Raw genomic sequence first — 576,716 nt, 5'->3', positions numbered from 1 at the left:
TAGCAATAATATATATATATATATTTTTTACAAAAAAAACGCAGATGCTATGCAGCTACAATAGCCTTTATCAGTGTGACGAACTTCAATGCATTCGCAAAGTTCAGACCCCTTCACTTTTTCGTTACAGCCTTATTCTAAAATGGATTCAATAGTCCCCCCCCCCAAATCTACACACAATAACCCATGACAAAGCAAAAACAGATACAATTTTTGCTAATTTATCAAGTCGGGGCTCTGGCTGGGCCCCTTAAGGACATTGAGACTTGTCCTGAAACCATTTCTGTGTTGTCTTAGCTGTGTTCTTAGGGTTGTTGTCCTGTTGGAAGGTGAACCTTCACCCCAGTCTGAGGTCCTGAGCGCTCTGGAGCAGGTTTTCATCAAGGATCTCTCTGTACTTTGCTTTGTTCATCTTTGCCTCGATCCCGACTAGTCTCCCAGTCCCTGCTGCTGAAAAACATCCCCACAGCATGATACTGCCACAACCACTATGCTTCACCGTAGGGATGGTGCCAGGTTTCCTCCAGACATGACGCTTGGCATTCAGGCCAAAGAGTTCAATTTTGGTTTCATTAGACCAGAGAAACTTGTTTCTCATGGTCAGAGCCCTTTAGGTGTTTGTGGCAAATTCCAAGCTGGCTGTCATGTGCCTTTTACTGAGGAGTGGCTTCTGTCTGGCCACTCTACCATAAAGGCCTGATTGGTGAAGTGCTGCAGAGATCATTGTCCTTCTGGAAGGTTCTCCCATCTCCACAGAGGAACTCTAGAGCTCTGTCAGAGTGACCATCGAGTTCTTGGTCACCTCCTTGACCAAGACCCTTCTCCCGATTGCTCAGTTTGGCCAGCTCTAGGAAGAGTCTTGGTGGTTCCAAACTTCTTCTATTTAAGAATGATGGAGGCCACTGTGTTTTTGGGGACCTTCAATGTTGCAGAAATTTTTTGGTACCCTTCTCCAGATCTGTGCCGACACAATCCTGTCTCGGAGCTCTACGAACAATTCCTTCGACCTCATGGCTTGGTATTTGCTCTGACATGCACTGTCAACTGTGGGACCTTATATAGACATGTGTGTGCCTTTCCAAATAATGTCCAATCAATTGCATTTACCACAGGTTGACTCCAAGTTGTAGAAACGTCAAGGATGATCAATGGAAACAGGATGCACCTGAGCTCAAATTAGAGTCACATAGCAAAGGGTCTGAATTGTTATGTAAATAAGGTATCCGTTTTTTTAAATAGATTTTCAAAAATGTCTAAAAACCTGTTTTTGCTTTGTGGTATTGCGTGTAGATTCCTTTTAGGCAAGTCAGTTAAGAACAAATTCTTATTTACAATGACAGCCTAGGAACAGTGGGTTAACTGCTTTGTTCAGGGGCAGAACGACAGATTTTTACCTTGTCAGCTCGGGGATTCAATCTAGCAACAAAGATTGATGAGGAACATTTGTTTAATCCATTTTAGAACAAGGCTGTAATGTAACAAAATGTGGAAAAAGGGAAGGGGTCTGAATACTTTCCAAATGCACTGTATGTGGTATTGAGTGGGTGGATGGAGTGTGATGCCTCTCCAGTTTTTCCGCTGCAGTCATTTAGCTGTGGCGCTGCGCCACGGTAAAATCATTGCCACCAGGCCAAAAAAATATTTAACATGAACAATATTTCTGCCGAGGAGCACTCTGAAGATGCTAGAGCAGTCCAGATGTAGTTTTCCTCTGCAAACAAAACAACAAATGAATAGATAAATCAGACAACCCATAGTATAATAGTTTCTAGTTCCCTGGTCAGCCTGTTGTGTGTTCAAGTTATGAGTACCATAGGGAGGAAAACATGCATTCCGATAAGCAGTCAATGCACAACAATTCTGGCAATCGCAAGGAAAACAGCAGTTTTAATGGCCTTTATTAAAAAGAGGGGGATCCCAGCTTTCCATTCCTACTTTATTTCTCAACTCCTAAATATCTGTGAACTGCACCATTTTAAACCCTGAGTTTGCAGTGAGTGCATTGGGAGAGTGGGACTAAATGTAACATGGGTCAATTGTAGGGTAACTTGGGGTAAAACACAATACCTGTAATTATTTGTTGGGGAGCGACTTAAATTGTGGTAACAGATTACATGCTTAGTTGAACAAGAGTAGTGGCAATCAGGGAAAGTGTTTGGGGGGGGAGGGGGGGAAATGGTGACATGAAGTCATTTCTGTTACCCTAGGTGACCCCAAGTTATCCTAACAGGTTGGCCTACATTATACATTTACATTTTAGTCATTTAGCAGACGCTCTTATCCAGAGCGACTTACAGTAATGAATACATGATAAAAAAATAAATAAATTGGTACTGGCCCCCCGTGGGAATCGAAACCCACAACCCTGGCGTTGCACACACCATGCTGGCGTTGCACACACCATGCTCTACCAACTGAGCCACAGGGAAGGCGTGTTGATGTACTGTGTTGATGCAAGTTTTTTTTTTTTTATAAATCAATAGGATGCTAACTAGTTAAAAGATCACATTTGGGATCTAGCTAATTATTAGTCCAATAGGTTAGATGCAGATAGGCAACCCGTGCTTCAGCCCATTCATTTATAGCAACTAGAGATCAATAAATAAACAAATAAATAAAAGGAAACTGCCTAACCGTTGGTGAAGTTGGTGGTGGTATCGTGGCAAACCACTCACTAAGTGTAGCTCGAACACAGTCTTGAATCTGTAATGGTAAAAAAAAAAGTATTAAAAGAGTGGACTGTAAATTAATGGAAGTTTTAACATGTTTGCTATAAACAACACTTCGTAACTAGGTAGGGCTTTCAATGATGCCTACAGATCACTCAATGATGCTGTGAAAGATTGCCAGACATGGAAAGTATAGGATTATTTTGTACACTGCTGGCAGTTAGTGTCTTGGACAGTATGAAAATGTGCGCATTATTAAGTTCTGATCCAGAGCTATGGCTTACTATACAACATCAACACTATTAAATGCTAAATGGAGATTCTTCGCTACACTTACGAGTCAAGTTGGGCACAGCTTCAAGGAAATCGTTTTATGATTGTTCTCCATGCCGAATTAAAGCTGGCCTTCTATAATCTACACAAGATAAGTCAAACCAGGTCCTGCCAAATCCTGGCTTTGTTCATTTAAAATGTCCTCATGAATCTTTGAATCTGACTATCAGGTGACTCATGACCCTGACAGGGCTTGCAATACAGCCATAAACGTCAGACTACATAACGCGAACTGATGTTTTCTAATGACGTAATGGGGATAGATATAGGAAAGACAACGCATGGTTGTTGAGCTACCAAACGCACTAATTTACGTCGAGGCCATGGTTTTTCAAGCTAGTTAGCAACAACATTATCTAGCCAGTTAGCTGACCAGCCGTGATGCACTCGTTTCAAACGTCTTACATTAGCTAGCTAGTTATGACAGAGTCAATGGTCAGTCTTACCTCTTCACTAGGTGAAGACGGACATTTTTTCTTGAGTCGGCTACGGTTTACTAAATTTCCCGTGTGCAGATTCAATGTCGTAGCATGGTTGAGAAGCACCTTAGCACCGGTGGTGTGAGTTTCCATGTGGTGTCCTTGGTTGTCAGTAAATATATCGTAGTAAAACACCCTTTTAAGCAATCCAGTAACTTGTCCAGTTATTTAATTCTGCAGCTAGCGACAGGACTCACCGCGTTTCAAAAACAGTACCTCTGTGAATTACTGAATTGCATAAGTACCGGTAGTTTATTTTGCTGGTGGAAACTATAGCTATGAGCACGCCCACCTTATAACGGTGCGTTGTGTGCAAAATCCGGCATGGATTTATGTGGAATTTAGCACCCTTTTGACCAATATGTTGTTACGGTTCAGGACTGTACTGACACTTGTAATGTACATTAATCATGACTCAGCTTGTTTCAAGAGAGACATTTTCCTTTTTAATTCAACATGAATATCACCACCAGTAACCAGGTTTCCATCCAACCTTTTTATGCTTAGTAACATACATGTTGGGTAAAAAATGTGACAGGTCTGATGGAAAAATAACATTTTTAGGTAAACGTTCAAAATGTTGTAAAAAAAAAAATACGCCAAACTACGTGGGACTTTTACTTCAAATAAAAATAAAATAAAATCAAATGTATTGGTAACATACATGTGTTTAGCAGATGTTATTGCGGGTGTAGCGAAATGCTTGCACTTCTAGCTCTGACAGTGCAGTAATATTTAACATATACCCAAAAAACATGTATAGTTGACGTCGGAAGTTTACATTAACACTTAGGTTGGAGTCATTAAAACTCGTTTTTCAACCACTCCACAAATTTCTTGTTAATAAACTATAGTTTTGGCAAATCGGTTAGGACATCTACTTTGTGCATGACACAAGTAATTTTTCCAACAATTGTTTACAGACAGATTACTTCACTTATAATTCACTCTATCACAATTCCAGTGGGTCAGAAGTTTACATACACTAAGTTTGCTGTGCCTTTAAACAGCTTGGAAAATTCCAGAAAATAATGTCATGGCTTTAGAAGCTTCTGTTAGGCTAATTGAAATCATTTGAGTCAATTGGAGGTGTACCTGTGGATGTATTTCAAGGCCTACCTGCAAACTCAGTGCCTCTTTGCTTGACATCATGGGAAAATCAAAAGAAATCAGCCAAGACCTCAGAAAAGAAATTGTAGAACTCCACAGGTCTGGTTCATCCTTGGGAGCAATTTCCAAATGCCTGAAGGTACCATGTTCATCTGTACAAACAATAGTACACAAGTATAAACACCATGGGACCACGCAGCTGTCATACCACTCAGGAAGAAGACGCGTTCTGTCTCCTAAAGATGAACGTACTTTAGTGAGAAAAGTGCAAATCAATCCCAGAACAACAGCAAAGGACCTTGTGAAGATGCTGGAGGAAACAGGTACAAAAGTATCTATATCCACAGTAAAACGAGTCCTATATCAACATAACCTGAAAGGCCGCTTAGCAAGGAAGAAGCCAATGCTTCAAAACCAACATAAAAAAGCCAGATTACGGTTTGCAACTGCACATGGGGACAAAATCATACTTTTTGGAGAAATGTCCTCTGGTCTGACGAAACAAATATAGAACTGCTTGGTCAAAATGACCATCGTTATGTTTGGAGGAAAAAGGGGGAGGCTTGCAAGCCAAAGAACACCATCCCAACCGTGATGACGGGGGTGGCAGCATCATGTTGTGGGGGTGCTTTGCTGCAGGAGGGACTGGTGCACTTCACAAAATAGATGGCATCATGAGGGAGGAAAATGATGTGGATATAATGAAGAAACATCTCAAGACATCAGTCAAGAAGTTAAAGCTTGGTCGCAAATGGGTCTTCCAAAAGGACAATGACCCCAAGCGTACTTCCAAAGTTGTGGCAAAATGGCATAAGGACAACAAAGTCAAGGTATTGAAGTGGCCATCACAAAGCCCTGACCTCAATCCCATAGAACATTTGTGGGCAGAGCTGAAAAAGTGTGTGCGAGCAAGGAGGCCTACAAACCTGACTCAGTTACACCAGCTCTGTCAGGAGAAATGGGCCAAGATTCACCCAACTTATTGTGGGAAGCTTGTGGAAGGCTACCTGAAACGTTTGACAATTTAAAACAATTTAAAGGCAATGCTACCAAATATTAATTGAGTGTATGTAAACCTCTGACCCACTGGGAATGTGATGAAATAAATAAAAGCTGAAATAAATCATTCTCTCTACTTTTATTCTGACATTTCACATTCTTAAAATAAAGTGGTGATCCTAACTGAACAGTGAATTTTTACTATGATTAAATGCCAGGAATTGTGAAAAACTGCATTTAAATGTATTTGGCTAAGGTGTATGCAAACTTCCGACTTCAACTGTACATATGAGATGGGTAATGCAATATGTAAAAACAATTTAAAAGTGACTAAGATACCGTAGAATAGTGTGGAGTGCAGTTTCTACATGTGAGATGAGTAATGCTAGATACGGAAACATTATTAAAGTGGCTAGTGATCCATTTCTAAAAGTGGCCAGTGATTCCTAATCTATGTCTTATTGGTAGCCACCTCTCATATGCTAGTGATGGCTGTTTGTTTAGCAGTCTGATGGCCTTGAGATAGAAGCTGTTTTTCAATCTCTTGGTCTCAGGTTTGATGCACCTGTACAGACCTCAGTGGCTCGGGTGGTTGATGTCCTTGATGATCTTTTTGGCCTTCGTGTGGCATCAGGTGCTGTAGGTGTCCAGGAGGGCGGGAAGTTTTCCCCCAGTGATGTGTTGGGCAGACCGCACCACCCTCTGGAGAGCTTTGCGGTTGTGGGCGGTGCAGTTGCTGTACCAGGCGGTGATACAGCCTGACAGGATGCTCTCGATTGTGCATCTGTAAAATTTTGTGAGGATTTTAGGTGTTAAGCCAAATTTCTTTAGCGTCCTGAGGTTGAAGAGGCGCTGTTGTGCCTTCTTCACCACACTGTCTGTGTGGGTGGATCATTTCAGTTAGTCAGTGATGTGTACACCGAGGAACTTTAAGCTTTCCCCCTTCTCTACTGCGGTCCCATCAATGTGGATAGGGGGGTGCTCCCTCTGCTGTTTCTTGAAGTCCACGATCATCTCCTTAGTTTTGTTGACATTGAGTGAGAAGTTATTTTCCTGGCACCACTCTCCCAGAGCCCTCACCTCCTCCCTTTATCGCTGTCTCATCATTGTTGGTAATCAAGCCTACTACTGTTGTGTCGTCTGCAAACTTGACGATTGAGTTGGAGCCGTGCTTGGCCACGCAGTCATGGGTAAACAGGGAGTACAGGAGGGGGCTGAGCACACACCCTTGTGGGGCCCCAATGTTGAGGATCAGCGAAGAGGCGTTGTTTCCTACCTTCACCACCTGGGGGCGACCCGTCAGGAAGTCCAGGATCCAGTTGCACAGGGTGGGGTTCAGACCCAGGGCCTCGAGCTTAATGATGAGCTTGGAGGGTACTATGGTGTTGAATGCTGAGCTATAGTCAATGAACAGCATTCTTACATAGGTATGCATGCTTCTTGTCCAGATGGGACAGGGCAGTGGGCAGTGTGGCGATTGCATCGTCTGTGGATCTATTGGGGCGGTAAGCAAATTGAAGAAATTCTAGGGTGGCAGGTAAGGTGGAGGTGATATGATCCTCGACTAGTCTCTCAAAGCACTTCATGATGACAGAGTTGAGTGCTACTGTGCGATAGTCATTTAGTTTAATTATCTTTGCTTTCTTATGTACAGGGACAATGGTGGACATCTGGAAGCATGTGGGGACAACAGACTGGGATAGGGAGAGATTGAATATATCTGTAAACACACCAGCCAGCTGGTCTGCGCATGCTCTGAGGCCGCGGCTAGGGATACCATCTGGGCCGGCAGCCTTGCAAGGGTTAACATGCTTAAACGCCTTACATCTGCCAAGGAGGAGAGCCCACTTCACTACATCCCCAAATAAATAATGTACTTGTTACCCCATACATTTTCCCTGACACCCAAATGTAGTCTTTACATTTTCAATTCTTAGCAGGGCAGGAAATTGTCCAATTATCACACTTAGCAAGAGAACATCCCAGGTCATCTACGGCCTCTGATCTGGCGGACTCACTAAACACACATGCTTCGTTTGTAAATTATGTGTTGGAGTGTGCCCCTGGATATCCGTAAATTAAAAACAAACTGGTGCAGTCTAGTTTGCTAAATATAAGGAATTTGAAATGATCTACACTTTTACTTTTGATACTTAAATATATTATAGCAATTACATTTACTTTGATACTTAAGTATATTTAAAACCAAATACTTTTAGACTTTTACTCAAATCGTATTTTACTGGGTGACTTACTTTTACGCAAGTCATTTTCTATTGAGGTATCTTAAAGGGCCAGCTTCCCTGTGGAACGCTTGTGACAACTTGTAGACAAATTGAGGCTATTTTGAGGGCAAAAGGGGGTCTGCAACTCAAATAAAATCTTATTGGTCACATACACATGGTTAGCAGACGTTATTGCGAGTGTAGCGAAATGCTTATGCTTCTAGATCCGACAGTGCAACAGTATCTAACAGGTAATATCTAACAAATTCCACAACAAAACTAATACACACAATCTAGTAAAGGAATGGGATGAGAATATATAAGTATAAAATATATGGATGAGCAGTGACAGAGCAGCTAAGATGCAATAGATAGTAAAGAAGATAGTGAAGGATACAGTATACATTATATACATATGAGATGAGTAATGCGAGACATGTAAACATTCTTAAAGTGGCATTATAAAAGTGACTTGTGTTCCATTTATTAAAGTGGCCAATGATATCAAGAATGTAGGTAGGCAGCCGCCTCTCTGTGCTAGTGGTGGCTGTTTAACAATCTTATGGCCTTGATAAAGAAGCTGTTTTTCAATCTCTCTGTCCCAGCTTTGGTGCACCTGTACTGACCTCGCCTTCTGGATGGAAGCGGGGTGAACAGGCAGTGGCTCGGGTGGTTATTGTCTTGCCTTTCTGTGACATCGGGTGTTGTAGGTGTCTTGGAGGGCAGGTAGTTTGCCCCCGGTGATGCGTTGTGCAGACATCACCACCCTCTGGAGAGCCTTGCGGTTGTGATGTTTTGTACACAGATAGCACTGTTGGCTAGACGCACGTGCCAATACCAGTGTGCACACTCGCTATTTAATGCAATATTTGGAAAATGTGATGGAAACCCATTTAACGTGTATTTTTTATTCAGTACATGGGGGATTTAACCGCAAAAGGTATTTTATGTCCAATACGTCATCACGCACCGCCTTTTATGTGCAACAAGTCCATTTGATGGAAACGCATCTATGGTAGGAAAATGTGCATTTTGATTTTATGCGGATTTTAGAATATCCGCATGAAAATCTGTCACCAATTGAATGGAAACCTAACTACTGACCCTGATCAAGGAGTACACATACAGATGACAGTTTTGGCAATAAAAAGTCTAAATCCCAACAACTAAAAACAACATTACCATTATTGTTTGACATTCTAATTGTAAACTAATTAGCATTTTGAGTGTGATCAGTAATTCAATAAACAATATGTGATTCAAGAATATCTATAATCAAAAGGAGAGTTATATTAACTCAGGCAAAGTAGCCCCACATAAAGATATTGATAGAGAGTAGTATGAGGGCGTTAGCGTTGCACACATTCCGCCAGATTGGTTCTTCCTCAATGCTGGTCAGTTTTAACTCCAAGGCATGTTTCTCCTCCAGGGTTAACTTTTTCTTCTCAGGCCCAGACAGCCCACACAGCCACATTCCAGTACGCTTCCAGCATGGCCCGGCCTCCACAGCTGCCTCCTCCCCAACTGTGGGGTCAGGAGTTCTGGGTGGTGTCCTGGGCTTTGTGGTCCATGGGTCATTGAAGTCAATGCGTGGCTCCTTGCTGTGTCTTGTCCACCATGTCAGGCGATGGAGCTGCAGCGGGATTGAAGAGGGGAAGAATGAATAGGTTATAACATGTAACAAAATGTGTACATGTTCTTTTCTTTTAACTGAAATGAATCTCATAAGTAACAGCATATATTTTGCAAGTCAGTTTAATGTTTATGATTAGTACATGTGGCACTCTTACATGGTGCTCTGGAATGGCCGGAGTGCAGAGGCTGACAGCAGTGATGACCAGGCCAGTGAGAGCCAGGAGGATAAGAGCAAAGTACAGGTAGTGGACATCCCTGATGAAGGCTGGCCGTATGTCTATCTCTCCACAAGATGGGGTGCCATACACAAACACCAGCACCATCTGCACCAAGCCAACAGCAAGGCCCACGATCAGACCCCAGAAGGCTCCCTGTGTTAACGGTCATCCACATTGAACGCACACACAAAGGGACAGTGTTTTATATCAAATCTCAACAATGTGCTTTATGACATACAAACAAATAATGGCATGAAACCCTTGATCTGACCTGCTCATTGACACGCCTCCAGAAGATGGCCATGATGAAGACAGCAGTGATGGGAGGAGCCAGGTAGCTGGTGATGGCCTGGATGTAGTCAAACAGCTGTCCACTGTTGGCTGACTGGATAATGGGGATCCACAGGATGCTGAGCACCACCATTACTAAGATGAACACCCTGCATGTGATGACCACAGACAGGAGGTGAGGGTTCTTTCAGTTTAAAGTATTGTATAATGAATCCTGCATTGGTTACTTTTGTTAGGAATCGTTGCCTTACTAAAATAGTTTTAATTTAGAAAAATCCTGATCAAGTTTTCTAGTATGTAAATGTAACCGTATTGAGTATATTCAGCATTGGACTTTGGACCAGAGGTCATGGGTTTGGATTATGGGGCAGGGAAACTTAAATTGCCTCCATAAAACAGACATCTTAATGGGATATATACCTTTAGTCTTGCATTCAAAACAAGGCAATGTTTGCAACAGGGAATCCCACAAAACAAAAAATGCTTGCTCTATCCATTTTGTATTATTGTTAGAGAAAAAAATGATTTCACTTGTTATTTGGGTAAAAATGAAAATTCTTGACACTTTTATTAAGCTGTATAGATTTTGTATAATGTCTTCTGAGGTTTAGTTATGCGATTTTATACTAAGCTTATTATTCACAGGGGACTCAAAGGAATTGTAGCACAAAATACAACAGTGCCTGGAGTAAACAAAAGCAGAACCTGAGGAAGTTGGGCATGTTTAGACACAGCTATTGTCAAACAACTGGCTTTGACTCATGTTTAGAAGACATTGCTGTACATTTCTTTAATGGCGTTACCTACCTGCCCACTACCATGAGTTCTGGCTCGGAGGCCTGTGGCCGGACCCTCTGCCAGATGTCCATGGTGAACAGGGTGCTGCTGCTGTTGAAGATGGAGGTCAGAGAGGACATGAGGGCAGCCATCATTACTGCAATCATCAACCCCCGCATGCCTGGAGAGGATAGACACAGATATAACAGATTGAAGAGTGAAATTGGGCGAGTCAAATTTAAAATACAAACATCCTCAGAAAATTACATAGACACACATACAGTGATGACACATTTGAACCTTTTCAAAAATAGGATCAATAGTAAGTGTGTTTTCAGTGTGTTCACGCGTGTGTGCAGATGTCTTACCAACAGGCATAAGTTCTACCACTAGTTTGGGGTAGGCAATATTGGAGCAGCCCACGGTGGCTCCACAGATTCTTTGGCACTCAATGGGGTCAACACATCCTACCTCATCTGCAGACATAAAGAGACAATATAGTAATACACAGCACATTAACATACTATACAACTTCAGAACAAGGGCAATACCATTGCTGTATATTGGATTTAGTATAGACAAAGTGAGAACTCACTTGGGTAAAGTGCTCTGCTGATCATTCCAGGCATCACGATAAAGAACATGGGCAGGACCTTCAGGTAACCTCCCAGCACAGAGCCTCCTTTGGCATGGGACAGGTTCTTGGCTGAGAGAGACCTCTGCACTATCACCTGGAGCAGGTTAGGACAAGGTCACTTACGTGAGGAAATCTCCCGCCTCAGCAAAAATGTGGGATTCTTCGTAATGGTCTACTGTAACATACCTAAATAACAAGTCAAAATAACACCTTAGACTTGACTGTAATGCAAGTCAACTACAAAAGTTCCTTCTCATACCTGGTCAGCGCACCACACCCAGGTGGCCAGCACCGTGAGGCCAAACAGCAGACCAGGCCAGGGCAGATCCCCCGTCACTGGGTCTCTGAAGATGTGGAAGGCATCGGACCGGGGGAGGTGACATGTAGTGTTGGGCACAGTCAATGTGGGGATGGCCTCCTTGTACTGCTCCAGCAGACCCTCATACCAACCCACTTTGTCAAACGCTAAAGATAAAGTTCAAGGGTCAGTTTGAAAATGAATACAATAAATCATCCAATCATTAATTAATAAAATAATTATATACTATGATACTAAAGTAGTTTTAGACAAATTCAAATGTAGATGTATATACTGTATACCGTTGAACTTATACTATAGAAAACAAAAACAGTACCTATGAACATGAGTACGAATGCGCCTATCACCATGATGACCGTCTGCAAAGCATCTGTATAGATAACTGCTGTCAGCCCCCCTGGAATCAATTAACAGCCAATGGTAATCAATAACAAACAATGCCATGTAATGAATTAATAAATGACTGGTAGATTATGTTGAAAAGTTACCAGCTATAGTGTAGAGGGCAGTTACTAGAAGAAGCACCACTGTGGAGAGATAGAGGTCCCAGCCCAGGGACACTTGAATGAACAGAGCGCCAGAGAAGATGTCTGTCTGTCAGCAGAGGTAACAAGAATATTCAACTAACACCCTGAATTGCCTTATGAATTTTTTTTTTTTTTATATGAGAATCTTACTGATATCTTGGTGAAAATATAGAGGATGAGGGAGAGAACACTCATGTAGATTCTGATGCGCTGGCCCCCAAATCGCTTCTTCAGGTACTCTGGCATGGTTACCACACCAGCGGAGATGTAAACAGGCACAAAGATCCAACCAAGAGCAATGAGGACCCAAGCTGCCTGTGAAACATGAAAGCTTATTCTAAGCTGAAATACTGTGGATAGGTCTTCAAAATAAAGGGTGTCCACCTCCTGATGGAAATATTGCCAAACTGTAATAACTCGATTTCCTCTCCATTGTTTATCATCTTGATGTTTTTTCACAATGCTCTTAACATATTACTTACATTCCATTCAAACCCTCCAACAGCGATGCCTCCTGCTGCTCCAGTGCCAGCTAGTCCAATTAACAAACCACTGCCAACATTACTGGACATCAGAGAGGCCCCAATCTGAGACAGCAGAACAAAATTTACTTCATTTAATACATTTTTATCTTTGGATATAGATAGCTATTATCAGTATCAACTATTTTCACCCAATTGTTTACTGTTATAAAAATAAAATCCTAATTTAAAATAGATAATACTTAATAGTCTGGATCATGATTAACTTTTTATCTAGTTGACATACTAATTTCATCACTAATGTTCAGTTCAATGCATAGAGTTTGAGTTCAGTACCATCAAAATCTCAGGCTACTTACAGGCCACCATGTCATGGATCTTCCAGCCAAGAAGTATCCACCCACTGTCCCACGGTTTGCCCTGACAGAAGACTGCAATAAAGAGTTCATTTACATCATACATCAAACTATACTGTCTGTAGATATTAGTTACAGCAAAGCCTTCTCAATGACATTGCTTTGTACTTCTTATTTAGTCAATATTGCATTTATTTGAACAACAGATTTTGTGAGAGGAAGAATTCTGATGAATTAATCTCCACAGTACTACTTCAGTGTTAGGTCATTGTACCAGTCTGCCCTCTTCATACAATGAAAGCATCCACCAGGTAATAGGAGTGTTTATTACTTACCCATATTCCCACAACAAGAACAAAGACGAAGTATACCACAACCACAACAATATCAAGAGCTTCCAACGCAAACTTTTCATGTAATTCAGGCACAGAAGTCGTTGTCGCAAGACTAGGTGTTGAAGTCATTTTGACGAAAACATAGAAAACCATGTGAACTTTGAGGCTAGCATGAAGCAAGTCAATAATTAATCAGCTTATCAAGACAGTAAGGAACCCCATTCATTGGTCACATATAAACCGGAAAGTCTTCAGAAATACCTATCAGCTTGTAAAGGATGCTTCCTGGAAAGATTTCAGTGGTGACATTTTCCTAAAATCCATAGGATGTGTATGTGTGTGTGCTGTATGCTCTGTTGGACAGCTAACAAACATACTGACTATTATGTTCCAGAACTGGTTTGACAACATTATCTGGGTTAAACAATTATTGAATAATGATGGCCAACTATATGATTATCAAGACTTCATGAGAACACACAATGTTACATTCACTCCTGAGAAGTATCAAATTGTTGTTAGAGCTATCCCTAAAGGTGCTATTATTCTTTTAGGAGAATATAATACTCCAAGTGGAACTGTTGAAGATTTTGTAGCCTCAATACAATTAGAAGGAATTGACATTATAAACTATAAATGTAATAACATGTATATAAGGAAACTATGTCAATATGTTACTATTCCCTCTGCTAAAATGTACTGGAATGCAGCCCTAGGACAAGTGAACTGGAACAAAGTTTCGTTGTTGTCTGGTAAATATTGTATATCTAATAAGGTGAAAGAAGTATCATACAAACTCATTCATAGAATCTACCCTGTTGTCACAGATTAAGTCGTGTAGAGAAGCGGACCAAGGCGCAGCGGAAGTGTGGACACTCATTCTTTTAATTGGTAAATGAAAAAAAAGCATCCACAGGGAAAACAAAACAATGAACGGTACTCACGATTTACAACAGTTTTGCAGGCTATCTAAAACGCAGTGCAAAAACAATTCCCCACAACCCCAAAGACAAACACACACACCTATATAGGACTTCCAATCAAAGGCAACTATACACACCTGCCTTCAATTGGAAGTCCCAATCATCAACCCAACATTTAACAAACACAAACCCCCTGCCACATCCTGACCAAGACTAAGCAAAACGCCCTCTGCTGGTCAGGACGTGACACCTGTAAAGACCTTTATTATACACAGATTTAAAATAGCTATTGATAACAAATGTGTATTTTGTGGTTGTGACCCAGAAACTCTTGACCATTTATTTTGGGACTGTTCTTATGTTAGAAGATTTTGGAGTGAGTTAGAAGATTTAATTTGAAAAGAAACGACTATTAATGTTAATCTGAGAGAATCTGATAAGGTTTTATTTTGATCCAAATGATATGGAACCTGACATAACTTTCAGTGTTCATTTGTTTATCCATAAAATGAAGTGGGCAGAGAACAAACCCCTCTTCACATTATTTAAGATAGACTTTAAATATTATTTTGAAATGAAGAGTAAATGTAAAAACAAAAAAAGAATACGCACCATAAAAGTGTTTGCGAAATTGAAAATTAATCTCGATATGTAATACCCGTCTGTTAGGTTTATGTACTCTTGTTGGTATATTTCTGTAATTTGTATTTGTTGTGTTCATAATAAAAAAATAAAAAAACATATGGTCACAAAATTATATATGTAGCTAAGTGAATAAAATTTATTATTTTATTACCAATATGGGATAAAGATGTACATCTACAAATAATATTATATATACACACACAGTCAAGGCAGAACAGTAAAGTTAAATAACTACAACAGGCTCTATAACTTCTCCAAAACTTGCTGTAATCATCCACTTTGAAATCGTCTTTGAATTCCACCGTCCTCTGCTTAACAACTCCCTTCTTGGGATCCCGCTTCCGCATCCTGATTTTCCTTTCTTACTCTGAGAGTGTACTGATGTCCACAGGCATCTGAAGGGATACAACACAAAATAATCAAATTCACTCTCAGAATTTGTCTGATTAGCATTCAAATGTAGGATTCCTGAATAGTCAAAAGGGGCAAAAATGTAAACTCAGCAAAAAAAGAAACGTCCCTTTTTCAGGACCCTGTCATTCAAAGATAATTCGTAAAAATCCAAATAACTTCAGACTTCATTGTAAAGAGTTTAAACACTGTTTTCCATGCTTGTTCAATGAACCATAAACAATTAATGAACATGCACCTGTGGAACGGTCGTTAAGACACTAACAGCTTACAGACGGTAGGCAATTAAGGTCACAGTTCTGAAAACTTAGGACAGTAAAGAGGCCTTTCTACTGACTCTGAAAAACACCAAAAGAAAGATACCCAGGGTCCCTGCTCATCTGTGTGAAAGTGCCTTAGGCATGTTGCAAGGAGGCATGAGGACTGCAGATGTGGCCAGGGCAATAAATTGCAATGTCCATACTGTGAGACGCCGAAGACAGTGCTACTACAGGGAGACAGGACGGACAGCTGATCGTCCTCGCAGTGACAAACCATGTGTAACAACACCTGCACAGGATCAGTACATCCGAACATCACACCTGAGGGACAGGTACAGGATGGCAACAACAACTGCCCGAGTTACACCAGGAATGCACAATCCCTCCATCAGTGCTCAAACTGTCCGCAATAGGCTAAGAAAGGCTGGACTGAGGGCTTGTAGGCCTGTTGTAAGGCAGGTCCTCACCAGACATCACCGGCAACAGTGTTGCCTATGGGCACAAACCCACCGTCGCTGGACCAGACAAGACTGGTAAAAAGTGCTCTTCAGTGACGAGTCACGGTTTTGTCTCACCAGGGGTGATAGTCGGATTCACATTTATCGTCGAAGTAATGAGCGTTACACCGAGGCCTGTACTCTGGAGCGGGATCGATTCGGAGGTGGAGGGTCCGTCATGGTGTGGGGCTGTGTGTCACAGCATCCTCGGACTGAGCTTGATGTCATTGCAGGCAATCTCAACGCTGTGCGTTACAGGGAAGACATCCTCCTCCCTCATGTGGTACCCTTCCTGCAGGCTCATCCTGACATGACCCTCCACCATGACAATGCCACCAGCCATACTGCTCGTTCTGTGAGTGATTTCGTGCAAGACAGGGATGTCAGTGTTCTGCCAAGGCCAGTGAGGGGCCCGCATCTCAATAGCATTGAGCACGTCTGGTACCTGTTGGATCAGAGGGTGAGGGCTAGGGCATTCCCCCCAGAAATGTCCAGGAACTTGCAGGTGCCTTGGTGGAAGAGTGGGGTAACATCTCACAGCAAGAACTGGCAAATCTGGTGCAGTCCATGAGGAGGAGATGCACTGTAGTACTGCAGCTAGTGGCCACACCAGATACTGACTGTTACTTTTGATTTTGACCCCCCCTTTGTTCAGGGACACACTATTCAATTTCTGTTAGTCACATGTCTGTGGAACTTGTTCAGTTCATGTCTCAGTTGTTGAATCTTATGTTCATATAAATATTTACACGTTAAGTTTGCTGAAAATAAATGCAGTTGACAGTGAGAGGACGTTTCTTTTTTTGCTGAGTTTATCAATCCAAAAAGGCATTCTCTCAATTTGTCTCCAGTTCAAGGAAGCTTACCATGAGTATCCTCTTGGGCTTCTTGTACCTAATGTTAATTGTGGAACCGTCCGGTTGTATGAGCAACACAGGATACATTCTTTCATACTTCTGTCGACTGCATCGTACAATTGATGTCTTGTTGGAGTTGTGCTGGGTGGTCGCTGTGTGTAGAGTTGATGCAGCAAGGAAATGCCTCTGGGCAACCACCTCTTGTAGACATCTAAAAAGACAAAACATTGGCAATGTTCAAATGATTAAGATTTAGAAACTAATATAAAAGCGTAATGCAAATGTACTCAGAAACTAGCTAGCTAGTTCATCCCAAGCTGTCAGTCATACATGTTAGCTGGCTAGCTCTGATCCAGGGCGTTACGTGCAGCTTTAGCCTTCAATGCCTGCTCGTCGAACATCTCATTCCAAAATCATGGGCATTAATATGGAGTTGGTCCCCCTTTGCGGCTATAAAGGCCTCCACTCTCTGGGAAGGCTTTCCCTAGATGTTGGAACATTGCTGCAGGGACTTGCTTCCATTCAGCCATAAGAGCATTAATGAGCTCGGGCACTGATGTTGGGCGATTAGGCCTGGCTCGCAGTCGGTGTTCCAATTCATCCCAAAGGTGTTTGATGGGGTCAGGGCTCTATGCAGGCCAGCCAAGTTCTTCCACACCGATCTCGACAAACTATTTCTGTATGGACCTAGCTTTGTGCACAGGGGCATTGTCATGCTGAAACAGGAAAGAGCCTTCCCCAAACTGTTGCCACAAAGTTGGAAGCACAGAATCATCTAGAATGTCATTGTATGCTGTAGCGTTAAGATATCACTTCACTGGAACTAAGGGGCCTAGGCCAAACCATGAAAAACAGCCATAGACCATTATTCCTCTTCCACCAAACTTTACAGTTGGCACTATGCATTCGGGCAGGTAGCGTTCTCCTGGCATCCACCAAACCCAGATTCGTCCGTCGGACTGCCAGATGGTGAAGCATGTAGAAGCACTCCAGAGAGTGCATTTCCACTGCTCCAGAGTCCAATGGCGGCAAGCTTTACACCACTCCAGCCGATGCTTGGCATTGCGCATGGTGACCTTAGGCTTGTGTGCGGCTGCTCGGCTGTGGAAACTAATTTCATGAAGCTCCTGACGAACAGTTCTTGTGCTGACGTTGCTTCCAGAGGCAGTTTGGAACTGGGTAGTGAGTGTTGCAACCGAGGACAGACGCTTCAGCACTTGGCGGTCCCATTCTGCCAACTTGTGTGGCCTACCACTTCGTGGCTGAGTCGTTGTTGCTCCTAGATGTTTCCACTTCACAATAACAGCACTGACAGTTGACCAGGGCAGCTCTAGCAGGGAAGAAATTTGATGAATTGACTTGTTGGAAAGGTGGCATCCTATGACGATGCCACGTGGAAAGTCACTGAGCTCTTCATTGCGGCCATTCTACTGCCAATATTCAGCTATGGAGATTGCAGGGCTGTCTGCTCGATTTTATACACCTGTCAGTAACGGGTGTGACTGAAATAGCTGAATACACTAATTTGAAGGGGTGTCCACATACTATGTATATTTAGTTTACCTTCGTTTGTCCGTGCTGGCCAATTTCTCTCTAAGCGCAAGCCATCGTTTCTCCGAAATACGAAATAAACCACTTTTGAGGACTTTGCTTATCGCCAGACTTGTTCTGGACAACGCATACAGAGAAGGTTTGTCACTAGTACCGTCTTTACGTCAGTGAATATACTTAAGCCAATCACAAAACAAAATCTGAAGAAAATATTGTATGATGGGGAGAATAGAGTGGTGGTGAGGAGCTCTGCGGACCCTTTGTGCCCAGAAGTTATTTAGCTATTCATTGTAGTCATTGCTCTCTATTGAGTTGCTATTTTCTCCAGTTCTCCTGCCAATTCATTCCTGTCATTCCTGAATTACTCATTATATTAATAAAGGCAGATTTAAATCAATAAATGTATTTATGAAGTTTGGCAATGAGGACAAACTAGCATAGTTCATCTAGCCAGCTAGTTTAGCCAGGGAAAACCGGTGAAAACGTGCTTGGCCCATGCGCACTAGGCTAATATAGGAGACAGATTGTAGTTTTTATGCTCTGATATCAGGAGATGCCGGCGAAAAGTTTGAATAAAGCGGCAATCAGCGTTTGAAACAATAACAAAGCATCCTCCCACCCATTTCAGTAAAAATCTGAGGGATAGGGCTCTCAAATTCATAGACAGAGCTATGGATCCAAGGATGGACAATCCATGGTATAAAAATTATAGTTTTAACCATGTTGAGGCTATATATTGTTTGTTTACATCTGCTTTGTTTCCAAACATTGGAGTGAAACAAGCTTATATTTTGGGTTCTGATGGGGTACAACAGTTGAACTAAGCTCATGAGACATTTATATTATTCAACAATTAATGGGTACATTTAATTAAATCAGTAGTCCTAAAATGGAGGAAGCAACTGCAGACTAAATCAAGTAAATCAGATGACTTATATTTAAGGAGATCTATTAGCACCCCATTGGTTCCTGCATGAACGTACTGGTACTGCTTGACTTTACAGAAGGCCTTTGATACAGTTAACCACTGTTAACCTAATCTCCAAACTGGAGTCACTGGGGTTAAGCAGTATCCCTCTAGGCTGGGTAAAGTCCTATTTATCAGGAAGGGAGCAAGTAGTAGAGGTTTATGGTTCACTGTCTCAGGCAAAACCAATGAGTTGTGGCATTCCGCAGGGGGAGCATGCTTGGGCCTCTGCTGTTTTTATTGTATATTAACGATATAAAAGATGCTTGTTCTTGCCGTCTTTTTCTTTATGCGGATGACTCTACACTTCTGGTAGAGTCTGACACAGTATCCCGTGTGGCTCAGTTGGTAGAGCATGGTGTTTGCAATGCCAGGGTTGTGGGTTCAATTCCCACGTGGGACCAGTACGGAAAAAAATTTATGAAATGTATGCATTCACTACTGTAAGTCGCTCTGGATAAGAGCGTCTGCTAAATGACTAAAATGTAAATGTGGTGTCTCACAAAAGTAAAACTATGTTGGAGAGCATACTTAGCACAGAGCTTACTAACATTAGCAAATGGCTTGGAGATCATAAGCTATCTCTGCACTTAGGGAAAACTGAAGCAATTATTTTTGGATCCAGACCTAAATTGTGTGGGTCGTCTGAAATCAGAGTGGAGTTAGGGGGTGAGGTGCTGACTACTAAAACCTCTGTTAGCTACTTGGGATGTATCCTTGATGGAAGCTTGGGAGATGTGAGCATGGCCAATAAGGTGCTAGGGAAGGTTAATGCCAGGACTAAGTTTTTGGCTAGAAAGTCCAAGCTGCTTGATAAGGACTCCATGAAAGTGCTAGCTACTGCCCTCATTCAATGCCATTTTGACTATGCTAGTACTTCCTGGTTTGGGGGCTTATCTAAACTTATGATAGCCCAGAATAAGCTGATCAGGGTAGTATTGAAGGTGAGTCCACATACTCACATAGGCAGGAGCTGCTTTCAGGAACTAAACTGGCTGCCTGTTGAGGCTAGGGTGTCCCAGATTAGACTAGGTTTGGTTTACAGGAGTATTTATGGTCCTGCGCACAGATATCTAAGTGATTACTTTCCTCGTGTTAGGGATGCACACAATCACAGCACCAGATCAGGTGTTGCTGATGTGTGCTTATACAGGTTCAGGAGTAATGCTGGGAAAGGTACTTTCTTGTATACCGGAGCCTCAGAATGGAATGAGTTGCCTCTGCCTATAAAAACAACGTCCTCTCTGGACAGCTTTAAAAATAAAGTAAAAATATGTTTGATGTCTTCTGTGCCCATATGAATAACCCCTATGATGTAACTGGAATGATGAGATAGATGTTCTTCTTCTATGTTTTTGTTTTATTATTTCACTGCCATACTGTGTTGGATCTTGTCTAGCCATCTTGTCTCAAGAGGACCACAATGGAAATAAGTCTCAGACTTTGTGTGTTATCCTCGCTGATTTTATTCATGTGCATGTATGGCTTTTAAGTTTTATTTGTGCTTGTTTTTTTTTAAATGGTCGAATTAATAAACTAAACGCCTACCTTCGAGCATGACATTTGCATGCTTGTGTTATACTTTTGAATGTAGGTCATTAGGGAAATAAAAGTATTATCTGGTCACTGGTAGACAGTGTCTTTCGCTACCGCCTACCAAACACCTGCCCTCACCCTTGATAAAATACGTGAAAACAGTGCCCGACAGGCGGGAGGCTGGAGCGACACCGTGTACTAGCTAAATAGGCTTCTAAAACCAACGACTTACTGCGCGCCACAGAGTGTTGATGAACAGTGGAGAAAAAATATCTGAGAAACACATGCTGCTATTTATTGCTGAACAGCCGATGTCACCAACGTGCATTGTGAACAGATAAAGAAGTTCTGAGTAATGCAACGTTCTCCTGCAGAATTTGGTGAAAGCGCATAAGGCTACCTTCAGAAAGCCTCGATTTCCCATCACTAACTATAATTACTGTTAAGTGACCTAAACTGGGACATGCTTAACACCCCGGCTGTCCTACAATCTAAGCTAGATGCCCTCAATCTCACACAAATGATCAAGGAACCTTCCAGGTACAACCCTAAATCTGTAACCATGGGAACCCTCTTAGAGATCATCCTGACCAACTTTCCTTCTAAATACACCTCTGCTGTCTTCAACCAGGATCTCAGTGATCATTGCCTGCGTACGTAATGGGTCCGCGGTCAAACGACCACTCCTCATCACTGTCAAACGCTCCCTAAAACCTTTCAGTGAGCAGGCCTTTCTAATCGACCTGGCCCGGGTATCCTGGAAGGATATTGACCTCATCCCGTCAGTAGAGGATGCCTGGTTGCTCTGTAAAGGTTGCTTTCCTCACCATCTTAAATAAGCATGCCCCATTCAAAAAATGTAGAACTAAGAACAGATATAGCCCTTGGTTCACCCTAGACTTGACTGCCCTTGACCAGCACAAAAACATCCTGTGGCGTACTGCATTAGCATCGAATAGCCCCCGTGATATGCAACTTTTCAGGAAAGTCAGGAACCAATATACTCAGTCAGTTAGGAAAGCTAAGGCTAGCCTTTTCAAACAGAAATTTGCATCCTGTAGCACTAATTCCCAAAGGTTTTGGGACACTAAAGTCCATGGAGAATAAGAGCACCTCCTCCCAGCTGCCCACTGCACTGAGGATAGGAAACATTGTCACCCCGATAAATCTACAATAATCGTTAATTTCAATAAGCATTTTTCTACGGTTGGCCTAACTTTCCACCTGGCTACCCCTACCAACATCTCAGCACCCCCTGAAGCAACTTGCCCAAGACCCCCCCCCCCCCCCCCCCCACCCAAATCCAGACAGCTGATGTTCTATAAGAGCTGCAAAATCTGGATCCCTACAAATCAGCTGGGCTAGACAATCTGGACCCTCTCTTTCTAAAATGATCTGCCGAAATTGTTGCAACCCCTATTACTAACCTATTCAACCTCTCTTTTGTATCGTCTGAGATCCCCAAAGATTGGAAAGCTGCCGCGGTCATCCCCCTCTTCACAGGGGGAGACACTCTAGACGCAAACTGTTATATCCATCCTGCCCTGCCACTCTAAAATCTTCGAAAGCCAAGTTACCAAACAGATCACCGACCATTTCGAATCCCACCGTACCTTCTCCACTATGCAATCTGGTTTCCGAGCTGGTCATGGGTGCACCTCAGCCACGCTCAAGGTCCTAAACGATATCATAACCGCCATCGATAAAAGACAATACTGTGCAGCTGTCTTCATCGACCTGGCCAAGGCTTTTGACTCTGTCAATCACCGCATTCTTATCGGCAGACTTAACAGCAATGGTTTCTCAAATGACTACCTCGCCTGGTTCACCAACTACTTCTCAGATAGAGTTTAGTGTGTCAAATCGGAGGGCCTGTTGTCCGGACCTCTGGCAGTCTCTATGGGGGTGCCACAGGGTTCAATTCTCAGGCTGACTCTTTTCTCTGTATATATCAATGATGTCGCTCTTGCTGCTGGTGACTCTCTGATCCACCTCTATGCAGATGACACCATTCTGTATTCATTTGGCCCTTCTTTGGACACTGTGCTAACAAACCTCCAAACAAGCTTCAATGCTATACAACACTCCTTCCGAGGCCTCCAACTGCTTTTAAATGCAAGTAAAACTAAGTGCATGCTCTTCAACCGATTGCTGCCCGCACCCTCCCGCCTGACTAGCATCACTACCCTGGACTGTTCTGACTTAGAATATGTGGACAACTACAAATACCTAGGTGTCTGGTTAGACTGTAAACTCTCCTTCCAGACTCACATTAAGCATCTCCAATCCAAAATTAAATATAGAATTGGCTTCCTATTTCGCAACAAAGCCTCCTTCACTCATGCTGCCAAACATACCCTGGTAAAACTGACTATCCTACCGATCCTTGACTTCAGCGTTGTCATTTACAAAATAGCCTCCAACACTACTCAGCAAATTGGATGCAGTCTATCACAGTGCCATCTGTTTTGTCACCAAAGCCCCATATACTACCCACCACTGCGACCTGTATGCTCTCGTTGGCTGGCCCACACTACATATTTGTCGCCAAACCCATTGGCTCCAGGTCATCTATAAGTCTATGCTAGGTAAAGCCCCGCCTTATCTCAGCTCACTGGTCACCATAGCAGCACCCACCCATAGCACGCGCTCCAGCAGGTATATTTCACTGGTCACCCCCAAAGCCAACACTTCCTTCCAGTTCTCTGCTGCCAATGACTGGAATGAATTGCAAAAAAAAAAATCACTGAAGCTGGAGTCATATCTCCCTCTCTAACTTTAAGCATCAGCTGTCAGAGCAGTTTACCGATCACTGTACCTGTACACAGCCAATCTGTAAATAGCACACCCGACTATCTCCTCCCCATATTGTTACTTCCTCTTGCAACCCAGTATCTCTACTTGCACATCATCATCTGCACATCTATCACTCAAGTGTTAATGCTAAATTGTAATTATTTCACCTCCATGGCCTATTTATTGCCTTAACTCCCTACTCTTCTACATTGGCACACACTGTACATAGATTTTGATGTTGTGTTATTGATTGTACGTTTGTTTATGTGTAACTCTGTTGTTTTGTCGCACTGCTTTGCTTTATTTTGGCCAGGTCGCTGGTTTAAATATGAACTAGTTCTCAACTGGCCAACCTGGTTAAATAAAGGTGATATAAAAAAATAGCTATATTTGTCCCCCCGGCTCTTCTGTGGGGTGTATAGGCGGGTGGCATCCAACGTTGTGGTGCATTATCGCCATCTACTGTACTGGAGCGCCACTGCCTCCTGCCTATATACTGGAGTCAAAAATGGGCCAATAGAAGTATAAAGATGGGTTCCTGCAGATCCCGGAATGCCTACACCGAGGAACACCCCGAATTGCGGGATGCAGTTGCACCCGTCTCAAATCAGCTGTAACTGAAATAGGAAAACAAAGCTTAGAACGATGTTTGAGTGAACACTGAATACAGAAAATGAATGGTGAAGTCGCTTCCGGACACGGTATACTTCTCATCATCACCACTCTGTGGAAATATGCGGGCGTTGAAGAAGGCTCAAGCCGTACGTAACAACCAGGACCAGAGCTGCTAGTTAGCGAACGTGCGTCCCATTGAATGTCTTCGAAACCAACGCGTAGTTTATTTACCTGTTTAAAAGTCTCGGCGACGTCCATACTTTCAGTAGGGCCATGTCGGAGTTTAGCTTTTTTTTTTATCAACGGAACATACAATTTGTTTTGTATGTTAGTTATCTCGCTGTTAAGTTTTTAGAGACATAAAAGAGAGAACAGTCGGAAAGTCATGCGCAGTTGTCCGCTAAATTAACGACGTCTGGGAACAATTACCAACCGAATGGTTCCTACTTGTGATATCCTGTGTGTGAATACAGTCACTGGTTTGAATCGAATCAAATGTCAGCCTTTCACAACAATGTAATATATTTGAATTTATTAAAGAATATGAATGATCAACTTCGTGCATAAATGTATACATTATAGCTATAATTTATTCCTAGTAATATTCTCTGTCTGTCTGTAGTTCAGTCCTCCTGGGATGTTTGTTGGCAGGGAACTACACCCTGAGGAGCCGGCTGGTATTTAATTTAATTTAATTAACCTTTATTTAACTAGGCAAGTCAGTTAAGAACAAATTCTTATTTACAATGACGGCCTACCCCGGCCAAACCCTAACGACTCAAATAAAATACAATTGTATTTGTCACAGACAGTACACATGGTTAGCAGATGTTAATGCGAGTGTAGTGACATGCTTGTGCTTCTGGTTCCGACAGTGCAGTAATATCTAACAAGTAATCTAACAGTTCCCCAGCAACTACGTAATACACACAAATCTAAAAAGGGGTGAATGGGAATATGTACATATAAATATATGGATGAGCGATGGCCGAGCATCATAGGCATGGTGCAATAGATGGTATAAAATACAGTATATACATATGATATGAGTAATGTAAGATATGTAAACATTATTAAAGTGGCATTGTTTAAAGTGACTAGTGATCCATTTGTTAAAGTGGCCAGTGATTGGGTCTCCATGTAGGCTGCAGCCTCTCTGAGTTAGTGATTGCTGTTTAGCAGTCTGATGGCCTTTCAATCTCTCGGTCCCAGCTTTGAAGCACCTGTACTGACCTCGCCTTCTGGATGGTAGCGGTGTGACTAGGCAGTGGCTTGGGTGGTTGTTGTCTTTGATTATCTTTTTTTCCTTCCTGTGGCATCGGGTGCTATAGGTGTCATGGAGGGCAGGTAGTTTGCCCCCGGTGATGCATTGTGCAGACCGCACCACGATCTGGAGAGCCTTGCGGTTGAGGGCGGAGCAGTTGCCTTACCAGGCTGTGATACAGCCCGATAGGATGCTCTCGATTGTGGATCTGTAAAAGTTAGTCAGGGTTTTGGGTGACAAGCCAAATTTCTTCAGCCTCCTGAGGTTGAAGAGGCGCTTCTTCACCACACTATATGTGTGGATGGACCATTTCAGTTTGTTGTTGATTTGTATGCAGAGGAAATTAAAACGTTCTACTTTCTCCACTGCTGTCCCTTCAATGTGGATAGGGGGGTGCGCCCTCTGCTGTTTCCTGAAGTCCACGATCATCTCCTTTGTTTTGTTGACATTGAGTGAGAGGTTGTTTTCCTGACACCACACCGAGTGCCCTCACCTCCTCCCTGTAGGCTGTCTCGCCGTTGTTGGTAATCAAGCCCATTACTGTTGTGTCGTCTGCAAACTTGATGATTGAGTTGGAGGTGTGCATGGCCACGGAGTCTTGGGTGAACAGGGAGTACAGAGCCCAGTTTTAGCCCAGTTATTCCTCTTGCTTTGCCGCTTCCTATCTGGTGGTAATTTTTCTATTTTTTATTTAACCTTTATTTAACTAGGCAGGTCAGATAAGAATAAATTCTTATTTCACAATGATGGTAATGCTGTAGCCAGAAAACAAGGCTCCCTAAACTGTGCTCCTCAGGCTTGTGTTTGTTAATACATTATGGATGGTTAAAATGTTTTCCTTCAATCATCAAGGCTCTCAGTAATACATACTCCTTGTTCACTGACGACTGCGTAGCTTTGCACGACACCAACTCCATCATCAAGTTTTCTGACGACGTCATGGTTGTTGGCCTGAAAACCAACAATTACGAGTCAGCCTATAGGGAGGAGGTAAGTGAACTGGCATTGTGCTGTAATGACAACAACTTCTCCCTCAACGTCAGCAAAACAAAGGAATTGATTGTTGACATCAGGAAGCAGAGAAGGGAACATGCCCCGATCCACATCAATGGGACTGTTGAAGAGAGAGTCACGAGTTTTAAGTTCCTCAGTGTCCAGATCCCTGAGGACTTGTCATGGACCAACAACATCAACAGCGTCTCTACTTCCTAAGGCGGTTGAAGAAATTTGGCATGCCGCCCAGGGTCCTCTCGAAATACTACCGTTGCACCACCGAGAGCGTCCTGACTGGTTACATCAGAGCCTGGTACGAGAATTGCTCCGTCCATGACCGCAAGGCCCTCCAGCAGGTGGTTGAAGACGGCCCAGTACATCACTGGGACCGTGCTTCCACCCATCAGGACATCTACTCGAAACGGTGCCTAAGGAAGGTTCGCAGCATCATCAAGGACCCCACATTCCATCATTAAGGACCCCACACACCCCAGCCACGCAATGTGGTCTCAGAGCATTTCATATTATTCTGTACGTAAATCCAAGACACTCCATTTAGTATGATATGTTACGTTTCGTATGGTATGTGTTAATCTGTGTATGTACATCATCCATTTCGTATGATATGTTACGAATTACAATTCAAATCAAGTTTATTTGTCACGTGCGCCGAATACAAGAGGTGTAGACCTTACAGTGAAATGCTTACTTACAGGCTCTAACCAATAGTGCAAAAAAGGTAGTAGGTGAACAATAGGTAAGTAAAGAAATAAAAACAACGGTAAAAAGACAGTGAAAAATAACAGTAGTCAGGCTATATACAGTAGCGAGGCTATAAAAGTAGCGAGGCTACATACAGACACCGGTTAGTCAGGGTGATTGGGGTAGTATGTACATGTAGATATGGTTAAAGTGACTATGCATATATGATGAACAGAGAGTAGCAGTAGCTTAAAAGAGAGGTTGGCAGGTGGTGGGTGGCGGGACACAATGCAGATAGCCTGGTTAGCCAATGTGTGGGAGCACTGGTTGGTCGGGCCAATTGAGGTAGTATGTACATGAATGTATAGTTAAAGTGACTATGAGAGAGTAGCAGCAGCGTAAAAGAGGGGTGGGGGGGGGGGGGGGCACACAATGCAAATAGTCTGGGTAGCCATTTGATTAACTGTTCAGGAGTCTTATGGCTTGGGGGTAAAAACTGTTGAGAGGCCTTTTTGTCCTAGACCTGGCACTCCGGTACCACTTGCCATGCGGTAGTAGAGATAACAGTCTATTTTACATTTACGTTTACGTTATTTAGCAGACGCTCTTATCCAGAGCGACTTACAAATTGGTGCATTCACCTTATGATATCCATGGTGGCTGGGGTCTTTGACATTTTTTAGGGCCTTCCTCTGACACCGCCTGGTGTAGAGGTCCTGGATGGCAGGCAGCTTAGCCCCAGTGATGTACTGGAACGTACGCACTACCCTCTGTTGTGCCTTGCAGTCAGAGGCCGAGCAATTGCCGTACCAGGCAGTGATGCAACCAGTCAGGATGCTCTCGATGTTGCGGCTGTAGAACCTTTTGAGGATCTGAGGACCCATGACAAATCTTTTTAGTTTCCTGAGGGGGAATAGGCTTTGTTGTGCCCTCTTCACGACTGTCTTGGTGTGTTTGGACCATTCTAGTTTGTTGTTCATGTGGACACCAAGGAACTTGAAGCTCTCAACCTGCTCCACTACAGCCCCGTCAATGAGAATGGGGGCGTGCTCGGTCCTCCTTTTCCTGTAGTCCACAATCATCTCCTTAGTCTTGGTTACGTTGAGGGATAGGTTGTTATTCTGGCACCACCCGGCCAGGTCTCTGACCTCCTCCCTATAGTCTGTCTCATCATTGTCAGTGATCAGGGCTACCACTGTTGTGTCGTCTGCAAACTTAATGATGGTGTTGGAGTTGTGCCTGGCCATGCAGTCGTGGGTGAACAGGGAGTACAGGAGGGGACTGAGCACGCACCCCTGGGGGGCTCCAGTGTTGAGGATCAGCGTGGCAGATGTGTTGCTACCTACCCTCGCCACTTGGGGGCAACCCATCAGGAAGTCCAGGATCCAGTTGCAGAGGGAGGTGTTTAATCCCAGGATCCTTAGCGTAGTGATGATCTTTGAGGGTACTATGGTGTTGAACGCTGAGCTGTAGTCAATGAACAGCATTCTCACATAGGTGTTCATTTTGTCCAGGTGGGAAAGGGCAGTGTGGAGTGCAATAGAGATTGTATCATATGTGGATCTGTTTGGGCGGTATGCAAATTGGAGTGGGTCTAGTGTTTCTGGGATCATGGTGTTGATGTGAGCCATTACCAGCCTTTCAAAGCACTTCATGGCTATGGACGTGAGTGCTACGGGTCTGTAGTCATTTAGTAGTCTGTAGTCTGTAATAGCTTGCAAGCCCTGCCACATAAGACGAGCGTCGGAGCCGGTGTAGTATGACTAAATCTTAGCCCTGTATTGACGCTTTGTCTGTTTGATGTTTCGTCGCAGGGCATAGTAGGATTTCTTATAAGCTTCCGGGTTAGAGTCCCGCACCTTGAAAGCGGCAGCTCTACCCTTTAGCTCACTGCGAATATTGCCTGTAATCCATGTCTTCTGGTTGGGGTATGTACGTACAGTCACTGTTGGGACGACGTCCTCAATGCACTTATTGATAAAGCCAGTGACTGATGTGGTGTACTCCTCAATGCCATCGGAAGAATCCGGTACATTTTCCAGTCTGTGATAGCAAAACAGTCCTGTAGTTTAGCATCTGCTTCATTTGACCACTTTTTTATAGACCGAGTCACTGGTGCTTCCTGCTTTAATTTTTGCTTGTAAGCAGGAATCAGGAGGACAGAGTTCTGGTCGGATTTACCAAATGGAGGGCGAGGGAGAGCTTTGTACGCGTCTCTGTGTGTGGAGTACAGGTGATCTAGAATTTCTTTCCCTCTGGTTGCACATTTAACATGTTGATAGAGATTTGGTAGAACTGATTTAAGTTTCCCTGCATTAAAGTCTCCGGCCACTAGGAGCACCGCCTCTGGGTGAGTGGTTTCCTGTTTGCTTATTTCCTAATTCAGCTGACTGAGTGCAGTCTTAGTGCCAGCATCTGTCTGTGGTGATAAATAAACAGCCACGAAAAGTATAGCTGAAAACTCTCTAGGAAAGTAGTGTGGCCTGCAATTTATCGCAATATATTCTACTTCAGGCGAGCAAGATCTAGAGACTTCCATAGATTTTGTTCACCGGCTGTTGTTTACAAATATGCACACACCGCCCCCCCTCGTCTTACTGGAGTGTGCTGTTCTATCTTGTCGGCGCAGCGTATATCCCGCTAGCTGAATATCCATGTGGTCATTCAGCCACGATTCCGTGAAACATAGGATATTACAGTTTTGATGTCCCATTGGTAGGATATTCGTGATCGTACCTCGTCTAATTTATTGTCCAATGCTTACACATTGGTGAGTAATATTGACGGTAACGGCAGCTTTCCCACTCGCCTTCTGCGGATCATCACGAGGCATCCCGCTCTGTGTCCTCTGTACCTGCGTCTCTTCCTCTTGCAAATAACTGGGATGTTGGCCTTGTCGGGTGTTAGGAGAATGTCCTGTGCGTCCTGCTTGTTGAAGAAAAAATCTTTCTCTAATCCGAGGTGAGTGATTGCTGTCCTGATTATCCAGAAGCTCTTTTCTGCCGTAAGATACAGTTGCAAAAACATTATGTACAAAATAAGTTACAAATAACACGAAAAAACCCCACATAATAGTACAGTTGGTTGGGCGCACGAAAAATTGCTGCCATTTCTTCCAGCACCATTTTATTTGATATATGTTACGAATTACAATTTGTATCATATGTTATGAATTTCAATTCATACAATACACTGAGTGTACAAAACATTAACCTGTTGGGGCTACAGGTTAGCAATGAACCCCGAGACGGGATTGCTAACAAGGCTGGAAATTCAAAACATCAAAAATCTAATAATTTAAATTTCTCAAACAATCAACTATTTTACACAATTTAAAAGATAAACATCTCCTTAATCTAACCACATTGTTCGATTTTCAAAGAGGCTTTACGGCAAAAGCATAAAGTTAGATTATGTTAGGACAGTACATAGCCACAAAAGTACTAACATCCATTTTCAATTCAAGGTCAGGCGTCACCAAAAGCAGAAACCAGCTAAAATTATGCACTAACCTTTGGCAATCTCCATCAGATGACACTCCTAGGACATTATGTTATACAATACATGCATTTTTTGTTCCATCAAGTTCATATTTATATCCAAAAACAGCATTTTACAGTAGCGGTGAAATTCAGATTTTTTTCTTCTCTGAAATGCTTCCGGTGAACAACGTTACAATTTACAAAATTACTATTCGAAAACATTGGTAAATTATAATATTGTCATTCAAATAATTATATTTTAACATTTCGTAAATGCTACTGTATTGCCAGATTTCAAAATAACTTTACTGGGAAATCACAAGTTGCAATAAACCGGGTGCTGTGCTAAGAACAATAGGCTAGGCTATATAGGTTAGCATCATCTTGTAACCATCTAATTTCAATAATACTATCGTCAATAATCCCTTACCTTTGATTATCTTCATCCATTGGCACTTCCAGGAATCCCAGGTCCACTACAAATGTGGTTTCTTTTGACAAAGTTCATAATTGATGTCCAAATAACTCCAAGTTGTTCCATGTTGTTAGCGCTTCGGTGGCTACTCAAAAGTAGCGCGGGCGGGGGGGTGGGAAGTCACGGCGAAAAGTTAAAAAAGTTTAAAAAATAATCTATTTACGTTCGTTCAAACATGTCAAACGTTGTTTAGCATCAATCTTTAGAGCCATTTTTAACGTGAAACATCAGTAATGTTTCAACCCGACCTCTCCTGTGTCTTGAAAAACGTATTTGAAAATTGTCTCGCGTCACATGATTGAGCAGGTGCAGGCAATAATGGAAGTGACGACATCCCAGGTAGGTCAACTTCCCTTCCTTGTCATCCGGTCTCTGTTGATCATAGACGCTTCAAACAACTTTATAAAGATCGCTGACATCTAGTGGAAGCCGTAGGAGTTGCGAAATGAATCCTTTCTCACTGTGGTATCTATTAAACAATGATTTAAAAAAATAGTACAGCCACAAAATTCTTTTTTTCTCTCAGGTTTTCTCAGGTTTTTGCCTGCCATATGAGTTTTGTTATACTTACAGACACCATTCAAACAGTTTTAGAAAATTCAGAGTGTTTTCTATCCAAATCTGGTAATAATATGCATATCCTAGCTTCTGAGTTGGTGTAGGTGGCAGTTAAAAATGGGCACATATTTTTTTCAAAATTCTCAATACTGCCCCCTAGCCCCAACAGAAGACCTTCCAAATATTGAGTTGCATGGCCCATGTTAACTTCAATGCTTCCCACAGTTATGTGAAGTTGGCTGGATTTCCTTTGGGTGGTGGACCATTCTTGAAACACACGTGTAACTGTTTTGCGTGAAAAACCCAGCAGGATTGCAGTTCTTGACACACTTAAACCAGTGCGCCTGGCAACTACTACCATACCCCGTTCAAAGGCACTTAAATATTTTGTCTTGCCCATTCACCTTCTGAATGTTACACATACCCAATCCATGTCTCAATTGTCTCAGGGCTTAAAAATCCTTCTTTAACCTGTATCCTCCCCTTCATCTACACTGATTGAAGTGGCTTTAACAAATGACATCAATAAGGGATCATAGCTTTCACCTGGATTCACCTGGTCAGTCAATGTCATGGAAAGAACAGGTGTTCGTAATGTTTTGTACACTCAGTGTATGTTACGAACTGCAATTTGTGCAATATGTAACAAAACGTAATATATGTTACAAATTTGCAAAACGCATGATATGTTACAAATTCCAATTTGTTCTAGCTAATGTTAGCCAGCTAGCTAGCGTTAGCCACCTAGCTAACGTTAGCCACAACAAATGGAATTTGTAATATATCATGCATTTTGCAAATTCGTTTATATTGTACATTTTCCTACTTCCTAACATATTGTAAGAATTGCAATTTGTAACTTACAGTATCATACGAGTTGTAAATCGTAACATATCATACGAAATGGATGATGGACATCCACAAATTAATAAACACCATACGAAATGTAACATATCATACTGAATAGGGTGTCTGGGATTTATGTACAGGATAATACAAAATGCTCTTAGACTATGTTGCAATGCATGAGGTCTGATACCAACAGGCTCAGAGACTACATACAGTGCACATCTACATACAGTGCATTCGGAAAGTTTTTTGTTATGTTACAGCCTGGATTAAATTAAATGTTTTCCTCGTCAATCTACACACAATACCCCATAATGACAAAGTGAAAACAGGTTCTTCAAATGTTTTGCAAATGTATTAAAAATAAAAAAATAAATTCCTTATTTACATACTGTGGGAAGAAAAAGTATGTGAACCCTTTAGAATTACCTGGATTTCTGCATAAACTGGTCATACAATTTTATCTGATCTTCATCTAAACAAAAGACAAACAGCCTGCTTAAATTAATAACAGACAAACAATTAGAATTGTTCGTCTCTTTATTGATCACACTGTGTAAACATTCACAGTACTTGTTGGGAAAAGTATGTGAACCCTTGGATTTAATAACAAGTTGACACTCCTTTGGCAGCAATAACCTCAAACAAACCTTTTCCGTAGTTTCGGATCAGACCTGCACAACGGCCAGGAGGAATTTTGAACCATTCCTCTTTACAAAACTGTTTCAGTTCCACAATATTCTTGGGATGTCTAGTGTGAACCGCTCTCTTGAGGTCATGCCACAGCATCTCAATCTGGTTGAGGTCAGGACTGACTGGGCCACTCCAGAAGGCGTATTTTCTTCTGTTCAAGCCATTCTGTTGATTTACATCTGTCTAATGGGTTGTTGTCCTGTTGCATCACCTAACTTCTGCTGAGCTTCAATTGGCGGACAGATAGCCTTACATTCTCCTGCAAAATGTCTTGATAAACTTGGGAATTAATTTTTCCGTCGATGATAGCAAGCTATCCAGGCCATGAGGCAGCAAAGCAGCCCCAAACCATGATGCTCCTTCCATCATAGTTTACAGTTGGGATGAGGTTTTGATGTTGGTGTGCTGTGCCTTTTTTTCTCCACACATAGTGTTGTGTGTTCCTTCCAAACAACATAACTTTAGTTGAATCTGTCCACAGAATATTTTGCCAGTAGCGCTGTAGAACATCCAGGTGCTCTATTGCGAGCTTCAGACGTGCAGCAATGTTTTCTTTGGACAGCAGTGGCTTCTTCCATGGTGTCCTCCCATGAACACCATTCTTGTTTTACGTATTGTAAACTCGTCAACAGAGATGTTAGCATCTTTCAGAGATTTCTGTAAGTCTTTAGCTGACACTCTAGGATTCTTCTTAACCTCATTGAGAATTCTGCGCTGTGCTCTTGCAGTCATCTTTGCAGGACGGCCACTCCTAGGGAGAGTAGCAACAGTGATTAACTTTCTCCATTTATAGACAATTTGTCTTACCATGGACTGATGAACATCAAGGCCTTTAGATATACTTTTGCAACCCTTTCCAGCTTTATTCAAGTCAACAAATCTTAATCTTAGGTCTTCTGAGATCTCTTTTGTCCGAGGCATGGTTCACATCAGGCAATGCTTCTTGTGAATAGCAAAATCAAATTTTGTGAGTGTTTTCAATAGGGCAAGGCAGCTCTAACCAACATCTCCAATCTCGTCTCATTGATTGGACTCCAGGTTAGCTGACTCCTGACTCCAATTAGTTTTTGGAGAAGTCATTAGTCTAGGGGTTCACATACTTTTCCCAACCTACACTGTGAATGTTTAAATGATGCATTCAATATAGACAAGAAAAATACAATAATTTGTGTTATTATTTTAAGCACACTGTGTTTGTCTATTGTTGTGACTTAGATGAAGATCAGATCATATTTTATGTCAAATCTATGCAGAAATCCAGGTAATTCCAAAGGGTTCACATACTTTTTCTTGCCACTGTAAGTATTCAGAACCTTTGCTATGAGATTCAAAATTGAGCTCAGGTGCATCCTGTCTCCCCTGATCATCATTGAGATGTTTCTACAACTTGATTGGAGTCCACCTGTGGTAAATTCAATTGATTGGACATGATTTGGAAAGGCACACACCTATCATTAACGTTCCACAGTTGACAGTGCATGTCATAGTAAAAACCAAGCCATGAGGTTGAAGGAATTGTCCGTAGAGCTCTGACACAGGATTGTGTCGAGGCACAGATCTGGGGAAGGGTACCAGAACATTTCTGCAGCATTGAAGGTCTCCAAGAACACAGTGGCCTCCATAATTCTTAAATGGAATAAGTTTGGAACCACCAAGACTGTTTCTAGAGCTGCCCGCTTGGCCAAGCTGAGCAATTGGTTTAGAAGGGCCTTGGTCAGGGAGGGGACCAGGTACCTGATGGTCACTCTTGACAGCTCCAGAGTTCTTCTGTGGAGATGGGAGAACCTTCCAGAAGGACAACCATCTCTGCAGCACTCCACCAATCAGGCCTTTATGGTAGAGTGCCCAGACGGAAGCCACTCCTCAGTAAAAGGAACATGACAGCCTGCTTGGAGTTTGCCGAAAGGCACCTAAAGGACTCTCAGACCATGAGAAACAAGATTCTCTGGTCTGGAAACCGAGATTGAACTCTTTGGCCTGAATGCCAAGCGTCATGTCTGGAGGAAACCTGGCACCATCCCTACGGTGAAGCATGGTGGTGTTCAGCGGCAGTGACAGGGAGACTAGTCAGGATTATTGGAAAGATGAACGGAGCAAAGTACAGAAAGATCTTTGATAAAAACCTGCTCCAGAGCGCTCAGGACCTCAGACCTGGGCGAAGGTTCACCTTCCAACAGGACAACTCCCTAAGCACACAGCCAAGACAACGCAGGAGTGGCTTTGGGACAAGTCTCTGAATGTCCTTGAGTGACCCCGCCAGAGCTCGGACTTGAACCCGATCGAACATCTCTAGATAGACCTGAAAATAGCTGTGCAGCAACTCTCCCCATCCAACCTGACAGAGCTTGAGAGGATCTGCAGAGAAGATTGGGAGAAACTCCCCAAATACAGGTGTGTCAAGCTTGCTGCATCATACCCAAGAAGAATCGAGCCTGTAATCGTTGCCAAAGGTGCTTCAACAAAGTACTGAGTAAAGAGTCTGAATACTTATATACAGTTGAAGTCGGAAGTTTACATACACTTAGGTTGGAGTCATTAAAACTCGTTTTTCAACCACTCCATACATTTCTTGTTAACAAACTAGGGTTTTGGCAAGTCGGTAGGGACATCTACTTTGTGCATGACACAAGTAACTTTTCCAATAATTGTTCACAGACAGAATATTTCACTTATAATTCACTGTATCACAATTCCAGTGGGTCAGAAGTTTACATACACTAAGTTGACTGTGCCTTTAAACAGCTTGAAAACTTCCAGAAAATGATGTCATGGCTTTAGAAGCTTCTGATAGGCTAATTGACATCATTTGAGTCAATTGGAGGTGTACCTGTGGATCTATTTCAAGGCCTACCTGCAAACTCAGTCCCTTTTTGCTTGACATCATGGGAAAATGAAAAGAAATCAGCCAAGACCTCAGAAAAAAATTGTAGACCTCCACAACATTTACATTTACATTTAAGTCATTTAGCAGACGCTCCTATCCAGAACGACTTACAAATTGGTGCATTCACCTTATGATATCCAGTGGAAAAACCACTTTACAATAGTGCGTCTAAATCTTTTAGGGGGGGGGGAGGGGGATTAGAAGGATTACTTTATCCTATCCTAGGTATTCCTTAAAGAGGTGGGGTTTCAGGTGGTGATTGACTCCGCTGTCCTGGCGTCATGAGGGAGCTTGTTCCACCATAGGGGTGCCAGAGCAGCGAACAGTTTGGTTTATCCTTGGGAGCAATTTCCAAATGCCCGAAGGTACCATGTTCATCTGTACAAACAATAGTACGCACATATAAACACCATGGGACCACCCACCTGTCATACCGCTCAGGAAGGAGAAGAGTACTGTCTCCTAGAGATGAACGTACTTTGGTGAGAAAAGTGCAAATCAATCCCAGAACAACAGCAAAGGACTTTGTGAAGATGCTGGAGGAAACAGGTACAAAAGTATCTATATCCACAGTAAAATAAGTCCTATATCGACATAACCTGAAAGGCCGCTTAGCAAGGAAGAAGCCACTGCTCCAAAACCGCCATAAAAAGCCAGACTACGGTTTGCAACTGCATATGGGGACAAAGATCATACATTTTGGAGAAATGTCCTCTGGTCTGATGAAACAAAAATAGAACTGTTTGGCCATAATGCCCATCGTTATGTTAGGAGGAAAAAGGGGGAAGTTTGCAAGCCAAAGAACACAATCCCAACCGTGAAGCACGGAGGTGGCAGCATCATGTTGTGGGGATGCTTCGCTGTAGGAGGGACTGGTGCACTTCACAAAATAGATGGCCTCATGAGGAAGGAAAATGATGTGGATATATTGAAGCAACATCTCAAGACATTAGTTAGGAAGTTAAAGCTTGGTCACAAATGGGTCTTCCAAATGGACAATGACTCAAGCATACTTCCAAATTTGTGGCAAAATGGCTTAACGACAACAAAGTCAAGGTATTGGCGTGGCCATCACAGAGCCCTGACCTCAATCCTATAGAAAATTTGTGGGCAGAACTGAAAAAGTGTGTGCGAGCAAGGAGGCCTACAAACCTGACTCAGTTACACCAGCTCTGTCAGGAGGAATGGGCCAAAATTCACCCAACTTATTGTGGGAAGCTTGTGGAAGGCTACCTGATACGTTTGACCCAAGTTAAACAATTTAAAGGCCATGCTACCAAATACTAATTGAGTGTATGTAACTTCTGACCCACTGGGAATGTGATGAAATATATAAAAGCTGAAATAAATCATTCTCTCTACTATTATTCTGACATTTCACATTCTTAAAATAAAGTAATGATCCTAACTGATTTAAGACAGTGAATTTTTACTGGGTTAAATGCCAGGAATTGTGAAAAACTGATTTTAAACGTATTTGGCTAATTTGTTTGTAAACTTCCGACTTCAACTGTAAGTAGACATTTAAGGTTATTTTTATTTTTATAAATTAGCAAACAAAAAACAGTTTTTCCTTTGTCTTAAAAACTATTTAAACAATTTAATAATAAGGCTGTAACGTAACAAAATGTTGAAAAGATCAAGGGGTCTGAATACACTCCAAATGCACTGTATCTACAAGCCATCAGACTGCTGAACACTTGAACTGGACTGACCACCTGTTTTGATGATTCTCCACACCTTAGCACACACACATCATATCTGCTGCTACCAGATACTCTCTTATTATACTGCTCAATTTATACACTTGCTCCCCATTCCTCCCTTTCCCAATATGCATTTAACTATTGAACTATAAATTGTGCCTTCCAGTATTAAGTTATGCTAAAATGTTGATTCTATTCTACTGCCATTTACTTTATGTTCATATTCATATTTTTTACTATTTCTTATTGTTGTTGCATTGCCGACAAGGAACCTGCAAGTTAGCATTTCGTTGGACGATGTATACCATGCGTAGACTATCCCGTACACATGACTAATAAAACTTGAAACTAGAGTTAACATTTGTTAACATACAGTACCAGTCAAAGGTTGGACACACCTACCTATTCAAGGGTTTTTCTTTTTACTATTTTCTACATTGTAGAATAATAGTGAAGACATCAAAACTTTGAAATAACACATATGGAAGCATGTAGTAACCAAAAAGGTGTTAAACAAATCAAAATATATTCTAGATTATTCAAAGTAGCCACCCTTTGCCTTGATGACAGCTTTGCACATGCTTGGCATTCTCTCAACCAGCTTCACCTAGAAGGCTTTTCCAACAGCCTTGAAGGAGTTCCCACATATGCTGAGCCCTTGTTGGGTGCTTTTCCTTCCCTCTGCGGTCCAACTCATCCCAACCATCTCGATTGGGTTGAGGTCGGGTGATTGTAGAGGCCAGGTCATCTGATGCAGCACTGCATCACTCTCCTTCTTGGTCAAATAGCCCTTACACAGCCTGGAGGTGTGTTGGGTCATTGTCCTGTTGAAAAACAAATGATAGTCCCACGAAGCGCAAACCAGATGGAAGCCATGCTGGTTAAGTGTGCCTTGAATTCTAAATAAATCACTGACAGTTTCACCAGCAAAGCACCACCATACCATTACACCTCCTCTATGCTTCACAGTGGGAACCACACATGCGGAGATCATCTGTTCACCTACTCTGCGTCTCACAAAGACACAGCAGTTAGAACTAAACATCTCAAATTTGGACTCATCAGACCAAAAGATAGATTTCCACCTGTCTAATGTCCGTTGCTCGTGTTTCTTGTTCCAAGCAAGTCTATTCTTCTTGTTGGTATCCTTTAGTAGTGGTTTCTTTGCAGCAATTCACCATGAAGGCCTGATTCACGCAGTCTCCTCTGAACAATTGATGTTGAGATGTGTCTGTTACTTGAACTCTGTGAAGCATTTATTTGGGCTGGAATCTGAGGTGTAGTTAACTCTAATGAACTTATCCTCTGCAGCAGAGGTAACTCTGGGTCTTCCTTTCCTGTAGCGGTCCTCATGAGAGCTAGTTTCATCATAGCGCTTGATAGTTTTTGCGACTGCACTTGAAGAAACTTTCAAAGTTCTTGGAATTTTCCACATTGACTGACCTTCATGTCTTAAAGTAATAATGGACTGTCGTTTCTTTTTGCTTATTTTAGCAGTTCTTGTCATAATATGGACTTGGTCTTTTACCAACTAGGGCTATCTTCTGTATACCACCCCTACTTTGCCACAACATAACTGATTGGTTCAAATGCATTAAGAAGGAAAGAAATTCCACAAATGTACTTTCTAACAAGGCACACCTGTTAATTGAAATGCATTACAGGTGACTACCTCATGAAGCTGGTTGAGAGAATGCCAAGAGTGTACAAAGCTGTCATCAAGGCAAACGGTGGCTACATTGAAGAATCTCAAATATAACATTTATTTTGATTTGTTGAACACTTTTTTGGTTGCTACATGATTCCCATATGTGTTTTTCATAGTTTTGATGTCTTCACTAAAATAGTACAAATAAAGAAAACCCTGGAATGAGTAAGTGTGTCCAAACTTTTGACTGGTACTGTATATAAGTCTTTAAGTCACTTGTGTCCTACTCTGTCATGGTTTCTATCAGCCTTCTGTCAGCTTGGCCACTTCAATAGGCCACATGTGCAAAGTCATTCACATTAATATCGGTTTACTTTTTTATTTCGCTGAGAAGAGGTAGTATTATAATATTATGTTACTCTATAAAATATCTGCAATGCACCTGCCTTGGTCCATCCATTCTATCCACAAAGAAAAATTGTGTGATGCAATATTGTCAACAACCACTAGAGGGCACACAACAATAAGATACTGTTGAGTTTTCAACGTGTCAACCCAAGAGCTCTATCAACTCTATCTTCAAGCTTGACCACGGTCATAAATTGTAGAAATCGGGTTTATCTTCTTAAAATCTGATTTGAAACCTAATCCTAACCTTAACCACACTGCTAACCTTATGGCCAACACTAACCTTAAATGAAGACCAAAAAGCAAATGTTTGGTTTCATAAATGTTTACGAGAACCAATTTTGACTTTGTGGCTGTGGTAACTAGTGAAAACCCTCAATTTGAGAGGTGTATAACTCCATCAGGGCTTATTTGATTCAACTATAGTTTTTTTTGCCGATCAGACCTGTTTGTTGCTATATTTGAGTGTAAAACCTGAAAAGACAATTTGTTTATGACACAACAAAAAAACATTAAACGCATGGCAGGGCATATTTTGTTCCCCAGTAGATGCTGAAATAACTTTTATAATGCCTAGGGTATGAGCAGATGCTTGTTGTATTAAGTAACAAGTCCTCTACTTCCCTTCAAAAGCAACTGTTAGAGATGTGGTGGGTGCATGTGTGTATGTATCCTCTTTTCATCCCTGGAGGCCAGTTGAAAAATAAACATCGTCCAACTGTATTATGATACATGCTCCTATTTACCTCTTCATATCCGGAACCAATTATTCACTTGAACAAAAGAGGATGAATTGTGTAGCGGGTATAAGTGAGTGTTGATAATGATGGAGGCTTATACTCAGGGGGGGTGCAGTTTCCAACCAAAGTGGATCACCATCAATGTTGCTGTTATCAAGTACCTTACCTGCAGCATTGGCACAAATGTCAGATTTAATATAGTATAGCTTTAGTGCCTGGCTTTTCCTTTTTATGATCAATGAAAACATTGTGAGATGGCTGAAATGTTTCATGTTTATGTCAAATAAATCTCAAATAAATGGATTCATATTTACAGTCATCATGTTTGTGTTTAATTCCTAAACCATAAATGCATGACAGTGAAATTAGATTCACCAATGGGAGAGGGCAACCTTCTCCTCTTTTATCAAGCATTCCAAAGAGAGGAGTTATTGTACCAAAACGTCAGTTTTCACCCAATCGCTGTGTCTAGCACTGGCCTTTCAACACATACGGTGCCTTCGGAAAGTATTCACACCCCTTGACTTTTTCCACATTTTGTTACATTACAGCCTTATTCTAAAATGTTATTAAATAGTTTTCCCCCCCTCATCAATCTACACAAAATACCCCACAATGACAAAGAAAAACAGTGTTGTAGAAATGTTTGCTAATTTATAAAAAGTCTAAAACTCAAATGTCACATTTACATAAGTATTCAGACCCTTTACTCAGTACTTTGTTGAAGCAGCTTTGGCAGCGATTACAGCATAGATTATTCTTGGGTATGACACTACAGGCTTGGCACACCTGTGTTTGGGGAGTTTCTCCCATTCTTCTCTGCAGATCCTCTCAAGCTCTGTCAGGTTGGATGGGGAGCGTTGTTGTAGAGCTATTTTCAGGTCTCTTCAGAGATGTTTGATCGGGTTCAAGTCCGGGCTCTTGCTGGGCCACTCAAGGACATTCAGAGACTTGTCCCAAAGCCAATCTTGGTTTCCAGACACGTTCAATCTTGGTTTCCAGACCAGAAAATCTTGTTTCTCATGGTCTGAGAGTCCTTTAGGTGCCTTTCGGCAAACACAAAGAGGGCTGTCATGTGCCTTTTACTGAGGAGTTGCTTCCGTCTGGCCACTCTACCATAAAGGCCTGATTTGGTGGAGTGCTGCAGAGATGGTTGTCCTTCTGGAAGGTTCTCCCTTTTCCACAGAGGAACTCTAGAGCTCTGTCAGAGTGACCAAGAATGATGGAGGCCACTGTGTTCTTGGGGACCTTCAATGCTGAAAAAGAATGTTGGTACCCTTCCCCAGATCTGTGCATCGTCACAATCCTGTCTCGGAGCTCTACAGACAATTCATTCGACCTCATGGCTTGGTTTTTGCTCTGACATGCACTGTTAACTGTGGGACATTATGTAGACAGGTGTGTGCCTTTCCAAATCATGTCCAAATCATGTCCAAACCTGTTTTCGCTTTGTCATTATGGGGTATTGTGTGTAGATTGCTAAAGATTTGTATTTATTTAGGAAAAACATTTATTTAATACATTTTTTAATAAGACTGTAACGTAACAAAATGTGGAAAAAGTAAAGCGGTCTGAATACTTTCCGAAGGCACTGTGCATACAGCCAGGTCACTGCACTTTCCTCACCATGAGAACTTGCCTTTTGTTCCGCTAGCCCAGATGAATCAGTGACCTTATAGTGACATGAATGTATCTTCAATCTAATTTATCATCTTTCCACGTTATTGTGCACACCGTCTCAGCTTACTGTGATCCAGGGTTCTCCCATTCAAAGCCAGGGCTCAGATTGATGCTGAGTGAAGGTGAGTGTGGGTAATAAATTATGTCTGATGAGGAGAAAAGGCTAGCCTTGTACTCCACAGATGGCAGATGAATACCCAGACAGCAGATCCCGCATTTCGAAGGTTGGGACAGAGAATATGGTGGATCCGTGACCATTTTGATCTATATTAATCCCAAGGGGAAGAAATGTGACCCGCTCTGCTCATTCCATCAGTAGAGGATGGCTGGTTATTCTTTAAAAGTGCTTTCCTCACCATCTTAAATAAGCATACCCCATTCAGAAAATGTAGAACTAAGAACAGATATATCCCTTGGTACACTCCAGACTTGACTGCCCTTGACCAGCACAAACACATCCTGTGGCGTACTGCATTAATATCGAATAGCCCCCGCGATATGTAACTTTTCAGGGAATTTAGGAACCAATATACACAGGCAATTAGGAAAGCAAAGGCTAGCTTTTTCAAACAGAAATTTGCATCCTGTAGCACAAACTCCAAAAAGGTCTGGGACACTGTAACGTCCATGGAGAATAAGAGCACCTCCTCCCAGCTGCCCACTGCATTGAGGCTAGGAAACACCGATAAATCTACGATAATCGAGAATTTCAATAAGCATTTTTCTATGGCAGGCTTTGCATTCCACCTGGCTACCCCTACCCCAGTCAGCAGCTCTGCACACCCCACAGCAACTTGCCCAAGCCTCCCCCATTTCTCCTTCACCCAAATCTAGACAGCTGATGTTCTGAAAGAGCTGCAGAATCTGGACCCCTACAAATCAGCTGGGCTAGACAATCTGGACCCTCTCTTTCTAAAATTATCTGCCGCAATTGTTGCAACCCCTATTACTAGCCTGTTCAACCTCTCTTTCGTATCGTCTGAGATCCCCAAAGATTGGAAAGCTGCCGCGGTCATCCCCCTTTTCAAAGGGGGAGACATCCAAACTGCCCCAGACCTATATCTATCCTACCCTGCCTTTCTAAAGTCTTCAAAAGCCAAGTTAACAAACAGATCACCGACCATTTCGAATCCCACCGTACCTTCTCCACTGTGCAGTCAGCCTTCCCTGTAGCTCAGTTGGTAGAGCATGGTGTGTGCAATGCCAGGGTTGTGGGTTCGATTCCCACGGGGGGCCAGCACAAAAAGAAATGTATGCATTCACTACTGTAAGTCGCTCTGGATAAGAGCGTCTGCTAAATGACTAAAATGTAAAATGTAAAAATGTGGTTTCCGAGCTGGTCATGGGTGCACCTCAGCCACGCTCAAGGTCCTAAACGATATCATAACCTACATCGATAAAAGACAATACTGTGCAGCCGTCTTCATCGACCTGGCCAAGGCTTTCGACTCTGTTAGTCACCACATTCTGATCGGGAGACTCAACAGCCTTGGTTTCTCAAATGACTACCTCGCCTGGTTCACCAACTACTTCTCAGTTCAGTGTGTCAAATCGGAGGGCTTGTTGTCCGGACAGGCCCTCCTTGTCTGGAGCACACGCTCCAGCAGGTATATTTGACTGGTCATCCCCAAAGCCAACTCCTCATTTGGCCGCCTTTTCTTCAAGTTCTCTGCTACCAATGACTGGAACGAATTGCAAAACCCACTGAAGCTGGAGTCTTATATCTCCCTCACTAACTTTAAGCATCAGCTGTCAGAGCAGCTTACCGATCATTGCACCTGTACACAGCCCATCTGTAAATAGCCCACCCTCATCCCCATATCATCCCCATAACCTCATCCCCATATTGTTATTTATTTTCTTGCTCCTGTACACATTTTCTTGCTCCTGTACACTTGCACATTCATCTTCTGCACATCTATCACTCCAGTGTTTAATTGCAAAATTGTAATTATTTTGCCATTATGGCCTATTTATTGCCTTACCTCCCTAATCTTACTACATTTGCACATACTGTATATAGATTTTTCTCTTGTGTTATTGACTGTACATTTGTTTATCCCATGTGTAAATCTGTGTTGTTTGTGTCGCACTGCTTTGCTTTATCTTGGCGAGGTCGCAGTTGTAAATGAGAGCTTATTCTCAACTGGTCTACCTGGTTAAATAAAAGGTGAAATAAAATGTAAAAAAATGTAAAAAAATGTACACACTGTTATTCAACCTTTACCTTATCGGAGGAAAGTTTTGTTCAGACAGTAACTGAAATACTTTGCATAACAGGATTGTTCACAACACATTGACTGACAGTCTAAAGATGTGTTTAGGGGCTGAATTGAATTACCAAGTGATCAGATGTCTCATAATGGTTCAATTTAATCTTGAGTGAGCGCAGTAAAACTGGAGAAGTAGGGAACGTATGGTGGGAGGGGGGAGTACACTAACAGTATCATTTTTCTCAGGGTGATATTTTTCCCTTCCTACAGAGGTGACTTGTTGGGACAGGACTGTCCAGGGGCAATTGTGCAACTCATTTTAGTTTGTCTAGAGGTTCAGTCCCTGTACACACAATTGGGACTGACTGCCTCCCCTCCATGGAGGCAGTCCCCACGGAGTCACCATGTAGTTCTCAGTCGGAGGCAGGTCAGACAGGGCCTCAGGTGCCCTGGGGGGGCTTGTTTGGCCAGTTGAGTGGCCTACCCAGTGGGGGAAACCATACTTTTCTTTCACCTTATGTCATTAACACACCATTATTGTTCCCTTTCAACAAATTGTTGTTTCTCAAGACACTACATGGACTGTTGAGAAGCTTTGCAACAACATATGTGAAACATAAAGCATCTGTAGAATACTTGTTTGAGGCAAATTGTTTGAAATGCTTCCAAGTGTTACAGTATGTAATATAGCTGTGGTGGTAAGTTCTGTGCACCACTGATCGCTTGTGCATCACTGATCTCTGTGGGTGCTTTCTCTCCTACTCAGGAAAATTAAAATGTGTCCCAGACAATGTAACAGTTGTTGGGTGTTTCAGAGCGCTTATTGTGTCATTTTCTGTGCATATCGTTCCTGGCTCTTCAGATGAGCAGTCTTGCCTGGCTCCTGCCATTACAACCTAACTAGATGCCCGTGCCAAGCATGTCATCTGCTACGGTTACCAACAACTGACATGTAAATATTTGTAGTCCCAATTACTGTATCACACAGAGAAAGGGCTGCCTGTAAACTCGCTCCCAAACTAAACACATCAATGATGGGTTCTGTCTGGCACTGCAGCATAAATCAAACGGGAACCTGAGACACAATGCCAAATAGAATCTCATCTTCAAAAAGGGGAAAGGGTATTAAACTATGATAACAGAGTGCATCACTCACCACTCCTTGGAACATTCAGTTGAATCAGAGGACATAGCCCCATGTGAAAAATGAATTTAATTAAAATGCATTTCAATGATTACAATGCTACTGTCACGTTTGTTTGAATGGACGGACCAAGGCGCAGCGTGTGTTGAGTTCCACATCTTTTATTTAAGTGAAACTTTCAAACAAAAACAATAAACAAAACGTAAAGTAACATAGTCCTACCTGCACATGCACAAACAATATCCCACAAAGCAGGTGGGAACAGGCTCAGTTGGTAGAGCATGGTGTTTGCAACGCCAGGGTTGTGGGTTCGATTCCCACGGGGGACCAGTACAGAAAAAAATGTATGAAATGTATGCATTCACTACTGTAAGTCGCTCTGGATAAGAGCGTCTGCTAAATGACTAAAATGTAAATGTAAGTATGATCCCCAATTAGAGACAACGAACATCAGCTGCCTCTAATTGGGAACCATACCAAGAGCACCAACATAGAAATTAAAAGACTAGAACACCCCCTAGTCACGCCCTGACCTACAACACCATAGAGAACCAAGGGCTCTCTATGGTCAGGGCGTGACAGCTACAGTAATGGCGCCGGAGAGAATGGCTGCCGTTTTACAGTCTCCATACCAATTGTGCTATTGTGTGTGTTTTTTCGTGTTATTTGTAACTTATTTTGTATATAATGTTTCTGCCACTGTATTTTATGACCGAAAAGAGCTTCTAGACAGCAATTACTCACCTCGTATTGAAAGACGATTTTTTCTTTAACGAATTGGACGAGAGGGATTTACTCCAGACACCCGACAAGGCCCTCATCCCCATCATTCGCAGGAGAAAGAGACGGCGATATCGAGAACGAAGGTGAGGGTGCCTTGTAAGGATCCAGCGGCGAGTGGGTAATTTTCCTTTGCCATCGGTCCTATTAGCCAACGTACAATCATTGGATAAGAAAATAGACTAACTACAAGCACGTATATCCTACCAATGGGACATTAAAAATGGCAATATTTCACAGAGTCATGGCTGAACAACGACATGAATAAAATTCAGCTGGTGGGGTTAGACACCTTATCGGCAGGCTAGAATAGTAGCCTCTGGTAAGACAAGGGGTGTAGATCTATGTATATTTGTAAACAACAGCTGGTGCATGATATCTAAGGACGTCTCGAGGTTTTGCTCGCCTGAGGTAGAGTATCTCATGATAAGCTGTAGACCACACTATTTACCAAGAGAGTTTTCATCTATATTCTTTGTAATTGTCTATTTACCACCACAAACCGATGCTGGCACTAAGACCGCACTCAATGAGCTGTATACGGCCATAAGCAAACAGGATAATGCTCATCCAGAGACGGCGCTCCAAGTGGCTGGGGACTTTAATGCAGGGAAACTTAAATCCGTTTTACCTAATTTCTACCGGGATGTTAAATGTGTAACCAGAGGGGAAAAAACTCTAGACCACCTTTACTCCACACACAGAGACGCATACAAAGCTCTTCCTCGCCCTCCATTTGGCAAATCTGACCATAATTCCATCCTCCTGATTCCTGCTTACAAGTAAAAACTTAAGCAAGAAGCAAATAAAGTGGTCAGATGAAGCAGATGCTAAGCTACAGAACTGTTTTGCTAGCACAGACTGGAATATGTTCCGGGATTATTCTGATGGCATGCTCGGAGTACACCACATCAGTCACTGGCTTCATCAATAAGGGCATCGATGACGTCGTCCCCAAAGTGACTGTACGTATATATGCCAACCAGAAGCCATGGATTAATGGCAACATCTGCACTAAGCTAAAGGGTAGAGGTGCCACTTTCAAGGAGCGGGACTCTAACCCGGTAGCTTAAAATAAATCTCTCTATGCCCTCCGACGAACCATCAAACAGGAAAAGCGTCAATATAGGACTAAGATCGAATCGTACTACACCGTCTCCGACGCTCGTCGGATGTGGCAGGGCTTGCAAGCTATTACAGACTAGAAAGGGAAGCACAACCGCGAGCTGCCCAGTGACACGAGCCTCCCAGACAAGCTAAATTACTTCTATACTCGCTTGAGGCAAGTAACACTGAAACATGCATGAGAGCATCAGCTGTTCCGGACGACTGTGTGATTACGCTCTCCGTAGCCAATGTGAGTAAGACTTTTAAACAGGTCAACATTCACAAGTCCCGAGGGCCAGAATGATTACCAGGACGTGTACTCTGAGCATGCGCTGACCAACTGGCAAGTGTCTTCACTGACATTTTAAACCTCTCCCTTTCTGTCTGTAATGCCAACATGTTTCAAGCAGACCACCGTAGTCCCTGTGCCCAAGAACACTAAGGTAACCTGCCTAAATGACTACCGACCTGTAGCACTCAAGTCTGTAGCCATAAAGTGCTTTGAAAGGCTGGTCATGGCCACATCAACACCATTTTCCCAGAAGCCCTAGACCCACTCCAATTTGCAAACCGCCCAAACAGATCCACAGATGATGCAATTTCTATTGCACTCCACACTGTCCTTTCCCACCTGACTACAGCTCAGCGTTCAAACCTCATCACTAAGCTAAGGACCCTGGGACTAAACACCTCCCTCTGCAACTGGATCCTGGACTTCCTAACGTGACAACACCATCCGCCTCGCTGATCCTCAACACTGGGGCCTCTCAGGGGTGCATACTCAGTCCCCTCCTGTACTCCCTGTTCACTCATGAATGCATGGCCAGGCACGACTCCAACACCATCATTAAGTTTGATGATGACACAACAGTGGTAGGCCTGATCACCGACAACAATGAGACAGCTTATAGGGAGGAGGTCAGAGACCTGGCTGTGTGGTGCCAGGACAACAACATCTCCCTCAACGTGATCAAGACCAAGGAGATGATTGTGGACTACAGGAAAATGAGGACCGAGCACGCCCCCATTCTTATCGATGGGGCTGTAGTGGAGCAAGTTGAGAGCTTCAAGTTCCTTGGTGTCCACACAACCAACAAACTGTCATGTTCCAAGCACACCAAGACTGTCGTGAAGAAGACATGACAAAACCTATTTCCCCTCGAGAGACTGAAAAGATTTGGCATGGGTCCTCAGATCCTCAAAAAGTTATCCAGCTGCACCATTGAGAGAATCCTGACTGGTTGCATCACTGCCTGGTATGGCAACTGCTCGGCCTCCGACCGCAAGGCACTACAGAGGGTAGTGCGAACGGCCCAGTACATCACTGGGGCCAAGCTTCCTGACATCCAGGACTTCTATACCAGGTGGTGTCAGAGGAAGGCCCTAAAAATTGTCAAAGACTCCAGCCACCCCAGTCATAGACTGTTCTCTCTGCTACCGCATGACAAGCGGTACCGGAGCACCAAGTCTAGGTCCAAAAGGCTTCTCAACAACTTCTACCCCCAAGCCATAAGACTCCTGAACAGCTAATCAAATGGCTACCCAGACTATTTGCATTGCCCCCCGCCCGTCTTTTACGCTGCTGCTATTCTCTGTTTATTATCTATGCATAGTCACTTTAATTCTACCTACATGTACATATTACCTCAATTATGTCGACTAACCGGTGCCCCACACATTGGCTCTGTACCGGTACCCCCTGTATATAGCCTCGCTATTGTTATTTTACTGCTGCTCTTTAATTATTTGTTACTTTTATTTCTTATTTTTTACTTATCTGTTTTTTACTTAACTTGTATTTTTCTTAAAACTGCATTGTTGGTTAAGGGCTTGTAAGTAAGCATTTCACTGTAAGATCTACACCTGTTGTATTCGGCGCATGTGACAAATAATATTTGATTTGATAGGCGACAGTCATGGATGTCACTGTATGACACTCACCTTGTCAACTTACTCTTTTCAATCATTTTGTTTCTTTGGTTGTTTCTTTGTTTGTCTCTCCAAACAAACTGAGGATTTATTTCTTTAAGACATAATTGACCATGAACAAATCTAGTGAATGAAACATGTTTTCATATATCTCATATTATCTCACACGTATATTTCCTATAGTAGAAACTAAACAATCATTAGGGACATCTAGAAAGAGTTTCTAAGTTATATCAGTGTGTCACAAATTACAATTGTAAATGTGTATCTACATACAGTAGTTATATAGTATTTTAAAGATGTCTCCAGAAATTGAAATATATATAGAGATCCATCTTGAATATAGGCCACATACTGATAAGATAAAAGGTAAATGACAGCCGAAGGTCATATCTAGGCAAGAATAATGGTCAGACTGCAACAGCTGAATTGGTTTTTGCTGCCTTCCCTCCATGAGAAAAGTTTAATTATCTAAGTGCTATTAGTCTTGTCCACGGGACCACCGAGCATTTAGTGCAAAGAATAATGGTCAATAGGTAAAGCTGGAATTAAGTTTAGGTGAGGATATTTAAATCCTCCACCTACCAATGTTCTTTGGCTGTGATTAAAGTGTCCGATTGCTTCCTAAAGGGATATAGCAGTCCTCAGTCTGTGACCATTGTAATGCAGATTACAGAAACAATGACAGAATCCTCATGACATGATCAGATCAATATGAATATTTTGTTCACATCAATTATACCATAGCCAGGCCCTATATCATAGTTTGTGGAAGGTGGCAAGGATTACGTTTTACTGACAGAGGGGATGTGAAATGTAAAATGATGGCACGCCATTGAAGTTATTTTGTAATCTATAGAGGGTGGCAATTGTAAAAATATAAACTGGTTCACAGAGACAGAGCACATCTGCAGAGGCAGGTCAGCGGCAGTATGAGAGGAATGTGGATGAAGCCCATCCATGGCGCAGCATCTCCATGGAGAGCTCAGAGCGCAGAGCAGCAGCGAAAGTGACATCAAGCAGGATGCATTTGCTTCCTGAAGCCCATTCAGTGTAGATAAGAGTTGGCAGTTGCTGCTGTTATCTCTGCAGCATAAAAGCGGACCTTTTATCCACTGGCGTGCATCATTGAGGTGTGTGGACTCCGCAGGTTTTCTGTCCCAAGGGACGATTTTACTGCCATGGTTATCGACCTGGCAAAGGAATATACACCTGTCTCATTCAGAATTCAACTCTCCTCTTCAACTACTCTTTTCGAACTGCTCTTGCGTTTTGGATTGCCTTGAATTGCTCGAGTATTGTAAGGTACGTTGTGTGTTTAGTAACTTTATTTCTAAGGCTATCCTTCAATTGTGCATGTTGAACGTGTGTCAATCAGATGGAATGCGGGACATTATGTTCCATTACATTTTTTGCATGTTTGATGCTGCAATGCACTCAAATCTACTTTTAGAACATCTTTGTTTGAACATTTCTATTATAGGACATTGTTCATTGCACATGCACCTTCTCATGTTGTAACATGGCATGCAGTTAGTTAGAAGCTACACAGGTAACGTCTTGTGATTTATTGTAGGGTGATGTGTGCTCACATGCATCCCACAAGAATGTTACCTCTGACTCTGCCAAATTATGTAAATGATGGGGGAGGAACAAATCACAATTCCATGGGGATTTTCAGTAACTGTTATGATATACACAAACTTTAATCCTTGACATCATGTATTGTCATAATTCTGTTTATCAAGATGTCTCATGAAAAAGATCAGGGAGTCCACACAAGATACCTTCAACTTGCCATGGATAATACATAAGGTGTGTTTATGCTTGGCTGTTTTTATTCTTCTTCCTGGGGGCATCACTGTTGAGAGAGTCACCTGCTGCATTAACATTAGTACCATATCTTCTTCACAAGCCCAGTCACGCAGAGTTAGTAACCCAGAATGATCTCTGCCATAGTACCAATAAGCCATCTCTGATTCCAGGGTCTCCTGTCATCCACAGGCTCATAGGTTTGGTACAGGGACCTTGTATCAGTCCAGACATGAGAGCCAGAAGTGCAAATGAGATCTTTCTCACTGGAAGGCACATGGATGCCAGGGGGCCTGAGGAATGGGTTATTGTCGTCCTGGGTGTAATTTCAGAAGGAGACAGAGACCTGAGCCCCTTCTGGCAGTGTTTATGAGCTAACCACACCACAGCGCTGCAGTATGTTCAGGGCTTTTCATGTGGCCTCCTTCATCATGCCTTCACACGATGGGGAGGCGGGCGGGCAGACGACTGAAGAGATGTTGCTCTTCCACTCTGCTCCCACAGCTTTCAAACTCCCAGCTCCACGGGACGCTGTCAACTGAACTCTCTCAACTCTCTCCACCCAAAATGGCTACGATTTGAAGTTATGAACATGCAGTAATCAAGATATGTGTAATGATAACTGTTTGAAACATGTTCCTCCTGAACTGAACCATTTGAGACATGCTCAGTTAGGAGCAAATCACGAAGCTTGGCATTTGACTTTAAAACCTCTACAGGATCGGTGTCCCCCCCACGGGACTGTTAAGCTAAAGTAGGCTAATGTGATTAGCATGAGGTTGTAAGTAACATGAACATTTCCCAGGACATAGACATATCTGATATGGCCAGAAAGCTTAACTTCTTGTTAATCTAACTGCACTGACCAATTTACAGTAGCTATTACAGTGAAAGAATAGCATGCTCTTGTTTGAGGAGAGTGCACAATTATGAACTTGAAAATGTATTAATAAACCAATTAGGCACATTTGGGCAGTCTTGATATAACATTTTGAACAGATGTGCAATGGTTCATTGGATCAGTCTAAAACTTTGCACATACACTGCTGCCATCTAGGTGCCAAATTCTAAATTACACCTGTGCTGGAATAATACATTATGGCCTTTTTCTTGAATTTCAAAGATGATGGTACCAAAAGAAAAGCATGTTTTTGTCTTTGTATTATCTTTTACCAGGTGTAATGTTTTATATTCTCCTACATTCATTTCACATTTCCACAAACTTCAAAGTGTTTCCTTTTAAATGGTATCAAGAATATCCATATTCTTGCTTCAGGTCCTGAGCTACTGGCAGTTAGACTTGGGTATGTCATTGCAAAAATTGAAAAAAAAGGGGCGGATCCTTAAAACAACACATTACATAAAAAGTTACATCAGTTGAGTCTTATTGGTCCTTTCACTTTATTCAGATGACAGTATAGTGACTTTACATTTACATTTTAGTCATTTAGCAGACGCTCTTATCCAGAGCGACTTACAGTAGTGAATGCATACATTTCATACATTTTTTTTTTTTTTTTTCTGTGCTGGCCCCCCGTGGGAATCGAACCCACAACCCTGGTGTTGCAAACACCATGCTCTACCAACTGAGCTACAGGGAAGGCTAGACTTTAGATTGTTATCCACCCACAGCAGTTCGCAAACAGTTCTTTATTTTTGAACAACTCTTTTTACTGACTCAAGAGTCAATTCATTTGTCCGAGTGACTTGTTCATTTTAGTAGTTCGGTTGACCTGCTGGATGCAATGAATTCTACAGCAGAATTAAAAGACAATTTATGCTTTCTCTGCCAATGTGATCCAGAGGGTCCGTACAGAGGGTGGACGCAATTGCGGAGCCTCCAGAGGCATGCGGCGGCTAAATCGAGCTCCATACCGCATCGCCGCATGCCTCACAAATTTTGCAACAATTCAGAGGGCTCCGTATAGCTCCGTATTAACATGATTGGTTTACGGTAGGTGGGGGCGAGAGGTCCAGTATAAACACAAACTCACTTCCTTGACAACTTTCTTCACAACAGCACTACTCTGCTCTGCGAAGCGGAACAAGTATGAATGCTTTGACTTCTGCGGAGGCCACATCACAGTAAATGCTGTACGGCCACTGTACGGCAGATTGACCATGCAGAGCCTTAAGGCGTCCCCATAATTCCCAGCCGAAACAGTTCGGGAAGTTTGTGCATATGCTATGACAACATTTTGTGACGTTTTTGTTCGTTTTGGACTTCGGTGAGGGGTTTTTCGGCTGTTTGAGCACACAACATTTTTTCTGGAGGCAAGCCGAAGTCTGTAGCCAAAGTCTATGCCCCTTCGTCGGTGATTGGTCAACAGTAGGGATTCTTCAATATCAATCGATCAAATTTATTTATAAAGCCCTTCTTACATCAGCTGATATCTCAAAGCGCTGTACAGAAACCCAGCCTAAAACCCCAAGCAATGCAGGTGTAGTAGCACAATAAATAAAATAAAGTATTTGTCATTCAACGAGAGATGACTCGCTTTCATGCACATTTTTTCATTGAGAAATACTGCACCAAACATCTTAGTGAATTTATTGAGTTATCTTAATTCTGACTATTTTGTTGAAGTGTATACTGGTTACGGCATCTCAAAATAGAAAAAGGGTAATATTGACACTTTTTTCTTGTTTTTCCAAGTGAAGATCTTTTAAGGGAGTATGCGAGCACACTTGCTCGGTTCGCCTAGCTGAGTTTGGCTAGCCGCCAGCCGAACTGAAGCATGCTGACGCCTTTACGAGCTCCTGCACCTCATTGGCTCTGGAGATATGCTCCGACCAGCAACTGTCTATCATGTGCGCAAGGGGAAATAGATCATGCTGCAGGAAAAATAAAGAATAAAATATGTTTAGAACTGATAATTGATCGCATTGTGCAATAAATTATATTAATTGATTATTGAATGTTACTTGATGGACATAGCTTTTAGTAGAACCAAAACATACACAGCCTGCCTCTGCTCAACACTCAAACTTGAGAACGAATCGTTGTGGGAGGACTGTTGCAGTTCGCAAGCAGTGTCATTCCGTCAAGAGTCCTTCACACTCTAGTCCGGTTGCAGCCGCAACTAGACCTAGTTTCAAAGGTATCAATAACAATGTTATTTGAATGCCTAACAATCACAAATGTACATTGTTTGAAGCACACTTTTATAAGTCTCAATCACAAAGGACAGCTCCAATAACAAACCCCCTATGGTGAATGAGAGACTTGTAGAATCATGATTCTTTTGAGTTTTTAGTTCGTTTTCTGGTAGGGGTCCTGCGTGCTCTGGGTATTAATGAATCAAATAAACGAAATGAGTCAAAAGATTTGTTCAGTAAAAATAGATACATTTTCCATCACTACTGCTAGGATTAACACAAAAATTGTGCTATGAGTCATGGGCAGCATTTATAATTTTGCTCTAACTTCATTCAATTTGAATAATTGATGACCATGCACCAGCAGAGTAATCAATTCCAAATGGACTTAATATATTGTGTAGGGTCACATTCATTGGTAGTTCTCTAATCCTTATCCATTGCTGCCAAGCGTATTCAGCATTTTTGTGCCCTCTGCTGTCTGTGACTGTCAATCTCATACGAGTCCAGATTTCTAATAGATGTTTTTGCCAACATCTTAAAATAGTACATCTCATGAGGATACACAAGAATTTTGATGTTTATAGCCCAGAAGTGTTTAAAAAAAAATCTAAGGACAAAAGTGAATATTTCTGAATGGCTAGGTTCTTCACATGGTGCCGTTTCACTTGACTTTGGCTGGTATTGGCAGTTTATAAAAGCATTTCATGGACCCACAATTAAATAGGACATGGGAAACAGGGCTATATGACGCTGTTTTTATCATTATCTATGACCTTCAGGAATCCCTTAGGACCTCTATGGCCTTCAGCCTCAGTATTGACGTAGAGTTGCAGAGTTACTCCGGTGTACTGTATGGTTTTGTGTGTTAGGATTAGGCTTGGGTGGTATACTGTTTATATCATATACCGTGTTACTCCATTGCTTATTACTTTAAGCTAACTATCTAAGATGTGCCAAATACATTTTTAGAAAGAAATAGCGCCCCTTGTGTGCATTGCCGGTAATACCGTATACCCCTGTATGGTACAGGAACGGTATGAAGATATGGATACCGCCTAACCCTAATTAGGATTGATGCTATACTAGAAAATATGCATCATACTTGTGTTTGAATGGTTAACTGTGTGATATATGGGACCATGTCAAGGGTTGGGGTTAGGGTTATGCAAAGCCAGTGTAGCAGGAGTGCACTGTCCATAACTCATCAGCACAGTCATGCATACTTGTCAGATCTGTGAATAAACATAGTGTTCACGCAACACCCTCCCACCTAAATGGGTGCCGACCCTCCCCTTCCCTCAGGACTAGGAGTCTTCCACTAGTGTTTACAGTACACTACACAGCTGACATACCAGCGCTATCTAACAGCATGTTAGAGGGCATGAGTCAAGCCAGAGAATGTGGTGAGTGGTCTTGGCCTTAACGCCACGGCTCAGGCATGGCACTCCCTGCAGGGAGGAAACGCACCTCTGTTTGGTTCTGCAGCCTTGTGAAATGTTCCTCTATTACACAAGCATCTCCCATAGAGCTCTGAGCTGGCAGGTTACTGGTAATGGTCAGTTCTGGGTACTTTCATGTCCTGATCAAGTGCACTGATTTCAGGAGACTTGGGCCGGAACTCTAAACCATTGCAGACTGCTGATAGTAGATCTTCTGCAGTGCTCTGCACATGAATGATGTCCCTCAGCCAGGTTCAGCATCAGTACTGAGTGGGTCATGCTAAATGACTGCCAATTTCTAAATTGAGTCCCTCCATCCCTTCAGCCTTGATTTATATCACGTTACTGTTGATGATACTAGTGGACCTGGTACAGTCTCTGACTAGAGGCTTGACAAGTTGCCCTTGGTCAATACTGTCTATTCAAAGAGATGGCATCACCCCTCATGTAATGGGCTCAGTTCAGTGGAGCTTTGTGCCGTCAATTATTTGTAAAAAGAAACTTAAAGGACTGTGCTCTGAGCTTTTTTCCATCATGATATCCCATAATAATATGGTCATCGGAGAGGCTTTCAGAGCGACAGCCCAGGCCCTCACAACAGACCTTGGATCTGTTTCTATTCGTTATTTTATGATGTCAAAATTGTATGAGATGCATGAAATGAAGGTCTTTTTTGTTCCCCCCCAATATTGGTGATTAATATCCTCAACTTCAGTAGATCCGAAAAGGAAAAACAAATGATACAAAGAAGACATAGTTCTAAAAAAGAAATTATGTTGTGTCTCTACTGTTCATTAGTGCAGCAGGCAGTATGTACTGTAGATATGGGGTTGTGCTTACGTCATGAAACTATTTAGTATTCCATGACTAGTCACAGATGAATGCACTCTTATCCGGCAAAAAGTTGCAATTAAACATAATGACTTCCAAATGGTTTTCACTAAGCATATAGGAAACAAAATCAGCAGTTGCTGAGAGTGGGCACATTGAGCAATAACATTCACTAGAATGTATAACATGTTAGGTTACATCAAGTATGTGATATATAAAGTTAACTGCAAGAGTCCTGTGTGGGAATACAGTTGTTTTTTATCCTGTCCATGTCTTTGGACTTGATGTGGATATGGAGAGTAAATGTTGGAATTCCTATCAATGCTGATTGGATTCCTGATCTGAGCCCAGCTCTGTCCCCTCGTTGCCTCAGAAATGTTTGTATTTCAGTGGTGGACTGCACACTCTGGTCTGACAGCATACATACCCCCCTCCCTCCCCCCACCCACACACATGCATGAATGAATACACACACATGCACACACACCACAACACACACACAAATGCGAAGCTATCATTAATCAAGAGTGCTGTGGTGGCGCTTCCCTGCATTGTACCATTCATAGAGGCTGCCGGCTGCCTGCATGTGCCTGCCAGTCAGGGGACCTCCCACTAGTACAGTACAGCAGAGATCTGGCCCTGGGCAATCTGGAACTGTTACATCACTGAACAGGCCCATTATTTCAGAGGAGAGTCATTATTTTCATCTAGTCTTCACATCTCTCCAGATCAGCAGAAATGCTTATCTCAACCTGGCATATAGAAGGGTTTGTCATATTGATATAGTCTTTATTGAGTTGTGGCTGGATGTCAGAAATAATGCTCATATCCATTGATATTGGCATTACATGCCCCATGACCAAATGATCAAACCTGAATCTGTGAAAAAGATTTGTAGTATTGTAGTTACGTTGGAGGGATGTGTGAGTTTGTGTGTGGTTTGGCCCAAGCTCTGAGAGGAGAAGAATCATAATAGGATAGTTATTTATTTTCTGCTGAGAATAATAGGTGACCACACTGTCTTGAGCCAGGCTGGTAGCCTCAGTCCAGAGGCAGGCTGGTAGTCTCAGTCCTGAGCTAGGCTGGTAGCCTCAGTCCTGAGCCAGTCTGGTAGCCTCAGTCCTGAGCCAGGCTGGTAGCCTCAGTCCAGAGGCAGTCTGGTAGCCTCAGTCCAGAGGCAGGCTGGTAGCCTCAGTCCTGAGCCAGTCTGGTAGCCTCAGTCCAGAGGCAGTCTGGTAGCCTCAGTCCAGAGGCAGGCTGGTAGTCTCAGTCCTGAGCCAGTCTGGTAGCCTCAGTCCTGAGCCAGGCTGGTAGCCTCAGTCCTGAGCCAGGCTGGTAGCCTCAGTCCTGAGCCAGTCTGGTAGCCTCAGTCCTGAGCCAGTCTGGTAGCCTCAGTCCTGAGCCAGGCTGGTAGCCTCAGTCCTGAGCCAGGCTGGTAGCCTCAGTCCTGAGCCAGGCTGGTAGCCTCAGTGTAAAGGTGTTCTAACATTCCCCCACACAAGGGATATTTAGGCCAGCTCTGAATAGAACCAACTGGAGGGACATGAATGGCCTTAACTGGGGACCTAGGATTGGGCCATCAGTGTATGTTTAGGGATAGGGAAGGAGTGCAGGAAATGAAGGCCAGATAAAATCCATCCCACGTGTGTGTCCACCCCATAACACATGATTAGAGTGGAGGGTACTGGCACGGCAATAGTACCAAACAATGAGGAGCTATCCAATAGTGCCCACTTGTCTATCTTCATAGCAGCATATGACGCAATACACTGCATCATCGTGCATGAGTCATTGAACACAAGAAGGGAGGGAGTTGAGGGACACTGGACAAAGCATGTTGTCAGAACGGGTATAGATTTTAAAGTACTAGGGCAAGAAGATGAATATGAACTCATCGATCCTCCTAAATGTACAGTAGTCTGTCTTAAAGTTTGTCTGTAAGGCAGATACTCCCTTCTTTGTTGCAGGTTAGGAAACCTCCTATGCTTCCAACCACCTCTTAGGAGGCAGGAAGCAGGCTTCTGTATGGCCCAAACAGGATGAAGGAGACAGTGTAGTCAGTGCTGGGGTTCTTGTGTGGGGAAATGTTGTCTCCAGCCTCCTTCTCATTCTTCTTCTTCTTCTTCTTCTTCTCATGGTTTGATGCTGCTGCTGCCGGGCAGTGGGTACTACAGCACAGATCAAATCAAATCAAATCAAATGTATTTATATAGCCCTTCGTACATCAGCTGATATCTCAAAGTGCTGTACAGAAACCCAGCCTAAAACCCCAAACAGCAAGCAATGCATGTGAAAGAAGCACGGTGGCTAGGAAAAACTCCCTAGGAAAAACTCCCTAGAAAGGCCAAAAACCTAGGAAGAAACCTAGAGAGGAACCAGGCTATGAGGGGTGGCCAGTCCTCTTCTGGCTGTGCCGGGTGGATATTATAACAGAACATGGTCAAGATGTTAAAATGTTCATAAATGACCAGCATGGTCAAATAATAATAATCATAGTAGTTGTCGAGGGTGCAACAAGCATGTCCGGTGAACAGGTCAGGGTTCCATAGCCGCAGGCAGAACAGTTGAAACTGGAGCAGCAGCACGGCCAGGTGGACTGGGAACAGCAAGAAGTCATCATGCCAGGTAGTCCTGAGGCATGGTCCTAGGGCTCAGGTCCTCCGAGAGAAAGAAAGAAAGAAAGAGAGAAAGAGAGAATTAGAGAGAGCATATTTAAATTCACACAGGACCCCGGATAAGACAAGAGAAATACTCCAGATGTAACAGACTGACCCTAGCCCCCCGACACATAAACTACTGCAGCATAAATACTGGAGGCTAAGACAGGAGGGATCAGAAGACACTGTGGCCCCATCCGATGATACCCCCGGACAGGGCCAAACAGGCAGGATATAACCCCACCCACTTTGCCAAAGCACAGCCCCCACACCACTAGAGGGATGTCTCCAACCACCAACTTACCGTCCTAAGACAAGGCCGAGTATAGCCCACAAAGATCTCCGCCACGGCACAACCCAAGGGGGCGCCAACCCAGACAGGAAGACCACGTCAGTGACTCAACCCACTCAAGTGACGCACCCCTCCCATGGACGGCATGGAAGAACACCAGTAAGCCAGTGACTCAGCCCCTGTAATAGGGTTAGAGGCAGAGAATCCCAGTGGAGAGAGGGGAACCGGCAAGGCAGAGACAGCAAGGGCGGTTTGTTGCTCCAGCCTTTCCGTTCACCTTCACACTCCTGGGCCAGACTATACTTAATCATAGGACCTACTGAAGAGATAAGTCTTCAGTAAAGACTTAAATGTTGAGACTGAGTCTGCGTCTCTCACATGGGTAGGCAGACCATTCCATAAAAATGGAGCTCTATAGGAGAAAGCCCTACCTCCAGCCGTTTGCTTAGAAATTCTAGGGACAATTAGGAGGCCTGCGTCTTGTGACCGTAGCGTACGTGTAGGTATGTACGGCAGGACCAAATCGGAAAGATGGGTAGGAGAAAGCCCATGTAATGCTTTGTAGGTTAGCAGTAAAACCTTGAAATCAGCCCTTGCCTTAACAGGAAGCCAGTGTAGGGAGGCTAACACTGGAGTAATATGATCAAATTTTTTGGTTCTAGTCAGGATTCTAGCAGCCGTATTTAGCACTAACTGAAGTTTGTTTAGTGCTTTATCCGGGTAGCTGGAAAGTAGAGCATTGCAGTAGTCCAGCCTAGAAGTAACAAAATCATGGATTCATTTTTCGGCATCATTTTTGGACAGAAAGTTTCTGATTTTTGCAATGTTACGTAGATGGAAAAAAGCTGTCCTTGAAACAGTCTTGATATGTTCTTCAAAAGAGAGATCAGGATCCAGAGTAACGCCGAGGTCCTTCACAGTTTTATTTGAGACGACTGTACAACCAACCAGATTAATTGTCAGATTCAACAGAAGATCTCTTTGTTTCTTGGGACCTAGAACAAGCATCTCTGTTTTGTCCGAGTTTAAAAGTAGAAAGTTTGCAGCCATCCACTTCTTTATGTCTGAAACACAGGCTTCTAGCGAGGGCAATTTTGGGGCTTCACCATGTTTCATTGAAATGTACAGCTGTGTGTCGTCCGCATAGCAGTGAAATTTAACATTATGTTTTCGAATGACATCCCCAAGAGGTAAAATATATAGTGAAAACAATAGTGGTCCTAAAACGGAACCTTGAGGAACACCGAAATTTACAATTGATTTGTCAGAGGACAAACCATTCACAGAGACAAACTGATATCTTTCCGACAGATAAGATCTAAACCAGGCCAGAACTTGTCCAAGTAGACCAATTTGGGTTTCCAATCTCTCCAAAAGAATGTGGTGATCGATGGTATCAAAAGCAGCACTAAGATCTAGGAGCACGAGGACAGATGCAGAGCCTCGGTCTGACGTCATTAAAAGGTCATTTACCACCTTCACAAGTGCAGTCTCAGTGCTATGATGGGGTCTAAAACCAGACTGAAGCGTTTCGTATACATAGATCTGGAGTAAGAAAGAATAAGGATGGGCAAAGGTGTGCTGGTGCAGTGACAAAACCACACACCAGAGCCCTCCAGGATTAGAGTTATACCCACTCTAGTGGCATAAGCCAATGAAAAGCCACTGGCACAGGAGAGAGCCGTCCATAACGTGTCCACAACAATCAGCTTTCCAAACGTTACTCTTTTCGGGTGAAGTTCACATTTATTGCGTGTATAAAATGTAAATATCTCCAATACACCTATTCCTATACAAAAGGTACAGAGAGATGCAATTCTATAAGCTGTATCTGTGATATGGTAAGATCTGTATGCCCTCTCCTCTCACCTGTGCTAACCCTTCCTGGTCACCTGTGCTAACCCTTCCTGGTCACCTGTGCTAACCCTTCCTGGTCACCTGTGCTAACCCTTCCTGGTCACCTGTGCTAACCCTTCCTGGTCACCTGTGCCAATCCTTCCTGGTCACCTGTGCTAACCCTTCCTGGTCACCTGTGCTACCTATATACATATGAACCAGTGACCCATGAGCCCAACATATAGTGCTCTTTAGCAGACCACCATAGTCCCTGTGCCCAAGAACACAAAGGCAACCTGCCTAAATGACTACAGACCCGTAGCACTCACGTCCATAGCCATGAAGTGCTTTGAAAGGTTGGTAATGGCTCACATCAACACCATTATCCCAGAAACACTAGACCCACTCCAATTTGCATACCGCCCAAACAGATCCACAGATGATACAATCTCTATTGCACTCCACACTGCCCTTTCCCACCTGGACAAAAGGAACACTTATGTGAGAATGCTATTCATTGACTACAGCTCAGCGTTCAACACCATAGTACCCTCAAAGCTCACCACTAAGCTCAGGATCCTCCCTCTGCAACTGGATCCCGGACTTCCTGACGGGCCGCCCCCAGGTGGTGAGGGTAGGTAGCAACACATCTGCCACGTTGATCCTCAACACTGGAGCTCCCCAGGGGTGCGTGCTCAGTCCCCTCCTGTACTCCCTGTTCACCCACAACTGCATGGCCAGGCACAACTCCAACACCATCATTAAGTTTGCAGATGACATAACAGTGGTAGGCCTGATCACTGACAATGATGAGACAGCCTATAGGGAGGAGGTCAGAGACCTGGCCGGGTGGTGCCAGAATAACAACCTATCCCTCAACGTAACCAAGACTAAGGAGATGATTGTGGACTACAGGAAAAGGAGGACCGAGCATGCCCCCATTCTCATCGACGGGGCTGTAGTGGAGCAGGTTGAGAGCTTCAAGTTCCTTGGTGTCCACATGAACAACAAACTAGAATGGTCCAAACACACCAAGACAGCCGTGAAGAGGGCACAACAAAGCCTATTCCCCCTCAGGAGACTAAAAAGATTTGTCATGGGTCCTCAGATCCTCAAAAGGTTCTACAGCCGCAACATCGAAAGCATCCTGACTGGTTGCATCACTGCCTGGTACGGAAATTGCTCGGCCTCTGACCGCAAGGCACTACAGAGGGTAATGCGCACGTCCCAGTACATCACTGGGGCTAAGCTGCCTGCCATCCAGGACCTCTACACCAGGTGGTGTCAGAGGAAGGCCCTAAAAATTGTCAAAGTCCCCAGCCACCCCAGTCATAGACTGTTCTCTCTACTACCGCATGGAAAGCCGTACCGGAGTGCCAAGTCTAGGACAAAAAGGCTTCTCAACAGTTTTTTCCCCCCAAGCCATAAGACTCCTGAACAGGTAATCAAATGGCTACCCGGACTATTTGCATTTTGTGCCCCCCCAACCCCTCCACCCCTCTTTTTACGCTGCTGCTACTCTCTGTTTATCATATATGCATAGTCACTTTAACTATACATTCATGTACATACTACCTCAATTGGGCCGACAAACCAGTGCTCCCGCACATTGGCTAACCGGGCTATCTGCATTGTTTGATTTAGTGTACAAAACTGTTAAAATAACCCTTGACAGATAACATATACACAGCACATAAACAGGCAAAAACTGCTCCTACAGCCCCTGACGTAGAACATTGACATGACATGAGAACAGAAAGCAGAGCTGATGGATGATCTAGAGTGAGGGGCTCATCATTGTGAGGATAAGGAAGCCAGTCGGGAGCTTGTCTTAGGTGGGGCCCCTCGGGGACACATGACATTGCGTGTGTATGTGACATCACTTAGCGTGATTAAGGTGGCAGAGGCGACTTGATGAAGCCTGCTGCACGTGCCCACTCAGTGACTCTTAAGAGAATTGAATCATTCTGATGTGGATGTTGTGTCTAGGGCAATAGCTCTAACAGCTGAGCGTCAATCATATGGTGGTACCTCATCAGTTATGGTTGGGTGTCAGTGGGTGTAAGTGTAGATGAAATCATATGGTGGGACCTCATCAGTTATGGTTGGGTGTCAGTGAGTGTTAGTCATTACTAATTCTATTACTGTCCATTGATTATTTTTGACCAAGCTCTGTTTTTATTTTGGTCCTCCGTTTAGACTGCCATTGATTTATAAACTGCTGTTTTCCTGTGTATGCATTATGCAACTGCAAAACAGTAGTTTATTGCATTGTTAAACAAATGACATGTTGAACAGGCATCTCCTAATGGCTTGGCAGAGTGCACTGTACAAACAGAAATGGTTGTGCACCTTTTGAGAAGTTTAACTTCAACTTAATTATTTTGTAAATGTTTTTTAATTACTATAGTAAATGGCTATTAAGTGCCAAATAAAGTAACATGGTTGACCGTAACCTGGTTGACGATTTCATCTTAAATAAATCGTAAATATTATAGGTGTAACGGCTGTCTGTAAGAGGGAACCAAGGTGCAGCAGAGGATGTGTTCATCATTAGAATTTTAATTCAAAAAAGCAAGAGAACACTACAAAAATGAACAAAAACGACAGCAAACAGTCCTGTTAGGAAAATACTCTAAACAGAAACAATTACCCACCAAAACCCAAAGGAAAAACATGCTCCTTATGTGTGACTCCCAATCAGCAGCAACGAGCGTCAGCTGTGCCTGATTGGGAGCCACACACGGCCCAAAACAAAGAAATACCAAAACATAGAAAAAGGAACATAGAACGCCCACCCAATGTAACACCCTGGCCTAACCAAAATAAAGAACAAAAAACCCCTCTCTATGGCCAGGGCGTTACAGTACCCCCCCCCCCCCAAAGGTGCGGACTCCGGCCGCAAAACCTGACTCTGAAGGGGAGGGTCCGGGTGGGCCTTCTTATGGCGGCGGCTCAGGTGCGGGACGTGGCCTCTGCTCCACCCTTGACGTCGCCCTCTTATGTGGCGCACCTGGCCGCGCCGAAGGTCTGGTGGGCGACGCTGACTGCGCCCGGCTGGCGGGCGACCCTGGTTGCGCCCGGCTGGCGACCGGCGATGGTTGCGCCCGGCTGGCGGGCGGCGATGGTTGCGCCCGGCTGGCAGGCGACCCTGGCGGCTCCGACGGCACTGACCCAGGATTCACCAGGCTGGGGAGACATGATGGATGCCTGGCCCTGGGCACAGGCACAGGACTCACCAGGCTGGGGAGACAGGACAGAGGCCTGGCCCTAGGCGTAGGCACAGGACTCACCGGGCTGGCGAGCGTCCCTGGCCACTCCGGCAGTTCAGCGCAGTCTGGCCACTCCGGCAGTTCAGCGCAGTCTGGCCACTCCGGCAGTTCAGCGCAGTCTGGCCACTCCGGCAGTTCAGCGCAGTCTGGCCACTCCGGCAGTTCAGCGCAGTCTGGCCACTCCGGCAGTTCAGCGCAGTCTGGCCACTCCGGCAGTTCAGCGCAGTCTGGCCACTCCGGCAGTTCAGCGCAGTCTGGCCACTCCGGCAGTTCAGCGCAGTCTGGCCACTCCGGCAGTTCAGCGCAGTCTGGCCTCTCTGACGACTGTTGACTGGCGGGCAGCTCTGACGACTGTTGACTGGCGGGCAGCTCTGACGACTGTTGACTGGCGGGCAGCTCTGACGACTGTTGACTGGCGGGCAGCTCTGGACAGGTGAGACCCACTGGAGGCCTAGTCCTGGGAGGTGGCACAGGATGGACCAGGATGGGGAGACCCACTGGGGGCCTAGTCCTGGGAGGTGGCACAGGATGGACCAGGATGGGGAGACCCACTGGAGGTCTGGTCCTGGGAGGTGGCACAGGATGGACCAGGATGGGGAGACCCACTGGAGGCCTGGTCCGAGGAGGAGGCACAGGATAAACCGGGCTGTGGGGGAGCACTGGAGTTCTGGTACGGACACTCTTTACCCACACTCCAGGCTGAAAGCCCACTTTGGCCCGGCACGGGCGGAGAGCAGGCATTGGGCGAACTGGACCCTCCCAGCGCTCTGGAGACACAGTGCGCAACGCCGGATAACCTGGACCGAGGAGGCGCACTGGAGACCAGACGCGCTGAGCTGGCACCATCCGCCCTGGCTCGATGCCTGCACTCGCATGGCACTTGCGGGGGGCTGGTATGTAGCGCACCGGGCTTTGAACGTGCACTGGGGACACCGTGCGCTCCACAGCATAACACGGTGTCTTACCAGTACCACACTGCTTCCGGTAAGCACGGGGAGTTGGCTTAGGTCTACCACCTGACTCTGCCAATCTCCCCGTGTGCCCCCCCCAAAAAAAATTGTGGGGCTGCCTCCCGTGTCCGTTGCGCTCCCTTGCCTTGTACCAGCGCCTCTCAGCTCTCGCCGCCTCGATCTCCCACTGCGGGCGGCGATACTCCCCAGCTTGAGCCCATGGTTCACCTTCGTCCAGTAATTCCTCCCATCTCCAGGAATCCTGAACGATCCTCTCCATCTTCTCCAAAGTCCATGAGTCCTTCTCCTGGTGCCTCTCCTTCCTCTGCTGCTTGGTCCGTTTTCGGTGGGTAATTCTGTAACGGCTGTCTGTAAGAGGGAACCAAGGTGCAGCAGAGGATGTGTTCATCATTAGAATTTTAATTCAAAAAAGCAAGAGAACACTACAAAAATGAACAAAAACGACAGCAAACAGTCCTGTTAGGAAAATACTCTAAACAGAAACAATTACCCACCAAAACCCAAAGGAAAAACATGCTCCTTATGTGTGACTCCCAATCAGCAGCAACGAGCGTCCGCTGTGCCTGATTGGGAGCCACAAACACACGGCCCAAAACAAAGAAATACCAAAACATAGAAAAAGGAACATAGAACGCCCACCCAATGTAACACCCTGGCCTAACCAAAATAAAGAACAAAAAAACCCTCTCTATGGCCAGGGTGGTTACAATAGGGCACTTCATTTAATATAACAGGCTTTCAAAATTCAATATTGCTGCACAATTTCTACTTAAACATCAGAGGACACAAAAGGCATTATTTTCGTGGAACGACCCTAATACAGCACGACTAAAATGATGGTAATGAGAGAGTGTGTGACACCATTGGATACTTCCCGACTCAACAATACCAGGGAAGAGCCTACTCAGCTATTCCAGCCCCAGGGGTCTGAAGACATTGACATTCATGATTGAGATGAATGGGGGATGAATCTGCCCCTGATTTAAATTGTTTTACTCTTCTGATTGCTTCACCCCAGAAGCACCATCCCAGTCAGTGGGCTCAGCTGGGGGAACACACTGCAGGTTGGATTGACTAACTACAACTTAACCACCTCATTGTCCCCTTCAGGGTTTATGACCCTTGCTATGAGCCTCTATCTCCACTTTATAGAGCATTGTTTCAGTATGTAGAGAGGGGCATTATTTGCAGCCTGGAGACTCTCCAGTGGAGAGGCCTGCTCTCTACAGGAGTTTTGCGCAAGTTTACATTGGGGAAATGAATGATGGATTGGTGAGAGAAAGGGAACTCTTTTAATATGCTGCCTCATGTAACAGCAACAATTCTCATCAAGAAATTATACAGCTACAATGTTATGAATACACCATAAAGATTGCCAGTGACTTAAGTTAAATTTGTCCCACTTGATGAAAGCTAGTGTAAGCATGGTTGTGGCGCAGAGTGTCTAAGCTGAGCTGAGCGGTGTGAAGAGGACACATCAGCTGGCATAGAGAACACTTAACAAAGCACTTCTCTGCCTGAGAGGTGACCACAGACTGGCCTTTAACTGGCAACGCCCAAGTAATAACTATAATGGCTTCTCTCCAATGACCATCTCTCATGAAGAACTTCTTTGCCAAGTTATTCAAGTTATATATTGTTTAACCCTTTACACTCGTGGGAATTGGCCTATATGGATAGGACTAAATTGAAATGTTTCTTATAGAAGAAATATGAAATGCATGACCATGGTAGCAATTGAAAGGGAACAGTTAGGAGATTTTGGGAGGACACAACTGTACCTTTCGCCGCATTTGTTGATAACTAAATCTGAAAACACTGTGGATACATTCAGTAACATGATAAGAATTTTCCTGGAAAATGTGGGGTCGGTGAAACAAGGGTTTGAGTGAGAGGACTAACTGGTGTATCCAAGTGGCCACACACCACTCCAAAGTGTGCACAGTTCCTAAGTCATTTCAATGCACTTTTATGACTCAAAGAAGTCTTGAACTATAAGGTGCTTTTTTGAGCTCTCTTAGCTGTGTTGTTGAGGAACTAGAGCAAACACACTTGTAGTTGTTTTATTTGAAACACAACCATGTATCCCCACCATCACACAATTACTGTTTATTCAATCCAAAAACGGACCAAACTGACCAAAAAATGACCATCGCAATCTGGGTCAGGTGGCATCATTTGAAAGCCTGTTCTTTTGCCAACATTTACATTTACATTTAAGTCATTTAGCAGATGCTCTTATCCAGAGCGACTTACAAATTGGTGCATTCACCTTATAATATCCAGTGGAGCAACCACTTACAATAGTGCATCTAAATCTTTTAAGGGGGGGGGGGGGGTTAGAAGGATAACTTTATCCTATCCCAGGTATTCCTTGAAGAGGTGGGGTTTCAGGTGTCTCCGGAAGGTGGTGATTGACTCCGCTGTCCTGGCGTCGTGAGGGAGCTTGTTCCACCATTGGGGTGCCAGAGCAGCGAACAGTTTTGACTGGGCTGAGCGGGAACTGTGCTTCCTCAGAGGTAGGGAGGCGAGCAGGCCAGAGGTGGATGAACGCAGTGCCCTTGTTTGGGTGTAGGGCCTGATCAGAGCCTGAAGGTACGGAGGTGCCGTTCCCCTCACAGCTCCGTAGGCAAGCACCATGGTCTTGTAGCGGATGCGAGTTTCAACTGGAAGCCAGTGGAGAGAGCGGAGGAGCGGGGTGACGTGAGAGAACTTGGGAAGGTTGAACACCAGACGGGCTGCGGCGTTCTGGATGAGTTGTAGGGGTTTAATGGCACAGGCAGGGAGCCCAGCCAACAGCGAGTTGCAGTAATCCAGGCGGGAGATGACAAGTGCCTGGATTAGGACCTGCGCCGCTTCCTGTGTGAGGCAGGGTCGTACTCTGCAAATGTTGTAGAGCATGAACCTACAGGATCGGGTCACCGCCTTGATGTTACTGGAGAACGACAGGGTGTTGTCCAGGGTCACTCCAAGGTTCTTGGCACTCTGGGAGGAGGACACAAGGGAGTTGTCAAACATGACTAGCTAAGGTATACAGTACGATATTACAGTGGTAGGCGTTCACAATGCAATTTAGAGTGTATTCAGATGCGTGTGCCACAGCATTTGTTCTTCACAAAAGACAAACATAGGCTCATTCTCTTCAGAACAACCCAGGGTATTCCAGCCCCAGGGGTTTGAAGACATTGACATGCAAGCATTTCGCTACGCTCGCATTAACATCTGCTAATCATGTGTATGTGACAAATCAAATTTGATTTGATTTTGATTTGGGTATGACACCATGTCATCTTGTAACTATACATTAAACATAGTGATCATAAACGTTGACACTGTAGATGACATGAGTTTTTTGATATGGAAATCTGAAGTGCACATTTGGACTCAGGTGTTTGATTTGCTTGTATGACATCAAAGCGGTATTTATTATAATCCTCAACATCTCATCTTCCAAAATACATTGAGTCCTCTTAACTTACAGCATTTCCCTCACTCAGACAACAAAAAATATGCAAAAGTTGCCCAATTAGTAGGAGGGATTGAGGCAATTGGTTGTCGCGTGTGGTGCTCAAGTTCAGAATGGCTGTCAGTCAAACCCATATAACACTGTGAAGCGCAGAGCCAGAGCTCTGAGGTCCTGTATAGCATGTTAGTGTACAGCCACTGCGTTCCAATTTAGGCGTTTTCAACCCGTATACGGGTACGTGTGTAAAGGGCAACCATGTAATCACTATTTTTTTACCCGGTATTACTATAAAAAAGGATAGAAACTGAAGACAATGTTTTAGATCATGTTTAAAAAGTATCTTATAAAACCCTTATTTGAGTTTCTTTGACACATTTCTAACCATTCTGAACATTGTGAACATTGTAAGCTATTCTCTCATGAGGACAGTGTGTATGAAGTGACAGCTAAACGATTTGTTCATGGCAGGGTGTTCAGGCTGTGAGTAATAGTGCTGCACTGTAAATTCCCCAAGATTCTGAGTAAAACAAGTTCGTACAGCATCCAGTAAATCATACAATGACCATAATCCAGTCAAACTGATCTGATGGATGTATGAATCAGGTTGGACTCATAGTACCCCTCTCCGCTGCCTGAATGAAAGCTGATGACACCGTCTGCTGTTGGGTCCTTTAATGTAGTTTTAATGACTGATTTGCCTCTTTACCCTTCACTACAAACATATGTAGCAGCCATCCTGAGTGGGTTGTAATGGTGATGTTGTGCTTGGTCTTCTCCTCAGGTGACAAAGGCCCCAGGGGAGCCCCAGGGGAGGGAGAGACGGCCTGGTGGGTTGGCAGCATGAAGCACCTGGCCATCTCCAAGTGGCTTAGTCAGCTGGGTCTGCCGCAGTACTGCACTCTGTTTGACGAGGAGTATGACGGCGTGGAGGTAAGAGCAGAACTCAGCCTGATTCACTATGCAGAAACGTAGACGCAAGCAAGCACGAACAGACACACTGACACGACACACACAAACGCATACACACTAAAGAGAACACACATAGTCTGCTGATGAAGCAGGTCAGTGGAAAAGACTACTAAAGCACAGCAGTGTGTCTCAAATGACCCACTCAGCTTGCCAAAAGCAGTGAAAGTAGTTGTAGCAAAATAAAAACTCAACAGAGATGCTATTCATTAAAATCGGATGAATTAACCTTTACCCATTGTCATGGATAGGTTTTGATTTATAGATTCAATTTCCTCTGTGAATGCAGTCTGCAATCCTCAAATTCTTCCACAGAGTGATCGATCCAGGGAAAATAAAATCAGATAGCAACATCCCTGCCCTGGGAAATCCATCAATTCAACGAGAAAAAAACACCCTCTTACCCTGGATCCCCAAACTGCAGGCCTAAAATACGATTCCTAGTATAGATTTAAAGCTGTGGCCGCCCAGAGCCTGCGGACACTATGTGAGGAATCTGTGTGAGCAGGGCAGAAGTGTTTGATGGTGTGTAAGCCCTGGGCTGCCGTGGTGATGTGTCACGTTGTATAAAGGATTGGAGGCAGGCGCAGGAATACGTATTAGGGGGGTTTAATACTCCACCCAAAAATACAACATGCCATGAAAGGCACAGGGACGAAGCCAAAAATAAGCACATATACAAAAAGAAAGGGATGTAACCCAAACAAAAGAGCGAGGTTAAACCTCTAATAAATACATGGAACGAGACCCGTTATAACAATACACGGGACGAGCACAAGTGGTGATCCAAGATGGCGTAGCAGTCAGACGTCTTTTGTCCTCGTCTTGTCCCGTGTATATATCTTTTTCTTCGCATTTATAAAAAAAAATATTTTTCTTAACCTCAACTTCAACACCCAATGTGGTATGGATCTGCTATTTTCTTTACTTTTGAACCGGAACCCTAACATAAACTAGCCAGCTAACTAGCTACTAGCTAGTAGTCAGCTAGCCACTGCTAGCGGTCATCAGCTACCTTTAGCCCGGACAACTCTCGCCAGTCTGCACAGTGCAACTCAAACCAGAGCAAATCAGACTTATTTTTCTTCATATCTCCGGATTCCTACCGCAAGCTCTGAACCTTTTCACCTGGATCATCACAGCTAGCTAGCTGCTATCCGAGTGGCCACTCCTGGCTATCGTCTCTGTCTGGAAGGAAGAACCAATTAGCCTGGAGCTAGCCTTTGCTAGGCCCATCTCCCGGCTAGCCGAAGAGGTCCATCAGCCACTCCTTGGGCTACAATACCTATTTTGCCAATTGGCCTGGACCCCTTTTACTGCTGACACGGAACCCCGCCGACCCATCACGACTGGACTACTGACGTAATTCGCCCGAGGTTCTTGTTCAACCAGCTCCTCCAACGCAACGTCCCCTGAATGCCCATCTGCTAGCCTGCTAGCCGCGGCCCGCTAGCTGTCTAGAGCATATCGGACTGTTACCTGAAGAGGCCCATCGGACAAATTCTTTGGCCACTATACCTATTTTGCCAATTGGCCTGGACCCTTTTACCACACAGAGCCCTGCTGATCCATGACGACTGGTCTGCCGATGTAACAGCACGAGGGGGCTACAACAGACTTCTAACGTCGCGACGTCCCTCTAAGGCCCTTCTGCTAGCTTGCTAGCCCCGGCCCGCTAGCTGCCTGAATCGCCGTGTCTCACTGGACCCCTATGATCACACGGCTACGCATGCCTCTCCCTAATGCCAATATGCCTAGTCCATTGCTGTTTTGTTTAGTAATTATTGCCTTATTTCACTGTAGAGCCTCTAGCCCTGCTCAATACGCCTTAGTTAACCCTTTAGTTCCACCTCCCACACATGCGGTGACCTCACCTGGTTTAAATGATGTTTCTAGAGACAATGTCTCTCTCATCGTCACTCAATGCCTAGGTTTACCTCCACTGTATTCACATCCTACCATACCTTTGTCTGTACATTATGCCTTGAACCTATTCTACCGTGCCCAGAAACCTGCTCCTTTTACTCTCTGTTCCGAACATACTAGACGACCAGTTCTTATCGCCTTTAGCCGTACCCTTACCCTACTCCTCCTCTGTTCCTCTGGTGATGTAGAGGTTAATCCAGGTCCTGCAGTGGCTAGCTCCACTCCCATTTCCCAGGTGCTCTCATTTGTTGATTTCTGTAACCGTAAAAGCCTTGGTTTCATGCATGTTATTATTAGAAACCTCCTCCCTAAGGTTGTTTTATTCACTGCTTTAGCACACTCTGCCAACCCGGATGTCCTAGCAGTGTCTGAATCCTGGCTTAGGAAGGTCACCAAAAACCCTGAAATTTCCATCCCTAACTATAACATTTTCCGACAACATAGAACTGCCAAAGGGGAAGGAGTTACAATCTACTGCAGAGATAGCCTGCAGAGTTCTGTCTTACTATCCAGGTCTGTGCCCAAACAATTTGAGCTTCTACTTTTAAAAATCCACCTTCCCAGAAACGAGTCTCTCACCGTTGACGCTTGCTATAGACCACCTTCTGCCCCCAGCTGTGCCCTGGACACCATATGTGAATTGATAAGTCCCGTGTGGCTCAGTTGGTAGAGCATGGTGTTTGCAACACCAGGGTTGTGGGTTCGATTCCCACGGGGGAACAGTACGGGGGAAAAAATGTATGAAATGTATGCATTCACTACCGTAAGTCAGTCTGGATAAGAGTGTCTGCTAAATTACTAAAATATTAATGTAAAATGATTGTCCCCCATCTATCTTCAGAGCTCATGCTGCTAGGTGACCTAAACCAGGACATGCTTAACACCCTGGCCATCCTACAATCTAAGCTTGATGTGCTCAATCTCACACAAATGATCAAAGAACCTACCAGGTACAACCCCAAATCCATAAACTTGGGCACCCTCATCTCTGCTGTGTTCAACCAGGATCTCAGCGATCACTGCCTCATTGCTTGCGTCCGTAATGGGTCTGCGGTCAAACAACCACCCCTCATCACTGCCAAATGCTCCCTAAAACACCTCAGCGAGCAGGCCTTTCTAATCGACCTGGCCTGGGTATCCTGGATGGATATTGACCTCATTCCATCAGTAGAGGATGCCTGGTTATTCTTTAAAAGTGCTTTCCTCACAATCTTAAATAAGCATGCCCCATTAAAAAAATGTTGAACCAGGAACAGATATATCCCTTGGTTCACTCCAGACTTGACTGCCCTTGACCAGCACAAAAACATCCTGTGGCGTACTGCATTAGCATCAAATAGCCCGTGCAATATGTAACTTTTCAGGGAAGTTAGGAACCAATATACACAGGCAGTTAGGAAAGCAAAGGCTAGCTTTTTCAAACAGAAATGTGCATCCTGTAGCACAAACTCCCAAAAGTTCTGGGACACTGTAAAGTCCATGGAGAATAAGAGCACCTCCTCCCAGATGCCCACTGCACTGAGGCTAGGAAACACTGTTGCCACCAATGAATCCGCGATAATTGAGAATTTCAATAAGCATTTTTCTGTGGCTGGCCATGCTTTCCACCTGGCTACCCCTACCCTGGTCAACAGCCCTGCACCCCCCACAGCAACTTGCCCAAGCCTCCAACATTTCTCCTCAGATATCAGATATCTGATGTTCTGAAAGAGCTGCAAAATCTGGACCCCTACAAATCAGCCGGGCTAGACAATCTGGACCCTCCGAAAATGTTGCAACCCCTATTACTAGCCTTTTCAACCTCTCTTTCGTATCGTCTGAGATCCCCAAAGATTGGAAAGCTGCTGCGGTCATCCCCCTCTTCAAAGGGGGAGACACTCTAGACCCAAACTGCTACAGCCCTATATCTATCCTACCCTGACTTTCTAAGGTCTTCAAAAGCCAAGTTAACAAACAGATCACCGACCATTTCAAATCCAACCGTACCTTCTCCACTGTGCAGTCTGGTTTCCGAGCTGGTCATGGGTGCACCTCAGCCACGCTCAAGGTCCTAAACAATATCATAACCGACATCGATAAAAGACAATATTGTGTAGCCATCTTCTTCGACCTGGCCAAGGCTATCGACTCTGTCAATCACCGCATTCTTATCGGCAGACTCAACAGCCTTGGTTTCTCAAATGACTACCTCGCCTGGTTCACCAACTACTTCTCAGATAGAGTTCAGTGTGTCAAATCGGAGGGCCTGTTGTCCGGACCTCTGGCAGTCTCTATGGGGGTGCCACAGAGTTCAATTCTCGGGCCGACTCTTTTCTCTGTATATGTCAACGATGTCGCTCTTGCTGCTGGTGATTCTCTGATCCACCTCTACGCAGATAACACCATTCTGTATACATCTGGCCCTTCTTTGGACACTGTGTTAACAAACCTACATTTTATATTTACATTTAAGTAATTTAGCAGACACTCTTATCCAGACGCTCTTATTCCACCATATGGGTGCCAGAGCAGCGAACAGTTTTGACTGGGCTGAGCGGGAACTGTGCTTCCTCAGAGGTAGGGGGGCCAGCAGGCCAGAGGTGGATGAGCGCAGTGCCCTCGTTTGGGTGTAGGGACTGATCAGAGCCTGAAGGTACGGAGGTGCCGTTCCCCTCACGGCTCCGTAGGCAAGCACCATGGTCTTGTAGCGGATGCGAGTTTCAACTGGAAGCCAGTGGAGAGAGCGGAGGAGCGGGGTGACGTGAGAGAACTTGGGAAGGTTGAACACCAGACGGGCTGCGGCGTTCTGGATGAGTTGTAAGGGTTTAATGGCACAGGCAGGGAGCCCAGCCAACAGCGAGTTGCAGTAATCCAGGCGGGAGATGACAAGTGCCTGGATTAGGACCTGCGCCGCTTCCTGTGTGAGGCAGGGTCGTACTCTGCAAATGTTGTAGAGCATGAACCTACAGGATCGGGTCACCGCCTTGATGTTAGTGGAGAACGACAGGGTGTTGTCCAGGGTCACGCCAAGGTTCTTAGCACTCTGGGAGGAGGACACAATGGAGTTGTCAACCGTGATAGCGAGATCATGGAACGGGCAGTCCTTCCCCGGGAGGAAAAGCAGCTCCGTCTTGCCGAGGTTCAGCTTGAGGTGGTGATCCGTCATCCACACTGATATGTCTGCCAGACATGCAGAGATGCGATTCACCACCTGGTTATCAGAAGGGGGAAAGGAGAAGATTAATTGAGTGTCGTCTGCATAGCAATGATAGGAGAGACCATGTGAGGATATGACAGAGCCAAGTGACTTGGTGTATAGCGAGAATAGGAGAGGGCCTAGAACAGAGCCCTGGGGGACACCAGTGGTGAGAGCACGTGGTGCGGAGACAGATTCTCGCCACGCCACCAGCTTTAGCAGTGCAGAGAGCCTCTGTGACACAGAGAAGAGCAGTCTCAGTTGAATGACCAGTCTTGAAACCTGACTGATTTGGATCAAGAAGGTAATTCTGAGAGAGATAGCAAGAGAGCTGGCCAAGGACGGCACGTTCAAGAGTTTTGGAGAGAAAAGAAAGAAGGGATACTGGTCTGTAGTTGTTGACATCGGAGGGATCGAGTGTAGGTTTTTTGAGAAGGGGTGCAACTCTCGCTCTCTTGAAGACGGAAGGGACGTAGCCAGCGGTCAAGGATGAGTTAACCTGTTGGGTCTAGGGGGCAGCATTTGCACGTCTGGATAAAAAAAATGTACCCGATTTAATCTGGTTACTAATCCTACCCAGTAACTAGAATATGCATATACTTATTATATATGGATAGAAAACACTCTAAAGTTTCTAAAACTGTTTGAATGGTCTCTGTGAGTATAACAGAACTCATTTGGCAGGCAAAACCCTGAGACATTTTCTGACAGGAAGTGGATACCTGATGTGTTGTATTGACTTTAAACCTATCCCATTGAAAAACACAGGGGCTTAGGAATATTTTGGCACTTCCTATTGCTTCCACTAGATGTCACCAGCCTTTACAAAGTGTTTTGAGTCTTCTGGAGGGAGATCTGACCGAACAAGAGCCATGGAACGATGATGTCCCATTAGACACCTGGCGCGCGAGTTCATGTTGGGTACCCTCGTTCCAATACGTTATAAAAGAGTATGCATTCGTCCACCTTGAATATTATTCATGTTCTGGTTAAAAAAGGCCCTAATGATTTATGCTATACAACGTTTGACATGTTTGAACGAACGGAAATATATTTTTTCCCCTCGTTCATGACGAGAAGTCCGGCTGGCTTACATCATGTGCTAACGAGACGGAGATTTTTGGACATAAATGATGAGCTTTTTTGAACAAAACTACATTCGTTATGGACCTGTGATACCTGGAAGTGACATCTGATGAAGAGAATCAAAGGTAATGGATTATTTACATAGTATTTTCGATTTTAGATCTCCCCAACATGACGTCTAGTCTGTATCGCAACGCGTATTTTTCTGGGCGCAGTGCTCAGATTATTGCAAAGTGTGATTTCCCAGTAAGGTTATTTTTAAATCTGGCAAGTTGATTGAGTTCAAGAGATGTAAATCTATAATTCTTTAAATGACAATATAATATTTTACCAATGTTTTCTAATTTTAATTATTTAATTTGTGACGCTGACTTGACTGCCGGTTATTGGAGGGAAACGATTTCCTCAACATCAATGCCATAGTAAAACGCTGTTTTTGGATATAAATATGAACTTGATAGAACTAAAAATGCATGCATTGTCTAACATAATGTCCTAGGAGTGTCATCTGATGGAGATTGTAAAAGGTTAGTGCATCATTTTAGCTGGTTTTATGGTTTTGGTGACCCTGTCTTTGACTTGACAAAACATTACACACAACTCTTGTAAATGTACTGTCCTAACATACTCTAAATTTATGCTTTCGCCGTAAAACCTTTTTGAAATCGTAAAACGTGGTTAGATTAAGGAGATGTTTATCTTTCAAATGGTGTAAAATAGTTGTATTTTTGAAAAATGTGAATTTTGACATTTATTTGGATTCAAATTTGCCGCTCTTGAAATGCACCTGCTGTTGATGGAGTGCACCACGGGTGGCACGCTAGCGTCCCACCTAGCCCCAAGAGGTTAATGAGCGAGGTGAGGTAAGGGAGAAGGTCTCCGGAAATGGTCTGGAGAAGAGAGGAGGGGATAGGGTCAAGCGGGTAGGTTGTTGGGCGGCCGGCCGTCACAAGACGCGAGATTTCATCTGGAGAGAGGGGGGAGAAAGAGGTCAAAGCACAGGGTAGGGCAGGACCAGCGGTGTCGTTTGACTTAACAAACGAGGATCGGATGTCGTCAACCTTCTTTTCAAAATGGTTGACGAAGTCATCCGCAGAGAGGGAGGAGGGGGGGGGGAGGGGGAGGAGGATTCAGGAGGGAGGAGAAGGTGGCAAAGAGCTTCCTAGGGTTAGAGGCAGATGCTTGGAATTTAGAGTGGTAGAAAGTGGCTTTAGCAGCAGAAACAGAAGAGGAAAATGTAGAGAGGAGGGAGTGAAAGGATGCCAGGTCCGCAGGGAGGCGAGTTTTCCTCCATTTCCGCTCGGCTGCCCGGAGCCCTGTTCTGTGACCTCGCAATGAGTCGTCGAGCCACGGAGCAGGAGGGGAGGACCGAGCCGGCCTGGATGATAGGGGACATAGAGAGTCAAAGGATGCAGAAAGGGAGGAGAGGAGGGTTGAGGAGGCAGAATCAGGAGATTGGTTGGAGAAGGATTGAGCAGAGGGAAGAGATGATAGGATGGAAGAGGAGAGTGTAGCGGGAGAGAGAGAGCGAAGGTTGTGATGGCGCAATACCATCCGAGTAGGGGCAGAGTGAGAAGTGTTGGAGGAGAGCGAGAGGGAAAAGGATACAAGGTAGTGGTCGGAGACTTGGAGGGGAGTTGCAATGAGATTAGTGGAAGAACAGCATCTAGTAAAGATGAGGTCAAGCGTATTGCCTGCCTTGTGAGTAGGGGGGTAAGGTGAGAGGGTGAGGTCAAAAGAGGAGAGGAGTGGAAAGAAGGAGGCAGAGAGAAATTAGTCAAATTTAGACGTGGGGAGGTTAAAGTCACCCAGAACTGTGAGAGGTGAGCCATCCTCAGGAAAGGAACTTATCAAGGCGTCAAGCTCATTGATGAACTCTCCAAGGGAACCTGGAGGGCGATAAATGATAAGGATGTTAAGCTTGAAAGGGCTGGTAACTGTGACAGCATGGAATTCAAAGGAGGCGATAGACAGATGGGTCAGGGGAGAAAGAGAGAATGTCCACTTGGGAGAGATGAGGATTCCAGTGCTACCACCCCGCTGGCCAGATGCTCTCGGGGTATGCGAGAACACGTGGTCAGACGAGGAGAGAGCAGTAGGAGTAGCAGTGTTTTCTGTGGTAATCCATGTTTCCGTCAGCGCCAAGAAGTCGAGGGACTGGAGGGTAGCATAGGCTGAGATGAACTCAGCCTTGTTGGCCGCAGACCGGCAGTTCCAGAGGCTGCCGGAGACCTGGAACTCCACGTGGGTCGTGTGCGCTGGGACCACCAGGTTAGAGTGGCAGCGGCCATGCGGTGTGAAGCTTTTGTACGGCCTGTGCAGAGGGGAGAGAACAGGGATAGACAGACACATAGTTGACAGGCTACAAAAGAGGCTACGCTAATGCAAAGGAGATTGGAATGACAAGTGGACTACACGTCTCCAGACGAGCTTCAATGCCATACAACACTCCTTCCGTGGCCTCCAACTGCTCTTAAATGCAAGTAAAACTAAATGCATGCTCTTCAACCGATCGCTGCCCGCACCCGCCCGCCCGTCTAGCGTCACTACTCTGGATGGTTCTGACTTAGAATATGTGGACAACTACAAATACCTAGGTGTCTGGTTAGACTGTAAACTCTCCTTCCAGACTCCCATTAAGCATCTCCAATCCGAAATTAAATCTAGAATAGGCTTCCTATTTTGCAACAAAGCATCCTTCACTCATGCTGCCAAACATACCCTCATAAAACTGACTGTCCTACCGATCCTTGACTTCGGTTCCTTGATGTCATATTACAAAATAGCCTCAAACACTCTACTCTGCAAATTGGATGCAGTCTATCACAGTGCCATCCATTTTGTCACCAAAGCCCCATATACAACCCACCACGGTGACCTGTACGCTCTCGTTGGCTGGCCCTCGCTTCAAATTCGTCGCCAAACCCACTGGCTCCAGGGCATCTTTAAGTCTTTGCTAGGTAAAGCCCCACCTTATCTCAGCTCACTGGTCACCATAACAGCACCCACCCATAGCACACGCTCCAGCAGGTATATTTCACTGGTCACCCCCAAAGCCAATTCCTCATTCGGCCGCCTTTCTTTCCATTTCTCTGCTGCCAATGACTGGAACGAACTGCAAAAATCACTGAAGCTGGAGACTCATATCTCCCTCACTAGCTTTAAGCACCAGCTGTCAGAGCAGCTCACAGATCACTGCACCTGTACATAGCCCATCTGTAAATAGCCCATCCAACTACCTCATCCCAATACTGTTATTTATTTTATTTATTTTGCTCTTTTGCACCCCAGTATCTCTACTTGCACACTCATCTACTGCACATCTATCACTCCAGTGTTTAATTGCTATATTGTAATTATATCGCCACTATGGCCTATTTATTGCCTTACCTCCCTTATTCTACCTCATTTGCACACAGTTTATATAGACTTTTGCTATTGTATTATTGACTGTATGTTTGTTTATTACATGTGTAACTGTGTTGTTGTTTGTGTCACACTACTTTGCTTTATCTTGGCCAGGTCGCAGTTGTAAATGAGAACATGTTCTCAACTAGCCTACCTGGTTAAATAAAGGTGAAATGTATATATCTTTAAACAACAATACACAGGACGAGACCCATAATAATGAGTACACAATACACGCAGCATGAAAGCCGAAACAACAAAGCACAGGTACTCACAAGACCATTGGACATGGAAACAATAACCGACAAAACAATGGTGAACAAAGGGCACATATATACAATTACTGCTCAGGGGAATTGGAATCAGGTGTGCGTAATGAAACAGTTCAGTGACGCCTAGAGGCCGGTGACGTAGACCTCCGGAGCTGGTGAACGGAATGAGCAGCAGTAACGGTGGAATCCGTGACATGATGGACCTGTTTGGAGCCCTCTTTTAAATGTTTTTATTATTTATGAATTTTCAGCTTTACAAACAGACAGATAATGACAGCAAACAATACATTGGGAATACCCCCCACCCTCCATTCCCTGACAGAAGACAGAAAAACAGAAAGAAAAAACAGAAGACATTGATCTCTAGGAATCGGCACCATGCTTCATTGATATTTACATATTTATATACTGTGTAAGAAATATGCTAAATAAAAAAAAATGACTGTGGATCAGGTTGGGATGCAGGTTGTATGTTGTGTTGCCCATCATCACGTGAAAGATATGCCAAAAAGGGCTGCCATATCTTAACGAATGTATTAGATCTGCCAGAGATATCGTTGCGAATGCTTTCTATATGTAGTAAACTGGTGACTTCAGCTAACCAAGTTTTAAAAACAGGTACAGCCTCTTTATTCCAAAGGCTTAAGATATGTGTTTTTGCAATAACCATACCATATTGTACAGTCTTTTGTTCCCAGTGGGTTATTGTCGTTATGTGATGTGACATGTATAAAACAGCAGTGTCCGGGGCTGGTGTGAGGTTACAGCTGTATACTTCTGACTGAGTAACACTTAAAAATATCCACCCAGAATGTGTGCAGTTTGGGGCATGACCAGAAGAGCTGACCTAGGGTACCTTCGGCAGACTTGCACTTAGGGCAAACCAGGCCGCTGTGGACATTCCCTCTCCTTCTGCCTCGCCTAACCACTGTCTCCCTCCTTCTAGCTCCCCCCTTCTAGCTCCCCCCTGGCTCTATCCACCCCTATCTCTCTCCACCTCTGTCTTCCTTCCCTTGTCTTTCTCTCACTCTCCCTGACCACTTCTCTTGGTCTCCTTCTCTCTTTCTCTCTTCTCTCATCTCCTTCCCCTGCCTCTCCCATCCCTACCTCCCTCTATCTTATTCCACCCTGCCTCTCTCCCATTGTCTCCCGCACCCATGACTCCCTCTTCCTCTTTCTCCCCCTGTCTCCTTTCCCATGTCTCCCTCACCCTATCTCCCTATCTCCCTGCCCCCGTCTCCCCCTACCCACCCAGTCTTCCTTCGAGATCCTTATTAACGGGGATTTATGACACCCACTTAACTGTTAGCTTTTGGACCCAGCTGGCTGACTCTGACTGTCACCAAGGGCTAAGGGGTTTAGAGCACGGGTGTAAAACAAAACGCGGCGCAAACCAGCCGGAAGCGTGCCAACCTGACAATAAACAATACCCCACACAGACATGGAGGGAACAGGGGCAAAATACACATAGTAATTAAGAGGAGATGTAAACCAGGTGTGCAGGAAAACAAGACAAAACAAATGGAAATTAAAGGTGGAGCGGCGATGGCTAGAAGACCGGTGATGTCGACCGCCGAACGCCGCCCGAACAAGGAGAGGGACCGACTTCGGCGGAAGTCGTGACAGTACCCCCCCTTGACGCGCGGCTCCAGCAGCGTGCTGACACCGGCCTCGGGGACGACCCGGAGGGCGAGGTGCAGGGCGATCCGGATGGAGATGGTGGAACTCCCGTAGCATTGAAGGGTCCAATACATCCTCCACCGGGACCCAGCATCTTTCCTCCGGACCGTACCCCTCCCAGTCCACGTGGTACTGAAGGCCACTCGCCCGACGCCTCGAATCCAGTATGGCGCGAACGGAGTACCCGGGACCCCTCGATGTCCAGAGGGGGCGGAGGAACCGCGGGCCAGCCACCACCGGCCTGAGGAGAGACACATGAAACGAGGGGTTAATACAGTAATCGGGGGGAAGCTGTAACCTATAACTCACCTCGTTCAGTCTCCTCAGGACTTTAAATGGCCCCACAAACCGCGGTCCCAGCTTCCGACAGGGCAGGCGGAGGGGCAGGTTTCGGGTCGAGAGGCAGACCCGGTCCCCCGGTGCGAACACCGGGGCCTCACTGCAGTGACGGTCTGTGCTGGCTTTCTGGCGCAGCATGGCCCACTGGAGGTGAACATGGGCAGCGTCCCATGTCTCCTCCGCGCGCCTGAACCAGTCGTCCACCGCAGGCGCCTCAGTCTGACTCTGATGCCAAGGCGCCAGAACCGGCTGATACCCCAGTACGCACTGGAAGGGGGAGAGGTTAGTGGAGGAGTGGCGAAGTGAGTTCTGAGCCATCTCGGCCCAGGGCACGAACGCCGCCCACTCCCCCGGCCGGTCCTGGCAATAAGACCGCAGCAACCTACCCACATCCTGGTTCACTCTCTCCACCTGCCCATTACTCCCGGGGTGAAAACCCGAGGTAAGGCTGATCGAGACCCCCAGACGTTCCATGAATGCCCTCCAGACCCTCGAAGTAAACTGGGAACCCCGATCAGACACTATATCCTCAGGCACCTCGTAGTGCCGGAAGATGTGTGTAAACAAGGCCTCCGCAGTCTGTCGGGCCGTAGGGAGACCGGGCAGAGGAAGGAGACGGCAGGACTTTGAGAAACGATCTACAACAACCAGGATCGTGGTGTTTCCCTGTGATGGGGGGAGATCGGTAAGGAAATCGATCGACAGGTGCGACCATGGCCGTTGTGGAATGGGTAAGGGTTGTAGCTTACCTCTGGGCAGGTGCCTAGGAGCACTGGGCGCACACCGAGCAGGAGAAAACATAAACCCTCACGTCCTTAGCCAAAGTAGGCCACCAGTACTTCCCACTCAGACAGCGCACCGTCCGACCGATGCCTGGATGACCAGAGGAGGGTGACGTGTGGGCCCAATAGATCAGCCGGTCACGGACAGCAGACGGAACGTACAGACGCCCAGTGGGACACTGGAGGGGAGCGGGCTCTGCATGTAACGCCTGCTCAATGTCCGTGTCCAGCTCCCACCCTACCGGCGCCACCAGGCAGGAGGCCGGGAGTATGGGGATGGGATCCATGGGCCACCTCCTCTGTGTCATACAGCCGGGACAGTGCGTCTGCCTTCACGTTCTGGGAACCTGGTCTGTAAGAAAGGGTGAAAACAAAACGGGTGAAAAACACCGCCCACCTTGGCTGGCGAGGGTTCCATCTCCTCATTGCCCGGATGTACTCCAGATTGCGGTGGTCAGTCCAGATGAGAAAAGGGTGTTTAACCCCCTCAAGCCAATGTCTCCACACCTTCAAAGCCTTGACGACAGCCGACAGCTCCCGGTCCCCCACGTCATAGTTTCGCTCCGCCAGGCTGAGCTTTCTCGAGAAGAAGGTGCAGGGGCGGAGTTTCGGTGGCGTACCCGAGCGCTGGGAGAGCATGGCTCCTAACCCAGCCTCGGACGCGTCCACCTCCACTATGAATGCCAAAGAGGGATCCGGATGGGCCAGCACGGGAGCCGAGGTAAACAGAGCTCTCAGGTGACCAAAAGCCCTGTCCGCCTCAGCCGACCACTGCAAACGTACCGGGCCCCCCTTCAGCAGTGAGGTAATGGGAGCCACTACCTGACCAAAACCCCGGATAAACCTCCGGTAGTAGTTGGAAAACCCTCGAAACCGCTGCACCTCCTTTGCCGTGGTGGGAGTCGGCCAATTACGCCCGGCTGAAATGCAGTCACTCTCCATCTCCACCCCCGAGGTGGAAATGCGGTACCCTAGGAAGGACACGGACTCATGGAAGAACAGGCATTTCTCAGCCTTGATGTACAGGTCATGCTCCAACAGTTGACCAAGCACCCTGCGCACCAGGGACACATGCTCGGCGCGTGCAGCGGAGTATATCAGAATTTCATCAATATACACCACTACACCCTGCCCATGCAGGTCCTTGAAAATCTCGTCTACAAAGGCTTGGAAGACTGATGGAGCATTCATCAACCCGTACGGCATGACGAGGTACTCATAATGCCCTGAGGTAGTACTGAATGCCGTCTTCCACTCGTCTCCCTCCCGGATATGCACCAGGTTGTAAGCGCTCCTGAGATCTAGTGCATTGACTCAATCGCTGTGGCTATGAGAGGTAGCGGGTAACTATACCGCACAGTGATCTGGTTTAGGCCTCGATAGTCAATACACGGGTGCAGACCTCCCTCCTTCTTCTTCACAAAAAAGAAACTCGAGGAGGCGGGTGAAGTGGAGGACCTAATGTACCCCTGACGCAAGGATTCGGAGACATATGTTTCCATAGCCGCCATCTCCTCCTGTGACAGGGGATACACGTGACTCCTGGGAAGTGCGACGTCTACCAGGAGATTTATCGCACAATCCCCCCGTCGATGGGGTGGTAATTGAGTCGCCTTCTTTTTGGAGAAGGCGAGAGCCAAATCGGCATATTCGGGGGGAATGCGCACGGTGGAGACCTGGTCTGGACTTTCCACCGTAGTAGCACCAACGGAAACCCCTAAACACCTCCCCGAGCACTCTCGTGACCACCCATTGAGAGCCCTCCGTTGCCATGAAACAGTGGGGTCATGACAGGCTAACCAGGCTAGCTCCATGGGAAACGCAGGAGAGTCAATGAGAAAGAGACTGATTCTCTCCTTGTGACCCCCCTGCGTCACCATGCCCAGGGGAGCGGTGGCCTCCCTAATCAACCCTGACCCCAATGGTTGACTGTCTAGGGCATGAACTGGGAAGGGCACAGCCACTGGAACAGTGGGGATCCCTAAACTATGAGCGAATGCTCTGTCTATAAAATTCCCAGCCGCGCCTGAATTGACGAGCGCCTTATGCTGGGAATGCGGGCAAAATTCAGGAAACATGACATGCAAAAACAGGTGTGCAACCGAGGGCTCTGGGTGAGAATGGTGCCGACTCACCTGGGGTGATGCTAGAGTGCCCTGCCTGCTGCCTCGACCCCCAGAGGAACCAACTCGACACCGACCGGCAGTGTGCCCTCTGCGGCCACAGATGGTGCACGCAAAGGCCTCTCCTCCGGCCTCCCTAAGCGCAGCACCTCCCAGCTCCATAGGTATCGGAGCGGTGGTGCTGGGGGATGGAACCAACAGAGCCCGATCTGGACCTCCGCGGGTGGCCAGCAGGTTATCCAGCCGGATGGACAGGTCCACTATCTGGTCAAATGTGGGGGTGGTGTCCCTGCAGGCCAACTCCCGACAGACATCCTCGCGCAAGCTGCAGCGATAGTGGTCGATCAGGGCCCTGTCGTTCCATCCCGCTCCGACGGCCAGGATCCGAAAGTCCAGAGAGAACTCCTGGGCGCTCCTCGTCCCCTGCCGCAGGTGGAAGAGACATTCACCCGCCGCTCTACCCTTGGGCGGGTGGTCGAAGACTGCCCGGAAACGACGGGTGAACTCCTCGAAGTGGTCCAGCCTCGCATCTCCTTCCACCCACACGGCGTTGGCCCACTTCAGGGCTTTCCTCGAGAGGCATGAGACAAGGGCGGACACCCTCTCACGGCCCGAAGGAGCCGGGTGGACGGTCGCCAGGTATATCTCCAACTGCAGCAGGAAACCCTGGCAGCGGGCAGCCGTCCCATCGTACTCCCCGGGGAGGGTGAGGCGAATCCCACTGGAACCGGGTGCAGGGGGAGCGAGTAGTGGAGGCCCCTGTTGTGCTGGTGGAGGTGCTGGAGGGACTCCCTGTCTCTCCCAGCGGTCCATTGTTTGGACGACGCGGTCCATGGCTGCGCCAAGATTATGGAACATCGCTGCGTGTTCCTGGACGTGCTCCTCTACCCCTATAACAGGGGCACCTGCTCCTGCTGACTCCATCAAGGGTGGGGTATTCTGTCAATGCTGGGTGTAGCTGGTGCATGGAAGTCAGGCGCAGGAGAGCAGAGATGAGTGGACAAAGCACTTTACTGAGGCAATTATTTAAACAGAACGCAACCGCGTCACAAAAACAAATGCCCAAAGAACAAGTGAGGCAGCACAAAGTACAATAACCAAGTACAAAGTACCGGCTGCCACAAAGCACGGGTGTAAAACAAAACCCGGCGCAAACCAGCCGGAAGCATACCAACCTGACAATAAACAATACCCCACACAGACATGGAGGGAACAGAGGCCTAAATACACATAATAATTAAGAGGAGATGTAAACCAGGTGTGCAGGAAAACAAGACAAAACAAATGGAAAATGAAAGGTGGAGCGGCGATGGCTAGAAGACCGGTGACGTCAACCGCCGAACGCCGCCCGAACAAGGAGAGGGACCGACTTCGGTGGAAGTCGTGACACAGAGCTGTAGACCGTTAAAGTAGACATCAGAATGAGCCTGTCAAGAGTCTCTTAAGGTTCCTGGAGAGACCATGTCAATAAGAAGCCCTTAGCTCTCTGACTCATGTCAAGTGAACCAAGGCCTCCATATTGCTGCAACTTGTTGTTTTTTGTAGTCTGTTGTCTGTGGTCACCATTACCTCATCCCTTTATTTCACTTCTATTTTGGCAATATGTTATTAGATGATGAACCTACAGTATCTGGTGTCTTAGCAGCTTACAGATATACAGTATTTGGTACAAGCAAAGATGTGATTCACTGTGATGAGCTTGTTCAGAACATGCTCATCATGTACTTCAAGAGCTTATATCTGCAATAAATCACCTCAGAACCACCAGAGAAATAACCCAAATAGTTACGACAAAGGAAATATAGTGATCATCTTTTTTAGAATGCACATTTAAGTCCATGGCTCTGCAGTGCTGTTCAATAGACCTTTTAAACACAGGAGAGTGGATCCACCTGTCCCCTCATTATAACACATACCATCCTATGTGTGAGGACTTCAAACAGGCTTCATAAAGTTGCCAAGTTGTCCTCTAAAAGCCTTTTACAGTAAGTGACACAAAACCTTGGTGACAGTAAATGACACAAAACATGCCTATGGTCATGGATAGACAGTGTTCCCCACGTTAATCAGGAAGGACAGGAAGGCTATTACAACCTTCGATCCCACCTTTACAGAGAGCAGAGAGAACTCTTAAGAGTGAACTCTTTAGATATTAACATACATGAGTGTACCTGACTTTATTATACACTCAGATCAATGGCTGTTAGATGTTGGATGCTGCAGAAATGTAGCTATTCCAACCATGCTAACGAAGGCCCACAATGTCTCAGTCATTGGATTATGGAGCGTGCTAATGAAACCTCCATAACTGCTCCATTACTGGCAGAATTAAGGGAGAAAAGAGAGAGAGTAAGGGACACAAGTTGTCATCAAATTTCTCCAATGGACCTTCTATTTTAGACTGAGTCTACACTGCAAAACTTAACCCTATAATGGCACACAAGTTAACTGTCCTAGGGGTCAAACCAGGGATAAAACATACACAGTGTATGTGGTGAAATATGCTACAGTTATATCACAGGCGAGCTTTAACGCCTGTCTATCAACCATTGGAGAGCATCCATCAGCCAGGAGATTGTCTGTGACGTCTCTCTGCTCTAATGCTGCCCAGACAGGTGAGAGAGATGAGGGGAGACGCATGACTGCATGGCTGCCTTCCTCTCTTCGTTTCTGCCTCCCTGGCCATGCAGCCTGATAACCAGCCCTGTAATGAGAGTAATGGGGAGATATCAGCACTTCGAACAGTCTATGTTTCTCACCCCCTGGGGACACGTTCTGCTACGTCTCACCACATTCCAATGCTGGTGAGCGTCAGCGTTACATTAACAAACTGCCAGTCATTCAGACCTGCCGGTGCTCAAATATCCAGACAGGAAAACAACAACTCAGACCAAACCACAACTCCGCACGCCACCCTCTGACAAAGATAACTGTTAAAATATCTGCTTAAGGAATGTATTGAAATGCCATGGCATGGTTGAATAATGCACTGGAGAGTCTTAAGGACAGGCCAAAGGGCTGTTTTTGCCTATTAATGTCAGCTTTGTCTGCAAGTGGGTAAGAGGGTGTGTAACTACTAGGGGCCTCTATGGGTAAGCTCTGCACACCAAAGAGCCATCATCGGATAATGGACCCTTACCAGCATAGGGCTCCCAGTGCCCTAGTGGAGACCTATCTGGATACCCAGACAGACACACACCAGCCCAGCTGCCCTGGGAGGCTGGCTGAGGCTGGCTGGGCTTGGTGCGCCCCCCCGTTATAACAAAGGCAGGACAATGCAGAAGTATGCTTGGTGAACACAGAGATCCTGGCTGAGATTCCACCGCTACACAGATAACAGGGACAAAAACTCTAATGTACCGTGGTGGAAAAATAACTCTCTGCTGCCTTAAAACAATCTGGTCCAGATCACTGCTCCATTGCACAAGGGATGATAAAGGCAAAGCAAACAGGAGAGCTGAGAATTTGAAATCTCCACATTGTTGTTATAATGAAAATGTTATTATCATGTGACTAAAGCGAACTTGTAACTTCACTTGCATCAATAATATATGATATGAATGCTCTGTCATTATTTGTAAGCTAACCCTGATCTCACAGAGAAAATGAACCCATCATTTCCTCTGTTTGGATATTTCATTATTGTTAACACAAGCTCAAAGGCATGTTCCAAACAGCAGAAAATATCTCCTAACCAAACCTATAATTGAACTTGTCTGTTTTGTCTCTCTGGGGATCAATGCATGCTGGCACTCTGAGGAAAACAAAGTGGTGTTTGTGAGCTTGCCATCAATAATGTATTGTTTTGAAACAAGCCCCTGGTTTGAAGTGTAAGAAAGGGCACCATCAGCAGCAGCAAAGTGGCAGCCCAGTAATGACAGGCAGTGTGTGGTACTGGCCTGAGTAGATTAGGGGGAGGAGAGGACACACTCCTCAGTTTGGAGGTAGGGGAAGGTGTCCTTGCCTGTCTGAAAACTGTCCTGTCTAGCCCCTGAAGAAGGGTGATACAGCCAATGTGTTGTCTGCATTGTGGTACAGTTTGGTATACCTTGCGGGCTTTCCTTCTTCATATAGTCTAACCCTCCTGACATCCATCTGTGTCTCTCTCTGCAGGACCTGTTGCACCTGAATGAACTGGACCTGCTGGAGCTGGGAGTCCATAACCACCTCCACCGCATCCACATCCTCACCAGCATCCAGATACTGCAGGAGAGGGAGAGGAGGAGAGGTCAGTGGCACAACATTATCTCACTGGTAGTTGCAGGCAATGTTATCTTCCTATACCAAACCTGTTGATGAAAAATATACTTTGTTATGGTCTGTTCACATTATGAGCACTGTTGTTGTGACTCAAATACAGAAAAGTAATTCCCACTGAAACATTCCCAGTCCCAGTCATTCCCATTGAAAGCCTCAAGATTGCACCGTACATTTTGAGCTGTTGTTTGCTAAATGCTAAATGCTATGCAATGCCAAGCATACGCCACATAACACCCACCCAATGCACTTACACTTGTCTGGATTTGAAAGTAGGAAAAGTGGTAGTGTTTTAACAAGAGAAGTGTCTTTCTCTTCCAACACTCACACGGCTGACCAAACAGGAGCAGGCCTCATCCGGCCCATCAGGCTTACTGTTTTCACAGACTGGCTCAGGCCCTGTTCATCTGGTTCCCAGCCCTCCCTCTCTGCTTCCGTCCCCTCCCATCCTGACCTCTGTTTGTGTTGGGAAGCGCAGGCCATGTAATGTGTTTGGAAGGATAGAGAGGATGGCCATAATGGGGAACAAGCCCACCGGCACTCTCACTGGCCACTGCCACCCTACGGCCCCACCTCACTGGGCCAGGGTTCAGAGGATAGGCCCCCTCCAGTGAAACAGTGTTGTGCTGAATAGTAGCTGATACTTTCCTTACAGTCACCAGGGAAAACGATGTGCCCTAGATAAAGGCTATAGACTTCCTGGCCATCTGAGTGAATAAGCTCCGGAGTCCTCAAGACTCATCAGTGATTAATTAGGATATTCAACAGATTTCATGTTTTTCTTCCTTCTTCTCTTGTTCTTATCCCTTGACGCCACTTGTAAAGACAGACGAAGGTAATAAGGTGTTCAGCTGTAAGTCATGAAAACACCAGGAGGCTGATGGCAACATATAGGGATTACTGAGATAAGACAGACAGGCATCTTAGGCCTGGGAACAGGGGTGGAAATCAAAACACAGCCTCATTTACTGTAGACACAGGTATTGTGTCATGCATAGGCATGCTTCCAGGGTTAGTGCAATCAAGGCCCCTTGGATGTCCCTACCCTAAACCCTAACCTCCACCCTGACCTTAACATTACCATAACCCTTACCTTAACCTTTTTAAATTTCAACTTCAATGGGGTGACGTCATAACACAGCAGCCTACTCCTACAACCACGGTGGACCACATACGCACACACACACACACACACACACACACACACACACACACACACACACACACACACACACACACACACACACACACACACACACACACACACACACACACACACACACACACACACACACACACACCAGGTGATTATACAGGGTCTAGCCAGGCAGCTGTAAGAGTTGGAGCAGCGGTGGCTGCCCTGGGGCAGGTGTCCTGCTGTGTATAATTAACTCTGTAGAGAAGTGGGGATGAGGTCTCCGTATGGATCATAGACAGGCCACTGCTTGTTTCCAATGCATTATACGCCGACTCCCTGCTGTTGCTATGGTTACTGCCAAGTGTATGACATTTGGTTTGGGGCACTTTGAATTCTTTATTCTAAAAGAGTGTTCATGTAGGGCAATATTCCATTCCTAACAAAATACACTTGTTTTTTTTGTGTCTGCATTAAGTGGCTTTGGGCTGCTGATAAATCCAGTCATAGTACCTGAGAGGGTTTGTGGTAAAAGGGTCATCAAGTCTCCTGTTGCACCATCCATCCACACCACAAGTTTAAAAGCCTCTCACACTAACGATCAGAAAGACAAACTTGCAGGGAGTGTTGGCTAATGGTGTGTGGATTCAGGGTTAGTGCTAAATAGATTAGCCTTCTTCTGTTCTTCTGAATGTTAACTTTTCTCTTTGAGGAGTCTGAGCTCAATCAGACAAATATGACATATCCTACATTGTGACTCAGTAGTGTTTAGAAAATGGATAAGTGGCCTGAAAGCAACGAGTAGAGTGGAATTGACACTTATGAAAATTATTGGATTTCTATTGAATATGTTTCCAAAGTACTGTGCCACAGAGGTAGATAAAAATGTTCAGTGATGCTGGGCCAGTTTCTCATATGATACATTTCATCAAATGATCATCATTTCTACCATTCAAGGACATTGCCATGTCATGCTTTCTGGAAACAGGAGACAAGGGGCAGTCAGACATGGTTTTAACTCTAGACACAGAAAAGGTAGGAAAAATACGGAGGGTACGGGGCAACAGAGGACGAACAGCAGAGGGGCTAATGATCTTGGAGCGGGGAGGAAGGTCTCGGCTTCCGGGGTAGTAGCCGCGGCACTATAGCTGTGTACCAGCTCCTCAGGCTTGACCTTACATTTACATTTACGTCATTTAGCAGACGCTCTTATCCAGAGCGACTTACAAATTGGTGCATTCACCTTATGATATCCAGTGGAACAACCACTTTACAATAGTACATCAATATCATTTTTGGGGGGGGAGGGTGGGGGGGGGGGGAAGGTGGGGTTTCAGGTGCTCGCCTCCCCACCTCTTTAAGGAATACCTATCCCAGGTATTCCTTAAAGAGGTGGGGTTTCAGGTGTCTCCGGAAGGTGGTGATTGACTCCGCTGTCCTGGCGTGGTGAGGGAGCTTGTTCCACCATTGGGGTGCCAGAGCAGCGAACAGTTTTGACTGGGCTGAGCGGGAACTGTGCTTCCGCAGAGGTAGGGAGGTGAGCAGGCCAGAGGTGGATGAACGCAGTGCCCTTCTTTGGGTGTAGGGACTGATCAGAGCCTGAAGGTACGGAGGTGCCGTTCCCCTCACAGCTCCGTAGGCAAGAACCATGGTCTTGTAGCAGATGCGAGCTTCAACTGGAAGCCAGTGGAGTGTGCGGAGGAGCGGGGTTTGATGGCACAGGCAGGGAGCCCCGCCAACAGCGAGTTGCAGTAATCCAGATGGGAGATGACAAGTGCCTGGATTAGGACCTGCGCCGCTTCCTGTGTGAGGCAGGGTCGTACTCTGCGAATGTTGTAGAGCATGAACCTACAGGATCGGGTCACCGCCTTGATGTTAGTGGAGAACGACAGGGTGTTGTCCAGGGTCACGCCAAGGTTCTTAGGTCTAGAAGGATGAGAGCAGAGGAGAGAGAGTTAGCTTTAGCAGTGCGGAGAGCCTCCGTGACACAGAGAAGAGCAGTCTCAGTTGAATGACCAGTCTTGAAACCTGACTGATTTGGATCAAGAAGGTAATTCTGAGAGAGGTAGCTGGTCAAGGACAGCACGCTCAAGAGTTTTGGAAAGGAAAGAAAGAAAGGGATACTGGTCTGTAGTTGTTGACATCGGAGGGATCGAGTGTAGGTTTTTTGAGAAGGGGTGCAACTCTCGCTCTCTTGAAGACGGAAGTGACGTTGCCAGCGGTAAAGGATGAGTTGATGAGCGAGGTGAGGTAAGGGAGAAGGTCTCCGGAAATGGTCTGGAGAAGAGAGGAGGGGATAGGGTCAAGCGGGCAGGTTGTTGGGCGGCCGGCCGTCACAAGTCGCGAGATTTCATCTGGAGAGAGAGGGGAGAAAGAGGTCAAAGCATAGGGTAGGGCAATGTGAGCAGGACCAGCGGTGTCGTTTGACTTAACAAATGAGGATCGGATGTCGTCAACCTTCTTTTCAAAATGGTTGACAAAGTCCTCCGCAGAGAGGGGGGGGGGGGGGGGAGGATTCAGGAGGGAGGAGAAGGTGACAAAGAGCTTCCTAGGGTTAGAGGCAGATGCTTGAAATTTAGAGTGGTAGAAAGTGGCTTTAGCAGCAGAAACAGAGGAAGAAAATGTGGAGAGGAGGGAGTGAAAAGATGCCAGGTCCGCAGGGAGGCTAGTTTTCCTCCATTTCCGCTCGGCTGCCCGGAGCCCTGTTCTGTGAGCTCGCAATGAGTCGTCAAGCCACGGAGCAGGAGGGGAGGACCGAGCCGGCCGGGAAGATAGGGGACATAGAGAGTCAAAGGATGCAGAAAGGGAGGAGAGGAGGGTTGAGGAGGCAGAATCAGGAGATTGGTTGGAGAAGGTTTGAGCAGAGGGAAGAGATGATAGGATGGAAGAGGAGAGAGTAGCAGGAGAGAGAGAGCGAAGATTGCGACGGCGCAATACCATCTGAGTAGTGGCAGAGTGAGTAGTGTTGGAGGAGAGTGAGAGGGAAAAGGATACAAGGTAGTGGTCGGAGACTTGGAGGGGAGTTGCAGTGAGATTGGTAGAAGAACAGCATCTAGTAAAGATGAGGTCAAGCGTATTGCCTGCCTTGTGAGTAGGGGGGGACGGTGAAAGGGTGAGGCCAAAAGAGGAGAGGAGTGGAAAGAAGGAGGCAGAGAGAAATGAGTCAAAGGTAGACGTAGGGAGGTTAAAGTCACCCAGAATTGTGAGGGGTGAGCCATCCTCAGGAAAGGAACTTATCAAGGCGTCAAACTCATTGATGAACTCTCCAAGGGAACCTGGAGGGCGATAAATGATAAGGATGTTAAGCTTGAAAGGGCTGGTAACTGTGACAGCATGGAATTCAAAGGAGGCGATAGACAGATGGGTCAGGGGAGAAAGAGAGAATGTCCACTTGGGAGAGATGAGGATTCCAGTCCCGCCACCCCGCTGACCAGATGCTCTCGGGGTATGCGAGAACACGTGGTCAGACGAGGAGAGAGCAGTAGGAGTAGCAGTGTTTTCTGTGGTAATCCATGTTTCCGTCAGCGCCAAGAAGTCGAGGGACTGGAGGGTAGCATAGGCTGAGATGAACTCTGCCTTGTTGGCCGCAGACCGGCAGTTCCAGAGGCTGCCGGAGACCTGGAACTCCACGTGGGTCGTGCGCGCTGGGACCACCAGGTTAGAGTGGCAGCGGCCATGCGGTGTGAAGCGTTTGTGTAGCCTGTGCAGAGAGGAGAGAACAGGGATAGACAGACACATAGTTGACAGGCTACAGGAGAGGCTACGCTAATGCAAAGGAGATTGGAAAGAAAATTAACTAAACAACTGGGGAAGCGAGAGAGCAGGGCCTCCCTCACTAACCATTCGCTGAAACACTCAAATATAACTATTCCAACTTCCACTTAGAAATGATAATTGATGTAAACTACAGTGGTTCAATGTTTCCAGGAATAGGCTCAAACTTAGTTTATTCAGCTAGATAACTTGGTATAGTATTCTTCCGTGAAACCCACCCAGTGCACCGTGTCTTATGACGCCGTAGCTAACTAGCATGCTAGCATCCAATAACACATGGTTAGCACCAATACTTGGTTACAACAAACTATCAATGGATCATTCGTGTCCGTGTCTAGTTCCTTTCATAACACAGAAGTAATTAAACGTTGGCTAGCTAACACAAAGTCAGTCCTCTTAGCTACACAAGTGGACTACACATCTCGAAAGCTTACGTTGCAAAAATCTTATTGACTAAAAATGATACAGTACTGCTAGCTGGTAGAGTTGGGTATCTAGCAGTGGCTGCGTTTACCTTTATCTTTGATACAAAGACAACTATGTAGCTAGCTAACGTTACACTAATCAAATCGTTCCGATGTAATGTATTTAGTTTCTACAGTACCGCTAGTTGGTAAAGTTGGCTAGCTAGCAGTGGCTGTGGTGTTGTGATGTTGACGCCGTTTGGGAAACGGCGCGAACGAACGAATACAGCTGGCTAGCTAACCTTGTTACTTTCTCAAAGTTAGTTTCTCAAAGCTACACCTACACCTTTAGCTACACCTTTATCCTTGATGCAAAGACAACTATGTAGCTAACTAGCTAACATTACACTAATCAAATCGTTCCGTTGTAATGTAAGGAATGTAAGGAAATGTAATATTACCCACGGAGCAGCACCGGTCGGTGCTGCGGAGTCCGGGGCAATTTCCAAGCCCCCGGAAGAATTCTCAGGGCAGGCAGAGCTGACTTCAGGCAATGAGTGTGGCAGGATGGTCTCCAGCCCACGATGACACCAGTAGCCCAGTCAATGGAGGGATTGTGTTGCTGGAGCCAAGAGAATCCCAATACCACGGGAACCTGCAGAGACTCAACCAGCAGGAATTGGATTGTCTCGCTGTGGTTCCCCGACACTCGTAGGTTGACGGAGGTGGTCTGGTGGGTGACCCGGCCTATAGAGCGCCCATCCAGCGCTCTAACACCCATGGGAATGGAGAGGGGTTGAGTGGGGATTCCCAGCTCGGACGCCAGGGTAACCTCCATGAGACTCACATCGGCCCCCGAGTCGATGAGTACCTGGAGAGACTTGGACTGGTCGCGCCACCGCGGGATGGCATGGAAAGGGGGGTGAGCAAGGGGAGACAAAAAATTATTTTAAGACCCACCAGAGTACTCACTCCAACGAATGAGCTATGTCTCTTTAAGGGACAGGTATACACATAATGACCAGCAGTACCCCAATACAGACAACTCTGGGTCTCAAGTCTGTGTATGCGTTCGGCTGGGGACAGTCTGGCCCTGCCGAGCTGCATCGGCTCGGGAAGAGGTGAATCGGCAGTTTCCCGAGGCTCTTGAAGGGACTCGGGTAAGCTCGAACCCTCTCGGGGACTTCCGGAGTTCATCAGATGCAAGGTGGGTTCCCTGAGTGAGCATTTGGGGCTGCAATCAGACCTCTTCTCCCACCTACGTTCCCGTAGCCGACCATTGATCCGGATGGTTAAAGCGATAAGTGAGTCGAGATCTGTTGGTAGTTCTCGGGCTGCCAGCTCATCCTTTACCTCCTCCGATAATCCGTGCAGGAACGTGTCAAACAGTGCTTCCGGGTTCCAGGTACCCTCCGCTGCTAGCGTGCGGAACTCCATTGCATAGTCTGCCACACTGAGGGTGTCCTGCCAAAGCTGGAGTAACTTCCGGGCAGCCTCTCTCCCGGACACCGGAGCTTCGAAAACTTTTTTCACCTCCGCCACGAATACCTCCAGACTGAGGCAGACGGCAGATTGTTGCTCCAACACCACTGTGGCCCAGGCGAGTGCCCTCCCGGGCATCAGTGTAATGATGTATACTATCTTCGAGTGGTCCGAGGGGAACAAAGAAGGCTGCAGCTTGAAAATGAGGGAACACTGGGAGAGAAAGACCCAGCAGGTTCTGGAATCTCCATCGTAGCTCTCCGGGAGAGATAAGCCGGGTTCCCGGGAAACCGGGGTGACGGCGCTGCTACCAGCCGGGTTACTGAGGGGCGGGGAGGTTAATGTCGTGGTAGGCTGCCTGGTAGGCAACCCACGGAATTGCTCCCGCAATGCGTCCAATGCTAGGTCTTGACAACAACAGGAGCAGGCAAACGACAGGTCAAGGCAGGCAGGGGTCAATAATCCAGAGTAGGGGCAAGGGTAAAGAACGGCAGGCAGGCTCAGGGTCAGGGGCAGGCAGAGTGGTCAGGCAGGCGGGCTCAGAGTCAGGACAGGCAAGGGTCAAAACCAGGAGGACGAGAAAAAGAGAGACTGGGGAAAACAGGAGCTGAGAAAACGCTGGTTGACTTGAACAAACAAGACAAACTGGCATAGACAGACAGAAAACACAGGTATAAATACCCAGGTGATAAGTGGGGAAGATGGGCGACACCTGGAGGGGGGTGGAGACAAGCACAAGGACAGGTAAAACAGATCAGGGAGTGGCAGATTGTCTATGTACAGTATTTGTTCAAGTTAATGGCATCCTTCGGAAATTGCAAACTCATCTTGTGAGCCAGATAAGGGCTTATAAATGTTCCTTATGCACAAAATATGTCCCAAAACATGTGTGAGCCAGTTTTCACGCAAAAGTTGGAGTTTATAAAAACTGAACTTGACGTGAGAATGTGCTTATCCTCCTGCAAACTTTAGACCATGCGTTGCACAGATTCTAGTGGTTGAAGTATTGCATGGCAAAAGTATCCTAGCCTTGTGCTGGAAAATATGATCACACTCTTATTCATAACAAAAACAATCAACAATCATTTGCCATTAGTGAGAAGAGCGAAAATCGCTTAGTTTTATCTTTGCATTCTAAAATAATTAGAAATAGGTATCTATTTCCTACTATTTTTTTCATTTCCATGATCATTGCAGAATACATTCCTCATCTTTTCTGACTGTGATGGTTTCACACTCGCAAAAAGTTAGGATAGGCTACCATTCATCCCATCTCTCATTTAACTGGACAAACGTCAAATGTAGTAAATATATAAGCTATTTCAAGTATTTTGCTCTATGTGGTCCGATCCGAAGTGCAATTTAAGAGTAGATCAGACAGTTCACCTTTTCCATTGATGTTTGTATACTGTAACAACAAATTGCTCATTTATTCATTTATAAATATAATGGTAATACTTTACTTGACACCAAGCGTTATAACATGCTATGACATGGTCATAACCATGTCATAACATGTCATAACAGCTGACATGACATGTCATAACCTGTCACAATTTGGTCATAACACTGTCATGACACATATATTTACACCTGTTGTGACATATATTGCATCATTTTATGGCTGATTATGACACCTACATAAGAGTGTCAAAACTCACAAAACCTACCACACAAGGCAAAATATTCCATTACACCATAACCTACTTGTCAACAGTATTTTTCTGTTATGTAACATTTTCTGAAATTGACCATATTAAATTATCATTGAAATTGTGCACACATTGATGTCAGACATGCACCTACCCCCATGCTCTGTTGCTGATGACTGGCAGGACAAGACACCCTATTTTTGGCTGATGACTGACATAAGGGCATTTACGTAATAGGCCTATCTGGCTTAGATGATTCTGATGGTTATAATGCTTCTTGACAGTGTCATAAAGTGTATTTTCTACAAGTTCTTTAAAACATGATGAAAAAATCATGACTAAAGAATTCATTACAACAACAACAAAGGATTTAAGAAACAAACGAAAGGAAACTTCTTGGCAGGAAAATGTGGGATTTGACACTCTTATGTAGGTGGTATAACCAGCCATAAAATAACGCAACATATGTCAAAACAGGTGTAAATATATGGGTCATGACAGTGTTATGACCATATTATGACAGGTTATGACAAGTCATGTCAGCTGTTATGACATATTATGACATGGTTATGACGCTAGGTGTCAAGTAAAGTGTTACCAACATGGGGTACATGGTACATAATACATGTATCATAACCATTGCAGAATAAATTCCTCACCATTTCTGGCTATGATGAGTTCATAGTCCAGAGGTAGTAATACAACAAATTACCATGCACATCTTTCATTTAATTGGAGTTATAATGCTTGTTCACGCGCACAGTTTTACCACAAGTCTGATTTATAAAGGGAAAAATGTGTATGTATGAGTGCGCCAAGTTTACTGTATAAATCTCTATATTTGTATGTGTGCGCAGTCATTTCAGTGCACACATATATTTTGTGTAAAAGTTAGCAACGGAGCATTTGAAAGCCAATACAGTGTCAGAATATACACTGAGTATACCAAACATTAGGACCACCTTCCTAGTATTGAGTTGCACCCCCCCATTTTGCTCTCAGAACAGCCTCAGTTATTCAGGGCATGGGGCCTCATTTATCACCGTTGCATAATTTTACACTAAATATCTGCGTGCGCTATTTCTGAAAAGACTGTGCACAAAATGCAAAGATAAAATAAATAGATTTTTCGCTCTTCTCACTAACAGCCAATGATTGCATCATGATATTTAGCTACCTGCTTTTTAGTTAGGAATAAGTCGTCATGTATTCTCCATTTGCACAAGGCTACTAGGTTACTTTTGTTTCTTGCAATGCAATACTTCAACCACTAGAAACTATGTGAACGCATGGTCTAAAATTTACCGGAGGATAAGCATATTCTCATGTCAAGTTCAGTTTTGATAAAGGACAACTTTTGTCCTTGATAAAGGACAATGTTTCCCACAGTTGTGTTATGTTGGCTGGATGTCCTTTGGGTGGTGTACCATTCTTGATACACACGGGAAACTGTTTAGCGTGAAAAACCCAGCAGTGTTGCAGTTCTTGACACATTCAAACCGGTGTACCTGGCACATACTACCATACCCCGTTCAAAGGCACTTCAATATTTTGTCTTGCCCATTCACCCTCTGAATGCCACACACACAATCCATGTCTCAATTGTCTCAAGGTTTAAAAATCCTTCTTTAACCTGTCTCCTCCCCTTCATCTACACTGATTGAACTGGATTTAACAAGTGACATCAATAAGGGATCATAGCTTTCACCTGGATTCACCTGGTCAGTATATTTTATGGAAAGAGCAGGTGTCCTTAATGTTTGTATACTCAGTGTAGTATGTATACATATTGGGATGGCAAGCATATTTGAATATATTGCTGTTCATTGGATTCCAGCCCAGCCTACATATATATTTAAGTGTCTTCTGTAACCATGAGTGTAAAACTCTGCTTGGGTTAGCACTTTCATCCCTGAGAATTAAAAACATTGCAAGAAATAAAGACTGAAGATAAATGCTATACTAATGCTAGGTCTTTGCAGTCCCACACTATGATAATTTAATTTCATCATGACATACAGCAATCCTCTCTGCATTGCCCCCGGGTCCAGAAGATGACCTGGGATGTCACAGACATGACCATAATTGATGGGATGGTTAATGAAACTATTGTGAGAGCCAGATTATGACAACATGGAGAACAAGTGTTAGTAGCGCTGGATAGAAAGAGATTGAAGCCCCTGAATTGATAACAACACTTCCTCCTACCATGACAACACTCAGAGATGTTTATTAAAGCTTTATGGGATCAAAGTGTTGTGATGGAGGAGGGTGTTTTCTCAGGGTGGTCTCTGTTCCCATTGCTCCTCTGTCACATGGGGCAGTCCCGTGTGGCTCAGTTGGTAGAGCATGGTGTTTGCAATGCCAGGGTTGTGGGTTCGATTCCCACGGGGGACCAGTACGGAAATGTAAAAAAAATTATAATGTATGAAATGTATGCATTCACTACTGTAAGTCGCTCTGGATAAGAGCGTCTGCTAAATGACTAAAATGCAATGCAATGTAAATGGTGAGAGGGTTCAGTATGTCCAGCCCTGTTCCTCACCAACATAAACAAAGTCCTCTGGTGTCAACAGCTGGGCATGCTCTGTAAAGAAAAGAAGAAGGAGAAAAGTTGCTCAGTTTCAAATAACCCTGCTAATAACACTCCTAATATCTCTACCTATTTTAGTGCTGATAGTAAAACAGTCACAGGCCACTCCAACTAGAAATCACTGGTCAGTTTTATTATCAACCAGGCTTGTGTGATACATTTCTCAATGCAATGTGAGCTCAAACAATGCTTAAGCAGCATGTCCAATCAAAGCCCATCCACCAGCCTGCATGCATTAGTCACCATACTACAGTACACAACATTGTCACTGACACAGGGCCATCCATTATAACACTCACTGCTGACTGACAGCCATAGGTTTTGTGGTATTGTTGGGTCATAGTGCGTTCCTCTTACCCACTGTGTGTGGACTTCCCCTTGGTGAATCGCCCCGTAGCACTCACTTCTGTCATCATGAAGTGCTTTGAGAGACTAGTCAAGGATCATATCACCTCTACCTTACCTGTCACCCTAGACACACTTCTATTTGCTTACCGCCCCAATAGGTCGACAGACGATGCAATCGCAATCACTATCACACTGCACACTGCCCTATCCCATCTGGACAAGAGGAATACCTATGTAAGAATGCTGTTCATTGACTAAAGCTCAGCATTCAACACCATAGTACCCTCCAAGCTCATCATCAAGCTTGAGGTCCTGGGTCTTAACCCCTGCCCTGTGCAATTGGGTCCTGGACTTCCTGACGGGCCGCCCCCAGGTGGTGAAGGTAGGAAACAACACCTCCACTTCGCTGATCCTCAACACTGGGGCCCCACAAGGGTACATGCTCAGCCCCCTCCTGTACTCCCTGTTCACCCATGACTGCGTGGCCAAGCACGCCTCCAACTCAGTCATCAAGTTTGCAGACAACACAACAGTAGTAGGCTTGATTACCGACAATGACGCGACAGCCTACAGGGAGGAGGTGAGGGCTCTGGGAATGTGGTGGCAATAAAATAATCTCTCACTCAACGTCAACAAAACAAAGGAGATGATCGTGGACTTCAGGAAATAGCAGAGGGAGCACCCCCTATCCACATCGACGGGACTGCAGTGGAGAAGGTGGAAAGTTTCAAGTTCCTCGGCGTACACATCACTGACAAACTGAAATGGTCCACCCACACAGACAGTGTGGTGAAGAAGGCGCAACAGCTCCTCTTCAACCTCAGGAGGCTGAAGAATTTTGGCTTGTCACCTAAAACCCTCACAAACTTTTACAGATGCACAACTGAGAGCATCCTGTCGGGCTGTATCACTGCCTGGTACGGCAACTGCACCGCCCACAACCACAGGGCTCTCCAGAGGGTGGTGCGGTCTGCCCAACACATCACCAGGGGTAAACTACATGCCCTCCTGGACACCTATAGCACCCAATGTCACAGGAAGGCCAAAAAGATAATCAAGGACAATAACCACCCGAGCCACTGTCTGTTCACCCCGTTATCATCCAGAAGGTGAGGTCAGTACAGGTGCATCAAAGCTGGGACCGAGAGACTGAAAAGCAGCTTCTATCTCAAGTCCATCAGACTGTTAAGTAGCCATCACTAGCACAGAGAGGCTGCTGCCTATATACACATATATACAATCATTGGCCACTTTAATAACTGGATCACTAGTCACTTTAAAAATTCCACTTTAATAACGTTTACATATTTTGCATGACTCATCTCATATGTATATACTGTATTCTATTCTACTGTATCTAAGTCTATGCCGCTCTGACATTGCTTGCCCAATATTTATATATTCTTAATTCAATTCCTTTACTTAGATTTGTGTGTATTGGGTATTTGTTGTGTAATTGTTAGATATTACTGTACTGTCGGAGCTAGAAACACAAGCATTTCGCTACACCTGCAATACCATCTGCTAAACACGTGTATGTGACCAATACAATTTGATTTGATTCGATTTGAGGCTGACCGACCGTCAGGAATGCGAGAAGGCAGATGATGGGCAGAAATGCAGCAGCATGCAGATGAACTGTTATTTGTCCCTGATGGAAAACACAAGTTACTATGGTGAGAAAATTCCACATGGTGCTCAGCTGAGACTGTGGACCAAAGATAGACTACCACTCAACTCTCAGAGCAACACTCGTCTGCTAGGCTCAGCTCAGCTAGAGATGTACATTCATGCAGACATTCACACATATGTGGCACAGGTACAGTATATTTGCGAGCTGCTCACATTGTTCTACAAGTTTTGACAACCATGAAAAACATTGCTCATAACTAAATCCCAGAGAATTCTATGAAGTGATGCTGTAGTTGAATCAGTTAAACCTGGTCCTACTAACATTGTTCTGTAATTAAGAGTGTTCAATGTCAAATCTTGAATGATGCAATAAAACCATGGTTGTTTATACTCTGTTAAAAAGTTATGGAATGAGGTGTTCTTTAAAACATGGATAGTTTACATTTCAAGTGCTGACAAATTGTTCTTCCTCGCAGCCTTGGGTACTAGGCCGGAGGGGGGACGTCTTCAGGCCTACAGTACATACTGCATGTCCTCTACGCAGAACTAAACTATAGCATAGGGAAAAGACTGGTAGAGAAACAGTCTTAGTACACATCCTGTACTAGCATTTTCCTGTACAGAAACATTCCCCTTTACAGAACAGAATAACTGTATTTTTCTCAGAGGGAACTTGGTTATGATTGACAGCTTATGGACATGGGATGGCCCCTGCGTAAATGTGGTAATCTATGGTCATCAACAGGCAGTACTGTGAGTAACCAACAGCAGATTACAGATTAGGATCTTGACTCTGAGGAAATAGAGGGTGGCTGATTGATCAGAGGAGTGATTTTTTGGAAATGCCCCCCTTCCTTTACAAATATGTGAGGAATGAGATGGATCAGGACTTTTGGATCTATTCCGAGGGGAAAAAACATGGCACCTGGCATCTGAACTTTCCCCTGATGCATGTGTGGTATGTGTGTGTGCGGGTGCGTGTGCGTGTGCGTGTGTGCGTGTGCGTGTGCGTGTGTGTGTGTGTGTGTAGCTGAGGTGCCTGAGGACACCCAGGTCATCAGATAACAGCAGGGTGTGAGCAGGTCTGTACAGTGTCACTCAGTGAGAAGCTGTGCCAAGCCAAACTGCATCAATACATAACAAATGAGAACACAGACATTGTCTACAGAACCTACAGTTCTCTCAAACATACTAGCTACACATCCACTGTACCACAGTCTGACCTGGTTCAGAATGATTTATTGTCAAATAATATGACTTTGACTGTTATATCACAACATACTATGTCATTCAAATGTGAAACATTTTCAATGTCCTGACACCTTGATGAATGAGGGGTGTTATGAGGTAGAGTGTAGTCCTGGCAGGTGCAGTGTAACTGGAGAGGGTCTGTCTGATTCCAGATGTCTTTCAAGTGTGTGCGTGTGTCCTCCTGACAAAATACCCAGCTGGGATCCAGGGGCTGAAGGATTCTGTGGACACACACACACGCACGCAGGCACGCACACACGCACACACACACGCATATATATAAAAACAAACATCACCTGTCCTTTCAATCACAGGGCCACAGCACTGGTATCCTTGGCCAGGGTCTGCCAGGAAGGAACACACACATGCACACTGGGTTGTGTGTTATCATCAGCAGACAATGTGAAGGAATCAGAGGACAAAGACAGGGAAAGTGTATTCTGTACCTCAGCCAAGACAAACAGTACTCCCTCTGTTTTTTGGAGACAGTACACGTGTCTTACAAGACAGAATACTAGCTACCTTAACATTTTAACAATTATTATTTTAATGTTTTCAGAGATGTGATCAGATTGCACATCATAAACTCAGCAGAAAAAATAAACGTCCTCTCACTGTCAACTGCGTTTATTTTTAGCAAACTTAACAAATGTAAATATTTGTATGAGCATAACAAGATTCAACAACTGAGACATAAACTGAACAAGTTCCACAGACATGTGACTAACAGAAATGGAATAATGTGTCCCTGAACAAAGGGGGGGTAAAAATCAAAAGTAACAGTCAGTATCTGGTGTGGCCACCAGCTGCATTAAGTACTGCAGTGCATCTCCTCCTCATGGACTGTACCATATTTGCCAGTTCTTGCTGTGAGATGTTACCCAACTCTTCCACCAAGGCACCTGCAAGTTCCCGGACATTTCTGGGGGGAATGGCCCTAGCCCTCACCCTCCGATCCAACAGGTCCCAGACGTGCTCAATGGGATTGAGATCCGGGCTCTTCTCTGGCCATGGCAGAACACTGACATTCCTATCTTGCAGGAAATCACGCACAGAACGAGCAGTATGGCTGGTGGCATTGTCATGCTGGAGGGTCATGTCATGATGAGCCTGCAGGAAGGGTACCACATGAGGGAGGAGGATGTCTTCCCTGTAACGCACAGCGTTGAGATTGCCTGCAATGACAACAAGCTCAGTCCGATGATGCTGTGACACACCGTCCCAGACCACAACGGACCCTCCACCTCCAAATCGATCCCGCTCCAGAGTACAGGCCTCGGTGTTACGCTCATTCCTTCGACGATAAACACAAATCCGACTATCACCCCTGGTGAGACAAAACCACGACTCGTCAGTGATGAGCACAATCCCACTTTAGTGTCCTAAATTTTCATAACTGTGACCTTAATTGCCTACCATCTGTAAGCTGTTTGTGTCTTAACGACCGTTCCACAGGTGCATGTTCATTAATTGTTTATGGTTCATTGAACAAGCATGGGAAACAGTGTTTAAACCCTTTACAAATGATTTGGATTTTTACGAATTATCTTTGAAAGACAGGGTCCTGAAAAAGGGACTTTTAAAAAAAAATTTAGTTGCACTGTCTGTACAGTGACAAGTATATATTTTTTTGTTTAAAGAACATTATTGGATTTTCAAATAACATTATCGGAGTGAAACTGAACAATAACAAAAGGCTGTTGTTGGGAGATTAAATGTGAGGCTGCTCTGGCCTCTCTCCTGGGATTGGTGACAGAGGAGAGGAGAGGAGGGAAGAGGTGTGACGAGAGGGACGTTTTCAGTGCTGGGGGGCAGGGGAGGATGGGGTGGAGGGTAAGTCGTAAATCACTCCCCTGTGGCTCAGTGTCTGTGTGGAGGAGTAGGGGCACGTGTGTGTGTCTGAGTGTGTGTATCAGCGAGAGAGATAGAGAACACTGTATATATACATAATATGACATTTTAAATGTCTTTATTCTTTTGGAACTTTTGTATGTGTAATGTTTACAGTACATGTTTTATTGTTTAATATCTATTTCACTTGCTTTGGCAATGTAAACATATGTTTCCCATGCCAATAAAGCCCATGCCAATAGAGAGAGAGAGAGAGAGAGAGAGAGAGAGAGAGAGAGAGAGAGAGAGAGAGAGAGAGAGAATACTACGGAGGGGAAGAGGACGGCAACACAGCCACTGTGGGAGGCCCAGAGACACACAAAGTCAGAGAGAGAGAGAGGAGGAAGGGGCTTGTTTCTGCAATCTAGCCTTGTTGTTGCCTGTTCGTGCGAGTCTCTTTGCTGGTCAGTCAGTCTACTATGCCTGGGACTTTGTAGCGCTGCCACTCAGGAGGAACTCTACTGAAGTGAAGTGAGGAGGAAATCTCTGGCTGTGCTGTTCTTCAAAACAAGTGCAATTTTAAACAGACAGGTAAGGATTTCTAGAAAGCGTACTGGATTGGAGTCTGCTTTGTATAAAAGTGTTGGAATGTGTTGGTGCTGTATCCAGATGCTGATACGGCTTACAGAGGTGTGAGCAGTATCTCTCTCGCTAGTTTCTCTCTCGCAACTTTTTACAACTTCAAAGAATTTTGATTTATTCAGAGTTGTCAACAGGAAACTCTTTGTATTGTTTTCAATAGAATAACTTCAGTCAGTTCAGTTGTTGATGCTTTTTCTCACTAACAAGGTCAAACTTTTACAAATGTTTCCTCAAACTTTTTACACAATAACATAAGATAAGCATGTTTTTCAAGGACTTTGTTAGTCAATGGAATAGAATTCTGAGACTTTTCCCCTAGGAAATTGGCCACCTAAGTTGCTGGTTGCTGTGTAGGAGAGAGGTGACAGTAGCTGGAGTTGTTGGTGAGGAACGGAGTGGCAGCCACTGCTGTGGGCTTTAATAACTTGTGATTCATCTGTCACACACAGACCAGCCATGCAGCTCACAGATGGGAAGAATCTCTCTCTCTCTCTCTCTCTCTCTCTCTCTCTCTGAGGAGGAGGAGGAGGAGGAGAGGAAGGAGGGAGAGATCTGAGTTCATATCAAACACCCCCTTCTCTCAACAAAAGAAGGGCCAAAAAGTGTCATGTGACAGTTGGGCTCTTTGTTCTTTTCAGAGGTCTGGAGAAAGACTGGTCAGGGGTTGCTTTAGTAATGCACTGCTGTGTGTGTGTGCGTGCATTTGTGTGCACATGTGTGCGTGTATGTTCATGCTAATGTCTGTGTGCAAACATGTTTGTCAGCAGTATCCACTCTCTCCAGTTTGCAGTGAGAAAGGAAGGGCAACCTCATCAGTCAGTTTCCTCTGGTTAATTTTATTCCTCTCTTCATTTCCCTGCATGCGTTTTATTTGTGGCTTTGTTTTCATGTGCCACTCATTAGTTTTCCTAGTGGGTCTGTTCTGCTGTCTGGGTAATGAGGGGCCAGGCCTGCAGCATGTGACAGAGCTAGAGCTGTAAAGTGTCTGCTGGTTGCTACTTTTAGAGCCCCAGCTGAAACACATCCTGATCTCCCTGCCCTGCCTGCTGCCTCCATGCCTTAGCTGATTGGGTGTGTGTCAGCCCCTTTCGCTAAAGCTTCCTATTCCTTCCTGAACACTACATAAGATGCAGGCTGAACGCCCTGCTGTAGAAACCCTGAGTGTCGGCTCAGAGCCTGTCTACAGCCTGATTCACAGGGATTTGTGTACTGAGTGGAGGACCAGCATTAATGGGGGAGAGTATAGCCCATGTATAGCCCAGCCCAGATGTCCACTATGTAGAGCAGGCTGATATTGTAGACTAGAGCATACCAAACTGTTTTGTCTCCCACAGAACTGCATCCATTGTCAGATATGGGATGGATGAGAGAAGCTGGTTGGGAATAGCAGTCAGGCTATGGTGACGGATTTATTAGAGGGTTTATTCTGAAGAGTGCTCATGGCCCACAGCCTCTCTGGGTCTTTTGTCCACTCAAAGCAGGTTTGAATTCATTGAAGGGGACTTGCATTATTCACTAGATTCCCATGGAGGAGTGAGTGCGGGGGAAGGCTGGAGAAAACATAACACTGATAACACTGTTTAGACATACACTGGAGTATTCTCTTCTTCCCCTGTACGTCTCTAATAGCTTTAGTTTGGAAGCTTATAGTTTTATTTCCTTTGCATGTTGACTCTTGCGTATCTTTTTGAATCAAGGCCAGTTTTGTTCACTTTCACTTAACAGATTTGTATGTGCTGTGGGACTAGTGCAGGACACAATGCTCCTACTATAGGTACAGTAAAAGAAGGACAATATTTGTGTTTGCTGACATCAGCAATGGCATGTGCCCTGTGTCACGAGTCAGATACAAAGGACTTTAAAGAATTTGCGAGTGTGAATGTGTGAGTGTGTGTCTGTGTGTGTTTGTGTGTGTGTGTGTGTGTTATTGTGTGTCTTCAGTGAAAGATGCTGAGGATGATGTAAGCAGTGGGCAGAGAGCCAGAGAAAGACCATTGTGCTTGTGAGAGGTAGAGAGACAAAAGAGAGAAAGAAAGTAAAACAGTGTGAGGTAAGGAGGAGAGACATCATGAGAGACACAAAGGAGATAGATGAAAGAAGAGGTATTTTCTAGACCCACACCTCAGTTCAAATGATGGCCATAACCTTGTCACCTCTTCTAGTATTTTGCCTGAATAATTTATGTTATCAGATTAATGTCTTGAATATTCATGTTCTTAAGGAGCCCAGAGAGAGTTAACCCTTTCTCTTCAGGCACGTGCGACAGACTGTCACCACAGGGGAGTAATTGTCAAGCAACATTCCTTAAGGGGAAACAGATGTGCCTGGTTCTGGCCCCACTGACTCACTGCTGGGCTGCTTCATTCTGCTCTCTCTGAGGTCAACAGCAGGCCTCCAAACACTGACCAGCCCTCAGGCACTTTACTCACCAGCCAATTAACCCCCCGCCTCCGCACCACCAGTTTAACTGGCTTCTATAGGAATCGTCACCTGGCTACTGCAGGAAGGGATGTGTGGTTGTGACTGGTCAGTGGTCTGGCACAAAATGGCTGCTGACCCGCCCACTGTGCATCATCACCCAGGTGGGTGCTGTTAATTAAGGTTGGGTGTTTGGTTGATTTGTGTGAATTGTCGCACCCGCATAGACTGTAATGTGTTTTAGAGCTGTGAAGGGGTATGTTCTTCCACTCGCTGGTGTTTGTCCTGTGGTATGATGATGCTGAGTAACTGGGACATGTTCAGTGACTCAACCCACCTGATGAGTCTAACAGAGCAGGTGAATAAACATCTGTGGTGGTCTGATCCGATGGTGCTTTCAAGACAACTGGGAGCATTAAAAAAACTTCAGGTCGGAATGTTGAAGTTCTAAAAAGAGTTTCCGTCTTTGAATTCTGAGTTGGATGACCATTCAAAATTATTTTCCCAGTCCGCGCTACCCAGTTGTCTTCAATGCACTGAAGTCTGAGATTTCCGAGTTCCCAGTAGTTTTGAATGCAGCACGAGTTCTGCATCATGTCATTACATGTGATCAACATGATATTAGAGGGGTTAAGCAATTTCTGGAAACTGTTCTTATGGGGTGAGGGAGTTTTTGATTCTGGATACCTAATATCCAGTGCCGTATCACTCTGTGAAAGCCTGTTCTCTGCTCTGATTTTCAGTCCCACCATGCATCTGGAACATTAAGTACAGTACAGTAGGCGGATCAAAAGTCTTTCTGATCCTATCTCATTGGAATGTCCTTTTTCTCCTGAGATTGAAACCTGCTGGTAACCATCTCCCAATATACATAGCTAGTTCGATTACTATGTCAACCAGGAACAAGTTTCAAACAGCATATCATCCATCATGAAAAAGTGATACTTATTTACTACACAAACCTATTAACGCCTAGAATGTCATTGTATGCTGTAGCATTTAGATTTTCCTTCACTGAAACTAAGGGGCCTAGCCCGAACCATGAAAAACAACCCCAGACCATTATTCCTCCTCCACCCAACTTTACAGTTGGCACTATACGTTCGGGCAGGTAGCGTTCTCCTCGCATCCGCCAAACCCAGAATCGTCCGTCGGACTGCCAAATGATGAAGCGTGTTTCATCACTCCAGTGAATGTATTTCTACTGCTCCAGAGTCCAATAGCGGTGAGCTTACCACACTGCTTGGCCATGGAACCCATTTCATGGAGCTCCCGACAAACAGTTATTGTGCTGACGTTGCTTCCAGAGGCCGTTTGGAACCCTGTAGTGAGTGTTGCAACCGAGGACAGATGATTTTTACGTGCAATTTTTTTTGTCCCGTTCTGTGAACTTCTGTGGTCTACCACCTCGCAGCTGAGCCGTGGTTGCTCCTAGACGTTTCCACTTCACAATAAAAGCACTTACAGTTGAACGGGGAAGCTCTAGCATGGCAGACATTTGACAAACTGACTTGTTGGAAACCCTGACTTGTTGGAAACCCACAACCTTTTAGTTGTGGCAATCCTAAATAAGTTCAGGAGTAAAAATGTGCTTAAGAAATCACATAATAAGTTGCATTGACTCATTCTGTGTTTAGTAATAGTGGTGAACATGATTTTTTAATAAATACCCCATCTCTCTACCACACACATACAATTATCTGTAAGGACACCTCAATCAAGGAATGAATTTCAAGCACAGATTCAACCACAAAGAACAGGGAGGTTTATCAATGCCTCGCAAAGAAGGGCACCAGTTGGTAGATGTGCAAAAATAGAAAAGCAGACTCTGTGTGTAAAAATAGAAAAGTTGACTCTGTATATCCCTTTGAGCATGGTGAAGTTATTAATTTGGCCTTGGATGGTGTATCAAAGATACAGGCATCCTTCCTAACTCAGTTGCCAGAGAGGAAAGAAACTCCTCAGGGATTTCACCATTAGGCCAATGGTGATTTTAAAACAGTTACGGAATTTAATGGTTGTGATATGAGAAACTGAGGATGGATCAACAACATTGTAGTTGCTCCACAATACTAACCTACATGACAGAGTGAAAAGAAGGAAGCCTTTACGTAATACAAGGCACTTAAGTAATACTACAAAAAATGTGACAAAGAAATTAACTTTTTGACCTGAATACAAAGTGTTATGTTTGGGGCAAATCCAACACAACACAACAGTGAGTACCACTCTTCATATTTTCAAGCATGGTGGTGGCTGCATCATGTTATGTGTTTGATTGTCATCGGCAAGGACTAGGGAGTTTATTTTAGGATCAAAAGAAACAGAATACAGCTAAGCACAGGCAAATCCCAGAGGAAAACCTGGTTCAGTGTTCTTTCCAACAGAAACTTGGAGACAAATTCATCTTTCAGCAGGACAATAACCTTAAACACAAGGCCAAATCTACAATTGACTTGCTTACCAAGATGACATTGAATGTTCCTGAGTGGCCTGGTTACAGTTTTGACCTAAATCGTCTTGACAATCTATGGCAAGACGTGAAAATGGCTTTCTAGTAATGATCAACCACCAACTTGACAGAGCTTGAGGAATGTTAAAAAGAATAATGGGTAAATATTGGTGTGGAAATCCAGGTGTGCAAAGGTCTTAGAAACGTACCCAGAAAGACTCACAGCTGTAATTGCTGTCAAAGGTCCCATGTGGCTCAGTTGGTAGAGCATGGTGTTTGTAATGCCAGGGTTGTGTGCATACATTTCATAAGAAAATGTATGAAATGTATGCATTCACTACTGTAAGTCGCTCTGGATAAGAACGTCTGCTAAATGACAAAAATGTTCAGTCATTCATTAATGTAATTGTCTAACGGGGGTGAGTACTTATCTAATGAAGATATATGCCACGCCTGCTCCAGCATTCCTTCTTTGGCGCTCGAGGGCACCAGGCTGCCCTTCATTACACACACCTGTCACCTGGACTCCTTCACGTTGTTGATTGCCCCCTCTGTATCTGTATGTTCCTCAGTTGTGTTCCCCGTGTCAGAATTATTGTCATAATGTCATTTTGTTCCCCCTGTCCAGACGTTGTTCTTGTTGTTGTTATATGTTCGTTTTCCATTAAATGTTCACTCCCTGTTCTTGCTTCTCATCTCCAGCGTCTGTCCTCACAATATATTACTGTTTTTATTTTATTTTATATAAATGTTAGAATTTTTTTACACTTTGACATTACAGCGTATTTTGCATAGATTGTTGACCAAAAATGACAATTAAATTCATTTTAATCTCACTTTGTAAAACAACAAAATGTGGAAAAAGTCAAGGGGTGTGAATAATTTCTGAAGGCACTGTATGTCTTTTTGACCTGTTGCCAAGGAGGTCCTCAACATAAGAAGACTGGAGGCCGTTGTTGGTAAGATTAACATTGTTAATCAAATGTTTTTCTTTCTGTGTTGTCTTATGTGAGCTTTGTTAGCAGATGATTGATAATGCCTTATAATTGGTTCTCTCTTGTGCTTGTCTTTATTTTCTAAAAGGTTACGTGGTGGAGAAATGTGTCTGCAAATGTATTTTATCTGAAGATAGTTAAATTAAAGCTGAATGAAGATAAGGCCTTAAAGGGATTAACAAAAGCGTAAATATATCATTTATTATGTAATTAATTTAATAAAAAAATACAATTACATTTGTATAAGCATATTATTTATTGTTTGATGATATAACTACAGTTACAAACTTGAGGAAATAACATGTGCGCTAGTCTAGTGGTGACTAGAGAACGTGCCCAATTTGACTGGAGTGTGGAGTGAGTTTCACCAAAGGCTGGAGCGTTGGCCTTCTCGCCTGTTCCAATTTCACTCTAGTAGCGCTCACTTCGTGAGCTCAGGGCATTCCCGGCCCTGCATGAATTTGTAGTCTACTTGCGTGCTGCTATCCCCTTGCTTTAGCTACTGTCACCAAGTATGCTAAATATTTTCATAAAGAAACTGATGAAACACATAGGTGAAAAATCAAGGTAACTTACAAAGATGAGGACCAAGAGCAAGAGAGGGAGTGTGGTGATGAAGTGTCCACAACTAAAGAAGCATTGTGGAATCTGAAAAAACACATATCTCGAAAGCCTGATGGTGTACTTACTATGTGCACATGCTAACAGAAAGGAATGAGGTGAGTAGCTAGCTAAGTCTGTCACTGTAGCATAGTATTTATAAACCAAAAATATCTTAAGTTTTGTTCATTTTCATTCTATTATCTATACAATAGGCCATCACTGATTTTGGCCCAATAGGCGTGACATATTACCTCTTTCAATGAGCTTTTTGTTTTGATAGGGTTATTTTACCTCAAATCTTTTAGGCCTACCTACAGAAAAAAAACACTACACATCCTGCCCAGCCTGGCAAGAGTGGCCCAAAGGGTGTTTAGCATCCCCAATCACAGAGTGTATTCTCCGCTGCTGGCCTGCTCTCCAGGCACCATCGCATGAGCCTGAAACCACAGACTCTGGCCAAACTCATGTTTCTAAAAATAAATTCAAATGCACTTTAGACTGAGCCTAATAAGTCATTTTTCATAAATCTAAGTAAGTCACAGCCTTTTGCGCAATTATTGACTATAGTGATTTAATACAACAAAATGTTGTTTAAATGCTGAAGGCTGTCACGTTCTGACCTGTAAGGTGTTATTTGTTAGTGTTTAGTATGGTCAGGACGTGGCAGGGGGTATTTTGTTTAATTGTTTCGGGGATTGTTAGTCTATGTGCATAGACAAGGGGTGTTTGATTTGAGTGGTCTAGAGTTTTGGTATATGTTCTGTTAGGACACGTTCTGTTTATTCTAATCACTTTGTTTCTATGTGCAGTTTTGTTCTGGACCTTCAATTGGAAGCAGCGGCTCCTTGTTGCTTCTGATTGAAGGTCCTATAATTAGGGATTTGTTTGTATTGTGGGTAGTTGTATTCTGTTTTGTGCTTGTCACCTGACAGAACTGTTAGTGTCGTTTTTGTTAATTGTATACGTGTTTATTTTGTTTCGCCTTCTTATATATTAAAAAGAGAAGATGAGTATATACTTCCCTGTTGCGTCTTGGTCCTCCACACACGACACTCATTACAAAGGCTTAATGTCCCTGCCAGCCTAGTGTGTCGCACTCGCAAATGCTTCAAAATGTATTTATTTGTAGGCTATAACCTTGAAATAATTTAAATAATATAGCCTAAATAATACATTTTCATTCTTGACATGTTTAGAGAGTGTTTATGTCACGCATGTGTGTAGAAACGGACCAAGGCCCAGCGTGAGTATCGTTCCACATCTTTAATATATTGTGAAACTTTGCCAAACAAACAATAAACTATAAACTAAACACAAACCGTGACGACAGAGGTGCAACATGCACTAACTCAAAATAATCTCCCACAAACACAGGTGGGGAAAAACAACTACTTAAATATGATCCCCAATTAGAGACAACAATGACCAGCTGCCTCTAATTGGGAATCATACAAAAACCCCAACATAGAAAAAAGAAACTAGAGCACAACATAGAAAAAAGAAACTAGATAAACCCCCCAGTCACGCCTTGACCTACTCTACTATAGAAAATAAGAGCACTCTATGGTCAGGACGTGACAATTTAATATGACATGTAGCCTGTTTGAAATGATGAGCGCTTCTTACAGTCACCTTTTCCGGTTGTTTATTAAAATACTTTTCATTCAAATCATATGATTTGGTTTCAATACTTCAAAACCAAATTATAGGTCCAGGTAGTCACAAAAATATATTGGTGTTGGTTAAATTGTGATTTTATTGAATGGAGCGAATTTGTAGCTGCTGTTTATTTCCTGTGAGAGAGGAGCGGTTTTTAGCGGTTGGAAAGGATGTAGAGAGCTGGAGCTAAACTGGCTCGCATACGCTGGTGGTAACACAGTAGTGAAACAAGAAGATGTCAATAGTGATATTGAATAGGCAAACTAGTAAATGTGTCCGTTTTCATTAGTAATTCAAAAGGGTTTATGTAGGAAATGAAAAGGATCAGGAGCAATTCAGGAGTGGTACAACACTACACACAGAAATGGCAGTAGTAATTCAATAGGAATTGAGTCGGTATACAGATGTAATGTGTAGGCATTACCTAGTAATTCAGTAGTGAGTGTAACAGCATAGCTTCCGTCCCTCTCCTCGCCCCTACCTGGGCTCGAACCAGGGACCCTCTGCACACATCAACAACTGACACCCACGAAGCATCATTACCCATCAATGCACAAAAACTAGGGCCCTTGCAGAGCAAGGGGAACAACTATTTCAAGGTCTCAGAGCAAGTGACGTCACCAATTGAAACGCTATTAGCGCGCACCCCGCTAACTAGCTAGCCATTTCACATCGTTTACACTCACCCCCCTTTTGACCTCCTCCTTTTTCCGCAGCAACCAGTGATCCAGGTCAACAACATCAATGTAACAGTTTTACCTTCCGTCCCTCTCCTCGCCCCTACCTGGGCTTGAACCAGGGACCCTCTGCACACATAGACAACAGCCACGCTCGAAGCATCGTTACCCATCGCTCCACAAAAGCCACGGCCCTTGCAGAGCAAGGGGAACAATTACTTCAAGGTCTTAGAGCGAGTGACGTCACCAATTGAAACGCTATTAGCGAGCACCCCGCTAACTAGCTAGCCATTTCACAACGGTTACATGAGCATGTAGGAATTGTGTAGGTATGTGTACGTTTTAAGTAGTAGATAACCAAAAACTCAGTTAAGGGAGAATTACGTAGTGATTTGAAGAGGAAATATGTAGTGTTCACCAGTATTGAAACGTCCCAATTTATCACTCATTACTACTTAAATTACTACATAAATCACTACTGGCTTACGACACATCTCGAAAGTAATTAACCTGTTAGGACAGACGTTCCGCTAGCGGAACACCGTTCCGCCTGCGGAACCCCTAGCCAACAGCCAATGGCATCGCACCGCGCGAAATACAAAACCAACTAAAATACCACAATTCAGTTTTCTCAAACAATCAACTATTTTACACCATTTTAAAGACAAGACTCTCGTTAATCTAACCACATTGTGCGATTTCAAAAAGGTTTTACAGCGAAAGCAAAACATTAGATTATGTCAGGAGAGTACCCTGCCAAAAATAATCACACATCCATTTTCAAAGCAAGCATATATGTCACAAAAACCAAAACCACAGCTAAATGCAGCACTAACCTTTGATGATTTTCATCAGATGACACTCCTAGGACATTATGTTATACAATACATGCATGTTTTGTTCAATCAAGTTCATATTTATATCAAAAACCAGCTTTTTACATTAGCATGTGATGTTCAGAACTAGCATACCCACCGAAAACTTCCGGTGAATTTAATAAATTACTCATGCTAAACGTTCACAAAAAACATAACAATTATTTTAAGAATTATGATACAGAACTCCTTTATGCAATCGCGGTGTCAGATTTTAAAATAGCTTTTCGGCGAATGCACATTTTGCAATATTCTGATTAGATAGCTCGGCCATCACAGGCTAGCTAATTTGACACCCACCAAGTTTGGTGCTCACTAAACTCAGAATGACTTTAAGAAAAATTGTATTACCTTTGCTGTTCTTCATCAGAATGCACTCCCAGGACTTCTACTTCAACAACAAATGTAGTTTTGGTTCCAAATAATCCATAGTTATATTGAAATAGCTCCGTTTTGTTCGTGCGTTGAGGTCACTATCTGAAGGGTGACGCGCGAGTGCATTTCGTGACAAAAAATGTCAAAATATTCCATTACCGTACTTCGAAGCATGTCAAACGCTGTTTAAAATACATTTTTATGCTATTTTTCTCATAAAATAGCGATAATATTCCAACCGGGCGACGTTGTATTCATTCAAAGGCTGAAAGAAAAAAAATGGAGTAGTCTCGTGGACGCGCATCTCCAGTGTCACTGTTCCCAGCCTGACCACTAACAAATACTCCTGCTGTTCTTAGCCCAGAGACTGCAGACACCCCATTACACTTTCTGGCGCCTTCTGAGAGCCAATGGAAGCCTTAGAAAATGTCACGTTACAGCACAGATGCTGTATTTTCGATAGAGATGCTACAGAAGGACAATAAATTGTCAGACAGGGCACTTCCTGTATGGAATCTTCTCAGGTTTTGGCCTGCCATATGAGTTCTGTTATACTCACAGACACCATTCAAACAGTTTTAGAAACTGTAGAGTGTTTTCTATCCAAATCTACTAATTATATGCATATGCTAGTTTCTGGGCAGGAGTAGTAACCAGATTAAATCGGGTACGTTTTTTATCCGGCCGTGAAAATACTGCCCCCTATCCCAAACAGGTTAAGTAGTAAAACCAGGAGATTTTGTGTAGATCTTGTGTAGTAGTGATGAGTAGTAGGTAATTGAGAGTAGTAGGTAATTGAAAGGTACTTTTCATGAGGGATGTCCAGGTGTAAAGGCGTCCGCATGCTTCCCAGCCGAAACAGTTCAGAAGAGTTTGTGCATATATTATGATGACATTTTGTGGCGTTTTGTACGTTTTGGGCTTCGGTGAGTTTTTTTTTTGGCTGTTTGGGCACACAACATTTTTTCTGGAGGCAAGCCAAAGTTCGGAGCCGAAGTCTACGCCCCTTTGTCAGTGATTGGTCAACAGTAGGTATTCTTCAATAAAGTCTTTGTTGTCATTCAACAAGATATGACTCATTTTCATGCACATTTTTTCATTGAGAAACACTGCACCAAACATCTTAGTTAGATGTAAAATCTCAGAAAAAATGTCAAAATGAATGACAGATTTCTTCAGTTATCTTAGATTAACTTTGACCACTTTGAGAAAGTATATTTTGGCTACAGCGTCTCAAAATGGACAAACAGTACTATTGCAGCTTTTTTCTAATTTTTCAAGCTAGCCGCCAGCCAAACTGAAGCATGCTGATGCCTTTAGTCTACACCCCTGGTGTTCATTACTCCACTTACCTAATGGCATTCTTTCATCTCCTCACTACTGCTATGTTGAGTAAGGAGACATAGCACAGAGAGAAGGGAGATCTTATCATACTTTAATTACAGGACTAGATTTGACTACTCTTTATTGAATTTGCAGAATCAGAGTGAGTGTCTGTGTATTTTGAAGTGTGCTGTCATCACATGGCAGATTATGGTACTCTCCCATCAGTCAGTAGCACCCGTGATGTTGGGAAATTCCCAACAGACTCACTAGACCCATACTGCTACAGTACAGTCCTCCCTGCTGCTGCCCTCCTGGCACTGAGCCAACTGGATCAAACAGCAAAGCATCTCCTTGAAGAAGATGATATCTGGTTGCACTGCAATTACTGTGGGGTGGATTAACCATTTTAGGGATGTGAAGCAGGGCCTTAAATCTCCCCCTCTCAGTTAGAGACAGTTCACAGAGTTAATACCAGACCTAAACACTGACACCAGCCCAGGCTCAGATAAAATTTCACACAGCACAAAGAGGACAAAGGCTTTGAAAGCAACATCAGCACTGCCCTGTGTGTGTGTGTGTGTGTGTGTGTGTGTGTGCTCTCGGTGGCGGTGTGTTTGTTATTGAATAGCTTTAACAGAACTGGTTAACAGGGTCAGTGCGTGCTCCCACTCAGCTGTTGTCTGGGTCAGTGGATTCTCTACCTCTCCTTATTCCCGTCCTCCCCAAGAGGCTATTTCTATAGGACTGCTGCTCCCTCAACCCACCACCCATTGTCTTACCACACAGAGGTTTACATCCATGCATGTGTAAAACAAAGACTGCTGAGTAAGAAACTCTATCAAAGTGCCAGGACAAAGTTTTTCTTTGTCTTTCATCACCACATGATTTCATTTTATTACGGCAGCAGGCTTTATCCTCAGTTGACCCCTTATGATAATCCAATATCATAAATTATGGCTACACCGCTGAGAGGGTTGCCATAAATGTTTTACCAAGTTGACTTCCCTTCACATGCCAAGTCAAGTTTAGAAAATAAAACAGGTTATGAATAATCCATAAGCTGTGTGGCTGCTCTGTGAGGAGCAGGTGAAGAAACAGCAACAACAGCAAGTGATGTCAGCCTCTCTCTCTGCTAAGGCATGAGTTTTGTTTCTCTGCTCATTAGCATGCTAAAAAGCTGGCTGGGGGCAAAGGATGAAAGCAGAAAGCTGAGCAGAAAATCCATTCGGCTTAGAAAGGAGTCTTTATTTCATTGTCCAATTAGTGGCGTGGTGGTCCAAAAACTGGGTGTGGAACGCTGAGGTAAACATGTTTTTTGGAGAGGGCATGTAACAAGACATCTCTATCTGCTGTCTTGTGGTCAGAGTCAGACTGGCTGGTGGTTCACTGATAGCCTGAAGTTATGTCATCCTGCTCCTTGCTGCTGCTTTGGAGAGGGAGGGAGCATCAGTGGAACTATGACTGGAATACATGAAGCATGGTCTCTATGCCACTGGCTTCATTTCACTGTACTTACGTATATATTCCATCATTATCATAACATATCCGGTGCCAATGCAGTTGTCACTGTGCTATAGTATACTGGGTGGGCAGCTTAAGAGGAACTGTACGTACACACGTATATGTTCCCACCCATTTGTCCTTTGTGAGGATGTGCATCAGCAGCACCTGTTTACTTTACCGGGCACCATGTCTCTGTGATATTGTCGCAACAAGGACAAAACAAGGTCATCTTAGGTAACAAGCCTTATATAACCCCTAGGTGGAAATCCTCCCACTCCTCCTCCTGCCATGTGGTCTGATCTGATGCCTCTCTCTCTTTCTTCCCTCTTAGAGCTGAGGATGATGGCAGAGGGGAAGTTTGCCAGTCTGCCAAGAAATATGCACATGGGCGTGGGCAGCAGGCAGTGTTCTCTGGCCTCCTCCATGGACCTGCTGAGCTCCAGGCCTGCAGTACCGGAGCTGCCCCCAGCTGGATACCACAGTGTCTCCCTCCACGGCACTCTGCCTAGGAGGAAGAAAGGGGCCCCGGTTCAGGGCCCTGCCCGCTCCTGGGACATGTACAGTCACATGGGCACTCTGCCCCACCCGGCCCGAGCCCGCCTGCCCACCTCGCCACTCATCCACAACATCATCGAGGAACACCAGCCTTACCATACAGGGATGGAAGGCCACTCTGCATACAGGTACAGACACACACATCCTTTTATGCTCCAGCGCTATGCTTTTCCTTTGTTCATTTCACAGAATACGAATCTAAAATAAATAGTTGTGCTTTGCCCAATAAGACACTTAGGGTTCGCTCTTTAAAGCCCCTTAAGTACTGTGCAGACTTTCAGCTGCTACCACCCCCCTGACTAACTGAGACTACTTCACTCTGAAATAGTGTCCCAGCTCAAGCCATGGTAAGCAGGTCAGCTGAGATGTAATCAGCGAGCAGCACATGTTAGCACTAGCCTCTCTGCTACCACCTCTCTGTCTGTCTGTCAGGGCAGGGGCCTGTATCCCTCAGGCCCTGTTGAGTTACTGCAGAGCAGCTTCACTGTGGCCCCCTATAGATGTTATCTGGGGGCTGGGGCTGCTTTGTCAGGGCCTCCACTTCCCCACAGCACCTTGCAGGGCTTAACACCTCACTCACTACTGAAACACAACACTGTCAGACTGCTGATAGGGCTTGCTTGATCTTAGAGAACACAGAGAACTGAAGAGAAGTTCCACAGCATCAATCCATATGATTAGGCCAGGAAACTGTGTACCAAAACACAACAGCATACTCACACTTATACACACACACAGACCTCAGAGAGATGCAGTGACGGTAAGCCCTCTGTTTAGAGTGATATAATCCAACCGCTACAACAACAAAGCTTGTCTAGATGGTTGAGATATATACGCCCAGACAACCCAGACTGTGAGTTATATCCTGTGTGACAGAGTTTTAAGTGTCACTATAGACCAGAGCAACAGTGCAGCTCTGGACAGAATGAAACACAGTCCCCCTCTTTAGACACGCTTTGGGCAGGCAGGCAGAATATGTCTGGACCTGGGTGGAGGAAGAGGGTTGGGGTGCGAGGGGGATATTACTAATAACTGAAAAGGCTGTGTCTATCCCTTGACATTTGAAGGTTATCTAATATAGGTCTAGTATTTCATCTCCACAAAGCTGGTGAGGTTAGTGAAGGTGAAAACTAGACAAAAGGAAGGAGAATAAATAAGCCACAACCTTCATTCTGGCAGTATGGGATACACAGTGGAGGTGTGGAGGAGCAACAGAGGATGGGGGTTGTCTGGCTCAGCAAAGAAAGGGAAGCAAGGAGGGAGGGAAGGAGAGCGATAGTGAGAGAGGGATGGAGAGGAGGGGTAGAGAGGTTCTGAAGAGAGTCCTGAGGTGCATTAAGCACGCGGAGACCAGAGCCCAGATTCTGGCTGCTGCTGTAACTCTAGACGCTGATGTGCAGATAGATGTGTGGAGATGGTGAGGGATCAGGGCTAACAGAACACTATGACAGCTATAGTTCTGAGGGACCCATTCTGTGTGGCTGCCAGCACTGCACTGCCTGCTACAGGACAGGACTGCAGGCCCATTGTGTCTATCTGAAGGCCGCTGGTTGATTGGTTGGTTACCTGGCTTAACCAGGGAGCTGGGTATGGCTGACTGGTGAGGGAGATTTCAGGATTAGTCAAAGTGCTTTGTCCTCATCTCTTATGAAAAGATACTTGTAACTACCAAAATAAAGGAAACACTTGAGTAAATGAGCGATATAAAGTATATTGAAAGCAGGTGCTTCCACACAGGTGTGATTTCTGGGTTAATTAAGCAATTAACATCCCATCATGCTTAGGGTCATGTATAAAAATGCTGGGCAGGCCATTATTTTGGTTACGATGACTGTTCCCCCATAGGATGACAATGCCCCATCCACAGGGCACAAGTGGTCACTGAACGGTTTATGAGCATGAAAACGATGTAAACCATATGCCGTCTCAGTCACCAGATCTCAACCCAATTGAACACTTATGGGATATTCTGGAGCGACGCCTGAGACAGCGTTCTCCACCACCATCAACAAAACACCAATGATGGAATTTCTGGTGGAAGAATGGTGTTGCATCCCTCCAGTAGAGTTCCATGCCAAGGTGGATTGAGGCTGTTCTGGTTCGTGGCGGCCCAATGCTCTATTAAGACACTTAATGTTGGTGCTTCCTTTATTTTGGCAGTTACCCGTGGCTCTGTCATTAACTTCAGGATGGGAGGATATGCCACTGTCCATCTCTTTTCATGCAGATTACATTGATCAATGAACACTGCTTCATTTCTGCCCATTGAACTACTTTGCTTATTCTTGTTTTGTGGATATTGTACATGTTTTAAACCAACCTATGTTTCTTTGTGCTGACTTCTTAGTCTCCCTGACTGTCTGTTGACCCTTGACCCAGACAGTGCTCCATCCTTTAACCACACACTAATTAATCAGTGTTTACTCTGTATCAATGACGCTATCTGGATTGATCCACAAAGTGAGTGATTCTTCAGGTGACCCCTAACCTCAGTCAATCTGTGTGTGGTATGTGTGCCTGTGTGTGTGTGGTTGTGTGTGTTTGTGTGTGCCTAAGCCAGATAGCCACTATAACCCAGGGCCCACTCACTCTGCCCCAGGGAGAGGCAGACAGCTCTGGCTGTGGTGTGCCTGCAAATCCTTTATGAGTTGGACTCAGGTTGACTCAGGTTGAGATGGCGAGAAGATTTACAGCCTCGTATAGGAGATGAAAGTTCTGATAAAAGACGGAGCTGGCCGTGAGCTCAGAATCTAGAGTGACTGATTCTCTCTGTTTGTTCTGCTGAGAAATGGTCTGCTGCTGGGTCAGATCTGATGCCTGGATGGTTTCCTCCAAGGCTAGAGAACAGGTAACAGTGGTGAAAGTTAAACAACAGTGACCAGAGTGTTTTCTGGATGTCTGTCTGTCAACGTCAGTTCTAAACCACTCTGATCAAAAACCAAAACATCCCACTGGGAATCATGGTGCTACAGCTGCAGTATATACGTTGTTAGGACCAGGTAGGTAGGCGAATAGGCGTCACACACACCACGTCTTTCACAGAAAGTCTTTGTTTTACGCCATGCCCAGGCTGTCCTCTGTATCACAGCAGAGATAAGTAATGATGCCGTGATGTCCGGCCTCAGTGTTCCCAAGGACACTGTGAACTAACCCGATCCTAAGAAAAGGATGTCATTATAACATTGCTGTTTGATCATTGGTCGCATCTCCAAATGATGCCATGCTGTGTCACTGTGAAGCTGTTGGTTAGGTACAGTAAACATTCTAATCCCATATCTTAAAAGTAATATTCCATTCCCATATCAGAAGCACAGCCACGGAACAATCATTTTTACTGTACACTATTATTGTCAATGATTGTCTGTGGGACTCGCAGGCTTCTATTGCGTGAGCCAATCACAGTGTAAACACTATAATTCCTGTCCTAGTGTTAGTAGTTCTGTTCATAATGTCCAGCCAGAGTCGCAGTTGCTCCCTCTCCTCCCTGAGTGCTGATCTGATGGATAAATAAACAGCGCTCCTTTTAGCAGCTTCTGTTTGTGTTGGACCAGGGGTGTCCTGTTGTTTCTCTCTCATCTGCTCCCTCCTCCCTCATTCTCTCGTTCTCTCCCTCTCCTCCGGGTTGGAGTAAGGAGTAGGCAGAAGGCAGTATAGCCACAGCTGGTTCTGCTTTTATAAGGCCAGCCAGCAGCAGGCTGAGAGCACATGTTCGGTCTGAGGGGACACACACCTGCAGCTACCCAGTAAAATAAAAAGAGAGAAAGAGAACTCAACCAGAGCAACTCATGACCACCACCTCTCCTCTCTTCAGTTTTCCCTGCATTCATTATTTCATGACCAGATGGGCACTCAATGCTGTTTGGGAGAGATTAGTATATGTATGAATTTATATAAGGAAAATGACTTCAATAAGGTGACTTGTCTTAAGTTATTTTGTGCACAGCAGAGCACTGATCCACTGTACTATACAGTACATGTAGAAGTTGAGGGATTTTCCCATAGAGTCAAACTGCCCTTGAGTCAGTAGTGTGGATGTGCCTCCGCATGCTTCGGTTCGGCTGGGCCTTGCCGAACCCGGCTAGGCGAACCGTACTAGTGTGATCGTATACTCCCTTAAAAGACCTTCGCTTGAAAAAAGTGGCAATAGTACTGATTGTCCCTCTTGAGACACTATAATCAGTCCTCAAAATAGTCAGAATTAATCTAAGATAACTCAAGAAATCGGTCATTCATTTTGAAGTTTTTGCCAAGTCGTCCTGACTAGGATGTTTGGTTCAGTATGTCTCAAGTGAAAAAATGTGCATGAGGAATTTAAAAATTCCTACTGTTGACCAATCGCCGACGAGGGGGTGTAGACTTCGGCTACCAACTTCCGATTGCCTTGAGAAAATGTTTTATGTGCCTGAACAGCCGAAAAGACCCTTGCTGTAGTCCAAAACGGACAAAAACGTCACAAAATGTTGTCATAATATATGCACGAACCGTTCCGAACTCTTTCGGCTGGGAAGCAGGCGAACGCCTTTAGGCATCCAGAACAACCTTTGACTGAGGGAGTGTTGCATGTCAGGTGCCCCTCTCTCTCAGTCAGTGAGTCAGAGAAGGGGAGGCTGTGTGCGGAAATCCAATTATAGCCAGGTCGTCTGTGTGTGACCTGCTCTGTCCTTGTCCTTGGCTTGACTGAGCTCCATTTGAACTTGAGGTTTGGGGAAAGTCAGTGGTTGAGCAGGGTACATTTCCTCTCCAGGACACAATGCAGCTGTGGCCTGGCTGACACTAAACCGGTCTAAAGGAGAGGCTCTTTGGCTGGCCTGTGGCCTCACTCGTCCTCTCACTTGTCCTCTCACTCGTCCTCTCTCCAACTCTATGATGTGTCTCCCAACACCTCTGTTCTCTACCCAATATGAACAGGATGGGTGGGATATCTGTTCTCTTTATTAGTCTCGGCTGTCTGATGGGAGCAGGTGGAACCTGTAATGTCCTGTCCAGTTGTATAGGAACACTACCGTACTGTGAACTGATTGTAATGTTACCTAACACTGTAGCTGTAGGTGTTGAATAACAAAGCCAGCTCTTTATTCTGATGCGGATGGAGCGGCTTCAGAGCTGAACCAGCCAGCGCAGCAGCCTGCCTGTGTTGTGTTGTGTTCCTCTGAGGTGGCGTGACCTACCAGTCACTCACCCTGCTGAAAGAGAAGCCAGGTTACTGTGTAGGCTGACATGAAAGACTGGGCAGAGGAGAGAAAGTTCAGCTCTCCCCACAGTGAGTAGATGAGACGCGGTCATACAGCAGCTAAATGGAGAAAGAGCTGTTTAAGAGCTAGTGGCCGGTGCTGAACTTCTTGGGAAGTATTTTTCAGATTATTTTACTCTCAACCGTATTTCCTGCTGCGTTCCCGCTTTTCTCTGAAAGTAGGGAGGAAAGAAAAGACCAAGGGCCATCACAGTAGTTTGGTGAGTTATTTTTAGATTGTAATTTTACACTAAATCCTTTGGTTTAGATACTAACTCGCTTATTCAACATTTTGAATGGATTAAGGGGCAACTTGAAATTCCACTGTTTTTGTTTCCTACTCCATGAAGGCTCTTAAACGAGATGTTTGTGTTTTTTCCCTTTACAATCCCTATGGGAAAAGTGGTGAAAGGCTCAAGGAATTACTCCCCCTCTTGTCTGACTGTAAGACCTCTGCATCAAGGGCTTGGGTTCAACTTCTCTAAACCCCCCCCCCCCTAAAAAAAAACACATTTCAGATGAGAGACAGAGGCAGAACTCAAAATAAACAGAATTTTTCACAGAGATCTGGGAATGCATCCACACTTCCTCAGGGATTTGAAAAATCTTAGCTTTAAGATGTTATGTCCTCTCAAAATGCATTTCTGAGATCTGAAGTGATTCTGAGAATTTTGGGAGGACTAGCCCTGCTAATGACATGGCATTTTAAACCCCCTTTTCTCCCTCTGATGTAAGAGACAGGGCAGATGTGGGGGTGTCTCTTACCCCTCTGTGAATTTGCCAGTGGGGTCAGAAAAAGGGGACACAAGTAGCTGTGACTTGTGTGGGGGCTGGATGGGTAGACTAAAGGGCGGGGGTGCAGTGGAGGGGAGGAGAGGGGGGAAGGCAGTGTCTGAGCATGCCACTCCTGTCAGAGAGGAGGTAGACCCATAGTCAGCAGGCAGGATAGCAGAAGCAGACGCATCACAGCACAGCGAGGGAGTGGAGGGGACCAGAAGCTGCCATTAGGAATGTGTTCACTCAACAGAACTCTATCTCTGTCTCTGTTCCCCAGGGACCCCAGCAGCAGCATGGACCCCACCATGGAGTATGTCAAGGTAGGAACCCACTCTACCCACTTACCTATTCCACTGCTGCTTGAGACACAGGGCCCAACAAGTATCACTAGTATTTTGTTACTTCTGACTGAGAACAGGTCAGAAAGATTGAGGGTTGGTTCAATTATCGCTGATCTGAATTGTGTTTTAGTCAGGACAGGCAAGACCAGTCCCGTCTTACAGGTTTAAGTTTCTATTTCCTTTGAGTGTCAGTAAAACTGTAGTGAATACTGTAAGCTTATGTAGTTCAGCTTTTGGAATTTGATATAACACTAATTCCTCTGGGATATCTGATATAGTTTAGGCTCGTTTTGTAACTGTGAGGTCAGTGAAATAGGGCAGGAATGCTAGTAGCTTCCAGGGACCTCTCTCTCTCTCTCGGAACATTGACACATGATGTTGATCTGACATCAAGGATATGGAGTCTCTCAGTTTATTTTTCCAGGATTCTAAAGGATATAGGACGAAAGATAGATTAATAGACAGTAAATATCTATACATGGAGAAGACATGAGAGTACATGATGTGTTTACTGTATGTGTGGGTGTTTCTGTGTTTGAGTTTTATAAGGTCTGAGGATGTTTTGTAATGCACTATTCTTTTGACTAAAGTATTTAATCAAATTTCAGTTCATAAAGTTTAGCTGTGAGACAGTGTCCTCTACAAGCTTTGTTTCCTGTGTAGATATAGTCTTGTATACCCATTGTTTAATGGCAGAGAGAGGGGTGGATTTGTTTGAAAATGGGCGAATATCCAGACGTAGCCCTCATAAGCCCTCAACTATTATCCCAACGCCACTGGAAAACAGTAGGCAAACAGGAGACTGTGACTCACTAGATTTGTATGTTTTATGTCAGAAGGAGCCACACTGTACCCATCTGCAGTTAAAGGGCTGAGTAACATCTTCAGGGGAGTAACGTCTCTTTGGTTAAAAAGTTGCAGATACCACTTGAGGTAGAAAGGAGTCGCTCTTAGATGTAAATGATGTGGAACAATGTTCAATTTCCGCCAAGTAGACTTTTTAGCGATCTAGTGCTCTAAATAGTTGATGTATGGTACACGTTTAATAGCTGATTAACTAATGTCTCTACCTACAGTGGGGGGGAAAAGTATTTGATCCTGCTGATTTTGTACGTTTGCCCACTTACAAAGAAATGATCAGTCTATAATTTTAATAGTAGGTTTATTTGAACAGTGAGAGACAGAATAACAACAAAAAAATCCAGAAAAATGCATGTCAAAAATGTTATAAAATGATTTGCATTTTAATGAGGGAAATAAGTATTTGACCCCTCTGCAAAACATGACTTAGTACTTGGTGGCAAAACCCTTGTTGGCAATCACAGAGGTCAGATGTTTCTTGTAGTTGGCCACCAGGTTTGCACACATCTCAGGAGGGATTTTGTCCCACTCCTCTTTGCAGATCTTCTCCAAGTCATTAAGGTTTCGAGGCTGACGTTTGGCAACTCGAACCTTCAGCTCCCTCCACAGATTTTCTATGGGATTAAGGTCTGGAGACTGGCTAGGCCACTCCAGGACCTTAATGTGCTTCTTCTTGAGCCACTCCTTTGTTGCCTTGGCCGTGTGTTTTGGGTCATTGTCATGCTGGAATACCCATCCACGACCCATTTTCAATGCCCTGGCTGAGGGAAGGAGGTTCTCACCCAAGATTTGATGGTACATGGCCCCGTCCATCGTTCCTTTGATGCGGTGAAGTTGTCCTGTCCCCGTAGCAGAAAAACACCTCCAAAGCATAATGTTTCCACCTCCATGTTTGACGGTGTAGATGGTGTTCTTGGGGTCATAGGCAGCATTCCTCCTCCTCCAAACACGGCGAGTTGAGTTGATGTCAAAGAGCTCCATTTTGGTCTCATCTGACCACAACACTTTCACCAGTTGTCCTCTGAGTCATTCAGATGTTCATTGGCAAACTTCAGACAGGCATGTATATGTATTCTTGAACAGGGGGACCTTGCGGGCGCTGCAGGATTTCAGTCCTTCACGGCGTAGTGTGTTACCAATTGTTTTCTTGGTGACTATGGTCCCAGCTGCCTTGAGATCATTGACAAGATCCTCCCGTGTAGTTCTGGGCTGATTCCTCACCTTCTCATGATCATTGCAACTCCACGAGGTCAGATCTTGCATGGAGCCCCAGGCCGAGGGATATTGACAGTTCTTTTGTGTTTCTTACATTTGCGAATAATCGCACCAAATGTTGTCACCTTCTCACCAAGCTGCTTGGCGATGGTCTTGTAGCCCATTCCAGCCTTGTGTAGGTCTACAATCTTGTCCCTGACATCCTTGGAGAGCTCTTTGGTCTTGGCCATGGTGGAGAGTTTGGAATCTGATTGATTGATTGCTTCTGTGGACAGGTATCTTTTTTACAGGTAACAAGCTGTGGTTAGGAGCACTCCCTTTAAGAGTGTGCTCCTAATCTCAGCTCGTTACCTGTATAAAAGACACCTGGGAGCCAGAAATCGTTCTGATTGAGAGGGGGTCAAATACTTATTTCCCTCATTAAAATGCAAATCAATTTATAACATTTTTGACATGCGTTTTTCTGGATATTTTTGTTGTTATTCTGTCTCACTGTTCAAATAAACCTACCATTAAAATTATAGACTGATCCTTTCTTTGTCAGTGGGCAAACGTACAAAATCAGCAGGGGATCAAATACTTTTTTCCCCCACTGTATACTTCCTCTTTACGTAAGGTTGATGTGTGCACAAATCATTCTACTCTCTCTAAGGCTGGAGGCTATCAAAAAGCCTCATAAGGAAAAGGATGAGTAAGGGGAGGAAATGTCCTCTATCTAATACGCTAATCCAATTTCTCTCCAGGCTACGTGGCACTTAGTCTCAGAAGTACAGCAATGCATCAAACAAATCATATTTTCCATTACCTTCACCTGTGTCCCTGTACACTGTGATTTGGCTTGAGTGATGACTGAGGCCTGTGTGTTCTGATACCACACTACCATCACTCTCACACACCTGACATCTCTCTCTCACACATGCTCATTCACCCACTCCTTCACTTTTTCCTTCACCCACTTTCTCAGTCTGTCGCTCTTTCCCTGGGCTGCTTGCCTCATGTAATAGGATGCTCTCAGGCCACTGTGAAAAGCAAACCCAGTGGTTCCTCACATGCAGTTCAGGAGAGCAAACCAAACAGCTCTCCCCTCAGAAGCCATGGCAGCCGGTCCTAACCACCACTCTGCTACTTCACTATCTCACTAGGGTAGTAGGTAGTCCTAACCACCACTCTGCTACTTCACTATCTCACTAGGGCAGTAGGTAGTCCTAACCACCACTCTGCTACTTCACTATCTCACTAGGGCAGTAGGTAGTCCTAACCACCACTCTGCTATAGTGGCTTGCGCAAGTATTCACCGCCATTGGCATTTTTCCTATTTTGTTGCCTTATAACCTAGAATTAAAATAGATTTTTTGGGGGTTTGTATCATTTGATTTACACAACATGCCTGCCACTTTGAAGATGCTAAATATGTTTTAATTGTGAAACAAACAAGAAATAAGACAAAAAAAAACAGAAAACTTGAGAGTGCATAACAATTCACCCCCCCAAAGTCAATACTTTGTAGAGCCACCTTTTGCAGCAAATACAGTTGCAAGTCTCTTGGGATATGACCCATTCTTCAAGGCAAAACTGCCTCAGCTCCTTCAAGTTGGATGGGTTCCGCTGGTGTACAGCAATCTTTAAGTCATACCACAGATTCTCAATTGCATTGAGGTCTGGGCATTGACTTGGCCATTCCAATACATTTAAACATTTCCCCTTAAACCACTCGAGTGTTGCTTTAGCAGTTTGCTTAGGGTCATTGTCCTGCTGGAAGGTGAACCTCCATCCCAGTCTCAAATCTCTGGAAGACTGAAACAGGTTACCCTCATTCCTTCAATTCTGACTAGTTTCCCAGTCCCTGCTGATGAAAAACCTACATTTACATTTACATTTTAGTCATTTAGCAGACGCTCTTATCCAGAGCGACTTACAGTAGAGTGCATGCATTTTTATTACATTTTAAATACCCACAGCATGATGCTGCCACCACCATGCTTCACTGTGGGGATGGTATTCTCTGGGTGATGAGAGGTGTTGGGTTTGCGCCAGACATAGCGTTTTCATTGATGGCCAAAAAGCAACATTTCTGTCTCATCTGACCAGAGTACCTCCTTCCATTTGTTTGGGTAGTCTCCCACATGCCTTTTGGCAGATAGTCCATTCTCCACTGTGGAGTTTTGCAGCTCCTTCAGGGTTATCTTTGGTCTCTTTGTTGCCTCTCTTGATTAATGACCTCCTAGCCTGGTCTGTGAATTTTGGTAGGCGGCCCTCTCTTGGAAGGTTTGTTGTGGTGCCATATTCTTTCTATTTTTTTAATAATGGATTTAATGGTGCTCCGTGGGATGTTCAAAGTTTCAGATATTTTTTTATAACCCAACCCTGATCTGTACTTCTCCACAACTTTGTCCCTGACCTGTTTGGAGAGCTCCTTGGTCTTCATGGTGCCGCTTGCTTGGTGGTGCCCCTTGCTTAGTGGTGTTGCAGACTCTGGGGCCTTTCAGAACAGGTGACAGATATACTGAGATCATGTGACAGATCATGTGACACTTAGATTGCACACAGGTGGACTTTATTTAACTAATTATGTGACTTCTGAAGGTAATTGGTTGAACCAAATCTTATTTAGGGGCTTCATAGCAAAGGCGGTGAATACATATACATGCACCACTTTTCCGTTATTTTTTAAATTTCACTTCACCAATTTCGACTATTTTGTGTATGTCCATTACATGAAATCCCCCATAAAATCTATTTAAATTACATGTTGGAATTCAACAAAATAGGAAAAATACCAAGGGGGTGAATACTTTTGCAAGGCACAGTACTTCACTATCTCACTAGGGTAGTGGGTAGTCCAAACCACCACTCTGCTACTTCACTATCTCACTAGGGTAGTGGGTAATCCTAACCACCACCTTGCTACTTCACTATCTCACTAGGGTAGTAGGTAGTCCTAACCACCACTCTGCTACTTCACTATCTCACTAGGGTAGTGGGTAGTCCTAACCACCACTCTGCTACTTCACTATCTCACTAGGGTAGTAGGTAGTCCTAACCACCACTCTGCTACTTCACTATCTCACTAGGGTAGTAGGTAGTCCTAACCACCACTCTGCTACTTCACTATCTCACTAGGGTAGTAGGTAGTCTTAACCACCAGTCTGCTACTTCACTATCTCACTAGGGTAGTAGGTAGTCCTAACCACCACTCTGCTACTTCACTATCTCACTAGGGCAGTAGGTAGTCCTAACCACCACTCTGCTACTTCACTATCTCACTAGGGTAGTAGGTAGTCCTAACCACCACTCTGCTACTTCACTATCTCACTAGGGCAGTAGGTAGTCCTAACCACCACTCTGCTACTTCACTATCTCACTAGGGTAGTAGGTAGTCCTAACCACCACTCTGCTACTTCACTATCTCACTAGGGTAGTAGGTAGTCCTAACCACCACTCTGCTACTTCACTATCTCACTAGGGTAGTAGGTAGTCCTAACCACCACTCTACTACTTCACTATCTCACTAGGGTAGTAGGTAATCCTAACCACCACTCTGCTACTTCACTATCTCACTAGGGTAGTAGGTAGTCCTAACCACCACTCTTCTACTTCACTATCTCACTAGGGTAGTAGGTAGTCCTAACCACCACTCTGCTACTTAACTATCTCACTAGGGTAGTAGGTAGTCCTAACCACCACTCTGCTACTTCACTATCTCACTAGGGTAGTAGGTAGTCCTAACCACCACTCTGCTACTTCACTATCTCACTAGGGTAGTAGGTAGTCCTAACCACCACTCTGCTACTTCACTATCTCACTAGGGTAGTAGGTAGTCCTAACCACCACTCTTCTACTTCACTATCTCACTAGGGTAGTAGGTAGTCCTAACCACCACTCTGCTACTTCACTATCTCACTAGGGTAGTAGGTAGTCCTAACCACCACTCTGCTACTTCACTATCTCACTAGGGTAGTAGGTAGTCCTAACCACCACTCTGCTACTTCACTATCTCACTAGGGTAGTAGGTAGTCCTAACCACCACTCTGCTACTTCACTATCTCACTAGGGTAGTAGGTAGTCCTAACCACCACTCTGCTACTTCACTATCTCACTAGGGTAGTAGGTAGTCCTAACCACCACTCTGCTACTTCACTATCTCACTAGGGTAGGAGGTAGTCCTAACCACCACTCTGCTACTTCACTATCTCACTAGGGTAGTAGGTAGTCCTAACCACCACCCTGCTACTTCACTATCTCACTAGGGCAGTAGGTAGTCCTAACCACCACTCTGCTACTTCACTATCTCACTAGGGCAGTAGGTAGTCCTAACCACCACTCTGCTACTTCACTATCTCACTAGGGTAGTGGGTAGAACTAACCACCACTCTGCTACTTCACTATCTCACTAGGGCAGTAGGTAGTCCTAACCACCACCCTGCTACTTCACTATCTCACTAGGGCAGTAGGTAGAACTAACCACCACTCTGCTACTTCACTATCTCACTAGGGCAGTAGGTAGAACTAACCACCACTCTGCTACTTCACTATCTCACTAGGGTAGTAGGTAGTCCTAACCACCACTCTGCTACTTCACTATCTCACTAGGGTAGTAGGTAGTCCTAACCACCACTCTGCTACTTCACTATCTCACTAGGGTAGTAGGTAGTCCTAACCACCACTCTTCTACTTCACTATCTCACTAGGGCAGTAGGTAGTCCTAACCACCACTCTGCTACTTCACTATCTCACTAGGGCAGTAAGTAGTCCTAACCACCACTCTGCTACTTCACTATCTCACTAGGGTAGTAGGTAGTCCTAACCACCACTCTGCTACTTCACTATCTCACTAGGGTAGTAGGTAGTCCTAACCACCACTCTGCTACTTCACTATCTCACTAGGGTAGTATGTAGTCCTAACCACCACTCTGCTACTTCCTATCTCACTAGGGTAGTAGGTAGTCCTAACCACCACTCTGCAACTTCACTATCTCACTAGGGTAGTAGGTAGTCCTAACCACCACTCTGCTACTTCACTATCTCACTAGGGTAGTAGGTAGTCCTAACCACCACTCTGCTACTTCACTATCTCACTAGGGTAGTAGGTAGTCCTAACCACCACTCTGCTACTTCACTATCTCACTAGGGTAGTGGGTAGTCCTAACCACCACTTTGCTACTTCACTATCTCACTAGGGTAGTAGGTAGTCCTAACCACCACTCTGCTACTTCACTATCTCACTAGGGTAGTGGGTAGTCCTAACCACCACTCTGCTACTTCACTATCTCACTAGGGTAGTAGGTAGTCCTAACCACCAGTCTGCTACTTCACTATCTCACTAGGGTAGTAGGTAGTCCTAACCACCACTCTGCTACTTCACTATCTCACTAGGGCAGTAGGTAGTCCTAACCACCACTCTGCTACTTCACTATCTCACTAGGGCAGTAGGTAGTCCTAACAACCACTCTCCTACTTCACTATCTCACTAGGGTAGTAGGTAGTCCTAACCACCACTCTGCTACTTCACTATCTCACTAGGGTAGTAGGTAGTCCTAACCACCACTCTGCTACTTCACTATCTCACTAGGGTAGTAGGTAGTCCTAACCACCACTCTGCTACTTCACTATCTCACTAGGGTAGTAGGTAGTCCTAACCACCACTCTGCTACTTCACTATCTCACTAGGGTAGTAGGTAGTCCTAACCACCACTCTGCTAATTCACTATCTCACTAGGGTAGTAGGTAGTCCTAACCACCACTCTGCTACTTCACTATCTCACTAGGGTAGTAGGTAGTCCTAACCACCACTCTGCTACTTCACTATCTCACTAGGGTAGTAGGTAGTCCTAACCACCACTCTGCTACTTCACTATCTCACTAGGGTAGTAGGTAGTCCTAACCACCACCTGCTACTTCACTATCTCACTAGGGTAGTAGGTAGTCCTAACCACCACTCTGCTACTTCACTATCTCACTAGGGTAGGAGGTAGTCCTAACCACCACTCTGCTACTTCACTATCTCACTAGGGCAGTAGGTAGTCCTAACCACCACCCTGCTACTTCACTATCTCACTAAGGTAGTAGGTAGAACTAACCACCACTCTGCTACTTCACTATCTCACTAGGGTAGTAGGTAGTCCTAACCACCACTCTGCTACTTCACTATCTCACTAGGGTAGTGGGTAGTCCTAACCACCACTCTGCTACTTCACTATCTCACTAGGGTAGTAGGTAGTCCTAACCACCACTCTGCTTCTTCACTATCTCACTAGGGCAGTAAGAAGTCCTAACCACCACTCTGCTACTTCACTATCTCACTAGGGTAGTAGGTAGTCCTAACCACCACTCTGCTACTTCACTATCTCACTAGGGCAGTAGGTAGTCCTAACCACCACTCTGCTACTTCACTATCTCACTAGGGCAGTAGGTAGTCCTAACCACCACTCGGCTACTTCACTATCTCACTAGGGTAGTAGGTAGTCCTAACCACCACTCTGCTACTTCACTATCTCACTAGGGTAGTAGGTAGTCCTAACCACCACTCTGCTACTTCACTATCTCACTAGGGTAGTAGGTAGTCCTAACCACCACTCTGCTACTTCACTATCTCACTAGGGTAGTAGGTAGTCCTAACCACCACTCTGCTACTTCACTATCTCACTAGGGTAGTAGGTAGTCCTAACCACCACTCTGCTACTTCACTATCTCACTAGGGTAGTAGGTAGTCCTAACCACCACTCTGCTACTTCACTATCTCACTAGGGTAGTAGGTAGTCCTAACCACCACTCTGCTACTTCACTATCTCACTAGGGTAGTAGGTAGTCCTAACCACCACTTTGCTACTTCACTATCTCACTAGGGTAGTAGGTAGTCCTAACCACCACTCTGCTACTTCACTATCTCACTAGGGCAGTAGGTAGTCCTAACCACCACTCTGCTACTTCACTATCTCACTAGGGTAGTAGGTAGTCCTAACCACCACTCTGCTACTTCACTATCTCACTAGGGCAGTAGGTAGTCCTAACCACCACTCTGCTACTTCACTATCTCACTAGGGTAGTGGGTAGAACTAACCACCACTCTGCTACTTCACTATCTCACTAGGGCAGTAGGTAGTCCTAACCACCACTCTGCTACTTCACTATCTCACTAGGGCAGTAGGTAGTCCTAACCACCACTCTGCTACTTCACTATCTCACTAGGGTAGTAGGTAGTCCTAACCACCACTCTGCTACTTCACTATCTCACTAGGGTAGTAGGTAGTCCTAACCACCACTCTGCTACTTCACTATCTCACTAGGGTAGTTGTTAGTCCTAACCACCACTCTGCTACTTCACTATCTCACTAGGGTAGTAGGTAGTCCTAACCACCACTCTGCTACTTCACTATCTCACTAGGGTAGTAGGTAGTCCTAACCACCACTCTGCTACTTCACTATCTCACTAGGGTAGTAGGTAGTCCTAACCACCACTCTGCTACTTCACTATCTCACTAGGGCAGTAAGAAGTCCTAACCACCACTCTGCTACTTCACTATCTCACTAGGGCAGTAGGTAGTCCTAACCACCACTCTGCTACTTCACTATCTCACTAGGGCAGTGGGTAGTCCTAACCACCACTCAGGGCACTGGCTCAATATGCCTTAGAATGAGAAAAATAAAATAAACACACAGTTCAGACTGTCACTCGATTGTCACGAACCCTCTCCTGATTTCAAATATGATTTCTTTCACTTCCATCTCCAATCATTTATTCATGTTTAAGGCATTCGCCTGCTTCCCAGCTGAAACAGTTCGGTAGAGTTTGTGCATACATTATGACAACATCTTGTGACGTTTTTGTTCGTTTTGGTCTTCGGCAACGGTTTTTCGGCTGTTCGTGAACACAAACGTTTTCTCTCGCGGCAAATCTACACCCATTCATCAGTGATTGGTCAACAATAGGGATTCTTCAGTAAAGTGTTTGTTGTCATTCAATGAGAAACAAAACATTTTCATGCCCATTTTTTCACTTTATAAATACTGCACCTAACATCTTAGTTAGATGTAAAATTGTGCGACTAAGATCTCCTCGTCAAAACGTCAAAATTAATGACAGATTTATTGAGTTATCCTAGATCAATTCAGACTATTTTGAGTAAGTATATACTGGCTATGGCGTTTCAAGATGGACAAACAGTACTATTGCTGTGTTTTTGTCATTTTTCAAGTAAAGGACTTTTAAGGGAGAATGCGAACACACTTGTTCGTTTCGCCTAGCTGAACTCGGCTAGGGACCAGCCGAACCAAAGCATGCGGAAGGCTTTACTCAGTCACCTCAACATGTTGGTCACAGGAACAGGAAACTACATGGACTACATCTTCCCTCATTACTAATTGTAATGTTGGAGAGAGCCACCAGCCTTGTCTAACTCAGCTTGTTGAGTTGTTGTTGATACCAGGTCAGACAGTGTTATATGAGGAAACATCACAAACGCCGTGACATCAGAGCCCTGTCCTCACCTCAGCTCACCTCAGAAGGATTAGACAGATGAGAGTGCAACTGAGATCATGCATGGCCTCATTCTTAGGCAAGAGTCATCTATGCCATTTATCCTCTCCACAATGAACCTAGCTACACACACACACACACACACACACACACACACCACACACACACACACACACACACACACACACACACACACACACACACACACACACACACACACACACACACACACACACACACACACACACACACACACACACACAAACTCTGAGGTGAGTTTCACCAGATTCAGGATGGAAGATGGTGTAGAGTTACTCCTGTGGTGTTTAACCAACACTAGAGAGGCCTGACGCAGCACAGCCCACCTCACGCCACCTCATCCCACTGTGTGCTATCCTGGGTAGACACAGTGCAGGAGGATTTCCATATGGGAAAGCCCGGAGGATGGCAGGGCTACAGCAGATTGGAGCACCTCTCCAACTGTTTTGATGGGAGATGAATCTGCTGTGTGTGGGGCCTTCACTGCTGAACTGTACTGTCTGACCCAGGCCTTACATAACACCCATGATACTGTATCCACTGTTACTGTAAGCTTCACACAGCCCCTCAACACAGCCCATCCAGGTGTGTTTGTTTTTCCACTCAGCCGGGCCTTCAATGAATATGCTATTGAAGCAACAATGAATGTTTGCCACACATGAACAGGAAACATTAAAGGCAGATGTGCTAAAGTCATTTCCTGTGGGTAGGGGGCCTGTGTGTGAACACGAAGCTGGTCAGAGTAATGCCCAATGACCACAATCCTACTGCAACCAACCACTGGTATAGTGGTTTAGATGGGTGGACTAGAGGGACAACAGATAGACCAGGACTGGTCTGAGAATGACTGAATGTAGCCACAGTGTGGGTAGAAACTGTTGCGTGTGAAAGTCTTGTTGTTTTGCCTCTGATTTGACATGGCTACAATCTTCAAAGCCAATCTAGAAGGCGGGAGAGGGGAAATTGTTGAAGAAGGACTCAACGCCTAAAATACCCTCTTTTTCTGGGTGGAGCCCAACTTCTTCCTCTGGGAGTATGTGGTGTTTATGAGAAACGGGTTTTAAATCATGGTTATGTAATGAGCCTCACATTGATTAGAGTGAGACTAACTGTCAGAGTGACTCACAGATACAGTCACAAAGACAACATGGTGGCAGATGAGGATAGAGACCAGGATGAGAGACACCTGCGACTCCAGTAGACTCCTCAGTGAAACACTAGAGTGTAGAAGAGAGAGGGGGTACAGAGTGAGAGACCGATAGAGAGTGAGATAGAGAGAGGAAGAACAGGAGGACAACAAAGACAGGATGGAGAACATCAGGCCTAGTGGATTGTCTGGTTAAAAGTTTGGTGAAAAACAAAAAGAAATCCCCTTGGTTGAGGACTTTTTAAAAAAATCCCATAAATTCTCCACGTTGATTCAACATCATCAGATTGAATTTAGGGGTTGAAATGACGTGGAAACAACGTTGATGCAACTGGTTTTTGCCCAGTGGTAGCTAACCACTCATGAAAGCGCTTTAAAGGGAACAATGGCTCTCTATGCCACATGAGAGATCTCCAGCCCTCGCTTAACACCAGATGAAGACCCTTTGGCCCTCCATGTGGCCTGCACAGCACAGCACAGCATAGCCCGCAGAAATACACACACAGAAATATACACACAGAAATATACACACAGAAATAAATACACTCTATTTGTGGCGGGCAGGGTGAGAGCTGGGTTAGAGAGATACAAAAATTGCCAGAACTATAAAGACATTATAAGTTTGGATTTATGACAATACTTCTAAATAGGAACAGGACAGCGGATAGCTTCTCTGGACCTTTCATCTGTAGGATTAGGTCATTCAGAAAATTGCTGCAGATTATGAGTTGCTCATCTCACCCAACTCTCCAAGCCCCACTCATACATAATGTACATGGTGTGGCTAGAATATGCAGTACAGGTGTGAGTGAGTTGGACACAGACTGTATGGCTGTCAGCTGCTCCCTGTTGAAGGCAGATGCTAGCAGGGTTATGAGGATGGGATCCATAAAACCCAAGTACCAGTGACCCCCTCAGGACAGTTGTCTTCTCTACCTCAGCCAAACAGTTGTCCTTCATCTCTCCCTGTTGTTCCTATCTACAGTATCCATTGTACCTGTATCCTAGACGAGTTAGAACTGAGGTATGCCCTTCAGCATGGTCATAGTGCACAATCTATTCTACCACACTGAAGAGAAATGGCACTCTCTAGTGGTTTGACTTAAGTACTACAGTATAATTTATGCAGCCGAACAGCTGAACAGACATGAACATCCACTGATAATACTAGTAAATCTCTTGCTAATCTGTTGTTATCCTATTCTTTTCAGGAGTTGAATTAAAATACGTGCCAATATGCTTTCCATATTGTATTTTTATTATCCATTGAAGTTTTCCAAAAGTCTAAAAGGACAGACATTACACACTGTTCCTAGATCTTTTATCTAGAAATGACCCAGAGAAAAAACATGATGTTATATGTGATATATCAATGTAGCACACGTGGCACTGGTCAATTATGCTCTGTGGTTCTGTGCCAGCATTAGTGGTGTGTGTCTCACGTTTCATCACAGTGTTGTCATCATCAGTGTCACACTGTGTAGAGGAAGCCAGCCTGCCTTACCTAATGTATTTTTCTACATTTTATGAGTGATTTGGGTGCAACAGAATGGAACCCAGCATTTATTAATGGCTCTTGGGTAATTACACCCCCCAGGTAGTAGACCTCCTGGCCCTTCCCCTATCCCACTGCCATTGCCCCCAACTGATTTGGTGGAGTTGGTGGTTGAGTTTTTGTTCTAAAGGTGTTGCAATAGGTTTGTTTTTTTACACCAATTGGTCTTTTGACCAATCACTTCAGATCAGAAGACCAATTAGTGAAAAAAATATCAGAATTGGGCTGCCTGTCTAAATGCAGCCAGAGGCCCACTTAACAGATTATTCACTTTGCATAGTTTAAGATTGGCCAGTTTATAAGTGCAGAGGAGACTTTTTCTACCATTTATTTGTATTGGCTGAATCACATTCACAGATTGCTCCCCTTTTTAAGAAAGCACCTGCAAATAGCTGAGCTGTGCATTGCAGTCATTCATTCTCACAACTCTGCATCGTTAGTCAGCCAGTTCTCTCTCTCCCTCTCCTATAGTTTAATCATATCTCTGATTCATAGGGCTGAAGCAAGCCAGTCCTGTGAGGCTGTATTTGCTGAAGTAAAGCAGATTTCTAACGTATATATGGCTTTTTTTCCACCTTCCTGTAACGGGTCGTAAGTTTCCTTGAAGTTACAGTATTTCAACTGACAAGTGAATTAAGGAGGATTTTACACACACAATAGGATGTCTGCTGATGGCATGGTATTGGAGGAAGAGAAAGAGCTAAACAGCCCATCATCATCCATCCAACCAAACATTCCCAGAACAGCTGAGAGCCCAACGTGATGCTAATGAAATGGGGATGGAAATTCCTGTAGTTGTTGGAGTGCTTGGTATTCCACTCTGTTGGTATTACTGGGGAGATGGACAAAAAGTGGTCGTGTGTGGCTCAGTTGGTAAGAGTGTTATCAACGCCAAGGTCATGGGTTCAATCCCTTCAGGGATCACACATACATCATGAGGAAAATTATGCATGCACTGCACTGTAAGAAACGTGGATAAAAGTGCCTGCGAAGTGGCATTGCTTTGAATGAAGACATGTCTTTTGGTCATGCTCTGTTATACTCCAACCATCTTGGCGGGTGTGCGAGGTGTAACTGCTTTGGAGCTGTCAAAACGGTGAGCAGATGCTCTTGATCATTGTCATGAAGCCACAACAGTCCCATTTGCGTTACAAGTTCAGAACAGGAAAGTTTAGGCTTTATAGAAATAATTATGCTCAAATTTAAAGTCATTGAACGAAATAATGAGGATTTCTATCAGCCTAATCAAGGTGTAGATTACATCTCACATTCCAGGGTTCAAACTTGTAAAGAAGGCTGCATGGGATTTCTCTTAATGTGACTGTGCAGCCAATGGCAATGTCCGCTTTCGGTGTAATACCAGGAGCCACTTGTGGATTTGACAGCTCTAAAGCAGTTCCACCTCAGACACCGCCAAAACAACCTCTATGTGGATGATAAAACCGATCTGATTGAATAGAGTCTTCAGAAACCAGATTATTTCCTTATTTGTCTCTTCAACAACACAGGTTATGTCCGACCAGACTGATTTAAATCTTAGTTTTATATCACTTTTATTCTCAACTGCAGATATTTTCACCTATTTGACCTGAATTTTGTTGCATTACACACATCTGTCTTCCTTTGTAGAGGGTTTCCTATTTTTCTGAGATGAACAGAACAGATGCATCTTTTAATTGAAAACAAATCAAAATACCTCCACAGTTTAAAGCACCAGTATGTTAAAAGAGCAGAAGAGGCCCATAGAATGTGTGTGGTGATGGTGTGTTAATCAGAGCAGCACTGTTGGTAGGGTAGGGGGCTTCAGAAGAACACGCAGCAGCTTCTCTCTCTCTATCTCTCTCTCTTTTGATCCTTTTACCCCCCTCTCTCTGATGGTGTGTTAATCAGAGCATCACTGTTGGTAGGGTAGGGGACTTCAGAAGAACACACAGCAGCTTCTCTCTCTCTCCCTCTCTTTCTCTCTCTCTCTCTCCCGCTTTTGACCTCCCCTCTCCCCCTCCCCCTCCCCATCTCTCTCTCTCTCGCTCTCTCACTTTCTACCTTCCCCCTCCCCCTCCCCATCTCTCTCTCTCTCTTTCTCTCTCTCGCTCTCTCTCTCTCCCTCTCGCTTTCTACCTTCCCCCCCTTTCTCTCCCTCTCCTCTAAACTCAGCCAGTGGTGAGAGGGGGTTGCTGGGGTTAGTCTTAGTAGAGCCAGAGGCAGTAGAGGTAGAGGTAGTGCCCTCCCAGCTGGCTAAGATTTCATTTGCGGGAGAGCAAAATCACATGGGGATTCCAAAGCTCCATACATGGAGCTCCGGGACTGAGTGAAGCAGCATGGTGTGGTGTGTTCACTGTGTAGCGCACAGAGAACAGAACTGCTTCGACTGAAAAAGAGAGAGACTAGAGAGAGAGAGAGAGAGAGAGAGAGACACAGAGTGAGCTGCTACCATGTTCACACCCCTGGTGCGACAGAAGTGAATGCTAACTGAGAATCTCTGTGATTTTTGTGGGGTGGCTTTTACTGTGAGTTAAGTGAGAGGGGTGAGAGATGTCGGAGAGATGCAATGTTCTGAGGACCTTAACAGCAGCCCTGTGCTGCTTTTACCAGAAGAGCTCCGTCATCGGGGCCAAGGTGAGTGACAGACAGACAGACAGACAGGCATGCATTGTGTCACCTGTTCACACAGTAGCATTCACATTATAACATAATCAGTGTATTGCATGTTTTAAAACCAGGTAATCTGAACGGCATGCACTGTATTTCCTGTAATTATTTCTGTACTTTAGTGAAAGGAAAAGGTTCTGATTCGTCCCCTGTAATCTTACTCTTAAAAGCTTTGTTTTGGGCTAACAGGCTTATCCGATGGTAATTTAAATGAATCATCAGTTGCTCCTTTAAAAGGAGGCTTTATCCTTGATCCCTTACTTTAGCCTGGGTATTTGGATGTGATGAATGTGTCCTCTGTGGACTGTGGGAGTGCTTAATAAGGGGGGGCTTTCGTGTATTAACTGGTCCATGTGGATTGTTTCTCTGATGTGGGATGGAGAGGACTTTTACTTTCTTTTTGTGTTTTTCTATGCTCTGTGCTGCCTGGCCCATATGTCTGAGTCAAAGCTTTAAATAGCCCAGTCAGTGGGTGCTTGTTGGTTTTATTGTCCCAACCAAGACATGCTGTTTAGATATATGACTGTTTTCATTATAGTAAGTGAAGACGTCCGCCAGACACCTCACTCCATGTGGCGACTTTCTGGAGCTGGAGAGTGATGCTAAGTGTGTTTGTGATTCGTTATTGTGTGTGTGTGTGTGTGTGTGTGTGTGTGGGGGGGCGTGTGTGTGTGTGTGTGTGTGTGTGTGGGGGGGGGGGGGGGGGGGGGGTGACTGTGCCCTTGCACTCAAATAAATGTGTGTGATCTCATCTGTAAAACTCAGTGTATTTGAGTTAGCATTAATTCACATTCCATGATTGTGTTTTTTTTCAACCTGGACTCAGGAATAGAGGTAACATAGTAAATATAAATATGTCTCCCTCCATTTAGTATGATAGGTTACGTTGCGTATGGTATATATTAATTTGTGGATGTCCATCATCCATTTCGTATGGTATGTTATGAATTACAATTTGTATGATATGTTACGAATTGCAATTCATATGATATATTACGAATTACAATTTGTACAATATGTTATGAATTCCAATTTGTTGTAGCTAGCGTTTGCTAGGTTAAGGTTAGGGGTTACGGTTTAGCTAACATGCTAAATAGTTGCAAAGTTGCTAATGAGCTAAAATGCTAAAGTTGTCCGTGATGAGATTCGAACACACATTTGGGTCCTGACCAACCTCCCTCCTTTCGTTTTTGCCTTAAGTAACCTTCTATCTTATTTTACCATACCAAATGTAACATATCATACTAATATGAGTGTCACAGATTTACATTTACTATGTTACGTCTTTGAGGTTAGGCTGGGTTTTTGAAACGCTCTTTTCACTTTCCTTTGTGCAAAGTAGGACTTGTTTTTACTCTGTCTCACTGAAGTGTTCTGCCCTTTATGTCATCGGAGGGAATTGTTGCAGTGACATTAAGTGAATTGATGGTGAGGCTTGAAATAGTGAGGCCCTATATCTGTCCCAACCGTGTTTATGGAAGTGACATGGGCCTGTAACTCCAGAAGGGCTAGGGGGTCATGAGATGGACCAAAATTCTGACATTATTAATAGCCATTATCAGTTATGATAATTATTCTTGGCTGGCTGAACCCCCTGTACAACCTCCTGTACAGTACAATACTTACAGAGACACTCTGTAATAGATGTATCCTTTGTACATGCACATGTACAATATTTAATACAAGTGGGTTGTAATAGCTGCAACAGCTAAACTGCATATGAGTGAAAAGCTTGTAGATTGAAGTGACGTTTCCCTGGAGGTCTACTGTGCCAAAGCTCATCAGTGTTAGCCACAGGGAGATCAGTCCCAGGCCCATCATCATCATCGTCTACGGTCTCTCACACTCATCTATCAGCAGGAGGTAGGGCTATTGATCTCTCTCTCGCTCTCTCCATCTCTCTCTCTCTCTCTTTTCTTCTGTGAACCTCTCTCATCATCACCCATAGTGGAGAATGGCATGTTTCGTACAAGTCTATGATCCATCTGACTCTATCATCTTAAGGGGAGATATTTCCCCCCAAAATAGCCCACACTTTGTGGTTCCTCGCGTCTGGCCCGTTGAACCCAAATGACCCTAGAGAGTCCGGGAAGTCTGCTAGCTAAGACATGGGCTCTGTTTTGTTTGGCCCAGGCTTAAAATAGCTCTAGGGGTTGTTCGGACAGGCTGGTTCGGAACAGGCTGGTCTGTGTGTAGGGGTCGGAGGAGGGGGTCACGAGGGGAATACAGTGGGCAGTGTTGGGGCTCTGGGCTCTGGTGCATGGGGTCATTGAAGAGGGAGAGAGAGAGAGACAGAGGGAGAATTACACAGGGGCCTGTGCTATGTGAGAGGATATAGGCCAAGCTACTGTAACTACTGAAAGACACCTCACTCATTTCCTCTCCATGAAAACAACACCCAACTGCAGCTTTAGACTTAGCACTATTAAAGGACCCAGGCAGCTCAGCAGCACAGCTGGGAGTGGAGTGCAGCCATGTAGAGCGAAGGATCTGTATGCTGAGGGTGCAAACCCCACACATACTCTGGAAGGCAGGGTGTAGATAAACAGGCTTGCTGACTTACATCACAAACCTCTATTAACACCCTATACTGATGCAATATGCACTGCCCCATTATCACACACACACACGTTATGTTCTTCTATCCTCGTAGGGACCTACAATTTATTTTCATTCAAAATCCTATTTTCCCTAACCCTAACCTTAACTCGTAACCCTAACCCTAACCTTAGCTCGTAACCCTAACCCTAACCTTAACTCGTAACCCTAACCATATACCTAACTCTTAACCCTAAACCAATCACTAGCCCCTTACCCTAACCATGACCCTAACTGTAACCCTAACCTTAAACCAAACTCCTAAACTTAAAATAGCTTTTGTCCTCAGGGGGATGTGGGAAATGTCCCCACGAGAGAGAATTTCCCTTTTTTACTATCTTTGTGGGGACTTTTGGGGATTGTAGGTCCACACAAGGATAAAGGATAGAAGAACCAACCAACCAACCCCAACCAACCACCACACACACACACCACACACACACACACACACACACACACACACACACACACACACACACACACACACACACACACACACACACACACACACACACACACACACACACACCCCCCCCCCCCCCCCCGTCAAAGCTCTCCACACAGAGGTTTGAAGCTGTGTAGAACAGCATGGGAGTGAGGTGCAGAGTGTCATCATATCAGCCCCCTGACAGAAGCAGTCCTAATTGACAGGAGATCTGAGGTACTCAAACAGCATGGCTGAAGCCCGTCCATCACTATTAGTACCTAACGTCGTTACAGACAGGTGTGTGTCTGTTCTCTGACACCTTACTCTCTCGCTTCAATTAAGCCTGCTGCTGTCTGACCAACAATCCCTATCATCTCAATCTTGTTATTTCTCTATTTTCCTGTTTATCTTTCTTTCTTTCTCTTGTTCTCTTTCTTTCTATCCCTTAAGTCTTTTTCCGTTTTGTACTCCTCAGCTCCCTCTGTTTCAGGCAGGGAGCCTCCAGCCCCTCCGTACCCTGGGGTTAAACCCAACCCAAGCCTGTTCTCTCTGTAGTTCAACTGCTCTGCACTTGAGGAAACATTAAAGATGACCGCCCCGGGTCTCCAGTGATCTGGCCCAGCTGCCTTGGGTTCCTCCCCAGGATGCCAGCGCTGGGCTGGGGCCTGAGTGGAGCCCTGAGTGGTGCGCTATGCGGAAGTGCGGCGGAGTTAAGAGAAAAGCCCCAGGAAGGTGCTGATTTAACACAGCTAAGGTGGACTCAAAAGCCCACATTATTCTACTCTATCTAAACAATGAGGTCTTACAAATGGCCAAAAAACTCTGTGAAGGAAGCTTTAATCTTTTAGACCGTGACAAGTTAGACAAAGTACCACCGATCAGAACCACGCAGCTTCGGAGAAATGTGAGCATCAAGGATGAGTTCAAAGCAGCTCAGGGCCTCTTCCATATCCATCACTTCCCATACTTTCCTGAGTGGATTTGTCCTGCTACTGGGCATCATATTACCAATATGTTGATGTGGATGGACAGGGCTATGGAGCCATGGAGCCCAGTAGTCGTAAACAGGAGAGGGGATAATGGAGGGTCCGTGGACTGCAGTAGGTCTCCTGAGGGGCCTCAGACAGAGATAGGATGCCCTGATGGACCTATCAGTTTACCCCTACACAGGAAGGGTGAGCCCACGCATCAAATCACAGATGAGTGATAGAAAGGCCATGAAAGACCACTAACTACCCCTTATCTTCCTTAACCTCTGGGACTGATGGTGTCCTCCTCTCCTCTCCCCTGTCCATCCCCTCTTCCCCACAGAAAACTCAGTAATCCCTCTCGGTATTGATGTTCTGAGGGAACATTCTGGCTGTCACATTTATGTGATTAGGCCACAGGTATCATAGGTCCAATATTCTTAAATAGGTATTCCTTTTGTCCAGATGGGATAGGGCAGTGTGCAGTGCGATGGCGATTGCACATCCGTGGATCTATTGGGGCGGTATGCGAATTGCAGTGGGTCTAGGGTGTCGGGTAAGTTGGCGGTGATATTATCCTTAACTAGCCTCTCAAAGCACTTTATGATGACAGAGGTGAGTGCTACAGGGTGATAGTCATTTAGTTCAGTTACCTTCACTTTCTTGGGTACAGGAACAGCTTCCAGCCAGCTGGTTTGCGCATGCTCTGAGGACACGACTAGGGATGCCGTCTGGGCCCGGCAGCCTTGCGAGGGTTAACACGCTTAAATGTCTTATCACGTCGGTATTTCTGTCTGCAATAAAGCCCTTTTGTGGGGAAAAAAATACTCATTCTGATTGGCTGGCCTGGCTCACAAGTGGGTGAGCCTATGCCCTCCCAGGCCCACCCATGGCTGCACCGCTGCCCAGTCATGTGAAATCCATAGATTGGGGCCTAATTTATTTATTTCAATTGACTGATTTCCTTATAGGAACTGTAACTTAATAAAATAGTTAAAATTGTCACATGTTGCGTTTGTATTTTTCTTCAGTATATATTCTATTTTATTCTGAGAAATCATTCTTACTCACAGAGATTAATATGGGGCAAGGTCATGGCGGTTCATAATCATAATCTTAAAGACAAAGCTCAGAGGTCCATAGTAAGCCAGAACCCGGTTAAAACCAGGGGTTGGAAGTGGTTCAGGGAACAGAACCCAAAACCAGAAAATAACAAACATTTTCAAGGAATAGAACGAGAACTGGGAACAAAAGTGATCTATAGAGTTCCAGAACAGAACGGTTATTTAAAAGCATGGGAACCGGTTAATAACGTTCTTTAATGTTCAGGGCATTTTTTCCCAGTCCCACAAAAAAACGCAACAAAGCGCCTATGCAAAGCCCTCCCTATGTCAATCAGAAACTTTTATCAGCATCTGCCTGCCAGCTGAAAATCTTTGCCAGGTGTGTATGTGTAGGCTACCAGCCCGTTCCCCTCCGAAGCATAGCTGTAACCTACTCAAATAAAATTGTATTTGTCACATGCTTCATACACAACAGGTGTAGACTAACAATGCAATGCTTACTAAAAGGCCCTTCCCTTCCCAATGCAGAGAGAAAGGAAATAGAGAAATAATAGAAAAGTAGAGCACTTAATAATAAAAGTAATAATAAATACCCAATGAGTAATGATAACTTGGCTACATACACAGGATACCAGTATCAAGTCCCTGTGCAGGGGTACAAGGTAATTGAGGTAGATATGTACATATAACTAGGAATAAAGTGACAGATAATAAACAGTAGCAGCAGCGTATGTAAAGAGCAAAAAAAGTTAGTGCAAAAAAGGTCAATGCAGGTGGCTTTTTGGTTAACTATTTAACTAACTATTTAGCAGTCATATGGCTTGGGGGTAGAAGATGATCAGGGCCCTGTTGGTTTCAGACTTCGGTACCGCTTGCTGTGCGGTAACAGAGAGAACACTCTATGACTTGGGTGGCTGGAGTCTTTTTAGGGTCTTTGTCTGAAATCGCCTGGTACGGAGGTCCTGGATTGTAGGGAGCTTGGCCCCAGTGATGTACTGGGCTGTACGCACTACCCTCTATAGCGCCTTGCAGTCAGATGCCAAGCAGCTTCCATACCAAGAGGTTATGCAGCCAGTCAAGATGCTCTTAATGGTGCAGCTGTATAACTTTTTAAGGATCTGGGGGCCCATGCCAAATCTTTTCAGTCTCCTGAGGGGGAAGAGGCGTTGTCATGCCCTCTTCACGACTGTGTGTGTGGACCATGATAGATCCTTAGTGATGTGGACACAGAGAAACTTGAAGCTCTTGACCCACTCCACTGCAGCCCAGTTAATGTATTTGGTATTTGGTCTTTTATTAGGATCCCCATTATCTGTTGCAAAAGCAGCAGCTACTCTTCCTGGGGTCCACACAAAACACGAAACACAATACAGAATGACATAATACAGAACATCAATAGACAAGAACAGCTCAAAGACAGAACTACATAAAACATTTTTTTTAAATGCACACGTAGCCTACATATCAATGCATACACACAAACTATCTAGGTCAAATTGGGGAGAGGCGTTGTGCCTCGAGGTATTGCTTTACCTGTTTTTTGAAACCAGGTTTGCTGTTTATTTGAGCAATATGAGATGGAAGGAAGTTCCATGCAATTAGGGCTATATATAATACTGTATGCTTTCTTGAATTTGTTCTGGATTTGGGGACTGTGAAAATACCCCTGGTGGCATGTCTAGTGTGAATGGGGATCTGTGCTCTGCCCTTTGTTTCCTGTTGTTCTCGATCAGCTCCTTTGTCTTGCTGATGTTGAGGGAGAGGTTGTTGTTCTGGAATCACACTGCTAGGTCTCTGACCTTCTCCCTATAGTCTCACTGCCGTCTGTGTTCAGGCCTACCACCGGTGTGCCGTCAGCAAACTTAATGATGGTGTTGGAGTCGTGCGCGGTCCCGCAGTCGTAGGTGACTAGGGACAACAGGAGGGGACTAAGCACGCACCTCTGAGGAACCTCCGTGTTGAGGGTCAGTGTGGTGGATGTGTTGTTGCCTACCCTCACCACCTGGCGGCAGCCCGTCAGGAATTCCAGGATCTAGTTGCAGAGGGAGGTGTTCAGTCCCAGGGTCTTTATCTTAGTAATGAGCTTGGTGTTGAAAGCAGAGTTGTAGTCAATGAACAGCATTCTCACATAGGTGTTCCTCTTGTCGAGGTGGGAAAGGACAGTGTGCAATAGAGATTGTGTTATGTGTGGAACTGTCGGGGTGGTATGCAAATTGGAGTGGGTCCAGGGTGTCTGGGATAATGGTGTTGATGTGAGCCATGACCAACCTTTCAAAGCCTTTCATGGCTACAGATGAGTCATTTAGACAGGTTACCTTGGCGTTCTTGGGCACAGGGACTATGGTGGTCTGCTTGAAACATATAGGTATTACAGACTGGGTCAGGGAGAGGTTGAAAATGTCAGTGAAGACACTTGCAAGCTGGTCAGCACATGCTCTGAGTACGCATCCTGGTAATCCGTCTGTCCGTGCAGCCTTGTGAATGTTAACTTGTTTAAAGGTCTTACTCACACCAGCTATGGCAAGCGTGATCACACAGTCGTCCGGAACAGCTGGTGCTCTCATGCATGATTCAGTGCTGCTTGCCTTGAAGTGAGAGTAGAAGGCATTTAGCTTGTCTGGTAGGCTTACGTCACTAGGCAGCTGTGGCTGGCTCAGTGTGGTTGTTGCCTGTAATCCATGGCTTCTGATTGGGATATATATGTATGGTCACTGTGGGGACGATGTCATCGATGCACTTATTAACTTCTCTAGGGTAGGGGGCAGTATTTTGACGTCCGGATGAAAGGTGTGCCCAAATTAAACTGCCTGCTACTCAGGCTCAGAAGGTAGGATATGCATATTATTAGTAGATTTGGATAGAAAACCCTCTGAAGTTTCTAAAACTGTTTGAATGATGTCTCTGAGTATAACAGAACTCATATGGCAGACAAAAACCTGAGAAAAATCCAACCAGTAAGTGTGGAAATTTGAGGTTTGTAGTTTTTCAAGTGATTCCCAATCCAGTATACAGTGACTTAGGGTTCATTTTGCACTTCCTAAGGCTTCCACTAAATGTCAACAGTCTTTAGAATGTTGTTTCATGCTTCTACTGTGAATATGGAGCGAACAACAGGGCCTGGAAGTTGATGAGTGAGAAAATGACATGAGCTCAGAGGCGCATGCTCACGTGAGAGTTAGCTGTGTTCCTTTTCTTTTCTGAAGACATTGGAATTGTCCAGTTGGAATATTACTGAAGATTTATGTTAAAAACACCCTAAAGATTGATGCTATACATCGTTTGACATATTTATACGAACGTAAATATAACTTTTTTTGACTTTTCGTCGTGACATTTGCGCGCGCTTCCTGCATTTGGAGTATTGGACTGAACGTGCGAACAAAAGGAGGTATTTGGACATAAATGATGGACTTTATCGAACAAAACAAACATTTATTGTGGACCTGGGATTCCTGGGAGTGCATTCTGATAAGATCATCAAAGGTAAGTGAATATTTATAATATTATTTCTGAGTTTTGTTGACTCCACAAAATGGTGGGTTTGGTTTCGTGTCTGAACGCTGTACTCAGATTATTGCAAAATTTGCTTTCGCCGTAAAGCTTTTTTGATATCTGACACAGCGGTTGCATTAAGGAGAAGTGTATCTATAATTCTTTAAATAACTGTTGAATATTTTATCAACGTTTATGATGAGTATTTCTGTAAATTGATGTGCTCATTCACCGAGGCAAAACATTTCTGAACATTACACGCCAATGTAAAATGGGGTTTTTGGATATAAATATGAACTTCATTGAGCAAAATATACATGTATTGTGTAACATGAAGTCCTATGAGTGCCATCTGATGAAGATCATCAAAGGTTAGTGATTAATTTTAGCTGTATTTCTGGTTTTTGTGACGCCTCTCCTTGCTTGGAAAATGGCTTTGTGTTTGTTCTTGTTTAGGTGCTGTCCTAACATAATCTAATGTTATGCTTTTGCCGTAAAGCCTTTTTGAAATCGGACAATGTGGTTGGATTAACGAGAAGTGTATCTTTAAAATGGGATATAATAGTTGTATGTTTGAGAAATTTGAATTATGAGATTTTTGTTGTTTTGAACGCTAGCGTCCCACATACCCCAGAGAGGTTAATGAAGCTGGTGACTGATTTAGTAAATTCCTTAATGCTATCAGATGAATCCCGAAACATATTCCAGTCTGTGCTAGCGGAACAGTCCTGTAGCTTAGCATCCGCTTCATTGGATCACTTCCGCATTGGACGCGTCACTGATACTTCCTGTTTGAGTTTTTGCTTGTAAGCAGGAATCAGGAGGATAGAGTTATGGTCAGATTTACCAAATAGCGGGCAAGGGAGAGCTTTGTATGCATTTCTGTGTGTGGAGTAAAGATTATTTAGTTTTTAGTTGCACAGGTGTCATGCTGGTAGAAATTAGATAAGATGGATTTCAGTTTCCCTGCATTAAAATCACAGGCCTCTGGATGAGCATGCTCTTTTTTTAGTTATGGTGTATACAGCTCATTTAGTGAGGTCTTAGTGCCAACATTGGTTTATGGTTGTAAATAGACTAAAATATACTCTAAAGTAAACTCTCTTGGTAAATAGTATGGTCTACATCAGTGGTTCCCAAAGTTTGTATAGTCCCATACCCCTTCAAACATTCACCCTCCAGCTGCGTACCCCTCTAGCACCATGGTCAGCGCACCCTCAAATGTTGTTTTTTGCCATCATTGTAAGCCTGCCACGATACATTTATTAAACATAAGAATGAGTGTGAGTTTGTGTCACAACCCGACTTGTGGGAAGTGGCAAAGAGCTCTTATAGGACCACGTTACAAATAATAATATAATAATAATCAATACTTTTGCTCTTTATTTAACCATCTTACATATAAAACCTTATTTGTTCTTCAAAAATGGTGAATAACTCACTACAGGTTAATGAGAAGGGTGTGCTTGAAAGGATGCAATGTTGTGTTGTATTGGAGAGAGTCTCAGTCTTAAACCATTTTCCACACACAGTCTGTGCCTGTATTTACTTTTCATGCTAGTGAGGGCTGAGAATCCACTCTCACATACGTACGTGGTTGCAAAGGGCATCAGTGTCTTAACTGCGCAATTTGCCAAGGCAGGATACTCTGAGCGCAGCCCAATCCAGAAATCTGGCAGTAGCTTCTGATTAAATACAATTTTCACAGAACCGCTTGTTGCAATTTCGATGAGGCTCTCTTGTTCAGATATCATTAAGTAGACTGGAGGCAAGGCATGAAAGGGTTATAACGAATCCAGTTGTTTGTGTCATCCGTTTCGGGAAAGTACCTGCGTAATTGCGCACCCAACTCACTCAGGTGCTTCACTATATCACATTTGACATTGTCTGTCAGCTTGAGTTCATTTGTACACAAAAAAAATCATACAATGATGGAAAGACCTGTGCGTTGTTGTTGTTAATGCAGATAGAGAAGAGCTCCAACTTCTTAATCGTAGCCTCAATAGCCTCAATTTTGTCCCGCACAATGAATATAGTTGCGGAGAGTCCCTGTAATCCTAGATTTAGATCATTCAGGTGAGAATAAACATCACCCAGATAGGCCAGTCATGTGAGAAACTCATCATCACGCCAGCGGTCAGACAAGTGAAAATTATGGTCAATAAAGAAAACTTTAAGCTCGTCTCTCAATTCCAAAAAACGTGTCAATACTTTGCCCCTTGATAACCAGCAGACTTCTGTATGTTGTAAAAGCGTTACATGGTCACTGCCCATATTATTGCATAGTGCAGAAAATACACAAGAGTTCAGGGGCATTGCTTTAACAAAGTTAACCATTTTCACTATAGTGTCCAAAACGTCTTTCAAGCCGTCAGGCATTCCATTGGCAGCAAGAGTTTCTCGGTGGATGTTGCAGTGTACCCAAGGGGTGTCGGGAACAACTGCTTGCACGCGCGTTACCACTTCCCTATGTCTCCTTGTCATGGCTTTTCAGCCATCAGTACAGATACCAATATGAGCAGCAGCTACTTTTGGCTACTTAAGGACCGTTAGTGGAATTCCCGCAAGAGAGTAACAGTTAATGTGATTGGATGTTAATTATTTGACTAGGCTACCTGTATTTGACATTGTGTTGTTATTTCACTGAACACTAGATTTTATTTTTGGCAGTGAAACGAGGCTACTCAGGCAAGAAAAAAACCTCACCCAAATGTATAGCTGGTCCAACATTAAGCCAACTCTAAAGTTTAAAGACATTCAAAGTTCCTCCATAGAAGCCACTCCTCCGTAGGTATAATTCCGTGGGCCTAATTCAGATAATGCATGTCATCACAAGATGCCCAGCGCTTCAAGCAAAGCCTCTTCTTCCACCCTCTCTTACTCATCTTGCACCCTACACTTGTCTTTCCATCACACATGTAAACAACTCACTGAGCTGTAGCCTGCCAGCTCCATAGCAAGCTGCTATATCCGCACTGCATGATTGGTGAAGTAATTCAATGTCGAGCAAAATGTAAACAAATATATGATTTCAGAGATTTAAAAAAGAACAGAAAGGAACAATTTAAACCAGTACTTTTTGGGGGATTTGAACCAGTTCAGAACTTTATTTTCTGGTCGGAACAGTGGAACGGAACAAAAAAAAAGTATGGTTCTGTTCAGAACAAAATTATTGGAAAATAATTTTGGTTCCAACCCCTGGTTAAAACCCAGAGAGATTTACTTCTAACGAACCACTGCAGTTAGCATCATCTGGAGCAAGAGCTGGAGGGGCCAGCTCTCTGAGGAGAACCCACTAAACACATCCCCATTTCCTCAAGTCATTAAATCACACAATGAACCTGAACCATGTCCAGTAACTCACAGCCATGCCCTCAAAACAAACAAATAACTGTGTCCCATTTTCATCTGGAAGGATGGCACTTCTGCAACTATCCCACTGTGTTTGGCTCTGTACCCTTCTGGAGGTTGTGTCTTTTAGCTAGCAATCCGGATGAAGATGACAGTGACACCACTTAATTGTTTTAGGGAATGGCAGCAGGGTAATGTGATGAAGCCCAGCCAGAGATATGCACTCGATGCACTCATGATTGAGAGTCCGCCTAACATGGATGGGTGCTTCCAAGATGATGACATGGACAGTAAAGAGAAGGTCTTTAAAAAGCCACCCCATGATCAGTCATGCAAATGTGTGAACATTCAGGCATAGGGGAGAGGGAGTGAGTTGAGCCAAAGGGGTAAGTTGAGCTGCCATTGTTTCTAGGAAACCATACACAAAATGTATCATTTGACCAAATATTTAGGAAGAGATCATCATTTCGTGTAGTCTGTGAAGGAATAAACCACATGGAGAAAGTGGTAAGCAAGTTAGGGTAAAAAAAGAAGATAATTCACTAAGTCAAATGAATTTGTGTTAGAGGTTTCATGATGCTTGTATCTAAACCACAGTAGATCATTTTACGATTGTTCCATACATCAGTTGGTGTCTCGATAAGCTTCAATATGAGCTCCTAAACCTAGCATGAAAGTGCATCCTTGTATCTGTGTGGGCTAATATAAACTCAGCAAAAAAAGAAACGTCCTCTCACTGTCAACTGCGTTTATTTTCAGCAAACTTAACATGTGTAAATATTTGTATGAACATAACAAGATTTAACAACTGAGACAAACTGAACAAGTTCCACAGACATGTGACTAACAGAAATGGAATAATGTAGTTACCCTGATGGAGGGATTAACTATGTTCATCGTATCATCAGGCTCCTCAGGAGTAATTATACCAGAGCTATTTTTAAACTCAGGTTAAGAGTTGATTTCCTCAATGGACAGCTATGTGAACCAGGGCCTGCTGTAATTCTTCAACATCGTAAAGTGGTTCCTCAGTGCTGTTGAAAAGCCACGAGATGCCAAGAAAATCTACTTCAGTTGCAGTGGAGGCTGCTGAGGGGAGGACAGCTTATAATAATGTCTGGAATGGAGCGAATAGTATGGCATCAAACACATGGAAACCATGTGGTTGATGTAGTCGATACCATTCCACTGATTCCGCTCAAGCCATTACCACGAGCCCGTTCTCCCCAATTAAGATGCCACCAACCTCCTGTGTTCAGTTGGCGTCAAGTTCCCCATACCGCTATAAAACGGCCTTAATTCAACTGGGCTAAGTGTTGAGGAGAGGGAGAGAAGGAGCTCTGTGAGTGTGAATGGAGGTTGAAGGTCTTTGGTAGTATTATGCAATGAATTGAAAAAAGGAAAGACGGAAGCAAAGACAAACAGCTCCTGGAATGATACTTTTCCCAGGCTGCTGTGTTGGTATGGAGTGTCTGGTCACTGTAATTGTGTGGCTTAAGGGTGTTGGCTGGGTCTATAGACTGTTGACAACATGGAGAGAGTATGCCTGCCTGCCCTGCCTCGGCCCATCCTTCAGTACAATGCCAGTGCCCTCAGTGGTTATTTCAGTCTGTGCTCCCCTGCTTGGGCCTGGGATTGTAAGCCTCTATATATACATGACATGTATAAATACCCAGATGGAAGGATGAGAACTTTTCCATACAGGGCAAAACTTTCACCGCATTATGAGTTATAGCTACTTCATTTTTTTTATTTCAGTGAAATTGTTTAGGATTTACATTACATCATTGACATAGTGGCCATAGGCTATGTTTGCTTCCTTTTCTGTGGTATTGCAGGGCCATGTGGTGCTGTGGTATTGCAGGGCCATGTGGTGCTGTGGTATTGCAGGGCCATGTGGTGCTGTGGTATTGCAGGGCCATGTGGTGCTGTGGTATTCTATGTAGTATTGCATTCAACACTATTCAGGCCTGTCCAGATGAAAGATATTTGAAGCAGTAGACTGACTGTTTTTTAGGGAGTCCATTTTTTATTATACTCTTCATTACTTAGTTCAACGACTGACCCGTTTTATCATCTGGGGGTACACACCAAAGCATGCCAGAGTCTTTATCACAACGACACAGGACAGTTCTGACACATATATGGGACTGGGTCATGTGACAAACACATGTTGATGCCTCAAAGCCTGTGACAGAGGCTAATGCTCGAGCCATAGATATGATTCTGGTTGGTTGTTCAGGGCAGTAAAATACCATACTATATACGCGGGCATTAGTCTCAAGGTGCAGGGCTGAGTGCCGGGCAGGTAGCTGGCTAGGGATGGCTGTTCAAAAGTCTGATGGTGTTAGAAGTTTTTTCTCAGTGTTCTCGGTCCTGGATCTGATGCACCTGTACTGTCTCTGCCTGCTAGATGGTAGCAGAGTGAACAGACTGTTGCTTGGGTGGCTGCGGTCCTTAATTATCTTCTTGGCCTTCCTTTGACAACGAGTGTTGTAGATGTCCTGGAGGGCAGGCAGCGTGCCCCCGGTGATGTATTGGACTGACCGCACCATCCTCTGGAGGGCCATGCGCAGGATGGGCTATGTTATTTTCTAAATGTAATCATTATAGTTAACAGTCTCCTGTCCAAAATTGTAATCAGTAATTTAACTTTTGGATTATCAAACTCAGTAACGTAATCTGATTACATTCAGTTACTTTTAGATTACTTTCCCCGTAAAGGGCATTAGAAGAAGACAAAAATGTATATTATAAATTTAACGAAATCTATTGCAGGATAAATCAATGTTAGAGTTTACTTGGCTGGCCATAAATGGATGTTGCATTTTACTTTATAGGTTGGTTATGTAGGTTTCTTCTAACCCATTGCTATATGTTTACCTTTAAAAAAAGGTCTGTCAGATTTCCAGTCATTCCAATTAATTGAATACCCCTTGAACTTCAAAAATAGGAAATATGGAAATGTAGATTAGCCAAATTGTTTTACCTGAGCATAACACACAAACGAAGTACTTACTACTCTGTTGTTTATTTTGTTGTCATGGAGGACTAATTGGGTTAATTGCTTCGAGTTGAAAAATAATGTTGCTCACATGGAATGGTGTGCTTTGAGCACTACCAAAACGTGTTATTTGCATGTGAAAAATGTATGCCATATGCTGCATTTGCTATAAGCCTATTGTTTACGTTTTTGTTGGTGACACTTTGATATCTCTATAACTTGCAGCTGTTTAAGTCTATCAAAAGTGTGTGAGTTTGAGCATGTGTCTGCTAGGCCTATTGACGTAAAAAAAAGATTGATAGGCAGCTTAAACTTATTCAATTCCACCATTATTGGTTTAAAATATACATATACATTTGTGAACAGCCATCCACAACAACTACAATATGTAAGGCGCAAATACCTAAATGAGAGAGCAGTAGTGTGAGTCACATCAATGCGCTATGTAGATATCAATAATAATATCGCCCCGTAGGCTAGACTACCGCTGTCGTCCTTACCTCTAGGCGTTTATTCAAGTTGGATAATCTTTGGATACCGACATTAGTCACACCATTGGAAGACATAGCCTGGTCTCTAGCCTACAAAAGCCCATTCATGCTCTTTTCCCGCAATCCATCAAAATCATATTGTGTGTCATCATAGTGGTCGGTGACTTCTGATCAGACTTGCTCAGGCGAAGAAAACGTAAACTTGCGCCTTTTTTCAAAGCTGATTTGAATGTCATTGAGAAAAAAAGGTGTCAAATAATTTTTCCGCAAAAATCCTTTCTGAATTTAAAGGTAATCATCTAGTTTTTAAAGTATCTGTAATTTAATTACAATCTTTTTGTAGGTAACGTAACAGATTACAGTTTTTTTGTAATCCATTACATGTAATCTGTTACAGATTAGTTTTTTTGTAATCCATTACATGTAATCTGTTACTCCCAAACCCTGGCCATGCTATTGAGGGTGGCACAGTTGCCGTACCAAACTGTAATGCTGCCCGACAGAATGTTTGCTCTCAATGGTGCATCCATAGACGTTTACGAGGCCCCGTCATTGTGGATGGGGTAGTGCTCCCTCTTCTGTCTTCTGCAGTCCACGATCAGCTCCTTAGTTTTTTTTACGCTGAAAGAGAGGCCATTTCCTGGCACCTCTCCGCCACGGCTCTAACCTCCTCCGTGTAGGCTGTCTCATCATTGTCAGGCCTACCACTGTCGTGTCGTCAGCAAACTTGATGACTGAGTTATAGTCTTGCGTATCCATGCAGTCATGGGTGAAAAGGGAGTACAGGAGGGGCTGTGCACAGGGGAGTACAGGGGGGCCCCCATGTTGAGGATCAGCGTGGCGGAGGTGTTGCTGCCTACCCTCACCACCTGGGGTCAGCCCGTCAGGAAGTCTAGGACCCAGTTGCACAGAGTTCAGACCCAGGACCCTGAACTTAGTGACAAGCTAGGAGGGCACTATGGTGTTGAAAGCAGAGCTGTAGTCGATGAACAGCATTCTCACATAGGTTTTCCTCTTGTCCAGGTGGGATAGGGCGGTGTACAGTGCAATGGCGTTTGCGTCATCGGTGGATCTGTTGAGGTGGTATGCATATTATAGTGGATCTGGTGTGTCGGGAAAGGTGGAGGTGATATGGTCCTTGACTATACCTCTCAAAGCACTTCATGATGACAGAGGTGAGTGCTACGGTGTGATAGTCATTTAGTTCAGTTACCTTAACTTGCTTGGATACAGGAACAATGGTGAACATCTTGAAGCAAGTGGGTACAACATGCTGGGACAATCCAGCCAGCTGGTCTGCGCATGCACTGAGGACGCGGTTTTGGATGCCGTCTGGGCTGGCAGCCTTGCGAGGGTTAACGCCCTTGAAAGGCAGGACGCAGGTAGCCTTGCGGTTAGAGTGTTGGGCAAGTAACCGAAAGGTCACTGGTTCGAATACCCGAGCAGACAAGGTGAAAAATCTGTCTGTGCAAGGCACTTTAATCTAATTTGCTCCAGGCGCGCCATGCTACTATGGCTGACCCTGTAAAACAAGACATTTCACTGCACTTATCTGGTGTATGTGATTATAAAATGTCTTATTTTTTTGTATTATAGTCATGTTGGCTATATAGATTGGGAGCCCACAGGCCTCGTGAGCAACGATGGCCCCAGACGGCAGCTCTGTGTTTATTTGCCAACTTTCCGAACGGCTATATCGGTCTGCTAATAACAGACTAGTAAAGGCCCAGTGCACTACTTTTGTGAAGATTTTTTTGTCAATAATTTTTTTTTTTTTACATGTATACAGTACCAGTCAGGAGATTGGACACACCTACTCATTCCAGGGTTTTTCTTTATTTTTACTATTTTCTACATTGTAGAATAATAGCGAAGACATCAAAACTATGAAATAACACATGGATTTATGTAGTAACCAAAAAAGTGTTAAAGAAAACAAAATATATTTGAGATTTTTCAAAGTAGCCACCCTTTGCCTTGATGACCGCTTTGCACACTCTTGGCATTCTCTCAACCAACTTCATGAGGTAGTCACCTGGAATGCATTTCAATGAATTTCTTAGAGATGAAATCCCGTTAACGGGATCGATTTGACAAGAGCCAGTGAAAGTGCAGGGCGCCAAATTCAAACAATAGAAATCTCATAATTAAAATTCCTGAAACATACAAGTATTATACACCATTTTAAAGATAAACTTCTTGTTAATCCAACCACAGTGTTCGATTTCAAAAAGGCTTTACGGTGAAAGCAAACCATGCGATTATGTTAGGTCAGCGCCTAGTCACAAAAAAACATACACCATTTTCCAGCCAAAGAGAGGAGTCACAAAAAGCGGAATAGAGATAAAATGAATCACTAACCTTTAATGATCTTCATCAGATGGCACTCATAGGACTTCATGTTACACAATACATGTATGTTTTGTTCAATAAAGTTCATATTTATATAAAAAATCTCAGTTTACATTGGCATGTTATGTTCAGTGATGTTTTGCCTCTAAAAAACATCCAGTGATTTTGCAGAGAGCCACATCAATTTACAGAAATACTCATCATAAACGTTGATGAAAGATAAAAGTGTTAAGGCATATAATTAAAGATTTACTTCTCCTTAATGCAACCGCTGTGTCAGATTTCAAAAAAGATTTACGGTGAAAGCACACCATGCAATAATCTGAGTACAGCGCTCAGCCACCAAAACAAGCCATACAGATACCCACCATGTCGTGGAGTCAACAGAAGTCAGAAATAGCATTATAAATATTCACTTACCTTTGATGATCTTCATCGGAATGTACTAACAGGAATCCCAGTTCCACAATAAATGTTTGTTTTGTTCGATAAAGTCCATCATTTATGTCCAAATACCTCCTTTTTGTTCGCACATTTAGTTGACTATTCCAAATGCACAAGGCGCGGCCACCAAGTCCAGACGAAAAGTAAAAAAAGTTCCATTACAGTTAGTAGAAACATGTCAAACGATGTATAGAATCAATCTTTATGATGTTTTTATCATAAATCTTCAATAATATTCCATGGAAGGGAACTGAGCTCGTGCTCACGGCTGTGCGCGTGACTAAACTCAAGGCTTTCTGCCAGACCACTGGTTCAAACAGCTCTTATTCGCTCCCCTTTTACAATCGAAGCCTGAAACAACGTTCTAAAGACTGTTGACATCTAGTGGAAGCCTTAGGAAGTGCAGTATGACCCTACAGACACTGTATATTGGATAGGCAATCACTACAAACCTCAGATTTCCCACTTCCTGGTTGGATTTTTCTCAGGTTTCTGCCTGCCATATGAGTTCTGTTATACTCACAGACATCATTCAAACAGTTTTAGAAACTTCAGAGTGTTTTCTATCCAACTATACTAATCGTATGCATATCTTAGCTTCTGGGCCTGAGTAGCAGGCAGTTTACTCTGGGCACGCTTTTCATCCGAACGTGAAAATACTGCCCCTCAGCCCAGAGAGGTTAACAGGTGCACCTTGTTAAAAGTTAATTTGTGTAATTTCTTTCCTTCTTAATGCGTTTGAGCCAATCAGTTGTGTTTTGACAATGTATGGGTGGTACACAGAAGATGGTATTTTACGAAATAGGGCTAAGTCCATATTATGGCAAGAATGGCTCAAATAAGCAAAGAGAAACGACAGTCCATCATTACTTTAAGACATGAAGGTCTGTCAATCTGGAAACAATTTCAAACACTTTGAAAGTTGATTCAAGGGCAGTCGCAAAAACCATTAAGCGCTATGGTGAAACTGGCTCTCATGAGGACTGCCACAGGAAAGGAAGACCCAGAGTTACCTCTGCTGCAGAAGATAAGTTCATTAGAGTTAACAGCCTCAGAAATTGCAGCCCAAATAAATGCTTCACAGAGTTCAAGTAACAGACACATCTCAACATCAACTGTTCAGAGGAGACTGCGTGAATCAGGCCTTCATGGTCAAATTACTGCAAAGAAACCCCTACTAAAGGACACCAATAAGAAGAAGAGACTTGATTGGGGCAAGAAACACGAGCAATGAACATTAGACAGGTGGAAATCTGTCCAAAGTTGAGATGTTTGGTTCCAACCGCCGTGTGTTTGTGAGACGCAGAGTAGGTGAACAAATGATCTCGGCATGTGTTGTTCCCAACATGAAGCATGGAGGAGGAGGTGTGATGGTGTGGGGATGCTTTGCTGGTGACACTGTCTGTGATTTATTTAGAATTCAAGGCACACTTAACCAGCATTGCTACCACAGAATTCTGCAGCAATACGCCTTCCCATCTGGTTTGCGCTTAGTGGGACTATCATTTGTTTTGCAACAGGACAATGACCCAACACACCTCCAGGCAGTGTAAGGGCTATTTGACAAAGAAGGAGAGTGATGGAGTGCTGCATCAGATGACCTGGCCTCCACAATCACCTGACCTCAACCCAATTGAGATGGTTTGGGATGAGTTGGAATGCAGAGTGAAGGAAAAGCAGCCAACAATTGCTCAGCATATGTGAGAACTCCCTCAAGACTTTTGGAAAAACATTCCTCATGAAGCTGGTTAAGAGAATGCCAAGAGTGTGCAAAGCTGTCATCAAGGCAAAGGGTGGCTACTTTGAAGAATATCAAATATAAAAAATATTTTCATTTGTTTAACACTTTTTTGGTTACTACATGATTCCATATGTGTTATTTCATAGTTTGTGTCTTCTCTATTATTCTACAATGTAGAAAATAGTAAAAATAAAGAAAACCCTTGAATGAGTAGGTGTGTCCAAACTTTTGACTGGTACTGTATATATATTTTTTTACCCATATTTAACCCCTTTTTTTGGGCGATAAACTACTTACATAAAACATTTAAACTGGTAAAAAAAAGTTTGACCCATACCACCTTTCGATGATGTGGTCATATTATTGTAGTGTGTAGCTCAAACTGTTTGGACACTAGAGACAGAAGTTGGCAGATCGGCAGTACCGACTTCATACGAGTCCCGTGATGCTTGTCTAAGTGCAAAACGGAGAATGTCATCATGTTCGTGAGAGTCTCATCTTTCCATTGGGGGATCATATTAGTTTGTTGCCCAAATGGTTCGGACACTACAGAAGTTTTTGTGAGAAGACAGATTTTCGGGGTGTCTCCTGGCCTGACAAACATTGCTGTAGCGCTGCCTCCTTCCACCGCAGAGGCGGAAAGTGGTGGATGCAGTGGATTGGATGGATGCAGTCCATTTAAAAAAAGATATCTCTAGCTTAAACAGACATATTTTGATGGGGATTTTTTTATTGTGCTAATTACATTTAGACTCTAGTTATGTAACATCCCCCTGGAGATCACATAAAACTCTTCACACTGCTTTACTGCTGTGATGAGGCTAAGCTTATTTCAATCACTATGGATAATTCTATCATTAGTTTTGACTTCTAGGCTTATAGCTTTCGAGGATATAGAATATGTAACTCTGGCTCAGCTTGACTGTGTTTGTGAGATGCAGGCTCTCTCTATCCTCAGCTTCCCCAGGGCTAGTGGGCCGTTTCTTGGGGAGCGTTGGGCCGTGGAGGAATCACACATGGCTGACAGGCTGTTGACAGCCCCTCTCGCCCAGGGTATGTTTGTGTGTGTCTGTGCAAGCATGTATGCACTTCCACAGTAAAGCAGAGTGAGAGAGATGGCCTGCCAGCGAAGGATGCAGTGTAAGAATATTTACTCCTACTGTCATGACATTTACAAGACTTTTCCTTGCATACATTGCCCACCAATCTAAGTTTAGCATGCAGGCTAAGCATATGGATAGGCTTATGCTTCAAGTTGAGGCTCTCTCGTCTTCTCTCGTGGACAGTCTCAGGCACAGACACCCAAAGCCTCACTAGAAGAAGTTTAACCCTAGACTATCTTTTCAATAGTTATGACTGAGGTCATAACTAAGTCTGAGACTTCCCTTTGAAACACATAAAACCTATTTTAATCTGATGAGCAGCAGGTCCACTGTCTCTCCAACAGAACAGACAGACTAAAAATATATACACAGATATAAAACAGTAGCAGCAGCCCATAGCTGACAGTGATTCAGTCCACTTAATTAGCTCTCTGCTAGGTCGTTCCACCTCAAAAGCACAAGAAAGAGGATTGACACCCACCATCTCAGATTGTTCTAAAATTGTTGATGTTGTTAGAAACAGATAAGATAAGCATTCATTTTAACATTATTTGGTTGAAATATAATTTGATCAGAACCTGGTGGATGTAGGATGAGACATAAACCTAACAACTTCACTGACTAATTCCTCTGAATACGGAAAAGAAAACATCACCAAATTCACTGAGAAGAAATAATACTCTGAGCCGCAGCTCCATACTACTTGTCATACATAGAGAACTGATACTGTTTACTCTTGTTAGGGTGGAATTGGCGTGTGGGGTCTGTGGGTGGCTTGTGACAATTTCTTTGGATTCTTCATCTCTTACTCATTGTTAGAAACACACATAAATGGCAAATTTGGGTGCAATGAATTAGCTAAATTTCTCAGAGATCAAATTATATTTCAACAGAATAATGTTGCAGGAATACTAATGTTATCTGTTTCAAACTACAGAACTGATTTCAGAACAATCTGAGATGGTGGGTGTCATGGCTTGCTGAAATGACATGGAACGACACTGCTGAAATAAATAGCTCCATATTACCTCAAGCTTGAGTTTCCAATGCATACCCCCTCCACCCGCAAAAATAAAACACAATTTCCTGGAGCCTTACTTCAGTTTTATTTGGCATATAGTTCTGTCGGCCACAACAGAAAACTCAAATTTACAGTCCTTCCGAATGTTCTCTCTGGGGTCGAAGGTGAACACAGTCTAACAGATTTAGCCGTGGGTTAAAGAGTGGAAACAAATTGCCTGTTAAGCTCGGCACAATACCGTGTCACTGCTTCTGGAAGTGGTCAGATAGGCCAAACACTGTGCATTCTGAACATTCCTAACAGTTAGCCAATGTCAAGAAGGCCTCATGCTATTTTAGAAGGGGACAAATGGGTATATGATACTGTATGTTCCTGTCCTGTCCCAGTCCCTTAAAGGGAAAAACATAGCTGTGAAGAGTTTCTATCCCGAAGGCCACTGTCATATTACATCATTGTTGTTGATCAATGTTCATTTGTATTGTCAATATTCCTAGAAAGATCATTGCCAGTAGTGTTCAGGGACAAAGATAGCACTAGGCAAGTAAGGTTAATGCAGAGGTTGTACACAAACAACAATTTATTAGAAAACCAAGTATAATATTGGTCACTGGAGAAAGGTATTCAGTTGATGTAACACAATAACCCTACTGGTCATCGCTCACCCTTAGGGTCAATGCTGAATAGCCAATCAACTCTCTTTATGAACCAGGTCTTGGCAGCCCCTAGTAATCCTCAGATTATGTTTTGGAAAGTTGCAGGTCGGGTGCCAACATCCAAAAATAACACAATGGCTACAGTAATTTCCTCCAGAGTCTAATCCTGCCTGCCATCTCCAGGGGGTTCGTTTAAAGAGCAACACAATTAAAAACATTATGGAGTGTGTTGTTCTGGCTGGGTCTACTGGACCTCTAGTTAATGAAGTAGAAAACTGAGACTCGGTTTAATCCCACGAGTGGCGCCACAGGAGGGAAATTTCAGTATCACTCTGATCATTTATCAACATAGATACTGGTATATTGCACAGACTGAGAGGTTGCACAACAACAGACCAATCCTTTTGTAATGTGTTTACAAAACCCAATGCAGGACAAGCAGCTAGCCTAGTGGTCAGAGCGTTGGATTAGTAACCGAAAGGTTGCAAGATTGAATTCCTGAGCTGACAAGGTAAAAATCTGCAGAACGCCCCTGAACAAGGCAGTTAACCCACTGTTCCTAGGCCATCATTGAAAATAACTGACTTGCCTAGTTAAATAAAGGTTAAAAAAAAGAGTGTGTAGGTGAAGTCTATTGATTGTAAAGGAGGATAGGTTTTCATTGAAGCAGGACTTGTGGCGAGTTCCTTTTATGACGGACCTGAGAGGTATCTCCTGGCAGGAACCTGCTGAGATTTGAGGCTGATAAATGAGGTCATCACTTCCCCCTTTTTGCTATATGACTGACAGACTGACACAATGTGTGTTTTCTAGTGTGCGAATGGACAAGGATACTGTCAATCATAGTGTGTCACAACAGCCCGGCATACTGGACTATGTCAAATAATATAAAATAAAAGTTTATATGAGTGAGTGTGTCACAGCAGTCAGGTGAGGGAGGTGGAGGTGGGTGTGTAGTGTTCCGCCCTGAGGCCTCTCGCTGGGGCAGGGCAGAGGGGCGTGGCAACAAGGCCAGGATATGACACAGCAGTCAAAGCAGAGGCAGGTAGAGCCCTCGCCAATTGCAGCCTTCGGCATGGTGTGGCTCTGGGAAATTACAGCCCGGAACACAAAGAGAGGAGGAGAGCCATGTATGACACATTGCTTACACAGAGAGAAAGAGAGGGAGAGAGAAAAAGAAAGAGAAAGAGAACGTGTGAGAGGTAGATACGGTAGACGGAGAGTTACATTAAAAAGGTTTACCACACAGACAGGAGCAGACTGCCAGTGCAGTGCAGACAAGTGTGCCCTCTCAGTGCAGCATCCATGTCTGTGAGGATCCCAGTACTGAAAGAAGCTGTTGTTCCTGTCTATGTGCAGTTCTCCAGGGACAAGTACATAATGGAGGGCCCGCCAGAGAAACTACGCAAGGAGCTGGAGGAAGAGCTGAAAATGGCCAGCGAGGAGCCATGCAGCCACGCCTGGTACCATGGAGCCATTCCCAGACAGGTAACACACACACACACAGACACATACAAAAATAAATCAAATCAAATGTTCTTTGTCACATGTTTCGTAACAAACAACAGATGTAAATTGACAGTGAAATGCTTACTTACGGGCCCTTCCCAACAATGCAGAGAGAAAGAAAATATAGAAATAATAGAAAAGTAATAATAAATATACAATGAGTAACTATAACTTGGATATATAATGTACACAGGGTCAACGTGCAGGGGTACGAGGTAATTGAGGTAGTACATCTACCTCAATATAATAAAGTGACTAGGAAACAGAATAGATAATAAACAGTAACAGCAGCATATGTGATGAGTCAAAAACGTTAGTGCAAAAGGGTCAATGCAGATAGTCCGGGTAGATATTTGGTTAACTATTTAAATAGCCATTTAGCAGTCTTATGGCTTGGGGGTAGAAGATCATCAGGGTCCTCTTGGTTCCAGACTTGGTGCATCGGTACTGCGTGCCATGCGGTAGCAGAAAGAACAATCTATGACTTGGGTGGCTGGAGTCTTTGACAATTTCTAAAGCTTTCCTTTGACACTGCCTGGTATAGAGGTCCTGGATGGCAGGGAGCTCGGCCCCAGTGATGTACTGGGCCATACGCACTACCCTCTGTAGCGCTTTGTGGTCGGATGCCGAGCAGTTGCCATACCAAGCGGTGATGCAGCCAGTGAAGATGCTCTCAATGGTGGAGCTGTAGAACCTTTTGAGGATCTGAGGGCCCATGCCAAGTCTTTTCAGCCTCCTGAGGGGGAAGAGGTGTTGTCGTACCCTCTTCACGACTGTGTTGGTGTGTTTGGACCATGATAGATCCTTAGTGATGTGGACACAGAGGAACTTGAAGCTCTCAACCCACTCCACTACAGCCCAGTTGATGTGAATGGGGGCGTGCTCGACCCTTTATCTCAGCTTCTTTGTCTTGTTGATGATCAGCTTCTTTGTCTTGCTGACGTTGACGGAGAGGTTGTTGTCCGGGCACCACTCTGCCAGGTCTCTGACCTTCTCCCTATAGGCTGTCTCACCACCATCATCAGCAAACTTAATGATGGTGGGTGAACAAGTAGTAAAGGACTAGGCACACACCTCTGAACGGCATCCGTGTTGAGGGTCAGCATGGCGGATGTGGTGTTGCCCTCCCTCACCACCTGGGGGCGGCGCGTCAAGAAATCCAGGATTAACTTCCAGAGGGAGGGGTTCAGTCCCAGGGTCCTTAGCTTAGTGATGAGCTTTAGTCAATGAACAGTATTCTCACATAGATGTTCCTCTTGTCAAGGTGAGAGAGAGCAGTGTGGAGTAGAGAATAGAGATTGCGTCATCTGTGGATCTGTTGGGGCGGTATGCGAACTGCAGTGGGCCCAGGATGTCTGGGATGATGGTGTTGATGTGAGCCACGACCAGCCTTTCAAAGCATTCCATGGCTACAGATGTGAGTGCTATGGGACGATAGTCATTTAGAAAGGTTACCTTGGTGTTCTTGGGCATAGGGACTACGGTGGTCTGCTTGAAACATGTAGGTATTACAGACTTGGTCAGGGAGAGGTTGAAAATATCAGCTAAGACACTTGCCAGCTGGTCAACGCATTCTCTGAGTACACATCCTGGTAATCCTTATGGCCCTGCGGCCTTGTTAATGTTAACCTGTTTAAAGGTCTTACTCACGTCGGCCTTGGGCGAGCGTGATCACACAGTCGTACGGAACATGCATGGTTCAGTGTTGCGTGCCTCGAAGTGAGCATAGAAGGCATTTAGCTCGTCTGGTAGGCTCGTGTCAACTTGGCAGCTCGTGGCTGGGTTTCCCTTTGTAATCCGTGATCGTTTGCAAGCCCTGCCACATCTAACGAGTGTCAGAGCTGGCGTAGTACGATTCGATCATACTCCTATATTGATGCTTTGCCTGTTTGATGGATCGTTGGAGGTCGTAGAGGGATTTCTTATAAGTGTGCCGCTTCTTGAAAGTGGCAGCTCTAGCCTTTAGCTCAGTGAGAATGTTGCCTGTAATCGGCATATGTACATATGGTCACATTGTGGGGGCGTTGTCGTAGTCAATGCACTTATTAATGAAGCCGGTGACTAATGTGGTAAACTCTTCAATGCCAGCGAATGAATCCCGGAACATATTCCAGTCTGTGCTAGCGAAACATTTCTGTAGCTTAGCATCCGCTTCCACTTCCGTATTGAGCGCGTCACTGGTACTTCTAATTTGAGTTTTTTCTTGTAAGCAGGAATCAGGAGGATATACTTATGGTCAGATTTGCCAAATGGATGGCGAGGGAGAGCTTTGTATGCGTCTCTGTGTGTGGAGTAAAATTGATCTAGAATTTTTTTGCCTCTAGCACCGGTGACATGCTGGTAGAAATGAGGTAAAAACGGATTTCAGTTTCCCTGCATTAAAATCACCGGCCGCTAGGAGTGCCGCCTCTGGATAAGCATTTTCTTGTTTGCTTATGACCCTATTCAGCTCGTTGAGTGCGGTTTTAGTGCCAGCATAGGTTTGTGGTGGTAAATAGCCACACAAACATGCACACACACACACACACACACACACACACACACACACACACACACACATTCTCTGGAGGAACAACTCAGCTGCTGTTTTAGAGCCTAATGATTTATTATGAGCCTTATTTTAGCTTGGGTCAAAGGATTTTTGATAAGGTCTTATTTTGCGGGCGGCGGCACACGCTGGCTCTTTGTGAAAGAGGATAGTCCAATAAAGAGATGGAGTTGAGAGAGGAGAGGCTTACCGTGAAACATGACTAGCCCAATGAAAGCATGCAGAGAGGGGAGGGGTTCCCATGTTGCCAACAGCTACGACTGGGTATCCAGTTGCACACTTATTTCGTTCAGGGCCCTGTCATTCCTGCCGCCTGTTGGTCACCCACCCACCCTGTGGGGGAATCACAGCACTGCCTGTTGGTCACCCACCCTGTGGGGGAATCACAGCACTGCCTGTTGGTCACCCACCCTGTGGAGGAATCACAGCACTGCCTGTTGGTCACCCACCCTGTGGAGGAATCACATCACTGCCTGTTGGTCACCCACTCTGTAGAGGAATCACAGCACTGCCTGTTGGTCACCCACCCTGTGGAGGAATCACAGCACTGCCTGTTGGTCACCCACCCTGTGGGGGAATCACATCACTGCCTGTTGGTCACCCACCCTGTGGGGGAATCACATCACTGCCTGTTGGTCACCCACTCTGTAGAGGAATCACAGCACTGCCTGTTGGTCACCCACTCTGTAGAGGAATCACAGCACTGCCTGTTGGTCACCCATTCTGTAGAGGAATCACAGCACTGCCTGTTGGTCACCCACCCTGTAGAGGTATCACAGCACTGCCTGTTGGTCACCCACTCTGTAGAGGAATCACAGCACTGCCTGTTGGTCACCCACTCTGTGGGGAAATCACAGCACTGCCTGTTGGTCACCCATTCTGTGGAGGAATCACAGCACTGCCTGTTGGTCACCCACCCACCCTGTGGGGGAATCACAGCACTGCCTGTTGGTCACCCACTCTGTAGAGGAATCACAGCACTGCCTGTTGGTCACCCACTCTGTGGGGGAATCACAGCACTGCCTGTTGGTCACCCACTCTGTGGGGGAATCACAGCACTGCCTGTTGGTCACCCACTCTGTGGGGGAATCACAGCACTGCCTGTTGGTCACCCACCCTGTAGAGGAATCACAGCACTGCCTGTTGGTCACCCACCCACCCTGTGGAGGAATCACAGCAAATAAAATTAAATAATATTTGTCACATGCTTCGTAAACAGTGAAATGCTCTGGTGCTCTGAAAACATGACAACCATGCAAAACCTTCCGCATACCCGTGCAGGGCAGGACAGGTGGGCAGACATAACCTTTTCCAAGCTCAATCAAACGTCTCTATAATGACATCCCACACAATGCTTTGTTTGGTCACTCTGTGGACTACTGTGTGAATGGAGAGTCAGGGAGCTTAGACACTTTGTCTGGCAGTTCTTGTCATAAATATGTGAAAACCCCCTGCGTGTCTAGAGGTTTCCAGAAGGGAGATATCTTTTATGTGGACTGCAGAGTGAAAGCTACATGGCTGAGGGTGGGGACTTAGGTGGAGGCTATGACAGACTGTGACAGACTGTGACAGATCCCAGCACAGCAGGATCAGATCAGGGGGATGAGGAAGAACACTGATGACATCCTCACACCCAGGGCTCAACTCAAATGAGTGCCTATGTACACAGAGCAGATTCATTCTCAAGCAGCTTGTCTGAAACTGGTTGAGCCAGATCAGAATCAGACAAATAAGGACAAGTCAACAACAGAGATAAGTATTTATCTTGTCAGGTCCGTTCTACAGCACTGGCTGTATTGAATCCATTGTGTGCGGCTGTCAGTTTGACATACTGTGGCTGAATGAGGCTTGACACCCGCTGCATGGTTAATTGAAATGGACTTAATTTCAACCTTGTGCTTTCATCAGTATCTCACTAAGAGCTTGTCACTGAGAACTTGTCAGTGAGAACAGAGTGGCCCTGACACACACACTGTGTCTGTGTGTGTACATACTGTAGTACTGAGAGCTCAGACCACAGAGCTCTTTCCATGAACCTCAGCTTCAGTGAGGATGCTCAGTCTGTCTCTCAGCACACACACACACACACACACACACACACACGTCTTAATGACATCTTATCTGATTGCCTTCCGCTGGTTCACTGATCTGGCACTGACCACGCCTCTATTATTCTCATCACCGGCTAGCTGCACACGGTACGGTACACACTGTCATGTTTACCCACAAGACTGTGCGTCTCTCAACAAGAACTAGTAAGACCAGCTCAGTCCACTCCCATTCTACCATTAGACAGTACACATCAGCAGCTCCAGGCTTCAGGTGATTGAGGTGGTTTCTCTCCATGCCAGTGCATCGGGGATAGTAATGTTGTCACAATGCATGTGTGTCATACAGAAAAACACTGGTCGCTCAAAAAGCTCAACGAGTTGCACTGGCTATGGGATTGTGAGACAGTGACATAGATTGCAAAAATAATCAAGTTGCACAAATGTTTGAAAACCCTGTCCATCTCAATTTTCATCTAATTTCACAACAACATTCATTCACAACAGATGTCTATTAGAAATATATAAACAACATTGCATGGCTAATGGATTTAACATGGATCTTAATATAAATGAGCAGTTTCATGAGGTATAAATCAAATTACTTTCAATGCGTCAGACTGGCTTTATAAACCCAAAGCATTGCCTTTGTGTGTAAAATCATAGATGGGACCCTGAATAAGAAATTGAGCTCTTTTGAGCTTGTCCTTGCAGTCGTGACATAAGACTGGTAAACGCACACACACACACACACACACACACACACACACACACACACACACACACACACACACACACACACACACACACACACACACACACACACACACACACACACACACACACACACACACACACACACACACACACACACACACACACAGCTGTGCTCAGTTTTACAGCTCAGCCTGAACCTCCTCAGTAGGACAGAGACTTTGTAAGGATACTGTAAAATAGCATTCATGCTGCCAAGTGATCCTAATCAGCTTTAATAAGCTCCTTCCTGGTGTCACTGTGGCCCGATTGTGAAGAGGGCTTTTAAAAAGTCTAATTAGAAACCCTTAACCTTCCAACTCATGATTATATAAACATAATTACTTAGTTCAATACTAAGTTAATTAAATAGTAAGGTAATTAAACGTTTGGAGGAATAACATAAGTGGTGGAGTGCGGACCAATGTTTCTTTGAAATTGTATTATTTAAAAAAAGATTATTCAGACATTTTCAAAAACCAAACAGGTGGCCTCCCGTGTGACGCGGCGGTCTGAGGCACTGCATCGCCGTCACTACAGACCAGATTCGACTGGCCGTGACCCGGTGTCCCAGAGGGCGGCGCACAATTGGCACAGCATCATCTGGGTTAGGGGAGGGTTTGGCCCGGGGGGTCTTTCCCTGGCTCATCGTGTTCTAGCGACTCCTGGTGGTGGGCTGGGCACCTGCAGGCTGACTTCGGTCATCAGTTGAATGGTGTTTCCTCCGACACATTGGTGCAGCTGGCTTCTGGGTTAAGCGGGCGGGTGTTAAGAAGAGGAATTAGGCAGGTCATGTTTGGGAGGACACATGACTCGACCTTCGCCTCTCCAGAGCCCGTTGGGGAGTTGCAGCGATGAGACAAGATCGCAATTGGATATCACGCAATTGGGGAGAAAAGGGAGGTAACATTTTTTAAACTGGCATAATTCACAAATAACATTACTTTCAATAAACAGACTGAGCAAACATATATTTTAATCAAATCAAATAATACAATTAAAACAAATACACAGGGTGGTCTATTCGAGACTCAAATGACAGAGATGATTATAAAGCTCAAGAGTGTGGACCAATGTATGAGAGTTTCTACACAACACTGGGGGCTTGGACACTTGACCCTTCTGACTGTGAGTTCCTGTTTGGCTCGGTGTGGCCTGGGCTCAGAGAGCATGCTGGGAGGTATCAGGATGTCACAGTACAGTAACAGTAGTCCTAGAGAAAACATTTAGTGAGCCAAGCAGGTTTATGAGAAGGCCATTCAGTGAGAGGGACTAGAGCACCTGTCGCCACAAATCCAACTGTGAGACAAGTGTGACAAACGGAAAAAACACTAGACACAGTTCCACCTGTGTGATATTGAAAATACAGTTAAGTGTATGAGCTATACAGTATGCCTGTGTCTATGTGTGCTCAACACGTGTCCTCTGGTGTCCAGGTGGCAGAGAACCTGATCCAGAGAGACGGGGACTTCCTGATCCGGGACTCTCTGTCCAGCCCTGGGAACTACGTCCTGACCTGCCAGTGGAAGAACAGCCCGCAGCACTTCAAGATCAATAAGATGGTGGTGGCCATGAACGAGGCCTACTCGCGGGTGCAGTACCTGTTTGAGAAGGAGGGCTTCGACAGCGTGCCCGCCCTGGTGCGCTACTACGTGGGCAACAGGAAGCCAGTGACGGAGGTGGTGGGAGCCATCATCTTCCAGCCCATCAACAGGGCCTTGCCCCTGCGCTGCCTAGAGGAGAAGTATGGGGTGGCCTGCGTCCGTGTGGAGACCGGTCTGACCCTGCCCGAGAGGAAGAGCCAGACCTCCAAACGCCTGAGCCTCAACATCATGAACGGACACACCCAGGACCAAAGCCTTGGACGGGGGAACCTGCTTAGGTTAGTAGGCTATCTAAGGAGGTTCAGGGTTGTTTGCTCTTGACATGGTGAATTGTCAGTGTGTTACAATGGAGATGCTTTACTGCAGCTGATTTATTACGGCAATAAAGTTAATTGTATTCTCCTCTGCACCCAGGAGCTTATATAGACACTGTACATTCCATCATACAGGGGTTTCTCCAAATGGAATTGGATCTGTATAATTTTCATGTATAGCCTACCATGCAAACAACACATGTGCACTCCAAATTTGTCACACTAATGTGGGAGTCACGGAGATAAGTATACATCTACAATAAACCATTCCTGAGGCAAAGTAAGTAAGGAGTGATGTTTAGCCTGGATGGAGAATACCAACCTCTGAGCACAATGCCAAGGCAAACCAGGACAAAAAATACCCCATCAAATTACACAGTACCATTTTACATAAACACTGCGTCAATGTATCAGGTTTCAGTAGGGGTTAGTGGTGTGGTGTGCCCAGTGGACGTGCCTCTGTTGGTAGCTAAACGGCTCAGTCCAATTGACCTCTCTCTCTCTCTGTTTCTTTCTTTCTTTCTTCTATCAGGAACAAAGACAAGTGTGGAAGCCAGCCGGCGTGTCTGAACCACGTTCAGGAGAGACGGTGTCCTCTCAAAACCCACCAGTCAGAGAGCTTTCTTCCTCTAGGTAGGTACCGTCCTCTCTCTCTCTCTCTCTCTCCCTCTCTCTCTCTCTTTCTCGCTCTCTCTCATATCCTGTTGTCAGAGGATTTACAGCCCTGACAAGCCTTCAAAACATTGCTTGTACCCTCAGCTCAGATATGAGAATTGTGACATTAGCTAAGGATGGCGATAAATGTATTTCTGAAAGGATTACAGAGCAGATAAAAGTTGAAATGGAAATAGATAGATGTGCTTGATGCCTGAGTCTTTGGAATAAAAGACAGCAGCCCTCACAGCAGCTCCACAGCCACACAACACAGACATGGCTCTAGCTGTATGTACTAGGCTGCAGTGTGCAGGTTCAGGTAATGATGGTCCCCTCTCACTCCCCAGGCTCCAGGCCCCAGCCCCAGTCGATGGAGCATCAGCCTAGGTCCCAGTCTCCAGTGTTCAGGACGGGCAGTGAGCCGGCCCTCAGTCCCACTGTGTCAAGGAGGATGGCCTTTGAGACCCAGGCCGGAGAGGCCATCCGGGGCTCAGAAAGCCAGCTCTGCCCCAAGCCGCCCCCCAAGCCCAGCAAGGTGCCGACTATGAGGATACCCCACTCCCCACACCTGCAGCCCCTGGCCCCTCTGGCCAGCCCAGCCCCAGGTCCCCCTGTTCCTCCACTGAAGCCCAAGAAGCAGCATCTGATCCAGGCTCTCCAGTCTCCCCAGCCCCACAGCCCGGAGGTGAACTACTTTGAGCTGAGCCCCTGCAGCCCAGCGGAGTGGGACAGGCTCCAGGCTCCGGGCTTGGGCCCCCAGCCTAACAACAACAACAATATCAACAGCTACGTAGAGAGGCTGAGGACAGAGGAGAGTGAGAGGAGCAGCCATGGCTCCAAACTGGACCGCAGCTCCTACCACCATGCCATCGAAGCCCTGGAGAATGGCAGTGAAGAGGAGGAGGTGGAACAAGAGAGGAAAGGAGAGATGGATGAGATAGAGGAGACAGGGGAGGAGAAAGAGAGGAGCTTCTGGCGGCCGGTGTTGGAGAGCGCGTCTACGTTCCGGCCAGGGGAGTTTGAATCCAGGCTACTGCCTGCAGAGAACAAACCCCTGGAGATGAGTGTGCTGAAGAGAGCCAAAGAACTGCTGGTTCAGAAAGACCATCACATCATTGCCAAGCACATCCTCATGGCAGACTGCCGGGTACTGCACTGCACTGTCCCACTACACCATACCCAGACTACCCACAGGACATTCTCTACCGCACTAGGTCTACTGTATATCTGAGCACTCAGGGCTGAATCCCAACTTGAGATCATAACAGAAATGTCAGTGTACATCATTAATTAATATAAATGGGAGATTTGCAGGACAGTTTGTGTTAGTGTGATACATGTCTTATTCTTCAGCAGCATCTAATTTAGGGGCTAGACAGTCAGGCACACAGAGGGCATCAGAGACTGAGACTGGCATTTCATTCATTTCCTCTCGTTGGTATTTTGCATTTCACAGACAGTCAGGTGCCTTATGTCTGTCTGGGAGTGGTACACTACACAAAGGGCCAAATTAAACCAGTAAATGTTATTTAGTTAGATGCACCAAAAATGCTCTGTAGCCAAACCCATGACTGGGTGTCTAGTCTTGAGGGAAACATCTTTATTAGTGTTGTTAAAAACAGCTATGGCACAACGTTATGTAAGGTGGCTGTGGAATTCAATTAAGATGTCTCTTGTTTAATTCAGTCAGAAGGAACTCATAATCATTGATAGGATTTCCCCAAACGTGACCATTCCAAAACACTTCCATCCTCCTATAGCTTAACTAAAAAATGGTTATGTACCTGACAGGTTGCTAGGGTACTTGGTGTCTCTGAGGAGGTGAAAGGTCAAATGGGTGTGTCCTCTGGTCTGGAGCTGGTGACCTTACCACACGGCAGGCAGCTGCGTCGAGACCTGATGGAAAGGTAAACACACATACACACCCAAACCCACCTGACACACGCCTCAGGTGATAGGAACCCACACATAGACACAACAAGGCACTTATGACTGAACTCTCCGTTGTGTAACTCAGGCACCACACCATGGCCATCGGGGTTGCCGTGGACATCCTGGGCTGCACAGGAAGTCTGGAGGAGCGAACCGCCACGCTGAACCGCATTATTATGGTGGCTCTAGAACTTAAGGACTCCATGGGGGACCTGTACGCCTTCTCCTCCATCATGAAAGCACTGGACATGCCTCAGGTACCCCACTCAATACAGCCAGACACGGTCCCCCAACCCCACCACGTGTTCTGAGATGAGTATTTAAAGGCAGATGTCCCTAGGCATATTGTGATTGTGCTGTTTGTTTCCTAACATACCGTATGTATGCCCTTGACCACAGATCACAAGATTAGACCACACCTGGACCATGTTGAGGAGGAAATACACTCAGACTGCCATCATATACGAGAAGTCTCTCAAGCCCTTTTACAAGGGGCTGTATGAAGGAATAGGTAAGCACTTCAATAGAGCCTCCTTGGTGCTCTTACTGAGCTTAAGTGCAGTTGTAGTCTCTGACCGTGTCCCTGTGTGTGTGTGTAGTGGACATGCCCCTGACTGGCACCACGGTGCCCCTACTAATGCCCCTGCTCATCTTGATGGAGCGCCCGGCGGTGGCGTTCGAGGGCATGGAACTGTGGGAGAGCAACGACCAGGGCTGTGAGATCATGCTACGTCACCTAGAGGAGGCCCGCACCGTGGCACACAATGCTGACTCATACACCGCCAACAGTGAACACGTCCTGAAAGGTAATACACTCCACACCTTCTGCTAGATAGTGCTCACAGCTGTTAACATTATTTGCTAAACAAATGCTCTTGTCCAAAACGTCACAGCTTTTTTCATAGTGCCTGAGATTGCTTAAGACACTATAACAGATGCATGTCTAAGCTGGTATGATGTGCAACAAGGCTAACGACAATTTATTCCTCTTTCTGTGTGCAGACTTCCAGGCTGACGAGGACCTGCTGGAGATCTTTAAAACAGACTTTCAGCTGCGTCTGCTGTGGGGCAGCAGAGGGGCGGCCGTCAACCAGACGGAGAGATACGACAAGTTCACACTTATCCTAACTGCTTTGTCCAGAAAGCTGGAGCCAGCGGTCAAACACACTGAACTCTAACCCGAGCCTGTAGTAAACAGACTGTATTAGTGAACACTGGTGGGTTGTTAAAGGACATTCAGGCTGGTTAAGAGAGAGGACAAACTGTGCCCCGTATTAACTGGGGATGAGGAAGATAGTTGCATAGTGAGACTGCTGTGATTTCCCAACCTGTACAATGGAGGGAGAGTGTCTGAGATCCAGTTGGAACTCTTCCCTGGCAGTGGCAGGACACTGAGTGTGTTCTTATGAAGGGGAAATATTTCCCTCAGTAACGCAGGAGGGGTGGGGGGGGGGTAGCCTGGTCCTAGATCTGTTTGTGTTCCTGCCTACTCCATTGCTGTCATTGTCAAGCCAATGGGATGACAATGAGTGAAAGGGAGTTGGCATGATAGCAAAAACAGATTTGCACCATATACACAAAACATTAGGAACACCTGCTCTTTCCATGACATAGACAGACCATGTGAATCCAGGTGAAAGCAATGATCCCCTTATTGATGTCACTTCCACCAGTGTAGATGAAAGGGAGGAGACACGTTAAAGGATTTTTAAGTCTCGAGACATGGATTGTGTATGTGTGCTATTCAGAGGGTTAATGGGCAAGACAAAAGATTTGAGTGCCTTTGAACAGGGTATGGTATTAGGTGCCATGCGCACCGGTTTGTGTGTGTCAAGAACTGCAACTCTGCTGGGTTTTTCATGCTTTTTCAGTTTCCCATGTGCATCAAGAATGGTCCACCACCCAAAGGACATCCAGCCAACTTGACACAACTGTGGGAAACATGGGTCAGCATCCCTGTGGAACACTCTCGACACCTTGTAGAGTCAGTCCATGCCCTGATGAATTGAGGCTGTTCTGAGGGCAAAAGGTGGTCCTGCTTTGTACACAGTGTATGTGCAGCGGTAGTCATCCTACTGGATGTGGCTGAGAGAAACACACTGACCTCACTGAGACAGAGAGGACCCAAGAAGAGTTTCTGAAAGCATTTATCAGAAGGAAATGGGTGTATGAATGTATCACTAAAGTAGGGATTGAAATGTAACACCCTTGTTATAAGGGTTCAACAAATGACTGAGAGGACATAAAATGAAGAAACAGAAGTAAAGGAAGACGTTTGGTCGCTTTACAAAAGGCAGTTTTATGGTCTAAAATACTATGGAATACATACTGTATGTACATTAACTAGTTCTTCAACTGTCTGCTTCATGTTCAATGTTCCTCAGATGTCGTGGTATAGAAGTTAATCTGGATAATCCTGAATGGTAAAAGGTGTACATAATTAATGTGAGCGTGTGAATGCTAGACAGTGTAATATATTTCCCTCTTAAATATTATTGACCTGTAAATAGCTGCTTATTCATTGTAACATCTTTATATGAACTCGTGGCAAGAAATTAAGAAATAGACAAAGAAATGACATGCAGGTGTCTGAGTAACAACTTTGGAACAGGTATACGTTTCAACATACGTAGTGATTAAAAAAACTTTTTAAAAAAAATGTAAAATAGGAAAGTCAGTTAAGAACAAATTCTTATTAACAATGATGACCTACCAAAAGGCAAAAGGCCTCATGAGGGGACTGGGATTAAAAATCGGCCAAAACACACATCATGATGAGACAACAAACACTACATAAAGAGAGACCTAAGACAACACAGCATGGTAGCAACACATTCCAGCAGCACAAAAACATGGTACAAACATTATTGGGCACAGACAACAGTACAAAGGGCAAGAAGGTAGACACAACAATACATCACACAACGTAGCCACAACTGTCAGTAAGTGTCCATGATTGAGTCTTTGAGAGACGAGATTGAGATAAAACTGTCCAGTTTGTGTTTGTTGCAGCTTGTTCCAGTCGAACTGAACTGAAAAGAGGAGCGACCCAGGGATGTGTGTGCTTTGGGGACCTTTTACAGAATGTGACTGGCAGAACGGGTGTTGTATGTGGAGGATGAGGGCTGCAGTAGATACCTCAGAGGGGAGTGAGGCCTAAGAGGGTTTTATAAATAAGCATCAACCAGAGGGTTTTGCAACGTATACAGAGATGTTAATGAAGTCTTCAAAAAGATGCCAATGTTTGTTCATGTGTTTGTTTTATTAGAACAATTTGAGAGAACAGATTTTTTTCCCCACACAAAGTGTCTCACAACATTAAAAGTAAAAAGATGTGCACAACATGAAGAAATAGAAGTACTGCAATTGGTTATTACAATATATGTTAAAATAAGACAACAGCGAGATTCTCATATCTACTTTTTTGCCATTAGATGAATTTGCCACCGTAAGCGCGAATATTACTGCATCTTAAAACTTGTTAAGTTTTGCATAATGATCAGAATTACAGCATAATGGATATGATTTAGCTCAGTTTCAGTCCAAAATGAAAATCACTTCATGGCATAACTTTTGGTTAAGGATGCTAGTGAGAAACCTACATATCATCATCAAAAAGTATCGTCACTGAAGGCCACTTGCACTGTGGTGCCAACAATTCGGTCCTGCACCGTTTTAGGCAATTAGAGACAAGCGTGTGAAAATCCTTATTACTGATGGAGGACAGCCACACACACTGCAGACATGAATGGGTTAACGTACTTCATATTAAAAATAACTACTTACACATTAACAACTTAAACCTTGACTTCCTCTTCTGATTTTGATCAACAATTACATGTTCATCAGGGATTTAACCAGTATTACTATATTGGTTGATATTGTAGAGTAGGGTCAAGGGTCAATACATGAATAGGCCTACAAGAGAGGCAGGTAGCCAATATACAGCGCTTAAATATTTGCTGTGAACTCCAGATATGTTGAGTCAAGCATGCACCTTCGTGCTCCTCCGTAAGCCACTCAAAGGAATGTCACTGAAACAAAGGGAAGGACTTTCCCCAATTTCTGATAACAGACACCAGTTCAACAAAAGAGGAGTGAACATTCAAATGAGCTCATCCAGGCAATGGAATGACATGATAAACTAAACAGAATGGCAGGATGTATATAACCTGCACTGTTCCATTTTAAACAGCATTATCTGTGTTAGTTAGTGCACATTCATCAAGGAAGAAGATATGTTCCTCCATTGGATGTCTAAGACCTAGGGTTTTCTCTAGGAAGTTGAGAGAGATGCAGTTCAAGTAAGATGAACATATCATGATATCACTTTCACAGCTTTAAGTATTTATTAGGAACTAAATCACTGATCGTATTAGCATTTCAAAGTGGGACCACCAACTTAACGGCAAAAAAGGGTTTTAAAAATGGGGAATATTATATCCTGCCAGGGTAAAACCCCGTGTCAGTCTGATAAAAGCTACATGGGTGATCACTCACCATGTCAATTATGCTCATACTAATTAAAGGGAATCATGCAAATTAAATTCACTTCCAAATTAATTAAATTAAAAAGGGTCAGATCTACGAGTATCAAAAGCATTTACATGGCTAGCCACAGTAAATTCATATATTTTGTGGTAGTTCTGAACTCTACACCTCCTATAATAACAGTGGTCACAGCTGTCTCGCTTTACATTTGTACAAAAGGTAGCATACAGAGTCCATTTCATTCATTCATTGATATTCAATTAAAATGCTATAGGGCAAAAGTGCATCATATCCCAATTCAGAATGTTCTGACAAACAATGCATGGTTACTATGAGCTAATGGTACGACTGATTAAAACCCTATCAAAAGTCACCATAAAAACACATTCAGTATGAAAAAAAAAATGTTAATACAATTCAGTAATAAAACTAACTACATATATACATACAGTATATGTATACACATGTTAATATATGTATCAACACAATCAGAAATATAATATGCGCTTGAAAGAGGAACGTTATGGTAATGGAACACTCATTCGCGTGGAGATCACAGCACACCGAGGCCCCAGGATGCTCCAGGGAGACAGAGGAGAAGAGACGTGGCGGTCAGGCCCAAGAGGAGCACCACAGCAAGCCAGCGTAGACCTAGTCGTTTGGAGTCCTTGTGTGCAGAAGAGTGATGGAAGAGCACTCAGTTGGTCCATCCTCACTCCCAGATATTATTAAGGAAAAGAATGCATGGTGTTGTTGTTGTTGGATGGCCTTTGTAGTTTGTTTTAGCTCAACCTCCAGGTTTCCTGGCCTGAGCTCCTGTGTGGTGACTGACTGGTGAGGGAGGAAGGCCCTCTGCTGGTGCGCTGATGTCACTGCACCACCCCTCCAGCCTTCCTCTTGTCTGGTGCTGGTGCAGGGAGAAGCGAGGAGGGGGTAGTGTGATGGGCAGGCCGGCTGTCTGTGACTACAGTAGTCCTACACTGACCTGAGTGACTGAATGCGGCGCCACGAGTTACTGAACAACACCATGACAGAGATGACATTCAACACGCACTAGCATGATGAGAACGATTCCATCAACACAGAACAAAAACAAGACACAAAAAACTAAACGTGGAAGAATGAAGACATACAGGAAGATTAGAAGTGAATGAATGGGCGGCGGGACCGACCACAGAGTTACATCCAAGACGCTGCATTGATCATGGCCAGTCCTGTATGAAGGAATGACAGTTTATGTTACGGACATGCTGAAGCGCGTTAAGGTAAGGCGACCACAGGAGAGTGGCACAGTCAGGCAGGCATTCCCAACAATGGAATGGCAATGCAACAACAAGACAGGCTGTTAGTGCTGGACGTTGTCTGAGGAGCAGAAATACAGAGGCGAGTAGTAGTGTAGTAGTAGTGTAGTAGTAGTGCATTGCTTGCTTTCTCTCATTATAAATGTTGTTGTAAGCTGCTAGCTCTAAGACCCCTCCCCGGTCCCGGATTCTGCTGTTATGCTGCAGTTGGATGGTTACTCTATGCTGTGTCTAGACAGACACAGTTCAGGAAGAACACTCCCCTCCTACAGAGGCATAGCTACTACCCCAGGAGTCTCTGCTGCTATGGAATCATGTTAATGGCCATGGACGTGTGCATGCAAACATGCAACCTGCCTCTACACCTGCCAAGCCTTTCCCCTCCCCTGCCCACCCAGAACAAGACCTGTCTGCCACTAGCTCCACCAGACTCAGCATGTACCCTCCACCAAAGACCTCGCCACACTGCTCCACTCAGGAATCTGCAGTCCAATAGGAGAGAGAGAGGAGAGGAGTTACTGTACTGACCCGGCTAGAGAACAGACACCCGCCACCACCCACACCACTAGGACAGAGACAGAAGACAGTACAACTACTCCTATGAGTGTAATATAGTCCTGACCACCAGAGGGTGCCATTGTTGTGACACACACAGTAAGAGAGAAGGAGTGTACGATTATCTTAAAGCGTAGTATCGTAGTGGGATGCATGAGTCATATAGGCACAAAACAGGCCAGTCCTTACCAGGACTGTTTTACTGCATTCCTGTCTTAATAGGTGGAGCAGATCACTTCACATACGAGACTCACAACAGATGGATGATAACACATAAGACCATACAAAGGTAAAACAGGTAAGTTACTTTTTCTATTTTCCAAATCTGTCCCCACTGACAACTTAAAACCAGTAGAGCATTACAACATCTCCTTCTAAAAACAAACATAACACAAATCACTTCTGAAATATTAAATAAAATAATCTGCCTTAAGGGGGGAAGGAGTCCCCTTGCCACAGAGTGTGGCTATGGATATGTCCTCATACAGACACACATGGCTTAATTCATTGATACAGAGCTCCTGTACAGGGAGGTCACTACACTACCAGGATGTCTGGTGTGTTTGTTTGTCGTGAGCTCACACAGTGAACAAAGAAGAGGGGCTGCTGTTCTGACCAGCAATCCCCAGAGGAGGAAGAGGGGATATGATATAGGAGGAGTCCATGCAGGTGGTCAGATCAGATGTAGGTGACTGCACCTTTGCTGTTCTTTTCCATGGCGATCTCCACATAGGACGTGGGCACATAGCCCTCCTCTCCGCTCTGCTTCCTGGCTCGCGTCCAGCCGTCACCCTTGTCCTCCTCGATGATGTACAGCACCTCGTTCTCCTTCATCAACAGCGTACCCTCATTCTGACCTGGGGGGGTCAACAGCACAACAGAGGCATACTGTTTGCACACAGGGAAAGAATCACACTGTACAGGAATAGTACATATCACATTTCATATTCACATTCACGCAAATACTTAATACTGCTCCAGTATTTGAGTCCATATCACTAGTCAGAACACCCACCACTATTACTGTCACTACACACAGTGAGACAGTGAAATGCAGTGAGAGCGTCACTGGCTCTGCTGTACCGTTAAAGGAGTAGAGTGCTTTGCAGTGGCCAATGACTGGGAGCTGGTCATCATCGTCAAACTCATCATCAAACTCGTCTGGCTGGTGGGCCTGTCGGGGGTCTGGCTGGTGAGGAGGGCTGCGGTGCTCCTGGTTGGGGACGTCTGTGTAACTTCCCTCAGGGCTGGAGGAAGAGAGAAGGAGGAGAAGAGGGGGAGAAGAGAAGGGATGGATGAGAGAGTCAGTGCCATCTCAACCACTCAGGTTTAGATGGGTGAACTCATGGTAACCCTGAAGGCATTATGATGCCGAAACGTTGGTGGTTTATCCAATAAATTACAGGAAGATTATAAACTGAGTCTACAAAACCTTTTGCCCTAAGAACAGCCTAAATTCGTCAGGCATGGACTACAAAGTGTTTAAAGGGTTCCACAGGGCCGGATGTCCTTTGGGTGGTGGACCATTCTTGATACGGACAGGAAAAAGTTCAGTGTATAAAATCCAGCAGCATTGCATTTCTTGACACGCTATAACCGGTGTTACGACGTGGCCTTTTGGGGGTGTATATCGTGGCTCCCCCCTCTATTACAAGTTATATTCTGAAAATTATAACGTTGTAATCTCAACCTTTTCCGTGGTGCCCCGACTTCCTAGTTAATTAATGTTTACATGATTAGTTTAAATCACGTAATAATTAAACCTAGAGAACTGATTTGATATAAATAAGTCTTCACATTTAATGATAGTCCAGACACGACACCAGTGTGCCTGGCACCTACTGCCACACCCCGTTCAAAGGCACTTAAATTAATCTTGCCCATTTACCCTTTGAATGGCACACATACACAATCCATGTCTGGATTGTCTCAAGGCTGAAAAATACTTCTTTAACATGTCTCCTCCCCTTCTTCTACACTGATATAAGCGGATTTAAACAGGTGACATCAATAAGGGATCATAGCTTTCATCTGGTCAGTCTATGTCATGGAAAGTATGTGTTTTGTACGCTCAGTGTATATAGTGTGTGCAACTCTTTATTTTGATAGCCTACAGTGTACTCGCCGTTAGTCAGTACCTCTACTAACTTTTTCGGGGGTGTGCCAGCTCATGCTTTTCACTGAACTCCCGGTGAGTCGCAAGCTGTAGGATTCTGCTCCAGTCAGTCTGACTGAGTCATCTTCCTTTACAGAAAATGATTACGACGCCACCCATGTTAAGTATTCTAAGACAGACATAACTAGAATGTCTGCCGTTCTAGTTCTATACAAAGACATCTGGTGAAACTGGATTTTTTTAACGCTATGGCCCATGGGCACCCGTTTCACTACAATGACTCCCTTTACTACGCATGATAGGATCTATACCAGCCCTCGCGTGTTTGCGTGCCCTCTGACCTCTCTCTGCCGTGGGGGGCGTGATGGTTGACATCAGCACTGGGTCTTCGGTCTCCTCTGGTGCTCACTTTCCCCTCCACCTCCGACAGCCAGCTCTGAGTATGAGAGAGAGAGGGAAAGGAAATGAACAGCGGGAGAATCAGTCATATAACAGTCATACTGCTGTTCACAACCCCACGGTGGATACACTCATTCCTCTCCTTGATATGCCATCATTCAGCCAGTCTTTCAATATAGTGTAGTAGATGGAACCCCCTGAAGATCCAAGCAGTCATCAGAGCGTGGGAACGGAGTTGAGCGGTGGGGAAACCCGCTCATCATTCATGGAGCGGTGCTTGTGCTGCTCCACGTCCTTTCCAACCGCTCCTCTCACAGGGGAAAGAAAAACTGCCGCTCCAAATAGGCTTCATTCATTAAAATCACAATTTAACCAACACCCATCTATCTTTGTGACTACATGGACCTACCATTTGGTTTTGAAGTATTGAAACCAAACCATAAGATTTGAATGAACAGTATTTGAATAAACACGGAAAGGTGACTGTAAGAAGCGCTCATCATTTCAAAGAGGCTACATGTCATACTAAACAGCATATAAACACTGAACGGGTCAGGAGCAGACAGGTAGCCTAAGAAGGAAATGTATTATGTAGGCTATAATATTTCAAGGCTATAACCTACAAAGGAACACATTGTGAAGCATTTGCGAGTGAGAAACAATAGGCTGGTAGGGACATAAAGCTCTCAGCATTTAAACATTTTGTTGTATTAAATCATTGTAGGCTATAAATTGCACATTTAGGCTGTGACTTAGAATGAAATACAAATTAAACAAAAAATGCCTTATTAGGTATAATCTACAGTGCCTTTGAATATATTTTTAGAAACATGTGTTTGGCCAGTGTGTGGCTTCAGGCTCATGCGATGGTGCCTGGAGAGCAGGCCAGCAGCAGAGAACATCCTCACCGTGCTTGCAGAGCCACTGGGGATGCTAAACACCCTTTTGGCCACTCTTGCCAGGCGGGGCAGAGATGCAGAGTTGCTTTTATTTTTCTATAGGTTGGCCTAAAGGGTTTTAGGCAAAATAACACAATCAAAAACAGAAAGCTCCTTGAAATTGGGAATATGCCAGGCCTATTGGGCCAAATTCAATTATGGCCTATTGTATAGATAATAGAATAAAAATGAACAAAACGTTTAAGAGACCTTATTCTTAGTGTATAAGTACTTTGCTACAGTGACACAGTTATCTACCCACCTCGTTCCTTTCTTTTAACATGTGCACGTAGTAAGTACACCGTCATGCTTTTGGGATATGTCTTTTCAGATTCCACAATTATTCTTTAGTTCATCACCAATCTCCCTCTATTGCTCTTGTCCTCCTCATCTTTGTAAGTCACCTTGATTTTGTGTGTTTTATCAGTTTCTTTATGAAAATATTTAGCATACTTGATGACAGTAGCTAAAGCAAGGGGCTATAGCAGTACACAAGTAGACTACAAATGCATGCTGGGACGGGCATGCCCTGAGCTCGAAGTGAGCGGTACTGGAGCGGGCGAGAAGGCTGACGCTCCAGCCTTTGGGAATCTAGTTCCGCGCTCCAGTCAAATTGGGCACGCTCCGCTCACATACTGTACTCTGGCAGTCATATCCTGTTCTACTCAGTGTGCTGTTGACAAAGAGAAGCAGTGTATATAGTCATCCTCCAGAGGGGGCTAACTCAGCACTGTAAACCTCAGCCCAGTCACCATGTTCCCAGATGTGCTGTGAAGGCTCCCCTCCATTCCCCTACCCTCTGCTCTCTGGCTGGGGCTCCAGAGCTCTCTGGCTGGGGCTCCAGAGCTCTCTGGCTGGGGCTCCAGAGCTCTCTGGCTGGGGCTCCAGAGCTCTCTGGCTGGGGCTCCAGAGCTCTCTGGCTGGGGCTCCAGAGCTCTCTGGCTGGGGCTCCAGAGCTCTCTGGCTGGGGCTCCAGAGCTCTCTGGCTGGGGCTCCAGAGCTCTCTGGCTGGGGCTCCAGAGCTCTCTGGCTGGGGCTCCAGAGCTCTCTGGCTGGGGCTCCAGGGCTCTCTGGCTGGGGCTCCAGGGCTCTTGGCTGGGAAGACCTACCTCATTCTTGTGGATCTCAGAGCGCAGTTTCTCCATGTTGCACATGGTCTCTGATATCTTGGGCTGGAGACTCTGGGGGTCGCCCATCTGAGGGTTCTTCTCATACACATCCTTCATCTTGTTCAGTGCATCTCTGGATACACAGTCACAATGGGAAACCATTGTACACAAACAATTGAACAAATGGCACTGAAATACTAATAGAGCAGAAACATGGACAATATATAAGACAGAATGCAGCGTTAAAGTGTTCCAATGGCCTACCTTTGGTCCACTTCTTTCTGTAGTTCTTTGCTGAGCTCGTCTATCCTAGCCTGGAGCCTCTTGCGTCTCTGTTCAGGAGGCAGATGGCTGAAGTCCTCCAGTGATGGAGCCTGAAATCACATCAGTATACTGTCTAGTCAAAATGACAGTCACTCACGGGCTCTAGAAACCTTTTCACAGCAAGAACCTAAGAGAATGACAGTAGGAGAGACCAGGGAAAGAATAGATTTGAAAACCTCACTTAAGAACTGTCTGTAACACTAGACATATGCTATAGAACTCCACTAGCTGGGACAAATATGCACAACCAGCTCTGACAGTGGAGACATCACACCACTGACCTTCACTGACCACTGTGTTAAAATAAGCCAATAGGGGAAAAGACAAAAAAAAAGGTTTGAATGGTTGTCAACATGTATGTGGCTCATGTAGGTTACTATGGTAACCAACAGCACAGAGTCACACTATCACAAGGGTGTGACTCTTTTCTGTTTAGAACAAAGTTACCCAAAAACGTTAAGGACAGAGGTAGGCACAATCTGATGAGCACGTTTAGTGTCTCATTCTGGGTGAAGTTATACTTGTCACAATGTTACATAATCGGTGTTATTTATATTCAGTGATTGAATGGATATCTTGATGCTGCATATAATGTGGTGTATAATGTATCGGAAAGGCTATCCTCCAAGGAGAATACACTGTTCTCAAGGTACACTTTTATTTCCACTAAAAACGAGTTGACATCTTAAAAGCCCCTTCTAGATGATGCGATGCAATTTAGAGCACAGAAAGAGGGTTGTTTCCAGGAAGTCTGTCTCTTTACTGCAGACACACCATGAATCACTTCAGCCATCCATTAAGGAAATTAAACCAGGTCCTTCAGCCAGAAACCAATGACAGACACACAGGGGTGACACACAATCAATGGTCTGGTAATACTACCTTGTGACATTCATTAGACTGTGTAGCCATCATACAGTATATTGGCTGGCTCATGACGAGGTACAGTACAGTTAACCTTCATGTCACATCGACATGTCACCACCACCACTATCCATATACCACCTACAGCTTCAATATCGCTTCCTTCATTTCACACTAGACACACAACAGACTCAATCATGGCATTTGAATCCTGTGATTTCAACTTACCCCTGATCCTAACTAGTGAAAAACAACCTGATTCAAAACCAGAGAAGGAGGTGAGAAGAGAGAGAGAGAAAGGTAAATCACTGCAAACCCAAACACACTGCTCTTAGTCTTACCCTTTGTTTAAGACCCCTGAAAGATGCTATCCTGGGTTTGACCGTTCTCATTTCAGACAGACAGAAAGCTATGGGGTCACTGGCAAATTTAGGAAACAGCCAGGTCGGGGTGGTGGTGGGGGGGACAACAACAAAAAAAGGGTTGATCAACCTCCCAACTTTGAAAACTTGAGCATATTGTAACGATTGAACAGAAACTCATGGTGTTGTTTCTATATAAAAGTGATAAACAAGTGGTTATCCAACGTATTATCCCACAAAACAAATCTCAGCAGGAGAGACTCCAATTAAGCAAGATGACATTTGAGAGAACCTCAGGTGAGACAAGAATGGACATGACAAAACAAGAGCAGGCAAATCAGAGCCAATATGAGCAGCAACACCTCTTTCAACGGACTAGACCAGTCATTTGAAAATGGTGAGCTACTCTAACACAAACCCCCAAAAAGTTATAGATTAACAGACAGACAATTTGGCCTTTGGTAGGTCAAAGTGTAGTGACTGATGTTATAGAGTAGAAAATGTTAGATCTAGGTGACGGTTACAAAACCCAGCTACCGTAAGTCAACAGAAAGGATGTTAGACGACGGTTGTATAAACCTACCAGTGCACTCTGTTATGATAGAAAAACATAGAAAGATAAATACAAGTCATTTAACGCTGAAACAATGAGAGTATGTGTTACTATTAAGTGATGACGGATCTCTCACCTTGGGCTTTTTCCCAAAGAGCCACAGTTTGTTCTTGGCTGTTTTGCTGATGGAGTGTTTGGGGTCTGGCTTGACCCCCCCCTCGTTCTTGGGGGTGCTGATGGTGTTGTCTGAGCCCGTCCGGGAGAGGTTCTGACTGTAGTCCTCAAACGGGTAGTCCCCCGGAGGCTCAAAGCCTGACTTAAAAGACTCCACTACAATCGCTGAGTCCTGTAAAAGAGAGAGCGAGAGAGCGAGCGAGCGAGAGAATGATAGTGAACATTAAACATTACCAACTGACATTTCTTAAAAATGATGTTTTCTGGGACATCATGACAGCAGTGTACTCCACAGCCCAGCCCCTGGTAGAAACCACACGTTGAGTGCATAAATAAGAATCAAATGAAAACATGTCACACAGAGTGGGGAGCAGCTCCGCTCAGCTGCCTCCAGCAGCAACAGCCTGTAGGCCTGTGGGTGGGGAGGAGAGAGGAGACTGTCTGCCAGTACCAGTCATGCCACACAAACACTGGTGGAGGCTGAGGCCAGAGGCTGGCTTTAATAGAGCCCAGGGAGCAATTGAGGCCAGAGGCTGGCTTTAATAGAGCCCAGGGAGCAATTGCCTCACCGCTGGCCTGGCTGCTGGGTGGATGACTAACTACTGGTCCTGGGCCTGCTCCACCCATGCCACGTGCTGCCTCCGCTCCGTGCACTGTGGTAAAGGATAGTCTTGTGTACACCCTACCTCAAACTATAGGGCACAATGCTATATAATGCAGGTGTACCATCCTCCAGACCCACCTTGCGTTGGTCCACAGCCTTGGCAGCAGTCACCATACCCTCCAGACACTTGGAGATAATGGGGATGACTCTGCGCTCCACGTCGGCAAAGCTCCGGTATGTCTCTCCCAGCTTCACTGTCCGCCTCTCATCCATGTCCTGCAGGTTCTGGAGAGGTCGGAAAACACACAATGACCTCTGACCTTCTGATTTCCTGTTAGGCAATCACAGCTCAGATTTCCATCTGTCAGGCCAATAGGGGACAAGAGAGAAGTTGAAGCCTGGAGGAAAATGGCTGGCTGTGGCTTACCTTGAATATCTGTGGAATGGCCACGTTGAAATGTTTCCACTGTTCCCCGTTAAAGTTCTGCAGCTGAGCAGCGTACTCGTTCTTACTCTCGTCTGCTGAGTGTGTGCGCAGGTACAACTGGGACTTTGCCTGCAGTGGATAAGAGGGAGAATTCAGGACCACTCAATATAGACAGCAAATGAAAACCTATGAGGTGTATTGGTGTAGGTAGTGTACACGTCATGTCTCAAGCCAGGTCTCACCTTTTCTACCTCTGACTTGGTGGCGTTGATGTCGTTGTCTAACCGGTCATAGTTGATCTGTGATTTCTCTGCCTCCTTGCACTCCCGCTCAAACTTCTTCTTGCTCTAAGAAAGTCAAATGGGAGATTGAGATTACTAATCAAGACCTGTTGACCTCTTCTCAAAACCGAGAGTCAATCCTGCAACCCTGTCCCATTTCTACAGGCCATAGATGGGAGAGCAAAACACTTATCTTGCCAGGGTATTAGCAAGATAACTTTGTAAGGATAGAATGAGAGCGAGAGATCCATGCTGTGAACCCCTTAGATAGCAGTGGTTAACAGGCAGCAGTGATAACTAAAAAACTAAAAATAAATATATCCTTTCTTCCTGCCAGAACATCTGTGTTGCATTACGTGACAAAGAGGAATACCTAAGGCATTACAACACTGCCATTCTCAATCTGAGACTCAGCTGTAGCTGGCTGCAATTATACAAGCCCTAAAAGCTGCAAAAATGATCGAGCCTCGGAGACTGACACACAGGCTGACTGAAAAGGCCTGAAATGCAGGAATGCTCCTCTCATCAGTGTGTGTGTGTCCACTTGCTTTTTTAATGCATGCATCTTCCTGTGTGTGTGTATGCACTATTTGAAATATGTGTGAGTGTGTGTGCGCTGTGTTGGTAAGTGGAGATCCTCTAGGCCCTGTCTTGCATGCAGCCCAGCAGGACTAGGCGTCTGGCAGTCGGCAGAGGGGAGCAGGTCCCTGCTGGAGGTGTCACACCCTCCTATCCCTGTCCCCTTTGTGCCACCGTGGCCCTCCCTCTATCCCTCCCTTCTCTCACATTGTCCATCTGTTTCCAACACTGGTCCAGATACTGCTGGGCCTTCCTGCCCTCCTGGAGGTGCTGTGGAGTCAAACAAACAACTCAACACAGGAGGATCTCAATAAACACATTTATAATGCACTCACTACAGCATAAACAAAAGAACCAAACTGTACATAATGAAGGCCTGTTCTACCAGGGAGTAGTGTACCACTACTAGTAAAGCCACTCACCTGTTTCCTCTCTGACTTGAGGTCCTGTGAATACCTCATCAGCTCTCCGTACACCTTGTGTCCCATCTCCTCGGCCACCACCTCCCTCTGCCCCGCGTAGTCATTCAGCTCGTTCAGGATGGAGTAGAACGACACGCACGACGAGAACCTGAACACAAGGGACAGGTCAGGGTACTCAACACTTAATCTAAGCATGTATACTGGCCTAGGCCCTAGGGTACAGAAAACCAGGGTATTAGCAAGATAACTTTGTAAAGATAGAATGAGAGAGAGAGATCCATGCTGTGAACCCTTTAGATAGCAGTGGTTAAGTCCACATCTACAATATGGTACTAGTCTGGATTTAGGCTCTGAGTGTACCACACAGACCGAGGAGGACGCCTAGTGGGAGCTGGAAATCCAATAACACTGGCCTCTGTGTTGAGATTGACAACAAGCCCACCTCCGCCTTAGAGACGTTACCATCTCGCTTTATTAGAATTCTCCCAAACCTCCATCCCCCACACACATCCACTGAGGGAGGACCACAGGAGGGACCGCGACATATGTTATGTATCCCTTAGAGGGCCCCAGGAGCCCCACTCCCTCCCTCCAACCATCCTCTCCCTGTCCTGTTATAGCACCAGTGTTAGGAGTTAGGACACAGAGCCAAATGATGCAGGGATAATGTAATTCATTAGGGGAATGGTTTCAGAGAATTCAGAGGGTGTTGTCCCAACAAATGGCCAGTCCTAAATATGTCCACTGTAAATATCAGTGCTGTGAGGCTGAGCCTAAATGCAGCTCTCGGTCTCTCAATTCAATTCAAGGGCTTTATTGGCATGGGAAACATATGTTAACATATGTTAAGTACAAAAGGGAAAATAAATAAACATAGGATGTATTTACAATGGTGTTCTTCACTGGTTGCCCTTTTCTTGCGGTAACAGGTCACACATCTTGCTGCTGTGATGGCACACAGGTGGTATTTCTTTTCAAATTATTTGTGGATCTGTGTAATCCGAGGGAAATATGCGTCTCTAATATGGTCATGCATTTGGCAGGAGGTTAGGAAGTGTAGCTCAGTTTCGACCTCATTTTGTGGGCATTGTGCAAGTAGCCGGTCTTCTCTTGAGAGCCAGGTCTGCCTACAGCGGCCTCTCTCAATAGCAAGGCTATGCTCACCGAGTCTGTACATAGTCCAAGTTTTCCTTACGTTTGGGTCAGTCATAGTGGTCAGGTATTCTGCCACTGTGCACTCTCTGTTTAGGGCCAAATAGCATTCTAGTTTGCTCAGTTTTTTGTCAATTCTTTCCAATATGTCAAGTAATTATCTCTTTGTTTTCTCATGATTTGGTTGGGTCTAATTATGTTACTGTCCTGTGGCGTGTATTTGCGTTTGTGAACAGAGCACCAGGACCAGCTTGCTTAGGGGGCTCTTCTCCGGGTTCATTTTCTCTGTAGGTGATGGCTTTGTTATGGAATCGCTTCCTTTTAGGAGGTTGTAGAATTTAACAGCTCTTTTCTGGATTTTGATAATTAGCGGGTATCGGCCTAATTCTGCTCTGCATGCATTATTTGGTGTTTTATGTTGTACACAGAGGATATTTTTGCAGAATTTTGCATGCAGTCTCAATTGTATTTTTAGCCAGATGCTAATTGGTATGTCTCATGTTATGTTCCTTTTGATGGCATAGAAGGCCCTTCTTGCTTTGTCTCTCAGCTTGTTCACAGCTTTGTGGAAGTTACCTGTGGCGCTGATGTTTAGGCCGAGGTATGTATAGTTTGTGTGCTCTAGGGCAACAGTGCCTAGATATCATTTGTATTCGTGGTCCTGGCAACTGGACCTTTTTTGGAACACCATTATTTTTGTCTTACTGAGATTCACTGTCAGGGCCCAGGTCTGACAAAATCTGTGCGGAAGATCTAGGTGCTTCTGTAGGCCCTACTTGGTTGGGGACAGAAGCACCAGATCATCAGCAAACAGTAGACATTTGACTTCAGACTCTTGTAGGATGAGGCCAGGTGCTGCAGACTGTTCTAGTGCCCTCGCCAATTCGTTGGTATATATGTTGAAGAGGGTTTGGGCTTAAGCTGCGTCCCTGTCTCACCCCCCCGGCCCTGTGGAAAGAAATGTGTTTTTTGCTCATTTTGACCTCACACTTGTTGTTTGTGTACATGGATTTCATAATGTCGTATGTTTTTCCCCCAACACCACTTTCCATCAATTTGTATAGCAGACCCTCATGCCAAATTGAGTCGAAAGCCTTTTTGAAATCAACAAAGCATGAGAAGACTTTGCCTTTGTTTTGATTTGCTTGTTTGTCAATTAGGGTGTGCAGGGTGAATACGTGGTCTGTCGTACGGTAATTTTGTAAAAAGCCAATTTGATATTTGCTCAGTACATTGTTTTCGCTGAGGAAACGTACGAGTCCGCTGTTAATGAAAATGCGGAGTATTTTCCCAAGGTTGCTGTTGACGCATAGCCCCCCAGTAGATATTGGGGTCAAATTTGTCAACCCTTTTGTGGATTGGGGTGATCAGTCCTTGGTTCCAAATATTGGGGAAGATGCCAGAGCTGAGGATGATGTTAAACTCTGAGTATAACCAAATTGGAATTTGTGGTCTGTATATTTTATCATTTCATTTAGGATACCATCAACTCCACAGGCCTTTTTGGGTTGGAGGGTTTGTATTTTGTCCTGTAGTTTATTCAATGCAATTGGAGAATCCAATGGGTTCTGGTAGTCTTTAATAGTTGATTCTAAGATTTGTATTTGATCATGTATATGTTTTTGCTGTTTGTTCTTTGTTATAGAGCTAAACATATTGGAGAAGTGGTTTGTGCATACATCTCTGTTTTGAATAGATAACTCGAAACAAACAACACAGAGTTTTCCCAGAAGTGGTTAGATTCTATGGATTCTTATTACATTGAGCTGATTTCTGACGCGCTCTCTCTTCTTTTTCCATAGTGTATTTCTGCATTGTTTTAGTGATTCACCATAGTGAAGGCGTCGGCTTAGGTTCTGGGTCTCTATGTTTCTGGTTGGATAGGTTTCTCAATTTCTTTCTGCATTCTTCATCAAATCATTGGTCGTGGTTGTCAATTTTCTTAGGTTGTCTGCTTGAAATTTGATAGGGAAGCCGAGAGGTCACATATACCGTTTAGGTTTTCTACCGTCAAGTTTACACCTTCACTATTACAGTGAAACCTTTTGTCCAGGATATTGTCTAGAAGGGATTGAATGTTGTTGCCCAATTGTTTTTTTGGTAGATTTCCACACTATTTTTTAACATTATTAAATTCCTTTGGCTTTGATGCCTCATGAATGTGCATTGCTCTGTTCAAGTAGAGTGTGATTTTGCTGTGATATGATAGGGGTCAGTGGACTGACTGAACGCTCTAAGAGACTCTGGGTTGAGGTCAATGATGAAGTAGTCTACAATACTACTGCTAAGTGATGAGCTATAGGTGTACCTTAAAGCCTTGACTACGTACATACCCAGCGTCTGACAGAGCTCTCTCTCTGTGCGTCTCTCTCCCCCTCTCCTTTGAGAGAGCATTAGCAGCCAATAATGTGCATTAGCAGCCAATAATGTCACCGTGGAGTGGCCAAGCACTGTGACCGTACGTCAGAGCCAGATATCCTACACAGCTGTAGGACTCCCTAACTCGATTCTATGGAAGCAATTAAACGTTTAAAAGTGCTGGGTTGCCATAGCAGCCCGTGTTTGTTGGTGACAGGGCTAGTGGGAAGGCCCTGTGTGTGTGGTGTAAAGCTGATACCACTCACAGGTTAACTATTTCATGAAACTGGGTCTACTCTACTCACCTAGGTTCATCGTCTTTGGAGCGTTTGGGACAGTACTTCTTCACCAGGTTCCTGTGAGGTGAGAGGAGACAGACGTTCAGAGACAGAGATTAGATAGCTCAGTTCATTTCCGTCAGTCAGATTCTCCACTGAGACAGAGAAACTAGATAAAGTAGGTCAGACACACACAGCTAAACTGGCACAGTGTGATATTCCTGCACACACAGGAGGAGCAACACAAAGAAATGGTTGTCTTTGATAAAGTAGTCCCTCTGGAGAGATGCTCCTGTAGTAGTGTTATGCTGTGGTGCTCTTCAGGCATGCAGTACATGCAACGCTCTGGCTCCAATCGCTCGTCAGGGATGAATGGAGGAGGAATCCAGAGAGGTTTTCAGACCCGTCTGTCCCCCTCCCCCGTCTCCACTGAACCCAGCACTCTGTTTCCCCTGTCCTGGGGAGCAGGGGACCAGGGGAGTAGCTCCCTACACACAGACTGAGAAAACATCAGCCTGGTCTGGTGCCTTTCCATGAATTACACACAACAACACAGTCGCTAGTAAAAGTCTACACACCCCTTGCACATTTTGCAAGTCAAAAACATGATTTTCCTATGTTTTACATATATTTCCACACTGAGGTTGGAATAATACTGTGACGTTTCTGATACTGCCCTTTTAGTGTAAGAGCAGTTTGAGAAGACCACCTGAAATGTCAGCCTGTTTTGGTGGATGGAGTTTTGGCCTTCCATGGTGACATCACCATGCAGTAAATTAACAAATCAATAAGAAAGAGATCCAAATCTCTCTGCCAATAAAAGCTAATTTTCTGTTTTCCCCTCCCCACTCAGAACACTCCCAGACAGTCTTGCTTGAAAAAGTGCTGTTTGTTTTTGATCATTTTAATTCAAATTAATCACAGAGAGGTACTTAATTGTTCCCCAGAAATGATTTGATATTGAGATAAAAACATCTGCATTGGACCTTCAAAATTAAATCCAAAAAGGAATAAATTAGATTATTTTTCCTACCGATCTACACAATCTACTCCCCATTTTCAAAGTGGAAGAAAAGTTATAGAAAATGTTGCAAATTAATACAAAATAAAAAAATAAAAATGTCTTCATTGTGTATCTGTCTTCACACCCCAGAGTTAAAACTTGGTGGGAGCACCTTTGGCAGCCATTACAGCTGTGAATTATTTTTAATAAGATGAACAACATTTACCAAAAAATATAAATAATTCACATTTTGTATTTCATTTTAAAAGGCAGCAAAATGTGAAGACTGTGCAAGAGCTGTGTAGACTTTCACTAGGCACTGTACCTGAACAGAGAAATTCCACAACAGAAATGGAGATAACAAGTAGAAAAGAGTCGTTCCACCCACCGTGTGTAGCCTATCAGCGTGTAATGCACATGTTTAAAGAATGCATAAGGGAGAAATCAGGAGCTCCTCGTTCTCAGCCCATAATTCATAGCTGGTTAAATTATTCACTGGGTTACATGTGCTTCGTGAGCAAACCTCTCGTTAGGAGCCGTGACTAAACATCCCCAGTTTAATAGGTTAGTCGTCATTCACACACACGAAAAACATCTTCCGTCGAACATCTTCCAAAACAATATGATTTCAAGTCAAAATAACCTGAACCAAACCTCTTAAAACAGCACCCTAGGGGATTTCCTTCTTCAAAAAAAATTCGCCGCAACAGGGATCTAGTTTCTGCTGGTCTGGGGGTCCTGGTGCTTGTCTTACTGAGCGATGTGGGGGGGGTGGGGGGGTTAAAGAGGCCACAGCTGGAGCCCCTCTACATTACCGTCCCACAGGCCAGGCAGCAGTGATGACATAGCTTCAGGGGGACGAGGAGGAACACACCAACACACAGCCAGATGGTGTAGCACGGATGCTGGGAAATACTAGGAATAGTATTCAATTCCCTTGTGCAGTGACAGCACATTGGGACAGCACATTGGGACAGCACACTGCTGATATGTTGTTTCTAAACCTTACTAACAGAGATACTCACGGCAGGATGCCTTTTATGTGGGATAGAATGTTAGCGCTTATGGCATCTGATATGGGATGTGGTACCAGTTACTCACAAGTACAAAATACATTAAACTAAATGTGTTAGCATTGACACCTTTTTTCTAAATGGCTTTTCTTTGGGAAAACAAACCAGCCTAATAAAAGTGACCACGTGAGAAGGAAGGAGACAGAGTCATACTCTCTCAGTCGTGGTAGTAGCTCAGAGGGGACGATTAAGCAGGAAACGGAGGCATGAAGTTTAACCCCAGCATGCCATGGTGACATCATGAGCCGTGTGTGTGTGGGCAGGTTCAGTGAGTGGTCACCTATGGTTTACTGACCAGAGCCCACATCTGCCTATTCCCAGCTTAAATTTTGTTAAAACAGTGGTCTCACTCTGATCCAAGAACTGGTCGAATCGTCGTCGTTTTAGAAGTCCTTGTTAGGGGTTTTGCTCATTTGTAGATTTGCTCCAAAAGATAACACATGGATGTCAGGCAGGATACAGAGTTGAGTAATCCAATTGCATATAGATCTGTAGACCTACTCCTCTACTGTCTAGAGACTGTCCAGGAGCCACCTCCTAGAAATCCATTTGTTCTGTGGCTAATCCTGTTATATTGATTTGTGGCCTACCAAAATCAATTCATGGCAGCACAACCATGTCTGATTGGGTGAGTTGCCCCTATTGTTCAGACAGAGTGGTCGTACTGATGTTCTCTGATATTCATTAAAACAGATCCAATCACATCATTTCATAATGAATCCTAATGATGTTTCATTATCTTTGATATAACATGATGAAGGTTAATATACAGAACTACTAATGTCTAATATGCATGTATAACACAGAATAGGCGTACTCGTCAATTCATTATTCAGTGTACGCAAAACACCTCAAAACAGTTCCATGGAATTGACAGATTAAAACCAGTGGGCCAGGGAGTTTGAGTAGGGTTTTACCTCAACTGTTTTGCATATGTCTGTTCGATCTCCAGCCTTTCCTTGACAAACTTTGAATACCTCTCTAGGAAGTCGATCCCCCATTGAGTATGCTTGTCAAGGTTTTCAAACTGGTCCTGAGAGAGAGAGAGAGAGAGAGAGAGAGAGAGAGAGAGGTGGAGAGAAGAGGGAGAAGAGGGAGAGGGTGGTTAGGGTTGGAGGGAGACTGACCGACCGTGTGAGCTCTTAGTGACATGCACATGACGGACTGAATGAAATGATCCATGAATGAGAACCAGTCATATTACATGGAATAACAGACATATGTTGAGTCACTACTTTATTGCTGAGTGCCAGGCTGTATTTCATCAACTGAAAGGAAAGCAGTGCAGACACAGTGCAGACACAGTGCAGACACAGTGCAGACAGTCCCATACTTCTACCAATGAGAATTGTAGTTAAGGTGTTTCATAGCAGAACCAGCTACACCTCGTCTCTAGATATGGGGGGTGATATTACATATCGGGATATTATTTTGGACGATATATCGTATCGTTATGACAATGTCGCAATATTATTTGTGTGCTGTACATGCAACAAATGGCTGTACATGCAACAAAACACCAGTATTTTTCCTTCATAGCTTAGAAGCTTTGGAACATCGAATATATATATATATATATATATATATATATATATATATATATATATAAATAAATAAATAGGTACCAAAGTATTGTGATAACATCGTATCGTCAGGTCCCTGGCAATTCCTGCCCTACTTGTCTATGGCGTAAAGGCAGAACAGGCCTTACTGTATATTTTGGATGGATGATAGCCTGATTTAAATATCCAGAGAAGGTCAATGTTGTATCTTTCCAAGAGATCCCTTTTAACAGTGCTGGGCTGAGAGGGAAATGTTTAAAACACACAAGAGTCAATACAGCTGACAGCACATACTTTCAGCTGCCTGTCCTCATGTTACCCTCTTCCTCTTTTCACTGTTAGCCTATGCAGTAGGCACTGTGCCCATTCTGCACAGCCACACATAGCGGAGGAGATCCCCATTAATTGAAGGCCTACTTGGAACAAGTCAACATCTAACCTACATGATATCAGTAGCCAGTCTGAGCCTATAGAGGAGGCTTAGAGGATGGATTAAAAATGGTGTGATCTCATTTATGACCCTCGACATTCCTGTTCCCTATTCTGACTGATACGGACTCAATTTCATTCACCCCACTGGTCTTCTCCCCTACTGTGTTGGGTTAGTCCCTCTCCTCTCCGCGTTGATGTCTGAGCTGCTGCTGACCGACAGAGACAGGACAGTGATGATTAGACCATTCTGTGCCACTGGACTCTCTCCCTCTGAAGCCAGCTTGGCTCTACGACAGTCTGGCACAGCTGGCACCACCAGCCAGAGAGACTAGCATACATTTCCCCTACTTCAGCCCTGACGTTCAGGCCAAAAGGCCAAGCGTCAGATTAAGCCCAACTAAGGTGAAGAGAAACAGATTCTACAGTCCAGCTAAGTCTAGGAGGGAACAGTGGAGCTGGGCTACACCAAAGTCAGTCAGACTCAGCTGATTTCACCTAAGGGGGAGTTGCTCAGAGGTCACACTTACCTTCCTACTTCAGAGACTGTCTGCAGGCTCAAAATAGATAGAGAAACTGTCAGGATCATCACCACCACAGAACTACACACAGTCCAGCCCTGAGCCGGATGAGGTCAGTCACTCTCTCATGCTGTGTTCTGGGATACAGAGGGAAAGAGAGAGGGGGGATGATGGAGAGAGAAAGAGGGATGGATTCCAGTTCCACCCTGTCTGCTCCTCTCCCCCTGTCTGAGCTGTACTGGAGGAGAGGGAGAAAGGGAGAGAGAAGGTGAAAAGTAGAGCGAGAGGAGAAGTCTCTCTTCTCTCCCATGGCTTGTGCCCTGCCTGGGAGCGAGGCAGTGTTTAGGCTTGGCTTAGGACGTAGACAGACCCAGAGGGACTGACTGGTGGACTCCAGCCAACACACTCCTCTGCGAGAGAACAATACCCAGGCCGTCCTCATGGACTCCTCACTGGCGCTTCACACAGACTCAGAGCATACGCATACAGGGAGGGAGGGAGGAGAGAGAAAGAGAGCGAGCTAGTCAATTCCACAGGTCTGTTATACCATACATGAAACCCATTCTCAGAAAATGTGCGCACAGATCATGGGCTAATACTAAAATAAGATCAACAACGGATACTGAATCGACAACCTTACAGAAGTACATCCCTGCGATTAGGCAAAGCATGCCAAATGAGATACGCAACGCAAGAGAGCACATATACACAACGGTTTTACACCAAGACACAGAGAGAGCGAGTGATAGAGAGAGGAGCCTCGACTGTGACCAGGTCTGCCTGAGCCCTTGCTGCTAGTCTGATTAAAGCTCTGTCTGTCTCATAGCTTAGTGGACTCAGCCGTCTGCATGGAAATAATTTCTCCTCCAATAAAATGGCTTCCTTGTGGAATGACTCAGCAGCTTCTGCATTTCCATTACCATTGCAGGCCACTCCAGCGTCAATGTTCAGCACATGTCAGGGTCCCACACTCATGAAAGTCTAGCGGGGGTGGAGAACAGAGAGAAAGGAGAGAAGAGAGAGGGAGAGCCCTTATGCCTCCAATAAAGATAAAAACCAATGCTTCTCACTTCTGCTTTACGGTCCGTCTTTGGTCTTCCCACACAGTAAACCAACGGAGCACTCCTTCAGCTGAGGTAATGATTGTTGACATGTAAACGGCAGTGACTAGGAATAAAGCCGGGTCAGGCGGGGTGTCCTTTCTTCCATCACCGTCAGCACGAAAACCAACTGGTCCTCGCCCTCTGATTCCATCCTAACCCAAACGGATGGTTTAGATCTTTCTTTTGAATTATTATGAACCCATCCCTCCAAATGTAAATAAATACTGAAGAACTCATAAAACACCCACCCGTCTAAAAATAAAAAAAATGTAATCAGACAGACATCACATGGTTTGTGCCAAGACAGCAACATGAGAGGCAAGGTATTTACAGTGTGAAGGGGAGGAAAACCACAACACCTCAATGGACTGAGCGCAGCAACCCACAGTGACTACTATGATGATGACGGGTAACAACCTTGCAATAGCACTGAATCAGACCCAGGGAGGAGGGGGGCTTGTGGTGAAAAAGGAAGAATTGGGTCCATAAAATGAAAAGATGTTGTTATAGCAGGGTCTGTTTCACATTGCAAACTCCAAGTACGACTCCCCGTGAATTTAACTTCAGTCCTTGGTGCCGTTTCCCTTCCGAGACTAGCCATGACCACGACTTTGATGTTTGTACTAACACTGGCTCATTCTCACATGGGTCTCCTTGCGGAGCTGCATGAGGAGGCCTAATGGGTGTTTTCAATAACACAAGGCCGTTTCAGCTCATCAGTGGGCCTGGGAGTGGAGCCTCCTATCCTCAGAGGACAGCCTGCGATTTCATTATGCGCTCGCTGTTTAATCTCAAAGTGATAGCGTTCTCTTGGCCATGAACTGCTATATATTGTTGTTCCTCACTTTTGAGTGTTGTGATGATACAGGTTACGGTTGCCATCGAAGTGCAGAATACTATTACTGATTAACTCAACTACCAACTGCATAGCTGACAGATGGTGCTTGACATGAGGAATTGTGCAGAACAGAGATATTGAGGCACTAGTAGGGCTCTAATCAGAGGTGAGTGGCTCTATAACCATGCAAAGCTCTGCGTGACGATGAGGGTACAACAAAAGATCTGTGTTATGTTTACACAGCAACAACCGCCTCCTACAGTCTACAACCCAAAGTAGGCCTAGACATCCAATCTCTGGGATATGGATGATAGGATTTGGAGCATCAAGGGTGGGCATCAGTTTCTTTCATTCCACTGCCGAGGATGTGTACAACACCCCCATGCCCCAGCATGTTTCCTTGTGGACATGTGCGATGCAGGAGCAGATGTTCCAGTCTGTATCGGTGTCTCTCTGTCCCGTCTGCCTTACGTCAGCTTTCCTCCATCGCTCAATACTCATGAATAAGTAACTCCATGAGCTCCTCATCCCAGCCTCGGCCTGCTCCTCCTCTCTGGCTCGCCACAGCCATGACAGACGGCACAGCATACAGTAGCACACAGTACAATACAGCACAAAGATTCACAGTGCAGCGCAATACTGGCCAGTTATAAGGGCTCAGAGCTCACCTTTCAGTAACCAGACCTTCACACAGCAGTCTGTCATAACTGGGATCTCTCTATGGAAAAGCCTGAGGAGGAACAGTAGTATGGAGGCCAGAGTAGAGCCCAACAGACCGTTGGATGTGCCTGGAAGTGACTTCAAGCCAAGTCTCTCACTCTCAGCAGCTGGACTGACTGACAGGGGAATAGCCTATGTATTTTGGAAGAGGGGGAAAACTTCTTTATGGCTAGAGATTTGGGTAGAGATTCCCAAGAGGCCAGTTCAGCAGATCAGGTTTCTCTTTTGAGTGTTTCTCCATTTCATTCTCCAAGGTTTCTCTTTCCACTGTCTGTGGATGATGTCAGACACACAGGGCAGTTTGACACCACGGCTATGCCTTTTAGCCTACCCAGTCTCCCTTTCACTCACTGTATACCTCAAGCAGAGTCAGTTGTTTTTGTGTAGGTCCCAAGGTTGGGTTTCAATATAATTTGTGTGACTTGGAAACGATCTTCCCATTTACATACAAAAGTATTTTTCTCTCTAGAGAAGATCCCTTGTGTCCCCAGAGTGGGAGACATTGAGCCCAGTTAGCACAGGGGCAGTGAAAGGGAAACAGAGTCTAGTTTAATTTCTCTTGTGCATAGCCTGTCTTACATTTAATTTCCTCTCATATTTAAAGATTCTCAGAAAACATTATGATTTGATGAAATTCAGTAGCCCCATAAGAACACTCCAGCAACGACTTTACTGACCATAAGAAACAATAGTCTAACTTTCTCTGAAGGATCATATACGTGGGCACCCCAAACCAGAAGCCTCAACCACAGAGGAACACAACGATATCTGGAAAGGCATCTCGCTGGGCCAGAGGAAAACATCCTTTCGAAGAATAATGTCAGGATGTGATGTCATTACTGGAACAATAACATCAGGGACTCCCAAGGTCTCTCTAGGAGCTGTATTATGGGAGTAGCTATTAGCCCCTAGCCTACATGGTGTGACACTCCTAGCACTAGAAATGCTATGTGCATACCATAAATGGAGGGGTTTCATTTGCATACACATAGCTGCAGGGACAATACCCTCATTACACCCCGGCATTCGGGGTCAGTGTCAAAAGAAGGCAGACAGTTCCTGAGAGAGCGGGGCTCGGAGTGGGGCAGGGTGGGAAATGTCACAGTGTCGAAAACACTGGCATCACTCTGGAGGGCCTCCAGGCCCTGCCTGCACTGTGTGTGGGTGAGGTGTGATGTGACTGTGTGTGCGCATGTGTAGAGTGTGTGTGAGAGTAAACATTGGCTGTAACAACACCTAGATAAGAGGAGATCTGGGTTGAAAAGAGGGAGGACCTGAAAGTATGCAGCCCCCCGTCTTTATTTCATGAATAATGCATGGTGAATACAAGACACATCAAGGCAGCTTTTGGGGGGGGGGGGGGGGGGGGGGGGTTATGCAGAATAATGTAACAACTCATTTCTTCCAGTAGAACCCTGATAAAATGTGTCCATACATTTACAATGGGACTCTGGCTAAGATACTCAAACCAGCTTGTGTTATTTAGGAAAAAGAGCTTTAACCTGCATTGGCATTAAAATACTCTGGTTCTGCCACTGAGTCCCCCATCCTTTTCCAGCAGAAAAACTGTTCAAAATGTCCCTGTGAGAGGGGTAGGGTAAAACAATACATGATACACTATAAGAGCTGGCTAGCTACGAAGCTAGTTAACCACATCCTCTAAAATAACTCAGACCTGCTGTTCTAATGAAGCACCCAGGGGCACAGGGACTAGTGTTCCCCTTTGATCACCAGCCCTGCTCTACAACTCAGACAGACCCAAACCCCTGTCCTAATCCAATCTCTACCAGCAAGACCTTTTGATGTGCTGAAAAAATAGAGAAGAGAGAAAGGGAGTGGCATGGGGGTGACTAAACACGCCTTGTATTAAGTTGCCTGGCAGCCTGCAACATTTATGACTCTGGTTAGCCAATCCCTGGTTGTTCTGTGGACAGACAGGCAGGAATAGTCACAGTAGTCCTGGAGGCTGACCGTGTAGAGTGAAGACAGACAGGCAGAGGCTGCAGCACCATGGAGCTGGTAATCCCATTCCCATGCAGAGAAGGGAACTGACTGGATCACATGGGCTGTACACAGTAGGGGGTGAGGGAGGGAAACGGTGTCAATTAAAGCTCACACTTTCAAATGGTTATAGATTTTGGAAATGAAAATCAGGGTATTTTTTGGTAGTGTGGGGGGCATGGAACTATATTTAAACTACCACCCCCCCCCCCGATATTGTCCTTTCAAATACTTGTATTAATTATAATGCATACATGGATTTCCCATCTAGTAATTTTTGAACCATGCAAGTTTAGGATATTGTAATGGGTATGGTTTTTCATACGGTGGTTACAATCCATCACTGATCAGACACTCAAAAAGGTCTACAGCTTAAACAAGTTTAATACAGGGTGAAAACATTTTTACATGCAAATCAAATTCGAAACAACTTTTAATAACTAAAATAAGCAGCCTTAAATTTAACTTCTGTTGCTTATTTCTTTGAGGGCCGGTCGGAAACGGTCCATGGAAATCAGGGACTGTCCCGTCACCTTAGAATAGAGACGTCATGTCTACAGTGAGGGGAAAAAAGTATTTGATCCCCTGCTGATTTTGTATGTTTGCCCACTGACAAAGAAATGATCAGTCTAAGTTTAATGGTAGGTTTATTTGAACAGTGAGAGACAGAATAACAACAAAAAAATCCATAAAAACACATGTCAAAAATGTTATAAAATGATTTGCATTTCTTGTAGTTGGCCACCAGGTTTGCACACATCTCAGGGGGGATTTTGTCCCACTCCTCTTTGCAGATGTTCTCCAAGTCATTAAGGTTGAGGCTGACATTTGGCAACTCGAACCTTCAGCTCCCTGCACAGATTTAAGGTCTGGAGACTGGCTAGGCCACTCCAGGACCTTAATGTGCTTCTTCTTGAGCCACTCCTTTGTTGCCTTGGCCGTGTGTTTTGGGTCATTGTCATGCTGGAATACCCATCCACGACCCATGTTCAATGCCCTGGCTGAGGGAAGGAGGTTCTCACCCAAGATTTGACGGTACATGGTCCTGTCCATCGTCCCTTTGATGCGGTGAAGTTGTCCTGTCCACTTAGCAGAAAAACACCCCCAAAGCATAATGTTTCCACCTCCATGTTTGACGGTGGGGATGGTGTTCTTGGGGTCATAGGCAGCATTCCTCCTCCTCCAAACACGGCAAGTTGAGTTGATGCCAAAGATCTCCATTTTGGTCTCATCTGACCACAACACTTCCACCAGTTGTCGTCTGAATCATTCAGATGTTCATTGGAAAACTTCAGACGGACACGTATATGTGCTTTCTTGAGCAGGGGGACCTTGCGGGCGCTGCAGGATTTCAGTCCTTCACGGCGTAGTGTGTTACCTATTGTTTTCCTGGCGACTATGGTCCCAGCTGCCTTGAGATCATTGACAAGATCCTCCCGTGTAGTTCTGGGCTGATTCCTCACCGTTCTCATGATCATTGCAACTCCACGAGGTGAGATCTTGCATGGAGCCCCAGGCCGAAGGAGATTGACAGTTCTTTTGTGTTTCTTCCATTTGCGAATAATCGCACCAAATGTTGTCACCTTCTCACCAAGCTGCTTGGCGATGGTCTTGTAGCCCATTCCAGCCTTGTGTAGGTCTACAATCTTGTCCCTGACATCCTTGGAGAGCTCTTTGTTCTTGGCCATGGTGGAGAGTTTGGAATCTAATTGATTGATTGCTTCTGTGGACAGGTGTCTTTTATACAGGTAACAAGCTGAGATTAGGAGCACTCCCTTTAAGAGTGTGCTCCTAATCTTAGCTCGTTAAAAGACACCTGGGAGCCAGAAATCTTTCTGATCGAGAGGGGGTCAAATACTTATTTCCTTCATTAAAATACAAATCAATTTATAACATTTCTGATATGCATTTTTCTGGATTCTTTTGTTGTTATTCTGTCTCTCACTGTTCAAATAAACCTACCATTAAAAGTATAGACAGACATTTCTTTGTCAGTGGGCAAACGTACAAAATCAGCAGGGGATCAAATACTTGTTTCCCTTACTGTATGTCATACTGCATTGTCTTAATGTCCTGCACTGTTGGCTCCCTGGCTTCCACCATGGCAATTCATTTTCTAAAGCGTTTTAGAAGCAGTTCCCTGTGGGCCTTGTAGCTTGGATGAGTCTGCCTTTGTGATACATGGACCATCCGGAAGGTGCTAGAGAGCAGGAGAGGACTCTGTTATTTGGATGGCGAGTCATTGGGCTGTTGATCAAACTAGACCCTGGAGATTAATGAGAATGTGATCATGCGTAGGAGGACTTGGGACAGGAAGAGGCTGTAGGGCCCAGGGACTAACGCTACACAATGACTCTATGGTCCTGGCTGGCCTGACCAGGCGTTTCCCACTGGTGCTGCAGGCAGCAGCCCCATGTACTCATCCTGGGAGGGAAGACTCCCTGTCTCCTTTATGACAGAAAGGATCACGAGTTCCAGCCGGATGGCAGTCAGGCAGTCACATCGATCACATGGAGAGTGAGAGACGGTACTTTACCCCCCTCTACTCCAGTCTCTGAGGAGGCGTCGGTCTACACCGCTGCCTGTCCGCTCTGAGTGTGTGTCTGTGCCATGATGATCTCTCATGGCCACTCCTGGGGCTGTAGCGTAGTGGAATTGATGTGGCAGACATTAGAGAAGTCTGGCCTGTCCAGGTCTGGTGGACTCTGATTTACTGCCTCTCAGGAGTCTTCAGGAGCATCAGGGTTTGCATTCAACTGCCTGAGAACTGGGCCTATTAAGCAGTTCAAGTAGTTTGAGATGTAGCGAATCGTGAGACAAGAGAAGGGAAAGGGGGATACCTAGTCAGTTGTACAACTGAATGCATTCAACTGAAAGGTGTCTTCCACATTTGAATCAGAGAGGTGTGCGGGGCTGCCTTAAAATCGACATCGGCGCCCAGAGAACAGATAAGGCCCATCGTCTGCTTTCCAGAGAATACGCCTACTGTATGTATACAATTCAGAAGCATTAGAGTTGTATGTTATTTCATAATTGCCTGGATTTTGATTAGCACTGAATAGACTTGGCTAAATGTGAGTTAATTCATGGGTCATTTGGGACAAACTGATGAGTTAAGTCTGATAGAAACACAATGGCTACTTTGTGCATGACCCTGTGTTTCTGCAACGACTTTAGTGGAATATACACAATCTGACAAGTCAGGAACATTGTGCTGCACTCCATGCCACAGAGGCTAAATGTTTAGCATGCAGAAAGACAACATTGATGGAGAGGAAGTGGCCAATGTCTTTAGTGAGACCTTGGGGGTCAGTGAAATGTGAACCAAGCCACAGCCCTTATGAGTCCTACTACCACCACGAGCTTCATGTGGGGCAAGAACAACAGCTTCTTGTCATACTAGTAGTGCCATGGCTAGTTCATATATTTTCATACCCCAGCCCAGAAACAAAAGACATACTGTGGTGAATTACCAACTTACCCTCATGAGGGGGGCCGGGGGGACATAAACTAGGCCCCTGTTTTCTCATCAGAGCACCGGCCCTTCAGCATGTGAGAGTGGTATTCATCCAGTAGCACTCTGGTCAAGCGCTAATGTGCCAGACAGATGTGCCATTAACTTTATTTGGCCAATAATTTAAGTGACCTGGCTACACACCACAATAGTTACTTCTTAGACACTAATACTAATTCCTTTAACATGACACAGAGCCCTGGAGAGACTCAGCCGGATATTACTCTATATATGGAGAGAGGAAGAACGATTTGAAACAGCTGCCAAAGTCATCAGCTAGCATATATTTCTGTGGGAAAGGGGGAGGGGTTTTACTCTCGAGCTCCATTTGTGGATTCTGTAAAAAAAAAAAATTTGACAATAAATAAAGACAATAAATCTTTACTTTCATACAAACAATGTCTGTGTATAACATTTAGCTCAGTGATTTGTTTATTGCAAGCCACAATCATAGGGAGTGCTTCAAAAGGTTGAATACATGTTGTGAAAAGTATCTGCCTTAAAGAAATTGCCAATGAAATTGAATGATAAGAGTAAGAACTCAGTTATACATTGCCTGCCTTAAGTCAGACAAATAGGGAAAATCTAGGCTACAATTACTATTTTCAGAAAGAGAGCAAATGTTCAGATTTTAAGCAGACATCTAATTTTCCTGTTTATGTGATTCTCTCTTGCCTTGTTTGGCTGTTGGCTGTAGCGCAGCAGTCTAAGTACAGGGCTGACCCTGGCCTGCCTGACACCATCTGGGCCTGAGCTGGTGAGCTCATCGCTGCTCCTGGGCCAGGGAATGACACCCGACAGGGTGGACCCAGCACTGCAGCCAGGCTCCCTGAAGAATCCACTACAACAGCACACTACACACAAGCCCATAGGACAGGAAGGAGTGTGTACATCTACATTCAACGCACATACGTGAACACCAGCAGGCAGGCAGACAGACAAGCAGGCAGACAAGCAGGCAGGCAGACAGACAAGCAGGCAGACAAGCAGGCAGGCAGACAAGCAGGCAGACAAGCAGGCAGGCAGACAGACAAGCAGGCAGGCAGACAAGCAGGCAGGCAGACAAGCAGGCAGACAGACAAACTCAACAGTACTGCCCTTTCCCACCTCTAGACAGTAAAACTTCAATCTTTCAGTTGCGTGGCCTTGTGACCTCCGTGTTGTGTGCCCTGGGCATCCCATTTCCTGTTCTAATGAGCTTGGGAATGTTGTTCCCTCCTCCTCCCTCATCAGCATATTGATGGCTGGAAGCTAACTTTCACAGGACAGGACACACCACAGACAGACATCTACTTTGGGAGAAACCTGAATCAAGTCTCAGAGAGACCTCTTCATTATTTACCTTATTTCAACAGGGAAGTAATATTGAGACTAAAGTCTCTTGAAAATTTGCCATGCACAATACAAAAACATCAATAGGATAGTATAGATAAACAAATATACACAACATAGATATTAAAATACATTTTACATTTTAGTCATTTAGCAGACGCTCTTATCCAGAGCGACTTACAGTAGTGAATGCATACATTTCATACATTTTTTTTTTTTCTGTGCTGGCCCCCCGTGGGAATCGAACCCACAACCCTGGTGTTGCAAACACCATGCTCTACCAACTGAGCTACAGGGAAGGCCCTACAAAATACAAAAACAGTCAATTAAAACAAACACATTCTTCATTATAAAAATCCTCTGTCAGCTGTCTGAATTGCCCTAGGGACACCAAAGCAGCCAATCGAAACGTCTTTTGGAGTTTATTCCAAACACCAAAGGTGTCTCCAGAGTTAACCAACCCTGTGAACAGGTTTGATAACTTGTCATTTTAAATCTTAAATAGTGAAGTTAGGTAAGTTGGAAGCTTGTGGAGCAGGGCTTTGTTAAACAAAAAGAGCATCATGATGTGATCTACGTGACTTTAAAAGAAGTCCAGACAACCTTTTGGTTCAGAATACAGTGATGAGTATTAAAACTCTCCTGTGATAAATGAAAGGTGCTATGAGAAACGGCATACAGGGGTTTAAGAGTAGAGGCACTTTGATAAATAGTATCACCATAATCCAGAACAGGTAGAAAGGTTGACTGCACAAATCAGATTCACGCTGACGAGAGGGGCGAGATCTGTTTCTATTAAATAAAAATCCTGCTTTAAACCTTAGCTCCTTAACGAGCTCATTTGGACTTTTTTAAACGTTAAATCATTAACACAGTGTTAATAACACAGTCAACCCAACTACCTGTTACCATTAGTACCAGACCACTTCAACACATAGCCAATCTTCCTGAGGCCATGTATTGTGGTTTAGTTTAGGCCGTGTTACCATGAGACAGGCTGCTGCTTACAGAGACACACAGATCATATAGCTGTGATTGAACAGAGCCTGAACAGAGCCTGAATGAATGGAGTTGTTTTTCATATCACAGATATTTCATTACTCTAGAGTTGGCCTTCTACAGAAGGCAGGAAAAACCACTTTCATAGCTATGCCACATGTCTCTATATTTAGTCCCGAAAAAAAACCTGGCCAAGTTTCAAAGCAACCCAATCTGCCTCATTGTCTGCTCTGATCCTTCTGCAAAATACACCCCAACCCTGTCACACAAGTCGAGTGGCTTTTTCTGTGGCACCCAGTCAGAAAGAGGAAGCAGGCAAGGCTGGGTGAGGGTGACCTTCAGTCACAAACCACAGCGGCCTGTGAAGTTACATAGAAGCAAAGGAGATCAGAATATCAGAGCAATATTAGCATTTTAAACACAAATGGAGGTTGTTTATGCTACCGGCTCTTCCTGTAAACTAATGCAAATCGATACGGATAAACAATTTGAATACTTGATCTTGTAAGAGACAGGACTCCACGCTGACCTTTTTAAAAACATTTACAAGGAGCATGTGTGTGCCTAAGTTGACAAAATGTAGGCGCACAAAGAAATTTAGGAGGACAATTAAAAATATTTGAGGTAATAAAGCTAGAATCCTTAATTTTTCTAGACGCACTGGTGCGCCTAAATAAAAATTCCAGGTCGCACAGCTAAATAATAAGGTGCATCTGCGAGGAAGATTTTCACACTGTTAAGCCCCGAGACAGCTGGTCACAGTTTCTGTTTCTTTAAAAACTATTACAGTCAATTCAAATGATTAGCGAATTCCTTTCTTGTGCAGCAATATATGATAAGGGCTTGATGATAATGTTGTCCTGACAGTACATGTGCCATCTTGTCCCAGGTTCCTTTAAGTTAGCAGGCATCACATTAAGGCTGGCAGAAGGAGCTGTGGAGAGTGGATAGGGAGGCCACCCTGCAGAGACCCATACACTGGCACAGAACCTGGCAGAGACAGAGGGATATAAATGGGGCTGAAAGGATTTGACTGCCTACGCGATCAGAGAATCCCCCTACTACTTGAAAGGATGTGACCGTCTAGGACTTTCCTAGTCATACAGCCAAACTGTTTTGATGACACACATTATGTCCCTGACTCCCTGTTGATATGGTCAGCGCAGTGTGTGACTGTCTCAACCCATGATGCTGCAAATAGGCTATCAAAGCTTTCGTGCATCTTTGTCATTGTGTGTGTATATATAATCTTTGAACCCTGGTCTAACTACTTCTATACAGGTATATGTGGTTAGGAAAACGGGCTGAAATAGCCACTCAGTTAGAATGCTGAGGTGCAAGAGGGCAAGGCGTGGTCAGAGAGCAAACTTATGGGAGACAAAGTCCCATGCCCGAGATGGAGCCTAACACACACACACACACACACACACACACACACACACACACACACACACACACACACACACACACACACCTGCGTAGAAAGGGCACCTCCACAGCAGGCTGCTAACCTGTCAGCATTCATCTCAGTCAGCAGAGAGTCCAGCCAGCATGACAGTAGGGAATGGCGAACACCTCCAAGCCTGTCAACACCCTGGCTTGTTAGCACTGTTCTATCTAATCATTCCTAATGCCCAGACACACAGGATGAAAATAGAAAGGCCTGCCATGCCTCAAGGAAGTCAAATCCCAGGTCCAGTGTTGAGGACTTTGATGTGACAACAATGTGGGGTTGTTGAAGTGGCTGCTGTTGGGCCATGGTGACTTTATAATACACACATTGACTCGGAGGTGACAGATCGTAAATTACTGTTTAATATCTATACTGTTATACATCATTATATCCTCTTAGTATGAATAGCGTTAGGTTCAAGCTCTGTGTGTATGAGAAGCATCATTATTTAATGGACTGTAGTGGACTGTAGGAATGTGTACTCCCAACATCTCAAGGCCTCTCCTGGCTGATAAAAAGTCCTGTGATATGCACGGAGAAGCACAGACAAATCCTGTGTGATGGGAAAGTACATCTTTGTGGAAGGGAGTGGGTGGGAGCTCAGGGTGTAAGTGGACAGTGTATTGAATGGATGTATTCAGCTGGATCGTCGCTGAGTAAACATTTGAAACGGCACTCTGAGTTTGGGGTCTCTTTATGATAAATATGTTTATTCCATTTTGAGATATTGGCCTTCGTATCAGTATCAAAGCACAATCAAGGAACAGCTCCACTCTAACAGCCACCTTATTTCCTGCCCCTTCCAAGTACGGTAAAGTGCCCCTTGAACTGTGAACAAGACAGAGTGAACACATCCTCCTCCTCTCGCGGCCTGCTGGGTGATACACAAAGAAATGGCTGACATGACTAATGGCACACAGTGCAGTGGGCCCCAGTGAGTTCATACTACTACCACTACTAAAGCCATTGGCTGCCTTTAAGGATCCCCACCCGTAAAATAGAGGCTCCAAACATCCGCTATGAATTAAGCTCTAGCAGCAGGCCGGCTGGGTCTGGGGCAGGAACCAGTTTACTTCCTGACATCCTTTTTCACTTAAGAGAGAGGGGACAGAGCTCTATAGAGAAAAGAGAGAAAAATGGGGCTATAGAGAGAAAATGTGGCTGTAGAGAGAGAGGACAGGTCTGTGGACAGAGAAGTGAGAGATAAATGGGGAAGAGAGAGACAAAGGAGAGGAAGAGAATAGGGGACGACAGGAAGAGAGAGGGTTGGAGACAGAGAGAGAATAGGGGAAGAGAGCGGGTTGGAGAGACAGAAAGAGAGAATAGGGGAAGACAGGAAGAGAGCGGGTTGGAGAGACAGAAAGAGAGAATAGGGGAAGACAGGAAGAGAGAGGGTTGGAGAGACAGAAAGAGAGAATAGGGGAGGACAGGAAGAGAGAATAGGGGGAAGGGGGAAGAGAGAGGACACAGTCCACATGACACGGGCACTGCCATAATGTGGCACAGCAGGGCCACATCACAAGTTCACAACTGTCTAGGCTCCTTTAGTTTACTGGCCAGTTAGAACCCCCATGTGGCAGGAGCCTCAGCCTCAGCCAGGCTGTTTCCAACTCCTGTACTGAGGCAGCAGCAGCACTGACAGGCTGACCTCAACCAGAAAACCTGCCCAAGCCACAAACATGAACCACCACAGCTATTCTTATCTGGACCAAAAGGAAACTCTTCTCCCTCTGCGAGTGTATTATGACAGCACATCCATTCTCACTCAGGCTCCCTGCAGAGTGAGCAGCAGGAGAGGAGAGAATGTTGAAATGTTTTCAAAGTCAGAATGGGAATGTTTGTATGTTCTGCCATCCCAGTAAATCATCTGCTGGACGAGGAGTCCAGAGAAGTTCCTGGCCCAGCTTGTTTAGAGGCTGAGGGGGCAGCCGGGCCCGAGAGGGGGGTAAGCAAATCTGGTGGGCCCTTATATCCCTTCCTAGCTCGATCCTGAGCCTGCTGCCAAACATAATAGATGGTGTAGAAAAAACACAACTCATGTGAACGTAAGAAGTCCTCCGGTCCAGTCCAGCACAGCAGCCTGAGTCAGCTGAATGGACCGTAAACTGAAACCTTTCTCTGTGCAATCTGACAAGGTCATGTCAATGCTCTGCAGTCCTTCATATGGGACTTGAGGATTAGTTAAAGGAAAATACAAAAATAAAATAAACTTCATATTCATCATGTCCAGCATCACCCCAACATTTTTACTACAAAACATAGAAATGCACCATTTTCACATATGGTGATGTTGGGGTAGCGCTGGAGATGAACATGAAGTTGGCTTTTTTTTTTTTTTTTTTTTTAAATGTCCCTTTAAAAAGGTGAAGGCTCTGAACTGAAAAATGATTTGAACCGTTTATAGTAGAGTAGGCCTGTGATCCATGAGATCCTTCCAGCAACATGAACCAGAGAAGAAGTTTGCCAAACAATCTTTTGGATGTGTCCCTGCCTCCCTCTGAAGAGAGGTGGAGTGTGTGTGTGTGTGTGTGCTACGCACATATGCGAGAGAGAAATCAGAACGCCACTGTTTCTGTCTGCCCCAGTCACCACACAGCGCCTGGTATATGAAGTGGCAGTTAAAAGGCATTCCTTGGTAGACTCCGGCTGTGGTGTTATAGCGTGGGCCCCAACAAGGTCCTCTTCTCTGTCCCCATCAACACCTTTGTCCCCCACGTCTCAGCCCAGAGGTCAACTGAAGAGAACCGAACGCTTTGAACAACTTCCCATCCCATCTAGTTTCTATGATGACAGGGGCTGTGAAATGTTATTGTGAACTGTTTAATGCAGAACAGGACTGATTCTACACAGAATTGTAACATGTGACAGTCAGGTCTGACACGCTGACCTCATTTCATTCACCATCTAGTTCAGTGTAATTTCCTGCTTTCTCTCTCTACGAATCACAGCGTGACGTCATTAGTACAGTGATAGAATTACAGTAGGTTACATGCTTTTTTTAACACAACTCTGATGAAAGAAATCAAGTGGGAGAGTGATTCCTTTGATGAATAATAGTATCATGATTTATCAACATCTGGCCTCCCTCTGCTGTCTGCTCTGTTATTGCCATTTAACAGTGGCTTTGTTCAGCACTACAGTTTTAGTGTGTGTGGCTGGGGATCAGCAGAGGAGGATGGGGGTCCACGAGGCCTGCATCCCCCACCTACCACTTCCTGGCCATTCAACATTGGGGCTCATACCAGCCCCAACTAATGTCAAGGTGACTGAGCAGTAAGCAGAGCTTATCACCATCTCTCTGCTGGGGAAACTGAGCAGACACGTGTGAAACGACTTTTACCCCATATGACCATGGAGCATATGGACTATTGAATGTGACTGTGGGGCTGATAAAATAACAGAAGGAAACAGGCCCGTCTCCCCATGCATGTTGACTACACAAGTCTGCAGCATGAGAGGTGTTGAGCCTGCTTCACGTCGTCAACTAGAGTGTAGGTTAGTGAATCCCTGGCATGCTTGGCTAATCTACTACTTTGTTTAATAATTAACTTCAGAACGGTAGCCTACATTTCCTGCACTGCTAAATGGTTGTCTTGTAAAACACAGCCTATGGGCTGATCCTGATACTAGGCTGCTCTGGGTCACTGCCAAATGTCCTGTTTTTCATACATGAGAAAGTCGACTACCTGACTTGAATATGTTCACAAAGTCATTCTTCTTTCCGAGAAGAGGGTTACCAAGCAAGCATATTGTGTAGTAAATTGTCAGCTAGCTCAGTGAAATGCATCCTGGGAGACAGACAGCCCCTTGTCTGTCTGTTCTATGTTTCCACAGCAACAACTACCAATCAACATGTTAGTATGCAGATCTCTAAAATAAACTATGATCATTATTTTTCCTTATAGGCTATAACATGTCCTTCCTACTTGGCTCATTGTCTTGGGAAGGAAAACATCAGCCTGTGAATCAATAGGAAGTGTAAATGTATGCAAAAGACAAAACTCCTGGAATCCTGCCACACACACACACACACACCCTACTCAATTCCCCCCTAGCCAAAGTGGTTCAGTCTGTATTTATCTGGTCGATAAGCAATACATTGCTTTGTCATCTAAACAAAAAGGTGAAATAATGCAGTCCACGTTCTCATGTCTTGTTTCCCCTTCATGTAAACAGACCCAAACAATTAGTCCAGCTGCAAGAGGCCCAGCAAAAATGAATGGGGAGTCAGTGAACTCTATTACCCTCTCATACAACTCCAGCCAACACTCAGAGAGCCCACGCTAAAGCGCAATTCATTTTCCATGCTCGCAGAACAATGGCTGCCAAATGCGCAAAGTTCTTGGAACAAAACAAAAGCAGAAATGAATAAACAAAGTGGGACACCAGGTCAAAGACAACCACTGCTTGTGTGGCACAAAATAACTTGCAGTGCCAGTACTCAGTCTCCATTCAATGTTTCAAATGCATGGCCATGACTTGTTTATTACAACATGTTATGCCCTGTTTATTACCGTCAATGAGGAAAGAGGATTATTGAAAATGGTGCAACACTACAGTTCAGGTGATATGCATGTTTGTAGTGTGGATGTCCAGAGCACAGATTTGAATCACAACAATATCACCTGGCTGAGGTTGCTGGTGGGCTGTTTTGTACACATTGGGAAAAGGCATCAGACGGACATCAAGCCCAGCAGTGTCAAAAGCCTATAGTGGTCAAGAGCAATAAGATAACCCAGTATGAGGACCCTGTGGGTGTAAAGTTGTGGGAGCGTCAGCTGACCTACCTGTATGAACCCAGGACACAAACACCACCGTTTCTGTTCCTAACGTTCAAAAGGTCTACCACGTCATGAGTTTATAGCCTAAATTAGAACAAGGTCAAAAGGGTATTCATTCACCTTGAGAGGCATTAGCTGTGTTCCCAAGGATACTTTTGTCACAGAGGATGGAAAATGGCTGTTGTAGCCAATGTTCCAAACGTACATTTGGCATTCAAACCAGACATCGTGTGAGAGTAATGGTAATGACTGTATTGAGAGTCATTTTTGCTAAAAATCCCACACTTTCCATGTAAAATTCCTAATGCTTTGACTAATGTCTTGTCAAACTGTCTGCGACAGAATGCAGAACCTGAAGCTTCGTCACCGAACTGACATCCAATCAAGAGGATTTAAAAAGGCCTGAAATGTAGTGTAGTGTATTCATGCACTGCATTTGAGGATTTGGTGGCCTAATGTAATGACTTTAGGCTACAACACACAGCACTATAGCTAGTGACCGTGGCAGTTAACCAGGAAAGACAATTAAGATCTGCAATATGCTTAGTTACAACCTATGGCTAGGTTACATGTTCCAGATTAGCTAAAACTAAATCGGATTCTAAGAAAGTTTCTGTGCTCTTGAGGTTACATGGTCCATTAAATCCAGTCAGGGATGGGAAGAGTTGCAGAGATCAGAGTGGGGACACATTTTCAGAGCGCACCAGCCTAACAGGAAGAGCCCAGCAGCTGTGTTTTCAGCTGTATTTTTTATTTCACCTTTATTTAACCATGTAGGCAAGTTGAGAACAAGTTCTCATTTACAACTGCGACCTGGCCAAGATAAAGCAAAGCAGTGTGACACAGACAACAACACAGAGTTACACATGGAGTAAACAATAAACAAGCCAATAACACAATAAACAAGTCAATGACACAGTAGAAAAAAAGAAAGTCTATATACAGTGTGTGCAAAAGGCATGAGGAGGTAGGCAATAAATAGGCCATAGGAGCGAATAATTACAATTTAGCAGATTAACACTGGAGTGATAAATGAGCAGATGATGATGTGCAAGTAGAGATACTGGTGTGCAAAAGAGCAGAAAAGTAAATCAAATAAAAACAGTATGGGGATGAGGTAGGTAGATTGGGTGGGCAATTTACAGATGGACTATGTACAACGATCGGTTAGCAGCTCAGGTAGCTGATGTTTAAAGTTGGCGAGGGAAATAAAAGTCTCCAACTTCAGCGATTTCTACAATTCGTTCCAGTCACTGGCAGCAGAGAACTGGAAGGAAAGGCGGCCAAATGAGGTGTTGGCTTTGGGGATGACCAGTGAGATATACCTGCTGGAACGTGTGCTACGGGTGGGTGTTGTTATCGTGAACATTAATTGTGTGTAAATCTCAACTAGATTGCTCTCATTACCCTGGGGTTGTACTGTAGAGGCAAGGTGTAACAGTGTCATGAAACAAAGCTTGGCTGAGAACAAAACATGTTATCATTTTACAAATTAGTTTTAAATAAAAAAATATCAGAATTGAGCCAGGCTTTCTTGAGAGTAATGAGCAATCAACCTCTCCTCCCTCGATGTATGATCCCAAAAACCAAAACAGGAGATTGTAATGCCTTGTAGACCCACACGATTTTCACACCGCAAAAGGAAAGGAGAACTCTTCATTTCAGCTGAGATTTACAGTTTGGTCAATGTCCTACTGTTTTAAATCAGTGGTGGATTTGAAATGTGCTCATTTGAAACCGTTCTCTTTGCACCTGACTGGAAATAGGTCAGAGACAAAAGAAATATGCTGGGTCATGGTGAACCATTGTCTCAGTCAGCCCTCAATTGATGTGACCAGATCTCTACAACTTGATAGAATAGAATCCCAAATACAGACCAATTATAGCCTACTCATTAGTCATCATTACCCAGTCTTCTTTCACCATGGCTGTCAATGGAAGGAAGCAAGGGCCCATCTTTGAACCAGACCAGCCTGCTGGCCTCACCTGACTTAACCCCACGTTGTCCAGATTAACACAAAAAAAAAAAGCCTGGACAAAGGAGGTCCACCAGCCAACCCACAAATCATAGGAGGGACTGGGAGCAACACAGAATGTGAATCACCTTCCTCAAACATCTATTATAGATGGGCTACATTATTCACAGGACATGAAATGAACCTATCACAGATAATATAGTCATATCTAATGTATCGCTCTATACAGGGGGAATGGCTTGAATTGATGCTCCAAAAATCTGCATCAGGCCTTCTCCATTAGGGGTTCAGCTTGTCAAAAACATGACAGAATCCCAGGGCCAGGATGATGATCCAGTCAGTAGGATTAGCATTCATTGAACAGTGTTAAACTGAGCTCTGCTGCTTCTGCTACCGAGGCTCCCTTTTAAAGCTCTGACAGTCAGTGAGGCGTTACAATGCACCGTCCGCATAGAAGACACACACTGTGTCTAGAGAGCATGAGCAACCCCCCATAGTAAAAACCCATTTTAGAACTCCCTAATAATCAGATAAGAGGCATGGGCGTTGAAATCATTCTGACAGATCATGGGTCATTTACCTTGTAAAACGAAAAGACTCCAAAGACAGCCAAGTGTGTCCAGGGCAGGCTTTGACAAGCGGAAAATTAGAGGGGCATGAAATAGCAGAAAGCAAAAACTAGGGGAATGAGGACGACTCACTAGGCTAAATAGCTGAGCACTGTCTGAAAATGTATGTATGAGGACCGCACTTCTTTAAGTGTGTGATATCTCAACCTCATGTTGCACTGTTTTATATCAGAGAAATCCCTGACTGCATCTCTAAAAAAGTACAGAATGTCAGCTTGCAAACTCGCAACACAAGTCTAGATAAAATAGATGAAGCCACACTGTAAACCACAACCAACTCTTTCCTCCAATATTAGGTCTAATGACCTAATAATGAGCTATACTTTACCATAAAACTGCACAACAAATGTGACTAACAGACTAAAATCTGTGCAGATAAAGTAAAGTAAAGAAAAATGTACTAACGCATGCAACCCAACGCCGCAGGCACCCTGGCTATGCAGTAGGGCCTCCACCTATCAAATCCCTGTTGATCTGTGATGCCTCCTGATCCACCTCTCTCTTTCTCATCCTGTGTAATTTACCTAGGCAGGGCAGCATTTCCCCTCAATGTTCCCAGTCTGCCTCTCAGAATGCAGGGAACACACGTTACGCACTATTCCCCATCTGTCTCCAAGACCCCGTCTACCTCCTCCTCCGTTCACACTCTCCCTGTTTAACACCCCCCCCCCCCAAGCCATGCCTGTAGCACAACTTCCCTTTATTAAAAGACAACATCCACACACTCCTCTACACAATCCTGCGATTCCACTCTCAGCAACCTCACCGACGATAAACGACTTAAGGATGTGTGCCGGAGACTGACTGCAACAGCAGGTCTCAGCTGTGATTTAACGTCTGTGACCTTAATTGATCTCTCCCTCTCGATCACTCGTCTCACACAAATGACCAACCTCACATTAACCATGATCATCATCATATCCCTCCCTGTTCAAAGCCGTTGCAATCAACAAAACATAAACTAGCTTAGAAGAAATCGGTTATGAAAAAGAATGCTAGAATAACTGTTGATAGCCTGTGTGCTCAGCTTGGTAACACTTAATCTCACACTGATCTCCAGTCAGTCAGTTAGACATGTCAGCCCCATGTAAAAGGATGTGTTAGGTCTCAAAGCCATGGATGAATGCCAGGTAGACAGAGAAATGAGAAACGTGGAAGGGCCTACAATAATGGACCATCAGCCCAAAAATCATACTGTCAATATGATGACACTACTAACGAACACCTGTCATACCGTGACTACAAATAGTGATAGGCTTAGTTGTGTTTTGATTGCATTGTAGTTCGTTTACATTTCTGAATATTCTATTGTGAAACCAGACAGCTATTAGCATGTGTTGGGCAATCTCTGTTGTTCTAAAGTAGAAATACAGAATTACAAAATCTCAATGTGACGTTAGGTAGAAGGAATCAGGCCTAAATTAATTTCATTCAATAAAAGAGACAAGGCAGATAACACCGGTGTTACTGTGCTAACGATGCAAATTCAATCTGCAAATTTAGATTTATTTTAGCGAACCAGACACTGGGGAAATAACCCAATTATGTTTTGAGGGAGATTCCTGATTGAGATGTAGGAGTAAAACAATATGGAATGGGCATTTTGAATCAAGTTGGTTCCCGCATGGCACACAGTTAAAATATATGGGATACGGGCCTAACATGCACCCAGACAATTAGCCACATAATCCTGCAAATCTGCGGGTATATAGTCAATAGCAGTAATCCGCTGTGCTACATGAGTCCTAGAAAGCAAGGATGGTTATTGTGTCTACACAGCAAGGAGAATGTGTTTAGCATGCAAATCAATACATTTCAATTGCACAATGTGGTACAAATTAGGCATTTTACATCATGGTGCAGTAGGTTATGAGTATAGCCTACTTGCTGAAACCTTTATCATACAGACAGCTCTTGCAAGCAAACAGTATGAGCCTCACATACTGCTATTCCCTGAGTAAAGTATTTTCAGGGCACAGACATGCTATACAGAACGTTAATTCAGCAGTAACTGAGATTCGTTCATGAAAAACAGTAGCAAATATAGACATTTTCTCAGCAATACAGGTTCAAAGTTGATCATACTGAAGTGAACCCATATGTGCCACATTATCACATGTTGACTAAAGCTTCAACATATTGTTCTGTTCCCTCAAACTGCATGACAGCGCAGTTCTCTCTATCAATGTTAGCTAGCTATCAGTGTAATTGGTATGAAACAAGCCAATTACTTCCTTGACTATCATGTTGGCAGCAACACTGCAGGTTTTGCAACTACACATTTTAGAATTATAAGGGGGAGAAGCTGCACTGGTAAGCTACCGGTGATGACCAAAGCGTTTTATGGGCAACACCCGTTACTGGAATAGCTACATTTCATATGAGTTCAATGTCCCTGATAAGTGAAGATTATGTTCTCAATAAAAAAAAAAAATGTGGAACGGAATTTCGTTGCAAGTAACATGGTAGATGGCTACTTGCACAAAGTAATTAAGACAATAACCCCCTTGGACAAGCCGGATGATGTAGCCAGGGCAAGGGGCTGGCAGTCATAGACAAGCCAGACCAGACAGAACATGACAAAGACCGTACCTTGAATTAGCTCCCCAAAACGTCTGTTCAATAGGCAGTTCATTGTTATATTGGTAAAATAATAGTCTACTATTGTTTAGCTAATTATATGACTTGCGCAATCTCCTAGAAAATCGGGAGCAATGGTTAAGCTTGACGAGTCACTCACAAAGACCCTGCGAGGAAGCAGAGCAATAATTAAATAACCTCGATATTTTAGAACCAAGTTATTCTAAATGTGTACGTGCATTGTTTCATGCTGGGGTAGTAGATCCATACGAGCATCGAGAGAACAGCACAGGGGTTTGCTTACTAGTCACCGGTGTCTCCACCTTTTTAGGGATAGTCTGTCTTTGAACTAAGAAACAGGGTGTGATAAGCGCCCTATTCATCTGCTAAAAATAAGAAATAACGGATCCGAAATCAAACCACAGTCAGAGACGTGTTATAATAATAAGTGAGCAAATGATCTGCCTTGCTTGGCTGATATTTTTACACGTATTGCCTATTGTTTACCGTCTCTATGGTAAAGGTGCATGTCAGGATTAGCCTGCTTAGCTGGCTAGCTTTACACAATGCTAGTAAGGTACCCGAGCACCTTCATTGAATTCGTGCCAAGTTGTGTGGCAGCTAGGTGTGTTGTCCACACAAGAACAAAGAGAGCGAAATAGTTTATACCAATAGCTATCAAACTTACCCAAAGCTCCGTTCCCCAAGTCATTGCGGACGCCCCTTGTTACTAAACCCCCAGATTGTCAGCGTATTCCCCGCTCAAAACTCGCCAAGGTTGCGTTTCCAATCGTTTGCCGTCGTCTGTGGTGTAGCTACTCCTTGCTCACTCTGGAGGAGCTGTCTGATTTAGCTTTGCCGGAGGAAGTTGGGATCTAGCAGAGGATACAGATAAACGGGAGGTTCAGGTTCTCCAATAACATTTTCAAGGCATGCATATGATTTCGTATTATTTAGAAATCAAGCAAATAATTATATAACTTTAAGACAACACATACAATAATTGAGTTAAATCAAATGAGTTATTCTACAACTATGGTGATGAGATAATCCTCTTCACACTATTTTTTTTTCTTCCCCAAATTTGGTGGGGAGAGGAAGACTTTATGAAGAAAATGTATCAATCGATTAATTTTGTTGAAATATTCATATTAGCTCATATCGACCATTTCATCAGTTGTCACAACAATCACTTATGGATGATTTGGTTGGAATCATTTGCCTCAAAAGTTAGCCACATTAAGTAATTAATCGTTTATTTAACTCTTACTGTTGAATGAAAAATGATGTATGAAACAAACATTAGTGGGGAATGTCAGGGAGCTGTAATGTCACATGTTGTATGAATGCCGCAGTCCCCTATGAGTTCTGTGATTGACTAACATGCTTGATATTTTTTATTGATTCGTAAATACCGCCATCTAGTGGTATGTATGGGGCATGGTCTAACAAGATAGGCGCGTTGAAGGATCACTTTTGTTTCCGCCCAGACGTTAATTTGTGTAACACCTAGAAGCAAAGTCCATTTGTTATGGAAATAAACTTGAGATACGTCTAATATTTTACGCAGCTAAACAGTCATGTACAGTTGCCTTTCAAGGTAAGTACTGTGGTGCATGTAGTCCAAAGTAGGTAGCTATGTCATATTGCTGAGATTGTTACAAAGCTAGGTAACGACTGCTGCTAGTTACGTTCACAACAGCCAAAATACTGTGACGACCTTTGGCATACTTAGCTAGCTGATGCACATAGTGTAGCTGTGTGTTACTTTGTAACACTGAATGGTGCAAAATAGTTTGCTACACAGGACGTTGGTGGCATCTTAATTGGAGAGGAATAGCTCGTGGTAATGGCTGGAGAAGAATAGGTGGAATGGTTCCCATGTGTTTGCCATTCCATATGCTCCGTTCCTGCTGTTATTATGAGCCGTAATCCTCTCAGCAGCCTCCACTGGTCTTCTACGATGTTTAAAAAGTAGCTACACTTGTCAACAAATTAGAAATAACTGGGCGTGTTGTCAATCAATTAGCTAGATTTCCCATTAAAACATTCTCTACATTGTCATTCATTCATTGCTTTTCAGGGGTTTGAGGACCAAAGGCAGACTATGTCCTGGTTATGCCTCCTCTCAGTCACCTCTATGGAACGTTGACCCGTGCACACACAGACGTCCAGAACGCTGTTTACACTCAAGGACATCAGCAGGTAACCTATGGCAACCTTTGGCACACATTTTCTCAGGCCGAGCTAAGCAGCTGCCAGTGGCAGCCTGCTTGATGGGCACCAGTGTGCACAGAAGACGATTGCCAAGTGCCTTTCCAGTTTTAGATGAAGCCCTTCAGCCAATTCACAATGACGTATTTGAGGCTAACCTACGAAACAGCCAGGCATGCCAAGAGAGGTAGGTCGAAACTGCATACACCTCAGCAATCTCAGTGAATCAACTAGTTTTCCATTTCTGCTGTATAGTATTAGCCTTCTGACCATGGTTGCCCTTCCAGGTATATTGAATACATGAAGAAGGTGAAGAAGGGGGGTGGGGAGAATGCAGTAAAGAGACACACCCAGAGAAACAAGAAGATGTTGGTTACGGACCGTCTTCGCTTGCTGTTTGATGACGGATACTACTTTGAGCTGTCTCCCTTTGCTGGAATGGGCCTACCCTATGGAGACATCCCCTCAGCAGGCTGTCTCACAGGTAGAGGGTTCCCTGCTCTGTCAGTGACGGATGCTCTTAATGCATGCTTATCACTCAGAAATGTGAAATATCCAACCTGAAATTTGGCAGCAAGGGAAATGTCTTGTTCCAGTGCATTGTAATAAAATATGTATAAGTAAGAATGAGTTCTACTCAGCCTTATTGCTTCATTATGCACTTCACTGTTGCAGGTATAGGTAAAATCAACGGGTTGTGGTGTGTGTTTATTGCCAATGATGCTACTGTGAGTGGTGGTACAGCCTATCCCATAACCGTCAAGAAGCAGCTCAGAGCCCAGGATGTAGCTATCCAGAACCGGCTTCCTTGTGTCTACTTGGTGGATAGTGGAGGTGCATTCCTTCCTCTTCAGGTATGAACTCAACTCATTGAGATTAATACAACTGATGAATGACTCAATACGTAATTGCTTAGTTTACTCCATCCACAGTCTGAGATTTTCCCTGATAAAAACCAAGGAGGACGTACTTTCTACAATGAAGCCATCATGTCTGCCATGAAGATCCCTCAGGTGAGACAGAAATGCTAAACATCCCATTGAAGACAATCCAAACACAATATATTCTACCCATGAATGTTGTATCTTACTCCCTCTAGGTATCCGTGGTTTGTGGTTCATGTACAGCTGGCGGTGCATACATCCCCACTATGGCAGAAGAGACTGTGATGGTGCACCGGATCGGGACGATATTCCTGGGCGGACCGCCCTTGGTGAAAGCTGCCACAGGGGAAGAAGTCTCCCCAGAGAATCTGGGTGGGGCCACACTCCATGCAGAGTGAGTGAGTGAATGGAAAGCCTACAAACTCAAGTTCTCTGTGAGATTCACTATACTACTATATCTGCACTAATAGGTTCAAACTTCACCTCCCCCTCCCCCGCTGTTTCAGAGTGAGCGGCTGTGTGGACCACTTTGCCTCTGTGGAGAAGGAGGCCTATGAAACCACACGTAACATGATCTCTACCCTCAACTTTGAGCTGCCCGAGGAGGACGAGGCAGGGGTGGAGGAGCCTCTACATAGTGTAGAGGAGTTGATGGGTCTGGCCCCACAGGACTATGACCACAGCCTGGAGGTCAAGCTGGTCAGCTCAACACACACACTTAAACCAACAGTCACATCTCATGGGGATGTTTTAGAATTACAATTATTCTGTAACCTTTTTTTCTGTTCTTTTTTTCTGGTCAGATCCTGAGTCGGCTGACTGATGGCAGTAAGTTCCAGGAATTCAAGGCTCGATATGGAACAACCCTTGTGACTGGTTTTGCCAGAATTGGCGGGTAAGAGCTGTTGATTGACACACAGTCTTTAGTTTTGAAGTATTTACCCATCCTCCTCCACTGGTTTAGTAGGTTGAGATGCCTTCTAGACTTTATCTTAGAGGTCAGACTTTTACATCTCCCTTCATTATGCATACATTTTAATGTATTTTATTGCTTCAGAAAGTAGCTGTATATTGGAACCTCTTAAAACCTCTATCTTCAGATAACATTAATTAACTGACACATTTTTGAAGCAGAATGTTTAACAAAAGAGCGTCAGGAGATTAACGGTTAACCCTGTTAATTTGCAAATTAGATTAGTGTGCTTCTTTGTTCCAACCAATCAAATCTTTCCCTACCCCAACAAGAGTCAGATTAAGATGGGCAATGTTTTTGAATGAGAATGGAGAACACAAGGGAAAACAAGTCACTTCAGCCAGCTTTCATCTGCTTTTACAAAGAACTTCTCTGAGAGCAACTCGTTGCCACGGCAGCGGAATGTTCTAGAGGCAGGTTAGCGTTGTTCGTCATTAATCTTGTTCTGGAGGCAGCGCTGCAGAGTGGTCACTAGCTGCCACAGTCATAAAATCTGATTTGAAACCTAACCACACTGCTAACCCTAATGCCTAACTGAAACATTTACAGTATAGCCATGGCAATAAACGTCAACCTGCATTCTAGATCCCAGAGGGTATTGTCATTTTAATCAGGGTATGGTGCTCAAACAATTCATCAAGAAATTACTTGATGAAAACCCATAAATCTTGATGGAAAGTTTATTTTGTTTTGTATTCTTAAACTCCACTAAAAGTACTAAAATACAATTTGCACAACTGCTGTATGAAGGCAATACATTTTATTCAATTTAATGCCTAACTTGCAGTATATACTTTTTCTTCAGGCATCAGGTTGGCATTGTGGCGAGCAATGGGGCGCTGACGCACAACGCATCATTAAAAGGCAGCCACTTTGTCCAGCTGTGTGACCAGCGAGACATCCCCCTGATATTCCTACAGAACACCGTCCCAACGCCCGAGAGGACCCTCTCCCAAACCCAGGTATGGCACTGCAGCCAACCCTGAGCACTCACCACAGAATAAAACCACACTTTTCAAACAGGAATACCAACTCTCCAAAGAGAAAGGACTCCATTACTCCGAATGTAAAACAAAAATTGGTCAGGAGGAGCACGGAGAAGCCTCTCAATATTCTTTTGTAAACAGACATTCCTGTGGAACTCAGCGATGTTAAATAGAACTATGATTAAAATCAGGTCTCAAAATCAATACAGCCATGTCTCCAGAATGTTCTGTTCTTGAACGTGGACGTGGAATTTCATGTCTGTGTGTTAACATGTTTCTGCTGGTGTTACTCATGGACCAATCTGTTAACTGTGTATGTATCCTCTCTACTCTAGGCAGAGACCAACACCAACAGACTGAAGGCTCAGGGTTCCATGATGTCAGCTGTGGCATGTGCCTCTGTTCCAAAAATCACCATCGTCATTGGGGGATGCCATGGCGCTGAAAGTTATGCTATGGTTTGTGCAATAGTGCCAGCAGTAGTCGCTGTATGAAAATTTCCCCGTTGCTTACACATCAATTCCCTTATACACTCAGTGGCCAGTTTTAGGTACACCACCCTGTTCCTACAGACTGAGTCACGTGGCTTGCTATATAAAGCTGGCAGACGGGCATCGAGTCGTTCAGTTACAGTTCGATTGAACATTAGAATGGACAAAACGAGTGACTTAAGCGACTTTGAGTGTGGTATGATCGCTGGTGCCAGGCGTGCCGGTTCCTGTATCTGAAAAACGTCTGCCCTCCTGGGATTTACACAACGAATCCTGGTTCCCGTTACGTCATACTGATGGCAGAGTCAGGATTTGGCGTGAGTGGCATGAGTCTATGGCTCCATCCTGCCTGATGTCAACGGCACAGACTGGTGGCGGTGGTGTGAGGAATGTTTCCCTGACACACGTTAGGTCCCTTCATACCACTTGAGCAACGTTTCAATTCCCAAACTATTCAGGCTATTCTGGAGGCAAAGGGGGGTCTGACCCAGTACTAGATATGTGTACTGAAAATACTAACTAAACAGGTCTCTCTCTTTTCTGTGTTTTCCTTTATCTAGTGTGGCAGGTCATTTGACCCAAACTTCCTATTCCTTTGGCCCAATGCCAGAGTGTCCCTGGTGGCCCCTGGTCACTCTGCAGCTCTGGCACAAGAGAAGGAGGATGTTGAGATGATCAATAAGCGGTAAGTTCAACCAGTGGCAGTCGGTGCAGTTTAAGATGAGGGAAGACGCACATTTTTTTTAATGAGCATGGCCTTATATCTATTACAGCATATTGGATGACTGTCATTCATATTCCATTCACCCAGTTCAATGTAACGTCGATAGGTTTAGGCTAATACATGATACTTAAATTTTCCCTATACCCATCATGAGGTTGCTACAACCTAACCTATGAATGAAAGTTTACAATGTAGGTGCACAGGTTGAGAGAAATTTGACAGACATTGACACATTCAGTACCACCTTGCACACTATTGCTTGCATCTAGCTGATCTAGGGAGTAAGCATTAGTCCAACAGTTGTAAACAGGAGTTTCTAATAGATAGATTCAGGTATGTTTATCCCCGTTTCATTCTGTTTGCTTTCATTTAAGATTGTTGAAAAAGAAATTGGTGGAATGAATGCACCCCTGATCACACACAGTTCTATTTCATTGCAGCCACATACATTCAGCATGATCCCTTTGATTGTTGTAGTATTCCTTATCGCATCTATGCACTCTCCTCTCACCTTTTCCCTTCGCTTGTGGACTTAAGTGCACAACACATCAGCTGTCTGTGACCAGGCTAAGAAACCTTTCCAAGCCAAACCGTCATATCATAACCGCTACACACAGCCTACATCCACCATATTATGTCATATTCAACATAGCTACTAGAACTAATGCGTTAGTTAACTCGCTACAATCATGCACTACAGTTTAGCAGTTGCATCGGCAGGCCCCGGTGGCAATAAATAAAAAAGCTTACCTTGACTTGGAAGAGTTCCAGTGTTGGATAGCCAGCTATCTAACATAGCATCCCTCTCTGTTTGAGCAAGGTGTTTGAGTAGGCTGAACTAGCTAGCTGCATTTGCTAGCTAAATGAAAGTGGGGGAAAAAAATATTTTTGATTAAATGAATTTGTTCAAAACTGTTAAACTATTGTCTTTCTCTCCCTTTTGAGTCAACTACTCACTATATTTTATGCACTGCCATGCTTTAAATACTAGATTCATTCTCTGATCCTTTGATTTGGTGTACAAGAGCTCTGATAGGTTGGAAGACATCCTCTGGAAGTTGTCATAATTACTGTGTAAGTCTATGGAAGGAGTTGAGAACCACAAGCCTCCTAGGTTTTGTATGGAAGTCAATGTACCCAGAGGATGACGGAAACTAGCTGTCCTCCGACTACACCATGGTGCTACCCTACAGAGTTGTTGAAAAAAATGTATTTAACCTTTTATTTAACTAGGCAAGTCAGTTAAGAACAAATTCTTATTTACACCATATCAAACATCTCCAATCCAAAATCAAATCTAGAATCTGCTTTCTATTTCGCATCAAAGCCTCCTTCACTCACACCGCCAAACTTACCCTAGTAAAACTAACGATCCTCGACTTCGTCATCTACAAAATAGCTTCCAATACTCTACTCAGCAAATTGGATGCAGTCTATCACAGTGCCATCCGTTTTGTTACCAAAGCGCCTTATACCACCCACAACTGCGACCTGCATGCTCTACATATTCGTCGCCAGACCCACTGACTCCAGGTCATCTACAAGTCTATGCTAGGTAAAGCTCTGCCTTATCTCAGCTCACTGGTCACAATAACACTCACCCGTAGCATGCGCTCCAGCAGGTATATCTCACTGGTCATCCCCAAAGCCAACACCTCCTTTGGCTGCCTTTCCTTCCAGTTCTCTGCTGCCAGTGTCTGGAACGAATTGCAAAAATCGCTGAAGCTAGAGACTTACATTTCCCTCACTAACTTTAAACATCAGCTAACCGATCGCTGCAGCTGTACATAGCCCACCCAATATACCTCATATTTACTTTGCTGCTCTTTTGCACACCAGTATCACTACTTACACACCATCATCTGCTCATCTATCACTCCAGTGTTCATCTGCTAAATTGTAATTACTTTGCTACTATGGCCTATTTATTGCCATACCTCATGCTATTTGCGCACACTGTATATAGACGTTCTTTTTTTTCTTCTGTGTTGACTGTACGCCTGTTTATTCCATGTAACTCTGTGTTGTTTCTGTCGCACTGCTTTGCTTTATCTTGGCCAGGTCGCAGTTGTAAATGAGAACATGTTCTCAACTAGCTTACCTGGTTAAATAAAGGTAAAATAAAAAAAAACAATGACGGCCTACCCCGGATGACTCTGGGCCAATTGTGTGCCGCCCTATGGGGCTCCCAATCACGGCCGGATGTGACAGAGGCTACTGCAGAACGTAATTGCAAAACAGTGTGTTTCAATTAATTATTTGGTGACATGAATTTATTTAAAAACGATCACTTTTCAATTTTTCTGAAATTCACTGAGGATTGTTCTCCTTTCTCTGAGGAGCCTCCACTGCATAGTACGGTCTTTCATACAGGAATATGACTGTTTGATTTGTTTGTAAATGTCTCAGTGGATGTTAACAGGAGTGTTTATCCTTCTAGGTTGGAGAAGGAGAGCTCTGCATTCTTCTCGTCTGGCAGACTTTGGGATGATGGAGTGATTCTTCCCCAGGACACGAGGAAGGTAAATGGCATTTAGCAGAAGCTTTTATACAAAGCAACTAAGACACACAGGACCAGGATTGATTTTAAATCTCTGTAGAATCACAACTGCCACTTAGTAAGGTCACAGTCGTGGCTGGTCCTCACTGACTGGAAGCACATTTTGCGGTTTATGATGGGAATGTGGAAAAACCAAAACACTTACGTAATGGCATAGTTTAGTTGGCTCTGGCCATCACAAGTTGTTATTTTTGAGAATCTCTTTGCCTTTTGAAATAAGTAGGGTTATTGAATGCTACTTGGTAGATTTTTTTCTATTTTTTTAAATACAGATAGTGTTAAGTCTTCTGTGAATCTTAATCAGTTTACACATGCCCATTACATTTTTCTTTCTCATTAGGTTCTGAGTGATTGTCTGAAAATCATCAAACAACAGGAATACCAACTCTCCAAAGAGAAAATAAGGACTCCATTACTCCGAATGTAAAACTTTTTTACAATTGTCTTTTAGGAAGAGGTCTGTTAAATCTGACAAAATGCCTTAACAATGAAGTGCTGATCACAGAAAAAAACATTGGAGATTTGTAATAACATTCAATGCAATTTTGTTTATTTGTATAAAAGTAGCAGAATGTGTAAATACAACTTGAAACATGTACCATAGAAGGCAAAAGAAATTGTTGTGTCTTAATTCTTACATAGTGCCTTCAGAATGTATTCATGCCCCTTGACTTATTTACACATTTTGTTACAGCCTGAATTCAAAATGTATTAAATACCCATCTACACACAATACTCCATAATGACAAAGGGAAAACATGTATTTAAAAATGAAATACAGAAATAACACCCGAGTCAATACATGTTAGAATAACTTTGGGCAACGATTACAGCCGAGTCTTTCTGGATACATCAAGAGTTTTGCTCTCCTAGAGTGTACAATATTAAATACTCAAGTTCTGTCAAGTTGGTTGTTAATCATTGCTAGACAGCCATTTTCTAGTCTTGCCAAAGATTTAAGGCGAAACTGTAATTAGGTCACTCAGGAACATTCAATGTCGTCTTGGTAAGCAACTCCAGTGTTTATTTGGCCTTGTGTTTTAGGTTATTGTCCTGCTGAAAGGTGAATTTGTCTCCATGTCTCTTGGAAAGCAGACGACCAGGTTTCTCTAAAAAAAAAAAACTCCCTAGTCCTTGCCGAGAAGCATACCCATAACATGATGCAGCCTGCCCCATGCTTGAAAATATGGAGTGTTACTGATGATAGATTTGCCCCAAACACACTTTTTATTCAGGACAAAGTTAATTTCTTTGCCGCAGTTTTACTTTGTTGCAAACAGGATCCATGTTTTGGATTAATTTTATTCTGCACAGGCTTCCTTTTCACTCATTTAGGTTAGTGTTGTGGAGTAACTACAATGTTGTTGATCCATCAGTTCTATTACAGCCATTAAACTCTTAAAGTTGCCATTGGCCTCATGGTGAAATCACCGAGCAGTTTCCTTCCTCTACGGCAACTGAGTTAGTATCTTTGTATGACTGGATGGTGTATCAATACAACCAAAGTGTAATTAATAACTTTACCATGCTCAAAAGGATATTCAATGTCTGCTTTTTTGTTTTACCCATTACCAATAGGTGCCCTTGGAAAACCTCCCCGGTCTTTGGGTTAATCTGTGTTTGAAATGAAAGTGCTCGACTGAGAGACGTTACACTATTGCACACAGGATGAGTACATGCAACTTGTGACACATTTAGGCTTGCCTTAAAGGGGTTAACATTTCGATACCCCATGTCAAAATTGAATTGTTATATGTAGGCCAGTGACACACAATTTAATCTATTTTAAATTCAAGCTGTAACAAAATGTTGGAAAAGTCAAGGTGTGTGAATACTTTCTAAAGGCATTGTACATGGTTCCATTAAAGCTAACGAGCACTAGGCCTTTAGGTCAGAGTTATGACAGATACAACACTTGACCAAAAGTATGTGGACACCTGCTTGTGGAACATCTCATTCCAAAATCATGGGCATTAATATGGAGTTGGTCACCACTTTGCTGCTATATCAGCCTCCAGTCTTCTGGGAAGGTATTCCACTAGATGTTGGGGACTTGCTTCCATTAAGCCACAAGAGCATTAGTATGGTCTGGCACTGATGTTGGGCAATTAGGCCTGGTTTGCAGTCGGCGTTCCAATTCATCCCAAATGTCTTCGATGGGGTGGAGGTCAGGGCTCTGTGCAGGCCAGTCAAGTTCTTCCACACCGATCTTGACAAACCATTTCTGTATGGACCTCGCTTTGTGCACAGGGGTATTGTCATGCTGAAACGGGAAAGGGCCTTCCCCAAACTTGTCACAAAGTTGGAAGCACGGAATCATCTAGAATGTAATTTTATGCTGTAACGTTAAGATTTCCCTTCACTGTAACTAAGGGGAACTAGCCCACACCATGAAAAATAGCCACAGACCATTATTCCTCCTCCACCAAACTTCACATTTGGCACTATGCATTGGATTTGGGCAGGTAGAGTTCTCCTGGCATCCTCCAAAGCCAGATTTGTCCGTCGGACTGCCAGATGGTGAAGCGTGATTCATCACTCCAGAGAACACAGTTCTTGTGCTGACATTGCTTTCAGAGGCCGTTTGGAACTCGGGTGTTATTGTTGCAACAGATGATTTTACACGCTACGTGCTTCAGTCGGTCCTGTTCTGTGAGCTTGTGTGGCCTACCACTTCACGGCTGAGCCGTTGTTGCTCCTAGACATTTCCACTTTACAATAACAGCCCTTACAGTTCACCGGGGCAGCTCATTACAGGAAAGAAATTTGACTGACTTGTTGGAAAGGTGGCATCCTATGATGGCAGGATGCCCCATTGAAACTCACTGAGCTCTTCAGTAAGGCCATTCTACTGCCAATGTTTGTCTATGGAGATTGCATGGCAGTGTGCGCGATTTTTATATACCTTTCGGCAACGGATGTGGCTGAAATAGCCGAATCCACTAATTTGAAGGGCTGTCCACATACTTTTGTACAGTGTCTATCACAACATTGACTTTGAAACTATGCCACGAACAGGCTACATCAGTGATAGATAGATATATATATATATATATATATATATATATTTTTTTTTTTTTGTTTTTAAATATATATATATATATATATATATATTTTTTTTTGTTTGTTTTTAAACATCGCCAACAAAGGTTTTAGTATTATGATTGTCCCTTTCTCCTGTGGAGTGGTATTGTAGATGTGTTGAATGTAGTCCTAAGGCTTGTACATTCCATGGAAGGTGACAGGGATGATGACCTCCACCTCAGCCCGTGCGATCTCTGTCAGGTCTCTGGCATTGAGGATGAGGAGGTACCCTGGCCTCTGGTCTGCTCCAGGGTTCACCACGATGCTCAACAACACCCCTAGGAAGAGGGAATAGAGCAGTGTCACAACTACAAAAAGAGAATCCTCCCATCTCAACTCGTATCACACCTCAAGTTGTATAGTATTGGTATGTCGGTCTTTTACATCACACTAAGGTGGATCCTGCTTAGGTAAGTCATGCTACCTGATCAGTTAATGTTAAAGACCACAGATTGTGCCTCCTGTCTGTCATGATATTATAGAATCTCCTAAAATCCCCCTCTGTTTACCGTCATCTTCTTCCACAGAACCTGGGGTCTGCACAAAGATGGGCTCTGAGGGGTAAGAGTCTGGCTCCTGCCACACCCACGTATCCTTAGTCTTCACGTTCAGTTTGCAAATCTAGAGCATGACACAATCAAAAACTTACTCCCAGAATGACTGTACTAGAAGATTAGTCTAATCAGACTTGGCTAATGCATCACCAGCGTTCCTGTCTGCATGCTATACTCACCCTGTCAGGGATGAAGTGGTTCAGGCCCAGTCCATAGGCATAGCTGTAGTTCTTCCCAGAGAACTTACTGTAGTTGATCTGAGGGAACTCGAAAGCTGCAATGATAAAGGAATTCAAATGACTGATTCAATCGAGTGAGGAAAATCTTATGACTGATGATATGACAGATGAACGGATATTTAGTGGCATAATATATTATATTTAGATGGTATAAGAATAGGGGAGCCCTCAAGGTTTAATGAAACAAGCTGCGTGTGTGTTACCTTGTCGTGGTCCAGAAAACAGAACCTCAGGCTCCAGCCAGATGGTTCCATCGCTGCGCATCACTGCAGTGGCTGTGGTGTACGGAAGGGATATCAGATTCTTCCCCTGTTCCTCCTGCAAGTTCAAGTACAAACAGGAAAAACTTAACTGATTTAGTCCTCTATCCTGAGAGGCTAACATCAAAGCAGTGATAACTCCTTACTCCAGAAATGACAAGATTAAGGCCACAACACTTACCTTGTAGACGTCCATGGGCAGAACGTATCGCCGGACCTCTGGCTGAGGTGCCCTCATAGCAGCTTTCTTCACTTCCTCCCAGTTCTCCCGCAGATTGGCCAGATATAGGTAGTTGTAGACAAACTCATGACTAAAATTGAACAAGAGAAAGAGGCACTGGATAAGTGTCTTGTACATGTGTTCTTCTCAAGTCATTACAACATCCGGTCAGTATTCACCCTTTCCAAGTACACAGGTCAACAACGATGAAGCCATCATCCTCATAGCTGTTGATGTGATGGAAGAGATTGAAGGCAGAAGTCCTGAATTTATGCTCTATGTATTCAGCTGGGTCCTTTGTAGCCAGATGGAACCATGTCTAGATGAAAAGGTATACTGTTAGCTAGTGATGAAGACAGAGAGATTCTTTTAGTATGAATAATCAACATCGAAATGCTAACAGGCCTTGAATACAGTTTGATAATAGTGGTCTAGGTGTTCCTTTACTTACGCCCATGGTTTCGTTTGACTCAAAGCAATCCATGTAATTTGTGCCCCAGATGCTCCAAGCGGTCAAGAATTTTAGAAGGTTTATCTTCACTGGAGTCTCAACGAAGACAAAGTAGTTTTCCGTCATTCCAAAGCTGATGGAGGATGCAGAAAATGTATTTTAATACATTTAATGTGCAAGAATGTTACAAACAAGAATGTGAACTCCAGGGGCCCAGGTTTCCAAAAGTTATCAATCAAGTCAATGATTTGTCTGTTCTATTCCTTCTATTTCTATGTATTTAATCCTATAGGTGAAAACCAGACACAACTTTTGAAAACTGTATACTGACAATCAGCAATGTCACTAACCTGTGAACATAGGAAGGCTTGAATCTCTCACTGCTGGGGAGCTGCACAAGAACCTTGGACTTTGCAATGGGATCTGACTTATCTGAAAACAAGAATCACAACCAGATAGCCATTTGATGATTTAGGGACACCTCACTTCCAGAATATAGTATCAATGCTGTATACAGAACAAACCTTTCGGTGTGGGAGGAATTTTGACAATGTTGTAGGCCAGTGACATATTCTTCCCAAAACAGTTCCCAATGTTGTACACCGTTCCGTCACTTTCAATGTGTGGATGAGCTGTCACTCCATTGACCGAGAGGTAGTCACACAGGTCCACCTGGAGAAAGAGTTTGAGAGACTTTCTTTGTGACGAGTTCTTATGTTCACTCAATCTGATGTCAGCCAGAGGGAGCAGCACATACCCTTTTCAGAGTCTCCAATGTGTCTGGGTCGACTTTGGTGATGTAGTTGGTTTCTGTGCAGGCATAGAAATCCTCACCAACTGGGTACACGTTCACTAAGCAATTATCTGTCACCTCAATCCCTTTGAAGTAGGTGAAAAACCTACAAAAGACAAGAATGGACAATTTGAATGTTGCGTATAATAACTAAGTCATGACCCATGAGTGTTTAACTTGATTATCATAAAATGATAGCAAATCACCTTGAGAAGATATTTTTGCAAGGATCTGGGTAGGCTGCTGTTCCAAACTCAGTGATGACCACTCTTTTCTCTGTCATGGCTCGCACATAGGCATCGGTTTTGACAAATCTTTAGAGAAACAGTAGTTAACAATAATTACAACCAATATCATTTAAACATGTAGCTTGGAACATACAGATTGGGAATCGATAGGCCCACTTTTGTTTCAGCTCTTTCCAAAGCTTTTGAGAGCAGCAGTTCACTGTGTTTTACTATTCAGTTTTAATGAGAAACAGTCCTCATTGAGGTTTCTCAAAACATTCCAGTCAAATTTATGGGCCGAGGGGAACATTTCCCAGAACTGCACAACTACCATCAGTGTGTAGTGTAGAATTATTGTATGCCCTCCTCATAAAATATTTTACTACCTCACGGTTGTAAAGTGTTACACATCACTGAAGTCAACATCAACACAGAGGGGCTTACTTCCGATAGTATGTCACGTGACCGTTCTTTAGGTCAAACTTGTGCATGAGGGCCTGGCCATCAAAGAGGTGGTAGAAAGGCTCAGCCCCCACCTCGAACAGGCCGGGTCCAAGACGCAACAGACTGCCACTCAGCCATTCTGGGATCACACCTGAACACAGCATGAAATGATCCATGTTACCCTGTTGTGCTCACTCCGCTCTTAACCGTCATAAAACCCCAAACCTTCTCGCTTGTAAACCAAAGGGTAGTGGAGTCTCACAGACCTGTTCCTCACATACCTACAACCACAGCAGGAATAGGCTCATTCAACTCTTCACATGTCTCAAAGATTTTCTTGTAGCCACCAGCCGGATGCTCAATTCTGAAAAGCAAACAAAGTTCCTCCATCAAATAGAAACATCCATTCACATGAAATCCTAGGCTGCTGATCCAACTAATCTTTTCAGACCTAAAAGACACAATTACATACCTCATTATTATTGCCTAAATAAAATAAAAAATGGGTTCAAAACAAAAAAATACATCTGAGACCAGAAAAAAAACATGTTCAACTGCTTAACACTAGCATGCAGCAAAAAAGTCATGTGAGAAAAATGCTTTGATCTAAAAAGCTTTGCACAAGAACAGTTACTCAACTTACATACTCCTGTCAGTTATGAAAAGTGGAAAGTATGCAAAAAAGGAGGTAGTTTACTCACCAACTTATATGTGGAAAAAGTTGTGAAGCTAAGGAAAATGTATAAAAGGAGTTACTCACCGACTAACCATTTTCCTATTGAGAATAAACACAGCTTGTGTGCAGGAAATCAGTCTGAACTGTGGAGTGATCAGCAGCCTTTATAGACACTGTTAGATTCCCAGGCAGAGTGCCGGGAGTTTGAGAACCTCCCCCCAAACCAATCAGAGGTCTCTGAAACAAGAATCCCTTTGTACCCAAACCATTCACTTTTAACCCACCGCCCCAATACACCTCCTTCAGGAATCTCTCAGCATAATTAAGACCAGAACCACATTTGCTAACCTGAGCCCACCAAACATACCTAAATCAAGAGGGAAAAAAACAGGAAAGTAATGTACTTCATTATGCAATATCTTTCTTGCTTGTATCAAATGTTTTGTACATGTCAGAGAAAGAGGTTCCCACAGTATTTAGAAGTAATTGGATGGATTCCAGATTAATTTAACTCAAGTTGTTACAATAATCTGTGTAGGCACCCACACAGATTATTATTATTATTGTGCACATGTATGATTAACGGGGGTCTTCCTTTTCTTTACCCCGATCTAGAGGGATGAAGGTCAGTTGAGGTCAGACTCAGAGGGACATGCAATTCATCATCTTCGGTTGCAATGCACTTATAATTCTAACAGCAGAGCTCTGCCACATTCACCAGGTGTAGTGCAAAGATACATGGAATTCTGTGTCAGAGTTAACACGGTCTCGCCCTTCTGGTGCCAGACAGTACAAGGACATGGAGGTAAACAAATATGATTAAATAAACCCCATCCTAGAATACTAATAAGGCAAGTACATTTGCACAATTCGTAAAGGGGATTTTGCTTTACAGTTGAACACTTTATTTTCAATAACGTTGCATAGTAAACAGATGTTTTGCGGGAAAATAACAATACAAGTCAAAGGGTAAACTGATATGTCATTGATGGCTCTTCTTTTGAGGTTAGGTATACAGCTATAAAGAGGTATTGAGAAAATGCATCTAAATGAGTCCAAAAGTCTCCCTTGTAGGTTTAATACTTCATAAATGCATATTTGTCAAGTATACATATTAACCATTGTATTGACTGGTCTAAACTACCGTTCATTTGAAAATGACAGAAAATAGTGCAAAACTTCTTTATCCCAAATGGCTGAACATAACTTGCCAGGAAAGAACATTTAAAAAAATCCCACACCAAAAATATCCAATAAAGTAGTTTGAGCTCAACTTTGAGAGAATGTTAATGGAATAAAAATACAGAGAAGTGACGTGTCAAAAACATACACAGGAAAAACATGAACAAAGTTAAATTATAAGCATTTCATAGAACCCTATGAAAAAACAATTAGGTAGACTAATATCATGCTTAACAATAACATTAATCCCTGGAAAACACAAATGCTTGAAAGTTTAAATTCCGTACTTCGATGTCAATTGGAATGTATAAATCTGGATCAACTTCTAAATAAATCTATCAGAATCGACTCCCAAATTGTCATTTGCTTACAGGTTCCTCTTCAGGCTCACTTATTATACTCCCATATGAGGTCATCATCAATGCCGAATAAATTATTTGGTGCACTAAAGATACATACTGCAGTATTTAGAAATTACATACACAAAAACATGACTTAACATAAAACATGCATAATTCAACCCTAAAGACAAATGTTACATAGTTGCAGTCTAAATTGTGGTGGTCTCCATAGTAGTTTCCTCCCACCTTCCTACATTTAGCTGCCAGGTCTAGTTTCAAGCAACAACAAAAATATTCCACACAAACAGTTGCATCCCAATTGTACCTTCAGTTTCTAATTCCAAAAGCTTTTGGTTTCTTCATACTTATCAGCATTGGAGGTTTGATCTTTGGTTTATCTTCAAAAAGCTGCGCCTCGCTCTCAGTCGTTGGAAAACGGCGAGCGTAAATGTCTGTATACTGCCTCTGAAACTGATGATACAAAAATGTATTAGCTTTAGATTAACACTTTTGTGGGGGGGGGGGGGGGGGGGAAATTGTACACAAATGTGCAGTGAGATTACATTTGTACATTCTAGTCATTTAGCAGACGGTGTTGAGTGATTTACAATAGTCAGTGCATACATTTTCGTACTGTGTAGTGAGATAAGAGAATATGAAGAAAGTGTTCACACAACATGCCGTCTAACATGTTACCTGCTTGAGCTTCTTCTTCTTGTCCTTCACAGACATGTTCTTGTCTTTGACCAGGCTCTCCAGCAGGTCAGTGATGGCAGCCTGGGACACACTCAGCTTCTGCTCCTCAAACTCCTCGGTACTGATCTGTCTGCAGAAGGAGTAGATGGGCATGGGGGCCCCTACACCACCACTACCTGGGTAGGTTATCTAGAGGAGGAGAGGATAGTCACACTCAACACGCCGCGGTCTACTTTCTTTAAAGGTAAACTCAGCGATATGACGTAGATGCACAAAGTAAATAGAATAGTGGATCAATTTCCACAACTAAGAGCATTGAAGCGCGAGGCTAAATTTCTCTGCTGTTTTGGTCCCATAGCTACCACATTGAAAACAACGTGAAGGGAACCCCTTGCACATGCGCAGATACTGTATGTGACCGGGAAGTCTTGCATCTTGCTCATCGCAATAGCTAGTGTTGCTCGTGGCAACGTCATTTTGTTGAGTCTACCTTTAAAATCAATGAAAATTCTATTTCATTACAACTCACGTAACCAACTACGGTATGTAATAGATACCTTATAAGAGTGACAGTATTATACCTGTACTTTTCTGAGGTATGCCAGGTGGTCTCGGACTGCGTTCTGCAGATAGACTGGCACCTGGAGTATCTCCTGGTGGTGATCCATGAGGAAGGAGACCAGTCTGGTGGCCAGAAGCTCATCCAGGTCCACCTCTTCCTCACAGCCCAGCACACAGCGAGAGAACGTATGCACCATCTGGAAACACAATGGGATTGAATAATGGAGTTATGAGGATGTTCAAATCATCACACAGAATTGTAAAACCTGCGTTTCTCTCCGCCCTCACCAATGTGCGTGTTCCTATGGCGTCATGGAGCCGAGGCATGTCCACATTCTGACTCATCCGGGAGATCATTCTCATCAGCAGCTGGAGCTTCCTCCGGCTGGCAGGGGGCAGCAACAGGGTGCAGAGCTGCAGAGCCTCAATGGCCACCCGCTCCAACTGAGGCTGGAGGAGACCTTCACACATATACACAATCACAGTACTGTACACTGGAATGGCATGTATTCAACCCTTGATATGCATCAGATCAAAATGATGCATACACACACACACCACTAGGACTTGAGGCTAATGAAATGCATTGAAGCGGATTAAGCATCTGTGTGATTTCACCTGGAAGATTAAATCCATGTTATTTCTCAATGCCAAAAAGCCCTTGCTTCTCTAAAGCAAGAACTGCATTAACTATGTGTACAAGTTATTAAATGTAACATCATTAAATGTAATTGTATAGGCATAATACTTTTAAACAGGGCAGTTTGAAGTTCTGGAAAGTATCCAGATGATTACAATTGAAATGCTTGCAGTGATAACCTTCTCTTAAAGGACAATTAGAGTCTCACTCCATATTAGTGCAAGCCCAATGAGCAATGTTAGGCCAGGTGTTAAGACATGCAAAAGCACAAACACAAGCATGCAGATGTAGGCTTACTTTGCTCGGAACTCAGACGGCGTGCATAAGTGAACACAGAGGGCAGAGCAAGGGTTGGCCTGGACAGGTCCAGAGAGCTCTGACAGCGCCTGCTAACAGAAGGCCCAGCTCTGAGGTCTCGCAGGTCCATGCTGCTGGCCCTCAGGTTGAGCAGACTGGGACCCCTCAGGCCAACAGTGGAGGAGGAGTCTGGCTTCACGGTGATCTCTGCTACAGGGGCGTTAATACTGAAACAGCTGGCAGACATCCCTCTGTGCTCAGCTATATCCAAACAGGTACCAATGCTCCTAGGGCGCTTGGGCTTCTGACTGACTGAGAGGTTGTCCATTGGTAGTGAGATGCTGCTTCTGGCACCCTCGTTTTTGGAGCTGTGAGTGCTACCCTCTACAGTCATCACACCTGAACTGGTGTTGCAACTGGGAGTTGCCATGGTGACAAAGACTTGGGGTTCAGAGTAAGGGTAGCTGTCTAAAACAGACAGAGAGTCAGTTTTATTCTGAGGTGGGGTGCTGTACTTGCTGCCACTGTTACTTTTGCAGGACACCAGACTCTCTGTAGACTGGAACAACTTGTGTTGGGAGCATGAGTCAGACTCAGCTGATTCATCCAGGATTCTCTCCAGGGAGCAACTACTGGGTCTTCTGAGCCTAACTGATGAGGCTCCACTGCTCTCTGACCGTACAAGACTCGGAGAGCTGCCTCCCAGGACGTCCCCATAACTGGCCCTTCGGCCTGTCAGACCCATCTGGGGGACCCTCCCAGCACAGCCCGTCTTCAGAGCTGCAAACGTGGACTGGGCCTTTGAGCTGAACACCTCTCTCATTGGTGAGTCGCCCTCTTCAAAAGCCTCTTTCCGAATTAAGCTCAACAGCAGACATTCCGTTGATTTGAACAGGTTAACAGCACCGTTCATGTGAGGGTTTTTTGCAGGCTGGGGGTAGCTGGGCTCCTCTTGGTTTTTTCGCTTTCCTCTTTGAGTTTTAGGAGCCACAATGTAGCCACATAAAACTAACAAGAGACCAGACAAAAACAAAAACAACACTTGTGAAGCCGGCAGGACATAAACAAGGGAGTTGGCACATTGTGGGGAAAGGGAATAGCTAATTGGACACACATGAGTTAGTTATAACAAATGTCACAGCCACAGAGCAGTCGAGTCACATCCTCTGTTAGGAGGGAAATAACACAAACCAGTTGTAGTTTCATGCTGCTTGTATTTGATCTGGTCAATCTTACTGTTCAGTTGCAGAGTGGAGACAAGACAAACTAAATCTTATCCAATAGAGCTCGTATAAAAAAAATGGAAAGTTCATATAGAATGATGAATACTAGTCCAGTAAACTTTAGAGCATTTGCCTGAATTCAATAACCACACCTGAGATTTGTCCTCTACTTTAACTTACAAATGACTGTACATGTTGATAGCTTAGTTGCAAAAGATTGAAAAATTACATTATAGGTTAATTCAATCCAGGTTTTAGTAACACTTTAGGTTAGAGAGGAACAGGGAAACCCATAAAATTAAGTTTGTCAAACCATTTCACCTCTAACACTGCATTCAATTTTAAAGCTTGCAAAATGCATACATACCCAAGACGTTGACAAACAACTCATAGTACTCAAATGTAAGAAGTGGCTGAGGGAGGCTGTAGAAGTAGTCAGAGACTGTTTTAAACACATCCCTCTCAAACCCAGGATAGGATGGCTGGTTGGAATCATACTTCGGCCCTAGAACGGGTTCAGTGACATTTTTTAGATGTTGGTCTGAAAACATAGCTCTCATATGGAGAGCCTAGTCTTGTTTTGTGTGAGGTGAAATCTATTTCTCAATACAATATGCCACCAAAACAGTTGAGTAAAATCTTACTTACAGTTTGCAAGACATTTCATTGCAGACAAGACCCAGTGTGGGAGGTCATCTGTGGAGAAAAGGCTAATAAATGACCATGCATCTTACATTTTGCGTACATTGTGTACACACATTGCAGATATAAATCAGAGAAAGAATAGGCTATACCAGTCTTGTCCTCAAGTGTAACAACCCCATGCTTGTTCACATTGGTCATGTTGTACACAATGTTTTGAGAATTGATGTGTCTTGGATCCAAAACATCCTCAAGCGCAGTCAATCCCAATGTTTTCTGAAGGCTGAAAGAATAAAGAGGCAATGGAATAAGGATCTACTCATTAAAATGTTTAAGAAGGATTTAAAATAAATGAAGAGTGAATCTTACTGTGTGAGAGTGATGCCTCTCCAAACATCCTGAATATCTTCCTCTGTTAGTGCTCTGGCCTGGACCACTTCAATCACAGGCTCAGTCTCCATATCTTGTTTTGATGGATCCACATTTTCCTGTGAGAAACAATTTCTCAGTCAATTATGTGGGCAAATCATACCGGGGGCACAATAGAGGAACATTTTCTCAAATATCAACAATACTTACTGTAGTCTCCTTGTTAGGTTTCTTGGAAGTCCTACATTTGAAGAAGCCTTCCTTTTCTTTCATTGAGAAACTCTTCCTTACTGATGCAGGCCCTGACACAGGTGGGCGATGGGGAATTGGTTTCAAAGGAGATGTTGAAGCAAACCTAGGACAGCAAAGGTGAAATAATACAATTATTTCAATGAAACACCCAAAAAGATTACTTAGGCCAGAGATGGTAGAGAGAGCGAGACATCCCACTCCCTCATTCTTTCAGGGTGGGATCGCACTGGTCTGCTTTTTGCCCCCACCCCGCGGAGGGGGTGCCCCAGAGATTGTAGAGAAAGGAGACATCTCCCTGGCTCAATTTATGGTGGGCAGGGACAATACACACACGCCATGGCTTAACGTGACCACACCCCCGAGTAAGGTACAGCCGTAGGGTACTCCCATGTTAAATTGCCTACTTTACGCATAAGCCGACAATGTCTATTCTTTTTCTCTATCATTCTATAAAAATTCTGGAAATTCTTGGTTGGCCATCTAACATACTTCCATGTCGTCTTAAATCAACAAACTACATCATTCCTAAAAACACTTTCATTCTAGACGTAAAAATGTTAGCATGAACAAAGACTGTTGCATGGAATGTATGTCACGATTATCAGTCAAAGAGCCAATTCCAACAGACTTTCTTCAATTAGCTAGCTAGCCCTGGTTTTAAGATGCTGAAAAGCTGTTGTGTACCATTTTGTTTGAATGGAGAAAAGACCATCTAATTAAGTTTTTAATCAACTGCCCAAGGACCAGGTTAGACAAACCTTATGGTTTCAGGCTATTGATGATGGAAAGCTGTGGGCTCCGGTTACTCGGTACATTTGTGTGTTCAAGCACTTAATCACCGGTAAGTCGCTTTGCATAAAGCTTGCTAGTTAGCTTGTAGTATGGACTAGTGAGCTGTATCTGTCCAAATAACAGCTGTAATATTCTTCTGTATTTTAATATTTATGCGAGCCTGGAGATTCCACCAGTGTAAACATCGCCATATAGGATACTTTTGTTAGGGCCATTTGGTAAGGTTGTATGCCCAGCTGGACTCCGGCAAGTTGAATGGACATATAGTCAAGCCAACAAGAAGCAACTCTTTCAAATAACTACACTGTTCAAGGGTAGGCAAAAAGTGGAAGTAGTTACACGACTAGCGAATTAGATCGAGACTAACTTATCTCGCTAGCCAGATAGCTAACCAACCGGCGAATAAGCTAGGGGTTAACAAACAGACATAAGTATAATGTGACATCTTTTCTGTAAGTGTTAGCAGGTCGGGTAACAAATTAGAGTTGCAGAATAAGTATAATGCAAATCATTTGTTGTGACAGCCAAGTATGTTAATAACGACAAGGCTGAAAACATTGAAAAAAAAAAAAGTGTTAATTTGTTTAGGATGATGCCAAAGTTAGGCTAATTACATGGGAGTAACCTACGCAGGGGCGTGGTCACCTTAAGCCACGCCTTGCCGTGTATCTATAAGTAGACCAAATCCAGCTGTCCCCCCATCGAGTGAGAATGTGAAAGATTATGGAGGAACTGTGAGCTCATGCGGGAAAGTATGTTCACACGAGAGAGGGAACGCCCACTTATATGCCGGCTTTGGTCTACAATTTTTTCAATGGTAAAACAGCCTGATTGAACTATTTATCCACCATCTAGGATTTATGCTACCTGTAGAGATGGCTGTTGTCTTCCAAATCTTCTGAACCCCATCTGCCCTTCACATCCTCGATCACATGATTTTTGAGGAACTTCTTCAGCAGCTGGATAGTCTGTTGTCTGGTGACATCTGGTCCAAAGTTACTATTGTTCCTGAGCAGTTCGTGTAGCCAGTCGACAGCTGCTATGGCAGTAAAACAGTTCCCATACACTCTGAAGTGTTGTCGATGTTTCCGCAGAGGCATCCCTGCTCGGAATAGCTTTGTGACTTCATTCCACTGCAAATTAAAATTGTTTTAGCTAGCTATATATACACACACAGTTATTTCAAAAGATGAGCTAGTTATCTGTAACATTACATATTGTTAAAAGGTGCTACATACATTTTTGGACTTGTGTGAATTAATTATGTACCCATTGATTCTTGAAGAATATAACAGATACCTCATGAGCTTTGTTTAACTGTCGAACCCCATCAGAGCCCAAAATATAAGCTTGTTTTACTGTAGTTGATTAACCAGGCTGTAATACACAAATTTGTGCAAAATCGTGTAAACGTTCCTTACAAGCCAGAATGTTGAATAAAATTACATTTGCACTTACTCTACCGGATGTCTGTGAGGTTTGTCCAATTTTGTATTCAGATTTCAATATATAAAAAAAGTGTGTGGATTGTTCTCCACCCTCCCGATTCAGAATATACCATTTTTATTGTCATGGCATGCTTGGTTCAATAGCTACTGACAAGCAAAAACCGTCTTCCCTGTAGCTCAGTTGGTAGAGCATGGTGTGTGCAACGCCAGGGTTGTGGGTTCAATTCCCACGGGGGGCCAGTACAAAAAAAATGTATGAAATGTATGCATTCACTACTGTAAGTCGCTCTGGATAAGAGTGTCTGCTAAATGACTAAAATGTAAATAAATAGCCTATGTGAAACTGACTTTCCCTTGGTGCCAAACCGAACCATATACATACCACCTCTAAAAAGTATTTCATAAGTATATTTTGTCTCAAATTTCGAGCCACTGAAGTACAAACCCCACAAACAACCTGAAAAGTATGTTAAAATTTAATTGAATTCAACATTCTTACTTGTAATGAACATTTACACGATTTTGCACACAAATGTTTTCAGAATGTATATACACACCAATGAACTGTATCACAGCCGGACTAGTTTTACGCCCAGTGTTTGTAAACATAATTACTAACACTTCATAGCACTATAAATGTAACACTGTATAGCCTAAAAACATGGTTAAACGATCAGTTTGATATAATGGATAGTCAGTCAGTCTTTGCATCCATTGCTCTCCAACTCTAGTCTGTGAACGTTTAGAAACGTCAAATAATCATCGCTTGAGATATTGGATTTCGAAACATATGGCCCTTATCTTTCAGCAGAAAGAAATAATCATTCAAATAAAACAGATGCACTTACTGTAGCAGTTTTGCACACATCCATACAGCTATGCGTGACTCCATCCAACAAAACTACCGTTCTGCTACATTTTCAGAATTACGCTTACACACAGGTTGTCGCCTCGTCTTCCACAAGTGCTGCAACATTTACATATGTCCATGTGGGAACAACTTTTATTTTCATGATTTATCGCTGAAATGAAAGTTACGGTCCTTGCTTCCAAAACCATACCGCGTGTTAATGTTCTGATTGTTAAGAGCCCCAGCGCTCAAATATCCCCCATACAGAAGGACACCTTCATCCAATGACTCTTAACGTTATGTGTAATGGAACGGAGAGTCGTGATCAAGGGCTACCATAGTTTGTCTATTCATTTGAGAGTGGTTACAATTCTCCAGCACCATCCCTCATCTTTCTACTGAAACAGGGGCGGGGAGTGTTTCAACTGCTAATTGCTGATGTGATATCATCCCGACTTCAAATCAGAATAGGGAAACGATCAGGGATTTGTCACTAACTAGCTAATCCTCAGTAACATATTGCTGGCCTAAAATCTGTAGGGCTGTCCGATTCTGGAAAAAACAACACCGATAACAGACAGCTTTACATTGTGAGTGATCTGCACAGTTCTAGCCAGCTTGCAGCATAGCTAACGTTAGCCAGTCAGTCAGCCAGCCAACCAACTAACCAAAGTTGCAACATACTAACGTTCGCTAACTAGCCAGCCTATTTGCCCAAATTGCAGCATAGGTAACTATGTTGCCCAATTGACAGCATAACTAGTTAGCTCGTTTGCCCAAGTTGCAGCATAGCTAGCATCGTAACACTAGATAACGGTTTAGCGTTAGCTAGCTAACTTCACAACAAGAAAAAGTGTACAAGAAAAGCTTACCAGTTTTGTCGCCCTGTAAGGCCCAGGAGTGACAACATGAGAACTCATCATATTGACGCTAGAATCAACGTGCAAACAACCCAAATGATTGTAGTTTGTTGGTTATCGGTGCCACATTGTCGACACAGAGAGCAGTGGCATTCCACACTGTTTAAAATTACGAGATTTCTTCTGGAGGCAGCTGATTGGACAACATCTTTGTCATGTGACTATTCATAAGGCTGGTGGACAAATGACACAAAAGAGTACTGTGAGATCAAAACAAATAGGCGAGACCTTTGGCGAGACGCATGAATGATTACGCAAACACAGGCAACAATGTATGTACTTTTTATCAGAGATTGTCAAAATGATATCATGTAGCAGTGAATTCTGAGAAACATTGAATGTAGACTGCCACCTGGTGCATGCAGTATCACCCCACAACAAACAGAGCAGTACAGTAAAAATTCGTTAATACAGTTTGTTTAGTTTACTTAACAACATTTAACTATAAATACAGTGAGCCGATACTGTAAACATGAACATATATAAAACAGGGATTATAGCCATTCATGAGACGTAAAGTAACCATTCATGAACAGGCAGGTACTGTTCTTTGATGTGATTGGCATCAAACTTTGTGACTGAGTTTTTAGTTTTCTAAACTGTCTACAACAAAGCTATTCATTAAACGCTGCTGGCTAAATTGTGCAAATGGTCCTAAATATTGAAATGAAAATGAAAACTCCAGTATTGAAAGAGGGACGAAAATTAGGTATTTTTGGGAAGCTGACAGAAGGAAGCAAACTAGTGTGGTTTCTGCTCAGATCTTCTTCAGAGGAGGAGGCAGCTTCAGTACACACAGTCCCTCCTGCTGAGCTCTGCAGGACAGGAAGCTCTAATACTATCATCTCATCACCAAGGGCCTCCACTGTCCAGGGTTACTGCCTGCCCCAGGCCCATTGTTCCACACACTCATTCATCCCATTAATCCATCCGCAGGATGAACCTACTCCACAGAGTAGTAGATGCTGGTTCCCGTAGACAAGTCCTCCCTTATTCACCAAAATTAATATTATTCCATAACTTAAACCTGGAGTCTAATCATATTCAGCTATACTTAATTATTGATGTACCTTTCCTCAGGACATGGGAAAGGTAGTAACACAGCAGGGAACTGTCGTGTGGGAATAACAACTGTAATCACGTGTATGAAACCATGTGTAATATCAGGATAACAATGTGTAATTTGGGTATTTTGATAATGGTTTCTTATAGCATAGATCTTTGTAAAACCTTCAAAAAACAATATGATGATGGCTCATGGTGAGGAGGGTGAGTTTGACACATGGGTGGGAAAACAGAGCAAGTGGCTCTACTTTGTATAATAAAAGGCCTGGGTGAGTTGAATTACAGTGGGACACAGCTGGATAGCAACACTGCCTGTAAATCATCTAATAAAGGCCTCTCCTTTTGTTTCTTTGAGAAGGTTTCTGAACTTTGCTTCTACAATGTTCTAATGATGAATAAACCAATGCATATACTGTTTCTTTTAAAAATACATCTAGCACAGAGGAAACAGTGACATTAAATGGAAATGGTTTTCAAATCAAATACAATTTTATTGGTCACATACACGTGTTTAGCAGATGTTATTGCGGGTGTAGCGAAATGCTTGTGTTTCTAGCTCCGACAGTGCAGTAATATCTAACAAGTAATATCTAACAATTTCACAACAATACACACAATACACACACATCTAAAGTAAAGGAATGGAATTAAGAATATGAGTATTTTGACGAGCAATGTCAGAGCGGCATAGACTTAGATACAGTAGAATAGAATACAGTATGTACATATGAGATGAGTAATGCAAATTATGTAAACATTATTAAAGTGATTTGTGTTCCATTATTAAAGTGACCATTGATTTAAAGTCTATGTATATAGGGCAGCAGCCTCTAATGTGCTACTGATGGCTATTTTCCAGTCTGATGGCCTTGAGATAGAAGCTGTTTTTTAGTCTCTCAGTCCCAGCTTTGATGCACCTGTACTGACCTCGCCTTCTGGATGATAGCGGGGTGAAAAGGCAGTGGCTCGGGTGGTTGTTGTCATTGATGAACTTTTTTTTGCCTTCCTGTGACATCGGGTGCTGTAGGTGTCCTGGAGGGCAGGTTGTTTGCCTCCGGTGAGGGGTTGGGCAGACCGCACCACCCTCTGGAGAGCCCTGCGGTTACGGGCAGTGCAGTTGCCATATCAGGCGGTGATATAGCCCGACAGGATGCCCTCAATTGGGTGTCTGTAAAAGTTTGTGAGGGTTTTAGGTGCCAAGACAAATTTCTTCAGCCTCTTGAGGTTGAAGAGGCTCTGTTCCGGCTTCTTCACCACACTGCCTGTGTGGGTGTACCATTTCAGATTGTCAGTAGCCTCTTAATTAACACCCCCTGTAGTGTGTTATCCAGTTAGGCATTGCTGTGACACAAAAGATGAAAAGTAAAAGGAGGGAGGTTAGATACATATAATAAAAAGGTTTAGGGTAGTGCTTTAGATTTGCTAATGTCAGGACTGATTGTAAGAAAATATTGAAAATCAATGGACGGGTGTTGCATTGTCCAACAGCAATAGGAAAACAAAAACACTAAACTAGTTCCTGTGTCTTTTACACATGCACCTCAAATCTCCAAACTTTGAAGACTTGCACAACTTGAGACACAGGGTTGGAGAGGTTACTTTCTAAATGTAATCAGTTACAGTTACTATTTACCTGTCCAAAATTGTAATCAGTAATGTAACTTTGGGATTTACCCAAATTTAGTAACGTAATCTGATTACATTCAGTTACTTTTATTACTTTCCCAATAAGAGGCAATAGAGGGAGACAAAAATGTATGTTACCAATTGAACAACATCTATTGCAGGATAAATCAATGTTAAAGTTTACATAGCTGGCCATATATGGATGTTACATTTTACTTTATGGGTTGGTTTTGTAGGCTTCTTCTAACCCATCGTTTTCTACTACATATAGTAATATGATTAAATTATATCTTTACATTAATATATATAATTTGTAAGTCCAAAATGGATGTCGCAACTACAGATTGCCCCTTTAAGTCTATCAAAAGTGTGTGAGTTTGTGCATGTGTCCATTAGGCCTATGGATTTTATTTATCAGCAGGAAATAGATTGAGCAATAAAAGCCCCATTTTTATTCCATAGGCTGGGATCCACACTATGCAGCTGTTGCAAGAGCACATTTTTCACTAGCTGCCCACTGGTTTAAAAATCAATGATTTATAGGCAGCTTAAACTTCTTGAATTCAACCATTATTGGGTTCAAATTCATATTTAGATTTGTGAACAGCCATCCACAGCAACCACAATCCGTAACATGCTGACCACACAGCTCGCATCACGTGCGCGAGTGTTGCAAAATAAATGTACACATACATGTTATTCAATTATTGCACCTAGACTGCTCGCGTGTGTCAACGAGCATCTGCATAGCCAGGCACTAAAATAGAACATGGTTCTATTTGTGACGCTTGATGCGCTGCAAGTCCCGCCTCTTCCATCTCCTCATTGGTTTTTAGGAGCATTTACCCACGTGGTTGATTGAAAGATGAACTGAGGTCCACACTCCAAGCAGTTGGTAGTGGTAATGCCTCTTAAAGTTGGTTGCCAACCGCCATATAAAGTCCAAAGAAGAAGAAGCCTGAAGGAGGAGAGATTACTAGAAACAAACTCTTAATTGTCGGTGTAGAGGACCTTGTGCATTTCAGGTAAAATGTGATTCACATCAATGCGCTATGTAGATATCAATAATAAGTGATATCTGTATCGCTGTAGACTACACTACTGCTGTCATCCTTACCTCCAAGCTTTTATTGAAGTTGGATAACCTTTGGATACCGACAGCAGTCGCACCATTGGAAGACATAGCTTGGACTGTAGCCTACAAAAGCCTATTCCTGCTCTTTTCCCGCGATCCATCAAACACATTTGGTGTGTCATGATAGTGGTCTCTGACTTGGGGTCAGACATGCTCAGGTGGAACAAACTTAAACTTGCGTGTTTTTTCAATGCTGATTTGAATGTCATTGAGAAAATAGAGAAGTGTCAAAGATTTTTTTCCGCAAACATCCTTTCTGAATTTAAAATAATCCTCGAAGTAATCATCTAGTTTTTCAAAAGTATCTGTAATCTGATTACAATATTTTTTCTGGTAACATAACAGATTACAGATATTGTTTTTTGTAATCCCTTACATGTAATGGATTACATGTAATTCGTCACTCTCCAATCCTGTTGAGACAACACGCTGTATCTAAAAGCTTCTGCTGTACACTAGTCACATTGTCCAAGATGCAGACGTACTAAGCCCATTATCTTGTATGAATAATGTACAGCCTGTAGGATGCATTGATGCTTTAGTTTCATACTCCATGCTTGACCCAGATCTGTTTGTACTCTTGCCATGCTCTGCAGCTAATATGTTTTGCATATATTACTCACTGCAACCATCCCCAACAAGCTACCACCAGACCCTCTTTAGCAGTGATCTAGATCTGCAGAATAACGTCTATTGCAGTAAGAGAGGTAGATGTCATACATGGACCTAAGTGAAGGTGATGTAAAGGCAGAGGAGACATAGCATGAGGATGTGTTACAAATAATTTCAATGAGGAGCACTGTGCAATAGCTCTTGGCCAGCAGTGGACGATTATGGTCTCATATAAACTACAAGTGTGGCCCTCAAATTATGTTGGAATGAAAGCTTTACTATGTCTTTGGTGCGGTGAGTGAGGAGGGGTGTGTAATACACAAGTATATGATACAGTGGTTAATGTTTTGACTTTGATTGAATAGCATGTATCTAATGAGTACACCATGCATGCATCTCTCTTCTAAAGGTGCAACATTGAAAAGTAAATTAGTAACCATCAATTATTTGGTATATAAGTAACAACAATTCATTTTCAGAGGTTCTTGAAATATTCAAAATTCTGAGTTCATAGAAACATTTCAAACCAGCTTGGAGTCAAGGACTAAAGACCATCAGCTGTTAACAGTTTTTATCACATCCCTTCTCCACTTTCCACATATCAGTCTGTTGCTAAGCAACTGTAAAATAAAACAGTAAACCTCCGAAGTCAGATAACCTCCTACCAATCACCCTCCACTTCATATTCACAGCATAGATATGGGCCTTTCGATTATTACATAGGAGAGGGACGATTTGGAGGGGAGTGATTATGATGGCATTTTTCACAAGGGACATACAATTCTATTCAGAAGAAATGTCTTTATAGATTTTTGAAGGCTACATTCTTGATGGAATTCTCAGAATAAATATTTTTATCAGTTCCTTCATGTGACATAGGTCTAGTCTTTGTTCTTCGATGAGATTCTTCCAGGCCTACTGATCCCATGCTTGTAGATTATGAAATGAGGTTGTGTTATTTTATAGTATGTCACTATGTGAACATTTATGTTTCATTAGACTTATGTGGCAGGGTGCTGTACTGTTGGTCTGTCACATGGGGATACCTGGGTTGGTTCTGGAATAGCCTATCTTTATTCAGTGTATTCTTGACATTACCATATTAACAATGTAATAATACCCATGTAAGTACAGTGTAATTACAGATTATGTGCACATTTCGGACTGTAATAAACTCACATCATTTTGTGTAAATCATATGCATAATATCGTTAAATGTGTAATTACACAAACAGTTAGACTACTGTTGTAGGTACACAGGCTAAAGGCCTCGATAGATATAATGAAAATATATTTTCTCCCAACTCCTTGAGGTGATAAAAAAAAATGTATTGCTCAGAAAAGGTCTGCATCATTGAGGATAGATGTCATCATAAATAGGGAATGTAACCATCTGTATCAACAGCCTGCACCCTGTGAGTTCACAATCTGGCTTCCAGTTTATGAACATCGGCGCAGTTATGTTAAAATTCATGTCAATCAAACATATGAGCCAATCCGCGTTGCGTAGGGGTGGGCGCTCCAATTGCCAATGAACCTGTTTGATTGACATTGTAAGTCTGTAGCGCAGCGCATGCTGTGCCCATCGCAGCAAGTGTTATAAAAGGCTGCTATTATATGCAAGCGAAATATCTAAGTCGATAAATGATTGAGAAATCAAAACACCATTCGAGGAAGTTGCTATACCACATACCTACATTTACTCTGACCGTCACCACCCCGAAAGGAAGAATTTGTGCAAGTTTAATTAAGAACGTGACTAATTCGTAAACTAGAGGATTTGACAGAGGGAAAACGACTGCATTTGTTGTGACCTTGTGAAGGTTTAATCAAAATGTACGACCTGCTCAATACGGTAGGTAATGTTTTTAAACACAAGTGTTATGCATGTGCATGTTCTTTATGCTGCGCAGGAGGCTCGTTACATCATGTAAACTGTACGGGTCCAGTGAGTGCTATAACCTACTGTATCTGCATTGTGGAGGAGAAACTACGCCTACCGAATTAGGCAAAAACGTATATGCAGGTAAACCCTTGTATTTACAAAAGTGAGTATCTTGGCTCAGGTTTTTTTTTTTTCAATATTTACTGTAACATATAGGCTACTACTGTATACAAGGATACCACTACTCAGCCTGGTTTCATAGACTAGACGTAACAAAGTAAACGAAAATCTGGGACGCTAAAAATAGTATGATATGTTATGCTTGGTATGGTTATATAAGACAGATGGTTACTTAAGGCAAAAACGAATTGTAATACGAATTGTACACTGAACAAAAATATAAACGCAACATATAAAGTGCTGGTACCATGTTTCATGAGCTGAAATAAAAGATCCCCGAAATTTTCCATATGCATATTTCTCTCAAATTTTGTTCACAAATTTGTTTACAACCCTGTTAGTGAGCATTTTATCCTTTGTCAATATAATCCATCCAGGACAGGTGTGGCATATCAAGAAGCTGATTAAACAGCATGATCATTACACAGGTGCACCATGTGCTGGGGACAATAAAAGGCCACTCTAAAATCTGCAGTTTTGTAAGCCAACATAATGCCACCAATGTATCAAGTTTTGAGGGAGCGTGCAATTGGCATGCTGACTGCAGGAATGTCCACCAGAGCTGTTGCCAGAGAATTGAATGTTGGAGGAGTATTTCTGTCTGTAATAAAGCCCTTTTGTGGGGAAAAACTCATTCTGATTGGCCGGGCTTGGCTCCCAAGTGGGTGGGTCTATGCCTTCCCAGGCCCACCCATGGCTGCACCCCTGTCCAGTCATGTGAAATCCATAAATTAGGGCCTAATTAATTTATTTAAATTGACTGATTTCCTTATATGAACTGTAACTCAACAAAATCTTAGAAATTGTTGCATGTTGCGTTTATATTTTGTTCAGTATAATTTCTAACATATCATACGAAATGGGGGATGGACATCCACAAATGAATTCATACCATACGAAATGTAACAACTAAATGGACTGTGTCGGATTTACATACAAAATAATACAAAGTGTTCTGAGACCAGGTTGCACTGCTACGAATTACACTAGCTTAATTAAAAGCTCCAGCAACACTTAAGTTGCATATGAGTGCTGTCATCCATCATGAAAGGGCGGTTTGCATTGGTTACATTGCAGGTTACATTGTTGCATGTGAACATATCGCCATAAGCTCTTTAGATAGCTTTGCTTATGTGCCCTGAGCTGTCTCCTAGGCTAATACTGGAGTGCATGCCTATACAGACTTTCCCTCATCCCCACTATGCCAAGTCCATCCATGCTGACTCTCTAAAAACCCCATTCACAGTGCTGTGTAAAGCTGCTGATGCCTAACATCAAAGAGACTGAGTAATAAGGGAGAATATGAGGGGAACAAAACAGAATTCGTCAGCAGCACCCATATGTAAAATGTATGCACACATGACTGTAAGTCACTTTGGATAAAAGATTCTGCTAAACGGCATATATTATCAGGCTGTGTTCAAGTAGGCTAAGGCTATCAAAGGATTGATTGGAAACTACTCTGTCATCTTATGTCATCCATTTTGTGTATGGTTTGTGTTTGGCCACTTTCTTGACTATCACTAGTACAGTTGAGACTTGAGTACACATACCTCCTGTACTGAATGGACTTCATGCCTCAAACTCACACTGAGCTTCCATTTTACACTCAGCTCTCTTTAGCCGATTGCTGCCAGGAGAAAATAGTTGCCATGGAATACCCAGCCCAAGCACTCAGCCGAATACCAATGATCCTCTAAAAAGTTTGCTATAACTTTTTTGCCCATGTAAGAAATGTATTTCTCCAGAATAACCTTCTGTTTGATGCTAGCTGACCAAAGCTATTTTCTTCTAGGGAGTGGGGTCCTCCATTTCCTTGCCAGCTCAGCTGGGTTTAATAGGGTTACTGAGGCTAAGATATCACTCACAGGCCAGAGCACAAATCAAAAGGCAATGGATAGAATTATACCAATGAAACAAAATCTAGTAATACAGGTGTCACGATCGTCATATAAATAATTGGACCAAGGCGCAGCGTGAGTAGAGTTCCACATTTTAATAATAGTGAAACTTCTCAAAACAACAAAGATATAATGATGTGAAATACATAGTGCACATAAGCACACATACAAAACAAACAATATCCCACAACGCAGGTGGGAAAAGGAACACACTAAGTATGATCCCCAATTAGAGGCAACGATTATCAGCTACCCCTAGTCACGCTCTGACCTATTACACCATAGAGAACCCCGAGGGCTCTCAATGGTCAGGGCGTGACAACAGGTGGTTTTGCTAATTATATTGGTAGTAGCCTAGTTGGTCACTGAACATGATATGGCATCTTTTTAAACCTGAGAAATTGACCCTTATTTTGGAAAATCTGTCAGCGACTAAAGCAGGTACCAATGTGTAAGATAGTGGACCCTAGGTGGTCTTATCAGGGAGTGCGAAGAATCACGAGTCAGATGAAATCAGGTGCGAAATGGAGATATATTTACAGGCGCTATAAGGGCACAAGGCGAGACCCAGATGGTTTGAGTCTTGATATTTATTGAACAATCCAAAAGGGGTAGGCAAGAGAATGGTCATGGACAGGCAAAATGTCAAAACCAGTTCAGAGTCCAGGAGGTACAGAGTGGCAGGCAGGCTCGAGGTCAGGGCAGGCAGAATGGTCAGGCAGGTGGGTACAGAGTCCAGAAAACAGGCAAGGGTCAAAAACTGGGAGGACTAGCAAAAGAGAATAGAACAGGAGTATGGGAAAAATTATGGTTGACTTGAAAAAATATACAAGATGAATTGGCACAGAGAGACAGGAAACACAGGGATAATAAGCGACACCTGGAAGGGGTGGAGACAATCACAAGACAGGTGAACCAGATCACGGCGGTGGAAATCGGAGATGAGGGCTGGATCCAGGATGTCTCTAGCGGGAACCCAGCACCTCTCCCCCGGGCCGTAACCCTCCCAGTCAACCAGGTACTGGAAACCCCTGCCCCGTGGTCGAACACCCAGGAAATGTTTCAACGTGTATGCCGGATGGCCATCAATGACACGGGGAGGGGGAGGGGGGGTGGGCCTGGGGACAGAAGACAAGGACTCCGAGACACAGGCTTAATCCTAGAAATATGGAATGTAGAGTGAATGCAGAGGGTACGGGGTACCAAGAAACGGACAGCAGTGGAACTAAGGACTCTAGAGATGGGAAACGGACCAATGAAACAAGGGGACAGTTTGCTGGACTCTACCTGAAGGGGCAGGTCCCGTGTGAACAGCCATACCCTCTGCCCAATGCGGTAGCGGGGAGCTGGAGTCCAGCAGCGGTCCGCTTGTTGACGATACCTGGAGTTGGTCTTGAGAAGTGCTACCCGAGCTCTTCTCCAGGTATGTCGACAGCGGCGGACAAACATCTGGGCCGAGGGTACGTTGACTTCCGGTTCTTGTTCTGGGAAGAGTGGAGGTTGATACCCCATGGAGCACTCAAAAGGGGAGAGTCCCGTGGTTGAACAGGATAGGGTGTTCCAGGCATAATCCACCCAGACCAGTTGTCTGCTCCATGTAGTGGGGTTGGTTGAGACCAGGCATCTTATGGTGGTCTCCAGGTCCTGGTTGGCCATTCGACTGGGTATGGAACCCGAAGGATAGGCTGGCCGACGCCCCAATAAGGGTGCAGAATGCCTTCCAGAACTGAGGACCCCGGTCGGAAACCATATCCACTGGGAGTCCATGGATCCTGAAGACGTGCTGTACCATGAGCTGGGCCGTTTCCTTGGCAGAAGGAAGTTTGTGGAGAGGGATGAAATGAAAATCAATCCACCACTGTCAGAATGACGGTGTTGCCATTAGACGGGGGAAGCCCAGTGACAAATATCCAGAGAGATATGAGACCAGGGACGATGAGGGACCGGTAGTGGCTGAAGAAGGCTAAAAGGAGCTTGCGGTGGAGTCTTGTTCTGGGCACAGACCATGCACGCGGCAACAAAGGCAGAGATGTCAGGAACCATTGTGGGCCACCAGAAACGTTGTCAGAGGAATGCTAGGGTACGGCGGGAACCGGGATGACAGGTCAGCCTGGAGTAATGAGCCCATTTCAGGACCGGACTGAGTTAGGGACAAACAGCCGGTTAGCCGGGCCCCCTTCAGGTCCAGGCTGGGAACGCTGTGCCTTGCGAACAAGGGTTTCAATACACCAACCCACTGAGGCTGCAAGGCATGAGGTAGGGAGAATGGTTTTGGAGACTGAGGGTTTGGCAAAGGAACTGTATAGGCGGGAGAGGGTGTCAGGCTTCACATTCTTGGACCCTGGGCGGTAGGAAATGGTGAAGTTAAATCTTGTAAACAGGAGAGCCCACCGGGCCTGCCTGGAGTTGAGGCGCTTGGCTGTACGGAGATATTCAACATTTTTATGGTTGGTCCAGACCAGGAATGGCTGTTCTGCTCCTTCCAGCCAGTGCCTCCACTCTTCCAACGCCATCTTGACTGCCAGGAGTTCTCGGTTGCCTACATCGTAGTTCCTCTCTGCAGGATTGAGATGATGGGACATGAATTAAGCTTTTGGTCCTGGGCAGATTGCTGGGACATGATGGCCCCCACTCCAACATCAGAAGCATCAACCTCTACCACAAATTTACGGGACGAATCCGGATGGATGAGGATGGGAGCTGTTGTGAACCGATGCTTCAGGTCCACAAAGGCTCTGAAGACCATGTGAACGGTACCGTGGGAGAGGTGAGTGCAGAGAGGGGGGCTGCCAGGGTGCTGTAACCCCGAATGAAACGGCGGTAGAAGTTAGCAAAACCCAGGAAACGTTGAAACTGCACACTTGACAAAGGTTGAGGCCAATCCACCACTGCTTTCACCTTTCCAGGATCCATCTGGACAATTCCCTCAGCGATGACATATCCCAGAAAGGAGATTGTAGAGCGGTGGATCTCACTTCTCGGCTTTCACGAACAATTGGTTCTCCAGGAAGCGCTGAAGGACCTGTCTGACATGAAGAACATGTTCTTGGGCAGACCGGGAAAAAAACAGGATGTCGTCAAGGTAGACAAACACAAAACAGTTTAACATGTCCCGGAGCACATAGTTTACCTGAGCCTGGAAGACAGCGGAGGCATTGGGGAGTCCAAACGGCATGACCTGGTACTCATAATGTCCACTGGCTGTGCTGAGTGCTGTCTTCCACTCATCTCCTTCGCGTATCCGAACCAGGTGGTAGGCATTCCGAAGGTCCAACTTGGAAAAAAATGGTGGCTCCCTGGAGAGTTTCGAAAGCCGAGGAGAAGAGTGGAAGGGGTAACGATTCTTAACCGTAATGTAATTTAGACCCCTGTAGTCAATGCACGGGCGCAGGGTCTTGTCCTTCTTCTCCACAAAGAAAAATCCTACGCCTGCAGTAGATGCAGACAGACGGTAGCCAGAGACTCCTCTATGTACTCCTCCATGGTCTTGGTCTCCAGCCAGGATAGAGAATATAGCCTACCACAAAGTGGTGTGGTGCCTGGGAGGAGATCAATGGCACAATCATAAGGACGGTGCGGGGGAAGAGAAGTAGCCTGTGCCTTGCTGAAGACCTCCAGGAAGTTGTGGTACTCTGTGGAGACGGCAGAGAAATCCAAGACTTGACTTAAGCCCTAAGGAGGCCATCTCGGGGAATGCGACGCTGCTTTGAGGCAATGGGAATGGCAGAATGGACTCCAACCCAGGATTGAACTTGTGGTCCAGTCAATAATGGGGTTGTGTTTTTTGAGCCAAGAAAATTCCAAAACAGGAACATGGGGAGACTCAATGAGGAGAAGGTCTATAGCCTCACTATGTTTCCTGAAACCCGCAGATTAACAGGAACAGTACTGTGGGTAACTCTACCAATGGAGCGGCCGTCCAGTGCTCTAGCGTCCATGGGAACAGAGAGGAGTTGAGTTGGGATACCTAATTCAGAAACTAGGGTAGCGTCCATAAAACTCTCATCCACCCCAGAGTCAATGAACACCCGGAGAGATTTAGACTGGTCTCCCCACAGCAGTATCACAAAATAAGGAGTGCGGTTGATGGGATTTAGAGGATTCCCAGCCTGGCTCACCAGTGTACTTGTACCTACTACATAAATAGGTCTCTTAACTGTGCAGGGGGCTATATAATGTCCCGCAGCCCCACAGTACAGACAATTGTTGGAACTTAGCCTATGTGAACGTTCCCTAGGCGATAACCTAGCTCTGCCCAGTTGCATAGGTTCCGGACTCACCCGTCGCCGATGATTCTCGAGGGAGCTCGGGTGGCTTCGGATCCTCTCAGAAAAACAGCCTTCAGGGACTTCCTTCGAAGGTGAGCGAGCCACTGCGGATGAACGAGTGTGACCTAGGCCAGACCTCCTCTCACTCCTGCATTCCCTTAGACGTCCATCAATTCTAATGGTGAGGGCGATGAGGGAATTGAGGTCCACCGGTAATCTTTTACCACCTCAGATAATCCATGAAGAAAGGTATTGAAAAGAGACTCCGGATTCCAGGCACTCTTGGTGGAAAATGTGCGAAAGGGATTAGCGTAGTTTGCCACACTACAGGAGTCTTGACGTAATTCAATACGTTTTCGGGCCGCCTCTCTCCCGGAAATGGAGAATCTAACACCTTCCTCACCTCTCTCATGAAATCCTCCAGATGACGACAAATGTCGGATTGTTGCTCCCAAACTGGCGTAGCCCAGGAGAGCACCCTTCCCGACATTAGCGTAATAAAAGACGCTATCTTCGATCGGTCCAAAAGAAACGAAGATGGCTGTAGCTCAAAAATAAGAGAGCACTGAGAAAGAAAACCCTGGCAGGTACCAGGATCCACAGAATATCGCTCCGGAGGTAGTAAGCAGGGTTCTCGGGGAGCCGGGGTCAGCTGTACAAACTCACCACTAATAGGGAAAAAGTTACTGGGTGGTTGGGTGTTCTCAGAGGTGGTAGTGGCTTCCCTGTGGCTCAGTGTGGCTTCCCTGTGGCTCAGTTGGTAGAGCATGGTGTTTGCAACGCCAGCATGGTGTGTGCAATGCCAGGGTTGTGGGTTAGATTCCCACGAGGGGCCAGTACAAAAAAAATGCATGAAATGAAATGTATGCAATCACTACTGTAAGTCGCTCTGGATAAGAGTGTCTGCTAAATGACTAAAATGTAAAATATGGTAGGCTGCCTATGAGCTAACTCCCTGATTTCCTCCATTATAGCCTTAAAGCCTTGGTCGTGGCGTTCCGTCAGGGAACGAAGCCCTTCCAAAAGGTCCTGTAGTAACTCTTCATGCCTCCCAATGGTGGCTCCCTGCAAGGAGACAGCGTGGTGGAGCTGGTCCAAGTCTGTTGGGTCTGTCATGGCCAGTTTGTACTATAAGGGCACAAGGCGAGACCCAGATGCAGACACGGGAGGGAGATGGTTTGAGTCGTGATATTTATTAAACAATCCAAAAGGGGTAGACAAGAGAATGGTCGTGGACAGGCAAAAGGTCAAAACCAGTTCAGAGTCCAGGAGGTACAGAGTGGCAGGCAAGCTCGAGGTCAGGGCAGGCAGAATGGTCAGGCAGGCGGGTACGGAGCCCAGAAAACAAGCAAGGGTCAGAAACCGTGAGGGCTAGCAAAAGAGAATCGAAGCAGGAGTACGGGAAAAACGCTGGTTGACTTGAAAAATAGAAAGACGAATTGGCACTGAGAGACAGGAAACACAGGGATATATACACCTGGGATAATAAGCGACACCTGGAGGGGGTGGAGACAATCACAAGGACAGGTGAACCAGATCAGGGTGTGACAGGCGCAGAAGATGAGCGGGATCCATGGATATTTACACGACGTTGGCGAACACCGACACATAAACGTGGACCTTCCAAATAACATATAATAACCTAAATGTCCAATCAAATCAAATTAACCTTTTCCTAATGCAAAAACGAATCATGAAATAAAATAGGGCCAATTATCTGTGTGCTGAAAAAAGCACCGGTGGTAGTACAGTGAAGGAAAAAAGTATTTGATCCCCTGCTGATTTTGTACGTTTGTCCACTGACAAAGAAATGATCAGTCTATAATTTTAATGGTAGGTTTATTTGAACAGTGAGAGACAGAATAACAACAAAAAAATCCAGAAAAACACGTCAAAAATGTTATAAATTGATTTGCATTTTAATGAAGGAAATAAGTATTTGACCCCCTCTGCAAAACATGACTTACTTGGTGGCAAAACCCTTGTCAGCAATCACAGAGGTCAGACGTTTCTTGTAGTTGGCCACCTGGTTTGCACACATCTCAAGAGGGATTTTGTCCCACTCCTCTTTGCAGATCTTCTCCAAGTCATTAAGGTTTTGAGGCTGACGTTTGGCAACTCGAACCTTCAGCTCCCTCCACAGATTTTCTAAGGGATTAAGGTCTGCTGACTGGCTAGGCCACTCCAGGACCTTAATGTGCTTCTTCTTGAGCCACTCCTTTGTTGCCTTGGCCATATGTTTTGGGTCATTGTCATGCTGGAATACCCATCCACGACCCATTTTCAATGCCCTGGCTGAGTGAAGGAGGTTCTCACCCAAGATTTGACGGTACATGGCTCCGTCCATCGTCCCTTTGATGCGGTGAAGTTGTCCTGTCCCCTTAGCAGAAATACACCCCCAAAGAATAATGTTTCCACCTCCATGTTTGACAGTGGGGATGGTGTTCTTGGGGTCATAGGCAGCATTCCTCCTCCTCCAAACACGGCGAGTTGAGTTGATGCCAAAGAGCTCCATTTTGGTCTCATCTGACCACAACACTTTCACCCAGTTGTCCTCTGAATCATTCAGATGTTCTTTGGCAAACTTCAGACGGGCATGTATATGTGCTTTCTTGAGCAGGGGGACCTTGCGGGCGCTGCAGGATTTCAGTCCTTCACGGCGTAGTGTGTTACTGATTGTTTTCTTGGTGACTATGGTCCCAGCTGCCTTGAGATCATTGACAAGATCCTCCCGTGTAGTTCTGGGCTGATTCCTCACCGTTCTCATGATCATTGCAACTCCACGAGGTGAGATCTTGCATGGAGCCCCAGGCCGAGGGATAGTGACAGTTCTTTTGTGTTTCTTACATTTGCGAATAATCGCACCAAATGTTGTCACCTTCTCACCAAGCTGCTTGGCGATGGTCTTGTAGCCCATTCCAGCCTTGTGTAGGTCTACAATCTTGTCCCTGACATCCTTGGAGTGCTCTTTGGTCTTGGCCATGCTGGAGAGTTTGGAATCTGATTGATTGATTGCTTCTGTGGACAGGCGTCTTTTATACAGGTAGCAAACTGAGATTAGGAGCACTCCCTTTAAGAGTGTGCTCCTAATCTCAGCTCGTTACCTGTATAAAAGACACCTGGGAGCCAAAAATCTTTCTGATTGAGAGGGGGTCAAATATTTATTTCCCTCATTAAAATGCAAATCAATTTATAACATTTTTGACATGCGTTTTTCTGGATTTTTTGGTTGTTATTCTGTCTCTCACTGTTCAAATAAACCTACCATAAAAATTATAGACTGATCATTTCTTTGTCAGTAGGCAAACGTACAAAATCAGCAGGGGATCAAATACTTTTTTCCCTCACTGTATGTAATACAATCTCATCTTCAAGCAGTGCAGGTCAATATCATTCCCTGATATCTCTGCAAATAATGGATGTCCATTTTTCATTTCATGTATTAAACATGTTTTGATATTAGCCTCATGAAATGTATAAATATTCATGTTTTCCATTAGTGCCCTAAGGCGTTTACAGTATTAGGATGGCCAGTTGAGATCTATATGTCCCAATTACTAAGATCTGAAATCCATTAATGAGGTTATTTAAGTCATGCTTAATGCTATCATATTACTTCCTTGTCAATAATGACTTAGACAGAGACCTTGAATGTTTTATATTCGGGCATTATTGCTGTACACTGCTTGTACCTCAGCCATGTTATGGGAACAAACATAAAGACAACATAATCTTGTTGTGGGAAAGGCTCTTTTCACTGTGTTTCCTTAGAAACTTCATTCTATGGTTTCTCTGTTCCAATAGCCTTGGGTTCTATCCACCAGACGGACTATGGAATGGAGTTGCGCCCTCTGGCTCAGAGAGATTTGGTTTTTCGTCCTGCGGACCTTTCCTCCTCTGCTGGGTGGAATTGGGGTTTGTTGCTGAGGTGGTGGGGAGTAAATTAAAGATTTGTTCTAGTGAGATTGGCTCAATGTCAAATTTACCCTCTCAGCACCAAGCCTTTCTTTTTGACCACTGTAATAAATGAAGAGCCATCCGTTATCGCTCTCTCACTGCTCTGGATGCAATCATATCTGATGTTCATGCCTTTATCCTCACAACAAATAAATATATATTTTTGAGGATAGCACAGCAATCTAATCAGGCTGCCTTATACTTACGCTCTCGGTGGATTCGTGACCTTCCCCCAGTCAAGTTATATTGTTCGTCTCCTTGCCTTTATTATGATATAGACCTAGGTTGCACGGCAACCAACACTTACTCCTTTCTTTTGGAAGCTAATGATTCGTGAGTTCAGCTATACACTCCTACTGTTCTAATGCAAGAAAATGTGGCAGGTTTCTCAGGTGAACACATTTCTACGGAAACATGATTTTTTTTTGGTTTTGGTTGATTCTTCTTTCAAGCTATCAAGCATAGATTTTCTCAACTTCTCTCAACCTCAGCCCACAAACAGAATAATTTCATCTGACAGAACCGAGCCAGTGCATAGATAACAGACATTGCTCTTAAAATCACTGTCACTTTTCAAGCAATACATTTTCTGTCCAGTATATTGAGTATAAATTGATGTTTCATGCAGGTATTCTTAGTTTCCACTTTCATTTTATCCAAGCTTTGATCATTTTGATGTCATTCCTGAACCAAAAAAATGTGTGCTAACTTGGCAGTATTTGAATTCATCTCCAGTTATTCTGAGGGATGATATCCATGCCTTGGAGGGTATGATGGTTCTCCTGCAGAAGATCACATCCTTGGATTGTTTTTCCTCTTCAAAGTCATTGGAGAGAGCCAGTAGAACTGGCAACTAGCCGAGAAGAAGAAGCAATCATCTGGTTATCTGCTATCTGGAGAAAGAGAGACACATAGTAAAAAAAATATAAAAGAATCAAGGATTCTGTAACAATGCAAAGCATGAGGAGGACAGTGTGTCAGCTTTCTGCTTAAGACTCTGGTTTCATTGGCTCTGACCTTGGTTATAATTAGACATGAAAGACTGAGATGCAATACCGTAGCTAGATGTGACCTTTTTCTTGTTGACCTTGAATGATAGTTTTCGCGTTTTTGGAGTTTATGTGTCAGTAAAACTGTTTGTTTTTATTGAATTATCGTCTTACCATCTCTGTTATTGTCTAAAAAGTTTATGCCTTAGCATTCTAAAGACACAAAGTACTTTATTTGGTGATAAAAAACATTATTGTTCTTTTCCTTTATATCTTTTTCAATTAGTCATTTTCCAACCCTCATTAAAATCACTGTTTGTCATTGAGTGGGTGTGTGTGTGTGTCATCATTATTCATTCAAGATCTTGGCATCTCGCCATCTCCGTTTACATAAGACAATGAAGCAATCATATTCTACCTTCTAGTAAATGCACATGAGGCTCGTTGCTGTCACTGTATACTGTATAACCTTTGGACTAAAACATTTCAGATTTGTTGGGTTATTTTAGAAGTCATGGTGGAACCAGCTGTAAGAGGACGCATTTGGGACAGACAAGCTGAATGTCCGCCAATGCAGTGTGGTATTTATTCATCACTCCTGCCAGCCGTTACTCAGTAGGACCTGTCTTTATCATGAGATAGATGACAAGCATTAGGACATGACTAAATATATGACTCTGAAGCTTTTTCATTCTCTTCAACCCAGTGGTTATTCCCCACAATACATCTACAGATTAATATAGTGATGGCAATCATGACTTTGAATAGGGAACATACAGTGCATTCGGAAAGTATTCAGACCACTTTACTTTTTCCCCTCATCAATCTACACACAATACCCCATAATGACAAAGCAAAAACAGGTTTTTAGACATTTTTGCAAATATATAAAATCAAATAAACTGAAATATCACATTTACATAAGTATTCAGACCCTTTAGTCAGTACTTTGTTGAAGCATCTTTGGCAGCGATTACAGCCTTGAGTCTTCTTGGGTATGATGCTACAAGCTTGGCACACCTGTATTTGGGCAGTTTCTCCAATTCTTCTCTGCAGATCCTCTCAAGCTCTGTCAGGTTGGTTGGGGAGCGTCGCTGCACAGCTATTTTCAGGTCTCTCCAGAGATGTTTGATCGGGTTCTGTCTGGGCCACTCAAGGACATTCAGAGACTTGTCCCGAAGCCACTCCTGCATTGTCTTGGCTGTGTGCTTAAGGTCGTTGTCCTGTTGGAAGGTGGACCTTCACCCCAGTCTGAGGTCCTGAGCGCTCTGGAGCAGGTTTTCATCAAGGCTCTCTCTGTACTTTGCTCCGTTCATCTTTCTCTCGATCTTGACTAGTCTCCCAGTCCCCGACGCTGAAAAACATCCCCACAGCATGACGCTGCCACAACCATGCTTCACCGTAGGGGATGGTGCCAGGTTTCCTCCAGACATGACGCTTGGCATTCAGGCCAAAGAGTTCAATCTTGGTTTCATCAGACCAGATACTCTTGTTTTTCATGGTCTGAGTCCTTTAGGTGCCTTTTGGCAAACTCCAAGCGGGCTGTCATGTGCCTTTTACTGAGGAGTGGCTTCCATCTGGCCACTCTACCATAAAGGCCTGATTGCTGGAGTGCTGCAGAGATGGTTGTCCTTCTGGAAGGTTCTACCATCTCCACAGAGAAACTCTGGAGCTCTGTCAGAGTGACCATCAGGTTCTTGGTTACCTCCCTGGACAAGGCCCTTCTCCCCCGATTGCTCAATTTGGCCGGGCAGCCAACTCTATGAAGAGTCTTGGTGGTTCTGAACTTCTTCCGATAAGAATAATGGAGGCCACTGTGTTCTTGGGGACCTTCAATGCTGCACACATCTTTTGGTACCCTTCCCCAGATCTGTGCCTCGACACAATCCTGTCTCGGAGCTCTACGGACAATTCCTTCAATCTCATGGCTTGGTTTTTGTTCTGACATTTACTGTCAACTGTGGGACCTTATATAGACAGGTGTGTGCCTTTCCAAATCATGTTTTACCACAGGTGGACTTCAATCAAGTTGTAGAAACACCTCAAGGATGATCAATGGAAACAGGATGCACCTGAGCTTAATTTCGAGTCTCATAGCAAAGGATCTGAATACTTACGTAAATAAGTTATTTCTGTTTTACATTTTTAATACATTTGCAAAACATTCTGAAAACCTGTTTTCACTTAGTCATTATGGGGTATTGTGTGTAGATTGATGAGAAGAACCAAAAAAAAGTATCACTTTTAGAATAAGGCTGTAACGTAACAAAATGTGGGAAAAGTCAATGGGTCGGAATACTTCCGAATGCACTGTATAGACACTGTGGAGGAATCTGATATGTGCTGAGGCTGAGCACTACGGCCTGGTACTGCTACTGTCTATGAGATGTCACCTTCCAGCTGGGATCTGCAAGGGAAGGAGGATATGGCTGTGAGACAGGGCTGGTTTGGATTGGGCCCGGGAAATGGGAGTGGACTGCCTTAATAAAGCCAATCAGATGAAAGTAGGTCCTCTGTTATCTAGGTCACTATGGCCTAAATTCATTCATCCCATGGAATAGCTTGACTGTGATTTTCCCATTCTGTTTCATCACAAAGTGATGGGCAATGGACATTTTATATCCAGTATACGCTCAATATGACCAAAGACATAACGCCTTATGTGAGCATTAGCCACCCCTGCTGTTGCACCATCTTCTCTTGGATTATGAAAAGATTTTGTTCAGAACAGAGAACTGTGTGTGGGTTTTAACCTGTAGCAGGCTATTCCCACACCATCTCAGAGTGTCACCTTTGGTCTACCCACAGCACTCTTAGCATCAGTTTTGGTTTTCAAGTCTCTCTTGTCTTTTGACTAAGGTTTAAGGAATTGCAGAGAGAGTTCTCATGATGTGTTAATGAAAAATGTCATATCTTGTGACAACACAGACAAACTGACTTCAGATTTATATTCTGTTTGTCATTGCTTTCATCTCAAGGTGATGGTATTGTAGAGGGTGGAGTGATGATGGATGAAAGACAGTTCAGCAACACTGATAAATGATTCAATAAGTCAAGGTTCCTCATACTCTCCCTTCAAGATGAACAGAAGCTTTCTGGAAGAGGAATTGCACTCAGTCTAAATATAGTTTGCCCTGCCTTGACGGAGCTTCATCTTGTCATTAAAAAACTGTCCCTCCTCAGCCTGGCTGCTCCCTGTTCCTGTCCCTTACACAAGCACCACATGCTGGTAGAGCAGTGAATTACAGAAAGGCACAGTGCCTTAGCTTCAGGGAAATTATATAGTATCATCCACAAGTGATCATGCACAGTAGACAAACAGGGCAAGGTCCTTTACTTGATGCTATTGATAAGTATATGTCTTTATTAAGCTTTACAGTCCAATGTCTTGTGACACATTTACTGTAGGCACATTTCTTAGACCAAAAACATTTGTGGAAGCAACTTCTTCCAGACTTCCACCACAAATGTTTGGTTAGGAGACAATAAACTTTTTGGGTTTGAACAAACTGTTTTATATTAAGCAAACTGTAGAAGCTTCAAGAAAATGTTATGGCAATGAAATGGTTTGATCGACCTTTGTAACTTCGTTCAGTGATCTTTAAGCCAACTTAACACGTATCTTAAGACATATTTTCCTTGTAATAGAGATTCACCATGTTCCCACCTTAAGAGTAACGATGTCAAATAGCCTATTGCCTGACATAGAAGTGCCCCCATTTTTGGGGAGACATTTTTCTGGCTACGGTACCTCATTAGACTATTGTCGTGGCCCAATTACCACTGTGTGTAGTCAGGCCAGCAAATTACTTCCCTTCACACTTTAGAAGGGCTCTGCACAAGTTGCCAGTGCGCTGGCCGCCTCTTCTGGTCACCATAGCAACAACATATTGATCAACACAGCCTCTTCCGGTCACCATAGCAACAACGTATTGATCAACACAGAATAACGTGTTATTTAGTCATATTGTATGTGGGGATGTATTCTAACTTTGAGAAAAAAACATTCTGTCCCTTATTTACAGTAATAGAGTTGTTTACTCTAGTCTAGTGAGACAGGAATTACAAGCTGACACAAGCCCAGCTGTACTGCTCTGTTGACTTTTTTTGGGGGGGGGTGTTGGAGATGGTGAGGAGAGGAAGGAGAGGAGCCCTAGGCTCACTGAGCTGGCAGCTTAATTCCACTGTACTTTTTCTTGCTCATATCTGTCACCGGGTTGTATAATTAGCTGCAGATATCTGCACAGGTTTCCATGGTGCTGCATCATCTGTGCGAGAGAAGGAGTGAGAAAGAGAGCAGCCAACCCACACACTGCCAATCCCAGCGCAGCAACAGAGAGAGAGAGATCTACTTACACTCCTCCCGCAGTGCTCTTCAACACCTTGTTATCATTACCCTTTTTTATATGTCATCACACAGTTTCCTCCCAGTATCCACACTGGCTCAGTGAGCTACACAGCAACAGGATCTCCTCATCTGACTCATGTGGGCGATATACCCTCTGACGTGCAGTTTACGGATGATTTACGGATGATGGTGATATCTGTAAATACTTCAACAGAGAAAAAAGACCACAAGGAGCTTGTGTACTCAGACTTACAATGTGCTGTATGGATGGAGAACACATACCCTGTTGTAGTGGGAGCTGCTGTTCTATGGTCGTGAGGAGAGTGTGTAATGCTTGTTGTACTTGTGGGATCACTGAGTCCATATGGGTGTGTCATGCTGGGGTTCCCGAGCCGGTGCCTTGACTGGCTTTGACTGGGGAGGTCATGAACGTGCAAAGCCCATCTCCACTCTCTGCTCCTCCAGAACATCGCTGCAGCTCTCCAGCTTGTCCACCCACTGACGAGCTTTAGCTTGTAACAGAGCGTGGGTGTCTGCACTCTCAACAGTTACTCAGTTACCCCTACAGGCCACCGTTGCCGACAAGAGCAGCAAGCCCAGAGCGGCCCCTGCTGCGGGGAGAGCAAGGGGAGCCTGATGCAGGATAGGAAATGGCTGTGTGTGTGTGTGTGTGTGTGTGTGTGTGTGTGTGTGTGTGTGTGTGTGTGTGTGTGTGTGTGTGTGTGTGTGTGTGTGTGTGTGTGTGTGTGTGTGTGTGTGTGGGTGTGTATGTGCGTGTGTGTGTAGAGAGAGAGAGGTATTCTGTATTCAGCACCAGTTCCCTATTCCGCTGTGCTCTGCTCTGGGCACAGGGCTTGTGGTGCGCTGCTGCAGAGGGTAACCAGAGCTACACACAGCATGAGCCTCTCTCTCTCCCAGGCCTGTGAGAGATCTACTTTTAGGAGATAAGGAAACCACAGAATGTATGGTTCTGAAACGTGACATATACCCAAATTTGTCATATTATCCACACTCTTAGAATTTTCTTTTTTTATTTCACCTTTATTTAACCAGGTAGGCCAGTTGAGAACAAGTTCTCATTTACATCTGCGACCTGGCCAAGATAAAGCAAAGCAGTGCGACACAAACAACAACACAGCGTTACACATGGAATAAACAAACATACAGTCAATAACACAACAGAAAAAATCTATATACTGTGTATGCAAATGAGGTAAGATTAGGGAGGTAAGGCAATAAATACGCCGTAGTGGCGAAGAAAATACAATTTAGCAATTAAACACTGGAGTGATAGATGTGCAGAAGATGAATGTGCAAGTAGAGATACTGGGGTGCAAAGGAGCAAAAAAAGAAATAACAATATGGGGATGAGGTAGTTGGATGGGCTATTTACAGATGGGCTATGTACAGGTGCAGTGATCTGTGAGCTGCTCTGATAGCTGATGCTTAAAGTTAGTGAGGGAGGTATGAGTCTCCAGCTTCAGTGATTTTTGAAATTCTTTCCAGTCATTGGCAGCAGAGAACTGGAAGGAAAGGCGGCCAAAGGAGGAATAGGCTTTGGGGGTGACCAGTGAAATATACCTGCTGGAGTGCGTGCTACGGGTGGGTGCTGCTATAGTGACCAGTGAGCTGAAATAAGGCGATGGTTTACCTAGCAAAGACTTATAGATGACCTGGAGCCAGTGGGTTTGGCGACGAATATGAAGCGAGGGCCAGCCAACGAGAGCATACAGATCGCAGTGGTGGGTAGTATATGGGGCTTTGGTAACAAAAAACTGTGATAGACTGCATCCAGTTTGCTGAGTAGAGTGTTGGAGGCTATTTTGTAAATGACATCGTCAAGGATCGGTAGGATGGTCAGTTTTACGAGGGTATGTTTGGCAGCATGAGTGAAGGATGCTTTGTTGTGAAATAGGGAGCCAATTCTAAATTTAATTTTGGATTGGAGATGCTTAATGTGAGTCTGGAAGGAGAGTTTACAGTCTAACCAGACACCTAGGTATTTGTAGCTGTCCACATATTCTAAGTCAGAACCATCCAGAGTAGTGATGCTGGATGGGCGGGCAGGTGCGGGCAGCGATCAGTTGAAGAGCATGCATTTAGTTTTACTTGCATTTAAGAGCAGTTGGAGGCCACAGGAGAGTTGTATGGCATTGAAGCTCGTCTGGAGGTTAGTTAACACAGTGTCCAAAGAAGGGCCAGAAGTATACAGAATGGCGTCGTCTGCGTAGAGGTGGATCAGAGAATCACCAGCCGCAAGAGCGACATTATTGATGTATACAGAGAAAAGAGTCGGCCCGAGAATTGAACCCTGTGGCACCCCCATAGAGACTGCCAGAGGTCTGGACAACAGGCCCTCCGATTTGACACACTGAACTCTGTCTGAGAAGTAGTTGGTGAACCAGGCGAGGCAGTCATTTGAGAAACCAAGGCTGTTGAGTCTGCCGATAAGAATGTGGTGATTGACAGAGTCGAAAGCCTTGGCCAGGTCAATGAAACTAAAAGGGTTCCTCAGCTGTCCCCATAGGAGAACCCTTTGAAGAACCCTTTTTGGTTCCAGGTAGAACCCTATTGGGTTCCATGTAGAACCCTTCCCCATGGAACCCAAAATACATGGAACCCAAAATAGTTCTACCTGAAATCCAAAAGGATTCTACCTGAACCAAAAAGGGTTCTACCTGGAACCAAAAAGGGTTATCCTATGGCGACAGCAGAAGAACCCTTTTAGAACCTTTTTTTTCTAAGAGTGCACATCTCTTTCAAGATTGAACAGCTTTAGTGCTGTGAATAAGGAGCTGAATATGACAATGCACACTATATGTGACTTTTGGAGATTTGGGGATTGATCTACCCATAGCCTGGCAGTGGTTGTCTCATGTAACCCATTTGTTGATTCTGTCCTGTATTGTAGATGTACATCAAGCTTGAGTGGGTTACGTAGCGGGGTAAAGCATCCCTCCATCTTCCAATTTACAGCTCCTTAATACAGCACTCCAGAGCCTGGCCCGCTGTGGGAGGAGATGCGTGGGAGGACATGTGAGTGGAATACACACTGATGCTGGAGTCCCCCCCAATTGCTCTCTCTCTCTCTCTCTCTCTCTCCCTCTATCGATCTCTCCCTGTCTCTCTCTCTCTCTCTTCATTCCTTTTTACTTGTGTGCAGATTGAGTAGGGTGGCCTCCATCACAATGTTGCTGAAAAAACAGGAGTGGTGTAAATTCCTTATCGGAGGCTCAATAATCACAGATCACTCAAATATTCACACTAGAGCAGGATGTACATAGATAACGGCAAGCTTCGGCTGCCCTGCAATGTCTTTCAATAGGAATCATTTGAGGGAATAGAATATAATATTTTATTTGTGAGCAGTTGCTTTTCTGCATTCACTAATATTGGGAAAAGTTAACAAAACATCCCACTGGGCACACACTAGTTGAATCAATGTTGTTTGGACATTATTTCAATGAAATTACGTTGAAAAGACTGCTTCCATCAATACAATACGTTACCTGTAATTGTGCATCTACAGTTGGAAGTCGGAAGTTTACATACACCTTAGCCAAATACGTTTAAACTCATTTTTTCACAATTCCTGACATTTAATCCTAGTAAAAATGCCCTGTCTTAGGTCAGTTAGGATCACCACTTTATTTTAAGAATGTGAAATGTCAAAATAATAGTAGAGAGATTGATTTATTTCAGCTTTTATTTCTTTCATCACATTCCCAGTGGGTCAGAAGTTTACCTACACTCAATTAGCATTTGGTAGCATTGCCTTTAAATTGTTTAACTTGGGTTAAATGTTTTGGGTAACCTTCTACAAGCTTTCAACAATAAATTGGGGGAATTTTGGCCCATTCCTCCTGACAGAGCTGGTGTAACTGAGTCAGGTTTGTAGGTCTCCTTGCTCGCACACGCTTTTTCAGTTCTGCCCACACATTTTCTATAGGATAGAGGTCAGCGCTTTGTGATGGCCACTTCAATACCTTGACTTTGTTGTCCTTAAGCCATTTTGCTACAACTTTGGAAGTATGCTTGGGGTCATTGTTCATTTGGAAGACCCATTTGCGTCCAAGCTTTAACTTCCTGACTGATGTCTTGAGATGTTGCTTCATTATATCCACATAATTTTCCTGCCTCATGATGCCATCTATTTTGTGAAGTGCACCAGCCCCTCCTGCAGCAAAGCACCCCCACAACATGATGATGCCACCCTCGTGCTTCAAGGTTGGGATGGTGTTCTTCGGCTTGCAATCCTCCCCCTTTTTCCTGCTAACATAACGATGGTCATTATGGCCAAACAGTTCTATTTTTGTTTCATCAGACCAGAGGACATGTCTCCAAAAAATACGATCTTTGTCCCCATGTGCAGTTGCAAACCGTAGTCTGGCTTTATTTATGGTGGTTTTGGAGCAGTGGCTTCTTCCTTGCTGAGCGGCCTTTCGGTTTATGTCGATATAGGACTCGTTTTACTGTGGATATAGATACTTTTGTTCCTGTTTCCTCCAGCATCTTCACAAGGTCCTTTGTTGTTGTTCTGGGATTGAATTGCACTTTTCGCACCAAAGTACTTTCATCTCTAGGAGACAGAACGCGTCTCCTTCCTGAGCGATATGGTCCCATGGTGTTTATACTTGCATACTATTGTTTGCACAGATGAACGTGGTACCTTCAGGTAGGAAATTGGTACCTTCAGCAAATTGCTCCCAAGGATGAACCAGACTTGTGGAGGTCTACAATTTTTTTGAGTTTGAAGGTAGGCCATGAAATACATCCACAGATACACCTCCAATTGACTCAAATGTTGTCAATTAACCTATCAGAAGCTTCTAAAGCCATGACACTTTTCTGGAATTTTCCAAGCTGTTTAAAGGCACAGTCAACTTAGTGTATGTAAACTTCTGACACACTGGAATTGTGATACAGTGAATTATAAGTGAAATAATCTGTCTGTAAACAATTGTTGGAAAAATGACTTGTGTCATGCACAAAGTAGATGTCCTAACCGACTTGCCAAACTATAGCTTGTTAACAAGAAATTTGTGGAGTGGTTGAAAAATTAGTTTTAATGACTCCAACCTAAGTGTATGTAAACTTCCGACTTCAAGTGTACATGACAATGTAATGAGATTGTACAGCCTTGAATCTGACTTCTAAATGTTCATTTTACTTGATGACGAGTGATTACATTCTGTCTCTGTGTTTTTCGAAATTGTTGTGTTATCTATTTTAAATACCCTCTCCAAGAACTCATCAAGCATCAGTCACAGGCTGAACTGTTCTCAAGCAAACCAGCAACAGATAATGCAGAAAGGTGTGTGTGTGTGTGTGTGTGTGTGTGTGTGTGTGTGTGTGTGTGTGTGTGTGTGTGTGTGTGTGTGTGTGTGTGTGTGTGTTCATAGCATGCTTTAGGGGTACCTGATGCCATTAGTGCTGCTGTGCTAACACATCCCATCATAACCCATGACCTTTAAACCCTTGCCAGTGTCATGGTCGTAAGGTGTTGGGAGGCCATAGTGCTGGTGGGGGAAGACTCAGCACTGGGGTTGAATCATAGCTTAGCTCATATATGGACACTTTAGCCAACTGCACCAGAAGGGCATCCCAAACTGAGTCTAATTATCAGTGAGCAGCTCACTGTAAAGACATGTCATTGTCTCCTGGGGACTGTTTGCTCCGCTGTCGGTGCACTAGCAATACGATGCCTATTTGTGTGAATGATACAAAAGGAATTTGCTTGTTTATTTTTCCTCCCATTAAACAATCTGACTGTGAGGTTTGGCCAGTAGAGCCAATGTATTCATTTTGCTCGTATGAATGTTCCCACGACAAAATGGCTGGTGCTTCAGTTGTGAGTCAGGGCAGCCGGCTGTAGGAAGCAGTGTTGGCTCTTCACGAGGCAGGGTTAATCATGACAGGTGGCTGGTAAAGGGTATAATTTTACTGTATTAACTTCATTCTCAATTGAGGATTCTATTCCAGGTAACAAGAGTCACAGCAGAATTCTTTTTTAAAACACTTGATTTTCTTGCACCTTAGTCCTGGAATAACCTTTAGTTTGCTTTGTGAAGACAGTTTTATTCTGTCAGAGATTTGAAAATTGAGAGTGGAAGATATGCTGCAGTATGTGTAACAGCTAGATTACAAGATGATACAAGCTGGATTTCAATCATTTCACATTTTATGATGATGTTGTGTAATCATACAACCAGCAGGAGAAGGCTAATTTGCATTTTGCTACCGAGACACATCAATTCTCAAAACCTTGCTTGCCGAGGAGCCAAATCCTTGAATTTCGTACTGTACAGACACTGGCAGTGTAATGACAAATTCTCCTCCCAGGAATACCCAGGAAAGAAAGAGCATTAATGTAATTGATACTCTCATAATGAACATATTAGTTATAGAGATATTAGATCTCGCCAAAGGGATAATACTTGGACATTCAAATGACAGTCCTGTAATATAAATGCGTGAATCATGAAATGTGTGACCAGTTTATTTGGCTAAAAGGATTAAATTATAAAAGATCATGAGTTATTATAAACCTGTCCAGCAGATTTGTACTCAACAGAGAGGTTTATCTGCCTTTATACATTTCACAGACTAAGTTATGCATTTGAAATTAAACTGAGTGTTCTCTATGGGGCTGTTTCTAGGAAACGTTAAATGAAACATCACCTGTATGTTTTTGCTGTCCCTTTAGTCCTGTCTGTGTGGCCTCATATCTGAATGCAGTATATGTGTGACTTTGAAAGATGATTTTATTTTACTTGGTGTTGCAGTATATTGATCCTCGAAAGACATGTGTGTTTGATGTGTAATAAGACCATAGTATAAAGTGTGTAACAGGTCATGTAATGCCATAGGACATATATTTCTGTCTCCAAATGATCTAGCATTGACAATAAGGGTATTTGTATTTTGTATTTCTTATGGATCCCCATTAGTTCCTGCCAAGGCAGCAGATACTATTCCTGGGGTCCAGCAAAATTAAGGAGTTGTACAATTTTTAAAACATTACAATACATTCCTAACAGGGTATACTGGGGAGGAGAGAGGAGAGTGTCTCCTAGAACTCAATAAGTGCCTCTCACCACCGTCCCCATCGCTGTTATAATGACTTTTGTGTCAGGGAGCAATGCAAGCATGACTTTCTAATCTGTATTTGCTTTCTGTAAATGGAAGTCATACCTGAGGGGTGGGAATGACTGCTGTAGCCAATGGCACCTATATGCCTGAGGTGTGAAGGGAGGCAGTGGAGTCTGTTCTGTTTTAACAAGTTGATTAGGAGGGCGGCAGTTGTAATGTACATGCTGTAATGAGAGAGTCACAGCCCAAGGCAATAAACATACCAGCTACTCATAGGCCTACTGTCACGTCCTGACCAGTAAAGGGGTTATTTGTTATTGTAGTTTGGTCAGGACGTGGCAGGGGGTGTTTGTTTAGAGTGTTTCGGGGTTTGTTGGGCTATGTTCTTATGTAAGAGGGGTGTTTGTTTTATGTGTTTCGGGGTTTGTGGTTTATGTTCTATGTTTGTATATTTCTATGTTCGTTCTAGTCTTTCTATTTCTATGTTTAGTTAATGGGTTGACCTTCAATTGGAAGCAGCTGCTCCTCGTTGCTTCTAATTGAAGGTCCTATTTAAGAGGGGTGTGTTTTCTATGGGATTTTGTGGGTAGTTGTTCCTTGTTTATTGTTTGTGCACCTGACAGTACTGTTTCGTTTTGTTCTTTTTTTGTATACATATTTATTTGTTTCTCCTTCTTCAAAATAAAAAGAAGATGAGTATACATATTCCCGCTGCATTTTGGTCAAATCCTTACGACAACCGTGACACCTACTCTTTAAACTCATGGTGCAAGTTCAACTTCACTGAAGTCTTTTAGGTTTCACAAACACTTTGATAATTGTTTAAAACAGTTAAAATATTGCAATTTTCTCACAGTAGTGAGACTATTGTTGTTCGGATTTTCGTTATTTAGCCCTCCGAAAAGGCTCACCAGGAAGCACACAATGTCATGACTCGTGTTTTGTCCTTAATTTTATTTTAAATCAAATGACCACAGGTCATAAACCTGAAATACAACAAACAAGTAATGACAATATATTATTCAGATATATTATTTAGTATATTATTCAAGTAATATAATAATAATAATGTAAATAATAAATCAAATAAGCCTGCAACACCATCAAAGATGTGGCGAATCTGGCTTAAAACAGCACCGACTACATCACCCAGAATGCCCAGCGCCAGAGGAGCATGCGCACAGTGACTCTGCCGTCACAGGTTGCTATGGACGCTGTCACAGGACACAGAACCCATTCCACCACATGCCTCGTCCAAAGGATTTACACACAAACGCAACATAATGCGGCACTCCACCATGGATCACCGAACCAAATCACCGCTATCACCATCGCCACCAGAAACCAGCAGAGTGCTCCGAACAATCAGCACAATGCAAATAGCTGATAATAATAGCCTAATGCTATATAGCATCTGGGTCGCTGAGCTACCGCACCCAGCGAGCTACAAGTTACTCCCGGCCAACTAACACCAACACAGTGAGGTAAACGTTCAGTGCACAAACATATAAGTGACTTAAACATCAATGCTAGACTGAGTAGTTCGCAGTTACATACCAACGGGCTGTGTGCTCGTGATGATTGTCCACGGGGAAGTGATATATATATTTTTTTTCCTGAGTGAGCTAGAAATCTCAACAATTGTGTTTGTGAGAAATTGTTTTGATGTCTTTGTAGTAGGAAACCATCACTCTGGCATGCTATGATTAAGGTTAATAGAAGATCTCTTCTGTAGAACATTGTTATATTATAGTAGCTAACTAGTTGCAGCTTTTCTTGATTGGTGGCAGAGCATGTCATTTGCACACAAGCAATCGTACTAACGGACTACATAAAATAACACATCTAATTTTGTTGACTCAGGTTTTATACTTTTTAATACAAAACATAAGTATGTTAACACTTTAACCATAAGTTTTAGCAGGTCTACTCATGCATTATAGCTGGTATATTAAAAGTGCTCTTTTCCCCATATTCATCAACATTTCACAGTATTCTGGCAGACAGATTTGTTTTTATATTGAAAACAGTCTGTTCTGTATGTACAGTTGAAGTTTACAAACACCTTAGCCAAATACATTTAATCTCAGTTTTTCACAATTCCTGACATTTAATCATAGTAAAAATTATTTGTCTTAGGTCAGTTAGGATCACCACTTTATTTTAGGAATGTGAAATGTCAGAATAATAGTAGAGAAAATTATTTATTTCAGCTTTTATTTCTTTCATCACATTCCCAGTGGGTCAGAAGTTTACATACACTCAATTAGTATTTGGTAGCATTGCCGGTAAATTGCTTAACTTGGGTCAAACGTTTCAGGTAGCCTTCCACAAGCTTCGCACAATAAGTGGGGTGAATTTTGGCCCATTCTTCCTGACATAGCTGGTGTAACTGAGTCAGATTTGTAGGCCTCCTCGCTCGCAAACGCTTTTTCAGTTCTGCCCACAAATTGTCTATAGGATTGAGGTCAGGGCTTTGTGATGGCCACTTCAATACCTTGATTTTGTTGTTCTTATGCCATTTTGCCACAACTTTGGAAGTACGCTTGGGGTCATTGTTCATTTGGAAGACCCATTTGCGACCAAGCTTTAACTTCCTGACTGATGTCTTGAGATGTTGCTTCAATATATCCACATAATTGTCCTGCCTCATGATGCCATCTATTTTGTGAAGTGCACCAGTCCCTCCTGCAGCAAAGCACCCTCACAACATGATGCTGCCACCTCCGTTCTTCACGGTTGGGATGGTGTTCTTCGGCTTGCAAGCCTCCCCTTTTTCCTCCAAACATAACAATGGTCATTATGGCCAAACAGTTCTATTGTTGTTTCATCAGACCAGAGGACATTTCTCCAAAAAGTACAATCTTTGTCCCCATGTGCAGTTGCAAACTGTAGTCTGGCTTTTTATGGTGGTTTTGGAGCAGTGGCTTCTTCCTTGCTGAGTGGCCTTTCAGGTTATGTCAATATAGGACTTGTTTTACTGTGGATATAGATAATTTTGTACCTGTTTCCTCCAGCATTTTCACAAGGTCCTTTGCTGTTGTTCTGGGATTGAATTGCACTTTTCGCACCAAAGTACTTTCATCTCTAGGAGACAGAACGCGTCTCCTTCTTGAGCGGTATGACGGCTGCGTGGTTCCATGGTGTTTATACTTGCGTACTATTGTTTGTACAGATGAACGTTGTACCTTCAGGTGTTTGGGAATTCCTCCCCAGGATGAACCAGACTTGTGGAGGTCTTCATTTTACTTCTGGGGTCTTGGCTGATTTCTTTTGATTTTCCCATGATGTCAAGCAAAGAGGCACTGACTTTGAAGGTAGGCCAGGAAATACATCCACAGGTACACCTCCAATTGACTCAAATTATGTCAATTAGCCTATCAGAAGTTTCTAAAGCCATGACATCATTTTCTGGAATTTTCCAAGCTGTTTAAAGGCACAGTCAACTTAGTGTATGTAAACTTCTGACCCACTGGAATTGTGATACAGTGAATTATAAGTGAAATAATCTATCTGTAAACAATTGTTGGAAAAATGACAAAGTAGATGTCCTAACCGACTTGCCAAAACTATAGTTTGTTATTAACAAGAAATTTGTGGAGTGGTTGAAAAACAAGTTTTAATGACTCCAACCTAAGTGTATGTAAACTTCCGATTTCAACTGTAGTATCAAATCACTGGAGAGCTATTGTTTACTCCCTCAGTGATCAATATGAATTATTTAGATTCATTATTCAAAATCATGCAGCAACAAATACACCGTTTTTTTATGAGATGTTCACTTTGTTAAAAAAAACAGATGAATTGGAATGAGCAATTACTTTAATCTTTTATTCCTCTTGATCCTCTTTTATTTAAACCGAAGGGCGAATACAGAGTCCCTGCAGAATATGAAGACAGCTCCCATCTTTGATACTGGCCAAAAGAAAAGAACATCCAGATCTCCGACTGCATCGGAAGGCTTGTAGGGAAAATAGGGCAATACTGTGCGTGTTAAACCTACATGGAATGTTTCACAAATGTGATCTATTTACTGGAAATATCCAATTAAATGAAAACATTATGGCTTTCTGCATCATCTAGCACAGTGCCTCGGATCTAACAACATCATACATTTACTGTACTTTGAAATCCTGTAATAGGAACTTTTAGACAGTTTCAGTTGACATTTAGAAGTTTAGTCAGCCAAGTTACATACATTTAAAAAAAAAAATGTTCTCTTACTCTGCCTCACTGTACTTTTTCTTCACAGGCCCTGGCTAATCCTTTGGAGCAGTTTGCCATAAATCAGCAGAGTTTTTAATTGAAGTAGAGGCCAACCTGCTCTGATCAAACAGATAAATCTAATGTGCCGTATGGATTAATGAGTCATGGAGAAGGAAGTACTGGTGGAAGGACTTTATGGACTATAGAGATGTCCTTGGTGTCTCCTCCTGAAGAAATAGTGCTGATACATTAACCAATGAAAACCCTATTCTTCTAATCCTCCCTATTCCTCCTACTAATGTGACTAGCGGGGCTGGTAGATAAAATACAGGAGATATATCCGCATAATGCTACTGAGAGAGTCCCAGTCTGAGGTCCCTCTCCGCTGCTCCTCTCTGTTCAGCAGGTGGAGCCCTGGTGCAGCTTTTGAATGGTTTGTGTGAGAATGTGCAAATTTTGCTCTTAAAAATCTATATTTGGTGTGTTGGGTTAAGGCCATTTAATAACTACCAAGCTGAGAGAGGTTACCACCTACCGTGTAAGACGAATTGAAAATGTTACTTGTGTGACTTCTTTTTCAAAAAGCCACCTCCAGGGGAATCACATCACTGGCCTGAACATGTTGCAACTCTGGACCAAGCTCTCATCTTACCAAGCGTTTCAGGCTAAATCAATTTCTAGATTTTAGTTTGTCTTGGTGGATTGAAAAAGCAGATAAAAAAGTGTTAACCAACTGTTAGGGACCTTGCCTGTGTAGTACAGTATACTGAGCAGTATAGTTCAAGGAAGGACTAAATAAGCTTTATTACTGACCCTATGCTATACAGAGACTAGATACAGTTTACATTGTACTGTCGACATTCTAGGGGAAAATGACAGAACTTTTCCTCTCATCCATGGTCTTGCACTTTTCTCCTTGCCTTTTCTAGTTTCCATGGCAACTCTGTGTTGCATGACTGGTTGTCAGCCCACTCAGGCAGTGCAGTACTGCTCAGTCCTCTCTGTGTGAAGTCACAAATAAAACATTCTGTCTGTTCATTTCAACATCACACCATCTCACCACCACCACCACAGCAGAGAGAGAGATCCAGGCATTTCCCCCTCAGCCTTCATGTGCCCTCTCACTGCGATGCGCTCATACCAGTCCATTCTCTCTTTAGCCCCTCCAAACCCAGGGTGAGTTGTAGCCTAGGTTAATGAACACAAGCATAGTTACTTTATATCAATGGGCACTGACCTTATTAATTAGACGCTAACCCTGAATCACACCATCCAAAGTAAATTAGAGTTTATGCTTTGATCACTACAAACAAGACATCCTGAAAAGGCTGTTTATTTCAATGGGAAAGGAAGTAAGGCACTAAAGATCAATGGATCTGAGTTAGAGAGTAGTAGCCTGCTGTGTGTTTTGGAGGTAATTGAGAGGAAAATAAAAATAATGGATAATGCAATGGTTTTACAGTAAGTTATGTATCAGGGCTACCTCAACAAGACCCAACAGAGGATGGTTGAGTTGGACCCTGTTTGGGAGAGTCAGAGACTGGTCATATTTTAACGGCATCTCCTCTCCCTAGCATGATAATGGAAGACTACAGTACTATGACCCTGTTACTGTAGGAAGGTAAACTTTTACAAGGGTAGGGTCAGTGAGTCAGTCACTGCACAGGCATTAAGAGCCTCTCGTTTGACAAAACAAGAAATATCCTGAGGCCCCGCTCTGCTTTAAGACACTGTGTAGATGAGACAATGTGTCTCGTCTGTATGCTCTCCTCTCAGACCAGGCTCTAAAGCAAACTCATGTTCAGCACATTGACTCAGTATTATAAAGCCATCCACATGCTGTAAGGTGAGTTTAATGGTCTCAGTAATAGCAATAAAAGCAATTGAGGCTCTCTGCTTTGATGGGATGCTGCTCCTAAATCCATATTACATGACAAATTGCCTTTTTTGGGGGGGTGGGGGGCGAACAAAACAAAAATTTGAGGACAGTGCCTTATTACTCCACAGAAAACTGGAATTGACTTTGTTTACGAGCTTCCTGTAGCTCCTCTTTCATTGTGAGGAGATGTGATATTGGACCTTGATGCATTTTTCTTTTTCTTTATCTCTCAGTATAGGACTGACTACATTCTTTCCATGCATTCTTCAAATTCTTGGACTTATGGATAGGCTATACTCACTGGTTTATTGAGAGGGCTTCATTGCTCACTCTGTTGCAGTGACAAAATGCAGGAACAGAAATACCAAAGTAGGCCAGTGTGAGGCATTCTGGGATGACAGGACACCCCCTGGGCTTCTACAAAACTAGACATCCATTTAATATAGCTTCCCCTCATTCCACAGTGTTTAATTTTAACGGGATATTCTCAAAATTAAGGCGTGCTTAAGTACTGTCAGTACTTCAGTTTCATGTTATGACTCTGCAATGAGAAAAGAGATTATACATTTCCAATTGAATCCATCTTGTGATTTGAAATTGTAAAATGTAAACCAAGATTACTTATCCAAATGTTACTTTGGCTGCAATTTGGTGGGATGTGAATGGGACACATCAGACACCATGTGGGCGTCTGTGAGGTAGAAGACCTCTCTTCTTTGACCCCTATTGATGGACAAACATAATAAACTTAATAACAGTCAATTAATTCACTCCATTAGATATGACCTTGTGCAAAAAGTTACTGCTCTTTGGGTCAGATGAACACAGATGTGATAAGTTACAGTTAGTAGGAAAGTTTCTCAGTGACAAAAAGAGACTCTGGCATGTTTTCTCCAATTTAGCATGTAGTAATACTGTATACAGTTGAAGTTGGAAGTTTACATACACTTGGGTTGGAGTCATTAAAACTCATTTTTCAACCACTCCACAAATTTCTTGTTAACAAACTATAGTTTCGGCAAGTCGGTTAGGACATCTACTTTGTGCATGACACAAGTCATTTTTCCAACAATTGTTTACAGATAGATTATTTCACTTATAATTCACTGTATCACAATTCCAGTGGGTCAGAAGTTTACATACACTAAGTTGACTGTGCCTTTAAACAGCTTGGAAAATTCCAGAAAATGATGTCATGGCTTTAGAAACTTCTGATAGGCTAATTGACATCATTAGAGTCAATTAGCGGTGTACCTGTGGATGTATTTCATGGCCTACCTTCAAACTCAGTGCATCTTTGCTTGACATCATGGGAAAATCAAAAGAAATCAGCCAAGACCTCAGAAAAAAACATTGTAGACCTCCACAAGTCTGGTTCATCCTGGGGAGCAATTTCCAAACACCTGAAGGTACCACGTTCATCTGTACAAACAATAGTACGCAAGTATAAACACCATGGTACCACGCAGCCATCATACCGCTCAGGAAGGAGACATGTTCTGTCTCCTAGAGATGAAAGTACTTTGGTGCGAAAAGTTCAATTCAAATCAATTCCAGAACAACAGCAAAGGACCTTGTGAAGATGCTGGAGGAAACAGGTACAAAAGTGTCTATATCCACAGTAAAACAAGTCCTATATTGACATAACCTGAAAGCCCACTCAGCAAGGAATAAGCCACTGCTCCAAAACCACCATAAAACAGCCAATGGGTTATGTCAATATAGGACTTGGTCGCAAATGGGTCTTCCAAATGAACAATGACCCCAAGCATACTTCCGAAGTTGTGGCAAAATGGCTTAAAAGTCAAGGTATTGGAGTGGCCATCACAAAGCCCCTCAATCCTCAATCCTATACAAAATTTGTGGGCAGAACTGAAAAAATGTGTGTGCGCAAGGAGGCCTACAAACCTGACTCAGTTACACCAGCTCTGTCAGGAGGAATGGGCCGAAATGCACCCAACTTATTGTGGGAAGCTTGTGGAAGGCTACCTGAAACGTTTGACCCAAGTTAAGCAATTTAAAGGCAATGCTACCAAATACTAATTGAGTGTATGTGAACTTCTGACCCACAGGGAATGTGATGAAAGAAATAAAAGCTGAAATGAATCATTCTCTCTACTATTATTCTGACATTTCACATTCTTAAAAGAAAGTGGTTATCCTAACTGACCTAAGACAGAGAATTTTTAGTAGGATTAAATGTCAGGAATTGTGAAAAACTGAGATTAAATGTATTTGGCTAAGGTGTTTGTAAACTTCCGACTTCAACTGTAGGTACTGAAAATGCATTGAATATATATTATGTTATATTATTATATATATTATACATATAAAGTACTGTAAACATATCGTGAGGGCAGTGTTTTGTAGGTTCACTCCCAGTGCATTTTACCTCAGAAAGCCGACTAAAGACACAGAGACGCTACAGGCAGGTGAGGGAATAAATCTATGAGTGGCCGTACGCTCTGCCGGATGTGCCTGCAGGTGCACTTAGTCACAACACGCTGTGACTTCCCTTTTGTTCCCTCCACCCGGAGACCGGCTGTGACAAACACAGGCTATATGTATGGGATGTATGGATTGTGCCCCCCCCACTCTCCCTCTTAATCTCTGTGATAATAAGCGTGGAGCAGGGATCTGTGGGTTTGCATCACCTCCATGTGAGTGATGTTGATGGTGCGTCCCAGAAATGGGAGACCTAAGGGATTTCTGCTCCACTTTCCCCTCCCTCCATTTATTAATTTATCTCTCTTTTATTTGTGCCATGCCTGTCTGGACTATGGATGGGAGGATGTCTGTGAGATGGTCTTAAAGCAAGAGAGCATCTCAGTGGGCTGCAGGAAGGATATTGTTGAATGGCATTGTCAGAAAGAGACCTAGGGACTCAGTTTAGGATGGCACTGGCGACTAGAAGGTTTTGATGTAGTGGAATGAAGGAGAGTTGTGGAAACAGGAATGTTTTTAGTTCTCTTGTAAGTTATATTGTATGAGCAATAGGGCAAAAGGTTTGCAGCAACTTTGTATAATTGAACAATTATTTCCTGCTTATATGAAAGTTAAGTTCCAAATGATTTCAAAACTGTATCACGTGCGAAGCGTATTTGCTTTTAGACAGCGCATTCAGGCAGCATCAAATAGTTGGGACATTTACCTCACAAGGCTAAAGGGGACGTCCAATGTAATGTCCAGTGTAATGCAATGTAGTCACGAATAAGGGCAACAGAACACTATGCCCAGATAGGCAACCTCGCCAGAAGGTGAATATAACAATAGCTATTACTGTAGCTGTGGCCTGTAGCTTGGCCTCACCCACACTGCCCTTTTGTTTTACAAGCACTTGTATAGCTCTACCTTGAACCTGGAGAATTAATACAACAGGTGAGTCAGGAAACAGAAACAGATAGACATTTTAAACATGTATATTCTTTCAGCATATAATGCAATATGTAAATCCTATGTTCCATTTCTTATATCAATTTGAACCCATAATTTAATATCAAAATGTTGAGGATTTAATTTTATACAGTTGACAAGCATTTAATAACTGTAAAATATAGCTTACCACCACTCTCCAAGGACAGAGTAGCGCACATACATAAAAAAATAGGTAACGTTCCGGTGTGCAAATTTCTTCAAACACACCCCAGTTCCTGGCAACTCGCCAGTCACCACTTGTAACTCTGCCCTGGAGAAGGCAATTAAATCATCGGCTAGTCAGACCATTATTACCATTATTCCAGCTGGGTGATTGCTGTTGTTACTTAGATAGTGTAAAGCATAGCACAGAGACGAAGCTTTAATTGCCGATACTTCCTCAATTCCTGAATTGGAAGACAACTCATGTCTTCTACACTTCCATGGCTAGTTGCAGGTGGTTCATTTGAATTTATAAACTGGGTGGTTCGAGCCCTGAATGCTGACTGGCTGACAGCCATGTTATATCAGCCCGTATACCATGACAAAACATTTATTTTTATTGCTCTAATTACATTGGTAACCAGTTTATAATAGCAATAAGGCACCTTAGGGGTTTGTGATATATGGCCAATATACCACGGCTAAGGAAGTTCAGAAGTGCAATTCCTCAGCAATATCTTAAGATTTAATGATTTTCTCACCAACTTCTCAAATATCTTATTACGAATCTTCTTAAGATGTTTTTTGCTAGGCAACCAACTATCTAGCTAGCAATGGAAATCATGTTAGCATATTTCCTACTGAGATTACTGTTCAAAAACATGTTATTGGGTTTAAAATAATCTAATACTGAAATGTTCAGATTACGTTTGTGAGTGAATTAAACATGTTCAATTGCTTTCATGAGTGTATTAGCTCACTAGCCTGAGTTTAAGACAAGGGTTTAGCTATCTTGGAATTAAGAACAAATCCAAAAAATGTTATTTCAATAATCTAATTTATTCTTAACTTTTTGCTTAAGAGGAAACATAAGAAATAGCGCAAGAACATTTCCAATAACCTTTTTGAGGAATAGCAACTTTGCTTAACTTCCTTCGTAAGTCTATAGTTTAGGGAAAAATGGCAGTTAAGAAGAAATTTCTTCTTAAGAAGGTTTTGTGAATCTGGGCCCTGGATTGTACAATAATTGCACATGATTATTTTTATATTGTTCACGCCCTGTCAAGTTGGTTGTTGATCATTGTTAGACAGCGATTTTCAAGTCTTGCCATAGATTTTGAAGCTGATTTAAGTCCAAACTGTAACTAGGCCACTCAGCAACATTCAACGTTGTCTTTGTAAGCAACTCCAGTGTATACAGTGAGGGGAAAAAAGTATTTGATCCCCTGCTGATTTTGTACGTTTTCCTACTGACAAAGAAATGATCAGTCTATAATTTTAATGGTAGGTTTATTTGAACAGTGAGAGACAGAATAACAACAAAAAAATCCAGAATAAAACGCATGTCAAAAATGTTATAAATTGATTTGCATTTTAATGAGGGAAATAAGTATTTGACCCCCTCTCAATCAAAAAGATTTCTGGCTCCCAGGTGTCTTTTAAACAGGTCACGAGCTGAGATTAGGAGCACACTCTTAAAGGGAGTGCTCCTAATCTCAGTTTGTTAACTGTATAAAAGACACCTGTCCACAGAAGCAATCAATCAATCAGATTCCAAACTCTCCAGCATGGCCAAGACCAAAGAGCTCTCCAAGGATGTCAGGGACAAGATTGTAGACTTACACAAGGCTGGAATGGGCTACAAGACCATCGCCAAGCAGCTTGGTGAGAAGGTGACAACAGTTGGTGCGATTATTCGCAAATGGAAGAAACACAAAAGAACTGTCAATCTCCCTCGGCCTGGGGCTCCATGCAAGATCTCACCTCGTGGAGTTGCAATGATCATGAGAACGGTGAGGAATCAGCCCAGAACTACACGGGAGGATCTTGTCAATGATCTCAAGGCAGCTGGGACCATAGTCACCAAGAAAACAATCGGTAACACACTACACCGTGAAGGACTGAACTCCTGCAGCACCCGCAAGGTCCCCCTGTTCAAGAAACACATATACATGCCCGTCTGAAGTTTGCCCACAGAAACCTGCCCACATCCTGGTTCACTCTCTCCACCTGCCCATTGCGCTCGGGATGAAACCCCGAGGTAAGGCTGATCGAGACCCCCAGACGTTCCATGAACACCTTCCAAACCCTCGAAGTGAACTGGGGACCTCGATTAGACACTATATCCTCAGGCACCCCGTAGTGCTGGAAGATGTGCGTAAACAAGGCCTCCGCAGTCTGTAGGGCCATAGGGAGAACGGGCAGAGGGAGGAGATGGCAGGACTTAGAGAACCTATCCACAACGACCAGGATCGTGGTGTTTCCCTGTGAGGGGGGAGATTGGTAAGAAAATCCACCGACAGGTGCGACCAAGGCCGCTGTGGAATGGGTAAGGGGTGTAGCTTCCCTCTGGGCAGGTGCCTAGGAGCCTTACACTGTGCACACACCAAGCAGGAGGAAACATAAACCCTCACGTCCTTGGCCAAAGTAGGCCACCAGTACTTCCCAGCAAAACGGCACACCGTCCGACCCATCCCAGGATGACCAGAGGAGGGTGACGTGTGGGCCCAATAGATCAACCGGTCACGGACAACAGACGGAACGTACAGACGCCCAGTTGGACACTGGAGGGGAGCAGGCTCTGCACGTAACGCCTGCTCAATGTCCGTGTCCAGCTCCCACACTAGCGGAGTCACCAGGTAGGAGGCTGGGACTATGGGAGTGGGATCCATGGGCCGCTCCTTTGTGTCATACAGTCGGGACAGTGCGTCTGCCTTGATGTTCTGGGAACCTGGTCTGTAGGAAAGGGAAAAAACAAAACGGGTCAAAAACATGGCCCACCTTGCCTGGCGAGGGTTCAGTCTCCTCGCTGCCCGGATGTACTCCAGATTGCGGTGGTCAGTCCAGATGAGGAAATGGTGTTTTGATCCCCTCAAGCCAATGTCTCCACGCCTTCAGAGCCTTGAAGACAGCCAACAGCTCCCGGTCCCCCACGTCATAGTTTCACTCCTCCGGGTTGAGATTCTTCAAGAAGAAGGCACAGGGGCGGAGCTTCAGTGGCGTACCCGAGTGCTGAGAGAGCACGGCTCCTATCCCAGCCTCGGACGCGTCCACCTCCACTATGAATGCCAAAGACGGATCCGGATGGGCCAGCACGGGAGCTGAGTTAAACAGAGCCCTCAGGTGACCAAAAGCCCTGTCCGCCTCAGCTGACCACTGCAAACGTACCAGGCCCCCCTTCAGCAGTGAGGTAATGGGAGACGCTACCTGACCAAAACCCCGGATAAACCTCCGGTAGTAATTGGCAAACCCTAGGAACCGCTGCACTTCCTTTACCGTGGTTGGAGTCAGCCAATTACGCACGGCTGAAATGCGGTCACTCTCCATCTCCACCCCCGAGGTGGAAATGCGGTACCCTAGGAAGGAGACGGACTGCTGGAAGAACAGGCATTTCTCAGCCTTGACGTACAGGTCATGCTCCAACAGTCGACCAAGCACCCTGAGCACCAGGGACACATGCTCGGCGCATGTAGTGGAGTATATCAGAATGTCATCAATATACACCACTACACCCTGCCCATGCAAGTCCCTGAAAATCTCTTCTACATAGGCTTGGAAGACTGATGGAGCATTCATCAACCCGTACGGCATGACGAGGTACTCATAATGCTCTGAGGTGGTATTGAATGCCGTCTTCCACTCCACTCCCTCCCGGATATGCACCTGGTTGTAAGTGCTACAGAGATCTAATTTGGTGAAGAAGCGCACCCCGTGCATTGACTCAATCGCTGTGGCGATGAGAGGCAGTGGGTAACTGTACTGCACCGTGATCTGGTTAAGACCTCGATAGTCAATACACAGGCGCAGACCTCCCTCCTTCTTCTTCACAAAAAAGAAACTCGAGGAGGCGGGTGAAGTGGAGGACCGAATGTACCCCTGACGCAGGGATTCGGAGACATATGTTTCCATAGCCACCGTCTCCACCTGTGACAGGGGATACACGTGACTCCTGGGAAGTGCAGCGTCTACCAGGTGATTTATCGCACAATCCCCCCGTCGATAGGGTGGTAATTGAGTCGCCTTCTTTTTGGAGAAGGCGAGAGCCAAATCGGCATATTCGGGGGGGGGGGGGGGGGGGGGAATTCGCACGGTGGAGACCTGGTCTGGACTTTCCACCGTAGTAGCACCAGCGGAAACCCCTGAACACCTCCCTGAGCACTCTCGCGACCACCTCGTGAGAGCCCCCTGTTGCCATGAAATGGTGGGGTCATGACAAGCTAACCAGGGAAGGCCTAGTACCACGGGAAATGCAGGAGAGTCAATGAGGAAGAGACTGATTCTCTCCTTGTGACCCCCCTGCGTCACCATGCACAGAGGGATGGTAGCTTCCCTAATTAACCCGGACCCTAATGGTCGACTGTCCAGAGCGTGAGCTGGGAAAGGCCTAGCCACTGGAACAATAGGGATCCCTAACCTCTGGGCGAATGCTCTGTTGATAAAATTCCCAGCCGCGCCTGAATCGACGAGCGCCTTATGCTGGGAATGCGGGGAAAACTCAGGAAAATAAACATGCAAAAACAGGTGTAAAACAGAGGGCTCTGGATGAGAGTGGTGCATGCTCACCTGGGGCGACGCCAGAGTACTCTGCCTGCTGCCTCGACCCCTAGAGGAACCAACACGGCACCGACCGGCAGTGTGACCTCTGCGGCCACAGATGGTACACGTGAAAGCCACTCCTCCGGCCTCCCTGAACGCAGCACCTCCCAGCTCCATAGGCACCGGAGCGGTGGTGCTGGGAGAGGGAATCGACAGATCCCTCTCTGGACGTCCGCGGGTGACCAGCAGGTTATCCAACCGAATGGACATGTCCACCAGCTGGTCGAAGGTAAGAGTGGTATCCCTGCAGGCCAACTCCCGACGGACATCTTCAGGCTGCAACGGTAGTGGTCTATAAGGGCCCTGTCGTTCCATCCCGCTCCAGCGGCCAGGGTCTGAAATTCCAGGGCGAACTCCTGAGCGCTCCTCGTCCTCTGCCTCAGGTGGAACAGACGTTCACCCGTCGCTCTACCCTCGGGTGGGCGGTCGAAGACTGCCCAGAAGCGGCGGGTGAACTCCGTGAAGTCTTCCAATGCCGCATCTCCTTCTCCCCACACGGCGTTGGCCCACTCCAGAGCTCTCCCTGAGAGGCACGAGATGAGGACGGACACCCTCTCCCTACCCGAGGGAGCCGGGTAAACAGTGCCCAGGTATAGGTCCAGCTGTAGCAGGAAACCCTGGCACCGTGCCGCCGTCCCATCATACTCCCCGGGAAGGGCGAGACGCATCCCACTGGGACCGGGTACAGAAGGGATGGGTAGTGGGAACCCCTGTTGTGCTGGTGGAGGTGCTGGAGGAACTCCCTGTCTCTCCCAGCAGTCCATCGTCTGGACGACGCGGTCCATGGCGGCGCCGAGATGGTGAATCAACACCGTGTGCTCCTGGACGCGCTCCTCGACTCCGCTACCATAGGTACCTGCTCCTGCTGACTCCATGTAGCGGTGTGGGATTCTGTTAGGTATGCGTAAATGCCTGTAAGGGAGTCAGGTGCAGGAAAGCAGATATTGGGTAGCAAACGGAGCCTTTTATTAGGCGAACCAAAAACACACGGCACAACGAACACGAAATACAACACGGTTTGACATAAGCCAGCGCAACCAGCCTAACGTGCGCATACATGTAACAATAAACAATCCCACAAAAAGACATGGGGGGAACAGATGGTTAAATACACAACAAGTGATTGAGGGGATTGAAACCAGGTGTGAGGAAAACAAGACAAAACAAGTGGAAAATGAAAAGTGGATCGATGATGGCTAGAAGACCAGCGACGCCGAGCGCCGCCCGGACAAGGAGAGGACCTGACTTCGGCGGAAGTTGTGACACCCTGTCCTTGCCGATGACAAGGATATCCATAACATGATGCAGGCATGAAAATATGAAGAGTGGTACTCAGTGATGTGTTGTGTTGGATTTGTCCCAAACATAATGCTTTGTATTCAGGACATAAAGTTAATTTCTTTGCCACATTTTTTGCAATTTTACTTTTAGTGCCTTATTGCAAACAGGATGCATGATTTTGAATATTATTTATTCTGTACTGGGAAGCTTCTTTTCACTCTGTCATTTAGGTTAGTATTGTTTATTTTAACATATTGGACTATGCATGTAGCCTATGAATGATCTATATTATCAGATGTGCTATTAGCAATAAGCATTATCACCTGTAGCCCAACTGATAAAGCATAGTGGCTATAAAATATACATACTGTAGGTTGAAGCATGGAGTTTTTCCATCTGCATTTACCCGATTGGGTACAACATCCTGATTTTTATTATTATTAATTATTGTTATTTTATTATAAATATGAATGTATAAATAAATATTCATTATTATTCACCCAAAATACGATTTTTGGTTGCTTCTATTACAAAGTATGTCATTGCTCTTTTAAGACGACATTGCCCCTTTAAAAGTTCTGTTGCGCAGCTTCGTCTAAACCTTTCTTGAAACTCCAGTTGTAAAAGTGTATTTGTAAAACAATGACACATGCGCAACTGAAGGAGCAGAGAAATAATCGTTGTAGAAATGTTAAACTGGGATACCACTCTTTTTTTAAAACAGTATGTAAACATTACTAATGTGGCAGGCATGACAGAAGCCAAACGTGAGTTGGGTTGGGGGTGTGGTTTGATGTGGTGTTTCTTGGATGTGTCCTTGCCACCACCAAGACACACCCATCTGTCAGAACCCTGCCCGCAGCTGTTTCCCCTTCCTCAATCACAACAAACAAACCTCCTCCAGGTTGAGTTCAATAACTACAGGCAGATGTATGGTAGATATATATTTATCTGTAGATATTCTAAAATAAGTGTTTTGATAACTTTCAAATGTTGCAACAGGTCCATGTAGAAAAAACAACCCTTTACATAATACCATAGAAGCAGTGTTCTGTTACTATAACACTGTGCACCTTTCATTGTCGTTCCCAGCCGATACAGATACTGTGCCTATCGGCATTTTGGTGGTGGCAATGGGGCTACCTTGGCAAACATGTCAGAGTGGTCACTCCGTCCTGTGTGGTGTCCCATATACAACAGGAGTTCCCTGATACTGATGCAGAATACACAGAGTTTCTCCCTCCCCATATTGACTGATACAATTCAATTCAATAATAAAAAAAGACAATACAAGTGAAAGTAAAAATTTTATGCAGAGTGCCAGGTCTCTCTCCATTCAGAGACATCAGTATCAAGCCTGTCTGTCGGTCAGGTCTCCATCAGTATCAAGCCTGTCTGTCGGTCAGGTCTCCATCAGTATCAAGCCTGTCTGTCGGTCAGGGCTCCATCAGTATCAAGTCTGTCTGTCGGTCAGGATTCCATCAGTATCAAGCCTGTCTGTCGATCAGGGCTCCATCAGTATCAAGTCTGTCTGTCGGTCAGGATTCCATCAGTATCAAGCCTGTCTGTCGATCAGGGCTCCATCAGTATCAAGTCTGTCTGTCGGTCAGGATTCCATCAGTATCAAGCCTGTCTGTCGATCAGGGCTCCATCAGTATCAAGCCTGTCTGTCGGTCAGGGCTCCATCAGTATCAAGCCTGTCTGTCGGTCAGGGCTCCATCAGTATCAAGCCTGTCTGTCGGTCAGGGCTCCATCAGTATCAAGCCTGTCTATCGGTCAGGGCTCCATCACATCATCTTGCAGGTCTACAAGTGCTGGCACCATAGATGCATCTGTGAACACATACATACATAGTCACTATTCTATTACCAATGGAAGTTAAGATAGTATATGTCTGTTTATCAGAGATCAGCTATGTTGAAGTTTAAACAGGTCAGATTAAACCTACCTAATTCTGGTTTCCCCATCGACGACCGTTGGCGAGCAGGCAAAAGGTGAGGCTGGAGGTAAGGTCTTTGTCAGCGCCCCATTGATGGGCATGGCAGTGTAGATCATCTCCTGGCCCCTCATCAAAGATACGGGTCGGTCACACACAAACACACACACCGAGCACTGATTACATTATCAATGGTGGTTATGATTAGCATGGTGGAACCCACCTGGTTGCTGCATTCACTTTTCTATTTCACTTCAGCTTTCATGATATGTGAAGACAAGACTTCGCCATGGGCTGTGCACGGAGCACCTGGCTTATGCCAATTAATCGACTCCCCTCAATGAAGAGAAGTGAAGTGGGAGGAGGGTCAATTTGCAAGTGGAGCTTGGCAAAATGGGGTATGATTTGTTGACATAATTGTAATCCCAACCTTCATTTACTCGTTGTGAGGTTCCAAACTCCGTTTCAGACGAGATTGACTTCATGACCAAAAGTTTCATATTTACACTTTCTAGTAAATTTTGACACTGGAATAAATGTTTCTGACTCATATCGACGCCACATAGGTCGTTTTCAAGGGGATTAGCTGCTTTTTAGGGCAGTCGCTTTTTAAATTGACTAGTGTTCTATGACTTTATGCACTAATTCCTCGTTCACGTGCCGCGTTCAACCGACATGCTAACTGGTTGAACGCTGCATGTGTATAACTACAACCACTTAGCAAGTCGTACATTTCAGAGTTCCGACTAGCATGTGAACAGGATTCTGGATTCCGTCACGTGAACAGGATTCCGTCATATGGATTCTAGAGAGTTTGTTTTTGAGATCAGTGTAGAATAAAAAACACTGGTTTGGAGATGACAGCCTAATACAGACAGAATGTCTGTTCTGCATGTCTGTTCTGCGAAATACACTGCTCAAAAAAATAAAGGGAACACTTAAACAACACATCTTAGATCTGAATGAAAGAAATAATCTTATTAAATACTTTTTTCTTTACATAGTTGAATGTGCTGACAACAAAATCACACAAAAATAATCAATGGAAATCCAATTTATCAACCCATGGAGGTCTGGATTTGGAGTCACACTCAAAATTAAAGTGGAAAACCACACTACAGGCTGATCCAACTTTGATGTAATGTCCTTAAAACAAGTCAAAATGAGGCTCAGTAGTGTGTGTGGCCTCCACGTGCCTGTATGACCTCCCTACAACGCCTGGGCATGCTCCTGATGAGGTGGCGGATGGTCTCCTGAGGGATCTCCTCCCAGACCTGGACTAAAGCATCCGCCAACTCCTGGACAGTCTGTGGTGCAACGTGGCGTTGGTGGATGGAGTGAGACATGATGTCCCAGATGTGCTCAATTGGATTCAGGTCTGGGGAACGGGCGGGCCAGTCCATAGCATCAATGCCTTCCTCTTGCAGGAACTGCTGACACACTCCAGCCACATGAGGTATAGCATTGTCTTGCATTAGGAGGAACCCAGGGCCAACCGCACCAGCATATGGTCTCACAAGGGGTCTGAGGATCTCATCTCAGTACCTAATGGCAGTCAGGCTACCTCTGGCGAGCACATGGAGGGCTGTGCGGCCCCCCAAAGAAATGCCACCCCACACCATGACTGACCCACCGCCAAACCGGTCATGCTGGAGGATGTTGCAGGCAGCAGAACATTCTCCACGGCGTCTCCAGACTCTGTCACGTCTGTCACGTGCTCAGTGTGAACCTGCTTTCATCTGTGAAGAGCACAGGGCGCCAGTGGCGAATTTGCCAATCTTGGTGTTATATGGCAAATGCCAAACGTCCTGCACGGTGTTGGGCTGTAAGCACAACCCCCACCTGTGGACGTCGGGCCCTCATACCACCCTCATGGAGTCTGTTTCTGACCGTTTGAGCAGACACATGCACATTTGTGGCCTGCTGGAGGTCATTTTGCAGGGCTCTGGCAGTGCTCCTCCTGCTCCTCCTTGCACAAAGGCGGAGGTAGCGGTCCTGCTGCTGGGTTGTTGCCCTCCTACGGCCTCCTCCACGTCTCCTGATGTACTGGCCTGTCTCCTGGTAGCGCCTCCATGCTCTGGACACTACGCTGACAGACACAGCAAACCTTCTTGCCACAGCTCGCATTGATGTGCCATCCTGGATGAGCTGCACTACCTGAGCCACTTGTGTGGGTTGTAGACTCCGTCTCATGCTACCACTAGAGTGAAAGCACCGCCAGCATTCAAAAGTGACCAAAACATCAGCCATTTAAGCATAGGAACTGAGAAGTGGCCTGTGGTCTCCACCTGCACAACCACTCCTTTATTGGGGGTGTCTTGCTTATTGCCTATAATTTCCACCTGTTGTCTATTCCATTTGCACAACAGCATGTGAAATGTATTGTCAATCAGTGTTGCTTCCTAAGTGGACAGTTTGATTTCACAGAAGTGTGATTGACTTGGAGTTACATTGTGTTGTTCAAGTGTTCCCTTTATTTTTTTGAGCAGTATATATTCCCAAATAAATGTATTCTCAAATATATTCCCAAATAAATGTATTCTCAAGTATATTCCCAAATAAATGTATTCTCAAATATATTCCCAAATAAATGTATTCTCAAATATATTCCCAAATAAATGTATTCTCAAATGTATTCCCAAATAAATGTATTCTCAAATGTGTTATTTTCTCTGTTATACTGTGTGCACTGAACTGACATGCATGATTGTTGATAAAACTCCAATGTTCAGATGAAGGGAATTAAATAGTCTATAATGCGAACCACAGCAGCGCTTAACTCAGACAGCAGTGTGAGGCTTTTGTAGCCTCCTGTAGCTGCTGGCAAAGTAATTCAAAGCCTATACTTGATCACTCAGGATGGAACTTTCCAGTGCAACTATTTTTTCCATGTAATGTTGTTATTAAAACAAAATCAGACAACCCCATAGTATAATAGTTTACCTATTTACCTAGTGTGTTCTATACAAGATAAATATGCCTCTCAGGGCCCCTTCAAGTTGGGAGAGCCATAGGAGGGAAACATGTATTCCAGTGGAGGCTTCTCAGAGGAGAAAGGGGAGGACCATCCTCCTCAGTGAATTTCATTAAAAGAAACATTATAAAACATTTTAAAAGTTAGCCTTTTCAGATAAAACTTTACTAAATATATTCACATCACCAAATAATTGATTAAAACACACTGTTTTGCAATGAAGGTCCACAGTAGCCTCAACAGCACTCTGTATTGTAACACCATGGTGTAGATGGAGGACAGCTAGCTTCCGTCCTCCTCTTGGTACATTGACTTCAATACAAAACCTAGGAGGCTCTTGGTTCTCACCCCTTCCATAGACTTACACAGTAATTATGAAAACCTCCAGAGGACGTCCTCCAGCCTATCAGAGCTCTTGCAGCATGAACTGACATGTTTTCCACCCAATCAAAGGATCAGAGGATGAATCTAGTACTGAAAACCTAAGCAAGAGCTAGCTAGAACTACAGTACAGTAGTTGACTCAGAGAGAAAGACAATAGTTGAACAGTTTTGAACAAATTAATTTCTTCAAAATTGAAGGAGAAGCATGAGAGAGAGAGATTGTCATTTTTTCACTTTCACTTACTTAGCAAATGCAGCTGGCTAGTTTAGCCTACTCAAACACCTGGCTCAAACAGAGGGATGCTATGTTAGCTAGCTGGCTATGACTATCCAACACAACACTGGAACTCTTCCAAGTCAAGGTAAGCTTTTGGTTTTATTCATTTATTGTCACCGGGCCCGCCGGTGTAACTGCTGAACTGCTTACTGACTACACTAACGTTACTACAAAGTATTAGTTCTATTAGCTTGTAACGAGGGTCGTCTAATGGGGACCAAGACGCGGCGTGTGACGTGCTCATAATTACTTTTATTTAACTCTCACACAACAAAACAACCGTAAACAGTCCTGTCAGGTGCAACATACACAAAACAGGAAACAACCACCCACAAAACACAGGAGAAAACACCCCTACTAAATAGGACCTTCAATTAGAGGCAACGAGGAACAGCTGCCTCCAATTGAAGGTCAACCCTAGAAACTAAACATAGAAATAGACACACTAGAACAAACAGAAATATACTAACATAGAACATAAACCAAAACCCCCGAAACACATAAAACAAATACCCCCTGCCACGCCCTGACCAAACTTTAATAACAAATAACCCCCTTTACTGGTCAGGACGTGACATAGCTATGTTGACTAGGACGTTACTTTAACTAATATGGGGACAACGATGTAGGCTGTGTAGCGGTTATGACATGGTTTTGCTTGGAACATTTTTTTTCTCGCTTGGTCACATACAGCTGATCTGTTGTGCTGTCATGTGTGCTCCCTCTCCGGCTTCTAGGTCACCAGGCTGCTTGTTATGGCGCACACCTGTCACCATCGTTACATGCACCTGCGTGTCATCACTCACCTTGACTCCATCACTTCCTTGATTACCTGCCCTATATATATGTCAATCCCTTTGGTTCCTTCCCCAGGCGTCATTGTTTCTGTTTCCTGTCTGTGCGTTGTTCATGTGTCTTGTTTTGTATTATGTTTAATTTATTTATTGAAACGTTTCACCTGCAACTGCTTCTGACTCATCGCCCCATCATTACATGTGCGTTGAAGTCCACAAACAAAGGGAAAAGGTTAGCGGAGGAGAGTGCATAGAAGCGAGAAGGAATACAACGCGGCTGCTATGAAAGTGCACTGTGTTTACGTGTGATTAGGGGTGTATTCATTCTGTGGATTATGTTGACAAACTTTTTTTAAACGGCAGCAAACGAAACAGGGATAAAAATACCTGAATTTGTCCAATAGAAACTGTTGGACTAATGATTACACCCTAGATAAACTAGATGCAGGCAAGAGTGTGCAAGGCCGAATTGAACACTCTCGACCTGTGTGCACTTACGTTGTAAACTTTCATTCATAGGCTAAGTTGTAGCAACCTCATGATGGGTATAGGGAAAATTAGAGTATCATGTAGTAGCCTAAACCTATCATTGAACTGGGTGAATGGAATATGAGTGACAGTCATGCAATATGCTGTAATAGAAATAAGGCCATGCTTATATATAAAAAAAAAAATCCTCCCTCATCATAAATGGCACTGATGTAATTGCACAACAATTCTTAATGCAATCGAGGGAACACACTTTTGAAATCAGGTTAGGCAAATGTGTATTTTAAACAGTTTTGGCCTTGGTACGTCTTAAGGATCCGCCCCTTTTTTTTCAATTTTCACCTACCCAAATCTAACTGCCTGTAACTCAGATCCTGAAGCAAGGATATGCATATTCTTTGCACCATTTGAAAGGAAACACTTTGAAGTTTGTGGAAATGTGAAAGGAATGTAGGAAAATATAACACAATAGATCTGGTAAAAGATAATACAAAGAAAAAAACAACCGTTCTTTTGTACCTTCATCTTTGAAATGCAAGAGAAAGGCCATAATGTATTATTGCAGCCCAGCTGCAATTTAGATTTTGGCCACTAGATGGCAGCAGTGTATGTGCAAAGTTTAAGACTGAGCCAATGAACCATTGCATTTCTGTTCAGAATTTTGTATCAGGACTGCCCAAATGTGCCTAATTTGTTTATTAATAACTTTTCATGTGCAAAACTGTGCACTCTCTTCAAACAATAGCATGGTATTATTTCACTGTAATAGCTACTGTAAATTGGACAGTGCTGTTAGATTAACAAGAATTTAAGCGTTCTGCCAATATCAGATATGTCTATGTCCTGGGAAATTTTCTTGTTACTTACATCATTTCCTGTTGCATGATGTCATGCAAATCGCATTAGCCTACGTTAGCTCAACCGTCCCGTGGATGGGACACCGATCCCGAAGAAGTTTTAACCACATTATATGTAAATCAAATAAAATTGTATTTGTCACACGCGCCGAATACAACAGGTGTAGACCTTACCGTGAAATGCTTATATTTCAAGTGTAGACCTTACCGTGAAATGTATATACAGTATTTTAGTCATGGTTTATGAAATATAACTACTGCTGTACACACCTTTTCTATTCATATACTGTCCATACTGTCTATATCATTTTAAATATATATTTATATTCCGGACTCTGACATTGCTCATTTTGATATTTCTTTATTTAAAATGTTGGGATTATGGGCGTGTTGTTGTGTTTTGTTAGGTATTATTACCACAGATAGAACAATGAGCCAGATATTTCACCGACAACGATGAGACAACCTATAGGGAGGAGGTCAGAGACCTGATCGTGTGGTGCAAGGACAACAACCTCTCCCGCAACGTGATCAAGACAAAGGAGATGATTGTGGACTACAGGAAAAGGAGGTGTCACATGTGCTCCCTCTCCGGCCTCTAGGTCACCAGGCTGCTTATTATTGCGCCACACCTGTTACGCGTGATTCGTGTTTCTTGTTTTGTTCATGTTTATTTATTTATTAAATGTATTCACTCCCTGAACTCCCTGAACTGTCACATATGCTCTCTCTCCGGTGCTCTAGGTTGCCATGCTCCCGCACCTCAGCCGGATTGACAGGTTTCTGCGCCTCAGCAGAGGTGACTGGTCCGCTCCTGATCCCCGGGAACGTCATTTTGGTCGCCGTCCTGCGGCTGGAGCCATGTGTCGGGGAGGGGGGTACTGTCATGTGTGCTCCCTCTCTGGCCTCTAGGTCACCAGGCTGCTTATTATTGCGCACACCTGTCATGCGCATCAGCACCTAATGACAATCAACTGGACTCCATCACCTCCTTGTTTACCTGCACTATATATGACACTCCCTTTGGTTCCTTCCCCAGGTGTTATTGTTTCTGTTTCTGTTTCATGTCAGTGCGCTATTCATGTTGCTTGTTTTGTTCATGTTCGTTTATTTATTAAATGTATTCACTCCCTGAACTTGCTTCCCGACTCTCAGCGTACATCGTTAGAGGAGGACCGAGCACGCTCCCATTCTCATCGACGGGGCTGTTGTGGAGTAGGTTGAGAGCTTCATGGTCCTTGGCATCCACATCACCAACAAACTAACATGGTCCAAGCACACCAAGACAGTCATGAAGAGGGCACGACAAAACCTATTCCCCCTCAGGAGAATGAAAAGATTTGGCATGGGTCCTCAAATCCTCAAAAGGTTTTACAGCTGCACCATCGAGAGCATCCTGATGGATTGCATCACTGCCTGGTATGGCAACTGCTCGGCCTCTGACCGCAAGGCACTACAAAGGGTAGTGCGTACAGCCCAGTACATCACCGGGGCTAAGCTTCCTGCCATCCAGGACCTCTATACCAGGCGGTGTCAGAGGAAGGCCCTAAAAATTGTCAAAAACTCCAGCCACCCTATTCATAGACTGTTCTCTCTGCTATCTCACGGCAAGCGATACCGGAGCGCAAAGTCTCAGCCCAAGAGGCTCCAAAATAGCTTCTGCACCCAAGCATAAGACTCCTGAACAGCTAATCAATTGGCTACCCAGACTATTTGCAATGCCCCCCCCAAACTAAAATCTGTAACGGACAGAATGGACTGCATTGTTTAGAAGGAGTGCAAGGGCGAATTGAGTTATTGCACACAAGCAATTCACAGAGTCGGAGTTCTCTAACGTTAATATGCAAATGAATGCTAGCATGCGCCAATAGAATCTCACTAGCTCCTACTTGGCTCGGTCCACCTCCTTGCTTGTTCAGCCCACTATGATTAATTTGCTCCCATTGAAAACGACAGGCTCTGGTCTATCTGGGGTTAGTTATACAAATATTTGTTATTACTGCACTGTTGGAGCTAGAAACACAAGTATTTCGCTGCACCTGTGATAACATCTGAAATCTGTGTATGTGAACAATAAACTATTTGACTTGAATTTTCTAGAGGCGCTCACCGTCCGGCTGACCGTGCTCGCATTACTATTGGCAAATGAAGGCCTATGTGCATTGGTTAGAGTCAGTGGAGGAGCAGTGTAGTGCAGTACTCCACACAAGCATTAACCACAAATAAAGCTTACCTACATTTGAACTCTATGGATACCTATAGAACATACACCCACATAGAACCTCTCGGATGCCCTTGCATTAAATTTAGTGTTCTCCAGTTTTTGTCAACCTCGTTCAGAGAGAGGATATACAGTATGTTGCTTATTTTGACTCTGTGGCCAGCCTGCCTCTTGGGTCTGAAGTTGTCTTGAGGTCTGAAGTTGTCTTGAGGTCTGAAGTTGTCTTGAGGTCTGAAGTTGTCTTGAGGTCAGGATTCTAACATGATTGAGTTGAGTGGCTGGAGCTACAGTACTACTGTAAGTGAATCTGGTTGCCATCGTGACTGACTTTGCCTGAGAGGGAGGATGAAATTCACTCAGTTGAGTGACACCACCTGACTACTGAGTCACATGTGTTATGTGGGATAGACACAACAGATCCAGACGCTCACTAACTAACTTATGTAAGCCCTTTTAACCATCTATGGGGGGGGGGGGGGGGGGGGGGGGGTATAAATTACTCAATGACCATGCATGTGGTTTTGACTGACAAACCTATATAAAAAGTTGGTCACAAAAAAAAGAACGGGAAATTAGTAACATTTTGCTTTAATCTAAAAATGAATATTCAAATATAAGATGGCTGCTCTGCTCTAATTGTCACAAACACTCTGAGGAAAATGCTGCAAATTGTCCTTCATGTTCTGTACTATACCATCTGAGCTATACAATACATTTTGTGATGAAGATTGCTGTTTCTCCCCCAGCTACTGCCTATACAACCCTAAAACGAATGAGGCACATTAGGTAAAGTGATTGAGTCTGAGCTTGGTATGTTTAAATGCTGCTCACTGGTGGAACTAAGGGAGAGAGACTTTCTTTCCATTGATCCGCCCGCACGGCTACCCAGCTGTGATTTAACCACTTTCAATTTGTGCGTGGCTCCCCCACCGGCAGCCTTATTTCATCAGGTTGCCCCCGTCTGCCATGGGAATCCACTAACACCACTCACTACACTAAAGCTGCCCTGGCCAGTCACGAGGCTGGCAGCAGAGAGGATCTGAAGGGGCCCGTCATTGTTTACCTGGGCATGCGGTGGTGGTGGGGGTGGGGGTGGGGGAGGGAGGTGACATTTTACTCATCAGGGCAGAGTGGTTGGTGTGAGTGGTCATCTTTATGCACACAGTGTTTACCTGGCTGGGGCACAGCTGCAGAGGAGATTACTCATCACTTTACCTGCTGTGTGGGTGGGAGAGTTACACATTATATTCAAGGGAAGGGTGAATGTGCTGTTAATACACTGGGGTATTGTTGCTTACCATATTGTATGCTTGCTTTACCAGACTTCTTTGATGCAGCATAATGAAACTGGGAGAAACCATGAGTCCATGGGTTAAGATTACATGCTGTCAGGCTAAGTTTATCTTCACCTTAGACTGCCCAGCCTACTCTGTAGTAAGCGATGCCCTCTCTGTGCTCATTAATATGGAATATTTAAAAATTGCCCACTTTGGAAGCCCAAAGTGGGCCATTCAAGGCTGATCCCTTGAATGGCTGATTTGGCTGATTATAACTAAAACAATATTTTACAGGATAATTAAATGTGTTGAGAAAGAAAATAGATGTATGCAATATAATTTAAGGAAAATGCCTCTGCGTTTTCACTGATAGGTGTTTACCTCTGGGAAAGCATGCAGCAACATTTCTTTTTTAAGGAGAGAAAATACTCTCATTTGCCTCAGGGACTTTCAAACTATGACCAGTTAGTATTTATTTTCCTGTCTTTACTTGATTGATTAAGTGTTTGAAAGGGAACCGTATTAGAGGCTGAGAAGAAGATTATCATGACAGCACTTTGTAGTTGAATTCAGTTTTGGGCGTTCTTTCTGAGTCATGCCTGGGGATGGCTTTACATGGTTTATGTGTACTGTACAGTACAAAATGACACATCATTGTTTTTTAGAAATGCAGGTGTGTATATAGTCCATATTCAGCACACAGGAGCAACAAGGGAAATATAAAACGGAAAATAATTAAATGAAATATTGAATAAGTAAAGTACACATGACTACAGTAAGTACTTTAAGTTAAATATCCAATCTCGAGCAGAACAATATCTACATGAGAGCTACATGAATACTGTATTAGTCAATGTCATATGCAATAACCACTCAAATGCAATCATTAAACATGAATTCATAATGATCTTTTTTCAATAATTGAGGATTTTTATTGTGTGCATAATGAGGTACTCTTAAGTAACATATCTTTGAGGATGATGGCATGTCTGCTGGTGGACCATCCTCTAGTCTAGAAGCTGCTTTAGTATATAAGTTAGAGATCAGGGGTAACCATAATGAGGAATTAATTATCCAAGCCCTAATTGGACAGTCATGATCATGCCATTGGCTTGCAGTCTAAAGGGATATCCATGTTATGGCAACCAAACAAATGTGAACAGAAGGGCATAAATCCATAAGGTAGAGCTTGGTATTCTCAAGGATAAAGCTTATGAAAATAGACATGTCTCCATCACAACGCTGATGCTGCCTGCTGTCACTCACAGCCAAAACATCTTTCTCTCCTTCAACTCACATTTGGGTTTAATACCCGCAATTCCATTTCATGCCTATGACTCACTCATCCTCCTTCTGAATCTGAGGGTACTGTATGTTTAGTTCTTCTGTGGCTCCATGGTTTAAGAGCAGGGAAGTGTGATTTAAGTTATTCGCAGTGAGGCTCAGCCCATCCAGCTAACACTACAGTCACAACCACTCCAATGTAAGACTCTGGGGTTGAATGATATAAAATCAGCTGCAAAATAAAACATTTAAGAGACTTCTATGATGATAAAACACAGTTGAGTTCACATTGCCCCACAACATTATGTTGACACATTTACAAATTGAAGTTAAGAAAATAAATGGAGCTCTTGCCTTGTTTTGAGGAGGTATACAGCATTGGTATCTAGGTTGTTCTAATAACTGAGCATCTAAATAGCCTCAATAGTTTAATGAACATGCGTTCTTATGACTCATGCTCACCATGGCTACAGATTTAAATACTCTTCTGCTGTTAGCATTGACACAATATGGACAGTGGGTTGATTTGATTGCCATGACAGGCAATCATGCCATAGAACAGAAATAACTTTCAGTGAATTTACATAAACCTAATCTATCTACATTCTCTGCTTAAGGGGTGATGATGTAAGGTCTGTTTTGTTCTACTCTGGGAGAAAACACAGAGATGTTGAAGTGTATTGATGAGAACATTGAGTGCAGAATTTATACTTGGTTTTGAAACATTTAACTGTGGGCTAAGTCCTATGCAGGGATATATAATAATTACTAAATACCTTTTTCAAGGGCTTCATTATTTTCCACTTCTTTTCATGTTTAAAAGCATTCTTTCCTGAAGACGTGAATGATGTGCCCATCGCAGGCAGCAGCGTCCTCCTGCTCCTCAGATAAAATAGGGAAATGTTTCACTCACTAAATAAAGCACATTGCCATGAGTGCTCTTGCAGATTTTTCATGAGGCTTTCAACTAGAGGATATTTTTAATGGCAAGATATATGATGTACTAAACATGCCCTCAACCCATCTCTCTTGTGCCACAGCCCTCCATGATTCTCTTTTCAGAGATAACAATAATACACATTTTAACTGTGTCTGCTGTTGGAAATCTTTTCTCATTTTGAAACAAAACTGAAAATCAGTAGACCACTTGAGCAACCTGTGAAGCAGAACTAAAGATATCCTTCCCTTCTCTTTTCTTCATTTTCTTAGGAATCATTGGCGCTTAAGGAGTAACACGCATTCATCATCACATTGGGACTGAGAGCAGGAGAGTGGCAGGAGTGCCAACTGTACATAACATGGAGGATGTAACAAGAGACTTCTCCAGAGCCTAGTGCCCTGCAGGATTTGCACGGACAGGGAGGCAAAGATGAGGCAGGACAACAAGAACAAACGCAGGTCAATGCACTGGGCAACTGTGTCCATCCACCACCAGTGAAATCCAGGGGCCTTCTACTAACCCTGGCCAAACCGACTCCAACATAGGCAACACAAACCCAAGGCCATCCCCTGTCTGCCCTGGTAAGTAATAAAATCGAAATTTAAAACGCTTATGATCAACAATTTTATAATGAGCTTCAGAAACTGTTTGGGGGGTTCATTTTGCAGTGATGTAGTCTCCCAGTGCTGTAGACTTACTGGCCCTGTCGCTAGGCCTGGGTGACTCTTCTGATGTCATCGGCGTGCAGCTGGATCCTCTATTTGAGTGATGAACAAGGTCTAGTAAAAGGGTGAATGAACTGATGTAATGGACTCACTGAGGTGTACTACAGCCTGGATATGGGTCCAATAATACAATTGTTTAACTTCTGGCCTCCCTCCAGGGAGAGATTGACCACAGCTGGATATAGTGCAGTGATAATGATCTATGGAGACATGCAGGAGAGGAAGTCCTTTCTGAATATGGCAGATTGGGAGGAAGGCCTTTCTGAATATGGCAGATTGGAATGTTGACTCACTCATTCTGCCAAAAGGCTGTAACATTAACTGTCTGTAATACCAATGTCATAAAAAAAAAATCTATATTTGCTAGTCTTAAATGCCATCTTTATGGCCAAAAGCCAAATACACATCGCTGTGCTGCTTTGTTGGGTTGGTGAAAGAGAAGAGTCGAGTCATTAGGAGAAGAGAGTTAGTGGTGCTACTGGACAGTACAATCATGTGCTTCTTTACGCTCCAAGTGTTAAGAACAGGAGCAAATAGAACTTGTGTTTGCTGTAGCCAGATCCATTTTTTTTTTACCAATCATTGCTGCAGAATATCAAATGTTGTCTTGTATTCCGTTTGTATTTTTTGTATCTTTGAGCTGTGTCCACAAAGTGTTGATCTTGATATGTGAGATAAATAATGAGCAGGGGTCTTATGAGACAGATCAAATCAAGGGTCTTGATATGTGAGATATATAATCAACAGTAGTAATGCATTGCAATTATATGCCCATTCCACTAAAGTGCAGTAGAATGATGACAGCAGTGAATAGTGAATGTGCTCCACTTTGGAGAGCGAAGCTGAGAGGTGTCTTGCGGAGTGTCTCAGGAACACTTCTCGCTCTCAGCCATTTGACCAGATGTTCTCATTAGCACCTTCTTCTAACCTCTTAGGGGAGGGAGGAGGGTGGCACATTTAGAGTGTCCTCTCGCTCAGCTGCCATTAAACTATAAGAACCTAGATTCAGCCCTGTATTTTTACCATTAGAATACAGGGCCATTCAATATAGTCTACACAGAAGTTTATGAACTGAATAACAATCCTCAATGAATAACACTAACCAGATTATCAGAATAGGGCTATACAGTATATTGACTCTGTTCATTTGTTTGATGACTTAATTATTACCTGACACATCATTAGTGTTTGATGAGGTGGGTAATAAACATGACACAACTAATGGAATGTCATGAACATAGGGCTTTCATTTGCTTAATCACGTGATGAGGTTTGAGTAATGATTGGGTTTATGGTGCATAAAGGAGGTCAGCTCCTCTCTCTATGTTACTGGGTGAGCCACCGCTCTTTCTGGTGCACTGTATTTATCTTATCAATCAGTTCCCATGGAGATAGCATCAGAGCCTAACAATTGTCAATCATCTTCAGGGCGGGCTTGCACTGTCAGACTGTCTTTGTGAGCCTTCCTCTACTGTGTGAAAGAGAGATGGGGAGAGATGGAAAGAGACCAAGGACACATAATAATATTTGGATGCCATACGTTACGGTAGTTGACAAGACCCAGTATTATGGATGCAGGCATGTTCAACTTTAATCACCCGTGGGGTTTCATCCCTGGCTGAATTTGATTTGAAGGAGAGCCATGGTTCTGATTGGAGAGCCTTATAGATGTTTAGGGTCACTTCACCAGTTCTACCAGCGTAATCAGGAGGTGAACTGCTATTTCCCATCCCTGGAAAGAGAAATGGCTCTGATGTGACTTCCTGGCCCCAAGCCGACCTTTCCCGAAGAGGTGCGATTATCGTCTGTTCCTGAAAGTGCTATAATTCTCTATGTTTTACAATCCAGAACCCCTTCACTACATACATCCTGCTGTTGGAGTAATAGTGGGTCTAAAATCTTTGACTTTTACCTTGCCTTTATTCCCATATCTGTTGTGATAGTCACATCCCATCATGACCCTGGCTAGCGTTACGCTGTCGATCTGGATTCATCTTTCAAAGTGCTTTCTTGTTTTCCTTAGGAACTCCCACATAGTCATGGACAAGTGTGGATTTGGCTCAGTGGAAAAAGGGACAGAGCCCCAAGGAATGTTCTGCTTTACACAGCCCTGTAGTGCTATGATGGTTGGCATAGTCACCCAGCCGTGAATATTATGACATTTGAATAATGCCAGTCAAGGTTCATTTCCATGCCCATGTCTAAAGCTCCTTCTTCTTTAAAAAAATATTTTCATACTTCAAAGCTGACATTAGGAAAAAGCCTCTATCGCTCATGTTAAACCTCAAAGAGTGTAGTTGATACATTATTTATGTCGTATCAAATACATATGCAATGCATACAACATGATCAGTGGCAATTTTAGCATGTAAATCTTGGTGGGGCAAAAAAAATAAAAAATGTGGGAAGCCACTACACAGCAGTAAACAATGCATTAATTGCATTATAACGGTGACAAACTGTGCCCGCAAACTGTTAGGGCCTACATTTAACTGTCCCAACAGCAGAGTCCCAAAAGCAGTCCCAACACCTTACCACTGCTACACCTGGCCATCAGCGGAGCCTTGTCTGGCAGCAAAAGTTCATTCAGCCTCATTTACTGCCTTTAAAAAAAACGGCTGACTTGCTTAAATGAATGTGGTTTCTACTGACAATTGAGATGTACAAACTATGGCATAAGGGGGATGACAAGCAGATAAGAGGCCATCCATAATTTCAAGTAAGACATTAATGAGCGAGCTAGGACGGACGTAATCAATATAACTAATATATAAATATTTGTTCAGCACTTTTGAAATGTACAGGGACAGAATTCAGAACATGAGCCGATAATTAAAGGGGGCATATAAGCAGACAATGAAAGCTCTTACAATATTCGATGATTACATTTCTCAGAAACAGGTTATAGGCTACATGTGCACCACCAAGTCAGAACAGTAGGCAAAATTAAGGGGTGAAAATAAACCAAATTATTAGGGTGAGGCACATCGACTACTAACAGCTTACTACACAACATACACTGAGTATTACTTTCTTAGCTACAGTAATCATATCTCCCTGGCATATTACATAATTAATGCAACAGCAAGACATTTTTGGACTCACCTTGTTGTGCTGTGTTCATTTGAACAGTAAGGTGGCGCGGTGGTCCTTTGTAGGCAAATGTTGTCATCAAACTTTGTCATTAAAGTCTGGCATTCTCTGGATTTATGGTGCTTTCAAGACATTTGGGAACTCTGGAAAAAAGGTTGAATCTAGAAAGAGGTCCGAGTTCCTGATTTACAATTCCGAGTTGGATGAAAGTTCAAAACTTATTTTCCCCGAGTTCCCAATTGTCTTGAACTCACTAAAGTCAGATTTTGTAGTTCCGAGTTAACAGTTGTTTGAGCGCGGCACAAATCATGCTTCATAGACAGCATGGCCAGTGTTGAATGTTTATAATTTTAAACTAGGAAAAGAGACCCTTAATTTTAGACTTGGGACCCCACAGCCACTCCACTGAATAGCAGGCTAATGATTTCCTTGCAATGCTTGCAGTTAGCCACTGATTCCTTCCAAACCATTCATTGTTGAATTTGCGATTTCCGACTTGTTGTGTACACAGCTTTATTAACTCAATGATCATTTACATTTACATTTAAGTCATTTAGCAGACGCTCTTATCCAGAGCGACTTACAAATTGGTGCATTCACCTTATAATATCCAGTGGAACAACCACTTTACAATAGTGCATCTAAATCTTTTAAGGGGGGGGTTAGAAGGATTACTTTATCCTATCCCAGGTATTCCTTGAAGAGGTGGGGTTTCAGGTGTCTCCGGAAGGTGGTGATTGACTCCGCTGTCCTGGCGTCGTGAGGGAGCTTGTTCCACCATTGGGGTGCCAGAGCAGCGAACAGTTTTGACTGGGCTGAGCGGGAACTGTGCTTCCTCAGAGGTAGGGAGGCGAGCAGGCCAGAGGTGGATGAACGGAGTGCCCTTGTTTGGGTGTAGGGCCTGATCAGAGCCTGAAGGTACGGAGGTGCCGTTCCCCTCACAGCTCCGTAGGCAAGCACCATGGTCTTGTAGCGGATGCGAGCTTCGACTGGAAGCCAGTGGAGAGAGCGGAGGAGCGGGGTGACGTGAGAGAACTTGGGAAGGTTGAACACCAGACGGGCTGCGGCGTTCTGGATGAGTTGTAGGGGTTTAATGGCACAGGCAGGGAGCCCAGCCAACAGCGAGTTGCAATAATCCAGACGGGAGATGACAAGTGCCTGGATTAGGACCTGCGCCGCTTCCTGTGTGAGGCAGGGTCGTACTCTGCGAATGTTGTAGAGCATGAACCTACAGGATCGGGTCATCGTCTTGATGTTGGTGGAGAACGACAGGGTGTTGTCCAGGGTCACGCCAAGGCTCTTAGCACTCTGGGAGGAGGACACAAGGGAGTTGTCAACCGTGATGGCGAGATCATGGAACGGGCAGTCCTTCCCCGGGAGGAAGAGCAGCTCCGTCTTGCCGAGGTTCAGCTTGAGGTGGTGATCCGTCATCCACACTGATATGTCTGCCAGACATGCAGAGATGCGATTCGCCACCTGGTTGTCAGAAGGGGGAAAGGAGAAGATTAATTGTGTGTCATCTGCATAGCAATGATATGAGAGACCATGTGAGGATATGACAGAGCCAAGTGACTTGGTGTATAGCGAGAATAGGAGTGGGCCAAGAACAGAGCCCTGGGGGACACCAGTGGTGAGAGCACGTGGTGCGGAGACAGATTCTCGCCACGCCACCTGGTAGGAGCGACCTGTCAGGTAGGACGCAATCCAAGCGTGGGCGGCGCCGGAGATGCCCAGCTCGGAGAGGGTGGAGAGGAGGATCTGATGGTTCACGGTATCAAAGGCAGCAGATAGGTCTAGAAGGATGAGAGCAGAGGAGAGAGAGTTAGCTTTAGCAGTGCGGAGAGCCTCCGTGACACAGAGAAGAGCAGTCTCAGTTGAATGCCCAGTCTTGAAACCTGACTGATTAGGATCAAGAAGGTCATTCTGAGAGAGATAGCAAGAGAGCTGGCCAAGGACGGCGCGTTCAAGAGTTTTGGAGAGAAAGGAAAGAAGGGATACTGGTCTGTAGTTGTTGACATCGGAGGGATCGAGTGTAGGTTTTTTCAGAAGGGGTGCAACTCTCGCTCTCTTGAAGACGGAAGGGACGTAGCCAGCGGTCAAGGATGAGTTGATGAGCGAGGTGAGGTAGGGGAGAAGGTCTCCGGAAATGGTCTGGAGAAGAGAGGAGGGGATAGGGTCAAGTGGGCAGGTTGTTGGGCGGCCGGCCGTCACAAGACGCGAGATTTCATCTGGAGAGAGAGGGGAGAAAGAGGTCAAAGCACAGGGTAGGGCAGTGTGAGCAGGACCAGCAGTGTCGTTTGACTTAGCAAACGAGGATCGGATGTCGTCAACCTTCTTTTCAAAATGGTTGACGAAGTCATCCGCAGAGAGGGAGGAGGGGGGGGAGGGGGAGGAGGATTCAGGAGGGAGGAGAAGGTAGCAAAGAGCTTCCTAGGGTTAGAGGCAGATGCTTGGAGTTTAGAGTGGTAGAAAGTGGCTTTAGCAGCAGAGACAGAAGAGGAAAATGTAGAGAGGAGGGAGTGAAAGGATGCCAGGTCCGCAGGGAGGCGAGTTTTCCTCCATTTCCGCTCGGCTGCCCGGAGCCCTGTTCTGTGAGCTCGCAGTGAGTCGTCGAGCCACGGAGCAGGAGGGGAGGACCGAGCCGGCCTGGAGGATAGGGGACAGAGGAAATCAAAGGATGCAGAGAGGGAGGAGAGGAGGGTTGAGGAGGCAGAATCAGGAGATAGGTTGGAGAAGGTTTGAGCAGAGGGAAGAGATGATAGGATGGAAGAGGAGAGAGTAGCGGGAGAGAGAGAGCGAAGGTTGGGACGGCGCAATACCATCCGAGTAGGGGCAGAGTGAGAAGTGTTGGATGAGAGCGAGAGGGAAAAGGATACAAGGTAGTGGTCGGAGACTTGGAGGGGAGTTGCAATGAGATTAGTGGAAGAACAGCATCTAGTAAAGATGAGGTCAAGCGTATTGCCTGCCTTGTGAGTAGGGGGGGAAGGTGAGAGGGTGAGGTCGAAAGAGGAGAGGAGTGGAAAGAAGGAGGCAGAGAGGAATGAGTCGAAGGTAGACGTGGGGAGGTTAAAGTCACCCAGAACTGTGAGAGGTGAGCCATCCTCAGGAAAGGAACTTATCAAGGCGTCAAGCTCATTGATGAACTCTCCAAGGGAACCTGGAGGGCGATAAATGATAAGGATGTTAAGCTTGAAAGGGCTGGTAACTGTGGCAGCATGGAATTCAAATGAGGAGATAGACAGATGGGTCAGGGGAGAAAGAGAGAATGTCCACTTGGGAGAGATGAGGATTCCAGTGCCACCACCCCGCTGGCTCGATGCTCTAGGGGTATGCGAGAACACGTAGTCAGACGAGGAGAGAGCAGTAGGAGTAGCAGTGTTATCTGTGGTAATCCATGTTTCCGTCAGCGCCAGGAAGTCTAGGGACTGGAGGGTAGCATAGGCTGAGATGAACTCAGCCTTGTTGGCCGCAGACCGGCAGTTCCAGAGGCTGCCGGAGACCTGGAACTCCACGTGGGTCGTGCGCGCTGGGACCACCAGGTTAGAGTGGCAGCGGCCACGCGGTGTGGAGCGTTTGTATGGCCTGTGCAGAGGAGAGAGAACAGGGATAGACAGACACATAGTAGACAAGCTACAGAAGAGGCTACGCTAATGCAAAGGAGATTGGAATGACAAGTGGACTACACGTCTCGAATGTTCAGGAAGTTAAGCTTACGTTGCAAAAATCTTATTGACTAAAATGATACAGTACTGCTGGCTGGTGGAGTAGGCTAGCTAGCAGTGGCTGCGTTGTTGACTTTGAACGTGTAGCTGGCTAGGTAACCTCGGTAGTTTCAGTACTACACCTTGTCATGATACAAAGCAACTTTGTAGCTAGCTAGCTAACATAACACTAATCAAGACGTTCCTTGTAGTGTATTTAGTTTCAACAATGCTGCACGTCGGTAATAGTTGGCTGGGTTAGGAAAAATGGCGTCGCGGGGGACGGAAATAGCTGGCTAGCTAACCTCGATGGCTGGCTAGCTAACAATTATCAAGCTATGACAAAGACAACTAAGTAGCTAGCTAGGTAACACTGCACTAGTCAAATCGTTCCGTTGTAAAGTATTAGTATCTACAGCGCTGCTAGTCGGTAACGGTTGGCTAGCTGGCAGTGGGTTAATGATGACTAGGTGTGTTGAGTAAGTCTGGCGCCGCGTCACGGCTGGCTGGCTCACCTCGATAATACTCAAACTCAAACTACACAATTATCTTAGATACAGAGACAGCAAAGACAACTATGTAGCTGGCTAACTAACACTAACACCACACTAATCAAGTCGTTACGATGTAATAGTTTCTGCAGTGCTGCTAGTCGGTAGAAGTTGGCTAGCTAGCAGTGATGACTAGCTAGCTAGCAGCTAGCAGTGTTGACTACGTTAGGAGGAGGAGAATGATATATATATATTTTTTTTACATTATTTGCGAACTGATATGTGACACGTATTAATGCCAAAATAACATGCAAAACAAGTAAGCCCCCCCCAAAAAACATAATTTTTTTTTTCGTTTTTTGGGGGGGAAAAATAGCCCCACCTGCCCTGAATGACGGGTCGCCACTGAACATGATACACTATAAACTAACATCTTTGAATACTGGAATATACCGGTACATGTGACTTGGGACATGGTTTTAAGTAATTTAATAATTGTGAAAATCAATAAAAGATGTCTCTGTGGTACACAATCATGGGATCAATATTTCATACGATGTTCTTATTCCCTCTAAATTGCTGTGTTGAATCATCACTTCTGCCCCATGCAGCTCCTCCGTACAACAACAACCATAGGTCTCGGAACAGCGATGAGAACACTGGGATTGATGTGACTTCCCATTTACAATTTCAGCCCAACGAGAGAAAAATTATGAGCATTAACCTTACGTGTGGAATGATCTACAATACACTTTCAAAATGGTGGAATTGGTACCTCTAGGGCATTTCAGATGGTTGTTAGGGGACATTTTTACTGAAGAAGGTTGTTTTGTTGTTTATATTATTGTGTATTTTATTGTTTATATGAATGTGTAGTTTATTGTATTTTGATGTGTATTGTGGTGCTATACAGGCCTCATCTGGAAAAGAGACCTTGGTCTCAGCATTGACTCCCTGTCAAATTAAAGGTTAAATAAAAACTATGTCATGTGGCCAGGCAGAAAGGATGGTTGACAGGGCCCGTAATGCTGCCTGCCGTTGAGTCATGCTAATAGGAACAGCCCTAGCAGATCTTCCCCAACGGTCTCCTATGTAGATCAGTGGGACTGGTCTCCATAGCAACAGTGGCAGATGGAACATAGCTACACCTCAGCAGAGATAGAGAGCAGAGAGTGGCTGGGGTCCTCTTGGAGCGAGGGGATGTGCTCACTGCTACTGCTGCTTTCTGTACCTCTTCTCTACTACCACCCACACTGGAGGCAGGCAAGCCACTCTCACTGTAACACAGAGAACAGGGACACTATTTTATTCATCTTTCTCTTCACTCTTTATGTGAATTTGAGGACTCCGAGCACAGTCGTGTTTCTTGCTGACGTGTTGGGTGGAGGTTATGTTTGTGTTTAAGATTAAGGAAGCTGACAGCTACCATACGGTACTTTACGCTCTAGGACAACAAAACAAGTGGACAATAATCCATTCTAAATTCTAAAAGCCATGCACTGGACTGGCATCTGGATTGGTCTTCAGCTGGTGGTGATACATTTAGCTTGTAGTAAGGTTGATACACTCACCAGATAAACTGGGTCATCATGGCAGTAATCTGTTTCTTGCCTGTTCATTTACAAGCCAATAACCCTCTGTGCTTTGGTATGATGAGACCTTGAGACCTGAGCAACACTGCAACAGAGAGTGCCCACTCCAGGCTCATAGAAGCCCACTATGGGAGCTGACTGACTGTGTATCTATGGAGACTCAGTGATGCTGAACGTCCAGGACTGGACACTGTAACTTCATGTCAGAACCCTGCCTAGGCATGCCACTCAAACCCTGGCATGAGCTGATACACGGCCAGGCACAGGCAGCCCCAGCCCATTCTGAAAAGTTCTCAGTAGAGCTAGCTGTGGGTCTCCATGGACGTGTTTTGGACTACATGAGATTTTCCTAGCATATGACATATAAAACATTTTATTCTGAATATAATCTTTTACTGAGAATTGACATGTAGGAAATTAAACATGTCATAGTGAAATGAGTAATAGAACGGAGGAAGCTTGACTCATGCCTCTTCACTGAAAGGTGTTATTGTGACCCCGATTGAAGCAGTTGGACTGGGCTTTCTATCTCACCATCCTCTCGTTGTCTTGACATCGCCACTGGCTGCATGCCAGACCTGTCCGTGTGGCAGTGCTGAAGCTGGCACAGCCTGTGATGTACAGTACCACTGACACCCTTTCCCTATCAGAGCTCTGCCACTCAGGCCTGGTTTAATTATGCCAGCATGGCATGCTCTGATGCAGACTGTGCCTGTTACCGTGCTGCTTCCAAAAGGAGGGCACCTCTAAGCACCATTTCTGTGGTCCCGCATGGCTCAGTTGGTAGAGGATGGTGTTTGCAACACCAGGGTTGTGGGTTCAATTACCATGGGGGCCAGTATGAAAAACAACAAAAATGTATGCACTCAATACTGTAAGTTTCTCTGGATAACGTGTCTGCTAAATAACTAAAATGCAATTTTCAGTATAATGTATACTAAGAGTAACCAATTAATCAAGTATCATTTTGAAAACATTTCTAATGTGTATATGTCCTCCAGACAGTGCGAACACATGGTAATCATTGAAGCTTAGCATGGTGGAGCTCTGTGTTTTTGGTTAAAGAGATGACATGCGATGCGTTTGGCAACTGTGTAGCCTGGTACCCTCTAATCCAGGCCTGGGCAACTCTAGTCCTCGGGGGCCTGATTGGTGTCACACTTTTGGCCCAGCCCCAGCTAACAATCCTGACTCCAATAATCAACTAATTATGATCTTCAGTTAAAAATGAAATTATTTTAAATCAGGTGAGTTTGCTAGGGATGGGGGAAAAGTGTGACACCAATCAGGCCCCCGAGGACTGGAACTGCCCAGCCCTGCTCTAATCTATGTGATGTTCTTGAGGCTATATGGCTTCCTGCTGTATGGCAGCCCCCACATTCTGTCTGTCATAGGCTGGCTGAGTTATAGTATCAGGCTCTGGGGGTGGACACACACACAACCCATCCCTGAAGAAAATGACAGAAATACTCTGCATACACAAACAGACATCACAAACAAGAGGGCTATGAAATGTATTTAGGGGCACAGGCAAGCGGATTCGGGTATTAGCGTGAGAGCTTCCAGTTTAGAATCCAGTGCTTAATGTAATCACACCACTGCTCACACTCTGCTGGTTAATGACATGGAGCTAAAACAACATAGTTCTTATAACCTTGGCAAATTTTGACTGGATGTTCTATTCTACCATTTTGATTCCTTTCTTCCCAGAGCCACTCTCCGTTTTTTTAATGTATATTTCATGAAATTCTTCCATGTTATCCACAGCTTGCTTTCTTTGCATGATGTTTGTTAGGCCTTTGCAGGCCATCGGATAGCTCTCTGCACTCCTCTGTAATGTACTGTGTCTGCAGATGGCATAATGAAGTTACGCTCCGCTCCTCCAGCACAAGTGTCACTTCTCTGGGTAACGTTCATAAACACTGCACTCAATAGCCTCTGCTCAATGTCTGATGACCTTGCTGCTGCTGCTCAGCCAAATGCTGTTTTATTCCTTGGGAAAGAGGAGACAAAGCAGAATAAACTAAATATAACTGCCCGTTCCAATATAAATATTTAATATGATACGCATATGGAGCCTAAAAGATGATAAATGTTGCATCTGAATGGGATGAATCATGCCTTATCATTAAACAATAGCAACAGACCAATAAGAGTGGGTCTCATCGGAATACTCCAGAGATGGATCTTGGAATACTTAAAGGGTTTGCTTGCCAAGAGGAATTGTTATGCCAGACAGACAATGAGATTAATTAGAAGACTGTCTTAAACAACAGAGATTAGTGAAGACACAGGCCTCGCTAATATATTTCCACGTATACACAACCGTTCAGCCTTATGCGCCCTGTAACAGCTGCAGGAGGACATGAGAAGGAGCACCACAGCATGACATGTTCTATCCAGATTTAAAACCCACTGGTTGAGAATTTTGTACACCCTCACCTATTACTCACAAGGCATCAGGGAGACACAAGGAAACGGTGCTGTTAATGTTTCAGCTTTTAGTGAGTATCTTCCCACTTAACCCCCTAGCTCCTTGCTTCATTCCCCTCCCTTAATAAATCAATCTCCTACTCTAACTTGTGTAGACCAAGAGGAACCCTTTAAACCATATAAACCGTGTTGATTCTCTGTGTCATTATTTGTCTTAGCTGGAGCATCCTGCCAGGCCTAGCTCCTAATCCATCTGTCCTCCACTTCCTCTTCAGGTATTTGATCTGTCTCCACCGAGCTAGCTACAGGATGGGGTTTCCATGGAAACAGAGAGCCCATAGGGAAGTCAAGTGGTGAGGATGTGCAAGGCTGAGATTTCTCCAGTGCAGATGTAGAATTGATGTGCAGTATGGGGAAGAACAATCCCCATTGAGAAGTGAGGCAGATTAAGATTAAAAAGTGGTTCATTTTGTTTATTTAGCATCATATTATACAAACACAGCAATAAGAACACCTATATGTGCTCATTATTTAACTCCAAATCTCCTTTAAACACACTGTCACCTATTTGTGGTAATGTATTTCAAGATTTATGGTAGGAAACACAGCAGGGTGTATTCAATAATTCCTATACATGTTTTCCTATACTAGTCTCGCTTTGTTTTCTATATTTTCAAAATACAAATCAAATCAAAGTTTATTTGTCACGTGCGCTGAATACAACAGGTGTAGACCTTACTTACAGGCTCTAACCAATAGTGCAAAAAAATGTGTTAGATGAACAATAGGTAAGTAAAGAAATAAAACAACAGTAAAAAGACAGGCTATATACAGTAGCGAGGCTATAAAAGTAGCGAGGCTACATACAGACCGGTTAGTCTGGCTGATTGAGGTAGTATGTACATGTAGATATGGTTAAAGTGACTATGCATATATGATGCACAGAGAGTAGCAGTAGCGTAAAAGAGGGGGGCACCACTTTTCCATACAGCTGGACATATGATCAGAACCCATTTTCCTCAGATACACTCTGAGTGTGTCAAACGCCGCTGGTGGCATGTATAGTAGGCGACATTGACGTGGTGAAAAATGTCTTTGACTTCTATGGAACCAGTGAGGAATTTATACGCTTTACCGGGGCTGCAGCACCCACACATATATATCACTTATACATGCCCCCGACAATGTGGTCGATTCCAGTCCCATCGTTTTCCCTGTATGTAATCTTTATGTGCAGGGAGGAGACTCTGTGGGAGGTTGTTTAAGGCTGGAGGAGTCAATGTTCAGGGATCAATGAGTGATACATGGCTGAGAGACCTCAGTGTCCTGTGATTTCAGTGTCCAGCTAGGCCACTTCACTGCTCTATACCACTGTCCCTGTCCTTGCCTGCTCAGAGTATGCATTACGATACATGTTCATCTGCTTTCCAGACCACTAGGCCCCTTGACGAAAGGCCCAATTCAAGTTTTGGGTCTAAGGCACTCATTATGCTAGAGAAGGCCGCCATTGCACACACTCTGAGTGTGTGTGTGTTTAGTTGTGTAAGCTCTTTTTGGAGTTTTAATGATTTGTTAGTGGATTTGTGCTCACGCTGGCATTATTTCTCATTTTCTTTTCTTAGGAAGATCTCTTTGGCATTCATTTGTTCTTCTAGCTTAAAATGATCCACTAATCCAATGGAAAAGGAAAGAGATGTAGCATAGTCCTGTGACTCACAAGCTATTATTCCTCTTTTCCATCGATTTCACCTATCCCTTCTACACCTTTACCTTTAAACAGGTCAACATTCACAAGGCCGCAGTGCAAGACGGATTACCAGGACGTGTACTCCGAGCATGCTCTCCCTGTCTGAGTCTGTAATACCAACATGTTTCAAGCAGACCACCATAGTCCCTGTGCTCAATAACACTAAGGTAACCTGCCAAAATGACTACCGACGCGTAGCACTCATGTCTGTAGCCATGAAGTGCTTTGAAACGCTGGTCATGGCTCACATCAACGCCATTATCCCAGAAATCCTAGACCTATTCCAATTTGCATACCACCCCAACAGATCCACAGATTACACAATCTCTATTGCACTCCACACTGCCTTTTCACACCTGGACTTAAGGAACACCTATGTGAGAATTCTATTCATTGACTACAGCTCAGTGTTCCACACCATAGTAAACTATGGACCCTGGGACTAAACACCTCCCTCTGCAACTGGATCCTGGATTTCCTGACAGGCCGCCCCAGGTGGTAAGGGTAGGTAACAACACATCCGCCACGCTGATCCTCAACACGGGGGCCCCTCAGGTGTTCCATGCTCAGTCCCCTCCTGTACTCCCTGTTCACTCATGACTGCACCGCCAGGCACGACTCCAACACCATCATTAAGTTTGCAGATGACACAACAGTGGTAGGCCTGATCACCGACAACGATGAGACAGCCTATAGGGAGGAGGTCAGAGGCCTGACCGTGTGGTGCAAGGACAACAAACTCTCCCTCAACGTGGTCAAGACAAAGGAGATGATTGTGGATTACAGGAAAAGGAAGACCGAGCACGCCCCCCATTATCATCGATAGGGCTGCAGTTGAGCAGGTTGAGAGCGTCAAGTTCCTTGGCGTCCACATCACCAACAAACTAACATTGTCTAAGCACAAAAAGACAGTCATGAAGAGGGTACGACAAAACCTCGAGGGTACGACAAAACCTCGACAAAATCTCCCCCTCAGGAGACTGAAAAGATTTGGCATGGGTCCTCAGATCCTCAAAAGGTTTTACAGCTACACCATCGAGAGCATCCTGACTGGTTGCATCACTGCCTGGTGTGGCAACTGCTCAGCCTCCAGCCGCAAGGCACTACAGAGGTTAGTGCGTACATCACCGGGGCCAAGCTTCCTGCCATCCAGGACCTCTATACCAGGCGGTGTCAGAGGAAGGGCCTAAAAATTGTCAAAGACTCCAGCTACCCTAGTCATAGACTGTTCTCTCTGCTACCACACGGCAAGTGGTACCGGATCGCCAAGTCTAGGTCCAAGAGGCTTCTAAACAGCTTCTACACCCAAGCCATAAGACTCCTGAACATCTAATCAAATGTCCACCCAGACTATTGGCATTGCCCCCCCCCCCCCCTGCTGCTACTCTCTGTTATTATCTATGCATAGTCACTTTAATAACTCTACCTACATGTACATATTACCTCAATTACCTCGACACCGGTGCCCCCGCACATTGACTCTGTACCGGTACCCCCTGTCTATAGCCTCGCTATTGTTATTTTACGGCTGCTCTTTAATTATTTGTTACTTTTATCTCATACTTTTTAAAGATATTTTCTTAAAACTGCATTTTTGGTTAAGGGATTGTAAGTAAGCGTTTCACTGTAAGGTTGTATTCGGCAATACAATACAATACAGCTACATACATAACAGTGGCGGTCAGTGCCGTTCATTTTTTTTACGAGAATGACCTAATTTCTATTACAGCATATTGGATGACTGTCATCCAAATTCCATTCACCCAGTTCAACGTAACATCAGCTGGTTTAGGCTACGACATGATACTCACATTTTCCATATACCCATCATGAGATTGATACAACCTAGCCTATGAATGAAAGTTTACAACGTAAGTGCACACAGGTCGAAAGCACGATTTGACAGACAGTGACACATTCAATACTGCCTTGCTCACTCTTGCCTTCATCTAGCTGATCTAGGGTGTAATCATTAGTCCAACAGTTGCAAACGAGCATTTCTATTTGACAAATTCAGGTATATTTATCCCTGTTTTGTTCCATTTGCTTCTGATTAAGAAACGTTTTTCAACAGAATCGGCGGAATGAATACACCCCTGATCACACGCAAACAGTTCACTTTCATAGCCACATATCAACAGCTTGTTGTATTCCTTCTCGCCCCTAAACCCTCTTCTCCTCTCACCTTTCCCTTCACTTGTGGACTTCAATGCACAACACATCAGCTGTCTGTGACCAGGCAAAAAACCTTTCCAAGCCAAACCTTCATATCATAACCGCTACTCACACTCGACAACGTTGTTACCATATTAGCTAAAGTAACGTCATAGTCAACATAGCTAATAGAAGTAATGCGTTAGTAAACCTGCTACAACCATGCAGTACAGTGTACAGCCAGTAAGAAATTTAGCTGTTACACCGGCAGGCCCGGGTGGCAATACATTAGTAAAACCAAAAGCTTACCTTTACTTGGAAGAGTTCCAGTGTTGGATAGTCACAACCAGCTAGCTAACATAGCATTTCTCTGTTTAAGCTGGGTGCTTCAGTAGGCTAAACTAGTTAGCTGCATTTGCTAGCTAAGTAAGTGAAAGTGAAAAAAGAATTATGAAATATAGCTGTCTCTCTCTCTCTCTCTCTCTTGCTCCTCCATTTTTGAAGAAATGAATTTGTTGAAAGCTGAGCCAACTACTCACCACATTTTATGCACTGCAGTTCTAGCTAGCTGTGGCTTATGCTTTCAGTACTAGATTCATCCTCTGATCCTTTGATTGGGTGGACAACATGTCAGTTCATGCTGCAAGAGCTCTGACAGGTTGGAGGATGTCCTCCGGAAGTTGTCATAATTACTGTGTAAGTCTATGGGAAGGGGTTAGAACCATGAGCCTCCTAAGTTTTGTATTGAAGTCAATGTACCCAGAGGAGGATGGAAGCTAGCTGTCCTTCGGCTCCACCATGGTGCTACCCTACAGAGTGCTGTTGAAGCTAATGTAGATCTTCATTGCAAAACAGTGTGTTTTAATCAATTATTTGGTGACGTGAATATATTTTGTATAACTTTATCTAAAATGGATAACTTTTTTAATGTTTCATTATTTATTTTTTTATGGCATTTTCTGGTGAGGATGGTCCTCCCCTTTCTCCTCTGAGGAGCCTCCACTGATACATACAGGATATATTGAAGCCTCCTGGTAATGGTTTTACTCTATAATATATTGTTGTATGGTTTTATTAATGAGGTGGAAATGTGTCACCTTAATGACTTGTTTTGTTTGATGCTGGTAAACATTTTATGCATGAGAGAAGAAGCTCTGTGTTGTGTTCATCAGTGAAGGAAACGTGCGCCCCAGAATTATATAAACCCCATATTGATAACATTGATTTGCAAGGGTGGACTTCCTGAAGTTGTGGTATAAAATGATCATAATTAATGAGGGTATTAAAGTATCAGAGCCTGATTCTCAGCCTTTGTATTAATGGTCCTTGGGAGGGTTTCTGTACTGATCACTGACAACACTGCACCAATGTTAATTCGATGAGGTTTGGAGAGCCAGGCTGGGCTGCTGCAGCCATAGTGAACTGAGAAGACACAAATTGACTTCCCCTTCCCAAAGGTGAGGGGCTGAAATGCTGATGAAAGGGCCTGTGGAAAATAATCGAATTCATTTATTCATATCCAAGCAGAAGTGCTGACACTCAGGTTCAATGTTGGAGAAAGTTTTGGACTTCTGAGAGAGGGGGGAGGTAAGAGGGGGAGTGGGAGATTATTTGTGTATGTTTAGCCATAGTAGGTCCATTTTCATATTTGATTAAGTATGTATTCCTTGTCTTATCCTTCCTCCCCATCATAAGCAGAAAATGCAACTCAGTTTCATGGGGTTTCATTAGTCTAGGCAAGCGCTGCAGGAAGTGGAAAATGAAACCCCATTTATTTTACCTGTTATTATTTTTTTGTTTTGAGTAGTCTACATTTAATTGTAGAGCTATAATTGTAAGTGACAGCTATATTTTTATTGAATAGCATAGGGATCTTTGTCTTAATGTTTACCTTTGTGCTAAAACTACAGGCAACCTCAGGTAAAATTGCTTTGAGATGATATGGCAATTCTGGTGGGATTACTCTCACAGATTGAAAATGACAAAAGCGATCTGTTCTTTTTAAAGTAACTCTCCAGTGATTCCAGATTTCTATGAAATATGACCTATAATTATTAACAATATGAGTGAAATACATGTAGTTTTCCATCAATAAAATTGTAATTAAGTATGTTAAAAAGCAGTTTTCTGTGTTGGAATGGTGTGGGCATACCCCAACAACAGAAAAGTCAAAGGTCAAATAGGGGGTGCTTATATTTGTCCTGTTTCACTGCATGTGCAAATGGGTAACCTGTACGAGTGTTTTTTCTACAATTTAAGCATTGGCCACAAATACGAGTATAGAATGAGTCAACAACATTATTTATGCATGTGTTAACAGAATATGAGCTTTTAAATGTGAGATGTTCACTGGATAGTTACTTTAATGCTCTCTAAAGCCTGGGGTAGCTGTCAGGATGGAGGAAATGAATGCAAAGATATTGCCTAGTTCTGATTCATTCAGAGTATCCAGTCCCAGTGCAATATCATACTGTAGGTTGTAGGTGGAAAAACGGTCACCAGAGACTAGAAACATGTTAAAATCTATTAGCTGTATAACTAAAATGATGAATGTGTTCAACTTAATGTATTATCTGTTTATTTAAGGACTGTGTGCATGCTTATGTTAACAATTAGATAACGGTGTCATTTGTGAAAAGTCAAATGGGACTGTTTGTAGGCTGTTCCCTTTGAGGAAAGAATCAATGAAAATGTACTACTAACACTGTTAACACAAACTCTTATCTGTCTCTTCTCTCTGTCTGTCCAACCCAGTGAATACCTACTATATGGTACACTGTCCTCTCATAGCTGTCCCTCTGTTAGATACAGCCAGAGGATGATTTTCATAATCCTGTGAGAATGATTAGCTAGTTTACTGACCTTCAGAGTGTCACTCATTATCCATAATCAATTCTGAGCATGACAAATGCCATTAGGATGAAAATAAATATGAATATAAACAGAGTCTATGTTCTGGTTTAATGTTCTGTGATATGCTCTGTGAGTGTGGTTGCTGCATAGGGATATTACATGATAATTAAGCTATCAAACAAGTGACATAACTGCTGTGTGAACCCTTTGTAATAAGATGCACTCCATGGTCTTGTCTCCGAAGCCAAACCCCCCGTCATCACAGGCAGACATTCCCAGGTGGAACCCCAGCGTGCACTACGATCGGAGAGGGTCTGTTTCAACACTGCTTCAGAAGTGTCCGATTCAATTAGGCAGTCTGACAGCAAGTGCAGCACGACTGGAGAGACCCTCTTTGTGGGGACTAGGAAAGCTAGTTAACATTGGCAAGGCACTCCACCAGCGTACAGCATCAGGCCTCTGCTCTCAACATCAAAGAACAGACCTGGAAACATCTTCAACGAAGCAGGCAGGGCCTGACCAATCTCACTGAGACAGTTGCAAATGAAGAACCAAATGCAAATGAAGGCAATCAGACACCTCCATGTTTCCAAGGCCCAGGGGCTGTTTGTGTCTATACTACATGGGAAATGTATTCACTAAGGAGCATAAATATGGTTTTCTCAGATCTGGGTAACTATCTGAGGGTTGTAAAGATTGCTGATTCGATATCTGTATGTCATCACTTATTAACAAGGGATTATTTGGTTTTATTTCTGCTCTAACAGCCACCTGTGTGCTGACTGTCTGTCTCCTGCCGACTGTGCAGTGTTGTGGGGTAGACTGCTGTCAGAGAGGGGTGTAATGGTGATGAATGAGGTTCTGGGGAGGTATTGAGTCCATCTGTGAAGTCCACTGCACTGGAAACACCAGGGGGCTTCTCAATGGACAGCACTATACAATGACATAAAGCTTTTATGTCAGTGTGCTAATGGTCATTGGTGCATAGACCTCAAAGATTGGTCATCATGAGATGAGATGCATAGTAAGGGTCCTGTCAACCCAATATCATACATTTATTAATCAATAATATCATCCAGTCATACCAAGACCAGATTGATAGGTCCAATAGGTGAAATAGAACTACAGATGGAAATTATAGAATTCTTATAGTGGATTTGTCACAACTTCCGCCGAAGTTGGTCCCTCTCCTTGTTTGGGCGGCGTTCGGCGGTCGTCGTCACCGGTTTTCTAGTTGCCACCGATCCACATTTTCTTTTTCCATTTGTTTTGTCTTCATTGTACACACCTGTTTTCCATTTCTTAATTAGTTTTCCCTATTTAACCCTCTGGTTTCCCCATTGGTTTTGTGCATGTTTGTTCCCTGTTAAGCTGTCGCGTATGTTTGTGAGCTGAGTTTGTTTCCCTACGTGGAATATTTTGTTGTTTTGTTGAGTAAAGACCTTTATTACTCATTCTCGGTGTCCTGCGCCTGACTCCGTCCCACCTGCTGCACACTGACTCTTGACAGGATTCCGCTGCAGTTGCCTGTTAAGAGGATAAATTAAGCTACTGGATATAGATTTTGTGAAGCAATTGTAATTTGTGACATACAGTCTGTAGTATGATGTATGACAAGGATGATTATACATTTTGGTGTGTAGAATAATATTTGTAATGAATAAAAACACATGTTGCATCATGTGCATGTCAACTCAGCCTGAAACATTCCAACATCCGAGTGTGTATCCATCTAGTAACTCCATGTCTCAGGTGCTATTTCCCATATACTGTGGCCTACTGGCTGGCTGGCCATGGTATAGAAAGATTCCAATCATTGTTTCAGTGTATGGAGGGCGATCTAATAAAGAGTCATAGGAGATTTAAAACCCACTTCTACAGACTGTCTTTTTCATAGTCCTAGTCCCAATCTAAAATGTAATTAGCATTTAGCCCACTATTACTACTTTAACTGCCTTGATTGTAAATGTATGTTATTTTTATTGTATGTAATGCTATTTTTTCCCCCCTCAGTAGAGCTTTGAGATAACTTTAATGAAAATGTATTATTATTATTATTTGCCCTTGGATTACAGGGATTCTTGTCATAATGTCTCCATAGTAACCAAGGAAAGAAGGATGTAATATCTGCATGCAACACTAAAATACTTCACAATACCTCTACAAGAGTCTGAGTTTTATAATGTGTTCAGACATTTTACTCTACATACATTTAATCAAGAGAGTGTGCAAATGAGTCCAGTCTTTCAATAGACATGTTTTGACAGTATGTATTTTTATCATAAAACGGAAATGTATAGTTAGTTGTTGAAACATAATATAGCTGCTGTGGGTTGGATTATAGTCTCTCTGGTGTATGAAGGTGTATAATTGCCTTTTATTATGTTTTGCAGTGCATGTGATGACAACACAACAATACACACCCGTGGCAAGCATTCTCCTTTATTTGGCAATGACTGTATTTACACCATAGCCAAAGTAAATGTTGCCTGTCTGAAGGTAAAAGGGTATTCATGCAGCCATTTAGATGCCTAATATTTAGAAGCCAATAATAGCCTAATATACTGTATATTCTAGCCTACTATTACTGGACTTGATCCATATAGCTTGAAGCATTCAACCATCCATCTGTAATCAGTTTGTCACGTCCTGGCCAGTATAAGGGTTAATTGTTATTGTAGTTTGGTCAGGACGTGGCAGAGAGTATTTGTTTTATGTGGTTCGGGGTGGTGTGTTTGTTGAAGGGCGTTTGATTTATTATTTCCGGGTTTTGGTTTATGTTCTATGTTTAGGTATTTCTATGTTTAGTCGAGTGAGTGTATTTCTATGTTAGGTTAATGGGGGGGTTGGGACTCTCAATTGGAGGCAGGTGCTTCCTCGTTGCCTCTGATTGAGAGTCCTATATATGGGTAATTGTTTGGTGTAGGTTTTGTGGGAGATTGTTTCTTGTCTAGCGTGTGTGAGCCTGAGAAGACTGTTCGTTGTTCGTGAGTTCGTGTTGTTGTTTTTGTGTTCATTTGGAGTCTAATAAAAGTTCAAGATGAGCAACCACATACCTGCTGCATTTTGGTCCTCCTTTCCCAACGACAACCGTGACAGAATCTCCCACCACAAAAGGACCAAGCAGCAGAGGAAGGAGCAACAGGTGGATTGTAAGGAGCAGTGGGAAATTGAGTTGGACCAACGAGAAAGATGGACATGGGAACAGATTATGGCCGGAGAGGGCCCATGGAGAAAATGGGGTAAGGACCGGGAACGTTACCGAGGAACACGACTGGCGTTGAAGCACGAGAGGCACCCCCAATAATTTTTTGGGGGGGGGCACACGGGTAGTTTGGCTAGGCCAGGGAAGAGCCAGAAGCCAGCTACCCGTGATTATATGGAGGAGCGTATGAGGTGGAGGGCGCCATGTTTTGCGGAAGAGCGCACAATCTCGCCCATACGCACGCACAGTCCGGTGCGAGTTATTCCAGCCCCTCGCAGGTGCCGTGCTAGAGTGGGGATCCAGCCTGGTAGGAGGATGCCTGCGCAGCGCATCTGGTCGCCGGTACGCCTCCTAGGACCAGGCTACCCAACTCCCGCTCTACGCACGGCAACCATCAGGCCCCTGCATAGCCCAGTCTGCCCTGTACGAGCACCCCGCTCGTGCAGGGCTACTAGTTCCATCCAGCCAGGACGGGTTGTGCAGGAGGTAAGATCAAGACCGCCTGTGCGCCTCCATAGCCCGGTGTTTCCAGTTCCTGTCTCTCGTGCGGACCCAGAAGTGTGTCAGCCCAGTCCGACTCGTCCTGTTCCCGCTCCCCGCACTAGCCTGGAGGTGCGTGTTCCCAGTCTGGCACGTCCAGTACCAGCACCACGCACCAGGCTTCAAGTGCGTCAGCCCAGTCTGACTCGTCCTGTTCCCGCTCCCCGCACTAGCCTGGAGGTGCGTGTTCCTAGGCTGATAACCCCAGTACCAGCACCACGCACCAGGCTTCCAGTGCGTCGGCTCAGTCAGGAGTCGCCAGAGCTGCCCTTCAGTCAGGAGTCGCCAGAGCTGCCCGTCAGTCAGGAGTCGCCAGAGCTGCCCATCAGTCAGGAGTCGCCAGAGCTGCCCGTCAGTCAGGAGTCACCAGAGCTGCCCGTCAGTCAGGAGTCGCCAGAGCTGCCCGTCAGTCAGGAGTCGCCAGAGCTGCCCGTCAGTCAGGAGTCGCCAGAGCTGCCCGTCAGTCAGGAGTCGCCAGAGCTGCCCGTCAGTCAGGAGTCGCCAGAGCTGCCCGTCAGTCAGGAGTCGCCAGAGCTGCCCGTCAGTCAGGAGTCGCCAGAGCTGCCCGTCAGTCAGGAGCCGCCAGAGCTGCCCGGAGATGCCAGAGTGGCCCGTCTGCCCGGAGATGCCAGAGAGGCCCGTCTGCCCGGAGATGCCAGAGTGGCCCGTCTGCCCGGAGATGCCAGAGTGGCCCGTCTGCCCGGAGATGCCAGAGTGGCCCGTCTGCCCGGAGATGCCAGAGTGGCCCGACTGCCCGGAGATGCCAGAGTGGCCCGACTGCCCGGAGATGCCAGAGTGGCCCGACTGCCAGGATCAGCCAGAGTGGCCCATCGACCAGGATCAGCCAGAGTGGCCCATCGGCCAGGATCAGCCAGAGTGGCCCATCGGCCAGGATCAGTCAGAGTGGCCCATCGGCCCAGAGTCTGCCGATGACCCAAATCCAAGGGAGTTTAGCAGCAACCCTGAACTGAGTAAGCCTGACAATTTAAAAGGAATTTTGATTAACTGTATAATTGATGAGTCTGCATACAGGGTGGAGAGGAGGAGGTCTGCCCATGATCCGGAGCAGGGGGAGTCTGCCTACGGTCCGAGGCTGATCGGGTCGGTCGGCACTCTGGAGGACAATAGGCCGGAGCCTGAACCACCACCTGCATAGGTGGGTTGGGGAGGGGGGGGTGTAGCACAAGTGCCGTCGGTGACGGCAGCCACCCTACCCTCCCTTCCCTCCCTTTAGTTTAGGGGGATTTTTTGTTGTTGTTTGGGGTTTTCGTTATTCTTGAGGTGGTCCAAAAACCCCACCCAGCCAAACAAACTGAAGGTTCAGGTGGTCTTTTCAAACAGATCTTACACTAAAAGTACATGATCATAATTTGCACAATTTCATAGTATTATTCAAACTCATAGAATAGAAATATACACTGATTGTACAAAACATTAACAACACCTTCCTAATATTGAGTTGCAATTCTCCCCCCCCCCCCTTTTGCCATCAGAACAGCCTCAATTAACTCTACAAGGTGTCGAAAGCGTTCCACAGGGATGCTGGCCAATGTGGACTCCAATGCTTCCCACAGTTGTGTCAAGTTGTCTGAATGACCTTTGGGTGGTGGACCATTCTTGATACACACGGGAAATTGTTGAGCGTGAACAACCTAGGAGCGTTGCAGTTCTTGACACAAACCGCTGGCACCTACTACCATACCCTGTTCAAAGGCACTTAAATATTTTGTCTTGCCCATTCACCCTCTGAAAGGTACACATACACAATCCATGTCTCAATTGTCTCAAGGCTTTGAAAATTCTTCTTTAACCTGTCTCCTCCCCTTCATCTACACTGATTGAAGTGGATTTCACAAGTGACATCAATAAGGGACCATAGCTTTCACCTGGACTCACCTTCTCAGTATAGCGAGGTGCGTACTGGCGGCAGAGAAGTCAGGTGTAGGTGCAGGAGAGTGAAAACTGATTTACAACGGTGTCGTTTAATATTCATAAACCACCGTAAACAGAACAATACAAATAAATGGGTCAAACAAAACCCGGTAAATACCAGCATACCGTGCATAAGCACTACAAGAAACAATTACTGACAAGGACATGAGGGGGAACAGAGGGTTAAATACATAACATGTAATTGATGGAATTGGAACCAGGTGGGCTGGAAGACAAGACAAAACCAATGGAAAATGAAAAGTGGATCAGCGATGGCTAGAAGGTCGGTGACTTCGACCGCCGAATGCCGCCCGAACAAGGAGAGGGACCTTGTTGGACCTCCGTGACAGTACCCCCCCCCCTTGACACGCGGCTCCAGCAGCGCGTCGACAACGGCCTTGGGGACGACCCGGACGGTGAGGCGCAGGGCGATCCGGGCGAAGACGGTGGAACTCCTGCAGCATTGAAGGGTCCAACACGTCCTCGACCGGAACCCAGCACCTCTCCTCAGGACCGTAGCCCTCCCACTCCACGAGATACTGAAGGCCCCTTGCCCGACACCTCGAATCCAGTATGGAGCGAACGGAGTACGCCGGGGCCCCCCCGATGTCTAGAGGGGGCGGAGGAACCTCCCGCACCTCAGACTCCTGGAGCGGGCCAGCCACCACCGGCCTGAGGAGAGACACATGGAACGAGGGGTTAATACGGTAATCAGGTGGAAGCTGTGACCTATAACAAACCTCGTTCACTCTCCTCAGGACTTTAAATGGCCCCACAAACCGCGGACCCAGCTTCCAGCAGGGCAGGCGGAGGGGCAGGTTTCGGGTCGAGAGCCCGGTGCGAACACCGGGGCCTCACTGCGGTGGTGATCTGCGTTCACCATTTGGCACGTCACGGCCTGCTGAAGGTGAACACGGACAGCTTCCCATGTCTCCTCCGCGCGCCTGAACCATTTGTCTACCGCAGGAACCTCGGTCTGACTCTGATGCCAAGGCGCCAGAACCGGCTGGTACTCCAGTATGCACTGGAAGGGAGAGAGGTTAGTGGAGGAGTGGCGAAGTGAGTTCTCGGCCCAGGGCACGAATGCCGCCCACTCCCCCGGCCGGTCCTGGCAATAGGACCGCAGAAACCTTCCCACATCCTGGTTCACTCTCTCCACCTGCCCATTACTCTCGGGGTGAAACCCTGAAGTAAGGCTGATTGAGACCCCCAGACGTTCCATGAACACCTTCCAGACCCTAGACGTGAACTGGGGACCCCAATCAGACACTATATCCTCAGGCACCCCGTAGTGCCGGAAGACGTGTGTAAACAAGGCCTCCGCAGTCTGTAGGGCCGTATGGAGACCGGGCAGAGGGAGGAGATGACAGAACTTAGAGAAACGATCCACAAGGACCTGGATCGCAGTGTTACCCTGTGAGGGTGGAAGATCAGTCAGAAAATCCACCGACAGGTGCGACCAAGGCCACTGTGGAACGGGTAAGGGGTGTAGCTTACCTCTGGGCAGGTGCCTAGGAGTCTTACACTGGGCGCACACCGAGGAGGAGGAAACATAAACCCTCACATCCTTAGCCAAGGTAGGCTACCAGTACCTCCCGCTCAAACAGCGCACTGTCCGACCGATCCCAGGATGACCAGAGGAGGGTGACGTGTGGGCCCAATAGATCAACCGGTCACGAAGAGCAGACGGGTCGTACAGACGCCCAGCGGGACACTGGACGGGAGCGGGCTCTGCACGTAATGCCTGCTCAATGTCTGTGTCCAGCTCCCACACTACTGGCGCCACCAGGCAGGAGGCCGGGAGTATGGGAGTGGGATCCATGGGCCGCTCCTCTGTGTCATACAGCCGGGACAATGCGTCTGCCTTCACGTTCTGGGAGCCTGGTCTGTAGGAAAGGGTAAACACAAAACGGGTGAAAAACATGGCCCACCTTGCCTGGCGAGGGTTCAGTTTCCTCGCTGCCTGGATGTACTCCAGATTGCGGTGGTTAGTCCAGATGAGAAAAGGGTGTCTAGGCCCCTCAAGCCAATGTATCCACGCCTTCAAGACCTTGATGACAGCCAACAGCTCCCGGTCAATATACACCACTACACCCTGCCCGTGCAGGTCCCTGAAAATCTCGTCTATCGCACAATCGCCCCGTCGATGGGGTGGTAATTGAGTCGCCTTCTTTTTGGAGAAGGCGAGAGCCAAATCGGCATATTCAGGGGGAATGCGCACGGTGGAGACCTGGTCTGGACTCTCCACCGTAGTAGCACCAACGGAAACCCCTAAACACCTACCTGAGCACTCTCGCGACCACCCCGTGAGAGCCCTCTGTGGCCAAGAAACAGTGAGGTTATGACAAGCTAACTAGGGTAGGCCCAGCACCACGGGAAACGCAGGAGAGTCAATAAGGAAGAGACTAATTCTCTCCTTGTGACCCCTCTGCATCACCATGCCCAGAGGAGCGGTGACCTCCCTAACAAACCCTGACCCTAATGGTCGACTATCTAAGGCGTGAACGGGGAAGGGCACAGCCACGGGAACCAAGGGTGACAATAATTATGGACCAGACTGGATATGCTACTATTACTGGACCACATCCCATACAGCCTGAAACATTCCAATATCAATCTGAGTGTGTAATCCATTTAGTAACTCCTCGTCTCTATCCCCATTCCAGCACTTTATCCCATATACTGTGGCCTACTGGCTGGCTGGCCATGGTATGGAAAAATTCCAATAATTGTCCTTCAATGTATGGAGGGATATCTAATGAAAAGTCATAGGAGATTTAGTCATCTCTCAAGAGCTGGTTTACAGACATCATTCAATGAGGAATTTGGCACTGTAGTTTGGGCTGTCAGTTAGAATCCTAACAAAGCTGTTGTTTTGTGTGTTTTCCTTGAGTTCTGAGCTCAGTGCAATGTAAACTATGCCCTATTAAAACATTTACGTTTTTTTCTCAGTGGTCCCTAATACATAGAGCATAATGAATACTGTAAAGCATCAAAAAAATATTAAGACTAAAGCAGCTAAGTATAACAACAGGTTACAAGCCCTCCTCAATCCAGTTTTCTTTACTGATGCAGTAGCTTTTCCAAAGAAGCCCAATGTGATCTGTGCTCTCACCATTCCTCTGTGTGTCTGCTATAGAGAGTGCTGAGATTGCTTGCCCAAATTTCTGTCTGGAAGAGGAATGACGAAAGCAACATGCAATAGTAGGCTGAAAAAATTCTGTATTAAACCTCAATATTGGACTTTTATTTCATTGAAAGTGGGCTACACTGTTGGTTAACACAGACATGCAAGGGTTATACACACAGCATTGGGCAGGCTCTTGTGTAATTCTAGAGTGGCGGTGGAGCAGTGGTCAGACAGGAGTGTAGTTTCTAGTTTTATGAACGGTGTATTCTGGTCTTATCTTATCTCAGTTGTTTCCCTGCCGCGCACTTTATTCACGCGCTCGCATGCACACAGACCACTCCTTTTGCGTCCCCGTTCGTTCCATCTTCATCTAGTCCTCATTTCCTCCCTCTACCTCCCTTCTTCTGCCTCCTCCTCTCTCGTGTCGATGCGAGAGGAGGAAACGCTCATTTAATTTCATTCGTGAGAAGTCTACGAGTTCCCTCACCGAGAAGGACATCGAATTTTTCGTGGAGGGCAGAGGACCTAATCGGTACCTGCCTCGAAATTCGATAACGGAATCACCCAATGAGCGTAATTTATCAAACCCGGCATAATCGCGTGTCTTTTTGCCGTGTTTGTGCACCTCGGTAAACGGGATTGAATTTGAACCCTTTGATAAAAGTATGGGGAGCAATGGCTGGGTGTTCATCTATCGGTTTACAGTGATAAAAAGCGCATACCCGCAGCATCTTGATCAATATCCTATTATCACCTGAAATCTGCTATTAGAATAGGAATACTATTTTATGATGTGCTTACAGTCTAACGTGTTATGGTCAGCATGTGGATGCTCATTTGTTTTGTCTTGAAAGAGACCCATTTATTCCTTGCCACTGAAAGGAAAACCGCACCATGGGTTGGTGCTCCTTGAATAGTCTACTCACCTCTGCACATACCTGTCACAGAAGGCTACTGCCCGGTTTTGGAATTACAATTGGATTGAAATAAATTCTATAGAACAACCCAATGGACAATTACTCACATCTACAACGTAAGTGTGCATGTTATTGTTAATACTGTAAAGCCATGTCATCAATAAGAAACTGCATCTAATGTAGTGAGCAAATTATATAATAACAAAATATATCACCTCACTAAGTTCATCACTGTTACCAATTGCACGATTCTTGTGTTTTATGAAGATTATGTTCACATTTCACATATAGGCTAGCTGTGAGTTCTGCATAAAGACTTGGTTCTATTGATATTATAATTGCATACACTACCGTTCAAAAGTTTGGGGTCACTTAGAAATGTCCTTGTTTTTGAAAGAAAAACACATTTTTTGTCCATTGAAATAACATCAAATTGATCAGAAATACAGTGTAGACAATGCTAATGTTGTAAATGACTATTGTAGCAGGAAACGGATGATTTTTAATGGAATATCTACATAGGCATACAGAGGCCCATTATCAGCAACCATCACTCCTGTGTTCCAATGGCACGTTGTGTTAGCTAATCCAAGTTTATAATTTTAAAAAGCTAATTGATCATTAGAAAACCCGTTTGAAATTATGTTAGCACAGCTGACATCTGTTGTGCTAATTAAAGAAGCAATAAAACTGGCCTTCTTTAGACTAGTTGAGTATCTGGAGCATCAGCATTTGTGGGTTCGATTACAGGCTCAAAATGTCCAGAAACAAAGAACTTTCTTCTGAAACTCGAAACTCGTCTATTCTTGTTCTGAGAAATGAAGGCTGTTCCATGCGAGAAATTGCCAAGAACTGAAGATCTCATACAACGCTGTGTACTACTCCCTTCACAGAACAGTGCAAACTGGCCCTAACCAGAATAGAAAGAGGAGTGGGAGGCCCCCGTGCACAACTGAGCAAGAGGACAAGTACATTAGAGTGTCTAGTTTGAGAAACAGACGCCTCACAAGTCCTCAACCAGCAGCTTCATTAAATAGTACCCGCAAAACAACAGTCTTAACGTCAACAGTGAAGAGGCACTCCAGGATGCTGGCCTTCAAGGCAGAGTTCCTCTGTCCATTGTCTGTGTTCTTTTGCCCATCTTTTTTGCATTGTTTGTAACTTATTTTGTACATAATGGTGCAGTTACCGTCTCTTATGACCAAAAAGAGCTTCTGAACATCAGAACAGCGATTACTCACCTTGAACTGAGTCCGAACTGAGTACTTTAATGAGTCAGACACAAAGGATATACTGCTTCCCCGAGACCAGGCCCAAATCCCTGTCATTCGTGTGAAGAAAAGACTGAGAGAATTCGTCGGAGAGTGGGTAAACCCCTTTTGCCATCAATTCTATTGCTCAACGAGCACTGGAAAATAAACTGTCTGATTAACGATCGAGACTATCCTACCAACCGGACATTAAAACTATAATATCTTATGTTTCACCGAGTTGTGGCTGAACGACGACACGGATAATATAGAGCTGGTTGGGTTTTCCGTGCATCGTCAGGAAAGAGCAGCTACTTTTGGTAAGATGAGGGGTAGGGGTGTGTTTCTATTTGTCAGTAACAGCTGGTGCGCAATGTCTAATATTATAGAAGTCTCAAGGTGTTGCTCGCCTGAGGTAGAGTACCTCATGATAAGCTGTTGACCACACTATCTACCAAGAGAGTTTTCATCTATAGTATTCATAGCCGTCTATTTACCACCACAAACCAATGCTGGCACTAAGACCGCACTCAAAGAGCTGCATAAGGCCAAAAGCAAACAAGAAAATGCTCATCCAGAAGCGTCGCTCCTAGTGGCTGGGGACTTTAATGCAGTCAAACTAAAATACGTTTTACCTAATTTCTACCAGCATGTCACATGTGCAACCAGAGGGAAAAAAACTCTTACTCCTCACACAGAGACGTATACAAAGCTCAACCTTGCCCTCCATTTGGCAAATCTGACCATAATTCTATCCTCCTGATTCCTACTTACAAGCAAAAACTAAAGCAGGAAGTAAAAGTGACTCGCTCATTACGGAAGTGGTCAGATGATGCGGATGCTACGCTACAGGACTGTTTTGCTAGCACAGACTGGAATATGTTCCAGGATTCATCCATTAGCATTGAGGAGTACACCAACTCAGTCACCTGCTTCATCAATAAGTGCATCGACGACATCGTCCCCACAGTAACCATACGTACTTATCCCAACCAGAAACCAGTGATTACAGGCAACATCCGCACCGAGTTAAAAGCTAGACCTGCTGCTTTCAAGGAGCGGGACACTAATCCGGACACTTATAAGACATCCCGCTATGCCCACAGACAAACCATCAAACAGGCAAAGCGTCAATACAGGACTAAGATTGAATCCTACTACACCAGCTCTGACGCTCGTCGGATGTGGCAGGGCTTGCAAACTATTACGGACTACAAAGGGAAACCCAGCCGCGAATTGCCGAGTGACACGAGCCTATCAGATGAGCTAAATGCCTTTTATGCTCTCTTCGAGTTAAGCAACACTGAAGCATGCATGAGAGCACCAGTGTTCCGTACGACTGTGTGATCACGCTCTCCGTAGCCGATGTGAGCAAGACCTTTAAACAGGTCAACATTCACAAGACCGCGGGGCCAGACGGATTACCAGGACGTATACTCAGAGCATGCGCTCTCCAACTGGCAAGTGTCTTCACTGACACTTTCAACTTCTCCCTGACCCAGTCTGTAATACCTACATGTTTCAAGCAGACCACCATAGTCCCTGTGCCAAAGAAAGCGAAGGTAACCTGCCAAAATGACTACCGCCCCGTAGCACCAACGTCGGTAGCCATGAAGTGCTTTGAAAGGCTGGACATGGCTCACATCAACACCATCATCCTCCAATTCCCATACCGCCCCAACAGATCCACAGATGATGCAATCTCTCCTGCACTCCACACTGCCCTTTCACACCTGGACAAAAGGAACACCTGTATGAGAATGCTATTCATTAACTACAACTCAGCGTTCAAGACTATAGTGCCCACCAAGCTCATCACTAAGCTAAGGACCCTGGGACTAAACACCTCCCTCTGTAACTGTATCCTGGACTTCCTGACAGGCCGCCCCTAGGTGGTAAGGGTAGGCAACAACACATCTGCCACGCTTATCTTCAACAGTGGGGCTCCTCAGGGGTGCGTGCTTAGTCCCCTCCTGTACTCCCTGTTCACCCACGACTGCATGGCCAACACGACTCCAACACTATCATTAACTTTGCTGACGACCCAACAGTGGTAAGCCTGACCACCGACAACGGTGAGAAAGCCTATAGGGAGGTCAGAGACCTGGCAGTGTGCTGCCAGGACAACAACCTCTCCCTCAATGTGATCAAGACAAAGGAGCTTATCGTGATCTACAGGAAAAGGAGGGTCGAATAGGCCTCCATTAACATTGACGTGGCTGCAGTGGAACCGGTCGAGAGTTTCAACCTCCTTGGTGTCCACATCACCAACAGACTATCATGGTCCATACACAACAGGTCAGTCGTGAAGAGGGCACGACAACACCTTTTCCCACTCAGGAGAATGAAAAGATTTGGCATGGGTCCCCAGATCCCCATAAATGTCTACAGCTGTACCATCGAGAGCATCCTGACCGGTTACATCACCGCCTGGTATGGCAACTGCTTGGCATCCGACCATAAGAAACTGCAGAGGGTAGTGCGTACGGCCCAGTACATCACTGGGGCCAAGCTTCCTGCCATCCAGGACCTATATACCAGGCGGTGTCAGAGGAAGGCCCCAAAAATTGTCAATGACTCCAGTCATGGACTCTCTGTTACCGCACAGCAAGCAGTACCGGAGTGCCAAGTCTAGGTCCAAAAGGCTCCTAAACAGCTTCTACCCCGAAGCCATAAGACTGCTGAACAATTAATCAAATGGCCACCCGGCCTATTTACATTGACCCCCCCTTTGTTTTTACACTGCTGCTACTCGCTGTTTATTAGCTATCCATAGTCACTTTACCCCTACCTACGTGTACAAATGACGTCGACTAACATATACCCCCGCACATTGACTCGGTACCGGTACCCCCTGTAATAGCCTCGATATTGTTATTTCATTGTGTTACCTTTTATTTTATTTAGTAAATATTTTCTCAACTCTATTGCTTGAACTGCATTGTTGGTTAAGGGCTTGTAAGTAAGCATTTCATGAGCATGGCCTTATTTCCTGTTTTATTCGGCGCATGTGACAAATAACATTTGATTTGATTTGGAGTTGACGGCTTCCTTTTTGCATATAGTGCCTAGTGAAAGTCTACACACCGTTCACGCACTCTTTACATTTTGCTACCTTAAAAATTCAATCTAAAAAGGATACATTTATTGTTTATAATTTATAGAGCAAAGTTGGTAGAATCTTATTTAAAATTATTCACAGCTGTAATGGCTGCTAGGGCGGCAGGTAGCCTAGCAGTTCAAGTGGTGAGCCAGTGAATCCCGGGTCCGACGGGAAACATCTGGCGGGAATTGAGCTGGCAATTGGAGGGTTTCTGGTATCAAATCCTAGATGCCATTGCCTGCTGTTGTGCCCTTGAGCAAGGCACTTTCCCCCACACAACAATAGCTCCTGGGCGCCCAGTGTCGGAGCCCCCCGCACCTCTCCAAAAACCTTGTATGTGTGTCAGTGGCGGTTAGTGCCGTTTTAATGCGAGGGAGGAAGATTTTTATTTCAATAGCATGGCCTTATTTCTATTACAGCATATTGGATGACTCTCATTCATTTTCCATTCACCCAGTTCAATGTAACAGCGATAGGTTTAGGCTACTACATGATACTCTCATTTTCCCTATACCCATCATGAGGTTGCTACAACCTAGTCTATGAATTAAAGTTTTCAACGTAGGTGCACACAGGTTGAGAAACCGATTTGGACAGTCAGTGACATTCAATACCGCCTTGCACATTCTTGCCTGCATTGAGCTGATATAGGGTGTAATCATTAGTCCAACAGTTGCAAACAAGAGTTTCTATTGGACAAATTCAGGTATGTTTATCCCTGTTTTGTTCCGTTTGCTTCCGTTTAAGAAACGTTTTTAAACAGAATCGGCAGAATGAATACACCCCTGATCATGCGTAAACACAGTTCACTTTCATAGCAGCCACGTTGCATTCCTTCTCACATCTATGCGCTCTCTTCGTCTAACCTCTTCCCTTCGCTTGTGGACTTCAATGCACAACACATCAGCTGTATGTGACCAGGCGAAAAAAACTTTCCAAGCCAAACCACTACACACAGCCTACATCATTGTCACCATATTAGCTAAAGTAACGTCATAGTCATCATAGCTAATAGAACTAACGCGTTAGTAAACCCGCTACAATCATGCGATAACGTTAGTGTGCAGTCAGTAAGCACTTACGCCGGCGGGCACCGGTGGCAATAATTTTGTAATAACAAAAGCTTACCTTGTGTTTTTAAGTCATAGCTGCATTTGCTAGCTAATTAAATGAAACTGAAAGTGAAAAAAATGACATCTCTCTCTCTCTCTATTTTGTTGAAAACTGTTCAACTATTGTCTTTCTCTCTCTTTGAGTCAACTACTCACCACAGTGTATGTACTGCAGTGCTAGCTAGCTGACGCGTATGCTTTCAGTACTAGATTCCTTTGATTGGTTGGAGGTCTGATAGGCTGGAGGACGTCCTCCGGAAGTTGTCATAATTACTGTGTAGATCTCTGGAAGGGGGTGAAAACCATGAGCCTCCTAGGTTTTGTATTGAAGTCAATGTACCCAGAGGAGGACGGAAGCTAACTGTCTTCCGGCTACACCATGGTGCTGCCCTACAGAGTGCTGTTCAGGCTACTGTAGACGTTATTTGCAAAATAGTGTGTTTTAATTAGTTCTTTGGTGACATGATTATATTTAGTATAGTTTTATCTAAAAAATATAACTTTTTAATGTTTTACAATTAACGTTTTTATGAAATTCACTGTGGAGGATGGTCCTCCCCTTCCTCCTCTGAGGAGTCTCCACTGATGTGTCTCTTTCTTAGGGGTTGGGTTAAAAGCGGAAGTAGAATTTTGGTTGGACCTTTGTGTAATTGACCAATAAAGTGATGTTAATCTAATCTTAATCAAAGGTGCTCCCACAAAGGATCAACTCCGGGGTATGAAGAGACGCAATCAAGACATCTTCGTTGACATTTTTATTGCCTTGGAAATGTTTTATTTCACTTTGAAAATGTGGAGTAGGTTGTGTAGATCAATAGGGGAAAAAAGTTGTATCCCTTTAATTTTAAGGCAGCAAAATGTGAAGAGTGTGTGTAAGGGTTGAGGTGTTTAAATTTTCATTTGGTTCATATTTTTTGCTTATGGATGAAAGCTGTCTTCCATTCTCATTAGTAAGCAGCTACTGTTTACATTTTGTGCCTTTGAAGGGGCTGATGAAAGCCCAACCTGCCAGTTAGTCACGTCACTAGAAAAGAGGCAGCAGCTAACTGCTACAGGCTGTACCGTTGAAGTTAGCTAGCCATTCAAAGTTGACAACAGGTCTTCCACATGAAAATATCTCTACCTTGAGTTTTTAGTGCAACATTCTAATTAACTCATTGATGTTTACACATTTGCCCGTTTAGTGCTCTTAAAACTACTGCATAAATAACAGAAATAATCTAATTATCTCAATTTGGGCCCTGTTCCCACTACGAGATATGAAGGAGAGGAGCAGTGTGGCGAAAGAGAATTCTACTTTTCAATTCACATTACATCCTTGTCTTACCTTTCGTTGTGGCTGGCGATCCGACACTCTTGGTCAGCCGTTCTTCTAACACGTTGCCCTATTGAATAATGCAACCAAACCATATTAAGTGTTAATGCCTGAGAAGCCGGTGTTTGGAGGATATATTGGCACGGGTGTTGTTAGGCCCGAGACGAACCGCATTATCACTTAAGTGTAATATGGTTTGGTTGCATTATTCAATAGGGCAACGTTTTAGAAGAATGGTTTCACTTTAGTTTCACTTTTATACAACGAGTTACCAACATATTCAAATAACGATTGACATATTTTCATTAAAAACCTTATTTTGATTAATTTATTCATACTATTTCATCCTTCCACTAGATATAGTCCCGACACAAGTCTAGGGTTGCTACCCAAGCCGGCTGGTCATTTGTTCTATTGGTTCTGTTGCCAGAGACGCGACCCAGTCGTTCAGTCTTTTTGTTCTGTATCTATGGACGCGACCCAGTCATTCGTTCTAAATGTTCCATTGCCATACTGGCTGGCAACGTTCTTATCCCCTGCTTGCTAGCTAGCCAACTACGGCTAACTTACAGTCACGTCAAACAGTGCACTCAGAATAACAACAGTAGCTGCATTTGCATTTGTTTAAAGTGTTTTCTAGTGACATTTATTTGGATACATCCATAGCAATGAGCTAATGAGGCGTGATTTCGCCTGGCATAGAAAATGTGCTCTCTCGTCAGGACACTGTTGTTCAGAGGAGCTAGCTAACAACACAGCTAACACAATCACTACAAACTGAAGCAGGAAAGACAGCAAACTTGCTGCACTTCGTTTCTTTTGACCTTTTTCAATTGACTTTTCTTTGTATATATCCATAAAAATGATGCCAGCTAATTCATGATTTCGACTGGCTGAGAAACACTGCCTGCCTGTCTGTCTCATCCCGACTAGTTCATTACTATGGGACAGATGGAGATGGACATAATTATTATTATATATATATTTTTTTACTTTTACCCCTTTTTCTCCCCAATTTCATGGTATCCAATTGGTAGTTACAGTCTTGTCTCATCACTGCAATTCCCATACGGACTCGGGAGAGACGAAGGTCGGTAGCCATGCGTTCTCCGAAACACGACCCAACCAAGCCACACTGCTTCTTGACACAATGCCTGCTTAACCCGGAAGCCAGCCACACCAATTTGTCGGAGTCGCTAGAGCACAATGGGACGAGGACATCCCTGCCGGCCAAACCCTCCCCTAATCCGGACAACGTTGGGCCAATTGTGCATGGGTCTCCCGGTCGCGGCCGGCTGCGACAGAGGATCTCTAGTGGCACAGCTAGCAACTGTGATGTAGTGCTTTAGACCACTGCACCACTCGGGAGGCCAAGAGATCGAATTTGAATATTGAAACAATGTTGCAAATGTCAGAGAGACAGACAGCAGGGTTTATACAAATCTCTGTTGAAAACGAAATGTTAGTCTTAAAGAAATGTGAGATAATGTCTAGATGCTTTTTATAGTGGAGATTTTATCATTTGTCTGGCTGGGCTAATGAGACAGTGGATTGCGAAGTCAGATGGAACAGAGTAAATAGGCATTTTAACATCATAGATTTAGCCGGTGGTAACTTGTGGAATAGACACCGGAATGCGGTTTTAACCAATCAGCATTCAGGACTAGAACCACCTGTTGTATAATCTTGAATAATACAACAATTCACAAGCATGTGCAGACAGTTAAATGGTTTAGTTACGCGTCTGTAGGCTACACTCATTACATCAAGTAACGTTAGCCTATCAAAAATGTATGATTAACTCTCTCATACGAAGATATAAGTACAGTAGGCCTACCTTACAACATTGTTTAATTTTGATCTATATCATGCAAATCATTGCATGTGCTATAAGCTAACTGCGGCTGAAAAGGTGGGTATAGGTGAATTCCCTGCGATGGGCTGTTTTATATGGAAGCCCATACACGCCACCATGATTTCTCAACGTGCACAATTAGTCTGTGTTTCAGTCTGATCAACTGTAGCCTACTGATAACAATCAAAGCTGTAGGTAGTCTAGAGAAGCCCATGCGCTCTGATCCCATCTTGGCCTGGCCAGGGGAAACATAACATCATGTTTTTGTAGCTATGCTATGTATTTATAGTCTGAAAATAGGCCCATTTATTTGTGTTCTGAGAAATTGTGAATTTGATCGAACTTGGTTTATATTCAAACTTCGAGTGGCTAGGCTACCTTGGTCTTTTTAATAAAAAAGTATTGACTGGAATTAATCAATCAACACAAAAGTGATGACATACTGTTTGAGTATCATTTTAATTACAGATGCAAAGGCCTACACAATGCAACCCTGCATACAGTGAGCTCAGCCCTGTTAGGTTTGTTGTCCAGTCGCAGTTGTTGTCTCTTTGTTTGTGTAAAGGGTTTTAATGTTTTCATCCTCCTTAGGGCCAGGAGTTTTTCCAGGAGTTTTTGCTTTTTACCATTTGACTTGATTAGAAAAAGAATCTGGTCCCATCATAGCCCATATAAAACCGTTTTTAACAGCTGATTTATTACTGTCATACGCTACAACTAGGGTCCAGAGTTGGTTAGGTTAGCCTACTACCAGATCAGGAAAAACTCTGGGCCTGTAAGGCGTGGGTGTTGCTAGATGAGGAATCAAATGCAGGAAAACAGCGATTCGGTGTATTGGCTTTAATAGGCTTCCAAACCAAACGACAGCCAACCCAAACGGCGCACAGAGCGCACTACAAAGCAAAGTGCCCCAAACACACGGGACAAAACACAGCTTGCGCAAACATACGCACCACTGAAAAATGTGCAACAAACCGTGTGTAATCACGCACAGCATACAATGGAAAAATAATCCCGCACACAGAGCAGGCGGGCCTGCTGGCTAATAAAGCCAGCTAATTAGCACAACTAAGAACAGGTGCACCTAATAACAAAAAGGGGGGAAAACAAAAACGAATCAGTGGCAGCTAGTAGGCCGGTGACGACGACCGCCGAGAAATCTATGAAATCACACAAGGTTACAAATTAAAAAACATTTTAGCATATACATCTTGGTGTGGCAAAAAAAAAAATGTTTTAGATGCATGTCAGCAAAGCCACTACACAACACAACACTAAACAATACATTAATTTCACTATAACAGTGACAAACGGTGCCCACAAACTGTTAGGGCCTACATAAAGCTGTCCCAACAGCAGAGTCCCAACTGTAGTCTCTACACCTTACCACTGCTACACCTTTTAAAAAATCATAGCTGATATGGCTGACTTGCTTAAACAAATATGGTTTCTACTGACAATTGAGATGTACAAACTATGGCATAAGGGGACTACGAGCAGATAAGATGCAATCCGTAATTTTGTTTAAGACATTCATGAGCGAGCTAGGACGGATGTAGTCAATATAGCTATTTGTTCAGCACAGAATTCAGAACATGGGCCATTCTTACAGTATTCTCCCTATACACCAATTCAGAAGCAACAGGATAAATAAAGAGGGGATATAAGCAGACAATGAAAGATCTTACAATATTAAGTGATTGCATTTCTCTAAAACAGGCTGTAGGCTACATGTGCACCACCAAGTCAGATAAGTAGGCGAAATTATGAGGGGAAAAGGGACCAAATAATTAGGGTGAGGCACATGGGCTACTAACAGCTTACTATACAACATACACTTAGTATTGCTCTCTTAGCTACAGTATACATATCTCCCTGGCATATTACATAATTAATGCAACAGCATACAATACATTTTTGGACTCACCTTGTTGTGCTGTGCTCACTTGAACAGGATGGTGGCGAGGGGGTCCTTTGTGGACAAATTTTGTCATCAAACTTTGTCATCAAAGTCTGGCATTCTCTGGATTTATGGTGCTTTCAAGACAACTGGGAACTCGGAAAAAACAAGGTTGAATCATGATGACGTCAGTGATCTTCAGGTTGGAGCTCTAAAAAGAAGCCTGAGTTCCCAAATTGCAATTCCGATTTGGATGACTGTTCAAAACATATTTTCCCAGTCCATGCTAGTTTGTTTTCTGAGTTCCCAGTTTTCTTGGACTCACTTAAGTCTGAGATTTCCCAATTCCGAGTTTCCAGTTGTTTTGAGCAGATATCATGCTGCAAAACTTGGAAACGTAGAAAAACGTTGAATTTGCGATTTCCAACTTGTTGTGTAATGTTTATGTCCAATGGCTGATGACCACTGATACGTTTTATCTATAATTTCTCTTTATTATTTCTCTTCATATGACAAGGATTGAAAAGGATTTGCCAGTAGATTGTCGACTTGATTCATGATGATGACTGCTAGCTTGCTAGCTATGAATTTGAAAGTATGATGTTGACATAATCAGTCCAATCAAAGCTACTGTAGATATGTTTTTATTTATTTATTTTATTTCACCTTTATTTAACCAGGTAGGCCAGTTGAGAACAAGTTCCCATTTACAACTGCGACCTGGCCAAGATAAAGTAAAGCAGTGCGACAAAAACAACAACACAGAGTTAGACATAAACAAATGTACAGTCAATAACACAAAATAAAAGAAAAATTGAAAAATCTATGTACAGTGTGTGGAAATGTAGAAGAGTAGGGAGGTAGGCAATAAATAGGCCATAGAGGCAAAAATAATTACAATTTAGCATACTGGAGTGATAGATGTGCAGATGATGATGTGCAAGAGATACTGGGGTGCAAAAGAGCAAGAGGGTAAGTAATAATATGGGGATGCGGTAGTTGGGTGTGCTATTTACAGATTGGCTGTGTACAGTTACAGTGATTGGTAAGTTGTCCTGACAGCTGATGCTTAATTTTAGAGAGGGAGATATAAGACTCCATCTTCAGAGATTTTTGTAATTCATTCCAGTCATTGGCAGCAGAGAACTGGAAGTAAAGGAATTATATAACGTGATTTGACGTTATTTCATCTGTGGCCAATGACCTTGAACCTTCTTGTATGGGCACTTCTAATGTAACTTAATGGCAACACCCAAGGGGCTTGAATGTTTCGAGCTCTACCCTTAGATTTTGCGGTGACGTAGTGTCCCCATGAGTGACAGAACACTGAGCCAATCACGCGCAACTAGAGAACATTACCAACCCCTATGGTCCGTATTTTCAGCTGGCTGCCCCACTACCACAGAAAGCACTGAGCTAGGCTGAAACACCTGTATTTTGGAGCTGCCTTTCTCAAGAAAGCAAAAAAAAGATCTTGCTTGTATGCAGCTTTATTAACTCAGTGAATTTTTTTTACATTCTTTGCAAACTGGTATGTGACATGAATTAATGCCAAAATATATATATATATTTTTAGTTAAACACCTGCCCTGAATGGCGGGCCGCCACTGCCTATTTGTATAATCTACATTTGACATTTTTTGGGTGGTGGGGATGGGATTCCATAGTTTTAAGTCACTCAGTGCAGCCGGCACCTACTGCGATTGTAAAAGGCTGTTAATTAAATTTCAAGGAAAAATTTGGAAAATGTCTATACATTTCACCTGTTTCAAAAATATTGCTCTGCTATTACCAGATATGCTGTAGGAGTGTTGGTTCAGTGAGACAATTCTGTTTACACTACCCTGGTTCAAGGGGGGCAACTGTCGGGCGAGGTCATGTGCTACCTCCGGAGGTAGCGCTCCAGACGTAACAGCCAATTATATTTTTACAAAAAGTGTAGTAGTTGTGAAGAGGCTCTTGGTTAAGCCTCCATAACCCTATTTGTGTCTTCCATCAATTAACATAAATGCTTTTTATGTTTGTGTGTTAATGAATTATGAATTGTGAGTGTTTCTGTTAGTTTAACAAATGCTTATCAATTACTAGATTTTCAACATTTTACAAGTCTAAATGATGTTCTGAAGTTTAGAGGACTCTAAACTTTCCTGGTATTTAGGTGCAGAATAGTGACAAGTGATTTGAATGTTGGATGACCCCAACTGGATCTGTAAACACAGTGGAAAAGGTGTCTTTGTTGTGGCATCTGTCCATGTACATGGGCAGCTGCTGTCTGTGCTTCCTTACATTTACTATTCATCCTATTTCACTGATTAGTCCATCTGCCATGCTGAAAATGTCAGCCATCTCTTTTTGCAAATACATATATTCCTACTAACAGTATTTCTCTCACATATTGGGCTGTTTTATAGTCATTTTTTTTCTACCAGTTTGTGTATTCATTGCTGGAGCAAGACACCAAGTTAGCAGACGAACTCTGCAGGGCAACAATATGCAGCTCTGAAGTCAAACTGAAGAAAACATCAACATCAGAACAGTTACAATATAGGCTTCAAATCAAATAAAAAATAAAATAAAATGTTATTAGTTACATGCGCCAAATACAACAGGTGTAGACCTTACAGTGAAATGTTTTACTTACAAGCCCCTTACTGACAATGCAGTAAAAAAAAATATGGATAAGAATAAGAAATAAAAGTAACAAGTAATTGAAGAGCAGCAGTAAAATAACAATAGCGAGACTATATACAGGGGGGTACCAGTACAGAGTCAATGTGCGGGGGCACCGGTTAGTTGAGGTAATATGTACATGAAAATAGAGTTATTAAAGTGACTATGCATAGATGATAACAACAGAGAGTAGCAGCGGTGTAAAAGAAGGGGAGAGGAGTAGTGGGGGATGGGGGGGTAATGCAAATAGTCTGGGTAGCCATTTAATTAGGTGTTCAGGAGTCTTATGGCTTGGGGGTAGAAGCTGTTTAGAAGCCTCTTGGACCTAGACTTGGAGCTCCGGTACCGCTTGCCGTGCAGAGCAGAGAGAACGGTCTATGACTAGGGTAGCTGGAGTCTTTGACAATTTTTAGGGCCTTCCTCTGACACCGTCCTGTATAGAAGTCCTGGATGGCAGGAAGCTTGGCCCCAGTGATGTACTGGGCCGTTTGCTTTACCCTCTGTAGTGCCTTGCGGTCGGAGGCCGAGCAGTTGCCATACCAGACAATGATGCAACCAGTCAGGATGCTCTCGATGGGGCAGCAGTAGAACCTTTTGCCAAATCTTTTCATTCTCCTGAGGGGGAATAGGTTTTGTCGTGCCCTTTTGTCGTGCCCCCTGTACATACGGTCACTGTGGGGACGACGTCATCGGTGCACTTATTGATGAAGCCAGTGACTGATGTGGTGTACTCCTCAATGCCATCGGAGGAATCGCGGAATATATTCCAGTCTGTGCTAGGAAAATAGTCCTATAGCTTAGCATCTGCTTCATCTGACCACTTTTTTATTGATCTAGTCACTGGTGCTTCCTGCTTTGATTTTTGCTTGTAATCAGGAATCAGGAGGATAGAATTATGGTTAGATTTGCGAAATGGAGGTCGAGGGAGAGCTTTGTATGCGTCTCTGTGTGTGGAGTAAAGGTGGTCCAGAGTTGTTTTTCCTCTGGTTGCACATTTAACATGCTGATAGAAATTTGTTACATTTGGTTTCCCTGCATTAAAGTCCCCGGCTACTAGGAGTGCCGCCTCTGGGTGAGCGTTTTCTTGTTTGCTTATGCCGGAATACAGCTCATTCAATGCTGTCTTAGTGCCAGCCTCTGACTGTGGTGGTATGTAAACAGCTATGAAAAATACAGATGAAAACTATCTAGGTAGATAGTGTGGTCTACAGCTAATCATGAGATACTGTACCTCAGGCGAGCAATAGCTCGAGACTTCCTTAGATATCGTGCACCAACTGTTATTTACAATAAATAGTCCGCCGCCCCTTGTCTTACCAGACGCCGCTGTTCTACTCTGCTGCTGCAGCGTATAACTAGCCAGCTGTATGTTGATAGTGTCGTCGTTCAGCCACGACTCCGTGAAGCATAAGATATTACAGTTTTGAATGTCCCGTTGGTAGTTTAATCTTCCGCATAAGTAATTTATTGTCCAAAGATTGCACGTTTGCTAGCAGAATGGAAGGAAGTTGGGGTTTATTTGATCGCCTACGAATTCTCAGAAGGCAGCCCACCCTCCGGCCCCTTTTTCTCCGCCTCCTCTTCATGCAAATCACAGGGATCTGGGCCTGTTCCTGAGAAAGCAGTATATTGTTTGCATCGGGGTCGTCAGTCTTGTTAAAGGAAAAAAAGTACTCTGCCAGTCCGTGGTGAGTAATCGCAGTCCTGATGTCCAGAAGTTATTTTCGGGCATAAGAGACGGTAGCGGCAACATTATGTACAAAATAAGTAAAGAAATCACAAACGCAAAGAAACAAACAAAAAACACAATCATTTGGGGGCACGTAAAACATCTGCATTCTTCTCCGGCACCATTTGAATCTCAAAGCAGACACTTGGACCTATTGTGCCTACATTATCTCTTCTCAGTCTCTATTAACTTTACCTTGATAGATGCCAATATGAGTCAGTTGTCAAATTGGTTTGGTACAGTATCTACACTGCAGTTGATTTTCTATTCACAGACGGGAGCAGCCGGCCTAAACTGAAGAGTGGCTTGATTGTTAGTCATATGGGCAGGAGACTTTGGTCTCAATGGCCTGCAGTGGGAGTGCAGGGACGAGATAACCTGGTGGACAGGTGTGAGGAGATTAGGTGTGGCGGCGGTGTCTCCCGTAAGCACTGCCATGGGAATGGATCAGGCCTGACTGCAGCACAAAACCTGAGTGACAGTGTGAGGGGAGGGATGTTTGTATGATGGGCCACGGCGCTGGCAGGAGATTAATGGGCCTCTCTCTAGTAGCAGAGAGAGAGGAGAGGACCCAGGCAGGGCAGACAGGCCTGACTCCCCTGGACCCCTGCCAGGCGCTCTGGGAGCTCCTGGGGCCTGTCGCCAAGGGCGGCCCATCCATCATCTACCCATACACCCTGCCCCTGCCTGGACAGCTGCCTCAACCACAACATATTACCAGAAACTGTTGCAAAGTCTCTCCAAATCTATGTCTATTCAGCCACTCCCACTACCTCTTAAAGACAAATGGCAGAATCCTCAAAATTACCTTATGGTGTGTCTGCTTTGAGTTGCCAATGGACCCCCAATGTTGGCTTGAAGAGGGTGCCATGCAGAATTCAGGCCAAATCCGTATCTCCATTAACCCAATGTTGAGGTCATCAGAAGTTCTCTGGAAATAAAGCTTCCTGTGTTTGGCTCTACCACAGAGTGGTTTACCAGTGGGGTATAACTAATGCATTACAGATCTAACACAGGATACCTCAATAAGCTTGAGCTAATATCCTTCCTGCTGATAGTGTCACCGTGAGGTACAAGATGAGAGGCACCATAAATGTGTTTTTATATTATTCAGTTTGAATATACAGTTGGGGTTTCAATTGCTAGTACCATTTAATCAACTACAGATTTTCTGTCACGTTCTTGGAAATGAGCGGACCAAGGCGCAGCGTGAGTATAGTTCCACATAATTTTAATCTCTGTGAAACAAACAAAACAATAAAGAAACAACAAAACGTGAAGTCATGACATGCACACAGGCAACTAAACACAAACAATATCCCACAAACACAGGTGGGAAAAATAGCTACTTAAATATGATCCCCAATTAGAGGCAACGATTACCAGCTGCCTCTAATTGGGAACCATACAAAACCACCAACATAGAAATACACATTCTAGAACACCCCCCTAGTCACACCCTGACCTAAACCACTATAGAGAATCCAAGTGCTCTCTATGGTCAGGGTGTGACATTTTCCTGTAACTAAGCAACATAAATTGCTATAATATCTGTCTTTCTACTCCATATACAGTATGTGTTTTATTTAGACCTTTCAATGGAAATATACTGATTGAGAGGGTAATATACTTTAATGACTTCAATAAACTGACTGCCTCTCCTTTCTAGCGTCATAGTGCACATTGAGAGGGGAATTGCTCCCATGTTTTAATTTATTACTGCATGCCTGTCACAGTTGTTCACATCACTGCGTTAAATAATATGATACGTTTAGTGACTGTAAAACGTATCACTCTTGGTGACTAATATCGAAACAAGTCACAAAATGCTCTTCATGGGTGTACAGGCTACTTGGGGTGGCAGGTAGCCTAGTGGTTAGAGCGTTGGACTAGTAACTGGAAGGTTGCAAGATCAAATTCCCAAGCTGACAAGGTAAAAATCTGTGGTTCTGCCCCTGAACAAGGCAGTTAACCCACTGTTCCTAGGCTGTCATTGAAAAAAATAATTTGTTCTTAACTGACTTGCCTAGTAAAAAAATAAAATACAACCATTGGGCTGTATTCTACCACTTAACTTCCTTTATCCACCTTAGACAGCCACTGTTAAAGCCATCTAGTAAGTTGTTTCCTCCTGCTGGGTACTTTTAAGTTTTTTTTGAGTGGGGTTGCAAAGGGAGGGTATATTACTGTAACATTTCGCTGTTTACCAGTAAACTACCAGAATTCTGGTATCTTTCAAGGAAAATAATAAAGTATGTAATCTAGTGTCCCTTTTGGGTACTTCAGATCATCAGAGGTGTCTGTAATAATCTCTGTCCCTCTGTGTGGAATTATCACATGTAAACTATGTGAAATAATATAATAATATAATTTTTAAATATATTTTTTAATAACAAAGCTATAAAACATTATACTAAATAATAACCATCAACTTAGTTTTCTAACTTTATTTTGTTTTACTATGTCAATATTTATTTGTTGTCAATGTGTTGGCGTCAATGTCACGTCCTGACCATAGTAAGATGTGATTGTCTAGGGTAGAGTAGGTCAGGGCGTGACAGGGGGTGTTTTGTGTTTTTCTATGTTTTCTATTTCTATTTTTAAGTTCTAGTTTTTCTATTTCTATGTTTTTGGGGGTTTATCTCCAATTGGAGGCAGCTGGTCCTCGTTACCTCTGATTGGAGATCATATTTAAGTAGGGGTTTTTCTTCCTGGGTTTTGTGGGTGATTATCTTTTGAGTAGTGTCTGTTTCTCGCTGTGTCACAGTTTGTTGTGTTTGTAAATTCAGTTATTTTGTGTATTGCAAAAGTTTCACGGATTTAATAAAATGTGGAACTACAACCACGCTGCGCTTTGGTCCGATCCTTTCGACAGCCGTGACAGTCAAACTGGTGGCAGTTGTGAAGAAAAAAAACAATAGTTGCAGAGTTAATTGAAAATAATGCCATTGTCAATTCATTCATTATTTTATTTTCCTTTAAACCATATGGTCTATCTACTAGAAACTGATGGGCAATATGGACACAGATATTATAAATTAATACTATATATGAATATATATATATATTTTTTACAGTTTTCCTTGTATAAATGACCAAAATTACAATAGACTGCCATAGATTACCTGATATCTTTGCAACCCTAGAGTTGAGTCTTTTCTAATCTATAAAACTCAATGGATAAATACGAGTGGGTAAGAAAAGAGAGCAAGCGATTACAATCTGAATCCCCTGACTGCAACAGCACCGTGTATTTCTCACAGCATAATCTCAATTAATTATCCAAGTGCCTTTTCTTACTTAAAGTGGTGGAGCTGTTGTGAGCGTGATAAAGAATCCTGTCAGCCAGCATTGTGGATCAGGGTGCCAGCCAGCCATGTCTAATTGCATTCATTCATATGCAGTATGTGGGAAGGAGAAAGAGAGATAGGGAGAGGGGCAAACTGCTGCAGTGAGCAGTATTAAATATACCTTGATTGCAAGGTTTCACCTCTGTGATTATGTAGCATTACATTTGCATTACCTGGACCTCAAGCACAGCACATATAAATAAAGGAACAGAGGTGTAGAAAGAATGGACCAACCCTGTACTGTACTTCCTGTGTGGATAAACTGGGATTACTGGGATAAAAAACATAACTAAATCACTTTTCCCCTCAGGCTTGTAAACAATAAGAAACCATCTGTCTGTTTTGTGACAACCTAGACTACTACTCCTAATAATTACAGCAGCATGACATAACATGGACTGTATCACTTGAGACATTTGGTTTTGCCTTGTATATTTTTTGGTATTGTGCACAAACACACCACATCTTCGTTCCCAATAATTCTCAACTGTTGAGTAGAGGAAGTGCAAAATAAAACAAGTAGGCTTTGCCTGGCTTGTATAGCCGTGGGTTCGTCCTGGCTCTATGCCTTATTCTGACAGTCTGAAAGGACAGAGGCTTTTGTATGACTCTTCTAGCTGTTTTCTTATAGTATAAGTGCTCACATTAGAGAGTAAAAGTATTCCTGCCCTTAAGGTTCCATTATCTATAGAAATGACTGCAATTGACTGGAGGAGACGAGCTCCAAAACTCCATATCATTATGCACGTGTTTTTATAATTCTGTAGGGCCACTGATGTACTAGGCTAGGAAGACCCACAGCAAATCGTTAAGCTGAAGAATCGTCTGAAGAATCATCCAATTTGATCAATGCACGTCTTGTCTTTACGTCAAATTAGACCTGGCCTCATTGTTCTGTAAATCTGGCCAAGCGAAACTAATGTACAGTATGTTGTACATGTATGTTGACTGTATCTACTACAGAGTAGCTAACCATGTGCTATCAGGAAGCTGATAGGAGTGTAGTCTGAGAGGACAAACATTTGTCTGTTTTCTTCCCAGTAGTCAGCTTTGACTTGTGTCTCAGCAGGGCTGTCATTGGCCAGTCTGGGCTAGAGGGCAAAGGCAAGATGACGATGGATGTTAATAGCCTCTGAGGTGCATTTCAGGACAACAACACAACTCCAAGTTATTCATTGTATTAAGTCTATTGTTGTGTGCCTGTAGACCCTAACAGATCTGTAATCATATAAAGCTCCAATCAACTAACGCTAATGAGTTCAAGATCTGTTTGAATCCAACATGAATTTATGTGGAAGGGCAGGCTGTACTGTACTCTAAAAACCTGAACACTACCTTGGTGTACCTCAAGGGAATGCAATGTATTTTTGCACTCCCGAAGGTGAAGTGAGACTGATGTTCTACTGAGAATCTATTGGTTAGAGTTAGCTAGCTAGCTTTGGTTTTGGCTCATTTTAACTTCGAATACTGCATTAGTAACCAATTCTAAGTTCCACATCGTCCCATTTTAGATACAGAAAGACCTCATGACTGCTGATAGAGGTTCATAGAAAATTAACTGCTCATGTCACAAAAGGAATGAGCTAATGCAGTAATTGACAGAGGTCACAATTGAAACACGTTTGATTTACCTTTATTACCAGCTGTTCATAATTTTTTCAAAGTAAGAAATAGGGATGATTAAACTGAACTCCACTTTCTGGGATAATACTCTGTGTAACCCATAACTTTGCATGTTTGTCATGGCTTTTTGGTCATTTTGAGAGGGATTATTTGTTCTTAAACGTCTTTTACTCCAGGATCATGTGGGGTAAACTTAAACATCTTTTACTCCAGAATCATGTGGGGTAAACAGTAATCATAACTATCATTCTCTTTGTGATTTAGACTCATCTCTCCCTCTCTTATTTGACCTTGTTGGCTAAAGCTTGTCAGCTTGTCATATTTATGCTGCTTTATTACACACCACTAATACAAACTATTGCATGCAAACATACTTGGATGCCTCATCTATTCTCATGTTATGTTTTTTTTGGAAAGGACAATACCTTAGATTTAGGAATGGTTTGCTTCTGTAAGCTGGTTGTAGAATGTTTGGAGGATATATGTTGATATTCTTTCTGTTTGTCACTATGTACAGTATCTCCCAATGGTTGCACAAATGCCAGTTTACTATTTCTTACAGGGGCATTTCATTTTTGTATACAGTATATAAACCTGTCAAGTGAACAGGATGCAGTCAAGGTGCTTTGTGTGTTACAATGTGCGTTCCGGTATCAAGAGAAGTTTCTCTGACGCCAGTGCAACCTTAATACACTATATATACAAAAGTGTGTGGACAGCCCTATTTCAGACACACCCGTTGCTGACAGGTGTATAAAACTGAGCACACATCCATGCAATTTCCATAAACAAACATTGGCAGTAGAATGGCCTTACTGAAGAGCTCAGTGACTTTCAACATGGCACCGTCATAGGATGCCACTTTTCCAAGAAGTAAGTTCGTCAAATTTCTGGCCTGCTAGAGCTGCCCCGGTCAACTGTAAGTGCTGTTATTGTGAAGTGGAAAGGTCTAGGAGCAACAACGGCTCAGCCGCGAAGTGGTAGGCCACACAAGCTCACAGAACGGGACAGCTGAGTGCTGAAGCGTGTAGCATGTAGCATGTAAAAATCGTATGTCCTCAGTTGCAACACTCACTAGTTCCAAACTGCCTCTGGAAGCAATGTCAGCATGTTTGTTGGGAGCTTCATGAAATGTGTTTCCATGACCGAGCAGCCGTACACAAGCCTAAGATCACCATGCGCAATACCAAGCGTCGACTGGAGTGGTGTAAAGCTTGCCGCCATTGGACTCTGGAGCAGTGGAAACGCATGCTCTGTAGTGATAAATCACGCTTCACCATCTGGCAGTCCGACGGACGAATCTGGGTTTGATTTTTCCTGGTTCGGCTAGGCCCCTTAGTTCCAGTGAAGGGAAATCTTAACACTACAGCATACAATGACATTCTAGACAATTCTGTGCTTCCAACTTTGTGGCAACAGTTTGCGGAAGGCCCTTTACTGTTTCAGCATGACAATGCCCCCATGCACAAAGCGAGGTCCATACAGAAATGGTTTGTGGAGATCAGTGTTGAAGAACTTCACTGGCCTGCACAGAGCCTTGACTTCAACCCCATTGAATGCCTTTGGGATGAATTGGAACATCGACTGCAAGCCAGGTCTACTCGCCCAACATCAATGCCCGACCTTACTAATGCTCTTATGTCTGAATGGAAGAATGTCCCCGCAGCAATGTTCCAACATCTAGTGGAAAGCCTTCCCAGAAGAGTGGAGGCTGTTATAGCAGCAAAGGGGGGACCAACTCCATATTAATGCCCATGATTTTGGAATGAGATGTTCGACGAGCAGGTGTCCACATACTTTTGTATCATGTAGTGATGTATGTGATGAATGTATATCTCCTTTGTAAGGCTATGTGCAGCTTATATGTGTTTGGATTACCATTGGGGGGGGGGGGGGGTTATTGACTGCTCTCTCGCTCTCTCTTTCTTGCCTCCTTTTTCTCTTTCTCTTCTTACTGAGGGTGTGAGGGTGACACACATCACTGTGGATTTATTCAGCAGGAAGTGAATAGCCATCACAGCAACGCAGTACTCCCACAAATATGAAATGTATACATGGCCAAGGTTGTTGTTGAGGAAGAAGTGGGGACTTCAATAGGAGGTAGAGGTTCATTCAATCAACACAGTTATATTCATGAATATACAACACTGGACAAAAATATAAACGCAACGTGCAACAATTTCAGAGATTTTACTGAGTTACAGTTCATATATAGGCCTTTCTAATCGACCTGGCCCGGCTATCCTGGAAGGATATCGACCTCATCCCGTCAGTAGAGGATGCCTGGTTATTTTTTTTAAATGCCTTCCTCACCATCTTAAATAAGCATGCCCCATTCAAGACATTTAGAACCAGGAACAGATATAGCCCTTGGTTCACTCCAGACCTGACTGCCCTTAACCAACACAAAAACATCCTGTGGCGTTTTGCATTAGCATCGAACAGCCCCCGTGAAATGCAACTTTTTAGGGAAGTTAGAAACCAATATACACAGCAGTTATAAAAGCCAAGGCTAGCTTTTTCAAGCAGAAATTTGCTTCCTGCAACACAAACACAAAAAAGTTCTGGGACATTGTAAAGTCCATGGAGAATAAGAGCACCTCCTCCCAGCTGCCAACTGCACTGAGGATAGGAAACTCTGTCACCACCGATAAATCCACTATAATTGAGAATTTCAATAAGCATTTTACGACCGCTGGCCATGCTTTCCACCTGGCCACCCCTACCCCGGTCAACAGCACTGCACCCCCCACAGCAACTCACCCAAGCCTTTCCCATTTATTCTTCTCCCAAATCCAGACAGCTGATGTTCTGAAAGAGCTGCAAAATCTGGACCCTCACAAATCAGCCGGGCTAGACAATCTGGACCCTTTCTTTCAAAAATGATCTGCCAAAATTGTTGCAACCCCTATTACTAGCCTGTTCAACCTCTCTTTCGTGTCGTCTGAGATTCCCAAAGATTGGAAAGCAGCTGCGGTCATCCCCCTCTTAAAAGGGGGGGATACTCTTGACCCAAACTGCTACAGACCAATATCTATCCTACCCTGCCTTTCTAAGGTCTTCGAAAGCCAAGTTAACAAACAGATCACCGACCATTTAGAATCCCACCGTACCTTCTCCGCTATGCAATCTGGTTTCAGAGCTGGTCATGGGTGCACCTCAGCCACGCTCAAGGTCCTAAACGATATCTTAACCGCCATTGATAAGAAACAGTACTGTGCAGCCGTATTAATTTACCTGGCCAAGGCTTTCGACTCTGTCAATCACCACATCCTCATCGGCAGACTCAACAGCCTTGGCTTCTCAAATGATTGCCTCGACTGGTTCACCAACTACTTCTCAGACAGAGTTCAGTGTGTCATATCTGAGGGCCAGTTGTCCGGGCCTCTGGCAGTCTCTATGGGGGTGCCACAGGGTTAAATTCTTGGGCCAACTCTCTTCTCTGTATATATCAATGATGTCGCTCTTGCTGCTGGTGAGTCTCTGATCCACCTCTATGCAGATGACACCATTCTGTATACTTCTGGCCCATCTTTGGACACTGTGTGAACAACCCTCCAGACGAGCTTCAATGCCATACAACTCTCCTTCCATGCCTCCAACTGCTCTTAAATACAAGTAAAACGAAATGCATGCTCTTCAACCGATCGCTGCCTGCACCTGCCCGCCCGTCCAGCATCACTACTCTGGACGGTTCTGACTTAGTATATGTGGACAACTACAAATACCTAGGTGTCTGGTTAGACTGTAAACTCTCCTTCCAGACTCACATAAAACATCTCCAATCCAAAGTTAAATCTAGAATTGGCTTCCTATTTCGCAACAAAGCATCCTTCACTCATGCTGCCAAACATACCCTCGTAAAACTGACCATCTTACTGATCCTCGACTTTGGCGGTCATTTACAAAATAGCTCCAACACCCTACTCAACAAATTGGATGCAGTCTATCACAGTGCCATCCGTTTTGTCACCAAAGCCCCATTTACTACCCACCACTACGACCTGTACGCTCTCGTTGGCTGGCCCTCGCTTCATACTCGTCGCCAAACCCACTGGCTCCAGGTCATTTACAAGACCCTGCTAGGTAAAGTCCGCCTTATCTCTGCTCGCTGGTCACCATAGCTGCACCCACCCGTAGCACGAGTTCCAGCAGGTATATCTCACTTGTCACCCCCAAAGCCAGTTCCTCCTTTGGTCGTCTTTCCTCCCAGTTCTCTGCTGCCAATGACTGGAACGAACTACAAAAATCTCTGAAACTGGAAACACTTATCTCCCTCACTAGCTTTAAGCACCAGCTGTCAGAGCAGCTCACAGATCACTGCACCTGTACATAGCCCATCTATAAATAGCCCAAACAACTACCTCTTCCCCTACTGTATTTATTTATTTATTTTGCTCCTTTGCACACCAGTATTTCTACTTTGCACACTCATCTACTGTCAAATCTACCATTCCAGTGTTTAATTGCTATATTGTATTTACTTCGCCACCATGGCCTATTTATTGCCTTTACCTCCCTTATCTCACCTCATTTGCTCACATTGTATATAGACTTATTTTTCTACTGTATTATTGACTGTATGTTTGTTTTACTCCATGTGTAACTCTGTGTTGTTATATGTGTCGAACTGCTTTGCTTTATCTTGGCCAGGTCGCAGTTGTAAATGAGAACTTGTTCTCAACTTGCCTACCTGGTTAAATAAAGGTGAAATAAATAAATAAATAAATATAAGGAAATCAGTCAGTAGAAATAAATTCATTAGGCCCTAATCTATGGATTTCACATGGCTGGGCAGTGGCACAGCCATGGGTGGGCCTGGGAGGGCATAGGCCCACCCACTTGGGAGCCAGGCTCAGCCAATTCGAATGAGTTTTTCACCCACATGTGTATGGACAATTTCTGGTATCTTTTATTTCAACTCATGAAACATGGGACCAATACTTTACATGTTGCGTTTATATTTTTGTTCAGTATACATACATTAGGAGTATGGCTCCAGCTACTGCATTTGATTTGATAAGATGCCACTGTGATGCAATATCATTTCCACATGAGTGCATGGCTCCCATTAATGGGCTCTGTGGTTGTAATGACCTCACATGTTTATGGTTAGCGGTTCTACGGCTGGATGGTTTAGTTGATGTGTGCTGTGGATGTGGGTGGATGGCTGGGCAGCACTGGTGGTCCTGGGAGAGGCAGGATTATTGAAGAATGCTGACCGGGCAATTCCATTCAGAGAACACTTTACATTCCTGCTGTGTAGTTCCACTATTCTCCCAGATTACAGGGCACCTTAAACCATCGCTGTCCTCACTCCTTCCTCCTGAGGGCCATATCATGATGGAGATGTCATGTAATCTTTCTCAGGCATAAAGAAATGGAACAACACTCTGAAATAACACTACTGAGATGAAAATGAAGAGAAATACCCTCAAGATGCTTCGGAGCGCTAGCAGGATTTGAACACAGATTTGACTCATTAGTCCAATCAGTCATTTTGTCACCCCCTTTTGTATTAAGTAACAATAATAACTATGGGCCTTGACATTGTAACCTTTGGCTAATGTTTTGAGTCGTGGTAAATGCGCCAGGGCACAAATTAGATATTAGATAGTGTGGATTACTTCATAATACTCCCTTTAATCAGCTTTCTATGGAGAATGGAGTGAAAGGAGTAGCCAAATATACTGTATTAGTTTTACAGGGTTTCCTTTAACTTTCCAGAAATTGTTCTCCCTGGTCTCTCCTTCCAGCTCTCGGAACAACTTCCAATTCTGAATCTAGGCCGAGTCCCTAGAGCCTTGATTCACTTATAGGTATCAGTCTATCGAATGAGGCCAGTTTCTGCTGAGGAAGCATGTTCTTTTTTTAGATGCACTTGTATGACGACGCGACGGTAACCACTATTGAATGGAGCTTGCTCCTTTGACCTGTCGTTACACCTGACCCTCCCATTGGCTTTCAGTTTTCAAATCTATGCTCTTTGAAAGGTGCAGCATTTTAGCACGTACTCCAGATATAAACAGTGGCCATACTCGGCTCATATGCAAATGTTGATTGGTGCAACATTTTTATGTTTGCGTTAGGCAATATGGGGCACCGTGTGTTGCACAGACTTCCAGCAATCTTTCTCAAGTTGTACAGGTTAAGCTTTCCTGTCATGGCTGTACTTCACATTCATTTCTCCAGGGCTTCCTGGCTGCAGTAGAGTAAGCAATATGGAGCAAAAACATTTATGCCTGAGTGAGTGCAGTCCAGAGGGGCTCAATGCTATTGGAGTCCTCCCCTCTTCTCTCTCTTACAAGATGGTTACCTACCTACCTCAGCCTCATACTGGAAGGGACTCTACGGACATGCCCTGGATGCATGATCAGAGAGAGAGATAGAGAGAGAGAATCAGAAAATAGTGTCACAAGCTCTACAGACACATGCCTTAGCACTGATTACTTCTGCCTCTCACATATGCATCTCAGTTTAAAAATAGCAGCTCTTAATATTGTAGGGTTGTGTGATTCAAGCCATTTTGAGCATTTGTTTCGCCCACCAACATGGTCGATTGGTACCGATGCATTGCAATCGGCATAGTAACAAGGAAGGGGACTCATCAGTGGTAAAGCAATCACATTACCCAACTAACACAACCAGAAAACCATATTTCAACCAGAAAATGACATCACATTATGTCCCATACACCAAATGATGACCGCTGGGTGAGCAGCAACGAAAGTCATAGGCTACTTTGAATGAAGATGTGGATTGGTTGCATGTTCTGTAAAGCAGTCTTATCTATCTTGTTATCAGTCTAATCTTTGCATATACTGTAGCTTCATACCATTCAATTGTACTGCATAGGATTTTGAAGTAGGTCATAGTTACATTTGAGATAAATAATATATGATGTTATAAATTCTGACTGGCCTGCCGCCGCTCATAATAGTTTCATGATATATAGGAAAAGGCTTTATTAAAACACCAACTTTTCATTCTCAGTGCTTAACCTTGTCAAGTTGTCTGGCCGAACACATAATGTGAAATGTGGCTTTCATAGTATCAAGCACGGAGGTTTCATGAATTACTCAATTTGGTTTGTTAAAATCCTATCATTTGCACTTTGTTGCAGTTAGAGTGATTTCAAGCCAGTCCATTGGTTGGCACCTGAGGTAGACTGAGCTTAGATTTTATGATGGAATTTTGGCAATGTTTTCACTCAACATCAGAGGGCCTTGTGACTGTCTTGTGTTACATCAGACAGTTCCTAGTTTTGTCCTTGTCACGTCCTGACCATAGAAAGCTGTTATTTTCTATGGTAGAGTAGGTCAGGGCGTGACATTTTTTTTTTCTAGTTTAGATTTTCTATGTTATGTTCTAGTTTTGTATTTCTATGTTGGGGTTTTGTTTGGGATGATCTCCAATTAGAGGCAGCTGGTCATCGTTGTCTCTAATTGGAGATCATACTTAAGTAGGTGTTTTTCCCATCTGGGTTTGTGGGAGATTGTTTTTGAGTACGTGTATGTTAACTCTTCGTCACCGTTTGTTGTTTTTGTTTATTCAGTTTATATTGTATGTATTGCATAGTTTCACAGTTCAATAAAATATGTGGAACGATAATCACGCTGCACTTTGGTCCGCTTAATCTTCCGACGAATGCCATGACAGTCCTCCTGTACCATTTTAGACATCACGTAGGCCTAAGTATTTGTTGCAAATATTGTTAAAAGAAATGAAAGCATACTGGACTGGGTCTGTACAACCTGGTTCAGAATCTAATGTTCCAGTACCCAACTAAGGCACAGATTTTAAACCGCTCACATCAACCAAATCTCATGGTTTCCCTGGGTAACCACGATAACATGACAATTCATGTCATGACCCCTAATATCAACCTGAGGAAGACAGAGAAAAAATTCCTCCTCCCACTACATACATCCAGCCCCATATGGACTGTGAGCCACATCACACCAGGTCAAGAGGATCTTTTTTTTTCTTCTTTCCCAGAGTTCTGAATGTTATGGCCCGCTGCGTCACCACTGGAATCCTAATTAGACGATGCAGGTTGATTATTTGCCAATGCCTCCTTCCCCAGACTGCTTTCTAGCGCCCACTGGTGACCAGCGTAGTCTTTCATTTTAGGTTCACTCACAAGAACATTAAATCCCTATTACTTTATGATTAAAGACAAAAAAGGCAACTTTCACTTTTTATAGCCTATTAGAAATCTTTTCATCATTCCTCTGTTGGGTCTGGTGATGTAAAGACAGTAGTTTATCAGGATCTCTCTGTAAGTCCCAAACCATGGAGGCATCAGTGGAGAACTTCACTGATTAAGTGGAACAAGATTCTGATCACATAGACAGTACAAGAGTTCGTTTTGTAAATCACCAGTCACTCTCAGTGTGAAGTTTCAAATCTACAAATTGTGCGAGGAGGAGGAGAGTGTGTTGGGTGCTCTCCACAGAGCCATTTTTAAACTTTATTGCTTTGCATTATCTCTGAAAGTGGTTCAAGGCCACTCAGGGGTATGAGCTGTCATGCAATGCTGCCTGAGCATGCTCTATCTGCTAAGTTAACTCTGCACTGGAAAGTCGTGGATAAACAACATTATCCATTTAATTATTCCTAACTGGGGCTTTTAAGTCGTACGTTTTGTTTAGAATGTAATTTATTCTTTCCTGGGCAGCAACTAAGTCAAGTGTATCAGCAGTGTTTGTTGCAGCCATCTATAACACCATCTATAACATTGGTGGAGATCACTGTAGTGGTAAAACAGATTTACAAAGCCTTGTTGACGACATGTTCTGAAGCCACCAGCACTAGCTACTGTTGTACTGCTTATCAGGCCCTGTGTTACAGAGACTCAGTCTGGTGTGGACTACAGGAAAAAGAGGACCGAGCACGCCCCCATTCTCATCGACAGGGCTGTAGTGGAGCAGGTTGAGAGCTTCAAGTTCCTTGGTGTCCACATCACCAACAAACTAATATGGTCCAAGCACACCAAGACAGTCGTGAAGAGGGCACGACAAAACCTATTCCTCCTCAGGAAACTAAAAAGATTTGGCATGGGTCCTCAGATCCTCAAAATGTTCTACAGCTGCACCATCGAGAGCATCCTGACTGGTTGCATCACTCCCTGGTATGGCAACTGCTCGGCCTCCGACCGCAAGGCACTAGAGAGGGGGCCAAGAGAGGGGGCCAAGCTTCCTGCCATCCAGGACCTCTATACCAGGTGGTGTTAGAGGAATTCCCAAAAAATTGTCAAAGACTCCAGCCACCCTAGTCATAGACTGTTTTCTCTGCTACCGCACAGCAAGCGGTACTGGAGCTCCAAGTCTCGGTCCAAGAGGCTTCTAAACAGCTTCTACCCCCAAGTCATAAGACTCCTGAACATCTAGTCAAATGGCTACCCAAACTATTTGCAGTGCCCCCCCCCCCCCCCCACCCCCCCCCCCCCCACCTCCTCTCTACACCACTGCTACTCTCTGTTGTCATCTATGCATAGTCACTTTAATAACTTGACCTACATGTACATAATCCCTCAACTAACCGGTGCCCCCGCACATTGACTCTGTACCGGTACCCCCCTGTATATAGTCTCGCTATTGTTATTTTACTGCTGCTCTTTAATTACTTGTTACTTTTATCTCTTATTCTTATCCGTATTTTCTTTAAACTGTATTGTTGGTTAGGGGCTTGTAAGTAAGCATTTCACTGTAAGGTCTACACCTGTTGTATTCAGCGCATGTAACTAATACAATTTGATTTGATTTGTGTCAGGCCCATTGTTGTCTAACATTACCGCTTCCTCAATGAGATTATCGGCTGTTTCAGATACCTCCACCAACTTCCACTACAAGAATTTTGGTATCTTTCAAGGATTTTATGTAATCTATCACAAGACATCTAGTGGACCTTTTGGGTACTTCAGATTATCCCAGGTGTCTGTAATAATCTCTGGACCTCTGAGTGGCCTCATGTAAAATATATGAAATAATTTAATAAAATGATTTTTTTTATTAAATAAAAAATGTATGACAAAGCTGTAAAACATTCTCCTAAATATAAACCATCAACTTAGTGAATACCATTGGTGTTTCATATGAGAGTTTCAGCAATAGCTGGAAGAGTTGCAGAGTTAATTGAAAATAATGCCAAGTTGATTCAACGCTTTTTTCATTAATTTGGCTATTTTCTCTTAAACCATATGGTCTATCTACTAGAAACTCATGGACAATATGGAGACAGATATAATAAATGAATACTATATATGAATGCATTCAAATTATTCAAGTATAAATTACCAATGTTAACAATAGAGTGCCATCGATTTTCTGTTATTTTCTGAAGATTACCAGTAGCATTGCAACCCTACTTACAACACACACACACACGCACACACACACACACACACACACACACACACACACACACACACACACACACACACACACACACACACACACACACACACCACACACACACACACACACACACACACACACACACACACACACACACACACACACACAGGCACAGTGGGATGTGAAGTGGGACAGGATTAGTGTATCTACTGTAAGATCTGTGACAAGACCAAATCTCTCCCATTCATTGCTCTGCATTTATTGAGATTAAGTTTGATGAAGAACATGCCTTAATTGTTATTTGATATTTTAAATGGTAGTTTAGCACAGTTAAATGCTTAATGTGCTGAGGCTAAATACTTATTAGCCCCCAATATAGTGATGTCGAATGTTGGAAAAGGGAGGAAAAGGTGCTTGAGGTTGGCCAGCCAAATAATGGTGTATTTTGAGAAGGGAAGATGGTAAAAGTTGAGTGCTGCGAGCAGGAGTGAGAGAAAAATGTGTAGGTTATTGGGGTTGAATAGCTCATAAAGGGACATTGAAGAAAGAAATGGAGAGCCTCACAGAGCAATTGCCTGGCACAGACTACAAAGAGATTAAATTAGCGCTAGCAAGGCAAGGGGAGTCTATTCCAGAATAATGCATCAATGGAGAAATTCGGAAACGTAGCAGTTCTGTGTGAGGTTGAAATGTGTTCTATATGGAAAGGTCACTTGTTCCCCAGTACTCATTAAGAGTATAATAATGAATGGAGATGGTGGTCTAATATGTAGGTTAGAGGGCTCCTCAAGAAAAATAGCATTAGAAATTACACTTTGAAAAACTTTTCATTAGATTTGACCTTTTTCAAAAATAGTTATGGTATAATATGGAATCATTAATAATACTAAATGTTGGGCAATTACTTAAGGAGTACTGACCTATACTAAAGGGACAATGAAATCACTGTTGTGTTTGTTGCACAGAAGGAATCCTCTTTTTATTACTTTGGGGAATCATTTTTTTCCTGCCTAGAGACAGAGGACAGATTGTCTGGCTTCAGACTACAGAAACATTAGATCAGCTTCAGATAGTGGGTCATGGGCCAAGGCTTGGGTCATACAGAGATGTACGTGCTGCAGTATATCAGGCTAAACAAGTTCAGGAAGACTCATTGCAGCGAAATGGGTCGTTACCCATTATAGATATGTAATTATAGTAGGTATTTAACTGTGTTTCCTCCTAATGGAGACATATCATAATGCCTCTCCTAAGGATCAGCTATGATTCACTATCCTCCTCCGTAATGTGATCTGGACCTGGGTCAGCTGAGTGATTGTTTCTTTGATTGTTGTGACAGGGTGAAATGGACTACAGTTGCCTGTTCCCCTCTGGTAGCTTTACTCTGTTTGTACAGTCAGTGAACAGATGTGGTGATGAGTGATGACAACACTGCGTCACTGATCCCCTCAACCCGCCAGTTCCCTGCCTGCCTCCCTCCCTGTCTGCCCACTGACCTGCCTGCCTGTCTCCCTGCCTGCCTCCCTCCCTGTCTGCCCACTGACCTGCCTGCCTGTCTCCCTGCCTGCCCATCTCCTGTCTGCGCACTGACCTCCCTTCCTGCCTGCCCACTGATCTGTCTCCCTGGCTGACTGCCTGCCTCCTTCCCTCCCTACCCACTGACCTGCCTGCCTGTCTCCCTGCCTCCCTCCCTCCCTGTCTGCCCACTGACCTGCCTCCCTCCCTGCCTGCCCACTGACCTGTCTCCCTGCCTGCATGACTGCCTGCCTGCCTTCCTCCCTGCCCACTGACCTGTCTACCTGCCTGCCTGCCTGCCTGCCTGCCTGCCTGCCTGCCTGCCTGCCTGCCTGCCTGCCTGCCTGCCTGCCTGCCCACTGGTCTGCCTGCGTTCCTGCCTGCCTGCCTTCCTGCCTGTCTGCCTGCTTGCCTGCCTCCCTCCCTACCTACCTTCCTACCTGCCTGCCTTCCTGCCTGCCTGCCCACTGACCTGCTAAAGATCACAGCAGCAAAGCATTCCTCCTCAGTAACCACATTTACTCACAGAGCACAAATTCCCTCTGCCTGTCAGAATCATGAGAGTGCATGGAAGTATCTGCAAGGACTCAGGCTTTAGGAAACATATTCAGGTGCATCAAGGCTTGTTCACTTGCAGACATTACATTGGAATACATTCTTGTCATATTAATCATTTTTGGCAATTAATGCTGAAACTTAGCTCATAGTGTTGAGAAAAGTGATACATTGGTTTGAGTCCACAAAACAAATGTCAGGAGGTGTTGCCAGACTCCAGCAGGGTGAGGTATCTGTTCTAGTTCCCCTCCATCTTCACTATAATGGTCTGCTCTGCCTGATGTCCTGGATCTGTCTCCATTATCTTGAAAGTCCCTGGCTCCCTGGGCACCGAGCACCAGCTCTCACAGGCAGCTGGGAGTCTCTTCTGTTAGGTGACCTAAAACACAGCACCAATCACCACCATCCTCAGTCCTAACTTTAATGCTCAGCATTGCACTCTCTCCAGATATTTAGTTGTTGTCAACAGTATTAAGGCAGTATTAAGCTCCTTTTCAAAAGGTACTTTTTGTTGTAAGGGGATAAATGCTTCCATTATAAAAGTATTTACGTAAATTATTATTACTTAGACATGAATTTATATTATAGCCTCCCTGTACTGTATGTAAAAGCACTCAAGCTGTTCCCGCTTAGTCGCTACACCAGTGACAGCCATGGGATATGGCTGCAACTTATTTTTGTATGTGTGCCCCTGTTCATTTGGACATAGGCCTATTTCTCAAGAGAGAACATAGTGTATCCTCCCTGCATGGGAAGCATACTGCCTCTGCCAAGAGACTGGGATCTTTATGGGCCAACATAGCATGCTTACCCTGTAATAATAGGTTATTGGTTCATGCCCCGTCTGGCTGTTCCCCCTTATTTGCTACACCAATTCACCCAGAAAATGTAGTCTTTCTCTATTGTTAGTGATAGATTCCCTCTTTCTAGCATTATGGTGCTGTCCCTGCCCACTCTCATGCTCAAGGATGTTCTGCGACAGAGGCAGAACTGGGCCATGGATCACAGGCTTTTGTCCAAGAAAAGAGAAAAAAACAAAGTGGTGGTGAGATTGGCCTCAAAAGAGGCCAATCAAATATAGCTAAATCCCTCAGTGCTGTACCATATAATGCGGTTGTTGGTAATGCTATAATGTTCTAAACTGCTTTTTGTCACTCTTGAAGGCTTGGATATCTCCTTGGTTTAATAGTCTGTGACCTGGGCACTGTATTTAAGAACACAAATGATTTCATTTTAAGCCATGAAACCTCTCCCGGCACATGTAATTGAGACAACTGAAGCCAGTAAATCCCAAGTATTCAAGGACAGTCTCAAGTTCACTTCACTGACTTTAAAAACTTTCTACAGTAAATTTCCCCAGGCTTTGTGATGTTGAGCATTCTGCCTGTAATTATTGCAGAGGCCTTTGTTATGTCACTTGCGTGAAAAATCAGCATAGTAACAGATGATTCCGTCTTACCTCAAATCAACCTAGAGCTAAAAAGGAGGACGGGCAGGCAGGAATGGACCATAGAACAAGTGAAACATGAGGGCACGTGTGTATGTATACAGTGCATTCGGGAATGTTTTAAGACTTTTTCCACATTTTATTACGTTACAGCCTTATTCTAATATTGATTAAATAGTTGTATTCCCTCATCAATCTACACAAAATACCCCATAATGACAAAGCAAAAACAGGTTTTTAGAAATTTTTGCAAATGTATACATTTTTTAAATGGTTTCCTCCAGACATGACACTTGGCATTCAAGCCAAAGAGTTCAATCTTGATTTCATCAGACCAGAGAATCTTGTGTCTCATGGTCTGAGAGTCTGAGAGTCCTTTAGATGCCTTTTGGCAAAATCCAAGCGGGCTGTCATGTGCCTTTTACTTAGGAGTGGCTTCCGTCTGGCCACTCTACCATAAAGGCCTAATTGGTGGAGAACTGCAGAGATGGTTGTCCTTCTGGAAGGTTCTCCCATCTCCACAGAGGAACTCTGGAGCTCTGTCAGAGTGACCATCGGGTTCTTGGTCACCTCCCTGACCAAGGCCCTTCTCCCCCGATTGCTTAGTTTGGCCGGGCACATGTCAACTGTGGGACCTTATGTAGACAGGTGTGTGCCTTTCAAAATCATGTCCAATCAATTGAATTTACCACAGGTGGACTCCAATCAAGTTGTAGAAACATCTCAAGGATGATCAATGGAAACAGGATGCACCTGAGCTCAATTTAGAGTCTCATAGCAAAGGGTCTGAATACTTATGTAAATAAGGTGTTTCTGTTTTTTATTTTTAAAACATTTGGTAAAATTTCTAAAAACCTGTTTTCGCTCTGTCATTATGTGGTATTGTGTGTAGAATTATGAGGGAAATAATGATTCAATTGTCACGTCCTGATCATAGTTAGATGTGATTTTCTATGGTAGAGTAGGTCAGGGCGTGACAGGGGTTGTTTTGTGTTTTTCTATGTTTTTTATTCCTGTATTTAAGTTCTAGTTTTTCTATTTCTATGTTGTTGTTTTTTGGGTTGATCTCCAATTGGAGGCAGCTGGTCCTCGTTGCCTCTGATTGGAGATCATATTTAAGTAGGGGTTTTTCTTCCTGGGTTTTGTGGGTGATTATATTTGTGAGTAGTGTTTGTTTCTCCTCTGCGTCACAGTTTGTTATTTTGTAGATTTCAGTTATTTGATGTATTGCATAGTTTTCACGGATTAAATAAATATGTGGAACGAAACACACGCTGCACTTTGGTCCGATCCTTTCTACAGCCGTGACATTAATCAATTTTAGATAGTAACGAAATGTGGAAAAGGGAAGGGGTCTGAATACTTTCCGAATGCACTGTAGGTGGCTGTTAAGCTAAAACATTGACATATTTAGTGAGGCTAATTAGGCAATTCTGCAGCCGACCAATGGCAGTGCCAGTATCTGTGACTGCAAAACCCTGCATACGGATAGACTGCAGCGAATAGGAGAGCTGAGCCTTGTTAGCATGTTTCATCAAAGTGAATCTCACACCTGGTGATTGAATATAAAAAGACTCGCTGAACGTTGTTGTGAAGATAAATATATGACATTTAATGTATGAAATATATGAAATCAATATACAAAGCTACTTCACCTGCGGGATTGTCTGAGAGGGGAGTCCTTTTGATTTTCTTTAAATTTGGGGTATTTTACCCCCCTTTTTCTCCCCAATTTTGTCATATCCAATTACGATCTTGTCTCATCACTGCAAGGGAGAGGCAAAGGCTGAGTAAGGCGCCCTCCAAATGACCCGCCAAACCACACTCCTTAACACAGAATCGAACCCGGGTCTATTTACCTTCGCCTCTCCCGAGCCCGTTGGGGAGTTGCAGCGATGAGACAAGATCATCATTGGATCGCAATTGGATATCACTGAAGGGGGGGAATAAATAAAAGTGTACTTATTCAGATCAATCACTATCTATGCACACCCATATTAGCCTTGATTTCAATTCAATTATTTTAACGGTTTAATATTTGATGTGTTTACACAGTATGTAGAGTAGTTTCACTCTAAGTGGACTATAATTTTTATGAACGTTGGTTGGCTACATTTTGAACTGTTGGTTGGATACACTTTTAATCTTAAAGTGAATCCTTCCTAAGGGTGTTTATAATTTAAATTGTGTTTTTGGAGGATTAGACTGTTAAGCTTTCCAGAAACTGTGACGTAAATAAGACCTGTCACAGATAATCCAAACATACAGTTGCAGTCTGAGATAAAAGGTTACATCAATGTCCTGTTATTGATTAGCACCTGTCTGATATAACTGTGAGATTCCCCTCAGTAAGCTGTGTCCTTAACACTCCTGCCTCCAAGACTGGCTAGACCAAACTTCTGAGAGCTGGAGAGATGGCGGGCTCAGTAACTTCATCTGACTCTGCTCTAATTTAACTGCTCTCTCCCTCCTACTGCCAGTAAGGGGTATATTCACACACTCTGCTGCCTGACAGGTACTCTTTCTCACCCCTTTTCACTGCCTCTCTGTGACATGTGCCCTTGAGAGTAGCTTTCTAATCGTCTTGTTAACTAGGACTGCATAGCATGCTCTAACACTAGTCTACCACACTAGGTGTGCTGTAACGCTAGTCTACCACACTAGGCTATATAGTGTGCTGTAACGCTGGTCTACCACACTAGGCTATATAGTGTGTTGTAACACTAGTCTACTACACTAGGCTATGTAGTGTGCTCTAACACTAGTCTACCACACTAGGTGTGCTGTAACGCTAGTCTACCACACTAGGCTATATAGTGTGTTGTAACACTAGTCTACCACACTAGGCTATATAGTGTGCTGTAACGCTAGTCTACCACACTAGACGATATTTAGTTTGCTCTAACACTAGTCTACCACACTAGGTGTGCTGTAACGCTAGTCTACCACACTAGGCTATATAGTGTGCTGTAACACTAGTCTACCACACTAGGCTATATAGTGTGTTGTAACACTAGTCTACCACACTAGGCTATATAGTGTGTTGTAACACTAGTCTACTACACTAGGCTATATAGTGTGCTGTAACACTAGTCTACCACACTAGGCTATATAGTGTGTTGTAACACTAGTCTACTACACTAGGCTATATAGTGTGTTGTAACACTAGTCTACCACACTAGGGGTGCTGTAACACTAGTCTACCACACTAGGCTATATAGTGTGTTGTAACGCTAGTCTACCACACTATGCTATATAGTGTGTTGTAACGCTAGTCTACCACACTAGGCTATATAGTGTGCTGTAACACTAGTCTACTACACTATGCTATATAGTGTGTTGTAACGCTAGTCTACCACACTATGCTATATAGTGTGTTGTAACGCTAGTCTACCACACTATGCTATATAGTGTGTTGTAACGCTAGTCTACCACACTATGCTATATAGTGTGTTGTAACACTAGTCTACTACACTAGGCTATATAGTGTGCTGTAACACTAGTCTACCACACTAGGCTATATAGTGTGTTGTAACGCTAGTCTACCACACTATGCTATATAGTGTGTTGTAACACTAGTCTACCACACTATGCTATATAGTGTGTTGTAACGCTAGTCTACCACACTATGCTATATAGTGTGTTGTAACGCTAGTCTACCACACTAGGCTATATAGTGTGTTGTAACGCTAGTCTACCACACTAGGCTATATAGTGTGTTGTAACACTAGTCTACTACACTATGCTATATAGTGTGCTGTAACGCTAGTCTACCACACTGGGCTATATAGTGTGTTGTAACACTAGTCTACTACACTATGCTATATAGTGTGCTGTAACGCTAGTCTACCACACTATGCTATATAGTGTGTTGTAACAATAGTCTACCACACTAGGCTATATAGTGTGTTGTAACGCTAGTCTACCACACTATGCTATATAGTGTGTTGTAACAAATAGTCTACCACACTAGGCCATATAGTGTGTTGTAACACTAGTCTACTACACTAGGCTATATAGTGTGTTGTAAGACTAGTCTACCACACTAGGCTATATAGTGTGTTGTATCACTAGTCTACTACACTAGGCTATATAGTGTGTTGTAACACTATTCTACCACACTAGGCTATATAGTGTGTTGTAACACTAGTCTACCACACTATGCTATATAGTGTGTTGTAACACTAGTCTACCACACTATGCTATATAGTGTGCTGTAACACTAGTCTACCACACTAGGCTATATAGTGTGTTGTAACACTAGTCTACTACACTAGGCTATATAGTGTGCTGTAACACTAGTCTACCACACTGTGCTATATAGTGTGTTGTAACGCTAGTCTACCACACTATGCTATATAGTGTGTTGTAACACTAGTCTACAACACTAGGCTATATAGTGTGTTGTAACACTAGTCTACCATACTAGGTGTGCTGTAACACTAGTCTACTACACTAGGCTATATAGTGTGTTGTAACACTATTCTACCACACTAGGCTATATGTGTGTTGTAACAATAGTCTACCACACTAGGCTATATAGTGTGTTGTAACACTAGTCTACCACACTATGCTATATAGTGTGTTGTAATGCTAGTCTACCACACTATGCTATATAGTGTGTTATATCACTAGTCTACCACACTAGGCTATATAGTGTGTTGTAACACTAGTCTACTACACTAGGCTATATAGTGTGTTGTAACACTAGTCTACCACACTAGGCTATATAGTGTGCTGTAACACTAGTCTACCACACTAGGTGTGCTGTAACACTAGTCTACCACACTAGGCTATATAGTGTGCTGTAACACTAGTCTACCACACTAGGCTATATAGTGTGTTGTAACACTAGTCTACCACACTATGCTATATAGTGTGCTGTAACACTAGTCTACCACACTAGGCTATATAGTGTGTTGTAACACTAGTCTACCACACTAGGTGTGTTGTAACACTAGTCTACCACACAAGGTGTGCTGTAACACTAGTCTACCACACTAGGCTATATAGTGTGTTGTAACACTAGTCTACCACACTAGGTGTGCTGTAACACTAGTCTACCACACTAGGCTATATAGTGTGCTGTAACACTAGTCTACCACACTAGGCTATATAGTGTGTTGTAACACTAGTCTACCACACTATGCTATATAGTGTGCTGTAACACTAGTCTACCACACTAGGCTATATAGTGTGTTGTAACACTAGTCTACCACACTAGGTATGTTGTAACACTAGTCTACCACACAAGGTGTGCTGTAACACTAGTCTACCACACTAGGCTATATAGTGTGCTGTAACACTAGTCTACTACACTATGCTATATAGTGTGTTATATCACTAGTCTACCACACTAGGCTATATAGTGTGTTGTAACACTAGTCTACTACACTGGGCTATATAGTGTGTTGTAACACTAGTGTACCACACTAGGCTATATAGTGTGTTGTAACACTAGTCTACCACACTAGGTGTGCTGTAACACTAGTCTACCACACTAGGCTATATAGTGTGCTGTAACACTAGTCTACCACACTAGGCTATATAGTGTGTTGTAACACTAGTCTACCACACTAGGCTATATAGTGTGCTGTAACACTAGTCTACCACACTAGGCTATATAGTGTGTTGTAACACTAGTCTACCACACTAGGTGTGTTGTAACACTAGTCTATCACACAAGGTGTGCTGTAACACTAGTCTACCACACTAGGCTCTATAGTGTGCTGTAACACTAGTCTACCACACTAGGCTATATAGTGTGTTATATCACTAGTCTACCACAATAGGCTATATAGTGTGTTGTAACACTAGTCTACTACACTAGGCTATATAGTGTGTTGTAACACTAGTCTACCACACTAGGCTATATAGTGTGTTGTAACACTAGTCTACCACACTAGGTGTGCTGTAACACTAGTCTACCACACTAGGCTATATAGTGTGTTGTAACACTAGTCTACCACACTAGGCTATATAGTGTGCTGTAACACTAGTCTACCACACTAGGCTATATAGTGTGTTGTAACACTAGTCTACCACACTAGGTGTGTTGTAACACTAGTCTACCACACAAGGTGTGCTGTAACACTAGTCTACCACACTAGGCTATATAGTGTGCTGTAACACTAGTCTACTACACTAGGCTATATAGTGTGTTGTAACACTAGTCTACTACACTATGCTATATAGTGTGCTGTAACGCTAGTCTACTACACTATGCTATATAGTGTGCTGTAACGCTAGTCTACCACACTAGGCTATATAGTGTGTTGTAACGCTAGTCTACCACACTATGCTATATAGTGTGTTGTAACACTAGTCTACCACACTAGGCTATATAGTGTGTTGTAACACTAGTCTACCACACTAGGTGTGCTGTAACACTAGTCTACCACACTAGGCTATATAGTGTGCTGTAACACTAGTCTACTACACTAGGCTATATAGTGTGTTGTAACACTATTCTACCACACTAGGCTATATGTGTGTTGTAACAATAGTCTACCACACTAGGCTATATAGTGTGTTCTAACACTAGTCTACCACACTAGGCTATATAGTGTGTTGTAACACTAGTCTACCACACTAGGCTATATAGTGTGCTGTAACACTAGTCTACCACACTAGGCTATATAGTGTGTTGTAACACTAGTCTACCACACTAGGTGTGCTGTAACACTAGTTTACCACACTAGGCTATATAGTGTGTTGTAACACTAGTCTACCACACTAGGCTATATAGTGTGCTGTAACACTAGTCTACCACACTAGGCTATATAGTGTGTTGTAACACTAGTCTACCACACTAGGTGTGTTGTAACACTAGTCTACCACACAAGGTGTGCTGTAACACTAGTCTACCACACTAGGCTATATAGTGTGCTGTAACACTAGTCTACTACACTAGTCTATATAGTGTGTTGTAACACTAGTCTACTACACTATGCTATATAGTGTGCTGTAACGCTAGTCTACCAAACTAGGCTATATAGTGTGTTGTAACACTAGTCTACCACACTAGGCTATATAGTGTGTTGTAACACTAGTCTAATACACTAGGCTATATAGTGTGTTGTAACACTAGTCTACTACACTAGGCTATATAGTGTGCTGTAACGCTAGTCTAATACACTAGGCTATATAGTGTGTTGTAACACTAGTCTACTACACTAGGCTATATAGTGTGCTGTAACACTAGTCTACCACACTAGGCTATATAGTGTGTTGTAACACTAGTCTACTACACTAGGCTATATGGTGTGCTGTAACACTAGTCTACCACACTATGCTATATAGTGTGTTGTAACACAAGTCTACCACACTAGGCTATATAGTGTGTTGTAATGCTAATCTACCACACTAGGCTATATAGTGTGTTGTAATCCTAATCTACCACACTAGGCTATATAGTGTGTTGTAACACCAGTCCCAGAGCACCAAGGCTATTGAAGTTTCTTTCTGACAAACGGTTTACTAGTGTAACTGACTGGGGTTTGAATTCAGGTCTTTTGCCCGCCACAAGACTGTCTAAGCCCGCTGAGCTAAAGCTGAGACATTCTGTAAAATTCCAATAGCACGGACATAGTTTAATATTCTCTTGAGGAAATAGTATGCCTCATACATGATACTGTGTGTGTGACTCATACCCATTATAAAGGTTTTAAAGTAGAAAAACAAACAAGAAGTCTGTTTCTGATGACTTTGGGTGCCCTCTATAGTCTTATCTGTAAGCTTCTGTAATCCACTGTTGGCTGATGTCCAGCTGGAGACGTTTGTATTGTGTGTCTGGCTGCACATTGTGACTGAGCCATGGAGGGCATACTCTTCCTGACCTGGCTGTGACTTCCACAAGGCCTGTTCTCAATCCAGCCCAAGGGAGGTAGACGACTAGTCTTGTCACTCAAACAGGACCATGCTGCTTCAGAGGGATGTGCTGCTCACTTAAATAAACTGCAGCTCCTCTAACAGGGAAGCAGGCACAGGAAGAGAGTGAGTAGAAGAAGTAGGGGAGATGGATGAGAGTTAGGCATGCTATATTTGTACTAACTTCCCTCTTGTGTGTATCTCTTGATAGATTTGTATACGTGTTCATACTGTCGTGACACATTGACTGCTTTGGGACTTATGCTTTGTGTTTCCATTCTAAGGAGCCATTCACAAAGTTGTCAAACTTCAACTTGGGCTCATCCAGCTGTTGCAAATTCCCATAGCTGCTAGACACTACAAAATCGTGACAGTACATGTCAATTGACTGATGTCTGAATTGTAGGTGGCAAACAACACACCTTGCTTGTATACGCTGTTAACACATTTTGACAGAGGGCTTATGGGTTGTAAAAGTAGAGATTTTAGTGTTTTCTCTTCTTCCTCAAGCAGTCAAACAAGTTAAACTGCCCTAAAATATTAAATCAATGTCCTGTTATTGATTAATACCTGTATGATATACAGTTGAAGTCGGAAGTTTACATACACTTAGGTTCGTTTTTCAACCGCTCCACAAATTTCTTATTAACAAACTATAGTTTTGGCAAGTCGGATAGGACATCTACTTTGTGCATGACACAAGTAATTTTTCTAATAATTGTTTACAGACAGATTAATTCACTTATAATTCACTGTATCACAATTCTAGTGGGTCAGAAGTTTACATACACTAAGTTGACTGTGCCTTTAAACAGCTTGGAAAATTCCAGGAAATGATGTCATGGCTTTAGAAGATTCTGATAGGCTAATTGACATAATTTGAGTCAAATGGAGGTGTACCTGTGGATGTATATCAAGGCCTACCTTCAAACTCAGTGCCACTTTGCTTGACATCATGGGGAAGAAAAAAGAAATCAATCAAAACCGCAGAAAAAAAATTGTAGACCTCCACAAGTCTGGTTCATCCTTGGGAGCAATTTCCAAATGCCTGAAGGTACCACGTTCATCTGTACAAACAAGAGTACGCAAGTATAAACACCATGGGACCACGCAGCCGTCATACCGCTCAGGAAGAAGACGCGTTCTGTCACCTAGAGATGATCGTACTTTGGTGCGAAAAGTGCAAATCAATTCCAGAACAACAGCAAAGGACTTTGTGAAGAGGCTGGAGGAAACAGGTACAAAAGTATCTATATCCACAGTAAAACGAGTCCTATATCAACATAACCTGAAAGGCCGTTCAGCAAGGAAGAAGCCACTGCTCCAAAACCGCCATAAAAAAGCCAGACTACGGTTTGCAACTGCACATAGGGACTAAGATTGTACTTTTTGGAGAAATGTCCTCTGGTCTGATGAAACAACAATAGAACTGTTTGGCCATAATGACCATCGTTATGTTTGGAGGAAAAAGGGGGATGCTTGCAAGCCGAAGAACACCATCCCAAAAGTGAAGCACGGGGGTGGCAGCATCATGTTGTGGGGGTGCTTTGCTGCAGGAGGGACTGGTGCACTTCACAAAATAGATGGCATCATGAGGACATCAGTCAGGAAATTAAAGCTTGGTCACAAATGGGTCTTCCAAATGGACAATTACCCCAAGCATACTTCCAAAGTTGTGGCAAAATGGCTTAAGGACAACAAAGTCAAGGTATTGGAGTGGCCATCACAAAGCCCTGACCTCAATCCTATAGAACATTTGTAGGCAGAACTGAAAAAGCGTGTGCGAGCGAGGAGGCCTACAAACCTGACTCAGTTACACCAGCTCTGTCAGGATGAATGTGACAAAATTCACCCAACTTATTGTGGGAAGCTTATGGAAGGCTACCAGAAACGTTTGACCCAAGTTAAACAATTGAAAGGCAATGCTAACAAATACTAATTGAGTGTATGTAAACTTCTGACCCACTAGGAATGTGATGAAAGAAATAAAATCTGAAATAAATCATTCTCTCTTCTATTATTCTGACATTTCACATTCTTAGAATAAAGTGGTGATCCTAACTGACCTAAGACAGGGAATTCTTACTGGGATTAAATGTCAGGAATTGTGAAAAACTGAGTTTAAATGTAGTTGATTAAGGTGTATGTTAACTTCAGACTTCAACTGTACCTACGACATTCCCTTCAGTAAACTGTAACACTAGTCTACCAAACTAGGCTATATAGTGTGTTGTAACACTAGTCTACTACACTAGGCTACACAGTGTGCTGTAACACTAGTCTACCACACTGTCATTTACATTACATTTACATCATTTAGCAGACGATCTTATCCAGAGCGACTTACAAATTGGTGCATTCACCTTGTGGAACAATCACTTTACAATAGTACATCTATATATTATTATTTATTTTTTTGGGGGGGGGGTAGAAGGATTACTTTATCCTATCCCAGGTATTCCTTAAAGAGGTGGGGTTTCAGGTGTCTCCGGAAGGTGGTGATTGACTCCACTGTCCTGGCGTCGTGAGGGAGCTTTTTCCACCATTGGGGTGCCAGAGCAGCGAACAGTTTTGACTGGGCTGAGCGGGAACTTTGCTTCCGCAGAGGTAGGGAGGCGAGCAGGCCAGAGGTGGATGAACGCAGTGCCCTTCTTTGGGTGTAGGTACTGATCAGAGCCTGAAGGTACGGAGGTGCCGTTCCCCTCACAGCTCCGTAAGCAAGCACCATGGTCTTGTAGCAGATGCGAGCTTCAACTGGAAGCCAGTGGAGTGTGCGGAAGAGCGGGGTGACGTGAGAGAACTTGGGAAGGTTGAACACCAGACGGGCTGCGGCATTCTGGATGAGTTGTAAGGGTTTAATGGCACAGGCAGGGAGCCCCGCCAGCAGCGAGTTGCAGTAATCCAGACGGGAGATGACAAGTGCCTGGATTAGGACCTGCGCCGCTTCCTGTGTAAGGCAGGGTCGTACTCTGCGAATGTTGTAGAGCATGAACCTACAAGATCGGGTCACTGCCTTGATGTTAGCGGAGAACGACAGGGTGTTGTCCAGGGTCACGCCAAGGCTCTTAGCACTCTAAGAGGAGGACACAATGGAGTTGTCAACCGTGATGGCGAGATCATGGAACGGGCAGTCGTTCCCCGGGAGGAAGAGCAGCTCCGTCTTGCCGAGGTTCAGCTTGAGGTGGTGATCCGTCATCCACACTGATATGTCTGCCAGACATGCAGAGATGCGATTTGCCACCTGGTTATCAGAAGGGGGAAAGGAGAAGATTAATTGTGTGTCGTCTGCATAGCAATGATAGGAGAGACCATGTGAGGATATGACAGAGCCAAGTGACTTGGTGTATAGCGAGAATAGGAGAGGGCCTAGAGCTGAGCCCTGGGGGACACCAGTGGTGAGAGCACGTGGTGCGGAGACGGATTCTCGGAGAGGGTGGAGAGGAGGATCTGATGGTTCACAGTATCACAGTATCAAAGGCAGCAGATAGGTCTAGAAGGATGAGAGCAGAGGAGAGAGAGTTAGCTTTAGCAGTGCGGAGAGCCTCCGTGACACAGAGAAGAGCCTTCTCAGTTGAATGACCAGTCTTGAAACCTGATAGATTTGGATCGAGAAGGTCATTCTGAGAGAGATAGCAAGAGAGCTGGCCAAGGACGGCACGCTCAAGAGTTTTTGGAGAGAAAAGAAAGAAGGGATACTGGTCTGTAGTTGTTGACATCGGAGGGATCGAGTGTAGGTTCAGGCTCTGTCTGTCGGCCTGGCTCTGTCTGTCGGCCTGCCTGTCTGTGTGTCTTTTTGTCAGTGGGCCAGGCTCTGCCCAGGCTCTGTGAATAAGCCCCAGTGCTACAATTACCTTTTACAGATTGCTTGATTTATTTACCCTAAGCCCGTTTTCCTTCATGTTCACTGTAATCTTCCATTATTTACAGCCAGGCAAGGAAGGCATAGCTCTCAATCACTACCGCAGCATCCATCCTTATTAACATATTGTTCACAGAGGAAAAATACATACTTTTTAACCTTCTTCTGTAAACCAATCATATGCTGTAAACATTGAAGATAGTTTATATGGTGCCGTTGTGACTGTAACCCTCTCACCAGGCTCGAATTTGACTGTCACGATATTACCTTACTTAGAATGAACAGCATGGTATATTAGGTGAGAAGGACATCTCCAATAAGAATCCCTATTGTAAACTATCTAGGGTGATGACAACGAGGGTGTTAACTTCAGATAGAATGATTATAGATTTTTGTTATTATATAAGGATATGCTTTCCCATGCATTTAAATGAAACTGAAACAGTAAATGACTCCACCAATACAACAGACATGAGGTTCAAGATGTATATTATCACATTTTCAATATATCACATCAAAAGAAATGAAAAAGAATAAACCCCAATGATTTTTCACACAACTCATGTCCAAATTACTTGCAAGCTTGCTTAAACCCGTTGGCGATGACGACACACATGAAGTCCCGAAGCACCCCACCATTGTGGTTACTCACTACTAGTTGATATTTCCTCAGCGAAGCATAGCAGTTTGGTGCAGGTGTCCTCACAAGATCCACAGCAAGCACAGCTATCAATGCAGACAGTACTCCTTAGCAGCAACAGATATCCCATGGAAACATTAACTCATTTATCTTCCACAAGCAATTCTCTCCAGGTCTCGCACGATGCTAGGCTAACCTCGAGGCTGTCAAATACCTCCACGATGAAACGGTAGCTTCAGTCTCTACTAAGTCTTTCTTAACAAATAATAATAACTCTCTTATAAAATCAAATCAGTATTTCCCTTCAAAACTCGGTAGATATGGGTTTTGTTATACTTTTATCGTCTTCTTTTATAGTTTTTCTTCACCAACACTGATAATGTCTCCCCATCCTTTTTTCATCGTCTCTCCATCCTTTTTTCAACGTCTCTTTTTCTTTCTCTGCCTCAGCTTAACAAGCTACGTTATTGGTCAAAACTAACCTATTCACTTGTACATTATATAAATATTTCTTCAAAAGAAATGCATTAACGACATTACAATTCAGGAGCAATTCGATCCCCTTTTAATTCTAATACAAGTTAATTATAACAAATAAACTCAGTACTTGGTTTTAACAAGGGTATTACACAACATTCTCTGGATATCTTAATCAATGCTTATTCTCCTTGGTTCCTGAACGTGTGTAATATCAACTGTCAGATAAATAAATGCAATTCTCTATAAAAGACATTGACCCCTTAAAGATGGTTACCGTGGTAACGGATTGGAGCTATTGTGAGGAGCTGCATTTGTAAAGTTGGCTACTAGCTGACCCTGAGGAATTCAGCTGTTGGGTACGCATGCATTTATAATGAGTATGTACAGTGTTCTGCTGTTCCACATTTCCTGGGAGAGAAGGGTTTGCTCACTCACTTTGTCAGTCACTGATATAGACACAAATTACAACTTTCCTTAAACAAAAATAAGACCGAGCTGGCTGTTTATTAAAATCTGTAGCCAAAAATAAACATATTTTACAGGAAACATCTCCATTCATGTGCATATTCTCAGCAGTGCTCTTGATAAGCCAACAAAATAGTATATATTTTATACTCAAGAGTGAGGGCTCACGTTGGAGACATTTGGAATGACTCGTCCAGCGAATGAAATCTAATCAGAAGAGCTGTTCCCATAGAATGGCTGACAGAGAGAGATAGAGATGGAGCTGAGCCGGTGTCCTCGCTCCTCACCTCTGCAGAATCTGCTCCTGCGTCATGTAGTTTCCATAGCACCCTGAGCAGAACTCACTGATGATAACACAACATACCAAAGTGCTTTTCTTTTACTGTTTCCTTTTCTCTCTGACACTTGGTAGACTGGAGAGAATAGAATAATAGTCATTGTACTGTATACAAAAGGATATTCCAAATAGAAGCTTAATAAACTGCATACAATTCAACAAGTGATACATTTTGCATTACAGGCATAGCATATGCGTATGTTCCTTTGTTTTGTATACTCCAATACTCAATTTGACTTGATTGAGCATTGGGGTACCTCTTCACCCTGCTCTTAGAGTAAATGAGACCAACCTAAATGAGACCATTGTCACGACACGGACGGATGGTGGCGCCCCTCCTCGACCCCGGGCGGCGCTCGGCGGTCGTCGTCGCCGGCCTACTAGCTGCCATCGATCCTCTGTTTCACTTCCTGTTGGTTAGGTCTAGGTTAGGCACGCACCTGTTTTGGTTTAGTTATTAGTAGGGGGGTTATTTAGTCTAGCGAGATATGTTTGTGTTTGTGCGTGATTGTTCCTTGTCAGGTTTGTGGAATCTTGAGGAACGTGTGTTTTTTTCCCCTCTGCCTGTGGTTGTTAGTGTTTTATCATCGCAGAGGTATTTATGGGCTGCGTCCCTATTTTGGACGTCTAATAAGGGTTTTGGAGCGTGGTATCTGTTTGGCGCCCTGCCCTGCCGTGTTTGGACTTTCTTTATTTTTGTGCATACGGATTAAAAGTGTGTTTAAGAATTTACTGTCTCCTGCGCTTGACTCTACCTCTCCTGCTTCCTTGAGCCAGCCCTGACAACCAGCCCTGCCCTGATTGAGTCCATAGATTTCCCACAATGTCAGATTTCTGATGAACTCATTCAGTTTTATGCAATCTTTCTGTTCTAGAGGCAATTCATCTTACAGAAAAATGAGATTCAGTGGGTTATAGGGTTCATTGATTGTGTAATGCAGCTAATCTTGATCAGGAATTTGAACACTGTTTATTGTTGGTTGTAGAGAGAACATAGTCTTAGCATCAGTTCGTTATCACATTTCTGAATTGTTTAGGATTGCTATGTAAGATAACCACAGTCTTACAATGAATGGTGCCTAAAACAAATAGATACATTTCATGCGCTGTGGATCAAGTGTGTAAAATCTTGCTATGGCTTTGTCAGTCAGCTTTCTTTACTACTGTGGAGATAAAGGAGACCTTATCTTATCTGGCTGATGCTGCTTCTTTCTCTCTGCTGCCTGTCTTCTCCTTCACCACTCTCTGTCACTTCTCTCTCTCTCTCTCTCTCTCTCTCTCTCTCTCTCTCTCTCTCTCTCTCTCTCTCTCTCTCTCTCTCTCTCTCTCTCTCTCTCTCTCTCTCTCTCTCTCCCTCTCTCTCTCTCTCTCTCTCTTTCTCTAGCCCCATTGGGAATATTCTCACACACAGGCAGCTGAGCCTAGCACTGGAGTCCTGCAGGTCTGATCTGTGTGAAGAGGCCCTATATAATCAGAAGTATACTTCTATGAGAGGCCCTCTGGCTCTATGCTATACAACCAGTCATAAGAGCAGGGATCTCACTCAAAGGATCTGATTAGGAAACCCACACGAAGCTGCTGGATATTTCTAAGGGTATTTTTTTGCTGCTCAGACAGCCTCTTCCCTGCATTTTGATTGGCTGCTGACACCTCTCTGTGGGTGTGACCCCTGATGCTGCTGTGTGTGTGAGGACTAAGGAGAAGAGGAGAGGGAACTGGCAGCTGCTGCTGTGTTCCTGGAAGTAGGAGTGGGGATTTGATAGAGGGATTTCACTGTGACCTTGTGTGATATACTCCTGCCCCCAGAGAGCCCGGCTCCATACCGGCTTTATGTCTCCCAAGCTGAAATATAATTTATCTCCCTGCTCTGCTCTGCTCTACAGTATTGGAGAGAGGCTCTTTACAAGGTGCTCCGATTAAAACAGGGTTGTTTGTCTCCTTTACAATAGGATACAAAGACCAATACATGGAAAATGTGGCTTCTGGAAAGAAGGTTGTTCTGCCTGAGCTATGGCCATTGTTGTTGTGTGTGTGTTTTTGGGTGAAAAACAAAGATGAGTGGTGGGACCCAGCCTGTTCGCTGTGGAGTCACTACTGGTTGGTGGGGGCTGTGGATCAGTACCCAGCTGCCCCTGCTCTCCACCTGCACAGCTGTCCTCCCCGCCAGCAGCCACGCTAGCTGGGCCCCACATCTCTACATCTAACTCTACATACTGTACACACTACACAGCACAGTACACTAACCAACGGCACGCCTCTCAGAGCTGCTACTGCTGCGTCTGTAGGAATCCAAATCTCATCATATGGTTTTAGCCCATGATGAATAACCTTGTTTAACTGCCAGAACTGATGTGACTGCATCTTTCAAAGTAAACAGAGACAAAAAACGTACAGTGACGTTACAGTGAACGATGGATTTGTATAGGGACGGTGCAATTCACACACTAGTTGTAGTGGCATAGAGCAGCCCAAGGTTAGGGGACAATCACAGCTTCATGTCTTGGTATTTTTAGTGGTGTTTAATGTGGTATTTACAAGGACTAAAACAGGAAAAACTAAAAGGATAAACAAGTATCTTGTTAATTTGGCATTGATTTCCCAGCAGAGGCTGAACGATGGGTTCAGTATAATAGAAGAACGTTTTAATTATCACAAGGGTAGATTTAAGTAATAAGGCACGAGGTGGTTTGGTATATGGCCGTTCTTAGGCACGACACAATATATTACAACCCCCGAGGTGCCTTATTGCTATCATAAACTGGTTACCAACGTAATTTGAGCAGTAAAATTTTAGTTTTGTCATACCCGTTGTATATGGTCTAATACACCACAGCTGTCAGCCAATCAGCATTCAGGGCTCGAACTACCCCATTTCTAATCACATTTATATCACTGCTTTATTATTAGAACTTTTATTTTATTGGGGGAATGATTGACTTTTGTTCAAAATATCTCGTTATGGCCTCCTGAGTGGTGCAGCGGTCTAAGGCACTGCATCACAGTGTTGCGGCGGTGCTACAGCCTGGGGTTTGGCTACAGCCTGGGGTTCGACCCCAGTTAGCTGACTTCGGTCATCAGTTGAATGGTGTTTCCTCCAACACATGGGTGCAGCTGGCTTCCGGGTTAAGCGAGCGGGTGTTAAGAAGTGAAGCTTGGCGGGTCATGTTTCGGAGAAAGCATGACTCGACCCTCGCCACTACTGAGCCCATTGGGAAAAACTGTGTATACAATCCCTAAGAGAAAGGAATATGGTCTTGCAGACTCTATAAACTCAGATACAACTCAGATCTTACCACATACTTACATGGAAATAGGACACATTCAAACTAATTGTCTTCTATAGTTTTGAGTGCGGAGCAGCTAATTATTTAGTGCAAATTGTCTTCACACAAACATGTTCCTTGTCTTCACATAAATATGTTACACTGTTAGTTAACCAGTGGGGATATGCAGAGAGGCTTTGCAGAGAGACTATTCTATTGCTGACTGAGCACCAACAAATAAATCACGTCCAGACCAGTGTCATTTTATTGTTAGTCCAATGTTTGTCTCCTTTCTATTATTCAATATATTAAAGACAGTGTGGATAGGCACACCACTTTGGACTAGAGGTCTTACACTTACAGAGATATTTCAGCTTCTACTACCTTGTTAATGTACTTTGTACATATTGATAAGTGGCATCATTTGTACAGTTTTGTGATAGTGAAAAAAGACAGATGGAAAATGTATGCTAATAGTACATTTTATGAGCCCTGATATCTACCATTTACTTTCCCCAGTAAATCTCCTTTGCCCTAAGAAATAGTGCTTAGGAGTTGTTGTCCAGAGCAGAATATTACATTTTTATTTGTGTGAAATGACTATACTTCTCCTTGGTAGTTGATGTAAACTATACTGAACAAAAATATAAATGCAACATGCAGCAATTTCAACGATTTTACTGAGTTACAGTTCATATAAGGAGTCAATTGAAATAAATTCATTAGGCCCTATTCTATGGATTTCACATGACTGGCAGGGGCGTTTGGGAGCCACTCCTCAGTTTCATCAGCTGTCTGGTCTCAGACAATCCCGCAGTTGAAGAAGCCGGATGTTTATTTAACTAGGCAAGTCAGTTAAGAACAAATTCTTATTTTCAATGACGGCAACCTTTCGGTTACTAGTCCAATGCTCTGCCGCCCCAAATGTGGAGGTCCTGAGCGAGTGGGGTTACTGCCAAAATCTCTAAAACAACGTTGGAGGCAGCTTATGGTAGAGAAAGTAACATTAAATTCTCTGCCAACAGCTCTAGTGGACATTGCTGCAGTCAGCATGCCAATTGCATACTCCCTCAAAACCTGAGACATCTGTGGCATTGTGTTGTGTGACAAATCTGCACATTTTAGAGTAGCCTTTTATTGTCCCCAGCACAAGGTGCACCTGTGTAATGATCCTGCTGTTTAATCAGCTTCTTGATATGCCACACCTGTCAGGTGGATGGATTATCTTGGCAAAGGAGAAATTATAATTAACAGGGATGTAAACAAATTTGTGCTCCAAATTTTTTTAGAAATAAGCTTTTTATGTGTATGGAACATTTCTGGTATCTTTTATTTCAGCTCATGAAACATGGGACTAACACTTTACATGTTGAGTTTATATTTTTCTTCAGTATAATTAGGATGTGGCACTGGTATGATGGTATTGCTGTGCTGTGTAACAGTGTGAATAGTGGCTTTGACTCAGGTTGGCTAAATGCACTTAACTTTGTCGGAGACAATTAAGAGCCTGGTTGACGAGCGTGGTTCAGCATGGCTGCGGCTAATTACATTTAATCTTCTGCAATGCTGTCCTGACCTAATCACGGGGATGGCGAGGCGAGGGCCAAGCAGTGGGGAGATTATTTAAAGCGGAGTGGGTCAGAGGAACGCTCGGCTAGTTTATGTTGTCGATAACTCAGGACACGCTAGCCTGGCGTCAGCACACATTAATATGGCATTGAAATGCATTACATTGACACAGTCTTCTCTCCCTTTCTTTCCCTCTTCTCTCTTCTCCCCCTCAACAGTGCAGTGTCTGGAGATGACGACTAAGAGGAAGATCATTGGGCGCCTGGTGCCGTGCCGGTGCTTCCGGGGTGAGGAGGAGGTCATCTCAGTGCTGGACTACTCCCACTGCAGCCTGCAGCAGGTGCCCAAGGAGATATTCAGCTTCGAGCGCACACTGGAGGAGCTCTACCTGGATGCCAACCAGATCGAGGAGCTGCCCAAGGTGGGTTCTGCTGGGGCTGAGGCTGGGGACAGGGCTGAGCCTGGGGCTGGGACTGAGGGTGGGGACGAGGCTGGGGACAAGGCTGGGGCTGGGGTTGGGTTTGAGGCTGGGGCTGGGAAATGAAAGGGGTGAACTGTAGAAAAGAGGCTCTATAAAGCCAAATAGTTTAGACCAGTCATTCCCTTGAATTTCCCCCACATTACTAAAGCATGACGTAATGATCGATGGAAACATTATCTCAGCTCGATGCACTCTCTCTTCATGTGGCGCTCAGTGTTGATTGGCTAAATGAGTTGCCAGGCCAACCAGACCCCCACAGACCAAACAGTGCCGCAATGTCCTTCCTGTCTGTAAATGAGCTGCTTATGAAGCAGAGAGTGAAACACAAATGGACTTGCTGACTCTTGTCTGACCTTCACATTGAATAGAAAACAATCCAATCTGTGAATGTAGCTTTCGTTAAGACTTTCAACGGAGATCTATTACAATCTTGACAATAGTGTCTGTTTTAAATTGAAACCTCTGGCTGAATACATCATAGTCATTTAATACAACATTGATGAAATCCAACAATGTATTGGCTGAATGTTTACAGTGAAATTAACTGTGATATCCTTCAGAGTGGTTCAGTGGAATTACCACATTTCATGAAATTTCAGTGTGTTCATCAACAAACTCCCAATTAGATGCTTTAAGTTGGCAGAAACCGACTTCGGTATCTTCAACTTCTTTTTCTCATGACAACCGGATATGGGGACCCTGCTCAGGTGTTTTTTTTACACCTGCTGCGTTAGGTTAGGGTCTTTGTGACATGAGTTCAGGGCCAGTGTGGCTCCTCACAGGGTTGCATAAGTCCAGGCATTGATAGAGCCAGAGTGTGTGGTCCTTTATGTAAGTGTGGCTCATGTATCAGAGTGATGCCCTGGGCAAGACTGGACAATGCTGGCTCTCCTCTCCAGTCTTCATTGTTGTAGCTACTCCCCCTATGGCTCTTACTGCTCTTAAAGAGTAATGGCCTCTCATAATGGGCATGTTATAGTAATGTCCCCACTGGACTGTAATGTCTTCTTGACTGCATCTCAAATGGCACCCTCTTCCCTTTGTAGTGCACTACTTTTAACCAGAGCCCTATGGGCCAAATAGGGAATAAGGTGCCGTTTGGGATGCAGAGACTCAGAACGTCTCCCTTTCTAGTCTCTCCTTTTCATGGGGAAAGGAATGGACTGCAGTCAAATATAGGAGAAGGCGCTTGCTGATACTGTATTGGCTGGCTTTGAATGTAAAAGTTGATCTATTCATTATTCATGATACACTGTGATGGTAATTTGTAACCTGTTATCTCAAACATCAAGTGGCATGCTGCGATGCACATGCGCACTATAACTCTGTATAGCACCCTTTCACCTTCTCTCTCTATTACCTCACTCTCTCTTTCTCTCTATGCATTCTCTCTCTCTCTCTCTCTCTCTCTCTCTCTCTCCGCTCTCTCTCGCTCTCTCGCTCTCTCTCCCCCTCCCTCCCTCTCTCTGAGGAGAGAGCTGTGGAGGACTAATGTTGTCCCACAAGGTTACTCAACTGAGAGTGGCTGCTCTTACAGTGATCAATGGGAAACCCGTTAGAATGTTGAAAGAGACGTTACTCATTTAACAGCATCGCATCACTAGAGACCAGCCTCATTGAAACTCAATGCATGAAGTCTCACCAAGTCTACACTCTTTCAACTCAGCAGGCTAAGAGTATAACTTGTGTTTCTTCTATTCTGCCTCTCTCTTTCTAAAGCAACTATTTAACTGTCAGGCTCTCCGGAAGCTGAGCATGCCTGACAATGACCTGTCAAACCTGCCAACCACCATAGCCAGCCTTGTAAACCTGAGGGAGTTAGACATCAGTAAAAACGGTAAGTGAGTGAGATCCATAGAAATCTCTGCTAGTTTCTACTCTGATCTATTCCAGATCTCTACTCTCTACTGATACTGTGACTCTAAATGTTTGCATGATGTACAAAAGGATGAGGCATGAGTGTTAATTGGTTATGAATGACAAACATGTTTCTATTCCGTTCCATCTTTAGGTATTCAAGAGTTCCCAGACAACATTAAATGCTGTAAATGCTTATCTGTTGTGGAGGCAAGTGTAAATCCCATTGCCAAGTAAGTGAAGAGAGAAGTGTATCATTGTGGTGGAATGGCTGTAGTCTATAGGGATGATGGTAATGCTGTACTATCATCGCCAACAGCTGTGTCTGTCACTTTGTACCAAGCAACAACAACAGATTACCTCAGTAAGAAACAGCCATGAATATTTCAGTAAAAATGGCTGTAGAAATTATGGGTTAATCTTTTTAATATTTTCCAAAATCGCCCAGGGCAACTCTAACAGATACATAAAGAGGCAAATAACTACATGGGAGACTGTTCTATTTGTGTATCTGAGGCTTTTTTCTGAATTGAAATTATTTGAATAGAAGAATAGAAACAATTCCATCAATGTTAAACTAAGACATTTCTGTCCTGCCCTGTTAATTATCTTAATTGATACTGCATTGTGTAAATATGCCATTTGTTAAATATGGCATATTTCGCTGCACTCGCATTAACATCTGCTAACCATGTGTATGTGACCATAAATTTGATTTGAGTCGTTTTCTGTCATTACAGAGGGTAATGCAGGTCTCTCTGCTAGTTCTTGACATGACGTGACTCCTGCTATTAAATACATTGGAAAGCCATAAGGGAGTTGCACTGCCACTGAAAAATATTTACGCCATACATTTTGCATTTGTTGGTGGGAAATCATAGGTTGACAAACAAATGGGTCCTCGTAAACTAGAGTAAGGATGTATTACTGATTGGCTTTTTATTATACTGAGACTAGGGTCTCTTCTACAGATGAGCACTGCATAAATACATCAAACACACAATATACAACGTTTCAAACATATTAAGAAAAAACAGACACATTTATCAACGTAAGGTCTCTGATTAGTACTCAGAACTGACCAATGGGGACCAGAACATCTCATTTCAGAGATCTCACATAAATGGTGCAAAAAAAACAAAAATCAGCTCTGTAGAGACTGAAGGGGCCTCCGGTGTTATCCAAGCCTGAGACTGGGTTTGGCCATTTTATAAGTCTACATTTAATTAATGATGATAGATACATAGGATGTTTCTACATGAGTGCTTTGTAGATAAACAAGAAAATGCTGCTCTCTCCTTACATACAGAGGCCCAACCCATTTTTTGATACAAAAACACAATGGTGAGTTGAACAACCATCACCAGTAATAAACCTAAGGGCACAATGGAAAACAGCATCTAGTGGTTTAAGTTTAGCTGCTGCTGCATGCGTATAGATAATGTCCGCATAGTCTAAAATAAACATACAAGTGGCCTGGACAATTTCCTTCCTATTAACAAAAGTCAGACATGCTTTGTTTCTGTAAAAAAAAAAAAAATTAAAGGTAAACTTCTTTACCAGCTCAGTGACATTTTTTAAATGACAGTTTGTCACCAAGCCAGATACAATCATATTTGTAGGAAGGAACTCGCTCAATTTCTGTACCGTTCAAACTAGGCATTACAAATTCATTTAAATATGGGTTGTTGGGACCTAGAAAAAAACATGTATTTTGTTTGCATTTAGCACTAACTTTAGATCAAAAAGTGACCTCTGCAGTGCTTGAAAATCTGACTTAAAATGTGAAAAGGCTTGGCAAACCGATGAAGCAATGGAGTACAACACTCATCTGCATACAATTATATATATTTTTTACAGCATTACCAATGTTATTTATATATGTTGTAAACAGTAGTGGGCTGTCACGGCTGTTCGAAGGAGCGGACCAAGATGCAGAGTTTTCGTAGTTCCACATATTTATTAAAAGTGAAACTGAATGCAATACACTGAAATACTAGAAAATACAAGACAACAAACCGTGACACAGAGAGTACAACACACTACTCAAAAGACAATAACCCACAAACAACATGCAGAAACACCCCTACTAAATATGACCTCCAATCAGAGGCAACGAGGACCAGCTGCCTCCAATTGAAGGTCAACCCAATAAACCCCAACCTAGAAATAGACAAACTAGAACTATAACATAGAAATAGAAAACATAGAACAAACACAAAAACACCCCCTGTCACGCCCTGACCACTCTACCATAGAAAATAACAACTTATATTGGTCAGGACGTGACATGGGCCGAATATTGAACCTTGGGGCACCAAGGTATGAGTATGTGTCATTCTGTAGTGCTGCAGTGTGCTAGCTTCTCTGACAGCGCTGAGAGGAGCTGGTTCAGGGGAGCTGTCATGGGAATGGGGCGGGCTAACATTTAGCCTGACTTTAAATGTGTCTGAGGTCCTTAGCCTCTGTAAATCCTGTACCCTGGCACCAACTAACAGGAACCTGCTCTCTTTCTTTCTACCGTTCTCTTTCTCTCTCTTCCCTTCCCACTCTCTCATTTTCAATCTCTCCACTGCAGGCTCCCAGACGGCTTCACCCAGCTCCTCAACCTGACACAGCTCTTCTTAAACGATGCTTTTCTGGAGTACCTCCCCGCCAACTTTGGCAGGTGAGTTCAGCTTATGGAGTACACTGCTCTGCGACTGTGGGTCCTTGGGCCCTCTGTGTATGTATAGGGTTTGGATTGGAGCTTTTATTCTGCGCTCCGTTACAAATATGCCTAGGTGGGTTTACATTGTAAACAGACTGTTCTTTATTCTCTGCACACAACAACGCCTGGTAAAAAGCACTTGCCTGGGGCTTGCATTAATAAAGCAATGGGTTTAGCAGCATCTCCTATCTGGTTTGGTGATGAATTGAGTAAAAGTAACAATTCATCAAAACAGCAGTGGTATTGCACTTGGGCTCAGTGTAATGGAATTTAAGGTTGGGGTGTCATGTTTTCTGATCCAGTACTTTACAGTCCTATGCATATCATTAACATCTATTAATACTAGGGTTCATTTACTAAAGTTACTGTAATCTTCAGTAATTTTGGTAATTAACAGAAAATCTAAGGCAATCTATCATAAATTTGGTCATTTCTACTTGGATAACGGTAAAAAAAATGAGATATATTCATATATAGTATGCATTTATTATGTCCATATTGTCCATGAATTTCTAATAGATAGAGCATAAGGCTCAAGAGAAAATATAATAATTAATGAAAAAAGCATCTAGTCAACAATGGCATTATTTTCAATTAACTCTGCAACTCTTCCAACTATTGACATTTTTCAAAGCAACCACCAGTTTGACACCAAAACATTGACAAATACATATTGACATAGTAAAATAAATACAAGTTTGTACAGTGCATTTGGAATGTATTCAGACCCCATTATTTTTTCCACATTTTGTTATGTTACAGCTTTATTCTAAAATTGATTAAAATTATTTTTTTCCTCGTCAATCTGCACTCAATGCCCAATAATGACAAAGCAAACAGTTTTTTAGAAATGTTTGCAAATTTATAAAAAAATAAAAAAAACAGAAATACCTTATTTACATAAGTATTCAGACCCTTTGCTATGAGACTCGAAATTGAGCAGAGGTGCATCCTGTTTCCATTTATCATCCTTGAGATCTTTTTACAACTTGATGGAGTCTACCTGTGGTAAATTCAATTGATTGGACATGATTTGGAAAGGCATACACCTGTCTATATAAGGTCCCACAGTTGGCAGTTTGTCAGAGCAAAAACCAAGCCATGAGGTCGAAGGAATTGTCCGTAGATTGTGTCGAGGCACAGATCTGGGAAAGGGTACCAAAGAATGTCTGCAGCATTGAAGGTCCCCAAGAACTCAGTGGCCTCCATCATTCTTAAATGGAAGAAGTCTGGATCCACCTCTTCCTAGAGCTGGCCACCCGGCCAAACTGAAAAATCGGGGGAGAAGGGCCTTGGTTAGGGAGATGACCAAGAACCCGATGGTCACTCTGACAGAGCTCCAGAGTTCCTCTGTGGAGATGGGAGAAACTTCCAGAAGGACAACCATCTCTGTAGCACTTCACCAATCAGACCTTTATGGTAGTGTCCAGGCAGAAGCCACTCCTCAGTAAAAAGGCACATGACAGCCTGCTTGGAGTTTGCCAAAAGGCACCTAAAGGGCTCTCAGACCATGAGAAACAAGATTCTCTACTCTGATGAAACCAAGATTGAACTCTTTGGCCTGAATGCCAAGCGTCACATCTGGAGAAAACCTGGCACCATCCCTACAGTGAAGCATGGTGGTGGCAGCATCATGCTGTGGGTACTTCGGAACAAGTCTCACTGTCCTTGAGTGGCCCAGCCAGAGACCGGACTTGAACCTGATCTCTGGAGAGACCTGAAAATAGCTGTGCAGCGATGCTCCCCATCCAACCTGACAGAGCTTGAGAGGATTCGCAGAGAAGAATACAGGTGTGCCAAGCTTGTAGCGTCATACCAAGGAAGACTCAAGGCTGTCATTGCTGACATAGGTGCATCAACAAAGTACCGAGTAAAGGGTCTGAATACTTATGTAAATGTAATATTTCAGTACATTCTTTATACATTTGCACCAAAAAAAATTGAACATGTTTTTGCTTTGTCATTATGGGGTATTGCATGTAGATTGATGAGGGGGAAAAAAACGATTTAATGCATTTTAGAATAAGGCTGTAAATCAAGGGGTCTGTATACTTTCCAAATGCACTGCATAAAGGTTATTTCATGCTGAAACCCTGAGTTTATCATTTTTATTTAGGATCATGTTTTGTAGCTTTGTCATTCCATTTTTGTAATCTTATTGAATTATTTCATGTATTTTACATGTGATAAGGCCACACACAGTACCAGAGATTATTACAGACACCTGTGACAATCTGAAGTACCCAAAGGGCCACTAGATGTCTTGTGACAGATTACATAAAATCCTTGAAAGATGAAAATTCTGGTAATCTTCTGGTAAACTTCAAAAGTTTCCAGGAATATACCCTCCCTATAATTTGTTTTGTTTGTCTTGTTGTGTTTTTGACATCCTCTACCTTTCAGACTTTCCAAGTTACGGATCCTGGAACTGCGAGAGAACCACCTGAAAACGATGCCAAAGTGAGTGACTAACCACGCAGAGACCTCTCCTCACCTCACCAGGGGAGCTAGAGTTAGCTACAGAGACGTGTTTGATCATGGGATGGAAAGGAAAGGGTACAGTAAAAGACATCCCAGGCTGAAACTAAACTCTTTGCCAACATACTTTTCACTAAAGTACATAGATAATAATATATATATATATATATATATATATATATATATATATATATATATATATATATATATATATATATATATTTAACCTTTATTTAATCAGGCAAGTCAGTGAAGAACAAATTCTTATTTACATTGACAGCCTACACCAGCCAAACCCGGACGACGCTGGGCTAATTGTGCGCCGCCCTATGGGACTCCCAATCACGGCCGGTTGTGATACAGCCTGGATAACTTGCAGCCAATATCACTGATTCATACAAGTAGAGAGAACTACAATGTTTAACTGTTTGAGTGTTATCTATCCACATGTTAATACAGTATTTTATTGCAACGTCTCAATGTTTTCCCCCAGCACTTTAAATAAATGATAGCCTTCATCCCACTCCATCCAGCCTACACACAGCCTACCCACCTCACGTCTGTCCCCTCTCTCCTATGGAGGAGCTACTGAAGTAACCACTGAAGTAGCCATGAAAAGTGTCTGTTAATGGAAACCCTGACAGTTTTAGCAGCCAGCATGCCTATTCAGTCCCTATGAATAATCCAACCCTGCCCAAGGTACTCGTCCACACAGCAGGCTTTGGTTTTACCATTCCCCCTGCAGCACACGCTGGGGGCCAAATAGCCTGAGTAACATTCTGAGTTGGAATCTTAATGGGCAGATCAGAGTCAGAGCATGGTAAATAGCAGCTTCTAAAGCAAATGCCATCAGTCTCTCTCTGTGCGATGTGTAGCATGTGTCAGAGGAGGGGCGCTGTGCTATGGTCTTGTTATTTGATGTCTAAATGAAATGTGAAGAAGGCCCCATGTTGGAGCGTGTGTGTAGCTAGTGGAGCGCAGCCAGTGATGTTATGATTTATCATAGTAGAGAGTGTTGCGTTGCGTGCCCGAGAGACAGACACACTGCTCACATTGGTTGGTGCATGCATGCTGGCTCACTCAGGTGTCCTGATTTGAAAACAACTTTTATCCCACCATAACAATAACCCTACCCTCATCCATCACACTAGAGATTGAGTCAAATGAAGTACACTCATCCTCTGTCACCTCTAATGTGGCACAGCAAGGGATGTTTATTCATCTGCGTAAACCAACTCAAACATGTTTCCCCTTGAAGATGAGTGTAATGTCCTCATTCAGTTAATGAGTGTATCACGTTATCGTGGAGTCATTGGAGGGAAAGTGTATCCTAGAGGAAGGGTATAGATTACAAATAGGATTTTGATATGTAATCAAGGTTGGGGAGATACTCTGCCATGAGGGATCTGATCTGTTTGTTCTCACATCATAATTGAAATGAACTATATGGCCCAGCTGCTGTATATCATGACGTAAAACATACATGGCAGAGTATCCGCTTTAGTGATTTTACTAATGGACGCTCACCACTCAAGACAAAGATCCTCTGCAATCGCAAGCCAATACAACCAGTAATGACGTGCAATACATCTTAGATGAAATCATTCTGACATTGCTCTCCCCGGCTGACATTGTGTACACTGCATGGATGAAAGACTTTAATTTGAGGTGTTGCATGGTGCAATGGAGAAAGCCATTTCATGTTATATTAATCATTAACTAACTGCATTGTTTTGTTTTTAGCTATTTATATTTGTAGTGAATATTATGTGAATGTGTGGGGATATCTGGCTAGCACGGCGTCCTCTCTGCAATGGCAGACTTGCAGGAGGCCTGTTTGGGAGGGAGTTTGGCTGGTGATTGGCCTTTCTAAATGGTGACTTTGTTTCTATGCCAGAATCTGAGGCTCTTCCCTCTTGTTTGCTGCAGGTCAATACACAGACTGTCACAGCTGGAGCGATTAGACTTGGGAAGCAATGAATTCACTGAACTGGTAAGAAAAGAGGCCCTTTGAAGACGCCAGTCACGTGGACAGCAGCTGTCACCACACAGGCAGCCATGACCCAGCAGACCTGGAAGACGAGCCAGAGCCGGGCCTCCCCTCGCTCTGCTCTGCACCCTCATTACGTCTCCAGCACTGCTCCCTCCGCCCGCTGTGTGTGTGTGTACATGTGTGCGTGAATGCGTGCAAGTGTGCCATGGGAAATGGCTGGTACATTAGAGAGGTACTGTGAGGTTAGTTTAAAATGCTGCATGATTATTGACCAACAATCCATGTGATATCTAAAATGGGGCAGTATGAAGTGTGTGGATGCAGAATGCTCAAGGAGGGAGGGAGGCTTTTCAAGTGCGTAACTTCTCTAAGTCATCCTTGGTTAACATGATCACACACTGTGCTGGGACTCCGGAGCCCCTGGGAGAGCTGCTGGGTGATGCCATGCATGACATGCTCTGTGCCACAGGTCCCACTGATACCTTAATTGTGCATGTCTAAATGTGCTGTTAGACTGAGGGCTGGGCTGCCTCCACAGACCCCTCTGTCTCACCGTGGCGTTGGAACACACTCACTATGGACACAGCAGCACCTGCCTCCTCCTCACTCAAGGTCAAGATTAACAGGCACACAAACCCATCTCAGAATGACTCCTGTGTTTTCCAACCATCGAATTTTAAACATAAGGGCATTTTTCTTTAGGTCTGTACCAGCGTTTCCCAAACGAGGGGTCGCAACCCCATGTGGGGCCGCCTTATTTGAAAATGGGGTTGCGAGAGAAACTGAAATGAAATTTAAAAAAATGTACTTGCTTCATAGCCGGTAGCCGCTAGATGTATTAAACAGAGTGGTTTCTGTTTTCTTCCTACAAATGGCTCTATTTTTTGAACAGTTTAAACTACAAAATATTATGACCCCATCACTGAAAGATTAGACTCTAAGGAACACGTATGTGTCTTCTGTTTCCCTACAATGCCCACAAGCCACGAAGGACTTATTAGAACAGAGTGGACAAGACCAGGCACTAAATCAGACTGGGGGCAAAATAATATCAAGATCATACAAAAGTGTTACCTGATGGTCTTCTGAACTTCCCGTTACCTTTCTGATGCATTTCAGTCACTTCAAACCATACTTCCTTCAGATTGAAATACTGTCAAAAGTACTGTCAGACTGATTTGTAATAGACTGTCATAACCCCAATTAAAAAAAGTAAACATTGGCCGTTGATTACGTCACTTTGTTTACATGGTGGAGTCACGAAAAATGTTTGATCTCAAAATGGGGTCGCAGGCCAAAAAAGTTTGGGAACCCCTCGTCTATACTTTCTGTCACATCTGATGTACCTTTAGTATTTCCAGGACTTTGTCCTTGGGAAGTGAGGAAAAGGCATAATTTGCACAGCCCGTTCCAAGGGAGCAGATGGTTTGGCATTGTGATAAGCATGCTTTGCTGAAGTCCCCAAGTTACTGCAGAGAGAGAGAGAGCGCCCATCAACTCTTCCTGGTGCTATAGTCTGAACTCACAATCTGTGTGTCCTACTTAAATACAAGCCTCCCTCCCTCCCTCCACTTATGGCCTCTCTCATCCTATCCCTTCCCCATTCAAGGACTCCTGTTGCTTTTTGCTGATAGTGTGAGCCACATTGCCAATTGCATCTCAATTCCCCTCAAATAGAATCTTGTAGTCTAGCTTTATTGCCTGCTGATTTTGAAGCCCAGGGAAAATAGAATGCATTTTCTCGCATTCCTTAAGCTGTTGTTTCTTCCTCATCTGTCCCATACCTTGTGCCAACATGCCTATTGCATTTCTTCAGCTGATGGTTTCTGTGGTGAATGTTAGATTATTCTATCAGTGTTTTTCAGCATGGAGAATTCATGGATTTTTTCCCCCAGAATTCCGTCCTGGTTTACTGGTATTTCTTTGTGGAGGCAGACGCCTTTCCCCTTAATTAAACTAAGCTCTGGAATGTAATTCAGAGTCAACAGAGCTTCTAACAGGTTGGCTGAACCAGAAGGTCTATGAAAGCTCTCTCCATCTGATTTCAGCTCATGCCTTATTTTAGTGGCAATCAGTCTTCTACTCGGTTTTACTAAACTGAAAACATTTACATGTATAAGACCAGGATTCAGAAGACCTTATGTGCATTCAGCACAAGCAGCTCATTGATATGAATGAGACTGAAAACATTGTCCTTCTTGCTCTAGGCTAAACACATGCAGAAGATGCAGATGTGAAAACGTCTGCCACTGACATAAACTACAGAAAAATGCAACTTCAGAGGCATTGTCATGTGACGAAACCAAACAATGACCTCAGCACATGTGGGCCCAGCTGAGCCACGAGCAGATGCTTACTCCTGTGTGTCACAGAGGCAGAGAGTGAGGAAAGTTTCCTAATTAAAGTCCCTGCCTGGAGAAGGGGAAGAGGGAGGAGGGAGGAGGGGGGAGGGGGGACGCAGATGCCGGTGCTTGGAGGGCCGGGGTAGAGCAGAGCAGTGGATGTCATCAGCAGAGAGGAAATGACATCGCAGAGCTTCAAAGACAGACAAGAGGACATGCCTCTGCACAGGAAGCTCCATGGCACTGAGCACCATCCAAGTGTTTAATCTCCATCCGGAGAGAACAGGAGGCATGGTAGAGGTGCCAACACAGTCCACCATGCCAACCCTTCTCTTTGTTTCTCATTAATGCTGAACTTATAAGTAAAATAGTGTGGTGCTACTGTACTGACTCCAGCTCTACTGTAGATTGTGAGCTATGGATTAATGAGTCATACTACACACAACAATCCAAGAGTTCAGTGAGGGATTTGGAGATTGTGTGTGATGTTTTGGGAGGGTAGAGGGCAGGTAGGGGACACAGCAACTACATGGGACATTTTTAGCACCGCATACATTACCCAAAGCCAGTTGACCTTCTTTATACCCTTGGTGGGACGGAAACTTAATTTGTTTTTTGGGGGTTTGAAGTTTACTCTAAATTATACTTTTTTTGAGTAGTTAATAGAATATGCATTGCATCAGTCTGATTTAGATTGCTATGTTGTAAAGTCTCAAATGATACTGTAGGAATTTCTATTATTTTTGAGAAAGTGGTTGTGTACCTCCTGTTTTTGTTGTTGTTGGGTGTTGGCTGCTTCCATGCTGAGATTCTATTAACTTCTGTCACAAATTCTGTCACCAAAGCTAGCACATACCATTTTTTTAGGAGAATGCCCTTGGCAAACTTAATAAAACATCACTACTTTTTAGAAAACCCACAAGATACTGTAGCTACCCTCACAACTATGAGAAAAAAGCTGTCAGATATAATAATCAGAAATAGTCTAAATAGAAAATAGTCCACAATACAATTTGGAGTCCTTATTGACTGCCACACCAATGATGCCACACCATGCTGGGGAAAGAAATGCATGAAACACCTAGATGAGAGAGATTGGAATTGATTAGGGCAGCATGAAGGACTGTGAGGTCTGTCACTTAGTCTCTCAGGTTGGCCTAATGGAGTCATTTACACATAGTCGGGTATAACCTTTACTCCAGAGAGACACACACAGTCTGGCCAGGCCTCTCCACACAGGCCTGTATCGAATACAATCACTCACAGAGCTCCATTCATTCATTACCCCACTCTGTGGCCCGTGCAGCGATTCAAACACCCCTTTTCCATTATAGAATACGGAACGTGAGATGATTCTAGAATACATCTGGAGGAGCGACTGAGGATCGTAACTTTGCACCACTCTGTGTGCATATGCCGTCATTGACATGCCTATTTTGTTTTGTAATTACCCCATTGGTGTTGTGACATGAGATTATTCACTTCTTATATTGATTGGTGTTAAAATCCCACTTCCTTTACCATGATGATAAATTACATGCCACTCCTCACCCTGCCCTGACTCCAAGTTGCCAGGGCTTTCTTATGTCTTTGCCCTAGTTTCTGGGCTATTTTCTAAGGTACAGCCCTCCTGCTGCTGGTTGTTCTAGACAGCTACAGGATGTTGTGTGTCTTTGGTGTTTCAGCCTGAAGTCCTGGAGCAGATCCATAACCTAAAGGAGCTGTGGATGGACAACAACTCTCTGCAGAAGATACCTGGGGTAGGCCTACAGCCCTTCACTACCACCTCCAGTCATTATCTGCCTGTGTCATTTGTCATTGGCCCTGATGAAGTCTGTGCATGGCGGTTGTGATGCACTACCATAGGGAAACTCTTGCAAGACAGTTCCCTCAAACCCACATGTTGGAACAATGGCAAGCTGGAGACAGCTCTCTCTCTCTCTCTCTCTCTCTCTCTCTCTCTCTCTCTCTCTCTCTCTCTCTCTCCCTCTCTCTGTCTCTCTCTCTTTCTGTCTCTCTGTCTCTCCCTCTGTCTCTCCCTCTGTCTCTCGCTCTCCTCAACCGCTCTAACATCCATCTCTCCATGTCTCTCCCTCCCCTTCTGCTGAAGTGTATAGGGAAGCTGAGGCAGCTGCGCTACCTGGACCTGGCTAAAAACAGGATTGAGAGCTTGGACACTGACATCTCTGGCTGTGAGTGCCTGGAGGACCTCCTGCTCTCTTCCAACATGCTGCAGCATCTGCCTGACACCATAGGTGAGGCCATAGAACTGCTCTGCTCTCTCCCATCTGCAACAATAATATCTCCTGGTTAGATTGTCTCTGCTCTCTCCCCTCTGCAACAATAGGGTCTCCTGGTTAGATTGTCTCTGCTATCTCCCCTCTGCAACAATAATATATCCTGGTTAGATTGTCTCTGCTCTCTCCCCTCTGAAACAATAGTCTCCTGGTTAGATTGTCTCTGCTCTCTCCCCTCTGCAACAATAGGGTCTCCTGGTTAGATTGTCTCTGCTATCTCCCCTCTGCAACAATAGAGTCTCCTGGTTAGATTGTCTCTGCTCTCTCCCCTCTGGAACAATAAGATCTCCTGGTTATATTGTCTCTGCTCTCTCCCCTCTGGAACAATAGGATCTCCTGGTTAGATTGTCTCTGCTCTCTCCCCTTTGGAACAATAGGATCTCCTGGTTAGAAAGAATAAGAAAAAGGATCAAGAAAGGATGATTAGGAGATAAGGTGGGGATAGGATGATTAATTCTGTAATGACTGCGTTCATCGTGGCGGCTCCTCTTGGAGGTTGTTATCTGAGAGCGCAAATCCCTGAGTTGGTTTGCCTCTATCAATCATATGCGTCATTAAAATTCGATTCCTATTTGGAGAGAAAAAAGTGTTTGTTTGAATCCTCAAATTTAATTTGCACAAACTATTAAGTTATTTTGTACTTAATAAGTTTGTCAATAATTTCCTGTCTGTAAATGAATCAACCGGTAAGAGGATTATGTAGACAATGGGTTTGAAAAATTCCTTTTAACTGTGTTCTTCTCTTTTAACTGTGTTCTTCTCTTTTAACTGTGTTCTTCTCTTTTAACTTTGCTTCTCATGGTGTGTTTGTTCCTTTTTTAAATAATCAATTACATAACATCAAATGAATAGTGAAACTAGAGTTATGTCTTTGTCTCCATTGTAGGAATGTTGAAGAAGCTCACAACACTAAAAGTGGATGACAACCAGCTCACCTCACTGCCTAACACCATTGGAAGGTGAGTACTTTCACTTCTCAGATTGCAATCCCTGAACTTCCCAAATAAAATGTTTTGAAAGGATGTGGCCAAAAGCTGAACTAAATTCCAAGTCTTGTTTATTAGTGCATATCTATCATTGAACTGAATGCTAGTCTGTTTTAGGGCATCTATTGCATAACCAAATTAAAAGCCGTCAGAGACACAGATTTTGATGGTAAATTCAGTTGACACATTGCATCTTAATCTTAGCTCGTCTTCTATGCCAGTGGTTTGTTGCTGTAGTCAACACGGCCCGTGGATAGAAGGGGTCTGAAACTCTGCTGTCTCACTCTGGCACCTTCTCCTTGATGCTGCTTCTTACCTCACATCGACTAACGCTGATTTGCTCCATCACTGTTCACACCAAGTATAGAGTGATGTAGAACATTGTGTCTCAGTTGGCGGCACTGAGAGAGAGAGAGAGAGAGAGAGAGAGGGAGGGAGGGAGGGAAAGAGAGAGGCAGAGAGGGAGAGAGATACATTTTGGGGGTGTGCCATCATTTGTTGTGCAATACTTAAAATGGAGGCTGTCTGAGTGGACTTGACTCTGATGTAAAAAAAAAATACTTCCCAAGCTTCCTCTGCTAGTATTGTAACCTCAACTCAAACACAATAGCCAGCCAAGTTGATTTGCTTGTTTTATATATACTATATCAGTTTAATCTGTAAACTAGAATGAGTCAGAGGCAATTCTGGGGGTCAAGTCTGAAGACGCCCAATTACTGTGATGTCATAGGTCAGGGTCACCACCTTACAGCTCATCATGTCATGTTCATCCTTACCGTGCCCTGCCTCCCCCACTGCTGCTCCCCAAGCCTGTGATACTGTTTCCTGTACACCTTTTTTTCTTGGTTTGTCATTGGTCGGTTTTGTGTGTTGTGGTTATTTCACATGCATCTAAAATGGGCCACTTAGTGGACGCGCCAAATTAGGGTAAGTAGACTGTAAATCCCTGTCTCCTGTACACGTTCCTCCTCGCCACAGCATGTTTATTCAGGCAAGTGCTCACCTTAATGTCCCCTGTCTGTATGTTCCGGCCGGGGAAGCAGATCTAGTAAAAGGCCTGCATATGGGAGGCCAGCTGGGCCAGCCTGTTCAGACAAATGTTGAGCTAATGACTCTGCTGTGTGTACAATAAATAAATACAATTGTAAATGGTGATTGGCCCAAATGCTGATTGGCTTAAAGCTGTGGTATGACACAAAATTAACTGTTTACTGTTCTAATAACGTTGGTAAGCAGCAATAAGCCACCTCAGGGTTTGTGGTATATAGCCAATATACCACGGCTAAGGGCTGTTCTTATGCACGATACAATGTGGAGTGCCTGGATACAGCCCTTAGCCGTGGTATATTGGCTATATACCGCACCCCCTCAGGCATTATTGCTTAAATGAAGTCTTTCCAGTGTGGGGAGGCAGCTCTTCCCCTCATCCTGTCCTGTTTATATACAATGACATTTTACACTAAATGCTCTGTTGGAGTTTGAATTTTAAAACTGGACTGTTGTTGTTGATTTTGCTCACGTTGTCCTTTCAAGTCTGACAAAGAGGCAAGGGCATTTGACTCAATAAACACTGTGGCTTTAGAGTTTAAGGTATATTATAAGATATAGAGTTAAGTTTGTCATTCATGAAGTTCAGTATTTAATATTCCCGATTTTGGTAAAAATCATACTGTTGATTATAATCTGATTGAAAAGAGATACTGGCACCACCAGATAGTGAGTCAGCAACATTAACTATTCATTTTCCCTCATGGAATTAATAAAGTTGAATCAATTTTGTGGTTTGTCTGTAAAAATCTCTCATTCTATCAAGTCATGGTTTTGAATATTGCCATGATCCTCATGAATCCATTTGATTCATGATTTCACCTTTCTGTAGTCTGTACATGTCTTAGATGGATCTACTCTTATAAGGAACACAATTATGATTTGTTTCCATGGAGGGATCAGTCATCTGAGGCTGCATCTGTCAACAACAAATACAGTCAATAACAAATAATGCAACCTGCTGCTGAAATGAATCTACCTATGGCTTTTCCTCAAAATGTTTGAGTGAAATAATGCTTGTATCATTATGATACAGTTGAAGTCGGAAGTTTACATACACCTTAGCCAAAAACATTTAAACTCAGTTTTTCACAATTCCTGACATTTAATACTAGTAAAAATACCCTGTTTTAGGTCAGTTAGGATCACCACTTTATTTTAAGAATGTGAAATGTCAGAAACATAGTAGAATGATTAATTTCAGCTTTTCTTTCTTTCATCACATTCCCAGTGGGTCATAAGTTTACATACACTCAATTAGTATTTGTTAGCATTGCCTTTAAATTGTTTAATTTGGGTCAAACGTTTTGGGTAGCCTTACACAAGCTTCCCACAATAAGTTGGGTGAATTTTGGCCCATTCCTCCTGACAGAGCTGGTGTAACTGAGTCAGGTTTGTAGGCCTCCTTGCTCGCACATGCTTTTTCAGTTCTGCCCACAAATGTTCTATGGGATTGAGGTCAGTGCTTTGTGATGGCCATTCCAATACCTTGACCTTGTTGTCCTTAAGCCATTTTGCCACAACTTTGGAAGTATGCTTGGGGTAATTGTCCATTTGGAAGACCCATTTGCGACCAAGCTTTAACTTCCTGACTGATGTCTTGAGATGTTGCTTCAATATATCCACATAATTTTCCTGCCTCATGATGCCATCTATTTTGTGAAGTGCACCAGTCCCTCCTGCAGCAAAGCACTCCCACAACATGATGCTGCCACCCCCATGTGTCACGATTGAGATGGTGTTCTTCAGCTTGCAAGCCTCCCCCTTTTTCCTCCAAACATAACGATGGTCATTATGGCCAAACAGTTATTTTGTTTCATCAGACCAGAGGACATTTTTCCAAAAAGTACAGTCTTTGTCCCCATGTGCAGTTGCAAACCTGGCTTTTTTATGGCGGTTTTGGAGCAGTGGCTTCTTCCTTGCTAAGCGGCCTTTCAGGTTATGTCAATATAGGACTCATTTTATTGTGGATATAGATACTTTTGTACCTGTTTCCTCCAGCATCTTCACAAGGTCCTTTGCTGCTGTTCTGGGATTGATTTGCACTTTTCGCACCAAAGTACGATCATCTCTAAGAGACAGAACGCGTCTCCTTCCTGAGTGGTATGATGGCTGCGTGGTCCCATGGTGTTTATACTTGCGTACTATTGTTTGTACAGATGAACGTGGTACCTTCAGGCGTTTGGAAATTGCTTCCAAGGAAGAGCCAGACTTGTGGAGGTCTACCATATTTTTTCTGAGGTCTTGGCTGATTTCTTTTGATTTTCCTATGATGTCAAGCAAAGAGGCACTGAGTTTGAAGGTAGGCCTTGACATACATCCACAGGTACACCTCCAGTTGACTCAAATGATGTCAATTAGCATATCAGAAGCTTCTAAAGCCATGTTTAAAGGCACAGTCAACTTAGTGTATGTAAACTTCTGACCCACTGGAATTGTGATACAGTGAATTATAAGTGAAATAATATGTCTGTTAAAAATTGTTGAAAATATTTCTTGTGTCATGCACTAAGTATGTCTTAACCGACTTGCCAAAACTATAGTTTGTTAACAAGAAATTTGTGGAGTGGTTGAAAAACAAGTTTTAATGACTTCAACCTAAGTGTATGTAAATGTTCCACTTCAATAATTCACAGGCCATTTTTTTGCGTACGAATTATGTGTAAGTAGGTCTGTGCTTCGCAGGTTCTTCACAAAATGATATGCACATATTAATACGGTACATCAAAGACATGTGTAGTAGAAAATCTATGCAGATTTGTGGTTGTTTTGCCTTTATTTTTTATTGATAGAGTTTTGGTTATTGTGCTTCTTTCCATGTTGATGTTACACTAATAACTAACCAAGTGGAAGTAGCTGTGGCATGAAGGATTCTTAAGGGACTCGTTCTCCACTTTCTTCCTCTACCCAGTTTATCGCTTTTAGAGGAGTTTGACTGCAGCTGTAATGAATTAGAGTCCCTGCCCCCCACCATTGGCTACCTGCCCAACCTTCGCACGTTTTCTGCTGATGAAAACTTTCTCATTGAACTACCCAGGGAGGTACGTCCGTCTGTCCCTATATCCTCACAGTGCTCCTGTACACTCACACACATACACAATGCATTTGGTTGTGTATGTAACATTGTTGGGGAATAGTGAACTACATGTAGTTCAACTAGTAATTGAACTACATTTTGCAGTAGCTTGGTGGCAGTTGAACTAAATTCAAATCTTGGTAGTGTTGTCAGTAGTTAATTACTGTTTTGCCATGTAGCGGTGTAGCTAACTACTGGAACTACGTGCTACTTTTTTGCAAAAATAATATATAGGTGAGGTAGGCAAGAATTTTCTTGCTTTTTCAGCGTCAGACCTGCCTAATTTTCACTTGAAACGTTGAATAGGCTAAATCACACATTCTGCTAACTTCTGACTCCAGAGTGATCTATTCTTGCAATTTGTAGTCTATGACATTTCAGATTGAGATATGATAATTTAGCACAAAGTAGTTTGGATGTAGTGATCTACTTTTTCTTAAGGGTAGCTTTAGTGTAGCTTAACTTCTTCCAGTGTGAAGTGGTAGCTTGGTAAACTATATTTTCAGAGTAGCTTCCTCAAAACTGGTAATTTATATGGTTTGGTGCATGGAAGATGGAAAGTGATCACTGAAATATCTGCTTGGCTCTTTTGTTGCAGATTGGGAACTGTAAGAATGTGACAGTCATGTCGTTGCGCTCCAATAAACTAGAGTTTCTACCTGATGAGATTGGGCAGATGACCAAGCTACGTGTTCTCAACTTAAGCGACAATAGGTATCAACCGATTGCTCTGCTATGTATACATACAGTAGCACACGCACACACAGAAACACAGCGAATCCATATGTTCCTCACACTCTCATTGACGGGGAAAATGCTTGTGTTGTGTGTCTATATATTTACATAGAGCGTAGGTGGAGTGGGGAATTCTTCTGAGGATTTTATAAAAACTAGGGAAGCTAGCTAGTGGTTATTATTTTGTTAATAGCACATTAAGATAGCTGCACAGCCTTAGAAAGCACTTCCCCCTGCCCACGGGCTAATTAAGAAAGCTCTTTATGAGATGTTTGGTTGCTCTGCCAGTGATTAACTGGATCCAAGGTAATTAAACCTGACCATCACTTAACACACGACAGCCATTAGTCAGACCTGCCTCTACACGCAGCACCACACACCACAGAGCTGATAGGCTGCCTCAGAACGGGCATCGAATCACCCCAACCCTGCATCATCCTACCTACAGTAGCCCACAACACTGTCTCCCTCTGACATATTTCTGTTGTCAAAGTGAGGCAGAGTTTGCTGAGCGTGTTGCCAAGGTGAGTAGTGAGTGTCAGTCAGTCAGAGGCAGGCAGGCTGTTATAGTTCCTTGGCAGAGGAATAGTATTGGCTTTTCACAGGGGACTTAATGATGATCTGTGTCCTTGAACACATCAGAACACAGTTTACTCATTGAGATGATATGCCTTCTTACTCCCCATTTCGTCTTCTTCTCCCTTACACAGATTAAAGAATCTCCCATTCACTTTCACAAAACTAAAAGATCTTGCTGCTCTTTGGCTTTCAGACAATCAGGTAAATATGATCTTATATGTTGTTTTGTTAGAAAGAAACACACCTTTACATTTTCGGATCAATTCTATTGTTTTACCTGTGTATTAGCAATACTTGAAGTGTCAATTATGTGTGATTGTCTTCTGTGTGCAGTCCAAGGCCCTGATCCCTCTCCAGACAGAGGCTCATCCAGAGACCAAGCAGAGGGTCCTCACCAACTACATGTTCCCTCAGCAACCACGACATGATGAGGGTGAGCTAGCTAGATACTGTGGGTGGAAATGTAACACATGCTGACAGGAGGGAAAATGCTCATAGCCAAGTATTCCCACAAAGTGGATGTTGCAGTACTATGAGTATGTGATTTTGTGATCGCTAAGGTCCCATGGATATGTATTTACAATTGATGAATGGTGCTTGAAATAACACTGGTATCCCTATAGTAATGGGTATAGTGATATGTGTGCAGAGCATGTGCCACTGAACTACCCTTTGAGGGTCAGATAGACTGAAGGTGTACATTTACTCAGGGATTGAATCCATTTTGAGGTTCCACTTGAGGGAGTTTGACAGATGGTTGGGTTAGGTGCCAGTGCACTGTATGCTGTTGGTGAAGTAAGCATGTCAGAACAGCACCAGTGTGAGACCAGTGACACCTCCCTGTTTCTCTGCCCGTCCTCTCTGTAGACTACCAGTCAGACAGCGATAGCTTCAACCCCACTTTATGGGAGGAGCAGCGTCAGCAGAGGATGACCGTAGCCTTTGAGTTCGAGGAGAAGAAGGAGGAGGAGGACAACTCTGGAAAAGTCAAGGTTTCACAGGACTTTCTGTTGACCTCAGTTTCCCCCATTTTTATTTTGTTATTACCGCTTATTTTTGCTCGTCCTGTCTGTCCAGGTTGAGATCAATCTGAAGCGCTACCCCACACCGTACCCAGAGGACCTGAAGAACATGGTGAAGTCAGTGCAGAACATGGTGGGCAAGAACCAGCTTCCCCTCAGCACTGGTACTAACTCCTCTGGTACCAACATGGAGCCACGAAAACAAGAACAGTATGAGCCCCCCTGGCCCATGCCCCCCAAAGAGGTAACAGACCGGGTCACACTACACACCCAGAAACCCACACATACCACCACACTCTCTCTCTCTCTCTCTCTCTCTCTCACACACACAAATACAAAAACAAATGATTATATTATACATAGTCCTCTTTGGCTGAATGCGATAGATATGTGTCACCCAGTCACTCAGAGTGATCTTCTGTTCCAGGTGATGGAAAGAGAGATGTTAGAGAGAGAGAGAGAGTTCAACAAGACTCAGAGTGATCTTCTGTTCCAGTTGATGGAGACAGAGATGTTAGAGAGAGAGAGAGAGAGAGAGTTCAACAAGACTCAGTGATCTTCTGTTCCAGGTGATGGAGAGAGAGATGTTAGAGAGTTCAACAAGACTCAGAGTGATCTTCTGTTCCAGGTGATGGAGAGAGAGATGTTAGAGAGAGAGAGAGAGTTCAACAAGACTCAGATGACAGAGCAAGGCATCATCCACAACTCTGCCATCGACATCCCAAAGCGCAAGGACAAGGAGGATCTGACTGAGAGCTCAGAGGTACAGGAGCAATTTCCTTATCTCTTTGTGAAAATGTTAAATAGTTTGTAGCACTTATTACGCCCTTGTAACACCAGGAAAGCAAAACAAAACAACAGCTTGTATTGGGCATGGTGGGGGAGAGAGTAATGACATGAATGTTTACACTGCAGCCTCAAGGTCCTCTCAGGCCGTTATGTCAGATTTAGTCCTTAGTTGCCTTGGACATCTCAATGTGAGAGTTCGGGTAGAGGTGAGACCACCTGTATTGAGCGCATGGGAACTGAATTTCATTGAAAGAACTGAGTAGGTGTGTCCAAACTTTTTCAAAGACGTAGATTAACGTAGTATCAGCTTTCAGTGTTTTTGACTTACGGCCAGGTGTGACAAAGTTTGAGAGGGCAGTGTATTAAACCCAGGGCCATGGATCTGTGGTGTAGCAGCTTTTTACAGGTGATGTGATTGAAACCTGCAGAGATCATAGGATCCTTTCATCTGGAAGCCTCAAAGGCCCCATGATGGCCTCAACTGGGTCTTTGTTAAATCGTTAGCTCTCTCTCTGAATACACAGAGGAGTCAGTGTCAGACAGGTAGTCTGCTGAGGTGCTGTTTTCACAATTATTTTATGCTGTGTGCAAAAAGGTGCATTATCTTGGCATAATATCATATTGTGGCTGAAATGGAGGTTAACTCGGCCATAACTCAAATGTCAAGTATTAGTGCATTTGCAAGTCCCCAGGGGACAACATGGCGCCGAATTTGTAGCCTTTAATAAGGCTTGAAATACTGCACAACGAACAGCAGAGGCTGTTGAATAAACAGAGCAAAGGTCAGTGTTAAATGTCAATTGCATTCAGAGGACTCCAATAGGCTAGATCTGAATAAGCTCCTGTTCCCAGAGTCATACAATATGTATCTTGTATCTGCTTACTGTCATTTCTTTGTAAGCGCTATAGGAGCCCAGAGTTTGGACCAATTACATCAGGGTTGTAAATGCACTCATGCTGGTTGTGAGTCCTTTTAACATTGCATACATTTAAGATGAGATGTAGATTAGATTTTATTTTAACCTGTAAAATGAAAATACATATAAAATCCCCTTTCCAGTGGAAGTAGGTTCCAACTTCCAAGGAGTCAGCTAGCAACCACTTATTTTCCTAACCCTAAATCTGGAAGGTCCTCCTGTGCTTGGCACTCTGCTATATCTCTACCTCTCTGTAAAGTGTGTTGACAGAGCTGCAATGTCCTGTGTACTTTGTGTCCATAACTGCTTTGGATTGCCTCATGCTGTCTCCTCCCATAAAACCCCAGGGAGAGAGAGACCCTTGGGTGCCGCGGTGCTGCAACGAGAACTGGGTCACTGGGTGGGGGGCTGGAGGAGTGGGGGGCTGGTGGGGAGGGGTGCTGGAGGGGTTGGGGGATGGAGGGGTGGGTGGGGGGGTGGGGGGGCTGGAGGGGTGTGGGGCTGGTGGGGAGGGGGTATGGAGGGGAGGGGGGATGGATGGAGGGGTTGGAGGGCTGGAGGGGTGGGGGGGTGGATGGAGGGGTGGGGGGCTGGAGGGGTGGAGGGGTGGGGGGCTGGGGGGCTGGAGGGGTGGCGGGGCTGATGCCATAAACCATGCTTCTTTACCTCACACAACTTTTTTTTGTAGAACCATGAAAACTTCCGCTCCATCTTTTATTTGTTCGTATGTGTGTTTGTTTTGCTTAGATTTCTTTACATCGCGTGGTTCCCAAGCTGCCACAGCCAGAGAATGCGTCCTCGGCCGTTACAGCTTCTTCCTGTTTCTGCCTCATAGTAAGTGGCTGTGAGATCAGACATTAGACAGTCTGCTCAACCACGGCTCGGCTGGCGTGACTTCACACTGCCTCTTTGCACGCTGACAAAGACTATGAAACATCTGGAGAAACAAAATCGGAGTATCATGAAATATGAAGATGAAAGCCGATAACAGCCACTCTCTCTAATGAACAGTGAAACTGTAGATATGTAATGTATATAATGTACAGTACTTATGAAGAGGAAAAATTTTTATGCAAAGTCTGCATCATGGCATATATAGTATACACAGTAGTGTGCAAACGGGCAGTAGACTGTCAGTGCCAAGGCTAACTCCAGCACTTATTGGCATCACCACACTACAATCTCTTCACAGCTGTTTGTTTTGAGTTAATCAAGCATTCCTCTGAGACGTGGCCAAAGCATCAAGCCTGGCATACCAATTACTCCCAGCCATAGAGAAGGTGCTGGTAAATTATGGACACAATCTTGGGAGTGATTTAAGGTGGCATTTTTACCCAAAGCAGAAAGCGGTTGCATCTGTCGTTGCGTGTCATGTAACACTGAACATGCTGAACCCTCATAGTAGCCCCATCACAGGTATGGATTTATAGACATTCAATTATATGTTTTGAAACATATAGCGCAGAAGAATCGGATATATTGCGAGAGAAAAAGAAGATGGAGGGAGATACAGATATGCCAGTGAGACAGTGCTGTGTAGTGAGTGTTCCTGGGATGTGGTTCCTGGAGTCACCTGGCAAGCAGGCCTGGTGGTTTCTCTCCGCTCGGCTGCCTCAGCCTGCCCTGTGGGGGTGCAGTGAGCAGAGCAGGGCTGCAGATGTGGGACATCAGGTGTGGGAAGTAGGCTCTCCTGTAGCAAGCAGCTGGGCCTCTAAGCCCTAAGAGAGAAGGAAGTCACAGATAGGACATGCTCCAGTGGGTTACACATCACTAAGATATAGAGAAAGTATATTAGTTACTGATGACACTATCAGTATAAGCAGTACAATAATGATCAGTTATGTACTATATTTGTGTCCTTTTGTTAGTTCCTGCCTCAGGAACCTCACTGAGCTTGTGGAGTTAAGTCGTTGAAGCTGTTAACCAAGCTGTGTATCGGTTTTTGTCTTTTTGTCTTTTGTTCAGAAATAACAATGTATAATAACTTTTCTCAGGATTCTATGAGCGGCTCTCCGAATGATATCCGTATCTCTGATATGAGGCCCACCCTGGTGGAACCACCCATGTACAAACCAAAGGTTGTATTACTGGGGAAAGACAAGAAAGGTAGGCCGTAAACTCCCATCGCTGGTATCCTACTTCAGTACAAACACAACCATTATCATTAAGGTTATATCATCACAGCTCTCTGTTCCTCTAAACTCATTTCAGAAAACAACAGTTAGTTATGTTAGAGGTCAAAGATCATACCCCCAAGACATGCTAACCTCCCCTGTTATTGGTAATGGTGAAAGGTTAGCATGTCTTGGGGGTATGATCTTTGACCCTCTGTAACTTTCTCAGTCATTGTTATTCACGATTCATTCAGGATTATCCATAATAATGGTACCATCCACATTAATGTAGTGTTTAGAAATATATTATATTCTTATTTCTAAGAAAAGGTACTCCAAAATTACACAATAAATGATTAAACGTTCATTTCTATTGGGCACAAAATAATCTGAAACACAACCCAAACAATCTGCGAATGCATCAAACAAGTTTGTAGAGTCACAAGCTTGATGTAGTCATTGCATGCTTTTTAATACTTTATTTATAAGAATCTTTACGGGTGTCAATCATTTTTACCCCTACCTTTTTGAGATAAACAATGATTAATCTCTTTCTCTGAACAATTATGCTAGTATAAAATAATTTAATTTCGCAATGTTTTAAATTTATTTTATAGTCATTATTGCTCATCAAAATCAATGGTTACCCCACCATATACAGTACCAGTCGAACGTTTGAACCTACTCATTCAAGGGTTTTTCTTTATTTTTTGTCACGGTTGTCGTAAGAACGGGACCAAGGCGCAGTGTGTGTAGAGTTCCACATCTTTATTCCAAAGTGAAACTTCGCAAAACAAAATATATCAATAAATAAACAACGAAACGTGACTACGTGGTGCACATGCACAAACACAAAACAATATCCCACAAACACAGGTGGGAAAAATAGCTACTTAAATATGATCCCCAATTAGAGGCAACGATTACCAGCTGACTCTAATTGGGAACCAAACCAAAACACCAACATAGAAATTTTTAACTAGAACACCCCCTCGTCACGCCCTGACCTACTACACCATAGAGAAACAAGGGCTCTCTATGGTCAGGGTGTGACATTTTTACTATTTTCTACATTGTAGAATAATAGTGACGACATCAACACTATGAAATAACATGGAATCATGTAGTAACCAAAAAAAGTGTTAAACAAATCAAAATATATTTTATATTTGAGATTCTTCAAAGTAGCCACCATTTGCCTTGATGACAGCTTTGCACACCCTTGGCATTCTCTCAACAAGCTTCATGAGGAATGCTTTTCCAACAGTCTTGAAGGAGTTCCTACATATGCTGAGCACTTGTTGGCTGCTTTTCCTTCACTCTGTGGTCCAACTCATTCCAAACAGTCTCAATTGGGTTGAGGTCAGGTGATTGTGGAGTCCAGGTCATCTGATGCAGCACTCCACTCTCTTTGGTCAAATAGCCCTTACAGCCTGGAGGTTTATGTTGGGTCATTGTCCTGTTGAAAACAAATTATAGTCCCACTAAGCGCAAACCAGATGGGATGGCGTATCGCTGCAGAATGCTGTGGGAGACAAGCTGGTTAAGTGTGCCTTGAATTCTAAATAAATCAGTGTCACCAGCAAAGCACCATCACACCTTCTTCTCCATGCGGCACGGTGGGAAATACACATGCAGAGACAATCCGTTCACCTACTCTCGATCTCACAAAGACATGGCGGTTGGAACCAAAAATCTAAAATTTGGACTCATCAGACCAAAGGACAGATTTCCACCGGTTTAATCTCCATTGCTCGTGTTTCTTGGCCCAAGCCAGTCTCTTATTATTATTGGTGTCCTTTAGTAGTAGTTTCTCTGCAGCAATTCAACCATGAAGGCCTGATTCACACAGTCTCCTCTGAACAATTGATGTTGAGGAGTGTCTGTTACTTGAACTCTGTGACGCATTTATTTGGGCTGTAATTTCTGAGGCTGGTAACGCTAATTAACTTATCCTCTGCAGCAGAGGTAACTGTGAGTCTTCCTTTCCTGTGGCGTTCCTCATGAGAGACAGTTTCATCATAGCGCTTGATGGTTTTTGCGACTGCATTTGAAGAAACTTTCAAAGTTCTCGAAAGTTTCAGAATTGACTGACATTCATGTCTTAAAGTAATGATGGATTGTCATGTTCTTGCCATAATATGGACTTGGTCTTTTACCAAATAGGGCTATCTTCTGTATACCACCCCTACCTTTTCACAACACAACTGATTCGTTCAAACGCATTAAGAAGGAAAGAAATTCCACAAATTAACTTTTATCAAGGCACACCTGTTAATTGAAATGCATTCCAGGTGACTATCTCATGAAGCTGGTTGAGAGAATGTCAAGAGTGTGCAAAGCTGTCATCAAGGCAAAGGGTGGCTACTTTGAAGAATCTCAAATATGAAAATATATTTAGATTTTTTTGGTTACTTTTTTGGTTACTACATGATTCCATATGTGTTATTTCATAGTTTTGATGTCTTCACTATTATTCTACAATGTAGAAAATAGTAAAAATAAAGAAAAACGCTTGAACGAGTAGGTGTGTCCAAACTTTTGACTGGTACTGTATATCTTGGGCCATACTTTCAAACTGGATTTCCCCCTACTCTGATAAACCAGAGAGTAAGCTGATTGACTAGTTGCTGCAGGCCATTTGGGCTGATATCTCAATCGGTGGGAGGCTGACCCCTATCAGTAAATACACTCACTCTCCACTCTTATCCTGTTCTGACATGAAAAAGCCTCAAGCTTTCTAAACTCTACACTGAAAATCCCTGTGTTTGCTATTGTTATTTCTAATTGCATGGTTGTTTCCTCCTGTGAGATTACAAAGCATAGTCCTGCAATGCACAATTATTATATAATGTCCTTGGGAAGTTTTGTATTCTAATTAGGTACGGTGTAAAGCATAAGGGCGATTCCACGCCAGCGGGAGCGGGAATAACATTTTTGGTATCTCAGATTGTTCTGGCAATTCTCACATAGAAAATTAATTGGGAGGAAGGATGTTTAAAATGCTTTTTACATTTGTATCACAAACAATTTTTTGGAAAATCATGATGAAATTGGCCATTTTATTCCCTTTATAGCCCTATACACCTAGGATATGTGTAAGACCATATGATCTGTGAACCGTATATGATACAGACAACATCTTGGTGTCATTATACTCCATATAGTGGTCTCTCTAGTATGTAGTATGTCTATATTCTGAAATACAAATAAAATAAAAATATTTATTCCTCAAAATGACTCTTTTAGATTGTGTTCATTTTAAGACAGATTGTTCGGGACGATATACTCTACAAGTACATCACATTTCTAGAGTGGTCTCTCTGCTAATTCTGAAGGTATGATACATTTTATGAGCACCACCAACACCGTGAATGGGAAAATAGATGAAATGCAAACTCCCTCTGCTTGTGACTTGCTGAATGTGCAATCCTAAAGGAGGGCTGTGATTGGTTACTGACCTATAATGTCAATTTCTATATATAAAATGGGTCATATCATTAAAAGTACCAGAGAGCACACTCTGTAAATTAGAGATGCTTACAAACAATATGTAAAAAAAATAAGCTTAATCAAAAAGGGTAGTTTAGAAATACTAATATTACTATTTATCACATTAAAGAAATACACATCAAAATGTTTATTTCAGAATATAGACATACTACATACTAGAGAGACCACTATAAGGAGTATAATGACACCAAGATGTTGTCTGTATCATATACGGTTCACAGATCATATGGTTTTACAGGAGGCATGTATAGGTCTATAAAGGGCCTAAAATGTCAATGTTTCTCAATATACAAAAAAAGGTTTTTGATACAAATGTAAATAGCCTTTTAAACATCCTTCCTCCCAATGAAGTACCTATGTGAGAATTGCCAGAACTATCTGAGATACCAAAAATATTTGGCGTGGAATCGCCCATGTTTATTGCATTCCATTACATAGCGACTCACTGTTGGATTGAGGAGAACAGCATCCAATTCTCTCCAATAGCTTTTGCTCCCCTGGAGACCCAGCTTTAACCCACATTTCAAGTGGAAACGAGCAGTGACCTTTTGAAAATAAGATAACTCCTTAAGCCCCTATTCAAATTCATTTTTCAGGTTGATGACATCAGAGACATGTCAATGCTTTTCTCTCGCCCTTCCCTGTCAGAGTCTACAGATGAATCAGATCCGGATAAGATGCATTGCCTGAACAACAGTGGCTCGTCAGCCACCTACTCGGACTACTCTCCATCCCAGGGTTCTTCTGGCTCCTCTAACCCCCCGGGAAACGTAGCTGCCCTGCAGGCTGCTGGGAAGGATGGAGGAGTGCCTCAACAACACTGGACCAACAGGTGGGTAGTGGCTCACCGACTTTCAACCCACAGTCCTCACGCAGAACCAGTGGCCAGCTACAGACACACGCCTGATAGCAAGCTTACGGTGACCTATGATCGGTCTTCCATCGGCAAAATCAGAGGCTCAGCATAGCCCCATATCGTCTGTTTGCCGACCATGGTGTGCTGCCTCAGCCACCTGTGGTCTGATAAGTGCTTGCTATCTGGGTCACTTCCAGTACTGTTCTGTACTGTGTAAATATGTCATTTAGCAGGCATTGATTCCAGCTGTCTGTTTCTTGAGACAGGGATGTTGTGTAGAGCACCTTAGTGAACAAGGGTTGGAACTCCAGCTGTCAAGAGGCTGTGAGGGGAGAGAGTGGTGCAACAAGACTCTTTTAAATCTTTCATTAACATACATCTCCATAAGACTGACAGAGCGCAGCACATCTCTCTCTCTCTCTCTCTCATCTCTCTCTCCTCCTCTCTCTCTCTCTCTCTCTCTCTCTCTCTCTCTCTCTCTCTCTCTCTCTCTCTCTCTCTCTCTCTCTCTCTCTCTCTCTCTCTCTCTCTCTCTCTCTCTCTCTCTCTCTCTCTCTCTCTCTCTCTCTCTCAAGCCTGCCCAACCAAGGTCAGCAGAGGGACAGTTCCTATCCACTCTCATCTTCATTGAAACACTACCATTTTTTTCTGACTGAATCCTGGTTACAGATGGAGCTCTCAGTGAAAAAGGCTTTTTTCATATGTGGATAAAATTCACGTTGACTTGTTTGATATTCCTACTGTTACTTTCAGACCTCTATGGAAAACAGTCCAGGTCAAATCTGGACATATTTTCCTTTGATAAAATATTTCTAAAAATATTCCCTTTCAAATGTCAACAGTATAGCTTGAGGCAAACATTACTTTAAAATAAACAGTACCTTTCTATTTTAATGCAGCCTTTGATTTGACCTATAAAAACTCCAAGTCAAGGCAGACATCTGTATTTCAAAGCATATTTTCAGGTCGATTATGAATGTTACCCTCTATTCTGTGTATTCTAAGTACCAGTCAAAGGTATGGGCATACCTACTCCTTCCTAGGGTTTTCTTTATTTTTACTATTTTCTACATTGTAGAATAATAGTGAAGACATCAAAACTATGAAATAACACATATGGAATCATGTAGTAACCAACATTTTTTTTAACAAATCAACATATATTTTATATTTGAGATTCTTCAAAGTAGCCACCTTTTGCCTTGATGACAGCTTTGCACACTCTTGGCATTCTCTCAACCAACTTCATGAGATAGTCACCTGGAATGCATTTCAATTAACAGGTGTGCCTTGTTAAAAGTTAATTTGTGGAATTTCTTTCCTTCTTAATGCGTTTGAGACAATTAGTTGTGTTGTGACAAGGTAGGGGGGGTATACAGAAGATAGCCCTATTTGGTAAAAGACCAAGTCCATATTATGGCAAGAACAGCTCAAATAAGAAAAGAGAAACTACAGTCCATCATTACTTTAAGACAAGAAGGTCCGTCAATCCGGAACATTTCAAGAACTTTGAAAGTTTCTTCAAGTGCAGTCGCAAAAAACATCAAGCGCTATGATGAAACTGGCTCTCATGAGGACCGCCACAGGAAAGGAAGTCCCAGAGTTACCTCTGCTGCAGAGGATAAGTTCATTAGAGTTAACTGCACCTCAGATTGCAGCCCAAATTAATGCTTCACAGAGTTCAAGTAACAGACACATCTCAACATCAATTGTTCAGAGGAGACTGCGTGAATCAGGCCTTCATGGTCGATTGCTGCAAAGAAACCACTACTAAAGGACACCAATAAGAAGAAGAGACTTGCTTGGGCCAAGAAACACAAGCAATTAGTTTGGTGGAAATCTGTATTTTGGTCTGATAAGTCTAAATTTAATATTTTTGGTTCCAACCGTCATGTCTTTGTGAGACACAGAGTAGGTGAACGGATTATCTCTGCATGTGTGGTTCCCACCATGAAGCATGGAGGAGGAGGTGTGATGGTGCTTTGCTGGTGACACTGTTTGTGATTTATTTAGAATTCAAGGCACACTTAACCAGCGTGGCTACCACAACATTCTGAAGCAATACACCATCCCATCTGGTTTGCGCATAGTGGGACTACATTTACATTTTACATTTTAGTAATTTAGCAGACGCTCTTATCCAGAGCGACTTACAGTAGTGAATGCATACATTTCATACATTCATACATTTTTTCTCTGTACTGGTCCCCCGTGGGAATCGAACCTACAACCCTGGCGTTGCAAATACCATGCTCTACCAACTGAGCCACACGGTTGAGGGAATGCCAAGAGTGTGCAAAGCTGTCATCAAGGCAAATAGTGGCTACTTTGACGAATCTAAAATCTAAAATATATTTTGATTTAACACTTTTTTTGGTTACTGTATGATATATGTTATTTCATAGTTCTGATGTCTTCACTATTACTCTACAATGTAGAAAATAGGAAAAATAAAGAAAAACCCTTGAGTGAGTATGTGTGTCCAAACTTTTGATTGGTGCTGTACATCTTAATGAAATGATACGCTGTCATACCTATGCTTCCGCTCTTTCTGCAGGCTGGTCCAGCAGTTCCCCAAGCCCATCGAAACCAAGCCGCTACTGAGTCAGAGAGACCCCAGAGAGACCCCTCCCTCCAGCACACTGCAGCAGCGCAGTGAGCGACGCCCCCTCAGTGACACCTTTGACCAGTGGAACGATACCTCCCACTATGACAACACAGGCTTTGTGTCTGAGGAGGCTCCTCTGGAGACCCCCAGTGGTAGCAGCAGTGGTAACCCCATGCTGGGCTCCAAGTCCCGCAGCTCCTCCACCTCCCACGGGGGCCGCCGGCCCCTCATGAGGCAGGAGCGCATCGTGGGCATCCCCCTGGAGCTGCAGGAGGCCCCTCACCAACACCCACACCCCTCCCACCAATTCCATAATGTCCGCACCACGCCTGAAAATGAAGTGCCTCAGCCTCCCCCTCCCAACCCATGGCAGAACTGGACGCGAACGCCCAGCCCCTTCGAGGACCGAACAGCTTTCCCCTCAAAACTGAGCTCCCCAGGCAACAGCCCCAACCCTGACCGCAAGGACTTTGAGCAGGAGATGCATCATGGGGAGCTGCCGGGCACGTTCCCCTCCACAGGGACATGGGGTTACCTAGACTCCAGGAACTCGGGGCAGGGTCAAGGGCGCAGCAACCAGCAGGCCAACATATCCAGCATGTACCAACATGTCCAATCCAAGCCCACTAGACCAAGCTCTGGGGCCATGGTGATGAGCAAGAGCTCTGAGCGCCTCTCTCCCATGATGAAGGAGGTTAAGGCTAAGTTCAAGAAGTCCCAGAGCATTGACGAAATAGACATGGGCTCCTACAAGGTGTACAGCATCCCCGTGGACAGCTACAGTTCCAGCATAGAGAACCATGGAAGTGTTGACCGTCCAGACATGCCGGCCCCCATGGAGCAGAGCATGTCCCGCAGCCAGTCTGCCCCCATGCTGGACGATGATGACGCCTACGGCACAAATAGCCAGCAGCAGAAGCCTGCCATCCCCAAGAAGGTCTACCACTTCGACCAGAGCTTCAACCCTCAGGGGGCTATGGATATGAGGAATCAGCAGCAGGAGAGGAGGGCCCCTCCGCCCTTCGCCAACACCCCTGAGTATGTCAACCAGCCGGGGAAGACCCTGCCCAAAGAGCTGGTGAGCCCCAGGGGCTACCGGGGTTACCCGCCCATGGACCAGATATTCTCCTACTCTCAGCCCTCAGTTAACGAGGAGAACCAGCCACCCCAGCAGCAGCAACCCTTCCCCATCCCTAGTCAGCGCTCCCGGCCTGGGTTCCTGAGGCGGGCTGACTCACTGGTCAGCTCCACAGAGCTGGCTCTGTTCCGCAGGGTTCAGGAGGCCCAGGAGATGCAGCAGATGTCGGACCACTATGGCCGGCAGCACTTCAAAGGCATTCTGGAGCAACAGAACAGTCCCAGCATGGCCCAGCAGGACCAACAGTACAACAAGAGGAATGGCAGGTACGAGGAAGACTACTCCTCCTACCAGGAGCCCAAGAAGCCTATCATGGGCTACCCTACAAAGAGCCTAACGCAGCGACGCCCCCTGTCGGCCAGGAGTTACAGCACAGAGACGTTTGGGGCGTCCCAGGCCAGGCCTGTGTCTGCCAGACCCACAATGGCTGCACTGTTGGAGAAGATGCCTCCATATTATAATCTGAGCACGTGCACTGAGAATATAAAGAGCCCTGATGAGATGAAAATGCGCACCATGCAGCTGCAGCATAAGCCTGATGATATGTCCTCTAAGATGCCAGTAGACTGGAGGCAACAGCTGCTTAGACATATAGAGGCCAAACGATTAGACCGGGTAAGTCTGACAACTTCTTAAACACAGTTAATTACATGCTCACACAACATCTATATGGGAGCTTCTGCTGACACACCACATGGCTGCATGACTGTCAGTATTAATTAACGTGTTCAGTCCACTGCTTGGTAATGTGCGCCAGTTGTGGCACCAGATCCACTTGATGTTTCTCTATATGTATGTTTATCACGTATGTTGATTGTGATAAGAAGCACAAACATGGTAAGTTTTCCTCTCTACCTCCTTTCTCCTCTTCTTTCTCTTTTATTTTCTTTCTACTATTACTGTTAGTATGATATCATACTTTAACAAGACAAGTATATCTGTCTGTACTACAACAATTTGGATGAGTTTCCCTAACACTGATTAAGTCTAGTTCTAAACTAAAAAGCTCCCCAGGACTAGGCTTAATCTGGGTCCGGGAAATCGGCCATTGATAAAATAGGCAAGTACTTCAGTGCTATACATATCTTAAAGAAAAGTACATACTGTTGCTTGTATGGTATACGTAATCGTACTGTATCCATGAGTGTGTTTTTAATGTGTTTGTTCTGGTACTGTAGTAACTCTGTACTGTTGTTGTTCTGTTTGTCAAGCTCACTTTATCTGTTGCAGCTACGCAATGTGTGTTGGTGCAATCCCGTTTACCCAGTGGCTCACCCATTTACTCATGTCACGCGGTTGTTTCCCTCCAATCAGAGCGCTGTCCTTAAGCACAACACAGTAAACTTCGGCATGCTGTACTCTGGAGGCTATGCCGCACCGCATGCCGGCAGAAGCATGACAATAAACTTTTACAATAACACGAATAAGCATGAAAACCAAACAACACAGTGGCTACCTCTACCCAATGTGAGTATGAACCAGAAAACACAGAAAAAGTCTCAGTGCAGTTGAACCCTTTAACATTCATGTGATAGTGTGTACAGCATTTGTACTGTTTTGTAAGGATAAAAGCTTAAACACAACATTTATCATAAGAAGCACAATATTACCAATACCTACAACTGCCAATGGAGAATGTGAATATTTGTTATCACTTGCCTTAAATATTGAAATGCTATGACCGTATATATTTTTTTCATTATAGTCCATATTTCAACATCAAACAAAAACTAGTCTACAGATACACCATGACATGTGATAGGCTAAGCCTCATGTATCACAGTATCAGTATAGAATCCATAGTGAAGCCGAGTATTATACCATTTCTCAGCCAATTGACACCAACTGTGTTGGTGTGAAACAAGCCTTAAAATGACGGACATGGCAATCCCTCCCATTCCAACTTCAAGCCAAGTGCTGTCTTTTATCTGTTGTCTGAAATCTTAAAATGTCTGCAGTGTGTTGCATGTCTGCAATCTATGTGTCAGCTACTGTGTCTGCTCTGCTCTATGGGTTACAGCCGTCCTCTGTACAAGTATTACTGTGTCACTCAGTAGCCTCAATCCAATGGAGCCTAGTGAATAGACACCATGCATTTCAGGACATAGACAAGCACATTGTAATAAAAAGCGGAGATTGTATCTTTCTCGTGTAGGTATTTTAGTGCCAAGATAATATATCATTTTGAAAGCCAACCCATCATTCAGAATATCTCTAAACCTGTTACAATCTATTCTTAACAAAAAAGTATTGTATGTGGAAAAATGACAGGAGGCAAATAACCCAACTAATTTATTCATACGCATAGGGCTTTGCGCGTACTATTATAAAGAAGTTAAGGTCATGATTGGTCCAAGGACACCCACTGGTTTACTAGCTGCAGTGCTCCGTCAATAGTATTATTATTATCAATGATTATAACCTTATAATTAACTGTAGTCAATTTGTCAGAAAACGCAGGTTAACCCCATAGCCGTAGTGGTACTCTGAACCCTGTTCCTTCACCTTATTCTCTCTCCAGACCCCCTCTCAACAGAGCAATATATTAGACAACGGACAGGAGGTGGTCTCTCCCACCACTCAGTGGGCTCCCTACTCACTGGGCAGGAGAGACGTGCCCCCAGAAAACATCATGAAAAAGGTTTGTGCTTTACACTGACAAAGGACCCAGAGAGAGGCCTGTTTGGAGTGTTAGATATGTGGTGTAATGTCACTGTTAATTTGAGCCTAAACTATGCTGATGATACAGTGCTCATTATCACCCAGCTTGCTGACTGAAACATTGGGCTTGTAACTCATTCATGTATTTATTTATGACATACCAGTAGATTTAATGTCAAACCATAATACACCCCTCCACACATCCATTGTTTTAAACAAAGGTGACATTACAAGGACATACAGTATAACCACTTAATGCTTCATAAAGTGTCCCTTGTCTTGTCTCTGTTGTACTTCTTAAGGTTACTCCACCTGTTCTTTTAAGATGGGCTCCTTTATTTAGCTGTGATTGCTTTGTCAATGTTGTTAAATGTCAGGAGTAATTGCTAAGCACCATGAATCATTCCAGCAGCGCTCCATTCTTGCTTGGTCTCCCTGGCAACCTCTGTTTTTCAGTTAGTTTGGCTGTCATTTCATTGTGGTCACATTCTAGCCATCAGTGTCTGTGCAACAATAATGAAAAAGGTAGACCAGGGACTTCCTATGAAATATTAATGCACAGAGAAAACTGTGGGTTGTGTATCCTGTTTTATTACTTGTACACTCTTAGAAAAAAGGGTTCCAGAAGGGTTCTTCGGCTATCCCCATAGGAGAACCCTTTTTGGTTCCAGTTAGAACCCTTTTTGGTTTCAGGTAGAACTACCTTGGGTTCCATGTAGAACCCTCTGTGGAAAGGGTTCTACATGGAACCAAAAAGGGTTCTGCTATGGGGACAGCCGAAGAACCCTTTTAGGTTCTAAATAGCACTTTTTTTCTAAGAGTATCATGTAGGATGATAGGGTTTGCAGGAAAGCCTCTATATGGTCATTCAGGCTTGAAGAAAACCAAACTAACAGAGATAGGGGCTGAAGCATGCTGCACCTCATCTGTCTGTTATCCGCCATTTTGTAAGACGTGACGTTTGCATCTTTGCAGCTTCCTGACTCTTTGCCTAACGGGTTGAATTACCCACAGGCAGGCGGCCACCACCCCCACCAATCACAGACAATGATAGTGACGTCCGCGTCGGCCACACCCCCACACCGCTCGGTGCGGGACCAGCAGTACGAGGGCGCCATCAACAAGATCTCCATCCAACAGTACCAGTCTCCTCTGCCCATGGCCACCACCACCAGTCCCCGGCCCCAGAGCGCACGCTGTCTCATCCAGACCAAAGGCCAGAAAAGCATGGATGGCTTCCAGGAGCAGGTTGGCCATCACTCCCTCGCTCCACTTCCATCTCTTTGTTTGTCTCTGTGTTTGTCCCTCCATCTGTGTTTGTCTCTCTGTACTTCTCTCTCACCCTCTTCCTCTCAGGCATCCTTTCACTCTCCTCTCTCTCTCTTCCTTTCCCTCTCTCAATCTGGTCGCCAACAGATCTCTGAGAGGCCTATATTCTGGCTACCGGTATATAGAGAGGAGAGATTTGCACCATGTTATTGTATCGTAATACAATATCAAATGTATATTTTTGGCAATATGAAGTTTTTGTGTCGTTTGGCAGTTCTGTGTGCGGATAGAGAAGAATCCAGGCTTAGGGTTCAGCATCTCAGGAGGAATCAGTGGCCAAGGGAACCCCTTCAAGCCTTCTGACATGGTAAGATTAAAGTAGCTAAATGTTCTCTGTGGGGGTCTGATACTGTGCAGCCTGTGCCATAGGAACATGTTCCATTTTTCTCTGCTGTAGCCTGTTCCTTAAGCGGTTTGAATAACCACTGCACAGCACTGTGTCTCACTTCAGAGTTTCCATGGTAACAGGTGCTACTACAATGCTGTATGCTATGCAGTGCTGCAGTTGACTTGGTTAACTTTGAACCTTTTTATTATATGCCAATAATGAGCAAGAATCAAGAAAAGACTCCACATTTTTGTGGCAATGAATCGTAATGTAAGGTTGGCAAATGCCTAATAGTTCAATACTGTCTTGTTACCATGGTAACAGCAAATAAAGGATGCAGTGAGAAAAATGTCCATAGCTTTGCATTTAAACAATTTCTAAATCAGTTCAAATGTTGTTGTTGTTTTTCCCTTGTCGTTTTGAAACATCAAAGCCTAGGGCTGGATTAAATCCTTATCTCAGAAGTATCGTGGAAGATCCACGTAAAAATGTAAAGGTAATTTCCAATTTAGATGACATACGCAGCGTTTACCGTGAATGCAGTAGCGGGAACATTGCCTTTAAATATCAATTGAGCATAACGTGGATCTTCCGCGAATCCAGTCCCTAGTTTCTTCTCCTAGACATTATATTTGCAGGGGGAAAGTATTGTAAGCCATAGAAATAGAATTCAAATTCAATTTTGTACACATTGTTATGGCCTTTGAATGTGTTGTATATTTTGTATGCATATCATCCCCCATCTTAGCACCCCACTGAAAGGTGGTGCATGCTGATTACAGAGGGAATCTTCTGAGGGCCTGCTTTCCTGTGATGCCTCAAGGAGTCCCTGATGTAATACATGAGTCATTAGATGTTAGTAACGTTATTCGGGCTTCAAGTGAGGATTAACTGTTTAACTGTGTTGAATAAGCATCTTCATACGGTATTATGATCATCTTCATATATGGTTTAAACGCATGCAAAGATTGGTATATTTATAATCTCTGCCTTGATTAGAAATTTTTTGGAAACATGACATGTAAAAAACATCCCCCACAGTGTCCATAACTTTGTAAATAGCTGTGAAAATCTATATTTTTTTAATCGTATCTGTTTTAGTACTGTTGATATCTTTTCATTAAAGTTAGATGGAAATGCCATGTAAGTACATCTAGTTCTTGAGTTTAACAAACAGAGCGCACTCAGACAACACTTCCAGTTTTGATCTTGTGACAGATCCTTACGGTAGTTGTCTGCTTTTTACAGTCCAGCTAAACCTATAAAGTTAATGTTGACAATGACATCATCAAAATCATGCACAGAACTTGAGTTCGAGGAAACACACAAAAAAAGCGCCAAACACCCAGTTTGAAAGGCAAAGATTCTAAACCATCTTCACCATGTGGTTCCTAACCTCATATCACTTTTGACTTATAGGGTATCTTTGTTACTAGGGTACAGCCTGATGGACCGGCCTCCAACCTGCTTCAGCCTGGGGACAAAATACTGAAGGTAACCATGTTGTTCATCACTGCATCGATCATCATTGTCCTCTGAGTCTGTGAGAGCGCATCCTCCTTCCGCCACATTGCCAGTAGAGGCTTTGCATGTGGCATTTTGTGCTGGACGTACATGTGTCTACCAAGTGAGCATGGTCCTCTTTTTTTACCTCTGTCAAACTTCCAACATGCTTTACTTGTCCCTCAGTCAGGTCCTTCGACTAATAGTGCTTATACTGTATGTATCCTAATAAAGGCCAATAGAAACAGACTGAAAAATCTAAGTGGATAACATACAAGTAAGTAACTTTACTGATATATAGGATTCCTAATGTGATGTTTTATATATAGTATCGACCAGTAATGTAATGATCTCAACTTTTTTGATAACCTTGAAACCCCTGGAGCATTTTCTGCAATTTTTTTCTCAAATATCCTCTCCATCTTTCCAACTTTGCAGCAAAGATTGAATCTGGTCTCTTCCTCTATTTTAGTATTATCAGATCCTCAAATCTCTTCTCGTAAATACTTCAGGAGTAAATATTTTAGGACGAGCATCAGAGTTCTTCTACCCAATGTGATAAGAAACGAATTACACACTATGATGTGGTGGTGTATTTAGCTTAGGTAGAGGGCTGTTACTCTAAAAGGGTAATCACCATCACACATACAGTACATAGGGATGAAGCTGTCAAAGTAAGTGTTTACCATAGTGCAGAGAGGGCACTGTACCCCTGTAGATTGTCAGATTCCTGGTCCATGTGAAGCTACTGTTCAGGCTATATTTGTCAGTCATAAATCCAAACCCATGACAGTGAAGCCTACATGAACAAGCCAGGCTCTCTGTGCCAATACAACTTAATGGGATTGGAATAGTCTCTACAGTTATTGGCATGTCTGTTATATCTGTGTTGCTTTAAATGTGTGCTAGTAGAAGCCCTCACCCCTTTCCCCTAACCCCTTGCTCCTCGCCCACCCGTAGCCTGCAAAAGCAGGCACTTCTCTACTCTCTCCACAGATACAAGTGTTAGCTGAAGGACAGAGCTCTAAAGACCAGCTTCCCTCCTCCTTCTCTCCTTTACAGCATGACCTCCTTCTCTTCCTGTGTGCATCTCTCTGCTCTTCCTCTCCTCTTTTCCTTGACAGTGTTGTGTTTCTATCTCCTGAGCTAGGACTGTTTCCAGTCCTCTCCGTGCTGCCCCGCCCTGCCCCTCCTCACCCCCTTCACTCTGTTCACCTTCTGCTTCATTTTTGCATTGCAGGGCAATGGACATAGTTTTTTACACATGGAACATGAAACTGCTGTGTCTCTTCTGAAGAATTTCCAGAAACCTGTGGACTTGGTAATCTTGAGGGAGAGCACAATTTAAATATTTTTTATAACACCATTGCTTCTCGCCCAAACGGTTTGTGGAAATGTGTACAACCAATTTTTATCTATGAACAGAGACATTTGCCAATTGCTGGACCAATGGCAAATACTAGTGCCAAATGTACTATAGGATACATATCTTATAACCTATCTATGAATTTTGTGTAAACAGGAAATGTATATTCTGAGTTGATGTGAATGAAAGTCATTTTTCTCATTCAGCCGAGGCTGTAGGTTGGAGTAATTTCATGTTATTTATTTTTATTTGATCTTGTTTATTTTTTTGACGTTTTTTGCTTATTTATATTGCCTTTTATTTTGTACCTTTTTCATTGTAGCTTCTCATTTTACTCTCAGAGCATGAAAACACACTAGCTCTTTAGGAATTACATTCACCATAAACACTGCCTCAACTTTGTATATGCCTTGTGTAAATATTTTCATTTACAAGAAAGACATGAACAGTAGAGAGGGGAATGGTACTGAAAATACTTTTTTTTTATAGAAGAAAGAAATCGCACCAACCTTAATACAGGGCCAACTTAGAAACTGTTTTTTATTTTTTATTATAGGTTTTCCCACCGGTTTATTTAATTGTTTTAAAACTATGTTGATCTCTGTACCCAACCAGTCACTGTATTCTGTGAACTAGATTTTTTGTAGGTGCTCAATGCTCAATAATGTATATGTATATGTTTACACACATGAGCAAAATTGAAGTAGAAGCAATATTCTATCCCACCTCTGAAAATCTTTTTTTAAACATGACAAGACTACCCTAGAGGGCCATCTGCTGGCTATATTATGTGGTTTCCCGTAATTGTGCCAAGGGGTGTGTAATGTATACATACCCCCACATTCATATACAGAAAAATCCATTGTTTGTGCACTTAAGCACAATTGTAACATCGTTTCTCATCTGTTTGTCTGTGTTTCTATAAAAAACATTTGAGTGGTTTTGTTCGCACTGATTTGAAGTGGTGTGAGTAATATTGCTTAGCTTTTCAGCACCACTCTGTGGAACACCAATTACTTTTTAGAACTTCATTTCAAGCTCAGTTTATTATGAGTATGCATCATTGGAAAAGTATTAATGCGAGAACTATGATGGGTTTTTTTTCAATAATGCCACTGCCCAGAATAAGCATTTCACCCTGTTACATTTCTGGATGGATGTTCATTTTAAGCTCTGATGTTACAGCATGGTCTTTGAATATGTTTTGGGGATACATTCTCTGTGTTTTGAAATAGATTTTAGGGTCTTTCTCATAAAGAGATTTCTCTCTTTTTGCAAACCGATGAGATTATTATATTGTCAAAATTGGTGCCATTTTATCCCGATCAAAAACATATTCCTTATGAGCCCTGACAATTTTTCATAACATTTTTGTCAAATGTAGCATCAAATGTGACATTCTTGAGAAAAACTAAGCACCTATAACCCTATGGAGGGACCCTGGTTGAATTTGTGCTAAGCTAAGCTGGTAAGTGGTACTTTGGTATCCAGTCAATTATGAGTTCAAATATTCAAGATATTGTTACAGAAAGTTTGATAATATAATTATTTTTACTAAATGTTTTCAGGTAATTATTCGGAATATATTGATATACCTTTGCTCAAATATATAGCTTTGCGAGATTTTATAAGGACAATGAAAGAGTATGGATGAAGATCTTACGACTTGAAGAAAAGCTGTACTATCAAATGTATTTCTACAGTAATTGTGAATTTGTGTTATACAAATATTATATATATGTATATGAATATAAAAATAGTCATTTTTGTATGTGTTTAAAATACAATTAAATATAAAAAAGCGAATATATGGTAATATTCAGTCAAATTGCAGTATTGATGTAAATAATTGTGAATGAAAACACATTGAGATAATTTATTCATAGATTGTGAATGTACTCCAAGCTTCTGCAGTATGAAGACTTACTGGACTTGAATGCTGCTTCATTTTTTGTGCAAAAAGTAATTTTAACTATTAAAAGAGAATTATTCTGTTTAGTTGGACAAATTTAGTGATAATTTATTATACTATTTATTTGCACATGCAAGTTTAATCCTTCCAGTTTTATTTCCGTATTAACACAAAGAAATGTAATTGGTAAAGTATATATTGTGTGTTTAGATTGCATTTCGCAGATGCTATCTGTACATATTTAAGATACATTTTTATTAAAAAAAGAAAATTGAACGAAAAATGCTGTGCAGCAAATATCAGAGCCATTTTCGGCTTTGGAAGTACAATTTTTCAGTATTTAAGAAGTGTTTTGAATAATGTATAAAGTATATTGTACAAATAATAAAAATGTCACTCTTGTTATTTTTCATGGTCCTCTGTGGTCTTTATACAATCCCATCAAAACCAGTATTTTCTTCCCCTAAATTATGAAGTTAATTTGTCACGCTTGATAACAGCATCTGCTAAATGACTAAAATTGAATATTTCATGGTAAGTCTGGTATCTTACTGCCATCCATCACACTTGACTTTCCATGACTTGGTGTTTTGCCACATAAAAATATTATTTTTCTAAACAGTATCAAGACAATAACATAGGATCAAAGCACCAAACATCTGCCTTGTACACATTTAATGTGGTTGGATTTCAATCATTATAGTTGTTGGAGTCATTGAAACAGACATGGTTCAATTGTCTTACTCAGTTTTCATGAATACAATGACAGAGTGCATGCAGACAGAGAAGTAGTGATTTTTATACAAGTTCTGTCTCACATAAAAAGTGACTGAAGAACAGATTTTTTTCCCCCCAGGCTATTAGATACTGTAACAACAAATATCTCAATGTCATTAGAAATGAATACTTGAGAATGATATAACATTTTAAAATGTCTTGTTTGGATCAGAGTATCAAACAGGCCAAGGCCAAATCAGTAGAAGTGTCAGATTATCTTGCAATTGCCATACATTCAAAATTAAACCCTGCATTATGTTATTAAACATTGAATGCAAAACTTTCCAAAAGAATAAGCTTAGTGGAATTGGTATTGTTTTTTCCATATATTGAGAAAAAGAACCCACACTAAGACAGGCTTTTCAGTTTGGAATGCAATTAAAATATTGCCATTGGTAGAAGATCTTGTAAACATTGTTTCAGCAGTCTCCCAGTAGTAATCATTCAAACTTTATATCTTAGATCAAACAAGAGAAGGTACACTTCAAATCATCAGGCTCGAATGTCATCAACACTTTTACAGAATAATGGCAATTAGTTTCAAGGCAAAATCAAACACTGATTAATCATAAAATTGTACTTTCTCATTTGGTGTGTTGTAGTTGTGTGTTGTATCTCATTTGGCTTTAATGCGGTTGACTATGTAGGGATCCTGCTTCGTAGGTATTCCAGGACAGCATCAGTTCCTCTGGATACAATGGCTGCTCTGGGGTTGCGGAAAGGATTTCCATCCAGCATGAGGGCTCTAAGGGAAAGACGAGAGAATTAGTGAGACCAGCTTCAAGCCAGCTTAAAATATTGATATACAAACACATACTTCCCTCTATACAACAACAGCTTGGAGCAAAATCACAACTATATGGAACACTGAGTTGGATGCCCTAGCGCATATACCTTTTCTGATTGCTATTCAACACCATACCTGACATAAATAGCACAGTTCCTGCAGCTTCCACCCCTATCTAAATAAAACCAGATATTACCACGCTTTTTGAAATCCTGTCCAGTTATATCTTCGTCACATCATATATTGTCCCCTAAACCCAGTGTCACATCCCAGTCCCTACCTCAGGCTCGTACAGTTGCCCAGTTCAGGTGGCACCTGCATGATGTCATTGTTCTGCAGGTCCAGAGTGGACAGCTTGTCCAGAGCTTTGAGCTGCAGTGGGTTAATGGCTCCCACTTGGTTATTACTGATAAGAATGGTCTCCAGGCTAGGAACCCTGTACAGCACCTCTGGGAACAACTTAAACCTGTCAAAATATGACATGAATTTGAATCCATTTTGACAAATCATCTATGTACAGCACGATGACTACATCCCTTTAACACCAGAGTGCTTACCTGTTGAATGACAGTGTGATGCTCCGCAGTTTCATTAGGGCCTCAATTTCCATAGGCAGAGATGTCAAAAGATTGTTTCTGAGGGAAAAGCCAAAATAAACTGCATATTACAAATGTCTCACATGCACCGATGTACCATCTTAAGCAAATGTACCAATTTAAGTCTGGGTCAAAACAATGCTCCCACCAGAAATGCACACCTCGGAGTCTAAAATCACCACCTTCCGGAGACACCTGAAACCCCACCTCTTTAAGGAATATCTGGGATAGGATAAAGTAATCCTTCTAACCCCCCCTTAAAAGATTTAGATGCACTATTGTAAGTGGTTGTTCCACTGGATATTATAAGGTGAATGCACCAATTTGTAAGTCGCTCTGGATAAGAGCGTCCGCTAAATGACTTAAATGTAAATGTAAATGTAAAAAAGGTCTAGCCTCTCGTTTCACTGACCTCCACAACACAAACGCTACTTTTATTTGGAAAGACAAGGCCTTCTGATATTTGACCTGTAGAGCTGACAGATGTGCTGTGGAGGCTGATTGTCAGTTTTCATGTACCTGAGGTCTATGTGTGCCAGTTGCTGCAGCATGCAGAACTCCAAGGGGAGGCTGGTCAGCTTGTTAAACCCCAGGTTGATGTCAGAAACAGAGTCCTTCAACTCCACAAGCCTGAGGACCAAGCAGAGACTCACACAAACTCATCCAACATTATCACCACAACAGTCCTACTGTATCTGACATTATGTATCAACAATGGGTTTGTGGTGACTTTAAGGAGTGGTGTGATTCTTCTCACACTGAGGGTTTTTCCTCCATAGGCTCAGACTGTGGTGTGAAGTCACTGATTACAAGCAAGGTACCTGGGAGGCACTGCAGCCAGCTGGTTCTTGCTGAAGTTGACACTGGCGACGGGCTCACTTCCCACAGCATCAAACACATCATCAGGAACACAAGCCATCTGCTTCTCACTGGAACCAGGGTCACACACAAAGCAACAGTTTACTGACAACACTTCATTACATCACAACTATCCTCATGCTGTGGCAATGCAATATCATTTTGTGGTAGAACGTTTGAGTTTTTAACTTTCCCAGAATGTCTTAACTGAGCTTCAAACACGGCCCAAAAATAATAGTTGACACACACCTGTAGTCCAATATCTTCAGTGTTTTAATGGTGTGCACGTTGATCTTTGCCTGACTGGGCAGAGTCATGGCGGTGTCAGGCTCATCTCCTTTGCCATCTGGATCCTCTACAGATCCAAATGAAAAACCAAAATGTCAGTACAATGATATGAGACAGTCTGGTAAATCAACAGTGGCCTTTCCACAAAACTTTGCAAAGTAAATAAAAACGGTCTATTCACTGAATACGAGAACCTTCTGCATAGACAGAAAAAGACAAACATCCTTGTACCTTTTATTCGACCCCTCAAGTACTTCAGCAATTCATTGGTTCCTTTCTGTGAAGGACACAAAAGTCATATCCTATCACAGACTCTGCAATTGGCTACATTGCAACTCTACAGTGAGGTTAATTGAGGTTCTACTGTAGTGGTGAAACTGTAGTAGCTTCCAGAAGGTAATGAGATGTCGTCCTAACTAACTCACAGTCAAGAGGTCTCTGCGGATGCCTCTCAGAGGGTTGCCCTCTAGGGTCAGGATCTTCAGCTTGGGCAGGAGGGCAAGGGCAGCTGGCAGACTGGCTCACGCATACAAGGGAGAAATGCAGTAGCACAGCCATAAGATATCCAGGCAGCTAAACACTACACAGGACATTTTGGGGTGTTTTGACTTGTGAGTTTTGTTCTTATTTAATTGGTTTATATTTGTGCTGTGTAGAAATCTGTTATATGCATTGAGGAAAGAGGCTAAATCAACTAAATAATAAACAAATGAGTTAAGAATAACAGCACACGACCTGTGAGGTGGACCAAGTACAGTAACCACTCAGGAGAGACCAGGGGAGATCTGATCAGGCAAAGCTACCTGCTGATGTCATTGTTGACTAGGTCTAGGCGCTCCAGGCCTTGGAGTAGTTCGATTTCCTCAGGGAGAGTCTTCACCTTGTTGTCCCTCAGCTCCAATACACTCAGAGTGCTCAGGTGTTTCAGGTGCTCTGCCTCCAGCACCTCAATCTGGTTATTACCAACATGCAGCTCCTACCAGGCAGGTGATAGAAAGCTGTCAGAGTTTGCATACGGCACTTGTTTACAATTAATTCATACAGGTAATCTCATTGAGACTCAAAAGTTCATTCTCAAAGGAAACCTGATCATCAGTATCCTTACCTTGAGCCTTGAGGAGGGCAGTTCAGGAAGAAAGCGCAGTTTGTTGTGTCGCAGATAGAGCTGCTCTAAAGACGCCATTTGAGACAAGACAGGAGGTATGCTCTCAAGCTGATTGTGTGTGCAGTCCAGCAGTCTCAAATCTGTGGAGACGTTCATACAGGATGTTATGCTTCAGCCATGTTCATGTCAAGAATATAACAGTGGATGCATCCATTTCTAACAGGTAGGCAGTACATACAAAAACTAAACAACACACAAAGCAAAACATTTGCTGCCATTGCCGTCTTACTTCTCATGACACTGATTCCTGAGGGGAGGCTCTTCAGCTTGTTGTGGGAGAGGTTCAGCTTCACCAGATGGTTCAAGTTGCCCAGACTGTCAGGGACGGCAGTTAGCTGGTTGTTGGAAAGATCCTTCCACCAACAATACAAAAACAAGTCAACGAGGATCATCCAAAGAGTTAATCTAAGATAATCACTTTGTTACACTGACACATTTTAGTAGTGTTTCATGCCCAGTTCTGAACTTACGATATCATCCAGGTTAGTGAGCAGTCCCACTCCCTCTGGCAGGTGCTCCAGTAGATTCTGCTGCAGCTGGAGACAGGTGAGGTTCTTCAGACTCCATACCTCCTTCGGTAACTCTTTCAGTTTATTGTGACTGCAACAGAGAGATAATGGGGGTGGGTATAATTTGTGGAACGTTCAAACAGGAATCTATTACAAAAACTTTGTAAATAACAAATAACGCATACAAAGTTGTGCCCTCAAAGCTCATCACTAAACACCTCCCTCTGAAACTGGATCCTGGACTTCCTGACGGGCCATCCCCAGGTGGTAAGGGTAGGTAACAACACATCCGCCACGCTGATCCTCAACACAGGGGCCCCTCAGGGGTGTGGGCTCAGTCCCCTCCTGTACTCCCTGTTCACTCATGACTGCACAGCCAGGCACAACTCTAACACCATCATTAAGTTTGCTGATGACACAAAAGTGGCAGGCCTGATTACCGACAATGATGAGACAGCCTATAGGGAGGAGATCAGAGACCTGACCGTGTGGTGCAAGGACAACAACCTCTCCCTCAACAAGACAAAGGAGATGAATGTGGACTACAGGAAAAGGAGGACCGAGCACTCCCTCATTCTCATCAACGTGGCTGTAGTGGAGCAGGTTGAGAGCTTAAAGTTCCTTGCGTCCACATCACCAACAAACTAACATGGTCCAAGCACACAGACGTGAAGAGACAGACGTGAAGAGGGCACGACAAAACCTATTCCCCTTCAGGAGACTGAAAAGATTTGGCATAGGTCCTCAGATCCTCAAAAGATATACAGCTGCACCATCGAGAGCATCCTGACGGGTTGCATCAGTGCCTGGTATGGTAACCGCCCGGCCTCTTAACGCAAAGCACTACAGAGGGTAGTGCGTATGACCCAGTGCATCACCGGGGCCAAGCCTCCTGCCTTCCAGGACCTATATATCAGAGGAAGGCACTAAAAATTGTCAAGCAAGCGGTACCGGAGCGCCAAGTCTAGGTCCAAGAGGCTTCTAAACAGCTTCTACCCCCAAGCCATAAGACTCCTGAACAGCTAATCAAATGGCTACCTGACTATTTGCATTGCCCCCCTTCTATGCTGCTACTCTGTTATTATCGATGCATAGTCACTTTAATAACTCTACCTACATGTACATATTACCTCGACACCGCTCTTTAATTATTTGCTGTTCTTATCTCTTAGGGGGGGGGGGGGGGGGGGGTGAAGGGCTTGTAAGTAAGCATTTCACATTTCACTGTTGTACTCGCATGTGACAAATAAAATGTATAGCGGCAGAATATGATACCGGGTAGGGAGTGGGCTATTTAATTACTTTTTTCACTCATCATGTTAATTCCCGAAAAATGTCTGTCCTCACTCTGGTAGCCTATCGACAAACATTAAGAATAAGCTACGTGGTGAGTTGGTGCCTATTCGGCAGCTAGTTAGCTAGGTGAATTGATCATGTTACTATGTATGCGTTGTTTGTTAGCAACCTTGTACTTTACGAAGTTTTTGGAACAGATTCCTGTTGGAATGTTCCACAAATTATACCCATCCAGTTAATAGACAGCATTTCAGCAAAAAGTCAGCCTATAGGAGGAAAGAGACCTCTTCTTTCTTTATAATGGAAGTAATCCCTGGTGTGCATTTCTCATTTGTTGAGTAACTTTAGTTGACAAAATCCTCCCATACCTCAGACTGAGTTTCTGAAGATGTTGCAACTCTCCAATAGATGTGGGTAAAGAGGTAAGCTGATTATCATGGACCTTGGGAAAGTGGAAAGACAAGATAGAATGTCAGAGGGTCATCGTAAACATCAAACTTGTCAAAGTAGGTTCTCCCATAAATTTTGGGAGCATAGACCTTCCATTCAAGCTTTGAAAGGGCCTAGTCTATCATTTCTTAAATCAGGCAACACAAAACACGTCAGAAAAAAGCAATACCCACATCCAAAACAGTAAGGGCTGGTAACAGCTTGACATCCTCTGAAAGAGCTTCCAGCTTGTTTGAAGGGAGAAGCAGCTTGGTCAGATCTGTCTGGTCCCACCAGCGATCATCTGCCCCAAAGGATAGGTTCTGTTTGGCCTCCTCGGGTGTGTCTAAGTTCAGCCTCCACACACTTTGTGGGACTAAGTGCAGAATAGTGGTAAAATGTTTACCATTAGCATAACGTTACATGCATTAATTCAAGTGGTCATCAATCAATCAACCAACCAATCAACACCATACCCTTCTCATGATGTGTCATCATGATAAATAGGCAGATATTTCTTCCCTGACAGTTACCTTCAGTCAGCCCTCGCCCAGACAAATTGAGCTGCCCGCTTTTCCTGGCGGTTTTCAACAATCCATAAGGGACAGCAGCCGGTTCCTCTTTTTCTGTTCTAAATCCTGCTCTAGAATCCAATTTGGCACCTCTTTTAAAGCGTGACATTGTTCATATGTTGTTAGTACCACTAACTTTGTCTAACCAGCTTGTTAGTTATGCCAATGATGTTAGCTAGCTAGCTCGCTATGTATTTGTAAATTGCCGATAGAAAACTATATTTAGGAGCCAAGCATTCCGTAAACCTTTCTGGGTTAAACGATCATTTCCGGTTCAAATGTGAGTATTAAATTGTAAAAGTCATTCTTCAAAAATTAAAAACGTTGTAAAAAGTGATGTGTATTGAATTGTTCATTGATGTACCTTTAGCTGAAATAGGAATTAGTAATGATCGATATAATTAACTTTTTGCTATTTCATCCAGTGATGCATCATTATTTCGATTTGGACTCTTATTTTGGTAGTACGTGAAAACTTTGACCCGGAAAAGGTTCAGATGCGTCAAAGACAGTACAGTATTAGAAACTCTGTGGCTGTTGGATGAGTTGGATCCACTGAGGTATAATAAGAACGGTTTTGGCCGTGGTAGACCGTCATTGTAAATAATAATTTGTTCTTAACTGACTTACCTAGTTAAATAAAGGTTAAATATAAAAAGAGAGGATGAGGCGAAGCGAGAGAGTTTACTCCCGTCAAAATACTGTCCACTGTAAGCAAACCAATAAGCCTTTGGGATAACTACACAATACTCTCTCGTCGTTATATACAGTATCTCTAGTTGGATTACTTTGGAATTACCGAAGATTCAATGAAATATTCGCCTGTCCCTTTCTGATTTACCGTCACGTCAGCATCCCGTGGTCACAACTGGCCACGTTAAATTGTAGTCATTGGTTGTAGTAGCTTACATTTGTAGTGATTTTTATTTCTTATTTTTGTTAGTTTTATTTAAAAAAAATAAAATCATAAATAGAAAATATATTTGTGTGGTGCTATGTTCATTTGTTTTTGTATTGGAATTGGAAGAAAAAATATATAGGTCTATAATAAAAAATATAAACATTGACTTCCGTTTTTTCCCTTCAAAATAAAAGCTCACGATAAAACGCTATTTCTTTGACGTATGGATTGAGTGTACAAAAGATTAGGAACACATTCCTAATATTGAGTTGCACCCCCTTTTTCCCTCAGCACAGCCTTTTTTATTTTGACTATAACAAATTCTCAGATGAAACATATTGTGCTATTTATCACAGACTACTTTGTGTCAAAGTTTAACAAGGACTCTCTCCTGTTGATCAAAGATATCATCAACAGCTTCACATACATTATATAGTTTGGTCATTGTGCTGCCACAGAATCAATTGTGAGCAAGGCCTCAAAAAATCTTTATTTACCAGAGCTGCGAGAAAAGTTCTATATATTGATTGTTTGTGAGAATGTCAACAGGTGTGGTTCCAGTGGGGGAAAGATTCTATTGGGGAAAGGTTCCCGTGGGGGTTGTCACGGAAACCAAGAAGGGGAGTGAGGTGTGTGTGTGTGTGTGTGTGTGTGTGTGTGTGTGTGTGTGTGTGTGTGTGTGTGTGTGTGTGTGTGTGTGTGTGTGTGTGTGTGTGTGTGTGTGTGTGTGTGTGTGGGCTCAAACACACATGCATATGGGGGTCTGGGAGAGGAAGTGTGTCCATCTGATGAATGGGCATGTGCCTGAACTCAAATTTAGAACCTAAATGTAGTGTCACCCATTCATCGACCGGGCATTTTTGACCGGGAACACCACAGGTGTACAAAAGTTAAATAAAACACCCAAAATTGTATGAAAATCATCAAAATGTATTTTGTGTGTTTAGATGCCCTGTGTGGACAAAAGTCATGGAACCTAATGACTATTAGATTAAATTAACTACATTTTTCAGAGAGAAAATATCGGTCCAATTCGACCGGAACACAGCAGGAGGGTTAAACCATGTGTTTGATGTATTTGATACAATTTCACTGATTCCGCTCCAGGCATTACCAACAGCCCGTCCTCCCCAATTAAGGTGCTGCCAACCTCCTGTGATTGCTATACCAAAATAGCTTACATTCTTAAATGGTAGCTGTCCATAGTGCTGATATGTGTCAGTATAAAGCTTCCCAAGACCTAGCTTTTTGTTAAAACTCACTTGTTTTGTTTTCTAGGGACTAGACTAACCTATAGAATTAGGAATTAGAACTCCATGAATTAGACTGGATTCTAAATACTTGGCTCAGGACTGGACCATGCTACAGTCAATAATGATGAAAGATTATGTTATTTTACTTTCTATGCCATCAATAATGATTTCTATATAATCTAAAATGAGTTATCTGTTTTACAGTATAAGATCAAATTGATAATTTTTCAAGTCAAGGTGAAGGTCTCCCCCTACCGGACACAAGAAGTCATCACTGATTGAGCATATTAATTTATGGCCAATATTGCTCATGCCTGGTTGGCTGGTTGGAACGCAATTGCTAATCATCCATCCGAAACCGCCCAACTAAATGTGATAAAGTGATAATCTGAGGCCCCGACCCGACCCTAACACGCTAATATAGAAAATTCGCTGTAGGCTGCAGTCAGAGGTGGCGGAACGATTATTATTTGCCTGATTTAAATGTTTTTGCTTATAATTTCCAAGATTTTGGTAGGCTATTTGTTAGTCAACTTGTCTATAATTAGATACATGCAGCCTTTGCTCACCAGCATGATGTCATAAATCAATAGAATGAATGCTTCAATCTAGTTGACATAGGTAAAGTTTTCTCTGCCATCTCTACTTCTTTCGTCGTGCAAAGATGTTTAGGGAGCTGGGGAGAGAATGCAATAAACCCCCACCTCCAAAAAACATGAAAGATTTTCTGGCTAAATTTCCAAATGTTTCAAGTTTTAATATCACATGCACAAGTACAGTGAAATTTGTTTCTTGCAAACTCAACACCCAACAATGCAATAAAAACAATGTAATACTAGAAAAAAACACAAGAAATAAGAAGAAATATGAAGAACAAAATAAGTAAGTAGGCATACTATATACAGGGTCAGTTCCAATATCATATTTACAATGTGCAGGGATACTGGCGTGATGGAGGTAGATATGTAGAGTGGTAAGGTGACTATGCAACAGGATATAAGATTAACACTAGCAGCAGCTTGTATGTGAGGAGGTGTGTGTAGTCAGTATAAATGTATGTTTAATTATGTGTGAGTGAGCAGATGATGGAGAGTGTGTGTGTGAGTGTGTAGGGCCCTTTGAGTATGCATAGAGACAGTGCAAAAATAAAAAATAAAAGTCAATAAGTACACAAGGTTAACTCCGATAGTCAGTGAAGCTATTTTTTTTTATAGCTATTTATCAGTCTTATTGCTTGAGGATAGAAGCTGTTCAAGAGCCTGTTGGTGCCAGACTTGATGCACCGGTATGGCTTGCCATGCGGAAGCAGAGAGAATAGTCTATGGCTTGATTGGTTGTGGTCTTTAATGATTTTCAGAGCCTTCCTACCACACCGCCTAATATAGATGTCCTGGATGGCAGGGAGCTCGGCCCCAGGAATGTACTGAGTTGTACGCACTACATTCTATAGCGCCATGCGATTGAGGGCAGTGCTATTGCATTACCAGGCAGTGATGGAGCCAGTCAAAATGCTCTCAATGGTACAGCTATAGAACCTTTTGAGGATTTCAGGGTCCATGACAAACTTTTTCAACCTCCTGAGGGGGAAGAGACGATGTCACATCAGTTTGACTGGTTGTAAGGAAATAGAAAGCTATGAAAACAACCAAACATGTTTCTGTTAAGATTTCAGTTCGGCTTGGACGCATATTTTATGTGGTTGAAATACTATCAGCTTTTATTGGTTGGTTAAGGGCTGTAAATAAGCATTTCATGGTTATGTGGCGCATGTGACAAATAAAATTTGATTTGATGCTGAAAGATAGCACCTCTACAGATGGAATATAACTGCACCAGTGGTGATTTTAGAATGTAAATCTTGGTGGGGCAAACTCAACATACATTGTTTTAGATGCATGCCAGCAAAGCCACTACACAGCAATACCTTAATTGCTCTACAACAGTGGCAATTGAGATGCATAAACTATGGCATAAGGGAACGAGCAGATAAGAGGCAATCCGTAATTTTGATGAAGACATGAATAAGCGAGCTAAGAAGGACATAGTCAATATAACTATTCAGCACTTTTGAAAGGTACAGTTACAGAATTCAGAACATGGGCTGTTCTTAAAGTATTCTCCCTCTACACCAAGTCAGAACCGTAGGATAAATAAAGGGGGCATATAAGCAGACAATGAAAGCTCATACAATATTTGATGACAACATTTCTTTAAAACAGGCTATAGGCTACATGTAAACGACCAAGTCAGAACAGTAGGCTAAGTTATGAGGGGAAGGGGACCAAATTATCAGGGTAAAGCACATGGGCTACTAACAGCTTACTATGCAACATACACTTAGTATTACTTTCTTAGCTACAGTATACATATCTCCCTGACATATTACATAATTTATGCAGCAGCATAAAATACATTTTTGGACCGTTGTGCTGTGCTTACATGAACAAGAAAGTGGCACGGGAGTCCTTCTTGTGGCCAAATTGTGTAATGAAACTTTTTCATCAAATGTTGTCATTCTCTGGATCTATGGTGCTTTCAAGACAACTGGGAACTCGGAAAAAACTAGGTTGAATCATGATGTCAGTGATCTTCAGGTAGGAGCTCTAGGAAAAGGCTCGAGTTCCTGACTTGGAATTCCGAGTTGGATGACCGTTCAAAACGTATTTTCCTAGTCTGAGCTAGTTTTTTTTCATAATTCCCAGTTGTCTTGAATTCACTGAAGTCTGACATTTCCCAGTTCCGAGTTTCCAGTTGTTTTAAATGTGCAGAAGTCCTGCTGGATTGACAGCATGGCCAATGTATTCAACCTTTTCTGACCCATGGTGTTGCGTGTGAATGTTTATCCTTTTTTATCCTATCTTGGAAAACCCAGACTTGGTCCACTCACCCTCTCCACCGAATAGCAGGGGAAGCAAAATAGTGATTACTTTGCAACGCTTGCAGTTAGCCACTGATTCCTTCCAAACCACTCATTGTTGAATTTGCGATTTTCAACTTGTTGTGCAATGTTTATGTCCAATGGCCGATGAACACCGATACGTTTTATCTATAATTTATCTTCATATGACAAGGATTAAAAAGGATTTGCCAGTAGACTGTTGATGTGATTCATGAAGATGACTGCTTGCTAGCTAAGATTTTGAAAGTATGATGTTGACATGATCAGTCCAATCAAAGCTCCTGTAGATGTAATGTGATTTGATGTCATTTTATCTGTGGCCAATGACCTTGATCCTTCTTGGATGGGCACTTCTAATATAAATCTATGGCGGCAACCAAGGGGGCTTGAACTTTCTAGATCTCCCTGTAGATTTGAAAGGTGATGTAGTGTCCCCATGAGTGACAGAACACTGAGCCAATCACAGCACAACTAGTGAAGATTACCAACCCCTATGCTCCGTATTTTCTGCTGGCTGCCCCACCACCACAGAAAGCGCTGAGCTAGGCTGAAACACCTGCATTTTGGAGCTGCCTTACTCAAGAAAGTAAAAAAGAGACCATGTTCGTATCTATGTTACTTAGTTTGCAAACTGATATTTTACACGTATTTAAGGCCAAAATAATTGTACTTTTTTTTTTACCTAATCAGGTGGGGTTCAAAACAGCTGGGGCTCATATTTCTCCACTCTTTTTCCCAAGTCAAAATGTTGCCTACATTTGGTGTATAATTTTACTGCAAGAAATGTTTAATTTTGCAGGAGTTCAAATTAAAGCTATGTGAGAGGTTATCGACCTACAATCAGTGTTAAGATTTCTGTTTCCATTTAACCCATCTGAACAGTAGGCTACAATTCCCTTGATGTGCCATAAGGTCTATTTGAAGTCCCATCTTGTGACTGTGGAATTTGTATAGTGCCTCACAATCATCACACATAGGCCTAACATATCCAGCACAGCTATCATCCTCTTTTATCACTTCAACAAATCTTTAAAAAACATGTATTTTCTGGTCCTCCCTTATCTTTATTTTTAACTCTCCATTTCGCATCTTTTGTCTTATTGAATTAAACTCCGACATTGTCCTTTTTGCCTCCATGGATCTATGTGAACTTTTTCTGCCCATTCCCAAAAGCATTTGGCGATTGGAGTGTAGGTTATTTGGCGCGCATACAGTTAGGCCCTAAAGCTTAGGCTTACACACTAATGACAGACAGCTTTGCACACTCTTGACATTCTCTTAACCAGCAAAGCTGTCATCAAGGCAAAGGGTGGCTACTTTGAAGAATCTAATATATGAAATATATTTTGATTTGGTTAACACTTTTTTGGTTACTACATGATTCCATATGTGTTATTTCATAATTTTGATGTCTTCACTATTATTATACAATGTAGAAAATAGTAAAAATAAATAAAAACCCTTGAATGAGTAGGTGTGTCCAAACTTTTGACTGGTACTCTAACTGAAGTCAGCGATGGAGTGGTTGGTGCACGTCGACTGACCTGTATGGTGGACGGAGAAAATAAATTGACTTAATCCATGCTACTGTTCTTTGATGAACAGTCGTCTCTCCATTCTCATATAAAGTTAGGATTCATGAGATACCCTGTAAGAGCTTTTGTGCACTAGCCCCTTCAGTGTCATAAATGTAAAATATTTGGTCATGTGTCAAGTGTGTGCAGAAGGGAAGAATATTGTATGCCATATGAAGGGAAATGCTGCAACTGTGGAGGTGAACATGCACCTGAATTCTTGGAGTGCCCTGCTAGCGTGAAGGAGAATGAGGTGGCAAGGGTAAGGAGTGTCCAGAGTGTCTCCTATCTGGGGACATTGAGAAAATTTGGAAGGAACGAGTGGCGGGGAAGAAGCAATGGTAGTAGAGCCACAACGACCAGTGAAAGTTTCTCATCTCCCGAGGGATAGTGGAATGTTACACGCTAAATATATATTCAATGTCTTTTACAATTGCAACCTTCTGGTATATTCAATGCTTGTAATTGTTCACATAACTTACTTAGGGTTGCTTGGTTGCTCCATGACAACTCTTTAACCTAATTGTGTGTGAGGTATTGAGTTTCTTAAAGGACTAATCCTCTACCCCACACCCTCACCTTACAATCACTGACCCAGAGAGCAAGGTGATGCAGCTCTATACACTTGTATGTATTCAAATCAAATCAAATTGTATTTGTCACACACACCGAATACAACAGGTGAGACCTTACAGTGAAATGCTTATTTACAAGCCCTTAACCAACAATGCTTTAAGAAGTAAAAAAAAAAGTGTTAAGTAAAAAATGGAAAATAAAAGTTACAAATAATTAAACAGCAGCAGTAAAATAACAATAGCGAGGCTACAGTGTACCGGTACAGAGTCAATGTGCGGGGGCACCGGTTAGTTGAGGTAATTGAGGTAATATGTACATGTAAGTAGAGTTAAAGTGTCTATGCATAGATAACTAGCATAGACATTCGGTCAGTGTGTGTGTGTGTGTGTGTGTGTGTGTGTGTGTGTGTGTGTGTGTGTGTGTGTGTGTGTGTGTGTGTGTGTGTGTGTGTGTGTGTGTGTGTGTGTGTGTGTGTGTGTGTGTGTGTGTGTGTGTGTGTGTGCGCGCGCGTGTGTAGATTGTGTGGCCTGCGCCTGCCAATTAAATTACCCCTAGCTCTCAGTGTAAAAGGCTGCAAGATTCTACAATACAGTAAAACACCAAAAGTCACAACAAAACTATGAAGGGGGAAATGTGTGGATGATTCAGCTATTAGGGAACCGTATAATATCATGCCAAGGAATATAATATAATTCCAGTATAAATGGACCCCTGTTGCCAGTTCTGTGGTGTTCAAGGTGATATTTGTCAGGGCATGTGTGGGAACGGTGAATGATTTAGATAAAACGCAGTGCAGCAGGCCAGGCAGGTAGACAGCTAACAACAGGGCTAGAGGGATACCCTGTGATGATGATGGGAGTTCTGAGGAATGTTGCAGAGTTTTTAAACCACGCTTTCAGATGTGCTTCATTTCCGAAGGGACAGGTCACTGCTTGAAGAAGTCTAGGGGGAAGGGTACCCTGCTGACAGCCCCTAAAATCCTGTTGAGCCGACACAGCATGCTAATGGCAGCCAAGGGGAAGCAGAGTGATTGTGGGGTTAGCCTGGCAGACTGTGACACATTTGCTCTCTTGTAATGGGGGAAGATGGAGTGTGGTCTCGGACTCATTACTTAGATGCTGTTGGTGGTTTCAAATTGCTAGTCACGCCGGTGTGAAAGCGACCTCTGGTAACTAAAAGCTGCTGTACACACTCCTCAATATTTACAACTTTAACTTTAATCTCCAGGGAGGTTACGGCCCATTCAGAACAGAAAGTAAAAGAAATCACAAAAGTAATGGAATGTCAGAGTGTTGTTCACTGATCAAGCTAATCTTCTGTCTAGCTTTTCTGCTCTCATGTTTATAGTGACGGTAATAGGGTGAAAAGGAGGAAACATCCTGTCTCTCAGGTTATCAGTGCTGGAAAGGCATTGGGGTTTGGGTGGGAAGTCTCTTTCCCTTTACTAAATAGATGAATACTCCATGACACAGTTATGTTTTAGGTTAAATGTCAATTTCATAAAAACATTCATGATGGATTTTATGGACTGAGGACACAGAGGTGAATTGAAATGGTATGTATATTACTGCATAGTCTGAAATGGTTATGATATGAGACAAGAAATGCATGAATTCCTAATGACAGTGAATGATTGTGGAAAATCTGAAGTTGCAACCACTGAGCCACTATAATCAGACCCATACCTTGCGTGTTGCACTCAATCATGTTCTTTCTCAGCCAGAAGTGGAGTGTGTTTGGTTTAGGATAGGTATTTGCAGTGGTGAGGGAAACTCTTTGACCGCTGTTTGACTACAAAACTATTTGAACTGCTCTGGGTTGACTAAGAGCGGAACACAGTTTGTTTAAGTGATCAGAGTGGAGGTATCCGACACCTTGAAGCACAATCCAGGTGCTTTCTGTGAATGTTATCATGGAGCCTCTGACTGAACCCCCTGCTCACACTGACAGCTTGTCTAGATCAAGTATTTTGTTGCCACACTGATGTCAAATAAAATTTGCCAACTTCAATGCAATAAATCATCCATATTGAGAAATAGCCTACCTTTCACGTCTGAACAATAGGCGTTGTAGCGTTTTCATTATTACAAAAAGCAGCATGAGTTGAAATAATTGATAGAATACTGAAATATAAGTGATATGTACCACTTGTCTAACAGAAATTGTCCAAAATTGTTATGGATCAAAGCTTCAGGCTGTAGACTTAGTGGCACATATGGAAGATAATTGGTAGTCATGTATACTACAGCCTTTCATGTTTCCTAAGCTTTCCCCCCACTAAAACATGTATTTAATTGCCATGCCATCATGTAAGCTCCACCTGTCTTGTAGAAAGTTGAAGTGCCATGTCAAATACATTCTTGGGGCTGTTAGTACCTGCATATGTCTTAATCCACTCAATTTCTGTTGTTTTTTCTGCTTAAGCGGCAGAGAAGAATGCCCAGACTCTGTCAGGACACACCTGCAGCCCAGGCTGCTCTCCTAGCACCTCTCCTGCCATTCCTGACCCCCAACGATGCTGCCTCCCTCCCTCCTGAGAAAGAAGTTGGCTAGATGCTATGAGAACCCAAAACAAGTAGGTCTGTGTATACAGTAACAAACTCTCTACAAACTGAATGGTATCTGTGTTGGACCCATGGGCCAAGGTGCAGCAGTACAATCCAGGGCTGTGAGAAAGCTTCAGAGTCATTTTTAATTCCCCCTAGACACAATGTTTCCACTGCAGCTGGAAAGAGAAAAGACAGGTCTAGAATTGCTCATCCAAACATGTTTCTCTAGCCTGACTAAATCAATATCAAGCTGTGACTTTTACAGGGCTTCAGTAATTGCCCCTGACTGTCGGTCTGACTCAAGATTTTGTGGCTTAGGTTTAATGCACCTGTAGAGTTTTTGCATGTAAACTTCTGGAAGCGAAGCGCTGCATACCTGTCAATTGTTAGCTAATTCAATGTTGTCTGTCTCTCAAAAGCGATGAATCATTTCCTAAAGCATGACCGTGGAGAGAGATGGAGACCACCAGGGCTGTGTGCCAAAATAGATTTTATTTGCTCTTATCATTATTATTTCTCCTCTCACTTTCAACTCAGATGAAAACATTTGGCTTTCTCTTATCTATTTAAAATTCAGATATTCCATATTACAGTGTATTTTGTTGTTGTGTTTAATTCTGAGATCTCCCTATGTCAAATGTAGAGAAAGCTTGAGAGGAGGCCCTCATGTCCCCACTGTCTCTGAGGACATTCAACCAAGCTGTGGTGCGAGTACAATATCGCATAGATCTAATCACAGTCTTCACCCATATTTTAGTTCCTGCTCTGTCTCTTTTGTTCATAGGAGACTACCCTCTACTAAACACTGGAATCAAAGGCAAGCAGGAGAGGAAACAGGCTTTGAACATAAGACACGTCTGTGGCAGTCCCCCAAAAGCAGCCCTTTTAAGATCACTGTATGGAAGGTAAATATTTTTGTCTGGCTGCAGGAAGCATGCCATCCATTTCTTTCTAGTCTTTTTTTAAATTTGATTTTTTTTTCATCTTTACTAGTAGTTTTAGTCTACTCTTTGTTAGAGGTGAGATAGGCCTAACTCTTTCAGAGCATTTCTTTATTTATTTATGTTGTTTTGAATTTCATTAATGTGTATCTTTAATAAACATTTGCAAATACACATAAACATGCTAAGTTTTTAGCTAACTCTGGGCAAAGGAATAGTAGGGTAACAATATGAATAATCTCCACAGTCCGTTCTCTCCTAAACCAGCAGGTGGCACAGTATACTTACCAATGAACAGATAAAGGTAGCAATGGAAAACCTGTAGCATGTTACTCCACTACAGAATGTGGGGTTCACTACTTTAACATGAAATCAGTGTAGCGGTGGATTTATAATATAACTAGTATATCTATTATCTAATCTAGTGGTTTTTAGGCACATGATTTTTCCACATGCTACACAGAGATAGTTGACCAAAAAAAGTTAAAACACTTATTTACGTATTGGATGTGAATTCTGATTTGTAATTGCATGTTATTTTATATTTGGTAAGCTTTTTAATTACACTCGTACCCGTGTACGGGTTGAAAATGGCAGATTTGGGCACTAATAAATGCCTACATTGGAACGCAGTAACATGCTATGAATGACATCAGAACTCATTCTCTGCGCTTCACAGCGCTGTATGGGTTTTGCGTGAGAGACGTTCTGAACTTGAGCACCGCAAGCGACAAGACGTTGCCCCCAGCCCTCCTGCTAATTGGGTAACTTTAGCACATTTTTGGTTGTCTGAGTGAGGGTAATGCTGTAAATTTAAGGACTTGATATATTTTGAAAGATGAGACGTTGAGGATTATAATAAACACCGCGTTGATGTCATACAAGCAAATCAAACACCTGAGTCCAAATGTGCACTTCAGATTTCCATATCAAAAAACTCATGTAATCTACGGTGTCAACGTTTATGATCACTATGTTTGATGACATGGCGTCATACCCTGGGTTGTTCTGAACAGAATGAGCCTATGTTTATCTATTGTGAAGAACATTCGCCATGGAACACGCACCTGAATGCACACATGACTTTTCAATGCGGACCAAAATTATGATCTGTTTCTCTGAATTGCCCTGTGAAAGCCTACCACTAAGATCTTATTTTATAACTTAGCTAGTCATGTTGGCAATTGAGCAAGCTTTCAAATGATGCCCACCTGACCCAGATTGTGATTTATAATGGCCGTATTCGGGTTGTGTAAACAACAGTAATTGTGTGATGACGGTGATACAGGGTTGTGTTCCAAACAAAACAACTACAAGTGTGCTTGCTCTAGTTCAAGAAAGCACCTTATAGTTGAAGACTCTTCTTTAAGTCATCAAAGTGCAATACAATTACTTACGAACTGTGCATACTTTGGAGCAGTGTGTTGCCACTTGGAGAAACCAGTTAGTCATCTCACTCAAACCCTTGTCATTGCTTTGTCTTATGTTGCATCCACCACACATATTCTCCATGGATATTCTTATCATGTTACTGGTAAGCATCAACAACTGCAGCAAAAAGAAAAAGGCACATCAAATCAACAGTGTAATGTTTGGATTCAGTCTTGTGTCAGGTGAACTGTTGTGTCCTCAAATTTGGTCTAATAATTTTCCTAAAATCTCCAAACTTTCCCCCTTTCAATTGCTACCATGCTTATTTATATGCTTTTAATTTTTCTTCTGTAAGAAACATGTAAATGTAGCACTATCCATATAGGCCAATCCCCATGAGTTTAAAGGGTTACATTTGTTCTGCAGACAAATCTAACAATCTTGTGAATCATGGTACCCTACACAATAGACAGATCAGTCTTCCACCATCCTGAGCTTTACACAGTTATACACTCTGTATGGCAACACTGTGGCTTGGCGTACTGTTGAAACCACCGAATTTTATCGTTTTTCAGTAATGTATTATGTTCTATACTCAAAATACCCCACATTGCAGATATTCAGGACATCAAGAATAACTTAATCAAGTTGGTTGTAGGACTTTGGTATATTGCCATGTAATGTCCCATCTATTGCATTGCCACCAGAAATTGAAATAAAAAAATGTAATATAATTGTGCAGTATTTTACAAATGCCATTTTATTCCAGGTGAACCAAAGGCAAATTGTTGTGTTCCTTATTTTGAAAGTCCAATCTTCTCAGTCCCAAAACCGAAACCAGAAGGGAAAATCAGAACAACATAATCCTCATCTGTAGAAGCATTATTTGCTCATAACAATAATTAAATAAAGTATGGTGTAAAAATATATCTAAAACCTAACTCTTTCCTATCCATGCAAAACAGTGAAAATTACTTAAACATCAAACCTCACAGGGGAGCACTTATTTGCAGCTAAATATACTTCAGAGAGTTGAGGTTCATCGGTTTTTTATTTTGAGGGGGAAAATAATGAATTAATGGTTGAATGTCACATAGCAGGTCACTTTCCCTGCTCAGCTAGGCTGACATGACATACATGGAGAACTAGGCATCATTACATGAGCGATTGTTTGCTTAGCTGAATGGATTTCTCGTCTTCTCTTGTGTCGTGCTCCAGTGCTCTTCTGCACATTTTGTGCCTGCTGTTTTAAAATCCCTGACACTGTATCTGTGTGTGTATAGTCTTATGTACTACTGTACATGTTATCAAGGCACAGACAAACATTTTCATTTGTTCCCACACTTAAGCACACAGAAACACATACACACAGCTTTACAAAGTGACATCTTTTTCCACCATGCTCTGGTTTGTAAGTGCTGTAGGAGGTGGGTAAAAGATCACAAGTTACATACAGGTGTACAGTAACAATTGGCCGTGTGGATTGATGTTGCCTACAGAGGGCTTGTGGTTAGGAACATGCGTGACTATTGCACCGAGCCCAGGAAAGGAAGGATGGCACAGCAGCTGTGTGTATGGAAATTATTTTCTTGTTTGTTTGCTTTTTGGCTGCTAGAGAACTACCACGCTCTTAAGGACCTTAATCCCACTGGAGCACAAGCGGAAATTCTGATAGTTTCAACAGAACCTTCAACAAAGTCTCCCGCTAAAACTCAATTAATTCCAGGGATGATAGAGTGCATGTTGTTTTCACTCAGCTTAGACCTGAAGGAAGGACACCTGACATCAAAATAATCTTGAACTTGTTACCCTCAGGTAAATATTGGTTTATGGGTGCTCAAAAGCTTTCTCCCGTTTCATCCATTGTGTCAACAGCTGGCACAAAACAAATCTAGGTTTGCATTGGTTCTCTTTTGGAAAAAACATAATTTGGTTTGAGCTTGTCATCTTTAGGGTGTAACAGTTCAGAAATCCAATGTGGTTCCCAGACTGTTTGTAGAGGCTGTGTAGAGCTTCCTCTTGGCTCAGCTTAGCTCAGCTCAGCCGGTCTCCCCAGTGTTCGTGTGGCTGTTGTATTGTGTAGCAGCTGATGGCCTCCACACATACAGGGTATAAAAAGATGAATGAGCGCCCAGCTGGAGAGGAGAGTGAGCTGCATCAACCGCGAGGCTCTGAAACAAAAGCCAGCACACACGTGAGATCTGAAATGTCAGGAAAGCGAATTGGACGCAAGCAACTGAGTCAAAGCAAGGTGGATTAAGGTTATGCTCAATTTGGAGGGCCAATAGTTTAACTTTTTGTCTGACAAGATTAATAAATCATCTTTATATGATGATACTGTAAGTATAGTCAATTACAACAGTATTGTGTCATTTGGGCCATTGCAGTCTGGTGTGATGTGGTTAGAAGTTCACTCAAAATAAAGTTGAGATTTTCTCCATTCACGTGCAAGCTTCACCTATGACTAGGTACTTGTGTTTTTGCGCGATTAAATGAGGCACTGTGATTTTACCAGTATTTCCAACATTATCCGGCTAGTGCTGTAGGTACAAAATCCTAGAAATTTGCACAAGATGTCTCCAATCTATCAATCTGTGTCTGGTTGTGCATGCATATTTGAGTCAGGGGTGGTGTAGCTCTGCAAATCTTGATTCTACAAAGTCTATTATTTGGCGAAGAAGATTATTTGTAGATCAGTGATTCTGCTCCTCACTTTGCTCAAGCTGATCCTCTCCAACTGACTCAATTTCTGGTCATCGGAAGTTGTAAAAGTGGGGCAATTACAGGAAGTTAAAGGGGAGAGTCAATGAAATAAACCATGGAAGTATAGTACCACAGTATGAGTCATAATACCCATAAAACCTAGCGATCAAACAAGGAAATTGTTCCAATCGCTTTTCTACCATTTTCCCCATATGTGATTTTAGAAACACTTATTTTTTATTTATTTATTTATTTCACCTTATTTAACCAGGTAGGCTAGTTGAGAACAAGTTCTCATTTGCAACTGCGACCTGGCCAAGATAAAGAGTAGCAATTCGACACATACAACAATACAGAGTTACACATGGAATAAACAAAACATACAGTCAATAATATAGTAGAACAAAAGAAAACAAAAAGTCTATATACAGTGAGTACAAATGAGGTAAGTTAAGGCAATAAATAGGCCATGGTGGCGAAGTAATTACAATATAGCAATTAAACACTGGAATGGTAGATGTGCAGAAGATGAATGTGCAAGTAGAGATACTGGGGTATTATAAGGGCTGTGTTTTGTGTAGGCTTACCCTGGCGTGAAGTTTTGATAACGGCGTAAATCTTATCAATCTTATCAATATATTAATCTGTATTTACCCCCCCCCCCCCAAAAAAATGAAATGCTAATTAGCTGCTAATGTGGCTATCATAAAGAACTACAAATGCCTTGATGATCTGGACGAGACTGCCGAATAGAGGCAAAGGTAAGAATCTCTGGATTAACTATATAATGTTAGCTAATTTAGTAATTAATAAATTGCCTACATTTCTTTAAATTGACCATTCAGTGAACTTTCTTGTGCAAGTTTTAAATTGATACAATACTTATTAGCAAAGGTGTCAGCGACAGATGACGTACAAGAACTTACAGGGATTTGTAGTCTTGCATGACGTCTATTTTGATGCTAATTAGCATTTTCAAATCTGAGAGTAAATAGAGCCGAATATACTGATAAAAGTCACCTTGTCCGAGAGAGATTTACATGGTTATCAAAACGTCACGCCAGGGTAAGCCTACACAAAACACAGCCTGTATTTTAAGTATTTCTAAAATTCCTTATGGGAAAAATTTATGGTAGAAAAACAATTGGAACCATTTCCCTGTTTGACCGCTAGGTATTATGGGTATTATGACACCTCCACTGTGGTGCTCTATAAAGAAAATAATAGGAAATCCAAGATCTAGAAAAGTGCATGAATGTCTATTAGTATAGTAATACTAATAGAAAGAACGATACAAACAAAACAACTATCTGTGCATTTGTATCATTACTTTTTTATCTTACTGAAGTGTTCTCTAAGTTTGGCCCTAGTTAGGCTTGTTTGGCAGTTATATGTAGTATTCATCTTCTTCAACGAGCTGTCAGCCGTCCTCTTTGGCCACTAAATTGTTTGCCCAAATATCTGCGTCTGCAGCGGATGCTCCTGGACACTACCCAAGGCTGGTCTCTTTCTGTTTCAGGCTGTGCCCATGGAGTGTGACCCCGCGGAGGCCTGTACATTAATCATGATGTGGAGAGAGGGCCCCAGACAAGCCTGGGACATTCCTGGGACAGCTTGCCGCTGGGCAGGTGAAGCAGCCAGTCACGCCGACACTGCTGGGAGGGCAAGGTAGGGGCCAAGAAGGGTTGCTAAGGGGCTGTTCCCCACTGTGAGTTCGCCAACTGAACTCCTGACAAGTAAATAGGATGAGTAATTAGATATTATAATTTAAAGATTAATGGTGTCAAAGGAATTGTCCCCTCACGCCTGTGCGTGTAGGCTAGCTCCTCTGAAGTTGCCCAGCTGTAGTGGTGCATTCAGTCAGTCCCAGTTTGCATTGTAAATATGACTGTGTAGATAAATCCACAGACCAACCGTCCACTCCTCCATGAGTGCTTGGATGGTTTCCAACATGTAAAACCTAGCAACAGGATTTGTCTCAGACCTCTGAGAAAGACCAAGTGGTGTGCTGGCACACAAACCAACGACATATGGATCTTTGTTTTGCTTAGTGCATTTTGTCAGCTGGTTAGCAGAGTGGATTGCTATTCTTATCGGTTGTGCATTACAGCTATGTTTTCATGGTTTTGTACTTTTGGATGACATTTTTTGTAGATAAAAAAAAAGAAAGTCTAATGAACAGTGTTTCCTCTAAGATTTTCTTTCAGCAGTGGTGGCAAAGTTAGATGGGGGGGGGGGGGGGGGGGGGGGCTCCGGGGGCATGCACCACCGTGGTATTTGTTTTGTAAAACGACTGTGAGAAGGTCACTTCTGGTGACTTTTTAAAAGGACATTCTACTCCAAAATGAATGAAATTTAATTTGACACCATCTGAAATATAATTTTCCCTTTAAAAGCATTATAAGCTGTAGCCCAAATGATGCGGCATAGCGGCTTTAAATAAATAGGCTGAAGCATGGGGTTGCCCATCTTCATTTACCTCATTGAAAACCACAAAAGACTCAATGAATCAAATGCTACAAATATACAGTACGTTGTAACTTGTCACTCCAGGGTTTTTTCTGGAACAAAATGGTGGGGGTGGCAGGGAAGTGGTAGTGGACATGGCCAATGGCACGGTCTCTGATTGAAAGATAGGCCTTTCTCTTGGCTGCAGAGATGAGCTGTTATGCATTTTATTTCCTGCAATTCTACACTTTTTTCCATGGGGCAGAGAGAAAATTGTACAGTTTTGTAAAGCTAGTTTTATGCAATTCTACACATTTTGTCATGGGGCTGAGAGAAAAAAATATCAGTTTTAAAGCAAATTTCCTGCAATTTGACACATTTCGCCATGGCTTATGCCATGTTCTTATGCTATCTGAGTGACTCAAACATTATAACAAAATCAATGGGATACCATGACATTTTTGGAATTTTTGATTCTCCCTGACTGTCTAGTTACTATTTTGGTGACTGTTAGTTCTCAGAGGATCTAATAAAAAAAAATATATTGATCCATTATCTTTTCTACATACTTTATATCTAGGTTTAGTCCTTTACACTGAAAACATTTTACCATCCCAAAAAATTATAACAAATAAAAAAAAGGAAACTTTTTTTTAATTCATATTTTTGGGAGTGGCAGCAAACATTTAAGTGGTAGCCCGCCACTGCTTAATGAATATAGGGGAAACACTGAATGAACTATGATCAAGTCTTGTGTACACAACTAGCTTGCTCACAGTTTCAGAACATGCGCTTCAGAGCATCTGGAATCTAATATGTATGTTGCTGATCCATACAGGACACTGAATAGGAGAAAGAGTTGACTGTGGTTGGATGAATGCAACATTAAGCAATGGCCTTAAAGTGCTACATTCCTTCTTAATTGATGATGACAGTTGCAATTACAAGCAACAGTCAGTCTAAGTGAAGTTGACACTCAGTTTTGTGGACACCTATTCCAGAACTCTGGTGGGCTGACCTACATAACCTCTTTGGATGGCTGCCATGTTTGATGGCAACCAGTACTTCAAAACACTGTGCCTAGGCTATTTTGAGCTTTTTAGTCTTAGGGGTTGGTAGAAATGAAAAATAAACATGCTCATTGTTTTGAAACACTTTTTTCCCCCCTTCCCAACTCCTGTCTGTTGACATTATTATTGAGAATGGACCTCTCTTGAGCTCTTACACAAGTCTTGGATCGCTGCTGCCCTGAAAGGCATTAGCGTAGGACACCATTGCAGTGTGAAATTGTCATAAAAGACGGCACACGTTTCAATGTTATGTTGGTAACTTCAATTCTTAGCTACACTGCCTAATTTAGAAACATGGGATCATAATAACGGTATCAGAGCTGATGACACTGTTTCGACTGGGTGTGGTGAAATATACACCCAGCTAAATCAATACAAACATTATTGTTACATTTTCAATCTGTCTCAGCATTGTTGTATTATGTAGACATATGAAACATTGTCCATTGTCCAATATTATTTCCAGATGTAAAGAAAACATCTGAAGCCTGAAATGAGCACGTGATTGGACTACATATCGTAACACTTGAAAATCATCTCGTGGTCTACTCTAGTCTTAGTTAATCGAACGGTAATATAGCCTAATCTAATAGCAAGTTGACATAGCAGCGTGCAAACAATCCCCCTGCTCGATTAGAACATTTTACATAGTTAGAACTCTAAAATGAACATTGATAAATTGTGCTCTTCATTTCTGACTACCTTGAAATAGAACCACTCATATGTTAAAATGTCTCATGCAATAATACGGTGACAAATATTGAGATTATGATCATTTTAGTAATTTTGCGTAGTTCAAAGTAGCCAATGCTTGAATTACCAAAATCAGTTCATGTAATGATGTGTTGAAATATGGGAGTAATTTGCCATGGAGCAGATTAGAATTCTCCTCATTTTACACAGATCATTAGTTCCTCAGAGATCTAGTTATAGTAGGCTATTTGATTCACATTGTTTTGGTTTTAGTGTATTTGTATTTTTGTAATATTTGGGTGACTTCACCTGCAATGAGCAAGATGGTCACCTTGAACAAAAGCAAGCAAGTCAAAATGCTAAATTATATTCATCTTCACAATCAAGCATGAATGGCATTCTGTTCTTTGAGGATATACTGTATTTGTCCCTTCGTAAACGGTTGGTTGCTTTAGGTCATTGTTGTACTGGCATCAAGTTTAGAAACTACTTAAGGTTTACACTTGGTCACATTTACCTTTTTAATTTGCTATTGATTGGGATTCAACAACAGTTTCCTGTAGTTTGCTGACCAGTTGATGTAATTACCGTCATTTGCACAATAAGGAGCCGAGTAAAGGCCTGTGTTTTGAAGTTTATGTCAATAAGGTTAGAGTGAGGTCATCCTCTTTGATGCCTGTCTGGGGTAGGAGGCTGTACCCCACTATGAACAGAAGCTAGAGACCAGGAGAATGACCCCCCCCCCCCCCCCCTTCTCACAGAAATCACTAAAGCAATATTCTCAGCTACAGTCAGTCACCACAAGACAGTTTATGCTATCTTTAAAGTCTCTGCCACTTGCCACTCATGAATACGTCCAAATGCACAGCTTTGAACAAGTTGTCAACATTACCAGAGTTGTGCCATTATTAGTGTTAATCATGTTGACAAGTTGACAGGCCGTCATAGTTTCCTCTATTCACCATGTTGATTTCTAGAATCCTTAACCCCCTTCCTGTGCTCATCTGCAGCAGTGTGTATTGTCTGTGTTATGTTTTTGAAATGCCGCCTGGTTGAGCGCTTGTATTGAGAGATGAAAGAGGAAAGATTGAGCTGCCTCGCCCTCCAGTTGTTCTGAAACATGGAATAGTCAGCATTTGCTCACCTGGTCATACAGTGGGTTCCCAGGCATTAGCAAACAAAGCGGGGCTCTGGGAGCAGAGCAGACATGCATCACAGCTGTCCATCGTAGGCAGCGCTGAGCAACAGATCCAGCCAGGGACCTCGCCCTGTTTCCCTGTTCCGCTCCAGAGAGAGACTCCTGCCTGCCTCACTGCAGTCAGCTGCACAGGCGGGGCTCCTCTGTTCCTCTCCCACAGAGTGGATCTCACAGAGCCACCTAATAACTGCTGTAAAACTTCAATAATAGCCTGGTGTCTATTTGCTTAAATCACTGAACACAACAGGCGCTTATTACAGACAGGCTTCTATTTCCTTAATGCACACAGTTTTTGCTCATTTGCATAGTTAATTGTTTAATTCAAGCATTCACTTCCAGCATTTGAATCAATTTCTTAATTTCCTGAACTGTTATAATTTACACACTGCATCACATTTATTTTGTCTTAGTATGTCTCTATTTCTGTTTTATTTATTTTTATTAACAGAATGATTATTTTCACAGAATTTTCGGCAGTTCTTACTTTCGCCACTAAAGGGTGATTGAACGGTTTCTGGGGGTCTTTACTTCCGAAGTTGTTGACTGTTTTTGTGCTTGCCAGTTAGCTAGCAGTTTTCAGCTGTTAGCACCCAATGGCTAGCAGATTCTTACTGGCAATAAAAACAGATGATTGTCATAATTTGAGTCATTACTGAATTATTTCATGTAACAAATCAAACATTAAACCTCGTAAACAATTCATGGTATTTCATGGTAACCTCGTAAACAATTCATTTAGATCCAGCGTTTATTTTCTGAAATGTCTACCGTTGCCCGGCTATTAAAACGGACAGGCGGCTGTTTGAAATCGGCGTTTAATTGAAATTTTACAATATGGTGTTATGACTGAATTTTGGGGCGGGATTTTTCCCCATCTTATTAAAGTGTTTCCTCTTAAAGATTGTTCATAGTTAGTCAGGTGTACATATTTAAAGTACTTTCTTTATTCTGACACAAGCAAGACCTATAGTCTGAGCCATAGAGCGAGCTAGTCAGATCCTCATCAGGTTACTCTGAGGATGTGGCTTTATACAGACTGAATTGTTGTGGTGTGTTAGTATCATAAGTTGCAGGTCTGATCTGTACCCACTCACTTTAGTTCAGAGACCCTTATGACTTTGGCAGGTGTGTGTGTGTGGTGGTATATTTGTTCTGTTGCCTCACATGCACTACAAACACAAGGGGACTGATATTAGGAATGAACTACACAGATTTGTACTGGGCTAGCTTAAATTATATCTACTGGGTGTGTGTCTGCTTACTACCTTGATCTGAGTCAAACAACACTTGGTAAGACTTTGCGGGTTGGTTGGCTTTTGGACATTACCTCTGCTTCCGTTGTGCAAGAAATCCTGCAGTCTGATTGGTTTCCAATTGTGAACGCACCTCCAAGACATCATGAGTAGTAACTGACATTTTTATGAACAATTGGCCTCCTCACAAAGTGGGTGGGTGAGCCTCACAATAGAGCTTCCTTTGTACCAGGAATTGCTCAGTGATATGTGTATACTACATACAAAAAGCAATACGCCTGGCTATGGAGGCTAGAGTAGAGCTTGTAGAGGTCAGAGAGAGTAGCTTCCTCTCCTGATTCTCCTCATACAGTGAATGGTAAAAAACAACCTTGTGAAGAAAGTAATTTATTTGGAGTATGATCAGCAGCAGTACCCTTGTTCTGATGCTGTATTTATATTTTTCAGATTGATCGATGTCCGCTAACTCAAATAATGTCACTTGCCAAAGCTTGGAATTGGCTGTGTGATTAAAGGGCCTTAATGGCAGTTTAAATTTCCTAATGAAATAATTCAACCAGCCAGGAAATTGGATCAAGGAAAAGCTTTAAAGAGTTTACTTAATTATGTTTAAGACTTTTTAAATCAATATTATTGGGATTTTATTGTCAATGTGATTCACATTGGGTTGAATTATGGAAATGTTGTATTAATTCAACTGTAACCACGTTGTAAATGATACTGTTGCGCAATAAACTATTTGCATATCAAGCATCAGCCTTTACATGCAGTACCTCCCTGTTGACTATACTGTGTGCTTACGTGAATAGTGTGTGTTAATGGCCTGAATAAAGCAGGGACTCCACACAGCCTAAGGGCTTTATAGAAGTCTGTGATTGCCTTTAGGCTCCCTTGGTTACGTTTTTAATGCTGGTCAATAAAGTGTACTCCGGGAGAGGTGTGAAGTAGTAATTGCGTCTCTTCATTGGGTGTGAAGAGAAACATGGGCCCTAACAAGGTTATTCACATGGTCATCCACAAATGACCCCTCAGAGGCCCATTTTTAAGCCTCAGCACCACTCATAAAGGCCAATCACGTGAGGAATTTCCTGTTCACGGTAGCCCTTAACAGCTGGGAAGAAAAGCAGGGGACTTGTGAAAGGGGAGCTCCCAGTGGGGAGGGGGTTTATTATTTTTAAGCTGATCTAAACACCTGTGCCACCCCCCACTCCTCTGTTACCTCCCTCTTACTCCCCATTCTCACCCACCCCCCAGTAGACACCTTTTACTGACGTGAATACACAGCAATTTGTCGACAAACTTTTTAATGAGTTGGCTCAGATCAGTGAGTAAGCTTATTAGTGTCTGGTTTGATATTGGTGACATCATGTGAATGGTGTGTAATACTGTTCCTCCCTCCCTCTCAGTGTAAACCTCCCTCCCTCCTCTAATCCCTGATTGGAATGGCAGGATGGTTGGGCTACATCAGACCTTGTTTGCAATGCCACACATAGTAGAGAGAAACAATGTGTAGTTTCAGTTTCATCACGGATGAGCTTTAATAAAAATTAACGCCATTTTTTGTACACTTTTAAGTAGTTGACAATTGCAATTCAATTGTACATCTAGTGCGTTATCTGTTTATGGTAATGTGACATTCTTAACAGTGGCTATTAATAGACAATCAGCAGCAAACTTGTGATTGTGAGATTCAAGACGTTTCTTCATATGCAAAAGTAGAAATCTACTTTCAACCCTCTGTGTTCCTGATCCAGCAGGTTGCAGCAGTGATGTGTCCGTCACTGTCTCTGCACAGACGAATGTTCCTGCCTGGCCAGACTCTGGCTGCCTCTTTCTCTTTTCTTCCTTTGCTGAAGCCACTGCCTCATTGCTATACACTGCACGCACAGCCAAGCGTATGTTGATCCACAGGACTTGGGAAAGAGAAAGCAGGGGGAGTGGGTGGGACCTTACCATTCATTCAATCTTCTCATTTACATTGTAACCGTCAAAGCAAAGCCTGGCAGTTTTTCGCCAACGCTATACACTCTAGATATGAATATGGTCCATAGTCCTGCTACCAGGGGTCCCGGGGGAGGGGAGTTCCACTATCTTAGGTTGAGAGACACTTTACAGTTGGACTTAAACTGTTGTAAATGATCATGAAAAATCTATGATTTTGAAGACAGTTTTACTACCAAGCAGCCCAGTATAACCAGAGCACTTTTGGAACCTCCACTCCAACCCCACCTTACAACCAGCCTCCCTTACCACCAGCCCCCCTTACCTCCAGCCCCCCTTACCTCCACCCCCCCCCCCCCCCCCCTTATCTCCAACCCCCCTTATCTCCAACCCCCCTTACCGCCAACCACCATACCAGCCTCATTCATGCCTTATTTCTCAGTCCTCTTTCTTTCTTTCTTTCTTTCTTTCTTTCTTTCTTTCTTTCTTTCTTTCTTTCTTTCTTTCTTTCTTTCTTTCTTTCTTTCTTTCTTTCTTTCTTTCTTTCTTTCTTTCTTTCTTTCTTTCTTTCTTTCTTTCTTTCTTTCTTTCTTTCTTTCTTTCTTTCTTCCATTTGAGGAGGACTATGTCTATAAAAAAAATGAATGTTCTTGTTTCAGATGGCAGTGGAGGTGAAAATGGTCTGTTAACAAGCAGGTGCATGGGCCCTAAGCAGCTGTTTTTGGTACTCAAGACGAGGCGGCCTGGCTGCCTCAAGCACTCATGTAATCCTTTCATGCAATTCACACTGTAATTGCTGAGATACAAGCTGCCAGGGCCCAATTTCTCCCCCTCCAATAGCAGTGTCCTCAGCAAACACAGACCTCTGCATTAATTGAGAGAGAGAGAGTGTATATTCTGTGAGTTCCCTTCTTGAGGTACCGGCATCGTCAACAACTTGAGCTGAAGTCTGGCGGATAGGCTACGGGCGGTGTGGGTTATTGTCCAGCATAGTGCTCTTCCCTTCTAAGACCTCGGTTGAGCTGTGTCTGCCTCTATCTCATCGTTTCATCAGCCACACAGGTTTCTTTTATACCCCTCTACAGGAAAAATACAGTTTTATTCTGTCTAAACTGAACATGTCTTTAAAAAAACATTGTCGTTTCATATGCTATATTATAAATAGGCTTTGTTTAATTTACTTTATATAATATGTGCATATCGAAATTATATTTATGTACATGTGTAAATAGACAGGTAAAACCTTTTTGGATTCAACAGGTTGTTTTGTTTGAGGAGAGGGGGTCTATAATTTCCTAATATTCCATGCATCTGCAGTAAGACTCCCAGGAACAGTTGGGTTGAGGGATGGATGGGATGCTTCACTGAGTTTTCTGTGACCATTTCAGTTTACTTATCCCAGAAGCTGAATGGACCAATCAAAAGAACGTTCAGTGTGTCGTGTGGTGTGGGCTAAGTTGTTTTCCAATGCCATGAATACTTTTGGGGGATTTAGCTCTTGGCCCCTGAAAGTAAAGGAATGTGCTTGCTCGCAAAGGGGGCTGTGGTGGATTTAAGCTGCTGTCCCCATCGCTAAATCAAATTCTTTTGCCCCTCGCGAGGTCCCCCCAGGGATGACACAGCTCATTGATGCGTCTCTCTCATTAGCATTTTACCAGCTCGCCTCACTCATTTCACAAGCAATCTGTCATGAGAAAAACGGAAGAATGTGCTCCATTTGCATGACTTTTTTCTTGTTCCTCATTTGGTCATTGTAATCTGCCCCAGCCTATTCAACTTTCCCAGGGAAATCACAGAAATCATATCAAACCAAGGAGAAGACTCAATTTTAAGGATGTAGAGAAAAAGGGATGGAAAGAAGGCAAGAGAGAGGCGGTAAAGTGGGAGAGGAAGATAAGACCCAGGGCTACGGTGCTCATATGTGCATCTTATTTTTGTGTGTACAGCACACAACTCTTTTTGTATGTAGACATTTGGATTAAATTTACTTTTTTGACTTGATGTTGATTTAATGATCAACATCAAGGTGGCAAATGTATACATTTATAATTCAATTTTTGTCCAATTTGACATTGGACTTATAGTTATAGGTCCATTATTATTTCTTATCAAGGTCACCGAATGAAAATACTTTGTACATAATTCAAAGCTTATGAAAACAGACCATGGTTGGCTGATCCCTCAAAATAATAGACTGTCTTCCCAGCCTCTCGAGTGGGTTAGTGCTGATCAGAGTGCAATTTCATTAATAATAGTTAATTGATTTAGCCTTGGAGGGGGGCTGCTGTGTCTCCCTTTAGTCCCTGCCTACCTGCGGTGCTGATGGGAAACTGTTGTCTAATCCAACACTACATCCAACTCATTTTTAGATGATGGGATCCTCTTTTATCTCACCTCTTTGGGAGGCAAGGAGCAATCTTCTTTTAACAGGCATCTCCACACTGAGCGTGTGACAGACAGACACACACACACACACTTGCGTGCACACATATATATATATATATATATATATAACACACACACACACACACACACACACACAGACCTGATTAATGGCCGCTAATTAGCAATGTTAATGACCAGGTGTCCGAAAACAAGCCAGCTTCTCTCAGCATGGAGGGGCTTCTCATTGAAGGCCTGCAAATCCATTCCAAGTGACCCCTTCCCCTCAGCTGGCAGCCCCCGATGCGCAGCCCTCTCATTACCTCAGAGAGCGGCTCAGAGGGAGGCCAGGGCCTGAGAGCCGGCCGAGTTCCCATTTCCACCCAGGCTTGTATTAATTAAGATCAGGATTTGCCAAGACTGTGGGGGTACACTCTGGGAGCAGAGGGAAGGATGGTGGAGGAGGTTCAGCAGGAGGCTGTTGAGTATTAACCCTTTCTGTAGTGTGTCCCGGCCATGTCGTATCCCCCAGCCCCCTGCAACGTTATCCAGTCAACAAGTGCAGTGAAACAAACAAGCCTCCCATATTAGAATGCCGTTATCTTGGGGGAAGTCTGGCTGTTAGGGCTGCCACAGGGAACCCCTTTAAAATACAATTTTCACCTTCAAATTATATTTTCCATTATACAGTACATTCAGGCCCCTTGACTTTTCCCTTATTTTGTTATGTTACAGCCTTATTCTAATATATATATATATATATTTTTTTTTTATGTTCCTCATCAATATACACACAATACCCCATAATTCTTGCACATTTATGAAAAATGAAAACAGAATTAGCTTATTTACGTAAGTATTATTCAGACCCTTTGCTATGAGACTCAAAATTTAGCTCAGGTGCATCCTATTTCCATTGATCATCCTTGAGATGTTTCTACAACTTGATTGGAGTCCACCTGTAGTAAATTCTATTGATTGGACATGATTTGGAAAGGCACACACTTGTCTATATAAGGTCTCACATTTGACAGTGCATGTCAGAGCAAAAACCAAGCCATGAGGTCGAAGGGATTGTCCGTAGAGCTCCGAGACATGATTGTGTCGAGGCACAGCTCTGGGGAAGGGTACCAAAACATGTCTGCAGCATTGAAGGTCCCCAAGAACACAGTGGCCTCCATCATTCTTAAATGGATGAAGTTTGGAACCACCAAGACTCTTCCTAGAGCTGGCCAACCGGCCAAACTGAGCAATCGGGGGAGAAGGGCCTTGGTCAGGGAGGTGACCAAGAACCCGATGGTCACCCTGACAGAGCTCCAGAGTTCCTCTGTGTAGATGGGAGAACCTTCCAGAAGAACAACCATCTCTGCAGCACTCCACCAATCAGGCATTTATGGTAGAGTGGCCAGACAGCAGCAACTCCTCAGTAAAAGGCACATGACAGCCTGCTTGGAGTTTGCCAAAGGGCATCTAAAGGGCTCTCAGACCATGAGAAACAAGATTCTCTAGTCTGATGAAACCAAGATTGAACTTGATGAAAACCTGCTCTCAGGACCTCAGACTGGGGGGGGGGTTCATCTTGCAACAGGACAGCAACCCTAAACACACAGCCAAGACAATGCCGGAGTGGCTTTGGGTCAAGTTTCTGAATGTCCTTGAGTGGCCCGGAATTGAACCCGATCGATCATCTCTGGAGAGACCTGAAAATAGCTGTGCAGCGACACACCCCATCCAAACTGACAGCGCTTGAGAGGATCTGCAGAGAAGAATGGGAGAAACTCCCCAAATACAGGTGTGCTAAGCTTGTAGCGTCATACTCAAGAGGACTCCAGGCTGTAATCACTGCCAAAGGTGCTTCAACAAAGTACTGAGTAAAGGTTCTGAATACTTATGTAAATGTCATATTTCTAAAAAACTGTTTTTGCTCTGTCATTATGGGGTGTTGCTTACAGATTGATAAGCAAAAATAACAATTGAATACATTTTTTTAATATGGCTGTAACGTAACAAAATGTGGAAAAAGTGAAGGGGTCTGAATACTTTCCAAATGCACTGTATGAATATGATAATTGATTTGATTTCCTTGAGTAAATCTGATATGGTGCACTATTTGAATAGAAGACTACTCTTGTTGTGAGGACACAAGTAAAGTTACAAATCGTGACATCATTAAGAACAGAGGAGTAGCCTACTTCAATTTACCTTCTGGCTCTTTGTTAGTCTCACAACATGTGAATGGTTCACCCCGGCCTCTGGTGTAAACAGCTCTGCCCATTTGGGTTGTTAATGTGCAATTACTGCTATTGTTACCAGTACTACTCTACTGTAAGCAAACAACACAAATACAACACTTCCCATACCTTATATTTTTTTCTAATGGCTGTTATTTTTGCCTTCACGGCATGATCTGCAATTAGGAGTTTTACAACTGGCAATGCCAAGTCAAACTGGTGGGTACACTGTAATATCAGCTCTAGCAGCTTGTTATTTCAGAAATGGACATGCAACCTGGAATGTCATTCCGAAATCATTAATACACAGAAGGAACTACAGTAGACTCCTACAGTAATATATGCAGTGGCTTAGGACTGTTGTGAATGCGTGGCTTAAACTAGATATCTTGTTCCAGGGTAATGTTTCTGATTTGGGACCGGTGAACTGTATGGCACTAATCAGGAGTTGGCTGCTATGTCCTCCATAGTATTTACCTGTGGGAAGTGAATTTGAAGCAATTAAAAGTTGGGCTGATGTTGAGGGAAATGGAGAAGAAGCTGATGGAATGGGACTATTGTCCAGCACATCAGGATGCAGACAGACGGGCTCCATGGTCCTGCTGTACTCAGACCCTGTTAATCTGCCTGCTGTAATAGCATGCATTGATGACTAGGAGAGCAACGGCACTCAAGTCTAACCAGTAATTAAGGAGGCATTTTCTCGTTAAGCTTTAGCATCCTGGTTATGTTCTACTTCATTACCCTTTATGCTAAAACCTGCATTCATGAGAGGCAGGAAATCTTGTTACAATTAGGCATGGGATATGTCTGAAGCAGCAAAGGGAAGGTAGCGAGGAATACTGTGCTGTGGGAGTGCGATATTGAGGACATGCTGCTCATGTTTTGTGGCCAGATAAGAACAAGGCTGCGGATGTGCAATTTAAGTGAATTTTTCGTCTCTTGATTAGCTTGAGTTTGAGTGAGAAACTGTGAAAAAGTGCAGGTCTCCCCTCTACCTCTCACCCCACTCTCTTTTTATTTCTCCTTATCTCCCCTACCACTTTCCACTCTTTCTCTCTCTCATTCACTCTCTCAGTCATATACGTGCGCGCACACACACAGGTTGGATTTCGTGATAACCATTGGCAGGACTAAGATGGTAAGGTTAATTTGCGTCCATTCTCGGGCACAAGAGTGGGAAAGTAGCATTCATCACACAGTGTGCCACGGAACTCTGGTTCCCACACACTCTGGTTACATCATTACGGGGGTTTGTGAGCAGGGCGTCCAATAGAGCCCTGGGGCCACGGTCAGCTGACCTGGGCATGAAAACACGGTGGAAACCCTATCCCAGCGATGTGATTTCACCCGGAGCACACTGATGGCTGCCTCGTCTCTCTCGCCGCACTGCAATTTTCAGCTTCAGTTTCACCTTTGCTTTCATGCTAAGCTGTCAGATCCCTAAGGTTGATGAGTGTGTGTGTTTGTGTATGTGTGTAAGACAGTGAGCAGGCTGGACCGGGCTTTGTGCTCAGGTGCCATAGTGGAGCTTCACATACTGTAGCTGGCTATACAACAAGCTGCCCTCTCCAGAGTATCTTCCTTTTTATAAACTGGCACACACGCACGCACGCACACACACACACACACACACACACACACACACACACACACACACACACACACACACACACACACACACACACACACACACACACATAATTTAACCTGCTGGGATTTTGAACACTAGAGGGAGACAAAGAATGATACGAGCAACATTATTCTTTCATATTTTGGTTAATTTATCGATTTGTATATTTGATTTAATCCCTCTGTTTTCTACAAATGAGGTGTGGCATGGGTCCAATCCTTTGAGTTATTGTAACTCAAATGGCCATAAGTGTTTACTCAATCCAGACAACCACAGCCAGATGAGAAACATTACGACCAATCATATTTATTTTAATTCATAACATGTCAGTGTAACCCCTATAAACAGAGATTGCAGACTAGTGCTAATTGAATCTCTGCTAGTGCTGGAGGAAGCATTATAGATGGTCACCTCTGGTCTCCCTGGTTCAGAGGAGTTGTGTGATTCATTTGTGACCAATACCCAGAGGCTCTGGAGGTTGCTTCTTAGGGTTAATGAAAAGCAACCTATGTGGTGTGTTAGCCTCGTCTTATTTGTATCATAAACTCAACCAGTCCTTTAGGACAATGCCAGTAGGATATTAGTAGGTTCTAATCTTCAGCTAATAATTCAGTGCTTCAGGGACTTGACACATGGCATAATCAAAACAGCCTTTATCAAAGGGTAGCCAAGGATTACACAGCATGTTTCTGCAGCAGATATTAGACAAAGGTCCACCGGTTGGAGTATTATTAGCACTCTGGACTACTAAAGACCCTCCCCCCAAATCTATCTCCTCAAGCATACAATCCATCTAGTCAGCCAGGGGAAACAGCAGGGGAATGAGCTGCTCTCTATGGGCATGCACAGGTCAAATATTAATAATAATTTGGCTGGAGATTCCTTCCGGTTTGTTTGTGAAGACTGTCAGGGATGAGATTAGTGATCCTATGCCTGGTCAGTGCAGTGAGTGACAAGCCTCCTAGTCATTGGAAGTGAAACTCGATCATAGATCAACCCCTTGGCGGTAAATTCACCCAAACTTGATTGTTAATTCTCTAGACACTCTGACTCATGGTGAAACCAGAGAGGCCTATAGGACACAAGCGGCGAGCCTCTTCATGTCACATAATTAGAATTGTGGTTGACGCCTATTTCCTTATCTTTATTGCGGGAAGTAAAGCATGCTGTTCTACTTTGATCACATTAACAACATATTTGTCACCCTTATATCCACAATTTATATGACGTTTAGGCTACATGTTGCATGCTTTTGTTGAGACCAGCATGAGCCACACACAGGCCTACATATCATCCTTAATGATATGATACACTCCACTTCACTTCTTCTATCTGTCCCACACAAACCAAACAGCACAGTATTTACTAGACCCACTGGCTGAACTTGGGAATGTCTCTAGAATCCATACTGAAAGTCCCAAATTGAATACAAGCAAGCATGACAAAAGGGCCCCATGCAAGAAACCACAACTGTAATTGCTACTAAGGTGTGACTATTACAGCAACTGGGGTAATCTGAACCTCTCTAAGTCCTCCCAGATTTAAACATGCTCTCTCTGTGCCCGGCAGGCAGCACACAGCATTGTATGCTGGCTCGCAGCTCATGCATTTCTCCCTCCCGAGCAATGTTACCTCTCAATTGTATGTAAGCCTTAGCCTACTCCACTTGACAATCAAGGCCAAAAGCTTTCCTTTTTTAAAGGGAGACATTGTGAATGTTCTATTTTCCCTATGTTATTAATGATGTGAAATCAGCCTGTAATGGCAATGGATTTTCCAAGGTTTATTGTTTGTTGTTCCTTAGTGTTTATGCTTGCAATTCGTTTAATTTCATTTTGATGTAGAAATGTTATATTCTGATCAAGGACCCTGTTTTATTATGGGGGAACCTTGTTTTTAAAGTCGGTGCTTAATGAGTTTTTGAATGACAGCCCCACTGCATTGACATATATTATTAATTGGTTTTCTCTTCCTTCTTTTGAAATGTCTAATTCGTTTTATTGAAATGACAAAATAACACACCATTCTGCCTGGGTTTCAATCGAGCAGAAATTAGTTGGAGTTATTAAATATGACTGTTAATGAAATGTCAAGATTTTAGGAAACCAATTCTTGCATGTTTTGATCTAACTTATTCTAGAACTTATTTTATAGCTAGCCATGCTGTTATTTTGTCCACAGGTACTGGTATCTCTTGAAAATGACCGGTTTGAAATGTGAACTTGCACACTCACACCCAGCCACATCAAACCTGCGTCTGCTATTTGTTTTCTGGGTTGGGTGGGTCCCTGTGGTCTGTGGGGGAAGCAGGGCCATGGCTGTCCTGCCAGGGATTTTGAACCTTTGTGAACCCTCACCATTTTGAATGGATGGGAGGCTGTGTCTTTTCATCCCCGCTGCCTTCAGGTCCCTACCCTGTTCCCATTTCAGTCTCCTGGGAATGGGCGGAGGATCCCTCTCCTTTCTCTCTCCGGTGCTAGTTGTCTTCATCCCCTTCCCCTGAGGGCTCCCAAAAAGACCAGAAGCCCTTCCTGTCCCATTGACCCCGGCACGACGGAAGAATAACTTGATATCAACGTACCTGGCTTCCGTTTTTCATATTCCACAATTGTTCCTCTGTAATAAATAGGGGACATAAAAGGCTGACGGTAATAAGAGCTATATTAGCTCACCACCAGCTAAAGAGAGGGAGCTATGTTAACTCACCACCAGCTAAAGAGAGGGAGCTATGTTAACTCACCACCAGCTAAAGAGAGGGAGCTATGTTAATGCAACACCAGCTATAGAAGAGCCATGAACACTTGACACCATGTGTTTACTTGTGGGTGGGGAAGGGGAGATGGGGAGGCACTCACAACTTATTTATCTTCTTTGTGATTCTCTTTCGAAAGATAGCATGCTGAATATTTTTTGGGGTTATTATGAATACGATCTTTTTGTGTCCAGCATGGGATTTTAATGTTCCACAGAGAGGTTAATTGCATATTTGACATTAAAGATAAAGTGTCTCTACATTTACTGCTATCCCTCAGAACCTATGGCAGGAAAGTCACCATTATTAGCTTTTCCCATTCTTTTGTTGAGGTTGATAGTCTATTAATACACTGTTTGGAGATAATGCCAATTGTACTTGATTGTACATAAGCTGTGATAACTTGAACATTTAACTCCAATTCTCCTAGGTTGTTATTATCTAGTCCAATATTTAAGTGAAGAATGTAGTCTGGACATTAACTGCTTATACAGTGCTGTCAATCAAATTGTTTTCTTCAAATGAACCTCATTGCACTAGTTGATAACATGGTGTTGAATACATCACTGAATATATGTTTTATGACTTGTAAGTGAGTTCAGGTTATTTGGGAGGTCATAACCTACAGTCTGTAGATACATTTTGAAATGAAAGCTCTTAAAGCTGATTCATAAACATGTACTGAAACAAAGTTGGCTGATGTTGTCATCACTTGTATGTGTAGTGCATTAATCCCTCCTAAAAGTAATAAGCACTGCTTCTGACAAGAACCTTTTAGAAGACGATGACATCAACAAGACATTTTGACTTCTGTCCAATTGAGATAAGGCTCAGTTGACAGGCTACTGCAAATTGGAATGACTGTACCTGCCAAGGCAAAAGAAGGAAGCCGTTTTGGGGGTGGGAATGGGGAATGTACATACAAGCGTTAGTAACCCAAACTGCATAGTGTGACACTAAATCCCATTCCTCAAAACAAACAGCCACACACAGGAAGTCAGGAGACAGGCCCACAATCTACCGTGACATAAACTGGAATGAATCTATGAAGGGTTACAGCTTGGTAAATACATAAAACAACCTCAGAGGAGGGGTGGGATTATGTAAATGTCCCTAATTCTGACCTTAACGATCATCCAGGCATATGGCAGGCCTGAAGACGGGGCCTCCGCCCCCCTGTTCCCTTTCCTCCCCTGATCAGACTGTCTCCTCAGGGAATGGGGGATGATGACTTGCTACCTGTCTCATTTACCTGATCACAAAGCCTGATACGGTGACAGAGCGAGAGAACAAGAGGAAAAACAACTCCTCCAACTCACTGCTGCTCTGCTGCTCTTCTCCAAGGCAGTGCTGTGGTAAACACACGTAGGGCCTACTTAGCTATCCACTTTGTTGTGTGTAACGGAGATGGTCTATGTTCTTGTGTATTTTGGTGGGAAGTTTTGCATGATTGTCCCCCACGATGAAGTCAGGGAGGGGACTGTGGATTTGTCTATGCCATTAGTTTTAGAAGTGTTATACTGTACAGGTACGGTCTGTACAAGTGACCCTGGTGGTGGTTTAAAACTCTTCTTTCTGTCGGTTTTTACCTGCATATTACCTTCTGAGCTATCTGTATGAAGAGAACACCTGTACTAATGGTAAAGGGCTAGAGGGCTACACACGCCTGAGTTATTGAACATAGTCTGCTGGTCCTAATCAAACAATGAGATGGTGATGGTGTGACAACAAAGTCCATGGTCCATTATCCACAGGTTTTTGTTGTTTTCCTATGGGCTTGGTAGACACCCTCCCTCTGTGCTTGTTTAAGTTTAGGGAGTTGGTACTGGATGTTGTGTTTTTATCAGCTTAACAGAGAACTTGAATTGTTACTTATAATTAGTTTGGGTGCTGAAGACTGTTGAGGCTCCTTGGTGCAAGGTGGGGGACTGACAGAATGATGGACTATTATGCCAATCCTTGAAAGACCATCCTTCAGGTATCGGATACCTAAAGTTGAGCTTTCTGGTCAACCAGACACCTCCCCTGGGACCCTCCTGGGCTGATGGCTACCTCTAGCTCGCTGGCGGAGCGGAGACAGTCACCTGAGCCAGGATCAAAGCTGCTGCTGCTGCTTCTACCTTCTGGACTGCTGACTGGGGGACAACACGCACACATCCCCTCCACTGCAGTGCACTCACCTCAGTCCCACAACTAAATGTCTGGTATAGCCTATGGGACTTGGTGTCCTAGACAAGGATAGACTCTCAATAGTGAGTTCCCTGTATGTTACAGAAAAAATTAAAAAGCATACCTCCTTTAAAAATGTGAAGGAATTTGAAAAGGCAAAGGCGCAACACTTGCTCACCATTAAAGGGATTTTGTCAATGGGATTTTGCCCTTTATCTACTTCCAAAGAGTCACATGAACTCCTGGATACCATTTTTTTGTCTCTGCGTGCAGTTTGAAGGAAGTTGCTAACTAGTGTTATCGCAACTGTTAACTAGTGGTAGCGCAATGATGAAGTCTATGGTAACTGCTAGCATGCTAGTAGATACCATAGACTTCCAGTCATTTCGCTAACGTTAGTTAGCTACCTCCAACTTTAACGCTAGTAAAACTACCTCCAACTTCCTTCATACTGGATGAAGAGACATACAAATGGTATCCATGAGTTCATCTGACTCTGGGGTATTAGATAAAGGGCTTCATTGACAAAATCCTGAAGTATCCCTTTAAAAAATCTTTGGCCTTCATTAGAACCAGAAACGTCAAGCCTTTAACTTTGCTTAACCCTTTACACTTGTGGGAATTGGCCTATATGAATGGGCTAAATTGAAATATTTCTTACAGAAGAAATATGAAAAGCATATGCTTAAGCATGGTAGCAATTGAAAGGGAACAGTTAGGAGATTTGAAAATAATAACATAAGAATATTCCTGGAAATGAGGGGTAGATGCAACATGACAAAAACATTACAAGGGTCGAGTGATGACTAACTGGCCTCCAAAGTATACACATTTCCTAAGTAATTTCAATGCACTTTTATGACTCAAACAAGAGCCTTCAACTATAAGGTGTTTTTTTTAGCTCTTCTAGCTGTGTTGTTGAGGAACTAGAGCAAGAACACTTGTAGTTGTTTTATTTGGAACACAACCCTGCATCCCCGCCATCACACAATTACTGTTTATTCAATCCAAAAACGGACCAAACTGACCAAAAAATGACCACCGCAATCTGGGTCAGGTGACATCATTTGAAAGCTTGTTCTATTACCAACATGACTCAAAGTTCTAAAATATAATTGTACAGTGATAGACTTTCACAAGGCAATTCATAGAAACAGATCTGCAATTTTCAACCTTTATATGGGTATGAGTGTAAAGGACTACATAAAACAACATAAAACTATGAGGTCCACCACAACTGGAGCCTTAACAAGGTGTGTGCACCTCTGGACAGCATCACGACTCTTATTTTGACCTAGGCAAGGAGCACAGACAGATCTGAGAAGGAGATCCCTGTTGGTTCTATTCAATGCCTTTGTGGCTATTCAAAGAGGTGGGAACATTTACACTGCTTAGATTGAGCGTGGACATTGTGGCGGCTGTTAATATGGCCTAATTTCATTCTGCTCAAATGAAAGTAAGCCTCAGTGTTGATTCACAGGATCCAAATAAAGGCATTATGAAAATAATTTTATAATGACCCTCTCTAATGGAAATAATGATCTTTGCCGATTTGAGCAGAGGGCTGGAAAATGCAGGCGCACAAAGACTGATCATCATGCCCAATTTTCCTTTATGGTGTTGTGAAAAACAGCACGGTAGGGATGAGTACAATGATGTCTTCATGTTGTGAATAATTATAATAATTTAAATCATAATGCTTTGATGATACTTATGCCACTGTTCTCCAGTTTGTTCCCAGTAGCCAATTGAGACCAACTTGGTCCCACATCTAATACCTCAGAACCCAAGTAAACGCCTTAAAAAGGGTTATTAGGATTTAGTCTACACAGACAGAGTGCAATTCAGGGAAATGGGAAATTGAGCCTCAAGTAGGCCTTGGTAAAGATGAACCTGTTAGACAGCAAATATTTCTGTCTTTAATGGCTTTTCTGCTTGTAGGATTACATTGACCAAATATATTTCCTCCTCTCATCAAAATGGAATATGCCCCAAAAATATATATATATATATATATATATTTAGTCATTGTGTGAGTGTGTAACATTTTGGTTCAACTGATTAAACTCAAGGCAGAAAAGCATATTAAAAGCTAGTTCCAATTTAACTAAAAAGCTAATCCAAATATGGTGAAACTATGGTCATGGTTTAACGATTAAAGGCAATTGTTCTGGTAACCCTTAGCAACAGACTAGTATAGGAACCATTGAGTTAATATTATTGTTTCAGTACCTATGGCATGGTAGTCTGCCTATTTGAGCAGCTTGATTGTCATGGGTTTTGTAACTCAATATATAGTACAGTTACAAGTACACTAAATATGTTTTTAATATCATTAAAGGTAAGTGGTTTATTGAAATGGAAAATAATATTATTATTGACACTGTTTATATGATGTAAAAACAAAGTTCTTTCCTACTACTCCCTAAAGAGAGTGGTTTGTCATGTAGGGGTTAACTAGCAGCAGACAAAGAGGTGTGATATTATCTGATTCTGGGGAACATTACTCAGTGTATCTACCTATTCAGGCAGGGAACCTGTAGCGTCTCATCCTCCCAGTGTTGGAGTGGAGGGGTTATATCTTACCACCACAACGTGTAGCGTCTTATAACCCCTCCACTCCAACACTGGGAGGATATCTTACCACCACAACGTGTAGCGTCTCATAACCCCTCCACTCCAACACTGGGAGGATATCTTACCACCACAATGTGTAGCGTCTCATAGCCCCTCCACTCCAACACTGGGAGGATATCTTACCACCACAACGTGTAGCGTCTCATAACCCCTCCACTCCAACACTGGGAGGATATCTTACCACCACATTGTGTAGCGTCTCATAGCCCCTCCACTCCAACACTGGGAGGATATCTTACCACCACATTGTGTAGCGTCTCATAGCCCCTCCACTCCAACACTGGGAGGATATCTTACCACCACAATGTGTACCGTCTCATAACCCCTCCACTCCAACACTGGGAGGATATCTTACCACCACAACGCCCATTCTCTCTGCTGGCCTAGCAGTCCCCCTGGAGCATTTGTTACTCATTTTACAGTATTTTATTCAACCTGAAATCAAACCCCAAGCCACTGACTGGACGGACAGGAAAAGTTCTATCCGTCTTCTGGGAAGTATTAAATTAGCCTGCTGACAGATAGGAGACGGTAAAGTGTGCAGGAGGAACATCCGGATGCTGCCTGGAAAGTGTGTCAGTTACCTGGGGGATTGGCCAAACAATACCGAGGTTGGTAGGGCTCACACCAAGGGTTGCATTACTGGGTGGAGATCGGCCCCACCCTTTAAAGTTGTGAGAACCAAAACCTGGTCCTAGCTACAGGGAGGTTGGGGGGAGGAGCAGAAGGCCAACAGACAGACAGAAAGACAGAGTGGTGCCAGGCATTGCCTATGCCCTGCAGCCACACACATCTCCCAGCCTCACCCCCGCCCCAGCACAGGATCCTCTGCTGGCCAACTGTTCCCTGGCCACCAGGATACGTCCCAGGAGGTTGGCTGTGTGTTTGTGTTGTTTCTCTAGAAGAACCACAAGGCAGGCCAGCTCTTTCCCTCCCCTTCCTTCTTATCCCATATGGGCAATGAAGAGATGGATCACACCCACGCATCGACCTGAAAACCACAGAGCATGTGCCTCAACAACTTATTCTAGACAAACTTGATAACTAGTAACTTATTATCATAAATTATTATTCGGAAATCTATTGTTACCTCCAGGAATACTACTATACCTGGAAAATATGCATTTATTAACAAAGGCAGCACTTCAACATAGTCACACTGACCTTTGTCAAGGCAAGAAGTGAATCATTACTTTAGTGTGAGTGTCAATGGGAATTATTTATAAAAACCCATTTAGAGGACGTAGGCTACAAATCCATAGTATGGCATACACTGTCTCAAAGGAAACTATCCCTCTAATTAGAAGGAAAACTCACAGATGCAGTATTTTTGTGGAACAGAAGTTAGATCTTTATTTTCTGGAGCAGAATGGGGCCGATGATATCATTTTGAAACTTAAACCTTGGGAAACACTACTTCTATAATATTGTCAAGTTTAAAGCTGAGCTTAATGGCAACTCATGTAGTCTAGGTTACCTGAACATACAGTAAATGAAATGATCGTTGGCACCCTTCCCATGACAAGTCCCTTAGCTATGTTTGTTATTGCGTTGGTATCTCATTGTCTGTGACAGTGGTTTTCAAACCTCTTTTTGGGGAGCCCCAGACGTTTCACAATTTTGGTGTAGCCCCAAACTAACTCACCTGATCCAAGTAGTCAAGTATTTGATCATTAGTTAAAATACATGGAATGGCTGGGGGTCCCCGAGGAGAGGTTTGAAAATCCCTGGTCTGGGAATGATGTTGGGTGGATCCTTTAGAACCAGTGGGAAAAAGCATGCCATTGTCTCTTCTCAATAGGTATTTCTTTGTAACTGGACTGCAACTGTTCGAGGCAGGAGGAAGCTGGATATCCACCCAAACAACCATCCTACTCTGTCGATGGTAGTGAACTTGGATTGTCCATCATAATTCAGTTGTTTTATGTGACAATACAGTAATGGCAGTCTTGAAGCAGTCTTTGTATAGCCTGGTCCCATGCTGTGCTGTAGCCAGCTCTACTATTGTTATGATGCCATACTGGATAGGAGGTTCTTGGAAATGAAGGTAATATTCTTCAAGGAACTGTCAATGACAGATGTGATTTGCATGGAATGCGATTGGCAGGCTTTCTAGAGGCATTATTAAAAGGACAATCTGCAGTTGCTACATTCATTTTTGGACTTGTAAATTAATGATACCCATAGATTTTTGAAGAATATAACTTATGAATACCTTATTAGCTTAGTTTGACTGTCATACTTCATCAGAACCCAAAATATAAGCTTGCTTTACTCCAATGTTTGTAAACAACTTGAATGTAAACTAACACTGTTTGGCCTCAAAACATGGTTCAAACTATAGTTTTTATATCATGGATCAGTCCTTGCATCCATAGATCTGTCTAGAAATTTGGTTAAATTGTTCCAGCCCCATCCCTCAGCTTTTTACCAACACAGTGTTGGGTGCCCACTTTGTTATTTAAGTGAATAAAGGTGAAATAAAAAAATAAATAAAAAATGTTCAACTAGAGATTTCCCTTTTAAGCGTAACAATAGCTTGTCTGGAAATATGTTTCTATTACTACTCTGTAGCTGGGCTAATAGCTATGCATTAACACTTTCACGAGAACCTCCAACCAGCACAACTTAGAATTTATTTTCAAATACACCTTCTGTAAATTAAAGCAAAGACTGACATTTTTTTTCTCTGACTTGAAACTATACATGTCTTTATTAATGGAATAATGCCTGGGGCACATGTTGGGAATATACTTTGAAGCTCCAAGACGTTGATATTTTGCCAAAAGGAAAAAATAAAAATTGGTTGTCTTACTTCCAAGCTGACACATCACGTTTTAAATAGATGAGTGAACAGTTTCATTACATTAGTAGCATCAGTCTCCGCTCTTTGAAGCTGTGCCCCAGCACTTAGTAATTTGGTAACAGGTTGGAAATGGGCTGTGGGGTAAAATGAGACTCTATATGGGGAAGACAATATTGTCAGCAAAATATCCAGGCAGCCACTCCTTTCCAACAGTTTACAGTAAACAAACAGGACAACTGGAACCAAAGTTAAACACCACATTAGCATTTTAATGACGTGTCAAGCTATTGACTCAATAGTTCTAACAGCTATTATTCGAAGAGCATGACATGCAAAATTAAATGTATTTGCGATTTCCTTTTTCCCTTTGAGTAAACACAATACAGTTCTCCTAGGGCACCTCAACAAGACTGTTGTTGGATTTCCTATAGTTTCATACCTAAGCAAGTGGCTATAGTTGTACTTAACGCCAATTGCTACTGTCACACCCTGATCTGTTTCACCTGTTCCTCATCGCCGATTTCCACCGCCGACACCACGGTCAGCCAGGTTTGCGCCCAGGAAGGACGCCAGGTGGCGTGGGGGGGGGGGGGGGGGGGGCTGGTACTGTCACGCCCTGATCTTTTTCACCTGTCCTTGTGATTGTCTCCACCCCCTCCAGGTGTCACTGATTTTCCCCAGTGTATTTATCCCTGTGTTTCCTGTCTCTCTGTGCCAGTTCGTCTTGTATGTTTTTCCAAGTCAACCAACGTTTTCCCCGTTCTCCTGCTTTTTGCTATTATTTTTTTTCTAGTCCTCCTGGTTTTGACCCTTGCATGTTTCTGGACTCTGTACCCGCCTGCCTGACCATTTTGCCTGCCTTGACCACGAGTCTGTCTGCCACTCTGTACCTCCTGGACTCTGATCTGGTTTTGACCTTTTGCCTGTCCACGACCATTCTCTTATCTACTCCTTTTGGATTATTAAACATTGTAAGACTCCAACCATCTGCCTCCTGTGTCTGCATCTAGGTCTCGCCTTGTGTCATGATAGTATGAACTGGACGTGGCAGACCCAGCAGACTTGGACCAACTCCGCCACGCTGTCTCCCGGCAGGGAGCCACCATTAGGAGACATGAGGAGTTGTTACAGGGCCTTTTGGAAGGGCTCAGGTCCTTGATGGAACGCCACGACCATGGGTTAAAGGCTATTATGGAGCAAATCAGGGCATTAGCTCAGAGCTTATGTCGGGAAGGGCGCTCTCCTGGGCTACGGCAGTTTGGGAGCAACAATCTGCCATTTGTGGTCATCTGGAGGAATATATGGCAGAGGTGAGAAAGGTGTTTGAGACTCCGGTATCTGGGAGAAAGGCGGCCAGTAAACTGCTTGACTTATGTCAGAACTCCCGTAGTGTGGCAGACTACGCGGTTGATTTTCGCACGTTGGCCGCCAAGAGTGCCTGGAATCCGGAGTCTCTTTTTGATACTTTTTTGCACGGATTATCTGAGGATGTAAAGGATGAGCTAGCTGCTCGGGAATTGCCGGTGGACCACGACTCCCTTATCGCCCTAACCATCAAAATCAATGGACACCTAAGGGAACGTAGGAGTGAGAGGTCTGGTCTCGGGCACACTCATGCACCCGCAATGGCTCGTTCACCTTCAAGGGAATCCAGAAGTTTCCGAAGGTAGCTTTTCCGAGAGGATTCGAAGCCACCCGAGCGCTCTCGTGAATCTACGATGGATGAGTTGGATACTCCTGAGCCTATGCAGTTGGGAAGAGCTAGGTTATCAGTTGGGGAACACTCACAGAGGATGAACAGTAACTGTTGTCTGTACTGTGGAAGGGCAGGACATTTTATATCTACCTGCCCTATTAGGAAACCCTTTTCTCTAGCGGATACCAGTACATGGTGAGTCAGACTGGGAGTTCCCTAATTCCCATCACCCGCACACCCTTTTTTGTGCTTGTGCTGTGGGGAGACCAATCTAAGTCTCTCCGAGTGCTCATTGACTCTGGGGCTGATGAAAGTTTTATGGATGCCACTATTGCTTCAGAGCTTGGTATTCCCACTCAACCTCTCTCTGTTCCCATGGATGCCAGGGCACTGGACGGCCACTCTATAGGGGAAGTCACTCATAGTACTGTGCCCATTCAATTACGGGTTTCTGGTAACCACAGTGAGACTATACAGTTCCTCCTCATTGCATCTCCCCATGTTCCAGTCGTTTTGGGATTTTCATGGCTACAAAAGCACAATCCGGTGATTGACTGGACCACAAGCTCCATCCTGGATTGGAGCCCATTTTGCCATTCCCACTGCCTTCAAGCAGCACAGCCTTCCCCAAGTCATCTTCCTCAGGATGTTAGCAAGACTGTGGATGTCTCAGCTATTCCCACTGAATACCATGATCTCCTGGAAGTGTTCAGTAAGGCACGTGCTACTTCCCTTCCCCCGCACCGTCCTTATGACTGTGCCATTGATTTTCTCCTAGGCACTACACCACCTCGAGGTCGGTTGTATTCTCTGTCTGGACCAGAGACCAAAGCTATGGATGAGTACATAGAGGAGTCTCTGGCCACTGGGGCTGTTCGTCCGTCTGCTTCTCCTGCCGGGGCAGGGTTTTTCTTTGTGGAAAAGAAAGACAAGACCCTGCGTCTGTGCATTGACTACCGGGGACTTAACGACATTATGGTAAAAAATCGTTATCCCTGTAACGGCTGTCGTATAGAGGGGACCAAAGCGCAGCGTGTTGAGTGCTCATTTTGATATTTATTAACTAAAAAAACACTAAAGACAAAATAACAAACGGAAACCGATCAACTTACAGTTCTGTCAGGTACAGAGACTAAACAGAATGCAACTGCCCACAAACACAGGTGGAAAAAAACCCTCCTTAAATATGATCTCCAATTAGAAGCAACGAGGACCAGCTGCCTCCAATTGGAGATCAACCCAAAAAACAACAACATAGAAATAGAAACCTAGAATTAAACAGAAATAGAAAACATAGAAAACCACCCAAAAATACCCCCTGTCACGCCTTGACCTACTCTACTATAGAAAATGACATCTTACAAGGGTCAGGAAGTGACAATCCCCTACCTCTCCTCTCCACGTTTGAACCTCTCCAGGGAGCCACCATGTTTTCCAAGTTGGACCTTCGGAATGCCTACCACCTGGTTCGGATACGCGAGGGGGATGAGTGGAAGACAGCCTTCAACACAGCCATTTGGACTCACCAACTGTCTTTCCAGGCTTTGGTCAACGATGTGCTCTGGGACATGCTAAAGTGTTTTGTGTTCGTTTACCTTGGCGTCATCCTGTTTTTTTCCCGATCTTCCCAAGAACATGTACTTTATGTCAGACAGGTTCTTCAGCGCCTCCTGGAGAACCAATTGTTTGTGAAAGCCAAGAAGTGTGAGTTCCACCGCTTTACTATCACCTTTCTGGGGTATGTCATTGCTGAGGGCAATGTTCAGAAGGATCCTGGAAAGGTGAAAGAAGTGGTGGATTGGACTCAACCAACGTCCAGGGTGCAGTTGCAACGGTTTCTTGGTTAAGCTAACTTCTACCGCCGTTTCCTTTGGGATTACAGCACCCTGGCGGCGGCCCCCCTCTCGGCACTCCCCTCTCCCAAGGTACCGTTCAAATGGTCTCCAGCTGTCGACAAAGCCTTTATGGACCTGAAGCATCGGTTCACAACAGCTCCCATCCTCATCCATCCGGACCCCTCGCATCACTTTGTGGTGGAAGTTGATGCTTCGGATGTTGGAGTGGGGGCCATCCTGTCCCAGTGATCTGCCCAGGACCAAAAGCGTCATCCCTGTGCCTTCCTGTCCCATCATCTCAATCCTGCAGAGAGGAACTACGATGTAGGCAATTGAGAACTCCTGGCGGTTAAGATGGCGTTGGAAGAGTGGAGGCACTGGCTGGAAGGAGCAGAACAGCCATTCTTGGTCTGGACCGGCCATAAAAACTTGGAATATCTCTGTACAGCCAAGCACCTCAACTCCAGGCAGGCCCGGTGGGCCCTCTTGTTTACCAGATTCAACTTCACCATTTACTACCGCCAAGGGGAAAAAAATGTGAAGCCTGACGCTCTCTCATGCCGATACAGTTCCTCTGCCACACCCTCGACCTCTGAAACCATTCTCCCTACCTCATGCCTTGCTGCCACTGTGGATTGGTGTATTGAGAACCTGGTTCACGAGGCGCAACGCTCCCAGCCTGGACCTGAAGAGGGCCCGGCTAACTGGCTGTTAGTTCCTAACCCAGTCCGGTCCTGGGTACTGGAATGGGCTCATTCCTCCAGGCTGACCTGTCATCCAGGGTCCCGTCGTACACTAGCCTTCCTCTGACAACATTTCTGGTGGCCCACAATGGTTCCTGACATCTCTGCCTTCGTCGCTGCTGGCACAGTGTGTTCTCAGAACAAGACTCCACGGCAAGCTCCTTCTGGCCCCCTTCAGCCACTACCAGTCCCTCATCATCCCTGGTCTCAAATATCTCTGGACTTTGTCACTGGGCTCCCTCCGTCTGATGGCAGCACTATCGTTCTGACAGTAGTCGATCGGTTCTCCAAGGCCGCCCATTTATCCCTCTCCCCAAACTACCTTCTGCTAAGGTAGTTTGGGGAGAGTTGGTAGAGCATGGTGTTTGCAACGCCAGCATGGTGTGTGCAACGCCAGGGTTCTGGGTTCGATTCCCACGGGGGGCCAGTACAAAAAAAATGCATGAAATGAAATGTATGCATTCACTACTGTAAGTCGCTCTGGATAAGAGCGTCTGCTAAATGACTAAAATGTCAAATGTAAATGTAAATGTAAGGAGATGGACCAGCTTATGGTGCAGTATGTCTTCCAGATCCATGGACTCGGGGTCCTCAGTTCTCGTCTCATCTCTGGAAGGCTTTCTGCACCCTTATTGGGTTGTCAGTCAGCCTGTCATCTGGATTCCATCCCCAAACCAATGGTCAGTCGGAGCGAGCCAACCAAGATCTTGAAACCACCTTGAGATGCCTGGTCTCAGCCAACCCCACTACCTGGAGCCGTCAACTGGTCTGGGTGGAGTATGCCCGGAACACCCTTCCCTGTTCTGCCACGGGACTCTCCCCTTTCGAGTGCTCCATGGGGTATCAGCCTCCACTCTTCCCGGAACAAGAGCAGGAGGTCAGCGTACTCTCGGCCCAGATGTTTGGCCACTGCTGTTGACGTACCTGGAGAAGAGCCAGAGCGGCTATTCTAAAGACCAACTCCATGTATTGTCGACAAGTGAACCATCACCGGACCCCAGCTCCCCGCTACTGCATTGGGCAGAGGGTATGATTTCCACTCAGGACCTGCAGGTAGAGTCCCGCAAACTGTCTTCCCGGTTCATTGGTCATTTTCCCATCTCCAGAGTCCTGAGTTCCACTGCTGTCCATCTTGTGTTACCCCGTACCCTCCGTATCCACCCTACTTTACATGTGTCCAGAATTAAGCTCGTGTCTCACAGTCCTTTGTCTTCTGTTTCCAGGCCCATCCTGCCCCCCGGTAATCGATGGCTAGCCAGCGTATACGGTGAGACGCCTCCTGAAGGTTCGACCACGGGGCAGGGGTTTCCAGTATCTGGTTGACTGGGAGGGTTATGGCCCGGAGGAGAGGTGCTGGGTTCCTGCTAAAGACATCTTGGGCACGGCCCTCATCGGCGATTTCTACCGCCGACGCCCTGGTCAGCCAGGTATGAGCCCAGGTAGGACTCCAGGTGGCGTCCCTAGGGGGCGGTACTGTCATGCCCTGATCTTTTTTTACCTGTCCCTCACCTGTCCCTTTTTTCACCTGTTTCCTACATAAGCAAGTGGCTATAGTTGTAATTAACAGCAATTTCTACTGTCATGCCCTAATCTGTTTCACCTGTCCCTCATCGCCGATTACCACCACCGGCACCCCGGTTAGCCAGGATAATGCTACCAGGTAGGACGCCAGGTGGCGTCCCTGGGGGGCTTGTTACGCCCTGATCTGTTTTACCTGTCCTTGTGATTGTCTCCAGGTGTCGCTGATTTTCCCCAGTGTATTTATCCCTGTTTTTCCTGTCTCTCTGTGCCAGTTCGTCTTGTATGTTTTTCCAAGTCAACCAGCGTTTTTCCCATTCTCCTGCTTTTTGCTATTCTCCTTTTTCTAGTCCTCCCGGTTTTGACCCTTGCCTGTTTCTGGACTCTGTACCCGCCTGCCTGACCATTTTGCCTGCCTTGACCACGAGCCTGTCTGCCACTCTGTACCTCCTGGACTCTGATCTGGTTTTGACCTTTTGCCTGTCCACGACCATTCTCTTGCCTACTCCTTTTGGATTAATGAACATTGTGAGACTCCAACCATCTGCCTCCTGTGTCTGCATCTGGGTCTCGCCTTGTGTCATGATAGCTACTGTATAAGTAACTGATTGCCACTGTGATATGTAAATATTTATGATAAACATGGAGTCTGATACCTATGCGCTTCATACACTTTAGATGGATTCATATTTCAAGACAGGAGCCTGGTTGTAGATCATGTCTCTTGAATGATGTGCCTTAAGGCTCTCGTGTGGAATCCAATTCTCTTGCCATTGCCCCTAACCATTCAAAACCCAAGCGCCGTATTGTGTTTTCTCCAGAACAATGGTGTTTCCGCTGTGTCCCTGATGAAAGGTCACTCACAGAAAAGGTGAAATATAATCTGCTGTCGACGATGTTATCCAGGCCAGATTCATCCACTCTAACTGTTACTGGTCTGCTACAGTCAAACACATTGATGCTACCCAACCATATAGCTTTTATCTAATATCAAAACATGTCTATTGTTGAGGTATTGTATTATATATTTCATATCGAATATTGTTGGGCAGGTAAAAAACACTAATAAGAACTTTTGTCTGAAGTGAGAATCCCTATTCCATAGCTGTTAATGTAAGCAATGGAGATACCATTTGGACTATATTTTGTGGTTTAGCAGACTACTCTCAGACTACTTTAAAACCTGTTAGGGCTAGGGGGCAGTATTGACACGGCTGGATAAAAAACATACCCGATTTAATCTGGTTACCACTCCTACCCAGTAACTAGAATATGCATATACTTATTACATATGGATAAAAAACACCCTAAAGTTTCTAAAACTGTTTGAATGGTGTCTGTGAGTATAACAGAACTCAAATGGCAGGTCAAAACCTGAGAGATTCCTTTACAGGAAGTGGCCTGTCTGACCATTTCTTGAACTTCTTTTCCATCTCTATCTTTTACTAAGGATCTCTGCTCTAACGTGACACTTCCCACGTCTTCCATAGGCTCTCAGAGCCCGGGAAAAAACAGAATGTCGTCATTCCAGCCCCAGGCTGAAACACATTATCGCCTTTCTCAAGTGGCCGATCAAGGGACTCTGGGCTTATGCGCGTGACCCGACCGCCCCCGCCTTTAAATAGCTGTAAAATTGTCATATGTTTGAGAAATTGAAGTAATAGGATTTTTAAGGTTTTGAAAATCGCGCCACAGGCTTAAAGTGGCTGTTGAGTAGGTGGGACGCAAGCGTCCCACCTAGCCCATAGAGGTTAATACTCTATGTTTCCGTTCGTTGTCATATCTTTCTCACCCATGCCGTCATTCATTCCTGTCAGTAGTTTCATTTTTACATCCTAGATAATGACAAGGCGTGTTCTTTGTGCTGTCTGTGTCTACGTACTCTCCTGTGTTTAGTGACCCAGTTCTCTTTGACCAGGTCCGATATGCAGTTTATGATGCTGCTGAGTCATATAAGAAAATAGCTGTGTATTTCCCAGGAAGAGATTGCTGCTGTCAAACAACCCTCTCTTATAAGAGAAATGTCCCTCGACTTCACACCTGTTACTGTGGCAGCTGGAAAATTATGACGTTAATCAATTTAGAACATACGTGTCACTCGTATTTATGAGTTCTCAGACGTTCCATGAGTTGTTCAGCTAGTGTGGTCGTAGTAACTATTTTGAGGGGATGGGACTTGTCCAGTGGCATCACCATGTAACAATATTCCCCCTCCCCTTGGATTTTTAAATGGAGCACCAGCCTTGCTTCCTAATTTGCTCTACCCTGCGTATCCCAGGGAATATCTTGGTGGTGTCCAAATTGATTAGGCCGACATCATAAGTGGCGGACTGAGTGAAGAGGGGTATTGTGGGTAATTAGAGATGACTTGCAATCCGGTAGTTTGTATCATGGCTGGAGGTCGGGAGCGGGTCACTGCACATGGCAAACTTAAGGAACCGCCAATTCACGGGTGACGCCAACCCAGAGCAGTCAAGAAGAGCGACACGTACAGAATGGTGGAGCCAGAGAGACTGGAGGGGCTGGCGACCGCAGTGGCACCGCTCCGCAGGCAGGGTGGCACTCAGTGAAATTAACAGGCAACTGCACCTACTGCCACATCACATTCCAGACGGCTTCAGTCACTGACCCACTTTAGCTTCCCAGTGCCCCTCCCCTCCTCTCCTCTCTTCCTCCCCTCCTCTCCTCTCTCCCTCCCCTCCTCCTCTTTCCCTCTTCTCCTCTCCCCTCTCCCTCCCCTCCTCTTTCTCTCCCCTCATCTCCGCTCTCCCTCTTCTCCTCTCTCCCTCCCCTCATCTCCTCTCTCCCTCCTTCTCCTCTTTCCCTCCCCTCATCTCCTCTCTCCCACCTCTCCTCTCTCCCCCTCCTCTCCTCTTTCCCTCCCCTCTTCTCCCCTTTCCCTCCCCTCCTCTCCCCCTCTCCTATCCTCCCTCTTCTCCTTTTTCTCTCATTTCATCTGCTCTCTCCCTCCCATTCCCCCTCTATCCTCTCTCCCTCCTCACCTCTCTCCCTCCCTCCCCCTTACTACCTCCCCTCCTTTCTTCTCTTCTTCCTGTCCCCTCTTCTTCTCGCTCCCCTTCACGTGTCTCTAGCAGTGTTACTGACACAGCCCTGTCTGGTCAACTTATCATAGGCCAGATGGATCTGATGATCAATTATCTGTATTTTAGAATCACAACTTGAGTTTCCATGGAGACGGGGAAGCAGTTTGCAACTGAAGCAGTTTGAAAATTGTGCAGGTTATTTTTCTCCTTCTCTCTAGCAAGCTAGTAGAGACCCATAGCCTTTCAGTCATTGCGCTAACGCTAGTTAGCATTGGCTCGCAAAACAACCTCGATCTTCCTTCATACTGGACACAGAGACACAAAAATGGCATCCACAAGTTCATCTGACAAAATCTCGAAGTATCCTTTTAATGTCTCAGACAGAGATGCTTGCTATTACTCCTGTAATTAAGCCCTCATAATCATGCAAAAATAATCTCTCGTACTTAAAAAGAGTCAAGGTTGATTAAAAAAGACCTGTTGTTACCCCACTGAGAGTTGAATACCAGTTGAAATGTTGTTTTTTTCATTCCCAGACGCATTTACCATCTTCTATAGGCCTTGCATTGTGAGTGAACAGCCTAACGAGTTTGATACTTTAGATGTAATTTGATCGATCTGATGAACCATGTCGAGAGGAAAGAAGACTCGGGTTTCACCAGAGTAATTTGGTTTCCCAGTCACTAATTACCTGCACTGTGGATTACAAGGATGATTGACTGTCATTTAAGCATTTTCATTCACAGAATTATTTTTTAGCTATAGATTTTGTTTTGACAACGTATGCATGATAATATTGTTTGCGAAAGCGGCATTTTAGTCAGTCAGAAGTGCATTGTCAATTGTACATAAGCAAACAAGGCACAATTCAATAGAAAATGCCAAAATCTTCATGGTCAAAGCTAAAATGCACAAAGTATGATATTTTATACTTAAACAAACTGGTATGAAAGGGATTTGTTTTTTAAGAGCTTGTATTGTTTGGCAACATTTCCCTTCCATGTCCCTGTACACACAGTGATGTCCTCATAGCAGATGTAGCTAGTTTCATTGCTCTCTCTTAATGGACTGAGATCTACATTCAGCAGCAGATAGTGGCTCATCAGTTGTCATTGAACAATCGTCTAGTTGCTCCCAGGTGCTATGGAGTGCTTTTAGGGCCTGACTCACCTTACCCTATATGGTCCAGGCTGCACTTTTACCACTACAAAAGGCTTTAAAATGTATTTTACCACTACAAAAGGCTTTAAAATGGAACCTGAAGTGCTTAACCCTTATTATTAATGAATTCACCTCAAACACATCATCTAGTAACTGAAGAGGGGACTAATGGAGGACGGCACAGGTTTGTTGTCAAAAGTGGCTTTAACGGTCCATTTGATAACCTCTCTGTACTTCATGTCAGCAACGAGAAAACCCAGTGAACTGTGTCAATGGTTATCAAATACCTCTGAAGCTGTTTATAGTGTCAACAGTATATTTGCTAGATAGTTTCAGCTGTGTGTGGACAAATGTTGCATATGAGGATTAAAGAACAACTGTATTCACATGAATCCTAAAGCAATGCCTGATCCAAAATATACTGGGAAGAAATCTCTTTCTAAGTGGTGCAGCGTCATACGGCTATTAGTAGATTTTTGGGGTTGAAAAGTCCGAAAAGCAAATGGAGAAAAGTATCCAATGGAGAGATCGGATCTAATTCGGTCATCTTAATGACGGACATGATTCAATTGGCTGAAATGACTTGATGTGATCTTCTTTGATACGGTAAGTGTGCTGGTACTGTGTGGGCACTCTGTACAGTAGTCAGACAGACTGGCAGTACAGAGGCTGGGTTGATGCGGGGATCTCAGTGCGTTAAGCGAAGAGGTACACAACCCATATTTTCCCCTTCTCCTCAGATCTGGCGTGGTTAGCGTTGGTGCGGCGTGGCGGTGGTGTTCTCTGAGCTCATAGATGTCATTAATCCGTCCTCCGGGACGGGAGCTCTCCATCCATCCATCGCTCTCAATAACTAACGGCCCTGGATCCGTCTAGACCCCCGCACTGATAGAGAGAGAGAGTGCTGCCTTGAAGAACTATCCCCATATCCGCCTAGCTGCTTACCAGATTAACTTCACAATCCTTTAATAACAATTTCATTCTCTCTCCCCCTCCCCCTCCCCCTCGCCCCCTCTCTCTTTTAACCCTCCCAGTTCATTTGGACCACTTTATTTGAAGAGGTATTCATTTGGCAGGGATCACATGGGGAGTGTAATGACAGAACATTTATTAATTAATTGCATGTGTAATTGCAAAATTAAGTTTTGGAAAGTTGGTAATGATCTGTGGAATTACACGATGTGGTCACATTATGAGGCAAAGGGGGACTTTAGACTAGTGTCTCCAGATTCTTCTGGGGAGAGAAAGAGGGAGTGCAGGATTCCCAGTGTATTCCAGGAGGAAGCATTTGCTGGTCATTACGGAGTTTTGTCTCCCTGGGTAATCTTGTAAAGTCCTGTCATGCCCATCACTCATTTCTGACCAACCAGTTTGTCGGTCCGGGACCAAGGAGAAAAATCCTCATTGATTTAAACTTTGCCACTTTAATTAACTTTCTCCAAGATAATGGTGGATCTTAAGGAAACTCTGGGAAAGAATTGTCCAAAAGCGGAATGTACGTAATTTATTTTTGTCAGACTGTGTCTGAGAATGAGATTTTAACATCTCTTCTGAGTTGTTTATTGTCTGGGGTATTTGGGAGCAGATGCATGGAGTTTCTGTAGCGAGTTGATATGACGTCTCCTATTAGGTGCTGAAGTGTAAATTCTATGGATGGAGAGACAGAAATGTCCTTGGGTGTACAATGGGTTGTCTTCTGCACAGCCATGTGAACTGGCAAGAGTTCTGTGTTCAATGGAAGGTTATTCACAAGTACCTCAAGGCACAGATGTCAATCAAAATAAAAGCTATGTTTTTGCAATCAAACACATCCAGAATTTATCTACAAAAATATTACATTATTTATGTTTTTGTTTTTAAACAATTCAATTATTATTAGATAATTGATTGTGGTTCAATAATTTGGATTTATTGAGAACCCAATGACAGTCAAAAGCGAAGCTGCTTATGGCAGTTTCAAATACTTTTGCACAGCTTGACACATTTTTTAGTATGAAGTGGAATTTGCATGAAGTGCAGCACTGTGAGCCTGTAAATGTGGTGATGTTATGCCTTGGTAGAGCAGCCCTTACTCCATCAGGATGTTGTCCTCCTCCTGGACAGTCTGTCTCCCACCCCAGTCCCCAGCAGGTGTGGCTAATCGCTCCTCTGCCTCGCTCTCTCTCTGTCCCCTTCAGGGCCTACGGCAGGCGCTGAAAGAGTTAAGTGCGATCCTCCCGATAGTTTGTATGTTTCTCATGCAGTTCTGTTTACCCTGAGAGAAAGGCTTGTATTCAGGGGGAGAGGCTCATCTGTTTGTTTCCCAGGAGTGTCCTCCTCTACAGGTACAAATGACTTGTTGTTCCCGCGTCCCTGCCTGCCTCCTTGGCGACGGATAGACGAGAAGTGCTCAGGGTGCACTGGGACTCCTGTGTTTTGTGGGTCATGCCTGTGGCAGGCGGAGCAGAGCAGGGCCGGGGGGTTCACTCAGTCCAGTCACACACACAGGCACAGCCAGGACCCGTGCCACCCCCGCTTTCCCAACCCCTCATTTCCCAGCCTCTGGCAAAGGGACTGTCACCAAGGTGGGAGGATGGGTGAATCATGTTATAGTGTAGGCCCTCATGGGAAAAAACGGTGTAAATCAGGGTAGAGCCAGTCAGCCAGAGTGGATCCCTTTAAAGAAAGGGCAAAGTAGTTAGACTGTACTTCTGCTGTAAAAAGTCTACTGTGTTAAATGTTTTTGGGTGTTTGCTATTTTGTGGTAAAATGTCCAACAGTGAGTGGCATCTATACATGTTTACAATAACAATAAACATTGCCATTACAAGTGTTTTATTGTCCAGTGTTGAAAAGTTGTACTGTGAATAATAGTAAAACTGTGTTGCGCTTATCTGCTTCTCTTTTTGAGAGACGGCTAGGGAGCCACAAAGAGGGGTGAGTTAGTCTGGGTGGGTGGGTGGGTGGGAGTTCAGTCAGATCTAAGGGATCTGATAGAGGGACACTTGATCACATTTATGTGCAGTTTACACCTTTTTTCTTGATCTTTGAGCTATATGGAGATCGCGTTTCCAGCCAAAGAAAGGAGGGAGGAAAAAAGCGGGTCTCCGTGAATGCTGGTCTGGATTGAAAAGCGAGCCTGGTGCTGACAGCTAAATGCGCTAATTTTCTACTGGGAGTTGGCTTTGTCTCACAGGGGGGCAGTGGGCGATTACCAGATACTGGCCAGGCCCGGCTGCTCTATCCAGCCTCCAACCTCTCGCCCAGCACTGTGATGTCAGGAAGCAGGAGGAGCACTAGTTTAGTTTACGTCTGGTTGTCAGGCAGGTAACAGTGAAACATAAAGCTCTTTGTGGGGGGCAAGGTCCGCACAGGAAACACAAACACAACAATCAGTGGACGAAGGGAAATGTCACCCCATGCTGACAAAGGTGTGTGTGTGTGTGTGTGTGTGTGTGTGTGTGTGTGTGTGTGTGTGTGTGCGCGCATGCACTTGTGTGAAAAGTGAGCTACAGTTTCTCTAAATGCAAAATGTATTTAGACTCACGTTGAAGAGAGCAGACTCAATGAAAGTAAATGTAAGCCAACAGCAATCTGAAGTAATTACAGTCTTTTTCATTAGGATGGATAATATACATGGTCACACACCACAGATTTTCACCCATACAGTATACTGAATGAATACAATACCTGGTGATAATCAGAGGTTTTTTATGTGTTAATGTTGCTGCTTTGGGTTGTGATTACCTATATTATAAACTCTTATCTCCTCTATGCTCTGCTTCATTACTCCCACTGTATTACTTACAGTGCAGTGAAACCTGAATAAAAGGGCCCAGTTTAAATGTTAAAAGCTATTTTGGATTCATTAAAACTTATGAGCCTGGGCGAACAAAGCAGCTTCACTGTAGTCAACAGCAGGGACTTGTATGGCGTTGTCGCGTGATGGCAAAGAATCAGAATTTATAAACTATATTTTTCTTGATAACAGTTTAGTATCCTGTTTTTCCAATAAAATAAAGCTGCACAAGCCAAAAGGATACTTTTTGTCAGCTACATTTCCAATCACTCCAGTACCATGCTTTATAATAATAGTGTAAAGTCTGTTTAGTCTGAGTGTGAAGTGTCTTCCAGTGATCCACTGGGGGGCAGTGTCACTGCATACCCTCTGAAACATGAAGTAGTCCAACTCAGTAATTGATCTGCGAGGCTCTTATGGGTAATTCATTTGTAGAATGATGAACAAAGAGGGGACATACTCTTTTATTACCCTAAGTAGGGAGTTTGAAGATGCTATGCTATTAGCAACCTTCTGGAAAGAGAAGGTTATCATACATGCTTTACTGTTTTTCTACGTCCTTTTAAAACTCAGACATCTAATTCATGCAAGTTATATATAAGGTATGTATCACAGCATCACATGGCCCAGTGCACCTGTTCTCGTGGTTTGCTTACTAATGATTTTAGAGAACTTTGACAGGCGGATCTAAAGATGAGGGAACTCATTGTTGCCTTGGTCATGCAGTAGTGGAGGACTGAACCATTACAGAACTAGTACAGTACTAGTACAGTACTATTACAGTATTTATGATCATAGATTAACTAGTTTCTGATTTACATGTAAACCACCTTGTGTCCAATTTCCAGAGACAATAAAAAAGTGCTGTATGTGATGAGATTCTTCGGTAAAGCTGAAATCTTGTTACTGGAAAGTAAACCCATTATTTCTCCCATCCAAATGAGAACAAAAGTAGACCACTAAAAGGAAATGGAAAGAGAGCAAAAGTGCTGGACATGCTCCATTGGCTAGTAATACAACCTGGCTGTTGTTGTTTTGGCTTCTTCTTTTTTTTGATTGCTTCAACTTGTTGGACACCCTTCATGGTGACATCATTCTAGTCACAGATGTTTTCACCACTTTAAGAGTGCAGGACAAAACAGAGCTGTAAACCAGGCCAGCTTGTGGTGAGGCTGTTCACAGAAGCGTTGGATGGTTCCCACTAGGTTCTGGTCGGCCTGGAAACGGCAACTTATTAATCTTGTGATGAAGGGCCAGCTGCAGAGGTGGCAGTTCCCCTATTTCACTCCCAACCTGGGTCTGTCTGTCTGGAGCTGCACTTTTCACTGGTTTAGCTTTACTCTCTATCGTGTCATTGTCTTTCATTCAAAATCACATAATATGTGGGTCAGGGTTTCCCAACTCGTGGCCCGCGTGCCAAATTTGGTCCACAAGTGGTTTTATTTGGTTTTCTGAGCAAAAATAAATGTAAACAAAATATTTTTGGGTGGAATTTTCATTGTTAGACATAAAAGATAGGAAATCAGCTCAAAGTGATTTTAATATAAGAAATCTGTTCCCAAGTATTTCCACGCATAATAGAGAGATACGACGTGATCCTATACAAATCTAAGCAAGGTTTGAAATGATTATGTTTTAGTCAAATCTTATATCTGTTTGGGCTTCTTGTGGTCAATTTCAGTCTACAAATGATTTTTAATTATGTTCCGGCACCCCGACCATCCGCTCAAGTAGAAGTCGGCCCACGGCTGAATCTAGTTGATGATCCCTGATATAGGGTATTCTTAGTATCAATTAATGAATGAATAAAGGAACAAGCAAACACAAAAAAAAAGAACATTGGGACAGACTTTGATGGTTGCCTCGTGTGTCATCCTTTTTTTCCCCTTCCTTTTTTTTTTACCTCTGCTGATTAGGTTTACAAATTCAGAAAGACTGCTTAGTTTTCCAACTTTAATGATATTCCCCCGGCATATCGCTCTGGTTGCCTGGAGACCGGATTTGAGCGAGGCCCCTCATCCGATTCCCACACAGCAGAGCCTGAAAAGCAATTTTTCTCCTTGAGCTTTTGATTCAGTCTCTCCCTGAAACCCTTCCCCTGCTGTGACAGTATGGGTGGGCAGAACACTGGCAGAATAGGCCAGGGGTGAAGGGGAGGCCTGAGAGCGACTGGTCACACATCAAGGCCTGGAAACAAAGGCCCCAGGAACCCTCCTTACAAACACAAATTCTCCCCTTGGAAAGAAAATGTGTCCTCCGCACTTCTGGATAGTGTGGACATCTAGACAAGTCCCTGACCATATTCAGGATGGTGCTTAAGTGCGGCAGCAGCTGATATCAACAGGTAGCTAAGCTATGCATACAATAGTCTGTTTTTGAACAATTGTAATTTGCCGTTCCATGTAATGTGAGGTAGCTACACACTCAAATATTTATTTTGTTATTTTAAATGTGGTGAATCAATTAAACGTATTTCTTATTTTTATTTCTTGTGTGTTTTGTTCTACCTTGTTATTTTTTGTGCTACATTGATATTGATTACTGCATTGTTTTGTTTAGAGCTTGCAAGAAAGGCATTTCACTGTACTGCACGTGACAATAAAACTTGAAACTTAAAAAACAAACTGAAAACACAAACAAAACTTGTACGGTATACTGAATTGCATTAAAATATTAAACTGTTTTAACAGTTTCATAAGTTTCCCATAAACAACCCCATTTTAGCCCTCATGTGAAAACGTCTGTCCCCGGCCACTTTGTCCCACTCCTGTGAATGGAGCATAAATTGTTGAGGATGTTCCTGCCACTCATCTGCGAGTGACTGAGTTTCATGTTGCAGTCAGAAATAAAGGCCGCATTTGTGCCTCCCTTATCGTGGCCTTCGCGTCATGTAGGCCACGTAAGCGATAAGCTGCAGCAACTCGGCCACAACAAGGAGGGGACTGTTTCCCCTCCTCTCACTGCCAAGCGGAGGCCTCCTTCCCGTGGAGCTGTATCTTTCGTGCTCAGCATTTTATTGCCTTTGTGTGGAGATAGCTTAGAGAATGGACACATCGCTGTAAATTACCACTAGAGAGAGAGCTGCTCTACATAGGGGACAGGCAACAGCCTTTGTGCAGGTGCTTGTTGCTTTGTTTAGTAATGTGTCTGTATTGTTAATAGGTAGATAGGTAGACAAAGGTGTCCCCATAACTATGAACGTCTTTATATAACCTATGCTTATGTAAAGTATTGGAACCAAGTTTGTCCAATTCCTATTCGCAGTCATCATGAAGCTGCTTTCAAACTTTTCTGCTGCCGAAATGGGAAACCAGTTTAGAAGCAAAATAGTATAGATGTGCATAATGTCATTGCATGGAAAGTAAACTCTGGATTTCAAGAATTCTAGATTTAGCATAGATTGCAAGCTATTATCACTACAGAACATGTAATGTAGTTGAGGGAGAAATACATGTCTGCCTCTCCCGCCCCTCCCCCCACTGCTTGTATGAATACATTAAGAACATAATGGAGTTTAAATGAAAAGTAGGATTCCTCGTAGCAGTAAGATGGGGTAGGATAGTTAGGTGCCTTAAAGCCCTGCTCAAAGTTGTATACGTGTATTGTCCACATTGAATAATATAGCAATGTTGGTTTTCTGTATGGGAGAAGCTTGTAGATTTACAAACTTTGAGTACCCCCCACTAGCCCCACTAGCGACCCAGTAAAGCTCCACCTCGGGATGCCTACATGCTGATGTAAGACTCCCAAATGAGCCTGCTGAGGAGGGCCTAGATTAGTCCGGTTGCCAAGCACTAGCCACTCCAACTGCTTTCCACTCCACTGCTTTGAGCCTCTAACACTCTGAAAAGCATCATTTAAAATTAATTAAACCTTTTCGGATTCGCCTCCAAATCTCTCTTCTCGTGAGGCAAATTTCACTCTGCTGCATACTCTTCTGTAAGGTGATAACATTTTTACACGAGCCACAGAGAAGCATTTTCCTCAGCATACAGTACTAAACATCTATAGAGCTATAGAGAGTGATCTTGTGATTCGTATTTCACCCCTGAAAATGCTATACGTAAAGCACTGCTCTCACAAATTCTGTGAAAGATTTTTTCATATGATAATAACCATTACTATTCATTGTCTAATTTCTGTGTTGTCATTAGAATGGGGGATTTGCTGCAGTACTACACATGCAGTACTACACACAGTACTACACATAAAACACATGCTAAAGAACCACTTTCTCAAAATTGACGTGAGTATTTGTTATTATATTGATTTTATTCACAACATTATTCAAAAGTCAGCCGGGGATTTCAAAGGAGTGGTGAACTTTAAGAGACTACTATAAATAGCTATAGAGAGTGACCCTCTAATGCTACTGTTTTTCAGCCTTGCCTTGATACATGTACAATCTGTAATTGCCGTAAATATTGTAATATATTTTGAATTCACCATGCTAGATTATGGAACAGAACTGGGACAAACCATACAAGATTAGAGTCAGATTGGAAATTTGCTCCGTAGCCTTGTAAGGATAACAGATTAAATAATATGTGAATTTCGTGAGTGCCAGAGTTGGTTTGTCACGTAAATCACTTTCAATTTTGGTGGGTTATTTTCAACTGTTCCAGGTATAATTTTGTCTAAAGTGGTTTACTCCGCTTATCAATATGACATAGGCTTTATATCTATCTCTATACAGCTCGAGTTAAATATTAAGCAAATGTATACCATGAACAGTCCAATCAAATCTGTGTTGTTTCAAGGAAAATGGTATCTGTATGAATACTCAATAAGAGGCGTATGCCTCTCAAAGTAGATAAAGCTTTGTTGTTGATACACCAGTTTACTGGTTTTGTAAGCAACACAGAACATTAGCTTGCTAAGATATATTTATTTTCCTTTTATATCGAACAGCCATAAAGGTGATCAAGCTCGGGCTATAAGGTGATGAATCCTTCCTGGATCAGTCTGTTGCTTCTTGGGAGTTTGCTGATCCTATCTGTTCAGTTCAACACAGAACACAGAACACAGCCACAGACAGACACAATTCCAGTGCAGTATGGGCACTCTGCCATGGCTTCCTCTCTCAAGCCATTGAACATATTGCTGCACCCAATTGTACCCTTTATCTCAGGGCCGGAGTGGAAAAAAGAAAGACACACTTGTGGGTTTTTCAACACATGCTTTTGAAATTTTGAAAGGACAGCCATTCCCTTTCCTGGCTCTTTAGATTATAACTGATTCCAACAAATAAGTCGGTGTCACAAACACTGTCATTCAGAATGAATGGCTTTGAAAAGGCATCATATAAAATCTCAAACGTATAATGAAAGCAATCCAAGAAGTCGCTCTGGATGCGAGTGTCTGCTAAATGACTAAAATGGAAATGCAATCACAAACAAAAAACAACATTGGAATGTGTAAGGTATTATGCAGTTGAATAAATAGTATATTTTTGGCCATATAATAGTCTTATAATCTATTCATCGATCTTTGTTAATATCTTCAAGCAAAACCAATTCTGGGAGACAATTTACCATTTATTAGCATCATGTCTGTCCTGTCCCTTGCCTGCTCTGCACTTTGATAAAGATAAGATAAAGTCAAGATAATTCATTTAACTGTAAATTACAGCTTTCAGTCCTGGCGTGGCCGTAAATGAGGGATGTTGTGACAGCCAAGCATGCAGGTTGTCTCTAAGCATGATTTTTCTTGGTTTAACGACAAAGATATCATGTGGCGCGACTTTAAACATGACGTTGACATGTGGTACTTATTCAGTCACTTCAGTAACAAGTAAAATTGCACTATATGACGTTGTGTTATTTCATATGATGTACATGTAGGTTGCCACTGATTATTAGTGACATTTTTTCAGATTTATGCCAGCTTTGAAGAGTCAAACACGACAAAGGAGACAAAGAGCCATTGTGTATTTACAAATTAAACTGTTCCTCTATTGTTGTACAATGAGTCAGTTATGAAGACAGAAGTTGTATAAAAGACCAATTTTATTCTAATTTCATTCCAATCTGCATCTGAAACAATTAAAATAGGCATTTGATGTGTTTATCTTGATGTGTAATTGGGTATTGTTCGCTGCTGAAACGTTTCCATCAAGAAGAGGAGATTGAGAGGAAGAGGAATGAACGTTGGTGGTTAAGCTGTTCTATGTCGGAGGGGAAAATAAATGGTCCAACAAATCTTATTGCCTTTTGACTTGTCTTAGGTCTTAATCAAATGACATAATATGATCGCAGCCAGTAATTCTGTCAGGCTGTTATTGAAAATCAAATCTGGACTACAGTAGTTGAAGTTCAAAGTTGTGCCACTGACTGTCTTCTGTCATTCGGTTGTGCCCCTGTATTTAGTCAATGTATTAATATTTATGATGGACAAAAATCTTGATTTCTAGAGGAAAGTAATAGGACTGAGGAGGCAGTTTTGCATCAAGTGATGATGCACCACATGAGGGCATTGCTCCAGACAACAGACAGCAATGGTGCCCCAGACTTCTCAAGCCTTCCATCTCTAACTCAGTGATAGTTATATGGCCTTGTACACTCAATGTGACCTTTCCATGTTGGACACTCTCATGACAGTCTAAGCCTTTACAGCTGAGTATCAATGCAGTCAGGAATGAGCAGTTTAGCTGATAGAAACCTTACGAGGTTAGCTTCAAGTAGCTGTTGCCAATAAATACAGTGCTCTAACACCTCAAGCTGACAACGCTAATCAGCCAGGGATATCATATGGATCATGTCAGAGAACATGAACTAGAAAAATGGCCAGTTGTTGGTGTAGGCGTACTGAGTCAAAGGTTTGCCAACCTTAACTGTTGACATATTGGTATCGTGACAAGGCCGTTGCATTAGCACATAACCCTCAGCCCACACACACACTCCTCTCAGGGCACTGGCCTGGCTCGCCTGCTAAACCTAATTAATAAGCAGATTGTGCTGGAGGTGTGCACCCTGTTTGAGCATGCTGGCGTTTTTTTAAATGGCTGTACACACCGCGTGAGATCAAAAGGAGAGGTGGGATCCTGTGACCCCGCACAGGTGTGTGCGTGTTTGTAAAGCACACAACACCCTGCCCAGTCCTCTCAGTGAAACTCCAATGGTAGCATCTTGAGTGAAGGCAGCTTTGTGTGTTTTTCTCAGAGACCCAGACAGGAACCTAGTGCTGGGTGGTTGTTGGGGGTCTTCCTTATGGGCTTCCCTTGATACTGTGGAGAGCTGGATTAGGGGGGACTGCTCTGCTTTCTCTCAAACACACTGATAATTAACTCTCTGAAAATCGGCTTGCGGTGTGTGATCTTTCCTGATTGTATAGCGGCATAACTTACAACAAAATGAGAGAAAGTTACTTTTTTCTTTTCAAATATGCTTTCAATGTGAGGTCATTGCCATTTTACTTTTTTTTTTTGGAAAAGTACTGTTGAGTGTATGTAATATATTATCTTCAGTATGAGCTATATTGGATCAGTCCAAATTAGTAAATTCTTTGAGGCCTTCCTATGTTCTGTGTATTTACTTCCCAAAATGTCACAGCAGAGCACATACAATACCACAGTAGAATGTTCTCTAAATGAGAATTCACTGGTCTTCACTATGTACTGTGATTGCTTAGAATCCTTGGACAATGTGAATTGTTTTTGCGGCGCTGTAAAGTTGCAGCTTCTTTCAAGGGTTGTCCCCTCATAATTAAACAGATTAAGGGTTTGGTGGGATTTTAGTTCATTGGGAAATAAATAGATGATTAAATGCCTGCAGTTCAGAATAATTCTAATTAATATTCTATGGGGGGAGTAAAGAGCTTACTCCACAGGTATGTACTTCATTAGCTAAATCTGGACCACGGAAAATAGAGAGATTAGAAAGTAAGTCATTAATTGAGGACATCCATTGAATGTCCACGATGTATCCAGAGGTGTTTGGGAAGGAAGCCTTATATAATGACAAAGTCTTGATTAGAATTTATCAACAATATATTAAAGGGGAACAATCAAATTAGAGGAGGCATGGGGTATTAGCGCCTCTCCTTCAGAGTGGTCTCCATGACGAACCCTCTATATCATTCCCTCAGAACGCAGGATTTCAAAGCAAGGGCAATTATTTGCTCAGTAGGTTCTGCTAATCCTGCTTTATCTGCATGGACACCACCTAAAACACTTTGATCAGAGGTAGCTAGCCGCCTTCCTTCTGCAGCCTGGCTTCTACCCAATGACACATCCACATGCTGTAGCTAGCACACACTGTTCATTCCTGATTAATTCCACCCAAGGCTTGAAACTGAGAAGATCCCTTGTAATGAAGCTGATTAAGACATTATGATGAGGCTTCTTGAAATGAAATGTATCTGTCTTTTATAGCACCACTCTCCCTTGATGCTGTTGTAACCGTCCCTCCTCCCCATCCCACCCGCCTGTCTTCCAACGTTATGGTGCTTGTATTCTGGTTTGATTCTATTAGAATCCATGAATGTGGTGGCTGGTGACTAGGAGAGAGCTGGAGGCAGATTACTACAGGGCTTGCCGTGCTAACTTAGCTGACTCACCTCTGACTCAATCGCCTCTCTCTGCAGGTGGATACATATGAGAGCTGGAATCCATCCACATACCACACTTATACTCACCTTAACCCTAGCCTTGTCACCATTCACACTGCACGACTGACTGCCTGCCAAGAAGCAAACCAACTCTCAATTTCACTTTACCCACAATGGTTAGCAATTTAGCAATTAATTATAAGGCCTATAGTCAAGTATTTTACTCTCTTCCTGAAAGCCACATCAAAGTCAGACAATCTCCAATCAGCCTTTCAGTTGTGATCAAGTAAGACGTGTTAACTGAATTTAAGAATATGTAAAGGGAACAAAATGCTTCAGTTGAAAATAATGTTTTGTAGCAGTACAACCACTTAGTTCAATTGGAAGTAAAGGCAACATTTGCAGAGCACGGGTTTCCTGGTTAATGAATGACTTGCTACTCCAGATTAGGAAAGTCCCAGATAGATGTAAGTCCTGGTTGGTACGCAGAGTTACTTACCCTCCATAAATTATACTGCTGTATTTCTAAACATATGCCTGGACTCAGTGTGGCTATCAGAAGGAAACAGAGCAGAGGGAATGAGGGGGATTTCTCAATGACATTAACAGTGAATCAGTCTTTTGAGGAGGGTTTCTATCACCTCAGGCTATTGGACTTCTGGGATTTCATCCCCATTAATTGCCTCGTTCAGAGATCAGTGCTCTGTGCCTTCTAGCAATCAAAGACAGCACAATCAAAGGCGTCTGTGTCATATCAAACGGAACAAGTATGTTTACTGTTGAACATTCCCTAAACATTTCTGAAGGCTTCAACACTGTGGCCCGTGCCAGATGCCTCAGCCAAAACATGAATCTGCTTCTGTCAGCTTGAACCGTCTTCTGAAGCAAACTGACATTTTATCTGAGAGGTGGAGAAGGAGTGTTGAATGACACCCGTCTTTATGCGCTACCATGTTTTTCTCTTTTTCTCCGCGTCTCCCGTTAACTGCTGTTTTGACACAGATCACCGCGATCCGAGTGCTGAATTTGGGTGTCTTTTTTGACAGTGATGTCACATTTTGGTTATCAAATTGTTGGGCGAATGCCTCATTCCCCTCTGTGTGGGCGGTCTAACTTGAGCTCCTTTCAGCTGCTCTCTCTTCACCCTGCTTTCAATCACCCCAAAATGTGTTAAGAGCATAGAACACAATTTAAAACAGAAAATTTCAATTTATATGAATACGAATGGTTTTCAATTTTTACCAGCTATGCCTGCATGCAGTTTTGTATCAGTCAAACTCTCGGCCATTTAGGAAAGAGAAGCTCGTGCCAGAAAGTTGTCTTCAAGTTGAAGCAGTTATTTTGACACCCTGCTTGTAATCTTTGGCTCAATTAGCTGTTAGTCTGAGTGTTGATAAAATGACTAGCGTGACATGACAGATCTCACTCTCTCACTAACTGATTTAACTTACATTCCTCAGTTACACGGTTACTCCTGGAACCCTTTCTTATATCTATGTTATTGCTCTGTGCTCCATGACAATGGGACAGGGCTTAAAATGTCATACCAAGAACACAATATCTGCCAGTATCACCTTGGTAGAAGAAAACTGTTTTTCAAGAAATGTTGCATTAATTTCACAAAATAAAATGGGACTTACAACTATATAAAGTAACAGTTGCCTAAGTTATTTGGCAAAAACAAGAAGAAGAGCCAGCCAAACAAAATCTTCATGACACGGGGAATATCCAACCCTAACTTTATCTAGTTTTTATTAGTGGCCTGTTTCCTTTTCTTATCAGTGACAGATACAGTACACGTATCATTCAAATCATTCAAACAGAGTTATTTGTGACATTTTATGACTGCATAAAGATCTGCCACCCAGTAATGCAGGAAATGTTGAGGGTTGTGGTGGTAGAGATCCACATTTCCCTCTGCTGATTAATCTGCCTTTGATCGCTTCTGCTCCTGTAATTTATTGCTCTCCGTTTTTATAGCCTTTTAGAACTCTGTGTGAAAGTTTACCCCTAATTGCGTAGTTTTTGTTACTAATTGGATAATAATTGGTGCAGGTGCAGTAAGCTGGGGTTTTATCACATTTGTGTGTAAAGATGGGAAATGATGGTGGCACCCAGCCAGGAGAGGACTGCTCAGCCGCATAGATGTATTTTTATTAGTCCCTTTTTCCAGCTTTTCTTTCTCATTCTTTCTCTCTTTCTCTTTCTTTCACTCTTTCTTTCTTTCTTTCTCGTTCTTTCTTTCTTTCTCTCTCTTTCTCACTCTCTTTCTCTTTCTTTCAGCAACATGTTTATGGAATACTGTGTAATACATTTTAGAGTTACAGAGCCAAAGGTTGATCTCACAAATTATTTCCTCATCTGAGCTGGGCATAGAAGTCCAGCTTGTCACTGCTATGTTTTCCTAGAATTTGGCCTAGTCTTTGACACGGGCAGCACATGTGAGTTCCGTTGTTGCCATGGTGCTGTGAGGTCGCCTATGCAGAGTTCCTGTGTATTTTGTAAATATTTTATCGTTTTTCTTTTTTGTTTGAATCTTCACTTTGTTTTTGGTTTTGAATAGCCAAATGTGTATACATCTGGTCTGGATTGCATCCATTTGTTTAATTCCCATGAATTACTGGCAAATCAGCTTTCTCAAGATTGCTAACTAGCGATGCTATCAAGCTAGCTAGCTAGTTCGTGTATTTTTAATTTGCATACACCAGCCTATTTTTGGTTATTTCTACAGTCTTCTGACCCAATGGGGAGGACTACAATGTATGGCGAGCTGGCAGTGATGATTTAATCGGTCAGGAGGTTTCCTCTGACGTTATGAGTGGGCTGTCATCATTATCCAGAGTGAGCGGAGAGCTCAAAAATGAAATCACTCTCATTCTACAATACCAGAGAGTCAACGGCTACGGAGAAGTCGCAGTCAGATGGCGGGACGCGAGGTGCCGGTGAGACGCCTTCAGTGGAGAGTGAAGTGTGCTGCCTGCCTCTGAAGGACCTGCTGATCTCCCCGTTGATCTCCCTCTGCTCAAGCTATGTGGTTCACCAAACTCTCCCCATCCATCGCTCATGTCACTTCCTGTTGAACACTTCCTGTTGAACAAGGGAGGGCTCGGTTTGTTGTTTTGAAAAGTTTGTTTTGAAAGTGTATTGGAAAGTTTCTTAGTAGCTAGCTAACTTTTTAGTTTGGATCCCGCGATGCATTTGGCATCAGTTTCTTGGACTGCTACTCTCTGTCTAGTGATCCTGCCTACCAAGGTCGGGTCTGAGGAGCTATTTGGCATAGCAGCTAACTAGCTGCAAGCTAGCTGCCTATCAAGCTTGCAGGTTTTCTTGAGGGCTTGAACGCAACCCCGACGCGTTTAGACATTGTGGCTGGGACCGCGTATTGTCCCGGGTTTGTGGCTGTCTAGAGCCCTGCTGTTTGTTGTGCTCAATCTTCCCTGTGACCTTCCCTGTGTGGAACTGCGAGGAGAAACAGCGTAACCCCCAGGCTGTATCACAATTGGCCCAGCGTTGTCCGGGTTAGGGTTTGGCCGGGTAGGCCGTCATTGTAAATAATAATTTGTTCTTAACTGACTTGCCTAGTTAAATAAAGGTTAAACAAAAAAAACAAGAAACAAAAAAAATTATACTTTGCTAGCTACCAAGACCAAAGCCGGCGGGAGTACCGTTGTGGAAAGTCTTGTCTCTATCACTGGTGAAGCATCTTTTAAACGAACAAAAAAAGTTCATCAAGCAGTTGTTACAACAACAAGAAAATAGCTTCAAGTGTTTTGCCCAAATACTGGTTGATTCAACTACTAAAAGAATGGACGACCTGACCAGAGAGGTCCAGGACCTGAAGAACAGTTTGCAGCTCTCCCAGGGTAAGCTCGATGAGGTGAAACAGGAGAACAAAGAGATGACAGTAATCTGTAAGTCATTGAGAGAGGACATCAGTTCTGTGTGTGAATCCATGATAACAATGACGGATAAATCAGACGAGGGACAATCAAGCCAGAGCAACATGGTTGTGGACGGAATTGCAGAATACCCACATGAGACCTGGATGGAATCTGAGGACAAAGTGAGAGAAATGATCTCTGAGAAATTGAAGATGGACCAGATTGAGCTGGAGTGCGCCCACAGGACTGGAAAACCCACCACCGGCCCAGGTGACAGGCCCAGACTGATAGTGGTCAGCTTCCTGAGGTTCAATGACAAGGTAGCTGTTCTGGAAAGAGCCAAGAACTTGAGAGGTGCATATATCTCCCTAAACGAGGTCTACCCTGAAGCTGTGCACCTTTTCCCCCTCAGGAGACTGAAAAGATTTGGCATGGGTCCCCAGATCCTCAAAAAGTTCTACAGCTGCACCATCGAGAGCATCATGACCGTTTGCATCACCGCCTGGTATGGCAACTGCTCGGCATCTGACCGTAAGGCGCTACAGAGGGTAGTGCGTACGGCCCAGTACATCACTTGGGCCAAGCTCCTGCCATCCAGGGCCCAAACAATTGTCAGTCTAGGACTAAAAGGCTCCTTAACAGCTTCTACCCCCAAGCCATAAGACTGCTGAACAATTATTCAAATAGCCACCAGACTATTTGTTATTGTACACTGCTGTGCTACTTGCTGTCTATTATCTATGCATAGTCACTTCACCCCTACCTACATGTACAAATTACCTCAACTAACCTGCACATTGACTCAGTACCGGTACCCCCTGTATATAGCCTCGTTATTTTATTGTGTCACTTTTTATAATTTTTTACTTTAGCTTATTTGGTAAATATTTTCTTAACTCTTTCTTGAACTGCATTGTTGGTTAAGGGCTTGTAAGTAAGCATTTCACGGTAAGGTCTACACTTGTATTCGGCTCATGTGACAAATAAAGTTTGATTTGAGAAGAGGATAGAACTTATCCCAGCCATGAAAGCTACCAAAGCGCATGAGGACATTGCTTACATTCGCTATGACAGGCTCATTGTCCACCCTCCCTCCCAGAAGCCTGGAAGGGATGAGAGATCCAAGCCTATCGGTTCGTAACACACACACACACACACACACACACACACACACACACACACACACACACACACACACACACACACACACACACACACACACACACACACACACACACACACACACACACACACACACACACACACACACCAGTAGCACACACACACACCAATTGATTAATGGAGTGCTGAATGCATATATTTTTACTCTTGCTTTGTTTGCTCTTTTCCATATTGTGTCTGTCTCTGATAAGCTACCCAGGAAAGGGCTGAAAATAGCCCATATTAATATATGTAGCCTTAGAAATAAGGTTCATGAAATCAATAACTTGCTAACATCAGATAACATTCATATGTTAGCCATTTCTGAGACTCACTTAGATAATTCATTTGATGATACAGCAGTAGCAATACAAGGATATAACATCTATAGAAAAGACAGAAACACTTATGGGGGAGGTGTTGCTGTATATATTCAGAGCCATATCCCTGTAATGCTTAGAGAAGATCTTATGTCAAGTGTTATTGAAGTGTTGTGGTTGCAGGTTCACTTGGGACATCTAAAGCCTTTTCTTTTGGGGTGTTGTTATAGGCCACCAAGTGCTAACAGTCTGTATCTAATTAATATGTGTGAAATGCTTGATAGTGTATGTGATGTAAACAAAGAGGTCTACTTTCTTGGGGACCAGAATATTTACTGGCTGTCCGCTTAAGAGGAAGCTTCTCACTGTAACCAGTGCCTGTAATCTGGTTCAGGTTATTAATCAACCTACCAGGGTGTTTACAAACACTATCTATCGATCACATTTTTACAAATACTGTAGAACAGTGTTCTAAAGCTGTATCCATACCCATTGGATGCAGTGAACACAATATTGTGGCTATATCCAGGAATGCCAGAGTTCCAAAAGCTGGGCCTAAAATAGTGTATAAGAGATCATACACAAGATTTTGCTGTGACTCTTACGTGGATGATGTAAAACATATTTGTTGGTCTGATGTGATTAATAAGGAGTATCCAGACGCTGCACTTGATTAATTTATGTAGTTGCTTCTTCCAATTATTGATAAACATGCACCTGTTAAGAAACTGACTGTTAGAACTGTTAAGGCTCCATGGATTGATGAGGAATTGAAAAACTGTATGGTTGAAAGAGATGGAGCAAAAGGAGTGGCTAATAAATCTGGCTGTACATCTGACTGGCTAACTTACTGTAAATTGAGAAATTATGTGACTAAAGTCAACAACAAAAAATAAGAAACTGTATTATGAAGCCAAGATCAATGATATATAGAATGATGGAAAACAACTTTGGAGTATTTTAAATGAAATTATGGGCAGAAAGACGAATTCCCCTCCATCTTTTGTCGAATCGGATGGCTTATTTATCACAAAACCATTTGATGTTGCCAATTATTTTAATGATTACTTCATTGGCAAAGTGGGCAAACTTAGGCAGTAAATGCCAACAACGAACAGTGAGCCATCCTATTCATGCATAAAAAAACAAATAATGAAAGAAAAGCATTGCAAGTTGGAATTTTGTAAAGTTCGTGTGGGAGAGGTGGAAAAATGATTGTTATCGATCAGTAATAACAAACATCCTGGTATTAACAGCTTAGATGGAAAGCTACTGAGGATGGTACAGTAGCTGACTCTATAGCCACTACTATCTGTCATATCTTTAATCTGAGCCGAGAGCAAAATATTTGTCGTCAGGCCTGAAGGGAAGCCAAAGTGATTCTGCTATCCAAGAGTGGTAAAGCGGCCTTTACAGGTACTGACAGCAGACCTATAAGCTTGCGGCCAGCTCTTAGCAAACTGTTGGAAAAAAAATTGTGTTTGACCAAATACAATGCTATTTCTCTGTAAATAAATGAACAACAGACTTTTGCACTGACACAAATAACTGATGATTGGTTGAAAGAAATTGATAATAAGAAGATTGTGGGAGCTGCACTGTTAGATTTCAGTGCAGCCTTTGATATTATTGGCCATAACCTGTTGTTGAAGAAATGTATGTGTTATGGCTTTTCAACATCTGCCACATCATGGATTCAGAGCTATCTATCTAATAGAACTCAAAGGGATTTCTTTAATGGAAGCTTCTCTAATGTCACACATGTAAATTGTGGTGTACCGCAGGGCAGCTCTCTAGGCCCGCTACGCTTTTCTATTTTTACCAATGACCTGCCATTGGCATTAACCTCTTGGGGCTAGGTGGGACGCTAGCGTGCCACCCGTGGTGCACTCCATCAACAGCAGGTGCATTTCAAGAGCGGCAAATTTGAATCCAAATAAATGTCAAAATTCAAATTTTTCAAAAATACAACTATTTTACACCATTTGAAAGATAAACATCTCCTTAATCTAACCACGTTTTACGATTTCAAAAAGGTTTTACGGCGAAAGCATAAATTTAGAGTATGTTAGGACAGTACATTTACAAGAGTTGTGTGTAATGTTTTGTCAAGTCAAAGACAGGGTCACCAAAACCATAAAACCAGCTAAAATGATGCACTAACCTTTTACAATCTCCATCAGATGACACTCCTAGGACATTATGTTAGACAATGCATGCATTTTTAGTTCTATCAAGTTCATATTTATATCCAAAAACAGCGTTTTACTATGGCATTGATGTTGAGGAAATCGTTTCCCTCCAATAACCGGCAGTCAAGTCAGCGTAACAAATTAAATAATTAAAATTAGAAAACATTGGTAAAATATTATATTGTCATTTAAAGAATTATAGATTTACATCTCTTGAACGCAATCAACTTGCCAGATTTAAAAATAACCTTACTGGGAAATCACACTTTGCAATAATCTGAGCACTGCGCCCAGAAAAATACGCGTTGCGATACAGACTAGACGTCATGTTGGGGAGATCTAAAATCGAAAATACTATGTAAATAATCCATTACCTTTGATTCTCTTCATCAGATGTCACTTCCAGGTATCACAGGTCGATAACGAATGTAGTTTTGTTCAAAAAAGCTCATCATTTATGTCCAAAAATCTCCGTCTCGTTAGCACATGATGTAAGCCAGCCGGACTTCTCGTCATGAACGAGGGGAAAAAATATATTTCCGTTCGTTCAAACATGTCAAACGTTGTATAGCATAAATCATTAGGGCCTTTTTTAACCAGAACATGAATAATATTCAAGGTGGACGAATGCATACTCTTTTATAACGTATTGGAACGAGGGTACCCAACATGAACTCGCGCGCCAGGTGTCTAATGGGACATCATCGTTCCATGGCTCTTGTTCGGTCAGATCTCCCTCCAGAAGACTCAAAACACTTTGTAAAGGCTGGTGACATCTAGTGGAAGCAATAGGAAGTGCCAAAATATTCCTAAACCCCTGTGTTTTTCAATGGGATAGGTTTAAAGTCAATACAACACATCAGGTATCCACTTCCTGTCAGAAAATGTCTCAGGGTTTTGCCTGCCAAATGAGTTCTGTTATACTCACAGACACCATTCAAACAGTTTTGGAAACTTTAGAGTGTTTTCTATCCATATATAATAAGTATATGCATATTCTAGTTACTGGGTAGGATTAGTAACCAGATTAAATCGGGTACATTTTTTTTATCCAGACGTGCAAATGCTGCCCCCTAGACCCAACAGGTTAGATTGTAAACTGTCATGGTCAAAACATGTCAATTCTATGGTTGTAAAGATGGGGAGAGGTCTGTACGTAATACAGAGATGCTCTGCTTTTTTGACAGCCCACTCCAAAGAGCAAGTCCTGCAGGCTCTAGTTTTGTCTTTTCTTGATTATTGTCCAGTCGTGTGGTCAAGTTCTGCAGAGAAAGATCTAGTTAAGCTGCAGCTGGCCCAGAACAGAGTGGCACGTCTTGCTCTTCATTGTAATCAGAGCCCTGATATAAATACTATGCATGCCAGTCTCTCTTGGCTAAGAGTTGAGGAGAGACTGACTGCATCACTTGTTCATTTTATAAGAAACATTCATGTGTTGAAAATCGGCAAATTGTTTGCACAGTCAACTTACACACAGCTCTGACACATACACTTACCCCACCAGACATGCCACCAGGGGTCTTTTCACAGTCCCCAAATCCAGAACAAATTTAAGAAAGTGTACAGTATTATATAGAGCCATTATTGCATGGAACTGCGTTCCATCTCATATTGCTCAAATGAACAGCAAACCTGGTTTCAAAAAACAGATAAAGCAACACCTCAGGGCAACGCCTCTCCCCTATTTGACCTAGATAGTTTGTTTGTATGTATTAGTATTGATATATAGACTGCGTGTGCCTTTTTAATTTATTGTTTAATTGATGTAGTTCTGTCCTTGAGCTGTTCTTGTCTAGTAATGTTCTGTATTATGTCATGTTTCATGTTTTGTGTGGACCCCAGGAAGAGTAGCTGCTGATTTTGCAACAGCTAATGGGGATCCTAATAAAATACCAAAAAAATACCCTCTTGACTGTCGCTCTATCTGTTGGAGGCTTGAAACACTCAAAACTTTCAACTCTAGCTGAAAATCGTAGTTCAGACCTACTCATATCATATACTATAGTTGCTTTATTTGATTCTTGGTTGTTTTGCTTTTTCAAGCGCTTTGAGATTATTTTTGTAATGAAAAGTAGAATCAATTATTATGTGCTTTACAACGAACAGTATACAGTATGCTGCCAACAGACCATGGACTCTGTTTTGATTTAAAAAAGCAACTTCAATGCAACTATACCGTGTTCCTTTAGAAGAGGTCATGTTTTGGAGAATGACCATACTTGGATAGCCACAATATGAACATCCCTTCAAGACATTTTCTGGCAAGGCAAATATTGTGATATTAATAGTCATAATATACTGAGATATACTCCTCTTTGAACTGTAAATGTGTTGTGTTTGGGAATATACGATTAAACTGTTAGCTCAGTAATACTACAAATCGGAAAATGCAGTGCTCCAGCCTCAAATAAACAAATAATCCACACTTCTAAGCAAAGCCCATCTCGCATCTATTTGGATTAGAAAAAGAAAGGAATGTTAGCTTTTATGTTTGAGGAAGACCTGCATTTTTACTCTCTCCCCCTTCTCCATTTAGCCCTGCTTAGCCAAATTACCTCTTAATAAATGCACAAAGTGAGGCTTCTTCGCAGAGCATCATATAAAGTGCAGGGTATTAATGAAGGTGATAGGAGTGGGGGTGGGTGTCAAAGGAGTATGTGGGTGTGGTGCTCCAACGCTACCTGCACACAAACACACACTTTGAGAATGCTTTTTGTTCGTATGGAAATGGAGCTCCATGTTTCAATTGAACGTAACGGGTTCTGGAACGGGGACCACAAGCGTCGGTAATGAACCTGCAGTTATCTCTGTGCCCTCCCCGTCACTAACGCTCACTGCTTTCTCTAATCCGCCTTTCCTCCCTTAATACACAGATGGAAAGCTGTTTTGTGTACCCATAATGGAGAATATATATGTTTATAAATATTGCACATTTTGTTTGCTCATGAATACGTACTTTTTTAAAACCCATCTTTCATTTTGATTGGTCTGTCGCTCCCCCGCTCTGCGCTGCACCATGTCTGGATTTAAAGAGCACCTGCCTCTGTGTCCACTCACTAGCAATTCATTTCCTATCCGTCGAGATGTCTTTAAGTTGCGGGTTCTAGTGTGAAAGGCACGCATTCGATTTATCTGGCTGGGTGAATGTAAAGAGGTACACGTTGTTTTCTTTAAACCTTATCACCAAACAACACAAAGAGACGTTTCTTCAACTTCAAGACAGTTCTGTGACAAATAAGCATATCATGCTTTCATGAGTGGTGGGTGGGTGTGATAAAGTCAAGATTGCCATGTTGTCCAGTCTTTCATAGGTGGAGAGATAGGCCATGCTATGCCAAGTAGGCTGTGGAAACCAACCACTGACATCATTCTCACTATTATATTATGTGATGTAGGCCTAGTGACAAAATGGGATGTGTTCCAAATCATTGTAACTATTTATCCTCAAATGTGTTACACAGTTGTTGTACTCCTTACAACTTTTGTCAAAGGCACTTAGCATGAACTTCAGGATCATATGGTGTGTTCAACTGTAAGCATTCATATTGAGATCAGACAGTGTCCTTGGTGTCAACATAACACATCATTGTAATCCACAATGAAAAACATGTTCTCATATTGGGTGAATTGAGATGTTGTAGAGTATTGGTGTTACTATTGTGTGTAGCCTATATTCTGTCACGAGGTCCTCTTTGAGTCGGTAATGCATGTTTAGCCTTTGTCAGGAGTTTGTATTCAGTCACAATAATGGAGCAGTGTCCATAACTTCTCAAAGGGAACACAACATGGTGTGACAATAGGGTCTGTCTGCTGCCATGCAGTACATTGTGGTTAGTAGTACTACAGGCTAGTAGTGATTATTTCTTAACTTGATAATGACAAGGTTGTCTCAGTGAATTCAAAGGAAGGGCCACTAAGCTTTTGGGGAAATGGGGGGAATCCAGCAGGATAGAGGAGATTGGAGATCAGTGAAGGCAATATTAATGTGCTTAAAGCGCACAGGAAAGTGGTTCCAGGGAGTAGGGTGTAAGACGTCTTAAAAATATCTGAAGGGATGAGAAGCATATAAGTATCTTGGAACTATACTAAGTGTCCATGGATAGGCCTTGTATGACAGAGAAATGAGGAGCGGTGGAGAGAGAGAGGTCTTCACAACTTAGTACTGGAGATACTGGGGCTGTACAGTAAATGATAACATGATTTCTGACACACCTACACAGGGACTGCCATCGGTGGTTAAGGAATGGGTGCTGCAATTAACGCCCCCTTTCCCCTACAACTTTTAAAGCAAAAACACACCGAGCGAGATGCATACATCATGAAATAGTAATTATAAGATAATCACACATTCACACACCGCATTGTCTTTGTGAACTCAGGGAACGGAGGCAATATAATGAAGAAGCAGACGAACAAATAAGGACAGTGAGCTTTTGTCAATCTGATGATAAGTCAGCTCCTGTTCGGAGAAAAGCAGCGGAGCACCTATACGTGACAAAAAGATTATTGTCGGGTGACTAAGTATTTGTGCAGCAACCTATGCTTCAAGGTCAGGCTCATTAGGGCTGGCAGCCAGCTAAAGACTGCACTCTGAAAAGCTTGTGACACCCAGCAAGGAAGCTGTCTGAAGAAAAAGTCTGCTGCGAGGATAACTGCCTGTGTCTTTCAGTCCCTTCTTTAATAAGGTCCTCGGTTTTCTTTGTTGATTTTCTGTATGTCGCCCATCTGTTTTCTCTTCTAATTAGATTTTTGAAATCTATTGTTTCATGGCTTGATTGACGTGGGTTGGGCATTAATGCACTATTAATTAATACCTGATTCGTTGAAAAAGCTGCTCTTCCCACAATAATTATTTCAAGAGATAAACTACATGACCAAAAGTATGTGGACACATGCTTGTCGAACATCTCATTACAAAATCATGGGCATTAATATGGAGTTGGTCCCCTCCTTTGCTGCTATAACAGCCTCCATTCTTCTGGGAAGGCTTTCCACTAGATGTTGGAACATTGCTGCAGGGACTGGATCGCAGTCGGCGTTCCAATTCATCCCAAAGACGTTCAATCGGGTTGAGGTCAGGATTCTGTGCAGGCATGTCAAGTTCTTCCACACCGATCTCGACAAACAATTTCTGTATGGACCTTGCTTTGTGCACAGGGGCATTGTCATGCTGAAACAGGAAACGGCCTTCTCGAAACTGTTGCCACAAAGTTGGAAGCACAGAATCATCTAGAATGTCATTGGAGCTAAGGGGCCTAGCCAAAGGGGCCTAGCCAAAACCATGAAAAACAGTCCCAGACCATTATTTCTCCACCAAACTTTACAGTTGGTACTATGCATTCAGGCAGGTTACGTTCTCCTGGCATCCACCAAACCCAGATTCATCCGTCGGACTGCTAGATTGTGAAGCGTGATTCATTACTCCAGAGAACGCGTTTCCCCTGCTCCAGAGAGATGTTGATGTTAGGGTTGTGTGCGGCTGATCGGCCATAGAAACCCATTTCATGAAGCTCCCGACGAACAGTTCTTGTGGTTATGTTGCTTCCAGAGGCAGTTTGGAACTCGGTAGTGAATTACAACCGAGGACAAACTATTTTTACGTGCTTCAGAACTCGGCAGGCCCATTCTGTGAGCTTGTGTGGCCTACCACTTCGTGGCTGAGCCGTTGTTGCTACTAGATGTTTCCACGTCACAATAATAGCACTTACAGTTGACCAGGGCAGCTCTAGCAAGGCAGAAATGTGAAGAACTGACTTGTTGGAAAGGTGGCATCCTATGACGGTGCCATGTTGAAAGTCACTGACCTCTTTAGTAAGGCCATTCTACTGCCAATCTTTATCTATGGAGATCGCATGGCTGTGTGCTCAATTTTATACAGCTGTCAGCAACGGGTGTGGCTGAAATAGCCGAATCCACTAATTTGAAGGGGTGTCCACATACTTTTGTACATACAGTGCCTTCAGAAAATATTCAGACGCCTTGACTTTTTCAAATTTCGTTACATTACAGCCTTATTCTAAAATGTTGTTCCTCAGCAATCTACACACAATACTCCATAATAACAAAGCGAAAACAGGTTTTTTGACATTTTTGCAAATATATAAACAAATAAAAACTGAAATAACTTATTAACATAAGTATTCAGACCCTTTGCTATGAGACTCGAAATTGAGCTCAGATGCATCCTGTTTCCTTTGATCATCCTTGAGACGTTTCCACAAATTCATCGGAGTCCACCTTTGGTAAATTCAATTGATTGGACATGATTTGGAAAGGCACTCACCTGTCTATGTAAGGTCCCACCATTGACAATGCATGTCAGAGCAAAAACCAAGCCATGAGGTCGAAGGAATTGTCCGTAGAGCTCTGAGACAGGATTGTGTTGAGACAGATCTGGGGAAGGGTACCAAAACAATTCTGCAGCATTGAAGGTCCCCAAGAACACAGTGGCCTCCATCATTCTTAAATGGAAGAAGTTTGGAACCACCAAGACTCTTCCTAGAGCTGGCCGCCCAGCCAAACTAAGCAATCGCTGGAGAAGGGCCTTGGTCAGTGAGGTGACCAAGAACCCGATGTTCACTCTGACAGAGCTCGGCTAGAAGGAAGCCACTCCTCAGTAAAAGGCACATGACAACCCTCTTGGAGTTTGCCAAAAGCCACCTAAAGAATCTCAGAACATGAGATACAAGATTCTCTGGTCTGATGAAACCAAGATTCTGGACTGAATGCCAAGTGTCACATCTGGAGGAAAGCTGGCACCAACCCTGTGATGAAGCATGGTGGCAGCAGCATCATCCTGAATGGATGTTTTTCAGCGGCAGGGACTGTGAGACTAGTCAGGATCGAGGCAAAGATGAACGGAGAAAACTACAGAGAGATCCTTGATGAAAACCTGCTCCAGAGCGCTCAGGGCCTAAGACTGAGGCGAAGGTTCACCTTCCAACAGGACAACAACCCTAAGCACACAGCCAAGACAACGCAGGAGTGGCTTCGGGACAAGTCTCTGAATGTCCTTGAGTTGCCCAGCCAGAGCCTGGACTTGAACCGGATCGAACATCTCTGAAAATAGCTGTGCAGGGACGCTCCCCATCCAACCTGACAGAGCTTGAGAGGATCTGCAGAGCTTGTAGTGTCATACCCTAGAAGACTCAAGGCTGTAACTGCTTCTAAAGGTGCTTCAACAAAGTACTGAGTAAGAGTCTGAATACTTATGTAAATGTTATATTTCAGTTTTTTATATGTAATACATTTGCAAAAAATTCCAAAAACCGGCTTTTGCTTGTTTTTCTGTACACTCGTTCAACTTCCCGTCAGCTAAGAAGCAGCCTTGAGCTGTTTGTTGGAGGCTATGCTGACTGGTGTAGGCCTATGTTCTACAGTATATTTGTTAGTCATGTGCACATATTGTATATACTGTACATCAACATGATCCTGCACAGCCTCATGATCCATGGGAGTTACAGTATGTATGGCTTATTGGAAGTGTAGACCCAGCCAGGTAAGGCTGAAGTGTGGTGGTGGCCCACTGGATGCTAGGCAGGCAGGAGATGGCACCACCATGCTCCACTGTACTTTCCAGTCTTATGACTCCAGTCTGTAGCCACCACCACCTCCACTCAACCTGGCCTGTCAGGAGGGCCACCAGGAAGCGCCCTCCCACCCCCTCCACCCCCACCCAGACCTCCTCTAGAGCAGGACGTGCTCTGTGTTTCTGGCCTAATCTCAGGATTAGCCCCCATCTCCTGTCCACTTCCTGACACAGGGCTGACCTGGGTGTGTACACTGCCACCCGACCACCAAACCATACACCCATAGCACAGCACAGCAAACGTTACTGCCTATTAAACACTAAACCCACTGGAATGTGCTGTTACAGATCTGCTTTAACATTAAAGGGAAATTTCAAAATGTTTCAAGTTCACATTCATAATTTCCAGCACTTCCCCAATATCAACATGTGTGAAAATGGCATGTTTCTATGTTTTGTAATAAAAAAGTATTTCCAATGACATCCTCAACCAATTAGTAGACAATTAGTTGGCAATTAGGAGGTAATGCGTACTCATAATTGGTTAAAATCACACGATGCACACTGATGTCATTGGAAACCCATCTTTCTCTATCTTTTTTACTACAAACCATAGAAACGTGCACTTTGCACATGTTGATGTTGGGGTGGTGCTGGAGAAATGTCCCTTTAATCCATTTAGGATCACAACATTTCATGTTAACTTTTTCTTCTCAACCTGGCCAAAGCATTTTCCTTCGGTGTTTGCGGTATGTGGCTGTGTTGGCCTATAGTATCACCCATACTGCTTGTATACTGTGTGTTTGGAAGGTTTTGTTTGAGGTCAAAGGTGAGGAAGTCCATCATATTACGAGGCAGGGTGCGCTCTGCTCATAATGTCCTGACGTCATTCAACAAGCCATTGCCAAACACTTGTAATTGATGAGCTGTCATTCAGGGACACCCCTCCCACTTAAGCAATAACTTCATGCTTTATAACCACCTCTTTCATCAACATTTGCTGCATGAATCACCGCCTCTCTAAACTACACCTCATTACCATTCACCTTTTTTAAATCACGTAGGTGTACTCACTGCTCATACTGCAGGGATAATTGACTGTGTTTGCCTTGTCCGGCAACCGATTTATATTAAGCAGGAGCAAACAGCATCTCTGTGATGCAGATAAGACCTGACCTGTGCTGTGAGAGGTTCACACAGCTGGAGAAGGCAAACATCTCAGACCTATACACTCATATCTACTGGACACACTGCATTCCCTCACTTACGAACTGTACTATATTATACACAGGTAGACTTTTCAGATAAATGACATTGTTTTAAAAAATGTAATTTTCTCTCAGTGTTGCAGTTGCAAGCATCTTGCACAACTGAATTTCAAATGATGTTTGTGTAATTGAGAAAGCACACAATGACACGTTTGTTTACCCAGAATGTCCTTCAAGGAAAAGTCTGGCATTTGAACCACAGGTGTTTTCTGGGGATGCAAAGTCAAGTGTCAAGTGTAAAGGATTGTTTGTTTTCTCTAGCCTTGGGGAGTGAATCATCCTTTATATTTAGCTTCCTCAAATTTGTTTTGATTTAACATACCATATTGTTTTTATTTCTCAGTAGCCTATTTGTAGTATAGAACAGGTTAAATTACATTTATCTGTGTGTTTTATCAGGAAATGTCTCAAGTGGAAACAGGGGCTCAAGTTACACATTATTTTGGTCTAGTGATTTTCACTTAGATACCTGAGCCAAAATTGTATGCACACTTATATGTGTCTATAGAGCGTTTCTGAGACCATTCAGATGCACACAGGAATGAAATTAGGGCAAATTAACTCTATTGTAAACTGACGACTGACACAAAACAAACTCTGCGGCCCATCATAAAGGAGATGATGGGCCGCACTTTCACCCATGCCTCAGCTTTAAAACATTCCCATTGTTGGAGTAGTATTCAGGCTGCTTTCAGAGTCACTCACTAGTATACATTAATTGCCACTTTCTTCAATGCGTGGGGAGGGTCCCCAAACTTTCACTCATTTTCAAAGGCACACTTCCCTCCTGCCCTGCCTTTCATATGCAGGACAGTTGAGATTCGTCCCCTGGTAGCTCCAGCATAAGGATATATTCATTAGGTAAGACAAAGGGCCATTTTCATGCTTGCCATGAAGTGCTTTGCATGCCTTTCATTTTTGCCCAGCCAAGTGTGTTTTTCTAGCAGGTGTCCCCTTTAGCCACACAACAGGGTAAGACCAGGGGACTTGCCAGATTTAGATCTCAGTCCTGGCTTCCCTCATTGAGAGGGAAGGGAAAACAAGGCAAAGTCAAACCAAATGTTTGCCCTTTATTGTCTGTAGTGAGGCCATAGTTACTAGTATAATATTTAAATAGGATAATATTTCAATAGGAGTAAAGACACCACCAAAGACCACTTTGTCATTCAGAAACACCACTTTTCTATTCTAATCCTTGACAAACAACTGATTTGCTTTTCACCCATCTTTTTGTCCTGAAGTTTTAAAGACTTACACTGTGATTTTCAAAGAGGCAGATGTACTACATAGACCTATTTTGGAGAGCTATTTTCAAAAATGAGTTGATGGGGCAGGGAAGCGTAGTTGAGTGAATGAGGCTTGTGCACAATCTGGTGGTTTTCACAGTGGTTGCAGCACAAGATAAGGCAAAATACCAAAGTGAGAATGTATTATTTAAAAAAATATTGTTAGAAAATGTTTTTGACTTATCCTGGAAAGATGGAAACCGGAGGGGTATACTACGAATCAGGTTTGAGGAGTTGCTCAACTCTGAGTTCAACTCGGGATAACCGGTCATACGAAAGTGGCTCACCTTTAAGCCAGCTAAATTTCAATTGCAACGAATCCTTCAGAACTAACCTGCTCTGGGGCAGGCTAACTCATGGCTAACTCCACTTGCCCTGAATGAAATGACTGAGCCACGAGTTGAGGACCAATGAAATCCGATTTCCTCCCTCTTGCAAATATTGAGTCATCATCCCTTTCATTTGAGGAATATGACTTATAAAATATTTTATTAACCTCTACAGGATCGGTCCCCCCCCCCCACAAAAACATTTCCCAGGACATAGACATATCTGATATGGGCAGAAAGCTGATTGTTATTGTTAATCTAACTGCACTGTCCAATTTACAGTAGCTATTATAGTTAAATAATACCATGCTATTGTTTGAGGAGAGTGCACATTTATGAACTTGAAAATGTATTAATAAACCAATTAGGCCCATTTGGGCAGTCTTGATACAACATTTTGAACAGATATGCAATGGTTAATTGGATCAGTCTAAAACTTTTCACATACACTGCTGCCATCTAGTGGCCAAAATCTAAATTGCGCCTGGGCTGAAATAATACATTATGGCCTTTCTTTTGCATTTCAAAGATAATGGTACAAAAAAAACAGCATGTTTTTTCTTTGTATTATCTTTTACCAGATCTAATGTGTTATATTCTTCTACATTAATTTCACATTTCCACAAACATCAAAGTGTTTCCTTTCAAATGGTATCAAGAATATGCATATCCTTGCTTCAGGTCCTGAGCTACAGGCAGTTAGATTTTGTTATGTCATTTTAGGTGAAAGTTGAATAAAAGAGTTGGATCCTTAAAATGTATTTGTGTGTTAAATAGTCATGTTAAAGTATATCACATTACACATTTAGTAATGACAGAATGCATTTTAAACTTCACGCACAGGAACACTTTTGTATGACAATAGTTTTATCAAAAGGAGTGGGGAAAAAAGGTGCTTGTGGCATTAACGTTAAGTAATAAAATAAAGACGGCACTTCTAAAAGCCTATTTCACATCTGAAATGCTGAATTTGCAAGATAACTTTTCATTCGTTTTGATTTCGGCACAAATAAAAATGTGGCACTGATGGATGTTTCAGCACTGTCTCAATGAAGAGTTCGGCGTTGGGCTAGCCACTTGTGACATGCACATGCAGTTACAAGCCTGCTAGAGTTAGCGGCAGGCAGACAGACGAGCAATAACCACCATTGTAATACAGATGAAGCCTAAGCTGGAATGTGAAACTAACTGGAGCTGGTTAGCTTTAGAAAACACAGAGTAGATCTAGCTTGCTTCATAGGATACCCTTCTGGTTAGATTGGTCATGGTGAGTGATTGACTCGTTACTTACCAGGGAAGTGTCTCAGCTCACCTCTGTAAGAAGGCTTTGTTTATCCTTGTCAATGCAACAATATCCTTCCAGTTGCACCTTTGCCCATGAAACTTAGTATTGTCTTTCCACTCTAAAAGGTGGAACATTTCTGAAGACAAATCCAGTTTTATCTCTGTTAGGGTTGGCAAAATAGAGTGAAAAGACTGAGATAAGCAATTATATCTGGAGAAAAATATTGCACAAGCAGTTGGTGATAGCAGTGAACCTTATCCACAGGGAAAGTCTTATCTTTTCATATATGTACTCTATTGGCTGTGCTGATCGATTATATTTTTTCTCTCTGGATTAGTCATCCATGTTGTGAATGACTAATATTACCCAACTGAGGAAATGGGTACTGTCTGGTTACACTTTCAGTTTTTTGCCCTGATGAGTAAATCGTTGTTTTTTTATTTTCATGCACCTTTGCTCATAGCCGTGGGAAGTAGGGTGCTGAGGGTGCTGAGGGTCCTGATTAATTGAAACATTGAAATATTATTATAATAATACATTAAAAAAATGATTTACAAAAATTCCACAACATTAGTGAACTAGGCTTTCATTACTCCTGTATGAGCAGAGAAAAATACTCATCAGCAGAGTGGAGAAAAATATTCCCAACCCAAAACATGTGAATCTATGCCTTAAGTTACATTATATGATACATTATATTATATTAAAAGATTTAGATGCACTATTGTAAAGTGGTTGTTCCACTGGATATCATAAGGTGAATGCACCAATTTGTAAGTCGCTCTGGATAAGAGCGTCTGCTAAATGACTTAAATGTAATGTAAATGTAAATGTAAATATGAACTGTACGCTACCAGCTAATGCATCCGTTTAGTATACCACTAATATAGTAAATTACCTCTGCTAAGAAAATGTACAGCTATGAATATAATTACTGTTCCCTGAAGGAGGGAACGAGGTATAACATACTATGGGATTCAACGACCAGTCATGATCACCTGAAGCAAACTGAAATCATGCCCAACTGGCCAATGGAGGCCGTGCTCGTCCTCGGATATCCCGCCTTCCTGGCAATTCAGTACTGCTCTTAGGCGAGCCCAAACCCCCTGACTGCGCAGGGCCCAAAATGTATACCTCGTTCCCTCCTTCATGGAACAGTAGTTATATTCATAACTCTACATCCCCTTTCAGTCGGTCACTCAGTATAACATACTATGGGGACATACAATCACGCCCCAAGCCGGCTCAGAGGGTACCAGATTAGGGGGCCCACGGAAATCCAAGCACACACAGATTCCACCGGCTCCAAAAAAGGGGTTACAGAAGCCACCCTTTTCCCTAATACTACCCGAGAAGCCTGAACTGGTAGAGCCTGATTATGAACCAGAACCTGCTGCAACTTGGCTACGCGCAGACACGCTGCCACTTCAGCCCAAGTCTCTAGACCCCACAGTTCCAAGAACAATACTTAACTTGCAAGCCTGAAATGTCAGAACTCGTACAAGGAATCGCAAGACAAAAACAACAGAACACCTGTTGTGTCTTGGTAAAGCACACATCCATACTGCATAGCATCGAGTCTATGAACCACGGCAGCTCAAGGCTCAAACCCTGACTGGGTCAGATGGTTTAGACCCTTTCTTCTTTAAGGCTAAGCCTATCTCCAACTTTTTAAAACCTTTCTTTCCTTTCTGGGGAGGATCGCACTGGATGGAAGGCATCCACAATTCATCCTTTATTTAAAGGTGGAGATCAAGCTGATCCTAACTGTTATAGGCCTATTTCTATGTTGCCCTGTTTATCAAAAGTGTTGGAAAAACTTGTCAATAATCAACTGACTGGCTTTCTTGATGTCTATAGTATTCTCTCTGGTATGCAATCTGGTTTCCGCTCAGGTTATGGATGTGTCACTGCAACCTTAAAGGTCCTCAATGATGTCACCATTGCCCTTGATTCTTAGCAATGTTGTGCTGCTATTTTTATTGACTTGGCCAAAGCTTTTGGTACGGTAGACCATTCCATTATTGTGGGCCGGCTAAGGAGTATTGGTGTCTCTGAGGGGTCTTTGGTTTGGCCTGGTTTGCTAACTACCTCTCTCAAAGAGTGCAGTGTATAAAGTCAGAACATCTGCTGTCTCAGCCACTGCCTGTCACCAAGGGAGTACCCCAAGGCTCAATCCTTGGCTTTCTTAGTGTCCAACAAGCATTCTCTACCCTTAACCTTGTTCCGAACACCTCCAAAACAAAGGTCATGTGGTTTGGTAAGAAGACTGCCCCTCTCCCCACAGGTGTGATTACTACCTCTGAGGGTTTAGAGCTTGAGGTAGTCCCCTCATACAAGTACTTGGGAGTATGGCTAGACAGTACACTGTCCTTCTGTCATATCAAAGCTGCAGGCTAAAGTTAAATTTAGACTTGGTTTCCTCTATCGTATTCGCTCCTCTTTCACCCCAGCTGCTAAACTAAACCTGATTCAGATGACCATCCTACCCATGCTAGATTACGGAGACATCATTTATAGATCGGCAGGTAAAGGTGCTCTCGAGCAGCTAAATGTTCTTTACCATCCGGCCATCAGGTTTGCCACCAATGCTCCTTATAGGACACATTACTGCACTCTATACTCCTCTGTAAACTGATCATCTCTGTAAACTCATTGCAAGACCCACTGGTTGATGCTTATTTATAAAACCCAGTTTTTATAAAACCCAGTTTTAACCATTCTGCCAGTTACATTCTGTAAAAGGTCCCCAAAGCACACACATCCCTGGGTCGCTCGTCTTTTCAGTTCGCTGCAGCTAGCGACTGGAACGAGCTGCAACAAACATCAAACTGGACAGTTTTATCTCAATCTCTTCATTCAAAGACTCAATCATGGACACTCTTACTGACAGTTGTGGCTGCTTTGCGTGATGTATTGTTGTCTCTACCTTCGTGCCGTTGGTGCCGTTGTCTGTGCCCAACAATGTTTGTACCATGTTTTGTGCTGCTACCATGTTGTGTTGCTACCATGTTGTTGTCATGTTCTGTTGCTACCATGCTGTGTTGTCATGTGTTGCTGCCTTGCTATGTGGTTGTCTTAGGTCTCTCTTTATGTAGTGTTGTGTTGTCTCTCTTGTTGTGATGTGTGTTTTGTCTTATATTTATATTTTATAAAAACAATATTTTTTATCCCAGCCCCCGTCCCCGCAGGAGGCCTTTTGCCTTTTGGTAGGTCGTCATTGAAAATAAGAATTTGTTATTAACTGACTTGCCTAGTTAAATAAAGGTTAAATAAAATAAAAATAAATAAAAAATATCTGGGCCACCACTGAGGGATGCAGTGTGGAGCTCCACCTGTTCCCTCGACTCCGTTACAACCAGCCAATCAACCAATACTCCACCACCACAGAAAAGTTGCAGGGTGATAGGGAGATGGAGAGTATGTATAGCACATGAAAATGTGTCCTTCAGATCTATGAACGTCAACCAATCACTGGGATGCACCAACTGCAATTGCCTGTGAAGTTTGAGCATTTTGAACTTGCTTCCTTGAGGTGCTTATTTAAAACACGCAAGTCCAGGATGGGACGCAACGTCAGGACCTTGGGGCCCATTGACGTAATGACGCCACTAAAAGGAGGAGGATGCACAGCGAACTGCAGATTGTACCCCCTTGTCACCGTCCTCGTCACCCATGGTAAAACTATGCGTGCCCACCACTGGACGGAGCACGCTGCCAGTCTCCTATACATTATCTCCTGAAGGGGCAGAGCGCCACCCTGAGGTCTTGGATATGATAGTTTTTTTTGTCATGCAAAAATGCTTCACCTCTGCAGGAACAGGAGGTAACTACCTTCACCCAAACCCGGGGGAGGAAACACCATCAAATGCGCATTCACCCCCAATGGTTCACTCTCCACCACCGGATCCAAAGCTGGGGCTTTAGGCTGCCCCAGACTGATGTCATCTGATTCACAATCTTCAACCCTCCAGAGCCAATCAGGGATAGTACATCATCCCCGGAATCTGGACTCTCAACCCTGCCAGAGAAACCAGAATGTGCCTCCCTCGGCTGGGATGACACCTCTATCAACTCCAACCACCAATCTTCCTCAGAGACAAACTGGTTGTCACATGAACTGGTCCAAACCAAGGCCTCTTGAGCATGTTTCCACCTCAGGCAACAGGACAGCACTTGTAAGTATCTTTAGTTTTAATTAGGTAGGATTTTCAAACTCAGCTGGTTAGCCTTTTTGAACCTACTCTTACCATGTTACATTTTCATTTTAGTCATTTAGCAGACACTATTATCCAGAGTGTCTTACAGGAGCAATTAAGGTTAAGTGCCTTGCTCAAGGGTACTTAATTACAGATTTTTCACCGAGTTGGCTCGGGGATTCGAGCCAGCGAGCTTTCGGTAACTGGCCCAGCGTTCTTAACCGCTAGGCTACCTGCCGCCTTACTCAACCAAGGAAGCACTAGCTACACAAGCAGAGCAAAAAGTAATGGGTTTTTAGCCAACACAAATCCTACCCAAGCAAGGAAGCATTAGCTACACAAGCAGATCAGAAAGTAGTTAGCTTTTAGCAAACGCAAAATCTGATACCAAGACCTAAAACTCTCAACATCTAGGGGGACGAGTCTGTTTTCCCCACTAACAGACACCTAAGTTTGAGATGAATATTGTCGCATTCGTGTGCTTAAAAGGTTTTTAAATTGCACGACATGTACTTCCTTCAGGCGAGCTGAAGAGCGAAGAATTTAGTAAGTGGATGCGAGCCCTGGTATTGTAGCCAGGAAAGCGGCACTTCCGAGGGCGGGCTCGGCAAACATTGCCCCGTTGGACGTAATTTCAGTTTGTTTCAGGTGAATAGGATTGGTCGTTGACTCCCATCGTATGTTCTACCGAGTGACCGACTGAAAGTACGGTTCACATAATTTAACGTATTATCTACTGACGCACCTCTAACAGCTGTAGTGTGTGTGTGTGTGGGTGTTTTTAAAAAAAATCTTATTTATTTCACCTTTATTTAACCAGGTAGGCCAGTTGAGAACAAGTTCTCATTTACAACTGCGACCTGGCCAAGATAAAGCAAAGCAGCGCGACAAAAACAACAACACAGAGTTACACATAACAAACCTACAATCAATAACTGTCACGACTTCCACCGAAGGTGGTTCCTCTCCTTGTTCGGGCGGTGCTCGGCGGTCGGCGTCGCCGGCCTACTAGCCATCACCGATCCATTTTTCCTTTTCTGTTGGTTTTGTCTTTGATTCATTCACACCTGGTTTTCATTTGCTTTAATTTCTGTGTGTATATTTACCCGTTTCCCCACTTAGGTTTGTGCGGGGTTATTTTCATGTTGCTCGTGGAGGTTTCTTTCCTCAGTTTATTCACGTGTGTACTCTGTGTTAAGTATAGTAGGAGTGTTGTTTTCCTCCTTCCATGAGTAACTGTGTGTTCCATTGTCTCAGGCGTTTATGGACTTTGTACCTGTACCGTTTTGGGACTTGCCTATTAAAGACGCTACATTGACATCTCTGCTCTCCTGTGCTTTACTCCTTAGCTACCTCCAGTACGATTACGCAACAATAACACAATAGAAAAATCTATGTACAGTGTGTGCAAATGTAGAAGAGTAGGGAGGTAAGGCAATGAATAGGCCATAGATGCGAAATAATTACAATTTTGTATTAACACTGGAGTTATATATGTGCAGAAGATGATGTGCAAGCAGAGATACTGGGGTGCAAAAGAGCAAGAGGGTAAGTAATAATATGGGGATGAGGTAGTTGAGTGTGCTATTTACAGATTGGCTGTGTACAGGTACAGTGATCGGTAAGCTGCTCTGACAGCTGATGCTTAAAGTTAGAGAGGGAGATATGAGTCTCCAGCTTCAGTGATTTTTGCAATTCGTTCCAGTCATTGGCAGCAGAGAACTGAAAGGAAAGGCAGCCAAAGGAAGTGTTGACTTTGGGGATGACCAGTGAAATATACCTGCTGGAGCACGTGCTACGAGTGGGTGTTGCAATGGTGACCAGTGAGCTGAGATAAGGCGGGGCTTTACCTAGCAAAGACTTATAGATGACCTGGAGCCAGTGGGTTTGGTGACGAATATGCCAGCCAACGAGAGGATACAGGTCGCAGTGGTGGGTAGTATATGGGGCTTTGGTGACAAAACGGATGGCACTATGATAGACTACATCCAGGTTGCTGAGTAGAGTATTGGAGGCTATTTTGTAAATGACATTGCCGAAGTCAAGGATCGGTAGGATAGTCAGTTTACGAGGGTGTGTTTGGCAGCATGAGTGAAGGAGGCTTTGTTACAAAATAGGAAGCCGGTTCTAGATCTAATTTTGGATTGGAGATGCTTAATGTGAGTCTGGAAGTTCACAGTCTAACCAGACACCTAGGTATTTGTAGTTGTCCACATATTCTAAGTCAGAACCGTTCAGAGTAGTGATGCTAGTCGGGCGGGAGGGTGCGGGCAGGTTTGTTAACACAGTGTCCAAAGAAGGGCCAGATGTATGCAGAATGGTGTTGTCTGCGTAGAGGTGAATCAGAGAATCACCAGCAGCAAGAGCGACATCATTGATATATACAGAGAAAAGAGTCAGCCTGAGAATTGAACCCTGTGGCACCCCCATAGAGACTGCCAGAGATCCGGACAACAGGCCCTCCGATTTGACATACTGAACTCTATCTGAGAAGTAGTTGGTGAACCAGAGTCGAAAGTCTTGGCCAGGTCGATGAAGACTGCTGCACAGTACTGTCTTTTATAGATGGCGGTTATGATATCATTTAGGACCTTGAGCGTGGCTGAGGTGCACCCATGACCAGCTCGGAAACCAGATTGCAGAGTGGAGAACTTACGGTGGGATTCGAAATGGTCGGTGATCTGTTTGTTAACTTGGCTTTCGATTTTAGAAAGGCAGGGCAGGATGGATATAGGTCTATAACAGTTTGGGTCTAGAGTGTCTCCCCCGTTGAAGAGGGGGATGACCGTGGCAGCTTTCCAATCTTTGGGGATCTCAGACGATACGAAAGAGAGGTTGAACAGTCTAGTAATAGGGGTTGCAACAATTTCGGCGAATCATTTTAGAAAGAGAGGGTCCAGATTGTCTAGCCCAGCTGATTTGTAGGGATCCATATTTTGCAGTTCTTTCAGAACATCAGCTGCCTGGATTTGGGTGAAGGAGAAGTGGGGGAGGTTTGGGCGAGTTGCTGCAGTTGATGCTGAGCTGTTGGCCAGGGTAGGGGTAGCCAGGTGGGAAGCATGGCCAGCCGTAGAAAAATGCTTATTGAAATGATCGATTATCATAGATTTATCGGTGGTGACAGTGTTTCCTAGCATCAGGGCAGTGGGCAACTGGGAGGAGGTGCTCTTATTCTCCATGGACTTTACAGTGTCCCAAAACTTTTTGGAATTAGTGCTACAGGATGCACATTTCTGTTTGAAAAAGCTAGCCTTTGCTTTCCTAACTGACTGAGTATATTTTGGTTCCTGACTTCCCTGAAAAGTTGCATATCGTGGGGGCTATTCGATGCTAATGCAGAACGCCACAGGATGTTTTTGTGCTGGTCAAGGGCAGTCAAGTCTGGTGTGAACCAAGGGCTATATCTGTTCTTAGTTCTACATTTTTTGAATATGGCATACTTATTTAAGATGGCGAGGAAGGCACTTTTAAAGAGCAACCAGGCATCTTCTACGGATGAGGTCAATATCCTTCCAGGATACCCGGGCCAGGTCGATTAGAAAGGCCTGCTCGCGGAATTGTTTTAGGGAGCGTTTGACAGTGATGAGGGGTGGTCATTTGACTGCGGACCCATCACGCACACAGGCAATGAGGCAGTGAATGCTGAGATCCTGGTTGAAGACAGCAGAGGTGTATTTAGAGGGCAAGTTGGTCAGGATGATATCTATGGTTACGGATTTAGGGCTGTATCTGGTAGGTTTCTTAATACTTTTTGTGAGATTGAGGGCATTTAGCTTATCCCAGTTTAGGTCACCTAACAGTACGAACTCTGAAGATAGGTGTGTGTGTGTCAAGGGTCTGCCTGCCCCACCTGGGATGCAGTGCTTGACATCACTGCGTGCTAATTTGTGAAAACACCCGGTTGGAGCTTGTCTATGACTGGCTTTTAAGATTCCAGTGCTGGCTTGGGCAGAGGTAGGAGAGTGCTCAGAGGTTAGGACTGTCATGTTTGCTTTGATTTTAGTTTTATTAATAGAATTAGGTTTCTTGGCATCAAAATGCCTGTTCAGGTACAGTATGACTGACTACCTGAGCTCTCTCTCTCTCTGCTAGCTATGCAGCAAGCCTTTCTTCACTAGTAGGCCTTATGGCTGAGGTCTACTTGCAAAACAAGTCACCTTAGCTAAACCCTGACTCTGCCTCCCTGGGATCTCACACACAGGCCTAAATTAGCACTTGTCTACTGTGATAAGAGGCAGTAGAGAGAGATAGTAGAGGACTGAAATCCCTCAAATGTACAATCACTTTCAGTGCTATTATAACACTAGTCACTTCAATAATGTTGACATATCTTGCATTACCCCTCTCATATGTATATACTGTATTCTATACTATTCTACTGTATCTTAGTCTATGCTGCTCTGACATTGCTCGTCCATATATTTATATATTTTTAATTCCATTCCTTTACTTTAGATTTATGTGTATTGTTGTGAAATTGTTAGATATTACTGCACTGTTGGAGCTAGAAACACAAGCATTTCGCTACACCCGCAATAACATCTGCTAAACACGTGTATGTGACCAATAAAATTTGATTTGATTTATAAAGGCTTATTGTGAATGGTGTTTTCTTACAGTAAGCTACATACCAAACCCCTAAAATGTAAGCACCACTCTGCATGCTGTTTTACTCATCTCTAATTAATACAAATAGTTAAATATATCTAATACTATTGAATGCAAATGTGCATAATGATTATAGGCCAAACGATGTATAAACCAGTGAGATAGTTACCCTCTTTTACCTGGAGTTTCTCTCCAGTGCTCCTGGACAATAGCAGCTGTTATCAGGCCACCTATCTTATGAATATACTGAAGTAATTTCCCTGCTGTTTGGCCAGATCTATATATTCAAACCCTCACCTCATCATCGATTTGACCACCATCCTCTATTTGCTAGTTTTACCCCCAGATGCTCAATAATGTAGTTTAAAAAAAAATATACATCTAAATAAGAGCCAACCAACCTCTCTCCCTGGGCCTGTTACCTCAGCATTAAATTCAAAGCAATAATTGTATTCTGGAAATAAATGAGTACGCTGCATCTTGACTGCTTGAAAATGCACTCTCAAGCTTCCTCCAAGAAATACATCAAGAATATTAACTTTCACTTTGTGATGTCATCATTTTGTTTGAAAAGTAAAGCTCTCATGATTGAAACAGTGAATGAGAGGGTTGTTTATTCCCATTATTTGTTGTTTGAATGTCCTCTCTATCCTCCATGTTAATATCCCTATCCTTACCTGAGATTTCTAGAAATCCGCTTGCCATGCTGAAAACCCTAACTTCAGTAGCCTTAACTGTTGTGCCTCAAATTGCAGATGTAGCCCAAAGAATATAGAAAAATGCTAATCTTTAAATATGCCTGAGGAAACTCTATCACCCCTTTGATTCTCAAACCAGGAATCTGGTATATTTCACGCGGAGCAATTACATTGGTTGACTAAATATCGATGTACAGTTGGCACATTAAAGAGGAAAAATAATTGAAGAACATAACTACAGGACATCCCAGAACAGTGAGTGTTAAGGCAGTGACGAATTGGATCCAAGACGGAGACCCTGCAAATTTCACAGCCTCACGATGGGAGGTTTGTGAAGTCAGGCAATCTCTGTCACTCTCCTCCTGGTTCAAAGTTAACTGTATCCCTAAATCTCTCCAAGACAAGGTGTTCTATGTAGTGCAGTATGCCCTTGGAAACATGGGTGGGTGCAGTGGAGACAGGTATGTGGTCGTATATTTGACATGGTCCTCTTCCTAGTCACATAACAGGACTGTTTGTCTGCAACCTGGCCAAGCCCCAGGATCTCTACCTCAAATTTTCAATGATGTGCTTATTATAATTCACTACAGCTGGCAGGTAAATTGGTTCCCCCCTTTCAGTCCCCCCCCACACACGTCTTACACTCCCTTACCTCAGCTTTCAAATGCTCTGATCAGCTGTTCCAGAAGTATGTGTGGTGGGGGGGTGACAAATCCACCTTCACCTCCAACACCACTGGTAGATAGAACAGGGCTGGGGTAGAAGTTTCGTTGGGGTGGAAGGAGTGTGTGGATGAGTGACAGGTATGCTTGACGAAGAGATACTTACCAAAATTGACCGCGTGCTGCCGATAGCCTGTGAGCAAAAAAGAGGAGCAAATTTCTTGACAGAATACTCCCCTTTCGGTAAACACTCATGTAACAGTCTCATCATCGTCATTATGGAGACAACTACCACAACAAAAATAAGCGGCAATATTAATAAGCAATTAGTTTTGCTTGGATCTACTATGGGCATTTAAAATGATGATTAGTTGCCTATTTATACAGCTAATATTTTTAACGCTAGCAATTAGCTGACTATAACGCTAGTGTTCAATTGAGTATTCAGGCCATGCCAGGATGAAGGTACATACAGTGCAGCTCCCCAGTTGATGGCAGTGGGTGTCTGTGCCTCTCTCATTGTAGTGCTAGTAAGTGACATGGTGATGCCATGGTGATGATCCATGCCATTCACTGTTAGTGTCTTGTGAAACGGTTGTGATTCCCTCTGCCAAGTATCAGAGGCAGCCAGGACACCACTGGGACTCCACTGTGCCTTGCGTTAGAGGGGCGTTCACAGGCCAAGTGTCTCCACAAACACTATAAATACCAGGCTCAGAGAGGGGGTGTCCTCACACCTTTTCCCTGCTCAGTGCTCAGTATGTAACCACGTTGTGGCGATGACAATTCAATAAAAACATTTGTTTTGTTCGGCTTCCCTATTAGAGGGGATTATAACACATTTTCACAACGGGGGAGACTTTCTTTAGATATATTTTTCAGTGAGTACAGCAGGGCGGTCTGCAGTCTTATTTAGAAGGGAGAGATCGCCAGTTGAGATGAACACATGGCTCTAGTCTAGCGGAGGTTGACAGATTTCTGTGCTCCCTCCAAACACAGCCTGCCAGGGGATTCAACATTAATAAACATATCTGAAAAGCACATTGTCGCTTGCCGGAGGGCTCAGGATGACGCTGTTTGCAAACAACACCCTGCGCACGGCATCTCCCAAGGAACTGAAATTGTTTAATGATTCAATTAGGCAATGAGAAGCTGAGTGCTCATCCTGATGGGATGCGATAATTGATAAAGATTTTAATCCACCGAGGCTGAAACTGTTTCAAAGCCATCCGTGGTGAGGTGTTTTTTGCGGCCATTCAAAGAGTGGCTGCAACCCAAGCTGACACCTCCGGTGCACTACCCCATTTATACATATTAGTTACATGGTTATATCAAGCTGGTTGTTTTAATATGGGTCACATTAAGTTTGAAGTATTAACTTTATTATGTCCAATCAGCCCCCAATTACCCATATATTAACCTTCAGATTTCTACCAAAGCTTCAGGCAGGCTTGGTTAGGTTTACCATTTTTATCTTTTTTATTTTTTTATTTCACCTTTATTTAACCAGGTAGGCTAGTTGAGAACAAGTTCTCATTTGCAACTGCGACCTGGCCAAGATAAAGCATAGCAATTCGACACATACAACAACACAGAGTTACACATGGAATAAATAAAACATACAGTCAATAATACAGTACACCAAAAGAAAACAAAAAGTCTATATACAGTGAGTAAAAATGAGGTAAGTTAAGGCAATAAATAGGCCATGGTGGCGAAGTAATTACAATATAGCAATTAAACACTGGAATGGTAGATGTGCAGAAGATAAATGTGCAAGTAGAGATACTGGGGTGCAAAGGAGGAAGATAAATAAATAAATACAGTATGGGACGAGGTAGGTAGATAGATGGGCTGTTTACAGATGGGCTACGTACAGGTGCAGTGATCTGTGAGCTGCTCTGACAGCTGGTGCTTAAAGCAAGTGAGGGAGATATGAGTCTCTAGCTTCAGAGATTTTTGCAGTTCGTTCCAGTCATTGGCAGCAGAGAACTGGAAGGAAAGACGACCAAACGAGGAATTGGCTTTAGGGGTGACTAGTGAGATATACCTGCTGGAGCACGTGCTACGAGTGGGTGCTGCTATGGTGACCAGTGAGCTGAGATAAGGCGGGGCTTTACCTAACAGAGACTTGTAGATAACCTGTAGCCAGTGGGTTTGGCGGCGAGTATGAAGCGAGGGCCAACCAACGAGAGCGTACAGGTCTCAATGGTGGGTAGTGTATGGGGCTTTGGTGACAAAACGTATGGCACTGTGATAGACTGCATCCAGTTTGTTGAGGAGAGTGTTGGAGGCTATTTTATAGATGACATCACCGAAGTCGAGGATCGGTAGGATGGTCAGTTTTATGAGGGTATGTTTGGCAGCATGAGTGAAGGATGCTTTGTTGCAATATAGAAAGCCGGTTCTAGATTTAATTTTGGATTGGAGATGCTTAATGTGAGTCTGGAAGGAGAGTTTACAGTCTAACCAGACACCCAGGTATTTGTAGTCGTCCATGTATTCTAAGTCAGAGCCGTCCAGAGTAGTGATGCTGGACGGGTGAGCAGGTGCGGGCAGTGATCGATTGAAAAGCATGCATTTAGTTTTACTTGCGTTTAAGAGCAGTTGTAGGCCATGGAAGGAGAGTTGTATGGCATTGAAGCTCGTCTGGAGGTTAGTTAACACAGTGTCCAAAGAGGGGCCAGAAGTATACAGAAGGGTGTCGTCTGCGTAGAGGTGGGTCAGAGAATCACCAGCAGCAAGAGCAACATCATTGATGTATACAGAGAAGAGAGTCGGCCCGAGAATTGAACCCTGTGGCACACCCATCGAGACTGCCAGAGGTCCGGACAACAGGCCCTCCGATTTGACACACTGATCTCTATCAGAGAAGTAGTTGGTAAACCAGGCGAGGCAATCATTTGAGAAACCAAGGCTGAAATGCTTATTGAAATTCTCAATTATAGTGGATTTATCGGTGGTAACAGTGTTTCCTAGCCTCAGAGCAGTGGGCAGCTGGGAGGAGGTGCTCTTATTCTCCATGGACTTTACAGTATCTCAGAACTTTTTTGAGTTAGTACTACAGGATGCAAATTTCTGTTTGAAAAAGCTAGCCGTAGCTTTTCTAACTGCCTCTGTATATTTGTTCCTAACTTCCCTGAAAAGTTGCATATCACGGGGGCTATTCAATGCTAATGCAGAATGCCACAGGATGTTTTTGTGCTGGTCAAGGGCAGACAGGTCTGGAGTGAACCAAGGACTATATCTATTCCTAGTTCTACATTTTTTAAGTGGGGCATGCTTATTTAAGATGGTGAGGAAGGCACTTTTAAAGAATAGCCAGGCATCATCTACTGATGGGATGAGGTCAATGTCATTCCAGGATACCCCGGCCAGGTCGATTAGAAAGGCCTGCTCGCAGAAGTGTTTTAGGGAGCGTTTGACAGTGATGAGGGGTGGTCGTTTGGTCGCAGACCCATTACGGATGCAGGCAATGAGGCAGTGATCGCTGAGATCTTGATTGAAAACAGCAGAGGTGTATTTGGAGGGCGAGTTATTTAGGATGACATCTATGAGGCGCCCGTGTTTTCGGATTTGGGGTTGTACCTGGTAGGTTCATTGATAATTTGTGTGAGATTGAGGGCATCAAGCTTAGATTGTAGGATGGCCGGGGTGTTAAGCATGTCCCAGTTTAGATCACCTAGTAGCACGAGCTCAGAAGATAGATGGGGGGGCAATCAATTCACATATGGTATCGAGGGCACAGCTGGGGGCAGAGGGAGGTCTATAGCAAGCGGCAACAGTGAGAGACTTGTTTCTGGAAAGGTGAATTTTTAGAAGTAGAAGCTCGAATTGTTTGGGTACAGACTTGGATAGTAATACAGAACTCTGCAGGCTATCTTTGCAGTAGATTGCAACACCGCCCCCTTTGGCAGTTCTATCTTGGCGGAAAAGGTTATAGTTAGCGATGGAGATTTCAGGTTTTTTTGGTGGTTTTTCTAAGCCAGGATTCAGACACGGCTAAGACATCCGGGTTGGCATAGTGTGCTAAAGCAGTGAGTAAAACAAACTTAGGGAGTAGGCTTCTAATGTTAACATGCATGAAACCAAGGCTTTTACGGTTACAGAAGTCAACAAATGAGAGCACCTGGGGAGTGGGAGTGGACCTAGGCACTGCAGGACCTGGATTAACCTCCACATCACCAGAGGAGCAGAGGAGAAGTAGGATAAGGGTACGGCTAAATGCCTAGCACGTTCGGAACAGAGAGTAAAAGGAGCAGGTTTCTGGGCACGATAGCATAGATTCAAGGTATAGTGTACAGACAAAGGTAAGGTAGGATGTGAGTACATTGGAGGTAAACCTAGGCATAGAGTAATGATGAGAGAGAGGCATGCGTAGAGACGTTTAAACCAGGTGATGTCATCGCATATGTAGGAGGTGGAACAACATGGTTGGTTAAGGCATATTGAGCAAGGCTAGAGGCTCTACAGTGAAATAAGACAGTAATCACTAACCAGGACAGTAATGGACGAGGCATATTGATATTAGAGAGAGGCATGCGTAGCCAAGTGAACATATGGGTCCAGTGAGTGGTTGGGCTGACTGGGGACACGGCGATTCAGACAGTTAGCAGGCCGATGCTAACAAGCTACCAGTTAGTAGACCAGGGCTAAATAAGATAGCAGTTAGCAGACCGGGGCTGGCAAGCTAGCAGTTTAAGAAAAAGGAAAGAGCAATAGAACAATATGTGTTGATCATGAACAAACATGTACACGTGTTTACGTATGTTTAGCGACACTGTCATATTTGTTGGCTCGTTTCTTTGTTGACTTGATTCCAGAAATCTCATAGTTTTTGAGCTTTCCTTTTGTAGCCTCCAGGTCTGTGGTACTGTGGTGTCAGTAGGCAGCCATTCTGAACGGCCCCTGTCGCTTTGTGTATCTGCTACAGGAAGGAGTTAAACCAACCTCAACACATGTAAACAGAGGAAGCCCAGTGAAAGGGTTTTCTTTTCACAAAATGTCTACTCTCACTTCCTGCCCATGGCATTAACACAGGGATTATGGGTAGAGGCTATCAGGTGACCCACAGGTCAGGAACACGGAAAAACACACAGTCACTAGAAATGCTTATCTGGGTCAACACTTCAACACAAATACAGATCAGATTCTTTGCAAACAGGATTGTCATCGTACCATATTGACATTTTAGACATTTTGTGTATGTATTTATTCATCAAACATTCATCATTATAGATTGTCATTTTTTAAATTATTTTAGATTTTTTTTAATTATCAATAGACACATGCAGTATGTTTGGTGAATGCTTTTGTATAGACTAGTAGGCCTATATGTTACATATACATGACATCATACCTAGCTATAAATCATGTTTCAGTTGTAAATGTAACGCTTGTAACATGGATGAATGTAAAATGAAAAAGCAATTGAAAGGCCCTCCTTGAGGGCATAGATGTATGTGGCTATCCCTTGTGTAGGATCACTGCTGTATCTTCCCAGTGCTTCATCCATTAATAGGGCTGGGTTTGTCGTTGGCCCTCTCCTCCACATATTCGCCAAGCCTAAAACAAAGCTCTGTCTATATCACCATTTCCACGGTCCAACACTAAACCCGATGGGTGGCGGAAGATAAAGAAGGGGTTTCTGTTCAACTAGGAGCCTTTGAAATCCCTTTGGTCTATAGGGCTGCAACTTTCCAACTGCCCCCAACTTAGCCTTTTGATCTGAATTTTTTTTACTGATATGCCATCCACTTAATCCTCTCAGCTCTGCTAGTCCCTGGAGACGGTGCAAAGACTCTTATACTAAAGCAGGCCTATACCCAGTGGAGGAGAAAGCGAGAGAGGGGGAAGAGAGAAAGAGACCAAACTGTCTAGCCCTGTTATATCACCCCCCCATCTCTCATAATTGCACAAAAGTAACCCTAATGTATTTTTCTGTCACAACAACCACACAGGATCCAAATCGCCACTCTGCAGAAATAAGGTATCATTCAATAGAGCCACTTGTAAAAATGCTTGGGCAAATTGCGTCTCTGTCCTCCCCTTCTTCCGGCTCTTCATTGTAGTGTTTTATTTACATGTGGTTGGATAAGTATCCAAGTCCCCCCCTCTGCACTACACTAAAAGAGCAGACATAGAAGATGAAGGCTCAGAGTTGTGACAGCAGGTGAATGTCAAAACAAAATAACAGTCTGCACAGGAACCTAAAGACCGCCTCTTTCCGGCACTCAGACAAAATATGGGCTCAGGATGTCTGGAATGTCTACTGTCTTCTAGTTGTACCCCTATACTCTTCAAATGCATCACGTTGTAAGCATATTCATTTATTGCCTTTTTGTTTATCAGCTTATTCACAAGGTTGTTCTTAAGTGTGTCTGTATTGGCAGTGGTATCAAACAGTGGTCCAGTAAAATGGTCTAGTGAAACCCTCCCTTTATGTTCTGCTCTTTGTCTTCCTCCCAGGGCCAGACAGGGCTTCCTGCTGCATCACTAACTGTGAAGACGCTCCTCACAGCTTTTCATCTTAACTATCTCCACTGCCTGCCAGGCTGACGCTCTCTGTAGTGTCCCGCCTATTCCCCCCAAAAAAGAGTTATGAAGGGCAGGCGTGACGTAAATATAGTATCCCTTGGCGCTCTGTGACATTGTAGGGAGAGGGGAGAGGGTGAGGCTTCCCTCCCCTGCCTGCTTTAGGAGAACAGACAGCTCCCTATTGGCAGCTGGGCAGGCACGGGGAGAATGGCCTGTTTTCACGCCTTGTTCAACCCAGTTGTAGGCTTTTGCCGTGACATACTTAGGCCAGAAGATGCTCTCTATGCCGTCCTCCTCTTGACGTCCTGCACAACGCATCACAGGGAGCAATTGGACATGGAGTCTGGGGTTGTCGGGGGTAACCAGGCAGCTGAGAGAGACAGACTCCTATGAAAGACAGTACACTTTGTATGCAGCACTGCACACATACGCACAATGGCAGAGCCGTTATAGTATTTTATCCCCATTTCAAAGTGGCTCACCTTTTAAGGTGACAAAACACCTTTCTAATGAGTCTACAAGGTGTGTCTGGCTCATAAAGAGGGCACAGATAATGCTGTTTGATTGGGTCTCATCATGTTGTCTCTACTCCAGACTGTAATGTAATGTAGTTTAGTCTGTCAGTGAAGTGGGGATTAGCAGTGTTTTAATGAGGGATTTATGTTTATGCTGCTCTGCGCTCCTGCCTGGCAGGCAGACCTGTTCTGTTCCTCTATAGACGTACATATGGCTGCTTGGTCTTTACCCTGACAGACGGACAAACACATCATAGGCCTCTAATACCCAAGACCAGAGCATTAATAAATATCATCATTAACATTATTAACATGGCCCCAGAGCATTAGAGCAGTGTGGGAAGTGAACTAGTCACCACGGCAATGACAGAGTGTGGAGCAGGGGAACTATGGAGAGTCTGAGGACGGTAATCAGGTTAACACAGCCTGGTGATATAAATAATCAAATTAAACACTGCAACGCAACACTGTGATCACCTCTCCCTTCCTCCACCAGAGAGAGAGAGAGAGAGAGAGAGAGAGAGAGAGAGGGGGGAGGGAGGGAGCAGCCGTTTACACACTCTGAGCCTGTTTGTTTGTTCACACCCTCCCTCCTCTCCCTCACAGCCAGGGCTCAGCCCAGGGAAAGTTTAATTTAGCCTGTCAGCATACTGTACATTATATCCAGGGCCTGTATTCACTCCCAAACATCACTGCCAACGGATGATATGGATAAGCTGTACTGTACATATAATGCTGTGTGATGTACAAATATGATTGATCATATATGTTTTCAATTTTCATGACTAACACCATCTGAACAATTTAAATGTCAGGTCTAGGGTTCATGATTTACAGGTTTGACACTAATGGGTTTCTATATCAGATGTCACATTTCAGTTTTGTATACTGTAGGTCGACGTACTATATACTATACGTACTATAAGAGAGAGGGTGAGAGAAAAGAAAAGTGATGGATGGGAGAACAGGATTCTCTTGGAGCTCAAGAAGGATTGAGCTCAGAAATAATAGGTAGTAATGAATCATAATCGATTGTTATAGTTTGTGAATAAAATGTTTGCGCAGTTATTCATTCATTTATTTTCATACGTGTTCAAAAGTAAGAGCTATGAATTGGAACAATAAATTGGGTTTATTTCAAGGTCTTTAATTCAAAATGTTAGTGTCAAAAGAGAAGGTAGATGGTGAGAAACACGTAGAGAGGGAGAGAGAGTGAGTGTGTGTCAAGAAACAATGGAGGGAAAGTGAGAAGGATATATTGTGGTAAGTATGCGAGTCCTTTCCCCCACTGTCTCATGGGTTAAGTGCAGCCGGTGTGAGGGAGGCAGAGCAAGGCTGGCAGCCCTCAGCTGTCATATGCTGGATAATTACCCAGAGTTGAGGTGGACCACACCTTAGATAAACCCTCTAATGCCCCATTCTAATGCTCCAGTCCTCCACAAACAGTTTCCCTGCAGCAAGCTCCAACCTGTCCGTCATGTGTTTGTGACCTGCTTCTCCCATTGGGTGTTGTGCTATGGCTAGTTTACTCTTGGCCAAGCAAACAAATCAGAATGTGTTGATCTTGCTGAGATAGGCGGGGCTGAGATCACTTCAGAAGACAAAAGTCCTCCCTAAGTTCTTCTCCAACATTCACTGTCGTCATTAAAAAGGAAATTAATTAGTCTTGGGTTTACACAACATCCTTTCTTTTGTAGCTCCAATGTGTAACTAATGCTATCAGGATACACTACAGCCTAGTGAGGATCCATTGGAGGCCACTGTACTCCTCCCCCTGAATATGCAGGTGTGCTATATGGTTGTAAAGGAGTTGTTCAATTGATGTTAGGCCAGCGTTGTGTGTTTTTTGGATTATGGTACGGCACCAGGCCCACCCTCCTGCAAAGTGTCCATGTTCAGCACCACGATGGCTCACAATGTTGTGTTTTGACTGACTAAAAGAGGCACATTCCACACAGGACCATCTTAAAGAGAGGAGAGGGGATCAGGTGTAAATCCATGTGAATTAGTCAAGTGTACATGACAGTGGAAGCATTTTTTTAATCAGTTCACCAGAACATATCATTTGACAATGTCCAACACAAGCAAAGAGGCAAAATTCTGGACAAGAAAATGTCCCCAACGAAAAATATGTTGTATAAAAACTTGACCATACATTTTAGAAACAATCTGTTCATCTTGCTCGATTCTATTTTTCTGTCCAGGATATATATTTGCACCCTCTTAGTTTTTCTGATCCATAGTGTGTTAGCCGTTCAGCTTTGTTTTGAACAAGAACTACCTTCCCCTTTACAAATTCTCACCAGAAACGTCCAGGCTCCCAAAACCACATCTATCAATGTGCCAGACAATACAATCAGCATAAAAAGACAAAGGAATTTGTATTCACTTCGGTAGTACAGGTAATGTTCAATGAAAGCACTCTGCAGTTCTCAGGATATGAGACCGTAGCTACAGCCCAGCCCAGCCAGACAGGAACAAGCATGGTCAACTGTAGGCCACACAATAACTGCAATGACAGATGGGGCTTAAGCTCCGATGCTAGCTTCTCTTGTATACTGCAGACCTGTTTGTTTGGAGGGTTCACCAGAAGAACATGAAAAGGAAGTGCTGTGCCCTGCTCTGTCTGTAATTTGGTCCGGGAAAACAAGCAACACTCGATTCCTGATTTAATATGTTTTGTCTTGTTAATCATCACTAATCCAAACAGAGATTCCAGACAGGGCCCACCCAGGTGAGAAAGGTGAAAGTTATAAAGGCAGAAAGATGCAGCTGTTTGCCTTCGTCACATGACACAGGTGACACAAAAGATATGTACACCTGATGTTATGGGAACCTCTGCCACCGAGGGCCTGAGGCCCCGTCGACAAACAGGTCTGTTGTTTTGGTTTGTGTTTCAATGAGAGGTATTGAAAACTCAGTGTAAAGAGAGGGAAGCCTTGCTCACTTTATGATGGATTACTAGGATATTTTGGTTTACTACATTCTTAAAGTTTTATGTATAACACGAGGACACCAAATTTTACTCTGCTTATGTGCAGAAACTTGTACATTAATCCAAAGTGTATTTGACATTTCCCCTTCTTGTTCTAGAGTGAATGTGATGCACATTAAGCCCAGATGTCAGACTGCAGTAATCCCGGCTACTTCCACATGATTAGTAACCACCACTCCTAATTGTAAAAAAATAACTTTCAATGACCTTTTCCCATGATCCTTTATTTTCACACCACACACCAACTCTCCCCTTAGCCTTGTTGGGGGGGGGGGGGGGGGGGGGGGGCTCTCAGTAAAGGACAAGCCAATCACAGACCTCTGGCACAGAAATACTGTACAGTATGCCTGTATGTTTAATAGTAAAAGGGGAGAAAAACGCTTGTACTCCAGCTCACAATATTATTTGTCTATTTTAAAGTTTCTGTTGTTTTGGTAGAGCTCTCTGTGTTTGACTGATTGAGTAGCTCTCGCTGTACACCAGCCAGGCAATTTAAGTGACATGATTACTGAAACAGCCCTGGTGGGGGGAGGCAGGCCGATAAACATCTGCCTGCTTGATGGCTCTGCTCACTACCTGTTCCTTCTGAACCTCTGTAGGTTAGGGGAGGAAGGGGAGGAGGGGAACACTATGTTTGTTTGGAACATGCAGCCAGGATACCATAGAGCCACCATGCTTGAGATTCAAAGGTAGGCAGATCAAAGGGATGACATTTGCTGGGTAATGGGGAAAACGATATGGCAGGCTGCGTGTGCTGTACATGGTCTGACTTGCTGTAGCAGCACAGAAGCACCTGAAGAAACAACACAATGGCACGATAACATCTCCTGTGGCAGGGGATGGAAGCCTGTGTGTGTGCGTGTGTTTGTGTTTGTGTACGCGTTAGCGCACACCACTCTGTCTTATTCTTGTGCCTCGGCCAGTGATGCCTATCAAGGTTTTAGGCTGCTGTGAGAAGTCTCTTCTTTTCTGTTGCTGTTTTTGACTGTAGTATGATTTATCATGCTGTTTTGCTGACTAACTGGTCCAGTATTATTGGATGAAATCAAGATGGACTACACTACCTCTACCTATTGGTGACCCTCAGGCAAAAGCACAGCTTTATTTTGGTATCTTTCTCTCTTACTCTCTATCTCACCGTTTCCATTTCCCTCCTCCATTTCTCTCCCCCCTCTCTCTCTCTGGTTCCCCCCCCCTTTCTCTCCCTCTCCCTTTCCCTCTCCTTCCTATGGCAGTGGTGAATTAGCACTGATATGCTCCGATTGCCTCCACCTGTCAACGGAGCTAACCTCCGGGTTCTGCCCTGTGCAATCAGCCGTGCTGGTAAGACGCAGGGCTCTGCCACTGACAGGCAAACAGTTCTACCCAGCCACAGCCCCAGCCAACAACACACCTGTCTCCCCTTCCTCTGGCCCCTTGCTGGCCCACTCAGCAGACTCAGGCCGGACCGTATTCATGCACACCCCTGCTCCGGACAGCATATCCACTAATGGAATTAAATAAATCTCGAGCTGGCCGATAGGCAGAAAAACCGCTTGCAAATCGCCTGTGTTAAATTGAGAAGCTAAACTTGAACAGCCATGTCGCAAAGATTAATTTCAGCTCAGCTCTTGGTCTGGCCATGACTGGCCAGGCTTAGTGTGGCTGGGATGTATATGAGCATTATAACCGTTCTGCTATGCACCCGCAACATCTCTGGGTTTGCAAAGCTTGCATTGTTTATTTTTGGCCACACATACTACTCGTATCTTGTATTTTAGCCCATTTGCACTAACACTGCCTTGTAATTACTGCAATCTGAAATGTTGTAAACGTTTGTTGAAAAAAAGTTTTACAAAAACATACCAACCATTAACATCATTCTGTGGATTTTGATATCAGAGAGCAGGTTGTTTTAACCTTCTCTGTATACATTCTGCCTTGGATGAAAACTTTCTTTCAGCTTGACCCTGCTACAGTAAGCTCCTTCCTGAGTTTTTACTGGGAACATGTATCTCCAATTAAAGCCCTATATCAGTGGAGGGCTTCGGAGTGGAGCAGAGGGGAGGGGGAAGAGGAGGGGAGATTGGCATCTCGATGTGTGGTCCTGTCCTGTGTGACTCCCTCCTCCCAACGCAGCTGCTGTGCAGGGGAGCTACACCTCTGCACGCCTCAGTGCCTCTCCCCCCTGTGAGCCCTTAGGATCCTGCAGAAGCCCGTCAACAGGAAGTGTCTTTCTTCCCACCTATATCTCCTCCATCATACCTGGCCAGGCTGGCCTGCTGTCACGCTGTCATCACACTCAGCAAACTAATGTCAATACGTGCAGCATTCTCTCCCTCCTCCCTTGTTTGTCCTGTTCTGTTTTTCTACAGTGGCTTTATGCAATATGTTGATGGTGCTATTGTGTCCCTATCAGTCTTTAGTATAAAATGATGGCTCCAATCACCTGCTCAGTTAGTATTAGAGCAAAACTTTAATTAACAGACTGTGATAGGTTGTTAATCGCTCATTTCTCATGAGGGATTATAAAAGTAATACCAAGCTTCCGTACATCCACACCCTGATGTGGGAGGCTGTTTTTGGATTTGTTTCCGGGCAGTAGTGTTTTGTTTGGGTGTTTTCTCTGGGCTGAGGTGTCCTCGGTCTGAACGCTGAGGCAGTCCCCTAGATGCAGGAACTCCTCTCTCCTGTTTTGTTGTCCTGGTGGGAGGAGAAGTTAGCTTCTTAGTGTGGTGTGAAAGTGGAGGGGGGCTGGAGACAGTGGAGGGGGGCTGGAGACAGTGGAGGCTGGGTACAGTACGTCTCAGTCAGGGCCTGATAAGTAAGGAGAGCGCCGGATGAAATTGTACATCCTGGGATTCTGCAGCGCCTGAGCAGCGGCGTGGAGATGATTCGCTGCTTGTCTGGGACTCGATCAGCGTAATGAGTTTTGGACTGCCCACCTAAGCCACTCGAGTGCCAGGGACAGTTTTTACTGTTTAATCTAAAGCAACTCCCTGTACTTACTGCTACAACGTTCTCATTAACATATCGCTAAGCCTCCCCTGAAAGCCCTGAGAGCAGCAGAAAGATATCTGACCTCTGGATGGGGCATAAAAAATTGCATTGCCCCCTCATAACATGAGGATTAATCCCACATATGATTACACATTAAATTACCTGGGATGTATGCATTTGTGCTGTGCTTTGGTGTCAGCACGTCAAGCTTTTTCACAAAGTTGGTAGCAACTACTTCCTTGCAAAAGAAAAAAAATCCTTGTAACCAATTGGTTTTTTGACTGATATAGACTGACATTCTGCCTGGCTTACCCTTTTCTTTACAAAAAGGAAAGATTAAGACAATCCGTTGCAAGCCACCTCGACTTTGCAAGGTGCTTAAGGACTAAGAGCAAGGGGGATTTCTCCGGTGGTTTCTGAGAAGATGCTGAGGAATCTAGGGGCATTACTTTTGCCCACCTGGAAGTTAACAGTAGACCACATCAACTCTGCCCTCTGTTTATCAGCTTATAGTGCCCTTCCACTCTTGAGCGTTGATAAACAGCACCTCTTGAGTTTCCATTTGTGGCCTTCTCCCTCCTCCTGGCTACAGCTCTTACGGACCGGCTGGAAACTCGCACATGCACACACACACAGTGGCCCCCACTCCCTCACACACACTCACACAGTCTACACTCACACTCATCAGTCAAATGTCCCACTACTCAAAGCCCAAAACCCCACAACATGTCTTATTACAGGTATGCAGGATCTAATCCCAAGATCGCAGAAATCCTCATTCTTATCTGCTGTGCTCTCAGCATGTAAACCCAGCTCTCCTAGGTCTTTTACCTTCAAATGATCAACTCCTCACTTTCCCCTCACCACTCTCTTACCTGCTAAGCTGTTTTTCTGCAAACTTTTAGCTTCATACAGAAAAATAAGCAATTGGTAGATGGGGATATACTGTATCTGGCAGGGAATGTGGATTTAAGACTTACATAAGGCCACCTTTAAACATTAAGCGCCGATAATCACCATTTCATCTGACAGGACTTGTGTTTTTAGCCTAGCTCTCCCTTTCAGACTCCCTGTCTTGACTGTCACAGGGTGGTGTGAGGTAGAGCCATAGATTGTCCTGGGCGGCTGACGTTAATAGGTGCTCGCTTTGTTGAACCCCTGTGATTTATGCACCTCTGTCTAAAGTCCGGCAGAGTCGGCCTGCTGCTCCTTCAGCCTCTGCTGAACAAAGTGACAGCTGGGAGACTTCACCACCCTTTCAATACTGGCCATGTGCTTTCACCTCTGAGTCCAAAACACCAATTCAATTAACTGCCTCCATATCCAGAACAACAACAAACCTAAGTTTTTGAAGATTTTAAGAGTTTATTCCAGAGACTTTTGATAAACACACTGTTCATATTTATCATAAACTGGTCCACCAATCAGAGGAGTGATCTCAGGGCCGTGGGAGATGATGTAACGGGAGCAGACCGTGCCGGATGGATGTTTTCAATGAGAATGGCAGAATTTATGTAGGGCAACATTGAAGACAAACAGAGTTTCTACAAGGAAAGGGAGAAGAAACAGACGGCTCCCTCCAATCTGTCCAAATGCCCCAGTGTACCCGTTGCCCCATGCCAGTCACCCATTTACACCAGGCAGGGCCTGCACTCAATCACCCATTTATCTCACTCCGTTCCCCCCGGCCAGGCAGATGGCAGTGCCACCCCTGCCAGAGGAGCGTGCCAACCCCCGCACTAAGCAGGAATGCTAAACGAGTCAGCTGTATGCACATAGCATTAGCATATAGTTGACCTGTTTGGAAACTTTCATGATAGCCCCATGTGCTGGAACCAAGTCTCTCACAGTGGGGAGGTGTTTATGGGACCAGTTGGCTATGGGGGACACCAACAAAGGTCCCCGTAAATAAATATTGTTTTATTTAAAAGCCACTAAAGCATCCTTTGTTTTAATAGGCCAAGTGTCCACTATGCCCAGAGTCACCCAATAAAACTTGTTCTCCAGTTACCGGGTACTGTTGCACTCTAATATTAGAAGCCAGGAAAATGTGTGGCATCTCCAAGAGGCCATATTCAGGGGTTCTCAAACTTTTTTGGCCGACGACTCCATTTTGATATCTGAAAATTCTGGCGACCACAACTTTTTTATTTGGGGCTATGGCAGTCAATGGAAAAACAATCTAACCGTTTTTCTGATTGTCTTCTCAACTCACCATCACATACTTTTAATATGGGCTATGACAGTCAATTGCAAATTATTCTGACATAATGTCTCTTATTTCACCACCACTAATGAGATAGGTGTGGCTTGATGCATGTCGCGTCAGAGCTTCTCAAAGTCTGGGGGCGTGGTTGACACCTCATCTCCGCTGTCACATTTAACCTGGATCGATATTTGGTTTTAATCCAGACGAGATCACGGAATCCACACAGGTATGAGCTGGCGAAGGGCACCATTCGTTTTATGGTGCTTTCAAGACAACCGGGAACTCTGAAAAATACGAGGTCAAATCCTGACGTCAATGATCTTCAGGTCGGAAAGTCAGAGCTCTAGAAAGAGGCCTGAGTTTCCGAGTTGGATGACCGTTCAAAACTATTTTTCTGATTTCCCAGTTGTCTTGAACGCCGCATTAATGCTCAGAGGGAGACGCCAAGGTATTGAACTGACAAGGTAAAAAATATGTCGTTCTGCCCCTGAACAAGGCAGTTAACCCACTGTTCCTAGGACGTCATTGAAAATATGAATTTGTTCTTAATTGACTTGCCTAGTTAAATAAAGGGAAAATGTAGAAAATAGTAAAAATGAAGAAAAACCCTGGAATGTGTTCAAACTTTTGACTGGTACAGTGTATAATATATTTTTTTCCCAGGATTTTGGAAGTTCTCCCGTGACCCCATTTTCATATTAGGTGACCCCATATGGTGGTCGCGACCCCTAGTTTGGGAACCGCTGCATTATGTAGTTTAATTTTAGTGTCGGCTGTAAAATCAAATGATGCAGGAGAAAACATTAAGGCCAATTTCATATTTAGGAAGATATCTTCAACTGAAAGAAGATGTATTGTACACATGAGCTGAATGGGGTTAATATGATTTAAATGGCTAATCAATAGCCTACATGAAATCTGATTATAAACATCAGACTTGCATTCAAGCCACAGAAGCACGAAGCAGCTATTTGTCTCTTGCACAACATGTTCCTTAATGTTGTAGGTTTTCATTATCTGGCTCTGGAAGGAATTCCCATTCTTTAAAATGTTGTGGGTCAAGTTTGTTTGGTTTGGATTATCAATGTGGTTTGAGTCAAGTGGATGGCTCTGTCTTGCCCTGGTCTAACCCATGTGGCCTTTGCCTTCCTTTAACTGTCTGCAGTCTGACCGTTCAACACTGAAATGGCTTTGACTCCTATAATTGATGTAATTATACACAGATCATAATACTGCACAATTACCTGCTTTTTTTCTTTCTCTTAATGGGGGCAGTGTATTTAGTCTCCTTCAGAAGAACACTACTCCCCCTGACTTCCTCAGCTCACACTAGACATGCAGTTTGTTGTGAACAGTAGACAAAGCATATTCTAGTGCTACTGCAAGTTTGACCAAAGCAGTTGACAGTTCGCTTGACCAAGGGCTCACATAGTTGGACTGGTGTTCAATAAAAAGGCTGCATTGTTCTCATGTTTGGATGGAATTCTTAGTTGGAATTAAGGCCTCTTCCACCAGGATCACTGTAATCCCGAAATATGACATTTATTCTTACTATTTTCTTCCTAGATTGATATTTACATCATAACTTTTATGAACAACTTCATATTTTTGAATGATCACATTTTGAGACCGACCTCTCACTCTGTTACAATCCATCAACAAACAGACAGCAGGCATAGGGCTGGGTTAGAAAACTGCTACTCCCACCTCAGGGAGTCAGGGGAGATAGCTGAGAGCAACAGTAGAAGAGGTAATTACACCTATCTGTCCACAGCCTTTGTCTCAGGGCAACTGAGCCTCACAGTGGAGAAGATAGAGGCTGCTCGGTCTAGGAGTGGACCTGTCTCTCCGGGGCTAAACAGGCTTTCTCCACCTGCCAGCTGTTGCCCACAGCTTTAAACTGTGGGACGGAGAACCAGCCTGAAGTGTATCGAAGAGATCGGAAGGAACGCAAGACAATAGACAGGTTGACAAAAAAAGTAGGCCTGTGAGTACCGCTCTTTCCCACCCTTTCTCTCAATAACATGGTTGTGGAAAATAACACTGTACCTGAAGGTTATTTAACAAAGCTTTACTTATCATGACATTATAACATGTCCCCTTGTTTGCTATGAGACAGATGTGTTCATGAAATGCATTCATCTATTGTGTATGTATTTCTATTCCCATCCTTTTTGAACCAAGGTAAAGGGGTTAGACAAATGGATTTTTGAAGATGTGAAGTTTATTCTGAATTCTCTGTCCATGAAATTACAGCTTAGACTCCATTATTTTTCTCTGTTTTTTTTTTAAACAATGAAAGCCATTTTCAATGTCAGTCTTAAATCAATATGCAAGCACAATGCAGACCAGAGCACTGCAGTCTAAAACGTTGGTCTCACAATAGCCTGAATAGTTTCATCTCTACAGACCTTGGCATGTACAACATAAATAATAAAATTGCCACTTTCATAGAATCAGATTGGATAATTGATTAGAGACCAATCAATTATAAGTTGACATGTATTTTCACATGCTTTAACCCTTTACACTGGTGGGAATTGTCCTAAATGGATGGGCTAAATTGAAATGTTTCTTACAGAAGAAATATGAAAAGTGTATTCATAACCGTGGTAGCAATTGAAAGGGAACAGTTTGGAGGACATGGGGAAATTATTAGACCAAAGTTGAGGACACAACAGTTCACCTGACACAAGACTGAATCCAAGTATGTGCATTTTACATTTACTGTACTTTTCGTCACATTTTTTATAACGAAATCTGAAAAAGTAACATAGATTATTCCTGGAAAACGTGGGGTTGGTGCAACATAAGACAAAAAAAAGGGTTTGAATTAACTTGTGGCCAAACACCATTGCAAAGTATGTACAGTTCCTAAGTAATTTCAATGCACTTCAATGACTCAAAGAAGAGTCTTCAACTATAAGGTACTATTTTTAAACTCTCCCAGATGTGCTGTTGAGGAACTAGAGCAAGCACACTTGTAGTTGTTTTGTTTGGAACACAACCCTGCATCCCCGCCATCACACAATTACTGTTGTTTACACAATCCAAAAACGGTCCATGATAAGTCGCAATCTGGGTCAGGTGGGCATGATTTGAAAGCTTGTTCTATTGCCAACATGACTAGCTAAATTATAAAATCTGATCTTACAGTCGTATGCTTTCACAAGGCAATTCAGAGAAGCCAATCATAATTTTGGTACACATAGAAAGGAGTCATAAGTGCATTCAGGTGCGTGTGTGGTGGAAAATGTTCTTCACAACAGACAAACAGGCTCATTCTGTTCGGACATGTCATCTTGTAACTGTACATAAAACATAGTGATCATACATTTTGACACTGTATATGACATGAGTTTTATGATTTTTGTATATGAAATGAGTTTTATGATTTGGAGCTGTGAAGTGCGCATTTGGACTCACGGGGGTTTGGCTTGCTTGTATGACATCAAAGTGGTAACGTCTCCTCTTTCAAAAATACATAGTCATCTTAACTTAGAGCATTTCCCTCACTCAGACAACAAAACATTTGCAAAAGTTGCCCAATTAGCAGGAAGTCTGGGGACAACTTCTTGTCAAGCGCAGTGCTCAAGTTCAGAATTGCTGTCAGTCAAAACCCATACAACGCTGTGAAGCACAGAGCCAGAGCTCTGATGGCATGTATAGCATGTTAGTGTACAGCCAATACGTTCCAATTTATGAGTTTATTACTGCTCATATCTGCCATTTTCAACCCGTATGAGTGTTAAGGGTTAACATAGGCACATGGAGAGGCTGCTTTGTACAGAGGAAATGGCAGAATCTTTTATAACCCACATGGCTCAGGGTACTCATTTGCACCCTCTGCGTGTGGTTAGCAGTGCCGTGAGTAATCCTGGTAACTAGTAAATATTTTGGCCAGCTTTGCAGTTTGTCATGCCATTGGGAGTGGATGGAGTGATGGATGATGGATAAACAGCGTGTGTGTGTGCGAGCCCACTAATCCCCAACCTCCTACAGGTGAGGTCTAACTGGGATCCTCTCAGCTTGGTCCGCCCTGGCAGGAGAGAGGCATTCTGGGAACTGTTAGTTAATGTTTAACTCTCCTAAACAAATATGAATGTACATACATGAAGTATGTTATGAGGAAAATTGATCTTTTCCCAATCTTGGCTGTAAGTAATATTTAGGATTAATGTGTTCTATATCTATGGACAATGAACCAATCTCTGGTGTTACCTTTTGCCACAAGTTGATGTTAAAATCCTTGTACATTTGTATTTATTATTTTAACAGATGCAGTACTCTGTCTTTGCCTAAAAAAACAATTGTTTAGGGAATCTTTGAGAGCACATAAAGTGTGTTGCAGTTATATTATATGTGGATAAGCCAGAGCTCTTGTGCATGTGTACCACTAACTCCTCGGTCACCATGTGGCTTGCCAGGCAACAACAGAAAAGTTCCTTTCATTACTCCAACGGCTTCCAACCATTAATAATGTAAGAGGAACAAATTTTGAATTTGACACCGATTGGGCCAGTTGACGTTTTCAAAATACATCCTGCATGAATAATGTAGGGTGAAAATCCAATATCTAAACAGCAGACCATACTGATGGACAAGCCCAGTTAATCTGCAGACCAGGAGGCTGCACCGCTCCACTCGGAGCACATTACACTGGCGCCTTATATTCCACCTTGCACTGCTAGATGCTAAATAATGCTTCTGATATATTATAGTAAATCCTCGATTGCTTATGTGGCAGAACCCCCTCATTAGATTTAAGGAGGAGGTTTAAATTCAGGTTTAGAGAGCAGTGTGTTTTCATAGGAGGGTTTGGGTATGGTGGTGGTGGGGGGTGGGGTTATGGTGGTGTTGGACTGAGGGTACCTATGGTTACCAGGTGGTCTGATGTCATTGGAAAGTTGCACAGTAGTGAGGTTTAGGTGATATGGGAGTCTATAGGTACAATTCAATTCAATACACCTATTTATCCATTTTTGACCTTCTTGACTTAGGCTTTGGAGGTGTTTTATAAGCATAATCTTCTGGAACCTGTACCAGGGTGTGTGAGTGAGATTTGGTTTTGGGATTAGCAGTAATACCTGATGTTAAAAGTAATCAGAACGTCACTGTTAGCAGCTCTCTTTCCATCTCAACACTGCAAAGACAACAAATATCCTGGGGAAGGAGGGAGGGGAATGACTCACCACGTCAAAGTGCATTTACTCCCTTGGCACACAGCCTAATCTTTTAATTGTGTCTGTGTGAACTCTTTCATGGACAGAAAAAGGAACCATTTAAAAATGAATCTTTGTCATCATCGGCAAAGAACTGACTGAGTGCTGTACGTGTCAGAGTGCCTTGGGTAAATCCTGAAATAATCCATGTTTTTGTGGTCTGAACATTTAAAGATATTGAATAGTACATGGCTTACTGTGGAGCTATATATCATGGGTTGTGGTTATGTTATGGTTGTGCTTTTTTTAACTTATGTTTGGAGGTAGATTCAAAATGTTTCCTATTATTAATCTGGCCATATTTCTAGCCAATGGCCATGAAACATTTGAGCATTCTAAAATGCTATCCATATCTCTCCTTGTTAGTGAGGGTCTTATTCTTATATTTCACTCGGGAGATCCAACAGGAATCCAGTTAGAGAGAGAATGAGAGAGAAGGAGAGAGAGGGGGAGTGTGTGTGTGTGTCCCAGGTAGAGAAAGTCATTTACACACAGGCTTTATCACCATACACACAGAGAGCTCTCATTACCTCCAGTGAAGGTGTGTCCACTCCCAGGAGTCAGGTGTCACTGCCTGAGGGACTGACCTAGCACATCCTGCAGCAGCCGCAGCACAGGAGCCTGGGAGAGGCCTGGCTGGGGAGAGGGATACAGACCTGGGACCACAACCTCTTACACACTCAATATCCACGTTGTGTTGTTTTTCAACCATATTCTTCCATCATACAAACACTACAACATTTATCCATCATGAACTACAATGAGCCTCTGCATGCTGCTACTCTCTTTCTCTCTCTTTCATAAACACTCTTATTAGATTGCAGGCATGTATGCACTGTTTACCATCAATGCATACATTTTCCCTCATCCTGAGTAATAATGGCAGCATTTGTTGACCTCTTTACCTTAAAAAATGGGAAGATGCTTTTAGCTGGAGACATTCAATGATGGCTGCCACGGCAACAAGCGTATCCTTAAGAAACCCACACAGACAACAGTTCAGCAGTTCATTGTACCGCACTCCTGATGTATACATACTTTAGTTGAATGTTATTTCCACTTTTTTACATTTTTGTAGAGAGAGAACAAGCAGGTCAGCTTTGAGTTTTCAGACTTTTAAGTGGATATGGGAATATGTTATAATTTTTCAATAAATATTTTTACAAACCATTATTAAACTGGCACATACAAAGCATGACACTTAATATATTATTCTGAACAAAAAAAATTGTGAATAAAACTGTCAGTATTTTAGCGATTTGAGGGGTCACATTCATTACTTTTAATTAACCCTTTCATAGTACAGGGGCCGTGTATGAATACCCATACTAGCGTACTATATACTTAAACTGCATACTATGTACTCATTGTCACATAAAATTTAGCACGTACCATTTAGTAAAAAGTATGCAGTATGTATACTGACTGAGTAGGTGGGGTGGGATCGAGTGCGGGTGGATTTTTTCCAAATTCAACAAACAATTAGCTTTAACCAGCATGATAGCTAATTTCCAATTTGATTAATTTCTCTAAACTCTGAATAGAATAGCAATGGAGTTAAAGGCCTACTCAGGCTGGTTATTTGCAGACTATCACATTCGACCGGTAGTAGACCATATTCTGTTTAAAAGGGACTGTAGACAGAAACTGATAATTTGGTACCATTTCAAAATATTATTAGTGAAACCAAGGTGCTTTAACATACAGTACTAGTCCAAAGTTTGGACACACTTACTCATTCAAGGGTTTTTCTTTATTTTTAAAACTATGAAATAACACATATGGAATAATGTAGTAACCAAAAAAGTGTTAAACAAATCAAAATATATTTTATATTTGACATTCTTCAAAGTAGCCACCCTTTACCTTGATGACAGCTTTGTACACTCTTGGCATTCTCTCAACCAGCTTCATGAGGAATGCTTTTCCAACAGTCTTGAAGGAGTTCCCACATATGCTGAGCACTTGGTGGTTGCTTTTCCTTCACCGTGCAGTCCAACTCATCTCAAACCATCTCAATTGAGGTCGGGTGATTGTGGAGGCCAGGTCATCTGATGCAGCACTCCATCACTCTTCTTCTTGGTCAAATAGCCCTTACACAGCCTGGAGGTATGATGGGTCATTGTCCTGTTGAAAAACAAATGATAGTCCCACTAAGTGCAAACCAGATGGGATGGCATATCGCTGCAGAATGCTGTGGTAGCCATCCTGGTTAAGTATGAATTGAATTCTAAATAAATCACAGACAGTGTCACCAGCAAAGCACCCCCACACCATCACACCTCCTCCTCCATGCTTCACGGTGGGAACCACACATGCAGAGAGAATTCGTTCACCTACTCTGCGTCTCACAAAGACATGGCGATTGGAACCAAAAATCTCAAATATGGGTTCATCAGACCAAAGGACAGATTTCCACCGGTCTAATGTCCATTGCTTGTGTTTCTTGGTCAAAGCAATTTTCTTATTATTATTGGTGTCATTTAGTAGTGGTTTCTTTGCAGCAATTTGCATCACAAAACAAATGCCCAACGAACAACTGAGGCAGCACAAAGTACAAAACCCCAAGTACAAAGTACCGGCTGCCACAAAGCACGGGTAATCAAACAAAAACCCGGCGCAAACCAGCCGGAAGCGTACCAACCTTAACAATAAACAATTTCACACACAGACATGGGGGGAACAGAGGGTTAAATACACAACAAGTAATGAGGGAAATGTAAACCATGTGTGTGGGAAAACAAGACAAAACAAATGGAAAATGAAAGGTGGATTGGCGATGGCTAGAAGACCGGTGACGTCAACCGCCGAACGCTGCCCGAACAAGGAGAGGAACCGACTTCGGCGGAAGTCGTGACAGTACCCCCCCTTGACGCGCGGCTCCAGCAGTGCGCCGACACCGGCCTCGGGGACGACCCGGAGGGCGAGGTGCAGGGCAATCCGGACGGAGACGGTGGAACTCCCGCAGCATTGAAGGGTCCAACACGTCCTCCACCGAATCCCAGCATCTCTCCTCTGGACCGTACCCCTCCCAGTCCACGAGGTACTGAAGGCCCCTCGCCCGACGCCTCGAATCCAATATGGAGTGAACGGAGTACACCGGGGCCCCCTCGATGTCCAGAGGGTGCGGAGGAACCTCCTGCACCTCAGACTCCTGGAGCGGGCCAGCCACCACCGGCCTGAGGAGAGACACATGGAACGAGGGGTTAATACGGTAATCGGGGGGAAGCTGTTACCTGTAACTCACCTCGTTCAGTCTCCTCAGGACTTTAAATGGCCACACAAACCGTGGACCCAGCTTCGCGCAGGGCAGGTGGAGGGTCAGGTTTCGGCTCGAGAGCCAGACCCGGTCCCCCGGTGCAAACACCAGGGCCTCACTGCAGTGACGGTCTGCGCTGGCTTTCTGGCGCAGCACGGCACATGGGCTGAACATGGGCAGCGTCCCATGTCTCCTCTTCGTGCCGGAACCAGTCATCCACCGCAGGAGCCTCGGTCTGACTCTGATGCCAAGGAGCCAGAACGGGCTGATACCCCAGTACACACTGGAAGGGAGAGAGGTTAGTGGAGGATTGGCTGAGCGAGTTCTGGGCCATCTCTGCCCAGGGCACGAACGCCGCCCACTCCCCCGGCCGGTCCTGGCAATAAGACCTCAGAAACCTACCCACATCCTGGTTAACTCTCTCCACCTGCCCGTTACTCTCAGGGTGAAAACCCGAGGTAAGGCTGATCGAGACCCCCAGACGTTCCATGAACGCCTTCCAGACCCTCGAAGTGAACTGGGGACCCCGATCAAACACTATGTCCTCAGGCACTCCGAGGTGCCGGAAGACGTGTGTAAACAAGGCCTCTGCAGTCTGTAGGGCCGTAGGGAGACTGGGCAGAGGGAGGAGACGGCAGGTCTTAGAAAAACGGTCCACAACGACCAGGATTGTGGTGTTATCCTGTGAGGGAGGAAGATCGGTAAGGAAATCCACCGACAGGTGCGACCAAAGCCGTTGTGGAACGGGTAAGGGGTGTAGCTTACCTCTGGGCAGGTGCCTAGGAGCCTTACACTGGGCGCATACCGAGCAGGAGGAAACATAAACCCTCATGTCCTTAGCCAAAGTGGGCCACCAGTACTTCCCACTCAGACAGCGCACCGTCCGACCGATGTCTGGAAGACCAGAGGAGGGTGACGTGTGGGCCCAATAGAGCAGCCGGTCATGGACAGCAGATGGAACGTACAGACGCCCAGCGGGACACTGGAGGGGAGTGGGCTCTGCACATAGCACCTGCTCAATGTCCGTGTCCAGCTCCCACACTACCGGCACCACCAGGCAGGAGGCCGGAAGTATGGTGGTGGGATCCATGGGCCGCTCCTCTGTGTCATACAGCCAGGACAGTGCGTCTGCCTTCACGTTCTGGGAACCTGGTATGTAAGAAAGGGGGAAAACAAAACGGGTGAAAAACATGGCCCACCTTGCCTGGCGAGGGTTCAGTCTCCTCGCCGCCCGGATGTACTCCAGATTGCGGTGGTCAGTCCAGATGAGAAAATAATGTTTAGCCCCCTTCAAAGCCTTGATGACAGCCAAAAGCTCCTGGTCATAGTTTCGCTGAGAGAGCACGGCTCGAGCGCTGAGAGAGCACGGCTCCTATCCCAGCCTCGGACGCGTCCACCTCCACTATGAATGCCAAAGAGGGATCCGGATGGGCCAGCATGGGAGCCGAGGTAAACAGAGCCCTCAGGCGACCAAAAGCCCTGTCCGCCTCAGCCGACTACTGCAAACGTACCGGTCCCCCCTTCAGCAGTGAGGTAATGGGAGCCGCTACCTGACCAAAACCCTGGATAAACCTCCGGTAGTAATGGGCAAACCCTAGAAACCGCTGCACCTCCTTTACCGTGGTGGGAGTCGGCCAATTACGCACGGCTGAAATGCGGTTACTCTCCATCTCCACCCCTGAGGTGGAAATGCAGTACCCTAGGACGGAGACGGACTGTTGGAAGAACAGGCATTTCTCAGCCTTGATGTACAGGTCAAGCTCCAACAGACGACCAAGCCCCCTGTGCACCAGGGACACATGCTCGGCGCGTGTAGCTGAGTATATCAGAATGTCTTCAATATTCACTACACCCTGCCCGTGCAGGTCCCTGAAAGACTTGTCTATAAAGGCTTGGAAGACTGATGGAGCATTCATCAACCCGTACGGCATGACGAGGTACTCATAATGCCCTGAGGTCGTACCGAACGCCGTCTTCTACTCGTCTCCGTCCCGGATACGCACCAGGTTGTAAGCGCTCCTGAGATCTAGTTTGGTGAAGAAGCGCGCCCCGTGCATTGACTCAATCGCAGTGGCGATAAGAGGTAGCGGGTAACTGTACCTCACAGTGATCTGATTTAGGCCTCGATAGCCAATACACGGGCGCAGACCTCCCTCCTTCTTCACAAAAAAGAAACTCGAGGAGGCGGGTGAAGTGGAGGACCTAATGTACCCCTGACGCAGGGATTCGGAGACATATGTTTCCATAGCCGCCATCTCCACCTGTGACAGGGGATACGCGTGACTCCTGGGAATTGCGACGTCTACCGGGAGATTTATCGCACAATCCCCCTGTCGATGGGGTGGTAATTGAGTCGCCTTCTTTTTAGAGAAGGTGAGAGCCAAATCGGAATATTCGGGGGGAATGCGCACGGTGGAGACCTGGTCTGGACTTTCCACCGTAGTAGCACCAACGGAAACCCCTAAATACCTCCCCAAGCACTCTCGCGACCATCCCGTGAGAGCCCTCCGTTGCCATGAAACAGTGGGGTCATGACAAGCTTACCAGGGTAGGCCTAGCACCACGGGAAATGCAGGAGAGTCAATGAGGAAGAGACTGATTCTCTCCGTGTGACCCCCTTGCGTCACCATGCCCAGAGGAGCAGTGGGCTCCCTAATCAACCCTGACCCTAATGGTCGACTGTCTAAGGCGTGAACTGGGAAGGGCATAGCCACTGGAACAATGAGGATCCCTAAACTATGGGCAAATTTTCTGTCTATAAAATTCCCAGCCACGCATGAATCGACGAGCGCTTTATGCTGGGAATGCGGGGAAAACTCCGGAAAAGTAACAAACAAGAATGGTGCCTTCTCACCTGTGGTGACACCAGAGTGCCCTGCCTGCTGCCTCGACTCCCAGAGGGACCAACCCGGCACCGACCGGCAGTGTGACCTCTGCGGCCACAGATGGTGCACGAGACGGAACCTCCTTCGGTCTCCCTGAGCGCAGCACCTCCCAGCTCCATGGACATCGGAGCGGTGGTGCTGGGGGATGGAACCGACAGACCCCGCTCTGGACGTCCGCGGGTAGCCAGCAGGTTATCCAGACGAATGGACAGGTCCACCAGCTGGTCAAAGGTGAGGGTGGTGTCCCTGCAGGCCAACTCTTCGACAGATGTCCTCGTGCAAACTGCAGCGATAGTGGTCGATCAGGGCCCTGTCGTTCCATCCCGCGCCGGTGACCAGGGTCCGAAAGTCCATCGCAAACGTCTGGGCGCTCCTCGTCCCCTGCCTCAGATGGAAGAGGCTTTCACCCGCCGCTCTACCCTCGGGCAGGTGGTCAAAGACGGCGGGTGAAATCCTCAAAATGGTCTAACGCCGCATCTCCTTCTCCCCACACGGCGTTGGCCCACTCCAGGGCTTTCCCCGAGAGGCACGAGACGAGGGCGGACACTTTCTCACGGCCCGAAGGAGCCGGGTGGACGGTTGCCAGGTAGAGATCCAACTGCAACAGGAAACCCTGGCAGCGCGCAGCCGTCCCATCGTACTCCCGGGGAAGGGCGAGACGAATCCCACTGGGACCGGTTGAGGGGGGAGCGAGTAGTGGAGACCCTGGTTGTGCTGGTGGAGGCGCTGGAGGAACTCCCTGTCTCTCCCAGCGGTCCATGGTTTGGACAACGCGGTCCATGGCGGCGCCGAGATGGTGGAACATCGCCGCGTGCTCCCGTATGCGCTCCTCGACCCCTATACCAGGGGCACCTGCTCCTGATGACTCCATATTTGTGAAGGGGTGAGTGTAGCTGGTGCATGGAAGTCAGGCGCAGGACAGCAACATAATAAACTAAAGCACTGATCATTGGGAACGAGATCAGAATGACTGCTAGGCTTGATCCATTAATTAAATAGGTAGCCTACCTTACAAAACTAAAACACTCCATATGATTAAATCAAAAGGCCTGGGCTGGGTTTACCAAAAGCATTGTAGCACTAAGATCTTCTAAATTCCATTAAAACTAAATGATCTTAGTTCTACGATGCTTTCGGGAAACCCAGCCCTGATTAACATGACATCAATAACGCAGCCACATCCAAGCCAAGTCCGACACATTCAGAAAAATATGGTTTAGTGTTTTGTTTAAAAGCACTGATGAATACCAAGAAAACAATAAACACTACAATACAATACTCCGTGAAAATTTTAAGGAGAACAAAAACTACTTTCCCTACATTTGAACACCACTGCAGAAGCTTTGCTATTCGGCATCTTCCCAATTAAGTAGCCTAGTTTTGTTGTTTGGCTACTTGAAGAGAACTAGGGCCTATCACTCGCAGCCAACCTCTTTCAATGCATTGTGGAAAAGTGTGCGTTGAATTCTACTAGATGAAGAGCCAAAATGAGGCCAGGCAGCACTCCCCTCATAGTTTCCACCGCTGGCTGGGCCTCACATCACCGGAATCAGGAGTGACTGACGCGCCAAGGCCTCGCTGTGAACACATCAGCCCGACTGAGATGCTCTACTTCCCATGGCACCCCCTCATCCTGCCAGCCAGCCCAGACGCTCCCTCAGTCTATCCGCACTAACTCTAGGTATGGACAAACCAGTTCTCTCTACACCCACCTAGGGAAACCTCCAGACAGTCCCCGTCATAGCCATCCATCTTCTTCAGTCTGCCTTATCATTTTTGTCCCCAACTAAAAATAGTATGAGAAGACACTGTGCATATCCACTTCATTCAAAACTACTTAACTTAAAAATGGTACGTATGTGTAAGTCGACTGCAATGATATAGAACAGTAACCTTCCTCCTTCAACACTTCAATCAAAACATTATTGATACAGACGCACAACACTGTTGAAGACGTTTCGTGATGAACTCAAACAACAGGATTTGTTCGGATATTTTCTACATTTCCCCCTCTAAACTTCCCTATCCATTTTCTCACTCCTCGCCAACTCCACCTTGCCATTGCAAATCAGACATTCAGTTCAGCTAAAGTGCATCACAAAGAGAGGGAGAAGGCTGATAATTCCTTTGGGAGCGCGTGTACGTACGTGCGACTGTATGTACGTGTGTGTGGCCGCCAACACACCTCAGAAGTGACAGACGACGGGTTGTAAGGAGAGAGAATTACATCCTGTCATCAGGCTGGATTAGGCATTCTGTTATTCCTATTTGGCCAAGGCATCTTCATTCTACCCATCAAAGACCCCAGCTTTACCCGGCAAAATACCTGCAAGCCACGCCATGTTTACACACACCACTAAATCTCTGCTTATGCTGCACTTTTAGTTTAAATGTACAGCACCTGTTAGTCTGCCTGAGTCTGTCCAACCACCTAAAATGGGGATGGCTTGGAAATGTATTCGGAGAGCATAGCTTTCACAAGTTAATACAGAATGTGCAGCCAACTTCTCTCTCAACTCAATCCCTCTTCATCTGAAAAGACCCACGCAGGTGTGTGGTGAGACTCTTGAACTCTCTCTCACACACACACACACACACACACACACACACACACACACACACACACACACACACACACACACACACACACACACACACACACACACACACACACACACACACACACACACACACACACACACACACACACACACACACCCATAGGAACAGAGCTGGGATTAATATTTCATCAGGAAGCTCAATAATGATCTGAAATTGGAGTCCCCTTTTGAACTTTTATACTAATTCAATAATTATAGCTGTGTCCGAAGTGGGCCAACATCCAACAATTGCAAAAGCCTACCCAGCACTCCGAGGCCCAGGGGTCACCACCTGAGTTCACAGCCTAATTAGCACGTCAGGTAGACTTTTGTCTGAGGATCGTTAGCCCAGACATGGTTCCCAGAGTGAAGTTTCAGCTTTGCTGCTCCTGCTGCTGGTGCTTGTGGTGGTCACTCTTTAGCTGGCCTCAGTGGGGACACTGTAGATTAAAATACAAATGTTGCAAAGGAGTTAAGAGTGTTTGGTAAGGATTCGGTGTCTTTTATGTTACAGGCTTGTGTTTGATTGTGGAAATAAGATGGTACAATTATTGCAAAGTGTAATGTTTGGTGTGTTTAATTTACTAAAACTAATTTGATAATCTGAAATGAAATCATATTGTCATCTTGGAAAACCAAAGGTCCAAAGTTCAAGAGCAAAAAAAAATAAAAATTTAAGCGAAATAATGATTGTAATGATTTTTGTTATTAAAACAGCTCTGAAGTGAGTTTGTTGTTGAAGTACACACTGTGCTGTCTGTCCAACATAACCAAAGTATTAAATCAGCTCATTGTGGCAGGATGAATTGCAATCACAGAGGATACACAGGCAGCAGTGATGTGTAACCTGTTGAAACCCAAACAGCCGATGTAGTATGATAAGAGGAAGGCCTATTGTGCAACTCAAACCCTCATGTCCTATCTGAGTGTGACCTCATTTTCTGGCTCACTGTGTGTTTTGTAGACCTCACTACATTGGCATGGAAATGTATGACTTCAATATTTATGACTAGGAACATATCTTACAGTATATGTGAAATGTTCAGTTTGAAGTTGTGTTTTTAAATTTTTTTTAATTTCACCTTTATTTAACCAGGTAGGCTAGTTGAGAACAAGTTCTCATTTACAACTGCGACCTGGCCAAGACAAAGCAAAGCTGTGCGACACAAACAACAACACAGAGTTACACATGGAATAAACAAACATACAGTCAATAATACAATACAAAAAGACTATATACAATGTGTGCAAATGAGGTAGGATAAGGGAGGTAAGGCAATAAATAGGCCATAGTGATGAGATAATTACAATATAGCAATTAAACACTGGAGTGATAGATGTGCAAAAGATGAGTGTGCAAGTAGAGCTACGGGTGCAAAGGAGCAAAATAAATTAAATAAATAACAGTATGGGGATGAGGTAGTTGGATGGGCTATTTACAGATGAGCTATGTACAGGTGCAGTGATCTGAGAGCTGCTCTGACAGCTGGTACTTAAAGCTAGTGAGGGAGATATGAGTCTCCAGCTTCAGTAATTTTTGCAGTTCGTTCCAGTCATTGGCAGCAGAGAACTGGAAGGAAAGGCGGCCGAATGAGGAATTGGCTTTGGGGGTGACCAGTGAAATATACCTGCTGGAGAGTGTGCTACGAGTGGGTGCTGCTATGGGGACCAGTGAGCTGAGATAAGGCGGGACTTTACCTAGCAAAGACCTATAGATGAATTGGAGCCAGTGGGTTTGGCGACGAATATGAAGCGAGAGCCAGTCAACGAGAGCATACAGGTCACAGTGGTGTGTAGTATATGGGGCTTTGGTGACAAAACGGATGGCACTGTGATAGACTGCATCCAATTTGCTGAGTAGAGTGTTGGAGGCTATTTTGTAAATGACATCGCCGAAGTCAAGGATTGGTAGGATAGTCAGTTTTACGAGGGTATGTTTGGCAGCACGAGTGAAGGATGCTTTGTTGCGAAATAGGATAGATTTAATTTTGGATTGGAGATGCTTAATGTGAGTCTGGAAGGAGAGTTTACAGTCTAACCAGACACCTAGGTATTTGTAGTTGTCCACATATTCTAAGTCAGAACCGTCCAGTGTAGTGAGGCTGGATGGGCGGGCAGGTGTGGGCAGCGATCGGTTGAAGAGCATGCAATTAGATTTACTTGCATTTAAGAGCAGTTGGAGGCCATGGAAGGAGAGTTGTATGGCATTGAAGCTCATCTGGAGGTTAGCTAACACAATGTCCAAACAAGGGCCAGATGTATACAGAATGGTGTCGTCTGCGTAGCGGTGGATCAGAGAATCACCAGCAGCAAGAGCGACATCATTGATGTATACAGAGAAGAGAGTCGGCCCGAGAATTGAACCCTGTGGCACCCCCATAGAGACTGCCAGAGGTCCGGACAACAGGCCCTCCGATTTGACATACTGAACTCTGTCTGAGAAGTAGTTGGTGAACCAGGCGAGGCAGTCATTTGAGAAACCAAGGCTGTTGAGTCTGCTGATAAGAATATGGTGATTGACAGAGTCGAAAGCCTTGGCCAGGTTGATGAATCCAGCTGCACAGTAATGTCTCTTATCGATGGCGGTTATGATATCGTTTAGGACCTTGAGCCTGGCTGAGGTGCACCCATGACCAGCTCAAAAACCAGATAGCATAGCGGATAAGGTATGGTGGGATTCGAAATGGTCGGTGATCTGTTTGTTAACTTGTTTTTCGAAGACCTTAGAAAGGCAGGGTAGGATAGATATAGGTCTGTAGCAGTTTGGGTCTAGAGTGTATCCCCCTTTGAAGAGGGGGATGACCGCGGCAGCTTTCCAATCTTTTGGATCTCAGACAATACAAAAGAGAGGTTGAACAGGCTAGTAATAGGTGTTGCAACAATTTCGTCTGATAATTTTAGAAAGAGAGGTTCCAGATTGTCTAGCCCGGCTGATTTGTAGGGGTCCAGATTTTACAGTTCTTTCAGAACATCAGCTATCTGGATTTGGGTGAAGGAGAAATGGGGGAGGCTTGGGCGGGTTGCTGTGGGGGGCGCAGGGCTGTTGACCGGGGTAGGGGTAGCCAGGTGAAAAGCATGGCCAGCCGTAGAAAAATGCTTATTGAAATTCTCAATTATTGCGGATTTATCGGTGGTGACAGTGTTTCCTAGCCTCAGTGCAGTGGGCAGCTGGGAGGAGCTGTTATTCTCCATGGACTTTACAGTGTCCCAGAACTTTTTGGAGTTTGTGCTTGGAACATTTCTGTTTGAAAAAGCTAGCCATTGCTTTCTTAACTGCCTGGTTAACTTCCCTGAAAAGTTGCATATCGCGGGGGCTATTCAATGATAATGCAGAACGCCACAGGATGTTTTTGTGCTGGTCAAGGGCAGTCAGGTCTGGAGTGAACCAAGGGCTATATCTGTTCCTGGTTCTACATTATTTGAATGGGGCATGCTTATTTAAGATGGTGAATAAAGCACTTTTAAAGAATAACCAGGCATCCTCTACTGACAGAATGAGGTCAATATCCTTACAGGATACACGGGCCAGGTCGATTAGAAAGGCCTGCTTGCTGAAGTGTTTTAGGGAGCGTTTGACAGTGATGACAGCGATCGTTTGACCGCAGACCTATTACGGACGCAGGCAATGAGGCAGTGATTGCTGAGATCCTGGTTGAAGACAGCAGAGGTGTATTTGGAGGGCAGGTTGGTTAGGATGAAATCTATCAGGGTGCCTGTGTTTATGGATTTAGGGTTGTACCTGGTAGGTTTATTGATAATTTGTGTGAGATTGAGGGCATCAAGCTTAGATTGTAGGATGGCCGGGTTGTTAAGCATGACCCAGTTTAGGTCACCTAACAGCACAAGCTCTGAAGATAGATGGGGAGCAATCAATTCACATATGGTGTCCAGGGCACAGCTGGGGGCAGAAGGTGGTCTATAGCAAGTGGCAACGGTGAGAGACTTGTTTCTGGAAAGGTGGATTTTTAAAAGTAGAAGTTCAAATTGCTTTGGCACAGACCTGGATAGTAAGACAGAACTCTGCAGGCTATCTCTGCAGTAGATTGCGACTCCGCCCCCTTTGGCAGTTCTATCTTGTCGGAAAATGTTATAGTTAGGGATGGAAATTTCAGGGTTTTTGGTGGTCTTACTAAGCCAGGATTCAGACACGGCTAGGACATCCGGGTCGGGAGAGTGTGCTAAGGCAGTGAATAAAACAAACTTAGGGAGGAGGCTTCTAATGTTAACATGCATGGCTTTTACGGTTACAGAAGTCAACAAATGAGAGCCCCTGGGGAGTGGGAGTGGAGCTAGGCACTGCAGGGCCTGGATTAACCTCTACATCACCAGAGGATCAGAGAAGGAGTAGGATAAGTGAACGGCTAAAGGCTATAAGTCCTGGTCGTCTAGTACGTTTGGAACAGAGAGTAAAAGGAGCAGGTTTCTGGGCACGGTAGAATAGATTCAAGGCATAATGTGTACAGACAAAGGTATGGTAGGATGTGAATACAGTTGAGGTAAACCTATGTATTGAGTGACGATGAGAGAGATATTGTCTCTAGAAACATAATTTAAACCAGGTGAGGTCATCACATGTGTGGGAGGTGGAACTAAAGGGTTAACTAAGGAATATTGAGCAGGGCTATAGGCTCTACAGTGAAATAAGGCAATAATTACTAACCAAAACAGCAATGGACAAGGCATATTAACATTAGGGAGAGGCATGCGTAGCCGAGTGATCATAGGGGTCCAGTGAGTGGCTCAGGTGGGCCGGAGACATGGCGATTCAGGCAGCTAGCGGGCCGGAGCTAGCAAGCTAGAAGAAAGGCCTTAGAGGGACGTCGCGACGGAAGAAGTCAGTTGTAGCCCCCTCGTGCTGTAACATCGGCAGACCAGTCGTCGTGGATCAGCAGGGCTCCATGTGGTGAAAGGGTCCAGGCCAAATGGCAAAATAGGTATAGTGGCCAAAGAATTTGTCCGATGGGCCTATTAAGATAACAGTCCTATATGCTCTGGACAGCTAGCGGGCCGTGGCTAGCAGGCTAGCAGATGGGCATTCAGGGGACGTCGCGACGGAGGAGCCAGTTGAAAAAAAACCCTCAGTCGAATTACGTCGGTAGTCTAGCCGTGATGGGTCGGCGGGGGTCCAGGCCAATTGGCAAAATAGGTATTGTAGCCCAAGGAGTGGCTGATGGACCTCTTCGGCTAGCCGGGAGATGGGCTTAGCAAAGGCTAGCTCCAGGCTAGTTGGTTCTTGCTTCGGGACAGAGACGTTAGCCAGGAGTGGCCACTCGGATAGCAGCTAGCTAGCTGCGATGATTCAGGTGAAAAGGTTCAGAGCTTGCGGTAGGAATCCGGAGATATGGAGAAAAATAAGTCAGATTTTCTCTGGTTTGAGTCACGCTGTGCAGACTGGCGAGAGTTGTCTGGGCTAAATGTAGCTGACGACCGCTAGCAGTGGCTAGCTGACTACTAGCTAGTAGCTAGTTAGCTGGCTAGCATCTGTTGGGGGTTCCAGTTCAAAGTAAAGAAAATAGCAGATCCATACCACATTGGGTGAGGCAGATTGCAGGACACTATGTTGAAGTTGAGGTTAAGAAAAATGTAAAAAATACATGTGAAGAGAAAGAGATATAAAAAGATATATATATACGATTTATAGACGGGACACGACAAGACGAGGACAAAAGACGTCTGAACGCTACGCCATCTTGGGCATCTTCTACAAAATACAATATTTTACTGACCATTTTTGGTGGGCAGGCAGGGAAAGCACAATTACAAAAAATACATCTAGAAAATAAAGAGTAGAGTGTTTAAAATGTCAGATAGTTTGTCAATATTTTTTATACATAGTATCATAATATAGGGTGTCTACATTTACATTACATTTAAGTCATTTAGCAGACGCTCTTATCCAGAGCGACTTACAAAATGGTGCATTCACCTTATGATATTCAGTGGAACAACCACTTTACAATAGTGCATCTAAATCTTTTAAGGGGGGGGGGTTAGAAGGATTACTTTATCCTATCCTAGGTATTCCTTAAAAAGGTGGGGTTTCAGGTGTCTCCGGAAGGTGGTGATTGACTCCCCTGTCCTGGCGTCGTGAGGGAGCTTGTTCCACCATTGGGGTGCCTGAGCAGCGAACAGTTTTGACTGGGCTGAGCGGGAACTGTGCTTCCTCAGAGGTAGGGGGGCCAGCAGGCCAGTGGTGGATGAACGCAGTGCCCTTGTTTGGGTGTAGGGCCTGATCAGAGCCTGAAGGTATGGAGGTGCCGTTCCCTTCACAGCTCCGTAGGCAATCACCATGGTCTTGTAGCGGATGCGAGCTTCAACTGGAAGCCAGTGGAGAGAGCGGAGGAGCGGGGTGACGTGAGAGAACTTGGGAAGGTTGAACACCAGACGGGCTGCGGCGTTCTGGATGAGTTGTAGGGGTTTAATGGCACAGGCAGGGAGCCCAGCCAACAGCGAGTTGCAGTAATCCAGACGGGAGATGACAAGTGCCCGGATTAGGACCTGCGCCGCTTCCTGTGTGAGGCAGGGTCGTACTCTGCGAATGTTGTAGAGCATGAACCTACAGGATCGGGTACAGTTACTACTCTGTCTACTCTGCCCAGAGTGGGTAAAAACCCGCTTTGGTGGTGAAATTTCACTTCCTTATGTTATAAAATACCTTTTACCAAGACAAATATGATTATTCGTGTTCTTAATCATACAGTGTGGTCTTTCTCTATCATTTCATCAACAGTATATCCAACAAGGTGGATTTTGTACCCTAATACATCCGATAATAAACACTGAGCTCTGTTGACAGAGCGGTGCATCTTTCTCGCCGCAACTTTTGAGGATTTTACATGTTGTGGTGGTCATCTTCAAAGTTGTTTCCATGGGTCACAAAAAGATCCATTTGGATGACACGAGCTGAATTAAATGTAAAAGGCTGTGAGAATAAAATGCTTGCGGTACGCTCAGTGCTCCGTTGATATTTCACAGAGCATGTTCTTGTGAGAAATCTTCGAAAAAGAACAGGAATTTCAAATGAATATGAAAAGCGTATACTAAAAGATGAAAAAAGTATTTCATGTCTCAAAATCTTACCTCTAAATTGTTTTATGTCCTGCAGATTCAAAAAGAAAGACGAGGAGTCCAATGAGAGAGTGAACCTGTCAGTTTGCCTTCATTCTCACGCAGCATTCAGCCTAGCTGTCGTGATGCTGTGCAATTTTTCTTATTTTTTACCACTTTTGTTCATCCTACAAGGGTAAAAATTCCAATAACTTTTGAACGGATTAGGATAAAGACATGAAGTTTGCACCATTGGTTTTCATAGAGGATTATCTACACAACATATAATTTTATAAATTGGTCAAAATATGCATTTTCTTTATTGGACACATAATAATGTGATAATCTTGTTCATCACCACAGTGCTGTCTTTACTGAAGAGATGGACTGCTTAGTGAAAGAGGGATGACCTCGATGTCTGTAGAAATGCAGAGAGATGTGACATGTCATCTGAAATGGGGCCCCAATCTTCTGCCTGACCCCTCCTGACCCTGTGTGCTGTAAACAGGTTGAAGGACAGACAGACAGTGAGGCATGAGGTCACCACAGGGTACTGCTGCTGTTTCTAACTGGCTCACTGAGACAGACTGCTGTCATTAGAGCGGGTGCTTAGTTTGTTAGTTAGGTACCTACAGTATGGGAATGGGGGCGGAGTCTCCATCGGGCTTTCTCGGTTCACTCATTACCTCATCTCAAACTGTCCCCTCATTTTTGGATACAGCTGCGGGATGGGTGGAAAGGAGAGGGGGGGCACAGGGGAGGTACAGAGGGGGGCATGGGGGAGAGGGGTTGCCTTTCCCTTCCTCCAGCAGGCTAGACAGCTGCTTCCAGCTGCACCCCAGCCCAGCGGAGAGCTGTCACAGGACATCTGCGTTGGGCCTCCTCGCCCCGCCGTCACTGGCCCTCCTTTTCTGCTTCACTGGGGGCTTGTCACAAGTCGTCTCGGTGCTCGCCACAGCGCGCTGACAGCTGCTGAGGCTAACGACAGGAGAAGTCCCACTGATGCCTGACATGCTGGTGTTACAGCCGGAATCACGCTCTCTGTCCTTCCCTACCACACACACATCTGCCCAATCCCCCGTCGGTTAGCAGACACACCAGTCTGACCTGTTGAGTAGCATGTTGCTATTCCTTGATTAATGAGTTTCAATTTCCACATTTTCATGGAATTTGAATGGAAACTTTAACATTAATTTGCCATCAGAAAATGTTGTCATTTCATTGAATTACTGTTTAATATAGTTTTAATATTCTGTGTAGGTGCATTACAACTTGTGGGGGAAAAAATATACTGAACAAAAATATATATTTAGAAGATTTTACTTAGTTGCAGTTCGTATATGGAAATCAGTCAATTGAAAAACATTAATTAGGCCCTAATCTATGGATTTCACAGATATGCATTTGTTGGTCACAGATACTTTAAATAAAAAGGTAGGAGCGTGGATCAGAAAACCAGTCAGTATCTGGTGTGACCACCATTTTCCTCATGCAGCGCGACACATCTCCTTCGTATGCAATAGAGTTGATCAGGCTGTTTGATTGTGGCCTGTGGAATGTTGTCCCCACTCCTCTTCAAGTCACTGGATAATGGCGGGAGCTGGAGCACACTGTCGTACATGGTGATCCAGAGCATCCCACACAGCTCAATGGGTGACATGTCTGGTGAGTGTGCAGGCTATGGAAGAACTGGGACATGTTCAGCTTCCAGGAATTGTGTACAGATCCCTGCGACATGGGGCTAAGCATTAACATGTTGAAATATGAGGTGATGGCAGTGAATAAATGGGATGACTATGGGCCTCAGGATCTCATCACTGTACATCTGTGCATTCAAATTGCCATCGATAAAATGCAATTGTGTTCGTTGTTTGTAGCTTATGCCTGCTCATACCATAACCCCACCGCCACCATGCGGTACTCTGTTCACAACGTTGACATCAGCAAACCACTCGCCCACACGATGCAATTAAAAAACACGTCTGCGGTTGTGAGGCCAATTGGACGTACTGCCAAATTCTCTAAAACAACGTTGGAGGCGGCTTATGGTAGAGAAATGTACATTAAATTCTCTGGCAACAGCTCTGGTGGACATTCCTGCAGTTTACACGCTCCCTCAAAACTTGAGACATCTGTGGCATTGTGTTGTTTGACAAAGCTGAACATTTTAGAGTGGCCTTTTATTGTCCCCCAGCACAAGGTGCACCTGTGTAATGATCATGCAGTTTAACCAGCATCTTGATATGCCACATCTGTCAGGTGGATGGATTATCTTGGCAAAAGAGAAATACTCACTAACAGTGATGTAAACAAATTTGAGCGAAATAAGCTTTTTGTGCGTATGGAACATTTCTGGGATCTTTTATTTTAGCTCACGAAACATGGGACCAACACTTTACATGTTGCGTTTATATTTTTGTTCAGTGAATGTTGTGGAATATTGTTTCTTTCAAGCATATGCGTTTGTATAGTGAATGCTATGAACCTAATTTGGAGTCACTAATTAGCTGATCCCTGGAGGATAAAATACTGCCTACTTCCTGTAGGAAGTGTTCCAAAAGCAGAGAGAGATCTGTCCTTGTCCCCCTGTCCCCTGCTTGTTCAAAGCCAGTCTCCAGGCAGCAGGCTGGGGGGGGGGGGGGGGGGGGGGGGGTGAGTGATGCCCCTGGGCTGTAAGTCTGTTGTCTGTCTGTGTGTGTGTATGCTGTCTCCAAGCTCTACAGAGTGGAGTTAGCTCCCTTTCACCCCTTTACTCTCCACCACATACTGCAGCCTGGTCTCAGAAACTAAACATAACATACTAAATGTAAATCCGGAACACTCAAATTAGTATGATATGTTACATTTGGTATGGTTACAGAAGACAGAAGGTTACTTAAGGCAAAAACGAAAGTAGGGTGGTTGGTCGGGGTGGATTGGTGGGCATATAACACAAACATCTAGCAACATATTAAAAATGAATCTCTCCAGAAATAAGTCTCTCACTGTTGCCACATGTTATAGACCCCCCCTCAGCTCCCAGCTGTGCCCTGGACACCATATGTGAATTGATTTCGTTCTGTTAGGTGACCTAAACTGGGATATGCTTAACACCCCAGCAGTGCTACAATCTAATCTAGATGCCCTCAATCTCACACAAATTATCAAGGAACCCACCAGGTACAACCCTAAATCCGTAAACATGGGCGCCCTCATAGATATTATCCTGACCAACTTGCCCTCCAAATACACCTCTGCTGTTTTCAATCAGGATCTCAGCGATCACTGCCTCATTGCCTGCATCCGCTATGGGTCTGCGGTCCAACGACCACCCCTCATCACTGTCAAATGCTTCCTAAAACACTTCCGCGAGCAGGCCTTTCTAATCAATCTGGCCCGGGTATCCTGGAAGAATATTGACCTCATCCCGTCGGTAGAGGATGCCTGGTCGTTCTTTAAAAGTGATTTCCTCACCATCTTAAATAAGCATGCCACTTTCAAAAAATGTTGAACTAAGAACAAATATTGCTCTTGGTTCACTCCAGACCTGACTGCCCTCGACCAGCACAAAACATCCTGCGGTGGAGAATAAGAGCACCTCCTCCCAGCTGCCCACTGCACTGAGGCTAGGAAACACTGTCACCACCGATAAATCCACGATAATCGAGAATTTCAAGAAGCATTTCTCTACGGCTGGCCATGCTTTCCTTCTGGCTACCCTAAGCCCGGGCCAACAGCTCCGCACCCCCCGCAGCTACTTGCCCAAGCCTCACCAGCTTCTCCTTCACCCAAATCCAGATAGCAGATGTTCTGAAAGAGCTGCAAAACCTGGACCCCTACAAATCAGCTGGGCTAGACAATCTGGACCCTCTCTTTCTAAAATTATCCGCTGCCATTGTTGCAACCCCTATTATCAGTCTGTTCAACCTCTCTTTCGTATCAACCAAGATCCACAAAGATTGGAAAGCTGCCGCGGTCATCCCCCTCTTCAAAGGGGGTGACACTCTAGACCCAAACTGTTACAGACCTATATCTATCCTGCCCTGCCTTTCTAAGGTCTTCGAAAGCCAAGTTAGTAAACAGATCACTGACCATTTAGAATTCTACCGTACCTTCTCCGCTGTGCAATCCGGTTTCCGAGCTGGTCACGGGTGCACCTCAGCCACGCTCAAGGTATTAAACGATATCATATCCGCCATCGAGAAAAGACAGTACTGTGCAGCCGTCTTCATCAACCTGGCCAAGGCTTTCGACTGTCAATCACCACATTCTTATCGGCAGAATCAACAGCCTTGGTTTCTCAAATGACTGCCTCACCTGGTTCACCAACTACTTCTCAGATAGAGTTCAGTGTGTCAAATCGGAGGGCCTGTTGTCCGGACCTCTGGCAGTCCCTTTGGGGGTACCATAGGGTTTAATTCTCGGGCCAACTTTTTTCTCTGTATATATCAATGATGTCGCTCTTTCTGCAGGTGATTCCCTGATCCACCTCTATGCAGACGACACCATTCTGTATACATCTGGCCCTTCTTTGGACACTGTGTTAACAAACCTCCAAATGAGCTTCAATGCCATACAACACTCCTTCCGTGGCCTCCAACTGCTCTTAAACACTAGTAAAACTGCTTTTCAACCGATCGCTGCCCGCACCCGCCCGCCCGACTAGCATCACTACTCTGGACGGTTCTGACTTAGAACATGTGGACAACTACAAATACCTAGGTGTCTGGCTAGACTGTAAACTCTCCTTCTAGACTCATATTAAATATCGCCAATCCAAAATTAAATCTAGAATCGGCTTCCTATTTCACAACAAAGCCTCCTTCGCTCACGCCGCCAAACATACCCTCGTAAAACTGACTTTCCTACCGATCCTCGACTTTGGCGATGTCATTTACAAAATAGCCTCCAACACTCTACTCAGCAAACTGTATGCAGTCTATCACAGTGCCGTCCGTTTTGTAACCAAAGCCCCATATACCACCCACCACTGCGACCTGTATGCTCTCGTTGGCTGGCTCTCGCTTCATATTCGTCGCCAGACCCACTGGCTCCAGGTCATCTATAAGTCTTTGCTAGGTAAAGCTCCACCTTAGCTCAGCTCACTGGTCACGATAACAACACCCAACCATTGCACGCGCTCCACCAGGTATATCTCACTGGTCATCCCCAAAGCCAGCACCTCTTTGGCCGCCTTTCCTTCCAGTTCTCTGCTGCCAATGACTGGAACTAATTGCAAAAGTCACAGGAGTTGGAGACTTATATCTCCCTCACTAACTTTAAACATCAGCTATCTGAGCAGCTAACTGACCACTGCACCTGTACACAGCCCATCTGTAAATAGCCCATCCAATCTACCTACCTCCATATTATTTTTATTTACTTTTTTGCTCTTTTGCACACCAGTATTTCTACTTGCACATCATCATCTGCACATCTATCACTCCAGTGTTAATTTGCTAAATTGCAATTACATCGCTTCTATGGCCTATTTATTGCCTTACCTCCTCACACCATTTGCACACACTGTACATAGATTTTTCTATTGTGTTATTGACTGTACATTTGTTTATGTGTAACTCTATGTTGTTGTTTGTTGCACTGCTTTGCTTTGTCTTGGCCAGGTCGTAGTTGTAAATGAGAACTTGTTCTCAACTGGCCTACCTGGTTAAATAAAGTTGAAATAAAAAATAAAATAAAAAAACATAAAGGTTGCACGTTTGAATCTCATCATGGACAACTTTAGCATTTTAGCGAATTTGAAACTACTTACTACTTTTTAGCTACTACTTAGCATGTTAGCTAACCCTTCCCCTAACTTTAACCCTTTAACCTAATTCCTAACCTTAACCCCTAACCCCTGTCCTAGCTAACATAAGCAACCTAGCTAACGTTAGTGTTAGCCACCTAGCTAAAGTTAGCCACAACAAATTGGAATTTGTAACATATATTAAGTTTAGCAAATTTCTAACATATTGTACGAATTGCAATTCGTAACATATCATACGAATTGTAATTTGCACAATATCATAAGAAAACGATAATGGAAATCTACAAATTAATACATACCATATGAAATGAAACATATCATACTATACTGAACAAAAATATACAGTGCATTCGGAAAGTATTCAGACTTTTTCCACATTCTGTTACGTAACAGCCTTACTCTAAAATTGCTTAAATAGTATTTTTCCATTTATAACTAAAATCACAATTACATAAGTATTCAGACACTTTACTCAGTACTTTGTAGAAGCACCTTTGGCAGCGATTACCGCCTCAAGTCTGGCTATGACGCAACAAGCTTGGCACAACTGTATTTGGGGAGTTTATCCCATTCTTCTCTGCAGATCCTCTCAAGCTCATCAAGGTTTGATGGGAAGCGTTGCTGCACAGCTATTTTCAGGTCTCTCCAGAGATGTTTGATCGGGTTCAAGTCCGGGCTCTTGCTGGGCCACACAAGGACATTCAGAGACTTGTCCTGAAAGCCAATCTTGTGTTGTATTGGCTGTGTGCTTCGGGTCATTGTCCTTTTGGAAGGTGAACCTTCGCCCCAGTCTGAGGTCCTGAGCGCTCTGGAGCAGGTTTCCATCAAGGATCTCTCTGTACTTTGCTCCGTTCACCCAAACATGCTGAATGGGTGACAAGTCTGTTTTGTATGCAGGCCATGGAAGAACTGGGGCATTTTCAGCTTCCAGGAATTGTATACAGATCCTTGCAACATGGGGCCGTGGATTATCATGCTGAAACATGAGGTTATGACGGCAGATGAATGGCACGACACTGGACCTCAGGATCTCGTTGCGTAATCTCTGTGCATTCCAGTTGCCATCGATAAAATGCAATTGTGTTCATTGTCCGTAGCTTATGCCTGCCCATACCATAACCCCACCGCCACCATGGGCACTCTGTTCACAAGTTGACATCAACAAACCTCTCGCCCACACAACGCTATACACGTGGTCTGCGCTTGTGAGGCTGGTTAAACGCACTTAAAAATTATTTAAAACAACGTTGGAGGCGGCTTATGTTAGAGAAATGAACATGAAATGATCTGTCAACAGCTCTGGTAGACATTCCTGCAGTCAGTATGACAATCGCACGCTTCCTCAAAGAGAAATAAGCTTTTTGTGCGTGTGGAACATTTCTGGGATCTTTTATTTTAGCTCATGAAACATGGGACCAACACTTTACATATTGTGTTTATATTTTTGTTCAGTGTAGTTAGTGTCCCAGATTTACATTTATTATGTTAGTTGTACCTCGTGAGTCCAGGTTGCATCCTGCCAAGAGGCAACACATTTATTCCCCTTTCTATCAAATTAGTTAGGAGAAAAACATCCTAGTGTTGAGCAGAGACCCCGTTCTGACATAGCTTTTCAACGAGATAAGATCTGAGTCAGAATAAAAGCGAGGGGAAAGGCCAATCCCTCACAGTCATCTTGCTGCGATTAACATCAGGATAATTATAAGTTGTATAGCTGGGGGAAATTGGTTCTAACTAAGGGGCCAGCGTTAACAGTACTAAGTGTCTTGTCCATTTGGATTTTAATTGCCAATACTGAGTGTTTCTTTTTTTCCACACAGACATTCCGAGCCTCTTCAAATTTTGGACCACTCAAGTAAAGTGATACATTTTCAAACTGTAATTCTTCTCTGGGATTTATTGCCCCCCCCCCCTTCCATTCGTGCGTGTGTAATGTAGAAAGGAGCACATGTAATGAGCTTGGGAACTGGTTTTGGTAGTTTTTTGAGAAGTAGGGAAGAGGAGACGATCATGACAGGCTTACTGTGCACACAAGCTACACGTCCGCTGGAGTTTTCCAGCAATCTCCACTAATCTGATGAAACAATGCGGTGAGGTCTACATACTGGCTCTGTTAGGGGGGGCTTCCATGGCACCATTTCAGGGGTGAAAGGTCATTAAAAAACCATGGAACTGTCATGCTCCATTACTACCTACAATGACAGAGGAGTGCGGGATAAAAAAAAAAATCTAACTACCCCCTTCCTGCAAATCCACCCCACCCCCCAGTTGCTAATCTAGTTTTGACCCATTACAAAAGATAGTACTCCCAAATTGTAAATATACACTTTACAAAGCTACAAAGTACTATCAATCATTAAGGTTGCTGGATAGATTGAGGGGCATTATAAAGCTTTGCTTACGTTCTATGTAGCTTTCATATTATGCTTATTTATTGCTCATAAATGAGTTTTATGTAGTTAACAGTAACATTAAAAAGCGACTGAATTCACCGATACGTCATGTGTTTCTCTGTTGTTCATTAATAAAAACAAGGTTTCAGCAAGTCACTTTACAAATGACCTCTACTAACCTGTACCCCGCACATTGACTCGGGTACTGGTACCCCCTGTATATAGCCTCATTATTGTTATGTCATTTTCTTGTGTTACTTATTTATTAAAAAAAATTATGGTTTATTTAGTAAATATTTTCTTAACTCTCTTGAACGGCATTGTTGGTTAAGGATTGTAAGTAAGCATTTCACGGTAAGGTCTACCTACACCTGTTGTATTCGGCGCATGTGACAAATAACATTTGATTTGATTCGGGGTGTGGTTCGATGCAACAGTTACTGATGTTTGTCCCCAATGACAAGTCAGAAACAAAGCCAGTATCACATCCTTAAAATAGTCTGAATGAATCTAAGATATCTAGCTATTGTGTTTGCTACAGTATTTCTTGAGTAAACGTGTTGTGGCGTGTTGTCTTATGTAAACAAAGTCAGGTCCTCTGTGCTGATGGGCAGGTCTGTCTCACTGTCTGTGTGTTCTGCGGAAGGATTGGATAGAGCGCAATCACCACAGCTGTGTATCCCATGTTACTGGGCAAGGGAGCACTGTCAAAATCAAAACCCAAGTAAGTCATGACAAAGTCACTTTATGACAAAATTATCCTATTTACACTTTGTAGTTTGTATCAGAGAAGCTATTGTCTACAGTATGGGTTAGAATAATTAAGAGACCCAGACAGGTGCATACACACACAGACCCAAGTTTCACACCTTTCCACACCCTATCAATCACCATAACAGGCCTTGTTGCTTAATGTCTTGCTAGTCCATGAGAATATGGTGATGTGACGTGTAGTCATGGTGTTCAGGTCTCAGGCCTGGAGGAAGACAGCTGGGGTTGCTTTAGACTACAAGGTGGATCCCTCACCCAGCTACTGTCTCCTTGGGGGAAGACACCTTACCTCTCTTGTTCTTGAAATGGATCCAGCTGTGTCATTGGGTCACAGAAAGATGGCAGAAGAATTTTAATGCTCAGATGAGTCTGCTGGAATGCATGCTAAGCACGCAGCTGATCTGATTCTCTGATGAGTGATTGACACTGTAATTGACACAATGAAAGGGGGATAAACACTGTGTTAACTGTAGAGGAGTGAACCCAGGGCTTGACTGGAGGAACACTGTCTGTGGTACTGTACGTCTTGTAGCATCTTGTCATTACAGTCGTTTCATGAGCCTGCATCGAGCATGGTGGTATCCAGATAAAGCGATTGCATGCAAAAACACACAGGCGGATAGTGGGCCCCCTGTGATAAAATGGTAGCCAGTGGGTGGGTGTTCTGTGGCATGATCTCTTGTTTGGTCCTGGTCTGCTGCTAAAGCTCCAGTGAGTAACTGGCTGGACCAGTCCCACTACTTCTGGGCTGTCTGAAGCTTTTGTAGCACAGCAGCACTCCCCTCCACGTGGGCCACTTGTCACGCTGCTCCGGGCCTGCCTGCCTGGGGAAAAACATCTCATCATTCACAAAAACACAGCTGAAGATAAGGCGCAGCTCGAGAGAACTGTGTGTGTGTGAGCGTCAATGTTTTCTGTCGAGAATGATTTATTCTAAAATGTTACAAGATCGTTCATTACTCGGTTTTGTGCAGATGTTGTGCTTTTTATTAGAACAGACAAACTTTGGACTGGCCCAAATGGTTTGATTAACTAGCAGATTGTCCTCTTGTCTAAAGCAGTTCACATCTATTTAAGGTGGCTGAATTTATAGCCCAGTTAAGAATTCAATTAAGCAATGACAATCTGCTGTAGAATGAAATCACAGGAATGCGACCATCTCATCCAAAGTTCAGATTTAAGCACTTGACTGAGCGGGCAGTGTCAATGTAGTGTCTGTGTGCCTCGCTCAGGCGTTCCGCTGCCTGGGGGGGGTGTGTGTGCGACAAGTGTGTGTGCGGTATACCTGGATGGGCCGGGTGTCTGCTCAGACAGACAGCAGGTGGAGGTGAATATGTGTCTGGGAGTTCCTCGTCCAGACAGACAGATGCATTCAGCACTCTTTTCGGGGCAGCAGGCTATCACAAGGCAGGGAGGTACATGTGTTTCCAACTAGCAGCAGTAAGCCTCTTCAGGTAACCATGTGAGAGGACAGAGGAGTAGACTGAGAGGACATGGTATTACCCACTGTTTGGGGGATTTGATTTGTGTGACTATGAGTTGTTACTGTGTGAGAGGACTACAACTTCCGCTGTGCTGATGACAGTCACCACACAGGCTGAGACAGTGATACTTTGTCACCCAAAGCCTTTAATTGTGTCAAATCAATTCAGTCATGTCTGCTTCTCATTATTAAAACCCTACTATAGCATTTGAGTTACCAGCCAACCGTTTTTGGCTCACATTTCATCTGCAATCGCTTACACAAAATAAAAATAATTTGGCCTCTAGTGGCCGTTATAGTGTAGTCATTTGGCCTAGTGATTGATCCATTAGCTGGAATTCACTGTTTACCTTTTGGATTGTAATCGGTGCTCAGGCTCTACCTGTGATTTCTCCTCTGATTGTGCAAACGTCTAGTATTTTCAGTGCTTTTAAGCTTTCTGTCTCTCTGCCCAGCGTATTAGCTCTAACATTCCATAAACATAAACATTGTGCCCAGTGTTGCCCAAGCAGGATTTTTTCTGTTTGAAATCTGAGTGTCCACAGCTTCTTACTGCAAGTTGTAATGCTGGAGTTAGAGTGTAGTAGACGTGTGACATTGAACATGATATCCAAGACTTTGATCTATCCTCTTAAGACTGAATTTTTCACACATTAATTTCATAGATGTCACAAATTAGAAATAAACATGTGCTTTAGCCGTGTAATTGTGCAGTACATAATTTCAGAGGTTTGTTTTAGGTTATTATTTGAAGATGATATCCGTTGATAAATGAACCTCTATAAATATAAAGTTAGTGAATCATTTAAATGCATGTAAATATTCCCCCAAAATCCCTTTAAAGTAATCCGAACCATGCCAAATGAAAAGATTCATTATAAAATGATCAGCTTTAGAACATTCTAGGATTTTTTACTTTGCGTGTGTAAGAGAGTGCGTGTCAGTGTGTGTCTGTTGGAGTGTGTGTTATTTATGTAAATCGACATGCCATTTTTTATTTCAGTAAAACTGACATCATTAAGAAAGCTGTAATCCTGGAGAAAAAAAATCTACAGATATTGGCTCCATTAAGGAGTGTAAATGTGTGAAGTGCGTTGTGGAGGAGGGATGAGACACTTTTTTAAACTCCCAGAGCAAATGAGCTGGCCAGATAATTCAGTTAAGGGAGATATAATTACTTCTGGTTTCCTGCGAGGCAGAATGGAGTTGATGCAGAGAGATGGAGGCCAGGGTTGCATTTCAGGCCCAGCAGCCAGCCAGTCAGTGTGTCCCGGGGACTGGGCCCAGCGCTTGTTTGAGGAAAGATTATCTTGACAAATTGGATAAACATCTTGTGCATGACAGGATGCTGACGGAGGGTCGGCTCTACGTGCACACCTGGGGAGAGTTTGCTTAGTGTGTGACCAGGGTGTGCAGCTCAGCTCACCCAGCCTGCTGCTGTTTATCCCAGACAGGTAACAACAGGCTCAAGGGCCCAGGCCTCTCCAGAAACACTCTATGCAGATTTCAGATATATCTCTCTCATTCTCACTCTCTCTCTTTCCCTCTCTCTCTTTCCCTCTTGCTCCCCCTCCTCCCTCTGTGTTTTTAGCTGCATCTGAGAGGGACTGCAGACTGCAGCTTAAAGAGACAAAGAGAAGAGAGCAGGCAGCCTATGCTGTGTTCTGTTGCAGACAGGGCCAGCCATGTGAGGCAGAGAGCAGTAGGTAGATGGATCAGGGTTTGAGCAGAGAGCAGGTTAACACAGTGACTGACTGGCTGGATGGTCCCTTTCCCCTCACATGTCCCACCTCTGCCCGGGCCGTCTTCCGCGGCCGTCAGTCAGCGTAGGTGAACTCAGCGAACATGTGAAACTTTATCGCAGGACTGAGTGTGTTGAAAATCAGCCACTCAGTGACCACAAG

General features: G+C 43.7%; 10 protein-coding genes and 1 long non-coding RNA gene across 26 annotated transcripts in view; 4 read left to right on the top strand and 7 right to left on the bottom strand.

The window, feature by feature from the left end:
- Nucleotides 1-3,704, bottom strand: part of gsh0 (Glutamate--cysteine ligase regulatory subunit) — a 7,196-nt gene extending 3,492 nt beyond the window's left edge. Inside the window, 2 exon segments of the mRNA NM_001173943.1 lie at nucleotides 2,635-2,703; nucleotides 3,449-3,704. Of these exon segments, the coding sequence (NP_001167414.1) occupies nucleotides 2,635-2,703; nucleotides 3,449-3,574 (195 nt within the window). The 5' untranslated portion in view covers nucleotides 3,575-3,704.
- Nucleotides 3,705-8,707: 5,003 nt separating this feature from the next.
- slc5a9 (solute carrier family 5 member 9) lies at nucleotides 8,708-13,572 on the bottom strand. The gene is made up of 13 exons (XM_014216612.2): nucleotides 13,393-13,572; nucleotides 13,061-13,132; nucleotides 12,702-12,806; nucleotides 12,370-12,534; nucleotides 12,181-12,286; nucleotides 12,009-12,089; nucleotides 11,633-11,838; nucleotides 11,332-11,467; nucleotides 11,105-11,212; nucleotides 10,767-10,917; nucleotides 9,940-10,108; nucleotides 9,606-9,821; nucleotides 8,708-9,448 (listed from the first exon to the last, which is right to left on the bottom strand). The coding sequence occupies exons 1-13, from the start codon at nucleotides 13,543-13,545 to the stop codon at nucleotides 9,113-9,115; spliced, it is 2,004 nt and encodes a 667-aa protein (XP_014072087.1). The 5' UTR covers nucleotides 13,546-13,572; the 3' UTR covers nucleotides 8,708-9,112.
- Nucleotides 13,573-14,976: 1,404 nt separating this feature from the next.
- On the bottom strand, nucleotides 14,977-24,856 carry LOC106614019 (large ribosomal subunit protein mL55). The gene is made up of 3 exons (XM_014216911.3): nucleotides 24,682-24,856; nucleotides 16,995-17,196; nucleotides 14,977-15,355 (listed from the first exon to the last, which is right to left on the bottom strand). Exons 1-3 carry the CDS (start codon nucleotides 24,723-24,725, stop codon nucleotides 15,323-15,325), a joined length of 279 nt encoding a protein of 92 aa, XP_014072386.3. The 5' UTR covers nucleotides 24,726-24,856; the 3' UTR covers nucleotides 14,977-15,322.
- Nucleotides 24,857-105,859: 81,003 nt separating this feature from the next.
- On the top strand, nucleotides 105,860-179,177 carry LOC106613888 (BCAR3 adaptor protein, NSP family member). 3 transcript variants are annotated; one of them, XM_014216610.3, is made up of 12 exons: nucleotides 105,860-106,089; nucleotides 119,355-119,706; nucleotides 125,863-125,905; nucleotides 165,934-166,062; nucleotides 172,869-173,314; nucleotides 173,883-173,983; nucleotides 174,352-175,151; nucleotides 175,796-175,911; nucleotides 176,022-176,193; nucleotides 176,336-176,447; nucleotides 176,536-176,742; nucleotides 176,939-179,177. In XM_014216610.3, the coding sequence occupies exons 2-12, from the start codon at nucleotides 119,363-119,365 to the stop codon at nucleotides 177,112-177,114; spliced, it is 2,646 nt and encodes an 881-aa protein (XP_014072085.3). In that variant the 5' UTR covers nucleotides 105,860-106,089; nucleotides 119,355-119,362; the 3' UTR covers nucleotides 177,115-179,177. The 3 variants fall into 3 exon arrangements, with proteins under 3 accessions (XP_014072085.3, XP_014072086.3, XP_045543525.2); XM_014216611.3 differs by lacking the exons at nucleotides 105,860-106,089; nucleotides 119,355-119,706; nucleotides 125,863-125,905 and adding an exon at nucleotides 141,399-141,832; XM_045687569.2 differs by lacking the exons at nucleotides 105,860-106,089; nucleotides 119,355-119,706; nucleotides 125,863-125,905 and adding an exon at nucleotides 162,742-162,850.
- LOC106613886 (formin-binding protein 1-like) lies at nucleotides 178,594-222,611 on the bottom strand. 3 transcript variants are annotated; one of them, XM_082956852.1, is made up of 15 exons: nucleotides 222,426-222,611; nucleotides 198,217-198,332; nucleotides 195,251-195,301; nucleotides 191,436-191,583; nucleotides 191,221-191,283; nucleotides 190,396-190,500; nucleotides 190,154-190,282; nucleotides 189,865-190,011; nucleotides 189,085-189,294; nucleotides 187,110-187,219; nucleotides 186,846-186,978; nucleotides 184,741-184,835; nucleotides 183,367-183,530; nucleotides 182,982-183,140; nucleotides 178,594-182,210 (listed from the first exon to the last, which is right to left on the bottom strand). In XM_082956852.1, the coding sequence occupies exons 1-15, from the start codon at nucleotides 222,447-222,449 to the stop codon at nucleotides 182,203-182,205; spliced, it is 1,662 nt and encodes a 553-aa protein (XP_082812978.1). In that variant the 5' UTR covers nucleotides 222,450-222,611; the 3' UTR covers nucleotides 178,594-182,202. The 3 variants fall into 3 exon arrangements, with proteins under 3 accessions (XP_082812978.1, XP_014072080.1, XP_082812979.1); XM_014216605.3 differs by having other exon boundaries at nucleotides 178,594-183,140; XM_082956853.1 differs by lacking the exon at nucleotides 222,426-222,611 and adding an exon at nucleotides 199,821-199,841 and having other exon boundaries at nucleotides 178,594-183,140.
- A 581-nt stretch (nucleotides 222,612-223,192) lies between these two features.
- On the top strand, nucleotides 223,193-231,475 carry si:ch211-198n5.11 (methylcrotonoyl-coenzyme A carboxylase 2). Its single transcript, XM_014216602.3, has 13 exons — nucleotides 223,193-223,337; nucleotides 223,821-224,138; nucleotides 224,239-224,435; nucleotides 224,627-224,805; nucleotides 224,884-224,964; nucleotides 225,051-225,229; nucleotides 225,342-225,534; nucleotides 225,639-225,730; nucleotides 226,614-226,770; nucleotides 227,130-227,252; nucleotides 227,846-227,970; nucleotides 230,450-230,531; nucleotides 230,910-231,475. The coding sequence occupies exons 1-13, from the start codon at nucleotides 223,318-223,320 to the stop codon at nucleotides 230,994-230,996; spliced, it is 1,833 nt and encodes a 610-aa protein (XP_014072077.1). The 5' UTR covers nucleotides 223,193-223,317; the 3' UTR covers nucleotides 230,997-231,475.
- Nucleotides 231,476-233,675: 2,200 nt separating this feature from the next.
- On the bottom strand, nucleotides 233,676-237,737 carry LOC106613887 (retinal Mueller cells isomerohydrolase). Its single transcript, XM_014216608.3, has 14 exons — nucleotides 237,602-237,737; nucleotides 237,123-237,205; nucleotides 236,842-236,992; nucleotides 236,377-236,484; nucleotides 236,135-236,276; nucleotides 235,902-236,049; nucleotides 235,728-235,809; nucleotides 235,378-235,510; nucleotides 235,106-235,245; nucleotides 234,888-235,017; nucleotides 234,650-234,764; nucleotides 234,387-234,481; nucleotides 234,163-234,274; nucleotides 233,676-233,931 (listed from the first exon to the last, which is right to left on the bottom strand). The coding sequence occupies exons 1-14, from the start codon at nucleotides 237,610-237,612 to the stop codon at nucleotides 233,783-233,785; spliced, it is 1,599 nt and encodes a 532-aa protein (XP_014072083.3). The 5' UTR covers nucleotides 237,613-237,737; the 3' UTR covers nucleotides 233,676-233,782.
- Nucleotides 237,738-238,936: 1,199 nt separating this feature from the next.
- On the bottom strand, nucleotides 238,937-247,848 carry depdc1 (DEP domain containing 1). Of its 3 annotated transcripts, XM_014216598.3 has the most exons (12): nucleotides 247,683-247,848; nucleotides 245,380-245,645; nucleotides 243,679-243,823; nucleotides 243,469-243,587; nucleotides 243,252-243,382; nucleotides 243,106-243,153; nucleotides 242,825-242,962; nucleotides 241,235-242,242; nucleotides 240,586-240,758; nucleotides 240,318-240,494; nucleotides 239,737-239,925; nucleotides 238,937-239,511 (listed from the first exon to the last, which is right to left on the bottom strand). In XM_014216598.3, the coding sequence occupies exons 1-12, from the start codon at nucleotides 247,731-247,733 to the stop codon at nucleotides 239,368-239,370; spliced, it is 2,589 nt and encodes an 862-aa protein (XP_014072073.1). In that variant the 5' UTR covers nucleotides 247,734-247,848; the 3' UTR covers nucleotides 238,937-239,367. The 3 variants fall into 3 exon arrangements, with proteins under 3 accessions (XP_014072073.1, XP_014072076.1, XP_014072075.1); XM_014216601.3 differs by lacking the exon at nucleotides 241,235-242,242; XM_014216600.3 differs by lacking the exon at nucleotides 245,380-245,645.
- A 5,854-nt stretch (nucleotides 247,849-253,702) lies between these two features.
- LOC106613881 (leucine-rich repeat-containing protein 7) lies at nucleotides 253,703-429,582 on the top strand. 10 transcript variants are annotated; one of them, XM_082956844.1, is made up of 28 exons: nucleotides 253,703-254,023; nucleotides 306,028-306,339; nucleotides 386,754-386,956; nucleotides 388,736-388,853; nucleotides 389,028-389,106; nucleotides 391,452-391,541; nucleotides 393,987-394,043; nucleotides 395,991-396,054; nucleotides 400,082-400,156; nucleotides 400,507-400,651; nucleotides 401,580-401,652; nucleotides 402,589-402,606; nucleotides 405,638-405,767; nucleotides 406,401-406,516; nucleotides 407,248-407,317; nucleotides 407,450-407,549; nucleotides 407,984-408,108; nucleotides 408,194-408,382; nucleotides 408,767-408,901; nucleotides 411,839-411,950; nucleotides 416,120-416,303; nucleotides 418,885-420,688; nucleotides 421,388-421,540; nucleotides 422,595-422,714; nucleotides 423,710-423,982; nucleotides 424,278-424,370; nucleotides 425,811-425,885; nucleotides 427,135-429,582. In XM_082956844.1, exons 3-28 carry the CDS (start codon nucleotides 386,768-386,770, stop codon nucleotides 427,240-427,242), a joined length of 4,695 nt encoding a protein of 1,564 aa, XP_082812970.1. In that variant the 5' UTR covers nucleotides 253,703-254,023; nucleotides 306,028-306,339; nucleotides 386,754-386,767; the 3' UTR covers nucleotides 427,243-429,582. The 10 variants fall into 10 exon arrangements, with proteins under 10 accessions (XP_082812970.1, XP_082812971.1, XP_014072063.1 ...); XM_082956845.1 differs by lacking the exons at nucleotides 253,703-254,023; nucleotides 306,028-306,339 and adding an exon at nucleotides 333,699-334,387 and having other exon boundaries at nucleotides 423,749-423,982; XM_014216588.3 differs by lacking the exons at nucleotides 253,703-254,023; nucleotides 306,028-306,339 and adding an exon at nucleotides 333,699-334,387.
- Nucleotides 277,905-283,846, top strand: LOC145858578 (uncharacterized). The gene is made up of 3 exons (XR_014379012.1): nucleotides 277,905-278,272; nucleotides 280,654-280,774; nucleotides 281,041-283,846. It is a non-coding gene; the product is annotated as an uncharacterized LOC145858578 (long non-coding RNA).
- A 250-nt stretch (nucleotides 429,583-429,832) lies between the features above and the next one.
- On the bottom strand, nucleotides 429,833-436,723 carry lrrc40 (leucine rich repeat containing 40). Its single transcript, XM_014216597.3, has 15 exons — nucleotides 436,411-436,723; nucleotides 436,072-436,253; nucleotides 435,817-435,890; nucleotides 434,114-434,243; nucleotides 433,873-433,996; nucleotides 433,584-433,723; nucleotides 433,282-433,454; nucleotides 432,904-432,994; nucleotides 432,710-432,755; nucleotides 432,440-432,545; nucleotides 432,154-432,261; nucleotides 431,852-431,962; nucleotides 431,294-431,371; nucleotides 431,017-431,202; nucleotides 429,833-430,694 (listed from the first exon to the last, which is right to left on the bottom strand). Exons 1-15 carry the CDS (start codon nucleotides 436,556-436,558, stop codon nucleotides 430,589-430,591), a joined length of 1,803 nt encoding a protein of 600 aa, XP_014072072.2. The 5' UTR covers nucleotides 436,559-436,723; the 3' UTR covers nucleotides 429,833-430,588.
- Nucleotides 436,724-576,716: the final 139,993 nt, after the last annotated feature.

This window comes from Salmo salar, chromosome 10 (genome assembly GCF_965601325.2).
Source record: "Salmo salar chromosome 10, fSalSal1, whole genome shotgun sequence".
NCBI classification, from domain to species: Eukaryota; Metazoa; Chordata; class Actinopteri; order Salmoniformes; family Salmonidae; genus Salmo; species Salmo salar.
The sequence above is the reverse complement of the archived record's forward strand: the minus strand, read 5'-3'. Positions and strand labels throughout refer to the sequence as shown.

What these genes read in the sequence shown, in the direction of transcription:
- slc5a9 (XM_014216612.2), bottom strand. Translation starts at nt 13,545, where the DNA reads ATGGTTTTCTATGTTTTCGTCAAAATGACTTCAACACCTAGTCTTGCG. An exon ending in CAGCAGAGCACTTTACCCAA is followed by an intron (nt 11,213 to 11,331) that starts GTGAGTTCTCAC and finishes TTATGTCTGCAG; the next exon opens with ATGAGGTAGGATGTGTTGAC. An exon ending in GGTAGAACTTATGCCTGTTG is followed by an intron (nt 10,918 to 11,104) that starts GTAAGACATCTG and finishes TATCCTCTCCAG; the next exon opens with GCATGCGGGGGTTGATGATT.
- LOC106614019 (XM_014216911.3), bottom strand. Translation starts at nt 24,725, where the DNA reads ATGGCCCTACTGAAAGTATGGACGTCGCCGAGACTTTTAAACAG. An exon ending in TCGCCGAGACTTTTAAACAG is followed by an intron (nt 17,197 to 24,681) that starts GTAAATAAACTA and finishes TTGTCTTTTTAG; the next exon opens with ATGTCTACAAGAGGTGGTTG. An exon ending in AGCCCAAGAGGATACTCATG is followed by an intron (nt 15,356 to 16,994) that starts GTAAGCTTCCTT and finishes GTATCCCTTCAG; the next exon opens with ATGCCTGTGGACATCAGTAC.
- LOC106613888 (XM_014216610.3), top strand. Translation starts at nt 119,363, where the DNA reads ATGATGGCAGAGGGGAAGTTTGCCAGTCTGCCAAGAAATATGCACATG. An exon ending in GGGGCTGTATGAAGGAATAG is followed by an intron (nt 176,448 to 176,535) that starts GTAAGCACTTCA and finishes GTGTGTGTGTAG; the next exon opens with TGGACATGCCCCTGACTGGC. An exon ending in CAGTGAACACGTCCTGAAAG is followed by an intron (nt 176,743 to 176,938) that starts GTAATACACTCC and finishes TTCTGTGTGCAG; the next exon opens with ACTTCCAGGCTGACGAGGAC.
- LOC106613886 (XM_014216605.3), bottom strand. Translation starts at nt 222,449, where the DNA reads ATGACTTGGGGAACGGAGCTTTGG. An exon ending in CTTGGGGAACGGAGCTTTGG is followed by an intron (nt 198,333 to 222,425) that starts GTAAGTTTGATA and finishes TCTCTCTCTCAG; the next exon opens with GACCAGTTTGAAAACCTTGA. An exon ending in TCTTTGGGAAAAAGCCCAAG is followed by an intron (nt 187,220 to 189,084) that starts GTGAGAGATCCG and finishes ATGTGATTTCAG; the next exon opens with GCTCCATCACTGGAGGACTT.
- si:ch211-198n5.11 (XM_014216602.3), top strand. Translation starts at nt 223,318, where the DNA reads ATGTACAGTTGCCTTTCAAG. An exon ending in CTCAGCAGGCTGTCTCACAG is followed by an intron (nt 224,436 to 224,626) that starts GTAGAGGGTTCC and finishes TCACTGTTGCAG; the next exon opens with GTATAGGTAAAATCAACGGG. An exon ending in ACAGCCTGGAGGTCAAGCTG is followed by an intron (nt 225,535 to 225,638) that starts GTCAGCTCAACA and finishes TTTTCTGGTCAG; the next exon opens with ATCCTGAGTCGGCTGACTGA.
- LOC106613887 (XM_014216608.3), bottom strand. An exon ending in AAGCCTTCCTATGTTCACAG is followed by an intron (nt 235,511 to 235,727) that starts GTTAGTGACATT and finishes ATCCTCCATCAG; the next exon opens with CTTTGGAATGACGGAAAACT. An exon ending in GTTTTCTGGACCACGACAAG is followed by an intron (nt 234,482 to 234,649) that starts GTAACACACACG and finishes TTATCATTGCAG; the next exon opens with CTTTCGAGTTCCCTCAGATC.
- depdc1 (XM_014216598.3), bottom strand. Translation starts at nt 247,733, where the DNA reads ATGATGAGTTCTCATGTTGTCACTCCTGGGCCTTACAGGGCGACAAAA. An exon ending in AATGAAATGTCTTGCAAACT is followed by an intron (nt 242,963 to 243,105) that starts GTAAGTAAGATT and finishes AACCCGTTCTAG; the next exon opens with GGCCGAAGTATGATTCCAAC. An exon ending in CCGTCTGAGTTCCGAGCAAA is followed by an intron (nt 240,759 to 241,234) that starts GTAAGCCTACAT and finishes ATATGTGTGAAG; the next exon opens with GTCTCCTCCAGCCTCAGTTG.
- LOC106613881 (XM_014216588.3), top strand. Translation starts at nt 334,363, where the DNA reads ATGGACAATTACTCACATCTACAAC. An exon ending in GTTAGACATCAGTAAAAACG is followed by an intron (nt 388,854 to 389,027) that starts GTAAGTGAGTGA and finishes TTCCATCTTTAG; the next exon opens with GTATTCAAGAGTTCCCAGAC. An exon ending in GGCCCATGCCCCCCAAAGAG is followed by an intron (nt 408,383 to 408,766) that starts GTAACAGACCGG and finishes CTTCTGTTCCAG; the next exon opens with GTGATGGAGAGAGAGATGTT.
- lrrc40 (XM_014216597.3), bottom strand. Translation starts at nt 436,558, where the DNA reads ATGTCACGCTTTAAAAGAGGTGCCAAATTGGATTCTAGAGCAGGATTT. An exon ending in TGGGCGAGGGCTGACTGAAG is followed by an intron (nt 436,254 to 436,410) that starts GTAACTGTCAGG and finishes TTCTGCACTTAG; the next exon opens with TCCCACAAAGTGTGTGGAGG. An exon ending in CTTCAGAAACTCAGTCTGAG is followed by an intron (nt 434,244 to 435,816) that starts GTATGGGAGGAT and finishes TCTCTGTTGCAG; the next exon opens with TCACAATAAACTGAAAGAGT.